This window comes from Onychostruthus taczanowskii, unplaced genomic scaffold, assembly GCF_017590055.1.
Source record: "Onychostruthus taczanowskii isolate IOZ18803 unplaced genomic scaffold, ASM1759005v1 scaffold25, whole genome shotgun sequence".
Lineage (NCBI taxonomy): Eukaryota > Metazoa > Chordata > Aves > Passeriformes > Passeridae > Onychostruthus > Onychostruthus taczanowskii.
In genome coordinates, this window is record NW_024499796.1 from 405,060 (window position 1) to 970,107 (window position 565,048).

The window sequence follows — 565,048 nt, forward strand, 5'->3', positions numbered from 1 at the left end:
TTGCAGATGCTCCTCGAGCGGGGGAGAACGGGAAATAAGAAGACAGATTTGAAAAGCTGCATTTCAGCTGCAGTTTGTACCCAGCTCTGTAACCGGAGAGGAGCCGGGAGCGGTGTGACGGCCGGGCCAGGCTCCCCGCACGGCTCCGCTGCCCGCCGGCCGCGAAGGGGCTGTCAGGGGCCGCGGCCGGCGCTGGGAGGCCCCTGCCCTCCCTTTATGGGGCCCTGCAACACCAGCAGTCCCACCCAGTGATTTACCCGCTCCCTTCGGAGGCGAGGGGAAGACGTGGCGGGAGGCGGGGAAGGGCCCCGGAGCTGCGATGCCTTAAGCGAGCGGTCACGCCGAGAGGCGCGGAACAAATTTCCCCTCCCCAGGAGACGTGACGGCCAAATTTCCCCGTGCCCGTGAGAGCCCGAGGGAGGGAGAAGGGCCGGCTGCCACCGGCACCGCCGGCGGGGCTCAGAGCCGCCCCGGGGCTGGGCGCGCTGGGCTGGGCACGCCGCAGCCCTCTTCCAAAAAACCCCAGCGGGTCATGCCCGTCCTCCCGGCCAGGCGGACACGACGGCAGCGAGAGTCCAGTCAGCCCCCGAGGCCTCCTTGCAGGGAGCCGGAGAGCCGGGGGGACGGATCCGGGGCAGGCGGCGAGGGGGCGTGCCCCCACTTAATTCATTAAAATGTGTCGGAGAGCGTGGGAAAGACGGGAGCTTTTCTTCCCAGCGCAGAGCCGCAGCGAGAGGCGTGCGAGGGAGAGCGCCCTCCCCGCCCGGCTCCCCGGAGCCGGAGGAAGCGCGGAGGTTTCCTCCGCCGCTGGCCACGCCGGCGCTTCGCCTCCGGGCTGTTTGGCAAAGCGGCTGTCGGAGCCCCGACGGGGAAAGCCGGGGCTCGGCCAGTGCCGCCTGCCCCAGCGCGGAGATGTGGGGTGCGGGGATGCAGGGAGCCCAGCCGGGGCTGTGGCTGCTGCGTGGGAACAGCCTCCCTTGTGCGGATTCACCTCTGGGGACAGGAAAGGGGATCCCTGTGGGGATGAGGTGGGGAAGAGGTCGAGGGGGGTCTCAGGGGACACCTGTCTTCCCTGTGGTCTGAGAGCTGCACAAGCAGAGGCGTGGCCATGGGACTGGCCTCACGCTCTCCCCATGGACATGTCACACAGCAGGAGCCTTCGGTGGCACCCAGACTGTGCCTGGGTGGGCTGGGACCCTGCCAGCCCTTCAGGCAGAGCTCCTGAGGCCAGAGCCGGGGGTTTGCAAGGGAAACCTCATGCTCTTGCAGTGAAGACGTGTGGGTGCCCTGTGTCCTCTGCAGGGAGCACAGCACCACAAGGAAAGCTCTCATGAGTGGTTTGGGAAGTTCTGTGGACAAGGGCATCCTCCTGGGACTCCCACACCACAGGGGCCACTGCAGGAACATGGTCTGGGGACTGCCACTTCCCACGGATGTCACTGTAGATGCTGTTCTGCATGGTCCCTCCCAGCCTGGAACAAACAGGGTTTAAAACCTGAGTGAGACTCATAACACTACACATCGTTATTGTCCTCTGGGGAGCACACAGGCAGGGGTGTCCCTGGGCTGGAGGATGTGGTGCTGTGCTGTACAGTTTGGGTTATCTTACTGCAGCTTGGCCTTTAACCACTCCAGAGCCCTGTCTTGTCAGTCCTTATCCTGCTGGAAATGCTGCAGCTCTTCTGAGGTAACCCATGGTCTTGGTGTCTGACAGCACAAAAATGCTCCTGGAGCAAAAGGCCACAAGCTGGGACATATTTGGAGCTGGAGAATTCCTGCCTGGTGCCACAGGCAGGGATCTTGGGCTACACCAGTGTCTCAGTGCTGCCAGGCCATGCCGAGGCATCCCCTTGAGTGATGTCCCTGTGGGATTGAGCACACGTTCTCCAAACTGCCATGGCTCCAACCTGTGTTCTGCTACACTGACACCATCACGTTCCCCTGACCTGGTGTGCTGGCAGCTGCTTGTGGAGCTTCTGGTCCTGGAAAACTGGCACGTGGAAGGACCATATCCTCACTTTGCAGGTGCTGATAGAGTTGGTTGGAGACACAGACCTTGGTTTTATGTGCCCTGGGCCAGCCTCCCTGCCTTTGGGCCATAATTATTTTATCCTGGATCATCTGAACGAGCTCCAGGATGAATCCAGTGTCAGTGCAGGGTTTTGGTGCCAGGAAATTGTTGCCATCTCTTGAGACACATGGTTCTTGGGGCCACTTACCACAGAATCAGAGACTGGTTTGGGTTGGAAATGATCTTTAAAACTCATCTTATCACACCCCCTTCCATGGGCAGGGACACCTTCCACTATCCCAGGCTGCTCCAAGCCCTGTCCAACCTGGCTTTGGACACTTCTAGTGATCCAGGGGCAACCTCTGGGCAATCTGGTTGCACCACCACGTGGTTGCACTGCATGGCCACTCCTTTGTGGGTGACTGTGGGATGGGGCTATGTCACCCCACTGCTCCCACTGCACAGTTCCCCCAGAAGACTCATTACAGCCTACCAGGACTGGACTCTGTACGTGCTGACTGCTCTGTGAGGGCAGCCCTGGGATCTAAGCAGGCTTGGGGGTGACACGGCCATAGTCCCCATGGGACACATGCCTGGTGAGTGATAGAAGTTCATTTGCCTAAGGGTCATGCCCACATATTGGCAGGTTGATGGGAAAGGTCTGGTCCCAGGCTATTCCCCAGGGAGCAAATGTCCCCTGATTGATGCAGATGTCTCTCCTCCATAGGACATCTCTCTCCTCTCCCCTCACTGTGCGCAGTGACCCTGCCCTGTGGGAGCAGAATTCCCGTGGTGTGGGGCAGCACAAGGGCTGGAGCTCACAGCCAGCTCGGGCTGGATCTGTGTCCAAAACCACACAGGTTTGTTTGAAAATGGCAGCCGAGCAACTGGGAGCTCAATTGGAGCATCCAGCTGGAAGAGCGGCTCCAGGATGAGGATGGGCAGTGACACAGCCCCTGTCCTCTTCCTCCTCCCGTGCCTTGCTGGCTGCCTTAGGGACCAACCAGCCCTAGTTCAAGGCACAAAGTCATGCCAGGGAACACTGAGCTGATTTCTGTGAGCCGGTCAAATATGTGGCGAGGTTTCCGCTCCAGATTACAGGAGGAAGGAAGTTTGCTCGGAAGGGGATGGGGATAAGGTGGGGGAGAAGGGAGGGAAGTGCATTCCTGCCTGATGAGGAACAATGTTGATATATTCATTTGTAAACTAAAGCTGGCCTGAGTGTCAAACACCTTGTCCCTGTCAAACTCTGAAGGATGTGTGGGAGTACACAAGGAGAGGAGAGGAACTGTCTGACATCCGATGCAGCGTGTGGTTTCCCAGGGCTGAGGGACAGACGCTGCTCAGCCAGATCTCATTCATGATAAAGAGCAATAAAAACCTTCCTCAGTGCTGTTGTATCCCAGGGTCCCCTCACACATCCTGTCACGCAAAGGCAGGAGCTGAGCACAGGTGAAGCAGATCCAGGGGCTCTGGAGTGGGCAGCCCACCCAGAGCACTCATCCCTGCCACAGCACTGCTGGAGCTGCCCTTCCCATGCAGGATCAAACGGCTCCATAAAACCAAGGCGGGCTCATTACTGCCCTAATAAATGCTAAACATTAGTATGACACAGACAATGGGATTTTGTAATTAATTTTTTTTAAGCAGCCAGATAAGGAAACAATATTGTAGGCTGATTAGAAAGCTGCTTTAATTCCCTTTGATATGTATCCACCATTCAAAACTGGACAATTTATTACCTCCTGGATGCTCCTCAAGGCTAATCTGATGTGGAATTTGCTGTTGGCCGTGTCTGATTGGAGGTGACCTTGCTGCATACTTCCTACCACAGCACCACCTCCTGTGGGCAGCAGAAAGGAAGAGGTGCTGTGCTGGGTCCCAGCCACTGCTCCTGTCTCCAGGAGCCGGACAGAATCCTCCAGGAGCTGTTTTGTGCCATGTCCACAGGTACACACTACTTGCTGCATTCTGCCCTGGGCTGGTGTCCTAGAACAAGTCCCAGCCATGGGACCCTGCCCTAGCACAGCCCTGACTGTAAGCACAAGAGCTCTCCCCTAAACTGGGAGAGCTCTCAAGCAGATAAAATCCTGGAGTTGACCAGGAGGTGACCCTACTGTCCCCAGGGATCAGAGGGAAAGGCACCTTCTAGGCAGCTGTCCCCAGGTGAGGGACAGGGCCGTGTGTCCCCATCTCGTGTGAGCTCCCCTCCACAGCAGAAGCAGTGGCAGACTAATGTGAAACCACAGCTCTGGAAAACCCAGCAAGCAAAGGCCAGAAGTGCCCATGAATGGTCAGATGTGCCTGTGGCTCAGCAGCTTCCTCTAAACAGGACCTAGAAAGGTTAATCCCATTTTGGAGAGTTTTATTTCATGGCATGACCAAGCAGCACACACTGTGGGGGCCAGCAGTTGGAGGCTTTGCATCATTCCTGCTTTGCCTCATCCCCAGTTTTTGCCCTCCCAGAAGAAACCCTGAAGAAGCAGGATGCTGACACAAGGATGAGTCTGTGTGGAGCCTGAGGGGCTTGGGCTGCTCAGTGCCCCGTACTGGCAGTGTGGGGATGGCTGCCTTTTAGGGTCACTTGTACCAGTTAATGCTCAGGCATTAATATTGTGGATCTTATGGAAAAGTAGAATATTTAAAGTGGAAAAATGGTGTGTTTCTGTTATTAAAGCATTGAGCCAGAGGGTGAGATATCCCTGGGAGGAAGGAGGCCCTGGCACCATGTGGCCAGGACCTTTGGAAGAGGGAAAATGAGTCCTGCACTGCAGCATGAGGTGCATGAGCAGGTGCTTTGCTAGCTCATAAATGTCACACCTCAGCCAAGAGCTCCTCAGGCCCTCTCAACAATAACAGCAGGGCCTGGCAGTTAAAACAGATTAGAGGAGGAATTTTGCAGATGCTCCTCTGTTCAGGATGGAAGGGTGTGAGCCTGGCCGTGGATCAGGAGGCACTGGACAACAGCCCCCTGGAGCTGCAGGACCTGGCTGGGATCTCCATGGTGAGATGCAGCCTCCTCTGGCCAGTCCCACCACAGATGGCAGTTCCTGGTATTAGTGGGCCCACACCATATTGCCTCTCCTGTGCACCCTGCACAGAGCCTGGGCACGGGGCTCTGCTGAGGCGCCTCCCCAGGGCAGGAGGAGGCTGGCAGCTCTGGCACCAGTGGAACCCCCCCAGGACCAGCCTGGCCCTGCTGGGGCATCCCAGACTGCAGCACAGGGGGTGCAGGTGCCACTGGGCATTGTGGTGCACTCAGAAATTTCCCTGAGCCCAGCAATGCTCAGGCTCCCCAGACCTCCACTCCTGCACCCACCAGCTCCCTCCTGGGAGCACAGGGTCAGGGTGAGAGGATGCTGGGGATGGGTTGAGGCTTGGCACATGTCCCACAGGCTGGGAGTGCTCAGGATGCTCTCTGCCCTGTGCTGCTGTTGGGGATGCAGCTCCTGCTCCCCTTGAGTGAGTGGGCAGAGGGGCACTGGGGTGTGTGGGTGTGGTGGGGTTGGCACTGCTGGGGCGGTGCTTTTGTTCAGCAGAGCCCTCCCCCCATCTTGCCATGTGTAATTTGGAGAGGAGCAGAAATAAAGCAAAGGGTCCATTCTTCAGCCACCTCTGCTTTAATGATCTCATAGAGGCCATGTATTTTTGGGCTGTTGCAAACCACTGGTGCACGTGTGACAGTGCTCTCCGTGATGGATCCCAAAATGAGAGCTCCTACCTCCCCACTTCCAGACTCTCTCTGGAAACTCAGGACCCAAAATCTGCTGAGGTTCCCAAGGCAGTCCCAGTTCCCCTGTGGAGCCCCCGTGCTTCTCCTCAGCTCAGCTCAGCTCAGCTCAGCTCAGCTCATAGATGCCCTGTGTGTCCCTAGAGGCCACAAGAACATCCTGAAACTGGGACACAATGTGTCCAAAATGGGACCCTTCCCAAAACACTTTCCCACAGCAGGTGCAGCAGTAGAAGTCGGTGAGCTCTGCTCTGTCCAGCACCCCGGGGGGGATAGCAGTGACCTGCAGGACCGTGTCTCCTGCCAGCACCGGGGCTGCCCCGCACTGCTCCATCCCCTCCGCCCGCTCGCTGTGTGGGGTGCAGCCAGGCTGGGCTGTGTCACAGACTGGCTCAGTGGCACTGCAGCTCTGGCTCCCCAGGCAGCCTGTGGAGAGAGGAGACAGCAGATAAACCACCAGTCACTGGTGTGATGAGTGGAATCTGTGCTTAACCACGTGAGCGACCTTGTCATCGCTGCAGGGATGCAGGCTCTGCCCTGCATCCCAGGGAGGAGCATCTCCTGAGCTCAGGAGAAGGTGGCTGGTCACCAGCATCCAGGAGCTGCCTGCCCTAAGCGTGGCACCCGTGCAGCCACTTGCTCCCCTGCAGCCTCCTGGCACCTCCTGAGTTCCTTCGCTGTGTCTTGGGGTCTGTTCCAGTCTGGGTAATGGCTCCAGTGCTGCTGCTGTTCTGGGGGCGCTGGTTTTGCCCCCAGGTCACAGGTCAGGCCGGGCTGCCCTGGGAGCGGGGCTGTGCCCCCACCCCCGGCCGCGTTATGGGGCAGGCAAGCAGCAGGGAAACCCCCACTGCAGTTTAAGCAAACCACCACCGCGATCAGCTGCTCACGGCACCCACGAGTGCCCGAGCGTGCCCGCGGACACGGGGCTTTGGGCCCCATCCCCAGTGTGTGACCCCCCCAGGTACCCCGGGCAAGGGGCACGGTGACAGGGGCCGCGTCCCCCGGCTGGCCCGGCCCGCGGCTCGCACACGGCGGGGGCACGGCCGCGCTCCGGGTCCGGGCGGCGGAGGGCGAGGGCTGAGCTGCCTCCCGTCCATCAGGGAGCCTGGCAGCCGGGAACAGGCTGCAGTTGTTGCTGTGGGATGTCCCCGTTTTGGCAGGGGGATCTGTCCTGCTCAGGCACCAATTAAGACAACAAAAGGCATCCGGCATCGCTCTAGCGACACTTCTGGGGTGTCCACCCGACCCTTTCCAGAATCATAGGGACCCTGTCAGGAGCCGGCTGGGACCGAGAGGGACACCAGCATTCCCAGCTGGTCCTTCCCTGCATTCCAGAGTCAGGAGGTGGGACATGCTGGGGATTACCGTGGGGGAACACACGGCTGGGAACAGCCCTGAAGCGGCCATCCCATCCTGGGAGAGCTGTCCTGTCCTGGCAGAGTCACCCCTCAGCTGTGCAGCGGGGTCTGGGCCTGCCCATCGCATGAGCACAAAGAGCCACAGCCCGGGAGAGGTGTGGAAGGATCAGCTCACACCAGCCCCTGGTTCAGGGGGGTTCCCCAGACCTCCCCCCCCCCCCCCCCAAAACCTCCCCCCCCCCCCAAAACCTTCCACACCTCCCTAGGACAATTACCAGCCCGAGCCGCTGGGGCATGGTCACCCCCAGTTCCCAGCACACCATCAGCCATGCCCAGGGTCATGGCTGTCACTGGGGATGTTCTCAAGGGGGACTTGCGGGCCAGCCCTTCACCCCCACACTGCCCAGCAGCAGCACTAGTTTGGGGTTTGCTGCCACAGCACAAAGGGAAGCAGCCCCAAGCCCCATCTGAGACACTGGGCAAGAGCTGGGCTCACCAGGGCTGTGCCCTGAACAAGTGCCCCATGGCCTCACTCTTGGATGGGCCTTTCCTTCACCCCCTGTATCTGCTTTGGATAGATATTTATCCTTAAAGGGAAAACAGTGACCTCAATTTCCCATTTTCTCCAATTTCTGGCAAGTGTTCAAACACCCAGGCTGCTCTCGGGAGATTCCTGAGCCACCCAGAGCAGGGATGTGGAGGAGGAGTCCATTTCCCAGGGGTTTCTCCAGGATAAAGCCAGCCAGTGGGTGGCAGATCCCCAAGGCAAGAACAGCGGCTCTGTCCTCACCCTGTTCCCACCCTCCTCTGCCCTGTGCCACTTTTGTGTTTGGTGGTATGGGGTGGCCTCAGCCTGGGCACCCTTTTTTCTCCTATCCTCTCTGCTCTCGAGCACCAGACCCTGAAGGGAGGGACATCAACCTTGGGTGGGACTTTTAGATCCAATGCGATGGAAATGACACTGACAGCATGCAGCACCCCTGGCCAACAGCTTTTCCCATCATGGACCCTAAAATTTCCCTGGCCAGAACATGGTACTAGCACACTGACAGGGCAGTCACATTCCGTGTGCCTGCAGGGATACTGAGTAATTCGCTCTCTCTTCCATCACGCTCCCTCCACTGTCCTGCTGCTGGTGGGCAAAGCCAATGGCAAACCCCTTCTTCCCTGCACAGGGGGATGGGAAACCTCCAGCTCCCCCAAACACTCCAATCCCACCCCCTGGGCTCGTGGGAAAAAGGCAGGCAGGGAGGGAAAGTTCATCCCTTAAAAGCCTGAGGAGAGAAAGGCCGTGATGGTCACCCTGTAGTTTTGCCTTTGCTTGCACCAGCCCCCTCCTAATTGTGGCTCTTCAAAGGGTTGAAAATGCTACATCACTTCAAAGTGACCATTTCTGAATGGGAGCTTGTAAAACCCCTTCTCCCCCTCCCACCAAATTCTTCCCAGGGCTTTTGAAGATGCCTGTGCTCCCCTCACCGACAGGGTGAAAGGGCCACCAGGCGCCAGGCACAGGATGCCAGCCGGGCACACGGGAAAACTGAGCTGGGAAAGGCTGGATCCCCCCAGAAAAACAGGGGTTTGCAGGGGGAAGGTGGGAGGGGCTTGAGGGAGAGTTTTTTCTTCCCTTTCTGACAGGCAGAGGCCTCCCCAGTGGAGCCACAGTTCTCTCGGGACTGCATCCCAGCTTGCCTGGATGCTGCACAGCCCGGAGTTACACCAGAGATGGAGCAAAAGGCGTGTGTAGGGGGCATGGGGCCACAGGGAGCCCAGCGTATCTTTCCAGTGTGCCGGGAGCCTGTCAGATCTGTGGCTTCCAGAGCTCTGAGAGGTTCACACCAAAGGCTGGATTCCCACCCCATCCCCGTGGAGGAGAAAAAGAAAGCAATTCCTTACCAAATTGATTCGAAACACTTCTTGGGAACTAATAATCCCATTATAAAACATCTTGAAAATAAAAACCCCTTTGCCTTTCACTCACCTCTCCTCCTCTTGGCTGGGTCACCCTGGGGATGATAGATCCTGGGTGAGGGGCTGAGCCCTGCAGCCCCCAGCTCCCCAAGGCTGAGCAGCCGCACATGAGTGCTGCAGGGTTCCATGGGCAGCGAGCCGTCCCGCAGCACTGTCCCCAGCTGGGCAGTGCTCAGCACAAGAGCCATCTCCTCCTGGCCTCGCACGTGCTTCCCACTCACAGCTCCTGCCCACCCCTGCTCACCTGTGGGAATTAATCCCACGGGAACAGCAAATCCTGCTGCTCTTCCTGCCATGACGTCTCACCACCAGCAAATGCTGCCATGCCCAGGGGAGAGAGGATGCTGCAGCAGCCCTATTCTGCTTATTTCTGCTTATTTCCTGAGCTAAGCAGGGCCACTCTCAGTGGTGGGATCCCACCTCTGCGCACACTTGTCACCTCTGCAGCAGCCCTGCTTTGTGCTCAAGCCCCTACTGTATGCCCCAGGGTGGGGTGGCCCCATGCTCCATGAGGTGGGTGCAGCAGGAGCTCCCCAGCCTGGATTGGATCTCCTTCTTTCAGCCCCCAGTCACCAGCACCAAGACAGCGGGGCAGACCCATGCCAGAGGCCCATCCCACACCCTGGGCACTGAACAGGCTCTGGGCAGTCCAAAGGACCAGCAGTCCCTTCACCTGGGTGGACATGGCAGCATCTGGGACCCACAGCCACCAGGATCACTTTGGTAGTCCCACAGTAACCCTGAACTATTGCCACAGGGAGGCTGTGGGGGCACAGTGGCTTGTCCCGAGATAGGGGCAAGACAGGAGCTGCAGCTTCCTGAGCCTCACTGCAAGGTCCTGCTCAGGGATGTGGGGCTGAGCCCAATGGGATGGACATGGGACAGGACAGGGGCTGCCACTGCGGGCAAGGGCACACACATTCCCCCACACAGAGGGGCTCTTAGTGGGGGTTACATTGAAAGGCCACCGTGATGGTGACACTGGTGACCTGTAGTCCCTCCAGCCTATTGTGTCAGCTGCAATGCTGGAATGCTGGCTCAGCACTACTGGGACAGCAGCGGGACTTCCACAGCAGGACAGGGGGGCACAGCAGGGCTTGGAAAGACGGGACAGAGCAGGATCAGGGCAATCCTCTTTTGAACCTGTGCCCATTCTCCTTTTCCAGCCCCGACAACCGCGATTTGGCTGGAAAGAACCTGTCCCCAGGGTGGTAGCCAACAACTTCCCAGGGAGCCAGGTACTTCTGCCCAAAATCCTGCCCCATGGGCCCTGTTTCTAGCCCAGGTCCCTCTGTGTCACCCCTGCCTGAACCAAGGCCTTGGGGCAAGGAGCTGGGTACCTGTCCCAGCTGGCTCAGGCAAGGACCTGGCAGCTCCTGCTGCCTCTGGAGAGGCTGTGGGTGCAGCAGCCCTGTGCCAGCCCCAAGCCCTGCGCCCGCCACAGCCAGAGCCATCACAGCGGAGTGCGGGGCAGCCAGGGCTGGGGGCTGGGGAGAAAGCTCGCAGCTTGGTCGAGGCTTTGCACAAGGCTGAACACAGACTTGGGAGCATTCTTGGAGTACAAAGGTGCATGGGAAACCTCGGCCTCGGTGAGAGATCAGCCTGATAAGAGGAGTTACGAGCCTGAGAAATGTGCTGATTGCAGGGCACTGAAGATGCCTGGTTATCTTTTCCTCCTCGATAAGGCAGATAAGCAAAGGACAAAGGACCTGGGATTGTGCAACCTGGGCTGCAGCACCCTGGCCGTGATCTTAAGATGTTCCCAGGGTGGAGGAGGGAGGATGAGCTCAAGCAAGAGGCAGCTCCAGCTGCTCTCATCTCCCCGTGCCGCTGTGAAGAGAACCCTGCCAACCCCTGTAGCCAGTGCTGGGCAGGAGCACGCAGTGATCCCTGGCTCTGAAGGGCCCCCAGCTTCTTCTGGGGCACGCTGGGCACAGTGCCCCTGTCAGCAGGCACAGCAGAGCTCTGCAAACCAGCACACACAACAATATCACCGGGTCCCAGCCCTGCCCTGCTTTTCCATATGAGCAAGTGAATTCCACTGAAGAGTGAAAGCCGGCAGAGCATGACCCAGCTGAGCCTGGGAGGTGTTTCTGGCCGGTCTCACCACTGCAGTCCCCGGTCCCAGCCCTACCCTGCTTGGACACGTGAAGATGCTCCTGTTATTCTGTTGCATCCTGGAGAAGAGAGAGCCTAAATGCAGGGGGTGGCTGAAGGGGGCAGGGGATTCCCTGGATCCAGGGATGGAACCCCTAGGGATCTCATCCTCTCCCATGCAGAAGTATTCAGAGCAGCCCAAGACAATGGGGGTGCCTTGGCCCCACAAACGGAGTTTGGTACAAAGCAGTGAGGATCCATGGGTGCAAGAACACTTCTGGGACAGCACAAGGATCTATCTCACACCTTTCCCAAGGCAAGAAAACAAGTGTGACGCTCACAGCAAAGCCATATACTGTTGATCAGGGAAGCCTTCAGCCGTAGGGTTTGGGCAAGTCCATCAGAGCTCCTGGCTAAGGGGAGTGGGTCCCACCAGCCCATGCCCTCAGCTGCCCCAGTGTGGTGGCTGTAGAGCAGGGACTGTCCTGCTGCCACCCCAGCCTTTCCCACACTGTGGCCTGCACCTCTTCCTCCCGCCTGCCTTGAGCCATCTCTGCTGGCTTTTCCCCAGGCTTGGGGTGGAGCCGAGGGCTGGGAAGGGAAAGAAACCCCAAGTCACTGCTCAGGCTGGCAGGGGCAAGGTGGGTGCCCCAGCTGCCCGATGCCATCCTGCCACCCAGTGCAGGGACACTCCGGCTGCTCCTCCAGCCACCGCTGGGGCCATCAGGGACTTATCCTGCACCTGTGTCCAGAGCCCCAGCGCTGGCAGCTGGGCAGGGAGGGTGCCCACCCAGCATGGGAGTGGAGGCTGCACCCTGCCTGGTCAGCACCACAGACCCAAGGGCATCGGGATCCATTGTTTTCATCTTTTGCAGCACATTTTAGATGTGAGGGGAGATTTTGCAATTACATTCGCTCCTCTGTTTGGCAGCTCCCAACCCGATGGAATGTGCTACATCCTCGCCTTTCCCAGAGACCAGATTTCATCTGGCAGAGCACCCACTGAGCTCTGGGGCCCCATGCCAGCTGGTTTTACTGCACTGACTAAGCAAGAGTTCCCCATACCAGACGAGAGCCTGTGACACAGCCCATTCCCCTGGGTCACTTGGGAGCCACAATCTGTCACTACCTCCAGCGAGGGCTTGCCTGTGCCCCCTGGTGACCCCAGAGCCCTGCTCCCCTCTCTCCCCCTGTCTGCTCCAAGCACCTGAGCTGCTCAGAGCATCCCACTGGGAAATCACAGGACAAAGCTGTTTGGGCTTGAAACTATTTGCAGCAAAATTTGCAGACGTATTTGTCAAAACCCTCATGCAGGAAAAAATGTGGCTGTGTCAAGGATTATGTTCCCTAAAACCTGTGAAAGTCCTAGCTCCAAGTAAGAGTGAGCTATTACAGGATGAATAATTGGCCTTTCATCACTTTGAAGCCCTGCTATAAAAATCCAGGAACCAAATGAAGCAGCACTGGCTGCAGCTGGACCCCAGGACTTGGGAGCACCTGGGCCAGACACAGACTTGTGTTGAGAAGTGGTCCTGAAGGATCTGTCCCCATCACCCATCTGCCCCAGCAGCCACCAGCTCCTCCCTGGAGAGGTGAGGCGCCCCATGGCAGGAGGCTCCCTCCTTGCCTGGAAGCAGGAGCAGGGAAAAGGCATTTTCTTGCCAAGCAGCAGCACCTGGCCATGGTCTGGGCCATGCACAGGGGTGTGACAGGGACGACATGGCCTGGGCTGGAGTCATGGGACAGGGGACAGCCCTGGTGTAGGGCTGTGGGTGCTGAACATACCCATGCCATGTGTTGGGCCATGACAAGGGCAGAGCAGGTCCTGCCACCAACTTCTTCAGCAGGAAAATGTAAAGGAAATCAGGGAACAGGTGAGATTTTTCTTATTGACCCACTTCTGTGGCTGCCCAGCCTGTTCCAATGCCACCACTGTCCCCACCAAGCGTTGACAGAACACTGTCAGCACACCCTTCCTACTTGTCTTCCTGAATATCTGACCCAAGGTGGGACATTTTGGGGCAACCTAGTTAAGCTCACACTTGCAATCTCTGCTTGCAATCCCTGCAGCTCCTAGCAAAGTGCAAACAGAAATGGAACCCCCAGGATGGGGCCAGGGCCCTGGGTCACAGGGGACTCTGCTGGCAAGTCTCCAGCCCTGCTGTGCCCGCCAGTCTGGGAATCACAGCTTCTGTCTCATGTCTCCACCAACCCTCTGGGGATGCTGTGGCACCTTTGGTCCCTGCCCCTGCCTGCTCCGGGGCAGAGGATGCTCCCTTTGGGGCAGAGATGTTCCCCCTTGGAGGAGGCTCCCCGACCAGGTCATGAGTGACACGGCCACTGCAGGGGTCCCACCTGCTCCTTCCCCATGAGCCCCCCAGGGACATGGGGGACCCAGCAGGAGACTGCACGGCCCGATGGGGACACGGGGTGTTGCAGATGGAGTGTAAAGAGTAGAGCAAGGTGGTCCCTGAAAGAGTCTGTGCGGGGGAGCCACGGTGCTGCGTGAGACCCTCCCAGCTCCATCAACCTCATCCCGAAGGGGGAAGGGGAAACGGCTCCCTCTGAACACAAACCACAGCATTTCTATTTCCCATACTCAAACTGGCTGAACTGGCCCGTCTGGTTGCTGGGTACACACGCAGAGAGTGCCCTCACCAGAGAAACCGCTGGGGAGGATGTCCCGGCCTCTGGGGAAGAACAGCACTCCCAGGCTGCCAGCACCATGGGAAAAGCCTCCCCACCACGTTCCTCACCCCCAGAGCCACACGTGCAGCTCCCAGCAAAGCCACAGCCGGCCAGGAGCACCCAGCAGCTGCCGCTTCCCTCTGCTCCCTGCCGTCAGCAGCCGGGGAAGTGATGCACCAAAGGGCGGGGGCAGAGCCCGGGCTGGGCTGGAGCAGCAACAGGGGCACATCCCCGTTCTGGTGTGCCTGCCATGGTGTCGCTTGCCACCAAAATGTGTTTCCCTGTGGGGAGGAGTGTGTGGGTCAATGCAGCTTGGAGTATGGAGGAGCCTTCTCTCCCCCGAGCCCGCTGGAGCCCGGCTGGGCAGGCGGCACTGACTCACCTCCCTGCAGCCTGACCTAACTCAAGAGGCACTGGGCAGGTGAGGAAGGCACTGGGCAGGTGAGGAAGGCACTGTGAGCAGCTCCAGCCATGAGGCATTTCACCACCTAAGCTGAGTTTTTCACATTCAGGTGATGAAGGCCTCAGGCTGTCACTTGAGCTACTGCTGGCATGTCACCAACTCCCCGGGCTGGGCAATCCCAAGCACGACCCTGTGCCTTGCAGGGCAGGACAGGGCAGCCAGGGCAGACATAAACCGGACCTGAAAGAGCTCTGTGGGTCTGCACCCTGTGGCAGGTTGATGGCAGGGCACTCCAATCCCCCTCTGAGAAACCCCCAGGCCCAGGGGGATGGTCCCGCTCTGTCCAGGGCAGTGAGTCTCAGGGAAGGATTACCCACCACTCACCTGCACTGTTCTCCCCTGACGCTTGTCTGCTGCTCTCCACCAGCTGCTTCATACTCTCCCGTGAGACCTTCAGGTACTTGTTGCAATTGCACACCTGAGAGAAGAGAGAGGGGAAGGTCAGTGAGATGGCCATCGTGCTCCCCGGGCACCTCCTGCCTGCCCAGGGCACAAACCCATGCTGGGCACCCCTGGCACAGGCTGGGCAGCCCCCATCACATGCACCACAGCAGGGAAACCAGGGCAAGGCCGGTCCCACTGAGCAGGGACAGGCACAGGCACCAGCCACAAGCCCAAGAACCCCCTTCAGAGGTGCTCCCTCTGTGTGTGCTCAGCCACGTGTCCAGCCAGGCTGCCAGTGCTGCTGCCCACCCTGGCTCCCCGGCCAGAACACACCAGCAACGAGGCTGCCTTAAAGCATCAAGCAGACATGCAAAGTCTCGGCTGTGGCTTCAAGATTTGATCTCTCTTTTCTGACAGAGGCTGGGGATGATGGCTGTGGACCCCAAAACACTCTGGGCTCTCATTTGGCTCTGCTTGGCTTGTCTCTGCTGCAGCATTGTCAACACTGAGTCACACTTTCTACCCCACCTTTTGTTTGCCAAAATGTACCCAGACAGGTCTCTGAGTGCCCCCATGTGCCAGGTGCTAGACCCCAAAGAGCTCCCTAAATCCTGCTGCTGAGGAGCACCCAGGGATGGTGCCTGGGGCTAAGCACAGGGTACAGCTGGCAGCCAAACACACTTGCCCAGAGTGAGCAGCACTAAAGCTCCCTGGGAGCACTGCAGGCTCCCTGACACCTTCCCTCTCCTCTCCCCTCCATCCTGGGCCGGGAGCTGGTTGTTGGGATGCGCCACAACACCTTTTGTCAGCTGCTTGTTTTGAGAGGCTGTTTTCTGCACACTGCACCCAAGGCAAGGAGGGAGAGAGGTGAGCAACTTCACTAACCAGAACAAGTCAGTTCCCTGCCAGGGGCTTTACTCCAGAGCCTGTTGAAACCAGAAAGGTTTTTCCAGCTCCCAGCCAGGCCCTGGTGCGGGCTGGCAGGCACTCTGCTGGTTTGGGGCTGGAGCAGTGCTGGGCTCATGGCACGGGGCAGTGATGGCCCTGCTCCCACACAGCTGCCTGCAGGAGGAACGGGGCAGGGTGATTTGTTTGGAAACGAGCTTGCCACCATGTCCTGGCTCTGCCTTGCAGCACGAGGTGATTCCCACTGGCAGCGTCCACAAAACCAGCACACACTCCCCGTCTATCCCCATCCCAGCACACATCCCCAGCCTTTTGGCCAGAAAGACACCTGGGCTTAGTTCCCTGAGGCCCCACTTCTCCAGCCCTGCAGAGCAGCAGCATGGTCAGACAGACAGAGATGGACAAGGGGTGATCTTGGAAGCACCCAAATGACATGGAAAACACTACATCACTTTTAAAAGGGGATTTTGCAGCAATCCTCTGACTTGCACGGCAGCATCGGGGAACAACCTGTCGAGCAACTGGGGACAGAGCCCTGCACTGCTCCTTGCTCATGCTGGGGACAAGATGAGAGCATTGATATAACGGAGGGCTGAGCATGTCCCCCTGCCCTGAGCAGGGCAAAGCCCTCCTTGGTCTCACCCTCAAACCCAGGGACCAGGGAAATGCATCTGGGTGAAAGCCCAGGGGAGCAGAATGATGCTGTGATTTGTGGGAACACGAATTTCTGCAGAGTCTGACCAGAGATTGGACAATCCCTTTGAGGCCTGAGGACATGCCAGCTTGCACAGGCTGGACCTAGAGCCGAGATGCCACCCCCAACAGGCACCCACACCCTCACAGGGATCTGTGAGATTGAAGCAGGCAGGCAGAAGGGAGGGCAGCGGCTGGTCCCTTCTGTGGGAACATGTGCTGGTCCCACTCCCCATGATGGTGACAATGGGCTGCATGCTGGAGACGGATGTGGAGCCTGGAGGGGTGGGGGATGGTACCTCTTGGGCATGGTGGCAGCACTGGAGAGTCAGAGGTTTCCAGGAAGATCCCAGACCAGCTGTCCATTGAACTGCCAGCCAGGAGGGAGCAGCAGGGCCCAAGGACACCCTCCTCCCCTGCCCTCCCTGGTGGCATGGACATGCAGGGGCTCCTCTGCCCTCTGTCACACACCAATCCCCCAGGATGCCTAACCCTGGCAGCCTGGAGCCCACCAGCTTCTCGAGCAGCAGTGGGAGCACGCTGGGCACAGGCTTCTTGTCCCGCTTGGGTGCACAGAGCGACCTTGCACGAATTTCTCTGCTTCTCTAAAATTCATGACTGTTGTGAATTAGGGGCAGTTCACTCCCTGAGCCAGGAATGCCCAGCAGCACAGGGGTATCCTGACATTCCACACTCTCTGAGGCTGCTGGGTGCTGCCAAGAGGCTCTTTGCCCTATGCCACCCCATAGCCTCTGGGCCTTCACCACCTTCAGCTTCCCAAAAACAGAGTACGAGCTCAGGAGCCAGATAAGACACTTAAGCAGCAGCGCCAATTAGCTGTAATAAAAAAATTGCAAGTAATTTTTTTTAATGCCTTGCCAAAATGAGCCAAAAGAGATGAAGTGAGTGGGGAAGGCTGCCACTTCCACAGGCTGGGCTGCACGGCTGCTTTGCAGGGACCAGTGGTGACTTCAGGCTTGATGCTTGGCTCCTGGGGATGTGGAACAGTTTTTTGTGTGGATCTTTTGTGTATAGGGTAGGGAAGTGGGAAGCCTCTCTGCTGGAGAAGGGATGATTTTTTCTTAGAAAAGTTTGGTTACTACACACCCATCATGGCAGGATTAGTTGTGGCTCCAAAAATCTTCATGAGATGAATCAGCAAGAGATGGTGGCACCTTGTTACACTGCCTGGGGTGCAACTGCTGTGAGCAGCGGCCATGACCTGACAGAGAAGGGTTTGGCATCTCTGTCACATCTCGGGGTCCCCCCAGCCCCTGTGCCAGGCTCGGGGTGGGGGTGGCAGCTTCTGCTCACGCCCCAGTCCTGCCTGGGGGCTGATGTGCCGGGCGGGCTGAATGCAGGGCCTCCGCTCCTGCCTGGCCTCAGGGATGAGGAAAGGGCAGAGTCCAGCTGGGGAGGAGGGGACTGGGGGGTTGCAGCTGCCACAGGCTCCTGAGTGCCACCCCGTGCGGTGACACTGGTGTCCCTGTGCACAGCAGGGCGCCCGGTGCCCCGGGGCGGCGGGGGCAGGGCAGCGGCGGGCACACCTCGGAGGAGGAGCAGCCCTGCCTTTCTCACGCTGGGGCAGCCCGTGCCAGCACATGCTTAGTCACTGGTAAATCCCAGCCGAGATCTGCTCTGCCCTCTGTGAAATGGATCTTGGCTGCACCCCCGCTGAAGCAATCCCGGCGCTCGGGAGCCATGGCGGGCGCGCTTTCCCACGGCAGCCCGGCCCCCGGCTCCCCGTGTGAATCAGCCCGGCCCGCTGCCCCTGCTCGGCGCACGGCAGCGCGGCCGACCGGCGTGTCCCTGCTGCGGGGGTGATGGAGCTGCTGCGGAATTCAGGCTCCCTGCCTGGCCAGGGGGACACGATGCGACACCTCCCCTGCGTGCCCCGGCTCTGCTGCCGCATCCGTGGCAAGGACGAGGAGCAGGTGCAGCTCGGAGGAAGCCGTGGTCCCGCTGCATCCCCTCACCGTTGTCCCCTCTCCCTGTGCCTGTCTGTGCATCCTGGCAAGGTGCTGCACCTCGCGTAGGGCACTGTCACCCCCACACCCGTGTGCTCCTCCCCGGGAGCTCAGGCCAGCATCCGGGGGGGCACTGCATCCTAGCCAGCTCTGTGCTGTCAGCACCAAGGGTGTGACATGGGGATTAGAAGGAGCGATGCCATTGGACTGAGACTGTGGTGTTATCACTGGTGTGGATCTGTGGTCCCTGAGCCCGGTGAGGTGCTTGTCCCCAGCCCCAGCAGCTTGAGCCCCCCTGCACTGAGGCTCTCCCTGCCTGGGCCACCAGGAAGGACAGGGCAGGTCAAACGTCCTTTTGCAATGCTGGCAGCCCAGCTGGCGCCCTGTTTTTGTTTAGGATGATCCCTGCCTCTCCCAGCCCTCCTGGCTGGGGATTTCAGCAGCAGTGACGCATGAACCTCCCAGGACTCGAGCAACTGGATGCTTGAGCCTGGAGCTCCAGGGCCATCTCAGCATCCCATCCTCTTTCTGCACCTCCACCCATGGAGCTGAGAAGCTGAAAGAAAACTCAAGTTCAGCAGATAACAGGAGCCAAACCTTCGGCGACTCCAAAAGGGCTGCAGAAGTCAGTGTGAGCTTGGCTAAGGCTGGCAGCATGAGCTCAGGTGGACGTAGGCTGGTACCCAAAACACCTGGAAGATGAGCAGTTCAGACACCACTAGAGTCAGTTTTGCTCCTTCCTTCTAAAAGCTTCCAAAGTGCTTTGAGTTACCTTGGTGATGCTGACCTCTGCCCAGAGGAGCCACCCTGGAACAGCCTCTGGGCCTTAGTGCTCCTTCCACCTGCTCTGCTGACAAACGTCACAGGCCAACGTCACTGAGGGATCTCCTTGGCAGGGGTTTTACCAGTGAGACACAGCTCTCTGCCTGGAGAGCTCCTGGCTTGGGAAATCCTCAGTGTAAAGGATCCAACCTGCTGTAAAGGAAAACAGTGCCTGGTGTGAACTCTTTGGGGCAATTCAGGGCAGCTCATGTCAGGGCAATTCCTTGGGTGTCTTCTGCCCGCTGTATCATGGAACTACTCAGCAGCCACCTGCAGTGATATCTCTTTTCCTACTCACCACCTACCCTCTCCTCTTTCTCCCTCTCTCCAAGATGGCTATCACCTGGTGAAAGGGCTACTCCTCCAGATGGAGGTTGCAACTCTCCCTTTGGTTGTGAAAGCACAGCCCTTGAGCATCCAGGAGTTTCTTTCAGGGACTTATCGAGAGTTGAAACCTCCCCAGATTGCAGGATGCCCCAGGCTCAGCACAGGCTGCCCTCTATTACCTCCAAGGCCGGGAATTATGGATCTGCCTCCGCACACCTCCTGCCTACAACCCAAAGCAGAGTGCCCAGGAAGGTGGGAGATGGTGGGAAGGGCAGTGAAAGAAAACCAGGTAACAACCCAGCAGAAGTGAAGCAGAGGTCAGGAGTTGACCATGCCTGTCTGCCCACGTGTCTGTTTTCTCACATTTTTCCCAAGTGACTTCAGCTGCCCTTGCTGCACCCACAGCTTTGACCTTCAGACACTCTCCTCTTCCTCCAGCAATGCTCTACCCTGTGGCACCTTCGAGGTCCTTGCCCAAAGAGCAGAAACTCAGCAATTCAGCCTATTGGAGATCTCCACACCCTGTGGGTTCAAAGGCCACCTCTGGGTGCAGTGCTGGGGACAGCCGTCTCTCCAAGGGGATTTTCAGAGATCAGCTGGCTGGGCTATGTCTCTTCCCCTTTATGCCAAGAGCTTTCTTCACTGATCTTCTGATCACCAGTGCCTGGGAATCATAAAGGTGCACGTTGCTGCTCCTGCTCTGTTGCATTGGTCCAGTTCCTGTCCTTGGGTACCAGCAAACTCCCCAGCAGCAGAGGAGATGCTGGGTGTGTCAGCCTGGTACTTCCAGAGAGCAAAGGCTCTCTCTGCACACAACAGGCCTGAGTGCCCACAGCACCCGGGCAGCCCTTCCTGCCGGGGCTGGGAGTTGGGCTGTGATGCTCCCACATGGAAATGCAGCCTGGGCATCCTCCGCCAAACCTGCCTGCACATCCAGCAGCAGGGATTTCATGGCCATCTGGGCTCAGTAACCTGCTGCCAGTGGAAACACAGGGCTGCCAGTGGGATCCTGGCACCAGGGGCCGTTTGGTTCACAAAGAGGGAAGGGCTCTGTTTATTGAATCATTAACATCACTTCCCTCACTGCCAGCCAGGTACTCCGAGAGGTCTCTTAGGCAAGTGCTGACCTAGCCCAACCCTGCTAAGCTGGTAAGATGACATGGATCCCATGCCAGCCTGGTACTGCGTTCCCACTGCTTTCTCTGCTCCCGCTTTGCTATTAGTCATCCATTTCTGGAAGGTTTCTCATGCATAATAAAGTGTTTCAACACTTGCATAAGCCAATTCTTCTCATCAGGAGTGACCTGCTGCATTTCCCAACACTTTCCCTAGGCAGTTCTTCCAACTGCCACGAAATATGGAGTTAAAACATGAAGTTTTCTATCCCCCTCGAGGCAAAAGGTGTGGGAAATCAAACAGATAAGAATGCCTTTAATTAGTATAATTTGCATAAGCTCTGGGAAAGGCTCACCTGACAGCTCCAAGGGCCTTGCTTGTCTGGGAGCATCAGCCATGGCTAAAATGGGCAGATTAGCAGAGTTCCTCTGACTGGGGAGATAGTGAGAGTCAGGGTGATAGAGCCCTGGAGGCTCCATGGGTACCCCAGCTCCTACTGGCTCCTCCGTGGGGCACCCCAGCTCCCACTAGCTCCTTGTCTGTGCAGCCCAGATGCTGCTGGCTCCCTTTCAGGTCCCCCCAGCTCCCCCTGGATTCTTGGCAGGGCATCCCCTTCTCCATTTCCACCTCCCAGTTTGCAGCTGCTCTGGGCAAAGAGGTGACTCGTGGGCTGGGGTGAAGGGCAGGGATGGGAAGAGAGGAGAGGAAGCACAGGCACATCCCTGGATAAGGGGCTCGGCATGCAGCAGGGATGGGAGCAGGCCGTGTGGGCTCTGCTCTTCTCTCCCTCGCTGCACTCCCGCTCCCTGGAGCGCAGACGCTGCCGGTCCCCAACCACAAACCCCATCCCCTGCCGTCACTGCCGGGGGTGACAACCAAAGCCCTTTTCAGTGCCTCAAGGCCTTTGCAGTGATGAGAATCTCACCCCACACTACACCTAAACCCACATGCAAAGCTGAATTTCCCAGAGGAAAAAAATATTATGCTCAACCCGCCTCCCGCTGCACACATCCCCCCTCGGATCCCTCCGGTTGCCTCTCAGCTGCCTCAAGTCTCACTTGCTTATCTTCCCTTCCAGCTGGTCTGGGCGCCCCAAAAAGCTGAAGCTGCCACAGCACCCTTGACCCAGCCTTCACTGTAGCTGTGAGCCCTGTTTATTCAGCACCCAGCACATGGGTGCTGCTCCAGGACAGGCTTCTGGCAAGTTTAATAACAAAGCAAACTTGTAATAACTGCCTCCTAATGAGGTTACACAGCATCCCTGAAGGCTTTAGGGTGAGCTCTGTGCCAGGAGCTGCCGGGGCTGAGGTGTGAGCTGTCCCTTCCCACCCCCCTGACTGCGGTGCCTCGGCTCCTCCAGCCCTACATCAGCACCTTCCTGCCTTGTATATGTGCTTTATATCCAACCCTGGGGTGAAGGTTAGCCCCTCCTGTGTCATGCAATTCCAGGACACCCACCTCCTGCTCCAGTCTGCTGCAGAGCCTGTGCCACAGCAGGAGAAGGGTTAATTTACCCAGCTCCCTGCAATGCAGTTCATTGCTGCTCCTCTGTATCAAGCTGCTGAGTTTTATCCAGCTGGAGGTGAGAACTCTGCTCTTGGTCAGAGGATTCCAGAGGCTGATGAACCTCAGGGCTGGGAAAAAAGCCCAAATCAAGTTCTGGAATTTCCCAGCACTGGAAACAGAGTGAGGGTCTACATCCTGCCAGCTCATATACCAAAACTAAAATGCAGGTGGAAATCTGGCTACCAAGCAACCCCAGACCTTCAGGAGCAACATGTTTTGGCACCAGAAATGGAAGAGGTCATTCAGATACATTTTCTGCCCTTGAGAGTCAGAGCCCTGGAAACTGCAAAGGGACGAAGCTTTTCTCTGTCTAGAGGATCCCCGTGCTCAGGTCACTGACAGTCAGGCACCGGCACTGCTCATCCTCCCCCGAGGGCTCGCTGGCTGAGCTGTGAGCCGGGTTCCTGCCTGAGCTGGGCCCCAGGAATCCCCAGGGCAGCCCATGAAGCCTCTTCCCTGCTACACCTTCCCCTGAACATGCAGCCAAGCTGGGGGCTGTGTCCTCTGCTCCTGGGGCTGGACAAGCTTTAGGAAATTATCTTTCTTGTGTATTAAGCAACAGCCACCCTTATTCCAGCTCCTTCTGGCTTCCCCAGGCAGCTGTCCTCCCTCTGACTGAGGTCCTGGGACCAGCTGTGTAATGTACATCAGGGGCTTGTTCCCCTGCCCAGTGCTGAGCCCTTGGAGCTGTGCCTGGCTGGAAGCTGTATCCTCAGCTCTCTGCTTTTCCCCAGAGCAGTTTTCAGCCCTGTGCAAATGGTCAGGGCCACCCTGGGCCAGATGGCTGCCCAGTTCTGCTCCTCCATGGCCATCTGGTCCCTGAGCGTACTGCTGCCCTCTCCTCTGCCTTCCCCAGGGAGGCGTGGGGCTGCCCTGGGCTGGTTCCCCAGGCCAGCACTGCAGCTGAGTGGGGTGAGGATATGTGGGCAGAGGCAGAACCAGGGAAGTTGGGCTCATGTTTCAGCTTCTATTTTTATCTGGGAACCCAAGTCTGCTATGCAGAGGCCCCCGGGGGACACACTGCCTTCCCCAGCTGGAACCAGATACCATCAGAGCACTATCTGCCCTTCCCTATCACCTGCCAGACCTCCGGGTAGAGGACAGCATCACCCGAGGCACTGGGACATCCTCCTGGCTCCTGGTGTGCTGCGGCAGGAGGGAAGGAGCTGGGGAGCACCTCTGCAGGCCAGGTCCCCATGCCTCCATCTGCTCTGAGGTCAGGAACACTTCATCACAGGTGGAGATGCAGAACAGCCCTGACACACTGTCACCAGGCCACCACCCAGGTCAGCAGCCAAGTGTTGATGTCCCTTCTCAAGCTGGACTTCAGTTCTGTGCCAGGGGAGAGGGATGCTCAGGGCCTGGGGTCATGCCTGCAGCCCCCAGCCCACCAGGTGCCCTGCAGAGCCGGTGCTGATGATGTGGGGCTGCACCAGCCCCATCCCTTTCCATTTGTTAAAGCAAATAAACCTGATTTAGAGGCCAGAGCTGCAGGAAAATGGGAACTTGAGCCACTCCAGCCCGAGCAGCTCGTGTGTCATTGCAGGTTGGCCAGGGCAGGGGCTGCACTCACTGATGGAGAGCTGGCTCCTGGTGTGGGAGCCCCTGGTCCTGGGCAATGCCAGTGAGCAAGGGGGCACAGCTCGGAGGAGGTGAGCCCCCATCCCGGTGGGCAGCGCCTGCTACTTTAATTGGGGGGGAGAGAATAGGAGCAGCCGCAGAAAACGGGAATATTAAAAAACAAACAAACAAACAAACAAAAAACAACAACGAAAAAAAAAACCAACCAAAAAAAACCAAACAAAAAACAAAACCAGCGTGAGAAAGGAAATCTGAGCGAGGCCTGGAGCAATCTACCCAATCCAGCGGAAACAATGGCCCAGGAAGAAAAACCAGTTCCTACACATAAGGTAGAATAGGCTGGGAAGGCTGGAGGAGGGGCGGGAGGCTCCCAGCACAAACAAGCCGGGCATTATGCGGCTGCGCTGCGCGGGGCACCGTGCCCCTTCCCAGCGTGGGGCACCCCTAATCCTGGTGGGCTGGGCTGGCACCCACCCCAGCGATGGACAGTCCGGAGCAGCTCGGGCTGCCGGGGCTCAGCATCCAGGCTGGGCTGGGCTGCATTTAGCGCCCAAACTGGCTCAGCTCCCCGGTTTAACTCAGCTGGGCTCAACGTCCAGGCTGAGATCAGTCACTGGTCTGAGATTAGACCTGAAAATGGGATCAGAAACGTTTTGCCCGGGATTAACCAACATTTTGAAATTAGCCCCCAGGCTGGGCTCACTTCCAGGCAGGGTTTACTCCAGGATGGGCTCATCTCCAAACTAAGCTTACCCCCGGGATGGGCTGATCCTCCAACTGAGCTCAGCCTCAGGATGGGATGATCCACACGGTGAGCTCATCCCCAACAGGGCTCAGCCCCGGGCTGAGCTTATCCCCAGACAGGGCTCAACCCCAGGCTGAGCTCAGCCCAAAGGGCTGCAGAATGCAGGGAGTTGCTGGCTGGGCTCCCCCAGGCTGCTGGGACGTGGGTCCTGGACACTGGGGAAGTGCTGCACTGCTGCCAGCTTGGCCACCTCCTCACCTTCCCAGATCCCACTGTGGGAAGCTCATTGTCCCTCTGGTCAGCACACCCTGGCAGGCAAACCCTGGGCTGTGGGATGGGGAAAGCCCAGCTGCACAAATCAGCTCCAGCACGGTCCAGAGGCTGCACCCTGCCCTGGCCACGGGCACCGATCCAGACCCTTGGCTGTGGTGCAGCAGTTGGGATATGCCAGGGGGTTGTGCTCCCCACAGCTGGAGAGCTCCATAGTTTCATTCTGAAGCAGAATCTTAAACTCCTAAAATCAAAACCACCATCACGATCCTCACATGAGCAGTGTGGCTGTGCCACTGGCACTGGAAGAGGTGTTTGGCCCCCCAGGCCAGCGTTTGCTGCTGAGGTTGAGGACAGATGGGTGTCCCCAGAACATGGGCCACTGATTTATCCTGGCCTGGCACCAATTGTCACTTTGGGGATGGTCCCGGTGAGTGTGGGCCTACTCCAAAAACTGTCACCACCTGGGCACAAAGAGTGTAGGGAGGGAGCCAAAGAGAAAAGGCAGATCCCACCCTGACAGGGTCCAAAAGGGCTGCAGTACCCTATGCTTGGCCAAGAAGGACTGGGAACAAGCTGGGGCTCGGGAGGTGTCATGGAGTGTGCCACACTGATGGGGACATCCCTGAGCCGAGGTTCCTGGGACCCTGGGGTCCTGGGCAGTGGGCAGGGGGTTGCTCCCAGGCAGCCCATGGGCAGGTGAGGAGGACGAGGCCTGTGCTGTGCTGAGTTTCTTTGCCCAGTGTCTCACTGCAGGTGTGCCAGCATCCTTCTCCCTAGACAGCCCCTTGTGGGGTAGGATTTGTGCTGATCACCTCTGGGATTTCACACTCTGGCTGTGGCTGTAGGACATGCCATGGGGGAAGGCCCATGGACTGCCCAGCATTTACTGAGAAACCTTTGGTAGGGCAAGGGTGGACAAGGGGTGGATTTGGGTCAGTACCAGGCTGCTGCCAAGCACTTTTGGAAGGCTGTCCCTGTCTGAGGCAAGGGCTGAATGTACCCTGAGGGTGCAGCTCTTCCCACAGTGAGCAGAGCATGACACCGCACAGCTGGGTTCAGGCAGCATTCCCAGCACAGAGGGGCTCATAGGGACCACCACCCTCTTTGAGATCAACCACCTGCATCTCATCCCGAGGAAAAACACCAGCTCTTCACACACAACTTCTCCAAAAGGCTCCCCAGAGCAGTCTCAGAGAGAAGACACACTGGCTGCTAGCTGGGACCAGCGAGAGGAAAACCCTGGGAGCAGGGGAAGACCTCTGCTGCCAGAATAAGAACAAACCCCAGGAAACCTTGGGCACTTATTCTCCATGTTCCCAGCCTGACACCTCCCAGATGTGTTAACATGACCCCAGCGTGTTGGTGACACGTGGGGTCACCATGGTGTGATGGGGGGCCCAACCTGTCCACAGCTCCTCACCACAGCAGCAGGGGGTGCAGGGAGTGATCTACAGCATCACAGGCTTGTGTCACACACACAAAAAGGTAAAAAGGGGCAATAATGTGGCATATTTTTTTTTGCCCTTGCTGGGCCCAAGGGAGTTGCTGTCTATGTTTCAGTGGCCAAGTGGAGGAGGCAAAGCTGGGGCAGATGACAGGAGTGATCTGACCCTGCCACGCCTGGGTTTGTCCTTTCCCTGACGGACAGGACGTGGGCAGGTGAGTGGTGGCAGAACTGTAATTTCACCCCGCAGAAAAAAATACCTTCGAGTGAAAAATGCTGATGGGCAATTTGTGGGGGTGAAGTTGGAGCAGAAAGGTGTATGCTTCATTCCTCACATTCCTCTCCAGCTTCCTTGGGATAATGGCTGTGCTCCCCAGGGCCCTCCCAGTGCCCAGGGGGTGATGGAGAGGGCTGAGGATCCTGTCCTTCCACCTTGCTGCCTCCACCAGCTGGGCAGGGCTGAGCATCTTCCCCTCCTTTCCCATTGTGGGGGCAGAGGAATAGGACTGAGGTCTGAGTCCTGCTGGGGTCTGTGAAATGAAATCTGTGATCCGTGTGGGCTGCACCTTCAGGAACAGGTGGGTGAGGGACCCTCACAGGCACGGCCATGTCCCCCGGTGCCATCCTGCCGAATCCCGGCGTCCTGCCACGTGCACGGCCAGCACGCTGCCTGCCCGAGGCCACACCAGAGCAGGGCATCTCGGGCTCATCCCAGCGTCCGAGCACAGAGGGATGTCCTCTCCTGCAGACACCTCCGCGTGTCCCCTCTCCTGCAGCACCGCCCCGAAGCTCCGAGGAGGAGCCGCGCTCCGTCCCCGGCTCCCTCCCGGGCACTGCGAGGGCACCGCGCCAGCAGCTGATGGGAAAGTTCAGGGTCGGGGCGAGCGCGGGAGCGGCTCATAAAGGGCTCTTTGTGCCGCAGGTCTGCCCCGGCTGCCGTACGGAGCCCGCGGCCCCACAGCGAAATGCAGCCCAGAAATATGACAAGACATCTTTTTCCCAGGCTGCTGTTAAACTCTAATTAAACATTTCAGCACACTCGAGCAAGGGAATGTCTGCTTCTCAGGCCCGGGCCATCCCAGCTGGAAATCATCCCCTCCGATGCCAGCGGGCTGGTGCGGGCTGACCCAGAAAGATGCTGCTTGGGCGTAGGGATGATGTGAACCCACACACCCGAGGGGACAACCTGCTCCTCTCCAACCCCTCCATGCCAGCGTGGGTCCACTGCTGCCTCCCACTCTGGAGGAGGCATCCAGGCTGGAACAGCTGGAGAAGGGGACATGCAGACAGGTCCATCGTGGCACTGCCATCCCTGGCACTTTGCATTCCCCACCATGGGAGCTGGGGTCCCTATACCTGCTGGGGCAGCAGCCCAGGGTGCACAGCCTGCAGGGGCAGGAGGCAGCAGCTCCTTCAAGAGATGCTGTCAGAAAATCTACTGAGGGTAGAAATGTCATCCTGCTATTTTAAAGAATGAAAGAAAAAGAAAATGGCCCAAAAGAAGCAGTGAAGCCAGGCAGTTCCAGGAGTGAGGAGCCCTGTAAGGCAACAGTCTGGGGCACAGCAGCTTGGAGACCCCCCTAAAATCACCTGAATGTCCAGGACAGGTCTCGTGACAGTGAGCTGGCACAGCTCTCCACATTATTAAATACTGACTTTGGACATTAATTGCAGCAATTCTTCACCACCTTGTTTCTAGCAGGCACAGACCAGATGCAAAAATATCCCACCCCTGATGCTCTGGTGTCTGACCCAGCCTCATGGAGGGGACACAGTGTCACTGAACTACTGCCCTGCAGCAACCCCTGTCCCAGCTGAGCACAGCCCAGTGGGAGCAGCAGACCAAGGACAGGCACTGCTGGGGGTTGGGGAGCTGCTGGTTTCCCATGGGCAACCTCAGCATCAGAACCAGGTCACCCAGGAAAGGATTACTCCAAAAATGTGCCATTTCTGAGATCAGTAAGTGCTGGGAAAGTGTCTGCCCTGAGACTCCAAGCAGTGTGACAGACCAAGCAATGACACTTGTAATTTAGCATCCCATGGGGTGGAATTCGGCAGAACTGGTCTCTCCTGCTCTGAGGACATTCCAGCTCCTGCATGGGCAGTCTGAACTGAACTCTCTCAATACATACAGCAACCATGGGTTTATCCAGCTCTGCCCCCTCAGTCAGACAAGCAGCAGCAGCTCCTGGGGGAGCTTCATCCTGGCCCACTGAGGCCCCAGGGCCGAGGTTCCTGTCACTGTGCTGGCAATCACCCCTGGGAACCCTCCCTCTGGTGTTGTGCCTGCCCTCACTGGATGCTCCCCCCTAAGAAAATGGCAACACCAATCTATATCTGGTCCTCCCCGATGGCATGTGACTGTGGATGGCTGACAGCCCTGGAGGGGATCACTGCCACATGCAGGGCTGTCCCCAGGTGCCACACGCTTACAGAGTTTGTCCTTGTCCTTTCACTGCAGCGGGATGGGGAGGAAGGCTGGATTTTGGAAGAAATCTTGACTTTTCTAGGAAAAGCAAGGCAGGCAGCAGGGTCTTTACATCATCCCTGTGCAGCACCTGGGCTGTGCTGTGCTGTCCAGGCTTTGTGGGGATGTATCTGTCGCTGAATCCTGATCCACTGAGGGTGCCCCAGGTGGCACCGTGAGCCCCAGCCCTAGCACAGACACGGCTGCCAGGCAGCAGGGGAGGTGACAGCCGTGGGGACACCGACTGAGGGCACCCACCCCCGTGCTGTGCACACGCCAAGGGGGCTCATCCCTATGGCCCCCCAGAGACCCCATCCCACTGGGAACAACAACCCACACCTCCCTGTGTGCCCCAGCTGGGGAGACTGTGACACCACGAGCCGGTGACAGGAGCCAGATCCTGAACTATTGTCCGACTGTTTCCCAGGCTCTTCTACCGGCTCTGAGGGTGCGAGTGCCAGTGCAGCGGGGTCGGGGTGCGAGGGAAGCGGAGACAAAGGCGTTACACCGCCCTCCTCCTCCTCCTCCTCCTCCTCCTCCTCCTCCTCCTCCTCCCTGAGCTCAGCGAGGCGGGGGCACGCTGGGAAGGGAAAAGGTTCCCAAGGCGAAGGTGTTAAATACCCTTCTCCCGTGCTGCTGTCACCTCGCGGCCCCGGGGGTGTGAGAATCAGACTCTATTATCCCCTCCCGAGGAACTAACATACTGTACTAACCTTTTCACATGAAAGCTACGCTCTGTTTGCCAACAAAAGCCGACGCTTGGTTCCCAGGAGTGGGGAAAACCCAACCCTACGGCACTGAGCGGGGGCTCCCGGGCCAGCCCACCCCGCCTGCCCCAGACCCGCACCGGAGGGAGCGAGGGGTGCCCGGGGCTCTGCGCTTGGGGGTCAGCCGGCTGCTCCGCTGGGCTGGAGCAGGAGGAGCCTCCCCAGGGTGAGGGATCTTTCTTCCCCATCCCGGGGTGCCTGGGGTCCCCCTGGCTTGTCCCCCCATAGAGGGGTGCATGGAGCTGAAGGCGGGGGACAAGGGGGACTCCCTGTCCTGGGGTTTCCACTGCAGGGAGCCCTTCCCTGGGCATACTGCCCCAGCTGTCTCCTATCCCCAGGCTGGCAGACCCTCATCAGCTCCCCCAGGCTCCCCCTGAGCAGTCTGCAGGGCTCAGGCTGGTTCTTCTCCCACCACTGACCAAAGCAGGTCAGGCTCTGCAAGGTCTGAAACGCCCACTCGCTTTCAGGCTACCCTGAAAGGTGGGAAGCAAGACTGGGAAAGCATCACTGGGCCATGGAAAAATCCATCTGCACAACAGCTGAGCCCCAGCTCAGCATTCAGAGTGGCCAGATGAGCACTGAGCCCAGCAGCTCTGGCCTCCCTGGGAACATGGCAGCAGCAGGGATGGGACAGGCATCACTTGGAACTGGGACTCCCTGCCCCAGATATTGACAGACGTCTTCCGAGAAGATGAACAGTTGGGGTAGTAGCCTCCCACTCAAGTTTTTAATTAAACAAGACCTGTCTAGGGCATCGCAGCTGCTCAGGGCTGAGATAAAGAAAGGGCCAGAGGAGAGGTCTTGAAGTGAAAAGGGTTTTTCTGGTTTTTTTCAAATTAACAATACCTGTTCTGCCTCATTTATGGCTGGATACCCTTGACAACTTGGGGCAGTGGGCTTGAGAGGTGCCCAAGGCCACAGCAGATGCTGAATTCCTGAGAAGCCCCACACCTGGGGACACATCCCTGCAAGACTCTACAAATTCCAGATTCTCCTGTTGCCTTGGAACCTCAACTAGGTCCATGCTTCTAATGAGGGAAGCAGGAGGAAGGAGGGATGAGTCCTTTTCCTCTTCTCTATTGTTTCCTTCCACACCTACCTCCACCTCCAGTCAGCTCTTCCTCCTTGACCCCACAACCTTCCACTCCCAAAGGGCTGGGAGGCTTTTCCAGGTCCCCCAATGAGCTGCTGGCCCACTCCAGCAATGGGGTGACCCTCTGCTGCCCCAGCTCCATCGGCAGGTCCTGCTGCACACAGGCAGGTTGGTTCTGCATGGCTCACAGTTCCTGCCCCAGCCCACTGAGCTGTTTCACACGGGCTGTCAGTGGCAGCTCCCAGAGCCTGCGGAGCCGTCCCGCTGCCGTGCATCCTGCGGAGGCGCCTTGGCCTCACGCTGCTTTGCAAAGTAATTGAATTAAAGCCGGTGAATCACTTTGGTGCTGCCTGGCTGCTCCTCTGTGCATGGGTGCAGTGGCCCGGGGTGGCCCGGAGCACATGCAGGGGCTCTTTGGGCTGCTCTTTTTGGAGGGTCATTTCTCTCTCAATTGCTGCAGTCAGATTTGGGCCATCAGATTTGATCTAAATATGTCAGAGGACTGGAATTCACAGGGAAGCAAAGGCACAATAATGCAAGCTCTGTCCCAGTGTGATTCTGGGCTGGTTTCGAAAGCTCTTGGTTCACTCTTAGTGTCCTGGGAAACCTGGGGCAGGTTTAGTTCCTCACCTGACACAGGTGTCTTGGTGCTTGAGAGATGAGGGCAAAGCCTGCCCTCCCCTGACACGTGTCCCTGTGATGGAGACAAATGTGGGTGAGCTGTTGCTGCCTGTCCCTTGTTCAGAAACACCTTTGAGAGCCAGGAACTGAGCCAGGGCCAGGCCTGTGAGGCTTAGGGCAAGATGAGAAGAGATCCTTACCCAGCGTCCGGGGCAGACGAGGCAAGAGGAGGGAGAGTTGGTGCGGAGGGGAGGCACACAGAGGAGTTGTCCCTCAGGCCACTGTCCCCAGGCTTCCCAGTGCCAACTGAACCCCATGGGTCCTGAAAGGGTTGGTGTTTTCCAGGGAGGAGCAGGCAGAGCATTGTCAGACTTGCTGCAGCTGTGAGGGAGGAGCTGGGAGGGTTTGTCCAGTGTCTTCATCCCAGCCCAGCTGCCCAGACCTGCTCCCCAGCTCCAGGCATCCAGTGGGTCCAGTGTGGGCCATGAACAGAGTGGTCCTCAGGGCAGGTGACAGCCCTGGACCTGCCAGGGAGAGCAGTGATAAACAGGAGAGGAGACACAAACAGAGGGCTGGTTTAGAGGGCAGTTCTGGATTTTCTGCTTCCCCACCTGAGGTCTACCTGAACCCAATCGAGGAGGTCCAGGACCAACCAAATAACCCTAAGGCAATGAAATTGCAAACACAATAGTTTAAGCTGCATCAAGAGACTCTCAATTTTTCAAGCCAGTCCATGAAGGGATGAGCACATTGCAGTCTGGGTCATGCAGAAGCCAAGCTGGAGACCTGTCTGGCTCCATGAGCATCTTCACCCAGCTCTCTGTGGGTCCCTGCAGCCTGGTCCCCTCCTGCCGTGTCAGGGATCAGTGCCCTGCTCCTCACTGCCTTTGCTTGCGGCCATAGCCAGCCAGGGCCTCTGGCCACCACAAATCCTGCAGCCTGGCAGAACTCTGGGACACACAGGGCCAGGGCTGGAGGATAAACCCCTCTGAACTCTGTCTGAGCTGCTGGGGTGAGCAGACTTGGGGTCTGCCCTGGAGGCAGCAGCTGGGTGGGAACTGCTCCTGCTCAGCCCCATTTCATGGCTACCTGCACGGCTGAAGCACCTCAAAGCAAGAGCCCAGACCCTTGTACAAGCTCTTGCATCCAAAAGTGATACAAAGAAACTAAAAACAGACCTTCACCAGGTCCCTGGGGAGAATATTTTGGGAGCAGGGGCTTGCCATTTGGTCTTGGAGACTCAGCTTCAAAGTCCAAGGCACATCAAAGTCCAAACTTCCAGGTCTGAGGCTTCCTGGGAAAGGCGAAGGTGCCTGTCAGTGCCAGCCTCTGCTCTGCCCTGCCCTGCAGGAGCCTCTGGGGACACGGCTCCAGTGCAGGAGGTTAAAGGGGCCTCTGGAGCAGAGAATCCTCAGCAGCCCAGGGGACACCTGCTTGGCTCATGGTGACTCTGGCTGTCCCCGGGATTCCCGCAGCCTCTGTCTCAGGCAAAGAAGATAGCATTTATCCCCCCCATGACAAAAATTATGAAAGGAGAGATTATTATACCCCCTGCAGCAGACAGCCCAGAGCCTCCCCTCCTCCATGCAGCACCCCGATGGATGCTCTGCCCGGAGCCGGGAGGGGACCCTGGGAACGCCTGGCGCTGGTTGTCGCTGTCCTGCTGCGCGGCAGAGATGAGAGGAAAAACAACTCCCGGGGCTTCCCCTCCCCTCCGCGCTCGCCCGCCGCGGCCCCGCCGGCTCTTTCATCTCCCGGCCCGCGGCTCTTTCATCTCCGGCCGAGGTGCGATCGGGCCCCTCCGGCCGCCCCCGCCCCGCCCTCGGCCCGGCGCTGCCGCGGCCAAATGGCGCTGGTCCGGCCTGCCCCGGGCGGTGAGGCCGGGCACGCCTGCAGTCGCTGCCTGAGGGCTCAGCACCCCCAAAATATGGCTGCTCTCGGGTGCCTGGAAACTGAAGCACCAGATTTCCGCTGGTTCGCCTGCAAAGCAGATGATGCCGGGCTCGTGTCGGCTCAAACTCGGCTCATCTCTGTGAGTTTGTGCCCGCGCAGACCCAGCCCGTCGGGCGGGTGTCCCTGTGTCCCGGTGCTCCTGACTGCGGGTGGCACAGTGGTTCTCAAAGGAACCATCCCAACTCCCAGTCCTGCCGGGAGGGAAGCTCATCTCCATCCTGGCAAACAACCTGCAACCCACGGGCTAGCCACTGTTTATCCCTGGATTCTGGTATAGGGGTGGCAAGGCTGCACTGTCACCACACAGCTCTGGGTGTCGGGGCACAGGGGCACCTCTGCCAAAGGGCAGCAATTCCTTACAAGCAGCATGAAACAAGGTGCCTGCTTGGTGGGAATGAATTGCAAAGAGAGCACAGCTTGGTAATGGGAATAGCTGGGAGAGAAGGAGAACAAAAAAGAGAAGGGCCATGGGCTGGGCTGGGCTCCCGCCAGGCCGTGTCACTGCATGTCCGAGCTCTGGGGTAACACTGAGGGGGCTCTCAGTGAGTGCAGCCCCGGGACAGGGACATGTGGCATCAGGACAGACATGTCAGCACTACTGCAGCACAGAACTGCTCCCAAACAGCCAGGAATTGACACCACATTTCACACCACGAGCAGCTCTTCTGCAGAGAGCCCAAGGGATGAGACATGGGAATGGAGGCACTCACAGGCCAGGAGGGGCTCAGGACTCGGGGAGGGCTGAAGGCAGAGTGACCACGGCTCCTGGCACATGGGGCTGCCACCAGTGAGTGTCAGCAGCTCAAACCCCACGGTGGGGTTGGGATGCTGAGACAAGGGAAGCCCCAGCAGGACTGTCCTCATGGGCCGATCCAGCCCTTCAGGAAGGAGGTGTCCATGCCGGAGCAGGCCCGCCTGCGCTTCCTGTCCTGACTGACGTGTTCCATACATGGATGGCTGGAAGTGCTAGGAGTTTGCCCCATGCACCTCCACAAGTCCCAGTGAGGCATCCCAGAGAGCCCCTGAGCTCCAGTCTGCTTTCACATCCTAGAACCACAGAATCCCAGACTGGTTTGAGTTGGAAGGGACCTTAAAGCTCATCTAGTCCCCCCCCCGCCATGGGCAGGGACGCCTGCCACTGTCCCAGGCTGCTCCAAGTCCTGTCCAGCCTGGCCTTGGACACTGGCAGGCATGGGGCAGCCACAGCTTCTCTGGGCACCCTGTGCCAGGACCTCACCACTCTCTTTGTAAAAAAGTTCCATATATCTAATCTAAATCTCTCCTCTGCCAGTTGAAAACTATCACCTTTTGTCCTGTTGCAACAGGCCCTGCCAAAAGGACTCATCCTTGTCCCCATTCCCATTCCAATTCACAACCTCACCCTCATCCCTATCCTCATTTCTGTTCTCATCCTCATCCTTTTCCCCATCTGTGTGCTCTCCCAGGATCCCCAGGGACACCCTGGCTTACCACGTGCTGGCTCAGCTGTGGGTCAGGGTCTCAGCAGCATGGTGAGTCCCTGCACTGAGACATGCAGGGCCAGGGAGCCACTTTGGGCAAGTACTTAAAAATGCAGGTGGTGACTTGCTTCTTGGACCCACCAGGAAGGACCCGACCAGTTGAAAATCCAGCTTCTTGGAAGCCATTCCCACTTTTTTCAGAGGTCTTTCAGAAAAACCCTGGCTGCAGCCCAGCCCTAGCAGAGCCACGCTGCCCTGGCAGCTCCTAGGCTCCCAAGTGACCTCCATGAGTATTTCCATAGCTGCCCAACAAGATTCCTCAGGAAGGGCAGTGTACATTCTCAGCGGTGAAGCAGCCACGGTCCCACTGTGCTTGGAGCTGCCCCATTTCTCTGGGGTAATCACAGCTCATAGGGGAGCCTTCTGTTTTCCCTCCTGGTATGGTGGAACGTTGACACAGGACCTGCCAGCAGCAAACATTTGTCACTCTCCCCCTTTGCCTCCCTGCTGGACACAAAGCCTGTTGGTCCACATCCATACACACGTAGATATGGCTGTATAGACCATTTGGTTCAGCTCCTTTGAGCTTTTTTGACCCTGTGAGACTCCCAGAGCCATGCTGGAGCCTTTGACAGCAAAATTGGGCTTCAGAGGAGCGAGGGCTGGGAGTGAGTCCCAGCCTTGGTGCTCAGCTCCTTTCTTGAGCCTTGGGCTGGTGGATGAACCATGCAGAGCCCAGCCAGGACCAGTTGCAGAGTTCAAGGTCACCTTCAGCTCCTCACTGTCAGGTCACGGGGGAAAAAGAGGGATTTTCCCAGCAGGCTCCCTCCCTGGCGTGCTGCCTGTCCCCAGATGCTCCGTGTTGCTGCTCCAGCCTCAGGACCAGATGCAAAGCAGCTGATCTTCATTTGGCTGCTCCAGGCAGCTTCACTGCACCAGCCCACAATGCTCATGGGGAAATTCCCTGCCTAGCCTCTTCCTGAAAAGAGGCCAGAGCAGGAGCTGGACCAAGGGTCAGACCAGTCCTGGGCCCTTCTCCCACCTCTCTTGGGGTCTCCAGGTGGAGATTAAAAGCACCAGAATTGAGGGATGCTCAACATACCAGCAGATGTGAGGTGGGGTGGAAGTGGACACCACAGACACCCCTGGGACTCACAGGGCTGGGTGGTCATGCTCTCAATCCAGCAGACATTTCCCAGAAGGAATTTTTTAGCAAGATCATCCCTTTTCTCTGGGAAATTTCTCTGATAAAAAAAAAAGCTGAGATAAAAAAAAGCACCCTCCACGTTCCCACCCAGCTGTCTGAAGGAGGATCCATCCCACCTGGGCGGGATGGTTTGCACAGGGAGAGCAGAGCTCAGCTCCCAGGGACCCCCTGAGCATCCCTGCTCACCTCGGCAGACACGGGACAGGGCTGGGACCACTCCGGGCTGGCTGCTCGTGTTCCCACGTCCCTCCTTGACGTCACCCCGAAAGCTCTGAGTGAAAGGGGGGCCCTCGGGCACCGGACAATAGCGCTTTCCTTCCCATCAATAGCGGCGAGAGCCACGCTGGGCTGACACGGAACTGTGCACAACAAAAGCCAGTGTCCGAACAAATCTTCTCAGGAGCTGGGCTCCCCCGGGTGACCCGGGGTTAGCCCGGACTTTTGCTCCCGCCCGGCCCTCCGGAGCAGGAATGTCCCTCCGTGCTGCGCCATGGCTGGTTCCCACGCTTCCAACCTGCTTTCCTATTTATCAGCAACCAGCCCCTAATCCCCTTTGTGAAGGCCCAATTCAAGCTCAGCACAATGTGGCGAAAAGGGAGGGGGTGGGCGGGAGAAGAGGGAGGGGAAAATGGTCCCAGAGAATGAAAATCAAACCCTTTACCTTTTCCCCCCAGCTCTGATGACGAGTCCCTAGGGACTCTTCAGGCTGTCACCTCCCTGGGCAGTGCCAGGCTATGGCAGGGCACGGGCCCAGCCCAGTGGAAGGGGTTCCTGCTGGGATGTGCTGATGGCTAAGGAAGAAGTAAACACAGGCATTGAAAGATCCACTTGTGTACCCTCACAGGTTACTTCGGCTTTGCCACCCACTGCTCTCACATGATTAGATATTAGGAATTTTTTTTAACAGAAAAGGTTGTAAAGGCCTGAAACAGGCTGCCCAGGGCAGTGGTGGAGTCAGCATCCTTGGCATGTGAGGACATAGTTTAGTGGTGAACGTCGTGGTGATCACGATTGGGCTTGATGATCTTAAAGGACTTTTCCAACCTTAAGAGTTCCAAGATTCTGTGATTCTGTGACTCCGTGATCCTCTCCTTCTGTGGCTTCCTTCATCAGGGATGTGCCTGCACTCCCCATGTGTTCCCAATAGGATGGATGTGTGTGCTGGAACATCACTGGAGGGTGTCTGTGGGAGAGCAGGGAATGTTGTGATTCACTCCTGTTCAGCCACCTCACAGCAGCCCCTCCCTGCTACTGCATCCTCTCTGCTCACAAACTTCCTCGGGAGGAATAACCCATTGGAATTTCCCCAGCTCTGGGTGTGATGCTCCATGCTGGGCTCCATCCTCCCTGGGGCTGATCCCCTTGGCCAGCTCCTGTTTGCTTTAGGAGAGGATTCACAAGCCCTTCCCCAGATAACTTTGGAACAAAACAGTTTCCAAAGGCTGTGCTACTTACAAATGAGGGGGTTTGAGCCTTTGTCCCAAATCCAATGCTGTTTTCTTTGCAAACGGCAGGGGAAAAACGTAAAAGCAGAAGAGCTGACCTCAAATGCTAATCTTGTTAGGTTAAACTGTTCACTAAACAGATGGAGGTGCAAGGCAATGGGATTTTTGTCTTTCCAAGGAAGGGGTTAGGCTTGGAGGGCACAGAGGTCATTCCAGGCAAACTGGCAGCTTTGCTCTTTGTGTCACAAGAGCAGGGGGAAAGTGAAGGGGCATAAATGCTCCCAGCTGAGCTGGTCTGGTGGTCTCACAGGATGAAGCCCCAAGCCTCACTCTTGGTTATTCAGAGCCAGCACAAGGCCAAGACACCCCAAAGGGACACACTACCAAAGACTCTATTGCTCCTCAGGGCCACACCATCTCAGCATTCCCCATGGAATGGTGATACTCCCAAGAGCCACCCTATGGCCACTCCAGTGCTTGGCCCTTTTGGAGCACTGGAGGGGTGGCATCTCCACAGAGCCAAGCCTCACCTTTCCTTGAGCTTTTTGTGGGAAGGAGAGGAAAGCCAAGGTCTCTGTGGGCAGGGAGGCTGCTGGTACCTGTTGGAGGCTCTGGTAGAGATGGAAGGTGGTGTGTCCCCATCCTGCTCTCCCTGTGCTCCTCAGCAGACAGAGCTAGCAGGGAATGTGGGCCCGTCTCTGCCAGCCCAGGGACAAAGGCTCTGCTCTAGGCACCGTGCTGTGCTCCAAGTCAATGATTGCTCCCAACTCCCTGCCCTTCCTGCCCCTCCTGCCCTTCCTGCATGTGCAAGCACATCCTCAGCCTGCTGTTACCCTGGTGAATCCCTGGGCTGCTCTGCAGGGTATGTGAGATGAAGCAACAGCAGAAGCAAAACCACAGAAGTATGAAGAATTGGTCAAAAACCCCAAATGACGCCATCTGGATCTGACAAACTGACAGGCAGACAGAAGGAACTACCCTTAGTGGTCCAGCACTAACAGGATCTGCTCCCCAACAGCAGCAGAGGTTGTGGGAAGGAAAGGGAGGGGGTCCTCCACGTGGTCAAGGAGAGGCTAGCTGTGAGAGGTGGGACCACCGTGATGCTGAAGCCAGTAGGATGTGAGATTCCCTCCTGCAGCACACTGAGCCCAGGTTTAGTGACCTTGGAGGCTAAATACTCAAAGTATTCAAAAAGGCTCCAGATTTTAGGCCTGAACTCTCTGCACTGCTGACAAGACACAGGATAACCATGTGCTGGACCTGCTAAGGTGGGCATGAAATTCCTTGTTTTAAAATAAATGCTAAGGAGAGGGTGCTGGAGGGGTGTCCTTTGGGTCCTAGAGACTGTCAGCCTGTCTCAGCATCACCCAGAACTGGAGCCTAACAAATCTGGAAAACTGGAGCCTAATGTGGGAAGTTAGTCAGTACAGACAAATTCCTGCCCAAGTGGCTGCTTCCAGCCAGCAGCCACAGCAGCACAGCCAGCAGTGCCCACAGCTGCCCCTGCGGGACTCCTGCTCTGCCCAGTCCAGCCCAAAGCCACCTGTGAGCTGAGGCTTGTTGGGGACAAGGGTCCCCTCGACTGCTCAGCCTGGACCCCCATCTGGCTGGGTCTGCTGGCACTGAACGGTGGGGAGTGGGCACTCCCGGCATCACTGGGAGGAAACTTCCAACAGAATCATGCCAAGATCAGGACAGATCCCACGGTCCCAGCTGGGATGAGCTCTGCCAGCTGCTCCTCCAGGCCGGCCCACGCGGGGCTCTGTGTCCTCCTGGGGGCCACAGCCACAGTGACCACCGAGCAGAGTGACCACTGAGCAGAGTGACCACTGGGCAGAGTAGCCACCAAGGAGTGTGACCACTGAGCAGAGTGATCAATGAGCAGAGTGACCACTGGGCAGAGTGACCATTGGGCAGAGTAGCCACCAAGCAGAGTGACCACTGAGCAGAGTGATCGCTGAGCAGAGTGATCACTGAGCAGAGTGACCACTGAGCAGTATGAACATTGAGCAGAGTGACCATTGAGCAGAGTGACCACCAAGCAGAGTGACCACGCTCCCAGCAGGCACCTTCACACCCTGGCCCCGCCTCACCCAGCATGGTCCAGGCTGAGAATTCGCCATTGCGTGTCCGTCTCCCCCAGCATTCAAAACAAACAGGAGATGTGAAAACACAGCGTCTAGAAAAATGTGAGAAGATGAAAAAAAAAAAAGGCGAAGCAGCTGCAGAGCTCAGAGGCTCAATGGAGGCCCAATGAGGCTGTGACAGTAAATAAATAACAGTCCTGGTGTGCAGGGATTTGTCACCTCACTGTGTCCCACTGCCCAGGCACTGTGAGAGACACAGCGGCCACAGGATCACAGCAGAACCAGCAAGGGGACAGAAGGAAAGAGGAGCAGTGAGCTTGCTGCACGGCAGGAACTCAGACTCCCAAATGGGGGTTGGCTCCATCAGACCAGGTGTCCCTGTCATGCCAGGCTGAGGGCTGGCACCAGCACCAGCACTGGAGAGAGCCACAGTGCTGCCCATCCTGGTGGGATGAGGCCATAGGGACATGTGTGAATTCCCACCATGGCTGTGACACTGAAACCCTGCCATGAGCAAAAGCCAAAGGTACAAGGTGCCCACAGCTCTGCAGGGAGGTTTGCTGGAGGCATGGCAGGACTGGGGGCCAGGGCCCTGGTGGTGCCCCACTGCTCCTGCAGTGCGGGGGCTGGTGAGGGGCTGCCTTTATGCTGTCAGAAATAACCAAGTTGCCCCTTCTTTGCCTGTACTACACTCACAGGAGCAGCCTGGCAGTGTGAGGGGAGCAGGGACTGCATTCAGACACACCAGCTCAGCTCTCTGCTCCACTTCCCCGACTTCCCAACTGCACCACGCTCAGCACAGACGCCGGGCACAGGACTCAGAACTGCCTGAGTTTGGTGTTCAGCTGCATCCTGCGCCCAGAACTCCCTCCTTGTTTGTGGGAGAGATATCAGCCGAGGACAATGATTCCCATCAGCAGTTAGGGACATCAGGGATCAGACAAATTCCTCTCCAAGCTACTGCTGTGGGTGAATAGCCCAGACTGAAGCACCAGACACTTCCAAGTGTTCAGGAAGGTGAGTGAACCCTCATGAACTACAGATCTGTCAGTGTCTGGTTCCTGGAAGCAGGGTCTGTGGTGGGAACTCAGTGCCATGCAGTGCTAACACAGTTCTGGCATCTGCCACTCACTACTGCAGGTCCCTCCAGGCTACAGGGGCTGCTCTGGAGTGCCCTGAGCCCCAACACCCAAGCCCAGCACATGCATTTCCTACTCTCCAGTGTCTTCAGCCCCTCTGTTCAAACCAAATTAATTTTAGCCATGTTTTTCCAGCCATAAGCCCTCTGCAACCAGGCTGGAGCTAGGATGCTTGATCAGACAGGGAAGGGGATGTTTAGGCTCCAGGTGAGGCAGGGACAGCCCAGAGCTCCCTCCTGCCCAAAGGAAATGGCCCAGGACATGTGTCCATCACAGCATGAGAGCCTGACCAGCAGTCAGGGGCACAACAGGTTCAGGATTTTTGCTGAGCCCATTTCTTGGCCTTATTTCCAGAGTCTCTCTCACTCCATGCAAGTTTTTGGAGGCCTTGGAGATGATGGACTTGGGACCACACCGGACATGGTTTCTTCCACACATTGAATGTCTATTCCTCCACTATCCTTAACAGAGACTAACAACTTTTCAAAACTAGAAAAAAAGACTACTGTGTCTTTTAAAGTTTATTATTTTTTGTTCTCTGAACATTTTCCCAGAGGACAAATGAGAAATGAGAAACCTCCTATGTCAGACAGCACCATAAATGTCTCCTGCTACTCTGCAAAGTCTGAGAGGAAAATGCCATCACTTGAGCCCCTGGAGACATCACGTGCAGCCCAGTACAAAAAGCCAGGCCCCAGGCCAAACCTGCTGTCCTGGGAAGCTGTGACACCCAGCTCTGAAAGCCAGGCCTGGGGTCTCCTGAGGACATGAGTCATGGAAAGCTGTTGGATGAGAATCCAGTGGCTTGGCGGCCTTAAATGTAATTCCTACCTGAGCATCCATGTGCTTTGCAAGCATTACCCACAGCCTGCACTTCCCCTGCCCTGGAGCCACCTCACAGGGCTGGGCTGGGGTTGGATGCCCCCAAAGCCCTTCCTTTCCCAGAAAAATGCAGATGTGAGATGCCGAAAGATTGGGTGAAACATCAAAGGCGAGAAGAGGCTTTTCATTGGACAAAGATGGGGTGACCATCCCATTACAAACAGACTGATGAAGAGAGGGACACCAGACAGGTCTGAACCAGAGGAGGCTGTTTGCAAAACAAGGTGAGAAATTCTCACTTACTGTGAGGAACCGTCCTCATCTCTCACATAAGGGGAAACTTATTGGGTGGCAATAACATTTGTCAGTAAGGGAGAGAAAAAACTGGAAAGAACCCTCTGAAATTAGGAATCACATTGGTGACAATCATAAGCATTCCAGCAGGGTCAACAAACAAAACACCCAAGCTGGTGGCTCATTCTGCACAACCCAAACTTCAAACTGCAAAATCTTCCTGAGCAGGAAGAAAACCTCTGTTGCTGTGTTCCCCATGTTTCCATTATTGATCCTGTCACTGGCAAGCTAATGAAGATAAAACATCCTGGATGACCAGCACAGTCCAGGGCAGCTTCTGCCCAAATGAATCAACCTGAACAGCTACTGCTATTACCAAAGAAAGGGGTTTGCTCCACATTTTGTAACTTGCAGCAGCCCACAGCCTCCTGGATAACGTTTCTTTCAGCTCATAATTTCGTCATTGACTTTTCTACTTTGTCTCTGTGGGGACATCACACAAACTTCTGTGCACCACTGGTTGTGTGTGATGGTTTCAATGTTGGAAGTGTGAGGGAGCCTCCAGTGCCCAGATAAGGCTGCCGTGTTCCCATACTGGGCCAGATCTTCCTCACAGCAGCAGAAATTTTGGTAAACACAGACATCTTCCCCGGCTCACCCATGAGAAGTGTTTCCCCACGGTGGAGAACCCAACCCTTCCCCACAAAGTCCACTGCAACTGGAGACCCTTGGATGGACATTTTAAACAGTCATTCTTCATGGATTCCCTGGTCTGCCTCCCTGTGAAGATAATTGTAATCAGGCAAAGCTCTGCAAAGCGGCTGCAGTGTGAGAGCTGACAGGTGCAATGCAGAAGTGGCTGAGACAGTGACCTTTGTGGGAGCGACTTGCTCTGATTTCACCCAGCATACAAAATATTCCCTTCTCCTTCATGACAGACGTAACTTCTTATTTTTCACTGTGGAAAAGGCCATTGAAGGGACTTTCTGGCAGTGGCTGGGGAGTGACAAACAGGGGGTTTCACTGCCCTGCATCCTCCCTGGGTTATGTGCACTGGGTCTCGTGCTCTGTTAGGTACTCAGTCCCATGGTCCTGCTGCATTTTTGCACCTCCTAACGGGATGTGAGGTGTCCCCTCCTGGGGACAGCTGTGGGCACTGGTGGTGTGAGGGGTTTCAGCAGCACTCCTGGATGTCCCAATTCCAACCTCAGTGTGATGCTGAGGACTTTGCTAGATCCCTCCCCACCACAGCAGTTACATGAGATGGACATAGCACAACCTGCATACGTTCTTAAGTGCCAGCAAAACCTGCTCCATAAACATGATTGTCAGGGGCAGAAGAGTCCCCCTGAGCCTCCTTTTCTCCAGGCTGAGCCCTCCCCATCTCCCTCAGCCACTCCCGGTGCTCCAGCCCCCTCCCCAGCTCTGTTCCCTTATCTGGACATGCTCCAGCCCCTCAAAGTCTTTCTGTCATGAGAATCCCAAAACTGAACCCAGGACTTGAGGTGTGGCTTCACCAGTGCCCAGTACAGGGACACATTGTCCTCCTCTGTCCCTGCAGGGAGGGATGTTGTCACACCCTGTTTGGGGATCCTGAAGAGCCTGATGAGGGAGAGCTGGCAGGGGCAGATGGGTGAAGAGCACCAGGGACATCTGTGGGGAAGGGCTCTGACTGCCCACTGTGGGCACACATATTGTCACAGGCACTGTGAGAAATGTGAATTTCCTTTAAAGCAATTCTTCTCCCTGCAGGCATTGGGGGCATTTTTCTTCTGGTTTGGAAGATTTTCACTTTGCTTTAGAGCTGGCTGAAAATCAAGACAGGTTTTTCAGGAGTTTGGGAGTAAAAACCATCATTTTTAGCACCAATATCTGACTGATAAAGCAAGAATTGAAATGCCTATTTGTGCATTCCCCAGGAAAACCAAGCAAAATGCATCCTGCAGGTAGGGTTAGGAGTAACTGTGGAGGGGCTGGGGACTCCCAGCTCCCTAGGAGCTCTTGCTCCCACCTCAGTCCCACTTCCTAAGCCCCTAAAGAAGTCCACTAAGTCCCCTGCTTCTGCTCACCCTGCTTAGCACCTACCGGGACATTTGCTGTCCCATTCCCCGGCGCCTGCAGCCACAGGCAGCCACAACCCTTTGCCATGGCCCTACAATCCCATCGGGTCCCCAAAATCTGGTGGAGGCAAGGGGCAGGGCTGGGGGACATCTCCCTGGGACCCGGCTGCCCTGTCGCTGCGGGGGGAGCTGCGGTAGCCCCCATCACCCAGCACAGAGCAGAAGCGCAGGCAGGCCGGAGAAGGAGCGGGCGCCCAGCGCACCGAGACCCCGGAGCGGGAGCGAGGGGCCCGGCCCGGGCACTGCCCTGCCCCGCGCTGCCTGCGCGCCCCCGGCAGGCACGGTCCCTCCTGCGAGCAGGGCAGAAAACAGCTGAAAACAAACAAACACTCGGAGTTAATGGGGCGGCAGTTATTTTTGGCCTGGAGGGAGTTGACACACTGTGTGTTGTTTTAGCAAATAGCTGTGAATGGAGCTGGCGGCGCGGGGAACGGGGCTGGCTCCGGGCGCGGGGGAGCCGCGCTTGGTGCGCCGGTGCTAACAGGAAACCGAGTGCCTCGGCCCCTTCGCACCTCGCCGGCACGGCACTTTTATTGCCACCACATCCTTCGGAGGCCACATCAGAGGGGAGCCGAGCGGGCGGGGCAGCGGCCGTGGGAAGGCGGCTCGGGGCTCTGTCCCCCGGCGGGAGGGGACAGCCCGTGCGGCCCGGCACGGGACAGGCTGGGCTGGGCTGGCAGCGGGGACAAGGCACGAGCCGTGCTACCATCGCTGCTGGCAGCCCAGCGCCGGCCAGGGGACGCAGGATGGGCTCTGCACCCAGCCAGCACCGCCCCAGCGCCGGCTGAGGCCGCTGCTCTCCTGTCCCCCCGTCACCCCGGCCGGGCCCGGCTGGTCCCGGCGAGCCCACGGCAGTGTCGGCATCGCCCGGGGCCAACACGCCCCAGGAGAAAGGCACTTTCCTATGGAGATGCATCCTGCAGGAGAGCCAGCTTTGTCTAATGCCCTGGATGGGACACTGGGGCTTTTGCAGGTGCTGAGATGTAAAATAAAACATTTTCTTCACAGATGAGGTCTTTTTTAGAAGTGATTACCCTCCCGGGTGTCTGGGATAGGAGGCCAGGTGGCTGCAGAGGGTGTGAGTGGCATTGGCTAAACTGGCCTGAGTCCATAAACCAGAAAGGCTTTGCACAGGCAGAAGGCACAAGCCATCAGAAAAACACATAAAATCAAGCCACACATCATCTCAGTAAGAGAAGGATAGTTAGAAACACCCCCCTTGCACAGCCTGTGATCTCAGAGCAATAAAACTTGAAAATAAAAGCCAGACAGCAGCTACTGCTGGAGCAGGGAATGGGGACACAGGGGCTGAGTGGTGGCATCAGGCTCATGGCACAATTTCTGCACCGATGTCCATGTAAATCTGCTGGTGACATTTCCTCGGGGACCCGTCCAGGGTGTGGGAAACCAGGGAACCACAGCTCCAGTGAGGGAAGGGTGGAGAAGGGGCTGGAGCCCCAAGAGCGGCTGCGGGAGCTGGGAAATGGGCTCAGCCTGGGGAAAAGAAGGCTCAGGAGGGACCTTCTGGCTCTGCACAACTCCCTGACAGGAGGGGACAGCCATGGGGGGCAGGTCATGCTCAGCAGATGAAGCTGAATGCTGGAAATCCAGGTGCTGGCTGGAAAATGGGCTGTGAACTCAGCACTGCAGGCAAAGCTGGCATTGCAGAGAGCAGCAGGGCACAGCCAAGGGATGCTGCTGCCAGCATCCCCCTGCCAGCTCTTGCTCCCCAGAATGGAAGCAAGCAGCCAGAGCTGAGGAGGGCTGAAGGTGGTTGCAGAAAGGTGAGAAGGACGCTGAGATGCTGGAGGCAGAAGGCAGCACCCAATGTCATGGCAGGGAGCAGCCCTGCACCAGCAGCTTTGGTGCTAAAATATCTCTTGCATAATTTCAGAGTTTTAGTGGGGGTTTCCTGTGGGGAGATTCCCATAATGAGTAGCTGGGAGATGATTTTCCTCTAAGTTTTTAATTTGTACACACAGAACTGAAGTTCTTCGTGGAGCAGCCCTTCCATCTGGGCTCCATGCAGTCCCCACAGCATGGCCAAGGCAAGCCCTATTCCCAGCCCTCTGTGTGCAAATCACAAAATCACAGAGGCAGAGACTGCTTTGGGCTGGAAGGGACCTTAAACCTCATCTCATTCCACCCCGTGCCATGGGCAGGGACACTTTTTACCAGACCAGGTGGCTCCAAGCCCCAAGCAGCCTGTCATGCACCCAGTGCAGGAGCCCAGAGGATTGCAAACGGGCTCATCTTGTACTCAAATGCTTTCAGTGCCAGGAAAAGGCATTTGTAGCAGCTGTGGCCATGGCTCAGATCCATTCAGTCCCCCAGAAAGCCTGACAGTGGCTCCTGGAGTCACAGGGCAAGAGCTGCCAGTCCTGCTAGTCCTAGGCTTCACCCAGCTCCCTGGGGGGGGACCTGCTGCTCCTGCTGCCATGGGGAACTGGGGTCACTTCTGTTGGATGATCTCATCAAATTTTGGTTATATCTGCAATACAGATCCTAAACCCACTGTTTGTAGTTATAATAATCATAAAAGGCTTCCCTGTGGGGAGGTAAGAATTGAAGACAACTGTCCTTAATGGTGTTGGAGAGATTTATGGGATCACCTTAGAAGAATTTATTGGAGAGCTTTTTTAATGAGCAAGTAATTAGTAGATTCATCTGCTTTTAGCTGCCTTACTGTTTTATGGCCTTAGTGAAATTGCTTTCTAAGATTTTTAATAAATCCTGATTCTGCCCTGGTTCCTGGGGCCTGTCCTGGAGTTCTCTGCCCTGGGCATTGTGAGTGGAAGGCAGAACTGCTAGGGTTACCCTAATTTTTAAGGGACAAATCATTCAGAAAAGGAGCAGAAAAGGAGGAACAAGCCTGGTGAAAGGCAGGGTTCTGAGAAATCAATTTACAGCCCCAGCAAAGCCCAAAGTCCAGGAGGGATCACAGGGCAGCAACTCCCTGGGTCAGAGCCCTTTTCCAGGGAGAGCAGCTCATGTATTTCCACAGATCCATCCCTGCCAGATGCTTTTTCCAAAAGATCTCCTTCCCTGGGCAGCTTCCAACACTTCCCCACTTCCAGGACAACGCCTGAATCCCCTCCCAGGCCACAGCTCCCGGGGCCCCTCTGGCTCCTCTGGCAGTGGGGACTTCAGCACGGCCACAGCACCTGGGTGGCCACCAAGGGACTGAGCCCTGGCCCTGCAGCCCCTGCACCCCCAGGCCTGCCCACAGCCCGGCTGTGCTGACCCAGGGCTCAGGTCCTGGTGAGCCCCAGCACAGCCACACAACCGAGCTCAGCCGGGAGCTGTGCAGGGCCCAGCCTTGCGCCCCATTCCAAGGAAGGGAGCTCCATATGAGAGAAAGGGGTGGGGAATTGGCATGGCACGGTTGCACAGCAGTGGAGGAGAAGGAGCAGGAATTGTCACAGACCCAGCTGAGCAAAGGCTGTGCTGGAGCTGCACATGGGGACACATCTGTCCCTCACATGGGAAGTGCCAACTGGGAACATCCCTGGGAAGGCTGGGGAGAGGGACAGGCTGCGCCCAGGAGCAGCCCCAGGAAGAAGCAGTGGCACAAATCTATCAGCAGGGTCATTAATCACCCAGAAAGGGGCTATGGGGGATGCAAGTGCTTGTGGGAAAAGCAAAATCCCAAGCAGCTGTGTCGGGATCTGGCCCCAGCCAGGTCACGCTGTGGCCCAGCCCCCAGCCCCGAGCGGGATGTTCGCTCATGGAGGCATCAGCCCAACCCTGAACAGAGCCATGGTGACACTCCCAGGGAGGATTCTTGTATTTCCCTGAGGTCCAGGGCTCCCAGTGAGTCAGCAGTGACTGAGGCCCATTGCCAGGGAGAGGTGAGCAGCCAGGCACGTGCTGCTCCAGGGGCTGGGGGATGGTGCAGCCAAGATCCACAAAACCAGCCCCTTACTCCTCATCTCCCCAGCTGCTCAGTGAAGCAAAACCTCATTTCCAGGGCCAGGGTATCCTTTGATTTGTTTTACTTAAGCATGAACACTACCGAAGTCTGAAGTAAAATTCCACAGCCTCAGCACAATACAGTGGGATCTAATATATATAAATATATATACACACACACTCCTATATATATATATATATATATATATATATATATATATATATATGTATATTGAGCTAATATCATATCTGTTAACAATTTTAATACACTTTCATACAATAGAGGCAGTGCTTTAATGTGGGAAGGGGATTTTTAGAACAAGCCCCCTGGCACTCAGAAAGCACCACTTTTCCCTCCAAATGGTTCAGGCTCCAGCAGAGATTACTTCTCCTGGGACAGACCATCCAGTGCATGGATTTTGCTGGCAAAGGGTGGCTGAAAAGAAAACAATCCCGGAGTTCACAAGGTCTGTGAGAAGAGTTGCAGGCCAGAGTTGCACATGCTGAGTCGTTAGTGGCTTTTGCTGCTAATTGGGTGCGGGCTGCCAAGCTGGACTTATTCCAGTGGAAAAAGGAATCTCTTCCCTGCTATTTCCCTGGACAAGTCAAAGGTCAGACACCTTAAAAGCCTGTACAATTACTAAAAGCTTTCCATATTGGACTTAAAAGCTTTGCTGTGGAACCCTCATCCCACCACTTTGCTTCCTCCTGCTGTGAAATTCCCTCTGGCTTAAAAATTCCCAGAGTTTGCCCCGGTCCTGCTCCTTCCCTTCTACCAGACCCAGCCCACACCAAACTTCTGCTGAGATGCTCTTTTCTTCTTAATGGCACATTAGGCAACCTTGAATTTTTTATCCATGTCCCTGACTCCTCCTGGAAAGCAGGAGATGTATAAAATTCATGCAGACCAGAAGCACCTACATTTTCTCCATTATTTCCCTGGAGAGAGGGTAGGATCATAAATCACACATGTCTCTAGAAATAGGTAATGCAGACAGGGTAACATGGAGGACAAGCAGCCATTGTTTTAGAAAAGCTGATGCAGAAATACCCCATGGCAGGGGGAGAACAAGATAAGCATTAAAGGTCCCTTCCAGCCCAAACCAGTCTGTAATTCTATAAAATAAGTTGCCCTATTTTAATGCAGGTGATAAATTATAGATCCCACATTTCCAAACCTCATTGAACTCCATACATTGATGAGCAGGTACTGCCAGGCTGGTTCAGTGCATGGCTCCCACCCCCAGCACACAGCACAGCTGCATTTCCCTCCCTGCTGGTGGCCAAGGAGCTTTTGTGGACAGGAGTGGTAGGATCTGCAACATCTCTGTCCCTGCAGAGCCTGGGGACCTTGAGGACCAACGGGAGCCATCCTGTGGGACATGGAGGGGACACACAGAGCCCTGCCTGCCACGTGAAGAGAGCAGACCTCCACCAAGCTGACCTCTGCTGGGGAAGCCCATCCTGGGGCCCAGGCATCCTCCTGCAGAGATGGGAGCCACTGGGAAAACAGACGCTGATGAGTCGTCACTACATTGTGGGAATCAGCTTTGCTGGCTCCCTCGTTTTTATTTGCAGTACTGAAGATAAGAAACCCAGGGTGTTGTGGGAAACAGGAAGACCTTATCTCCCATCCCAGGCTGCTTCTCCTGCCACAGCCTCTTTTTTTTTTTTTTTCCCACTCATCCCTGATAGCACATGGTTCAGGCCAGCAGAGAGGGCTGTGCACTGCTGCTCTGTGAGCACCTGGATGGCACCAGGAGGACTGGTTTATTACCAGGATCATAGAATCATCTCACGCTTTGTGTTGGAAGGGACCTTTAACTCATCTAGTCCAAATCTCCTGCAGTGACCAGGGACATCGTCCACTAGATCAGGTTTCTCAGAGGCACATCCAGTCTGACCTTGAATGTTTCCTGAAACAGGGCAGCCATCACCTCTCTGGACAGCCTGTGCCAGTGTTTCACCACTCTCACTGTAGAATAATCCACGGAGAATCACCTGTGCATCCTCAAGGGGCCTCCAGAAGCACAGTGGATGCCACAGTCGCTGGCAGAGGTGTCTGCTCAGGTCAGCCCCCAGCCTTGCAGGTGCCAGAGAAAAGTGCTGAAACAGGAGGTTTTGGAGCAGCCAATGCCAGGTAAGGACCACGTGACACAGAATTAGGACTAGAAACACTGAAGTTCCAGATGAAAGGGACTTGCAGCTTGTGAGCTGCAGGTGCACTTTGAAAAAGCAGCTAGAAAAAGGGAAGCTCTGCCATTTGCAGGATTCACCCACACTTCAGCCCTTAAGCTCCCACCCAAGCCTGGAAATGAGGATGCTACTGTTGGATTTCCAATAAAAACACAACTATTGACTCCTTTGATTTGGTGACAGTTGAGCACTTCACCTCATTGCTGCAGTGTGGGCTGGAACCAACTGCATCGGCCATTTTAATAGAGAACACCCTGGTGCTTCAGTGTTAGAGCAAAGTCTTTCACAAATCAGGACTAAACGCAGACCCTGAATCTCTGTTCTGACTCTGAGCAAAGCCCCTGGTGATGCTGTGCTGACAGCAGTGATATCTGTGTGAAGAGCAGGTGCCCAGCTCCAGCTCCCAGTGCCAAAGTTCTTCATGGCAGGGCATGGCAGGGAGCACATTGCCTGGGCAGGGTTGAGGCCTCTGCTGGGTCCCCTGCCCCAGGAGCAAACCCAGGAGTGAAATATTGCCTTGGGACCCATGGGGACACAGGATTTCAGCCTTACATCTCCTTCGTCCTGGCAAAGAAGCCCTGGTGAGAGGTCCCAGCTGGGAATTCACCAGGAGGCAGAACCCAGCCTTGTCTTGATTCACCTCTGAGTGACTTCTCTTACACTTCATGTCTAATCAGGCAAGGACAGAGTGATGTCACTGGCAGCATCTCCACCTTCCTGCAGCCCTGGCTTGGACCCTGCCTGCCAGCGAGATGCAGCATGTTGGTGACAGGGGCATCTCATCTGGATCAGGCAATAGCGACTGGGGTGGAACCACCAGGGAAGGAGGGAGATGACAAGAAAGCACCCTGACCCGGGTGAAGAGAGGAGTAGGGGATTAAAGGGAGGGATTAGCAGGGAGAAAACTGCAGGTCATCCTCAGTGAGAATGAAATGAGGCAGCAGCAGCAGCAGAGGCAGCTCTGCCTGGCTGCCCCGGCTGCCCCCAGCCCGGCTCCCAGCGGCGGCACCTCCTTTTGTCTGCCGTGACCCAGGGATTATGAGTGTGGGAACGGGGCCCTGGGTACCCTGTGCTCACAAAGGCCAGGGCAGGGCTGGGGAGAAGGAGAAGCAGGGAGGAAGGAATGGCTCCTGCTGTGGGTCTGGCTGGGAGGCTGCTGGGTGTAGGGCTGGGGTGGAGGTTGCTCACTGTGTGCTTGGCTCACTGTGTGCTTGGCTCTCCCTTGGAAGCACCTCAGAGCTGCTGAGGCCAAAGCAGAGACAGCACACAAGACTCCCCTAACAAGCCTCGATCATCTCCCACTGCAGTGCAGGAAATCAGAAAACCTGGTAAGTCAGAGCTCTCTGAGGACAGCCCCAGAGGGAGCTTGGGCAGGAACCAGACTGGTGCACCCAGTGGGATGCCTGAGGATGCTCCTCACTGTTGGGGGAATGCTCAGCCTGGCATTTCATCCTCACCCACCAGGCTCTTGAGATCTCAAAAACTCAAAACACTCTCCCAAGCCCTCCCTCTCCTTTTCTCCCCACTCTCCAGGCAGGAGCCAAGTCATGACTCCCTTTGTGCACAGGGAGCATCCTGGAGTCCCTCCTGGGACTTGGCCGAGCCAAGGGGACCCCAGCTGAGGGAGCAGAAAAGGTCTGGCAGGAGCATCAGTTCCCAGAACGTGTCAGAAAGTCCAGCCCCTGATTAATGACTAATTAGGAAATGCCTGTCATGATTATTATCCTAATGATCCTGGTAAGAAAGGCTCCTTACCTTAGGAAAAAAAATGGATGTTGGCTCCAACAGTCCCCAAACATAACAGCCCACTGTGGGAAACTCCAGACTTTAGTAAAAACAAATAGTCTTGAGTTTGCGCAGGAGATTTTATTTTTAAATAAGCCAAATGAGCAATTTTTCAGGGAGTTCTGGAGCCTGTGGGCTGGTTAGGCCAAGGGGGAGGCAAGAGGGGGTGCTCTGCTGGAGGTGGCCACTGTCTCCATCTGGGAACTCAGCCTCCTGTCCTGGCCTGGCTGAATTTCCCCATCACTCAGTCTCCTTATGGGACAGCCACAACCAAACCCCATCACAAATCTTGCATTAAAACAATGAAGTGAAGCATAAAGCCGTGGAAAGGGACCAGTACCATGGCATCAGGTGATCCCATTCATGGTGCCTGGACTTGACACCAACCCACAGCAAAACTGAAGACAATGGGCTGCATGTCCTGGTCAGTGTCCTGGCTGCATACTCAGGTATGGAACTGAGTTTTGCAATTTAATAGGATCACTGTTAATCAGTTGCTTAAATATATTGGAAACAGAGAAGTTAATATGAAGTAAATATTTGAATATATAAAAATCTTCCTGGAAAGACATTCCCAAGTGATACAATGTTGCTCTCTAATGAACAGGAATTATTCCAGTCTGGCTTCAAAGCCATTTGCCTCCATGCTACTCCTCAATCTTTCCAGTAACTCCCATTAGCTTCAGCCCAAAGGATTAGGAAATAGATTAGCTAAAACCTGCAGAATGAAAAGTGCTCCATAATTGAGCCGTGCTGTGACAGGGATCACCACAGGGATCCTTCTCTGTGGATCAAGGAAAAGGAGGCTTCTCCAGCTGGACTGATGAGTATTTTCCAGCTAAATCAAAATTTACATAAATGAAAAACCACTCCATTTTTTATCAAGGAATCACTGAGTACAGCTGTAGCCACAGAACTGGAAAGTCAAGAAATCAGTATTGCCCTGAGCAAAATACTCTGAGAGAACAAATAATGAGGGTTCAAGGAGCGTTTGGAAAATGCTCTCAGAGATGCCCAGGGGGGGATTGTTGGAGTGTCTGTGAAGAGCCAGGAGCTGGACTTGATGATCCTTGTGAGTCCCTTTCAGCTCAGAATATTTTAGGATTTGAACCTGGAAGAAAACGTACTATGCAATTGGAAGCTCAAAGCACACAGAGCAAGGGGGGCTCTGGGACTCCCCCGTGTCACCCACAGGTGTGAGGTCCCTTTTGTGCTGGGTCACTGGAGAGCTGGAGAGCTCATAATTTTGGAACCCCACGCTCAGGCAAGATCTGGTGCTCAGACCCTTGGGCTCTGACGCTTGAGCTCAGACACTGAGCACAGCCCGGTGCTCAGCTTTCGCCCCTCTCCACGCCTGACCTCAGCAGGGATTTCAAGCCCATACCTGTGTCAGGCTCTGAGCAAGGGCTTCTCCAGCTCATCAAGTACACAATTAGAAGTAATCAGAATTAAAATTTTGAGCAGTGGTGTAGCAGTTCGTTTGGGGGGGCAGCCCGGGGAGTCCCCGGAGGGCCCCATAAGCTGTGAGTTGGCTGGCAGCAGCCGCAGGCAAGGAGACTCCACACGGCTTCTGAGGGTGCTCATTACATGGGGGTTTATTGGGGGTCCCATCCCCGGGAACAGCATGGCTACTGAGGGAGAAGGGGGGAAGGGGAGGGAGGGGGAGAGGGAGAGCCTGGGGAGAAAGGGACCAAGAGAGGGTCTGTTCTGCCTCACACAGCTTCAGAGAGAGATTCAAAGTGGGCACGGAATCAGACTTGGGCCAATGGGATTACAGATACAGGATGGTTCAGAGGAGGATCACAGCTTGCAATAAACCGTACATTTTCGGGGTGGGGGGGGACAGAGCACACCATTTAACTAAAATGCAACACCACATTTCACCCTTTTTTTCATTAGAAGGAAAAGATAAAGATAAATATGATAATTAACAATTTTAAAAATGAAGCAGTAATTATACAGTTTTTTGCAACAAAATAAATACCACTGCAGTGAGGATTATGTTTTAAACAGTCCATTTGACTTGATGTTTGCTTTTGGTGGTAGGCAGCAAAGATAAAATGAGCATTCAATTGTAATAAACAGGTTATGTGGGTCCATATTGCAGATTTTAAGTGAATTTAAAGCATGGGCGAGTGCTTAAGGGCTTCAGCCTTTGGCACTAAGCTCATATGAGAGTTTTGGGATTGGCCTTTTCAGCATGACTGGCCCAACTGTGTCTAACCTTTTCCAACTGGCTTTTGGGACCACCACAGCCCCCAGTTTAGGCTGAGGCGCCGACTCAGTGGGAACTGAGCACCAGCCTGCTCTCTTCTTTCTAAAAATCCCTGGAACCACTTGCAGCAACCTGGTCTAGTGGAAGGTGTCCCTGCCTGTGGGGTGGGATGAGATGAGCTTTAAGGTCAACCCAAGCCAGTCCATGATTCTTTTATGCCAGTGATTCCATATGAATCGCCTCCCCCAAAGAGAGACATAAAAGTGTGTCCAACTCTGGCACTTTGAGCTCTTGCAGCAGAGCCAGGGCACCACCACATCTTGGCCCATCCCAAACACTTCAACCAGACACAGAGTCCTGGTGCCAGCAGATGGCTGGTGGCAGATCCCTGGGCCTGGGCACACCACAGCTCTGGTGTCCCTTAGGAGAGCTCAGATGATGCTCACTGTAAACCATGCACTTCATCTCAGGGATGGTGACTAATTCCATCATTCAAAGAGCTGACGATGATGAAAACAAGTGGAGCAATCAGGAAGGAAATTAAAAATAGCCCTGATGTGGCACTGTGTCAAGTGCTCATGTTTAGATTTTAATTTTATTTTTTTATTCCAAGTTTCTTTGATAAAATATTTTCCCATGGTGACTGCCCTTGGAACGTCCCTCCATCGTGGCATTCCTGATGGATGAGCCAGGCTGTTGCAGATCCTATGCCAGAGCTGTATTGCCTCTGTTCCATGATTCTCATTCCCACATCCACACCTTTGGGACCTGGAAGTTGTTAATCGTTGCACTCCAATCAGGAATGCACCTCTGAGGGCAGAAGCATCATATTGGACACAGAATGGGAAGGAAATCGTAGAATCAGGGACTCGGTGGGGCTGGAAAATACCTCTAAGATCATCAAACCAAATGATCAACCCAGCACCATCACCGTGTTCACCACCAAACTGTGTCCTCAAGTGCCACATCCACACAGTTTTGGAACACTTCCAGGGATGGTGACTCTGCCACTGCCCTGGGCAGGCTGTTCCAATGCTTTAGAACCTTTTCCATGAAGAAAATTTGTCTAATATCCAATCTAAACCTCTCCTGGCACAATTTGAGGTAAGTTCCTCTTGTTCTGTCCCTTGTCCCCTGGCAGCAGAGCCTGAGCTCCCCGGCTGTCCCCTCCTGTCAGGAGTTGTGCAGAGCCACAAGGGCCCCACTGAGCCTCCTTTTCTCCAGGCTGAGCCCCTTTCCAGCTCCCTCAGCCTCTCCTGGAGCTCCAGCCCCTTCCCCAGCTCCGTTCCCTGCCCTGGACACGCTCCAGCCCCTCCATGTCCTGGCAGTGAGAGGCCCACAGTGGAGCCTCTGACATCCAGCACCAGCCTCGCAGCCCAGCTCTGCGTGGCTCCTGGGGCTGCAGGTAACATTCTCAGGAGGGAGGTTTTGTGGATGTGAGACTCAATGATCTTAGTAAAAGTAGCTGTTTCTGTCCCACTCTTTCCAAGTTCTGCATTCATTGGAAACACCTGAAGGAAAATAATAATCTGATTTGATCTTTGAACAAAAATGCTTTTTCTTGTTTTAAAATTGCAAATCTAAATTACAGTTTTTAATTGCCTTTCTCACCGTGAGCAATTATTTGCCTTTGGGGTTTCCTTCAGTTTTTTCTTTTTTCCCTTTCATACTTTTCCCTTACTGCAGGAACGGGTTCCAGGCAGGAGCTGCCAAGGTCTCACCATGCAAAATTACTGAGTTCAAAAATAGGAAACACACCTCTGTCCCCAGGCTCCCACCACCCACTTACCACCTATGCAGGAAACACAGGTGCTCACAGCCTCTGGACTGAGAGGGAAGCATTAAAATCCTGTTTGTTAAAATTGTTAAATCCAAGGATGGAGGCACTCCTGAAAGCATCATTTACAAGGAAAAATGTATGTCAGGCTGTTTTGAGTGCTTCTGTGGAGGCACAGAGGTGTGACTGGTGTCAGTGACACACTGAATGAGTGTGATGCCAGCCTGTGCCATGACTCTGCAGGGAGAAGATGCTCAGCTCCAAGCAGGGCTGAAGATGAAGCAGCCACATGCACCGAAAACATTTCCTCTGACATGGTAGGCAGGAAAGTGGTGACCACCCAGAGTGGAAAGAAGGTTTTATGATGCAGTTACTGGATGAGTATACATGTGCATCACAAAGGAGCAGGGAAAGCCCAGACTCATGGAATATCTTCAGAAGGTTCCTGCAGAAGGTAGAGCCCCGCTGCCATGGAGGACAGCCCGAGGTGCTCATTCAGAGGCCAAGATCAGCCACCTCCAAGTAAGCATTTATACCTGGGCCACCTGCCCAAATGTTCCTGCTGATGGAAGCAGGCTGGTGGTTTGGATTGAAGTGGTCTTTTCCTGCCTGTGAGCCCATCACATCTTGCTCTGAGTGGGGAAGGAAGGGTAACTCCTCCCTCATCATTCCTACAGGCAGTGGAGAGAAAGGTTCTGAGCTCCTGTTCTGTCTTGGACATTGGATTTAGAGGTCCAGGAGGGACCTCTTCTCCCTGTTGGGTGGCAGAGGGGCCTGAACAATTCACTCTCATAGAAAATCATAGAATTGTTTAGATTGGAAGGGGCCTTAAAGCCCATCTTGTTCCACGCCTGCCATGCGCAGGCACACCTTCCACTAGACCAGGTTGCTCCAAGCCCCAGTGTCCAGCCTGGCCTTGGGCACTGCCAGACAGAGAAGAGTTACCTCCAAATACCTGAGATAAACCTCTCCTCTTTTAGCTTAAAACCATTCCCCCTTGTCCTATCACTGTCTCCCTTTGCAAAAAGTCACTCTCCATCTTTTCCAGCTTGGAGATATCTCCAGTGGGGATGGCTGAAGCTCAGCCACAGGACTCCAGCCTGCCTCTCTTGGCCACATTGCTGCTCCTCACTCCATATCACCCATGTTCCACCCACCAACATTGTGTCCTGTCTGGCTTCACCAAAGGTAAAGAGGGTCCAGCTTGACCATCCAAAAGGTACCTGGGGAGAGGTACCCCCGGAGCCCTGGAGAAAGAGTCTCCCTTTAAGGAGAAAGGCAATACCCTCTGTGCAGGGATCTGTGCTTGTTTTGTCATGGGACACATTACCCTGAACCCAAAAGAGGAAGGAAAAAGGGGGGTGGGGGGAGCTTTTGCCTTTCTGGTGGGAACAGTGTTTGAACTAACTTTGTTTCCCTTGGGGAAAGGCACCAAAATAACAGAGGAAGGGGGGTGTAGTGGGGGGATAGAGCTAAAAAGGCTCTGTAATCTGCCTGGGAAAAAACACGCTCCCAACAGTGCTTTGAGCCCAGCGGCGGCAGCACGGCTGCCCAGGCCTGAGGGGACACAGCTCCAGGGGACACGACTGACTCCTGGGGACACGGCTCCTGGGGACACTGTTGACTCCTGGGGACACCGTTGACTCCTGGGGACACCATTGACTCCTGGGGACATGGCTCCCTTGGACACACACAGCTCCAGGGGACGCCACTGACTCCTGGGGACACCACTGACTCCTGGGGACATGGCTCCAGGGGACACACACAGCTCCAGGGGACACGACTGACTCCTGGGGACACGACTGACTCCTGGGGACACCATTGACTCCTGGGGACATGGCTCCCTTGGACACACACAGCTCCAGGGGACACCACTGACTCCTGGGGACATGGCTCCAGGGGACACACACAGCTCCAGGGGACACCACTGACTCCTGGGGACATGGCTCCAGGGGACACACACAGCTCCAGGGGACACCACTGACTCCTGGGGACATGGCTCCAGGGGACACACACAGCTCCAGGGGACACCACTGACTCCTGGGGACATGGCTCCAGGGGACACACACAGCTCCAGGGGACACCACTGACTCCTGGGGACATGGCTTCAGGGGACAACATTGACTCCTGGGGACGTGGCTCACAGGGACACACACAGCTCCAGGGGACACCACTGGGAGTCAATGGCTCCTGGGGGACACAAGGCTCTCAGGGACACAATTCCTGGGGACATGGTTCAAGGGGACATGGCTCCTGGGACACAGCTCCTGCGGGATTATTCTATTCCCCTCTGCATTTTATTACCCTCAGAGCTGTGTTGGACAGGAGAGGAGCTGCTATGGGCACCCCGACTGCCTATGTGCTGGATGAAATCCATTTCCCTTTTCAGCTTTAATACCTACAGCAAATCAGTTTATTAAATATCTTCCCAAGTCCTTGGTGCAATGACTAACATCAACAGCAATGCAAACAAGCCCAAGCCCACGTGGATTCATGACATGATGCTCTCTCTGGCCTGGGGTGTCCTGCTTCATCAATTTAGTCTGGAAGATACTCACAAACCTACCAGCTCATATCGTGTATCTGTCCTCTTCTGAGCTGAAATAGGATTTTTAAAATGGTCCTAGCTAAGGAGCCCTCTCCTTTATTTTTTTTTTTTTCCCTGAGAGAAATGAGAGCTGGAAGGGTTTTAGTAACTGCAGATGTTTCTCCAGCAGCTTGTCTTCCACGAGTGAATGATTTGCATCTTTAATGAGCACATGGCACCACATCTGCTGAGGTGTATGTGTAAGTTCCATCCCATATCCAACAAGACCCATTGTTACACAGGACAGTGGCCATGGCACTGGACTGCAGGGCTGATCCTGGATAGTCTCAAGAGCCTAGTTTGTCTCCCAGCATTATCTTCTGGAGTCTTACAAATTGACTTATAATGAACCAAATAATTTTTTTTCTGGGTATTAATTTAGGATTCAGTATTCTGCCACAAGGCTTTGGACAAATGGCCTATTAGATTTTTGCTTTCTGCCTTTGATGAAGTCTTTAAGTGGCTGTTTCCAGTTTGTTTCCTTAAAAAGCACATAAAATCTCTGCCCTGTTTCTTTATTTCACAAGTGTTTTCACCAGCTCTTGGCTTCTGAGCAGCAAACAAAGCTGTGTGCCAGCACCCAAAGGGGGAAACCTCTTCTGCTTTTAGGAGGTGCTGGGGGGCAGGAGAGACAGAGGTCTTGGAGATGGGAAGGATCCAGGAATCCCTTGCAGTGATTTGGGCTCTCACAGCCTGTGGCAGGAGGCTCCCCCTAATCCCAGGGGGTCTTTCTCCCCATGCTGTGAGAACTTGCCCACTTCCTTGCTCCTCTTCTTTCCAGGAGCTTTCCCACTCCCTGGCATTTCATTCTCTTGTGAAGCCTTGTCCCTCACAGCTGGGGAGGTGACAGTTCTGGCAGTGACAAGTGACACGGGAGAAGGCAAGGCCAGTGTCTGGGCACTGCCATGTCACATTTGTGGTGTTCCCTGCCCTGCTGGATTCCACCCTCCTGCACTGCTGCTCTGGCTGTCCTAGCTGTCTGTGCACTCTGCCCTGGGGCAGGAGGACCCCAGGCAGCTGCTTTTGTTCCTGAGGATGGACACTTCCCTCTCACATCAAAACAGAGACTGGTGTTGGACGGGGAACAGATAAGGAATGGCTGGGGCACATCCCTGGCTGTTCCTTGCTGTGCCAGCCCAACACTACACTCCAGCTAAGGCGCTCTGTTAAAAATTCAGGGTGATCTGGGTGCATACAGGGGCTGGGGACCACATCTGCACCCCAAACTGTCCTTGTGTTGCCCTGTGGAGCTGGAGAATGCTGGAGCTGTGCCCCATTTCTTTCCTGGGGACATGGATCTGGCCAGGTCACTGAGTTAGATTCCCCATCAGTGGAAGAAGAGGGAAGGGAGAGGGGATCTCCCTCCTGTGTTGTGCTTGGGAAGCAGCAGGGGCTGCTTGGCCATGGTGCTCTGTCACAGCTGTGGTGGCACATCCCTGGCTCTGGAATGTCCCCAGTGCTGGCGTGTTTCTGCCTCTGGCTGTCACCACTGCCCTGAGGTCCCCCCAGCACACAGTGCTGTGCTCTGATAAAGAGTTAAGGCGCTCTTGGAGGCGGTTCTGTGAGAACATTTCTCAGAGGGCAGTGCACTTTTATTCAAAATAATTTTCCATTCCATTTATATCTATATCATAGGAGGTGGCTGCGGGGTCTGAATTTTCCATCACCCCAGACCTCATTTCCCTGCCTGGGCCTGACCCCTGCTCAGCTTCCCCAAGAATAACAGGGAGAAGTTCAATGGGAGCAAAAGGGCTGCGGGGCTGAGATCCCAGTGCTGCAGGCACCCAATTAGGCTCCCTTTGTTAATAGAAGACATTATATATACAGAACATATACATTTATATGCATATTTTATATACCTATTATATAGGACAGAATATACATGTTTATATGTATATGGGAAAGCCCTGGAAAGAAATGTACCTGGAAAGGGATTTCCAAGCAAACAGGGCAGGATTGGAGCTCCAAGCATCTGCAAAAAACCTGGCTGGCTTTGCTGCCTCATCACTCTCAGCTGATAGTTTTTATTACGAATAGCTGTGTCCAGTGCACACCTTTGAAAGCACTGGAGATGATTTCCAGTTCCCTGCAGGCTTGCAATGTTAGGAAGTGTCAGTTACCTGTTTCTCCCATTTCCCTCCCACACAGCTTCCTCCTGCCTCCTCCCAAAGAGCTCCAGGCACAGGAAGGAGTCAAGCCCATGTGAACAGCACCAGGTCCCAGGGAGCAGCATGGGACAGAAGGGTCCTTCCCTCAACAGCTATTCAGTCAGGCACGTGCCACCCATGGGATATATTACAACTCCACTTTCCCAGCAGGAGTTACAGAGTTCACATCACTGAACTTGGACCCATCACATTCAGCTTTTTGGTTGCACACCCTGTGAACAGCCATGTCCCACCTCCCTGGCTCCGTCAGGATATTCCTCCCTTTGCTGCCAGGAAGGAATTGCTCCAGCACTCTGCATGAAACAGGGATTTCTTGTTTAATCAATGAATTATTTGACATAATTTTTAGCTTTTGCACCTGCCTAATTCTCTGTTCAGCACACATGTTCTGCAATGTCAGGGTTATGGATCCTCTCAGGTACCAAAGCTGACAGTCAGATACAGAAACCCCCCCACAGATGGTGCCCGAGGCTGCTTCGGATGTGCTGAAAGAAAGACTGAGAGAAAAAGAAACCAAAAGGAATGAGTATGGAAAACTAATGGGCAAAAGCAGGGGGGAAGGGAAAAAGCCAACAGATGCCTGGATGTGATGCTCTACGCCCCGCTGTGACGGGAGCTCTCCTCTCCATGGGCCCAGGAGCTCCTGACAGCCCAGTATGGGTCATTTCTCTGCTTAAATCAGAAATAAAATACTGAGAAATGCATCTGCCATCCCCACAATTCCATCACGGAAACACCTGCTGGACTGTGGCTGGAAGGGACAAACCTGACAGAGGACGTGTCTGTCCTGTGGTCAGCAGTGTGACCATGGGAAAGGACACTGCCTGAGCTGACACCTGATGAGCTGAGCTACAAACTCCTGAATTTTGAGTGGAGCCTGCTGCTGGGATGCCAGCACCCTCACAGCCCTGCACATCTCCACATCCCCACAAACCTCAGAGGGCTGGGCAGCTTTGCTATGGAAAGAGGAGCTGACGAGCTGGGATGGCTGGATCCAAACCAGAGACCCAGTGACTCCCAAATGAGCTTTCTGGGGAGCTGGGCAAGTGATAATGAGTGCTGACAACATTTCAGTGTCAGCTCACATCCAGATTCTCACTTACAGCCTCAAAGGACCCCCAACGTAGAATTTAAGCTGAACCAGAAATTGCCAAACTTGTAAATTCCTCCCCAGGCTGCCAAAGACATTTAAACTGATACTTGCAGAGCTGTCTCAGTCTTCCTCACTCAGTAACAAGTTTTTTCCATGACAGAGGTTCTCTGAGCATGCTGGTCACTGCCAACAGACACAGCCCCACAACTCAGCTCATCACAGACTGATTTGGGTTGGGAGGGACCTCTCCTTCCACTGCCTGCCATGGGTAGGGACTCCTCCCACCAGATATGGGGCAACTCATGTCACTCCACTGCTGCACAGATGCCATCACGAATCATCCTGTACTTCCTGAACAAGACTTTGGGGATGGCTGTGGGTGCATCCTTGCAGCTGGCTGCTTCTTGTGCCCCCTGATTCTGAGAGTTCTGACTTGGCTGCAGCCACTTGTGGGGGGCACCTCACAGGTGCTGAAGTGATGGGAAGTCAGAGGCAATGTTGCTATTCTTGGCAGAATTCTGCATTTCAGAATTTTCAGTAACTCCACAAGATTCATGAAGTAGAAACAAAAACCAAGTGTGTTGCTGAGTGGAGAGGGATTGAGGGACACAAGCACTCACAGCTTGTAAAGCTGATGGTGCCTGTTACCATGAATAACCTCACCTCTGCTTTGGGTTTGAATCCATCCCCAGAGGACATGGTTTTCCCACTGTCAGGTGCCTGACTGGATGTCAGCCCAGGTGGGTGTGAAGGTGTTCCCAGAGCCACACTTGCTCCCCATGGCAAGATCCCCACATCTGCAGCTCCAGGTGCAGCTCAGCACAGGAGCTGAACAAATCCCAGGTAGTGTTGTCACCCCAAATTGCAACAGCAGAAGGAAGGGGGGAGCACCCCAGACCCTCACCAGCTGCAGTGTTTTGCTTTCCTAACTCAAATCAGCTCAAACTGTCCACTCTGGGGCAGGGAAGGGAGTCCTGGACATCTTCTTCCTTCTTCACACGGGGGTTGTCAAGTTGGCAGAGAAATACTAAACACTTCTCTAAACTTCCTAAATGTCAAGAAAATATTTACAGGACCCACTTGTGCTGGGCTGAGCTGCCAGTCCCAAGGACAGGCCTGCATCCTCACCCGGTGCTGCCTGGCACGCTCAGGGCAATCCGTTTTATTAAACATTTGTGGTTTTCCTGCTGAAAACCCCAGTGCAAGATTAATGCCAAAAAAAGTGACTCCTCTGGGGCTTAAACTGTCAGGAAGCCAGGACACAGGGAAGGACGGAGCCTGCCTGTCTATTCCTTCCCTAGTGTTTTACAGCCAGAGAGATCAGCCCCAGCCTGGCCAGGACTGCAGCAGGGTTAGGGGGCATCTGTGCTAATGCTGATCGTGTTCTGGGGACAAGAGAAAACTTCAGGCTCTCATTTGTGAACATTTCACCAGCAAATAAATGAATATAAAACCTTTTCCCATGTATGTTGGGGGGTTTTTTTATGCTTTAAAACAGGATCACCATGGTGTCCAAATTTCTTCAGGCTGCGGTCACAGCTTTGCAATGCCTGCAGCTGCTGAAATCCTGTGCTAGGCATGGCAATGGGCTGGGCCCAGAGCTCAGCTGCTGGGGGCTCCCAGCAGGGCAGGCAGGCTGGCAGCAGCAGCGGTGCCAGGGCCTGGCTGGACGCTGTCCTGAGCGTGGGCAGCAGCGCCTGGCCGCAGCACCAGCCCTCAGTTATTTCCAGCTTCAGCTATTACATGTTAACGAAGGTTTTCTAATGAGCTGTTTAAACAGTAATTAGAGGCCGTCACTGAAGAGGGAGATAAGTCTGCTGAAAACCCCAGTGCAAGATTAATGCCAAAAAAAGTGACTCCTCTGGGGCTTAAACTGTCAGGAAGCCAGGACACAGGGAAGGACGGAGCCTGCCTGTCTATTCCTTCCCTAGTGTTTTACAGCCAGAGAGATCAGCCCCAGCCTGGCCAGGACTGCAGCAGGGTTAGGGGGCATCTGGGCTAATGCTGATCGTGTTCTGGGGACAAGAGAAAACTTCAGGCTCTCATTTTATTCACCAGCAAATAAATGAATATAAAACCTTTTCCCATGTATGTTGGGGGGTTTTTTTATGCTTTAAAACAGGATCACCATGGTGTCCAAATTTCTTCAGGCTGCGGTCACAGCTTTGCAATGCCTGCAGCTGCTGAAATCCTGTGCTAGGCATGGCAATGGGCTGGGCCCAGAGCTCAGCTGCTGGGGGCTCCCAGCAGGGCAGGCAGGCTGGCAGCAGCAGCGGTGCCAGGGCCTGGCTGGACGCTGTCCTGAGCGTGGGCAGCAGCGCCTGGCCGCAGCACCAGCCCTCAGTTATTTCCAGCTTCAGCTATTACATGTTAACGAAGGTTTTCTAATGAGCTGTTTAAACAGTAATTAGAGGCCGTCACTGAAGAGGGAGATAAGTCTTGTGGGTATCTTGCCCGGCAAGAAAGGACTTGATAAGAAAGAAGTGAATGATTTTCTTCTGGGATCAATTCCAATGAGCAATTATCCCCTTGATACCACACTGTTTAATCAGGAGCAGACTGAAAAAACACTTGACAGTGGCAGGCAATGAATGGGCCACTTTCCCAGCATTTTCCAAGGAAAGGCTGGAGGCTTTATGCCAGTACCTGAGATAGGAGATGATCCAGATAGTGCTGAAAGCTCATTTGATTTACATCAAATAATCATCAGTGTTTCTTTTTTAAAAGCTTCACATAGACGGAAGAATCATCAGCTTTGTTTCCTGATGGGTTCCCATCGCAGCTGCTCAAGGGGTCTAGGTGTTATTTAATTTCAGGTGCTGGACTCCAGTGACTGAAACCCTGACCAGGAGCTTGGCATGTCCTGGCTGGGTTGGGCAGGATGATGGGGTTTGGCTGGAGTGGTTCTCCCTCGGCAATTACAGCAAACAGATGAGCTGAGCAGTGACAATGGTGCAGGTCAAGATGACTCACAGTCTTGGCTGAAAGCTGCCTGGTTACCCTCTGATGCTGTCGGAGAGTTAAGTAAGCTTGGGCATTTTAATAGGCTTATTTTCTCACCATTCTACTGCCTCAGGTGATCCTTTGTGTTGCAACACAAAATACAGTATCATGGGATTATTAAAAAAAAAGAAAGTGCCATGCTCAAACCATCATTTTCTTCTGTCACCCTCTGCCAGTGCCAGTATCTGGTAGGGATGCTGGCACAGGGTGCACACAGCAAATGATGGAAACGGGTTTGGCAAAGGGCAGAACTAACAGCCAGCAGGGATTCTTTTAAGGCTGGAGCATTACTCACTCTCTGTAGCCAGGAGAGATAACTGTGCAGCAGAGCACAGGGAATGAGCCTGATGCCCACACCGGCGTGGGGAGCACAGCCAGGACACCTCAAGGGTGCAGCTCAGGCAGTAGGAGCACGTGGCCCTTCAGTAACTGGCAAAGGCAAAAGAAACCCTGCAAAGCTGTGCTCTGCCCAGGCACACCCCGGGGACAGATCCCACTTCTGAGAAGCCCTGAGCATGGGGTGGAAGAGACTGTGTTACCCAGGCTGGGCTTTGCTCCCACACTGCCTTGTCCCCAAGTCTTGACAGGAACTGAGGTGGAATTTTTCTTCCACCAGGACATGGTGTGGAAAACTGTTTTCGGGGGGATTTAGAGCCATCTAATTTGCAGACTGGCTTCATTTGTGGCACTTTGCACCTTCACTCCTGATACTCTTGGCTCAGCTCCAGTCTCTCCTCCCCTATCAGGAAACAGCAGGAATAGCCCCTGGCAGCCAGACCCTCTCCACAGCCCCCCACTCCAAGGTCTCCTTGTATGACAGCATCTTCTTTTTCCTGATCTGCCTGCAGATTTCCCTGCAGCTCCCATCTGTCTGTTTGGGACCAGAACTGGTCTCTCTAATCACACAGGGATAAACCAGAGAAAAGAGCCTTCCAGCCCAGGGAAGGGCTGGGAAGGACACTCACTGAGCAATGATGCTCAGGGTACAGCTTCATCGTAGAGCAGAGCCAGCCTCAAAGCTCCCTGCTGCCAAGGAGGGACATTTCAGGAGCTCCACTTTCCCTGAACCCTGCTCTAGTGCTTGCTCACATCCTTGGACTGATCCTGGCACAACCTCTGATGCCAGGAGGTTCAGGAGCCATTCCCCTTGCAAACATTGAAATATTCCCCCTTTTTCTGGTGTTGCAGAGCACTGAAGCACCTCCCTGGCTGGTCAGAGGAGCCTCTGGAGAGCACAGGCTCAGCAGAGCACACCTGGGAGAGCTAAGGTGGAGCAGCAGCAATGAGTTAAAGTGAGTCAGGTAGTCCCATGAGATCACATCCTGTGAGATGGAAAGGATAGCGGGGCACAGGAGAATGAATCCTCCCCAGCCTTCAAGAACAAACATGCTCAGCACATCGGGGGACACGGAAGCCACTTCACAGCATCTCACAGCAAAAGCAGGGCCTCTGCCTTGTGTTTGGTTTCTGCACCATCATCCCACAACAGGCTCCGGATGCAGCCACGCATCACCCAGGAACAGCAGCACTGCTTCCCCTCCTCTCCTCCCTCTGCCCACTTCAGGGACTTCAGGGCTGGCTCGTGCTCCAGAGCCTTTCATGTTTCTGAATTTGTTGGACTCTGGGTGACTGTCATCTCCACAGAGATTACAGACTGTCACATCCATCACAGACAGTCATCTCCACACCAGAGCAGAAATCCAGCTGCACTTCCCACTGTGCATCACTCCTTGACTCCCTCATTTCATTACATTCCTTGTTTTCCTTTTCTGAAGGGTACTCCTGTTCTTTGTGTGCAATTTCCCCCAACTCCTTCATTTTGATGATTTTCAGTTACAGGTAATCACCAAATTTCTTTAGCAAGTTGTATGTTTTGTGCCAAGACCATTAAAAATGTCAAACAACAAGGCAAATTTTTGAGAAGCCCATCTAACACAGTCCTCACAGCCCAGCATTTTCATCTCCCGATGTATTTAATATTCTGCTTTACTGCAGACCAGACAACTTAGATGTATCCTGTCTGCTTTGTCGAGAAGTTCAGGTTTTTTATCTACTTTGGCATCATTTACTTTCAGAAAATCTGTATCTCATCTTATCCATTTTCCATGTTCTTAATTATTCTCTATTTTAATCTTTATTCTGAAGCTTTGCATACTCACAGACTCAGACTAACAGACACCTACGTGCCAAGAACACCTTCTCCCTCCCAAATCCCAGGCCTTGTTTGCTGTTCTCCAGCAAAACAACCCAATCCCTGAGTTTTGACAGATTTATTACAAACCCTTCTTCCATGACTTCAGCTTTGTGCGAGCCCTTTCTCATTCCTGGAGGAGAAGCTAACTGTTCCTACCTGTTTCCATGCACAAAGCTCCTTACCTGCTGGTTCCTATTGGTTGTGGCACTTCCCATTCCCAGGTACTTGTCACCCTCCTCTCTCCCCTTTGGCCAGTGTCACCAAAGCCACAGGGAAAGTTTTCAAGTTGTTTTTTTGGTTTTGCCCTTTGGCCAGTGTTCCCAGTGTCACCAAAGCCACAGGGAAAGTTTTCAAGTTGTTTTTTTGTTTTTTTTTTTGAATTATACATAGATTATCTTATGTCTCTGTTCCATCCTCAGCACATACCAGCCCCACTTCCCCTTTCATTTATATGCCTGGACAGTTTCCAAGAGTTGTGCAACCCATCCTTTACTATTTCCTTCAATAACCTTGTCCAGGTTGGATTTTGCCATACTTTCAGACTTGCCTGCTTCACAAATATTGCAAGAATTCCTTTTTTGTACTGTTTCTTTCTCTGTTGCCTGTCGACTCCCAGACCTCCTTCAGCAGCATCTTCTCTTCCCAGACTGTCCCTGGAGCCCCTACCTTGTCCCTGCAGACCCTCTGGCCCTGCCTCACCAGCATGGGAAGCAGGCAGGGCTTGCTGTCGGCAGGAGGGAGCTGCTGGTGACTCACAGCCTTCCTGGCTGCAAGGCCACGGCCATCCTGTTTGCGTGGAGCCAGGGGAGCAGGAGCCTGTGCAGGAGAGGTTTAGTCCCACCTCAGAGCTGGCAGGTGGGCAGAGCTGTCCTGCCAGGGGGAACAGTGAGCCTCCAAACCTGCTCCAAGTGCCCCTTCGCACACCTGGCTATCAGAGGAGCTACTGGGTGGGTGCTTGTGTCCACCCTGTGCAGCTTCCGGGGCCAGGGCAGATTCCTGGAATCTCACAGAACTTGATAACCATCACTATTATTTTTAGTTCTTTCCTTTCAGCCTCTCTCCAAAGCAGGCTGAGGCTGTGCGAGCTGTGCAGCATGGAGTGCCTGCAGTGCAAACCCACAAATATCCACAAAATTGGAGGAAAGAGGTAGGCGGGAGGAGGGAAACCCTAGGAACTTGCCCTGGGAAACAGCTCTGTGCCAGATTTCCTCGCTGCAGGAAGAGTGCCCCGGTCACCACCAAAGGCTTTCCAAGCCTGCCAGAGGGTCCTGCCCACACCCTGGCTCGTGGATGCTCTGGGTCTCCCCAGACAGGGAGCAAATCCCCTGGGAGCAGGACTCCAAACCTGCACTTCTGCATAAAGTCACTCCTCTGGAGCACCTTTCCCGCACAGCTCTCCCCTCCGGCGGTAGCCGACACAGGAGCCTCAGTTGGTCGCATGCTCCAGCCACAGGCTCCTGGCGCACCAGGCTCGGGGTTTTGCTACCTGAGGAGGCTTTTACCAGAGAGGAGCAAATGAAAGTGCTTCAAAAGAGGACTAGAAACATTGCAGCTCTTGGAACGGCTCCAGCCTTGGCTGGGAAGTTGAGACATGCCTTGGAGGGGATGAGAGTCCCTTTGGAAGATAATCAGAGATTTCGAGTCTCTCCTACTTCCTCTTGTTTACAAAGTCAGGGAAACCAGAAAGTTGGTTCTCCACCCCCACCCCACACAACAGCCTCTGCTCATGGCAGGACTGAGGAACACCTTGATGGGAGTCTTCAGATGGCCTTCAAAAATGACTGTGGAGGAAGGATGGTTGGGCTGCAGGGGAGTTTCCAAAGCCCTACTGTGGCCAAGAGCAGGACAGTGAGGTACAGTGCTGGAGAGATCTCCCTTCCTAAGGGTTTGTCCCTACCACAGGGCACACATCCCATGGGCATGCAGGATACTGGGGCAGTGGAGCCCTTGGAGCATAAGGAAAGACCACTTTGACATCTTTTGCTCAGCCAGAGCTGTCCATGGTGTGCTCAAAGATGGCTCGTGGGTGGGCAACTGCCTGGTGCACTCCTCCCTCAGCCTCACAGTGACCTGCCCATGTCTACCACCTCTCCGAGCCCCTGCAGTGCTCTAAGGCACAGCCACACTGGCTGGGAGGGCCCATCCAGAGCAACAAGTCCCATACCCATGAACCACAGCTGTGCATCCTGGCTGTTCTGCATGGATGCACTACAGTTCAAAGAATCACAGAATATCCTCCTGAGCTGGAAGGGACCCACCAGGATCACCCAGCCCAGCCCCTGTCCCTGCCCAGACCCCCAACAAGCCCACCCTGGGCATCCCTGGCAGCGCTGTCCAAAGGCTCCTGGAGCTCTGGCAGCCTCGGGGCCGTGCCCATTCCCTGGGGAGCCTGGGCAGTGCCAGCACCCTCTGGGGGAAGAACCTTGCCCTGAGCTCCAGCCTGAGCTGCCCTGGCCCAGCCCCAGCTGTTCCCCCAGGTCTGAAGCTGCAGACCACGGTGAGGGCCCCTCTCAGAATCCCCCTCTCCTCTCTGAATAAGCCAAGTGATCCCAGCTGCTTCCCCTGTGATCCTGCAACAGGCAAACTGCACTGAAGGGATATTCCCGAGGGAGAGAATTTAACAGACAGAGTTAATAGCTCCCTGCATGCCTGAGGGACATTTCTCCCTCTCCATACTACCCTTCATTTTCCCTTCACTACCTTTACTGAATAAGAAACCCCAAAAATGTCTCACAGTCTCAAGCTCCTGCAACTCCTGGCAAATGGAGTAAATCTAATGTAGACTTCCACACCCAGCAGCAGAGGAGTTAAACTCCAGGGGGATGCAGGTAGCTGTGCCTGCTCTGTGCTTCATGACCAGAGCAACACCCTTCTCTGCAAAATGCTGGGAGATCCAGTAAGAGCTCTTGGGTGGAGAAATCCAAGCAAAACCCCCAGAGCAGCTTAGGGACCTGGGATGCTTGCACAGAGGCTGCTCCCTAGTGACATTTCCTCCTGGTTTGAATCTCACACTGCATTTTGTAGGCAGCAAAATCCCTCCATTCACAAAGTCCCAGGGCCTTTGGGCTATGTCCATGTTGGACAGAAAAACAGAAACAGATTCTTCAGGAGAAGTCAGACACAAGCTCAGGGAATAACTGGAGCCTGATGATATATTATAGTCACGGTGATGTTTACATAAAGCAGTAAAGGTCACACACTGACTAAATAACTTGGTCTGAGGGCAGCCAAGAGACACACACAGCCTCCCTGGCACCTTACAGGGCCCAAAGCCATCGCTTTAACTTTGCAGGCTTCAGTTTCCCTGTTCCTACTGGCAGCTATAGGAACCTGGTTATCTTCCAGAGACATGGAGAGACATCATTACCAGTGGCAAGATAGTGGCTTGAGAGCCTCCAAGGGCTTGAGCAACACCAGAGGTTACTGCATGCAGCCTGAGCTATACTAGCCAGCCAAGCACTCAGCCAAGAGGGAAAGTTCAGTCCCTGCTGCCAGCACTTGGCAGAATGAGAGAGCACTGGCTGAGGCTGTTCAGCCCAGCTGTGCTGCCTTGGACCTCCCCCAGCTCCCACAAACACAACTGTGAAAGGAAGGAGAGAGGCTTCAAGTGCAGCATATTCCCCTGGCACTGCTGTGGGAAGCTTCCAGGTCTCTTCACTGCTCCTATCAAGAACTCTTTTTCAGCCAGGAGGATCTTCCAGCACCAGTGCACAAAGACAGAGATCCATGGCATGGCAGGAACATGAGCACACAGGCTGGAAAAGGCTTGGACACTCATTTTCCCATCAAAGGAAGCATATCCTCCCTTTATCCAGAGATGCAGATACACAGTCAGGTTGCTCCCCTAAATCCCAGGCTGCCCTGTGCCTGTTCTGTTCCCAGGCGGTGCTGTGTTCTCCGAGGGGTGAGTAAGGACTCAGACATGCAAATCCATAGACAAGCGTGTGCGTGTTGCAACACGGAGGAGGCTGCTCAGCCCAGGGACTTGGCTCCTCCTGTGAACAGCATCGGGGAACAGGCTCATGAAAAACCTAAGTCTCCAAATATTTTATTTTGATCCAAGAGCCTGGCAAGATCTTCTGTGAACATCCACTTGGTTGGGACTACATGGGCCTTGGAGGAAGAAAGGGGAGTGGTAGGAAGTCAGAGACAGACTTGAGCTTGGGCTTGGGTTTGGGAGGACTTTCACTCTTTCTAAATAAACATAGAAGCCTTGATGTTTAAGGACAAAAAGCTTTTCTACTTGTGGTTCTTGGTTTGTGTGTTTGAGCAAAGGTTTCTTGGACATCTGCCAGCCTGACTGAAGAACTGGGGATCAGTAACAAGGTGAATGCATCCCACTCAGGACAGATCAGGGCAGGGCAAGAGGTACCAGCTGGTAAGATGGGATGGAGCAAGACACATCCAATTTTGGCTACAAAACTTCAGAGAACAATAAAATGTCCCATCCCTGGAATTGTTCAAGGCTGGGTTGGATGGGGCTTGGAGGAACCTGGGATAGTGGAAGGTGTCCCTGCCCATGGCAGGAGGTGGAATGAGATGAGCTTTAAAGTCCCTTCCAAAGCAAACAAGTCTGTAATTCTGTGATTCTTTGAGTGATAACTAGAGAGACATTGCTCAGCTTATCACCCAGAACATCACCTGTGTGGGACATGGACTCAAGACAGCCTTGTTTGCTCAAGTGCCAGTCTGTGCATGACACTGGTGGCTGGTGTTGGTGACTTTTGGGGAAAGTACAGCCCCTGGTACCCGTAGTGCCCTGCAATAACTGCTGAGCAGAGCACCTTTGGATCCAGGCTGTCAGCACAGGCACACAAAAATGGGAACTGGCTGTTCATATATCCAGGGGCTGGATGAACCAGAAATGGGATGTAAGAAGAGGGAAAGCAGCAGGCCAGAGTCTCTTTCCAGGGAAAGTCTGGAAAAGTCCATGGATGTGAAGAGCTGAGACAGTGGGAACATGAAATCTGCCAACTGCCCTTCTGCCCTGAGATATGAAATCCAAAGGAGGTCCTGGTGGGAATGAGAGGTGAGCTCACGCCAGGGTAACAACGACTGCTGCCCGTCCACGTGGCTGCAATGGCCACATTGCAAACCAGTGAAGTCACAGCTCCACAGAGACACAGAATGAGCCTGTGACATGGAAAATGCTGGGATCCCAGTACCCTCCAGCTGAGTGCATTTTGTGATTGTTGACCTCACAGAGGGAAGCCCAGGCTGAGGAAATAAGCTCGTTTATTCCATGTCTCCATAAGAAATGCTGGTTACTTCTGCTGAATTAGGCTGCTTTCCTTCCTGCCCAGAGACATGTCCAGAATCCGAGCCTGAGCTATGGCTCCATGGAATGGATTATTTATTTCTGTAGCTGAACACTGATACATCACTGATACAGAGACATTTGGATGAGCCTCAAACCCTCTCTCTTTATTCTTCTTTCCTCACATTTTTTTTAGGTGTACAGGACAGCAGCAATAGGTGAATGATTTTTTTATTTATTTGGGAAACCCTCTTGGTAGGCACACTCAGCAGGGTGGACTTAAGTGACCTCTCATTCCTTACTCTATGTTGGACATTTCTGTAGCTCTCTCATACATGGAAGAAAAATCTTTGTTTCCTGTCAGCCTTGGAGTTTGTACATTTGCATCCTCCCGAATCCAAGGAGAAGTAAGGAAAAGCTTGAAGAGGTAAGGGGATGGACAGTGATTCCATAGTAGCATGACCACACCATCATCTCTCCAGCTAAAGCTTCCATTTCCATCCAGGCTGCTTCAGCTGCTTCTACTCACATGAACCTCTGGAGACAAGGTCTTGTTTTCCCTGCCTGGTCACCTGTTGGATAGCCACATCCTGTCTAATGACTCAGCTCTGAGTTGCTCAAAATGATGTTTCCCTATCTGACCCCCCCATGGTTTCATAGAAGGACAGTCTGATTTGTGTTAGAAGGGACTGTAAACTCATTCCATTCTGTGCCCTGCTGTGGGCAGGGACACCTTCTACTATCCCAGGTTCCTCCAACCCTGTCCAACCTTGCCTTGGACACTTCCAGGCTTCTCTCAGCAACCTGTGCCAGGGCCTGCCCACCCTCACAGAGAAGGATTTCTTCCTAATGTTCCTTTCAGTCATTCCAGGAAGCCCCAGGCCATGCTCAAACCAGACTCTGGTTCAAAGGAGAAAGGTGAAAGTACAGCTATTAGAACTTTAGCTATCAAGATCTCCAGCCATGCTGGGACTTGATGGCAGTGTCCATCATAGCAGCTCTCCCTGTCCCTGCTTCTGTCCCTATCCCAGTGGATGCAGCTGTTGCTGCTTTAGTGGGGATCACGACTTTCGGTTAATACGGTTGGGATTTTGTGGAGTTGGGCACTTAAACCTCACAAAGCTCCAAAGCACTTCAAGTCCCTGATCCAGGTGAGTTGCTGGAAATGCCCAGGGAGGCAGCGCTGCAGCCGTGCTGTGCTGGGAGAAGGGGCTGGGTGGTGCTGCCGCAGGCCTGGCAGTGAGTGCTGTCCCTGGCAGGAAGCCGTTTGTCTGCAGGCAAGGAAACAAGGAGCTTTTGGAGACGGCAATCCCATGCAGCTTCTCACTGCTTTTCCCAGCTACTGATCCAAGAGCGCCTGTGTTTACTTCCAGCCTTCCTCTCTGCTCCGCTGCCAAGCAGCCTCGCTGACCGGACACAAAGTGCTCCACAAGGAAACGCGCTGGGCTGGATCAGATAAAAAGGCCATTGCACAGAGACACTCTGGTGGCATTAACCCTGCTCCACCTGGTCCCAGGACTGTGGCAGTACAGCCAGCCCTGCTCATTGGCTGGTCTCTGCTCCCACAACAAAAGTTGTTGTCCCTGGGGCTGATTCCAGCTGCTGTCACACTCCTGAGTGTGACAGCAGCTGGAATCCTGCCCGTGTGGCACTGAGATGCTTGCAGGAAGGGAGCATGGGCCTGCCACGTGTGCTGTGGCTCTGGATTCAGACCCGTGTGCCAACTGCAGTGCCTCTGTCACAGCAGGGTGACAGGGGAACATGGGAGATAGTGCTGTGCCTGTGGGAACTGCAGTGCATCCAGACCGACTTCACCAGGGTCTTTGGCCACTGGTCTGAGAACGCTTTCAAGGAGCAAATGAGGTGGGACTGCCTCACAGGTCATGGTGGCTCACAAAAAACAGGCCATGGATTGATGGGCTCTGGCTCAGCAGCTCCTCTGCCAAAAGCAGAGGCAGTGCTGCCTCCTTGGTCTGTCTGGGCACGGTGGCACACTGGGCATGGCTGCAGGCACCCACTGCCAGGACCTTCCCCCAAAGGCATCATCCTCAGGGGCACCAGGAGAGGAAGCAGGCTCAGAGCGCCAGGACTGCCTCTGGCACAGCTTCTCCTCTCAATCTGTCTGTGTCCTGTTCCCATTTCCTCTCCTGGTGCCCCTGAGGGTGCCCCCTCAGGGGCACCAGGAGAGGAAGCAGGCTCAGAGCGCCAGGACTGCCTCTGGCACAGCTTCTCCTCTCAATCTGTCTGTGTCCTGTCCCATTTCCTGACTCCAAAGCCATCAGTCTCCCAGGCCCATGTGCTCTCTGCACCTCACTGTCCATGACTGCTCCATCACCTGTGGGATCTTGGACTCCAGTTGGCTGGAGAGGGGAGGTAGGGAAGCAATAGCAATTCAAGAAAAAATGCATATAACTGTCAGAAAATGTTTCTTCTACAATTATATGAAGAAGATTGCAGCAGCATGGGATCATTAAAGTTGGAAAAGCCCCCAGAGACCATGAGCCCAGACACTAAACCAGCACTGCCAAGGCGCATGTGCTCATGTCCACATATTTTTCAAGCACTTCCAGGTGTGTTGTATCCACCCCCTGCCCTGGGCAGCCTGTTCCAATGCCTGACCATTCTTTCTGTGAAGAAACTTTTCCTAATATCTGATCTAAACCTCCCCTGGTTCAACTGGAGGTGTTTCCTCTTGTCCCTTTGCTTGCTGTTTGGGAGAAGACACCAACTCCACTTGGCTACACCTCCTGTGAGGGAGTGGTAGAGATGCAGGTGAGAAATAACCCCATGAGTAAGGTTACACCGAAGTGACAGTGTAATAGAGCTTGGAAAGAAATCTCTGAGCAATCCCTTCTCCCCACCTAATTCACCATCTTTATTTAGTTATCCCAAATGTTCCAGTATAATATATATGTATGTTTTTAGTTACATATATTTATAAAATATATATAACTGTCACTTCAGTGTAACCTTACTTCCTTGAGCCACAATTATCATGTCTCCTTTTCCCTGCTGAGGCCTTCTTCTCCCTGGTCCCAGCATGGTGGTGATCAGAAGGCAAATGGAGGGGAGAGAACCTGTGCTCTTCCTCAGCTCCATTCCCAAACCAAACTCCATCTGCAGTGAGAAACTCCAATGTTTCCATTATGCAAGAAAGCAAACGTGAATTCCAAGTGAAGAATTTGGTGGAGTCACAGCTGGCTGAGAAGGGAGTGACAAGCAGCCACCAATAACTCATTCTGGCCATGTCTGCTCACATTCAGATGCACTTTGCCTTCCCTGTGTTTCAAGCAGGATGAAGGGTATTTTCCAGTGCTCTCCCATCACACAGGGTCCTATTGCTCTACTGACTGGCATTTCACCTCAGACTGCTCTCAACTGTTACAAGCACCAACCATTGCATTAAAACAGTGCATCCAAAACACAAATACTGCCCAGGCTTGAGGACTGGAGCAGGAGAAGGGCCGTCACCAGTATTTGGTTGCCAAAATCAAGGGCTGAGCTGCAGCCCCAGTCACCCCTCCTGCCTCCTTGGCTTAAAGCAAGCTGTACCCAGGCTCTGCAGATTCACCCCATCCCAGTGATCAGCAGAATTACTGATGTGGCAGAACTTCTGCACACCAGCACCTGTCTGGGCAGAGGCAGGAGGCTCCCTTTTCTTGAAGTATACTTGAAAAAAAATCTATTTAACAGATTTGCCACACTTTAGTCCGACTGCTAGTCCTGCTCTGCTAATCTCTCCCAGTGCTCCTGCACACCAGGCTGGGTCTGCAGGGAAGGGATCCTGTGTTCGACATCCGTGTTATTGTGTCTTGCTTGCTCTCACGCTCACTGGCTTGGGGCCAGCAGCAGAAGGACATAACCTTGGGCTGGGCTGGACCCTGCCATTCCCAGCCACTGAAGTGGGAGAGGGGCTGGAGCAGAAAAAACGAGGCAGCTTTTCTCTTGCTTTGGGTGGCGATCCCCTGGCAGCACACACGTTCCTGACTCGGTGCCAGGGTGGAGAGTGGGCAGCCCCAGGGGAGCCAACGCCGGGTCCTGAAGGCTCCGCTGCAGCCCTAGGAAACTGCAGCTGCCTGTGAAGGGTGATATGGGGCTCTGGCTCAGCTGGCCAGTGCAGCACACACAGACCCAGCCACGGGCACGGCCTCACAGAACCAGCCCTGGAGTCCATAAGAAGCTGCATCGGGAACAGCTCAGCACCAGGTCTGCTCTGGGGTTGCAGCTTTGCATTTCTCCCAGTCCCCAACGTGCTCTGAGGCTGAGGCTGCAGCTCCAGCTGCAGGGACCAAAGCGTCCAGCCCACACCTCACGGATGTGCATTTCCTCTCCAAGCTCCCTCCAAGCCCTCCTGCTTGCTGCCCCACCATGCCACTCCCCATCACCCTCACAACTGGGGGATGGTGAGAAGTTATGGGGATACAAAATCGTGGAATCATCATGGAAGAAACATCTGAGATCATCAAGTCCAACTGTTCCCCAGCACAGCCAAGCCCACTAACCGAAACTGCCACATCCACCCTGGACGGTGACTCCACCAGTAACTCTGAGCAACCTGTTCCAGGGCTTGACAGCTCTTTCCATGAAGAATTTTTTCCCTAAATACTGGTCAGGGCATGCTCTGGGAACAAATGTCTGGCCTCAAATGGGGCAGGAGTTCTTTGAGAATCAATAAAAAGCAACGCCGAAGCCATACACGACTTACAAAAATTGTAGCAAGGTCTGCTAGGGTTTAGGTCTGTAGCTGCTGATGGTTCTGCTGCAGCAAGACCATCTTTGGCCATATTGACCATCTTCTTGACCGTATTCTCTGTAATTCTTGGGCAACTCTTTTAAACTGAAGGAGGGTTGATTTAGACTACTTGTAAAGAAGAAGATTTTACAATGAGTGTGGTGAGGCCCTGGCACAGGCTGGACAAAGAAGCTGTGGCTGCTCCATCCCTGGAATTGTCCAAGGCCAGCTTGGATGGGGCTTGGAGCAACGTGGTCTAATGCCTGTGATAGGAGGGTTGGAACAAGATGACTTTCCAACCTTTAAACCTTCCAACACAAACCAGTCTGGGGTTTGACGATTCTCAAGACAGGAGGTACAACCTGGTGTTGAGCAGGCACAACATCCATGTACCATGCTCCAGAAATAGATCTGCAAGAAACTGCACAATATGTCACCCATTTTTTTACAGGATTGGCTTCACAGAGATGGTCTTGACTGGCTCCGGGTTAGGCGTGCCTGGCTCTGCTGGCCGAGGTTGGGGAAGTAGCAAACATCATCCATTCCTCACTTGGTACCACGGCATGAGGGAGGGAGCCTAGGCAGGACAGGGACCCTGGGCAGGATAAGGACCCTGAGCAGGGCAGGGACCCTGGGCAGGGCAGGGATCCTGGGCAAGCTTTGTCTCTTGGCTCAGGGCTACCCCTGGAAAATTTACTCGCTTCACTTGGCTCAGTTCGGCTCCGCTCACCCGTGGGCACAGAAGGGCTTGGGAATGGGACGCAGGGTCTCGGCAGCAGCAATCAGGGAAGGAAGCACCAGGCCTGGGACACTTGCGGGTGAGACAGGAAGGGATTACACATATCCCACCGCTCCAAACATGCGTCCCCCTTGAACAAAGCCGTTCCTGCCTCTGTGTGCAGCCGGGGCTGGGAACGGGCTCCCAGCTGCTCTGGGAACACTGTGGACCACTTTCCCACTGTCAGCACCTGCTTAGAGGTTAGTTCCTACGACCTTCGGGGTAACGCCCTATCACGGTTTTACTGCCCTGAGAAAGAGATGGGTATGATAAACCAGGGCGAAGCCCAGCGTCCCTCCCCGCCCCCCCCAGGAGACGCGCGGCCTCTCCGGGCGCCCGGGCCTGCCCCTCGAGCCGAGTCCCCTGAGGGCGGCCTGCGTGCGCTCTCTCCCACCAAACTGCAGACCAGGCAGGAATAATATGGACACATATTTTTAGCAGCAGCAAATTATTTCTCTTACAGAAGGAATATTTCCATGCTGGGCTTTTTCCCTTCCCTTATCACAGATTGTATATTTAGAGCGTGAGAACTCTACCTCGCACAAACAGCCGTTGCCAAGCCCCGTGCTCGGGCAGGGAGCCACTGCTGCCTCTCAGACCTGCCCCTTTTTGGGACCAAACCCCCCATCTTCACTTGACAAGTGGGACCTGTCAAAGGGAGAGCTGAGTTTGGGATATTGTGTGAAAAGAAAGGGGAAAGGCACTCCAGAGAGTTATCAATCAGCACATTTGTAAAGTCAGGGCTGCAGAGCTGTAGGAAACACGGGGCAGACCGTGAGCCCTGACACAGCCACCACCAGCAGCTCAGGCTTCACCACTTTCCCTCTGGCTGCAGGTGCACAAGGGATCCCGAGGGAAAGCTGGAACAGTTGGGGACATCCCCAGGGCCATCTGGCTGCTAAAACACACTGCACTTGCCAGCAGAGTGTCTCACCCAAAGAGTGGCTTTACAGCCTGCCCCGAACAGAGCCTGTGAATGAAAGGCCGTGGGTGCTCAAAGCCCCTTCCTACCATGGATGCACGTGCCAGGTTAAATGGAGTGGGGTGACCCTCTGGCATGCTGGAGGCTGGGTAGCCCTGCTCTCCTACCTGCTTCACTACCTGCTCCCCTTCTGCTTCCCTGCCCACTTCCCTGCCTGCCTAGCCCTGCTGGGAGGTGCTGTCTGGCAAGGAAGGCACAGCCAGCTGGCAGCCCTGGACTGCAGCTATGGAGGTTTCTCATTCCTAGAGAGGAGGCTGATTTCACAGCCTGACCGTGGCAAACATCTCTGCAATTTTTGGAGTTTGTCATGGATGAGCTGTTAGGCCCTGCTGGATCCACATGCCCTGCTCTGAGAGGGACTGAGACAGAATAGCTCCTCGTGGTTGATGGACCCAACCTCTCCCCATGGCCCCTCTAAGGCAGATTTAACGCATTTCAAACAAAAATGCATCAAATGCTGTATTTCCACACTGAACATGAGGATTTCACGGTCTGGGTGACTTTCATGACATCAAGATTGATACGGACTCTTAATCATAGGTAACAGTTGCTGGATGCAGCCCCAGGATGAGGACTGGGCATCTTGGAAGCCTGCCTGGATTTGCCCCTTTCAGCCTGGCCCTGTTTATTTTCTTCACATCTCTGCTTGGGCATCACTTTCCCAATGAGAGCAACACGTCGAGTCATCAGGCTTCTTGCAAATCGTGGCCCGGTGCCTTCTCCACTGCCCGGCATAACTCCAACAGCAGCATGGGAACGGGAACAGATCCGTCTGCTCCGGCACTCATCCCTCACGGGCAGGGGCTGTGGTGTGGAGGCAAAACCTGCACTGAGCAGCACATGCAGTGACCCAGGCACATTTGAGTAATTTCAGACAAGGAGTAACACCCACCCAGTAAAGACATCGCCTGCCATCAGACAGCCAGGGTCTTGTACCAGCCTGGGTATCTGCAGTGCAACACAGGATCTTAGAATCACAGCATCCTTATGGCTGGGAGAGCCAAACACACACAAAGCACTGCTCAATGGCTCTTCCCAAAGGAGAGGCTCTCAGGAGAGCCCAGGGAATGAGGGATGGACAGAGATGGGCACGGCTGGCTTCTGAAAGCCTGAGGTTAAGTGACAAGTAGGAGATTGGAAAGCATTTACACATTTCTTATGACCTGAATTTCCAAGAAAAGTGGCTTGGCAAGGACCAACAGGCTGAAACTCAAGCCCTGAGTTCATCTTGGAACCTGGGGATCTGGATGGTTTGGGCTCTCCCAAAGCAGCGAGTGGCCAGGCTGAGGCAGTGGGCAGGGCTGTGGTTGAGGGAGTCATGGTGGCAGAGCAGCCCAGGGCCAGGCAGGCATTTCAGGAGCCACAGAACCCCAGCTACTCCTGCCTGAACAGTTCAATCTAGAAAAATGCTTCACATGGGGGTAGGGAGAAGCAAGAAGTGATAGCCAAAAAAACAGAAGGAAAAGCAGATGCATGTTTGGGACAGGGTTTGAATTGAAAACCCAGACAGTGGGAGTGTTAAAATGAGATTTCCAGTCAATGCCTTCTCTCCTGTGTGACTAGGAACAAAACATCCCATACTGGGAAACACACATCCACACACATCTCCCTTTGGATATTTCCAAACCTGCTTACTGCCCTTACTGCTTACACAGTCCCTTTGTGGAGGGAGGGTCCATTCCATTGGCACTGCTCTTCCCTTGTCATCTCTTTATCGTGGTGTTATCACCCCAAGGACATTTTAGGTGCTTGGGAAGATAGTCACTGGGCATGTGCTCCAAGAGCCAGGAGGAGCAGCAAGTTTTTCCACAGGGGCCATGCCCTGTGGTGCTGTGGTCACTGAGACGCATGAACTCAGGAGCTCTGAAACACCCAGAATTAAGCCTGGATGTTTCAGGTTAAGCCTGAAGGCTGGGTGAAATAAAAGGAATGTTTTTGCTGTTGAACTCGCCTGTGCAGGCAGAGCTGGTGTGAAAATTCCTGGTGTGAGGCTGAAGAGCCCAACCCATCTTGCTCCCCCTGGCAGTGACCTGTCCCCTGTAGGGCGGTGGCACCGAGAAGCCGCCGGGGCAGGCTGGGGGAAGTGCTGAGGGAGCAGGATGAGGGCAGAGCTCCTGCAGGCTCTGTGCAGCGGCTGCAGCTGACAGCTGCAACAGGAACCAGATGGGCTGGACGGCAGGAGCAGAGCAGGAAGGATTTCCAGGATGAGAGGCCGAGAGAGAAGCAGGTTGTCTCATGAGATGAAAGAGCTGGGGAAGAGTCTGGGGAAGGTCTTCCCGTGATAACCATCACTGCAGGGCTGGGGTTCCTCTCTGGCAGAGGACAGGGAGGTGGAAAGAGGGGTCAAGTTCTCTGTGAAGAGTGTTCAGAAAGGATCAAGAGAGTGAATCAAGGTGTTAAGACACAGTCCCTGTACAAACAGTCCCTGGCACATTGGGGGTGAGTACCTTGTTCACTCCAGCCTGCAGGAGCCTCCAGGCAGCACACAGGGGAGAAAAAAGCTTAATTCAACTTAAACCAGACAGGTGCAATAAGCAGCACCTTGCACTGTGCCTGCGTCTGGTGTTCATTTATGCCCCACTTAGTTGCTCTGCAGACAATGACCTTTCCTTGGTCAGGATCTGTTGTTTCACTTGTCCTGTGATGGCAGCAGTTTGATTGATGAATGTAAGGGTCATATGCAGCAGTTCACTCTGGATTTTCCCTGCTGCACCACAAGATCCTTGCTGACATGGAAGTTAGGAAAATCCCATGCAGTCTCCAGCACATGGGACCCCACAGGGCAGGCACCAAGGGACTATTCTCTTTCTGGAAGGATGAGAAACTCATTACCCCTGCAGATGGCCTGGCTCTTCCAAGCCTCTTGCCTCGAGTGCCAGCCCAGCAAAGGCCATGGGCTCTCTGAGATTACAGCTACTTGGAGTTTATGAGGTTACATAAAACATTTATGGTGGGTGCATTAATAACACAGTGGCTTGTATTTATGGCTGGTGCATGCCCACTGCAGAGCAGGGGTGACCCCCCAGGCTTAGCTGCAGCCCATGTGCTGGTTTTTGGATGGCTTCCATCAGCATCAACAGCTGGGCTCTGCAGAGTGGCCAAGGGCAGCTCAGCTGTTATGTCTGGGCTCCAGCACCCACCCACGGGCTCCCTCCAGCACTGGGAGAATGAAGGGCTGCTCCCATCAGGATGGGGCTGCCATCACTGTTGGAGACAAGACCTCCAAGCCAGCATGGCTGTGGTTTCCCAGCTCTCTCCTCCTACCTGCTGTACCCATCGCCATCTGGCCTCCAGCACCTCCCTCACAAAGGATCCCCTTTATGAGAGTAAATGAAAGGTGTGATTGGCAAGGAGAGACATTTCCGGAGACAAGGAGCAGCCTGTCCGTCTGGGAGCGGGGAGGGGGTGGCAGCAGGAATCCCTAAGCACGGGGCAGGGTGTCCACACGTCCCACTCCCCTCAGGAAGAACAACAACAGGAAAAGAGAACTCGCTCAGACAAAAGATAAACAGACCAGCGAGATGGTAAAGGCAGAAGTTGCTAATTAGCATCAAATTGCTTCGGAAAGGACTCCAAGTGGAGCGCTCCCTCTGCAATGAGAGTAGGCAGGGCTGTTCCAGCACATCTGCTGCCACAGCTCCGCTCTGCTGCTGCACTGCAGCTCCTGGGGCTGTTTTCCTCTCAGGAAGCCTGAGCTGTCCTGGGTGTGAAAGCAGGAGTCAGCAATCTGAAAAGGAGCAGCACTTGCTTTTCTCTCATACCAAACCTTGTTTGGGTTCAACAAGAACAGGCTGGAGCTTTGGTGCCCCCACCAGAGACCCTCTCCCTGTGCTCCACCGGCACCACGCGGAGCAGCAGGAGCTGTGTCCAGCTGAGCTTCCTCAGGGCAGCAGCACTGCTAAACCCAGTGCAGCCCAGGCCAGAATCCAGCCCTCGCCCCTGCGGAGGGCGTTTCATGCTCTGCGCGATCAATTGGGAGATTTGCTAAAGGGGATGAAGCCCAGCTCCCTCAGGCCAAGGAAATAAATGAGGGAGAAGAATTAAAGTGATTGCTCAAACCCAAGGGCCAGTCAGGAACAATCTGGGCTCCTTGGAGCAGGAAATGGCACTCACTGAGCATCTGGGTGCATGTCAGGAAGGATTAGGAGCCTGTCAGGGTTAGACATCAGCTCTACAGGATGATGACATGTGACAGGGCTGCTGTGGGCTCTGGACACCAGAAGCCCCATTACAGGCACTGCAGCCCCTGAGCAGCTGTCATTCTCCTGCAATACACTCTTTCTTCTTTCTCCACTAAAGGTCCTCAAAAACCAACACCAAATGAGATGTCAGATTTGGCTGCAAACCAGGGCAGGTTTTCAAGTGCAGCATCTGGTGAAGCTCAGGGATGTGATCTCCCTCCTTGGCCTATGAGGTGCCAGGCTGCCTCTGCCACAGCCAGATCCAGCTGTGTCTGAGGTTATGGGGTAATTGCCATCCTGCAATACTCAAGGACAGGTTTTGGCATCAGCTCTAACGTCTTTAATGCTTTCTGGGTTTGTTGGTCTAGACACACAAACACCCTTAGGTTTGGTGCTGTCCCAATATTTTTGGAGGAAGAGGGTTTACAAAAAAACCCCTTCACCCGCAGACAGGTACCAGAGCCACACCATTCACCATGTGAGATACAGGAAGGTAATGCTGAGGCAGCCAAATGCACTGGGACCCCAACACAACAAGGACGTGGAGCTGCTGGAGTGAGTCCAGAGGTGGTCATGGAGATGCTCTGAGGGCTGGAGCCAGGCTGGGAGAGCTGGGGGTGCTCACCTGGAGAGGAGAAGGCTCCAGGGAAAGCTCAAAGCCTGAAGGGGCTCCAGGAGAGCTGGAGAGGGACTGGGGACAAGGGATGGAGGGACAGGACACAGGGAATGGCTCCCACTGCCAGAGGGCAGGGATGGATGGGATATTGGGAATTAGGAATTGTTCCCTGTGAGGGTGGGCAGGCCCTGGCACAGGGTGCCCAGAGCAGCTGTGGCTGCCCCTGGATCCCTGGCAGTGCCCAAGGCCAGGCTGGACAGGGCTTGGAGCAGCCTGGGACAGTGGAAGATGTCCCTGTCCATGGCAGGGGGTGGCACTGGATGGGCTTTGAGGTCCCTTCCAATTCAAAGCAGTGTGGGATTCTATGATTACTTTTATCATTATATAATGGATTTTCTTTTCAACATAACATTTGTGATGGGGGCTGGATACTGCCTGCAGAAGGGGTACAGTCTCTCACCCCTGATTTTCTTTGCAGTAGAAAGGTGTCTCAGAAAGTTCAGCCCAGCTGATCTCCACTGCTGTGGTCTCCCTTCATGCTGTGTCACAGATGCTGCCCTTCCATTTTGTTTGTGGATTCCCTGGAAACTTCCAAATTCTTGTCTATAAACACATTTTGAGAGCAAGTAAGTCCACATTATGGTAACAGCCTAATGCTTTCAACTTCTGGACTTCAATCCTTCTGGCTGAGCTCATGGCTCACACTTGAGCAGTGCAGCATAAGCCTAACGGCAGGAAAACCTTCCCAGTGAGACGACATGGAGCCTCAGCAAATCCTGAAGAGTTGTGGTGGACCCAAAAGTGTTTTATCACAGTCTAAATTCCCTCTAAACAAATACTTTTTTGGTATACTTTCTATATGTAAGAACATATAGACTGATTTCAGTGCAGAATCAGACACCTGGAACTTCTCACCAAGGTAAAGCACCCTCTTTTCTACCTCTTACGCAAATATCTTAAAGTACTGAGTGGGTCACAGAAGCTGTCCCAAAACCTGGTGGAGAGAGACAGGGACCTGTAGCAGGTCACTTCATCCCCCTGTGCCTCAGAGCTCATGGAAGTTGTCTAATTGTGAGGAGTCCAAACCTTGGGGACATAAATGTCACCACTAGGATCCTCAATGGCAAAGGCAGCCCCTGCACTTGCTTCAAAAGGATCTCAGTTGAACTCCAAGAAACATTTCATGTAAGCACTCACAGCCCTTTTCCTATTCAGATCAAACTCATATCAATCCTGTGTCAATCCAGGGGTGCCCTGAGGTCCTTTCTCACCTCTGCTCTTAAAGGATTCCAACTTTTAGTTGTTCAAGCCTTTTGAGGAAAAATACAGAGAGGTCACCAGCAAAACAAGCAAATGTTTTACACCTTTGTGTGGGCTGAACTATGTTGCTGGGATGGGACACCCTCCTGGGATGACTGCAGCCCGGAGTAGCCGTGCTTGGCTGGTGGCAGCAGTGCCAGGAGCCTGCCATGGGCAATAAGAGCCCTTTGTCTCATCTGCTCACAGTGCTGAGGTACCTGGTGTGACACAACCAGAGTAACCCAAAGGGGAAGTTTAGAGAAGGTCAGTAAAGTGATAGATAATGGAAAAAGTACCCAACTCTGGAGAAGTAACAAATGGGGAACTGGCTGTCCCACCTGGCAAACAAAGCTTGGACACTTACAGGGACTCTGGAGCGCGATCTGCCCATAAAAGGGCCCTGACTGAACCCCTGAATGTTCTGATTTACATAAACATAGAAGCTATCAAAAGCTCATCAAATTTTAAATGCTCTAAAAGTATTTTAAAGCTTTCAGTTGTAGTTTAAACTCTCCCCAGGAAACACTCACTGTCTGAGCCAACCTGCTCTCTCCTGTCCCACCCTGAGACCAGTGTCCCATTTGCCTCTCCCACTGAGGAGATCCCACTCACAAACCCACTCTTAGCAATGCAGGGGCCGGCACATGAATTTAAGGATGTACTGAGGCCTCCCTGTCCTAGGGAGGCCATCTCCTGGGGTATAACACAACTCTGCTGAAACATTATCCAGCACTACATCATCTTCCAGTTCAAAAAAAAAGCATTAAGAAAATAAGGAAGCATCCCACTATCTGTCATAAAACAATAATTGATTGTGCAATCGAAGGATGAAGCTTGGGTAAATGACTTGGGTATGTGACAACTATGGAAGAGAAAAGTTTGGATGTGAACAGTCCCACTGGCTGAGAACATTCTCACGCCTGAGCAGGGATGAGAATGAGGCTCAGCACAGCACACAACTGCCATCACTGCTTTGCTTCCTAAACTTCACTTTCTTTTATTTAGAAAAACAACCACGAAATTAAAGCAAGCAAATAAAATAAACAAACCATCCTTATCTTAGGAAAATCCCAACGTCACGCTGAATTGAGATAAGAAATGGTGGAGCAGTTATTGTCCTGCTGTCGATGGGAGCCGTAAGTGTTACACAGCAAGAAAAACAAACACTCCCTGTCGGATGGGAGAAAATCTTTCTTCTCAGTTGGAGAAAGAAAAACACAAAGCAGCTCAACTGCATCCCCAAAATTGTGCAATTTACTTTGCATATTTGGCAGCAAAAGTAGAAGAAGCAGTTTATAATCCAGGGTTTTCATGCAAATGACAGGTTCTTGGTTCTTGAAGGAGCCACTTCATTTTGGTATGCTTTTTTAATTAACATTCTCACAGTACATTAGAATTAAAGGAACACCACCAGCAGAAAACTCACTGAGTGAGCATTTTCAGGGCCTGGTGCCCAAGCAATCCCTGGACTGGTTGTAATTGAGGCACATCAGGGAACCAGCAACTGCGTGGATTGTTTGGGGTTTATATGGATAACTGCAGCATTTTCTGTTCAGCAAATTTCCCCATGTGCCTTGGCCAGGTAGTTCTCCCCTTCCCAGAGAGGACAGAAGAGCAGGAGACAAGGACCAGGCAGAAATCCATGATCCATCTGAAGGCTGTTGATGTGCAATACCTGGGGTTTGCATTTCTTTAGCATTTCACTGGAAAGATTTGAATTACTGTACATTTAATTGTTTTTAAATGTTAATCCAAACCCTAATGAGGTGGAAATTATGTATAAATCAACCTGAAAAGTTCCTTTTTCTGCCACAAGAGTTGGTTCTGTGCTTCAAGATATGCAACAGCTGGTGTGGAACACATATGGAGAGACTGAAAAGGGCACTGCCGGCCTGCAAAAACAGCTCAAAATTGGTGAGAGCATTCCAAAGAAGGTAATTTTTCAGGAAGGAGCCATATGAGGCAGCTCCCTAGGTAGCAAAGGGAACCAACTCCACTGGCTCCAGAAAGGAAAGGAAAAAAAAACCGAGGGAAGTGAAACTGTGACAATTTTTAAGTTCTGAGGACAGAGTCCTATGACTGGGCACAGTCCTGTGTCACATGAAAGGTGTGGGAAAGTGCTGAAGCGTTGGTTACACTCACATTTCTTGCTTCAAAAATAGCCTGAGAACCAAACCGTGACTTCAGAGCCAGGGCAGCTCCCAGGGGAACGCTGCCAGGAGGGGCCGAGCCCCCGGACAGCCACACCTGGCCAGGGCACTGGGACCCTCCCTGCTCTCTGCCGCGACACGGGACAGCCCCGAGTGCCCTGGGGCTGCAGCCCCTGCCCGAGCGCGGCTGCGCTCAGACGGGAATTCAGGCTCGGTTAGAGCTGGAGCACTCCCGGTGAGTGGGGCATTTTCCAATTACCTCATCCAGCTTATCCAGCCCTGCGCCGGCTTTGTAAACTCAGTGAAACCACACACAAATTACACTGACAATAAGAACAACATTGCACAGGCTGCCCTTTGCTGTGCTCTCCAGGTTTGTTCCCTTTACAACTCTGTTTACTGCCCTCATCTCCCCACATTACTCAGGCTCCAACACGAGATGTAAACAGGCAAAAATTTGGCTATTGGTTCTGAGGGCATGATTTTTTTTATGAGTTCTGATGGGGATAATGAGAACAAACTAGATTTTTTTGCAGAATTGCCTGGGCTGCTGGAGTAGTGTGTGCCCTGTCAGAGAACAGCCCAAGTGCCTTGGAGGGAGCCGTGTGTCCTTCTGTCCTGGTGCTGAGCTCATAGCTCTCTGCCGTGGGATGACACACATTTCTAATCCACAAAACTCTTCTTCCTGCATGGCTGGAGCTCACTGATGTCCCACCTGGATGGAGCCCAGCAGAGCATCATGCACAGCTGTGGGGAAGCAGGACCTTGCCGGGCACAGCCCTTGATGCTGGTGGCACCACTCGGTGTCCCCTCTGTGTGAAGCCGGCAGCTCAGCCACCAGCATGGAAGGCAGCTTGTGCCAAACCAGAGCCACACCTGTGTCAGGCCAGGTACAGGCTGCAACAAACAGCAGTCATTGCCAAGGGAAAGATGGAAAATCTCCAAAAAACAAGTATCACAAATACCTGCACAAACTAGCTGGGCTGCTCAGCCCCTGCGCTCACTGCCAGAATTATAGAATTATGGAATGGTTAGAAGGACCTTAAAGATCATCTTCCTTGGCCCCCTTGCCGTGGGCAGGGACACCTTCCACTGTCCCAGGCTGCTCCAAGCCTTGATCAGCCTGGCCTTGGACACTTCCAGAGATCCAGGGGCAGCCACAGCTGCTCTGGGCACCCTGTGCCAGGGCTTTCTCATCCTCCCAGGGAACAATTCCTTCCCAGTATCTCATCTGTCCCTGCCCTCTGGCAGTGGGAAGCCATTCCCTGTGTCCTGTGCCTCCAGGACATTCCCCTGGTCCAAGGTTCCTCTCCAGATCCCCTATAGGCACCACAGAGGCACAAGAAACCTTGAGAAACACCAGCTTGGTGCTGTGGGGGGTGGAGGGGGGGCAAGTCCCCAAAACACTATGCATGTGGCTCTGCTCCCATGTCCTGCATGCCAGGAGTAGGACGTGCTCCACACACACCAGTGAGTGCGACACTGCAAGCTGGGTGTCCCTGCAGTGGGGGGGTGGTAGCCCTGGCACTCTGTCACGCTGCCACCACTTGCACAGACACCTGCACTCAGAGTGCACTGCAAGTAGAGGGGCACTTAAAAGACAGCAAGGACATCCATAAATGTATGCAAAAAATAAGAAGGACATTGCAAACCAGATGCATCCATCAGCTTTAGATTCTGTCACACAGTTCAGCTCCCCCGTGTTACAGCCAGGTCATAAACCATGTCCCCAGGCTGCTTCCACATGCGCAAAGGGACAATGATGCTTCAGGAAAGGGAATAGTGAAGAAATTATTGGTTTCTTGCAGGTGCAGTGACTCTCTGAAGGGGCTTTGCTCTCTGAAGGCCCAGGTCCATGTCAGTCCTTGTCCCCTTTTGTGCCAGCTCAGGGTGTTCTTTCCCCCAGCCCAGCACACCCAGCTCCCATGTTCCTGCTGACATAGCAGTTTGTTGGCTGCTGTGGTAAAGCATTCCAGTGAATTGTTTGTGTTGCATGCAATGCTGCAAAGGGACAAAATATTTGTCCTTTTATTTTTTATAACCTTTTCTTCACATGCCTTAAGTAGCTAAATGCAGTTTGCCTTTTTCTCATTGCTTCAGCAGTGAGTGAGCACCTGCTCAGCACACACCACCTTCCAAGGTACGTTTCTAGAAGTGGTTTTGAAAAATAAGTCTTTCAAAACTCCAAAAAAGCAGCAGCATTTCCTCTTCAGAAAAGCACAGTATTTACTGAAAAGGTGATTCCTGCTAGAGAAGAGGAGCACAGACAGCACTGATGCTAGATGCAACCACCTGGGGACTGGAATAACAGTGGAATGGGAAAGGCAGGTCAAGGACTGGGCTCTCCATAGCCTTGGACCATCCATCCTTGTGACTTCTGGGGTCACTGTGGCTTCATAGATATTTTAAGCTGCAACTGAAAGCTGTAAGTGCTGGTGTGCCCTGTGGCATGAGTTTGAAGCCAGACAGCTCAAGGCTGGCCATGAGCATGGGCTCAGGTTCTGGAGGCCCAGAGAGGTCAACAGCCTTTGGTTTCTCTCTTCCCATCTGAAAGTGAAGAGTATGAGGAAAGATGCATGTTCTGGTGTGATCTGAAATGCTGTGGGTCAGAGCCCTGGCTGATGAGGTAAGCACAGACACTGTCAGACAGCTCTCATATAGCTTTCAGCAGTTCATCCTTTTAGGCTGCAACCTGTTGCTGCTGGTCACAGGCTGGGTGACACAAACAGGAACAAGTGTCCTTTCCAAACCTACACTCCATCCCTTTGGGCTGGAGCTCAGGGAGCTGGATGCTGTATTTTTCCTGGCATGTAAGAGATGGCTCTAGAGGTTGTGAGTTCCTTTATTCTGTCCCCTCCATTGCTGGCTTTTGTTTTCCCTGGATGTCCAAGCTTGGAACCAAGCACTGCCTGACGTGTGACACACGGCACACAGAATGAGGTAGGGGAATGAACAGTCAGTCACTCTTTTTCCAGTGACCTCATCACTATGGTTAAAAAGGGGGAACTCAGAGAAGCTTTGTGGTCTAATACACAGAAATACCTATATTCCTTAGAAACAGAGTTTCGAAATGCGTGTGCAATGGCACATCATTTACATGGACAGATGCCATGACTTGTTGCTCAAATCAGGTCTCTGCATTCAGAAATTCTTTGCTAATCGGGTGTCTGTTCATGCGTGGATTCACATTCCCAGTGCGTGTTTGCACTTGCCACGGTAACTCCCTGCAGGAATCAGGCACACCTTGTTTGTACACCCTTACCCAGACACTTGCATATTTGGCACAACTGTGCAGTCCAGAGAGCATTTATGAATGAATTAAACCACTTAACAGAATCAAATGCTTGGGGAAAGGACAGGCAAGAAGCAGCTGTGCTTTGTATCACTCAGCATTAAAAATACAGAGGATTGGTGTCTTCCAGCCTCTCCTCAGCACACTCTGTTCAGCATTTTCCCCTCTGGATGCTAAATGGAAGAGCTGTCAGACCACAGTACCTGCAGCATGGGAATTAAACAGGAAACTCTCTGCACACACTGACCTAAACTGGCCTAACTAATTCTAGTATCATAATTCTTAAAGCTACTATTGCCAGCATTACTTCCATGTATCCAGCTCATCCCAGTAAACTGTTCTGCCTTCTCAGACAGCAATCCTTCTCAGAGCCACTCACTGAAATTACAGATCATTTAATTTCAAAACCAATTAAATGCAATTAGAGGAATTTCTACAACCACTCCCTTTATGGGGTGCACAGGAATGATCTGTAAATCATCACCACTGGTGGTACCCTTGAAAAGAATGTGAAAGACTTCCTAAGAGGGGAAAAAATTCCATCAAGACAAATTTACTTACTTTTTTTCCTTCTTTTATCTAGGGAAAGCACCTAACACAAGCACTGGGTCTTCAGGCAAGTACAGGGGAATTTGGAGTGTATTTCCAGCTCTGTGTCAGAGGAAGGCCTGGGGACCTTTTTGCCACTGCCAGTGAAACTCTTGGTGGTGACACAGCAAAGGCAGTTGGAGAGCTGTCAGCGACACAGGATGAGCCCAGTTTGTTCCCAGCTGGCTCGGTGGAAAGCAGCAGGTCTGGCCCTTGCCTGGCTGTGGCCAGCAGTGAGCCTGACACGACCACAGGCACTGGGCAGGATTTTTCACAAAGTACCTCTGTCTTAAGAACTCCACGTGTCTCACCTTCCCAAGCACCACAGCTCACACCAAGCTCATCTGCATCCCCCAAACCTCAGTGTCCCTGGGCTGCCCCCACAGCCCTGCTCCAGAGCCTACTGGCATTCAAACTCGATGAATTCAGCACAAATACTTTGAATTTTCAAAAGCAACCAGAAAAGCTTTGATCCAGTGAGAGCTGACTTACACCCACTGTCTTAAGGCTGGCTGCCTTGCCTAATCTCCCCCTTGTTTCAGAGGAAGGTGGCCCCTTCCCAAAGAGAGGTTAGAGCTGGGCCAGTGCCAAGGATGGAGATCAGATGTTGTCGTGATGGTGGTTCCCAGCTCCTTGCCTGCAGAAAGGCAGAAAATCACTGGCCAAGAGAGAGCAGGGCCTCCTGTGGTGGGTTTGGGGCAGCTCTTCCTGCTGCAGCATCAGCATTCCCATCTGCAAGCCTCTGGCAATGGTGCACTGGCCTGTACTGGTGCAGTACTGGCCTATACTGGTGCAGCAGCACCCTTCCTGGGTGGGCAGGCACTGGTATTATTTGGGGACAAATGTCTGTGGATTATTTAACTCAAATGATCAAATACACTTCACACATTATTTTCCATCATTGCCCACGTGAGTCCCCTTGCTCTACCATTTAGCAATTACTGGCAGACAATTTCTGGAAGACAGATATTAAACTTCGGGGCTAAATGACATTAGCTCTGAAATCAGATTTTTCTGTCCATAAGGCCAGATTCTTTTTTCATGCTGGTTTTACACAAGCACAGCAGTGACCCATGCTATGGACTTGGCTGTTCCTTCAGTGAGAAGAGCTTAAATCCAGTATTTGTATGCACAGGCAATTTGGGGTTTCTGTGTAACACAGAGTACTACTGCAACATGCCTGTGCTTTCATGCAGATTTTTCCTGAATGTTTTGCAGTTCTCTTTCCTATTTTGATAAAACAAAGTTACTTTCAAAAGTAAAGGCTTATAATTTCTGGTGATCTAAACAGATGTGACTTGACAAAGGGGTCCATTGTAGGGCCATGTTAGTGCTCTATTTTTTAATGATGAAGGCTTTGGTTGTTTGTTATGGTGAGAAGTAGATTCCCCTCCAGATAGCCCCTTGAGAAATTCATGAGAGAAAATCCAGACTGTGAAAAGTATGGCTTGAGAGGAATTTGAAACAACATGACAGGGGAAGCAAATCATTGTGAAAATCCTATTAGAGAAAGCCTGGGCTCATGCCCACCTCCAGCCCTGCTCCAGGTGAGCTGTCTGGCTGTGTCTGTGCCACGACTGTCCCCAGCAATCAGAATCATCAGTCAGACAAAGCTGTCTGTCTTTCTGGAGACCCACAAAGCCAGGCTGAACGTGCCCAGAGGAGGCTGGTCTGAGCCAAAGACAAAACAAGGCATGAAAGAGTGAAACCATGGGTCAAGGTAAGGAGGGAAGAACTGGCAGCAGAACCCGCTGCCATTGCTCAACTCTGGCTAATCAGACACAGATACAGATGCAAACCACCCGTGAAGGCTTCAGAGAAGTTTACATTTCAGCTGGTTTTCACAGCTGGAGAGGGATGGTTTCACATGCAAAGCTGATTTGTCCAGGGTGCAGCTCTGGAGAGGGGTAACCCCTGTAGTGCCTCTGAAAAGCTCCAGTTTCTGACCGTGCTCGTCAGAAACCTGCAAGGAAGTCTTGTTCCCCTTCCTTGCAGGCTTCTTTCCATGCACATGCTGAGGTGCTCTGCTCTACTGTAATTCAAATACACTTGAATAAATTTCAGTTCTCATTTTAGACTTCATTTTTGAAGATAGCAGAATAGCTTGGGTTCATGTCAGAACAGTTTTAAGGCCGCCAGCATCAAAAATAATGTAATAAATCTAAAAATACCAGATTTTCAGAGAGGAGATGTGAGGTGCCAAGACATTTCACACACAGAGACAATTGTTAGATTGGGCTTCAAGGTCCATTTGCATTTTTTCCATGGTTACCTAACGCTGGACCCAGTAATTTGAACCAAATCACCTCGAGAGGTTTTATCTAATGGTCCCCCCCAAGCAGGGCTCACAGCCCTCAGCAGAGCCCATGTTTCCCTGCCAGCTGCAGAGGTGATTCTTATGGCAGGATCTCTGCCCAGAACACCACACTCCAAACTTTTGCATGGTGCCTGTCTGGAGCTGAGCCACAGCCATGGATGAATCTGGCCCCACACTGCACTGGGAGAGACGACCTCGGCACATGGGGAGACAGATAAGCATGAGCACAATGAATCCACAAAACTGCCAGAGTGCAGGAAATTGGCCAATTATCCAGCCCTGATTTTTAGCAGAGACCATACAAAGGGATCTTTATGGTTGAGAAGATCACAGAAAAGGATGGAGAGGTGACTATCAGGGAAAACAAAAGTGTGGTGAATATGACTGAGTATTTATGACCATCCTCTGAAAGGTTGTTCCGGCCTAGCTTATAACTAGTGACTAAATGTCAAGATTATTTAGGAGAACTTGTTAAAATAAGCAAAAAAAATTTTAGTAGGTAAAAATGTTTCCAAATCAGAGCAGCTTTGTATGGTGCAAGGACTGGTGTCCTTGCACACCATGGGGCCACAGCAGGGACAGGGGCAGGAGTGGTGGGCTCATCTCTGGACATCAGCTGGCCTCCCTCACTGATATTCCTGTAGAACCACTGGCCATGGCATTCAGTGTCCATCAAACCTCAACACGTGGATTTAGACTGGAGCAGGATGTTTCAACATCAGTCAAAAGGGATGGAGAGGAGGAGGTGAAGCCCAGCACCCAGCGGAGATACAATGGTTCTGTGCAGACAGGCCCCCACTTACGCTTCTGCTGGGCTGAAAAAATTATCAGAAAATACCCATTGAAAAATTCCTTTCCCTGTCTGATTTTGTAAACACAAGTTCAGCACAGGAGACTCCATGGGACAAGATGGTTTTGATGACTTCCAGCTGCACATACACTCTGCAGACTCACTTCCCAAACAGCCCATTATCACTGTGCAGGCAGTTCATTTATCTGCTGAGAATTCTCATTTAAAAAAACCAATCAGGCAGGATTTATTTCCCTCTGATAAGGCACAGGAGGGCACAGTGAAGGGTCTGGCTCCTGCTGGTTGTCAGGCTCCTTGTCTGGAGGTTAATGTCAAGCTGACACCAGAACAGGGCTCTGACGTGTCCCTCACCCCTGCGTCCTGGGGGTCTGTCTCTAGAAGCTGGGTCTCTGCCACCAATGTTTTCACAGTATATGAGAAGGATCAGCTCACTGCCTTGGTTTCTCCAGGAGTAAAAGTGAGATATTCCAGCCAAGCAGTCAAAAGGATGCAAAGATGGGAGTCCACCACTGTCAGGAATTGTGGGAGGCCTTAACCGAACACAGCATCACATCCCAGAGCACCCGGAGCTGCCACAGGAGGATCCTGGGACAGCAGATTAGGGCCTGTACAGACAACCTGAAGCCCTTCTCCCTGCACTAGCCCAATGATACCATCCTGGGGAAGCAGTACCAGGACCTGCTGCAGGGCTCAGCCCATTCTAGCTTGGGAAGAAGCAGTGAGCAGGGCAGAGCTCCCTGACACAGGGCCCGGATCCATGGAGAGCCGAGATCATCATTGGCAGATGTATCTTCCCCAGGGTTCCAAAATCTCTGTCAGCAAACAGAAAGCAACTGGAAGGGAAAGAAAAAAAAAAAAAAGACTAACAGAACCCCTGTATGTGAAATACACTTTGTTTTCTTTTAAGAAATCCAGGATCCCATCCAGCTTGAAAGAGGAGGCGAGCACTGAAACAAGCTCTTTGTTTTTTGCATTACTTCAAGAAGAAAGTACTTTAAAAAATGTATTCCTCTGAGGTTCTGATACTGCTTCTAGCCCCCACTTTTGGCAGGCTGGGAGCAGGTCACAGGTAGTGTTCTCATCCCTGGCCCACAGCCCCTATCCTTAATCCTTTCCAGCCTGCATGGGGATCTTCCCCCCCACACCCCCTCCTGCAGCATCCTCCATCCAGCATTTCAGTCCTGGCACAGTGGTCCCCACACCCTCTCCTGGGGGTCACCTCCCTCTGCCTCAGGGGTTTGAGCCCTTTGTCCTCCCAGTCTCTGAAAACACAGAAATATCAGTCTCACAGGGAGCTTGGGGTTAACCAGGAGCTTTGTGGGGTAATGACACCCCCTGACCAGCAAGGACATGAGAATGGAGTGCAGGTGCTTGAAGCAACATGGCCTGATGGAAGGTGTCCCTGCCCATAGCCAGGGGTGGAACCAGACAATCTTTAAGGTCTCTTCCAAATGAAACCAGTCTTGAGGTTCTATGAAAGAGTAGCCAAGAACTTTTCTCAGTCCTGCTAGGGTCTGAAGACTCTCAAATGGAGTGCTGCTCTTTACCAGCCTCCAATGCTCCCCACAAATGCCTGAGAGGTTAATTCCCATCAGGGCTGGTGCTCTGCCCACAGCACAGAGGAGCTGGTTTATAATGGTCTCTCACTGAAGCTGCCATCCTGCAGTCAGGACTGTGCCTGGCACCAGCCAAGGGGTCTCTGCTGCAGTTCTTGAAGTCACAAATTTGCCCCCCATTTTCTCTTGGCTGCACTGGCTGTGCAGGTTGAAGCATGAAAGGCTGACTGCCAAGTGTTATGGTGTGAAGCCATTTTCCATTTAAAGCTCTTGTTTTTCATGGCTTATAAGTTCCCATTCCCCGCCTTCATTCCTTTGGGTTGGGATTTGTCATGCTTGTTCTTAACCCAGGGGAGAATTTCTTTAGGAAAGTTCGATGGTATAAGTAGCAGCAATCCCTCATCTGGTTTTCGTCATGGAAGATAACACTCACAGAAACTCGCTGCCTCTGCGAGGGAGGCAGCAGCAAGGAGAACTTCTGCCCCCAGCCCGGCACAAGCCCAATCCCACACGTCCCAGGGTTTTCCAGGAGTGTATCCAGCAGCAATTCCCGAACTCAGACACGGACAAACACCCACCCAAACACGAGCATTAATTGCAGCCCACAGGGCTGGTTTGCAGATGGCTGAGCATGAGGATGTGAGCAGCAGCAGCTCACTAACACATTTTTCGGGTGCAGGTGGAAATTCCAAACCTTTGAGGCACCAATTCCTGCACAGGCCCAGGGCAATGGCTGGGGGGCAGGGGGTGGTGTGGAAAAAAAGCTCCACATTGCTCAGCCACACACACAGGGACCCAGAAACCCCCAGCCCTGAGCTGATCCTAGCAGGAAAGAGGGATTCTGCCCCTCTGCCCAGTCAGGTGAGACCCCACCTGCAGAACTGCCCCAGCCCTGGGGTCCAGCACAGGAAAGATGTGGAACTGTTGGAGAAGGTCCAGAGGAGGCCACAAGGATGCTCCAGGGGCTGGAGCCCCTCTGCTCTGGAGCCCGGCTGGGAGAGCTGGGGGTGCTCACCTGGAGAGGAGAAGGCTCCAGGGAGAGCTCAGAGCCCCTGCCAGGGCCTGAAGGGGCTCCAGGAGAGCTGGAGAGGGACTGGGGACAAGGCATGGAGGGACAGGACCCAGGGAATGGCTTCCCACTGCCAGAGGGCACGGATGGATGGGATATTGGGAATTAGGAATTGTTCCCTGGGAGGATGGGCAGGCCCTGGCACAGGGTGCCCAGAGCAGCTGTGGCTGCCCCTGGATCCCTGGCAGTGCCCAAGGCCAGGCTGGTCACTGGGGCTTGGAGCAGCCTGGGACAGTGGGAGGTGTCCCTGCCATGGCAGGGGTGGAACTCAATGAGCTTTAAGGCCTCTGATGACCCAAGCCCGCCTGGGAGTCTAAAATTCATAACCAAAGCCAGCTCTGTTTGCTATGCTGCTACAAACTCCCTGTGCACTCCAACCCTGCTCCATGCCAGCTTCCATGCAGAAGACATAAAGTAACTTTGCTTTTTCATTAAAAACCAAAATGAAAAAAATGAAACAAAACAAAAAACAGCTCCACAAAAACCCCACAAGGAACGTAGCTGCAAACAACTGATGTGTTATGATTGAAATTTCAAATGAACAAATGTCAAATGTGCAAAATGAATCCCAGTCTGTCCCACCTGCATCCCATGGCTCAGACTTCCCTTTAGGCTTCCCAGGCTGCCATGAAATGAGGCAGAAAGGGGTTTCATCAGCATCCATGGAAAATACAGTTTTGAATATCCCAGTTTTGTTTGGTTTAAATCTTAACCATAATATTTATATTAATGCTATTTATTCTAATTTATTTTCATTTAAACATATGCACAAGAGTAAAATCAAATCAAGTCATGTTAGGCTATTTAAAAAAAAAAAAACACAGAGCAGATAAGGAAGATAGATGACATCTTTCCTGTGGAGAGATGGCTGGGGGTCACCAGGCACTGACACAAGAAACAGAAATTTGTTTCTACATCAAGGAACAATAAAAAGGCTTTTTAACATTTTGACAAGGAGTTGTGAAGGCAGAGTAGGGGGTGAACTCCACGGGAAGGAATGATTCCTCACTCTTCCACCTAAGCACAAAAAAAAGCACACAAAAGAAACATAAAACCCCACAACCCTTTCTTCGTTTTTTAGGAAGCAGACTTCTTTGTGATTTGAATCTGGATGTTGCTTTTTCAGATCCTTTAATTTATTTACCAAACACAGCATCTCCACACAGACTCTAAGATTAATCACATCAGTCCTCGTTCTGCTGTCACACCCTGAAGTGCCATTAAATCCCCAGTGCTGAGAGGATGCACCATGCTGGTACCTGGGCTCTGTCCCAGTGACTTGTCACAGGATTTCTCAGTGTGCCGTTCCCCAGGAACAGCCAGCCCCAAACTCTTCCCTTCTGGAGCTGAAAGGGCCAGTCTCAGATGAAGCAGACAAAAAGAAATGCCAAAGGCTGCTAACAGCAATAACTTAAACCTTTCAGGGGACTCCTGTGACTCCAAGGGGAAATATAACCCAGCTGCAGCAGCCCCATGGCCTTGTCAGCTCAGGTGAAGCAGGGAACGACTGGGAAAAACGGGCCAAGCTGGGGCAGCTTCACTTCTGGTCCCGTCATATTGCGATATTCCACAGCCTCTTACTGTCAGAGAATCACTTTTGCCTTCTCACCTACTCAGGAAGGTCAGGACTCTGCAGCTTGCTGGCTAGACCTGTCTCCTTGCACTCTCCCTTCCAACTTCATCCTTGTGCTTACAATTCCACGGGGAATTTATCTGCCTTTGCTACCAGCAGCGCTCCCCAGGAATGCAGGACTGACTCCATCAGCCCCTGCAGGCTGGGGTAGGCCCCTCCTTTGCTGGGTGCTCACTGGTTTCCTAGGGATAACGTGGAAAGGAAGCAAAAGTAACTCAAGGATACACCCAACTGGCATCATCCAGGCAGACCCAGCCCAGGCTGGAGCCTCATGCTGAAGAAAGATCAGCTGGTGATGGCCACATTTCTGAGCCAGATCTTCCATATTTAAACCAATTCTGGTTACAGGTCACAGACAGGAAATCCAGTCCCAGTGCTGCTGGGGGCAAACTGCTCCCACAGCCTGATGCTGCTGTTTCACTGAAGAACTCCTGTGACCTCCTGGCTCCAGCTCCTCCCATGGAGAGGCAAGGTGAGAAGGAGAGAAGGGCAGGAACAGCTCAGCACACTCAGCTGTTCCCGGGCTTTGGAGCTCTGCTTGCAGTGTCAGCTCCTGGACTACTGGGACTCAAAGTCCGAGCTTTCATGGGAAAAGAAAACAGTTCTGTCTTTTCCTGGTTGTCTACAAATGAAAGATTGTTTAGTACTAAAAGATGAAGTTGCTTTGCCTCAACTCAGTATTAGATCTTAAATTCCCATCAGTTTTGATTTTACCTCACCATTTTTAACTGTTTGGTGTTAACCACACGAAACCTTTCAGCCATGGCTCTCATGACCAGAGCAGAATGCACTGTGTATTTGAGGAAACAAAAGGCCTGGTTAAAGATTTGTAGCCACTGCAGATAAAAGAAGAGGGATATTTAATTAGAGTGGCCCTTCTCCAGATCATATCCAAACCACATCAAATACATACAAATACTGACTGCAGGAAATTAAAATTGGAGACTTAAAACCATGAATAAATCAAGGAATTCTCACGCTTAACTTTGCCCCATGACGGTCAAGGTCTTCTTTCATGATCCACTTTCCTAACAGAAACAGAAAGTGAGTTGATCTGCCAAAATAGGCCCTGTGCTCACCTCTGCATGCCACACAGCCCAGCAGCAAGGGGCTCCCTCTCCTCATCACTGCCCCTTTGGATGTGCAGTACCACAGGATTTCTCCAGGCACTAGCAGTTGAATTAGTGCTACCCAAAAAGCCTTGGCTCACAAGTCAGCTCCCCTCCCCTCACTGGGAATTTGGGTGAATGATGCCTCTCCTACCCTTGCGGGATATCCCAGGCTGCTCACAGCTCTCCGGGAGCTGCTCTGCTAAGTCATGCTGAATGAGAGCATTGATTCCTCTCGGGGGATCTGTGCAGGGAAGTGGTGGGATCACTGTCCCTGGCAGTGCTCAGAAAATGTGTAGATGTGGCATGTGGGGACATGGTTTAGTGCTGGGCTTGGTAGTGCTGGGGGAACAGTTGGACTTGATGATCTCAGAGCTCTTTTCCTACAGTAAATATTCTATGAAGATATTCAGAGATAAAAATCAGTGCAGAATTAGGAGACTGCAGTAAACAAGAACAAACTAAATAATTCTGGATTGTCAATTGTTCAACTAATGCCAGTCACATCAGAAAAGTCACACTCCAGTTGTGCTGAGACAGTGTCAGAGGGAGGGACATGGCATTTCCACCCTGGAGAGCCAAAGGGTGAAGGTGAGGAGGATGCTGAGTGAAAGGACACCAGAATGAAGCAGCTTGGGGCAATAATTTCATGTTTCATATTAATACCCACCCTGCTTATCTTTGCTGAGCACAAACCAGAGGTGCTGGCCTGGCTGAGCCTCTACTGGCTCCAACACAATAGAGCAAGCACTGCTGCTCTTCCAAGAGGAGATAAACTGTCAAATGAATTGGAGATTAACTATCCAGATGTAAATTAATTCATTGCTATGCAACTGATAGGGCTCAGGCCTGGTTTAGTGCAGGATGGAGTCAGGTTTGGAGAGCTCTCTCAATGGCCAAAGAATTTATAACCTGTATTCATGGCCCTCTGTAAAAGGCCGCCTGACAATGCCAGCGCTGGCAGCATTGTTCCTTTTAAAGGGCTTCACCACTCCACCCCCACTCCTCTGCCCCCAATTTACTCCCTTCCTCCCTGGATCCCCCCCAAGCTGCTCCGCACCCTTCCCTCCTCCCGATCACACAGGAAGAAAGCTGGGGGGAGGTGACCTCCACAGCAGAATTTGCTATTCATGTTCCGTTCCCCCTCACAAATCCTTAACTTCTTGTCTCTTTTTCATCTTTTTTCTCTTGAGAAAGAAAAGATCAAAGGGCTTGGGGGCTGATGCTTTCTGAACTAGGCACTTCTTGCCATGGGAAAACAGCAATGGGGAAGGGCTACACAAAGATGCTTGGGACAGTGGCTGGGGGAGAGCCCCGGAGATGGGACTTTCCTCCATGGAGGTGCTTTCTGGAAGCCTTCACCATGCAGCCCTGGAAGAAGGATGCGACTCTCCAGCATCAGTCCCAGCCTGTGGGGCTGCCAACAAGAGCATATTTTATTTCAGATCACACATGAATTGCCTTAATGTCTTCCAGGAGCGAGGAGGGAGACAAGGAGTGTGTCCTGGGCTGGAAGGTACCACCAGCATGTGCCTCCAGTAGTCACTGGAGCACAGGACCTGTGTGGAACTTGTCTGAAGGCCACTGGTTTCTCCTGTGGTTCCTCAGGAATGCATTAAGAGAAGGAGAAATAGATACACTGGTATGACTGCTCCAAGCACAGGGGAAAAACTACTCATCTGAATGTGTCCCTGGTCCCAAAAAGATAAATGATTCTGCTCTGTATTTCCACGTGATCCAGCAGGGTATGGAGAAGAGTTTCCATGCTCACAGAGGAGTGATGCAAAACAATCCCATTTCCCTATCTGACAATGAGCATTTATCTCAAGGCAGGACTTTGAGTTCCCCAAGAATCTTACCAGGGAATATGGATTTTTCCCTCATTCAGTAATCCAGTTTGACACTGGCTGGCTGTCTCCTGCCAAGGAAGATGAGTCACAAAGCAGAACCCACACACAAATAAGAGACTTGTACCAAAGCACTGATATAAAATATTTTAGGGAAAAATACTCTTGGACTAAAGGTTTGTGTGAATTTCCAGCTGGAGATGGAACTTCAAAGCAGAGGCTTGAATCCCTAAGGAGGAAACCAGGCTCCTGAGAAACCTTTTAACACACAAACAATCTCCTGTTTGGAGGTCTCCTTCTTCTGGGAAGTAGCTGGTCGACACTCTTATGGTTTGGCAAAAAATGTTACCTAGGCTTGAAGGGCTGAGCTGAATGATATTTTTTACTCTAAGCCTGAATTCAAGGCTTGCTGGCACAGAAGTGGGACTCTGCAAAGTCAATTCAACTCCACAGGTTCAGCCCACCACCTCCTTTTCCCACAGCTAGCCCTCTTTTCCCACTCATCCATGCTGTGACACCTCCTGGACCCTTCAGAAGGAGGCTAGATCACCAGGACCTGGTTCTCCTCTGACACTTCTGCTCCAGTCCCTGTGTTGCATTTGGCTTCTGCAAGACCCTCATGGGCTTTAGAGTCTCCTCATGGGCCACTGTCCTCTTCCAGCAGGTCGTGGTACCTGGTATTCCACAAGAATAAATCATCCTTATTCAAAGCTTATTCCCTCTTTAATTTTCAGACTTCTGATCTCACCAGGAAATACCTCTCCAGAGCCTTCAAACTCACCACAGAACCACAAAATCCCCTGAGCTGGAAGGGACCCACCAGGATCACCCAGCCCAGCCCCTGTCCCTGCCCAGACCCCCCAACAATCCCACCCTGGGCATCCCTGGCAGCGCTGTCCAAAGGCTCCTGGAGCTCTGGCAGCCTCGGGGCCGTGCCCATTCCCTGGGGAGCCTGGGCAGTGCCAGCACCCTCTGGGGGAAGAACCTTGCCCTGATCTCCACCCTAAACCACTTCTGACACCAACAGCGAGCAGCTCAGGCACAATTGTGTCACTATCCCTTCAGTTCTGGAGGGAACAGGACAGGGTAGGATCAGAGGTTTGCTTCATGCATTTAATATTAAATTATTTTAGGAACAGCCTTACTTGTATCACACTGCTCCCAGCTTGTTTCTTGGACAGTTTACCCTCAAACCCACATGGGCCCATGTCAGGAGTCTGTCTCTGGGCCCTAATGACCACATGGCCGGCCACTCTCCCTTTTCATTCAGCAACTTCTGACTCAGCTCTCTAATGTGAGATTAAAATCTGTTCCATGTGTTGCAGGTCCCATGAGGGTTTCACAGACACGCACCATGAGCACCCTGCAGCACCCCCAGCGCTGTGACAAGTGACAGGTCTTACAGCAACCCTGACAATTCACATGGCTTCTCTGCCTTCCACGCTGGGTTCCTGACACAGACTTTAAGAATGTGTTTCCTCTGTAGGCTCAACAAATGCCTGAAAGCTGCTGGCAAGCCAAGGGGAACAGCTGCCTCCCTTCAGAGCTGAAATTCTTTCACCACCACCCCCAAAACCAAGCACAGGAGCGTTCTCATTACTAGAGGGGATAAGTGTTTGTGCTGAAAGAAAAATGTAAATTGCTTTAAAAATGCCAAATTAGCACAAGTGACCCACAACCAGAAAGGCAAAAATTCTCCAGTGGAGATTTAAAGGCAGTTGAATGTCTCAGCAAATTAGCTCTAAGGCTGCCCTGATGACAAAGCTCTTCTTGCACTTGGGCTATGATCCCTATAAACCAGTTGTCATTCCAAAGCGTTTCTGATTAATTTTGCTCTACTGCTGAGGAAAAAAATGCGAAATGTCACCATCATAAAACTGCCACATGTGTCTGCTCGCTCCAGTCACACAGAGCTTTCAGGGGACAAATGTCTCCCTCGTGCTCCCAGCTTTGCCTGTGTGCTGCAAACCAGTCCTTGGCATTTCTCCCGAGCCCTGGGTGGCTGCTGAGCCACAGTAACAATCCTGCTGCACTCAGAGAAGGTTCTGTGACACAGTCCAGGAGATGTAAGTGAGACAGGCAGGGGTGGTGTGACAGTACAGCAAACCCAGCAGCAAAGCTTCTGCTGCAGGACCACAGGCAGGGCAGGGAGGTGACACTAAGCCTCACCCAGCACAGCCCGGGGAGTCAGGGCACATGTCTACAAAAAAATTAAACATTTCAAACTGCCTTGTCCTGGCTGGCTTTGGGCTGGACAGGTGGTGCCTGCCAGTGCTTCAGACACATCAGTCACATGTTGTCCCCTTCCAGCTGGCACTGGGATAAGTGATCCTGACTACGACACCAGTGGACAGCACACTTTGCACCCCCAGCCCGACCACAGCCAGGGACAGTGCCAAGGATCACTCCTCTCCAGCTGTCACCCCAGGCAACCTGCACCCAGGCCACTGAGGAGGGAAAATTCCTTTTTACACAGGTCTGTGGGCCATCATAAACACCTGTGTAGGTGCCAAGTCCTACTTGGTTTTTCTTTCTCTAGTCAGTAAGGATTCTGGTTTTCCCCGTGTGCACTCAGAAACCCAGCAGCTCAGAAGTGGAATATTACAGACCTAAAGTATACAAAGCATGGGCAACAGGTCAGGGGAGGTGGTTCTGCCCCACTGCTCAGGTGAGACCCCATCTGCAGAACTGCCTCCAGCTCCAGGTCCCAGCAGCAGGAAGGACCTAGAGCTGCTGGAGCAAGTCCAGAGGAGGCCATGGAGATGGAGCCATGGAGCCCCTCTCCCAGGCTGGGAGAGCTGGGGGTGCTCACCTGGAGAGGAGAAGGCTCCAGGGAGAGCTCAGAGCCCCTTGCAGGGCCTGAAGGGGCTCCAGGAGAGCTGGAGAGGGACTGGGGACAAGGCATGGAGGGACAGGATACAGGGAATGGCTTCCCACTGCCAGAGGGCAGGGCTGGATGGGATATTGGGAATTAGGAATTGTTCCCTGTGAGGGTGGGCAGGCCCTGGCACAGGGAGACCAGAGCAGTTGTGGCTGTCCCTGGATCCCTGGCAGTGCCCAAGGCCAGGCTGGATGGGGCTTGGAGCAGCCTGGGACAATGGGAGGTGTCCCTGCCCATGGCAGGGGTGGCACTGGATGCGCTTTAAGGCCCCTTCCAACCCAAACCAGTCTGGAATTCTGTGATTATGAATCTGTCAGGAGATCAGTACTAAAAGCACCCTGTGCACACACGAGGAAACACCACATCCATAGTTACAGGCACGATGTGGAAACATGGCATGCACAGACAGAGACAGAACCTTGGTAGCACTGACTGAAGTAGAGGCTCTTTGGGAACAGCACTCCGTGTCTCCAAAAGCTGAAAAATGATATTTGTTCCCTTTATTAAAATACTCCCTAATAGGAGAAAAGCAGGACCAAGGCTCCAAAGAGAAGCATGGAGCCTTGTTCCTTTCTAAAAATGAATCCTGATGAATACATGACCTTCTGATGACTCCCTTCTTCCTAACAAACTAGCTTCACAGAAAGAATGTGAATATACATTTGAAACATATACTAGCAGAAATAGAATTGGGAAGATGTAAACCTCAGAACCATCACCAGAAACCTGCATTTTCCAGTTGTTTTCATCCAGGCAGGAGACAGCAATAAATTGATTGATAAATTCAAGCACAAGAAAGATGTGGACCTGCTGGAAGAAGTCCAGAGGAGGCTCTGGAGGTGTTCTGAGGGCTGGAGACTCTCTATTATGGAGACAGGCTGGGAGAGTTTGGGGTGCTGAGCCTGGAGAAGAGTAGGCTCTGAGGAGACCTTATTGAGGCATTTCAATGTCTAAAGGGGGCTTGTAAAACAGAGAGTTTTTACACTGGCAGACAGCGACAGAACAAGGGGAGACACTGTTAAACTGAAAGAGGAGAGATTTATTTGATATTTGAAGGAAATTCTTCTCTGGACACCCTGGCTCTGAGGGTGTCCAGAGAAGCTGTGGCTGCCCCTGGATCTCTGGAAGTGTCCAAGGCTCTTGGGTTTTCTGCTTTCGGGATGACCCCAAGAGTCCGTTTTTCCCAGCCTGGCGGCCGAAGAAAGAGTCAGGATTCTTCAGCTCTGGTTCACAAGGTTGTTTATTATCTATTATCTAAAATATTTTCTCTCAGACCCACAGAGGTCTGATCTGCAGGTCTGTCAAGGGCACACTATTCTGCCCCGAGGCGGTGCTATCTATTTATACTAAAAGCTACGTGTACTTTATTTACACTTATTTCCCAATATCTATCATCTATGTTAGACTGTGTACTTCTACTCTAAACCAATCCAAAAATGCTAACATCACCCAGAAGATGGAAGCTAAGAAGAAGAAGGAAGAAGAACAAGACAACGCCCATGTTCCTCCATCTTGCCTGCTAGACCCCCTATAATAAAATCTTCAAAATTCCACCTTTCACCCTGTGACAACTACTATTATGCTACTTAAACTTTTGTGACTTGTAATTCTTCATACAAAGTTGGCAATTTGCTCCATGGGTTAAGATCGAAATCCCAAGTGTCTTTGGCTTCCTGCCAGGGTCTCCGAGCCCCTACCAGGGGCACAAGCCATCCAGGGCACCCAGAGGGATGTCCTGGGTTCCGACACAAGGCCAGGCTGGATAGGGCATGGAGCAGCCTGGGACAGTGGAAGGTGTCCCTGCCCATGGCAGGGGGTGGGACTGGATGGGCTTTAAGGTCCCTTCCAACCCAAGCCAGTCTGGGATTCTATGAATTCAACTTTTCAAACTCTGAAAATCTGCAGCGAGTACCTTGATGAACTTTAATGAAAATGCAAATAAAGGTTTGTTGGCTGAGGCTGAATTATTCTCAGTTGCCCAGAGGAGAGGGATACATGAATCCCACTGAACTTAGTGGGAGCTGGGTTCCTCATGTCCAAGACACCACCAAAATATCCATATAAAGTAAAATTCCTATTGGTAAGAGCTTTGTACATTCTTCACTCTCAGAGGAAAGCCCTAAAGGACATTTAGAAGGTCCCTGCAATGCCTGGGTGACCCTGCCTGCTGTGGCACAGCTCCAGGGACCAGCCAGAGGTGGCACTGCCAATGTGCCACCTGGAATGCACTTCTAGAACTGCCCAGCTGTGCTCCACTGGGATTCCCAGTGCAGGCAGAAGTCCTCACACTGTCCCCATCCAGAGGAGCAGAGAGCAGGAGACAGGGAGACAGGACGTGGAAGTGTGAACTGCTCTCAACACATCAGCCAGAGCTCCCAATGGAGTGGGCACCTCACAAGTTCAGGCCTGGTCAGTGTCTCTGGTGCCCTGACCTGTGGAAAACACCTTCCCCTCTGGCTTCTCCTCCTCATTCCTGTCTCATCTTTCCCTCTTCACTACCCGTTAGGTGATGTGTTTACAGCAGCATCCATCACCACAGCATCCAACGAAGCTCCCAAAGGCCAAATTTCCTTGTCATTTTGCTTTTGCATTTCAATTATTTTCCTGATGACAGGCTGGGGAGGCTGAAGCTGGCTGGAGCAGGCAGTGAGCAAGGAGCAGAGCTGCTGTTACTGCACACATCTGCTGTTCCCCAATGGCAGCTTGGAAAGGTACAGACTCACAGCTCTTGCCCACTGTGCTCTCAGTCTGCCTTAGCCATGAGGAAAGTTTCCCATAAAAACCCAGGGGTCTGTGGAAGAGCCTGACAGAATCTTTTTCCCTCTTTAACTTCCAAAACCCATTAACTTCTCCCTCTTATAACTGCCCTAGCTGGGAAGGACTTTGGAACTAAGCTCTTGAGCAGAGGAGCAGGTGCTGGGGTGGCCCTGGGCAGTGCCCCCATGCCCTTCCAGCTCTGCAGTGTGGGCCCTGCTTCGGTGGCTCCTCAGGTGATCCCACGAGCAGGTGGGCCCAGCTGGAGAGCGGTGGCTTTCTGCAGCCACAGGGAATTTCCTGGAAGAGCAGCACTGCGAGCCCAGTCCTGGATGGCGCCTTGCTGCAGGACTCCCTCTCCTTGGCTGGAACTCCTTCATCCCAACAGCAAGTTCAGAAAATAACGTAATGAAAACAGGCTTCTTTTTTACATTTTTTTTCCTTTTTTTTTTTCCATTGCTCATTTTACTTTTCTGAGCTACTGCATACAGAGCCGAGTCTTTTTTTTGGCTGCTGTCCTTCTGCAATATCGTTACCCGCGTGCAGAGGAAAAGCCCTCTGGAGATTTCCAATCCAAACAGGCCCTTGTTTTATCTACAACTATTTGAGTACATGACCTCAGATAACCCCATGGCCAACTGTGTGCCAAATTCAAACTGCAGCCATGGGAACTTTAAATACAGAGAAGACTTTCCAGCTTCCCTCTGAAGGGAAGGTGCGGAGCGTCTCGCTCCGCTCGGGTTGATGGGGCCAGCGAGCTGGCTGTGCCCGCGGGGGCCCGGCCCAGTGGCACTGCTGTGCCACAGATTCACCTCTGCCCAGGAAGCTGCACACATGACTGACCCCTGCTACACACACAGTCACTGTCCCCTCCTCTTCTCAGGGCTCTGCAACGGCTTCGGATTACTGGAAAGACAAACAGCTGCACTTGGGCCAGCAGCCTCATCTGTAAGGCTGTGTTTGGATTCCTCCGGACAGGGGAGTTTTTCATCTTCATTAGCTGCTGTTCACAGCCATATCCGCCATTATTCACTGGGTCAGAGCCTCCTGCTCTCTACTGCTGCTTACGAATCTAAATAAATCAATTAATCTGGTATTTTGAATGAAATTCAGGAGAATTTGGCAGCCAGTATTTCATAGACAAGAAGTGCATGTGTGTGCCGCACTCTGCAAGTCCTTGGAAACAGGAGCTCAGAGAATTTAAGCGGCAGATTCGGGGCTGAGAATTTTTCATAGCAGTGTCTAATTTGCTTTTTCTTCCCAGATCAATACTTCCTCATGTATGCATTAATGTGAAGGAGAAGAATCACAGAATCCCAGACTGGTTTGGGTGGGAAGGGACTTTAAAGCTCATCCAGTCCCACCCCTGCCATGGGCAGGGATACCTCCCCCACTATCCCAGGTTGCTCCCAGCCCTGTCCAACCTGGCCTTGGACACTTCCGGGGATCTAGGGACAGCCACAGCTTCTCTGGGCACCCTGTGCCAGGCCCTCCCTACACTCACAGAGAAGAATTTCATCCTAATATCCCACCTAACCCTGCCCTCCTTCAGCTTAAGGCCATTTCCGATTGTTCTAACACTACATGCACTTGTGAAAAGTCTCCATGCAGGGAATGAATCCTAGAGCTGAATGCAAGCACAGAGGAAAATAATCCAAGCTCCAGGAGCAGCAAAGGAATTTGGTCTTGACAGTCTCCCGATCAGTTTCTGACACTGTCACACTGAACACATGCCCACGTTATTTCCCATCGGGAACCAGCCCTGCGAGCAGGGCACAGCCCAGCGACCCCCGGGGTGGCTCTGCTTCTCTTCACTGCGGTTGTTGTGTCTGTGGGAGGGGGCACCGACTCCATGGGCCGGGCTGAGGACAGCAGCTCATTTCACAAGTGGCTCCCCCAGCCACCACCACTCGCTTCCCTGGGCCTGCCAGGCTTCCCCGGACCAGTCAGGCTTCCAGGCATCCAGGCTTGCCAGGACACACGGGCTTCCTGGGGCCCAGCACAGAAAACATCTGTGTTTTAGATAAACATCTTTGCAAAGGCAATGTCCTACGGGGTGGGAGGGAGGATGAAACCCTCCCACCAGGAATCACTTTGTCGCCCAGAGCAGCCCTGGTGCTCCAGAGGAAGCCTGGGTCTGGGATCTGGTACCTGCAGTACCCTGCTGCCAGGGAGGCTGATCACACCCACCCGGGGCAGTTTTCGGCTGTATGCAACTATACATTCACGAGCATTATCCAGAGACCTTTGCATTTCAAGGCTATTGTTATTTTGATCTTTACAACCTCTGGAAAAAAATTAGTTCAATTAAGTCTCATCATTAGGAATTTGCATAAGGTCACTTCAAGGCTTTGTGCATTTCCTCTGGTTCAGATCTCAGTGCTCTTGGTCTTTCCCCTCCTCACTTATAACCCTGTTGCTGTAGGGCATTCCAAGTAAATCATCCACCACCAGTTTCCTCTCTTCAGCAATATGCATGGAGTTTTTCATTCAGGCTAAATGAAGCTTCAACTGCTTTATACAGTAGCAGCCCAGTTAAAGGTACAGCATCACCTGCAGAGAGGGCAGCTTTCCCCTCAATTTAAAAAAAAAAAAAAATATATATATATATATATATATATATATATATATATATATAAGAAAACTTATTAATTTGGATCCCATAAGTGGGAGGAGATATTTAGTTGCATTTGGCAGCACAAGTGCAAGCAATGAACCAATTCTTACATATTCTCTGGGAAATTCATTTGCGAAGCACGAAGAGCCCTTTTCACTCGGAATAATGGAGAAACACCCTTGGAAGCTGAGAGCTGTGCTCAGCCACGGCAGAGCTGCAGCGAGGAGCACGAGCTCCATGCTGCTCCACACGCTGGTGTGTCTGGACACAGGGATAAGCATCCACCTAACTTTGAGCTGAAGCTCAAATTTCAGCTAATCAGATTTTGAACTGCCAGGAGGGTCCAAAATGAATGGGTATCAGCAGGGTAGGGCTGATCCCCCAGCCCCAAGGCTGGGGCTCCATGCCCTGAGCCAGGGGCGGGCAGTGCCGGAGCAGGGGCTCCCGGAGCGCCCTGCAGGCACCGGCCATGCTGTCCCTGTTCGGCCCGGGAGGCTGGGGGCACGCTGACCGGAGCGTCCTGAGCTTTGGGCTCGCAGGGCTCCAGCAGCACAAGCCTGTGCTGACCCAGCGCAGACAGAGCCCTCCTGCCCCCTCCCCTCCCTGCACATCTGGGCAGCTGCAGAGCGAGCCAGACTGGGGAGCTGCGCTGGGATAAAATTAACCATCTGGTTTTGACAGGCCCGTTTCAGCTGGGATCAGTTCCCTCATCCTGCGGCCCTGCAGTTAATCGAGCACTTGTGCTGGGACGAGGGGGGTGAGAGAGGGGCAGGGGCAGGAAGCAGAGGCCCGGCTCCATCCGGCTGCACTGGCTGCCTGCACCGCCTTAAAACTGTCATGAAATCCTGGCAGAAACATCCCAGTCCCATTTCCAACAGACCCTGAGGGACCATCCAGTGTTCTTCTGGCTCTCCTCTGCAAATGGCTTGTAGGAGCTGGGCCCACCGAGACCATTCACAGTCCTGATTGCACCTATAAACATCACTACACCATCAGCGCACCCTGGGTGAATCTTGTCCTGTCTCTGACACAGACCCTGGCTTAAGTTTTCAAAGCCTTTCATATTTTTCCAAAAGGGTATTTTCAACGTTAAAACACAATAATGCTTCAAACTAGTGGGGATCTTTCCACCTAACCTTTTCCCTCTATTTATTCCATGTCTTCTACTGACACAGCTATCTCTCTCCTGCTAAGCAACCGGCTCTGTACGCATGGATGACTCTTTGCAACTGAAAAAATAACTTGACTGATGCGGCTTAGGTAGGAGAATCTGAGTATGTGCATTCCTTCTGCGGCTGGCCCCAGGAAAAGGACACCCTGCCACTTCCAAACCTGGGAGGTCTTTGAGAGCTTGGCAGCAGTCCCCTGGGAGGCCCGTCATTAGCCATTTCAAACTGGCTGGAGTGCAGCGCTGAATGGGAGCCCCGGACAAAGCCCTGCCGAGCTATCAGTCAGGAAAGGCTCCCGGGCCTGGCAGGGGCTGTTAACAGTAACAATGATGACAATATAGCTGGGATTTTCAGGGGTGGGGACTTCAAAGAAGCCCTAAAGAGGTATTTTTCATTAAGGAGTAAGAAAGCAGCTGAGTATTGCTTTTGGCACTAAAGCTGAATATGAATGTTACTGCGGTAAGTCACAGATCAGCGACAGCATAAATTGGCACTGATTTAAATATGCATGAGCTGCCTTTCTGTGTTTCTGCCATTCCATCGGGGCTGCAGAACCTGGGCAAACCAGCAGCCCTTGGACCTTCCCTCACGGACCCAGAGATGCTCCAGTGCTTATGAACACCAAGGAGCAGCCAGCAAGCCCCTGAGCAGTGACTGTGAGGCGCCACTGCTGTGACCACACATCGACAGCACACTGGGGTGTCAGCTCAGGGCCCCAGCCTGAGCCCCGGCCACCCACAGCCTCCCCACAGCCTCCCCCCAGCTCAAACTGGGAGTGAGCCTGGGTCTCTCTGGGCAGGAATCACAGGGATACCCTGCCTGCAGGCAGGAGAGCAGGAGGGGCTGTTGGTCCACAGAGGCTTTTCTGCATTTAAACTCCAAATCTGTGATTCCTTGGATGTGAAAAGGAAGATGGTCCTAAGGAAAAGTATCAGAGGGATACCATGAAAGACTTCTGTGACAGCAAGTCCTTCTTCTAACAGTGAGGATTTACTGATTACTCTGCAGTTTCTGCATGGACCATGATGATGGCCTGGGAACAGGAGTGCACTGACAACAGCCTCGAGTTGTGCTGGGGAGTTTCAGATTAGATATCAGACAGAATGGTCAGGCACTGGAACAGGTTGCCCAGCCTAGAGGGATTTAAGAGCTGTGCAGATGGGGCACCTGGGGACATGGTTGGGGGAATGGTTGGAATTGATCTTGGAGGACTTTTCCAACTTTAATTATTCTGTGCTTCCATGATAAAACCATTAAAAGCATATTCTGTCAGCAGCCATGGCCTGTCCTTGCCAGCCTGGCGAGCTGACCGAAGGGCTCCCCAGAGCCAGACCTCACATCCTCCTCTCAGGTGACCCCTTGGCTTTGCCAGGCCGGGTTTAGGAGCCCTGTGCAGCTCAGGAGCCCCATCCCGCTGTAACCACCTGTGGTTTGTGTCGCTTTGAGCCAAGCCCAGGGCCAGCTTTTCCCCCTAAGAGCCCAAGCCCAGAGCTATCATATCCAGCCAGCAGGGAGAAAGTGCCCACAGGGTTTGCGGCGCAGATTGACTTTCACACCTCGCTGGCCACACAGAAGAAACCCAATCTAAACAGCGTAACTTTGCATAACCGATTATTTTCACTGGGGTAATCTGAGCCCGCCAGTAAATGCCAGTAAATGCGGCTGATCCAGGGAAGGCCCCGCTCGGGGGAGGAGCGGCCCCACAGCCGCGGGCAGCCGGAGCTGGCCAGGTCGAGGGAGGCTGGTCCTGGCTGTGGGTGGGTTTGGTCCTGAGAGCTGAGGCTCAACCCTTCACTACAGGGCACTGTCTGCACTGAGGGAAGCACAAACAACTTCTGAGTGCCCAACTCCTTCGCACACTCAGTGACTGGAGTGTGCAGAGCCATGCTGAGGGAAGCAGGACAGCGAGGCAGGCCAGGGGACAAGAGTTGTGTAGCTTTACTTGATGTCTTCTTAACTTTCTTTTCCACAATGTTCCAGATATTTTGAGAGGCTTCAGCTTTCAGGCTGAGTCCCCAGTGACCTATTATCCTTGCACATTGATCACTCCATGCTGTCACTATTCACATGACCTTGTTTGTAGGGAACCATATTCCTCCTCTGACTCCTCTGTCACCAACTTCCTTCTCTCCAACAACCAGCTCATTTCTTCCTGCCAGGACCAAGCTCAGTGATCTCCCCTTCTTTAAAGTCTGTGAAGTTAGACTGTCAAATTAAAACCCCAACAGATGCAGAGGTTACTGGTCCACCCACACCTCTGCAGGGCACCCAACCAGGATCGGGCTGCTGGAGGTGGACAGTCCATACCATCAGTACACCTGAGATGTATCTTGTTCCTGAGATCCCTTGTGACTACAAGGCACTATGTATCTTGTTCCTGAGATCCCTTGTGACCACAAGGCACTGATCCAGCTGTGGATGGGAACTTCCATTTCAGGCAGATCAGTCTCAACATCTGGCTGCCCATGTGCCCCCTTCCCCAGGCGTGAGCTGCAAACATGAGGGATGGACAAGTAGGCAGGGGATAAGGACTGTAGGACCACCCTCCTGGCTGCAGGACACCTTTAACCACAGCTTTTTAACGTGCAGTAACAAAAATAAATCTTGGCTGTGTTCATCTCAGGCATCAGCCTCTCCCACTTCACTAAAATGCTTCAGCAGGGGCAGCTCTCCCAGAAATCATCAAGAGAAAAGCTGAGCTGGGAATGGGAATAGAGAAGCTTTTAGGCATGAGACAAAACCAGGCTTTCACCTGCATCCTGTCCCAGCACTTCCATGAATAAAAGGGTGATCAACTCAGACTGTGTGTCTTAAATTAGGACAAGTAAATCATCCAAATCCCCTTATCCAGAGAAAAGATAATGACTCACAAGGAGCATGCCCTGAATGTTACATTTTCCACCTTTGCCAAAACTCCTACACTTGACATTTCTCCCTCTAAGCTTGCTCAGCCAGATCCTACCTTGGGCTTAGCTGCATTTCACCACAATAGCTGCAAAATATCCTCTTCATTAAGATTGACACAATGCATGAATTGAGAAACTAATTTAAAGGTTTTCTGTCTCTGTTTTGACCAGGATACTGCTGTGGCTGCCCCTGTTTCTGTGTAGTCCTTCAATGAGGGGGTTTGCACAAACACAAAATGGTCTCTTCCATCCAGCCACTCATTCAGACCAGATGCACCTTGTGGGCACAAGGCCTTCCTTCCTGGAAAGGTCAAAGAACCCCACAGATGTCGCTGACCATCATCACCAGCTGGAAATGCCTTTGCAGCAGTAGGTGCTGAAGACAGTCCTGCACCACATCTCACCAGGACCCATGGCCACACAGTTTTGGCACAGGGAGTCACCTTGTCCAATTAACACCATGAATAACAGATACAGGCTGGTTTATACCATAGGAAGTGACACAGTTTAATGACTAAGGATTTTCAGATAAATGCTGCTGAGCAATTACAGATTTGGCAAACTCTACATGGAAACCAAGTATGTGCAGCTCAGCCTATGGTGCTTCCAAGGAAGGCTCCAAACATGCCTGGAGATCCCACATTCCTACTCTTAAGGGATAAAGGTCTGCTGCTGGCACTGCTGTGGACCAGGGATGGCTGCAGAGCTGTGCTGTTCCCACGAAGCACATTGCAGGAGTTAGTGGCATTTGCAACCACAGGACAATTGTTTTTGTGCAGGATTCTCAACAGGACTTGGGAAAACATTGCCCTGATACTGAGTTATCACAGTGCTGGAGTCCCTCTGCTCCAGAGCCAGCCTGGGAGAGGTGAGGGTGTTCAGCCTGGAGAAGGCTCCACAGAGAGCTCAGAGCCCCTTGCAGGGCCTGAAGGGGCTCCAGGAGAGCTGAGAGGGACTGGGGACAAGGCATGGAGGGACAGGACACAGCGAATGGCTTCCCACTGCCAGAGGGCAGGGATGGATGGGATACTGGGAATTAGGAATTGTTCCCTTGAGGGTGGGGAGGCCCTGGCACAGGGTGCCCAGAGCAGCTGTGGCTGGATAGTGATCTCTGGCAGTGTCCAAGATCAGACTGGAGGGGGCTTGGAGCAGCCTGGGACAGTGGGAGGTGCCCCTGTCCATGGCAGGGGGTGGGACTGCATGGGCTTTAAGGTCCTTGCACCCAAAACATTCCATGATCTTTGTGCTGCTCCGGTGAGTCCCCACTCCCATTCAAACACCAGGATCTGACCAAGCCACCCTCACCACGGCATACAAACAAAGAACATTGTAAGGGCACCAATGTCGAAAAGGAGGAGAAACTACACAGTGCATAAAACATGGGAATTTTGGCTTCTTGACACAGTCAATACACTGAACTATGACCTCAGGAGGCACAGGGGACTGGAAACCATCAGAACTTAAACTGGCTAAAAATCTCTTGTTTTCTCATGACATTTGAGAAAAAGCATGGGGACAATTTCTTCAGGACACATGGGAGTTAGAGCTGTGTCACTGCCTTCTCCAGAGAGTTCCTCGTTTTCCTTACAGTCACTCCATCACTGTCACCAGCTGACCCTTCATTACTTTCTCCCAGTGCACCAGCTTCTCTGCTGACCAACACACTTCATAGTCTGTTCAAACCCATGAGAGGAAGAAAAAGCCTTGTACAGCCTGTATAAAAGGACATTTACTCTGTACTACATTGTGTCTTCTTTTCTATGCTAGTCTAAATACAAGTGCTGTTTTCACTGCCGATCGTTGTTTGCTTGTGCTGTTTCCACTGGCTAAAACCAGCATTTTTCCAGCTAGTGTTGCCCTCCAGGAAAAACCACACATTCATACCTTTCTTGCATTCAGCACAGGACAACAAAACTGGTTCCCAGGAATAAGGATGGCTTCCTCAAAAGAAAACATTTGCTGTCAGCTGAGGTTTGACCTCTAATGGCAAATTTGGCATCATCATTTAGAGCACTGGAATACATAACACTGTGAAAAATTAACAGCTTCCCACCCCCACCCCCCCACCCCCCCACTGAAGTTTAATTTCCGCCTGCAGCTTTGCAAGTGAAAATAAAAGAACCGAAATAAATACCCAAACCAAAACCTTGGGTACAGTCTCACATACATCCACAAAGAGAACCTCAAGACAAAGATCTGTAAGGGAAATTTCACTGGAAACCAAGCTTTTGCAGACACTGAGAAAGAAAGTCTGCAACATGAGACCGTCTTCCTTGAAGAAACACAGCTGATCCCAGCTCTGACTGCCACTGAGCTGTGTAAAACATAAACTTCACGCTAACCCTATGAAAACAGTCAACATGAGAGAGAGACAACAGTCTGCTCTGAGCTGCTGAAAGGGGAAAAAAACCTCTCAGGCTGTCATTCTCCCCTTGCTGTGACCTTCATGCTCCACTGAATTTCTGAAGATACTGAAATCTTGGCAGGGAAGTGTACAGTCTGTGGGAACCAGGCAGCGACGGCTGGGCTCGCTGCTGAGAATTAGGCCCAGTCGAGCCCTTTTTTGGGGGACTCTGAGTTTTATGTGGCCAACAGCACACGGTTAAGCCAACGCCAGGCTGGGAATTTGACAGAATTGGTGCTGTGTGCACTCACATATCATGTTGCAAAGCCCTCACGGACAGAGTGCTGCCCTCCTGCCTGGCAACCACAAGTTGGGGCTTGCTCAGTGTTTACTGGAATCTCCAGTACCTAAAGGGATTCCAGGAGAGCTGGAGAGGGATTTGGGACAAGGACCTGGAATAACAGGACACAGGGAATGGCTTCCCACTGTCAGAGGGCAGGGAGAGATGAGATATTGGGAAAAACCTTTTCCTTGTGTGGGTGGGAAGGCCCTAGCACAGGTCGCCCTGGCACAGAATGGGCTGCCTCTGGATCCCTAAAAGTGTCCAAGGCCAGGTTGGACGAGGCTTGGAGCACCCTGAGATAGTGGAAGGTATCCCTGCCCATGGCACGGGGGTTGGAACTGAATGAGCTTTAAGGTCCCTTCTGACCCAAAGCATTCCTTGATCTTTGTGGTGCTTTGGGGTGTCCCCACCCCCTGTGAGTAACAATGACCACTCACTACGAGCTCTCGCTATCGTTTATAAACCATTAGAGGTTAGCAAATAAAAATCTCCACCAGAGACTGAAAAGAAACAGAATTTGCCATGACAAATTATCCCAGACTCTGATGGTATTTAATGGCTGCCGTGTAGAGGCACTCCACACAAAGAGCTGGTCCCTCTCAGCGAGGCGCGGTGCCAGAGCAAGGAGCACTTGCCACTCAGCCACTCAGCCAGCCCTGGACAAGTACTTCTGGAGGGCAATTTGCTCCCTCAACAGTGTCTGTCGAGGCAGAATAATACCAGCTGTGCTTCCTGGCTGGAGCCTCTGCAGCACAAGCTGCAGATTACATCGGAATTGCCAAGCCCAGGATAAACAAAAAGATTAAGAGGGCCTCACCCTTTGTATTGAACAATCACACTCTGAAGCAAGAAATCACAGCCCACGTCGTGGGCAGGCACCGGGCTGAGCCCAGGTTTGGGTGACAGGGGAGGAGTAAGCAGCTCACTCACACATCTGGGGAAACCACAGATGCTCTTAATCACAGGTTTTCCTGACCTGTAGGCGCTGACAAATTGCATCCTATGGATGAACCTTTTATTAAACCACAGAGGGTTTCCAAATTATATTCTCTTTCTCAGCATTCCCAAATTGAAATCCAGCACACATGACCCTTCTAAATTCTTCATTTAGAGGGTGACACAGCACTTTCCAAAGAGATTTCAGGGCTGAAAGGAAGTAAATGGGGATGTGATGTTGCATCGGTGGAAGGCAGCTCAAAAGCTGAACCAGGGGCTATGAGAACTGACATTTTTGAATTCTTTGATGATGTCTCAGCCCCACTGGAGCTGAAGATGCTTTTTGTCCTGAGTGACTCCCAAGGCCAATCCCTTGCTGTCTGCTGGGGCAGAAACATCTCATGAAATACGTAGCCTTTAAATCTTACTGTTTTTTCTCTGCGCATGGGGAAGGACGGCTGGTATTTTAAAATGAATGAAATGACTGTTGCTCAGGCCAGGAAAGGTAACCACAAAGCAAAATTGCCCTGGTTCCACTTCCATGCCACGCTGGAGCAGGAGATAGCTGCTCAGCTCACAACTGAGTGAGAAAGACGATGCCTGGCAGTTCTCATCATCGTCTGGACCAACAGAGCAACCCACATAAAAGGAAGAAAAAAGCCTGCTGATCAGATTGGTGTGACAGAGGCTCATGAGAGACATGCACATTTTCAATCTAAATGACAGCTTGAGGGATCTATATTACTAATTATCAACTAATATTGCCAGAGTTCCCAGGCTGGCTTCAAAGGTTCTCACAAAGTGCCCCAAGTACAGGGTTTCCATCTCATCATAAGGCTTTTTTCTTTGTCCCTGCTAAATGGATTGCTCCATCCTGGGCTCCCTCTGCATAAGTCAGCTTGCACATGATGAGCTTTGCAGCAATGAAATTCGTTACCTTAACCACAAAAAACCAGAAACATTTGCTGCAACTGTTAGAATGCTTTTGCACCTAATTTCAAAAAAAAAAAAAAAAAAAAAAAAGGGGGTTTCCTCTCTTCCTTTCCCCTCCTCCCCGCCTACTCCTAATCCCATGCTAACACCTTTGTAAAACCTGGGGTGAGTAGTTTGGAAATTGAAAAAGCAGGGAAGGGGGGGGGCAAAAAAAATAGAAAAATATATCAGATCTCCAGACAATGAAATTGAGCAGCTATCTCTCATATCCTGCAGTGCTCAGGCTGAGGTCATAAGTTAAACAGGACATCAGAATAGTTGATGTAATTTGCTTATTTAGGATCAGAGCATTCAGTGACGTGCAAGAGACAACCTATTTGAATGTGCAGATAATCCCCCTGTCAATGTGGGGCTGTTCAGATGCACAAACTGCAGCTGGAGCCTGGGATTTTTTTTCCCTTGCACATTTATTTTTGCAGGGGATATAATTGCAATGATTTTTCCTTGCAGGAAAGCCTTGAAACCTCACCTGGGATCAGCCTCCTGTTGAGTAAGGTATTGTTCAAGCAGGGTCCCTGCCCCAGCCAGCTTAAAGGCTAAAGGGTCAAGTCAAACAGAGGGTGGGAAAGGAAGGAGAGGCCCGGGGGAGGTGGGGGTGGCACAGCGGCTCCGCAGGACCCGGGTCCCCCAGCCTGCTCCCCCCACCCCGTACCCGAGCGAAGCCTCAGACCCTGAACTGAGCTGAGCAGCAGCTACACTTTTCAGTAAAACCCAGCACAGCTTTTCTGCAGATGGACAGGCCCTCCTGGCTCCAAACACAGCTGCAGAGCCTCACACCAGTGAGGGTTTTACAGCAGTTAGAAACCTTTAACCACAAGGTTCTTCCAGATTCCAGGAGGAATTTCTTGGTGAGCCCAAACAACACTGAACACAGTTGTCCCTTCAAGCCATAGTGACAAACCCTTGTGATATAAGGGTAAAGCTAAAAACTTGCAGTGTTCATCTCCTCAGTTTATCACCATCCAAGCTGGGATTCCTCCCTGTCAGCAGCACTGCTCACCCCAAGCTTGCCAGCCCTGTGCCTCCACTGATCTGCTTCCACACTAGTGTTCTTTCACTGACACAAGTTGACTGGGCCAGACACCTCAGCCATGGGAAGTGAAATGTCCTGGGCCCTCGGACTCACCAAGCAGCCAGTGACAAGGCCCTGGCACAGTGGCAAGTTCAGAGGCGTAGCACACACCTGCTTTGGGTGGACTTTCAATCACATGGCATGGAAAAGCAAGATGGCAAAAGTCACACCAGTCATCCAGGTAATGGATCCTGCCAAAACATCGCTGTTCTCCAGAGACAATTCATTCTCATTTAAGAGTCTGGAATGACATGGAGACATGGAGTTCATGTTCTCCTTCTGTCCCACCAGGCCACACCCAAGTGTCACAGCAGGGTGTTTCAAACAGGGACAGCACCAGGAAGAGTGGGAGACAACCACTGCTGGAGCTAGGAGAGGAGCTGAATTTCACCCCACTACAAAATGACCCCTCTGTCAGCTGTCTGTGCCTATGCACTGGAGCCCATGCCTTCTTCGGCAGGTTTGGGTGTTTTTTCCTTCTTTAACTGCTAGTTCTGTGTTAGAATCTCCTCCAAGCTGTGGAAAGCAGAGCATCAGTGATTGCCTGGGTGAGTCAGGCTGTGAGCTGATGCTAAGGCTGCCCACAACAGCCTCCAACAACTCCGTAGAGATCTTCCTGACTACTGTAACAGTTCAGCATCTTGAATTGATCATGTCTGAACACCCCAAACATTACTTCACACTGTCCCTTCCAGAAGGAAGTATTTCAGCTATCTGGAAAGAACTAAAATACAAGATACCCAAATATGTGCAGAAGTGACAGGCAAGTGATATTTGCATTTCAAATACAAGGAATGGGTTTGTAACATTTTAAGGCCACGAAATGTAGAACTTCTATAGGGGTTTTTTGCATGTCACCAAAAGATAGAATTAATCTATTTTCACTCAGCCCCACTAAAACATTCCTCTCCAAAGACGCCACCAGGCCCAGCTACTCTGCAGGGGTGGCTTCACCAGGATCATCACTGAGTCCTTACAATGCAGCACTTGAGGAACACATGGAATGAAAAGGTCATTCCTGCACCATCACTGACACCTTTGGCAGCAGTCCACACTCCTGAAGCCTTTAACTGGAGAGACCAAGCTGAAGTCCAGCACACGTGAGTGCAGAAATGCTGAGCAGCTCCTGGATGACACTCCCTGTGCACTTGCTGCTCTAGGTCAGACAGAGGTAGCCAGTATTGGACATTGTTTTAACAGAAGCAGTATTTTGGCAGGGTTACAAAGCAAGCCCATTCTTTACATCTGCAAAAGAGAGCTCATCCATCCCTGCTGAGGGAGCTGACAGAGGAAACGTATTTTCCAGCAGTCTTGGGTACAACATTGAATTGGGACCTATTTTTACCACGTGCTCTGCACTACACGCATTAATTGTTATGACAACATTTGCTGCCATATTCACTCCAGTCATTTACAGAACAGAACTCAGGAGACAAAACAAGTCCCTGCTCCATGAGACAGAGGGAGCAGGCAGGATGCCACATTACTTCCTGTGACACGCTGCCAGGGCTGGCAACACAGATAACCCATCCCGTGCTGCTAGGTCAGGCCCAGCTCCATGCAGGAGATGAGGAGAGGGGCCCAGCTCATGCCCATCCTCCTCCTCCTGCCTAGCACAGACACAGCAGCACTCAGCTCTTTCTGGAGCCCTGCTGGTGTGCCCACCATGCTCCCCCAATGTAAGGGCAGCCAAAACTCTTTGTCACCACTCTGTCACCCCTCAGCAAAGTGCTCTGCAAGGAGGAGCAGGCCTCAGAGCAGTCTGGGAGCCACAAGATCTGTGACCCAGCTTTGGAGCAGCACAGACAGGCTGGCAAGAACAGCTCAGCAGTTTCAGGATCCGGCCTCCATCCTAATTAAGCCCAATTAGGTTTACAAAGAATGAGGATGTTTTAGGAAGGATGTATAAAAGAACTGCTGAGGTCTCTGTAGGCCATGTAGGCCCGGAGCACCCTCCTGAAGGCAGAAATTGCCTCTGTTGATGTGGGCTCTCAGTTTTCTGGAGTGCTGGAGGATGATCCTGCTGCCTGTGCAGCACACGGCTCCCCTTGCACACAACCCCAGGAAATGCAGCTGGGAGAGCTGGGATTCTCCTCCAGAGGATGAGCAGCACATCAGCCAAACCTGCGCTGTCCGCACAGCTGAGTAAAATCTGCTCCAAAATGCCAATGCATTAAATGAAGGTAAATATGATTCAGAACAGGGAGAGGTTTGGCAAATCAGCATCTTCCCATGCTGAGGGGTATAAAACATGCAGCTGTTCCACCACCACAATTTCCAGGGAAGGCATTTCTCCTGGAAGTAAGAGAACACTTAGTATATATTCCTAGCCAGATTGATTACCCCTATTTATATTGTAAACTAAGACAGCATGTACTAAACCCATAGAGTTAACCAGTTCCAGACTCCAGATCCTGGGTGAGGGGTCAGTTTTCCATTGTCTGCTGCACAGTCTTGTGCATTTATTAGAGAGCACAGAGTTTCCTGAATCATGATTTTGTGTGTGTGCACGCTTATTTTTGTGGTATTTCAACAGCCATCAGGAGGAACACTGCTATTGTATGGGATGTCAGGGAACTGGAGAATCCATGAGGTTTTTTTAAAGGTTTGTTTAAAACAGCAAGAAGTCAGCATGCCACTATAAATACATGTATGTAGAACAACTGCAATCTGTTCTGGGACAATAAAACCACAGGACTGAAGGCAGTATCCCATAGCTGAATATATCCATTTATCCTGCAGTAAGATGAACCCCTGTTCTGTGGATCCGATCTGCAGGGAGTTTCATCAGTCTCCTCTCACAGCCAACCTGCCCAGCTGGACAACTCTCATTTGCTTTCTAAGTTACAGATCCAGTTTCAGCATCTGACAGCAAATATAAACAGAGGTTCAGGACATGCTCTCTGGTGTGTCTGCTCCTACACCACTTGTGCAATTCCACTGGGCCAGGAAACCCCAGATCTCCACCATGAGGCACCGAGCCAGACTCATTGTCTTGTTTATCCCTAAGAAAAAGCAAATTTTCTAAACAACTTGCTTCTTTTTCTCTCTTTAAACACTGATAAGGTGAGAGATGTTGAAGTTCCCTGTTGGTTTATAATGCAGTTTGGGAAGGGATAGGTTTCGGCGTGTTGCTGTAACAAACACAATAGTAAAATTGGAAGAGATGGTGATTTGAGCTAACACAATTAAAATTTATTCTTAAACAGCAATCCACAGATATCCTGTGCCAAACACAATCTGGAGCCATCAACTAGCATGGACATGAATTAACCTAATAGCTTCTGGAAAAAAAAGAAGTCCTATGAAAAAATCCTCCTATTAAAGTAATTAAGTGTTAACAGAATCACCGAGCCATAATTAAACATGGTTTATAATTAAAACAGCATGTGTCCTAGACAGAGAACACAGCAACAAAGAGAGTCCAACCATGACAGTTGATGCCAAAACACAGGCCAAGTACCAAAAATCGGAAAAACAGGCGAGTTTCTAGCAAAGCTGCAGATGCAGAGCCTCTGATCCTCTGACTGAGCCCCCAGCACTGTGACGGATGTGACCGCGCTCAGAACTCCTCACGGCTTTGCCAGGTGCTGCCAAAGTTCAAGCAGAACTCTTGGGAACCAAGAAGGCACCGAGTGCAAGGCCCAGGACACCGAGGCAGCGCAGGGAGCGGTGAGTGAGCGGGAGCCGGGGCTGGAGCCAGCCTCGTCCTACCTGGCAGCGGCTGAAGATGTCACCCAGGGACACCTGCACGTTGAAGTGCTTCAGCACCTGCAGCGCCTGTTCCTTCGCCTTCTCGGAGCAGTTCACAGAGAAACACCTTCCTTCTCCCACCTGGGAGCGCAGCTGCAAACCAGAGACACCAGTGAGGCCGAGCGTCAGGGCACGTGGAGCTCTTCTGATACTCTTGGCTTGGTTTGAATTCTGAATAAGGCTTGGAGTTAGGGTGTGTTTACAGTCTGAATTCTGGTCTGGGCACCACAAATGGTAACTTAACAGCCACTGCTGCAAGAGCTCTGACTATTGAAGCACTGCATGATTTTATGTGTATGAAATATGATTTAGGCTGGAGAAAGGAAGGCTCAGGGGGACCTTCTCACTCTCTACAACTCCCTGGCAGGAGAGTGCAGCCAGGGGCGGTTGACCTCCTCTCCCAGCTAACAAGTGACAGAACAAGAGGAAATGGCCTCAAGATGCTCCAAGGGAGGTCTAGATTGGATTTCAGGGAACATTTCTTTACAGAAAGGTGGTCAGGCATTGGAATGAGTTGTCTGGGGAGGTGTTGGAAGTGTCATCTCTGGAAGTGTTCAAGAGTCATCTGTATGTGGCACTTGGAGACATAGTTTAGTGGGGACCACGGTGGTGATGCTGGGTTAACAGCTGGACTTGATAATCCTAAAGGTCTTTTCCAACCTTAACAATTCCACTATTCTATTCTATAAAATATACCCAAGTCCTGTCCATGCACAATTTGGTGAGGTGGTGCTAACAGGGGCAGCAAAAGGAAACTAAATTCAATCCCAGCTTTCTGATGAAACTTGACCAGATCCCACAGAGTGTGCCAAAGCACAATGATGGAATCAGTGTCCAGTGACCACTTCAACCCCTCTGATTCACACAAACATTTCACCTGGAGTTCCCTGGTGGACAAGAAATTTGAAGGGGTTGATATGGGCAGCCCCTCAATGTTTGTTCCACACTTTGCAGAGAAGTGCATCTGGGAATGAGCACTGGGAAGTCCCAGACACATCTTCATGACCATGCTTAGGACTTACAGGAGTGGAGTCAGCTATACACCAGTAAAGGAGCCTGGCAGAGCCATCCCATCCTTGTGGAGGGCATCCAAAGGCAAGGGAATAGAGAGAACCAGACATTTCCCAGGAGTATTGTACCCTGGAAGCAGTTATTTTCCTTTTGCAATTCCTACACAGTACTTTGAAGTTAGAGCTCTGCCAAACAAGATGATGCTGGATGCTGAATTCCCTATTCCACCAGCTGTAGGCTCAAGAAACCTGCAGGGTGGCTGCATGTGCCTCACAGTGTCTCATTATGGGAGGAGTTTTATTCCACTCTGATTTTCCATAGGAAGTCAGCAACCCCTGTTCTGCAAATATTCTGAGTGGCTGCCCAAGTAGCTGGGAGATTTTATACTGACAGTTTGTGACAAAGAAGTCCTGCACCCTGGCTCATGTGAACAGAACTCTGGCTCATCCAGAACAGTTTCACTCTTCCAAATGGATTATTAGGCAGTAAAAAATTGCAAAGAGCCTGCAACAGGACATCACAGCACTGCAAGCACTGACTTGGCAGCTTCAGCACTGCATTTTGAAGTGTGTCTGTGAACAGCTCTGAACAGGTGGTGCTGAGGGCAAGGTTGGCCTTTGCTTTGGCTTTTCTGTTTATCTATAGCAATACAAAACCTCTCCAGCTTCCACCAGACTCTTGCTCGGGGCCTTCCAATCTCCCCCTTCCAAGCCTGAAGAAATGTCCCTGAGGGCTGAAACTCTCTCAGTGTGGAGCCAGCCAGCAAGCAAGAATCTCTGGGATAAAAAGCACAGAAACTGAGCTGCCTTTTCACCTGCCAGTGAGGCCAGACAGAAACACACTGTTCTGGATTGCTTGGCTTGACTTCCACCCCCACCCCCAATGGAGAGCAATCGCTCTTGCCATGATACACGACTGAATGTAAGTATAAAGAAGCATTTCACCCTGGGCCTTGGTGGTTGAGAACAGCAAACCTCTGAAGACCCTAAATGTAGCTATTAGTGGAGAAAACATGAAAAATCCAAGCCAGCTGTTGCATTCACGTCTGACTTTTCCTCTTGTCTCCCCTGCACACACCAGACCATGCAATGATCAGTGCCAGAAACACGCCAGCAGCTTGGAACACTCACAGTGTGATATGGGAGTCCAGAGGTCAAAATTACTCTTCCTTCCTGTCGGGCTATCTGGAAAAAACAGTAAAAAATCCAAATGAACAGGGGCTGAAGTTACACTGAGTTCAAGATCTACTTGCAGTCACAGAAGAGAGGAGGTGAACTGGAGATATTGAGTGTTTCTGTCAGTGTCAGTCCACACCTGGTCAAGAGTTCCTGACAGCAAGAGCAGCTCAGGGTATGGCTCCCCCCTTGTCCCCTCCCTGCCAATCCCTGCCTCATCTCCCATGTGCTGGAATAAGCTGCTGGTGCATCTGTACCACATATGGCCCAGGGAACCATTCCACCTTGAAGCAATCCTATACAAAAACAATCTTTTAATTTTTTCCCTTAACCCAGACTATTTCTATTTCCCCAGTCTAGGTCACAAAGAAGGAAACAGTTCTACTGCACAGGGGAAAAAGGAAAAAAAAACCTAAGCAGGTAATTCTAGAAAAAAAATGCACCATGAAATGTGTCTGCAAACTTCATACCTTTAACAAAACTGCTCCTTAGAGAAGGAGGGTGTTATTGTCCTGGCAACCCAACACACAGGAATTCTGCACCTTTCCAGGCTGCAGGGAACATCTCCCGTGAGTTTATCACCTCCTGACTTGGAATCCTGAGCTTTTGTCAGAGGTCTGGTCCTTCAAGTGGAAGGTCTGTGCTGAGTTCCCAGGGAGCTCATCACTGCTCTGCTGACCTTCACATGGGCTCGGGGACACTGCAGAGGGGTCACTGCCAAAGGGAGGCACTAAATCTGGAGCTGCAAGGGTGGAAGTGTGACTGACCTTCCTTCACATGATTGAATGACGTCCTTCCCTCCCACCCCTCACCCTCCTGGAGGAGAGACAGAACCTCATGGCTGCAGCAATAGGAGGATTCACAAGGATTCCCATGTGAACCAGGACTCAGCTCTGATCCTGCTGACAAGAGATCAGTGCTTTGAAGTAGGCACAAGGTTATTTCTCTCCTCTGGCTTGGATTCTGATAGAAGCCCTCATGTTTTTCACTGACTCCAGATGTGTGTCATGGAGGTCTCTCATCTGGTTCAGAGTGCAGCAGCTCTGTCTGGATCCTTCTCTACCCTTGGCAGGAGGACACATTTGGGATCAGAGTCCTGCTGCACTTCCCAGAGAGACACCAGCGAGTACAGCCAGGGAACAGCAGACAAACCAACTACAACTTTTAAGCTCTGTCTTGGGTAGTCATTCTCTTAAGACTCACTGGACCTATAGCAACAGGAAACAAGGTGGAGAAGGCTCTGAAGGCCCTGTGCAGGCAGCTAAACAAACTGGTTTCTTCCCTTTTTTCCTCTTCCTGAGCTTTCAGGTATCTGCTTCCCTCCTTTAGTTGTGAAGTCACTCTTTGGCTGAAAGTTCTGCACTGAGAAGGTGGCTGGCAACAACTTCTAAAACATCTTTCTACAGGCAAAATTACTGGATTTCTTTCAAAATCAACCCTCTCTTTCTCAATAAAAGAAAAAACCTCTAAGAATAGGAGCCTTGAAGGGGCAGCACAAACACCCCATGCAGTCCTGCTGCTGAGCAGCCAACACAGCACCCTTGTGGCACAGTAGTGAGGGAGGTCTGGTAAGGCAACGACAAAAGGTCACCACAGGGATTTGCTGACAAGGGAAAAGGGATGTGAAATTCCTCCAGACCCGTGTTTGCTTCAGGGTAAGTCTGAGGACTTCACAGCTGGAACACTCCATTCTGACTTTCCACATCCAGGGTTAATTAGTTCAAGCTTGATAAATCCCCTTATCTAAATGGCTCTGCAGAGACAGGCAAAGAACATCAAATAAAAAGGAGAAAAGCAATAACTCTTCCAACATGTTTTTCTGCCTCTGGAACAACGACTGGGAGAAGCACGCAGAGCCAGAAAAGCCATGTGATAGCACACATCTGACTGAGACCACAGAGGGTATGTGCTGGAGAAAAGGGCACAATTCCTTCTTTTTCTCCAAAAGCAACAATGGAAGGCAGCTCTGGGACCATCGGGGGATGTGTGGTCAGGGATGCAAATGAGAGGAAAAGAACACCCGGGCAGCATTTTGGCATGGGTGTCAGGAACCTGTGCTCTAGCCCAAGCGCTGCAGAGAGGGCATTGGCCTCAGTTTCACAATCTATTACAAAGATAATATCAACTTCCTCTGGAAAAGGCTTAGACCTTCTGGATAAAAAGCACTCCCTAATCTGTTGGTATTACTGATTATCCCTGTCTGTTCAGCCAACTTCCATCCTGCAGAAATGAATGAACCTACAGGAATTACTGTCAGAGAGACCTGGAAGGGCAACAACTGAGAGAGGGCAGAGAGAGCCCCTTTGTTTCCAAGCCAGCACCAGCAGCAGGATGATTTGTGACAATCTAAAGCGTCCTGAACAAAGGCCAAAGGAGGCTCCAAAAAACAGCAGCACAAGGCTGTGGATTTGTAAGTTAAACTTTGCCAAGTCTGTGCAAGACACATGTTGGGCAATGCCACATGTCTTTGGAGAGCCAAACTGCAGTACTGGAAAAGATGTGTTCCCCTAGCAGTGGTCCTGAGCCTGGGCCAGCAAGGCCCCACTTCAACCCAAAAGGGAGTGGACAGAAAGTGTCTGTCCCAGGGTATGTGCTGGGAAAGCACCCAGACAAGGATCTGCTAGAGAAGTGGATCACAAAACCCAGTCCAAACCCTCCCTGTAATCCCAGGCTCTTTTAAAGAGTCAGTAAACCAAGAGCTTAAGAGCTCTGAGCACACTCAGTCCAGCCCTCCCAGTATTGCAACCCTAATCTTCTCTTCAGCATTCCTGAAAAGTATAAATTGCACAGAGTTATCCCATGGTTTTGTAATGTGGCCTTAAATGTCACACCAAAACCATCCACCCAGTTTTGTTTCTCTGTGCAGATCCATTTGTATCAAGGTCTCCAATGAAAGACCTTCTCCTCCTGCTGACCAAACATCAAAAGCCAAGTCTTCATCTTAAAAGCAACACAGCTCTTCATCTGCCCTCTCTGAATTTAGCTTCCCACCAGACTAAAAAGACCAGCTAACCTGGAGAATGTCATCTACATCAAAAATATGGAAAAAGCTAGTCAAAGCTGAGACAAGATCCAAGATTAGATTCCCCCATTAGGTGAAGATCTGCTCACTACAGGATTAAAATCCCTTTTGTGTCACCTGGTTCCAAATCAGTCTAGGGCAATTTAGATCTGGGTGCACAATGCTCTATCTGGCTCCTGAGATCCATCCAGCCTGGCCCTTCTCTGCAACTCACTGGTTCACCTGGAGCTTTGGAGGGTAGGTGTAACCTTGCAAGGGAATCTTCCACAGCATGGGAGCCTCAGGAAGCCAGTTTTGCTTGCCTTCTGGTTATTAGCATACTTCAAAAGATACCAGGTTTGCCTTAGCATCAGATTATCCTTAGAGATGAAGATGATTTTGAAGACCAAGAGCAAAGTCCATTCAAAAAATAAAGTATACTAACCCAGAACTGAAGCAGCTTTGAGATTCCACTGAGTCTTTTATTAGAAACCTAAGAGACTATGAACATTTTCCTAAAACCTTTTGCTCTGCCCCCAAGGTACAACATTGCAGGAGCTACTGTAGTCACTCAGGCTGCTGGGTGATCTTGTAGGGTTGGTATGACAAGGATCCCACTGCTTTGCCTGATTGTGCAAAATTGCAGAGAAAATAGGAGCATCCACTTTTCCATCTCCTTCCAATTATCTGGAAAACTCAAAAGATAGGTTTAAGATTCTCTGCAAAGAGAAGTTTGCAGAAGATGGAATCATAGACTAGTTTGGTTTAGAAGGGATCTTTAAAAGGTCATCTTGTCCCAACTCCCCTGCAGTGAGCAGGGACATCTTCAACTGGGTTAGGCTGCTCAGAGCCTCCATTCAACCTGACCAGGAATTTTCCAGGGATGGGACATGAAAGACCTGGGTAGGAACACAACAGGCACAGGGCACAATTTTAAGTAAATACACTTGTATTACTTGCAAATAACATGTTGCTTATAGGAGTAAGTGCAAAGGCAAAGGGTGGATCACCCAAAAGTGGCACCTGCACACTCAGAACCTGCTGCATCCCAGAGATGGAATCTCCACATTCTTTACCCCATGGATTGCCTGGAGCTGGAGTCAGAGTCCCTGGGGAGGAATGGCTGGATGCACACAGCCCTTCTTCAGAGAGGCCACACAGTAGAGCCAGGCTTGGGTCAGCCTGGGCCACTGCCCAAAGCCCTGCAAAGGCCCTGCCCGGGGTGCAGTGAGCAGTGCTGCCGGGCAAGGAGCTGGTGGGGACAGCTCATGGTGGGTTCCACCAGCTCTCAGTGCACAGGCTACAAAAATTCTCAGGTAAAGGAGCTTGTCTAGCACAACTGGAACTAATTCCAGCCCCAGCTGCAGACCTGCTGTCCCACACAGGTGTGTGCAGGTGCTACAGCAGGTAGGACAGCAAGGTAATGTGGGAAAAACAGCATGGCCACCCCACCGAGTGAGAGGGCTTAATAAAACCACCCCCACTGCCCTTCAGACAGGCTGCTGCTCATGGACAGGAGCTTCTGTAAGGACAACCTGTGAGTTCTTTGCCTTTCACAAGAGGATTAAACCAGAGACATTTTTGGCACGAATTTCTACTGGTTTTCCATTTTAAAAGATTTTCTGTATCTGCACTTATTACAGGCAACTTTTATCAGTCACTTCTCCAGTCAAGTCCTAATTAAATGGCATCATTAAATCAGAGACTGCAAGCTGGTAGCATCTCACAGCAGATAAACAGAACCACAGAATCACAGAATCATTAAGGCTGGGAAAGACCTCCCAGGTCATCGAGTCCAACCACAAACCCAGCACTGCCAACTCCACCAATAAATCTGGTCAGCCAGGGAGGATCCAGTGGATCGTGGTGCCAGAGGTCCTGCTCTCACACCTCTGCAGATCTTGCATGACAAGTCCAAGATAAAACATTTAGTCAATAACAACAGCACAACACAAAGTATAACACAGGACAAGAGTTTCACATCCATGGGAATGGGGGTTGCCAAACCAATTCCTGCCACATGTGCTAGCCTAAACAAAAAAAAAATAAAATCCATAACTGCCCAAGTACAGCTGAGGAAGTTCTCAGGCTTTTAAGCTTGATCCCAAATAAAAGAGTGTGAAAGACCAGACCCATCTGCTCACCAATACCTAAGCCACTTTAACAAAGAAAAGGAATGAGAATAATAAGGAGCAAATGCCAGGTGTTGCAGGAGTTCTTGGCACAAGGAGAAGTATAGTATGACTGATAAATCATTTGAGTGAAAAGACTTTAATGAAGAGCAAACACTAATGCTGTATACTTTTAGGTGTTCCTAGTGACACCAGTTTGAGACTATGCTGGGACAACACCCAAACCATCTGTCTTGTACTCAGTGACCAGGATCCAAACCCTCTGCTGGCCTTTGCAATAACATTCCCAAGTTTTTGGGTGTAGGGTGGTCAACATTCAACTTTGGTTCAATCAGGACCAGCCAGATATCAAACAGGGTGGGAGGAGTCTATTTTTATCTTTGATTATCCAAACCCAGATCAAAGGCTCTGCAATACAGTAACACTCCAAGGGCTTTTGATAGTGAAAGGATGTTTGTCTGGTCACCATAGAGAAAGCAATGTCAAACATCCTGTCCGTGGCACGATAAGGAATGGGGATGAGAAGTGGAGACAGGGTTCTGGGGGGAGGCACTGAGAACTGGTTTGTTTAAATAACTTGTGCAAGTTTGGCAGGGAGGAGATATTAATTATTTCTGCAGAAGTTAGAGCCTGCCCCGGATTCAGGCCAAGCAGACATCTGAAGAGGAAACATCCTGCACACCAGGCTGGGTGATCCATGCACATTTGATAGCACACACTGTGTGGCCTGGATATCTCTGCTGACTCCCTCAAAGGCAGGGAGGACCTCTGGGAGACCTGGACAAATCAGAAAGCTGGGCAATCACCGACCAGATGAAGTTCAACAAGGGAAAGTGACAGATTCTGCTCTTGGGATGGGCAACCCTGGATATACAAACAGGCTGGGGAATGAGATACTGGAGAGCAGCGTCACAGGAGGGGACCTGGGGGTCCTGGTTGACAGAAAGTTGAATGTGAGTCAGCAGTGCCCTAGAGCCAGGAGGGACATTTGTGTCCTAGGGGCATCAGGCCCAGCATCAAGGCCTGGTCGAGGGAGGGGATTGTCCCACTCTGCTCTGGGCTGGGGTGGCCTCACCCTGATGGCAGTTTTGGGCACCACAAAATAAAGACATTAGGCCATTAGAGAGTGTCCAAAGGAGGGCAATGACAACGGTGAAGGGCCTTGAGGGGAAGCTGTATGAGAGTGGCTGAGACTTGGTCTGTTCAGCCTGGAGAAAAGAAGAGTGAGAGGAGACCTCATTGCAGCTACAACTTCCTGGTGAGGGGGAAAGGAGAGGCAGACACTGATTTCTGCTCTCTGCAACCAGGGACAGGACATGAGGGAATGGCATGAAGTTGTGTCAGGGCAGGCTCAGGCTGGAGCTCAGGGCAAGGTTCTTCCCCCAGAGGGTGCTGGCACTGCCCAGGCTCCCCAGGGAATGGGCATGGCCCCGAGGCTGCCAGAGCTCCAGGAGCCTTTGGACAGCGCTGCCAGGGATGCCCAGGGTGGGCTTGTTGGGGGGTCTGGGCAGGGCCAGGAGCTGTTGTCAATGATCCTGGTGGGTCCTGCCAGAGTTCAGGGTGACCCAAAGAGCTGGGAATCAGAAAAGGGAGGGACCCACGGGGCAGCTCCTGCAGCCTGAGCACCAGTGCAGCTTCCTAGTAAGTCCCATCATGTCCCCATGGACACAGGAGCTGTGAACTCACCTCAGCAGCTTTCCTGTGGTCATCCTCATTGTCCAGCAGCCGGACATCCACGCCCAGGCAGCGCAGGTAGCGCCCCAGGCCCTGCAGCATGTTGTCACAGACCACGCTGAACTCCTGGGGGGAGATGGGGGCAGGGGGGTGTGAGGGCCCCATTCTGGGTCCTTGGCATTCCTAGAGAAAGACAGGAGATCCATAAGGAGCAGAAGTCTGATTCCCAGTTTTGTGTTTTTACTCCCTGCTTTAGTTCACCCACCATGGCACATCCAACTGCCTCCTTCCACCTGTGTCAATACCTCCCCATGCTCTGCAGCACCTCTAGATCCTCCTTCCCATACTTTCCACATTGCCATCACCACCTGGGCAGGGGGCAGAACATGATGGGGCTAATTCTGAATTTGCCATTCTCTCACTGACCCGCTGGCCACCTGATCCAGGGACCTGCAGCCTTTCCCTGGAGAAGAGCCAATCTGGCCTCCAGTGCTCTGCACAGACATTCATCTTCAAGAAGTCACAGAAACAGAGTCAAGGCTGCTGTTCCTCTAAATTAGTCTGTAATTAATAAGCACGTGCCAAAGCTTTGACTTGGGACAGACAAAGGGAGAAACAGGTAGACAAAGCAACCACGTCAACTCTGTTATCTTTGGAAGGTTAAAAATAGACAGTGCCTGAATTCTGTTTGTTTTATTTCAAATGTCTGCTGCTGGGGGAGTTCCTGCACTTGGAGGACTTGGGCTTTGGGAGGCTCCCAGAAGTACAATAGCTAAATTCATGGAGAAGGGAAGTTATTAAGGAACTTCCAATGTCCAGCTTTTGACTCCAGGAACTTGAATCAGCTGGGATGACTGAAGGACACTGCCAGCAGCTATGCAGGGAGCCAGCACTGCAGATCAGCTCTGCAGGAGCTGGCCCCAAGCTGGGAATGCTGTGGCACACCAGGCAGCTCCACCTGGGCTCTCCATGGGAACCAGCTCAGGTCCAGGAGCAACACTGGTGTGATGCTGCATTTCCCAGCAGCTGGTCTCTGCACCCAGAGCTCTGCAGCACTGGGCAGAGTGGGCTGTCACCAGCTCCTGCAGGACCCTGGTCAATGCAGCTGGGACACCAGAGCACGGTGACAAGGGATGGAGCTGCCCCCTGAAGCTGAGGCAGTTGGAGACACTACCCTGGCTGCTGCTGCTGTTCAAGCAGATGTGCAGGAGCTGCAGCTGGCTCTCAGCCAGTGTTTATCCAGTGGCCAGCACTGTCGTACAGAGCTTTTTTCTCACATTTCATGCCAGCAGAGAGCAAAAAGCTTATAAAGGAGAATAGAGTCATTAGCTCCACTTCAGACAAGGAAACACTGGGAAAGAGAGCTTGGAGTCCTGCAGGATGCAGTCAGAACAAGTCTGCTGTTTTTGGTGTCCCAGTCCAGGTTTTACCAACTGCCTCTCGGCTGATGAATCTGACTGTACAGAACACAAGGATGACCCATGGGTTTCCAAGGTGATTGAAGCCTGAAGTGCTCACTTTTCCCACCTCTGCAGCAGCCACCCAGCTCTGCTGTAACACACAACATTCACATGAACACAATGCTCAGGGAGCAGCTGTGTTCTGCTGCCTGCTCGAGGCACATTTACTCACAGGTGGACACAGTCATCTCAGCCCAGCCATGGAAAGGGGCACGGACTTCAGGAGATCCACACACACTTGGGGCTCCTCAGGATACACAGATACACACAGTGAGTCTTCTCAGGCAATAACAAAATGAGATTTGTGCCAAGGTTTCCAAAGGTGCACAAACCACTGAATGGCTCCATTTTAAAAGTAAAATGTTGTTACTGAGAGGCACCAGTCACATTTCAAGATACTTAAGCAGAGTTGCACAGCTCTGGTGGAGTTTTAAGGCTCTGCCACAAGACAAACTTCTGGGAGAGGCCTCTCATGGAATGTGGTGATAGGCAAGGAGGCAGAGACAAGCCTTCAGCAGAAAGGCATTTTTGATGGATCATTTGCTTTTAACTTTTCAGACTTTTACTCCAGACACAATAAAGGAGATATTCCCAGTGCGAAAGCAAGGTGTGGAAGCTCAGTATAAAGGAAAAGTAAGGAAGTAAGAGTTTTGAAACCTTGGCCACAGAATCCAAACCCAAAATGTGGAAGGAGCATTTCCATGAGCAAGGCTCACTGGGCTTAGCACACAGATCTGCACCCACACTGTGCAAAGGCAAGTGAAACTCAAAGAGCAGGGAAAGCTGGACCCAGGCAGGCCAAGGAGAGAGCAGTGTCGTGGGAGGGAGGGGTGAGGAGCATGTTTGATGCAAGAGTCCTGAGAACAGCCATGCACAGTGAATGGTGTGACTGAGAGCAGCAGCGTGTGATTTGCAGGGGTCTTGAGCAACAAGCAGCTCTTTGAAGATGTTTACAAACCTGTCCAGAAGGTGATGGTGCTTCTTGTTTATTCAGCTGCTTTTTTGCCCTGGGTTTTTTGCTCTGTTTTCCCACCAGACTGTCTGTCAGGTCTGAACCCAGACTGAAGCTCTCGGGGTCCTTGCAGAGCCTCTCATAGATCTCCAGCAAGCAGTAGGCATCTGAGGCTGCAGGGAAGAGAATGTGAGCCTCAGCTCATATGAGGCTCATTCAAAAGTAAACCAGAGGTTTTCCTGAGGCAAGGAAGAGCCCCCACCTTTGTAAAAGCCGCTGTGAACAACTGTGAAGCTGCAACTCCCTCTAGCCATACCCTCAAGCTCCAGGACTGACTCACATGAGCATCACAGATGAACCCACAGTCACAGGGGGTCAAGGCAGCAGCTCCTAAAGACAGGCTCTGCCATCTCCACTCTAACCCAATAACCCAATGTAAGCTGCAGTGTGGCTCTTCCAACCACCACCAGGTAGCTCTAGCCAGCCCCTGTTCCTCACCACAGCTCCTTATCATTCCTCTTGACAGGAAGGGAACTTCCCCAGGAGATACAACATCTGAGCAGGTACTGCCCGAGCTGTTTGCAATCACCTGCCCACATTCACTGCTGTGTGCTGCTGCTCCCTGCAACAGCAATGGGAGAACTCTCCCAGCCAGTCTGACAAGTCCCAGTGATTAACTTTTGTGAGAACTGTGTCAGCTTCAAGGATAGTCGAATTTAACAAAGGGCTGGTTTGCATCAGCAGACTGTCCTTTGATGCACGAGGAGAAGATTTAGACCCAGACTTCTGACTCTGGGGTAATCAGCAATAAACTCTACAGGTCCCTCCACAGCCCTGAGTCTGTGCTGCAGTTTCTGACACCATACCTACCCATTTCAAACCCGGCTCTAACAAGCACTTCACTGTGACAAATGAATACAGAATTTTTTTCCCAGGAAGGCTGTGAAATGAGGCAGAAGGAAGTGGACTTTCCTCCTTTCAGTTACTGAGAGGAGTTTCCACTGAGGTGATGTTTCATCAGACAAAATCTGCAAAGCACAGGAATTCCTTCATAAGGGAAATAATGAATCACTGGACAGTTTAAACTTCAACCATTAAAGTCATGTCCTCAAAAGGACAAACAAACCATGTGCTGACTCCTTTGAACAGGAACTAATCTGCAAAGCCATTTTCTTCCTCTGCTACTTAACGACTTTCCTGGGGACAGAACAGCCAAACACAGCCTGGCCTGGGCACCTGCAGTACCCAGCCAGGGCCAGACCTGCATAGAGGATCTGCTCCTCCCGGAGCGGCCGCTTCTCCCAGTTTGACAGCTGCTCTGTTTTATCCAGAGGCTTCCCCAGCACATGCTGCACCAGGAGGCTGAGTCCCTTCTCTGGCTGCCTGACCCCTCTCTCCTCGTGGCTGTGCTCCGGGGACAGTCCATCGACCTTCCGGCTGTCCTTCCCCCACTGCAGCTGATGGAAACAAAAAGACAGAAACCACCTGGTTATGAAGCAGCTCCCAAACCACCTCCTATTCCAGCTGGTGGGGCCAGGCACAACCCTATCACATCCATCTCGTGCCTGGCACATTGAACCCCAGCCCTCAGCCAAGAGCTGGGATGGCACGAGATAAACATGGCGTTGGGTTATTTCTTTATCAGACACACTTGCTGGAGAGAAATCTCTTCCATAGACAAGGAAGGGAAAAAAGGGCATTCTTGTACAGCAGGGCTGGGATGAGGCTCCTTAGGGGTCTGCAGGGTGCTCACCATGCTGTAGGCTGCTGGGCATCAATGCAATAAAGGACCAGCAGTGGCAGTTCAGCACCTTCCTCCTCCTAGTCCCAGTGGGAAAAGGCATTCCTGTGACACTCTGGGCAGCAGCCCACTCTGCAGCTGCCATTTCTCAGCCTAAACTGAGGCAATGGCTGTTGGCAGCTATGTCAGCCCCTACAGCACTTCCCAGGTTAAGCTATCAATCCCAAAGATCTGCTTCACCTCAACCCACAGCCTCAAAAACACTCTGTACACTTTACCCATTAAAATGGTTGTGCTGAACATTTTTGCAGATTGCTGAAAGCTCCTCTGTGCAAATTCAGGGACAGATGTGCTTCAGCTGACCAGTAATTCCTGTGCTGAACCTACCAGCAACCCTCCTAGGAACATGAGAGTTCTGTACAAATCATTAACTCCACCATATCTGCTTCAATAATGCATGGCCTTGGAGTAGCAGAATTTGTACAAGAACTTCCTCTTCCTAAGTATAACTTGTGCTGAGAAACCTTGTCCTGGTTGAATGGAGCTGGGTCTCCAAGAGCTTTTCACAGCTTTTATTAAGACTATGAAAAAGCTGTCAGTATCACAAGCTTTAACATTTTAGTTGATGAAAACAAAATACTTCTATCTTCCTTTACAGAATCCCAACACCTCAAACCATCTGGAGGAAATGGTCTCTTTACTCATGCAGCCATCTCCCTGCCAATCCAGGATGCAAACAGACAGTGCTGTGGATTCAGGACAATTACCCACCAGCACATGCAGGAGACACCATTTCCCACATCTCCATGTGTTTATCCTTACTTGTTTGTCCACTGCAAGAAGATCCACCACACCTTGCATTTGCTTCTCTGTGTCTTTTAAAGCAGAACATGTGGCTGCAAGGCTGCCGAGGTCTCCAGACATCCCATAACCTGGAGACAAAAAAAGCCCAAATCACACAGGTAGGAAAGCTCAAATCACCCTTAATGTACTGCAGCTTCTTCTTCAGAGTCAAAACGCTGACAAAATATTTATAAGCATTGGTGGGAAGACTGTTCAAACAGGGAACAAGACTGGGTCCTGTCTCTTCCGTTCCCAAGAGACACTCCTGCAGATCAAGGGAAAAGAGAGGTACATGAAAAATTCTGAGTTTAAGATCAACCTACTTAAAACCTGGGAAAGGCACTTATGAATTTGCCTTTGAAACCCAGGTTTAGCAGTTCCTGATAAAAGCCTCCAAAAACCATGTATGGTAATTAATTCAGAGATCTTCTGGTGTCCAGCACAGCAGCTCTGGGACAGGGACAGCACACCCAGACAGCTCTGCCCACCAGAATTACCTGAACATTGAAGACTGGGTGTTAGTTGGGGATCAGTACAGACCTAGAACAATCCCAAGTCTGAGAGTGCAAGTTATATCAGGAATCCTGGATCTGACCTGAAATGGGGAGATATAATGGCATGGACCTGTGTCAGGGGAGAGTCAGGCTGGAGCTCAGGGCAAGGCTCTTCCCCCAGAGGGTGCTGGCACTGCCCAGGCTCCCCAGGGAATGGGCACGGCCCCGAGGCTGCCAGAGCTCCAGGAGCCTTTGGACAGCGCTGCCAGGGATGCCCAGGGTGGGCTTGTTGGGGGGGCTGGGGCAGGGACAGGGGCTGGGCTGGGTGATCCTGGTGGGTCACTTCCAGCTCAGGATTTTCTGTGGTTCTCTAATCCTATATTTCTATCAGTCCCAGTTACACTAGTCACTGTTTCCTGGCCTGGCAGTGCCTGAACACTCAGGGCTACAAAAGCTGGTTCCATGGCAAGTGGATTTATGGAATGACAACACCAAGAGGATCTAGGAATGACAAAAATACCAAAACAGTCAGTGTGAAGTCCCGAGGTGGGGAGGAGAGAGGGGGGTTACCTAGTTTAGTGATGGCTGCATCTGAATAGAGCATCTGGATGAAATGGGGAAGCTTCTCCTTTTCCCCCTCAGCCTCAGCTTGCTCAAGGAGCCGTGGCAGGTCCAACAGGAACACCTCATCCTTCAGTGCAAGTTGCAGAAGGGCGACACGGGGCTTCCCCACCATGCCAAAGGAAGGCTTCCACTCCATGTCCACACCAACGACCTGCCCAGGCTGCAACACAGACACTTTCTGCACCCAGAGCCTGCCTGTGCTTGAGAGGAGCCTGGAGAATCTGTCCAGGACATGAGCATTTCCTCCACAGCACCTGCAGCTTTTTGTGCAAACTGCCACAGACACAGGGAACTCTCATAGCACCTGCGTCACCCATGGGAAACTTCCCTGACACAATTCCTAACACCTTCCCCAAATCAGACCAGCCCAAAGGAACAGCTGTTCTTGGCTTGGAGAGGTAGGCAGTGGATGGCAGTGGCCACATCCAACTCTGTGTCTCAGCCTGACATGGAGTTCCAGCTCCCTGACCCTGCCAGGCCAATCCCAGGTAACGCTCACCTGCAGCACCTTCTCCCAGCACTGCCGTGTCTCCTCCCATGTCTGCAGAAAGTGAATATTTTCCCGTGGAATAGGAAGCTGGTAATAGTCCTTCTTCTTACTGGCCTCATAATTATCTGCTTTTGTGACCTCTTCTACCCTGCACAGAATCAGATGCAACAGTTTGAAGCCATTGAAAGCCAGGAGGAAATCCTGGATTGGAGCAAGAGGGTTAAGTTTTACCACCCTTATTTCACCCTGATCCTCTTTTTCCCCAGGACACTCAGCTTTTTCTCAGAAAAAAGAAACTAATCAAAAAGATCCAGCTCCCTTGGAGAGATCACACATTTCTGGATAGTCTCTTTCCCATAGAGACTTGAAATGGTTCATTATTTGGGAAACTATTAGTAACCTTATGTTTGGGAGGCTGTGTGCCCAATTTTGCAGCAGAGCAGCTCTCCCTGCACAAACACTCTTTCCTGTGGGTTTGTGTGCATGGGGAAGTCAATATTTGTGTAAAATATTTAATGAAGGTGTGCAGCCTCAGGTCTCCAGGAATATTCTCACCTGCAAAGCTCAGGAGCCCTGTGTGGTGTGACCAGAGACAGATGATGTCATTTATATGCTGGTGCCACCTTGTTGTGTGCAGTGTGAACTCCCTCTGGGAACCTGTGGCTGTGTTACTCAACAGACAGGGCAGCCAGACTGTTTTATGGGGTTTCATGGCTCTGCTGACTTTATAGCAGCTACCACAGCTGGTATCATGACTGGATGAGTAAACTGTAGTACAAAGGGGCTTATTCATCCATCCCAGCTCCTCACACAGGGCACAGCACACCCTCACCTGCCTTCCCTCCACAGCACAGGATTCCCACAGCACAGAGATGTAGCGATGGGTTTTATCTCTGGATGCACAGTATGTGGCTCAGCCACACACCTGTAATCACCCCTTTGTGTTTCGAGGGCTTATCCCTCATGGAAAAACCTCCTGGCTCCCAACTGGCAGCTGCTGTGGCTTCAGGAGGGAGGAGGAGGAGGGCAGCTCTGGCAGTGCTTTGGAGCAAAGCAGGAGCATGTCCAAGACCGAAAAGAGTTTCCTGTGCTCCAAAAAAGCCGTGGACCCTCTGGAGAAGTGTTTTGATGGTGATTACATCTGTGTTGTTGTATTTCCTGAGGTGACACAGTGCTTGAACAAGTGCAGATCTTCACGAGAAGAAAGAGCAGATCCACAAAACCAGGATCCCTGAACATGAACTGTTCAAGGCCATCTGTGAGACCTTCCCAAAATCATCAGCATTAAAAAATAATAATCAGTAAAACTTTGACAGATCTGCAATAACCTCAGTAAAATAGATGAATATTTGCGTTGTTGATCTGGCAGAGGAAGTGTAAGAACCCGCAGCAGCACGAAGCAATTTCACAGAGCTTCTGTGTACTCAGGATGAGTTTAAAATGCCCCTTTCACAGACATTTCCAGGATTATGACAAACAAATGCAGTATGTGCAGGGCCACAATGGGATTCAAGTATATGGGGAAAGTCTTTGCAAACTTCTGTCCCCATGGACACATCACAGCAGAAAATTTTAAGCAAATATACAGTGTTTGTATGACAAGCAATCTGCATGGAAAAGGCACCAAACAGGAGATTTACCTGTCCTGGATGTGCAGCTTCTGAAGCTCCTCAGCCACAGCCTGAGGCAGCATCTCGGGGGGCACCCGGCAGTGCTGCGCCCACCGCGCCGCCCCACGCGCGTCGCAGTGACGGAGCAGCGACTGCACCAGGTGTCCTTGGAGCCACCGGTTCTCTCCAACTGTGCTCTGCAAGGTCGGGGGGGAAAGCAGACTGTCAGTGCAGCTTCCATCATGGGGGTTTCCCCTACTCCTAGGAGGCACCCTCGTTGTGAAAACCTTATTCCTTATATCTAGTCTGAATCTCCCCTATTTTAATTCAAAACTGTCAGCTCGACTTCTGTTGCAACAGGTCCTGCTAAAAACTCCGTCCCTATCTTTTTTATTGGCCCCCTTTAAGTACTGAAAGGTCTCCTTGGAACCTTCTCCAGGTGAGCACCCCAGCTCTCCCAAACTGTCTCCAGAGCAGAGGGGCTTTAGACCCTGGAGCATCTTCTCAGGACGGCTTTCTTAGGATAGACATTCCCTGTCTCTCCAGGGCAGACAGTGGTGTGGAGTCTCCTCCATCCTTGGAAGTATTTGCACGGATCGTTGCAGTTGCCAGTCATCCATAGGTGACTATGGATGAGATTGCCAGTCATCTGTAGGGCAGGGAGGGCACATCAGCAAAGCTTTCCTGAGTGGTGTTCAGAGCCAGGAAAAGGCTGACATCACCCCCAAGCCTCCTGCCCCCAGTGCTGTGAGATGGGGGGTCCAGGACCCCTGGCAGCAGGCACAGCCATGGGTGGAGCCCAGGCTGGCAGTGGTGTCACGCTGCACTGGAATTCAGCTGGATGAAATGTGCTGTGTGACTCCCACATCCAGCTGGGGTGAACAATGATTGCATAAAGGAGTTCTTCTCTCTGTGTCTGTTCAAGGCCCCTGTGAAGGTGAGAAGTGGATCACTGCTTTGGGACAAATGCACTCTGAGGTGTCACTGTGTCACTCCCTATGTTTACACCTGCAAACAGGGAGGGCACTTTAGGACATTCCCTGCTCCCAGCTGTTCCCTGAAGGAAGGGAAGTGCCTTGCCCCACTGCAGAGCCTGGGGACACCAGCACAAACTCACCCTGCCTGTGGTTCAAACCCAAACCCCAGCTCTGGCCGGAGCATGGCACAGTGCCCATCATGGCAGAGGTCAGCAGCCACTTGCAAGGGGCAGTGACAGCTGAAGACAGCTGGATGCACCAGAGCTCTTCTGCCTTGTCCACCTCTGAGAGGTGCAGGTGTAAGAGGAAATACAAACACAGTAACACCGAAGATCACACCAGCTCCATGGGGTGGGATCTTCCCCCCCAGCCCACATGTGCTGCAAACATCCCGGAGCCCCCACAGCCTCGTAACAACTACTCTCTGACCTAGTCATGGATCTGCCCTTGAAGTTAATATTGTCAAGAAAACTGCTAAAACAAGCTGAAACCCTATATGGTGGCCCAGGATCTGTAGCTCTAGGACTGGCACTACAAACAAGAATTTGAGAGGGGTGAAATGCCCAGATCTGCACTGGAAGTCCATCCCCACTCTGCCCACGCTGCTGCCATCTGCCCTGCGCTGCCCACCCGCACTGCTCAAGGGCCCGAGCCTGTTCCCAGGGAGGGCAGCACCTTGCTCCCTCTGCCCAGCTTGTCGGAACAGCTCCCAGCTGGGTGGGAGGCCGTGGCCGTGGGGCCTCATTCCTCACATTCCTTCAGTAACTAAAAGGTGAGAATTTGTCTTCAAAGCAGACACTGAGATCAGGAAACAAATCTGTTGATGGCCCCAAGGTAAAAAGGAAGGGAAACAGAAAGCCAAGGAGAAAAAAAGATTGACCCCCACCCAGAGGTGCAGAAGGGGGCAGAGGCTCAGAACAGCTTGGAGGGATCTGGCACCCCAAGTAGCAGCAGCCTGCTCACAAAAACTGCTGCCTCAGCACTCTGTCTGCACCCTGGAGACTCTGCCAAATGCCAAACCACAGCTCTTCTCATGGATATGTGGGGGCACAGTTTTACTGCTGTTCCCAAGGGGCTTGGGGCACAGCAGGAGCCAGGGGGAACAGGACAGGGGTCCAGCAGCTCCCCAGGGGCTCAGGTACAGGAGGGAAGGGGCAGGGCAGGAAAAGGACAGGACACATTCTCGTGCTCATGCTTCTTGCCCTCTACATTTCCCCTGGCCATGCCAGTCCTGACCTTTGTGCCTCTCTCCCCACTTTGCCTTCTGTGATTGAGCTCAGCCAAGCACTGAACACGTGAAGAGGGGCTGAGTTAAACCCTCCTGCACATCCGCCAAGCCACTTCTCAGAGTTCTTCCCAAAAAGAACATATTTTCTTACGAACATTGCAGAGCAACTCCCTCTTCTTGCTCCCCCTGTGTCCATCCTATTGTCTTCCTGTCTTTTTTCTAAAACACAAACTCTTTGGTGTAGGAGCTCTCTTCAGTTCACCCCGAGTCAATTTTTAATAAATCTCAATGTGGCAGCTTTATTTCTGGAAATAATGAGGTGCAGATTTTTTAAATATTATTTTAATGATAAAAGATTTCTTCTTTCAACCACAAAAAACAACTCTGTAAAGAAGGTTAATCTCTCCAGAGATATCCCATCTTGCAATCTGAAACAGAAAATAGCTTTGTTTGTCTTTTTACTGAAAAAAAAAGAAAAAACCCCAACATTGCTCTAAAGGGGAAAGGCTTCCACCGCAACAGCTCTGCAAGAGGCAAGAATGTGGAAACTTTGGCCCCAGAGATGTGGGCACAGATGCAGAGAGCAATGTTTCACCAGGGATGACATTTCATGTGCTTTGCTGTCAGTAAATGAACACTTCTCAAGAGGAAACTGGCATGGGTGTTCTGATCAACATCAGCAACACCTCCGAGCAGGAAAAGATTCTATAGAGTATGAGGCTTGTTTACATCCCTCTTGGAATTCTAGACATATCATACATTCTTTAATCCATAGGAGCACACAGAAACCCCTGACACCAACAATAACCCATGATTAAAGCTTTCCACAGTGATGGCTGCAGATTTCCTACCCGTAAATCCTGTTCTCACCGCCAAGGCTTCACAAAGCTCACACCAACCACACAGGGGAAGCTCAGCAATGTCCTGACCTTAACCCATCAACCATTTCTCAATTGGCACCAATAATTTTGAAACCAAATATCCAATATCTCCCTTAGAAATCACTCTATCTAACCCTAGATCAGTTTTATCTGTATGTGTTAAGCTGCATTTCAGTCCCAGCCAATTCTGCCCTTTGCCTCAACATCTTTTCCCAAAGAGGGACATTATTCACACCACTGACATTGGCTATTTGCAGAGTCAGATTTTAATTTAACTTTTGAATGTCTTGGCCAATTTCCCCTGTTTTCAAGTGCTTCCAGAATCAACAAAACCCCCTCCTGCTAGAGTAGAGAAAATGTCAAGGAGAATATTTTAGAATCAGCAATTTTAAAAGGGAAAAAAGAAAGCAAGATTTGAAAAGGACAAACCCCTGTCAGCAGTGGAGGGCACTGACAGCACTGCTGAGTTCCCTGTGGTGTGGCAGGTACAGACACCTGTGCTTAAACATTCCCTGAACACGTCCCTGCAACTTTATTGTATTTGTGCTCAAGGTTTCTTTTTCAAAGTTTGAGCATGCATCACATCATTAGTGCTGCATGGAGAGATGCTGCAGTGTCACCATCAGATGTCACTGAAAGGAACTCCTTGAAGCATAAGGGTGGAGCTGGGACCCTCAGAACCAGCTCAGACCAGGGCCACAGCCTGTTCCCTAAGGGGAGGGGGGTCCTGTCTTCTGGAGAGCCTACAGAGATCCTGGAATCCCAGAATGGTTTGGGTTGGAAGGGATCTTAAAGCCCATCCAGTTCCAACTCCCCTGCCATGGGCAGGGACACTTTCCACTATCCCAGGTTACTCCAAGCCCCATCCAACCTATCCTTGGATACTTCCAGGGATCCAAGGGCAGCCACAGCTGCTCTGGGCACCCTGTGCCAGGGCCTGCCCACCCTCACAGGGAAGGACTTCTCCCTAATGTCTAATCCTGCCCTCCTTCAGCCTAAGGCTATTTCCCCTTGTCTTGTCACTGTCTACCCATGTAAAGTCCCTCTCTCTCTTCCCCATAAACCCCCTTCAAGTCTCAACAGGCCACAATAAGGTCTCCATGGAGCTTCTCTGCCTCGGGCTGGACACCCCCAGCTCAACCAGCCTGGCTTCAGAGCAGAGGGGCTCCAGACCAACTCTGTGGCCTCCTCTGGACTCTCCAACTGGTCAGTGCTGCTGTGGTGCTGAAGACCCCAGAGCTGGACACCGTGCTCCACGTGTGGAGGGCAGGGTAGAGGGGGGAAATCCTCTCCTTTGGATAAAAGAGGCCAACTTTCCCTCCAGTTCATCCTGAGCAAGGTTTCTGTGAAAACAGCAGGTCACTTGGCCACGGCCACCACGAACAGCCAGAACACCCCGAGAACACCCTGAGAACACGCTGCTTTCTCATCATTTGAGCTGCTCTCTCTCTCACAGGCACTGGGCACTAATTTATGGACTGCAGAAGAGCTCCATGGAGAGCCCCGCAGCCCGGCTTTCCGATAGCGATCAGCGAGTCCCAGCCGGAGCCGCAGTCCCGAGCGCGGCAGCCATTACCACATCAATGGCGGGGAAGGGGCCTGATCGTCCTGCACAAAGCCTCGGCACCGCGGCTCCCCGGGCACGCTCGGCTCCCCGGGGCGCGTTCACATCACCTCGCTCCTGCTTTGACAATCCGGACACTCGGCTTCCGGGCCCCCCGGTGCCTCTTCCAAAGGCAATTCAGAGGAGTCTAACTTAGGATATCACTGGCAGGGATCAAGGCAAAGGCAACTCTTAAAGTCAGCTTGCCTCTGTACTGGGACTCCTCACAGGGAGCTGATTGTTCTGGGCAACCTGGAGGAAGCTGCTGGTTTCTGGTGAGCAGCTGAACAATATTGTGTGACAGGATGCATCTGCTCCATGTTCCTGTGTGCCTCACACAAGCACGGCCAAGTGGCAGCCCGAAGAGTCACAGCACACAGCTTCTCTGGTAAAGCTCACCCCCACAGGGGCTTTAAAGGTCCCTTCCAACTCAAACCCTGCTGGAACTCTTTGACATGGTCACTGGGTTGGAGCACATGGGGAGGCTGAGGGAGAAGGGCTTGTTCAGCATAGGGAAGTCCTGGCTGCGTGTAGGGGAATATAATCCCCTCTTCAGTTTTATTAGGAGGGACCATAGACAAGATGGAGTCAGATCTTCACAGAAATCCCAGCCAGGCTGAAAAGTAAAAAAATGGTACAGTGAGAGTGGCTAAGCACTGCAACAGGCCCAGTGGGGCAGTGGAACCAGGCAGGGCATGGCAACACCTTGTCCCACAAAGCTGGCCCTGCTCTGAGCAGGAGGGCAGAGATGAGCTCTCAGAGAAGAGCTAATTTCAAACTGAAATGAGGCTCTGATTGTGTGATTAGCAGTGCCCTGCATTCCCCAGGCTTCTCTCCACACAGACGGGCAACTTCTTGCAGCAACGGCTGCTTTCAAGTCACAAGCACCTCCCGGGCAAAGAACACCCAAGATCTCATTTACCCAGAATACAGGATGGTCCTGATCATACTCAGCAATACTACACAGAGATCCAAATACATTTCCTGTACTGGGATTCCTTCCAAATTTTTGTCAGGCAGCCCTGGAGGGAAGTAATTCATTTTCAACAGATGAAGTCATCATGTCTCCAAAATCTGCTTTGGCTGCCACAGATGTGAGCAGGTACAGAGCAGAAGAAATGAACCAATGCAGCTTTCAGAGGCAGATCTGGAGAGAGAGTATTTTCAAAAAAGCATGAGCAAGAGGTTGAGACCATTTCCTTCAGCACATTGTTGGACATCCTTCATGGGCCTTCACGCAGCTCACAGAGCCACAGAACAGATGAACCTGCTGCTGGCAGCAGCTCCACAGCACAGGGCATGGACTCTTCCCTCCACAGAGATGAAAGGCTCCAAACAGGATGTTTCACTGAAGTGAATCTGGCATGATCATTCCCAGATTTCACTTCAGTAGCTTCAGTAGTGGATAGTAATGTTTCTTGGACAAAGCACAAACCCAAACAGAAATGGAGGACCATGGAATGTCCTGAGCTGGGGGGGAACCACAAGAACCACACAGACACCCCAACAAGCCCACCCTGGGCATCCCTGGCAGCGCTGTCCAAAGGCTCCTGGAGCTCTGGCAGCCTCGGGGCCGTGCCCATTCCCTGGGGAGCCTGGGCAGTGCCAGCACCCTCTGGGGGAAGAACCTTTTCCTGATATCCAACCAAAAACTCCCAAATATATATTTCAGGTTTAAGAAGGAAGGTGCAATTCTGTACAGGGACATTGCTCCCATGTGCCCAAAGAACCATCTGGCACAAAATCCCCCAGACACTTCAGGACAGGCTTCTGGATAAAGAGGGCACCGTGGTACATCTGTGAGATAGCAAAGCTCATCCTGGTTCTGGATCCCACTCCCCACTGACTGAAAATGCTGTCCTAGAAAATCAGCCCTTGCTGTCCATTTGGCCATTGCTGCTGCACAGAAGGTTTCAAGGAAGGGATCTTGTCCCATTGCTCCTGTCACTGCAGGTTTCAGACAGATCCCCAGAGGAAGGCAGCCTAAGGCTGTGCTGGGACCAGTCAGCAGTGCCACTTGTCTTTGGGGCCACTGATCAATTCCTGGTCTTGTTCAGCAGTGTCAGCATAGTCTGACACTGTGGGGACTTTCCCAGGTCATAACCTCTTCTTTTAGCCCACAATTAACTCATTTTCTTCAATTACATCCCACAACTCCAGGAATGCTGACACACAAAATCACAACTCACCTGCAATACTTGTTATCCCCTCCACTTAGCTGGTCAGGGAATGGCACAGGTGTAGCTCTGCAATGAGCTGTAGTGTCCAACTAACCCCATTAAAATAACCTTTGTTTGAAGAGAAAAGTAACTGTATGACATCCATAAAGCCCCCAAAATAAAATTACATAGCAAATAGACTAAGGTAACTTTACCCTACTTGCTTTTTAAGATATAATTTCTTTTTCCTTCTCTTCTGTGTGAACTTATTCTGAGGGTCTGTGCATCCTCCTGAAATCTTTCTCACAACCACTGCAGAGGCACCTTCTGAATTCCAACCTAACCCTGGCCCCAGAGCTGTTGAATATTATTCATCCTAGGGATCAGCAAAGGACCAAGGACTTGGTCTGAATACAGAAGCCACAGATTTTTGATATGCTTCCAGATTTCTCACACCTCGGTCCCACGATGGCAGGCTGGAGATATTTTCTGGGAGCACTCCAGCACTTGGCAAGACTGAAGATGAATGAGGATGGGGAAATTGGCCAAACTCTTTCAGAGCAGAGTACTGTGTTACTTATCACAGTAGATGCTTTGTCTAAACCCAATGACACAGTGCATTGAAGACAAACTGGCAACCCTTATCTTCCCAGTGTATTTTGAAGTAGCATTTATCTCCCCGCCTTTTGTCACGGTGTCACACACACACATATGAATGAAGTGTCATGGGACCAATGGCAAATCCTGCTCTCCAGTTTAAGGAAGTGGAGGCTCCCATCCTGTACTGGGTGACCTGCACTGCTGTTGAGCCTCACTGAGCCTGAGCCTCCTGTCACCAAACATTGTTTCTCTGGGCTTTCCAGCCTCAGAAGGTTTTTACAATCTAGGCACTTCCATAAATGTTCTACAGAAGTCACCATCCCAGAACTCTACTCCGGTTTGTATCCTGGAGCACGGAAGCTTGCACAAGGAAAATACAGCTCTCTGCTAAGCTCTGGGGCTGCCTGAAGGGTGCATATCCAATCTGAGCATTCCAAATTCCAGCTTAGCAGCAGCATGTGACATCGACTTGTGCTACAGGATCTGTCTGCAGGAATTCCACAGAGTGAGGAATTCCATGTGCTGCCAGAGCCGGGCCCACTGTGGGGACAGGAGCAGGGCCCTGCAGCTCCGCGTCACTGCAGGGCTGCCAGAGCTGCAGGTGTGTGAAGGAATGAAACCACTGTCTCTGTGCTTCTGATGGGATCTGAACTCACAGGGTATTTTCAAAAAAAACGGAGTTCACTCATCTGCTTGTTGGGATGTGCATGAGCCAAGGTCACTCCAACATTTCTCAATTGGTTTGGAGCCCTGGCATTAACCCTAACGAGCTAAACCAGTGTGCACTTAACCCACCAACAACTCCAGTAAGTGTTCCCACACCCAGTCACATACATCATGAGAATCCGTAGGCTCTATTTAGGAAAAAAGTCTCCTCTTTTCTATTTAGGAAAGCGTTCAAAGTAAATAAGCAAAAATCCTGACAATGGAAATAGTTGCTCAGGATCACAAACTCTTCCCATCATTAGTGTATGGAAAAGAGATGCCCACGGGACAAACATAGGTTACCACTGATTTTTATTTTGCCGTGCCCAAACCTCCATGGCTCAAAGCCAAAGCAATAATCAGTATCTGTGCAAGATCTTTCCCAAAAGCAAAGCTTGGCAGTCGAGTTTTCTCTACTTTAATCTCTTTTGCTACACTTTAGCTCCTGGTGGTTTTTGTTCTGAAGGAGAAATGCTTGAGAGGGTTGACTGAATGAACTCTGAAATTCACACCCTGGCAAATTGGACTGATTTCCTAAATCCATAATTACAACATTCCTCAGAGATATGCATTCTTTCAGAGTGAACAAGGGAAGATTAGTTTCCTGTTTCTTCCCATTTACATGACTTCTCCGTCAAGAGGAACTTTTTTGTTTCTAAACAATCCTCTGTTTATGTGGTTCTCTTCTTGGCAGGGAACTGGGGAACTAATCTTGCCTAAAAGTAGAATACAGCCAAACTATCAACTGCCAGCAGCCTGATTATCTGTGTGCAAGGCAGCTGATTTGCACAGGCTTTAGAAGCCAATATCTATCAGTGAGCACTCAGACAGGGACCGATCGATTACAGAGGGTTTAAATAATCTGGATGATTATTGAATGGCTGGATTGTTTTACTGCTGGCTGGGTAAGAAGGGCAGAGAGGGTCTGTGTGTGTGTGAAGGCTGAAAACTTAGTGACACTGGGCAAACAGAGCCCCCACACCTGCACAGCCCCAGCTCACAGCAGCTCCCGTGGGGTGAGGGAATTGCAGGGCTCCTGCCATGGAGCTGCAGATAAGAACTGGCTCCCACCTGCAAACAGAGTACATGCAGAGCCCTTGTCAGCTTTGGTTTTTATCAGTGAATCCATCCTCTCCTTCTGTACTACCCTGGGAAGCAAGCAAGCTCCATGTCCCATCTTCCCCCCTGCCTTTCCCCATTTGGCTGCACAAGCCAGTGTCAGGGCTCTTGACAGGTCTCCCTTGGTCCTGGAGCAAAAGGAACATGAGGATTTGCCTGTTTGAAGTGAGCCTGTCCTCATTTTTGCTCTCTGGAATACAAACTTGAGCTGGGGTTGTTCAGCTGGTAGAAGAGAGGGCTCTGGGGAGACCTTGTTGTGGCCTTTTGGTACCTGAAGGGAGCTTATAGAAAAGACAGAGTGACTTTATACAGAGGTAGTGAGGGGGGAACAGTTTTAAACTGACAGAAGGAAGATTTTTATTAGATATTAGGGGAAAATTTTTCCCTGTGCTGCCCCTGGATCCCTGGAAGTGTCCAAGGCCAGGTTGGATGGGACTTGGAGCACCCTGGGATAGTGGACGGTGTCCCTGCCCATGGCAAGGAGGTTTGAACAAGATAATTTTTAAAGTCCCTTCCAACTCAAACCAGTCTGGGATTATGTGACTTTTACCCTGTATTTGCTGCAGCTTGCAGTCACTAACAGGTATCCTGACACCACTCCTGATGTTGATTTAAAGGACCTGGTATGTTCCACACATTCCTATAAGGTTTTACATGATCATCATTCCTGTATAGTTTCATACTCCTAGGATGCTTTTCTCACTTGGCAGAACTAAACCTCCCCCAGCACACCCCAGTGGAGCTGAACAGCTCACTGATGCTCTTAACTCCTTAATCTAACACTGACCTCTCAACCTACAGCCATAAGCCAATTAGCTCTTCTTTATACCATACCAAATCTCCTTCTGATGAAGCTGTGCTGGCGAGTGAATGCCTGCTAGTGACAGAAATGTAATTACAGTGCTTAGCAGCATGCTGGCCCTGGCTGGTGGCAGGGGGCTAAGGTCAGAATGTATCTCTAACACACCAAAACAATTTAAAGGAGATTTTTCCTCCCCAGTGTGTTCTCTCTAGTTTCCTCTCTTCACTCTCCAATACTTAATTAGTTTGCACATTAAGGCTATTTGGCCATCAACTTTAAGACTGAAGTCCTGCGCTTTCCAAGGATCCCTTGCCAATCCCTTCCTGAAGCAGAATCAGACACTCAGCTCTGTCAATCCCCAGCTTGGGCCTGTAGATCCACACTTCAGTAAATGGGGGCTGATTTCCTAAAATTATTGAACAAACACATCTTACATCACTCCAGAAAAATTTTAGCTGACTTTTAGAATTATTTTGGACATTTTTGACAATTTGGTAGATTGGACAGCAAATTATGGCAGTTTGTTTTGGCTTCTTTGTACCTACTGTAATATTACACCAGAATTCATCAGCATCTTTGTGCTTAACCACAATTTATTTATCTAGCAATGGCTGAATTTGTTATAAATAAAACTACTACAATTACAGTAGACCCACCAGCCTTCCACGTCTTACAAAGAGTTAACACAGCCTAAGCCATGCAGGGAGTAGTTAGAAGTATTTACATTTAACTGTACACGTCATCCTTTGACAGACTCTTCCTTAGCTGGGGAGGCACTGACCAGGCTGCATGTTTGGCTTTTCCTGTGTGCTTCTCCCACAGCAGCTGGGGGTTTGTTCAGTGTAAAGTTCCCATTTCTTTTAGCCCAGCAGGGCAAACCTCATTAGTACAGGTGCACATTTGCTTGTTCTCTCCCAAGAGCAGAACACAGCTGCAGAACTGAATCACAGTCATGGAATCAGAATATCCTGAGCTGGAAGGGAATCACAAGGATCATTGAATCCAGCTTCTGGAATTACAGGATGCTGCTCCTGAGATGGTCACAGACGTGCCTGTTCTCTCCTCCAGCCCTATCAGTCATCCTTTTGCTTTCCAGTAACTGGTGTTGTTTCAGCTTCCCATCAATATATGACCCCATGACAAACTGGCCTGAAAAATGGAAGGAGATCAATATTTTGCCTCCCACTTTTCCTCCTACTACAAACTCCAGTTTGTCCATGGTTTAATATTCTCTTTAAACCACGTTGTGGCTGTGTGCTCTCCCCAGAGACCTCCAACAAGAATAGTGAATCCAAAGAAAATGGCACAGGGAAAAAGCAGAATGAGTGTCAAAGCACTGTCACCCCCACTGAGCTCCTGCCAGTCCCCGAACAGGGGACAAAATGCAGGGAGAGGAATAGAAGGAGAAATGGGAGCTACAAGTGGATACTGGGGGAAGAAACGCTGCCAGTTCTGACCCGAAACAAAGCAATTCCCCCAAGAGAGACAGCAGGTCTGAAACCTGTCACTACCCCAGGTGTAAACACCAGCTGTTCTTCAAAGGCGAAAAGGGAAAGAAAAATAAAACCTTCTCTTTTCTGCAATGGCAGCTGCTAGGAAGCTGCTTAAAGCTGTGGAAAGATAAATGCAATTCTTTTGCAGATGGTTGAACTGGCAGACTGCAGGCAAAACCAGCCCAGGAGCAGCTCCTGCATATTCACACCCACCCCCATACTGGGAGCTGCTGGGCTCCAGTGGCTCAGCACCCCGGCACAAGCCCCACATGCAGCACCACGGGTGGGACCAGGAACATTTATTTCAGCTGATGATTCCTCCCTGAGACTTCTAAGGCCAGAAGGAACAAAACAATCATCCATTGGTTTGAGTTCCTGCTAAAGAAGTCCATGAGTACTAACAGGAGACTCCACACTTTGGCTGATTAAACTCATTTGGGTTTCCACCTTCCAGGAAAAGAGCCAGTCTGGGTTTGATGCTGGAGTGATGAAATCCCTCCCATCCCTGAATAAACACTTCACTCCAACCAGAGGGAAAGAGGATTTTGTATGCAGCCTTATACTGAGACATGTCACGTATTAATCACTTCCAGAGCATCGCTCCCATCTACAAAGCACACGGTGCTTCATTCCCTGTGGATATTCAGTTCCTCACACTGCAGAGATGTTGCTGTACTTAAACCAATTGAAAAGTTTCCCTCAACTCAGGGGTTTCAGGGAAGAACAGTGGATGTAGGTATTTGCAAAGTGGTCTCTTTGACTCCTGGTCCTTATTGAAGACTCCCCAGAGTCCTGGCCAGGTGTTCTGGTCACAAAAAAAAACCTTTGAAAAAATAAATGGCATTCTACCCTTTAAAAGCCCTTTAAAAATCCACTTCTTGAGTGTAACAGCTTTACATTTTATTCCAGAGGTAGCTGTGTTTTAACTGACGTCAAAATGGTTCTGTACAGAAAAAATCTTGGCATCAGCCACTGCCATTTAGAAATTAATTAGTCAAATAAATAAGATTACATCAACTTCTTGCTGCAGTGTAAGGTAATTTACACCTATTAAGTACCAGGAATTGTCAATGTTTTTGCAATGTATTACACAGAAAGAAGGGCAGATTTCTGGATATTGACTGTAAGCAGCATAATAACCCTTGAACTGTAGTTCTGCATTTCCTAGGAATTACCAGCATCTGACCCCTACTCACCCAGAAAAGGAGCTGGCACAGTGCTTGATTTTCATGGTCAGAAATTTTAAAATAAATAAGTTATCTCACTGTCCCAGCTGGAGGAGCACAGAAATCAGCTGCAGGCTCTCCCTGTGCAGAACACGGGAAACAGCTGCCCCCAGAGCCCATCTCTGCATCCTCACAAGACCAGAAGAGACTGAGGAGCTGCAGGATAGGGGCCTGAGGAAAATGAGGGCACACTTCTGGGATGTGCATCCCTGCACCCTCCTCTCAAACCACACAGCAAGATCAGAGTGGTCCCAGTCAGTGCAGAATCAGAGAATTGTGGAATGATTAAGGTAGAAAAAGCCCTCTAAGATCATCAAGTCCAACCATCAACCCAGCACCAACCACATTCACCACCAAGACACGTCCCCAAGTGCCCCTTCCACATATTTTTTGAACACTTCCAGGGATGGTGACCCCATCACTGCCCTGGGCAGCCCGTTTCAGTGCTTTACAGCCCTTTCCATGATTTTTTTCCCCCTAATATCTAATCTGGACATTCTCTGGTGCATTTTGAGGCTGTTTCCTCTCATCCTGAACAAGAGGCCCCTGCTCCCCAGGAGCACTCACAGAACAAGTGACATCTTTCCAAACAGCAGTGCTTTTCTGAGCACCAGATTTGGAAGAGTTTCAGGTGTTTTAATTTTGAGAAGTTAAGGAATAGTTTCCCTGTGTAAACACTAGCACAGAACAGTTTGGGATGTAACAGCAAAAAGCCCCTTTGCTTAAGGTCAAAAAAAGTGAAAATCCCACTTCTACCCATTCCCTTTCCTGGACACCTCACAGTGGTTATAACACTGACAGTCCCAAATAAACCACTGGGTTTGAACCCTGCCCAGTGCTGCTTCCAGTCACTGTCCCCAGCAACAGCTGCAGTGCTGGGCAGTGTCACCCAGTTCTGCTCCACAGGAGAAGGAGTTTCCTTGCAGGAATGGCCAAACACACACACACACGGAGATTTCTTGGTTTAACTTCTTGGTATGTTTGAGATAACATTTTAACTGATCTGGCACTGATCAGCCCAGCTGACTCTAGAAGGGCCTAACTACAAGACCCCCAAAACACCAGTGAGAAAACAGCACTGAGAGCAGGGCAGCAGAACCATCCTACACCCAAGTTCTCTGTCAAACTGGGACATTTCAGATCACCAAAACACAGGTGTCTGGTGTTATTTGAGATGTCTTGGTGCTCCAGCTGCCCTCTGAGACGGAAGTGTCTTGGGCAGGGCCCTTGTCATGCTGGCAACCTCCTGCAAGTGTCTCAGACACAGTCTGACACCTAAATCCTGCCAGAGGTGACACCTGCCACCAGAGTCACTCCCCTATTGTGCTTCTCATTGATATCACAGTTCCATGTGTGTTTACTTTTTGAAAGCCTGGCATGGAAAAACTCCTTCATGGAGAAGCTCCTTCTATGGAGAAACTCCTTCCGTGTTTTTTAGTGATTTTTGTCCTACAGAGTGTCCAGGGGAACACCTGCACTCCACAACCCCTCTTGCTGCTGGCCTGCAGTCTCTGGCAGGGCCACCCTGAACACATCTGAGCAGAGCCACAGACCAGCTGTGCTGGGCTTGCTCTGCCCAACTCAACCTTCTTTGTGCAGCTGCTGAGGCCAGGACAAACACAAAGCATGCCAAAACTGCACCACAAGGGCACACAGAAAGCAGACAGGAGCCTCATGCCCTGCCTCTTTTTTCTTGCTTGTCTACCTCAATATCCTCCCCACGTTCCCCTTCTTGTGAGGACAGGCACGCCCTGGGTTCCAGCAGCCCAGGATCCCTTAGGAAGGGAATGAAGAGCAAGCATCTGGCACTGGGCACAGAGTCTCCTCCCCTCCCTCTGCCCTCCAGGCATCTCCTCTTGGAGAAGGTGCTGCAAGGGGCAGCTCTCCTGGCTGACCAGGCCTGCAGCAGCCAGTGGGGATGAGGGCAGCCTTCTTAGGGTATGAAGAAGTTTGGATGCTTCTTTGGATCCCTGCCTGGACACACTGGCTCAGCCACTGAGTGCTGGCAGGCAGAGGGGGCAAAACCAGTTTGCCACAGGGCTGGAAACAGGTTTTATTGGCCCCACAATTAACTCCTGAGTTTCTGCTGTTTATAGAAGCAGTCAGGATCACACCTGGGATTCATTCCACAAAGCAGGAACAGGAAAAATCTGTACTTGTACTGCCCAGGGTGAACAAAAGAAAATCCCAGTCCCAAAATGTCACTGGCCTGCAATGGCAAGCTCCAAGCAAGGACAGTCCCACCTTCACCAGAGTTCTAGTATCTCTATAAATCCTGATTTCTTTACCTATATAATCACTAGAGCTAGTCATATCAATATAATTTATGTCTTTTTCTATGGTTGCAGCAAAGAATTTGAAAAAACTGAAATTGAAAAAAATCCCATGAAGACTTCCAACCTCTTTGAACTTCAAATTAAAAAAAGCATCCAAAAATGATCCAATAATTCTGACTGAGAGTCTGTCATTGTGGAGTCTTTTGGGAGCTTTTTCTATTCCTCCAGGTGACCAGAGGTCACATTGCATCTCATCCTCTGCCTCCAGTCCTTAATAGTGCCTGACCAGGCAAAGCTTGGGAGATCCAAACACTATATGAGCCTCAGGTGAACACAGGGATGGGGCACACAACACAAATGTGAGGGCTCCTCAGCTCCGTAAGGAGCCTAAGGAATTATTTTGGTAGAACATGCCAGGTCACAGGTGAAGCTCTAACCTTTTGTGAAGCTGTGGCTGCCCCTGGGTCCCTGGAAGAGTCCAAGGCCAGGCTGGATGGGGCTTGGAGCAGCCTGGGACAGTGGGAGGTGTCCCTGCCATGGCAGGGGTGGCACTGGATGGGCTTTTAGGTTCCTCCCAACCCAAACCAGTCTGGGATCCTGTGATTCTATGAAGCTCTGAGTGAACTTTGAGCCATTCCCTCCTGTAAAGCCCAACCTTTCAAAACAAATAAAGTCCTGGACAGTGTTAGTTTTTGTACTGAAAACCAAAGCTTGCTCAAAGATCATTCCTTTATTCCCTCCTTTTCCTGCCAGCAGCAGCCACCAGCCTGCACAGGTTATTATTTCAGCTTCCTGCAGATGCACAGGTACAGATTCCCATCACTTTCAACTGATGCCAGAGACAGGGATCTCTGATAGCACCGAGTCAGGCTGATAACAGGCAAGTTTCAGCACCACTCGGCTGATAATTACACAGTTGTGAAAAATACACCAGTTGGCAACAAGCAGGAAATACAGAGTTTGCAATCCTTTGGAAAGCAAGACAACCCTCTGCCCTAGTGCAGCATGCAGCTCTGTGCTCTCAGGGCTTACCAGGTACCACACATGCACTTCCCAGAGATACCCTGAACCTCCTGTCTCCAGAGTGGGAGACTTGGGAGCTTCATCCCGCTCTCCACCATCAACAGAGACCCCTTCCCCACACACACCAAAGCACATCCCCATGAGAGAATCATGGAATCTCCTGAGTGGAAGAGACCCACAAGGATCAGAGTGTCTAGCCCCTGGAGCTGCATGGAAAAGCCCAACAGTTGTCTTGCTTTGCTGGTGTGTCCAGACAGTGCCTGAGCCCTCAGATCATCAGCCTGGCCTGTTACCATGCAGAGCCCACGCTGACCCTTCAGATGGATTTTCAGAAATCCCTAACGGCTGCAGAATTCAGCCGGAGAGGAGTTACAGAACAGGAGCAAACACTCACCATGGGGCTGCAATTTCATAGGGAAATCATGGACACAAAATGACCAATACTGGCTTATCACCATGGAATTCCATGTTCTTTCATTGTCACATTTGTATTTATTGTAGGATAAGGACAGTGAATTTTAAATTAATGTCTCATATAGGTAGAAGTACCAGGAACAAGAAATTATGAAAGTCTGATTTCAACAGGGCTAGTGAACTTTATACTCACTCTTAAAACACAAAATGAAGTCTGTTATGGGATAACTATTTCATTAGGTTGTTAATACTGAATATGCATGTGAATGTGTGTGTGTACAAGTATTTATTTTCACATAAATATAGGCTCTTTCTTGCATGAAACGAGAATAGCTAGTATAGAAGGCCCAGCAAAAGCAACAATTTTAATACATATATAAGAAATTTCTATTAAAACAAAACTAAACAAAACAAATCATATCATGATTGCCTAAACTCTCTTGTTTATACACCAAGAAAAACGAACCCCACTCCCTTCTCCTTGTGCTGTTAAAATAACTTGTGTCCTGTAGCACAAGACAGAGAGGTCACAACATCAGTCACCTGTTGAAAATGGTCAGAACATGCACAGGGAATCTAACATTTATCCCAGTTCCCTCACACACCTTGCTAGCTGCTGAGTACAGCCTCCTTTCCCCCTACCTTGTCATTAATTAATGTAAATACTTGTAGTGTTCACTTACAAGTAAGTGCAGGAAAGTAAAAGAATGTATTTGATAATCTTATCTAAGTCACAGAATTACAGAGCCATGGAATATCCTGAGCTGGAAGGGACCCACAAGGATCATCCAGTGCAGCTCCTGGCCCTGCACAGACATCCCAACAATCCCACCCTGGGCATCCATGAGAGCTTTGTCCAAATGTTCTATTTGGCTCTAGCCAAAAGAAAGCATTTTCAAAGATGTAAAAGGAGTTAAAATACAAGTGTTCTCCATTGCCCTTCCCTGCATATACAATTTGCTTTCAAAGTGTTGAGAAAGTGCAGAACTGTGATAGCAGAACTACAACATCCAGAGCTAGATATACTAAAACATCTTCAAATAACCTCCAAGCAAACAACCCTGTGAAATCCACACTCACCTGAATGTGGTCTGCCCAATTCTCCTCAGTCATGGTTTTCTGAAAAGACAAAATCACCGCTGAGCCATCTTAGGAAAGGGAGGATGTTCCATACAGCAAACTAGAACACCTCATTGTCCCCACTGGCATCACCTGTGACCAAGGAATGCAACATGGACACACAGGACACCTCAGCTCCTCAGTGTCTCCAGCTGGGGCATGGCAGAACACAGCTTGGATGAGGGAACTCTTACACCACAGCACATGAAGCATAAAAATTCCTATGCAGTTTGTGCCCAAACTCATCTCTCCAGCCAGCCATGGGGAGCCATCCTGAGGGCTCCAGCCAAGGCAGGGATCTCAGGGATCATCTGCAAGGCTGAGCCTTCAGAATATAAAAATACAATTTTCCTCAACAGTCAAATAATGAAAAATCCTCTGGAATCATGAGGTCTGGGAAAGGAAACTGATAAGTTAATATTCCCATTCTAATGCAGTTCAGAGCCAAACTTGGGGAGAAACTCAAGAAGGGACCTGCTCTCCACTCTGCCAAGAACTGCATGAGACCCACCATGAGTCTCACCCCAGAGCTGGCAGAGGAAACAGGGAGTGTCAGTGTCACTTTTATGGAAAGATACAAGAGAAAACAGGGAGCAAGAGCCTCAAAGAAAACAGCTTTGAGATATCCAAGCATATCATTTAAATATTAGTGAGATAAAGGAGACATTTAACCAGAGCTCAGACACAGCTGAGAATGGTAAACAGAGAGCACCAAAGAACTCTCAGAAAAAGGGATTGTGTCCAGAAACAGCTGCCAAATGTACCTTAATGGAAATAACTGGCCAGCTTGGATACTTTAAAGCAAGCAAATTCTCCAAAACAAAGGAAGTGGAAGGCCAGAGAGAGCAGAACACCAGATCACGAATCCATTCCCTCTGCTAAACAAATACACCTGGAGAAATGCTCTCTGCTCCCTCTGTGGATGACCAAGCTCCCTACAGTGACATCATCCAACATTAAAGCTCTGAGATGCAGGAGGCTGAAGTGCTCCATCCTCCCCAGCTCCTCTGGCAGTGGGTTTGGCAGGCAGCAAAGACAATCAGAGGCTTCCCTGATGGACTGGGAGGGCTTGGGAGCAAAACTTGGAAAAAACCCTTGATCATAAACGACTAATACACTTTGATTATCTCAATTAAGTTATTAAAAATGTAAATGTAACCAAATTCCCCACACACAACACAGCACGTACCTCAACAAATCTCTTGTAAAAGAGGTAATTCAGGGTTCTCAAGTGCCGCTGATTTATGACATTAGGGCAGAGAGCTGAAAGAAGGAAAAAGACATTTAAGTACAGAGCATTTCCTGGAAGTTTTACTGTCTAGACATTACACTTTTCCTTCCCCAGTGTCAGACTGGGTTTGTGGAAGGCAGGATGCCCTCACCCTTGGAACAATGAGGGACAGACTCACACACTGTCAGCTTATCTCAAGTATAAACTGTTATTTACACTTTCATCCGTGATTAGCAATGCTAATTCTTGGGTCTGATATCTCTGCTTCCACCACCCCTGAGCGATAAGATCCACTCTCTGGTTCAATATGCTCCACAGTCAATGACTTCACACCTTTAATTAGGCAGCATCCTCACATGGGCACCGCCTCAGTCTCTAGAGGCTGCATTCTTTCGGGTTTAATTGGACCTGTGTTGTTAATTCATTCAAGCAGTTGTGAACAGCTCACTCAGGATGTAAACGTGTGGTTGAAGTTTATCCGATAAAACTCAGATCCATGAAAGAGGCTCCACATCCACACAAAGAGGGTGGGGAACACTGCTTTGCTGAGCTAGCAAGACACAGTTGTTGTTATTATTTTTATTGCTGTGACCTTCATTAGATATGGCTCATTACAACTGCATAACCCAAGATCTTCACACAGCACCTTGTTTTGAAATCCAGTGCAAGGAGAGATAAAGGCTGGAGATAAAAGACAAAGTGGCATTAGCACAGGTATCTGTCAGTTCCTGCTGGATGCTGGGCTGCCTGTACAGGGAAAGGCTTCACCAAAGCCTTCCTTGGGCTTTCAGATGGGGCCAAAACCATCTCACCGGGAGCCAGAGAGAGCAGGGCCAGCAGTCACAGTCACAGAGAACAGGAACATTAAATTATCTGTGGCCTCCCTTGAATTAGCACCCACGGGAAGAAACTGATTCCTCATCCCTTTGTGTGCCCCACACAGGGCATGCCCAAGAACTAAACCCCAGGAGAACAAAGAGTGATCTCTGGATACCAGAGCCTGGGTGGATTGATGTGCCACTGGTTACAGCAGCTCCTCAGAGTGCCCTGAAACATCACCTCAGAATGTGAACATTTCCATCTCAAACAGAAATGCTTAAAGCTGTTATTTGTAAGTTAATCTTCCACAGTGTGGCAACAAATCCTTCCCCTCAAAGCATCTGAGGAAATCCCTGCAATTATCACGAAGGATATTGCACCAGTAAATATGGTGGTCTTTCTGGATATTGTCCCAATATCTTGAGGAAAACTCATCAGCTCATGGAAAGGAACACTCTCTGAAGAAAGTAAGATCAACGTAAAAATTAGTAACACCACCTCCTAACTTAAAGTTTTCAAAGCTCTTCAGAAAGAACCATGGCATGACCCCTCCAGGCCACCCAAAAGATCCAGCTTTTTCTTTGAGCTTCTAAAGAAAATATCCAAAGCACAGGCTCTGGTAGAACTGGGGGAGTTGAATGCTTGTGGAAAAAACAGAGGAACGTGGATGGACTGGAAACATGTTTAAAGGCACTGGTGATATATTTTATTCTGATGGAGCAGAGGAACTGAGTTTGAATCTGGGTTTCTGTATTTTATTACAAAAAACAGAGAAGGATGAATCAAAAACACACAGAAAGGTTGGAGAGAGAACAGACTGAGAACAGGCCCGGGAGAAGGACCTGGTGCTGTGGTTGAGAGCTGGACCTGCCCCAGCCCTAAACCCCCTGCCCTGGGCTGATCCCCAACGTGGGCAGCAGGGCAGGGGGGATTCTGCCCCTGTGCTCAGGGGACACCCCACCTGCAGAGCTGCCCCAGCCCTGGGCCCCAGCTCCTGTTGGAATGGGTCCAGAGGAGGCCATGGCGCAGCTCCAGGGGCTGGAGCCCCTCTGCTCTGGAGCCAGGCTGGGAGAGCTGGGGGTGCTCACCTGGAGAGGAGAAGGCTCCAGGGAGAGCTCAGAGCCCCTTGCAGGGCCTGAAGGGGCTCCAGGAGAGCTGGAGAGGGGCTGGGGACAAGGATGGAGGGACAGGACACAGGGAATGGCTTCCCCCTGCCAGAGGGCAGGGCTGGATGGGATACTGGGAATTAGGAATTGTTCCCTGGGAGGGTGGGCAGGCCCTGGCACAGGGTGCCCAGAGCAGCTGTGGCTGCCCCTGGATCCCTGGCAGTGCCCAAGGCCAGGCTGGACAGGGCTTGGAGCAGCCTGGGACAGTGGGAGGTGTCCCTGCCATGGCAGGGGTGGAATGGGATGGGCTTTGAGGTCCCTTCCAACCAAACCAGTTGGGGATTCTATGAAAAATATGAGGGTGAAGGGTAACTTGTTGAGAGACAACAGAATGGAGAGCTGTGGTGGTATTTAACACCTGAGATAAAACACTCTGGAGGAAAATCACCATGGAAGTCAGGAGCAAAAAAGGGGAATAACCTCCTGCTCTCCCTCCAAAGGCATTAATGTCAAGTTGTACAAGTCATTCCCTTGTTTCTATCAGAGCACCTTCTGCCTGGTGAGGAGTCCCAGGCCTCAGCTGGGGCTCTCACTGGTGACTGCCTGGACATGGGCTGGCAGCTCTTCAAGCCCTGAGGATGTGTGGCCAGCTGTGGCTCACCTGTGCAGATGTGGCCGTGCAGAGCCAGCTGTGGCTCACCTGTGCAGATGTGGCCGTGCAGAGCCAGCTGTGGCTCACCTGTGCAGATGTGGCCGTGCACAGCCCTCTCCTGCCCTCTGCTGCCCCGCAGCGCGGCGCTCCCGGCAGCGCGGGGCCGGGCAGGGGCGGTCACACGGACGGAAATCCCACGTTAAACCAAACGGACAACTGGGTGCTCAAGCGAGGGAAACATTCCTCCTGGATCATGTTAAAAAACCTCTGGAAGCCAGCGGCAAACGCTCGCAGCGCTCAGAACCGGAGGTGCTGGTCTGTCACTGTCCCAGCACAGCCCTCCCGGTACCGGGGCTCTCGGGTACCCCCCTCTACCCTCTGTCCCTCCACTTGGATCTCCCTCGTTGGCACGGAGGCACTAAATCCAACAGATGAGGCTGTTACACTTCTTCGAGCAGGATCCTTTCTACCTCAGACTTGGGAATTGTCAACGAAAAACATCACTGAGCTCTCTCTGTGTCCTCCTGGCTGTGCCAAGCCACAGCAGAGAACAGACTCAACCATGCCAACTCTGGGACAGGGCTGTTCCCTCACCTCTGAGATCTGTTTTGACTGGAACATGCATTTGTAAAGTCGATCTCACAGGGTCTCCAAAGACTATTAAGTAATTAGCTTGGAAAAACTGCAGGCTCGTTAAGCTAGAGCACACTGACCCAGGTGTGAGGAAAGACTCTATAAACCTCAATTTCCTCAATCACACACCACTTCTGCCCAGCTTCTTCCTCCCCCAATAAGGGTAATTAAATGAAATCCACACACAGTTTATTGGGACACCTTTGGGACTTGGCGGAAAATATCGCACTTCCCATGCCCTGTTTGGGAGTTAACAGGAATACTGAAATACAGCTCTGGAAAAGAACAGGAGGACTAATCTAAGGGAATTGCTTTATGTTTGGTTTTGGGTTTTTTTTTCCCCTGATGTGTGAGATCTTTTTTTAATTGGGCCACCTCCTATCTGGCTCTGAAATTTAGGGCTGGCAGTTCCCAGGAGTGTTCTCAGTTGCTGACGGACGCCTCAGCTGTGTCTGGCAGTCAGTGTGATTTACTGCGAGTGGGCAAGAGTGAGCTCAAGCAGTCAAATCTCCAAGTCGATTTGGAACTGCAAGTACCGAGTCACACACAAGTTTGCCTTCTCATACCCAGAAACCCCATCCTCCTCCAGCCCTTCAAAGCCACTTCCCTCCCTGCTGCTGCTCTCAGGCTCTCACAGCGGGTGGGAGTCACAGGGAGGAGGAGACCGAAAGCAGCCACAGCATCAGACAAGCCCAGGTGAGGTGACAAGTGTGAGCTCTGCCTCACCACCAGCGTTTGGGGGAACTGCTCAGAACGAGAAATGAGGGCTTCTTTTATCTGTACACTTTGCCCAGCCTGCTTTCTTTTTGTGTGCTTTTCCCTCCCAGTCAGACTTGCTTTTACTAAAGAATGGAGAAAGAACACCCAGAAATTCAGCAAAAGAGAGGGGAGAGATGGGGAGACAAAGAAAGCCACATTACTCCAGCTGCTAGCATTTCCCAATTCAGTTCCAGCACACCCAGCACTAAAGCAGCAATTCCTCTGCAGGTATTCATCCCCTTCCAAAGCACTTCAAAGGAGACTGACAGCCATGGTTTAGCAATGTGTGAATTCCTGCTCATGGTATGATGTAAAAAATAAACACCTACTGTCCAGTATGGGACTGTGGGAGTCACCCAGCACTGGCTTTAGCTGAAGTTCAAACTAGGTGCCCACATCCCCTCTCACACCAGCAGAGGTGGGCAGCCCTCTTGAGCAAGGACTTGCCCTGCACTGCAGACACTGCAGTTTGCATGGGAGAAAGGGCTGGAAGGACTTTTATCTGGAAGGACATTTGTCTGGAAGGAATAGGGTCTGTATTTATCCCGAGGACTCTCCTCACCAGTGAATGGAGGACCAGAAAGATCTGGCCATTATCAGCAGCTACAACATCTGGAAAGCATCATCAGGTTGAAGCACGCTGCATCCCATGGAGTGCACCTGAGCCCAAAACATGCTCCTCTTTAAAATTTTTCTTTTTTTATTATTATTATTTATCAGGATTTTGTATGTGAATAGTTACATCATTTCACCTCTACCATTATATCATGCCCTTGGTGGAGCTTTCATAAGGAAAGAGGAACAACTCTTTTTTCTTTATAGATCATCAAAGACAACACAGCCAGCTGAATGCTCAACACTGTCAAGGAGGGAAAACTACTGAAAACTAATGAATTCCTGGGAAGCTTTTAATTTCTAAATAAATCATTCCCATATGTCTCAGCTTTCACAAGAACATGCTGGGTTTAATTACATCCACTTCTCTTCCAGTGAGCATTTGAAAGGTTTATCTTGTTAACTTTTGAACACCAGTCTGAAGATAGGAAGATTAATATGCAATAATGTTGCTGACAGGTGTTACAAGCCCACAATTTGTGGTTAGAAAACCCTTTTCAGTCCAAGAAAAGAGAATTGCATACCTTGGGTTGATGATGGGAACCTCTGCAGGGTAAAAGCTAATGGTGCACCTAAAAGGGTCTGGTGCAAGGCCCCAAAGAGAAGAAAAAATCAACAGTCCCCACTAAGAACCAAAGAAAAGCAGATTTTGTTAGAGACCTGCTGGTGAAGCTGCTGGTGAAGTGATGGAAAATGTGCTACTTCTCTTGCAAGGTTGCAAGAGCCTTAAAATTTCCCCCACCAACCCCAGTTTATGTAAAGAATACAAAGGGTTGTGAGGCTCCTGCGTCCCAAGGGTTATCTCCTCCCAGCTGATGCACCCACAGCTGAAGAAAACAGATCCCCAGTGAATAATGACTTGCCTCTTATGTGAGAGGAATGGAGTCATAACTCAGAGCTGACCATGGTGTGTTTATGCAGAACCATGCTGAGGTCAGGACTTATTTCATATCATGGCAGAAGCAGTCTATTAGTCACCAGCACTTCATTCTTTGACAGCACAAAGTGATAATTCCCATAACTCACCAGCTCTGTTTTTTCAATGTCATTAATTAAACCCTGAAATTCCCCAGGATAAATGACAGCAAAGATTCCTTGATGAACATGGAAGAAGACAAATTGACTTTTTTCTTTATTACTGAGATAACTCCACAATATGTTGTGATATCCCATACCTGAGTCAACGTTGAATCTCTCCAGGAGCCTGAAGACCAGCTTACTGAGCATTCTGCGGTTAAATTTTTCAGGTTTGTACTTGGACAGGCCTTGATATGGTCTGTAACAACACCAGAGAGACACATCTGTGGCATCATCTAAAGGATGTTTCCCAAATAGCAGACATTTAACAGCAGAGGGATTGGGGTTTGCGGGATGTTGAGAAGGACAGGTTCCTGCCTTTCCCAAGATACGGTGAAAAGCCAACAGCACAACCACACAAATTTCAGTCAACCACTTGAAGCAAGTCCAGAGGCGCATTTTAAAGAAAGTGAGCAACTCCTTTTCATCTCTTTTTCAGAGCTGACAGCAACTATTGCAGCTACACTGTGACTCTGACTGGCTGCTGGCTCTGGCTGCTGCTGGCTCTGAGTGACAGGAGTTATTTGAGTGAGAGGCAATTCAAAAGTGAAAACATACACCATGAGTTGATGAGCACAGGAAGGTTAACCACTTGCATCTCTTGTTTTTCTGCCACTTCATCACAGTGTTATCTACCTGCCAAACCTGTACGACCGATACTGAAAATCACCCTTGTCTGCAGCAAAGCACAAGAGGCTGATTGCTCCAACCTCCTCAGGAAGCTTTGATACTGCTCTGCTGCTGGGGTGTCCTGCACAGGTTTCATCCTGGCAGGAATGGAGCATCTGTCACTAGCAAGGATTCCTCTGTCCTCCAGCCTGGGCCATTGGAGAAGGCTCTGACATAGCCACCAGACTTTTCCCTTTTTCAGCCAAGAAGTCAATATATTGCACTCTCTTACAGTGGGACACGATCACAGACAGACAGCCAGGGGACAGACACACTGCTCTAACCACAGACAGCCAGGGGACAGACACACTCTACTCTGGCATCACCTTGGCCCCAGCTGTTCAGAAAGACAAGTGTTTCTACCTTGTGATGTCTCTGATATCGAAGCTGGGCTCACACCATGTGTCCAGGGTCTGCAAGAGCTTCCTCTGGAGCTCGGGATATTCTGCCACGTATTCTTCCACCAAGTTAGTTTTATCCTGGAGCAGTAGTGGGGTACACATCTAGGAGAAGGAATCCTGTTAAAGCACCGTGCCCTGCCTTTGGTCCCCACGGAGCACGAGAGCGAGCCCCAGCCCTGCCCAAGCCACCAGTGTGCCTGCAGGAGTGCTGTGACATTCGTAACACAAGCATGAGCAAAGCTTCAGTGCAGCAGAGTACTGATCTCTTCCTCAATGATGAGAACAGCCAGGAGTGGCTGCAGCCAGAAAAACCAGGTAGAAGTGTAGTGGGGGCTAATAAAACACTCTGTGCCTAACCTTGATGTAAAAGTACATCAACAACACAACAGGGACTTCTTGGGAATGGAGTAAAGCCTCAGGTGAAAGGCAGCAGGAATTGGAGGGCCCTGGTGGATCTCCTGCTAACAAAAGGTGGATCTGATGACAGAGGAGCCTGCAGAGGAAATGACTCACCTTCTCTACATCTTGATCTGGCTGTAATTTCAGCTTAATACTCAGTATGGCTGCCTAGAAAACATGAAAAAAAGTTGTGTTTTTAGAAGAACACTACAGTGGATAAGTGGGCATTATTCCAAAGTGAAATAAAAATGTTGTTATACACATTTTTAATGTATTAATTATTTCTCTTATGTTGTCAAGCACAAATCCTGCAAATATTTGGCCACACTCATTCCACAAAAGTATAACAATGCTCCTAGCAGAGCTGCATATCCTGAGTAGCAACAGCCCCTGGAGCAAAAATTAAAGATCAAGTTGTTGGGCAGAAAGCAAGCGAAGCACTTGGACAAAACCAGCTGGGATGGATATTTCCTATCAATGTCATGGTAAAAACACCTGGCCCACCACACCTTTCTGAGTGACCCTTATCAGTCTCGCTCTGCCTTTGAAGTTTTGTAAAACAACTGCATTTTGTGAAAGCAACTCAAGATTTTAAACACCCTGAAATCAAAAGGCTACAGTTTCTCTAATTCCTGAGTCACTCCACAGCCCTGAAAGTGCCAGGATCACCACAGGCAGTGAGATGGGAAGAATTGTATTTTTCCCTTTCATGGGATCTCCGAATCCGCAAGAACGTGCAAGACCTGCCACGTTCACAAACTGCCTCCAAATCAGGATCTTCTAGAACCCGCTGGGGTGAACTGCAGGAACTCAAGCTCAGAAGAGCTGGTTCAGCCACTGCTTGTCCCATCCCAGCTGGGGACCACAGGAATGGAAGAAGCTCTAACTGTGCACTGCTTGCGAGGCACAGGCACGGATTAGGATTTACAGGAGGTGAGAGTGTCTCATTTCTGTAGTGTGTGAGAACACTTGGATCCCAAATACAGAATAAGCACTTAATGGGTGGCTTTAATATAGTGCCTTGTGCCAGTAACTGGGGCAATCAGGGCAAGGAGCCTTAAAGCTCATCCCTGCTCACAGCAGCAGCAGTGGATTATGCTCCTTTCTGGGGAATTCGAATTGTGCCTGTATTTCACCCACTGCATCACAGACTGAGTCTGCAAAAGCAGAGAACCAACGCATGCCATGGAAGTTCAGCTGCTCTATCCTACTGCCCCACTTAACAGTGGGAAAACCAGGTTTTTCTGTTTGTTTTGCTTTGGATTTGGTTTTGGGGAAGTTTGGGCGGTTTGTTTTTTCTTTAACACTGCTTCATTGGAAGTCCAGGCTTTATCTTCAAAAGAGAAATCAAGAGAAGAATTTTAAGTGACAAAAAGAGGAATCATCATTAATGCAGAGACTGAACAGAAATACACAGGAGCATTGCTTAGCCCAGCTAAACCTCAACCAAACATCTCCAACTCCAGACTTTGTAACTATTCCACAAGTCACAGGCAAAGAGCTGCTTCTTTCCTCTCACATTATCAGTTTAACAACACAGTGTTCAAGCTGAGTGATTATTCTTGGGCTGAAGATTGCTATTTCTCTTGTGGATGTGAAAAAGGGGTTTGGGTCTCCAAAGCTTTGGCAGCTGGTTTTGCTTTCCTCCCAGCTCCTCAAGACTGCTGAATCAAAAGAAAACATAAAAAAAAAAGAAAAAAAAATTAAAAAAATTAAAAAAAAAAAAATTGCAACTCTCCAGGCCTTGTTTCATCATTTGATCTCATTAGTACCTCCTATTGTAGTCTTAGTTTTAACTGCAACATCCAACAGCTCCCTAATGGCTTTTTAATGTTCAGATTAACCTAATTGCAGCACTGTTATCTACATGGCAGAGGTTTATCTCCAGCTCTACTAACTGTACAGGTGACTTAATCAGATGAACATGTGTGGTGTCAGGTTGGGTTTTCCTCTTTCTCTGGTTGGATATTCCACCCTGTCCCCAAGGGTGTAGAACAACAGATGTTCATTTGTCCAGAGTGTGGGGAGCCCTCCCTTCCCTGCCCAGGCTTGGCAGACACAGCTCCCCCACAGCAGGCCTGGAGGACAGAGGAGCTCCAATCACACAGAGATTCATGGAGTCCTCACAGTTGGACAAGACCTCTAAGATCACCAAATCCAACCATCAACCCAGCACCACCACAGCGTTCACTGCCAAACCATATCCCTGGGTGCCACATCCACATGTTGTTTTGAACATCTCCAGGGATGATGACTCCATTGCTCTGGGCAGCCTGGCCCATAAGCTGTTTTTTAACAGCAATTTAACATCCTCCAGCTGAAGCAGGTAACGGAGCAGGCAGAGTGATGGTGCTGCTGGCAGAGCCTCCTGGCAGCAGGGAACACTCTGGGAGCAGGGCAGCTGCCTGGTCCATGCCTGAAGCTACACATGGAAGGAGAAGCATGAGCTGGGCCCCAGAAACAGGCACCAGGCTGGATGAGGGTGCAGCTCCAGGGGCTGGGCTGAGCGGGAGGCCAGCAGAGATAACATCAGCCTGTTTACAATGGGAATAGTAAGAGAAGAGATATGACTAACTGTAATAAAGATGAAAGTGCTTGGCAGCTTTGTCTGTGGTCTCAACTCCGAGCTATTTTAAGATTTTGTTTTGTTATTATCGTGTTTTGAATTGTTTCATTCCACAAACAAGTTTTGTGTAAAATGACCCTATTTTTAACAGTCTGTTTACAGCCGATAAGATCTCCAGCAAAGCAACACCTCATTCGGAGGCTCATGTTGACTCGGAAAACAAACACTTTAATGAGGCCGAGCAGGCTGTAACTGAACGGGTGAGAAACCCCCTCCCCACCCAGTGCCAGCCTTGCCCATCTGCAGTGCTGGGCTGGAAGGCGAGGCAGGGAAGCTGGAATCTGACAATCCCGTTCATCCAGCTGCAGGTCCTCGGGCTGGATCAGCAGGGCTGCCCAGATCCTGAACAGCAGGTACCCCACGGCTTCACCAGCTGGTCAGTAAGAGCCAAAACCCGAGGCAGGATGCAGAAACATGTGCAAGCTCTGGGGAATGCTGAGATATTGACACCTATCAGGGTCTACTCACTCCCTCAAACCCCAAGAGAGTATTATTGTCACGGCGGGTAGTACAAGGAGCCTTTGCACAAAAATATGTTTCATCTGCGGAGAGTGTCTAGCATAATCTAATAACAGCAATAATTATCATTATTGTAGCACATAACAGTGTTCAACACGTACTAAACCCCCAGAGATGACAACAAACTGGCGGGAGGCTGATCCCTCTCTTGCCTTGAACCCCCAGGTGTGCCCGGGAGCAGGATGTGATGAATGCACTGCATGCACTGCTTAGTGCAGGAGAAAAGCTGATGGCCGTTGCCTGATGCAACTCCCCTCCAAGCTCCTGAGTCTCCTCATTCTTGGGGAGCTTTGGGCCATTGTTTGACTTAATGAAAGTGAATGCAAAAATACTATCTGGACATTTGGTAGTAGTTTTGTATCCCAAGGGTAAATCCCTAAAATACAGCAGAGGGCTGGTTGAGTCTGGGGCAGAATTGAAAGCTGAGCAACATTACACTGAATTCCACCTAACCCACGTGCACTGACCAAAGGATGAGGGAAGTTTCCCAAACCTGACATGTTCAGGCCCAGCCACGAGCACCAGAACACTCCTGCAGTCACACGAACGCAACCACGAGCATGGGAAAGTGGGGAGTGCTCTGGAGCACAGACACCCTGCACCAATACCTGCTCCTCTCGGCTTGTTTTGAGTGCAGTTGGCTGTCTCATCGAAAAATGACTATTCTTTCCACGTACAGTACGAGGTGCAGGAAGCCACACAAGATCTTATCTGCAAGGGCATGTGCACTTGGGTGGTGTCTGCACTGACAATTTCTGCAGTTTTCCCACGGTGGGGCTCACAACAGAGGAATTGCCTTGCACAGGAGAACTGCTTGGAGTGCTGAGGCAGGACAGACACCAGTGGCTGCTGATGACTCCTGCTCTTGGCTCTGCTGCAAGCGAGCTGGGACCGCACAAACACAGAGATGGCTGTGCCTGACTGAGTGCACTATTTCTGAACACACGGTGAGGGAATTTCTGAAAACCCAAAGAATAAACAACACTTTGAAAAGTTAAAAAATAATAAAATCAACTTTGTAGAGGAGGAACCAATGTCAACTCCAAGAAAATCACAGTGATCGAAGCCTGGATAATGGCAGAAATAATTGAGTAAAAAGCACACCAGGTATTAATCATTGGGCACATCTGTTTTGTGTTTTGGAATCACTCATTTCAAACTTGAGGCTAATCAGCTTTGCTGAGCTCTCAGAGTGCATCACTGCAAGTGGATGACATCAGGTTCGATGGTTGATTGCTTCCTGCTCAAAGGGCACTCCATACACAGCTGGCTGTGGGAAGCTCTGCAGAGACCAGGGGAACATGACATTCCTCAGGTCCACACACAAGGGACCAGGGAAGAGTGAGACCATCAACACGGAGCAGTGACAGGTTGTTCCCAGCCAAAGAATTTGAGGTAGAGGGAGAGAAGTACAAGTCCAGGTTGGAATATGCACAGGTGAGGGGAAGAAGGAACTGAAGCCCAACCTCTCTGATTTGTGTCAACTCAGCAGTTTTAGGTGGGGTTTAACTGCTCGGCTCATTCTCTGAGCATTGCCCACCTCCCCAGACCCAGACTCTGCACAGCTGCATCTGCTGCACTTCCCCAGGGCTGTCCCAGAGCCCAGAAATTCTGGCAGTAGGAGCAGAAATCTGCCATCTCATTTATGACTCCCAGCAATGCTGAAGCTCCTTCCCCAGCACTCCCCAGGCACAGCCCAGGGCAGAGGTGGCTCTGGAGGCTGGGAAGGGCAGCAGTGGCCCATGGGCTGCCTCCCTCTGCTCCAGGGGCGAGCAACGTGCCACTACAGCAGCAGGGTATGTTCAGAGGAAAAAGGGGTGGATACTGAAACATCATCACCTTTATGGGAGAAACAACTGCTGCCCAATTTTCCTTAGGCTTCTTAGCCAATATGATTCTTAATTTAAAAGAAAAAAGGAAATACAAATGAACACACTTTAAAATATAGTAAGAGCTGAACATGCCTTTGTATAATTAAGGTGGTGAATGGAGATAAGAAACAATATCAGAGACATTTTCCCTGGCCTGAGAACAGCTCAGAAAGAGCCAGAGTAAGGAAATAAAAAAATCTGATTATCCATTAATGTGCTCAATAGATGCTAACACTGATCTCTACTGACAGATCTGCAGAGATACACTGAGTGTAGTCTGGCACCAAGGATGAAGTAGGGCTACAAATACCAACACCCCTGACTTTGTTCACAAAATCCCTGCACTGAAACTGAAGGTCATGATGGGCATTTTACTCTTCTGAGTATTTGTGCTCCTTTAAGTTTAACTCTGGTCAATCACCCTTGCTATTATGTATTGCTGACCAAAACCTGCAATTCTCTGTCTACACAACTTTTTCTCTGGGTATTCCAACATATTTTATGTCAAATTTTAACTGAACTCTACCAGATAACCCACATTATCTTAATTGAAAGAGCAAACATGAACAAAATTTAACATACAAGCCTTCATTATTTCTAGAAATTGATGGATAAAACATTAGATGAAAAATTATACTCTGCTTTTGAAAACAGAGAAATCTGAATAGATAGCAACTAAAATCCTGTTAAAAATAAAATGCTACTGGCTTCATCCAATATTCTTTTTTGAGAACCAGAGTGATGAAGGGGAGAGAAACTGCAAATCACTGACACAGAGGCTGGAGTGGGAGGTCTCTCAGGCCCAGGAATATTTCTGCTTGTCAGAGGCTAAAAAGATTATTTATTGTTTCCTTCCTAAACCCAGCTCCACTGCCACCTGTTCAGAATTTACTATAAAGCTGTTAAACAAGACGAGAACTTTGATGCTGACTGTGAAAACAAGTTTCACTGTATCTGACCCGAGCAGCACTCACTGCTGATCCAGAAGCAAAGGAATTTGATTTTTTTCTTTAAGCACAGCTATCTTTTTACCTTTATAAGCTGTTTAAAAAATGTAAATAAAATAACTCAGTGGACAATAGAGGGCATTCATCCCCCAGAAAGACAGCCGCCACCCTTAGACATGAAATATCGCAGCACATTAAGTCATGAGACCCCGCTAATCAAAGCTGACAGGGCCCTGAATGTGATTTCTGCTGAGACTTAGCGATATCATGGGGCACTGAAGCATGCACAGCCTGCCAGACTGCCCCTGTTCATGTGACAATGGCTTTTATTCCCCAAAGGGGCCTGCGAGTGACAAGAGTCCCCTTTGTCTCCGGGCTCCCGCATTCGCAGTGCAAGAGAGGTTCATTCAAGCAGGCCCAGACACTCTTTGAAAGGCTGAAGTGTAACATAAGATGACCATGAAACACTAGCTTGCCTTCTGCCTACCCCTCATTCTTCTCCAGCACAGCCTGGCCTATTCAGGGCCTCTCGCAGCCCCGCTCGCGCTGCATTACCCCCGGTCTGCTGAATCCCAGCATTGTCCTGCCGGCACCCAGCGCTCTCCACGCCACAACGGGCTGTCCTTCCACACCAAACCAGTGTCAGTCCACACCAAACCAGTGTCCTTCCTTCCACACCAAACCAGTGTCCTTCCACACCAGAATGGGCTGTCCTTCCACACCAAACCAGCGTCCTTCCACACCAAACCCAGTATCCTTCCACACCAGAACGGGTTGTCCTTCCCATGCCAGATCAGTGAAGGAGATCAGATCAAAACATCCAGCACCCTTCCCACATCAAAACACAAAGTCTCCTTCCCACACCAAATCAACCCAGAGTCCTTCTTGCATCACTTCCACTGACACTCAAGTGCCCTTCCCACACCAGAAACACTCACCACCCTTCCCACATACACCAAATCCACCAGCACCCCGCACCCTCCCCTCACCCCACACCAAACCAGTGTCCTTCCACACCAAACCAGTGTCAGTCCACACCAAACCAGCATCCTTCCACACCAAACCCAGTATCCTTCCACACCAGAACGGGGTGTCCTTCCACACCAGAACGGGGTGTCCTTCCACACCAGAACGGGGTGTGGAGATCAGATCAAAACATCCAGCACCCTTCCCACATCAAAACACACGGGGTGTCCTTCCAATGCCAGATCAGTGAGGGAGATCAGATCAAAACATCCAGCACCCTTCCCACATCAAAACACAAAGTCTCCTTCCCACACCAAATCAACCCAGAGTCCTTCTTGCACCACTTCCACTGACACTCAAGTGCCCTTCCCACACCAGAAACACTCACCACCCTTCCCACACACACCAAATCCACCAGCACCCCGCACCCTCCCCTCACCAAATACTCCCAGTGCTCCTCTCACACCAAATCCACTGCCACCCACTGCCCTTCCCACACGGCACTCACCCAGGGCATTGCCATGGCACATCCTCCCACACCCAGGACTCTTCCCACATGGTGTTCCCCTGTTCCCCGGCCCTCTTCCCCACACCGTGGCCCCTGGCTCCCATCGCCCTTCCCAGGCCGCATCCACCTGGCAGTGCAGCCGGGCTCTGGCACCTCTGGCACAGCCCAGATCGAGGGTGGCATGGAGCCACGGCTGGATAAGGAGGGGCTCTGGGAAGGGGACAAGGCTGCTGTGCTTCACTGGAAGTCCCTGAGCAGGAGTGCTGAACCCTCCCACCTCCCCATGCCATGGGGGCCACAGTGAGCAGAGCTGGGAGCCCCTTGCCCTGCTCAGAGCTCTCACTGCTGCTCCAGCAGCTGCACACTCCCGTCACAAAAGAAACACTGGACAGCCTGGACACCTCAAAATCCTGTTCCACACCCCTGCTTCTCCCCAGCTCCCAGCGTGTGCCTGTTTCCTGCATCCCGGGAGCACAGTGCCATCCGCTGGCGCCGCTGCCCTGCCGGTGCCGCTCCCCTGCCGGCGCCTCCTCAGCACAGCCCGCGCTGCTAAACCAGAACCAGAACCAGAACCTGTCCCTGGTTCCCTCTCCTGTGCCCCGTGCTAGCACTGCCCCAAGCCCCGGGCTCAGCCTCCGACCAGCTCCTCCAAATCCAGGCGTAAGGGAAGGCCAGAGGTGCTCCAGCAACAAACAGCTGCCACGGCCATCCCCAGGGAGCTCTGGGATCTCGTTTCCCAAAGGGAACATTCTCCAAAACCTTCACGAGGAAAAGGAGCCTTACCTCTCAGGGCAGAGGACATTCATGGTTTGCACACCACAGACAAAGGGAATAACCTGCTCTAGAATAAATCACAGAATCTCACACTGGTTTGGACTGGACGGGACCTGAAAGCCAGAGCAGTTCCACCCCTGCCCTGTGCAGGGACACCTCCCACTACCCTGGGGTGCTCCAAGCCCTGTCCAGCCTGGTCTTGGAGACTTCCAGGGATCCAGAGGAAGCCACAGCTTCTCTGGGCACCCTGTGACAGGCCTCACCACCCTCACAGGGAGGGATTTCTTCCTGATATCCCACCTAAATTTGTCCTCTTTTAACTTAAAATAGTTGCCCTTATCCTATCACTATCTGTCATCTCTCTCTTTTTTATAAGCCCTTTTAAGTACTGAACTGTAAATGTCTGGTGTTTTATTGCAAATACAGCAAGAAAATATATAATGACAGTCAGGATTTGTATGGATTTCTGTCCTTTCAGGTGAGAGACTGAAGAGACAACAATCCTACATGTGAGTCTGCTTCACTGCCCCAGCTGAGAGATGGGGAAGAGAAGGACAGATGGACACCCACAGCCACTGTAATGCTCAGAGCCCCAGCTCCAGGTTGTTTGGGGTTAGACTGACTTAGGTATGTTCAGTCCCCAAGGGCACTAAAAGACTTCCTGTTATTTTTGAAGAAAATTCTATTCATCCTTCTGGCAACAAAAGAAAGCTAGAAGAAAGCTATGGCTGAGAGTGAGGAGCTGTTGAGGTTTCCTACTCTTCACCTGGGAATGAGCAGTAAATGATCTCTGCTATGAAAGAAAAAATAGAGCAATTCCACCAACAAAATCTAGAGCTTTCCAAAGCTGGATCTAGAAAGAACTGTATGTCTAATGAAAACAACAAATATCTTTGGAGCCATGAACCTAAAAATCCCACTTGAATATAATCAAATAAGATACTTCTTCATGTTGTAATTGTCAAATATTCACATTCAAAAACTTTTTGAGCAGAAGACTAAGTGTCAAGCAACTACCTGGGAACTTCAAACCAAATACAAAATATCTTTGTTTTAGTATTGAAAGAAATCAAAAAGAATGGGATTCCAGGATGTCATCTGGGAATTCAGCTGTACTGAAGAACAGTATTTTAAGAATGCCATTTGAGTTTTACTTTTGCTAAACAAGGTCAAATTGTGGTATACCATCCAAATGAACCATGTTTCTGGGAGAAAAACAAACCCTTTTGGCCTCTAAAAAAGAAAGACCACAGGATAGTTGGGAGGGACCTTCAAGACCATTCAGTTCCACCTCCTGCCATGGGCAGGCACACCTCCCTCTACCCCAGGTTGCTCCAAGCCCTGACCAAGCTGGCATGGAACCATTCCAGGGATGGGGCAACCATGCTGGAGATGCTGCAGTGCTGCAAAACTGGGTAAAGCACACCAGATCCTGGGTCTGGTGAACTCCTGCCTGTGTCAACCACCCAGACACAGACACAGGAGGTGTTACACATTTGGAATATGAGCCTCAGTGGTAAAGAGGCTTCAAAACCCCTCCAACTGAGACCTGAGGCTGGGGCAATCACATGGGACCAGTGAGGTTTTCCAAGCCCTCTGGTTGCAGGTGGGGTGAAGACAGCACAGCAGGTCTATGACCAAGGACTAAAATCCCTTCTTTTCTTGCTAAGGACAAGGAAAACAAAAAAGAATACAACCATTCCTTAAATTCTCCAAATTAAAGCCTATTAACCTATTACTTTCAAAGGCCAGCAAAGGAGTGGAGGAGGATTCCCTGGCATTCTGTCTTCAGTCAGCAGAAAAGCCGAGGGTGAGCCCAGGCTGCTTCTGTACATGGGAAGAGCACGCTAAGCTGCAGCATTCACAGCGTGCAGCTGCTGGGATGAAATGGAATTCACATTGAAATGCATCCAAAAAAAAAAGGACACAGACATTCACAGAGAGCTGGCAAGGTAAATTTATTTGAAAGACATGACCCACCTCTTTGTAATTGCCCTGGAGATAAAGATGACTGACATGTTCAAGCAAATAGTTCCGGTCTGCTGTGTGGAGCTGGTAAATGCTAATCAGGGGGTCAAGCAGATTAGCTGGGCACTGGGAGAGCATTCCGAGCACACGGGCCTGCAGCTTCTTCAGCTTGGTGCCAGACTTCAAAAAACAACCAAAAAACAATCAAACACAGGTTTGGTAAAGATGGCTGTGATTCAAGGGTGGTTGAAAATGCAGCTTGTTTAAACAGAGTAAGCGAATTCCTCTGGAAGGGATTCTCTGATTTCCCCACGAAGTCTGCAGGCAGAAATCACAACAACATGATACACATTTTTTCCACAGCACCCACTTTAAGAACATGAAATGTTTGTGGGGTAATTCTGGAGAAGGAATAGGGCCTTGTGCAAAAGTAAAATCTGAAACTGGAAAAATGCCCTCTGTGCTAACAGAGCTCTTCAGAAATTCTCCCCTCTAGTTCCCAGCAGAAAATCTTTGAATCCAGCGACTCCCCTCTAGGGAGATCTCACCTATCAGGCATAAGAATTCCATTTTCATTCCCAGGCTTGCTGCTGGGTGCATGAAGGGTAGGGAAAGCAAAAGCGCCATCAAAAGATGCACAGACACAGGTATTTAAATCCTTGTTCTCCCACATGATCATTCACTCATGATACAGGAATTTCAGTGCCAGTAGCACTTTGCCAATCATGTAATGGCAGAGCTTAACATCTAACCAGAGCCATTTGGAAAAATGGGAAAGGAAGCAACACAAATATAAAGGTATCCTGCAGTTCAGAGCCAAAAGAGCACAGAAAAGAGACAATCTCAGTAGGTCAGAACATCTGAAGGCAGAAGGAATGGTAAACATTAGGACATATAATCTGATGACCCAACTTTACAGAACTAATCATTCAGCTGCTGAAAAGGCAGGCTGTTCCCATTTTCTGCATTCCCACCATATGGCAGGAATTAAGCAATCCTACAGTAACTGACTTCTATTTGCAGAGCTGGAAGAACACACAGAGCACATTTCTACAACTGGGTTTCTCCTGACAGCAGGGATGTGGGTTCCAGTGGGAGAGCCTCCAGCCTGGAAAGGCTGCAAGAGCAATGCTGGATCAAAGTGGTTTGATCTGGAGAGATGAAATCCCAACTTTGGAAGGGAAACAGCTCTGGCGGCACAGCTCCCAATACGATTTCATTTTCAGGTCAGCATGCCACAGATAACATCTCACTGTGTTTCACACCTTGTCACACACTGTATAAGGCTACAGAGAAGATACTGAACTTTGGAAAAAAGTGAAACTAGAGATACCTGAGGAACGTTACAATCAATTGCCCTCTCATCTCTCCCAGCTCTCTTGCTTTCTCTTTTTCTAACCTGTGGGACAGCAGGATGTGCTTTTATCCAAAGCTGCAGCTCCGTGGTGATGCAATACCCCAGGGAATGCCCTTTCCCCTTCCAATCACTGCTGCTCTCCAGCATGGCCAGGAGTCCTGCCAAAGGGTCCTCCAGTCTGGCAAAGCCCCGCCTGATTTCTTCCTTGAGCTGCCGAGATACAAAACCACATTGTCATGTACAAAAAGATTAGTGAATCCTCCCTTCCCCCAGCTGAACACAAAGCTTTATTTTTTTAAAATTTAATCTATTCAGAGAGGTAACTGTTGCTATTCAGCCACCATCCGCGCCTCCAGTGACTTTTCATGTCATTACAGATTCCTTCATGGCTCACTGCACCTCAAACCCAATGGGAAAAGCAGCAATTGTCCACACTAATTATCCCATAAAGACAGAGAAGTTGTTCTGTGGGGCAGACAAAGGGGCTTGGGATTTGGGGGAGGGGGAGAAGTGAGCTGGAGAGAGGGGTGTTATTGGGAAAATGGCAATATTGAAGGTAGAGAAGTGGGCTCAAAAATCTCCTGATCTTCTAAGATACCTGCAAGGTGTAGTACAAGAACCCCTCCTCATGGCTGCACCACAAACCTGCACATTTGACCTTATGCCCACTTCAGCCACAACAGTGCCCATAATTGGAATATCTGTGAGTCTCAAATTAGTTTGGATTTTACACTCAGATCAAAATGAATGAAATATCTGAGCTCAAATTCTGTCAGATTGTCATCCTCCAGATCTGTACTCCTTCCCCCAAAAGCTCCCTGAGCACCTCCTGCCCCTGCACATCTCCCTGAGCCTAAAGGCCCCACAAAGGGGCTCACAACATGGGAAAGCTCCACGCTATAAATCTTAGGAATGCCAGGGTGATGTGTTCAGAAATGTGAAGGAATTGGACCCTCACTTTGTGAATGTTAATAGGCTACTTACTCCCCATCTGGCAGAAGTGATAAATTAGCAGTACTGAGCAGTATCTCTATAATGTTTACATTAGAAGTAGTTTCCAGGGAGCTGGGAGGGTTGGCAGGGTGAGGAGGTGGCATCCTCAGCACCCACACAGGACCTCTCACTGCATGGTACATCATCAGTGTGGAGCAGGGCGAGAGCAGAGACAGAGACAAGAAATCACTGAGAGCAGCTGCTCTCTTTCTTTTCTGCCTAAAAAGCCAAATCCAAAAGATGCTCATTCCTGCTGCAGCCAGCACTTGTAATTTACTGGATTCATGGCCCCATTCGGAACTTCCAGTGGAAACAATATAAAATTTGAAGAGCAACATGGAAAACAAAATAAAATCTACAAAAAATTTGCCAATTAATTTTTTCTTTTTTTTATTCATTGACAGTTTTTACTGGAAGACAGTTGTTTTCCAGAGTGTCTTTCATGTCTGGAAAAACCACAGAACCTATGGTTTATGACAGAAACCGTTTCTTTCTCAGTAGGCTATAAAGGCAGTATGAAAAAGCTGATGACTAATGGAGATGGGACTTTAGATAAGAGATTTCTCCCTCTAAGTAATTTTCCCTGTGGCAAGAGTTTGCAATGTTAAACACAGGGCTCCAGCTTTTCTGGGAGATGCAGCAGAAGGCAAAGATGAGCTCTGATCCAACCACAAACATCCAATACAACAGCCAAAGGAAAACAAACCAACTCGCCAACTCCACTGTGCTGTTTGGAAATGGCTTTTCCCCCCCCAAAAGCCCCACTTCAGCACATTTGGAGCTTCCACCACCCTGCTCAGCTCCTCCTTGGGCTGGAATCTGAGCCTGGGCTCTGGCAGGATGGGCTCCAGCAAACACCAGGTCCTGCTGGCGCAGGCAGAGCAGCTCCCAGCACTGACCCCATCGCCGGCAGCACAAACTGTGCTCGTCTGCTCTGGGTCTGCCCTTTGCACAGTGAGTCTGTGATGAGCTGGGAAAAAGCCTCCTGCCAAACCTCCCAGCAAGCCTTCAGCTAGGGCATCTATAGTCTGAGGGGGAAAGGAGGAGAACAAAAAGGGCACGAGACACCTAAATCAGAGAGGAAAGAGTGCTGTGCTGCCTGGCTCATCCCTCTGCCAGAGAGGGATTCCTCTCAAACTTTTTTTGTAATTGCCATTTCCATTTCAATTGATTCCCATGGCAGGGAATGCTCCTTGGGGGGATTTCTACAGCCTGACAGATCATGGGAATAGGAAAATGTTGCTGATGTTCAAACTACACAGTCCTTTATTCAGCTTTGATCCCCTCTTTCTAGTCCCACAGCTCCGGGCAGTCTGCTGATGCTTCCTGGTTATTCCCAAACTGTCATTCCTGTGTAGGAAATGACCATTTCTTGTACCCATATTCCAGAACTGGGGTCACGCCCTGGCAGACGCATTCCTGCCCACGGTCACTGATTTGAGGCCAAGGGGCTGATTTACCCCAGCTATGGACAATACTGACCTGCAGGCACACACAGCGAGAGGCAGAGAAGCTCCTGCCGCTTACCTGGCATTGGGGCAGGCTGAGCTGGACTTAATTCAACTTATCTCAGTTATTGGGGCTGGACATTTGGGGGGCAGCAGCAGCACAACCCACCTGAGCTGCACACAGAGGACAGAGCAGCCCAGCCCCTCAAAACAGAGTCTGCACTTGCTGTGGGTGCACAGCCCTGGGCATGGCTCAGCCCATCCTGGTGTCATCCTGGGGACAGTGTGACAAGCATGAGTCAGAACCCACTGGGACATTCCTGCTGTGGCCCCCCACAGCAGCTGGGCTCACCACAGCTCTCCCCATTGCTCCAGAAAGGTTTTCCTTGGGCACCCTCCAAGCTGAGAAACACCCTCCTCCTCAGCACACAGCCTGGAGGGGACACACCTGCAAACCCCCCTGAGGTCCTGCAAAGCCCAGGGGACACTGGGGTGGCCAACAGAAGATAGACATGGAGCTGTAGGAATTAATCTAAAGGAGGCCACTAAGTTGGTCTGAGGGCTGGAGCCCTCTGCTCTGGAGCCAGGCTGGGAGATCTGGGGGTGCTCACCTGGAGAGGAGAAGCTCCAGGGAGAGCTCAGAGCCCCTTGCAGGGCCTGAAGGGGCTCCAGGAGAGCTGGAGAGGGACTGGGGACAAGGGATGGAGGGACAGGACACAGGGAATGGCTCCCACTGCCAGAGAGCAGGGCTGGATGGGATATTGGGAATTAGGAATTGTTCCCTGGGAGGGGGGGCAGGCCCTGGCACAGGGTGCCCAGAGCAGCTGTGGCTGCCCCTGGATCCCTGGCAGTGCCCAAGGCCAGGCTGGACAGGGCTTGGAGCAGCCTGGGACAGTGGGAGGTGTCCCTGCCCATGGCACAGGGTGGGACTGGATGAGCCTTAAATTCCTTCCCAACCTAAACCAGTCTGTGATTCCATAGATCCTGGGGATCCTCCAGCTTTTCCACCCCCAGCAGAATCACAGCAGTGCTCTCTGCCAAAGGACGTGTCCATGGGAGGCTTTTTCTTTTCCAGAATATTTTTCTTCCCAATCCACATACACATCCCAGGATACCCAGTGCAGAGATTTTGATGATTTCTCTTTCCTGCTGTTGTTTTGTGGGATTAACTGCCCTCCACACCTAAAGAACAATATTTTTTCTCCAACTCTAACAAAACTTGATCGAAAGCTGAAGGTTTCAGAGTTGCTGAGCTCAAGTCTCTGCCAGCGAGTGACCATTTGGAAAGGCACCTCTCACATTGGGTTTCCAGTTGTTTATTCCAGCTGGCAACCACAGACTAAAAGTAATGGAAAGTCTAAGAGCAGCAGCCCAGGACAGTGAGTAAGCACTGCAGACACCCAGGATGGAGCACATCCACCAGGTCCTCAGCCACACTGGCCACTCCACACAGGAGATGCTCCACGTGGTTATGTGGGAACTGCAGGGCTCTGGGCCTTCTAGAAAAGGACCCATTTCACTTCTGAACCTGCCTAAGCAGCACAGAGTAAAACATGGAAAACTCCCCCCTGCATCTGCTGGTTTCGTTAGTTTTCAAGCTTCCAAACTCAGATGCAATATATTTTACTGCCTATGAAAAATCTCAGTGTAGAGCCCATAGGTTGCTGTATAAAAATAACAGCAGTAATTTTAGACAGCAGTGTATTGCATTCACCACTCTAAAAGGCAAAACCAAACCAAATCAGAAAAAAAAAAAAAACTTCAAATATGAAAGCTTTGATATATCCACTTGGCAAAAAGCACTTTTCTACCAAATTCAACTCTCATTTTTTTTCAGCTACTAGCAATATTCTTCCCCCTCCCCCCAAGAGTCTCCATTTAATGGACAAAAAAAGTGTTTTAAACAAAACAAAAACAACTTTGATTTTCTTTCTTTCTGTAACTCAGCCCTGGAAACTCCAGCTCTTTTCTAGGAGCCCCTGAGCTGCTCCCGATCACACAAAGCTACCTTTTCTTTCCACTGGTAGCTGCAATGCAGAGGCTCTTGCCCTGATGCTGGAATGGAAGCAGCCATGCAGGCTCGGACATGCTCTGCATCCAGAGAAACGCTGCGTGCAGGGCTCAGCCTTACCTTCCCCAGCTCCTGCTTTGTCCAGAGAAGCTGAAGGGTTTTCAGCAGTACGAGTGGGTCCTGGCCTGGAGGAGGAGGAAGAGAGAAAAGGAGAGAGAAAATCAAAACAAAACAGATTTATTGGCTCTTAGAGTCAGCCCAGACACACTGGGGCATTGTTTCACCCCAGAGAAATCTGCTACTCCATGCTGGAAACCACCAAGCTCCAACTGCCAGTCAGGATTAGTGTGTAAAACCCTTCACTCTGAAATCCTAACAAAATCCCAGCCGGCAGCCAGGCAGGCTTTAACTCAGCAGCCCTGGCTGTGCTGGGCAGCTCCAGCCCTGCTGCCGCACGCCCTGCCCGCGCCACCCTCCGCAGGGCAGAGCGCAGGGCCCCGGACGGGCAGCGCAGCTCGGCAGGGGTGAGCAGCACGGGACGTCTTCATGCATGGCTCTGCAGTGGGAGCTCTTGGCCAGCTGGGATGGAGGAGGGTGACCCTGCGTGTGCCCAGGGCGCTGCCCTGCCAGGCTGGACACCAGTGGGGCTGCAGTGGGATTCAGGCCAGAGGGTGCCTGAGGAAGAGGGGAGATGAAAGGCTGCTGTGATAAGTGGCAAGGCCAAACAAAGAGGGATCAAATATTTTAAAAAAAAAGGTTATTTGGAATTTTCCTCTTTTCGTCTAGCTATTGCAGAACTTGCATTCAGTTGTTCTTTTGTGTGTTATCATCCCTCATACAGTCACACCATTATTCATCACAGCAATATTCATCACACCAGTACTTCTAAAGCAATTGTTAGGAATATTTCATTCTAAAAGCACTAACATATTTGATATCTGATTCTACTTAATTCACAATCATTTACTTACAAAAACAAAGACACAAAATATTCTGAATGAAAATAATCTGAAGCATCAAGAGTTAAAATGTGAAGAATGAATTTAAAAATCTGAATGAACTCTCTAAACCAATCCTCCTAACGCACCTCCTCTTATGTTTTCATACAGCCAAAAGAAAAATGTTAAACTGAAAAGAAAACTTCCTTTTAATCACCTTCTGTGTTTTACAATTCCTAAAGAGCTTATTTCCAAATGCTAGATTTCATGCTCAGTATCTCATCGCACTTCATATTTCAGGTCACAAAAAACTCCTTCAGCTGTGAAAGGCTCTACCTCATCCAGCTGAACTCTGAGGCACTGCATTTATAAAATACTTGAAGTAGCAAGCTGATTACTGGTTGAGCCAAGAGCATGATAATATTCCCATTATCCACTAACCTCTGGGAAACACCAGCCAAATTAAAAATGCCACATTTACAATTCACAAGATAATATTTTCTCTCATCTCTGGTTGTTCTGAAATGCTGAACTCTCCAAACACTGGCTGTTCTCAGCTACCGCTCCTCCTTAGGAAAAAGAAAAGGCTCTTTTTACACCAAAACAGAAGAAAAGCCAGATCTCTTCTCCCCAGTAAATTAGCAAATTACAGTCAAATTCAGTCCATGTGTGTGTGCATATCTGCACACTCTCCTCTTGGCCTGACTCCCAAAGAAATTTATACACACAGAGGGGGAAAAAAAGAGAATGCAACGCAGTGTGTAACCAAATACACTGTAAATCTGAGCTGTAATTAATGCAGGGAACCGGCTGGAATGATACAGGAAATGAGAGCAGTTAGGAGAGCAGTGTTTCACTTCACATACAACCAATAATTCAACTTGTTAAAAGCTAAACCTCAGTCAACAAACCCAGCCCTTTTCTTACTGACTGTTTCCTACCTTACCACCCTGCCACTGAAACCCGAGCTGATACAGCAGGAGGAAAACATCTCTGCAGTCAGTTCTAAGCAAGCCACCAGTGCCAGCGTGGCACTGAGCAGTCACAGGAACACAGGGACACCTTCCCTGCCCCAGAGCTGGGACACACCCAGAGCTGGTTATTTCCACAGAGCACCCCTGGAGCACAGCATCCACTCCTCAGCACGGCAGGGACATGGACCTGGTGGAGACACTGCAGAGGAGAAGGCTCCAGGGAGACCTCAGAGCCCCTTCCAGTGTCCTAAGGGACTCCAGCAGAGCTGGAGAGGAACATGGGACAAGGGCCTGGAGGCACAGGACAAGGGGGAATGGCTTCACAATGACAGAGGGCAGGGACTGAACAAGGAGAGAAACTGAAAAATCTGCTGGTGTCTGCACAGGGCTGTTCCCTTCCTCACCTGGTGAGGCTTCTGGGAATCCAAGGACAAGGCACGGTCAGGGGCTGAACATAACAAAATAACCCAAAAGCAGTTGCTCCCAGAGCCAGACATAAACAGGAGATCAAAGCCACCTCGTGTCCTGGGCTCATCCCACCACAGGGAGGACACTGCAGCTCCTGCAGGACCTGGAGCTATTGCATCCAGTTGCTCTCCAGATGAGACAGAAGATGGAAATGTGAAGGTCTCCTGAATGAAATGAACAATTAATCTGCTCTGTTTCCTGCAGGATCTCTTTGGAGGACTGTCCTCCTCACAGTTCTCCTGGCACCCCTAGAGAGTGAAAAATGAGTGTCTTTGACATGGATAATTAATGAAAAACTACTGCCATACTCGGGCAGGACACCAGACAGGCACCTGCTCATCCACATCCGAGAAGGAAGAAGAGAATCAGCAATAAACTAATACTAGGACATCCAAGGAAAACCAGGGAGTTTCACAAGCCTTCCAGAAAAACCTGGAGATCTTGTGGCTGCTCCACACAGCAGGGAGCGAGGGAGAAGTACAAGGTAAGAAGGGATAAAGCAAAGTGACTGAAAACCAGATGGGCAGAACTGAACCACAAGGGCATCTGGGCTCAGCTCTGGACAAGAACAAGGCAAATATGGGGCCAAAAAAACCCCATCCTTCCCTCCAAGGACACCCAGAAGCTCCACTGCTAAAGAGAACTTCAGTCCTGCAGAGTCTCCTACGTCCTGGAGAGATAGCCAGCTATTAGCAAGGGGCATTCTGTGAGCAAAAAAAAAATCCCCAGTGTGGAAAGTCAGAGAAACCAGGTCTCCCTGCTCCAGCTTTGAGCAGCTGAGGAGGGTCAGGAGACGTGTCCCTGACCCTCCTGTTCCTAGCCCTGAGCCCTTCCAGTTCCTAGACTGAGCTCAAGAGAAAGTGCTCAGTCTGACACTGACCCTTCACAGCTCCCAAAAAAGGGGGTTGCAGACCTTAAAACAGCTGGAAAAGCCTCACCAAATCAAGGTTAAAGCACTTTGGTGGAGATCTCAGAAAGACACATCTGCACCAACTCCAACAAGACACAAAAGACCTCAAGTTTTGGCACTGACATTTTCTCCCAATAGCATGTTCCTGTTTTAAACATTTTACATTAATATATTTCCTTTGAATGTTTTTCATTCTGAAAATTAATAAGTTCTGCCCTGAACCTGGTACCAAAATTGCAGGAGATGGTAAATCAAATGCCTTCCAGTTCTCAAGATCTGTGGTTACATTTCAAAACCATATAAACCACAAGGCTTATATTTTTGAGTTAGAAAAGTGCCTTTGAGGAAAACCATAAACTACTTTCCGTTCATTCTCTCCATTTCCTTTGTGCATCTGTCACTCAAACCCTGCTGTGATCACAACAAAAGCAGTGCCCGGGGGCTGGTGAGGTAAGCACTGGATTTGCTGCTGAGGTTTGTAGTGGTGTCCTTGCAAAATTCTGCTGCATTATTCACCAGTGCAGCTGAAACCCAGTGGCAAGAGAAACCCCCGTTCTCATTGAGCCTCCTCTTACCTGAGGAAAGGGTGACATCCAACCCCAGAGGCGGAATTTCCCAAGGAAAAAACCTCTTGACACTTTCTCTTTGTGCCCAAAGCCATTAAATGCCTTGTAGCCCAAAACCTGGAAGAATTACAGTCAGCAGAAGAAAAGATATTCAATGAAAAAAAAACAATCTCAAAGAAGGTAGAAGAAGTGAGTGAAATGCAAGGTCACAGCCCCCATACTGTCACAGCTGAAAGTCATGTACAGGAAAAGTCAAGAACAAAATATTAATTATGAATCACAAATTTATGGAATCACTGAATGTCCTGAGCTGGGAGGGAGCCCAAGGATCACCCAGCCCAGCTCCTGTCCCTGCCCAGACCCCCCAACAAGCCCACCCTGTCCATCCCTGGCAGCGCTGTCCAAAGGCTCCTGGAGCTCTGGCAGCCTCGGGGCCGTGCCCCTTCCCTGGGGAGCCTGGGCAGTGCCAGCACCCTCTGGGGGAAGAGCCTAGCCCTGAGCTCCAGCCTGAGCTGCCCTGGCCCAGCCCCAGCCGTGCCCTGGCTCCTGTCCCTGAGATTGGTGCTGTCCCTCTGCTGCCCTACAATGGTTATGTTTTCTTTAGGCAGCCAGCTTGTCCCCCTGTCCTTCAAGTTAATGAAATTTTAATAAATGTTTAATGGAATATCCAACCCACCCAGTAGCCAATCAGTGAATTTTTACTATTACTTATTGTTTTGTATGCCTTCTGCCCCAGTAAATCCCTGGAATCTGTTCTCAGTGAAAACTTCTGCTTATCTCGACATGTCTTTGAGATGTATTTCTGAAAGGAAAACTGAACTTGAAGGTATTTCCACGTCCCCCATAGGGCAGGTGGCCCATTTGGACTTTAAAACTCCAATACCTCAATAAAGACAATGCACAAGCTGGGGGTTTGAGTGAGCAGAGCCATTCACCCTCTTCTGTTCCAGCAGCAGGAGGGGCACACCCACTTTAGGTCATTTAAATTGCATTTGTGGACAAATAAATTGTGTGTTATGTGTGAATTAATCAAAATCTCTTATCCAAACCTAGCTTGTCTCAGTTTTGTTCAGAAGTGGCTGCAGCTCACAGCAGGTGTGTGCTGGTTTTGCAGAAGAACAGGCACAGAAATAATATCACTTACATGGAGCAAATGGATACATTTTCTAGTGCCTAAATTTGAACTGCTGAGGACAAGCTGATGTAATTAAAAAGGTACAAAATTCCTCTGTAGAAACCCACTGATTGTGACACCTTCCAGCTGTTCATGCTGTGCCCCCTTTAATGAGCACATGGAACATTAATAAACCTTTCAGTTTATTATTAGGAGTCAGCACTTGGTGATTGATCCCAATCCCCACTGACTGCAGTGATGAGTCCCCCACTAAAGACTGAAAGCAGCCAGAGCACCCCTGCACTGCTCAGGTAGCAGTGCCTGCAGGGACAGGGAATGCTGCCAGGACAGGCTGCTCCATTTCCACCACTGAATCCAACAGAGCCAAATTTACAAGAGGATCAGATGTCACAAAACTGTTTCATTTCAGAAACAATACATTGCTCTGCTTTAGCACCATTTCCAGAGCTCCAAGACTCTCTTCCCATCTCAGCAACCCATTCCTTCACTGTGCTTCCCACAAAAGGCAGATATGCTTGAGAATGTCTAACTGCATTTAGCTGAACTCTCGCAGCAAGCAAATGAAGCAAGAAGATGGAAAGAGTCCTTGTTACTTGGCCTGTCTGGCTCACTCCAGCCTTGGCTCCGTGTCCAGTTTCAGCTGCTGTTTGCTGATCCGCAGAGCTTTGAACTCGGCTGCACCAAGCCCTTCCCATCTCGGGAGGGAAGGAACCACACCAGCGACCACAGCACACACCACACACCTCCCCTGCAATTTGAACATTAAAGACAGAGCCTTTGGGGAGGTCTGGGAGTCCAGGTTCACCAAGGGAAAGAAAGGCATTTCTTACTTGTTCCTCCAGCTCTTCATCCACACATTTGATTCCACTTTCTGCACTAATGCAATCAGTGGGAGGATCTACATCAGACAGGAGGGGAAAATATCCCAAAATGTGCTGAGTTCCTCACTTGCAATCACCTGACTTTGAACATCAGCTCATTTTCAATCACCAGAAACCTCTTGTAAGATGAATGGTTCCACACTTCTTCATTCATCGGCCAGCTGTGACTGCTCTGCTTCTCCAGCCCTGTGACGACAGCCACCTCCTGCTCGCCTGTCCCTGTGGCCTCTCTACAGCAGATGAAGATTCCCACAGCTGGGATTGGTTCTGAACTAAAGGGGTCACATCACCTAACACACTGCCACAAGCTGGCCCAGCCATCCCTGGGAACTGCAGAACCAGTTTATGTTTTGTTCATATGCCAGATGGAAAAGTCAGCTCAGAGTGATTTCCCCAGCCCAGTTCTCTGCCTGTATTGAGAGCAGGGGCAAAGCTTTATTCCAATCCAACTGAGATGGCTGTTTCACTCAGCAGGAAATGTTTTGCTTCACTTTAGGGAGGAGATCAGTATCTAGAGGCTTATCTTTTTGTGGCTCTTTATCATCTTCCAGACAGACTTGGTTTAACAGAAACTTCTAACTCAGTGATGCACCTTGCAAGGTGTACAGGCCAGCAACTCCTCCACGAGACTCTGCTTTGGAACTACTCTGTTAATGTGCCAACATGCAGCCATGTATCACAGAATTAGTCCTAATGAATGTGTGTTCTCTAGTGCCCTTGCATAAGCTTACACCAAGCACACAACCACAGAATGGCTGGGGCTGCATCTGGCTCTGCAGGCAATACTCATCTCATGTTCCTCACTTGGTTCTTCTAGACAAAAGCCAGAATTCCTCAGGTGCCATTAGCTGAGCCCACACTTTCCTGGGATCACTCTGTGAAGCCGTACCTTGTCTGTGCTGCTGACTACATCATTATTGAAAAAGCAGAATTAGGAGTTCAAACAGAAATATGGGGGAGAATGAGGTGCAGAGGCAGAACATGGAGAAACTGCCCTGCTGGAGAGGGAAAGGGGAAATGAACAGTGTATTGAAAGCAAGAGAAGTTTTTCTAGAAAAGAAGCCAGCCTTTCTCAATGGCAGCAAAAATCATTCTCTAACTAAGGGCAAGTGATATCCTTTCCATTCTGAGAAATTTGAGTTATGAAAACATAATGGGAGCCCTCAGCATTTGGCTGATACATGCTTGATTTCTAAGTGAGTCAGAAGTTCACATTCTTCTACTGCAGCCTCCCAACTGAAAACAATCCCCACACTTCAAGCAAAAGAATAATAAAGCACACATATGCTTCTTATAAAACAATCCTTACAAATAACCATGTCTTTTGTTTTCCTAATGGCTAAAATTCATCATTTCCCCCCCAAAAAGCTCAGATCAAACAAAATGCGCTCTCATTAAAAGAGAAGGCTTGCTTGGCTGAGCACAACAGGCAGTGACATTGCCCTCTTATTTTCTTAGTGCTTTTTGTCAATGGAGAGCCTGGAGAGCTGCTCCCCAGGCTCGGTGGGGCAGGGCAGGCTCAGCACAGCCCCACCCCTGTGCTCCAAACAGGGGCTTTCCTCCCCCTCTCCCCACATCAGCCCCGAGAGCATCCACATTCCTCTCAGTCCCAGAGTGTACAGACACCTGATCAACACCACCACCATGGAATCCCAGACTGGTTTGGGCTGAAAGGGACCTCAAAGCCCATCTCATTCCAACCCTGCCATGGGCAGGGACACCTCCCACTGTCCCAGGCTGCCCCAAGCCCCATCCAGCCTGGCCTTGGGCACTGCCAGGGATCCAGGGGCAGCCACAGCTGCTCTGGGCACCCTGTGCCAGGGCCTGCCCTCCCGCCCTGGGAACTCTTCCCAATTCCCAATATCCCATCCATCCCTGCCCTCTGGCAGTGGGAAGCCATTCCCTGTGTCCTGTCCCTCCATCCTTGTCCCCAGTCCCTCTCCAGCTCTCCTGGAGCCCCTTCAGGCCCTGCAAGGGGCTCTGAGCTCTCCCTGGAGCCTTCTCCTCTCCAGGTGAGCACCCCCAGCGCTCCCAGCCTGGCTCCAGAGCAGAGGGGCTCCAGCCCTGGAGCAGCTCCATGGCCTCCTCTGGACACATCCAGCAGCTCCAGCTCCTCCCTGTGCTGGGCCCAGGGCTGGGGCAGCTCTGCAGGTGGGGTCTCACCTGAGCAGGGCAGAGGGGCAGAATCCCCTCCCTTACAACACCTGGGCATCACACCCAGCACGGGAGCAGAGGATGCTCTTCAGAGCTGGTGCCAACTCAACGAATAAAAATGAAACCTGACCAAGGAGTCACCCAGCTCTGGAACATCCTTGCCGTGCCTGAGATGCCCCAGTCTGGGCAGCAGAAACTTCCCTTGCCCAGGAGTGAAAAGCCTGTCCCACAGTGTCACCCTGAACAAGGTGTGACATCACCTCAGACAAACAGAGACCATTTGGGGATGCTTTCAGTGCACCCTGGCTGGACAAGAAATGCAGCAATGCATACAGAAATAGCAATTCTAAAAATCACACCAAGAGCTTGCTTTCTAGGCAGTTGATGAAATCCAACTTCATAAAAGCCTAAAAATGTAACAATCATAAACCTTGTGCAGGTAGTTGTCAATACTCTCACGTGGTTTCCTCTCTCTTAGAGGGGCTCTAACCTCAGTGTCGAGGTACCTGCAGCACCAGGATGACAATCTCTGACACAGGTTAATGGAGACACACCTGGGAGGGGAGCACAGCACTGCAGTCCCTCATTCCCTTCCCATTTTACACCTCTCCCTCCACCCTCATGGCCAGGCACAGCCAGAGGGGTGGCTCAAGGCCCTGAGCTGGGTGGACCCCCATCCTGACCAAACCAGGGTTTGGACTCCTGTGTTCAAAACAGTTTAAACAAAACCCACAGTTTAATCTTAGCTTTTCTTTTCCTTCAAAAATTCAGCCAGGCTACCCTTACTTCCTTTAGGCCCCAGCTCCATGCATTTTTCCAGAGATGAAGAGAATTAGGTTTTGTTCTCATGAACAAACTCAGTGTTGAGGGAAGGGTGAGGAGCGAGTCACCATGTTCCCAGAAGGAGGACAACAATCAGTGCTGTGGAATGAGCCCCTCCTCACATCCCACTGTCCTGCCAAGCTCCTCAGGCCAGGACCAGGAGGATCTGTCACAGCCAGGGTGCCAGTTAACGCCCTTGCACTGAGTTGATGGCACTTTCATAGAAATGGAAATTCACTTTAAAAACACCTAAAACAGCACTCCAGAAAACTAACCATTTTTTCTTTCAAACTTATCAACCCTGCAAAGGGGAGGAAAACTGATATTGTCCATGATAAAAGGGGAAACTTCTTAATTATGTAAGAGACTGAGACTGCCAGGAACAGCAGCAGCCCCAGAGGACTCAAGCACAGGATGGGAAAGAATCATCAGATCCAGAGTACTATCATAGAGCTAAAATTATATCTATTTTTTTGCCTCCAGACATCTCTGGAAATCCCCAAGTTCTAAACCTAACAACCTTTAACTGTACATCCTAAGTAGTTTTATATGAAAAAACCCACCTGGCAATTCTAAAAAGCTGTAGTACGTATTTTGAAGCCATCCAACCTTTTTTTGAGAACAGTAACAATAGTTTGATTCTTGTATTAAAGGCATTCCCAGCTTTTCTTCTGCCAGTTCCTCCCCTGAGCACATTTCAGCAGCAGCACATTGCTGAACGGGGCAGGGCCCCTCCCTTTCCCAGGTCAGTGGTCCTGAGCCAGTCAGGCCCTGGGCAGAACCAGAGTGCTGGGCAGTGGAGGGGCTTGCAAGTGTTCAAAAAAGGTGAATATGTGGCACCTGGGGACATGGTGACATGTTTACTCAGGTAAACAAAGTGGAGGAGACCCATCTGTCCAGGCTGAACCTAGCCCTCCAGAGGCAGAGGGAAATTGCTGCTTTGCTTATGTTGAATAAAACAGTGGTTAAACCCCTAAGTTAAAAGAATTTCTCCTTCTTCCTCCTACATCTCAGAATGATAGAGTAAAACTCCATCTCTGGTAGAATCCCAGACTAGTTTGTTGGAAGGGCCCTTAAAGATCATCTCGTTCCACCTCCCCTGCCATGGGAAGGGACACCTGCCACTAGACCAGCACTGACACTCAGCATTATCAGACCTTCAAACAATGCATTCTTCATCCATACTTCTGCTGCAGCTTTTGAAAATCCCACCCTGAGGTGCCAGGAACAGTTCCAATCATTCCCAAATCCCAAATCTCCTCTGTCCACACACAAAGCTCTCCAGGTCACCCTGAAGTGATTGCAGAACAGCTTTTCCCAAGGCTGGCTGGCTCAAGCCACTTCTCCAGGACACGCAGACGTTGCACAAGGCTCAGGCAGAACCTTGCCCAGTCCCTCACACCATACTCCCACTGACTGCAGAGCTCCCTCCTTCCAGTGCTCCTAGCACCAAATCCACAGCCAAATAAAAGATCTCACTGCTACTTAACACAAAGTAGTGATGGCTGTTCCCTTACAAATTTATAGCTGCACCTCCTAGACAAAATTTTTTTAAAAAGTATTTTTGAGAGGTCCTGCACGTTAAAATCATAGCTCCGGGGAGGCTAAGTGGAAAAGCCAGGATACCTGTCAGCTCAGCACCAATGTGTTTGAAGGGATTTGGTGGTTTCCATGGTGATGGGGAGGGTAAGGGGCTGCCTGGTTCCAGCTCTGACTGACGCACATCTCAAACAATCGCTCTCTTCCTGTTCGTATGGCACAAGAAAAACAGGATGCTGAGAGGTGTTTATCTGAGAGAGAGAGATAAGCAAGCGCACTGAGAGTTCTCAAAGTATAGGAGTTCACCAAGGAGATGTTATAGACTTTCTGTTAAAAAAAAAATCCCACTGCTGCCGTGCTGAACGTGATTAAATTATGCATGGAAAAGTCCTTTGCCTTGGAAGCCGCAGGAAACCGTGCAGAGCTGGTATATGAGCCCTGAATACCAATGGAAAGTCTCTTTAGTGTGTGGTACCGAGTTACAGAACTGAATGAAAGCAGAGAGCCAGCTCAGTGTGTGATATCTGCCACCCCAAGCCCTGCCTGGGGCCCACAGGGGGGTGCACAGAGGGTTGGGGGCTGCACAGAGAGCTCAGGCTGCTCTCAAGGGCTCTGTGCCAATGAGCACTGTTCACAGGCACTTCTCAGGCCTCCCACCCTACCTGAGAAGCTTTGCAGCATTTTAAATGAACCTCAGGGCCTGGGAGGGAATCTGCCCACTTTTTATCCCAGCTTCATCAGTGACAGAAACTGTAAACCACACAGTCAATAATCAGCTGCTCTCTAATCACCACGAGCTGGTACAGCCCAGCAGCACCCTGGGGTTTAGAGCTGAAAATCTCACGTCCAGAAAGCACAGCAGCATTGTCCAGGGGTGGTTCTGGAGCAGGGGAAGGCACCTTCACACCCCTGTCACACGTGGGACAGGCAATACCCCTGTCCAGAGGCTGGGCAAGCCATGGCACGAACCCAGGGCCAGGCTGGACATACTGCACTGACCTGGGGTCACAGTGGCTTTAATGCATCTCTCGTGTTGATTTACAGAATCACAGAACCTCCTGAACTGGAAGTGACTCACAAGGACCATGCAGTTCAACACTGGAATTCCAGTGCACCCATCCCACCAATGTGGCTACCAAAACTACCCCATCACAGCCAGGAACTGTTACAGCTCAGTTATCCAAGAACAGGCCTGCTTCCCAAAACCCTGTAAGACACAACAGCTGAGCTTTGCCACCTGTGCCATCTACACCGGAGGACACAGGGCAGGACACATCTGCATCAGAATGTGGGTTTCTGCTTTATGCAAATTTTGTTTTCCCAGTCATTGCACATATTTAAGACAGTATCAAAGGAACAAAATGGGAACCCAATCATTGTCTCTGGCTTGGCTGGCTTACAGATCAACTCCCAGCCTTTAATTCTAGGAAGTGAGTGACCACGGAGCCTCCTGACAGCCAAGGGCCCCCCCTTTTTCCATCTGACTTGCTGTTTGTCTTGGAAGTAGCCAGGTTAAGGCTGTCCCATTCAGCCTGCAGCGGAATGTGGGGCAGATGGAAAGAGGAAAAGACAGAAAGACACTGCAAAGGCTGAGACAAAGCCTGGTGGTGGGACGAAAGAGCGTGGAACGAAGGCAGGGCTCAGCCAAGCCAAACAAAGTTTTCCTTGAGTGATTACATCTGCCGGAGAGTCCCCAGCTTGCACTCTCCTTGCTGAGAAATTCTTTTAATTGTGTCTAGGACATTTTAAAAATCCCAAGAAAAGCTCCTCTGTAATTGTTGGAGCTCTGAACTGTGTGAACTTTTGTCGTGCTGAATCGCTGCAAACCTCTGCCACCGAAGCAGGGCTTTGCTGAGGGAGAGCCCTGGGGAGGGAAAACTGGTAATAAATCTCCATTTCTTTTTTACCAAGTAAAAACAAACAATTTAGACAAATTCTTCTCCCTCCCAATGTCTGTATAGCTCAGTGCAAAGTGCATCCAGCAGAAAATGAAAAGAGATCCATTCTCAGATTAGCCAAAATTAAGGTTAAATGAGCGATGCGTAGAGCCAAAGCCTACAGCTCTGTGAAATGGGCACCTCCCAGGGGGCCAGCAGGGATGGAGGATCTTCCACAGCTACTAGAGCCGCTCAGTGCTGGGTGAGGGAGGAGGGGAACAGTGGGGCAGGAGTGCATGGCCAGCACCTGCACCACACAGCACCACAAGGTGCCACAGGCAAGTCCTGGCAGATATGCAAATCAACAGTTGTGACCAGAAAGACAGAAATATTAAGTAATCTTCAGGGACCGTGTTCTTGCCTTGACCAGACACACTTCAGGTGTTTCCTGAATGCCACTGCCCCGGGCTTCACATCGTGGGTCCAAATCCCTTGTCTGTGGCAAACCTCCCTCATCTTCAGGCTTGTTTTCACAGCATTAATTTCCCTCCACCCCTCACTGTGATAACCAGAAATGCCAGAGAGCTGACAGACCCCAAGCACCTCATTTCTCTCCTTGAGAACCCACACATCTGCCTGCATGCTCAGGTAACTGGGTATTTGTGTTCGCCACATGTGAGGGTCAATCACTGGAGGCCACTACAAAGGCAAGACTCAATGTCAAAGATCACATCAAAAATAACAAGGTGGGTGAGCTGGCCACAGTCTCACAGCTCACCATGCCACAGGGTGGGGTACCCCATTAAGGAGGGAACACCAACACATCTGTGCCCCTCAAACCGCCGCCCAAAGGTGGGCTTGGTGTCTGCACTTTCCCTAAGCACTCTCAATAAATACCTGGCTGTATTGCATCACCTAGCTGGTGCCAAGACCTTCTACTTAGGACATGAGCTGTCCAAAGGCAGAGTCAGTAGTGATTAGAATCACAGAATGTCCTGAGCTGGGAGGGACCCACCAGGGTCACCCAGCCTAGCCCCTGTCCCTGCCCAGACCCCCCAACAAGCCCACCCTGGGCATCCCTGGCAGCGCTGTCCAAAGGCTCCTGGAGCTCTGGCAGCCTCGGGGCCGTGCCCATTCCCTGGGGAGCCTGGGCAGTGCCAGCACCCTCTGGGGGAAGAACCTTGCCCTGAGCTCCAGCCTGAGCTGCCCTGGCCCAGCCCCAGCCGTGCCCTGGCTCCTGTCCCTGTCCCAGAGCAGAGACTGGAGCTGCCCCTCTGCTTCACCTCCATAGAAAATGAGCTTGGCCAAAACATAGATCTGCTCTTGCTGGGCCAAGGAATTGACCCAACTCAGTGAAGGCTCCAAGGTACCAGCACAGGAGCAAAGAGGTGACTCATGTGCCAGGACTGGGTGCAAGGGCATGAGAGAGAAGGGCAGGAGCAAAACCTTTCTCTTGCAGCTGTGATTCAGCTGTTTGATCAGTCAGCACTTCCACTTGCTCCATTCTTCCAGGACACACACCTTTCCTTATCACACAGAACTCAAAGTACTGACTGCACATCAGGCACCTATCCTTCAGTGAATTAAAGGTTTTATGTGCTCTGCCATGCAGAAGACAAGACTCCAGCTGAAGGCAAAGTCACACAGCAGCCCCAGGACAGGATTTCTCAGCTTGCTGCTCACGGGGGGGCAGTGAGCTGATCAGCACCCTGAGTCCCTGGAGCAGAGTCACCAGCACTGCCAAAGGATGTCAATGCACAGGTGGATGTCAGCATCATCCAGATTTGTTTTTTAAACACTCTGTGTTTAAACTTTAAAACAGTATCTGTAATTTTAGAACATAATTCATCCTTACAATAGGCAGCCTTTCCAGGCAGAACCACCTCCTCTGCTCCCAGATCCTGCATTTCAGAAATCACAGCACAGCCAGGATCATGCCATGTGGAAACACCAGCTCAGTGTCTGTTGAACACCTCAACAAGGCTGAAGGAAGCCTCAATGGAGAGAAACACTAGATGTGGCTGAGGGAAGGGAGACAAACCAGGTGACAGCTCAAAGACACAGAGCCTGATCAGGACCAGTGTCTCTTTAGGCCCCAGGCACAGGGAGCAGTTCGAGGGCCAAGGAGCACCATTTGAGAACATCCACTGCAATAATCCCAGTCCTCAGAACTATGGAGGGTTCCCTGAAAACCTCTAGTTTGCTGAGGAGGAGGTTGGGATTTTGTTTTGTGCTTATTTGCCTCTTGTTTTTGTCCTGGTAGATAACGTTCATTTCCAGTAACTGTTGACCAAAGTGGAAAAGGAGGATTTAACAATAAAGTGCAAGAGTCCATCACAAGTTATGGCAACCCATGTGCTCTTATGAAACAATAACACACCAACATAAAATAAATCAGTGCCTTTTAATTTAACAATGTAAATTACCCTCCCACCTGCTGTGACTCTCCATAAGGAGAAAAAGCTGGCAGTGTATTTACCAAGCTGTCTATCCCAGTCCCATTCTGCACTGGCCTCCTGCCCTGGGGTTAGACTGTAGGACTCTGTCATCTCTTGCACTCGTATGACCTAAGAAAGGGAATGTGGCCTTTTTCCCACAAGCCCAGAGTGAGAACATCATAAAAGCTGAACTTTAGCCCCCTTTTTGGGCAGGCAGCACAATAGCAAGGAGGATGCTGTTACTCCCCAGAGGCTCTGCTGCTGAAAAACATCACCAAGCTCAAGTAAAAGGTCAGTAGTTAGGATTGCATCTCTTGTTTTCTTCAGTTTTCCTCCTCCGTCAAAGGCAGTTCAACATTCTTTGCACACCCCCCTCCCTCCTTCTGAGAAATGCAGGAAGGAAGTGCTTGCAAAATAGTTTAATTTAAAAGAAGGCACAATCACACATAGCAAACCCTGCTGCAGCCTGTGAGCAGGACGTGTCCACTGCTCCCCGTTCCCACTGCACACAAACGAGTCCCTCCCTGCCCACAGCGCCGGGCAGGGCTGTGCTCCAGCACCTGGGCTGGAGAGCTGTGCTTCCGTGCTGCAGGCAGCCCCCGCTCCCCCAGAGCACACAGCACATCTGCCCAGGAGCCAGGGCTGTGCAGCAGGACGAGAAGGAAGCAGGGAGCCCTGCAGCCTCCCAGGGCACTGCAGGGTACCAGGCACCGAGTGGCAGCGCCGTGCTCCTGGGCTGCAGGACAGGGTCACCTCCTGTCTCTCTCAAAACTAGTGCTTGTTTGATTTCACAGGATGTTCTTCCACCAAGGCTTGTTACCTGAACCTTACTAGGGTTTGGGAAGGTATTTGGGACAGTTGGTTTAACTTGACCCTTTTCTTCACTAGATTTACATGAAAGAACCAGAGTGGGTGGAAGCAGCTGTTATACTCCATGCCTTTTTGCAAAGAGGAATGTAGAGACCATCAGGCAATTCCTGGAAAAATCTTTCATTATCCATCAGTTTCTGCTGTATGACCACATATCCAATCTAAACATGATTCTTCCCAGGTACACGGTGTTTTTGTATCCCTGGGCAAACAGCACTTAACATCACAAGCTTATTTCTTTGTCTTTTCTAAGACTCTGGCAGTCCCAAGACTTCCCTTGAGCCATGAACCACAACAGCCACATGTCAGGACAGGCTGGCAGTCCCTGCCTGCCCTCCCTTCTTTGAGAATTCCCAGTCCTTCCAGCCCAGTGTCCTGACACAACCCCTCAGTGCCTGTTCCTGGGTACCACGTTCCCCTCATTGCTCGTGGGTTCATCTCCAGCTGGCATTCTTGGACTTCATGGGACACTGCCAACAAATCACAGTCCTGTCTCTTCTTTAACCCCTTGCTGTCACAGGGCATCATTAGGTTAATGAAATAACCATTAACCTATTTCATCAGGTTAATGAAATAATGATGAGATCAATGCATGAAGGACCTGAGCAGAATCACACCCATGACCACTCCAGTGGTGCCTCCTCCCAAACAGGATACCCAGGACAAGCAAACACACAATCAGTTATTTTCTAGAAGGAAATTTTAAAATGCTGCATGCTATTAACATGAGCATTTTTGCTATTAACATGAGTACAGTCACACAGCTTCACAGAGGGGAAGATTAACGCTCTCCCAAACAGGGAAATGAGAGTACCAAATGCCACCAGCAGGCTGGGGACTGGGGTCTGCAGCAGGACCTGAAACCAGGTTGCTGAGTTTGGCTTCTTTTATTTTAAAGTTGACAGCTTCAGCTTCCAGCATCTACACCCAGCACTGAGCATGGGGAAACCTGCTGTTCTCTAGCTCTAGGCCAGATGGGTAAATTTTTTGGATTAATATTTTCATAACTATGCAGCCAGGGCTGCTGTTTATTATCCATCCCATCCCCAGGAACTTCTTGCCTTTTCTTTTTCACTTGCTGTTGCTTATGTGCATTTCTGATAGATTTAAAAATAAGTGTTAGCACTGCAGAAATACCTTCAGCTTTAAAATAAGGGTTCCATAATCCTGCATTCTTTATAGACCTTAAATAAAAAATTATTTCTGTCCCTGCAGAGTGTTGTAAAAGCATTTAAGGAGATTACTGCCCACCCCATGCCTGCTGCAAGCCCAGACAAAGGACAATAAAAATGTGAAACAGATGAGAAGGAATGAAAGAACCCCAGAAAGGCACATTTAGCTGGGAAGAGGAGGTGCCCCTGCATGTAGTCAGCATAGAGCCTGACCACTCCTTCAGTGAAAAAAATTTTTCTAATATCTAATCTGAACCTTCCCTGTTGCAACTAAGGCTGTTTCCTTTTGGCCTGTCTCCTGGCACAGGGCAAAAGAGACCAAACCACCACCTCACTACAACCCCGCTTCAGGAACTGGTAGGGAGAAATTCCCAGCTCAAGTTTGTCAGGATACTAAAGCCAAACTGAAAAATATAAACCCAAATAGTTGGTTTAATGAATGGTTAAAAGCAGGTTACAGAGCAGAGAGATCTGAAAATATGACCCAAATATTCTAATGCAGCACTTAAACAAAAGCAGTGATACAGGGAAAAAGATCCCTGATCTGAGCCTCTTCTTAGAGAGAATCCTATTCAGCAAAGGTGATCCAGTCAAAGGTGAGCCCCCACCTGACTTAAGGAAGGTTCCTCCCTCCTTAAGGCATCACAGATGGCTTTGCCTCAGCACTGCCCTGAAGAGCTGACAGAAAGCTCTGCCTCATCCCAGCACCCACAGTGACCCACACATCAGCCAGGGTGCTCTGCACCCCAGAGCATCCCCAGCACCTCCTTGGCCCCAGGCCCCACCACCTGCCAGCACAGCAGCTCCTCAGCAAACATCAGCCCTTTGCCTCCCTTCATCCCTTTCTAATTTGTTGAGGTGCTTCTTTGAAGGGCAACTTTGATTATTAAGATACTTAGCGATAAAAGGAAGGGCAGCCAACGTGCAGTGCCTGCTGCCAGGCCCAGCCTCAGAGGAGCTGGCTGGTGCTGGGCTGCAGGGCTGTGTCCCCAGGCTGTGCCCCCTGACTGTGTCCCCAGGCTCTGCTCCCAGGCTGTGTCCCCAGGCTGTGTCCCCAGGCTGTGCACCCAGGCTCTGATCCCAGGCTGTGTCCCCAGGCTGTGTCCCCAGGCTGTGCACCCAGGCTGTGTCTCCAGGCTGTGTCCCCAGGCTCTGCTCCCAGGCTGTGTCCCCAGGCTGTGTCCCCAGGCTGTGTCCCCTGACTGCGTCCCCAAGCTCTGCTCCCGGCACTGTCCCCAGGCTGTGTCCCCTGACTGTGTCCCCAAGCTCTGCTCCCGGCTGTGTCCCCAGGCTCTGCTCCGGTGTTTATCCCGGCCGGGTGTTTTCCCCTTGCGCTGGCGATTGTTTGGCCGGCTGGTGATGGATGGAGGAGAGGGCTGTGTCTGGAAACGCGCTCCCGAGCCGTCAGGAAGCTCGGGGGGCCTTTGCCCGTACTTCCTTCCTGCATGTAAGGGGAGCACAGAATGGGAAAAACCTTGGCTGTCTCTCACCCTGAGAAAAGGTCTCCCCTTCCAGCTGGATTACAGTAACAGTATTTTAATCTTTCACAAGATTATAATATCCTTCCTCTCTAAGTATAGCTCCAGTGGCAACTCAGAGAATGAAGTGAACCAACAATGTTAAACTCAGTAGGTGGTGCTGGAAGCTGAACGAATGGAGGTCCAGATCGGAAGATCCTTATCCTCAGTCAGGATATAAATCACCAGCGATCACACCTGTCTAACCCAGGACTTGACTCCAAGAGCAACCAGGACGAAGCACTTCAACAGGAGGTGTAAAATGTACACAAGTGATACATTGAAAATTAGTCCATCTGGACAGATTCATTCCTGTGCCTGTTTTAGAGAGTGGATCTAAACTCGAATCACAACATTTATTACACCTACAAAAAAGAAGGCTGCAATAAGCAATCTATGAATATTCTGACCAGACGTTTCTCACGAGCACCCAGGATGTGTTACAGAGACTTGAATGTCTTTTTCCCCAAACCCAGCCTCTAGGTCCTTCTGTGGATGATTCATGAATCTCCATGACATCCTGATGTGTCATCATCACCTGTTCACAGTAATAAAAGTACGTGCTGAGTATTAGAGAGTAGATATTTCATACTACCACAGGAATTTTTCTAAAATTTTCTCTTTTTGAGCCCCAAATTCAAACCCATGGACAATGGTGAGGGCTTTAGTGTAGGCAGATGTTCAAAACCCCAAATTGCTCTGCCCCAGCCATGTGGCCTGAGACAGCCAGAGCAGGGCACATGGGTGGCGGCTCTGAGGACCCCTCTCCCTGCAGCCCAGCAAGGGGAGATCCCAGCAATCCCCTCATTTGTCTGGGCAAGTTTGCCCAAGGAGTCTGTAAAAGCAAGAAAGAAATTCTCAGGACTCAACAACAAAAGAAAACTCCCCCAACCTGTGAGCAGACAGCTCTCCTAACAGCCTCTATTTCTGACAAAGGCCTCAGACAAAAAGACCTCACCCATGAACAAAGAGTGGGGAACAATGGGAACTGTCAAAAAATAGCCCTCACGTCAGAGCTAAGAATGCCCCTTGACACTTCCAAAAAAGCCCAGGCTGAGCAGAGCCTGGGAGGCCGCAGGCACAGCCCCTGGCATCCGCCTGTCCCAGCACAAACTGCCAGCAGCACTCGGGGAGGCTGAGCTCCCACAGCCAAAGATGGGGATGAAAGAAGAGAGCAAATTTATGGCAGGTCTGAGCCAGAAGTAACAAATTCCTGTCTATCCAATCTCTCCAGCAGGGACCCTGACCCTCGGACTCGATGGGACATACCTGACAATGGTGTGTGCACATCTTCCCTTACTGCAAAGGGTAACCAATTACCAATGCAATTAATGAGAAAACTAAGTAATGGCAAATAGCAGAATGAGTTGTCTAACACAGTAATAAAATCCCTGTGTTCTTCTGAACTGGTAAGGACTTCCAGAAAAAAAATTGCTAGAAAAATTTTCAACCTGGACTAGAATTCTAAGAATGCTGATACCCAGATATGGACAGGAAACCTCAAAGATCCAATAATCTTTATGGCATGCAATTTGGCATTGATTCACATGTTTTGCTTTATTTGTGACTCAGCATTCTTCTCCAATAGCAGTAAGAAAATAAATGGAAAGCAAATCATGCTGAATGAAAACTCACCCGTGGGCTGATCACTTGAGTAACTGTCCTGATTCATCCTCCCAAAGGCAGCACCAGATCAGGATGCTGAGGTTGGAGGTCTAAACTCAGAGATGCAGCTCAAGCTCTTGTTTCTGGAAAGAGAATGTAGAGTTACTGTCAAACTGTAGGAGCTTCACCCTGTGTGAGAAAGAGAGTATCTTGTGTGTGGTCTGTTGTCCTTGAATTTAGCAGGAGAGGGGAGAACCTACATGCATGTGCAACTTGGTGTAGGAGCCATAGGACACGTGCCTGAAGATCAGAGAATGCATTGGGAAACTGAATGGAGTCAACCAAGAAGCCCTGGAAAGTGGCATCTGAGAGCCCATGGAAGGTAAAACAACATGGAGTTAAAAACACAGCTGGGTTCCTGGAATCAGCTGAGTTCCAGATTTGAACTGCACAAACAGGAGTCCCTAATGTCTTCACTTAAGTAGCCAAACAAAACTCCTGCACAGGGTGAAGAGTTGGACTCGATGACCCTGAGGTCCGTTCCAACTCAGCAGATTCTATGATTCTCTTCAAACCCCAGACCTACCTAACCCCAATCCGGACTAACAGGCCATGTAAAACTGTGTTCTTGCCACAGCTACACAGCTCCTCCTCTTTGTTTGCTTGCCCTTCCACTCGTCATCACATCTTGACTGTGGTAGAGTTGGGAACAGAACCCCTGTCTCCCAAATCCCAGTCCAGTGCCTTAACCACCACATCCTTCCTGCTGAATCACACTGCAGGATTGTTTACCAGGAAGGAAATTCCCCCTCGAGAGCACTCACTCTGAGTGTGCTGGTGGAACACAAATGCTTAGAAAAACACAAACAGAGAGGCAATAACAACAAGTGATTGAAGTCCCTGTGCTGGCTGGAGGCACAGCAGCACCTTGGGTTTGCTGTGGAGCAGTGGAAGCCAGGCCCCTGGGAGCAGGACACAACACAGAACAAGCAGCGCATCCAGATGGCCTCCCAGCAACAGCCTCCTGCTCTCCACAGATGATCTGTGACTCTGGAAGTCTCTTCCCCACATCTAGCACAAGGTGTATGTTGCTCAGGGCCATTCCAAAGGTTTGGATTCTCAGCAGTGGGAGAGTCACCTTTGGGAGGAAACCTGCCAAGTGCAAGCAGCTGTGGATATGATCCATAGGGTCAGAATTAACCTCAACATATTGTGCAAGCAAAGGGCCCCTGCTTTCTTTAAGGTCTTTAGCTCAAAAACAAACAAACAAACAAACAAAAACCCAAAAAACAAAACAAAACAACAAAAGAAACCAACCAACCAACCAACCAACCAACAAAAAACCAAACCAAAACAAAACAAAACAAAATCCAAAAAAAAAAAACCACCCAGGCATGTATGAGGAGAAGATACCAAAGATGGAACACATATGTTTAGCCTAAACACACTTTACCCCATTGGTCTCCTAGAAAACAAAAAGGGCTGTAATTCATCCATGATCTGTCAAAAAACACAAACCCACTGAAATGGCAGATTCATGGTCAAGGACTCTGAAGAATTTGGCTCTGCTCAGCAGTTGGGCAAAGGGGAAGAATTTCCCCATTCACAAGCAGTGGCTTTCCAGGTTGTGTCCCACGGGACCCCACCACAGTAACCAACAAACACAGGCTTGGGCAGATGGCAGAGCTTGGACTGGATCTCAGGATATTCCCTTCAAAAATCACTGCATGGGAATCCCAGCAAGACCTGAGGACTCCTGGGGGATAGGGAACCAAAGCCTCCCTCTCAGCAGCGTCCTGGGGGTCACACCCAGATCTAGAGCAGCTCTAACAAGCCCCAAGACGGGGCTTCTACTACAGCAGAAGTTTCTCACCAGAAGACACTTTGAGGCACTTCAATTCCTTTGAACAGTAAAAAAAAAGTCACAATTTCTCCTTGGGGCTTCTTTTGACCTTGACATGACCTGAAATCCCTCAAGCCTTGCTTTTTGACATCCTATGAGAGTAATTCAGGAATTAACATGAAATGTAATTCCATTGTTCTCTATTCAAAAGGCTATTCTCTCATTCCTTGCCTGCTGTTTTTGGGGTCAGGATCCAGTTTGTAGCTATTTCCATTAGGTCTAAATCAAGTGTGTCCAGAGGGAGAAGATAACTGCATGTGCTCAGTCCTGCAGGATGCTGTGATCAGTGTGGAGGGGTGGGTGATGATCAAGAAGATCATGGCTGGTGCCATGCAGGACTGCTTTGGTTTGCATTCCAGCCAGAAGAGCTAAGGGTGCACACAGACAGCCTGACTAACACCGTGCTGAGGATGGAGGGATGGATGGATGGATGGATGGAGGGATGGATGGATGATGGATGGATGATGGAGGGATGGATGGATGGGGGATGGATGGATGGATGGATGGAGGGATGGATGGATGATGGATGGATGATGGAGGGATGGATGGATGGGGGATGGATGGATGGATGGATGGAGGGATGGATGGATGATGGATGGATGATGGAGGGATGGATGGATGGGGGATGGATGGATGGATGGATGGAGGGATGGATGGATGATGGATGGATGATGGAGGGATGGATGGATGGGGGATGGATGGATGGATGGATGGAGGGATGGATGGATGATGGATGGATGATGGATGGATGGATGGATGATGGACAGATGGAGGAATGGTGGATGGATGGATGATGGACGGATTGATGGATGGATGATGGACGGATTGATGGATGGATGATGGACGGATTGATGGATGGATGATGGACGGATTGATGGATGGATGATGGATGGATGGACAGTGTCTGATGCCTGCCCTGCCTGTAGCTCACACATGCCCCAGGGGCAAATCAACCTGCAGGTGGATGGGGATGGTATGAACAGAGCTCCCATTCTGCTTTCTCAGTAACAGCTGAGGCCACAGCCACTGCCAGACAGGGAACTGTGGGCCACTGGTTTCCTTCTGAGTGATTTCAGTTCAAGCAGGGCCATTGTTGGGCTGGAGTGAACAAGGTGCTCCTGACCCATGCTGGGAAAAGCAGGAAGTCTCCCTCCTGACAGTCTGTTAACTCTCCATTGGATCAGCTCTGGGTTGCTATCTCAAGCTCTGCCTGAGCTGGTGCTTCCCTTAATGTTTAGAAACGTGATGAAGTGACCGTATAAAAAAATCTTATCTCTTCTCAGAAAATGTCCCCAAAACAAAAAAGGAGGTTTCTAGTCTGCCTGGGTATGGAAAATATTTGAAACTGTGAAGTGAGAGTAACTGAGTAACTTAAATCTTTAGAAACAAGAAAACAAACACTGCAAAGCAGTACTTATTTGTAGGCGTCTTCATACGGGGATTTTGAAGCCTATTTCACATTTTTACAACCTTCCTTTTATTGCCTTGGTGTTACAGAACATACAGGCACACACACCTAAAAAAGATATCACAGAATCACAGAATGTCCTGAGCTGGGGGGGACCCCAAGGATCACCCAGCCCAGCTCCTGTCCCTGCCCAGACCCCCCACCAAGCCCACCCTGGGCATCCCTGGCAGCGCTGTCCAAAGGCTCCTGGAGCTCTGGCAGCCTCGGGGCCGTGCCCATTCCCTGGGGAGCCTGGGCAGTGCCAGCACCCTCTGGGGGAAGAACCTTGCCCTGAGCTCCAGCCTGAGCTGCCCTGGCCCAGCCCCAGCCATTCCTTGGCTCCTGTCCCTGTCCCAAAGCAGAGATCGGAGCTGCCCCTCAGGAGGAAGCTGCACATTGCTCTGAAGTTTCCAGTGTCATGGACCCCTCCCCAGAAAAAACATGAGTTAGGAGGTGGGTGAAGGAGTTGTAGTCCTAGGAGTGCCTGCAAAAGCATCCTCTGAAGATCATGGGTGCCTTTTCATTGGCTATTACAGACTTTAGATTCTGTACTCAAACCCAGTTTAGCTTCAATTTAGCTCCCATCAGCTACAAACCCAGCATTCACTCTTCACAAACTTCATACAAGCTTCATTCTTCACAATGTCCCAGCTAAGCTACACCATTCAAAATCTCTTAAATTCTGGTATCTCAGGCTGCAGCGTGTCACAAATGACCTGCCTGCCAAGCCCTTTCACAAGCTGTGTCTGTAGCTATGTTCTTTCAGAGTGGGCAGAAGTGATGAAAAGGCTGCAGCCGCTCTGCACCTCAGGCTGAAATGCAAATCGCAGTTCCACCTAATTTTACAGACTTCCCATTATCACATAAATCTTTAACTACTCAGAAATAGAAACTTCACTTTGCTGTGATAAGGATATGGAAAAAAACACTGACAAAAAATTTTAAAAAAAGAAAATTCAAACCAGGCAGGGTTCAGCCAGTGCCTGCCATGACGCCGGGCCTGTGTGAAGAACCCCAGGCTACGTTCCCTCCCCTCCACGGCCCTGAAACCAGCAGGGCTCCACAAGCTCCCATCTGGACAGGGTTGCTCAGGACCACCAGGACCACTAGCACCACAGAAGCAAAGGGGCCAGGACACGACCCTGCCTCCTGTATAAATTCATTTGATTGGAGCTTATTCTAAGGAGATTACTTCACTTGAATGGAATTTTTATTAAATGATTATTGACTTTTGATAATTTATGGGAGTAATTTAATAATTTGCCACCATTCATGCCATAATAAGATTCATTGGAAGCGCTGAAGGTTCAAAGCAGAACACTCATGGCAGAAGCCAGCAGAGCCACAGTGCTCCAGGGAACACCCTCTGCCTCATTAGCTCAGACATTAAAACTGGAAAGCAGCTGACAAAACATCAACAGATGTCTGTCAGAGTCTGTTGGATTTTCAAGGCTGTCCCCTCAGCATGGTGAAGCCCGCCAGCTTGACAGGAATGTATTTTTTATAGAATTCCTGTCCAAGTTCCTAATATCAAAAAGCAAATTGTTGTGACCCCAGGGCATAAGTACAACCTGAACCCCTGGAGGAAGCTCTGGATACCAAAGAATGTATCTCCCTGCATGTCTGCAGAGTTCCACGACCCAGCTCTCCCTGGTCATTTCACTTTTCTTACCCATCAGTCACCTCCAGCCACTTGGAAAGCGAACCCTGGACACAACCAGCACACGCGAGCGGCTCCGGGCAGCGCTGCCAGGACGGTGCTGCCGCTGGGGCGGCTCTGGCGGTGCCGCAGCCCCGGAGGCTCGGCGGGCTCAGGCTCAGGTGCGCTCCCCGTGCGCTCCCCAGTGCGCTCCCCGTGTGCTCCCCGTGTGCTCCCCATGCGCTCCTCGGTGCATTCCCCGGTGCATTCCCCGTGCGCTCCCCGTGTGCTCCCCATGCGCTCCTCGGTGCTCTCCCCGGTGCATTCCCCGGTGCATTCCCCGTGCGCTCCCCATGCGCTCCCCGGTGCATTCCCCGGTGCGCTCCCCGTGCGCTCCCGGTGCATTCCCCATGCGCTCCCCGGTGCATTCCCCGGTGCATTCCCCGTGCGCTCCCCGGTGCGCTCCCCGATGCGCGGAGCAGCCGCGGGGCTCTGGCACCCTCTGGTGACAAACCCGCGCGGGGCCGGGCTCCCTTTGCTGCACTAATAGCTCGGAACTTAACACTATTTATCTGTCTGCTCAGATATTTCTGTAAAATTACACTGATCACAGCAGGCCCTTCTGCCCCGGATTTGCTCTGGGAGCCGCGCACACCCTGCACAGGGACATGCCCTACTCTCCTGTCTCCGGGCTCACCTAAACCCCCGGGTGACCTAAAACCCCTGGAATTTATCATCCTTTCCATCTCCCAGCACTACCCAGCTCCCTGCAGGCAGCGTCGATCCTCTCCCTTATTTCTGAAAGGTTTGTACCTGTGCGGAGACCCCTCATCCACCTGAGGGAATCATCCCTGGAAGGAAACACACCTTCCACTCCCACCCTCCTGATGCAAGATTTCCTCAGCAGTCTGCATTCCACCCATGTCACACAGCAGCTGTGACCCCTCCCTGCCCCCGAGCACGGCACAGGAACTGTGCCTGGCAGGGGGGCTCTGTGCCACCCCCTCCACCAAGGCAGCCTGGCACCGGCAAATGACAGGGAGGTGACCACACACACCTTGGTCACATGTCTGACGTGTCCAACCCCCAGCGTGTAACACACAGACACCCCAAGGCGCTGGCTGTGACCAGTGACATGCACCCTGCTGAACCAAGGCACAGCATCCTGACCCTGCTGTGCTGCACGGGAAGGCTCCCAGGGAGTAATGAACACCAAGTACAGAAAATTCTGTGTACAGGCAACAGTGAAATAGAAACCTGATAGTTTGGGATGCATTAACTTCAGAGGTTGATTTTCAGTCTTGTTATTGTCTACGTTTTTCTGATTCTTGCTTCTTCTGCAGGGAAGGCTGTGAGGAGGTGACAGCACACCCTGGGTAAGGCGCAGAGAGCTCAGGTGCTGAACAGACTGGCACTTTCTAGAGCTATTTCAAGCCCATGCAGGCCATACTTAGCCTATCAAAGGGTCTGCACTTCAGGAGAAACAATCTCAAAGGATCATTTCACCTTCAAACCAGGACCTTAAAAACAAAACAAAACCAAACAAAAACAAAACAAACAAAACAAAAACAAAAAACCAACAAGGAACAACTTTGGAAATAGGCAATTCAGGATTTCTGCCAGAATCAAAGTGTAGACAAAAATTCTCAGCAAACAGAAAAATAGCTCAGTTGAAGACACTTCACGAATTTCATTCAAGTTTTTGGCTGCTACTGAAAACCACTATAATATAGAAAAATTTGGAAAACTTTAAAATGTCAGGGTATTAAATAATCAGAGTGATTATAATAGTAACATGTAAATCCTTCTTATGAGGAGATCCAGCAGAATTACTTTAAATGCTGACAACTCAGTCTCTCTTGAGCTCTCTCACATTAGAAGAGCTTACTTGGTTTGCTTTTTTCCCGTCCTAGAACAGCTTTGTTAACACTGTGAGCACAACTCCTCTGAGGACTCAATGTAGGACTTCAGCACTTCCCAAACAGAGCCAGGGTTGCATCAGTGTGAGTTCTTCAGATGCTTTGACTGCTCTCCCAGGACTTGGATTTCAAGTTTAGGCAGCAGTGTTAAGCCAGTGTTACCAACTTTTTTTTTTTTTTTTTTTAACATGAAGCATCCTCCAGAGTCTGACACTTCTAAAAGGCTTGGCTGGACAGGCTCTGGCAGCAGTGGCCATGGCCATGGCAGCTGCAGCCATGTCGCCAGATGTTTGTCCCACCCTGCCCTGCCAGGACAGCACAGCTGGCTGGGCGCCTGCCCGCCCGAGGGCTCAGCTCGCAGTGCTGGCACATTAATGACAACAGTGGAGGAAAGGATTTGTACAAAACCACGGGGCTCTGGGCTGACACACAGCAAGGTACGAATGTCTGAGTGCAGCTGCTGGGAAGGGTCAGAGCAGTGACAAACGGGCACGGGCTGAGCTCACCTCTGGATGAATCCCACACCCTGGGGGGTGTCCCCAGGGATCACCCACAGACACTCTGCAGTCACATCCCCACTGCACAGGTTTGGGAGTACAGCTGTGTTGGTAAAAGTGAAGTAAATGCAATCACCTTCTGACTGACACATGCTCCAGCAAATTCCCAGGTGAAACAGACAGAATTTCATGAATCATGGCATTTACAGAAGAAGGGAGGGAGGAAGGTTTGTCTTTGATAAAAGTACCTTTTTTCTGCCACCTTCTTTTTATTTATTTTTATTAGTCTTGAAGCTTTCCTTCTCCCCAGGATTTTGCTTGAATACCTCCAGATGTAGACGTAACACTAAACAAAAAGCTTTTACAGGCTGGATGAGTAATTTTAGAACTCTGCTAAATTTTCTCCATCCTAATCTGTTTCTCTCCCTTATCTACCTTTCGATTCACTCACAGGAGCTGAAGCTCCACTGTGTGTATTTCTCCTTGATCACTTTCACTCCAGACCATGTCTAACCCTGAATCAAAGCACAATAATCCGAGGATTTCCTCTCAAATCACCATTTCCTCTGTTTTCCCTGTTACTAGCAAATCCCTCAGATCCCAAGTGTCTGCAGCTCCTCATCTTCCACCGTGGCCGGGAGCTCCTCAGCAGCCGGAGCGGAGCCAGCGGCCCTGCAGCCTGCACGGCTCCCAGGCCACCCTCAGGGGCACGGGCAGCTCCTTTGCTTCTCACAGACACTGCTACTCCACCTTGGAAACCGTGCCAGAATTCAGAAGTTCCGCAAGCTATTGGCATTTTAATTTCCAGGTTCTTGTCATGTTTAACTCAGATCTCCTTCAGAGTTTTTCTCCCTGAGATCTGATATATGGGGTCAACAACGAGTAGCTACTTGCTTTAGTAACAAGTTTTTTAATTTCTGTTTGCCTTTTGCCCACATCATTGCCCACAAGTCCTCCCCTGTCCTGCAGGGAGTATCCTCGTTGCTGATGGCAGCAAGGAGAGGAATGCTAGAGGACAGGGAGGGTGGAGAGGCAGGAGCTGCAGCACCGATCAGCTGCAACATCTGGTGATGGCTGAACAGCTGCAGGAGACAGTGGCTTTGTTTGTGGCTGAAGATCCTGACTTCTAGTTGGAATATAAATTAAGGGATGACTGATTGCTAGTCTGAGACCTTGACCAGTAACTCTTGTTACAAGATCATGCCTTACAATGCACTGGTGGCTTTGTTTCCCCACCCTCTGATAAGAGCTCTGTCCTGGGCAATCCCGCCTGCTGGCACCTGAAGGACTGACACCCATGCAATATCCCTGTTCCCTCTTGTTCCTCCTGAAAAAGTTTCATTTCACTGTCATCACCAGGTGACCTCAAGGTCAATTAAGGCTGCTTATCAAATTCAAATAAGTCTTTGTCAAGCATGAAGCCAGTACCTGCACCACACTCTCCTTGTGCACTTCCTCACACTCACACCCACAGTGAGAGAAACAACATTCTGCTGGAGAGCCAGAATAGTGTCCAATCCCACAAGGTCAGGACAAAGCCAAGTCACATTATTCACCACACACTGTGCACTGACTTCTTACCTCTTCCCAAGCCATGTCAGTGTTATCTCCACCATGCCTGATAATAAATTCCTTTCAAAACTCCTTCATGGGTAGTTATTCCTCACGCTTTACATCCTGAACAAGCTTAGAGACCTTCTAAGCTCAGATCTAGAGGTCTTCTCTAAGCTTTTTCAGGAAGTAAAGGGCTAGGGAAGCAGGTTCTGTGTGCAGCGATCAATTAAGCCACCAGTGGGATTAACAAGATCACCTTTGGTGGCATAAATGGCTTTTACAAGGGTATTGGTTTGTAATCAAGGTTGTAGAAGATGATACTGAAGGAGAGTCTTGAAGTTGCAGTTTTGTTCTCCTGGCAGCACTCCTGGAAGGCCAGCACAGAGAAACTACTCCTGAAGCTCCTGGGTAGGGAGCCAGATTTTTCCACATGTCTGGAAGATGGGTGTCCAGCAGCCTCCTCCTCGCCCTTTGGTTCTCCTTACAATGTACAAGCAAAGGCTTTACCCTGCAGCCTCCTCCAGCCTCACCCCCAACATTTGGGTCAGACTGGGGAACAGAGTCTCCAGTTCAAAGGCTCAGGTTAATTTTCACAAGTGTTTGAGCAGTGACATGCACAGCCACTGTGAAACATCTGCTCAGATCAAGAGATCTCAGTAGCTACAGACGTCTCTACCACTGTCTTCAGAAGTTGTGAAAAATGCAGCCTTGCCCAGCTTTTGGACTCTTCCACGTCCACAAACATTATTTACCTGAAAGGCATGTGTTTTCTCAGTATGATTTCGTATTAGCTGTAGTTAGAGTTGCAACAATCATGCTGTAATTTTTCAGAAAGTACTACAGTTTATGCATAGTTTTAACCACCTTTTGAAAAACCTTTAAGTAGTGATGAATCGACCCATAAAATAATACAAATGTCAGAAACAACATATTATTCTCCTTTAGGCATGGGCAGGGATATCTGACTTTTGGCTGCCAAATGATTTGGCATCTGAACAACTGGCAACAAATTCAAAGTGAAACAGCAAAACTGTGGGCAACTGCTGGCAAGATTGGGATTCCTCCCCTTTGCATTTAGACATGAAATGCCGTGTCTGTTCTGGGATGCTGTAATCTAATTCACTTGCTCACAGCACAGCAAGTCAGCTCCTTCAAGATAGTTTGTGTCTGCACTGCTCTGCCACAAAGCCCAGAGCACCTCTGCTGCAAAGCACGACGAATACACAAGTCCTCACTTGATCAAAGGAACCGCTGGAGAGAGACCTCACCCTGTGGTTCTCTCCTGCCTCACTCCCCACATCTGCAGATGCCTACCAGAAACTGCAGGGGCTGAAAAGCAAACCAAAGGGAGCCCTAGTGTCTCCTCTGGTATCACCAGCCCAGCCAGCCCCACTGCTGGGGTGATGCTGGGTGACACCTGCTCGTGGTGGGCTCTGAAGGACCAGCATAGCACGTGTTGTTATCAGCACATCTCAGCTGTATGAGAGATCAGCTTCTTGGGTTCCTCCCTGAGCCCCCGGCAGGCTGCACGGTGCACAGGGCCACCAAAGGATGGGATGGCAGCAGTGCTGGGTGCTCTGGATGTAGCCACAACACAAGGTTGTCCTGCTGCATCTCCTTGGCTCCCCACTGCTCACATTACATCTCTTTCATGGCCACACGCTGGCATGGAAGCTCTGACAGCTGTATGAATGTGAGCAGCACAGCAATGTTTCTCCTGTCTATATTTCATGCCAGAGATGCAGCAGAGAGCAGAGTAGGAGGAAGCCCCAGCACAGCTCTCCTTGCATGATGAAGAGAGATCGCAGAAAAAAAGGCAAGAAAGAGGAAAGGCACAAGCTGAAAAGATCCAGCTCTGCTGCTTGTCGCTGTCCTATGTGTCTCCTCATCTTGTTTGAGGTCACTTTGGATTCAGTGATGACCTGACTGCACCTCTGCAGGAGATCCTTTCCCCAGGCTCTGTACAACCCTGGGCTGCTGCCATCCCTCTTCAGGGACTTCTCTCAGGCTAACAATGGAAATAAAGTGCAGGAAAATTGTTATTTAAACTCAGTTTTGGAGAGGAAATTTCTCACAGCCTGATGGCAATTAAGGAAAACATTAGTTGGTGGCTGAGGAAGCCACTGACTATTCTCAAATAGGGCTGGATTAGGAAGAACAGCAACATCCCCCACTCAGTGAAGGTAATCCTGGTTGCACAAGCACATTCCTCACTGTGCCCCTCAGCTCCTCCAAAGCCTCTGGGACACAAAGAGGAAATCAGAGGCGACATGCTGAAAACAGAAAATTGCAACCTCCTAAGAATTATTAATCACTAGAAATGGTAAAACAATACCCTTTGTCAAAGTGTGGGTGGTGAAGTTGGCACAGCTCCTACCAAAGAGGAACTTGATCTTCGCTGGTACAACAGCATGAAGCAGCATCCTGTGCTGATGAGACACTCGACCTGAATTTCTTTCAAGGTCCTTTTGCCACTTCTTTTAGCTTAAGTCTGTGGAAAACAGGAAGAGAGAAGCAGCCTGTGGCAGCAGTCACCTGAACCAGAGACACCACAGGGTGGTGGCAGCAAGAGGAAAGCTGCTCATTGACAGAAATTGAAGGTGGTTGGTATTTAGTGGGAGAATGCTGTGCATCACCCTAGAAAGCTGTAATAGGAATTTAGAACCATGGAATGGCTTGGGTTGGAAGAGACCCTAAAGCTCATCTTCTTCCAGCCCTGCCATGGGCTGGGATGCCTTTCACTATCCCAGGCTGCTCCAAGCCCTATCCAGCCTGGCCTGGAGCACTTCCAGAGATGGGGAGCCCACAACCTCTCTGGGTAACAAGTGAGGCACCAACCTGGGACTCCAGAAACTTCTGTGAGATCTGCAAGCAGCAGGGGTCAGCTGTAAAGTCCTTGCTCAGCTCCCCTGGGGCACTCTGAGCCCCACACTGAGGGGTAAAAAATGAGCAGAAAGGGGCCCCAAGAGCAGTGTCTGTGCCTTGATAACATCCTCTCAGTTCCAGGCTGCAGCTAAGTTTGTACATTTTCATTAACCTGGAGAAAGGCTTATTTTATACAGATTATTTTAGAGTTGGGACACATTTGCAGCCCTCTAGGACTAAGAACTAAGCACTAAGAACACTAAAAGAACAATCCTGGTGTCTGAGAGGGAGGAGTTTGGCCCTCAGCTTCCCTCAGCTCCACCACTGGCATTGCTGTCCCTGCCTGGAGCAGGCAGGACACTGGCACAGGGCACACACAGAGGGAGCTGGCGATGGCCAGGGCAGTAACTGGAAGCCACAATGGCAGTCTGTCCCCAGTGCTGAACAGTTCATCTTGATGCACAACCCCCCTGTGAATTTAAAATGCTTCCTCCAGCCCCTCTCTGGCTGTGGTCAAACAGCTGATGACACACGCTCTGACAGAGCAGCAGGGTTTCTGCTGGGGCCACAGAACACTAGGAAGAGTGAATAGTCTCCAAGAAAAAAAAACAACAGGAGGCTTACACCCTAAAAAATAATACAGATACTAAAAGGCTTCTAATGTTGGCTTGAAAGTAAGATACAGCAACAAAACATTTTTAGATTGTAGATTTCATTTAAAGAATTGTATTTCTACATTATTTCTTATTGCCCAGAATGTTTTGTGTTTAATTATTTGTATTAGAGTACAAAGGCAGATGCCAATTTAAACCCAAGCAAACCACTTCAAGTTCAGCAGGATGTTAAACATAAATATTTCATGGCTTAGTTGGAATATTTTCTGAAGTACTGAATATTGATTTAAATTCTGTATACTCCTTGCTTTTGAGGAGTTACACAGATGAGAATCAATGCTAACACGAACATTACAATGTACTAGTTAAATCCACTCTTTACTCGTTACTGCTGTATCTCAAATTGGATTTTATGGTCGAATTCAGAAGCAAGGTGAAGCCAGTGTAACACTGTACCCACAGCCACTGCACACACTTGGAATTCCACTGCTTCACACCCACCTGCCTATGCTTAATTAATTACCTCTTTAAACAGATTCTCATTCTGGTTCAGTTCAGAATCTGTGGGATTTGACTGTCAACGCTTGTCACAGATTAAAAATTAAGAAGAAAGGAGCAAGGGGAAAACTGTAACAGATAAGAGGACTAGTAATACTAGAATACAGACATGAAAAAAGACGTGCTTCCAAGTATAACTCACATTGCCTCTCTCTTTCTGAATGCTCAGAACTAGTTCACAGGCAGCTAAATCATAATTCTGCTTCTCAGATAACAGAAACTCAATTTAATATGCTCAAAGTAAGCAGCTCTGAGACTTGGAACAGAGCTCTAGAGACCTCCAGTGCTCCTCGGGAGAAAGGAAAAGCCCAGGGCTGGCAGGGAGGACGTGCCTGCTGTACTAAAAGGCAGATGCCTTCAGAGCACTGTATGTTCACTCATCTCTTTATCAAACCCTTAACTAATTAAACAATCCTCTTGTCAAAGAGGACAGTCATTGTTTGTGTGACCGATGCCCTGTAAACATAATGGGATAATCTGCCTTTCTCCTTTTTCTCTCCCTCAATTCTTCCAAACAGCTGGGGGATGCGCTGCCCGCTCCCGGGAAGCCTCGGCTCATCTGTCGTTCCCCCGCTCGCGGCCGCACGCAGCATCAGAAGCCAAGCTCAGGACAATGACAATGCCTCAGACCCTGCAACAATCCGTCTGATCCTGTGCCATCGGAGAGTCCCCGGCCGCGGCAGGGCTGGGCAAACAATCGGGGGGGAAAAGAAGGGATTCCTGCATAGAACCGACGGTTCAAACTGTATTGATCTACAACGGCAAATGATGCTCCCGCAAAAGCATTTCCAGCACCCTCCTTTCACTTGGTCCCGGGGAAGAAACAATCTGCAAATATGAAAGCTTTGGTCAGATGGCACCAGGCTTGTTCTCACATCTGCACAATACAGCAGCAAAAGCTGTTCTTCAGCTGCTGGAAGCTCAGCAAGTCCCACGTTCAGAGACAGCTCCAGCCCCGGGTACCAGAGGGAGCAGCTCAGCTCACAGTAACCCTGTCTGTGGATGGGTCATGACCAACAGCAGTTACAGAGGGCAGATATTTTCTCATGTGAAACGAGAACAGTGCTTCAGTAGGTTGCAAAATTCAAAGGTTTGCCCCTCTCTGTATTCCTGATGTGGGGGATGTCTTCCCCACAGCGCACTCCGCTCATCCCTGCCAGCAGAGCTGCACAGGTCCGTCACCCTAGGGATAACCAGGACAAAAACCATTAACTGTCCGTGCCCCCCTTCATCAAAGTGTCTGTTTTCCTACTTACAGCACAGCAGAAGTCTCTACTGATTTACTGTAAGGAATTCAAACTACCCAGTACTTGAATTTTTTAATTAAAATGCAGTACCTGAAACCGAAATTAATCACTATTGTAAGGTGCAGATTTCATAGGGCTGTCATTCCCAGAAGTGAAGCAGAAAACAGGTAGGTAGGCAGCCCTTCCCTCCCAGGTGAGGCTCCCTGAGCCCTGAGGTCACAGGCTGGGACAATCTGTCACTCCCCTCCAGTGTGCTCTGGAGGCAAAGGCCACACAGCACTCCACTGACCAGAACTGGTGACCTCGGTGTCATTGACTTCAGGCCATTCACTCCTATGTGCTGGTTTGACTAAGGAGAGAACATGGTGTTTCTGTGAGGGGTGGGGAGGAGGAGGAAGGGGCAGTGGGAAGGTAAGGCTGAATAATATCCAAATGTGAAAACCCTTCAGTGCCCATCAAACGTGTGAAGTGGCCCTGAGGCTGCCAGAGCTCCAGGAGCGTTTGGACAACACTCTGAGGTGCACAGGGTGGGATTGTTGGGGTGTCTGTGCAGGGCCAGCAGCTGGACTTGATGATCCCAGAGGGGTCCCTTCCAGCTCAGGGTTTTTGGTGCTTCTAACAGAAAGCTTGAGATTCTCCACAGTCTCGACTGTATTGTCCAAATTTCTGAATTCCCCAAACCTCCACTGACGCCCCAGGAAGTGCCTGACTGCGCCATTTCAGCAGAGAATGGGGAGGACAAAGGGCTTAGCACAAGGACAACTCTGATCTTCTTCTGAGCAACATGCCCCCTCACAGCCCAGCTCTGGGGAGAATCCCCTCCCCTGCTTCTCCACAGAACACTTCAGACAGGGTTCAGTGGTGACCTAGAGCCCCACTCCTGGCTAAAGGCAGAGTGAAACACTCCCCACCCCATCACAGATCCACAGGGACAGAACAGAGCGACAAACTTCATCCGTGTGCACACCCTTCTGAGGAACTCACGGACGTGTCCAGGTGTCCCATCTTCCCTCAGCCCTTCCTTGGACAAGCTGCCACTTGGCTTAAAGCTCCTCCAGAGGAGACACAACAGCGGTGTGCCCTGTGCTCAGGAGGGAATGAAACCCAGGAGGCAGCACGTACAATGCAAAGTCTTTCTTTTTGCACCTCATCTAGGCCACAGCAGGGGAAAAAAATAATGCAAAACTGCTCTATTTTTAACCTACCACCAAGAGAGACTTCACAGAGCTATGTTCAAATCTGAACAAGTTCCTCATCTCAATCCAAGTTAAACTCAGCAGGCGTAAAGCAAACATCCCAAATGGAAAATATCAAAGCCAAAATGATGTTATCCTAGCAAAATTGCAACATTTTCCATATCTGCAACTAGAAAAAGAGTAATATCAGCCTTAAGGCTCTTTTTCTTGCTCTCTCCCTTGTTTGTTTTCTCCCTCCCCACCTCATCACTGCAGCCAAGTTTTAAACAATATCCATGAAAATAGCAGCTTTCAATCTGTTCCTGGAGCAGCCAAGTTAATGAGGCCACGCGGCATCCCAGGGCACTCGGGAGGGAAGGGCTCACACTGCTCATTACTGCAGCCTGTGCTGCTCTCAAAAATGTAAAACATTTCAAACTGGCGAGTGCTTCCCTCTCCTTCTCCCCCAGTCTCCAAGTAAGAGAGGGTTCAGACTTCCAAACACATACTGTGGAAAGAATGAAGCACTTCTGGAAAAAAATAAAAGACCCGTTTGCCTTCCTAAATTTAAAGATTTATAAATCCATGCAAATCTTTTTCAAAAAAGAAAAAAAAAAAGACAGCAGAACACTCCTGCGAGTTCTAGCACAGCCATCAGAGAGTTGTAGAAACAAGTACCTGTTTTTCCTGACCTACATTTGCAGGCTGGCAGGAAATCAATGTTCGTGTCAAATTACAGCAGATTTTGAACAGGCTTGCATGTGCCCTCCAATCTTAGCTATTAAATTTGTTTGGGCCCAGGGAGTCAATGTTTGGTATTAAAGGTGCCCCTTTCTACAGCGACATTTACTGGGTATTATGAATGCAGGCAGGTTGTCTTTTGCTTGTAACACTAAAAATGGGAATGGATTTTCCACAGGAGTTGGTTCAACTAGAGACATTTTCCTTTCCTTGAACTGCTGTACACATTCTCTCCTATATTTACCATAAAAGCCATGTGGTTAGGCAGACACAACCACAAAAAGCCAACGTGGAGCTTTGTCCCGAAGGCCTGGCTACGGAACAGCTCCACAGGCGAGAGCCGTCTGCGTGGGCTGGGGCTGGGTAACAGCAGCACCCAGCAAACAGCACTGGGGGCTGAGGAGGGACAGGACCCACAGCCAGGACAGACAGGCAAGGGACAGAGCAGCCCAAGCACAGGCTCTCACCTGCACCAGCCCAGCACAGGCAGCAGTCCCTCGGATTGTTGTTCTCTGAGCGGGGTTGTGCTTTACCTGCCGCAGAGTACAGCCCGTTCCTGCATCTGTCATTTCAGAAGGGGTTTGGCCCATGCCAGGCAGTGGAATAGGCTGCACAAGTGGGAAGGTAACACAGCACCACACTCAGCCTTAAAAATAAACCTCTTTCTCAATCTTTCACTTAGAGCAGGAGAATTTTTTTCTACTCTAGACCACTGAAGGTACTGCAGGGAGCTGGGAAATGAGGCTGCTGCTACTGACCTACTTTGTGCTTGGTATTATTGCCAGGCCCTATTCCTACAGATGCACCTTTGCCACAATAGTCCAGTGACTCATGACCTGTCCCAGAAATCAGAGTCTGCAGATGGTGAGTTGATGATGGTGAGTTCTTCCTGCTTCCAACTGGCTTAAAAAACACAGCAGGAAAAGAAGGCCTAGTAATCCAGATTTTCCAAATATCCAGGGAAGACCAAACCCCGTGGAATGGAAAGGAATGGACACCCCAGGCAGTTACATGAACCCCCAAGCTCGGCATCTGCGATGATCTGGTTTAACATAAGCTTGCAAAAACTGTGTGATGGAAACACATTGAAAGTTTCCTTTATTTTCATGCCCATTTTCAGATCTCTGTCATTTCACAATGTCCATATTTCACTAAAATTAAAATCACTGTGTTGCAAAACACATTCAAGACAAAAGTTTTAATTAAGCCTTTTAAAAGATGTTTTTCACAATTGTAGCAGAAATTCTTTAAAACTGCATCTTCCCCTGGCCAAGTCAAATGTGCCCAAAGAGGCTGCAGATGCAAACCCCCGGGAATGCACTGGCAGCAGAATTCCCACCTCTTCACAGCCGTGTGAGTAGGAACCCATACTGACTAGCCCGAGCCTAAAAACCCCACAGTATCCTGCTGAATTCCAACCACAGCCTGACATAAAGTAAAGGAGCCAGACATCCATTAGCAGCAATCTGAACAGCCCTGTGTTTTGGGGACTGCTGGTTTTGCTTATGTTTTTTGATTTATACCTCATAACTGCAAAACTAATGAGATTCTAATGAGAAGTGGGACATTATTCACTTGGGTTCCCCCCTGGAAGTTCAGTTTATTTCCAACAAGCATGCTGCTCATTAAAACAGGAGGTGATGGTTTTAAGAAGCTGAAACATAAACCTGTTCCCAAATGTGCATGGTCTGAAATGGCACAGTGGTTTCTTCTGCAGTTGACAGCTTTACTGCCTTTATCTACATTATTTTCATCAGATAGATTTTTTTTTTAAACTGGTGACTTCTAAATAAATAAGAAACATCTAATCTGTATATCAAGTAATGTAATTATTTTTAGTAATTATTTTTAAAAAGTCAACGCTCTGCATATTTGCTTCTTCCCTGCCCTAAAAAAATAAAATGCAAAAAAAAAAAAAATGTAAATAATGACTAAAATATAAAACTGTTTGCAATTGTTTTTTAAAAACAATTTAATATTGAGAAACTAAGTAGGTGCACAGATCATTAAAAAATATCTATCTGTACAGTTCTCCTTACTGAAAAAGCTAGAGACACAATCTCAGCTATCAGACACTTCCAAAGTGTACCCACAAAATACCAGCATCAGGCAAAGCGACCCCTTTGAAAATCCTTTCCTTAGTGACACACAGGTCTGTAGCACAGAGGTGAAGCTGCTCACCTCTAAAGCTCTCTGGAATACTTTTCCTCACACACCTCCCATCTCTGATCTCCAGTGGGCCTCATGGAATTCGTAGGGAACCAAGAGCACTTTGCATTGCGGCCTCCCATGGCCGCTGCGGCTCGGACAGTGCAGTGCTCCTGTCCCTCCTACACCAGGGCCATGAGAAATGAAACACTGAACCAGAGCTTTTAAAAAAGCATTTAAATAAGGAAATGAGGTTTGGGACATGGAGCATTTGAACTGCCTGTTCATCATGGGTGAGGCACTGGGCCCACTGGAGGCAGGAACTCAAAATTGGCAGTGTTGGCTTTCCGGCATCCCATCAACCCCTGACTTCTCCAGACACAAACCAGAAATGCACCAACGACAAATCAGAGAGGGACAATTTTGATAGCTCATTCATGAAAGCTCATTCAGCTCCTGCCTCATGGCTGTATTGCACAATCCAATGTAAAAGATTTTGTTTCCAGAGGGAAGCTTCTCTGGAGTTTAGGCTTACCCAGTCCCTCCCCTCCAGTTTCTTCTGGTGTCTTCTAAAGAGCCAGGCTGGGAGAACTGGGGATGTTTAGCCTGGAGAATAGAAGGCTCCATGGAGACCTCAGAGCCCCTTGCAGGGCCTAAAGGGGCTCCAGGAGAGCTGGAGAGGCACAAGGGATGGAGGGACAGGACACAGGGAATGGCTTCCACTGCCAGAGGGCAGGGCTGGATGGGATATTGGGCAGGAATTGTTCCCTGTGAGGGTGGGCAGGCCCTGGCACAGGGTGCCCAGAGCAGCTGTGGCTGCCCCTGGATCCCTGGCAGTGTCCAAGGCCAGGCTGGTCACTGGGGCTTGGAGCAACCTGGGACAGTGGAAGGTGTCCCTGTCCATGGCAGGGGTGGAATGGGATGGGCTTTAAGGACCCTTCCAACTCAAACCATTCCATGGTTTTATGATTCCTTCTCTTCCTAAATGCTGTAAGTTGGGTACTTTGTGTTGCTCAAGCACTCCACCCCAGTCAACAGCATCACCTGGGGGCTTTAGGGGAACAGCCAGTTCAATCTGCTGAATCTTAAACACCGTTTTCTTTCTGGAGATGATAAACAGTTCAGTAAGTGACCCTGCAGCATTCACTAAAGATGAATGTCCCACAAAGCAAGCACAAGAAAGATAAGTGGTTCCACCCATCTGAACAAACATTTCCTCCCAGTCACACCCTCTGCACATAAAAGCAGGAATCTTTCTAAACTCACACTGAAGAATTCTAGTGGAAGGTCACAAACAATAACAATGGGTAATTAAAACAATAATCAGGCTTAGTAAGAAAAAAAAATTAAAAGTAAATTGCTCATCTCTTTTTTTTTTTTTTTTCCAAACTGCCCAAGCCTCAGCAACAACATGTTTTGGACAGAAGAGGATTTGAACTTAAAAGATTACAAGCTGCTGTTCATCACCAAAAGAAAAGTCTCTCCACTTTTGCTCCAGTGGATTCACTGTGGAGCAAAGGGATTGTGTGGGACAAAGGAGGACAGACTATAAGAGCCTTGCTGAAGATGTAATGTGCTGAAGTATTACACACAAGAAGGAATCTCCAGGCTGAACATATCCAGAGCTCAGAGCTGGCTCACAGCTCATCCAACTGCAGTGCCCCCTGTACTGACCTGCTTGGCTCCCAGTGCTCCTACCTGGAGGAATGGCAGGGTGGGAATGCCATGGGATGGGATGGGATGGGATGGGATGGGATGGGATGGGATGGGATGGGATGGGATGGGATGGAAAGAGAAGAGGGAAGGGAAGGGAAGGGAAGGGAAGGGAAGGGAAGGGAAGGACTTTTTATTGAAAAAAGTATGTTCATTTGGAGTTTTCTGTGAGGAATGAAATCAGATGAAGAACAACTACAATTCTGCAGAATTACACCTGATTTTTTAAATTGAAACCCTCTTCACAATTGCTGCCACTTTCAAAACAGAGGGAGATGCACCAAAACACACCAGACTGGGACTGGAAGCCATGGGCTGGGGGTGTAGCAGGCAGTGCAAGCTCTAGTTTTACATGGCAAACTGAAATACTGAGGGAGACAAGGCATTTGCACTGCAACGAGGCACATGTATACCTTCAGCTCTCGGGATCAGGGAGTTATTTCTTATTTTTTAAAGCACTCAGCTTAACATACACCCAAGGCATACCAGTACAGCTGTGTTGCTCCATATTTGTCATTGAGTAGCTCTCACTAAACTACCCCAACCAGGTTGGTGGGAAAAATTATGAAACATTTTAGGCAGAGCAGCACATTTTAGGTAACGGAGCTGAAGAAGAGATTTTGTGTCATTTAAACCTCCCCCTCTATTCACTGAGGTTGCTCTATAGGTAATAAACTACTTATCTAGCTCTTCCCTCCCTAAAGAGAATGCCCTCATCTCAGCTGTCCTTCACCAGTCCTACTCCCTGACACAACTCTTACTGCTCTCTATTCCACAAATCCCTTCGCTTTTTCCTTTCAGGGACATTTTAACTGAAACTCTGAACATTGCTCTGAGCGTGCTCAGCTTCCAGACAGCTGCCTCTGTCTGAGACCTCTATGGAGGAATTCAGAATAGAAGTCAGGTTTTTGTAGAACACTGAATTCCCTTTTATCCTGGAATACACCGCTCCATACCCTCTGCATCCCCTGACTGGGGTGACAAGTGAGGCACAGCTGTGACAGACTTTCAGCTTTCTTAACTCCTCACTCTGGAGCACATCCATCTTCAACACTGAAAAAAGCAACAGTTCTTGGGGGAAAAAGGTTGGTATGTGGTCATGTAATTCAAGCCTGTCGTAACTCACACCCACATTGTGGTAGGTTGGTGGTGTGCAGGCATCCTTAGCTCTGGCATTTCCTCAGTTTAGGCTCCTTGCATTACAAATCTAAATACTGCTTTTATCGTACTGCACCATAAATTATTGTGCAGGAAAAGTAGCACCCCTAAAGAACAATTCTTCAGCATGAAAGCCCAGCTCGATGCCTTGCTAGAATGAAGGCACAATCCCTGGCTCCTCACTGACAGCCCAGCCCTGGCACAGCAGCACATCTGTGAACAAGCCCAAGCACACGAGCATTCTAACTGTGCCTGAAATGCGGCACATGAGGGAGCAGCACAGCTTGCACAAAGCACAGCTCCAGAGAGAACCACGGGCTGAGATCAAAGAGAGAAACTGGAAAGCAACTGGATTCCTAAAGGACTCAGGCTGCCAGGGCCGGCATTCACGGAACTACAGATCCCAACAGCCTTTCCGTATTCTAAGAGCAGACAAATGAAGAACAATATTGACGCCATCGGCGGCGAGGGGGAGATAATGGCATTGTTCCCTGGGGATGCTGCGTGCTGGGCGTGGGGAGAGGATGGGGCGGCAGCCACGGGGCCGGAGCAGAAGTGGTTGTTAAGGGAACAAGCAGGAAAGTTGAAACAATGGCTGAGATAAGAAGCATCTCAACAAAAACGCACCAGACTCTGGGTTTACGCTGCGAGGAGCGGGAGCTCGGCCCCCGCCCCGTGAGGCGGCACTGCCAGGCCGGGCGGCGGCAGCGAAGGGAGCGGGGCCGGCGGGGCCCGGCCTCAGGAGGGGCCCGGCCTGGGCAAGGCCGGAGGCCCCGGGACAGGGCCGGGCTCCGTGAGCCGGGCTCCGTATCTCCCAAACCAGAGAAAAGTGGAACAGGGAAATCACAGAGTCTCGGACTGCTTTGGGTTGAAAGGCGCCTTAAAGCCCATCCCATACCACCCCTGCCATGGCAGGGACACCTCCCACTGTCCCAGGCTGCTCCAAGCCCTGTCCAGCCTGGCCTTGGGCACTGCCAGGGATCCAGGGGCAGCCACAGCTGCTCTGGGCACCCTGTGCCAGGGCCTGCCCGCCCTCACAGGGAACAATTCCTAATTCCCAATATCCCATCCAGCCCTGCCCTCTGGCAGTGGAAGCCATTCCCTGTGTCCTGTCCCTCCATCCTTGTCCCCAGTCCCACTCCAGCTCTCCTGGAGCCCCTTTAGGCCCTGCAAGGGGCTCTGAGGACTCCATGGAGCCTTCTATTCTTCAGACCTAATCCCAATTCTCTCAGTCTTTCCTCCTAGGACAGGTGCTCTAGCCTGCTCTCTATCAAACTCTTCCTAAGAGCTCCATGTACAGACCTTTCCCAGCCTTTGCACTCTGGACATGGTTGCAATCAGCTCCATTAAAGGTAAAACGTTAAGATCTCTTACAAAGAAAGATTTTTTGGAAACAGCCAACTCCACTGTCACAAGATCCTGTCCAGTGACCTTCACCCAAAATCTTCTTTCTAGGAATTAATGACAAATGCTCTGCCTGCCCTCGCTCTCACGGCTGTGCGCGCAGGGCACGCTTGGAAGTGGATCATCTGCTCCTGCAAGTCATGAGCTACAAATTGCAGAAACACACCAGGATCTAAAATCAGTTTCTGAGAACAAAACCAGCTGGTATAGAAACAAAAGCCAAATATTCTCCTGGCTGCTGGCTGAATATTTTTTTTTAATTTAGCTTAAAACAAAATTTAAAAAATCTGCTTGGAACCCAAACAGTCTCTAGCTGAAAATGTGGTGTCTAGCCTGAAAAACAGAGGCTTGTGGACACCATGCCAACAGCACAGGATTCCCATGGACCTGGTGTTTCTCAAGCCCTTAATGTGGTTCAGCTTAGGCAAGTAGTTTCAGGATTCCCAGTTTAAAATCTACAACACACATCTGCAATTCATTCTAGTTTTTCATTTTATTTCTTACTTCTCCAACCAACTCCAAATGGTTTTATGAGTTCTCGCAATCCGGTACTAATCAGTTACTCATGGTGAGGAGTCCCCGCTTCCTCCGAAGGGCTCCCTTTGCACGGGGAGCCAAGCTGTGCATTTCATCAGCTGCATTTTGCCAGAAACAACAGCAACTACTTGATAAACCAAGACTGTTTGGAGTGTTGTATGCCTGATTACAGGACACAGAAAACTTCTAACACAGCACTGGGCATTTTCTACCCCTTTCCCATCAGCTCACCACATTAAATTGAAGTGACTCCTCTACTAATGAGACTAATTTCCCACTTTGGAGAAGGGGACTTCAAGTGGCTTCAGGGAAAACTTGTGAGAAATTTTCATCCAGCTGTATGAAAAGAATTCCTATTTGAAAAACACCACTAGCTTAAAACTTTTAATGGATGTGTCCCAAAAATCGGACCATCAGTATTTGCCCCCCACACATCAGCTGTGTGAGATGAAATGCTGCAGACATAGCAAGTGAAGGCAGTTATTCTCAGAAGTGATTCTGAAATACAATTATCTCTGCTTCCCCGCTCTTCTTGTTTCAAACAAAACACACACACTGCACTCCTGAGCTGTGGGTGCATCCCTAATCAGCACGGCACAGGAACCCCCAGACCTCAGGCACAGCAACTAGAACATTCTTCTTGCTGAATGAAGATTTTTTTCTGGTAAATCAGCCAAAGACTAACAATTCTGATTCTGCCCTTATGAGTTTCTATTCAATTCTATCCAAGCTATTATAATTAAGAGACCTTCACTAAAAAAAATCTTTCAGAAGCTCTTGTTTCTCTGCATAGCACACATGACAGGCACAGCTTCATAATTTGGCCATCTATTATTGCTGTCCAGCTCACAACACATCTGGCTCTGATCAGCACAAATGGTGGATAAAGATTTCCCTTTCTTGGGGCTGAAGGACTGGTTGCTTCTTTCAGGCTTCACCAGACCAAACCAGTGATTCTGATGTGGTCCTATGGGAGCAGACAGGAGAGTGAGTTTGTGGTTCTGCCAGACTGTCCCAGGAATGACAACGCTACAGCCAGAGGACAAATGTCTGCTCGTTATCAGCCCAGCCTAACAAATGGCTGATAATGGAAGGATAGATGCAGGAGAAACGTCCCTCCAATTTCCTGTTTGAATAACGCAACCACACTCACAACATCAGGCTGCAGCCAGGCCAGCTTTAGTGCTTCTTTCATGCTTTACTGTTTACATCCTGCCTTCACATGTTTCCTATCCCCAGCTCCTGAAGGTAAATCATGAGCTTTGGCTATTGCACAACACAGCCTCTCCAGGGAACTTTGATATTCTCCTCCAGATGACTGGGTGGACAATAATCTTCCTTCCACATCCTCTACAGTCTCAGATTTTGATTGACCAATTGGACCAAACTGAAAATGAAATACAGATATAATTCCTTGATCTTCTTTATTTTTATCTTCATGCTGGAAAAGGTTGAAAAATTATTGGGAACAAGCTTGTATTGAGCACACAGTATGTCACTGAATTTGCTTGGCAGCCCTGCTATGGTGGCACGTTCTCAAGCAGTTGCACTTGTGATGTCAATAATGAGTGGCAGGAAAACATTAGAGAATCAGAGAAAAGCAGAGCTGGAAGGGCTCTTACAAGCTCATCTAATCTTCCTCTCTTGCCTCAAGGCAGAATTAATTCCATTTTAACAGAGACTTACCTAAACCAAATCTCTAAACCTTTACACTGATGTTTGACAGCTCAAGAGAGAAAGTCTTTCATTGGTAAAATTAACAAAAACAAAAAATGAAAAAAGAAAACCAGAACCTGCAAGCCAGCAGCAAACATGCTTCCAAGAGATCACCCTAAGTAATGAATCCTGTTTTATTAGTTAATAGAATCATGTACATGTCACAGAGTATTCTGATCTGGGAGGGACACACATGGAAGGAAGGAAGAACTCCAAGGGAGCAGAATGCTGTCAGGAACAGCTACTCTTGGGCCACACATGGCAACAGGCAAGAGCTTGTCCCCCACCTTCTGCCATCACCCCTGGCTGATTATCACTAGGGCTGCTGGTGCCAGTGCCCATCCTCAATAACCCATATGCAGGGAAAGAGCAGGAAGAGTTTCCTTTCCTCCAAAGGAAAGGAGGCTGCAAAAGCAAAGGTGTTCAGCTGGTCTGGAGGTCCTGTGGAGTTTTTATGCTGTGTACACTGGCTGGAACTGCAAGACTGTACAAACACTGATGTAAACAAGTTTAGACCATAGCTTTAATTTTAAAAAAACCCAACCAAAACCCAACAGCAACCTCCCTATCACATCTATTTGCAGCTGCACAGCATGCTCTGAGCTCTGCGGTGCTGGGGAGCAGCTGTGCTTTCAGTGCCCTTCTTCTAAAGAGAACATCATGTTCCCTTCTGCAGGAGCTCCAAGGAGCCAGGATTTTTGCCCCTATGAAAACCACATGCATGTAGCCCCCTTCCAGGCTACAACTTTTATGTATCCTGAAATGACTTCCCAGAGCGTTCTTTGAAAACCCTTCCGTTAACATGAATGTCTCAGCCAAGAATGGACTTTTCTGGATCTCACTCACAGACTGTTACTAAAAATTGCAGCAACACATTTTTCCAGCCTCTAGGAATACTGCATGTGACTGCCTTTTTATTTCTGTAAGGACTCTGCCCCAGGATAATTCTTAAAAACTACTTCCAGACCTTGGAAGCATCTCACAAGTAACATCTTTCCAAAATCCCAATATTAGATTATCACTGCACACAGTGAGTAAAAACTGAGACCTCTAGAAAAATGCTTACAAACCTATGCTTAGGAGGATTACAGAAACTGTAATGTGATCAACACAACTTCATCAAAAGTTGACTCTAAGTCTTACCTACTGGAAACTGTCCCTGCCTATGGCAGGGGGTGGGAACAATATTATCACTAAGGTCCTCTCCAACCCTAACCAGTTTGTAGTTCTGTGATACCATTTATTCTCACCAACTCTCACAATTTTCATGTGACTCTTGGAACAGGTACCCAAGCTCCACCTCAGAATGGTACTGCTGTACATGTCTCACTTCCACTTGTTTGACAGAAGAAATAAGTAACAAATTAAATGTATCCTCCATGGATAGGACATTCCTCCGTGATCCTGGGTGGGCAGTAAAAAGCCCTATCTATAGTAAATAGTAAATACCTTGCAATCAAGTAAGGGGTTTAAAAATGGATTGATGGTCTTTAGCAACTTTCAATACAACTTCTTCCAGTAGGAATTAACAGTACCTGGTATAAGTGTTTCAAGAAAGAAAGAGCACATGAGAGGCAAAAAAACCTTTCCTTTTGCACATCAGCTGCAGTGGTGCTGACACAACAGCTCCTGGAGCCAAAGGGCAGCCAGAAAAGAACACTCATTTCCAGGAGCATCCTGACTGCAGAGCTTCTATCCTGTGCAGTTCCTCCCTGCACTTACAGCCAAGCAGAACAAAGTCAGGAACCCTTCTGACTGGCCCCTTACAACATAATTCCTACTGTGTGTGGACCTAGTGGAGTCTCACGAGGCCTTGAGTGACAGGAAAGCTCCCTCTTCCTGAAAGCTGCTGGAGATCCCATGGACAACACTTGCTTGCAAGCACAGGACAGGCAGTGTCCTTCACAGCTTCAGCTCCTGCAAATGAGGGATCACTAAAGAAAAGCAGGAGCTTAGTTTACCTAAAACTGCTGCATTTACAGCCTGAGCAGCACTCGGGGCCAGTGGCACAAGTGAAGCAGTGAAGTTGGTCTGACTGTCCTCAGAATCCCAGCCATCACTGAAGTGAGGTCATGTTTTACTGATTGTGTCATTGAAACCTGGGATTATTTCTGCACCTGGCTCAGTTCAATAACTTGGACAAAGAACCTCAGGTGCCATTTCCCTTTTGCAAAATGGAAAGGGTGTTTTCCCCCTGCCTCCATGTGGCACTTTGAGGGGCAGGGTATAGAGGACACTGCCAGAGCAGATCTCCCAAAGCCCTCAGTGCCAGCAGCTCCCCTTGGGAACAATGGCACCGCCTGGCTGCTGGGACCTTTCTGAAGGCTGGCACAGGCATGTTAAGGATTGTAGCATCACTCTTTTCAAAATGGGGCACTTCAGAATCTCATGGCTTTGTATTCCTTTCCAAAAAACATGCATTTCACTGAGCACACACATCAGCTCTTACCTGAGCACAGCCTAGGAAGGCCCAGCCAGAGGCACTTTTACTCTGTACCAGCCTGGGGAAGAGGACTCCCAGGAGAGAGAAGGGTTTAACCTCACCCATCCCCACCACATGTACCTGTCCTGTTTCTCCCTTGCAGAGGGCACCTGCTGAACAGGAGTTCTCAGTGAGTAGCATCCCCCATCACACACTTTTCCAGTGAACACAAGGACTGAAATATTTTATTTCACTCTGGTTCTTTCAACAGTTTTTACAGGAGCAAAATTTTAGTTGCATAGAGAGAGAGTAAGAAATTTAATTTCAGTTCCCACCTGTCACAGCTTATGCTGATAACCTCAGCCAAACATTATCACTTCTGAAGAAATATTATCATATAAAGCAGAGATAAAATAGACCAGTAAAAATAAACTGAAGGGAGAAAGTGATTTTGCTATTTAACCTTGTCAGCAAAGGGAAATAAATATTCTGGAGGCAGCTCAATGCTCAGACACTACCAGTGCTGTTGCTGAAAGCCAAATTATTTTAACATAGATGCTAAAAACAAAGATGGGATATGTTGTCCTAGGAAGCATTTGCTGGCTGCTTCTGTCCACACCTGTGGGCAGAAACACTCTGATGGAGACATAAAAAAGAATGAGTTACACATTAACTCCTCCATCTCTCCCAGTACTCTGCTTTTAGATGTCAGTGCAACACAGGGGTCAGTGTCAAAGCTGTTTTTTTAATCCTGAAACACTTTGCATACAGAGTTTGTGACATGACACCTACTTCCACATTTTTCTCTTGGTCTCAACTAGAGATTTACATTATAAATTGAATGCTGATGAAAACAGTATCAACAACTTTATTCTTTATGGTTGCAATTGGCTTCAATAAATTTAGGATTTTTTTAAAGCAATCAGTGAACCACAGACAGGTTCCTGAAAAATAAACCTTACCCAGACTAACTCAAAGAATGCATTTTGTTTTTTGTTTTTTTTTTTTTTTTTAAACTGCAAAATTCAGGTAAAACATCATAATTCAAAATCTTGTTGTTAATATTTATTGAGAATCCTTTGGAAAGATGCAGCTGCTGGCTCCATCTTTCTTAGACAACTCTAAATAACTGAAAAATACATTAAAAGTTGAGCAGATGATCCTTATTCAAATAATTTTGCAGATGGCCACAGCAACAAAGTAACCCTGTGTAACCTCTTACCAAAGAAAAATAAAGGAAGTCTGAGGCAAAAAAAGTAAACTAAAGACACTGCAGAGAAATATTCTTAAATAAATGCATAACCAAGACCATGTCGTCGTATAGTGGCTCCAGGGGGTTCACAGAACACAGGGTGACACAGGCTCTGTGAAAATCTGTGCTCTGGGCTGCACAAGTACAGGTGCTCCAGAAGAAGATCCCAGCTGTGGGATCCTACGTGCATCTCCTGAACCCTTGGCATCTCACCACAAAAACACTGCTGCAGAGCCTGCTCAAGCCAACACCATCACAGAATCCCCTGAGCAGGAAGGGACCCACCAGGATCCCCCAGCCCAGCCCCGGTCCCTGCCCAGACCCCCACCAAGCCCACCCTGGGCATCCCTGGCAGCACTGTCCAAAGGCTCCTGGAGCTCTGGCAGCCTCGGGGCCGTGCCCATTCCCTGGGGAGCCTGGGCAGTGCCAGCACCCTCTGGGGGAAGAACCTTGCCCTGATCTCCAGCCTGAGCTGCCCTGGCCCAGCCCCAGCCGTGCCCTGGCTCCTGTCCCTGTCCCAGAGCAGAGATTGGAGCTGCCCCTCGGGATGAAGCTGAGACTCTTCCAGGATCAGCAGACAGGTGGAGGCAGAACCTAAGCACAGTGGGACACCCAACCTGAAGGGTGCAAGCCTGGACTTCACAGACAATACCCAAGACCACACCAGCAGACAGGCATGGCAGCAAGGAGATTAACTAAGAGCAAAAGGTAGAATGAGTATCTGGGGAAAAAAATTCTGAAAGAGTGAGAATCAATATAAGGAATTAGTCCTCAGGAAAACAGTGGAAGCGCTTTTGCGTGGGTATTTTATGAGAGACTGGGCACATCACCAACAAATGTACTGCAGGAAAGAATCAGACAATGGCAAGGAAATGGATTAAACGTGTTAGCAAGACAATTTCCAGATCCGATTTCTGTGAAGAGAAGACCATGACCTCACCACTGGATTTGTGGTGTTACCATTAAGTACTGCCCCTTACGAGCCCCAAGTCCCTCACTACCATGGGTATGGTCTTAAGACAGACCACACCAAAGACTGAAAGGGATCTGGGAGTGTCTCTTCATTGTTATTTTATTTTCATATTAATGATGGGTCAATTTATGTCCACAGATTTTGTAAGGGAGAATTCACCAGGGATACTGAGGAGGGCAAAACTGAGACATAGACTAAAGCTTTTGGGGAAAACAAGAGGGCTGAAGTTGATTAAAAGAAAAAAAAAAAAAGAAACCCAGAGGAACATAATATTTAAAGGCACATATGTGAGAGAAGCGACTCTTTTCCAAGGACACATGGCAGCAATGGAAACATGGAAAATGACTGGCTGGCCAAACTGCTTTTCTGTATTTGTCTCATCCTTACCAGTTCACTCCAGTTCACTGGAGCACAGAAGAACTGCCAGCAGCTTTTCCTTGTGTAGGGTTCCCACCACTGTAACAAGCACAGAATCCATTTCTGCACTGACCAGGATCTGATCAGGCTTCTGTGAAGCACCATCTGACATCCAAATCAGAGCAGCCACTGCAGATGCAGCTGTGGGAGAAACCAAAGACAGAGCTTCCCTTCCACTTGTTGACTAATGGGGGTTGGCCACAACATCCAAATAAACAGGCACTTACCAAAGGGATAGTGTTAAATGCAGGGATGAGCCCCCTGTAAAAACACACTCGCCCATTAAAAACCCTTCCCCTCCTGCAGGAAGGAGCTGTTCCCTCATGGTCAGTGAAGCACCCAGAAAATGATGGAGCTGATGAAGCTGGCCATCGGGGCAGAGGACTGGAGCAGAGCTGTCATGTTAAACCAGTGTAAAACACACAAACCTCATTTCAATATTCTGAGTTTCTGTCAGCTTTACACTGGCAGCTGTGCAGAATGAGGCACCCTCCTTCAGACCAAGGGTTCACATAAACCCACAACAGTATCTTAATGTTTAACACTTAGGGTAGGAGGCCCATCTTCTTGCCTAGAGATAATGATTAAGACACTCTTTGATCTGTATTTCATCCTGTCTTTATTTTTTGGTCTTTTTTTTTGGTTGCTTTTTTTTTGGTTTTTTTTTGTGTTCCCCAAAGGTACCAGTCCTTTCTGTTAGCTCCTGGCTGCGTTACTGCAGAGAAGACCATGAAGATGCTTCATGGGATACCAGAGCATTTCCTGCCTTCCCATGGCCCTTCCAGACTGAAGAATCATCGAGCCATGTTCTGTCCCCAAAGTTTTCCAAAGTTTGGCAATAGCAGATACCAAGGGAATAGTAGTAAAACAGAGCATATGTGAACAGATACTTCCCTGACACTCTCCCAGCCTCTAGAAATCTGCTAAACAGAGAGGGATATTGTGTTTGTAAAAGTCTTTGGTGTTTTTATTCCATCAGTTTGTTCAGTTGTTTCTTGAATTCACAAAACCTTTAGCATTTGCACCACCCCACACCACAGCTTTCCACAACTCATCCATGGTGCATGAAAAAGTATCTCCTTATGATGAATCTAGAGAGATCTGAACCTCTCCACTGTTATTTTGAAGCTCTACAACTCTGGTATTAGAAGAGATTGGTCACAATCCCTCCCATCTCCTGTTCCTTATTTCTCTAACAACCAACTGTATACAGCAGATGAGAGCTGCAACACCAAACCCAGCCTCATCCCACTGAAATGCCAGAAGAGCTAAAAAGCAGCTGAGAACAAAGAAACAAAATACAGAATTGAATGCTGAGAATGGACAAGCTTCTAAATTTGAGCCATTTTTCAGAGGAAGAAAGTTTTGATCAGCAGATATTTCAGGAACACTGAAAGATCAGCTTTCATGAATACAAGGCTCTGGGGAAGTTTTCTTTCTTTTCTTTTGGCTGTTACATCAGATGAAAGACTCCAGCAATTTCTTTTGTTCTAATGTTTCCAGAAAAATAACAGACACAAGTACACCAGATTGATCCATTTCTGTGACTAAGCAGAATCTGAACGTGGATGGTTCTGGAAAGCTTTGGGAAGCACGTGGATTTCCAGTATCCCAGGCACATGGTACCACATTTATTGGTACCTCTGAAGGATTTGCAGAGATGAATGCCGAGTTCTGGTGGAGGCTGTAAGAGAGTTCAGATCTTGCTCTCCTTTCCATGAATTTCAGCAGTAGTTGCTGATACAATAGGAGAAATCCTGATATCTTTAAGACAGTGGAATCATCAGGCATTCATTGTAGCATCTACCAATAAACTTCTGTAGGTCATCTGCCCAAAGGCAGAAGAGAGCAAGGCTTCAGTTAAATAAATCTGCTGAAGCTGTCCACGCCTTTTTCATTATTTTAATCTGTAGCCCAAAATGATGAAAAAGAAGTCCTCAGCCTTGGAGAAACTGAATGTGTACCTTCCTCTACACTTAATGCTGCTGTTTCTTGAGGAGTTAATAAATATCAAATGAATAGAAGAGCTTTGAGTCTGCCACTGGCATGGATTGTCGTTTAAATCCTTTCCAATTATAAGAACAATGAGAGCATGTGCCTGGAAAGGACTTCAGGGAGCCATATCCTTTTAACCTCCCACAGCTCTTTGGTCAAGAGCTCTCCAGGGAATTTGGCAGGTTGGCAGCGCCAGGAACATCCACGTCCTGCAGCCAGCCACAGCAAGCAGCGGGGCAGGAACATTGCCAGAAATTACAGGCTCATTTCAAGAGAGGGCTTCATCTTCAGCACCAACAAGTTAAATAAGAAAAGATCCTGGTCTCCATTTTATCTGGACTCTGTTAACCAGAACTGACTGTGCAACTGTCACAGAGCAAAGAAGGAAAGTCAAACAAACCTTTATAGAATTTCCATGTCCCACTGATTCCAATAAGCTCCTTGAGGCCCCAGCAAAGCACCTCACATCAATCTGCAAAATTTACTTTTAAATCTTGAAGTTAAGAAATATTTGAAAGAAACACAGGTTTGGGGGCACTATTAGGTCAGGCTCAAACCTACCTGATATCCTGCATTAATTGTGTTTTCCATTCCTCTTGCTCTGTTTAATACAAATGGATATTTGAAAAATGCACTTTATTTCTATCCTGCGTTTACTCCATATCTCAATCATTACATTAAGTAATGGAGTGATGTAGCAGCTTTGGTGTTGCTGCATTGTTATAGCTCCAGAAGGCAGGATGGATGCACTGGGGAGCACTCAGGAAGACAAGCAACACTTCTGTCAGTCACAGATCAATGAAAGAGGACCTCTACACTACTCTCATTTTTTTGTTCTTTATATCCCTTTGTATTTTTTTAATGTTCCTGAATGCTTCATAATCCAAGGCTCCAGTTTATTAATGCTTATAAATGACACAAATATTTCCTATTAATGTGAAGAATCTGGATGAGCTAACAGGAAATAGAAGATATCCATCTTCCAGAGAATGAAATGGAATTTCCATCTACAGATGGTTCAATGGCACTTGGGTACCTGCCAGCTCCTTTTTGGCAATTAGAGGAACAGTAAGAATAAACGAAGCTTTAGGAGCACCAGTGTACACCTGCTTATTCCATTACTTTGGCAGGAATGGGTCAAAAACTCCCAAGAAATCTCCTTTCAGATCTCACTCTCAGCTCACTAACACAGAGCACTTCAGCCATCATTTCCAGAACACAGGCATGTCCAGTTCTTGAAAGTCCCACTGACACATGCACTGGTGACCAGGGAAGGGTGTCCCCTCCACCTCAAAACCCATCCTGGCCTCACTGAAACAGATCCAGTACATGCATCTACTGAACCACTCCAGCAAAATGTTGGCTAAGAGATATTGCACAATTTGTCAGCTGGACTGGACTGGAACCACCTCAGTATAGCCTCCTGCTGTATTCCACAATCTCCTAGCCCATCCCCAGGGCAGCAGAGTCACCAGGATCCTGCCTGTGTCCTGCTGAGCAGGGCTGTCTAACCACATCCCCATGGGGCAAGCACAGATGGGAGGTGGAAAGAAAAATGAAGCATATTCGCCCTGCACCCCACTCTGCCTCGAGGGTTCTGGCCAATCTCCTTGCACATATGGCAGAGTTTGGTTTGTCCATGGTTAAACCTCAGCAGCTCCTTGACAAGTGCTGCAACAACAATACAGGGAATGGAAACTGGTGCCAGAAGAGACAGGAAATGGGGAAAGCGCTCTCAAGGACTTCACTCTGAAAGCAATTTCCCATTGTTTACTAAATAGAAACATTTGAAATCATTGATTTGGTTCTAGCCAGGTCCTTTTTTGGCAGGGTATTTTCTCTTCTACTTTGTTTAAGACATCTACAGTTAGTCCTGTTGTCAAAGGACACACACTTCTAGGAGACCCTTCATTTTTGGATACAACTCATGCCCCTTTAGATTCATGCCCTAGACACTTCTGCCTGCTGTCTGCAGAGATCCTGGGCTGACCAGCCCTGTGGAGCACAGAGCCACAGGACATATCAACCTTACTGTCTCCCAGGGACTTCTCACTCCCTTAATCCAAAATACAGTGTCTGGTCTCACTCCAGGCAATGGGACGAGAGGCAGGACTCAGGGCATCACTCAGACCCATAAGCACTGCAGTTCTCCTGGACTGGAGCACCAAGGGGAGGGGTGGCCTTTAAAACAGGACCCAAAGGAGACTAAAAAATCCAATGAAACACCACATCACACACACAGTACAGCAGCAGAAGGCAAATACTGAAACATATGAACACAGCAAGTTGATTCCAAGCTATTTTCCATTCTAGAAAAGGCATAAATCATTATAAACCAGGCTTACAGAACCCCAACAACAGGACTGTAATGCCCTTGTGATCTGAAATTGTTCATAATTTCACAGAATTTTATCTCAGTGAATATTTCCTTGATAGAAATTGCAGACTGAATTACTTGAAAAAAAATCCTTCATAAGCATTTCCTCCGTTTCTAAAGCACCTATGTTTTCCATACCCGGATGTGGCTTTGCCATTATCATTAAAATCTCTGAAAATCAGGCCAAGTTGAGAGCCCCAGAAAAACCTTAATTTGCAATTGCTCAGTGAAGAGCAGCTAGAAGGTCAAACCTAAATTTCTTTGGGGGCCCTAAATTCCTCTTGCAGCCACAGCTATTGCTGTCACAGGGTGCTGCTGAACAGATTTCCTGCAGCTCACTTGTGCCCTGCATGCCAAAATGCAGGACTAGATACTGACCACGGGATAACATTTGAATGTCATTGCTGTCCCCAGCAGCTACCATAGAACATTGCTGCACTCTTATCATCATCATCTTCAAACCTGAACACACATCAGGGCAGGGAATCTAAATCTTTGCTCCTTCTGCCACCCTGGTCTGATTTTATTGACCAACAGGTTCTCACTTTCCAGCAAAAGGCTGAGCTCAGCTTAGGGCTGGTAGATCACAGGTTACCCAAGTCTCTCCCTCTGTCACAAAAAGCAGCACCTGCACCAGCACATCTTCTGCAGACCCTGGCACACCAACATGGCCAGGGTTCTCACCCCATCACTAACAAACTGTGGTTTTGGTAATATTTCCTTTGAGGAAACTCTTCCAAGTCACCCAGATTCCCTCACTCCCAAGCATCTCTCTTGCTATTGGGCACTCTGGGCAGCTTCCCTCAAAGGAAGTGCTAAAATTATTAATCTGCAAAAGTGACTTGAATTCTCATAGTTCTTTCTTATTTTGATGACATTCCATTGGTTTCACCTCTGAGTTGAAAGACTCAATGCTCTTGACACACTGTCCCAAGGTGATCATGCACCAGCAAACTCCATGAGGTCCTTCTGGAGCATCCCAACATCTCAACATTACACACCATAGAATCAATGAGGTGGGGAAAGACCTGGTCCAATGCTTGACAACCCTTTCCTGAAAAACATTTTCCTAATATCCACCCTAAATCTCCCCTGGCACAACTTGAGGCTGTTTGCTCTTGTGCTGTCACTTGTCACCTGGGAGAAGAGACCGACCCACAAGCTCCTGTCAGGGAGTTGTAGAGAGCAACAGGGGAAAATCAAAGGCTTGTCCCCACCCTGCTTTTGGGAGTTTACACAGACACACCAAGGAGATGTTGGCTAACTTTAACCAGGAACGATCAGCAGGCTCCTGGAGCATCTCAAGGTTTTTCCCACACTCTGCAGGATTCTAGGACTGATTTCTTCTTGTACATAAAGGCCACAGACTTTGCTTCAGTACTGTGCTCTTCTAACTTCACCCCACTGTTCCCATTTCATTCACTTCTACTAGTGATGGAAAAGCTAGGAACTAGAAAGGAGAAAAAATGAGACCTAGCACAGTTTGCATTCCCAAATAAGCATGTTTTCACACAGCAGACAAGGAGCAAACATCCTCCATGTCAGGATTCCCAGTAACTTCTTCCTGCAGTGATAAAACAGCTCAATTACCCAGACAGACTCAAAAGATGAGGCAAAGTTTTACCTTCTCCACGGGAAAAGGTGGGGGAACATGGGCTGAGTCAGGAGAGAGAAGTGACTTCTCCTTCCTGCCACTTACCCCTTCACCAACATTTTTATCTATGTTGAGTTTACAAGTGCCTTAATCAACTTACAGCACATCTCCTCAAACCTGGCTTTCTCAGATTCAAGTGTGAAATTAAATCCATCCTCGAGGAGGCCATCTGTGCAAGGCAGCCTACAGGAAATGGAGCTTGCACAGATGGGACTTATCACACACTCCCTCGTGTCATATCAACACACCAGCTCTGCAAATCTGCCCTAAATAAACCAGAATTGACAACACATTCTGTCTGAGGCCAGCAGGGCTGTGTAAGCGTAGCATGTACTTGGCAGGGCTGGATTGTTCTCTCCACTTTTAACAAACAACTCTCTCATAAATGGAAAACTTGTGAACGTTCAAGTCTTGTGCTGTGTTCAAATGTCTGGAGGATTGTGTTCAGCAAAGTCTCCTGGAGGGATCAACTAATTGGCCTTCAAATTCCTAGACATGAAACTGTAGGTTCTTAAAAACTAGCAGGCCATGGCATGGCCTCCTTGCAATCCACAGTGGGGACAGACACTGGTCTGGAACGTTTTCTAATTCCATTAACTCTTCATCAACACATAAAAATAACACTTTAAAAATGTTTATTTTTACAATTTACATTAGGTGAAGAATATAGCTGAGCAATATGGCTGAACACATATGGAAATGCTTAAGCAGCAGCTCTATTTTCTCTCCAAGCAGTCTGTAGACAAACACAATAAACTGAAGTTACACACATGAAAACTCAATGTACTGTATGAAAAAAAAAAAGACAAAAAAGTGTGTTTTCATAAAAAACAAACTTGTTGGGTTGTTTGGTTTGTTTTTTGTTTTGTTTTTTTTTTTGGAAGAGGACCATCTGAGAGAGGAGGGAGTAGCTTGAAACAGGCAAGCACAGAAATAATAAAATGCAGTTCAGGCAAATAAGGCACTGAAGAGGAGCCTTCCCAGGTCAGATCACACCTTCACCTGGCCAGTGCCATGTCTCAGACAGTGGCCTAAGGGAGAGGACTGGGAGCTGTGTCCCCAGCTGATCCCGGACTCTACAGCAGCCTGCAGTTTAAGATTTCCACATGCCAGGTCTTCTGTACTGGTACAACACAGACTTTGCTGACCCCTTCTTCCAAGAATGGATCCAAGCACTCCTGCAAACCCTCAGCACCAGAGTCATGATGCACCAGGTGCCACATTGTACTCAGCAGGCAAAGCCGTGTTTCTTTTTCTTTTTCCTGACCTTCGCAGTGGCCTAAGGGAGAGGAGCTCAGCTGTGTCCCCAGCTGATCCCGGACTCTACAGCAGCCTGCAGTTTAAGATTTCCACATGCCAGGTCTTCTGTACTGGTACAACACAGACTTTGCTGACCCCTTCTTCCAAGAATGGATCCAAGCACTCCTGCAAACCCTCAGCACCAGAGTCATGATGCACCAGGTGCCACATTGTACTCAGCAGGCAAAGCCGTGTTTCTTTTTCTTTCTCCTGACCTTCCATTTGATGTCCATAATTTTGGTGAGGGAATTAAGGAGAAATGGGGAACAAATGCTTATCTTTTGCCCCACTCCTTTGTTCAGGCCCAGATGTTCTGCATTTGCAAACTGTCCCAGGACAGTTCCTGGGGGAGGCAGTACCTCCTTTAGCCATAGCTTCCTCACATGTTTCTCCACATTTACTGACCCAAAGTTTAACCTGCTGGTTTGTTTTCCAGTCCCACAGGACCAGAGGGTAGGTACTTCTGCAGCTTTAGATCTGCCTATGCCAAAACTCTGAATTCCCTCAGACTTTGTTATTTCTCCATCCATCGCCTCCCTCAGCTCTCCTAAGACTCCCCTGTCATTCTCATGGTAACTGCTCTTGGCTGGAACAACCAGCACTGCTACACTTTTTCTCACCTTTTAACCAGTCACTGCTTTGCTCAAGAACATTCTCTGATCCCCAGGAAAGCAGCTGCTCTAAGGGGCTGTGACAAAGGACCACGTCAAGAGTGCTTAGAATATCTGAGGACACCACACACACTGAACACCAAAATCCAGATGTTTGTCCTTGAAGATTCCTCAAATGCAACTTCCTTTTACAAAAGACATGCTGACTCCGCCACATCCGTATAAAATCAAGTGCCAGCTCATTCTGATCTGTATTATTCTTTTGACAACACTGCACAACACAAAGCCAGATTTCTGTTTGCTGCTCCCCAAGCTCCTGAAACTCTCTTGGAAGATGGCATCATATCAGCCCTGTCTGTTTTCCAACAGGAGTGAGGAGATTTTAACTGAAAGGTTGCATACAAGTGTCAATTATTCAACAGTTCCTGACTCCTTCCGAGGCTCTGACATCCTGGTCCCTGCAGGCAGGTATTCCTCACTGTGTTCGTAAATTCTTAATTTAGCAGATGGGTTTGAGATGGGTTCTGCTAAGGAAACCAAGCACAGTGTAAATGCCTCAGAAACTCAATGTTTCTTTCAGCTCCACCTCCTGATTTTTCACACCCTAGTCTCCATGGGTTTTTTCAAGCTTTTGGACAAGCTTCTTATTCCCAACATATTTGGGAAAGAACTGTTACTTTTTATACTTTCTGAAAGCCTTTGAAAGTGTTTATTCTTTTCTATCTTCCTCACTTGGTCATGACTTCAGCTTTTGGAAGGATGCCCCTGCCTCTCCAGCCTTCCTTCCCTGCTGCTTCACATCAGAACTTCTCTCTCACAGCAGTTGATAGAGTTGAGGCATTTCCTCTGCAGCACAGAGCCTTGAAATCAGCTTCAGCTCCCCACAAAGGTTTCACCCTTGTCACTTCTCCTTTCAGTTTCTTTTTAACCTGCTGCCTCATTCTGATATATTTTCCCTTTGCAAATCAAAGAATTTCACTTCTCTGGAGTTTTTGGCTTGGGTTACTTCTGCAGGATCTGTAAGTGCACTTGTGTTCACTGGCAGTACAATTCTGTAGAAAGTTCTGCACAATTCCCAGAAGAAAGTCAAAATTATCTTTCCCTCTCTAGATTCCTTCACCAGATGTTTCCCAAGGATGTCATTCTTGGACTGGGGTGCCAGTTTTCTCCCATTGTTTTTCCTGTTTTAAAGCTCCATACTCATTATTATTCTACACTTTTCCTATCTCAAAAAGCAGGTATTTCAGCTTATTGCTTGGTTTACTATGCTGCATTTTCTTTGTTTGTTCTACAGAAATAGTGAAAACTAATTATGCCTCAAGAAAGGTAATTATCATTTAGCTATTATTCATCATGCAAGTGCAGAATAATTGTTTGCATTGCTTCTATTTTGTTATCCTTAATAAATACATAAACATCCAGAAAGATGAATCCACAGAACAGATACAGTTCTGCTTATACCAAGGAATTAAAAATAATTGCTCTCTTTGGAATTTCAGAATGAAATACATCACTGAATGAAACATTCTCTTTAGAACCTCAGAGAAAAGCAAGAAATTACAGGACCTTGCAAGAAGTTTATTTTCATTGCTCACTGAGTAATAGCTGCAACAGTTATTTAACTCTCACTCAACTCTTGCTGTTGATGCTGATCATGTTTGACACCTCAAACCAGCATGTCAGTAAGAAAATAAGCTATAACTGAAAACTTCTCATTAAGTAAGATTTTGGTTTTTGAACACCTGTTATGGGAATAGCATAGCCTTGAACTGCAGTGGAAAATAAGCAAGGTAAAGAAATTGCTGAAAACCTGAATGCTGGACAGAATGGTACAGATGACATTTTTAGGTCAAAGGCTAAATCCTCACACAACAAAAGACAAAGTTATGGCAGAGAGAACAAAAAGCATCAGCCCTAATATTGCACACACTCATTAAATGTGTCAGCTGGCTGTCCAGAGAGGTATGAAATGGGATTTAGGTACCAGTCAGTATTCAGTGCCACAGAACAGTGCCACTGTTCCTTCAGCTAAGCCCATTTCCCTGTCTCTGTTCCTGAAGCTGCTGAGGTTATGGAGACAATTATTCCCTTATCCTACTTGTACTTCTGTGACAGAATCCCCTGAGCTGGGAGGGACCCACAGGGATCCTGAACCCAGCCCCTGTCCCTGCCCAGACCCCCCACCAAGCCCACCCTGGGCATCCCTGGCAGCGCTGTCCAAAGGCTCCTGGAGCTCTGGCAGCCTCGGGGCCGTGCCCATTCCCTGGGGAGCCTGGGCAGTGCCAGCACCTCTGGGGGAAGAACCTTGCCCTGAGCTCCAGCCTGAGCTGCCCTGGCCCAGCCCCAGCCGTGCCCTGGCTCCTGTCCCTGTCCCAGAGCAGAGATGGGAGCTGTCCCTCTGCTTCCCCTCACCACGAAGTTGTAACTGTGATGTGTCTCCCCTCAGTCTCCTCTTCTCCAGGTTGAACAGACCAAGTGACTTGAGTAAGAACTACTGCCTGCTCCTCTCAGTCACACCAGAGAAGCCACAGAACCTGCCAGGCCATTCTCCAGCACTGACTCAGCACCAGAAGGAAAACTTTGAGCCTGCAGTTACACATTTTCCAGGGTTTGAGTGTACAATATCCAGTCATGAGAACAGAGAAAGGCAAGACCCCAGCAAGCCAGACCCCAGCACTTCCTACGGCCTCTGTTACTCAAAGGAGTGACAGAATCCCAGGACAGGCTTTCCATCACAGCTCTGAGCAGGCTGCAGGGACAGTGCCTGACCCACCCCACACTCACACAGAGCTCTCCCGTTCAGGATTCCAGCTGCATGTTTGAGCTTACATCCTCATTTTCCATGGATCATCATGTTATCCTGTAGGATAACAAAGGTGGCAAATTAACACCACAATAAAGCAACGTACAAGACACCCTGGGAACACTTTTGAGGGAGAGGGGAAATGTTTTACATCATCTCCCAGAGTAAGCTGATGGAATTCCCGAATCTCAGGACAAGGGAATTGGTAATGAGAGAGAAATAAATTCCTTCACCTCTGGGTTGAAATCCAAGTCAGGCTGGTAGTAGCCAAGACCCATTAGCTCAACATCTGCTAGTTGTTTGGCAGCCCATGTGAAGTGAGTTACATTCCTCAGTGTCCACATCCCAGTCCCACTAATTGGCACCACATTGGCAATCTAAACACAGAGGTTAAGGTCTGAGCACACAGCAGGCAGCAACTCTGAGATCAGGCAGCTCCAGTTTGGAGGACACATGTGATAAATTATACTTCTGGTATCTGGAACTCCACTTAATTGCCTGCCATCCTGTCCTGGCCCCAGAATAAAACTGTAAATGCAGGCGAGCCAGCGAACTGCCAGCAATCCCTGCCCAGCACACACTCGTGCAGCAGCAACACATTACCTGGTCCATTACCAGTCAAAGCAACTTAAACAACTGCTGAAATTTTAAGCAAAATGCTGTACAGCATGAAGTATGAGCTAAAGTGTTTGGATAATAGTTACCAATATCCATAAAAACAGTATCTTTCCCTTAACTCCAGTTTTTAATGCAAAAATGCAACACTCACTAAAAAGGCAGTAACAATATCATCTTATAGATCCTAAATAACAAGGCTATTTTCTTTTTGTCTTTCCTTCTTCTGCAGCTTTCCAACAAAGAGTGCACAGGACCAAAGCTGATTTGAAAACACAACCCATTAACTTTTAGAGAACTATTCTTTTTATTGCCCCATGGTAAAACGTTTCTCTCTGAGGACAAAAACCAAAAAGTTGTTCGCTTTTAATACATAGTAATAAAGGAAAATTTATTTTTCATATCATCTGAATATGGCAGCATAAAGTAATTTTAAACTATGAGGGAAGGAAACTCATGTTACAGTTTAGAAACAGTTCCTGATGTTTACACATCACTTCGGTTTAAAGAACTGCTTATGATGGGAACATGATGAAAGCTGTTGGGCATGAAGGAAGGGAGATGGAAATGAAGCCAAAAGAAACATCTTTGCCAGAACTCTATAAGAAAAGAGAATCAGACTCAGTTAGTTTGGGAGGGACCTCTGGAGTTTTCCAATCCAATCAGCTGCTCAAAGAATGGCCAACTTCAAAGTGGGGTGAGGTTGCTCAAAGATATTGTAGATGAAAGCAAAACATAGTACAGTGCCCTGCAAAATCCACCTATAAAGACATTTTTCTTGCAAGCCAAATGTCTTCCTCATTTACCACTGCTCTGGAAATGATTCCACTCAAAGCTGTTCTGAGAAGCAATAGGACCAACAGCCATCAGGAACAGGGGTACACTGCAAAGGAAACAAACCTAATCTGAGCACCCAGTAGGACCAAGGGATGGAGAACTTCAGATACTAGAAGGCAGACTTGAGGACAGGAGACTCTGAGAGAGCTTGGAAAGTCCAGTCCTCCCAATATCTGTGTTTTAATTTATCTTACTTTGGAGAGGTATGCTCAGCCTTTTTCTCAAAAAGCAGCAGTGACACAAGGCCAGTGTACACAAAAACAAACCCAACCTCCAGTCTGCATTCCATGGCCAGGCTCAAAGGAGGTGTTTTCTTCTTGTGCAAGGAATACTCTTAACAGTTCACAGCCAGGGGTCTGATTGTCCCTCAGCTGCCTCATACAGGAACAGCCTGCTGCTTTGGCACAGCTCTGCCTGGCTCTGCCAGCTCTGCCAGCTCTGCCTGCACTGCCTGGCTCTGCCAGCTCTGCCTGGCTCTGCCAGCTCTGCCAGCTCTGCCAGCTCTGCCTGGCTCAGCCTGCACTGCCTGGCTCTGCCATCTCTGCCAGCTCTGCCTGCACTGTCTGGCTCTGCCAGCTCTGCCAGCTCTGCCGGGCTCTGCCAGCACTGCCGGGCTCTGCCAGCACTGCCGGGCTCTGCCAGCACTGCCGGGCTCTGCCAGCACTGCCGGGCTCTGCCAGCACTGCCGGGCTCTGCCAGCACTGCCGGGCTCTGCCAGCACTGCCGGGCTCTGCCAGCACTGCCGGGCTCTGCCAGCACTGCCGGGCTCTGCCAGCACTGCCGGGCTCTGCCAGCACTGCCGGGCTCTGCCAGCACTGCCGGGCTCTGCCAGCACTGCCGGGCTCTGCCAGCACTGCCGGGCTCTGCCAGCACTGCCGGGCTCTGCCAGCACTGCCGGGCTCTGCCAGCACTGCCGGGCTCTGCCAGCACTGCCGGGCTCTGCCAGCACTGCCTGGCTCTGCCAGCACTGCCAGCACTGCCAGCTCTGCCAGCTCTGCCAGCACTGCCAGCTCTGCCAGCACTGCCAGCTCTGCCAGCACTGCCTGGCTCTGCCTGCCTGGCCACTGACAAAGCCAGGCCAGTCTGACTGCCACCAAAGGTGCTGCCAGTCCTGAGGGTCTGCACAAGCTGTTGAGGATTCTGTCTTCTATTCCCCCCCTCTGCTCTGCTCTCATGAGACCCCACCTGCAGTGCTGTGCCCAGCTTCGGAGGCCTCAGCACTGAAAAGACCTGGAGCTGCTGGAGCCAGTCCAGAGGAGGCCATGGAGCTGCTCCAAGGGCTGCAGCCCCTCTGCTCAGGAGCCAGGCTGGGAGAGCTGGGGGTGTTCACCTGGACAGGAGAAGGCTCCTTGGACACCTTAGAGCCCCTGCTAGGGCCTAAAGAGGGCTTGTAAAAAGGAGGGAGACAGATTTTTTTATACTGGCAGGTAGTGACAGGACAAAGGGGAATGGCTTCACACTGCCAGAGGGTGGGATTAAATTAGAGATTAGGAAGAAATTCTTCCCTGTGAGGTGGGCAGGCCCTGGCACAGGGTGCCCAGAGCAGCTGTGGCTGTCACTGGATCCCTGGCAGTGCCCAAGGCTAGGATGGACAGGGCTTGGAGCAGCCTGGGACAGTGGGAGGTGTCCCTGCCCACAGCAGGGGTGGCACTGGATGAGCTCTAAGGTCCCTTCCAACATAAACTAGTCTGCAATGCTGGTATTCAAGATGGACCACAGGATTTGTCTGATAGAGCAGGAGCAATCCTTCCACAGAGCTCCAATATCCCTGCCAGGCTATCCCTGCATCTGCTTCTGGCAGCAAGGACAAAACCTTCCTTTCCCCTTCACTATTTAGGGCTTAAGGTTGGACCTTTTTTTACTCTCCTCTATACTTCTGAGGAGTAGAATAGGCTCATGCCACATTTTTTAAATGCCAGACCAATTCCTTCTGTTCTAAGACACGTTATTAGCAGCTTCTTTTAAAATCACATCACTGCAAATGATTCTATTGACACTTGAGGCAGGAGCAGCTGTGCTGACACCTGCAAGAGAATTCAAGGGGACTGTGATGACTGCAGGAGTCCAGCACTAGCTGGAAGAAACCAGACTGACAACAGAAACATCAATATCAGAACTGCTCTGCCTTTGGCCTCATTTGGGTCCCAAGCTGCCAGTCCAGAGGGTGTTGAGGTGCTCCAGTACTAATTCCTGACATTGCAGGACTGTGGGCTGACAGGGCCAAGCAAAGGTTATCATCATGTGATGTAGTGAGCTGCTTCACTGAGCAGCTCTCATGTGCACTTCTGAACCCTCATGCAGGTATCAAGTAAGCATTTACACTCAAACTAAATGTTTTCTCACAAAACCAAGTATAGGAATAATACCAAACTCATGAGTTTCCTGAGAGTAATTCCTCTCCATTTAGAAAACAGGAGGGGTCCAAGAAAGAACTTCTCTACAGGGAAGGAAGACAGGAAGGAAGGAAATGTGAATTACATACACCTCTAGATAAATTCCCCTTTAAAAAAAAAAAAAAAAAAAAAAAAAAAAAAAGGAAGGAAATTAGAGTTAACTAAAAAGAGCATGTTTAGCATCACTGCACAAGCTGGGGAAAAAACCTCGGAAATCCTGGCCAAAGATAATGCTGCCTCCTCCTGTCCCGGCCAGGCTTGCCCCAGGCAGAGGGGAAAGGGCCATTTTTCACCCTTTTACCACTCCGAAGATACAAATCACAGTCACCATTTGATGATCACCTCTCCCTATGTCATCTTGGGTTTCTTTGTAATAAGGCTGTTAAAAACCATGTGTTTTCACTTTTTTATTATTATTAAAAAAGGATAACTCATAACTGAGCAAAGGCTCTGTTGATACAACAACATGTGGATTAAATCTGAAAAGAGAAGAAAGCTATTCTAACAAACTGACAATCCTGCTCAGAGGCCTTACATCCAGATTAGTGTAATAAATCATGAGGAAAGATTTCTCTTTGGCTGAAACAACCATTTATTTAGGCATGGAATAAGAGTATTTTAAAATTGCTCTGGACATTGTACACAAAAGACTTTCTTCATTTTTGATATTTTTTGTTTGTTCATTTTCTGTTGAGTTTTAAGCATATACCCAGAGTTTTGCATTTGCTTTACTTAAAAATGGTTACTTTTGGTGCTTAAACCTCTGACAAGTCAGCCAGACAGCACCACTGGGCTCCTACAGAAATAAGAGAAGAAAAAAGGAAGGAAAAAGTGGTTCTTGCTCCATTACATCATTACATTAGGGTGAAAACTGCCCAAAATTTAAGCTTTCCCCATTATGCTTCTCTCATGTGCTTTTACAGTTGTATTTGTTCCCTTAACCTCTATCAGCAGGGGCCTTTTCACTCTTTTTCTGCACTATTGCTACCTTCCCCTATCACACACAAATTGTCCCACAGTGGCTTCTGAGCCCAGCACAAGAACCTGCCCAGTCAGAACATCACTCTGGGGCAGGTGAACAGCAGGGAGCTGCTCGGAAACCCCAGCCACACCACCAGCCCCAAAACACGGCCCAGAATCGGCACTGGGCCTCCAGAGTCAAAATCAGGGCTTGGCAGAACTTACGTACAACACTGAACTGTAACTATAGATGGGTCTAAGTACTGCATAATAAAAATCTAATTTGTACCTGGAGCTGATTTCAGAGCTAAAGCATCTAACAATTCCACTTAACACATTGTGCTGTGGGGATGGCATTGGCCAACTCAGGCAAACATGTCACCACAGAACACAGCTGTCTTCAAACAGCAACAAAAACCAAAACACCATCACCTTAAAACAAAACTCTCAGCTCCACAGAAATGTTCTGTGAGGAGATATTACTCAAAAGTGGCAGAAAGTGTTTCCTACAAGCAAGGTAGAGCTCCTCTTCAGACATGATCTGAAATGTGTCTGGCTCCTGGATTACCATGACTTTTTAGAACATCCAAACTGTGGTAAAACATGAGAGGGATCTGCATATGGGATGGAGGATAACACTGAAGGGGAGAAGATTTTGGCTGACACCTCTGCCATTCACAGTGTCAGTCCTGAAGTCACTTACAGAAATCACAGGAGTACAAGAAACACTCTTCAAACCCATTAAAAACCACAATCCCCAGTCGCATAGACGAGATACTTTAAGCTCAGCAACTGTTTTTATCTCTGCCAGAGGAGTCCCTGTGTATTGCATTCCACCTTAAAATCCATCTGCCAGCCAGACAAATAAAAGGTTCCTCAGGAATTCCAGCTGATGCAGTCACTAGGAGGCCATCCCAGCCTGCCTGTCTGCTGTTGTATTCCCAACTCCCCCAAAGGATCCAGGGCCACATATCAGCCTGGATCTATCCTGTCTCTGTCCCCAGCCCATTCCCTTTGCCCAGAGCAGCTGTGCCACCCTCCAGGAGAGCAGTGGGAGCTGGGAAGTGCCGAGTGCCTGCCCTTGTCCCAGGGCTGCTCTGCCAGGATGCCCAGACCTGCCTGCAGGGGCTGTCACCTCAGCTGCCTCACAGGCTGCAGGATCTCGCCAGGAGCTGCTTCCCACACACCTGCAGCCACCCACGGGGCTCAGGCAGCTCCTGCTGTGCTCTCCCACAAAGGGATGCTGGAGAAGCCCTGAGCAGGCAATCCCTCTTTGCCAAAAAGCTACCAAGGGGATGGAAAGTTCTGGGGGGACAGACAGGGAAAGTGCAAGAGGAGATTAAAAACTAGGAGAGGAAAAAGCAGGCCTGATCAGGACGTTTTCTTATTATTCTGCTTTGAATGAAGTCTTGTGGCCAACAGAGTTCATGGAAGCCTGGCACAATGATTCAGGACTCCAGAGCAAGCGCTGTCTCCTGGCTGAAGCACAGAACCTGCTTTGATAAACACTCCTGCGGTCAGTGTTTACTGTCCGTGGCCTAGGCCAGGGAGGCTGCCCTTGGAGGACAGCTGCCTGGCAGGGCACGCATGGCACTCTGCAAGGAGTTGCTCAGTCAGCTGGCTCTGTGCACAACTGTCCCTGCCCTGTCACACCTCCCCATACTCCTCTCCCATCCTGGAGAGGACAGGAGCAGCCCGGAGCGGTGAGAGAAGCCAGCCAGCACCGGCACACTCCCACAGCTCCAGGAACGCAGAGGCAGAGGGAGCCATAGCCTAGAGCCGAGCTCGATGTGCAGGGACGGCTCCATCCCAGGAAACACGGGAACGCAGAGGGAGCCACAGCCTGGAGCCGAGCTCTGTGCCCTGCAGGGACGGCTCCAGCCCAGGAAACACGGGAACGCAGAGGGAGCCACAGCCTGGAGCCGAGCTCGATGTGCAGGGATGGCTCCAGCCCAGGAAACACGGGAACGCAGAGGGAGCCATAGCCTGGAGCCGAGCTCTGTGCCCTGCAGGGACGGCTCCAGCCCAGGAAACACGGGAACGCAGAGGGAGCCATAGCCTGGAGCCGAGCTCTGTGCCCTGCAGGGACCGCTCCAGCCCAGGAAACACGCCTGGCTCCTGCCAAGCTTCCCCAGGCTGGGGATGAGTCAGTGCTAATTGCTCACAATTAGCAATTCTGGGTCCCACCGGTTTGGTTTGGTTTTGTAAAAGCAAAACAAGGTGTTTGGACAAAGGTGAGATTATGTTTGTGTTTACAGACAATCTGACTCCTGCATATAAATATGCTGTTCCTTGAACAAAAAATTAAAAACATCAGGAAACCAAAAGTAATGCAAATGATCTGGCTCTATAATCTTGCCAGAACAGAAGCGCCATGAAAGCAGTTGAATAATAATCGTGGTCTTAAATTTGACTTCTCTGACTCCTGTTTTGTTCAATATTTTAATTATATTTTCAAAAATTTTTAAACCACTTCATATTTCAAAGCACATTTTTATATATTGATTAATTCACCCAAGTTAAAAATCATTATCCTCTTTTTGACACAAGGAAAGTGAAAGGAGACACAACAAACTGTTTGTCAAAGACACTGATAGAACTGTTGGAAGGGCTGGTACTAAAACCCAAGAGTTTCTGAAGTATCTTATATTTTTATCAAGGATTTACTTTTTTAAAGACAAAAGCAACCAAGAAACAATATCCAAAATGGATACAGATTTAGGATCAGGGCAGTTTATGGGGTAAAGGCCATGACAAATGCAAGTTCATTAATTCACATTTAGAAAATTGCAGTGAATTCTCTAATAAATTGTTGCTATGTTCTATATAGAGCACAAGCATGAAATGAGCAGCACAGGCAGTCTTGCCTTGATCACCGGTACCCAGCGTAATCCAGCTCCAGATTCCCACTTTCTGCTCTGGGGGCCAAGGACGTTTGCAGCAGGATTTCTCTGGAGAGCTGCAGGGGAATGTGGCTGCTCAGCTCCCTGGGTGATTCCATAGTGCCCTCTAACGAGGCTGCAGCTGCATTTCACACACACAGGGACACCAGGAAAACCCCAAATGAGCCTTGTCTCCACTTGAAAATGGGAAAGCAGATGACAGACACTAACTGGTGACTGCTCCTGCACAGATATTTTATACTGCCCTGCACTGTGCAAGCCCTCGTTGGTAAACACCTCAGTAGGCAGCAGGACTATAGAGAAAGATGGGAAAATTCACAGTTCTCCCATTCCAAGAGAAGAAAGGATACTGAGTAAGATGCAAGTTAACCCAGTACAACTTTTTAAGATAAACTGAATTTTACACAATCTGTAAGGAATTGCTAGGTAACTTTTCAACATATGATGTAGTTAAATCAAACTTTACAAAAATAAGTGAATAAAATCAATGAAGTTCACAAATCAAAATGGAATCTCCTTGAATATGTTCCTTAATACACTGGTGTACCATAGAATACTATTTGGTGTCACACAGGCTGCATTGGTGGAACAGGACTGGCTACAAGTTAAAACAGCAGACACATGGTTTATTGCCCAGTTCCCTTTCACCCACCCATGTAAACTAATAAAGCATCCTGCAAACCAGTGGTGGAACAGGACTGGCTACAAGACATGCAGCAGACACATGGTTTATTGCCCAGTTCCCTTTCACCCACCCATGTAAACTAATAAAGCATCCTGCAAACCAGAAAAGTTGTTATTGTGACACAAACTCCATGCTGATTCTCAGAATAGAAATTCACTTAAATAATCTCAGCATCACATTGTCAGAACAGGGCTGTTCCTTGCCCTTGAAGCTGTACCTACAGCTATGCCAGGAGAGCAACAGCTGCTCAGTGTGGGCCCAGAAAAGTCACAGCAGCTCCTGTGCAGCTCCTGTCCCCTCCCTCCCCCATCCTGCACCAAGGCATCCCACTCAGGTGGGATCCCACTCAACACTCCAGCTGGGAGCAGAAGGTGCAAATGAGCTTTTTCCAAGCTCCTACAAGACAGAATAGAGAGGGGTAGAAGTTCCTGAAGCTGCACTGCCCTCATCCTGCCAGATGTGTGTCAGAAGCCTCTGAACAGACATGGCAAACTCAGCCCAAGTGGCAAACTCACCCCGAGGGAGGACAGTGGAGGCGTCACTGCTGGCGATATCTGGGGGACCCTGCTGCCACCAGGAGCTGTGAGGAAGCAAACAGGCCTGTGAGCACTTGGACACCGGGCAACTCAACACCTCAGCCCCACAGCCCCAGCAGGCACTTGGCTAATGCAGGCTGGGAGACAGACCTGGCAGGGAGCACATTCTTCCTTGAACTCATCTCATATACTTGCCAACTTCTTTACTTCTTGCTAAGCATTTTTACTGTAATGTTAAGATCATGATGTGCAGTGAGGGGAGACCTCAGAGAAATCTGCAGCTCCTCCCAGGGGGCAATGGAGGGGCAGCTCCCATCTCTGCTCTGGGACAGGGACAGGAGCCAGGGCACGGCTGGGGCTGGGCCAGGGCAGCTCAGGCTGGAGCTCAGGGCAAGGTTCTTCCCCCAGAGGGTGCTGGCACTGCCCAGGCTCCCCAGGGAATGGGCACGGCCCCGAGGCTGCCAGAGCTCCAGGAGCCTTTGGACAGCGCTGCCAGGGATGCCCAGGGTGGGCTTGTTGGGGGGTCTGGGCAGGGACAGGGGCTGGGCTGGGTGACCCTGGTGGGTCCCTCCCACCTCAAGGGATTCTGTGATTCCATTTCGGTCACCAAAGACTAAGAACACCTTACCAATGCAATGAAGCATGCAGGGAACCAACACCCTGACCCACACAGATTATCCACTTCAGCAAGCACAGCACCTGCAGGAAAGCTCCACTCCATGCCTGCAGTGGCCCAGTGGCCACCACTGCTCACAAACAGCCCCGGAGGACACCCTCAGCCACACAGGTAACAAAAACCTGCCATGCTCCAGCTGAAACTGTAGCTTGAGCTTGTACAACCCAACTGCACTGCCCTTCTCAAAAAGCCAAACTAATTTCCTTTTAGCTTCTAACACTGGGAGATTCAAGTCCCCAGGGAATATCTTCCAAAACTGTACAGGCAATTGTATAACCCAAGGAACCCACGTGGAGCAGTTTGATAGAGCCAGCGCTTCCCAAGCAGTGCTGAGTCCCTCCTGTGTGCTCGCTCACGTGTTAAACATTCCTCAAGCACTGCTACACTCCAGCCAACCCTCTTTCTGACAAAACACCTTATTCCTTGAGGAGATTCAGGCAGAGTTTGACATTACAAAGATCATCAGTGTGCAGACAGTGTCATGGCTGTTTTGAAAAAGAGACTTTTCTTTCATGAACATGTAACCTAAACAAGGGTCAGTGAATTGGTGTAAAATCAAAAATGATTAGATCTCTTTTGAACCAGACCTACATGCTATTCAGCACAGAGTAAAAAGTGTAAAAAAATGCAAGAGCAAATTAATCCCTGAAACGAGTAAGTGAACCACAGCTGTGCAGAGCTGTAAGGGTAACACACTGTTAGGCACTCTGCTTTTGAAGGCAAGATGAGCAACAGCCAAGAATAAATCACATTGTGTGGGTATCACAAACCATCGAATAAGCAAAAAAAGAAAAGCATTACATTAATCAAAAGTCTAAAATGACAGCAGCCACACATTTAGACTTAACATGAAATGTGGCCATACCCTTGGCAGAGCTGGAGATGTAATAAAGAGGAAATTTTTTAAAGGCATTAAATCCATGTAGAGCTGGAGTGTGTCCTGCCCTGGCTCAGTAGGGTGGGACAAGGATCACAGCAGTGCCCAGCCCAGCGATGGCACAGCAGCCAGGGCTCACTGTGCAAACACACCTGCAGCTTTGCTCCCCCAGACAGACTCAGAGATGGACTGAAGCACTGGGCAGAGAATTTGGCTGCTATATTATCACAAGAAAAAGAGGCTTTGATGCATTTTTTATGTCAGCTGCTACCACGACACGCAGGGGCAGGTATGGCCTGCGGGAACAGCAGCCCCAGAGCAGGACACCAACAGGAACCATTCGTGATATGTCACTTTCAAATTGGTTTCTGGGCTGTTACTGTTCAAATGTTTACACAACAGAAATTCGGCATTTTTTTCCTTTAATTCTTCCATTCTTCTTATTTTTATCTCCTTTTTCTTCATTAGCGAATTCCTTCTTCACATTTACAGTGTGGCAGGTACAAGGAATACACAACCTTGTCCATGGGATAGGGTCAGAGAAGGCACAGACTCCTCATGTGTTACAGGTGATCAGACAGAAGTTGAAGAGTTTTTAACTGCTCCTGGTCTGATCAGATTCCAAAACACTTCATCTTTCTTTACCTGCATTTCCACCTATTCATTGCAGAAGAAACTGCAAGGAGGATTATTCTGTAAGAATTAGAAACACATGATTTTTTTTTTCTTCTGTAGAAATGTCTTTGACAGAAGCAATTGCCTCAACCAGGTCTGCTCAGAGGCAGCAGGAGGGGCTGTGCCCAGAGCAACAGCCCAGAGGAGCAGCAAAGCCGAGACTGAATAAGCTGGTAATGACACAAGCAGGGTTTATTGCCTGATTCTCACCTGCAGCCCACAAAGCAGGATTTGCCCCAGGTCTCCCAGCAGGGAGTTCAGTTAGCACAGGTGGGAAAAGGACACACTGCTCCTGACCTCAAACTCTCACCTGCCAGGCCCAAGTTAATGCCACTTGGTCACATTGCAACACCAAACCTCCACATGTATTCCAAAAGAGTCAAAGGCTTTTATCCTCTGGGAAAAAAGCTTGTCAGACTTCCAATATCCCATGTATACACACCCCCTTCTTTCATTTTTCTGCAAGATTTTTTCAGGCGTTTATCACTGACATCTGCCCAAATTCCTCCAACACCATATCAATTTATTACACTTTCATTCAGATGAGAGATGAACATGTGAATCTGCAGGATGTTCAGCCCTTGGCACATGTCCTGTTTTTGTTCCTCAGTTCCTAAGTGACCAGCCCTCCCTCCAGTGCCCCTGGTTACAAAGGGAGCTGCTTGAGGAGGCTGCCAGAGCACCAAGAATCCTCAGAGAGCTAAAAAAAAATATTTTTATTTAAAGACATATTACACAGACTCAGTAATTAGCTTTTGAATTAAATTACTAAAACTTCGGTCAGAAGAGCACTCTTAATTCCAACAAAATGTCTTTGTGATTAGCCCAGAGGTGCCCTATGTCATTCCCTCTCCTCCCAGGTTACATCACTGCACACATCAGCAAGTTATTTAATGCACGTTTGGGCAAATTATCTATTCACAGGAGCAGCAGCTTTGGTTGTCTGAGTATAACTGAGCCTCTATGAACTGGCATCCACTTCTGTGTGAGGATCTCTCTGCACCACCTCAGAGCTGGGAACTCCCAGCACAGGCAGCTGCCCCTGCTGCCCCTCACCTCTGTCCATGCTGCCTCTGGAGAATCCCACAAGTTGCACTTGTTCCAGATGTGCCAGTTGCTGTTTGCAGTGGAAAAGAGCAATTTGTTCAGTTTAGTCCTTGTGTGTCTGCAGGGGCTCTGCGCGAGCAGCATCGCCTCTGCCCCACCAGAGTGTGCTCACTGCTGAACTGCAACCACCTGCACAGCATTCCTACAGGCAGCACTGCTGCCTCAGGAACTCCAGAAAGAGCTTTTCTGATGGAGCATTTACATTCCAGAAGATGCATTTTGCTAGTTTTTGCTCCAGATGTTAAAATTTGATTGTTTCTGCCTTACTGCTTGCCCAAACTGGCCTGGCCCCGAGACTGCCCAGGAGTCTGCTCTGAGCACACCTTCAGCCTTGAGAGCCTCCACTGAGGAGCTCCCAACACTGCCAGGCCTTCCCCTCTGGCCCAGCTCCTGCTGGAACCACCCTCCACCACTGCAGGGAAACTGGGTCACATTTAACAGAATTTGTGTCGCTGTGCCTCAGTTACCAGATCCTGCTGAGTGCTTTGGGAAGGCTGACAGGATCCAGCTGTGGGAGAACTTCCCACAGGCATGGATTTCCAGAGTGCCTGAGTCACTCCTCAGCTCTCTTCTCTTGAACGTGCCTGAATAAGCTGATCTTATCCAGGGCTTGTTTTCCAGAACCAGAGCATTTCTGTGGCCTGCCCTGAATTCCCCAGGATTCTTCTGTCACACTGGAGAGCTCCTGGAACCAGAGATTCCCCAGCAGCCTGTTCTAACCACGAGCACACACATGGTCACTGCAGCTTGATTTTCTTTAGAAAAACTCCAAACCACACCAGCAATCAACTCCTCCCCCAGCAGTGCAGTCCAGATGCAGCCACTGATGCACCTGTGTCCTGCCAGTCCCCCTCCACCCCCAGCAGTGGCTGTGGTGGGAAGCTGTTGTGGTATCAAGATCCTCCTGCCACGTGGAACTACCCAGACAGGCAGGCCAGGCCAGCAGCACCCTGTCCCTACCATGTCCCCTCTGTGTCAGCAGGGACCCCGGCAGCAAAGGTGACACAGCTGCTTTGGGCTCAGCCAGGGACTGAACCAAGGTGTGGGGAGCAGCTCGTTCCCACCCATCCACGGCTTCCATTTCACAGCTGAGGCACGGTTTGTCCTAAGGCTATTCTTACATTTTGTATGGCACCTGCTTCATTAACTTGTCAAGTTGCACTAGAGTTCAGTTCCTCGGAAAGTCCAAGTACGTGGTTCTAAGCATTCATCAGTTGACTCAGATGCCGAAATCCCTTCCCAAGAAGGAACACCAGTGGGGGGGATCTCCTTTCCAACCACACGTGGGTTAACCTTTAATCTTTACATTCATTACATCTGCAGGATCCAATTAGACACAAAATTTTAGCCGCTCATTTTATTCCACTCCTGCTGTTCTCATCACAGTCAAACAAACTGTATTTCTTTTCCCAAACCACACTTTATCTTTCCACGTGTGGACGACACCCAATTCCACCGACTCTTCTTTCCCATTCTCTGCAACGTTTTAAATCGGTGGCAGGGAGCCCAACCAGTTTGTTTCAGACGGAAACGCCCGAGCCGCACGCAGGGCTGCGGCCGATGTCTCCGGTTTGTTAAGTGCCCTTAACTCGCCCCAGCCCGTGTGACCGCTGTGCCTCCGCCCCGCCGCGCCGCGGAGCTGAAGGTGCAATCCCCGCTGGTTCTCACCCTGCTCTCCGCCCCGCTCCCCGCAGGCCCCGGCTCCTCGCCCAGCCCTCGGCGCGACCCAAGCCCTCAGCCTGGCCCGGCCCGGCCCGCTCCGCTCCGCCACACCGGCACGGCCCCGCCAGCCCCGGGGCCGCTTCGTGCGCCGCGCCGCCCGCTGGCCGCTCCTCTGGGGGTCCGAGCCGCACGGAGCCGCTCCGGGGCGGGTGCCCGGGCCGGGCCGGCCCCGCTCGCTCCGGGCCCGCCCGGGACTCACCTGGCACCGCCGGTCCGCCGCTCAAAGCCTTCCCCGGCGCTCCGCGCCGCAAACGCCAGCGGTCCCGGAACGTCTCGCGCACGGCGCCGCGCCCCCATCGGTCTCCTGTTCCGGGACACCGAGGCGCGGCGCCGCCAGGGGGCGATGCCGCCCGCGGCAGCGCACGAGCCCGGGGGCTCTGCCGTGTGTAGCGGAGTGCGGCGCCGCCTGTGCCTACCGTACTTGCTGTAGTTAACGCGCACCCACACGGCCGTGAGACTATCTACTAATTTAAATTTACGTTAAATATTTTATTCAAGGAAGCTCCCAAAGCGGTATTTTGGCCCCGGCAGCGCTGGCCGCGGCTCGCTTCTGGCGGCTGCTCAGGAGCTCTCTGGTGCCCTCAGCCAGCAGCATCCCCCCGGTGCCCGCTCAGCTGTGGCCGCCGCTCTCACCGCTCTGCCCCGCCGGCTCCGTGTGCCATTCCGGGCTCCGTGTCCCCTCCCCGCCCCTCCCAGGTCCACGTCCCGGGCTCGGTGTCCTCCCTTCTCGGTCCGTGTCCCATCCCGGGCTGTGTCTCCTCCCGCCGCCCAGGGGAGGAGCGGAGCGGGCAGAGGTGGCCGCGCTCTCCCGCCCCGCCCCGGCCCGGCAGGTGCGGCCCCGCTCGGCTCCGCTCCCGTGCCCGTTCCCGTTCCCGTAGCCCGGCCATGGCGTACCGGGAGCTGGTGCGGCGCTGGCACGAGGCCGTGCGGGCGGCGGACCGCGGGCACTGGGACGCTGCCCTGGACGCCTTCGGCGGCATCGCGGAGCCTCCGGCCAGGATCTGCTTCAACGTGGGCTGCGTGCAGCTGCTGGCCGGGCGGCCCGAGGCGGCGCTGCGGGTGAGCGGGCCGGGAGCGGGGGGTCCCGGGCGCGGGCGGCTCGGCTCCCCCGGGTCCGTCTCGGAGGGAATGATGCTGAAACTAGATCTGGAATCCGGCGTTTCGTGTCCAGCAGGAATGCGAGAGGGGATGTTGAAGGGTGAATGCTCGGAGGAAAAGGTTTAGCAGAGTGAATCTCAGAAAAGTGAAAAAGGTGGAAGTTAAAAAGGCGGATGTGACTGTCGAGGACAGGTTCAGTGGTGAACTCAGTGGTGCCTGGTTCACAGTTGGACTCGATCTTTGAGACCTTTTCCAACCTTAATGATTCTGTGATTCCATGGTTCTCTAAATACTATGGAAATCCAGATCAGTGGGCAGAATCATTTTGAAACAAGATAATAGAGAGTACTTAAATTAGATATTGGAAACTGCATCTGGCAATGTACCTTAAGTTTTGTTAAAGCTAAATCAGTTAAAATCCTGTCCTTTAGGTGAACTTAGCTCATTATCATGTGAAAGCCACACCTCTAAAGCTCAGCCTGCCTGATTCCAAGAGAAGTCTTCAACCCACTGGACATGCACAATTATTGTAGCTTTAAATCAAAGCAGGAAAAAGATTGTCCAATAGCTGTTCTGTGGGTGTGAGTTTAGACATGAAGATGGGTGTATTTTGAAAGTACAAGTATGTTGCTTGGCAGTGGAGACTGCCAGAACAAAGCTGCTGTGCTGGAAAACCACTGTCCTTGGGAAGGGAGAAGAGGTGCCCTGAGGAAAAGCCTTTTTGTGACAGCACCTGGTGTGTCTGCACATCCATCCATCCATCCATCCATCCATCCATCCATCCATCCATCCATCCATCCATCCATCTTCAGGGAGGAGATGCAGATAAACCTTTTCTTCAAACAGCGTAAGGAGGAGCTGAGGCTGTGCTGGAGGGGCCGGGGCAGCGCCGTGGAGCCCTGGGCAAGCAGTGGCTGTTTGGGACACAGTGAGCACATGGCAGTGGTGCCATGAGAAGAGAGAGAGAGCTCAGGAGAGACTTCTGAGCCCCAGCCAAGGGGCAGTGACTGGGAAGAAGCTCAGCTCTCCTTCCGTGCGGCTCGAGGGCTGGTTGTTGTTATTTCAGTTGTGGCCCAGGGAGGCAGCAGCACGGTGTGCGGGGTCACGGGGACTCACCTTCCCCTGCAGTGCTGTCCCTGTGCAGGCAGGGCAGGGAGGGCTGGGCTTTCAGCACTTGTTATCCCCACGAGGTGTCTGCAGTGGTAAGGGAAGGAGCACACCCCTGCTGCTGCCCCAGGAGGACTCCTGGCTCTCCCAGCACGCTGAACCATGAGCTGCTGCCACAAGCACTGCCTGTTTTTAGCTGGGGCACTGAAGCAGAAATACCGACTTAGAGACCATTGTGAGAAGCCCTGCAGCTTCCTCCCTCTCACCCTTTCACCTCAGCCTTCCCCAGCCTGGCCAGTCCTGCTGCTCCCACTGGCTTCAGGCTACAGTTTTCCCATTTTAAGAAGCCGGATGGCCAATGCAGCTCATTTATGTCCAGTCCATTGTAGCAAGGAGGGGTAAAAGCTTGAAACTCAGCTCACACACAGCCAAGACCTGAAGGATGGCTGGGAGCTGTGTCAGCCTTGGAGCTGGGCAAGAGCCCAGGGGTTGCCTCTTTGAGGGCAGCTGGGACGTGGCTGGCTGGGTGTGCCCAGGCACTGACAGGACAGATCCCAGCTGATCCCTGCCTGTGTTTTTCTCCTCAGGCATTCAATAAAACCATTGAGAAGGACAATTCCCTTGCTGTGGGCTACTTCCAGAGAGGGTTTGTCCACCTGCAGCTGGAAATGTGAGTGAGGTGCACAGCCAGTGCAGACTTTGGTTCTCTCCTTTCAGTCCTGCTTTATTCCTAAACCTAAATGATTGTTTGATTCCAAAATTCACTTCTTCCAGCAATCTTACAGGGTTCACAGGGTCTGCTTTAGCTTGGAAACCTTGTCACAGGTCAGCAAGTCTTGTATCGATAAGAGCTGCACAACTCTGGGGCTCCAGGGGTGGCTGACACATGACATTGTTGTCCCCTACATACAGAGACTCCTGCATGCAAGGCTGCCACAATGTTATGTTGCCATTCAGATTTTCTCTGGAAATTAAAAAAAATATAATTGTGCTGCTTGGTGTGTCTTCTCATGACACACATGAGTCTGGCCTTCCTAGAAATGCAGCCTGCACACTCTCCTGCAACTCAAGCAAACTTTGGGGGCCTGATCTCACTGATAAAATATTGAGGTTGCTCTAGAAGTGTCATGGGATTGATTACTCATTGTTTCCACAGTTAAATCACAGTGATATCCTCCTCAGGGAGCTGGGTGAAGTATTTTACAGATCTTGTCGTACCTTTGAGCTCAGTTATTGTCTTTCCTGTTGTTTCCCAGACCCTAATCTCCACAAAATGTCTGTCTTTATTTCTGGAAGGGAGTTAAAGTGAGCAGTTCTGGCTTCCCCAGGAGAGGGGCTGTGCCTGGGGCTGGTGGAGCCCCAGGCAGGGCTCTCTGGAGCTGCTCCAGCAGCAGCAGAAGCAAACATGCCCCAAGCACAGCCACTGCAGGGGCAGCACAGCTGGCAGCTGCCTCCTGCCCAAAGAGCTGATGGCCTCCAGGGCTCTCTCCTTCATCAGAAACTGCTCCCACCCCCCAACACCCACCTGGGCACCTTCTCTTGGCCGGGTGCCCACAGCACAGCCGTTCCTGGGCCCTTCCTTTCACTACCTGCAGCCTCAGTGGGCACCTGCTTGGATTTCAGTTGCATAGCTGGTGTAAATTCAGACTAATACCCTCGTTATCCACAGAGCTTCTCTAAATTTCTAAATATTGAGGTTCTAAATTTCAAGTTTCTCAATGTCGATGCTCTGGCCATGTGTGTGCCCTCCCTGGTCCCCATCAGTCAGGTTCCCAGCCCTCAATCCTCCTGGGACATGTGCTGGGACAGGCAGGGAGCTCCCAGCAGTGGGTAACCTTGGTTCTTTATAACGCAGCTCTCCTTGCACAGGCTGCAGAGCAGAACACATGTTATTTGCTAGTGTGATTTTTAAGCTTTGTAAACAGTCTCTAGCTGTTTTAGGCTCAGTTTCTTGTGTCACCTCTGCATTGCAGGTATGAAGAAGCTCTCTCTGACTATCACATGGCCTTCAGTCACCTAAGAGAAAATCCCTTCATTGATTACAAGCAGCTGGGGCTGAGGCACATCCTCTATGCCTGGGAGGTAAGAGTCAGCCTGTTTCAGTAATCCTTCCCCACTGTTGGGGGTGTCAGTAGCAGGGATTAGTGACCTAAGACTTTTCCAAAAAAGTACATTAGAACTGTAAAAATATTCTGCTTGCACTTTTTAAAAAGTAACTTAATCATAAAAGTTGTAAACCAACATAGTCTCTGGAAAGTTTAGCAAATGATGCAGTTTGAAAAGTAAAATTGTTCAGAGCAGGTGCACAGGAATTTCTATATTGAAGGATTTTTATTTTCTCTATATGTAGACAAAGTGGTGGCTGCCCCATCCCTGGAACTGTCCAAGGCCAGGCTGGACGGGGCTTGGAGCAACCTGGTCTGTAGAAGGTGTCCCTGCCCATGGCAGGGGTGGAACTGGGAGCTTTAAGATCCTTCCCAACCCAAACTGGTCTGGGATTCTGTGTAATATTTACACTTGGATGTAAACACACATGGAAGTTTAGTGAACTCCTTAGCTCTCAGAGTTCAGTGACAGATAAGAACAGAGCTGATGCAAAATGTATGCTGTAGGAAAGTCAGGTGCATGAAAGCCTCTTTCCAGCTGCAACAACTGATCTTAATATTCCCTCTGTGCTGAACTCACACCCCATGCTCAGGCTGTGTTTGTAATGCTTCATCCTGCACCTCTTACTGTCACACAGAGCCAACCGGCTACATCCTGTTCAAGGAAGCTCAAAGGCTGAGCTGATTGTAAATTTTTGCAATATTTGGACATATGTAAAGGATTCCTAGAAACTGTCCTTTACTGGAAGGCTTCATTTTGTTTTCTCTGAGTCCACATACACAGATTGAAAAGCAGATACAGGAAAGAGAATTTAACTCCTTACTTCTGTGAGAGTGAGAGTCATTGTGTAACTCCAGCCAAGCATCTCGGCCATTTTCATGCACCTTATACCTGGCAGGAGGAAGCTATCCTTGGCATCCGTGGTATTACCCAACCTCCCTGGCTTTAACAGCTTCAGTGCCACGGCACTGCCTTCTCTTGGAAATGAGCAGTTCCCTGGAAAAGGGGCAGGGCTCAGGAGTGTCCCTCCCCTGGTGGGGCCCTTCCTGGTGTGGACACACAACCCATTACTCCAGGCATCACCGGGACACATGCTGGCCCTCCAGACTTGGGATCAGCGTCCTGATTCAGCTGTATCTCATTCTTACCTGGAGCTCATTTTTCAAAATACACAAACATCATTCTCCAGCAGAATTGTGCTATCAGCTTTCCCATGCATGGCCTCTCATGTGCTGCAGCTGATCTCCTCGTGGGATATACATGTGTGGTTTGAAAACCCAGAAATATTTGCCTCTTGCAAGGCTGTGACACTTGTGACTGAGTGAGAACTGCTGCCTTGCCTCCTGAGAGTCCCTGCAGTTCTGTACATGCTCAGGGTTGCCATTCCCCACACTCCCAAACACAGTCTTCTACTGCCATGGTTAAGGAGTAAAGGAAAAGCATCCAATGAGCTCCAGCTTGTCCTGCTTGTGCTGAGCAGGGCATGCAGCCAGGTACACACCTCAATTCCCAGCTGATAACCCTATCACAGGAGATAAGGAGCTGTCTGACAGTGCTCTGGCTGTGGCCCAGCTGGCCAGTGACAGGGAGAGATCTCCCACTCTCAATTTAGACCACAGCTCTCCAACACCCTATCTGCAACACTCCCACATCCTGCTCTTCCCCAGGAACAGAATGACATGCTGCTGAAGGGTGACAAGCTACAGCTGACAGTTTGCACATTCACAGCCCACCAAACATGAAATAGTTTTAGTTAAGCTATTTTGCAGTGACAGGGAGTCAGGATTACAAAAATCATTATCTAGTTGCATGCAGAAAAATACCCAAGGAAAGCTTCCTGGCCTTTTGGATGCCGGAAGGATCAGAATTAAAGAGTGTGCTAGCAAAGTCTTCACCTGCTGTCCTCATGTCTCTCATCACCCTGACCAGCAGCTCCAGCACACCCAAGCTTTTGTTTTTCCTTTCTGATTGTGAAATGTTCCCAGCTATGCTGCTCAGAGTGCCTCTCCTGTTGCTGAACTCTTGGTGCTTTAGTGCCTGTCCCTATTTCTTGGCTGAGCTCAGGAGGATGTGTTGGGTGTCCCTTGGTCTTGGCCCTCTGAGTCCCTTCCCTGTGCTCACTCCAGGTGCTGTACAGCACTGCAGCAGTGCAGTGCCACCTGCAGCAGTGGCAGGAGGCCAGAGTCACCCTGGAGAAGGCTGTTGTGTGGAGACCTGAAAGAAGAACAGCAATCCTGGAGCTGGCCCTGGAGCGGGTGCAGGTAAGGCCACATCTGTGAGCTCCTGGGAGTGTGCATTGGGCTTCAGCTCAGGGATGTGTGCTAAAAGTGTCATTTTGAGTGTTCCTGACATCTGCATGTTCCTGCCATCCATCCACCCACTTGGCCACCTGCTAGCACAGTCTAAGCCATTTGTACATGATGCTCTGCCAAACTAGGGCTTCAGGTGATCAAGGAACCCCATCACCCCCAGGTGCTTCACTGCCCAGAAACGCCGTAGTGAAGAATTTTGGGATGACCTCTAAGGCTGGGGACATGGCTTCCTGGTCCCTCATGTTCAGGAGCTCAGTTCCATTTGTACTTGTCCTGCAAAACCAGTTTCCTTGTGCAGTGTTTCAAGTGCAGAAGCCCTACAAGTGCAGGTCTGGAGAGTCTCCCTTTTCGTGGCACTGGCTGGCTTCTTTTGAGTCCCTTTGGCCTCAGGAACAATTGGTGGCAGTTCAGATATTAATGTCAATCACTTTTAGAGCTTAAGTAGGGTGTGAAAGTGTTTCTAGGGCTACTTCCAAGTAAAAGTTTCCTGTTAGACTCCTTTATGATCTGAAAACATTTGCAGATCTCTGATTTACTCTTCCTGAAGGATTCATTAGTTTGCTACCTTCATATTTTTTAAGAGGTTCAAGAGGTTCATGCTTTGTTTTTAATCAGATCATCTCTTCTGGCATTACATTTGTGCTTTTCCAGTGTGTTATTTATATTTGCTATTAGCACGCTACTCAGTGGCTGAACAGAAAACATCTGAAGTCAAACAAAAAAGGTGTTTAGAAGATTTGTTTGATAAACCTTCCTGCACTGCCCCCCTTCCTACACACCCCTGCCAGCAGTGTCAGTCCTTGCCTCCACAATGGGGAGGGGCTGCTGAGCTCTCAGTTTGCTCGTGCTTTTGTGGAGCCTGAGTGGCGTTTGTCAAGTTCACAGCTGAAACTTTTGGCCCAATGTCTTCCTGGAGCTGCTCTTGCACACCTAAGCTGTGTTTGGTTTTCAGGGCTCTGATGTTTCATTCAATGTGAACTGATGGCTTTTCCTTTACCTGCTGTCCCCACCCCAGGACCACCTGTTTTTGGAGCCCATGCTGGTTCCTCTCGGGGAACTTTTCAGACCACGAAAGAAGGAAGTTGAGCAGCTGGATTCAAAAGATTTCCTGGGTAAACCCAAGGTAACAGGCACGTAATTGTCACAGTTAACAGCACCAGAAAAAAATCTTGCCTCTGCCATCTCCAGAGAGCCGTGCTGTGCGGGCAGCCAGAGCAGGATGGGCAGAGCTTGCAGCCAGTTTAAGCAGTTGGGACACAGAAGCCAAAATGTGTTAGAATTCCTACCCCTTCTACCAAAAAATGCACTTTGGCACTAAAACACCTTCCCAGTCTTGGTCACGTTAAAGTCTGACAGGGCTGAGCAGGTACTCTGGGAACCCATGGTTGTCCTTTTGCTGACAATGATGTTTTTAAGAGGGGCATGTTGTCCCAGCACGTTGCTGCTCAGTCCTGCATTCCCAGGGGGACAGGTTGCCACTCAGGGGACAAATGCTTTGTCACATCCCTTAATACAAGGCAGCAGAGAATTTCTCTGACCCTTTCTGTGACCAGTGCAGTCAGAACAGAGAGTTCCAAAACAAATAAAGGAAAGTAATTCACATACTTTTAAAGAAACCTTGGAAAGACTAAAAAACTGGGACACAAATGGTTGAGGTTGTATTGGGAATCCAGCTCTGCCTCTCCCACTGTATGTACAGGTCCACATTTTGCCTGACCTTGGGATGCCAAAAGGAAATGGGTCTGAGCAGATAATATTGGATGACGTTTGGGGGTCTCTTCGTCCAGCCTAGATTCACTCACTGCTTTGTTCTCCAACAGGTCATCTCATCCATCATTCCTAACGATGAGTACATTGGCTTCGAGCCTCTCAGGCCTCAGGTGAGCAGGACAGGGCTGTGAAAGGAGGAATGGAGCTGTCGTGGAGCTCCAGAAAGGGGCTCAGATCCAAACCATCAGGAAAAGGAAGAGTGGACTCTTGGTAAAACCAGTGTAACACCAGCCTGGATCCATCCAGGCTCAGCACTGGCTGTAAGGGACTCAGTGATGGGAATCTCCAGCCCTTTGAAGATGCATTTTTGGGTCTTCACCATGTCAAAACAGCTTTGCTGTGCTCAGCCTGTCCCTGCTCATCACTTCAGTAAATGTGTCAGTGTGAGCAGAGCTGCCTTCCACTGTACTGGGAGTTCCTTGGAACCAGGGGAGGGGGAAGAGATTGTCTTACTTCCTGATGAGATAAAGAGGGAGGGGAAGGAAGAGAAGGCACATCCTGGTAAGGTGTGGAGCAGCAGACTTTTTCTGGGTGGTGTGGAATGACAAATGGAGTAAGAGTCAGGAGGTAAGATGGCACTGCTGGTGTAGGAGGCACTGTTACAAACAGATCCTGTTGTTTCTCCCACAGAAACAGGGCTTTTATGAACCCAGTGCCGATGCTCTGCGGTGAGTGTTCAGTCCCACCTTGGTCTTACCCTTCTCTCGCTACTGTTCAGAAAGTATTTTATTCTCTGGCTTCTTTGTGTGAAGACACTGAGGGATCCATACCCTCTCTGACCAGGGGTGAAGTGAATGACAAACACACAAGGGCTTCTGTGGCTGCAAAGGACGCTGCAGGTCCCTGGCATCTCTGCAAGAGCCTCTGGGCAGTGTGCGGGACTTGATTCAATGGTCCTGGGAGACCGGCATGGATCGTGGCATGCCTGGGGAATGGAAGCAGACAGAGGTTGTGGGACCTGTCTAGGTCTGTGGCAGAGGATGCTCAACTTTCCCATCTTAATTCCAAGGACAATTCCAAATACTACCAGCCCTACTGTCCTGAGCCAAAACTATGTTCAAACCCCAAGGAAGTAATTTGTTTTGGTGATATCGCACCAGCAGTACTTCAGGGCTGTGTCGAATAACTGTTTTGATCTTGACATTGATTATCAGTACAATGCAAATAGAGCTGCATTTGGCAAATCAGTGTTTCCCAAGCCCCTTTTGCTCCCAGTTGGACCGAAGAGCAGCAATGGAAATCCCAGTTTCCCAAGACCCTCACCCTACAGCCCGTGCCAGCTGGGGCCTGTGCACTGTGATGGCTCAGGGCCGTCAGCACTGCGCCCCAGGCCGGTGCAGCGCTCTCCTCTCCCCGCAGGGATGCCGAGTCCGGCTACCACCGAGTGCTGTCCCGGTACCGCCCTGAGGAGCCGTCGGGGCCGGAGGTGGCGGCCGGGAGCCTGGTGTTCGTGCTGGGCAGAGCGGCAGACGGCTGGGCTACGGCCATCCACGACGGGCAGGTGAGGGACACGGCCCCGAGGGTGCTGAGGGAGGGACACGGCCCCGAGGGTGCTGAGGGACATGGCCTCGAGGGCAGGGCAGGGACAGGGCCCCGAGGGTGCTGAGGGACACGGCCCCGAGGGCAGGGCAGGGACACGGCCCCGAGGGTGCTGAGGGACATGGCCCCGAGGGCAGGGCAGGGACACTGCCCCGAGGGTGCTGAGGGACATGGCCCCGAGGGCAGGGCTTGGCCCCAGCCCCCCTGAGCACAGTCCTCAGGAGCTCCTTCCCACACCCCCCAGATTTCCTGACACGGGGCTCTCACCGGCCTCTGCCATTCACCTCTGTAGATCCACAAGGATGGCTTCTGGGTTCTCCACTCTAGGGGATCCTATTGTGGAGTTGTAGGATAGCAGACCTCACCAAGGACCACCATTTAGAGCAGGATTTATCCCTTGAGAGCTCTGATGGAGCTGAGGAGGTGGGCTGGTTCTTACCTGGTCTGTAGTGCCTCTGTTCAATGAACTTTGGGAAGGTTTGGGGAGGGTTTCAGCTGTACAGGCAGGTTTTATGAGAGAGGCTCTAGAGAAGTCCTAAGGACTTGGAGCCCAGCAAATCTGACACCTTCCTGCAAGCCAGGGAGCTGTAGTGTAAACAGACTGAATAGAAACAGATAAACACAACATGGAAAATCTTTTGTTAGCAGAAGCCATTTCTCACCTGTCTAGTTCACTTTTTGAAAGAGTTTTTGTAACCTGCATTAGGTTCAGTGAATGTATTACTTGTCTATCTCTCAAAAAAGTCACAAAATTCTTCCTAAGACTACTATAAACCAGTGAGGTGTTTGAGCAATTGAGGCAGTGCTCTGAGGACTGGTAAAAATACAGAATTAAAAGTTGGGTATAAATGAATAGGGTTTTCTTCCTTTCATTTTTAAAAAGAAAGGATGTTCCCACAGCAAATCCTCTGTGACATAAGCATTTACCATATTCCTAAGTGTTATAGGAACAGGGGGAGAGCCTGAAGCATCTGGAGCTAACAGGAACAGTTACACAAGTATTTGGATGTGGTGGTTGACTGCCCAGTCAAGTGCCAGATGAAATTCAATGTAGAAAAAGTAAAAATATACTCTCAACAGAAAAAGAAAAAAAGCATTGTAAGCAAAAAATTCCAATGCTCAGTTGAAATGAGCAGCAGTGATTGTCAGAAGACACAGAAATGCAGTTGGACTGGTGTCCCTGGGCATCCTTGCTGCTCTCTGCCTGAGCTCTGTCTTGGGATCAGGGGGTTTGGTGGGTGCTTGTTTGGTCTGTTCCACTGCAGCCACTCCAGCAGCAGGTCTGCTCCCAGCTGGAAAAGCTGCAGAGGGATCATTGGATTTTGTCCAGCAGTTTGTGAGCACTGAGCACTTGGGTGGCTGGGGGTGGCCCCTCAGGCACATTCGTGTGGCCATAGGGTGACAGGCAGTGCTGGGGCTGGGCTGGGGTCGCTGGGCTCCTCTCTCACCCTGCTCTGCTCCGTGTCCCTCCGCAGAAGCTGCACATCCCGAGCTCTCTCCTGGAGCCTGCCTCAAGGATGGATAAATGGGTGAGCTGGCAACTTTGCAACCAGGAGGAGGGAGGGACCAAGACATACATTTGGGACATTTATCTGTAAGATTATCACAGGATAGGACAACTCTGTAAGAGAAACGTAGAGTATGAAACACTGAGTCTATTGATTGAAGACCAAGTGCTCTTGAATGGTAACAACAGAAGAGTTAGGAGTAGGAAAAATCCCTTTGACTTGGGAGAACTTCATCTCTCATCTCCACCACAGGCATAGCCACACATTATCCCAATCATTTTCCATCTGAACCCAGTGTGGAAGGGCCCAGTTCAGCCCCATTTCCTGTGAAGGAGTTTTCAAGTACATGGTTGTTCTGATGTTGCTATGATTTTTTTAGTTGTCATTTTCCCCCCTCCAAATGAATCCCTGGTATACACTTGGGCGTTTGCTCCATGGATGTTCATTGTCAACCAGCCCAAGTGGGGGAGAGCCCTCAGCACAGTGTGAGCAGCCTCCTCCTGGTTCAGCACCAACCCAGCAGGGAGCAGGGTGCCAGGGAAGTGTCCCCAAACCTCTGCCCTCAAGAGCCTGATTGCTCCACCTCATCCAACCATTCAATGAGCAGCACTCCCTGGGGCTCTCCCTGGGGTTACACCCACAAGTCTGTAGCTGGCTGCAGCCTGTCACACACCAGCCTTGTCCAGGCTCCCATTTTCTGCCCTCTCCTTTCTGATGCTGTTCTGTTGCAGAAGATCAGCACTGGGATTCCCCTTCCTCCTGCCCAGGTGCCTCCCAGCCGCCTCCCCATGAAACAGAAGCCAGGTAATCCCTGCGCCCTCAGTGGGTGAAGCTGTGCCCAAACCCCACTCTTCAGAGGGCAGGAGGAGGTGGTGGCCCCACTGCAGCCACTGCTGACTGCAGGGCTATTCCCCTGCCTTTGTACTGTTCTGCAGATCCTCCTGGGGAAGAAAATGCCTCTGTCAATGATGCCAGTGCCCACATGGACTCCAAGGTGAGGTGTTCCACATGCTGAAGCTGGCACAGCCTCAGGAGACCAGGGCTGGGAAGAGTGCAAGATTCTTGCCCGGAATTCCTGAGCTGCTCCCAAATCACTGGGAAAAAACCTCCTTCTTCTGACCACTTTTCCATTCTAAAGGGAGGCTCCCATGTGGTCTTTCCTCCCAGTTTGTGACCATCCCATCTTGTGAGACAGCCTAAGGTTGACCTGTTGCCACCCTCCGAGGCACCAGGAGCACCAAACACATCAGAGTTCTTGTGCACTTGCTTTACAGCCAACTTTGCGAGAGACAGTTGTCTTTGAACACCCTGCTGTCCCTTTCTCCCTCTTCCTGTGTCCCATTTTCTGTCCTTATCAGTCTGGATAGCACAGTTAATTTAAATTTGCCCTGTTGGGTAATGTCCTCTGAGGTACTCCCATGCCATTGCCAGCCCCTGCATGTGATGGTCCTGGAATGACTCCTGTGACCCTCTGGGGACACCACCTCTGTCCCTCAGCTGTAGGTCAGCTCTGCCACACCTGTTTTTAGGACTTTGGGGGTATATTTTTCAGGTGTAGTTCAGCCAGAAGGCAACACAACAGAGGAATGTGGCTGCTCCTCTCCAGCTGGCTGGAGGAATTGGGGCCTTGCTCATATAATTTTGGGTTTAGGAGGTACCTGTAAAATCAGAACCAAAACCAGAATTCCTGAGTCACAGGAGGAACAATTGATCCCAGGCTTTGAATCCAGAGTTCCCCCTTTGAAATTCAGGTCTGCATTTTGATGATGTTCTACTGCGACATGGCAGCACAGAGATGAGGGATTGTGCTGTGTCACCTCTCTTGGTATGAGAGTAGATATTGTCAGTTGGGTCTGTTAGTCAGTTGTGGCTCTTCTTAGACTGTGAACTTCATAGTCAGGGCAAGGTTCTTCCCCCAGAGGGTGCTGGCACTGCCCAGGCTCCCCAGGGAATGGGCACGGCCCCGAGGCTGCCAGAGCTCCAGGAGCCTTTGGACAGCGCTGCCAGGGATGCCCAGGGTGAGGTTGTTGGGGGGTCTGGGCAGAGACAGGAGCTGCACTCGAAGATGCTGGTGGGTCCCTTGCAGCTCAGGATACTCTGATTCTCCACTCTGATGGAGCCCATCTCCCCACAGGTGCCCCCGAGGTGCGGGGAGGCCTCCGCGGGCACAGACAGGCCGGCGGTGCTGCGGCTGCGCTGCGAGTGCTCGCTGGTGCTGCAGGCGGGCGAGGCCCCGGCCCTGCCGGCCCTGCGGGCCCTGCTGCGGGAGAGGCTGGCTCAGCAGGCACAGCGGGGCACGCTCAGGTATGGGGCTGAGCAGCCATTCCCCTCGGGACACGGGCGTCCTGCTGCCTCTGGGCTCCTGGGAACATTCATCTGGGGCCAAAACCAGCAAAGGTGTGAGCACACAGTCTGCCTAGTGGGCAAACCTCACCATGGGCTTTGGGTGGGACAACAGCGTGATCCCCATGGGAAAGCACCTGCTGTTCTTCTCACAATCCCCTCCCAGTACATCAAGGGCTCAGGGAGGGCTGCAGAGGGACTTATTACAAAGGCATGGAGTGACAGGACAAGGGGGAATGGCTTCGAACTGACAGAGGGCAGGGTTGGATGGGATATTAGGAAGAAATTCTTTAATATAAGAGTGCTGAGGCCCTGGCACAGCTTGCCCACAGAGATTGTGGATTCCTCATCCCTGGAACTGCTCAAGGCCAGATTGGATGGAGCTTGGAGCAATCTGGTGTAGTGAAAGATTCTCTGCCCATGGCAGGGGGTTGAAACTAAATTATCTTTACGGCCCTTCCAAGCAAAACTGTTCTACAACTCTGTGATTCTATGGGCCTTGGAAGCCTAAAGGATCTTTCCTAGGAAACTGTACCACGGTCAAGGGAGAAGAGAAGGAAAAACTCTGTATAGATACAGCTGCCGCAGGTTGGATTTTGTCCCACTCAGCTCAGCCTTTGCAGTAAGAAGGATCAATGCAGACCAAACTGGGACTCAGGCAGAAGATCCTGGAGTGAAGTCTCCCTGATTGTGACACCCCTGGGACACACAGTGGCATCAGCAGAGTTTAGAGTCTTTCCCTCGAGTTTGTGTGGGAGGAGGTGACAGTGTCACTCCCCACAATGCCATTTCTACCCGCTGAGCATGTGGGGTGGCCCCATGTCACTGTGCAACGGGACAAGCTCAGAACTGGCCTGCAAAGGGGAATGTAAAGACTGAGGGTGGCAGAGAGCTGGGCTGGCTTCCAAGTTTGGCTTTAAAGGAGATGATTTGCTCAGCATTAATGAACACTTGCAGCTACAGGCTCCTGGATGGCACAGAGCTGGGGACTGTGTTGGGACAGGAGGACCTGGGGAAGGTGTGGCAGCAGCTGACTGAGGGCAAGCTGACACTCTGTTGTCAGGTACGTGGACTGGGACAAGGTCTCTGCTGGGCTCCAGTCTCTGCTTTGCTTTGCAACCTCTATGCTGGCTTTTCCCTGCAGGACTCAGACTCCCACTCAGGCAGACCTGTTCTCTACCAGATGCTGGCTCAGCACTCTTACCTGGCACAGGGACCAGGGGACCTGGAGTTCAGCAAGGGAGATGTGCTGGATATCCTCTCTGAAGGTAGCTCTCCAGTCCTGCTGCTGGGCCAGGCTTTTGGAGTCTGCTGTGAGGAGGCTTTGGGGAAAATGTGGCCTCACCAGTGCTGTCTCAGGTTCATACTCTCAGGAGTTACAGGGTTGCACTGGGTTTTTCCCAGAGTTAAATTCCAGCCACGAATACTCTCACTAACCCCATTCATATGGGCCAGGGCTCATTCCTGCTCCTTTTTTTTTTCCAGTGAACGAGGACTGGCTGGAAGGACAATGCAATGGCAAGACTGGCATCTTCCCCAAATGCTTTGCCAGCCAGACCAGCTGTGGTGCTGCCTTCCTATAGCAAACAGGAGCCTTTTCCTGCCTGACTGCACCCCCAGGCGTGGGAGACACTCACACCAGCTCATTTGGGCCCCAGCCAGCACAGCCAGGAGCTCTGCTGTACCTGGACAGGGGATATTGCCCACTCAGATTCATGGGATCAGTTCCAGCAGTGATGGCATTTCCCACAGCCTGTTCCCTGACCTGGCATTTTTACCTCGTGCTGGCACTGCTGAAGATGTGTCTGTGAAGAGCAGAGAGCAGTGAGAGGGCTCTGGGGTTTGGCTGTGGGAATTGTCCATGTAGCAGCTCAGGCTGCTGGGTAAGAAGAGGTTCCCCTGGCTGGAAGTCCTCATCCCCTCTCCCTTGTAGCTCTTGTTGAGGCTGGGAAGGCTGAGCCTCACTCCCAAAGCCAAGGGTGGCTGGCTGGGAGCAGGGGTCTGAGCCCTGTTCCTCAGGCTCTCAGGTCACATAACCTTACCTCCACCAGACAGAGATGCTGCTTTTTCAAAAGGCTTTTGGAACCAGTTTGCAGTGGGATTAATGGGATAACACCATGAGTTAGGACCACTGTTTTCCATAGCAAATAGCTATGGACCTGACCATTCCTTCCCCAGGTGCCTTGGGCACTTTTCTTAAGCCCTAAGGCCAAGGTGGGATCTTGGAGAACAGAGAATAGGCAGTTGTGGAAATCCCCACTGCTCAGAGCAGCTCTGGGTTGTGGGAGAGCCCTGGAGAAAGGGCTGGCTGGGAAGTGCAGTGCTGGGCTGGTGTTGCAAAGGCTGAAAGCCCTGTCCAATTCCTGCAACTGGGCTGGGCTGATCTAAATAAAACACTCAAGTGCCTGGAGCTGAAACCTGTTCTGGATTTGGTGTCTTGACAAAACTTGGCTATGTAACTTGAATATAAAATAAACCCTGAGCCAGAGTTGGCAACTCTTAAATCAACTTCCACTTGTGTTTTTCTGCTGAGATATGCCAGTAAGTATTTTTAACAACAGCTGACAGTGTCTTTGGGAAGAGATTCTGTCACATACCACAAAAATATTGCACATCTTGCACAGGGCAGGACACAGATGATGTCAGTCCTCTAATCAAGAGTTAGGTGTCCAGCACTGCTCTCCATTGCCAGTTGCCTCCCAGGACTGTTGGAAGAGTAGCCCAGCAGGACTGGGAATGCCAAGGAAACTGCTAGGCTGAGCAGTGACATTCGTATTTGAAAAACAAAACCGATTTTATTTCTAGTTTGATTTTTTTGGCTTCATCCCGCCAGCAAGTCTCAGTGAGATTTTGGCAGTCAGATTAAAGGAGTCTTCCTCTTGGAGAGAGATCAAGTCATCTTCTACATTCACAGAGATGACCCAGTCAGATCTCCTGAGCGATGGAGGTGGTCTAATGCCTTCATTCTTCTCCATTTTCCACCTCTTCTCTGCCTGGTTTAGTAGGCAAGATGCCTAGCATGCCTCTAGTCAGGAGGCTGGGAGCTACTTTGTTTTCCAGAAATAGTGTAGGAAAACAGCCACCAGGCCTGCCACGATGGCCAGTACAAGGAAGGAGACGGCCCCTGCCCACAGGCCGGGCTGGTGGCCCTTGACATGCTGCAGAGCCTCAGTAGGGATCATGTTGGTCAAGTTCAGCATGAAGCCCAGTGTCCACCCGATGTCTGTGTTTGCTGCCTGGGGGGAGACAGCACAGGGCATCATCCAAAAGCACTTCTCCCAGGCACCAGCAGCTTGGTGTGAGGGGCTGAGGGGCACCTCTCCCGTGAGCTGTCTCAGCTGCTGTTTCACATGGGGACCAGGCTGTGGTGAACCTGATCTTGCCAGCAGCAGTTGCACAAAGAGCTTTCCTGTCCCCTCTCCCCCAGGGCTAAGAGACAGCTGAACATGGATGACTGCTCTGATCCAGGTGTGCCTCTGTGACCTGCACGTGATTTTGGATCTGGGCTTTCCTTCATCCCTGTAGTCCATCTAATTTGGCTGTAGAATCAGTAAGGTCAGAAGAGACCTTTCAGGTCATCAAGTCCAGCCGTCAGCCCAGCACCACCACCAAGTTCATCACTAAGCTGTGTCCTCAAGTGCCACATCCACATGTTGTTTGAACACTTCCTGTGATGGTGACTCCACCAGTGCCCCGGGAAGCCTGTTCCAAAGCCTGACCATTTCATTTCCAAGAAAAAAAAACATTCCTAGTACCTAACTAAGCTTCCCCTGGCATAACCTGAGGCTGTCTCCTCTCATCCTGGAAATATTTTGGTCAGACCATACTCTGGTTCAAAGTGGTCATGGGGCCACCATCACCTTTCTGATAACATCAGAGACCAAAGTGGCCAAATCCTGCTCTGCTTTTCTCCAACCCCCTAAAATCAGTTACATTCACAGCAAGGAAATTAGCTGGGTCAGAGGTTTGGGGTTGGCTAAGAGAGCAAAGCTCTCCTGGGATCCCTGGGGAGCAGCCATGAAACAGGGACACATCTCTGGCACAGAATGTGGTGTTGCATTTTAGTTAAATGGTATGCTCTGTCTCACCCCTCCAAAATGCACGATTTGTTCCAAGCCTGTGGTCCTGCCCTGAACCATCCTGTATCTGTAATCCCATTGGCCCAAGTGTTATTCTGTGCTCACTTTGAATCTCTCTCTTAAGCTGTGCAAGGGAAAACAGATGCCCTCTTGGCCCTTCTCTCCCCAGGCTCTCCCTCTCCCCCTCCCTCCCCCTTCCCCCCTTCTCCCTCAGTAGCCATGCTGTTCCTGGGGGTGGGATCCCCAATAAACGCCCATGTAATGAGCACCCTCAGAAGCCGTGTGGAGTCTCCTTGCCTGCGGCTGCTGCCAGCCAACTCACAGCTTATGGGGCCCTCCAGGAACTCCCCGGGCTGCCCCCGCCAAACTAACTGCAAGAACAGAGGACTCCAGAGATGCTGCTCCTGAACAAGTCCGTCCTTTCCTGCTGCCCACACGTGTTTACCTGCCTGCTAAAGTGGATGTTGCTCCAGGTGTGCTCGTTGAACTTGTAGCCATCGAGCAGCAGTGTCAGGATGTAAAAGGCCACGGAGCAGTAGGTGTGCAGGTACTTCAAATCATTTGGGAAGCTCTGCACCAGCTGTGAGGCCATTGGGGACAGAGTGCAACAGGGAATGTAAGAGAGGCTCAGAAAACCTCCCTAGCCCAGGGAACAGCAGAGCTTGTGTTCCAAGGGCAGAGATTTGGGACAGGATAAGCACAAGACTCCTGGCTGCCCTTCACAGGGCTCTCACCTCTGTCCAGTTCCTCCTGCAGAAGGACAGGACTGTGGTGTTGACTTCACTCAGAGACTGCTGGTGGGTCAGGTTCAGGAAGTTGAAGGTGTAGTAGAACCCAGCAAAAGCCTGGGGGGCAAGGGAGCATGGTGGAAAACACAATTCCTTCCTCACGTGAGAAAAAACCCAGGGGCCCCCCTTGCTCAGGGAGAGTCCCAAGTAATTCCCAGGGTTCTGCATCTGACACCTCCTTGACGGTCTACCAGAAAGTCTCAGAGCAGGCTCACAACCCTGGGGCTGCTCTGGCACTCTGAGCTAGCTGGGACAGGCTCCCTCAGATAAGATCTTTCCATTTCCCTCAGGGAACGCTGGGACACGGCAGGAGGCAGAAGCCACTCTGAGCAGAGAAGAGGTTTGCAGCTAGAACTAGCTCCGAGGATCCCTCTCTCCCCACCCTGTTCCACATTCAGTGGCAGAGGAGACTCCCAGTCTCTGCCTTTACCCTGCCCCAGGCAAGGGGACGGAGGCTGCTTACGAAGAACTGTCCCCGCACGGGGGGCTGATAGACCCCATTGAACCCGCACGGCCCCCGCGCCCTGCAGCTGAAGTTGAAGAGTCTCCGGACGGCCGTGCCACACGCGGCTGGGTCCCCTGTCCCCGTCACCGTGAGGACAGGGCCAGGGCTGGCTGAGCTTGGCGCACGCACGCAGGGGCTGTCGTAGAGCTCTGCCACGGTGATGTTCTCCTGGTACCCCTGCGGGTAGCAGGGGTGAAGGATCTGGGCACTCGAGCTGGCCTGGAGAGAGACGGAGCCATTAATGGGGCTGCAATGCCACTGAGAGCCTTCCCACAGCCCATCCCAAAAAGCAGGACTACACCCCACGAGGACTGGATGTACCCCACCTGTGAGCTCCCTGAGCAGCCCTGGCTCCCACAGCACTGGGCTCTGCCTCTGTCCCTGGGCAGTTGTGCAGGGACTGTGCTGGGAAACCTCTCTCTGGGCAGAAATGGAGCAAGGTCAAGAGAATGGTGACAGCAGAAATACCACACATACACCTGGACTCGGGGAATTACAAAAAATGCCACTGCACGTCAAGATGTGGGGAGAAGGCAGCCCTGGCTGGCAACCACCACCACCACCTTCCACCCAAATGAGGCAATTTTTTGCTTCCCTAGATAAAACCCAAGCCTCTGCCAATTCCCAACTCTTTGCCCACAGGCACGCCCAACATGGCAGGGGGAGATGTGCCACGGCACTGGGAGGTGGCTGAGCAGCCCCCGTGCCCCGTGGCACCTGGTGCAGAGCTGCCAGCAGCATCTTCAGGGCCTGGCTCTGCCCGTAGCACAGGTAGCTGTGGCTGTACAGGGAGTAGTTGGTGCCGTAGAGCCGGAAGAACACGGACGTGTTCCTGTCCTCTATGGGGACCCCGGGCTGGAAGGTGATCTGCGTCGAGGCACCGCCAAGGTCCAGAGCTCCCAGAACCTCGGCGTCCTGGGGATGTTCCCACTTCTCTGCAAACGAGAACTGGCCCAACACGCAGCGAGGGTTAGGCTGAACTGCAGGCACTCCCACTCCCTTCCCGCAAGGAGTTTGGGGCCCCAGGGGCACCTTCCACGTGCTCCTGGCTCCCTGTTTTACCCCTGCCTGCCCACATCCTCCTCAACCCACAAACACTTCCAGGGAGCACTGATGTGACGCCTCTTGGCCGCTGCACATCTGCTGGGACCCAGACACTTGGAGCAGGACACTTCCAGGGAGCACCGAGGTGCCGCCTCTTGGCCGCTGCACATCTGCTGGGACCCAGACACTTGGAGCAGGGAAAAAGGAACTCCGTCTCCCGGAGGCTGATCCCGCTGCCATATCCCTGGGAGCCCAAAATCCACCCATGTGTCAGCAGACGAGAGCCCAGGGCCAGGCTGAGCTGGACACAAAGACCCTGTTAATCACATTAATGGGGAGGAATCTGCAGCCCACGACCACAGGGGACCTTTGGCCGGGCGACCAGTGCCCCAAAGCTCCATGCCTCCCTCCTCTGCAAATAAGGAAAGCTGGCTGTAGCTCAGACAGGGACGTTCTCCCCTCTGCCCCTCCCCTGCCCTCTCCCCAGCTGCACCTTGACCAGTGTCTCCAGCAGGTAGTTGACAGTGATCCAGCCAAAGGAGCCCTCCTCGCTCCCCGTCAGGATCCGAGCTCCGCGGAAATCCACAGGGTACTCCCCAATGGCCTCGGACACCTCGGCCAAGACCTGCTCGGCCTTGCTGCTGTTCTCCTCCCTGCCAGCAAAGGCACAAACACCTCAGGTGCTGCAGGCCCTGGCTGGCAGCTCTGGCAGCCGGGCTGCCACTGAGAGGCTGCCGTGCCCTGCCAAGGAGCTGCTCCGAGACATCTCTCCAGCACTTCCCTGCCTGCAGGTGGCTCCTGCAACCCCCAAAGCCCTCGCCCGGGGCCTTGGGAATCTCCCTAAAAACGCTGCCCGCAGGCTCTGCTGGAGCCCTGAGAAAGTTCACGCCGCTCTGGCAAAGGGGGCTCGGCCCCTCCGCGGCTGCTGCCAGGCTGGCGCTGCAGAGGGCCGGGCGCGTCCCCCGGGCACGGCCAGCGGCTCTCCCGGACGCCCCGTGGCACCGCGGGCACGGCCGCTCTGCCCATCCCCACGGCCTGGCCGGGCAGCAGCCCTGTGGCCCGGCCCGTGTGCCCCGGTGCCAGCCCCGGCTCCGGCGCGGCGCAGGAGCGCCGGGAAGGGCGGCAGGCGCCGGCCCGGCCGTGCCGGTACCTCAGCAGCCGCATGCCGGCCGTGGCCCCCAGGTACGTGGGGGTCTCCCGCTGCTGCTCGGCCGGGACGATCTTCATGGCCCTGTCCAGGCAAGGCTTCAGGCTGGCGCCAGCCCCCGCGGGGTCGTCTGCGTAGCTGGAGATGCCGGGTCCTGCCACAGGGAACCGGTGATGGAGAGAGCCCAGCGCCACCCCGGGAGGGACGGCACAGCAGGGGATGCGTCCACCCAGGAATCCCACTGAGCTTTTTTGTTGTTTGCCCCAGGTAGTCCCGGCCTTGCCAGGTCCAGCCCTGACGCGTACTGTGAGCTGTCCCGCCAGGAGGCTGCGGTTGTGGCATGGTCACACGCCCCAGGAGCCGCAGGAGCTCCTGCTGCGGGCAGAGCGGGAGGGCTGCGGGCTGGGGATGCTGAGCACGCGTCTGATCGGGAGGTCGAAGTGCTGGGCACGGCCAGTCAGTCCTGCAGGATCTGGGGACAAACACAACTGTTCCCCATTTCCCTGAGGAAGGGGTAGGGTGCACTGCACCCTGCTGCAAGGGCACATGTAGCTGATAGGCACACTGAGGTGACCTTGCACAGCCTCTCTATTTTCGGAGGCTGGCACTGGATCTGAGAACCCGGCATGGTCCTGCAGTCGGTAGGGACAGGCTCTGGGGTGGAAATCTCACTCTTTATCTTCCCGCGAGCTTTGACTGATGAGTGCCATTAGCCCAAGCAGCCCTTGCGTTACACTTTGTCCTCGCCAGACCTTTGCAGTTAACCAGTAACTGCCACGCTGCCGCTGCCGAGCGGGACATGAGGGCAAGGTGAGCTCTGAGCCCTCCTTCCCTTGCCCAGGCACTTCTGCCCTGGCTTGGTGGCCTTTGCTAGCCCCAGCCTGGCTTCATGTACCATTTATCTGCTCCCAGATCTGCGCTCTAGAGGGGGCATTTCCTCCAGAGAGACTTGTCCTTGTGCCAAAGCCAGACAGCACTTCTGCAATAGGAATACACGCCTCTGTGGGTATTTAGAAATGCCTGATAAATAAATTAGCATTTATCACACCTAGCATGAATCAGCTTTGGTGTGGAGAACAGCCACACAGGGCAGCACCCTGGCTGGCCAGCCCCGGGTGAGCTGGGCACGGACAGGGAGGGCAGATCCTGGCACTCACCGGACACAGAGCAGGCCTCCACCTGGGACACAATGCCAGTGTCGTTCTCCTTGTCCGCAGGCCACCGGTAGATGTAGAGGGACGTGTGTGTGGAGCCAGCATCAAACACCAGACCGTACTGGGGAGGAGAGGGGACACGGGGTGTCAGGGGAGGAGACCAGCGTCACCTGCTGCAGAGTGAGTGAGAGAAGCTCCAGGAGAGCCATCGCAGCTCCCGGTGGGCAGGGGAGCCTCGAGTGGCCAAACAAGACTGGTGGTCACCAGGACAGAAAAAGTCTAGTGGCATTGCAGTTACCAGCTGTGTTGGGGACAAGGATCCATCCCAAGCCCCTGGAGCTAGCACTGCTTTGGGATGAAAAAGTTGCATGTGCTGTGGGGCCAGGCACAGTGACCAAACTCATCCAGACCCGCTCCTGTCTGTGCAGGGTGTTGTCCCCATGTTGGTGGCAAACAGCACAGCCTGCCTGAAACCCAGGCACAACCCAACACCCAACGGTAGCCAGCAGCCAAGTGAGAGCTGTGCTCCTCCCGAGGACCCTACCTTGGTGCTGGGGGGCAGAAACACATCCTTCACATTCACGACGCTCAGAATGAGGGCGATGACGCTGCAGACACAGGTGGCTGCCAGGAGACCAGCAATGGCCTTGGCTTTGGAGCCCATTCCTCCTCCAACCTGCAAGGACAGCCCCAGCCCCCAGCTCACACCTCATGGATGGGTACGGGACTTTCCCCTTCCTGACAATGAAGCCATCCTCTGGTGCATGGCTGCTCTTAGCATGGAAGAGGATAATATCCACGAGCTCCTCTGGACCCATCCCAGTTGAGTTGTTGGCAGCCTCAGGGCTGGGACACTCTGCCATTCTGAGCACTCCCTCCTTGGAGGATTTTCAGTACAGCTTTTTCAGCCCTGCCTTCTCACCTACAGCCCCTCAGGTCCCTCTGTGCCTGGACCCCAGCCCTGCTCAAGCTGTTCCCTGGCTGCCAAGTCAGCATCTTCCTTCACAGCAGCATCACTGGGGGAAGCCCAGACACGGCTAGATGGAGTTCGAAGCTGGAAGCAGGATCGTGGCCTGGCAGGGTATCAGTGTGACCATCCGCTGCGGGGCACAGAGCCACATCCCTCCAGTACCCACATGTTGCCACCTCAAAACCCATCCCACAGCACTTGGGACCAGGTCACATCTGTTGCCCAGCAGGCCCAGATTGTCCCTGAGAGGGTCCTCTCTGCCCCAGGCAGGGAAACAGCATCTCCAGCTGTGTCTCCTGCCTGACCCAGCTGTTGCTGATGCCACAGCATGTAAGAGATGCAGAGGGGCAGTGTCCATGCCTGCTGTGATACCCACACCCTCCTGCAGCCCCAAGGGCAGGCAGAAAGGCAGAGGCAGGAAGCTCCTGCTTATCTGGGCACACAGCCAGGCTGGAATGCCCACAGCGATTGCCCTTGGGGACTGGAGCACTTCCCACTTGTCCATCCAGAGCTCAGCTCCCAGCAGAAACAGCCCCCAGACACTCCTAAGAAATTGCAGCAAAGCAAAGAGTCTGGTTCTCTGTGACAGCCTCTGCATATGGCAGCTGAGATATCCATGTGCTCAGCACCTCACAGCTGGTCCAGATGTGCTTTTTGAAATGCACAGCTCTCCCTCCTCCTCCTGCACTGCCCTGCCTGGTGCCTTGAGCCACACAGGCAGGATGCCTGCTGCATCCTGCTGAGGCTGACCTCGCTTCACACTCCAGCTAGATACTGTGGATGGCCTGAGAGCCCTGGGCACCAGAGGTGTGGTTTAACCCCACCAGTGCTTTGGGTGGAACCTGGAGCTATCACTTGGCTACACAATTCTCCTGTGAGTGCATAAAATCCCTGAGAAATTCCCCTGCCCTTTTCCCAGGTCAGTGGAAAGACCTTTGGCAAGGTCAAAGGAGATGCTGATTCCTTTGTTTTGGAGTCAGCATCTCTGGCAATGAACAAGGGTGACCAATCTCCTGCATAGCATGAGATGCACAACAATGAACAGCAGCTGTTCTTTGGGTCCATGTCATGGGACATGGGGCCATCAAAATCCCTTATCAGACCTTGTCCTATAGCCAGTAGCCTTCCCTCTTCAATGGCTATGAAGAAATAGTATAGAATCAACTGATAAATCCCTGTCATAGAAACAGGGAATCATTAAGGACCTCTTTGAGATATTAAAGTGGTTATCGATTCAAAGTGATCTCAGACTCAAATCATTAACCCAGTACCACCAAGATAACCACTTAATTATGTCCCCAGTTGTCATATCTGCAGTCCTACCAGCCCTGCTGGGGTTTGCCCAGTTATAACTGTGCCGTTGGGATGTGATTCATCTGCTCCAGGTAACAAACAAAGCAATGGGAAAAGTCTGCAGCCCAGCCTACATCCTGGAAAATTCTGTCCCAGGCACTGTGAAATGGAAGGACACGAATTGGTGAGAAATTGCACTGTGCTGCATGCAGGAGAGGGTGGGAAATGGGCTCCTCCTGCTCTGCTAGGGACTAATTCCTGTTTTGACTGGACAGGGGGCAACACCCAAAGGCAGCACAGAGCCAGCTCTCCCAGGCAGGAGAACAGGGCACAGAAAGGGAGTTCAGAGGGTGGGAAACAAGGTGAGAAGCTGATCTATCTGACCAGGCTTTCTGTGGCATCCTGGGGCTGGCTAGCTCCAGTACCTGCTACCATCCATGTAGGATCAGGAGCAGCAGGACAGGAGTGGTGCTGATGCCTCCAGAGCTGCAGAGGAGGCACGACGCTGCACGGTGCCTGCCCATTTCCAGGTGTGGAAATTTTCCAGCTGTGCCCAGCAGCTGGAGCAGGGCTGCAGTTGTTTGTGTAGGGCTGGCCATGACAAAGGGCTTGACAAACACCTGTGGGACATCCCTCACTTGCAGCATCCCTTGTGCAAAGGGAGCAGAGCCTCAAAAAGTGGGGCAAAGGCTCAGAGCCACTGCTGGATCTAAATTGCCTGTTGCTCAGGACAATGGGGGCCTGAATTCCCACCAGGCATATCTGGGATTTGAAAGCCAAAAGAGCTCTGAAGGTTCTGAGAGGGTGACTGTGGATGCCAGGAGCATCCTTGCCAGGCAGAGCAGTTCCCTGCATCCCACCTCCCACCAGCGCTGGGGCTTGGCAGTGCCCTCCACGCCTGGTCCCTGTGCCCTCCGTGCCCCTCTGCCCCCCGCACCTGGGAACCTCGTGCGGCGAGTGGCCGCCCCGGCCCTCTCGTCCTCCCCCACCGGCTCACGGAGCGTGTTCCCCCCAGCACCGCCCCCGCTGCAGCCCAGGGCCCGCTCCCAGCCCAGCTGCATGGAGGGGCAGCAGCCCCGGGCCCGCTCCCCCCGCGCCTGCCGCGGCTCACCCGTTGGCTCCGGCCGCCGCTCCGGCTGCGCCGCGCTCGCCCCGGACTCAGCGCGTACCTGGAGCTGGGAGCCCGCTCCTGGGACAAAGGCTGCCTCGCCGCCGTGGCCCTCCCCTTGGCCCCGGACCAGCAACCTGCCCAGGAGAGCGCTTGTCCGGGAGGCAGCGGGGCTGGGGCTGGAGAGCCGGGGTGGAAAGAGCATCCGGGATTAACCGCTTCGCTGCTGAAGGAGCGGCACAGCCTGGCGCGCTCAGCCCGGGAGCGGGGGTGCTGCGCTGCCCGCGAAGATCAGCGAGGGCACCGATAGATCCCAGGCAGCCCCTTCCCCCGGAGCCTGCCAGCACCTGGCGCCGGAGGCAGCAGCTGAGCTCCGGGAGCCTCAGATACCCCTGCCAGACCTGTGGCACAAACGCCGTGAGGGGCCGAGCCTTCCTTCCCTGTCACCCTGCTGTCACCCGGCTCTGCGGGACCCCCACTGTCCTGCTGCAGGCCGAGCCAGGCTGGCAGCGGTGCTCGGGACAGAAACAGGAAGGACCTGGCAGGTGAAGAGCTGTCCCCACAGCCATCCACGTGGGATCCATCCCCACAGGCAGGCACCGAACTGTCCCCACGGTTAGGGAGCCACCCCCATTGCCAGGGTCCTGTCTGTCCCCGTGGCCAGCACCTGTCCATGGCCAGAGTCCCGCACTCCCAGAGTGCGGGCAGGGAGCGGGCAGGGTACGGGCAGAGATGCAGGCAGACGTACCGGCAGATAGGGCAGAGGCGCAGGCAGGGAGCAGGCAGAGTGCGGGAACGTGGTGCAGGCAGGGGAGAGGCAGAGAACAGGGAGGGAGCAGGCAGGGTACAGGGAGGGGACAAGCAGGGAGGGAGCAGGCAGGGGGACAGGCAGGGTACGGCCAGGCAGGGAGCAGCCAGGGTACAGCCAGGGAGGGAGCAGGAAGGGAGAGGCAGGGTACAGCCAGGGAGGGAGCAGGCAGGGAGCAGGCAGGCCGGGGCCGGGTGTCCGGTGAGGGCAGCGGCAGCCCCGAGCTCCCCGCTCTTTCCGCCCGCGGCAGCGCCCAGAGCCCGCCCCGGCCGGGGCCGGACCCGGACGTCCGAGAGCGGCTCAGCTTCGCTTTCGCTTCGATCTGCTCTGCCGGGGCGGCGTGGGCCCGGGGCCGGCGGGGAACGAACGGGCTGTGGCCCGATCGCCGCCCCACGGAGGGACGGAGAGGGCTCCGGGCACAGGTACGGGACGGTCGGACCGCGGCAGGCGGGAGCTTCGCCCCTGCCCCTTCCCGGCGTTCGGGGCCCGACAAGTTCATAGTCTCCCCCCTGGCCCAGCTCGTGTCCCAGGGGTCACTTGGGGGTGGGGAGGACCACGAGCTACAGGGAGAAGGGGGCCCCCGGAGGCGCTGGAGGCTCCGGGCAGAGGCAGGCGGCTTGGGGCTCCTCTGGCAAAGTCCCTTCCTCTTCGCAGACATTCCCAAAGATCCCCGTCCCGTAGATCCTCCCAAAGACTATCCCTCTTGCACATCCTCCTCCCAAACACCATCCCGCCTCACAGACCCGCCTCCCAAAGACCATCCCTTCCCCCAAACTCTCCTCCTAAAGACCCTCCCTCCGCACACACCCTCCGCCCAAAAGCCGCCCCTGCCCACAGTCCCTCTCTGCAGACCCTCCTCCTAGAGACCACGCCTCCGTGCAAACCTCCCAAAGACCATCCCTCCCCAGTGACCCCTCCCCAATCCATCCCTTCCTACAGGCCTCCCCAGAGCCCATAGATGTCTCCGCGCCTGCTCCGGGCGGTGGGCTGGTGCTCGGCGGCCGTGCTGGGACTGCTGACGGTGGTCGTCTTCGTCCTAGTCCTGGTCCCGGCCAAGGATGCTGTCCTTCCTACCAGAATCAAAGTAGGTGTCCAGTGAGACCTGGGGGAGCCTGGGAATGCCACCAGCCCCTTTCAGCCTGGAATTCTTCCATCAGACCTGCCTTCCTCTCAGCTTGCGAGTTTCCCCATAACCAGCCTAGCTTTTCAGGACTTAACCTCATCAAGGTGGCACTGGGCAGATCAGCCTCCCCCAAACCACAGTCCTGGCTGCTTGGTAAGGAGGGGAGAGAGAAGTGCAGCCTCTTCTCCACAGCTGCTCCATCTGCCACCACAGTCACTCTCTTCCCTGTTTTCAGACATCCAGGTCACCTCTTGGGTTCACACCTCTCTTCCCTACTACTTTCTGCTGCTGTTCTGCTAAAAAATGTCAGGTTTTGTGAGATTTGCTAAAGGCCTGGGAGCAGCCTGAGCCCTCTGGGCCATGCCCCGATGCCTCCCTGCTCTGTCACTCACCCTGCTGACCTCCGCGTCCTTCCTGAGCTGTGACTCGCTGGAGTGGCGAACCCGGGGCTGTTAGAGGTGGAGCAGGGCTGCTGAAGGGAGGGTGATGTGCAGACCTCTGCTGCTCACAGTTGTACAGGGGAAGCAGGAGAGAAGCTCTCAGAAGTGACACTTGGTGCAGCCCCGAGCAGCCCCAGCCAGCTGTGACCCCGTGTCCCCTGTCCCCCCAGTACGGTCTGGTGTTTGATGCTGGCTCCACACACACGTCCCTCTACATCTACCGGTGGCCCGCAGACAAGGAGAATGACACCGGCATTGTGTCCCAGGTGGAAGCCTGCTCTGTGTCTGGTGAGTGCCAGGATCTGCCCTCCCTCTCTCCCAGCCTCCTGGGTCACTGTCCCAAACTCTCACAGCACCGTCACTGATCCAAGTCTTCAGCCTGCTCTGGGCTGAAGGGAGATTGTCCTGTGAGGAGTCACAGGAAAAGGTTGGGATTGCCTGCACCTGAGGCAGCCCTAGAGTCATTGGGAGGTGCAGAGGTGGGGGAGGAATTGGGCCCCCACTTAGCTCAGATCTTGCAGCCAGGCCTGCCCAGATGTGCATCATCTCACAGCTTGGGATGCTGGTTGTACACTTTGCTCTGTCTCCCCTGTTACAGCTTCCTTGGCTCTTCTTACCACATCTGTTCACACCTTCTTTCTTTGCACCTTATGTGCAGCTTCGGGTGCCCACAGGGCCTCCCCAAAGCTCTGCACAAGTCCCTGAGCAATCTCCTGTCTCCACTCAGGTGGGGCCTGACAGCTCCTGGGGCAGCAGTTTGCATTTCAGTATCTGTGCAGCTCCAGAGCGAGCAAGGCTGGGGCTATGGGTGGGACACCTGGGTGTGTCTGAGCAGGCCAGCAGAGCTCCCTGGGGAATGGGGGGACGCATCCCCTGCTGTGCCGTCCCTCCGGGGTGGCGCTGGGCAGGGGTAAAACAGGGAGCCAGGAGCACGTGGAAGGTGCCCCTGGGGCCCCAAACTCCTTGCGGGAAGGGAGTGGGAGTGCCTGCAGTTCAGCCTAACCCTCGCTGCGTGTTGGGCCAGTTCTCGTTTGCAGAGAAGTGGGAACATCCCCAGGACGCCGAGGTTCTGGGAGCTCTGGACCTTGGCGGTGCCTCGACGCAGATCACCTTCCAGCCCGGGGTCCCCATAGAGGACAGGAACACGTCCGTGTTCTTCCGGCTCTACGGCACCAACTACTCCCTGTACAGCCACAGCTACCTGTGCTACGGGCAGAGCCAGGCCCTGAAGATGCTGCTGGCAGCTCTGCACCAGGTGCCACGGGGCACGGGGGCTGCTCAGCCACCTCCCAGTGCCGTGGCACATCTCCCCCTGCCATGTTGGGCGTGCCTGTGGGCAAAGAGTTGGGAATTGGCAGAGGCTTGGGTTTTATCTAGGGAAGCAAAAAATTGCCTCATTTGGGTGGAAGGTGGTGGTGGTGGTTGCCAGCCAGGGCTGCCTTCTCCCCACATCTTGACGTGCAGTGGCATTTTTTGTAATTCCCCGAGTCCAGGTGTATGTGTGGTATTTCTGCTGTCACCATTCTCTTGACCTTGCTCCATTTCTGCCCAGAGAGAGGTTTCCCAGCACAGTCCCTGCACAACTGCCCAGGGACAGAGGCAGAGCCCAGTGCTGTGGGAGCCAGGGCTGCTCAGGGAGCTCACAGGTGGGGTACATCCAGTCCTCGTGGGGTGTAGTCCTGCTTTTTGGGATGGGCTGTGGGAAGGCTCTCAGTGGCATTGCAGCCCCATTAATGGCTCCGTCTCTCTCCAGGCCAGCTCGAGTGCCCAGATCCTTCACCCCTGCTACCCGCAGGGGTACCAGGAGAACATCACCGTGGCAGAGCTCTACGACAGCCCCTGCGTGCGTGCGCCAAGCTCAGCCAGCCCTGGCCCTGTCCTCACGGTGACGGGGACAGGGGACCCAGCCGCGTGTGGCACGGCCGTCCGGAGACTCTTCAACTTCAGCTGCAGGGCGCGGGGGCCGTGCGGGTTCAATGGGGTCTATCAGCCCCCCGTGCGGGGACAGTTCTTCGTAAGCAGCCTCCGTCCCCTTGCCTGGCAGGGACTATGGGAGTTGGGGGCGGAACCCCTGGAACACTGCTCTAGGGGTATGTCTGTGTAGTGCCAGCCCTGGGAGCTGGGTTGTGCCTGACACATGTCAGGAGACACTGAGGGTGCTGACCTGTGTGCCAGGCAGCCCCAGGGCTCTGCTCTCCCAGCATCATTCCCTTCCCTGTCCGTGTGGACAGCATTCCCAAGCTCCCTCCCCCAGGGTCACTGCCAGCACCTGCAGTGATGGTCCCCCTTACAGGGACCTCTGCATAGGGGTGGGGGGCATCAGTGGCCTGAGTGCTTCACTAACCTGTCATCTTTGGTCTTGACACCCACAGGCCTTCTCGGGGTTTTATCACAGCCTTCACTTTCTGAACCTGACAGGAGGGCAGTCCCTGAGCATGGTCAATGCCACCATCAGGCAGATATGCAACAGCAGCTGGAGACAGGTGAGATTCTGTCCAGGAGAGCATTTCACCTGCACTGGGCAGCCTGAAGGCTCATCCACAGCCCATCCTGTGCTGTGCTCAGCTGCAGAGAGCCAGGAGGAGCACAAAGGTCTCTGCACCTGGAGAGAGATGGGCGAGCAGCCTGCAGCCCCCGGGGGTCTCTTTGCTCTTCCAGTCTTTGCTCCCAGCTGTACTGAGGGGCTGTTTCCCAGTGTGGGCACATCCAGCACCGCTCTGTGTCCAGCCTCCCCCTGTTCTCCCACCTCTGCAGGTGCAGGAGTTGTTCCCCAGGGCAAGCAGAACCCAGCTCCGTGATGCCTGCGCAGCCAGCTCCTACACCCTCACCCTCCTTCTGCAAGGCTACAAATTCAACGTCACAACATGGCCTAGCATCCACTTCATCCGGCAGGTAGGAGAGTGTCCAGCAGCCCCCAGCTTCCACACTTCGTGCCCTGAAGTGCCTTGTGCCCACCCTGCTGCTGCTGGGGACGGGGGATACCAGGGCAGCACAACCCCATGCCCATACCCAGGGCAGCTCACACAAGCTGTTGTCACATCTGCCCTGGCCCTTTGTGCTCTCCCCCTCTTCATGTCACTGCTGGATCCTCTGCAAGGTGGGCACAGAAATGGTGGTTGTGAAGCAGGACCTGGGGGTGCAGGCTCTTCTCTAGTTTGCCTGGTACTTTGCAGCCTTTCCCATGCCTCTTCCCTGTCTGTCTGCACAGGTTGCTAACGTAGAGGTGGGCTGGACTCTGGGCTACATGCTCAATCTCACCAACATGATCCCCTCGGAGCCTCCCACAGCAGTCACAGAGCTCCCGAGAAGCATCTGGATAGCAGCCACAGTTCTGCTGGCCATCATGCTCATCCTCACCTTCTGCCTGCTCACAGCCACTTGCTGCCACAGAAACTCCTCGGGCTATGAGCAGCTGTAACAGCGCTGCCTCCAGAGGCTGCCAGGCCACAAGTCCTGCTGCCACACCTCTGCAAGGAGCTGCATCACCCCTGTGTGCCCAGGGGCCACGGACTTGTCCTGGGGGGCCCTGAGTCCTGGCCTGGTGAGCTGGAACTGGCACAGCTGTAAAACACCCTCCCCATAGCTGTGTGCTCTCTGGCTCTCCTTTCCCTGCAGTCCAGGAGGGAGGGCTTGGCCATGTGGGGCAGGGGCTCAGCACTGGGGCCTGGGGACCACCGACTGAGGGGGTCTGGCAGCAGTGGGACTGTCACAGAGCTGGTTACAGCCCACAGCAGAAACCCTGGGTGGGACACACACGTCCTGCCCCATCCCATGGCCAGTGCCAGTCCCAGGGGCCGTGGCTTTGGGGATGTTTGGGGCGCTGGCCTGGTAGACAGGGCTCTGCCTAGGACTGGGAAACCCTGTGAGGGGGGGATGGCACAGCTCCCTCCTGTCCTGCATGAGGTTCCTCTCCAGTCCAGCTGCACCCCATGCCCCATGCCTGGCAGACAGGTCATCCTCCCTTTCCAACACAGGGTGACTTGGCAACACTGCTGGGTCATGGCAGAGGCAACTCCCAGGGCCCCCCATACATTTTTTGAGAGTCCTATTGGCAGCCAAGTGATGGGTGAGTTGAGACACCTCCTCAGAGAAGGAAAAGGCCTGTCCTTGTGCCCTGTTGGCTCCACTCTGAGGTCCAGCAGACACCTCAGTGTCTGCAGGGACACCTCCCATAGATTCATTGCCTCACCCCTGAGTCTCTGTCATCACCAGTCCTTACTTGGGAGACAGAAGTAATAAAGTCACAACAATTTGGGAGCAGAGTAGCAGGCATTTCCCCACGTGCTTCCTTTTACAATGTTTATTTTGGTGATGAGAGTGGTGAGGTGCCCAGCATTCCACAGTGACACCAAAGGTGTGCTCCTCACTGTGGGAACGCAACAGCAGCATGAATCATCCACAGAGCAGCTAAAATGAGCAGAACCAAAGGCAAAGACCATGGGCAGGACCAGCTCAGCCACGTGCAGGGCAGGACTCACAGCCTGCTGGAGCCTCATCCTGACACCCATGGGGTCCAGGCCTTCTGCTGGTGGGACAGTGCTGTCTCCAGGAAGGCACTGAGGAACATCAATCCCTTTATTCCGGGTGAAAAGGAAGAGGATGAGAAGGGTGGTGAGATGTGATGATAAGATGACGGGGCATGCCATAACAGTGATGAGATGGACTCTCTGGAGGGGCATGGACCACACTTCTGACTGTGGGTGCTCAGTGTTCTTTCTCCAAGACCATCTCCACGTAAGCCCCAGCCACAGACCCTCCACAGGGCCAGCTGGGGTCCCACAGAGCATCCCTCAGGCTGGCAGACCTGGCAGGGACCCGCCTGGCTCTTGGTGACCATGCTCAGAGCTGGCATTCCATGGAGCACCCTGTCCCCAGGTGCCTGCACCATGCCCCACCAGGCTGGCACTGGGGCACTGCCCCATGGCCAGGCTGGCCCCTCAGAGCCCCAGGGCCAGCTGGTGTGATGGAGCCACGTCTGTAACATGCAGAGCACTGACAGGAGGCACACAGGCTTGGCTGAGGCTTCTGCAGGCTGACCCCATTGTGTCTCCATGGGAGTGAAGCTCCTCTGGAAACCTCAGAGAGTGCCTGTCTGCATGTTGGGGGCCAGGCCCATGGAAAAGCAGACCCCAGTTCTCTGGAGCTGGAGAGGTCACTATGCTCAGCAGCATAGACCCAGCCCTGGGCTCAGTTCCACAGGCAGGAGCATGGGGACTCCAGCACAGCCCTGCAGCCCCAGCCTGTCCCTGCTGGGCTCCCAAACACGGCCAGGCTCCTACACCCACAGCTGCAGGAGCAGGGCAGCAAGCCCCAAGACGAGGGTGAGGATGATGAAGGTGATGGCTGCAGCCCACAGGGAAGACCTGTGGCCCTTCAGCGTGGCTGGAGCCTCGGCCGGGACCATGTTGGTGAGGTTCAGCATGTACCCCAGCGTCCAGCCCACATCGGCACCCCCCGCCTGCCCCGGAGAGAGGGGACACGGTTAGCCCTGCAGGAGAGCCACTGCTGGCACAGGGCCACCCACCCCTCCTGCTCAGCCCACAGCAGTGCCCCCAGCACAGGGAGCAGGTGGGGCTCTCTGCACCATTGCTCCCCAGCACGGGGCTGTTTCTCCCCAGCACTAACACACAGGGTCTGGCTCCCCCTCAGCACCCCAAAACAGGGGCTGGCTCCCTCCCAGGACCCCAGCACAGGGGCTGGCTCCCTCCCAGGGCCCCAGCACAGGGGTGGCTCCCCCTCAGCACCCCAATGTGGGAGCTGGCTCTCCCCAGCACCCCCACACAGGGTCTGGCTCTCCCCTGCACCCCAACATTTGGCTTGTTCTCCCCCAGCACCCCAACATGGGGCTGGTTCTCCCCCAGGACCGCCTCTGCTCCCCCCCACAGGTTGGGAGCACTGCTCACCTTCATCTGGAAGAAGATGTTGTTCCAGCTGGTCTCGTTGAACTTGTAGGCATCGAGGAGGAGTGTGAGGATGTAGTTGGAGTTGGCACAGTATTTTGGCAGTCGCTTGGGATTCTCTTTGGGGTAGCTGGAAGACAGCTGGGGTGGGGAATGTTTGGGGATGAAGGGGAGTTATTGACAGGCACTGTCTGGGCAGAGACAATGCCCTGAAATGTGCTGCATGAGCGGCAGTGGCTCCACAGTCACTAGCACCCAGGAAGAGACTCCTGGGCCGAGCAGTGATTTTGGACCTGTCTGTGCAGGGCCGCTCCTTTGGGGAGGATTTACACTCCACATGGAAACAGAGCACATATTGTAGCTTATTGTAGCTCCTCCTGCCCCAGATTCTCCATCTCAGCCTCTTCATGCAATGGGCTCCTGCTCTCTGCCCCATGGTAGTGCTGGCACATTTCTGGGTTTATCCACCCCCATGTATTGCCCAGAGGAACTGTGGCTGCTCCATCCCTGGAAGTGCTCAAGGCCAGACTGGATGGACTTAGAGCAACCTGGTCTAGTGGAAGGTGTGCATGCCCATGTCAGGGATGTGGAACAAGATGGGCCTTCCCAACCAAACCAGTCTGGAATTCTATGATTCCAAGATTGTACTTGTTTCCAGCATGGTGCCAGCAGCTGGCTCTGCTATCACCATCCTCCCTGGCATCCCCATCCCCACCTCCATCCCCACCTCTAACCCCAGTTGCTTGCTACCCTTGCCTGCCCTAGCTGCTGTTTTCCCAAAGATGAATGAGCAGGGAGTGGATGCAGGACAGTCCCAAGCTCCACACAGAACTCAGGAGTGGCTCTGCTGTGTAGGACACAGCTCAGAACCAGAGAGCCTTGACCTGGAGGGGTCCCCACTCCCTCCCCCTACCCCAGGACCCCTTTGCTTCTGCATGTTCCACTCTGCCTCCATCCTGAGGTACGTACATCCTCCCAGCTCCTTGTGCAGAGCCCCTCGATGGCCTCTCTGACCACGGCCAGCGGCTGCCCCTCCGTCAGGTTCAGGAACTTGAAGTTATAGTAGAAGGCAGAGAAAGCCTGCAAGGTGAGAGACAGAAACCCTGGTGAGCTGCAGTGGGGCACCCCTGGCAGCTGCCTGAAGCAGGAGGTGGGGTTTTCTTCACGGGGTTTGTCCCAGCCCAGGTACTCCCGGGGCATTGCTCTCCCTGTCCCTGTCCCAGCAGGTGATGGGCTGGGGGTTTGTGCCTGCTGGTGACAGCAGCACAGCCAGCACAGTCAGAGCCTTGCCTGAGGCTGCTGTCTGAATTCCTATTGACAAGTCCTGTTTTATTAGCAAATCCATAGCAGTGTCCAAGGCCAGGTTGGACAGGGCTTGGAGCACCCTGGGATGGTGGGAGCTGTCCCTGCCCGTGGCAGGGGGGGCCTCAAGATGAGTTAGAAGGTCCCTTCCAACCCAAACCACTCTGGGATTCGGTGATTCTCAGCATGGTCCCGTGTGGAGGTTTGGCTGGAAAACCATCCAGCAGCAATCCCCAGTGTGCCCTCAGGCAGTGGTGCGTGGGGAGCCTCTTGCCCCTGTTCCCTGCAGGGAGGTGACAGTGCCATGGGGCAGCGGGGACAGCCCAGCACCGGGGACGCCTTTCCGAGGTGGGAGGACGGGTTTGCCTTACAATGAACTGCCCCCGGAGCGGGGGCTGGGAGACGCCGTCAAAGGCGCACTCCTGGCTCTGGCCGCACGCCGAGAAGTTGAAGAGCTTCCTGAGCGCTGCCAGGCAGGCGCCGGCGCTGCCCCTGCCCTCCAGGGTGACGGTGCTGTCGCCCAGGGGCAGGCGCGGGTCGCTGCCGTCCGTGCAGGGGCTGGCGCGGAAGGAGGACAGCGACACGGTCTCCTTGTAGCCCTTTGGGTAGCAGGGGTGGTGGACTCGTGTGCTGGGGGACGACTCCTGGGGACAGCAAAATGCAGCTGCAGCTCCTCCGGAGCCTCGTGGACACAACCAGCATCCTCCCAAAGTCCAGGCACCGGCATTCCCAATTCCTCTGCAGGGAAAGACCCTCCTGCCCTTCAGTCCTGGTCTTGCTGGCTGTCCCAGCATGAGTCCAGCACTAATTCTCACTCTGCTTTATCTCATTCCCTCTCCCACAGAGGCAGACCAGTTTCAAGGACCCAGCATGTCATTGCCCTGGCCGGAAGGATCATTTTTGGGGACATATAAAGCCCTCTCTAGCTTTAGAGAGGCTAAAACTAAAACCACCTTAAACCTCTAAAACCAGCTCTAGCTCTGGTTCTAGCTCCAACTCTATCCAAGGTCACCATATGGGACTTTCCTGGCCATAGAGCAACGGCAAACCCTTCTGGCTCACCAAGGCTGCTCTGCAGGCGAGGTGCAGCTCCATGAAGAGGCTCTTCACCTCTGACCTTCCAAAAAATGGCCTGAGAAAGGTCTTCAGCTCATGTTTCTCAGGTTGTGAAGTCACAGAGTAGCTGAGGTTCAGGGGAGCTGTAGGTTCCCTGTGACAACCCTCTTGTTAAGGCATGACCAACTAGAGCAGGCTGCTCAGAGCCTCGACCCATCAAGTTCTGAGAATCTCCAGAGACGATGACTCTACAGCATTTCTGGGTCTTATTCCAATATCTGATCATTCCTATTGAGGAAAACTTTTCCCCTTTGTCTGTTTGGAAACTCAGATGTTCCAGCTTGTGCCCTTTGCCTCTTGCCCTGGCACTTTGCACCTCTGAGAAGAGCCTGGTCCTGCACTTCTGCACACCCCAGGTGAAGCTAGAAGATCCCAAACTGCCCCTTTTGACATTTTCCCTATCCCTGGAATTGTCTAAGGCCAAGCTGGATGGGGCTTGGAGCAACCTGGGATTGTGGAAGGTGTTCCTGCCCATGGCAGGGGGCAGACCAAGATGATCTTTAAAGTCCCTTCCAACCCAAACCAGTTTGGGATTCCACTATACCCGTGCTCCTCTCCACATTTGCCCTGCCATGCTCCAAGGAGTCTGTCCTTGCTCTCGGTCTTTGCTGATGCCTCTCCAGAAGAGCCCTGCCTGTCCTTACTTTATGCATTAACAGGTGTGTGGTTGGCATCATGACACTACAGGTCCCAGTAACCTCTCACCACAATTAATTCCTTCGCCAGCCGCTTCAGCATCTCGTCCTGCCCGTAGCAGAGGTAGCTGTGAGTGTAGATGTTGTAGCTGTACCCATACAGGGTGAACTCAGAGGCTTCATTCTGGCTCAGTACCGAACCTTTGGGCATAAAGGTGATTTGAGTGGATGCTCCTCCAAGATCCAGTGCCCCAAAAATGCTGGCTGCCTCCGGATGAAGCCACGTGTGCGCTTTGGGAGAGTACTGCCAATGAGAGCCAGGAGAGGAAGAGGAGTAGCACAGAATGCCCTGAGCAGAATTCTCATCCCATTGAAGACAACAAGATTTTGTTATTAAATTCAATGGGCCTCTGCATGTGAGCCCCCCACCCTCCCTGCCCAGGCAGCTGGGATATTGATCAGAGCCATGGGAGAGATGGAACTCTCAGTGGTCAGTAGGTGCTGACACTCTCAGTGGTCAGTAGGTGCTGTGCAGGGGTCCTGGTGCAGGAGGAAGGATTTCTATCCAAGAATCCTCCAACAGCCACCACAGGAGCCTGACACTGCCAGCACCACACTGAGCTGTGGCAGGGCTGGGACAGAGCTTTGGTCTGAGCTGCCTTCAGCTGGAGTCTCCCAGCACTGCAGGGAGATGGAGCTTCCCAGGCAGGGACACAGAGCCCAGCTGTGCTGCACTGACCTCCCAGTCCCTGAGAGACCCTCTGTCCACTCGGTGTGGAGATTGCCCTGAGCTCTCAGCAGACACTCTCATTCCTGAGCTCTCCCTCCTCACTCTCTGTGGGAGGAAAACCAGAGGATGTCTCCTTCCCTTGGATCATTCCCAAAAGCCACTAACCGTGACCTCTCCTGTGCTGAGAAAGCTTGAGGAAAATCTGAAAAGCTGTATTAGCAAAGGAGTGGGTGTTCCACCCTTCTCCGACCTTGGTGAAGGAGTCCAGCAGGTAGTTGATAGTGATCCAGCCATAGGCCCCCTCTTCCTCTCCTGTAAGGATCCGAGCTCCTTTGAAAGACACAGGGTACTCCTGCATGGTTTTAGCAACCTCAGCCAGGACTTGCTCTGTTGCTGAGCTGTTCTGTTCTCTAGGAAGGATGCAAAGGACAGGACACATACCCAACTACAACAGAGGAAACACAAACTGGTTCTCTCCCAGTTCCACATACTCCCAGTTTGTGCAACAAGCAGTCTGACTGAAAGGGTTTCCTGCCACATGGCTTGTCTGAGCTGCTCATCCGAGGTGAATCCCAGCTGCCTCGGCTTGGCATTGCCATACTAGGAGAAACAGCAACCCCTCCCCTGCAGTGCAGCTTGATTCCAGTCACCCAGAGCCTTTCCAGGCCACCCTTCCCTGCCTGAGTGCTGGAGGCTGGAGTGGGTTGTGCTGCAAGACCCGGGTTTGAACATCACGCCCTGACTGTGCCCAAGACAGGGCTGGTTGCTGACCCCCGGGGTTTTCAGGAAGGTTCCAGGCTGGGTTCAGCCCTCTCAGGGGGGAAGATGTCTCAGGGCTGTTCTTGCTCTCTGAAGTGAGCAACCTTCAGGCTATGGCCCCGCTCCTTGCCAGGTCTGATTGCCAGGGCACAGAAATAATGTAATCTATCTGCAGCCATAAAACCAAGAGCCATGAAATGAAGGCTGCCATTTGAAGAGAGCTAACATGGGCTGGTGAAAGGTGAGGACAGAACCTGCAGCACTTTGTTGCCTCCTACCTCTGCGCCACCAGCACCCATCTCCCTGGGCAGGTGGCACATCTGCTGGCACTCCAACCCCCCCTTGTTATTAATGAATAATGAAGAGCAAACAAAACTGTGAAAAACATATCTTGCTTAGAACTGGGACATCCTGGGATGTCCCAACAGACATTGCTCAGGACAGTTCAGCCCTCCCTGTGTCCCCACCAAGCTGCCTTTTCCCCCTCTCCTCCCTGCCCAGTTGTTTGCTCATGGCAGTGTGGGAGCTGGGGTCCTGGCCCTGTGCAGGAACTGTCCTGACAGTGGCTGTGTGCAGCTCTGTCACTGCTGCCACCCCCTGCCCCCAGCAGTACCTCAGTAGCCTCATGCCAGCCGTTGCTCCAAGATAAGCTGGTACATCCCTCTGCTTCTCAGCAGGAATAACCTGCAGGGCTTTATCCAAGCACTCCCTTAGGGAATTGCCAGCTTCAGGGGGGTTGCTGGCATAGCTTGATATGCCTTGCCCTGAAAAGAGTCAGAATGGGACAGACTGATGGGAATGGCTTGGGTCAAGGTTGTGAGAACAAGAGGGCACAGGGCAGTGAGGGCTGTCACCTCTTAGCAACAAAGGTGCTTTTCCAGGGTCCCCTGAGACCTGACTGACTCACACGTCCGTTCCTCTCCCTTGTCTCCCTTGCTTTCAGCAATGTCACTATAGGTGACATCTCCAGCCAGGACAGCAGCTGAGAGCACTCCAAGGTGGAGGAACAAAAACTGATTCACCATCTACGTGCTCCAGTCCCCCCCAGTGCATGGGCACCACATGGTGCTGAGGGCTCAGGGACCCCCCAGACACAGCCACAGCTCCCCTGTGCCCGCAGAGGACAGGACTGTCCAGCCAGGTCACCCCAGCCACCACTGGAACAGGGCAGGACAGAGCCCATGGAGGGGGATACTGACCCTGCACATCACAGGACAAGGTCTGGCTGACCACTCCAGTGTCGTTCTCCTTGTCTGAATCCCACTCGTAGACAAACAGAGAGGTGTGGGATGAGCCCGCATCAAACACCATCCCATACTGCAAGGGAAATCAACACAGAATCAAGGTGGAGGAGCAGCAGCCTGGCCCTGTCCCCATTGTGGCCCTGCCAGGGCAGTGGGGCCAGAAGACTCCCCCAAACCCATGTCTGAGGCACAAAACCCATCAGCTGTGCCATGGCAGAGCAGAGCTGTGGGCTCTGCCCCCACAGTGACTAAGGGACTGTCATTCCCTCTCCTGAGGTCTGTGCTGCAATGCCAACTCACACAAACATTTCCTGTTGTTTCCTCATGCTGTTTTATTTTCTTTCATGGTCACATACTTTTTGTGTCTACACTGGCCCCACCTTGGGGCCAGCAACTCTCCCATCTCTTGTGGTCCCTGCTACCCCATGGCAGCACCTAGCCTGAGCAGGGTTGGCAGGGCCTGTCCAGGAGCACTCAGCCAGCTGCCTCTGCCCCATAAAGCCTTCCCCCCCAGCCAAAGCCCTGCCAGCCCTCCCCAGCAGGGTGGGATGCCGTGCCCAGGGCACGATGGGGCAGGGCAGGATGTTTGTGCCATGATGTGAGGGTAGGGATGGACTGGGGGCAGCTGGCAGGAACAAAGGGCTCACCAAGGTGCTTGGCAGAGCACAGGGAGCAGCTGCCCCAAGGTAATCTCCAAACCTGGCACAGCACAGTGGGGATAAGTTCCAGAGGAGCCTTCCCCTCTGACTTTCTTCTGCCTGCACCTCAAAGTGGGGACATGACACCCACCCTGCTACTGCCAGGCAGGTCCTGACCCCACTGCCCCTCCCAGCCCCACGGACCAGCTGCTGGCTCGGAGAACCTGCCCAAGGTGACTGGGCTCACCACAGGTGCTCAGGGACCTTCTCTGGGCTCACCTTGACCGTGGGTGGCAGCATCACATCTTCAACCCTGACTAGGCTGAGAACCAGGGCAATGATGGAAAGTGCCACCAGCGCCCCGACGATGGCACTGGTGAAGGATTTCTTCCTGGCCAGCATTGGGGGGAAGGCTCCTGAAAGCCCAAACACAGGAGAAGTGTGGCTGGACACCCGGGAGCAAAGGTGTCAGTGAGAGCTGCAAGGAGACCCGCCCCGCAAGCTGACCCTGTCTCAGGCCATGCCACTCAGAAACCCTGGTGATAATCAGAACTTTTCCTGGGAAAAGCAGTACTAAGATAAAATACATGGAGCTGGGGGAAAGAGGGGCTGGTTGCCCCCAGCCTGGCAGAGCCATGATGGGATCACAACAATCTCCCAGCTCCCACACCTGAGTCTGGGAGGGGTGAGAGGAACCCTGTACGCAGCAGAGGAAAGCACAGGGAGCTGCAGAGCCCTCACTGAGGCACTGCGGCAGGGCAGGGAGGGTGTGTTTCACGGGCTGGGAAGGGCAGCTCACCTGCCTGCACTCCTGAAGCCCTGCCCCAGCTCACCAGGCTGTGCCCCGGGGGGGTCCCTCGGGGTCCCTCTGTGCTCCTCCAGTGCAGCAAACCCAGCTTGGACTTGCCTTTTATGTCCTCTGGAACTGGATACTGCTGGAAAATTTTTCCCCCATTATCTTCCCTGAGGGCTCATCAGCCTTAGGTGAAACTCTTGAATATCTGCTCTCCTGTTTGTCTTGCAGGTGTATATTCATGGCCCAGTTTGGCACTGCCCTTATCTTCAGCCAATTAGTTCCTCCTCCTCCTCATCTGAATCGTAGGAAGGACACATCACTGGATTTAACCCTTGTCCCTCTGCTTCTCCGAGCTGTCACAGAAATATCTGTTTTCTCATTGCTCTCCCCAGCCTTCACATTCCCATTATAAGCTCTCTCCAAGGTCTATAAGAGGTGAGAGTGATATTTGCAATATCCACTGCCCTGCAATCTAACAGAGTGCTGGGTACCTGATAATAAATTTTACTGCAGTGAGGTGGCAGCTCACATCAGAGGGGAGGATCGCCCTGCCAGGGTCTCAGCTGCGCTGGCTGGGCTTTGCCTTGGGAGAGGCCAAGGCACCGCCACGGCCCCGCTGGGACTGTGCTCACCCCTTCCCTGGTGAGCTTTGTGCCGCTCCTGGGGTCCCTGCAGACCCCGAGGAGAGGCGAGGGACTGGGGAGGACTCAGGACTTCGCCGGGAGCGGAAGGGCTGGGGAGCAGGATCTGCTCTCGCTGGGCCTGCGGCCGAGCTGCTTCCTGCTGCTGCAGGCCCTGATAAGAGCCCGCCGGGCCGAGGCGGGATCCGCACGGCCGGAGCCGGCTCCGGCTGCCTCAGCTCAGCCCGACGGGGCACTGCCGGCAGGGAAATGCTCTGCTGGGGAGCTCTCCGTGCCCTGCCCCTGCCCAGCGCCTTGGCGGGGGTGCAGAGGAGCTGCTGTGTGAGCTGGCAGTGCCACCGTGTCACCATGCCGGGACAGCAGGGGCTCCTCACAGCTCCGGCCGCTCCCTCTTCCTGCAATCCCTAATCTGGGATCTTCCACCCCGTGGGCAAGAAGCAGATTCACCCTCTGAGTCGAGGTAACGATGTTATTTCGCATGTAGGCAGAGATGGGTGCTGGGTAGTGAATCAAAGCTGACACACTCTCAGCATGCCAGGTCCCATTTTTACACATTGGAAGCAACAGAAATCAGCATTTCCTTACAGCTAACCACAGCTAGTACAGCCATTGGCTTTGCAGCCTCATTTAAAGAGACCCTGCACGTTTCATTTACTGCTCCTGCTCTGTGGGGAAGAGGCTTATGTGAGTAAAGGGTGATCACAGCCTGTGGGCAGGGATTTTACTATGCTAATGAGCACTGGAAGCACACAAAGTTGTTCTTTGGCTTTGTAATTTGATTTATAGTGTCCTCCTGCTCTTCACTTCTCGGGTCATGGCTCTCATGTACTGCAGGATTGGTTATTCTCAAGTCTTTCATAAGTTCTTTTGTTTGTCTTGTACTGCAGTGAATTTTTAACCTTCTCGTGGTACTTCATTCCAATAAATCCCCTCTCTGACACTTAGGGAAATGTCCATAGTGCATTTACCGTAAGTCTCACCCTATTTTTGGAAAAACATAGTTAACTCTTACCTGAAAGAACAAAATAAACACAAACTCTTTCATTTTGTAATATGATGGCATGTCAGTACAGTGTCTGTAGGCTCATGGCACTTCAACATTCCCATGGCAGTGTCCTTTGGGGTGGCTCCTGAAGCCCAGAGGGTGCCACCACTCCTGCATTCCCACCTCCACACAACACACAACCTTTGGATTCACCTGGATTCAGTGGGAGGGGTGGATGAGTGTCCCTGCTCTGGAAATCCCTGCTGACTGCACAGGGCTGTTCTGAGCACAGGGGTCTCGTCCCAACCTAGGACAGAGAGGCACCAACCAGCCCTGGTCCCTTGGGGACATGTGGCACTGCCAGTGGCTGTGTGCACCCAGAACTGACCAAAAACTCCAGCTCCAAACCCTAACACAGGATGAGCAGCTCTTCACTTTTCCTGTCCCTTTTTGTAGTAAAGAAACAGTCCCAGAGGTTTTGTTGAGTGGCTATTCCCCCTTGCCCATGCTGGCCCCATGTGCAGCTCTGCAGCTCTGCCAGGTGATACTGCCCTGGCTGTGAACCACAGGATCACAGGGATCTGTGTGGAAGGACACAGTTCCAGCTGCCTTATCTCAGCTGAGTCAAACAGGGTAATGCTGGGAAGGAAATGCTGTGCAGGGCAGCCCTCACTGCCCCTGACTCTCCCCAGCAAGGCCCCAGCAACACCTGGCTCTGTGCTACATCCAGCCCTCAATTTTCTTCAGACAGTCCCGCCCAAAGGGCTGTCTCTCTAAATTTGGGGTCTCAGGGGTCTGTGGTATCTGAACATCCCAGGACCTGGAAGGGCCATGGGGTGCCTGGCCCCCAGGAGCAGCTGCTCTCACCTGGCTTCCTTGGGTCCTTGGGCACATCAGCCCCAGCCCTGTTTGGCTTCAGGGCTGTGCTCTGCTGAGAGTGAAATGTGCTATTTACTCCTAATTGAGAAAGGGACCAAGTGTCTCGTTCTGACTTCTGACAGACGAACCTGCTGTGGGGAAGCGAGGCTAGAGTACACACACACCCCTGTTTGATCTGCCTTTGGCATGTGTTTATTTGCCTGTGGCCCTTGCAGTGGCTCTGGCACCCAGCAGGGAGTTGCCAGGCTGGTGTGGGGACTCGGTGGGGCTCTAGCCCAGCCATCACTGCCAGGCTGACGGGTGTTTGTGAAATGACATCACCTCCACTGCCAACACCTTCCTGGTGCCTTCTGAAAGGAAAGCACCCTGACTCAGGGTTAAAAAAGGGACTCTCATTTCCCAGAACTCAGTTTCTGCTCCATGAGGTCACTCCAGTCCCGGGATGGGAGGTGCAGGTGGTGGCTCTGAGCATGTCCCATGTCCCCAGGGGAGCTGCTCCACTTCCCCCGTGTTCCTTTGCCAGGCATTCCCTGGGTCTTGCTGTGACTTGTCCCAGCAGACACCAGCTCCAGCCCTCCCTTCCACTCTGATTCCAGCAGGGCTGGTGGAGTTTGGGCCATTTGGAGCTTCCTTCTGCTCAGGTGCTGCCCATGGCAAGTTGCAGGGAGGGATGGAGGTCCCTTGTGCCACCCATTGCCTGATGTGTTTTGGGAGCCTCCTTGCCCCCCTGGAGGCCCAGGCCATGCTGGAGCCCTGTCCTCCTGGTGCATGGAGCCCGTCTGAGCTGTGCCAGGCTGTGCTGTGTGCATGGACATGGCAGCACTGGCTGCTCTCCTGCAGTGTGCTGTCCCCAATTTCAGGTGGCTCTCCAGGAGCTGCTCCAGTCCCTGCAGCAGCTGGGACACATGGAGAAGGGTGGCAGCTGGGGCTGGTACTGCCCTGTGCCACAGGAATGCTGCTTTGGCACTGGGGCTGGGCTGTGCAGAGGCTCCTTCCCCACCAGCCCAGGGTACAGAGGGGCTCGGGGCTGGGATCTGCAGCAGCAGCCCTGGGAAGCTGCACCTCTCTCCCAGGGTATCCACAGGGCCAGACCAGCAGGGACTCCCTGCTGATGGGTTTGGGAAAGGACCCACCAGCCACAGCAGCAAAAATGAACCCAGAGGTGACATTTTCATCTTTGCAGGTGTACTGCAGCGTGGGGAAGAGTTCTGGCTGGGACTTGAGGAGTCTCCAGGCCAGGCCAGACACCTTGATCTCACACTGGCAGGGAATGGGTGTCAGAGGGGGAGGCTCCAGCAGGATTTCTCCATGGGGGGGTGCTCCCAGAAAGAATTCTGTGTGGCCACAGGCTGGTGTGCCAGCACTGCACTGCTGAGTGCCAGGGTAAATGCCACAACAAGGTTTGTTCCAGGATTTGGTGGCCCTGGGCACAGCAGGTGATTCCTCTGCACCAAGCACGAGTTCTGGGAAGGGACACGGGGTGGTCCTGGCTGCCAGACCACCCCCCCACCCCAGCACCCCCACCAGGGTCACCCCTGTGTCCCCAACGCGACAGGGAAGCTGCCTTACCTTGGAGGAGCAGAGCTGGGACACGCTGACCAGTGGCTTGTCCCCAAGGCAGCAGCAAAGCACTGGCAGAGCCACTTGCAGGTGAGGCAGGTGGCACACGGGGATGTGGCACACGGGGAGACGACCCCCTGTGTGGGACAGCACCCCAGTGACAGGGCTGGTGCTGGTTTGGGATGCAGGGTGCAGGCAGCCGCAGCAGGGCTGGGCAGCAGCAAAGGGCTCCGTGCTGTGCAGCGAGGCTGAGGGATGTGATCATCTGTTTGATCTTCCTTGGGGCTGATGAGCCCCTTCCTGAGTTTATTAATTAGCTGGTTGTTGGCAGCTGTGGGAGTGTCCAAAGGCACCATCGGTCCCAGGGCCATTCTGTGAGTGTCCCCTCCTGACTCAGAGGCTTTGCTGTCTGTCCTGCTCCTCTCCTGTCCCTCACCTGCTGCGGCTCCAGTCCCCCAGCGCTGCAGCAGCCACTGTCCCCACACAGCTCCCACCCACAGCCCCCTCCCAGCCCCACACAGTGACCCTGTGGCTGCTGCTGACACCCTTCCTGGGACAGCAGGTGACAGAACAGCCCTGGCCTGTGCACTCGGGGTGATGGGGGCGTGTGGCACAACCACAGCAAGAGGAGGATGAGCTCACACTGCTGTGAGCCGCGGGTGACGAGCAGCAGGTGGCTGCCTCCTCCCAGGTGACATGTCCTTGGCTCAGGGGAGCCAGAGAGAGGCTCCAAGGGGAATAACCTGAGCACCTGGGGCAGGTGACAGCAAGCCCTGGGAGACTGCATCCCAAGGGGAAACAGGAGCTAAAGAGCACCTGTGAGGCAGGTCCAGTGCCACCTCAGGGTGTGCAAGAATCACAGAACCTCCTGAGCTGGAGGGACCCATGGAAATCATCCAGTGCAGCCCCTGGCCCTCCACAGACACCCCAACAATGCCACCCTGGGCATCCCCGTGACACTGGCCCTACACACACTGCTCTGCACTCCTACAGGGAATACTGAATTCCTCCTGTTCTCTGGGGGCATGTTGCAGCCCGAGGCTGGGGCGCAGTGAGACCCCCCTTCAGAACCAGCAGCAGCCGTGCACGCTCCTGCCTCCTCACACCCCCATTTCCATGTTTAGGAAATGGAGTGAAACACAAAGAGGAAAAATCATATTCCTGTTCAAAAATACATACACCAGTGACCTCAACATGACCTCACAAAACCCTGTCAGGGCACTGAAGGTAGGAAGTGCTCAGGGAGGTGAGGGACAGATGGAAATCCATGAGCCAGCTGCCAGGCAGGGCAGGGCAGAAGTATGGGCTGTACTGGGACATCTACAGCAACCAGCCACCCTCCAGGCAGCAGTTTGAGTACAACAGCTTTCCAGGAAAAAATAATTTATAAATAAACGCAATCCTTCAACGCATTTTTATTCTAAAATAAAATAACTGTCACGCCCGGCCGCGCTCGCGGGACAGGACAAGGCAGGGGCTGAGGGGGCACAAACAGGGATGTGCAGCTTTTGGAGAAACGTGAGGCTCTGCTCCGCAACACGGCCGCGAGCGGGGCGCTGCCCTGTCCCGGCCTGTCACCTTCCCCTCCCTCCGCAGGGGACAGCGAGGGGAGTGGCTCCGGGCCCGTCCCCCGGGCCGGGCTCAGTTCACGCGGCAGGCCCGGATCATGAGCAGCTGGAGCAGGATGAAGACGGGCGACATGATGAGCCCGTACCAGAGCTCCCGCGTGTGCTCCACCAGCTTCTGGCACAGCAGCATCTCGAACACGAACTTGAGGCTGAGGATGGTGAGGATCCAGAAGAGCCGCAGCACCGCCAGGCGCTTCTCCCCGTCCTGGAACAGCCGCACGGACACGATGGTGGTGAAGTAGGTGCTGAGCCCGTCGGCGGCGAAGAAGGGCACGAACACGATCCACCAGGAGAGCGCGGCGGCCGCGCCGTCCACCTTGAGCACGAGCAGCACGGAGAAGGCGAGCAGGGCCAGCCCGTGCAGGAAGATCTCGAAGGTGGCGAAGCCGAGCCACTGCACGAGCTCGCGCAGGGAGAACAGCATCGTCCGGCGCTACGGTTACGGCACCGGTACCAGTCCCCAGCCCGGCAACGACACCGACGCCGGCCCTTGACCCGGCACCGGCTCGGCTCGGCACCGACACCGGCACAAGTCCCCAGCCCAGCCCAGCCCGGCCCGGCACCGGCACCGGCACAAGTCCCCGGCCCGGCCCGGCCTGCCACCGGCACAAGCCCCCGGCCCGGCCCGGCACCGACGCCGACGCCGACGCCAGCCCCCGACCCGGCACCGGCGCCAGGCCAGGCCCGGCCCGGCGGCGCGGAGCGATGGCGTCACGGTGAGAGGCGGTGGACGGGTGACGTCATCAGGCGGGGAGACGATGAGCGGGGAGTCCCGGCGGCTCACCCTCAATGATGACGTCAGCGGGAGCTGTCGCGCAATGGTGACGTCAGAGCCGGCATGGGGCCAGCCCATGGTGAGTCCCGCAGAGCGGCCGGGCCGGGTCTGGGGGTGCTCACCTGCTGAGGAGAATCCCGGGAGCCCCTTGCAGGGCCTGGAGGGGCTCCGGGAGAGCTGGAGCGGGACTGGGGACAAGGATGGAGGGACAGGACACAGGGAATGGCTCCCACTGCCAGAGGGCAGGGATGGATGGGATACTGGGAATTAGGAATTGTTCCCTGGGAGGGTGGGCAGGCCCTGGCACAGGGTGCCCAGAGCAGCTGTGGCTGCCCCTGGATCCCTGGCAGTGCCCAAGGCCAGGCTGGACGGGACAGTGGGAGGTGTCCCTGCCATGGCAGGGGTGGAATGGGATGGGCTTTAAGGCGCCTTTCAACCCAAACCACTCTGGGATTCTGTGGTTTTATTTTTTATTATTATGATTTAATTTATTATTCCGTGGGCACATGGTGATGGCAGCTGTTTGCAGCTCAGACAGCTCCCAGGGCTGGGTCCTTGCTCTGCCAGAGTCTGGCTGAGAGCCCGTGTGGGCTCACCTTTGTGTGTCGCTGAGCCTCGAGGCTCTGCCCCAGCCCCCTCAGGTGAGGCAGGATTCGCAGGGCACACAGGAAGGTTACACCAGGATTGGGGAACATCCAGGGCTGTGCTCACCCTGTGCTGGTGAGGGCACAGTAGTGTCCCTGCTTATTCTTTGGGCTGGGACATGGGATCACTCTCTCAGTGCTGCACAGAGAGGCCGGGAACCTTGACTCTCTCTGCTGAATGCCAGCTGTGCACCATCCCTGTGCTGGCGGGGTGCTGTGTCAGCCCCTGGGGGGTCAGTGCTGCTCAGCCCAGGGCAGCCCCAGCCCTGCCTCCCCTCCTGCCCCTTCCCTCCGGTGACTTCCCTGCTGTTGTGTCCTGCAGATGGCAGAACGGGGACTCCTGGTGCTCTTTGGCAGCCAGACTGGCACAGCTCAGGACGCGGCGGAGAGGGTTGGGAGAGAGGCGCAGCGGCGGCGCTTGCGGTGCCGCGTGGAGGCCCTGGACAGCTGTGACCTGGTGAGTGGGTGGGACATGGGGCTGCTCGGGGCATCCTGCTCTGCTCCAGCCCCACCAGCCCCACGGGCACGGACACCTCCCGCAGGACCACGGAACCATGGCACAAGCTGAGTTGGAAGCATCCCATCAGGATAATCGAGTCAGCTCCTGGCCCTGCCCAGGACCCCCCAACAGTCCCACCCTGTCCCTGAGAGCGTTCTCCAAACGCTGTTGAACTCAGACAGGCTTGGTGCTGATTGCTCCAAGCCCTGTCCAACCTGGCCCTGGATACTTCCAGGGATCCAGGGGCACCCACAATTTCTCTGGGTAACCTGTGCCAGAACCTCATCACCCTCACAGGGAAGAATTTCTTCCTAATATCTGACCTAAACCTGCCCTCCTTCAGCTTATGGACATTACCCCTTGTCCTGTCTCTCCATTCCTTGTCCCCAGTCCCTCTCCATCTCTCCTGGAGTCCCTTTAGGCCCTGGAAGGGGCTCTGAGTTCTCCCTGCAGCCTTCCCCAGGCTGAACACCCCCAGCTGTCCCAGCCTGGCTCCAGAGCAGTTTGGAGCCTGCTGACCTGACTGTGCCATGTTTGTACCCACAGGCCAACCTCATCCATGAGCCCTTGGTGGTGTTTGTGTGTGCAACCACCGGCCAGGGAGACCCACCTGACAATATGAAGGTAGGACGTGCTCCTGTCCTGTTGCTTTAATGTTCCTGCTGCAGAGCTCTCCTGAAGCAGCTCGAGCAGGGGTTGTTCTTGCTGGGGGAGCTTTGCAGCAGCACCAGTCACATCCCAGGAAACAGGAGCAGGGGCACTTCTGCAGAAAGCTGTGCTTCCCACCGCTGGGATGCAGGAGGCTGCAGAGGGTGGGTGAGCAGGGATGCAGGGACAGGCAGGCAGGAGGGTGCCTAGCAGCAGCAGGACTGGCTGGATGTGTCTGTCCTAGATGTTCTGGCGGTTCCTGTTCCGGAAGAGCCTCCCTGCCAACTCCCTGTGCCAGCTGGACTACGCCGTGCTGGGCCTCGGAGACTCCTCCTACCCCAAGTAAGCAGCCCCTGGGCAGCTCTTCCTCACAGCTCTGACTGCAGTAGAAAGCAGAGTGGCTGGAGAGCCAGGGGGTAAGGGGAGACAGAGTCTGATTCTGGAGCAGCAGCTCAAGCAAAATGTAACTCCCCACAGCCTTAAAAATCCTTGCCTTACTGTGTCCCTCCTCACCCCCAGGAATTAGGCTTCTGGCCTTTTCTTTCCTCCCAGCCTCACCAAGGATGCTTTGCTGCAGTGGGTCAGACATCATATGTCAGTCTTTTATCACAGCTATGGGCCAAGGCAACAGGAGACATCAAGCAGAGGTTACAGCCAGCCATGTTACTCCCAGGTTTTGCCCAGAAGATTGTTCCTGTGTGCCTCAAAAGAGCTCTAGTGAGAGGGATGGGTGTGCCTGAGCTCTGTGGGGCAGTGAGGGGCTGGAGGGAAGGAAATGTTCTATGGCCCAGGGCACAAGCTGTCCTGAAAGGAAGCTGGGCCTCCCCTTGTCCCATCTTGGGGCTGAGCACAGCCTGTGAGGGCCAGCAAGTGGCACTTAGCTGGTTCTGTGAACTGGCACGGGCTGGGCAGGGCATGGGCCAGGTCACAGTACTGGCTCTGCCTGTGTGCTCTGGTGGCCCTGGCAGTGTGTGCTGGTGCTGTGGCAGTGCCTGCTGTGCTGCTGGAGCTGCCCTGCCCTGTGTTATTCTCTGCTCAGGTTTAATTTCATTGCAAAGAAGCTGCACAAACGGCTCCTTCAGCTCGGGGGCAACCCACTGCTGCCAGTGGCCTTGGGAGATGACCAGCATGACCTGGGGTAAGAGCCCAGAGGAGGGGTGGCAGGGGGGCCCCGGGGTGCTCTGTGCTGGGGCTGATGGCAGGGCTGTGTGCTGCTCCCACCATGGGGCTGCTCCTGCAGCTCTCTGGGAATGTGCTGATCTCTGCTCATAACCCTCCTGTGCCAGGACCTGGGCCACCTGCTTCTCCAGGGTGTCCCATGACCCCCAGAACGTGGCCATGACCCCTGGCTGAGCCCCAGCCCTGTTCAGAGCAGGGCATGGCTGTGTCACACAGCCCTGTGCCTGCAGGCATCGCAGCAGCCTCAGCGGTGCTCACCTGGCAGGGGGTGAAGGCTGTGGATGGCTCAGGGACACAGTGACCCCAGTGACTCAGTGCTGCTCAGGGGCTGGAGATCCTGTTCAGGTGTCAGTGGTTGGGCCCTGGAGAGGGATTGAGTGTGTAGAGTTTGTGAGATATGTTTCTTCCCAGACCTGAAGTTGGAAGGGAATGGCCTGGGATGACTGTGGGAATGGTTGTTGGGCATGTGCAGGGGTAGCAGGGCTCGACCCTGCAGGGATGATATAGCTGCAGCCTCAATTTCCCACTTGCAGGCCAGATGCAGTGGTTGATCCCTGGCTCATGGCCTTGTGGGACAAGATCCTTGCCTTGTATCCTCTCCCTCCTGGCCTTGCGATCATCAGTCCCGACGTGCGGTGAGTGCAGGGGGTGAGCAGGGAGGGATTGCTGGGGCTGGCTGGGGTGAAAGGCTCTGCTTCCTTGGCTGTTCTCCAGAGTAGAGATGTGCTTTCCTTGGAGCAGGAACACTCCCCACACAGCTTCTGGTGTCCCCAGTGTCCCTTGTGCTTTGGTCACAGGTGGCCCATCTCTCTCTGGATGGGTGTCCCCTTTTCCCCTGGGGGGTGTGACAGCTGCCCCAGCTGGGTTCTGCCCATCCTGCTGTCCTGATGTGTCTCTGGCCCTGGCAGAGTGTGTGTGCCCAGCCAGCCTCCCTCTGCATGCTCTGGAGCCTTTGGGATCTCCTCCTGGCGATCTCCATTGCATTCCCTTACACAGGCCAGCTCCAGGGGATGGGGATAATGGCTGGTGGATACAGTGGGACACTCCAGGCCTCTCCCTGTCTCTCGTCTTGCAGAGGAGCTGTGGCATGGAGGTAACCCTGCTGCATTGCATTGTTCTCCTCCTCACAGTCTGCCCCCCAAATACACCATGCACTACCTGCCCGAGGACTCCCCACACCCCGAGAGTGACCTGCTCCAGCCAGCAGCCCCCCAGGCTGCTCCGTGCGAGCTGCAGCCCTTCGCTGCCCGCGTGGTGTTCAACCAGAGGGTCACGGCACCGTCCCATTTCCAGGATGTCCGGCTCCTCGAGTTTGACATCGCGGGCTCAGGGATCACGTGAGCATTTTCCTGATACCCCCAAGCTCTGTCGTGTGGGACCAGGTGTCCTGGAGCCTGCCCTGCTCTTCTGCCGCCCTTCCTCACTGATGTCTGAGGCTGCAGTCTTGTGGTCATGGTCCCTGCTGCGAGTCCCCATCCATGGAGTGGGGGTCCTGCCCATGGGTCAGCTCCCTTTGCCTGTCAGAGCAGTTGGTGGCACTTGGAATTTGCCTCCCCTGGAGTGGGTGCTGGTCGGGGTGGCCGTGCTGTGCCTGTGGCTCTGCCCCGTGGCTGTGCTTGGCAGCTCCCCCTGCATTCCCAGGTTCAGTGCAGGGGATGTGGTGATGATCCAGCCCCAGAACTGCCTTGAAGATGTGCAGCAGTTCTGCCAGCTGCTGCGCCTGGAGCCACACAGACGCTTTGTGCTGAAGCCCACGGAGCCTGGTAGGTCCTGCCTGCTGCTCCTTCCCCTTCCTGCTGAGACAGGGCATCTCCTGAGCTGTGGCCCAGCCTGGAGCTCTGCTCTTCCTTTGCTGTAGGCCTGGTTGGGTGTGCTGGATGGACACAGGACATCTGCCTGTCCTTCTCTCCAGTGCTGTGTGTGCATCCTATGCAGCGCCAGTGTGACTGGAGGAATCCAGCAGTGCCAGGCTCCACCTGAGCCTTGTGCCTTGGCAGCCCCAGCACAGACTGGGGAGGGTCCTGCAGCCTCCTCAGCCTCAGGCCCAAACTGGGAATCTTGTGCTTCCTTGCATAGTGGATGCAGGTCTTCCCACTCTGCCTGTGCCCCAGGGGCCTCCTGAGGGGCTCCTGCAGCGATAAACCAGCACAAGCAGTCAAAGGAACCCCTTGGAGGCCCCCCAGAGCTCTTGGTGCCTGCGTGGAACAGGGAGCATTTTTCTCCTGGCTCCTGAGCACCCATTCCACCTCCAACTTCTCTGTGTCTGTCCATGCTGGAATTTCTGGCAGACAAACCCAAGAGAAATTCAGGCTGTTCCTCACACCCTTGGGAGGGACGTGGGAGACACGGACAGGCCTGACATGTGACATTGCTGGTTATTTCCTCTGCATTGTGTGCAGGCAGGGTGGGAGTCATGTGGATAAGGCATTATCCCAAAGCACCTGCCAAAAGTGGGGGACGGTTGAACACTGCAGACTTCCTCTGTTGCAAACTTGTGGGCTTGAAAAGCAAACTGGGGAGAGCAGGGACTGGAGGCCCACGGTGGGAGCAGGGATGGGTGGAGTTGGCTCCAGTAGCACGTGGGTGCTGCAGGCAGCAGAGCTGCCCTGCTCTGGGGACAGCAGGCAGGCAGTCCCCGCAATCCCCTGAGCTGTCCCCGCTGTCTTGCCTTGCAGGCACATCCCTCCCTCCTCTCCTGCCACAGCCCTGCACCATCCAGTACCTGGTGACACACTACCTGGACATCTCCTGTGTGCCACGGCGCTCCTTCTTCGAGCTCCTGGCATCCTTCTCCACAAATGAGCTGGAGCGGGAGAAGCTGCAGGAGTTCAGCTCGGCGCAGGGCCAGGAGGATCTGTACAGCTACTGCAACCGGCCCCGCAGGACCACGCTGGAGGTGGGGCTGGAGCAGGGCAGAGCTGCCCCTCAGGGCTGTGCTGGGGCTGAAGGCACCCAGGACACAATCAGCCATGATTTCTTGGCTGAGGAGTTTAATTTACTTCACCCACTTTCTGAAGTCTCCATAGATTTCCACTGGTGGTTAAGACCAGCTCTAGATCCTTGTGAGCTCTGGGTGGGCTCTGTTGCTCTGGGGGACACAGGGCAATGGGACCGGGTGGCTGGTGCTCAGAGGTGCCCCGTGTGGTGCCTTTGGTGGCACAGCTGTGTGGGACAGCCTCTGGCACCCTGAGGGCAGGCAGGCTGCCTTCTGGTGTCACCAGGCCTCGCCCTCTTGGCTTTGCAGGTCTTGTGGGATTTCCCTCACACCACATGTGCCATCCCCGCTGATTACCTGCTCGACCTCATCCCTCGCATCAGACCCCGTGCCTTCTCCATTGCCTCCTCCCTCCTGGTAAGAGCTCAGCCCTTCTGGCCTCATTTCAGAGTCTGAACAGAGGGTCTGGCAGGGCCTGCACTGACTGTTGGTGCAGATGTCCCCTCCACAGCCCGCCCAAATCCCTGCTCTGCACTCAGCCTGCAACAGCCTGATGTGCTGCATGCAAACTTGAGGGCTAGGTCAGCCTTCAGATTAGACTTGCTCTCCTGCATCCCTGCAAGGGCCAGGCCTGTCCCAGCGCACCTCAGAGGTCTGGTGTCGCTGTCCCTGGGAGCAGTGGGATGTGGTGCCACCGGAGTGTCCCGTGAGCTGGGCAAGGGGGAGTGCTGCTCCCTGCTCCTGCCAGGAGGTGGCAGTGGGACCGGCCCGGCTCCCTGCGGACTCAGCCCGTGCACGGCTGGATTTGTCCTCCACGGGAGCCTCTTGGGCTGGACAGTCACCATCACTGTTGCCAGCTGTGCAGAGCATTCCTGTAGCAGTGGTTCTCCAGGAAAACCCCCTTCCCCGCTGGAAAGGTTTTGAGCAAAGGTGTGCTCCATTGTAAGTGGCTGTGCCAGACTAGGACGGGTGTTGCAGGCAGCCTGGTGGGAGCTGGGCACAGGCTCTGTCCCTGGAGGAGGGGAGGTGTCCTCTCCATGAGGAGCTGTGCAGGGTGTGTGCTCATGGCTCTGTGTGACACAGGCCCATCCTGAGCGGATTCAGATCCTCGTGGCCGTGGTGCGGTACAAGACACGGCTCAACAAATCCCGCCGTGGGCTCTGCTCCACCTGGCTGGCTTCTCTCAACCCAGAGCAGGGTAAGTGCTTGGACTCTGAGAATTCTGAGTGCTTCCCACAGCACCCAGTGTTCATCCCTTGGGCCTGTGGTGGAGCTGTGTGGGTGCTGACCATGTGCAGGAGCTGCCTGGCTGGAGCACCAGCTCCATGGGGAACACACTGGCTTGGCAGGATGGTCCTGCTGTCCTTCCTCACTGCCCCATCCTCATCAGAGCACGGTGTGCCTCTCCAGCTTACCCTGACCTCCCAGGTTTCTCCCAGCTGCTTGACCCTGCAATCTCACTGTGGGCTGCTCCTGGTGTCCTGGCGCTGGTAGCACTCTGACTGCTGGCCACCTCCAGTCCCATAGCCACAGCCCTGGGAAGGCTGGTCCCTTCCACAGAATCACAGAAAAAGCTGAATTGGAAGGGACCCATAAAGATCATCAAGTCCCACCCCTGTCCCTGCACAGACACTCCAAATCCCACCCTGTGCATCCCAGAGAGCCTTGTCCAAATGCTCCTGGAGCTCTGGCAGCCTTGGGGCCTCCCTTACGTCCAGTCAGGTTGGGATCTCTGCTTGACTCCGCTGCTGTGTTCCCTGGCACAGGCTGTGTGAGGAGAGGGTTGTCCTGCAGCCAGTGTGCTGGGGGAATCTTGCCTTGCTCTGGGCTTCACTCAACTTCTTGCAGAGGCAGTGCTGAGACAGCTGAAGGGCTTTTCACACACACAGTGTGCCCTCAGTGCCAGGGGGTGATGAGCCAGGTCTGTCTGTGTCTTTGGAGCACCCTGGAACAGCTAGGTGCCCACTCACCCTCTGCAGAAAGGCACGGGGCACTGGTGCTGGAGTGATGCTTGTCAGTCTCTCTGTTTCACAGGTGATATCCGGGTGCCTCTTTGGGTGAAGAAAGGAGGAATGAAGTTCCCAGCTGACCCTGCCACCCCTGTGATCATGATTGGCCCTGGCACAGGGGTGGCACCCTTCCGAGCAGCGATACAGGAGCGGGTGGCACTGGGGTGTAGAGGTGAGGGATGGTCCTGGGAGGCACTCGGGGTGCCCCTTGCACAGACAGGTCTGTGTCAGCAGATGGAAGGATGGACTGGGGGCTCGTGAGGGTTCCACCAGGTCAGGCTTTGTTGTGTTGAGCAGAAGCAGGCTGAGCTCTGGGGCAGGTGAGGCCCAGAGCCTGCTATGTGCAGCCTGTGTGGTTATTCACAGGCTGTGCTGCAAGGCAGCTCCTTGGGTTGGGTCAGGCTCTGCAGAGGCTCTTTCTTGGCTCTCTGAGAGTGAGCATGGGTTACTGAGCTCAGCTGCTGCTGCAGCTTGTCCCATCCTCATTCCCTTGGCTCAGGGAACAGGCAGCCCTGGAGGACATTTTCTGCCCTCCTCCTTTTTCAGCAGACGGGGGCCTCTGGTTGCCACAGGTCACTTGACTTCCTGCTCACTTCATGCTCATGGCTCTGCAGGCCGGGGCTGTCAGGCAGGTGGCACCAGCAGTGCCCAGCACTGGGTGCTCCCAGCACAGCCCTGGTGCTCTGCTCCTGCAGGGAACTGCCTCTTCTTCGGCTGCCGATACCAGTCCAAGGACTTCTACTGCCAGACGGAGTGGGAAGAGCTGGTGGCAAAGGGCTTCCTGACACTCTTCACAGCCTTCTCCAGGGACCAGGTTCGTGCCCAAAAGAGGAGGGTGGGCACACGACCATCTCAGGCAGCACTGGTGGGACTCTGCTGGGGTGTCTGTCCCATGTACCTGTTGGCACGATCTGCAAGGGATCTGCTGAGGTGGCACAGCATGCAACTCCTTCCCCCACACACCTCAGTGCTGGTTGAGATCCCTCCTGCCCTGCAGAGACGTGTCTGACTAAGTTGAGCTGGAAAGGTTGCTGGGACAAGGCTGGAGAACAGCAGAACAGATAAGGCATTAACCAGCTTTGTTTGGCTGGACCACGTGAGTGATAAAAGGCTCCCAGGCCTCTCTGAGGGTCACCAGGCAATAACTTCTTGGTTAAGTACCCCTCCTCATGGTGTCCCTCTGAGCCCTGGCTGAAGCTGAGGAGCTTGGCCTCTGTGCCAGCTCTGAGTCCCAGATATATGGAGAAAAGCTCCCCATGGGTATGAGCACACCCACAACTCAGCCCCTGTTTGCTTCCTGCTTTCCCAGGCAGTGTCTCTGGTGGGCAGCCCTCATCACCCCTTGGGGCTGCAGTGCTGCCAGAGAGGCTCCCTGAGCTGGGGATCTGTTTCTCTGCCTTCCTCTGTCCCTTGATGGCACCAAAAGCTCAGCCTGGCTTGGGAACAGAGATGTAATAAAAAGGGAATGACAATCTCATAGTAGCTCAGCTGCACCAGCCCCAGCCCTTTCTCCTGGCTGTGTGCATGTGTTGACATGAATTCACTGTCTTTTATCCACTCACTTGTAAGGCAGGAGCTGGGTGCTTCTGTGAAGGCTTTCCAAGTCTGTGGTGAACAGGAGCAGCACTGCAGAGGGGTGTTGAATGACCAGTGAAGGGGCACCTGCTACTCTCTGAATCTGGAGAGCAGCCAGAGCCACCTTCTGCTCTTGCTGAATGTGGAGGGACGGGACTTCCACTGGAGTGTCCCCTCTCTCCTGCTCCACAGTCCAAAGCCGTTTGTCACCAGAGTCGTCTGCCCCCAAGGCAGAGTGGGAGCACAGCCAGGTGGGATAAGCCACATTGGGCTCATTGTGCCTTTGGCTTCAGAGATACCACAGCCTTTAACTCATCAAAAAGTTTGTTGTCAAAGACCCAGGTGAGGGCTGGGATGCTCCGTAGCTGAGCAAAGTTTTGCTCTTCTCTCTAAAGTCCCTTTGCAGGTACCCCCTGTCCCAGCACATCCACCCGCAGTGCAGACTGGTCCTGGCCGAACGTGGATGCCCTGAGGCATCGTGACCCCAGTTTGTCACTGGGGGGCTCTGGTTTCTAGTCCTTAGATGATCCCCTCGGAGCCCAGCCTGGCTGGCAGGGCCTTTGGCAGCACTGAGCTTGTTAGTGTTGATGAAGCTGAGGCCGGCTGTGCTGGTGCTGGTGAGGGCACTGTGGTCAGAGCTGTGCCCAGGCCGAGCTGGCACTCCAGGGCCATCAGCCAGTGGGATCTACAGTGACCAGCCCCTGTGACAGCCTGGGCTCGAGCTGCTTAGGGCTGTTCCCACACACATCTCCAGCCTGCAGGACCTGAGCCACAGCGAGAGCTGTCGTGCCTTTGGAGAGGGGGGCGTGAGGAGGAGGCTGTGCCCATGGCCCAGCTCACCACTGTGCACAGTCGGGCGTGGGGGGACACCCAGCACAGGGCTGGCCTTCATCACAGTGTCACCTTTGTCACGGGAGCCCTCTGGGCCAGCAGTGAGTTCAGACACGTTGGCAATGGTGTTCTCTTGGGCAGGAGCCAGGGCTGTAGGCAGTTGCTTGGATTCTTGAAGTCTTGTGGATTAACCCTTTGGGAACTCTCCTTGACCGGGCTGTACTGTGCCCCGAGCCAGTCCTCATCCAGTCCCTAAGCACAGTGGAGGGCCAGGGGCTGGGACTGAGGCTGTCCCTCCAAGCTGTTTCAGGTCTCCAGCAGTCAGGGGTGCAGGGAAGGGTCTCTGTCCTATAGCAGACTTGGTACAGAAGGGCCACAGAGCCTCCTCTGCCCAGGCTGGAAGAGAGAAGAGAGCAGGAGGAAAGCCCTCCCAGGGCCTCTCCAGGTCATGGCCCTGACCAGTGGACACCCAAAGGATTTGGGGGGCTGCCTGGGGCCCAGTGTTCCCTGCTGAAGCTCCTGCTGCTGCACCCATCTCCCACCAGCCCATCCCAGTGCAGACATCAGCTGAGGGGTTCCTGTTCCCCACACTGGTCATTGATCCAACTGCTTCTCCCAGTGCCTCCAGTTCCAGGGGGCTGTGCTGCCCTGAGCTCCTGGAAACAGCCCCTGAGAACAGTCCTGAGAGCAGGAGCTGGGGCTGCTCCAGAGCTGTGGGCTCAGTGCCTTTTCCCTGCAGGAGGAGAAGGTTTATGTCCAGCACCGCATCCGGGAGAACGGGAAGCTGGTGTGGGAGCTGCTGAGCAGTGACAATGCTCATATCTACCTGGCTGGGTGAGTGAGAGGTCTCTGTGCAGGGCCTGGAGGAGCAGGGCTGCACGTCTCTGCTTTTTCACCCACCTGGAGGGATTTCCTTGGCTCAGCCCTGTGTTGCAGAAGGGCAGCTCAGTCCTCCTCTCTGTATGTCCTGCTCTGAGTGGAACGTTTGTCACCTACCCCATGCTCGCTTTTGGAAGGGCACAGCTGAAACTGGTAAAGATTCTCCAGCCAATACCACCTGCCCAACCCCCTCCCTGCCCAGCCCTGACCCACAGCACATCCACACACAGGAGAGGCCTGGCCCCTGCACAGCCCTCTCCTCCAGCAGTGCATGATGAAACTGGAGAAAAGGATTGTGTGGCACCTGTGGCCACTTGTGTGGGCAGGCTCCCCAGCAGTGCTGGGGCTCAGGAGCAGCTTTGGGAACCTTGGGACATGCTCTGGCTCTTTGCATTCAAAGCTGCCTCCCGGGGCAAGGACCAGCCCTGTGGCAGCACAGCCAGTCTCCTTGCACAGCGCAGCCCCTCTCCAGGCGCTTGTCTGGGGCTGGTTGCACATCTGGAGCTGCTGGCCAGAAGATGGATCTGCCCTTTGGGGTCAGACCTTTGGCAGCTCTGCTCTCAGCTCTGTGTCCTGGGCAGAGCCCTTGACCTGCCTGCACTGCAGGGAGAGGCTGCTCTCCATGCCCAGGGCAAGGCTTGGGAAATGCTCTGGGCTGTTGTGGAGCTGGGCAGAGCCCGCCCATGGCACTTGTTGTGCCCCCTGTGACCTGCGGAGTGCAGGCCTGGGCCCGGCTGTCGACATGAGCAGCGATTGCAGGAGGTTCTTTCCTGCCTGTCCTTCAGGAGAGCCGGAACTGCCCTGGTGCCTCACAGGGCAGGACTGGCCTCACTGCATTCCTGGGAGAAGGAGATTGGTGTTTACTTCCCAGGCAGTGGAGGCCAGGCCACCCCACTCCATCCTTCACACTGCAGCACGGGGCTTCCTGAAGCCTCACCCCAAACTGGGCATTCCTGCCCTTGGGTCTGGGGTTTGGAGCACTTGGGACTTGGGGTTGTGCCTCCATCCACAGCCCAAATGCTGAGACTATTGAGGTGTTGGGTCATGGCTTTATTCTCTCCTTCCATTCTCTTTCCTACTTTTTGGTGCTGATGGAGATCCCCAAAGGCAATCAGTTTCTTGGAAAGAGCAGGGCTTGCACAGCTGTCCCCATGGCAGATTTTGTGTGGCCATGAGGATGGTATTTTGGACATCAGGGTTGCTCTGAGACTCCTCTTGTTGGGGGCTTTGTCCCTGACGTGAGGTGTCCCTGAGCCCCCATCAGGCAGGTGGGATCCCAGAGCCTTGGGATCCCTGTACAAGTGACATTGTGCTGATTACAGAGGACACTGTTCCTCCTTTCCTGAACAGCCCAAACCCTGTAGAAAGGCTTTCAGGATCACTATGCCCCTCCCCAGCCTACAGACTGAACTGTCAGTGAGGTGCCAGGCAGGAAAGTGCAGGTGGGTGATCCTGTTTTCCCCCCAAATTCACAGTTTCAGCCAGACTGGGAGAAAGCTGGGGGAAGTGCATCCTGAGCTGTGTGACCCTGAGCAGCAGCCCTGGGCCATGGGACATTTGTGTCTGCCTTCCTTTCCTGGGCCAGGTGGGCTCTGGACAGCCGGGGATGCATCTGCTCTATGATTGTTTCTAGCTTGTCTCACTGAGGGGCAAAAAGGTTGAAAATGTCTATTTCTTTGGAAAAAAATAGCTATTTGACATGTTTTCCATCACAAAGCCCAGCTCCATTATCTTGTACTTGCATATCAGTGCCTGACTCAGAAACAATGCGACTCTTCCAAAAAAAGAAGACCTCCTTTCTGGGTATTTTGGGATGTTAATCAGCTTCAAACGCAAGTCAGAATTCTGCCTTGTTCTTGGGAAACAGCAAGGACGTTGCCAGATGCTCGTGCCAATTGGAGCAGGCTGGGAAATTTTTTATTAGATGTTTTTTTTTGTCGCACAGGCAGTTCATCAAATGAAATTCTCTCCAGGAAAAAAAAGTCAGAATTTCTGATTTCCCATAAGAAATAATTGTGATTGAAAGTGCTGATTTCTCTTTGGATATTTTCTACACAGGGGCTCAATGTTTTCTCCAGTGTTTCTCTGATTTTGAGGTTTGAACTGGCTTTGGTTCCAAATGTCACTATCAAACCAATCATTCTGGATTTCTTGAGAGCAGGCAGCAGCAGGATGGGAGCGGCTGCTCCTGCCCAGCTGAGGATCAGACATGCTTGACATTGAGTGATTCCAGAGATGAAAGGACAGGTTCCTGCCCTCCTGCTGATATATTCCAACCCGTGCATGTTGCCTGTGTCTCTCTAATGAGGATGCTGGCAAATGCAGCTGTGTGGGGCTGGTGTTTGGGCTCCTGACCTGTGATTCTCCTTCCCTGGGGTCTGCGGCCCATGGCTGTGTTTTTGCCTTCACATGCCTGTGCTGAGGATCCCTGTGGACAATGGCTCTGCTCTTGAGGGAGTGGTAGGAGCTGCCTCTCAGGCCTGTCATTTACCCTATGCCAGGCAGCCTGTGCCCATTGTCCTGTGGTGGGCTTGGCTACAGGGACTGCCGATTCCTGATCCTGGAGCACTGGGGCTGCTGCTCTGCCCACCGTGTTCCTCCTTGAACTCCATTGTGTCCTGCTCTCTCCCCAGGAATGCCAAGGAGATGCCAGCAGCAGTGGCCGAGGCCCTGCAGTCGGTGTTGCAGCTGGAGGGTGGCCTGTCCCCCTCAGAAGCAGAGGAGCATTTAAGAGCCCTGGAACGGTCCCGGCGCTTTCAGTCTGAAACCTGGTCATGAGCCTGGCTCCCTGCCTCCCTCTCCCAGACTGCCTGAATAAAGGAGCCAGCAAAGGGATCTGCCTCTGGCATCTTTCTTGGTCTGGGATTACCCCAGCCAGGGTAGGGTGGATTTACCCAACTGGCCCCTCCCTGACAGCAGCAGGGCCATGGCAGTGAGGGGACCCCATCTCCTGGGGCCTTTGGCTCCCTGTGCCCACCCCCCACCAGAGCAGGGGCCAGAGGTCTCTTGGGGGTTCTGCTGGTTGGCTTTAGTGTGGGACTGATCTGCCCCACATGTCCCAGCCCTGGGGGTCCCTGTGTGGGGTGGGTGGCACCCAAGGGTGTTGCTAGAGCCGTGGAAGTGGCAGTGGCCACTGTTTGTGGCAGGGCCAGAGGAAGGGAAGTATTGCATGGGTGTCTCTCCACCCCAGCATTACTCAGCACTGCTTGCTGCAGGAGGAGGCTGCCTGGACAGACCTGTTCCCCTTGGTTCCAGGGGCCAAGGCCAGCAGGGACAGGCACAGGAGGAAGCCTCGATGCCTCTGTCTCTGCTGCCAGTTCATCAGCCTGAGCCTGCTGAGGTCAGAGCTCTAAGTTCCTGCTGAGTTATCCCCTTCCCTGAGTGCCTGCTCAGCTGTATCTCTCCTCCACCCTATCCTGGGAGCTGTTTCCAGCCCTTTCCCTGCAGCCTCGAGGCTGTGCACCCTCATGGCCCTGCCCATGCCCCAGTGGGACCAGTGCCACCACCTTCCTCCCCCAGTTCAGGGAAGTGGGTGCCACTGCGTAAATAGCAATTAGGACCAGGGCATGAATCAGCAGGGACATTCCCTGGGAGCAGGCTGGGACAGGAAGGCACAGCTGTGCCACGCCGTGCCTGTGACCCAGCCACCCTCCCATGGTCGAGTCAGGGGGTCCTGCAGGGGCGAGCAGTGCCTGGGGCATTGCTCGAGCTGTGGTACCGCAGTGAGGGGGAACAGGGTGATTTGGGGATTCCCCACCCCACTGCTTTGCTCTGAGGAGCTCTTGCACTTGCAGACCCTGGCTGGGCTGTGTCCCCATGTGCCAGGGACAGGGGCCACTGCAGAGCTGCTGCCTGGCAGTGATCACCCTGGTGCCACCATCCCCTCATGTGGGGCACTGTCCCAGTGGGAAACCTGGAAGGAAACTTCCAGGCCCTGCAAGCTGCTTATGGAACATAACAAGGAGCGGTGGCCCTGCACAGGGACCAGTGGTGGGGACAGGGAGTTGGACTGGAGAGCACAGGGCCTGTTTTGGGAACTGTCCTGGGGCAGTGCAGGGTCCGTGCCGGGGCTGTCCTGGGGTCTGAGCCGGGGAACTGCACTGGAGGAGCACAGGGCCATGCTGCCGTGGCCCGCACTGGTCACAGAGGTGACTCCACTTGTGCTGGGCAAGGAAAAGAGGCGGCCGTGGGCCCAGCTCCTCCCCAGCTCCGGCAGCAGCTGATTGGCGCAGGCATGGCTGCCTGCCCCGGGCTCCCTGCATTTGAGCCGCTTCCAGAAGCTGACAAACCAGACTGGTTACAGCCAGGCTCGGCCCCAGCCCTGCCTGGCCCACGGCAGGAGGCAGCTGCCTGCGCGGGTGCCCGTCACTCCTGCACCCTTCTGGCACAGCGGGCAGCGCCCGGCAGCGCCCAGCTCGGTGCCCTCTCCTCTGGACCGTGGCGGGTCAGTACTGCGTTAGTGCTGGGGAGGAGGAAGAGGAGGAAGAGGAAAAGGCTGCTGGATGCTCACGGTGCTGCCCCTCTTGGGGTGGCCTCGGTGGGGGTGATGGGGCTGGACCCGGCGTTAGAGGCTCCTGACCCACCGGTCTGGGCGGGCACCCCAAAGCGCACCGGAGGGATGTTGGGACTCTGTGTGGACACTGCTGCCTTCAAACCCTTCGGGCAGCCGTGCTGAAGGAGTCTCCTGCCCTGGAGCAGCACCCACGTCCCGCAGCCAGCCCCGAGGGGACCCGGTGGGCGGGGGGCGAGCGGGGTGGCTGCTCTGGCCACCGTGATGGAGCCGGCGGCGGGCGAGGAGGCAGAGCCTGGGCCGCCGCCGGTGCAGGCAGCCGGTGAGGAAGGCTGTGCCAGGCAGCGGGACGAGAGCGAGACCGTGGGGTCGGGGGACGCCGGGGAGCCTCCCCAGCACTGTGGAGAGGCGTCTGCTGCTGCCTGGAGATGCTGGGAGCTGCCACCGACGGAGGATGCCAGGGAGCCGCTCCTGCCCGGGCACGAACAGCCGCCTGCCCACGGTGCCTCCCTGCCTGCGGGGCAGGACCCTCCCGCTGCCGACACCGGCCCCGTCCTGCCCCGCGGGAACAGCCCATGGCCCAGCTCCGAAAGTGTCTACAGCTCCATCCTGAGCCTCTTCGGCGAGGCAGAGAAGGCATCGAGCGATGGCGTGGCGGTGGCAGCGGAGCCGTGCCCCGTGCTGGCGGGCAGCGAGGACGAGTGCCCCATCTGCACGGAGCCCTACGACGAGCAGCGGCACAAGGCGGCCGTGCTGAACTGCAACCACGGGCTGTGCCGCGCCTGCCTGCGGGCCATCATGGACACGGCCACGGGCGCCGAGCTCGGCCGCGTGCGCTGCCCCATCTGCCGCCAAAAGACGCCCATGCTGGAGTGGGAGATCTGCAAGCTGCAAGAGGAGCTGCTCCTGCTGCACGCCCAGCCCGGCTCCCCCGGAGCCCTGGCCACCTCCCGGCCCCCTGCCCTGCCGCCCCGGCGCCCGGGCCTGGCCGGCGCCCTCGAGCATCGCTTCCAGGTGCGCTTCCACACCAGCCGCATGTTCGGGTGCCTGCCCTGCGTGCGGTACCCGCCCTGCCTGATCCGCGCCCTGGCCCGGCTGGAGCGGCGCTGCCGCTGCTGCTACCTCCTGCTGCTGGCGCTGCTGCTGGCGGCAGAGATGCTCAGCCTGCTCCTCATCTTCCTCCCCATCGTCCTTATGGTGATACTGTTCCTCATCCTCGACAAATAGCGCTGGCTTTGTGCCCTCAGGTCTGAGCGTGCGTGGGGAGGGGAGCCCGGCTCCGGCTCTGCCCACGGCCGTGGTGCCAGCTGAGAGCAGGCCTGTGACCCTGGTGCCTGGGACACCTGGCACTGCCCGTGAGCCCGGGGCGGGTGAGGCAGCGGAGGAGCAGGAGCAGGCAGCAGAGGGAGGCGACCCTGGAGCTGGGCATTACCTGCACCGCGGCACAGGTGACACGTCACTGCCGCAGCCAGGGGCGGATGGAGTGGGAGCCCTTCCTGCGCGGGGGCACATCCCTGCCTGGGGGCTGCGGGCCAGAGAGGCTCTGCGGGCAGAGCAGGGCTGTGCCACGGGCTGTGCCACCTGCACCCAGGACAAACGGGCTGGGATCCCTCAGCATGGACTGAAAATACAACCTGTTTGTGTACCACAGCCGTGTCAGCTGAGTTCAATGCTTGGCCTCAGCATATCTCCTTGGGGCCCAGCAGTGACACAAGGAGGGAATGGGCACAGCCAGTGCACCCACCTACAAGGGGTACGTGTTCTACCATGGCACTCCCAGCCCCTGCCAAGCCGTGCCAGCCGGTGCTCAGACTGTGCCCTTCGGGGAGATAAGTGAGCAAACACGGCTCTCCCTGCTGTACACAGGTGGGGGAGCCTGTGATGAGTGGCACTGGGGCTGTGGCCACATGGAACCTGCCATGGAGCAGGAATGTCCCAGGGCTGAGCAGGATCTGGGCTCTGCCTTTGACTGCCAGCCTCACGTAGGGGCCATGTGCCAGCCAGGTGATGTCTGGGTCACAGTGTGGCTGCTCTGCACTCTTGTTCCTCCCCATGGGGACGGGCATTTGGTTCTTCCCAGGCTTTCAGCCACCTTTGGAATGGTGGTGGGTGGAAAGCAGCTGTCAGACCCTCGAGGTCCTCCCAGGATTCCACAGCCTGACAGCCACCTCCACGGGCTGGAATGTGCAGCAGTCTGTTTGTCACTGCTGGCCTCCTCTGGGTTGTCCTGCCAAGGCTCTGTGCTGACCCCATGCCAATTCCCCCCTCCGTGTGCTGTCCCCCTTCCCCGTCCCCCTCAGCCCAGCCCTGCTGGGGGGCTGGTGACACTGCTGTGCCCTGTCCTCCTGCCTGGCTGTGCTGGGCTTGTGCAACCATCCCCATGTCCTGGCTTTGCTCTTCTCCCCCAGAAACACCCTGTGGGCACCTCCCCAGGGCTGTGGCTGTGGGAGACAGGGTGCCAACCCCCCCACCCCCTTCCCCTTCCTCCTGCCCAGAAGCTGGGGGGGTGAGTGGGCAGTGAGCACTACTGTGCCCACACAGCCCCACAGAGAACCCCTGTCCTTGTGCCCAGGAGGGCAGAGCTTGGGGCTATGAGCTTTCCAGGACACTGATGCCACTCAGCATCAGCGCTGCCATGGGCTGCTCTGGCAAAGTGCTGAGGCACAGCGTAGGAGCAGGGCACCCCAAAAGAGGTCAGGTCAGCAGGCCAAAGCAGGTGGGTTCCCCCAGCCCTGGTGGCACCAAGGAATATTTATTTATACCAAGTGGAGCAGCTCCATCAGGAGAAGTGCCAGTTCAGCCCTGGCTGGGGTGTTTTTAGCTCCATGGAGCCTGTGGGGAGGGGGAGCTCAGACACCCAGGGGGCCTTGTCACCATGTGGGAACCTCGTGCTCCTGCCCTACATTGCATGGGGGTGTTGGGGTGAACCAGGTCAGAACCAGGCCCCCACGGGACACCCCCAGCACTCCCGTGCTCCCTGAGCCAGCTGTTGGCACCTCTGGGTGCTGAAAGCCAATGGGCACCTCCATCCCCCTGAGAAGGGGGTCCCTGGGGGCTGTGGTGTGGGATGGACCCCGTGGGCCATCTGGAGCCTGGCTGCAGTATCCACTTCCAGAGCTGGGTTATATTTAGCCACCTGAGATAATGGTGAGCAGGGCAGGGGGCTGACAGAGCAGAGCCAGGGCTGCTGCAGGGCTCCTGCTGCAGGGCTCCTGCTGCAGGCACAGCTTCCAGCACAGCCTGCAAACCCACCCAACCTTCCCACTTGCAGCCCTGTCCCCTCTCCCAAGCCCCTGACACCCCATTGCACCACCCCAAATGCTTCATTGCATCCCCCAGCTGTCACCTGCTGGCACCAGGTGATGTAGTGTCCCCAGAGCAGTGATCTGGCTGTCCCCATCCTTGCACAGACCTGCCCATTCTTTCTTGTAGGGACCTGCCCAATCTCTCCTGCAGCCTGGCGTGTGCCACCTGGGTCCTGCTCTGGCTGGAGGTATCTCCATCCCAATTGCACCACAACAGCAGCACCTTCCCTTCTTCACTCAGCCCCCCACTCTGGAGACGTGTCCCCACCCCGCATCCCTTGGGAGTGTACCAGAGGGCCAGCAGCCGCGGGGCCAGCACGGGAAGAGGACACGGAGCTGGGCAGTGAGCAGGAGCCGGTGCCTGCGGCCAGCCCTGTCTTGGATTTGACCCCAAGAAAGCTCCCGAGCCCAGCAGTCCCTCCCCAGCCGCGGGGCCAGCCCTGCCCTGGGGACCTGTCGCAGTCACCACCCATCCTGCTGTCAGCACGGGATGCGCCGTTGTGAAAGCGGGCGCTGGCACTTGGCGAGGAGCTTCCTCTCTGCTGAAACGGCGTTTGGGGCTGTGACCGCCCCGGGCGAGGTTTGAGGCTGCGTGTCCCCAAGGAGGGCACAGCCCCGGTGCTCAGCCACGTCCCTGCAGGCGGGAGGTGATCTCCCCGTGGCCCAGCACAGCCTCGCTTCATCGCGGCCGGATCCTCCCGCTGTTTGCATCCATGGGGAACTGTCCTGCTGTGCCACCTCTGGGCAGGATGGGGGTGGGGAGCCACCACCTGGGGCCGGGCCGGGCACTGCCCAGCGCTGCCACCGCCCTGCAGGAGCAGAGCAGCCCCAGCCCGGGCTGCAGGAGCTGCTTTTCACAGAGTCACAGAATGCACTGGGTTGGAAAGAACCCATCAGGATCATCCAGTCCAACTCCTGGCCACACACAGACACCCCAGCAATCCTCCCCTGTGCCTGAGAGCGCTGTCCAAATGTGTCTTAACTCTGGGGAGAATGACTGGCAAACACCACACCCCAAACCCATGCCGAAGGCTGAGCCCAAACCAGGCCGAGCCCAAACCAGCCTGAACCTGGCACTTCCCACCTAAAATGAGGACATTTGGGAAAAAGATCATCCCCTGGAGCAATTTAACTCCCCATGTCCCCTCTCCTATCATGAGCCAAACTGGACACTGCGAGAGCCCAGAGCTTCATCCCAGCCTGGGACAGCTGTTACAACAATGAGGAGATTTTAGAACCAGCTCGTCTGGAAACGTCTGGGAGCATCTCTGCTCTCATGTGGCCAAACATTCTGTAGCAGTGTCCTGGCCATGCTTAAGCAGCTTGTAGGACTTGGAGATCTTTAAAAACTTAGCATGGAGGCACAAAGCTCAGAATGGCCACGGGAGCATTTCAGGGGAAGTAAAAGATTTTTAATTCACCTGTATCTGTGACACAAGGGCTGGCACCGCCCCATGTCCCTGTTCCTCTGCAGCAAACCTGCCCCCTCTTCCAGCAAGTGCTTATTCGAGGTTAATAGGGCAGGAGAAATGGGTTCTCGCCCAGTACTTGCTCCTGAAAGGCCCTATTTCTTCCTTAATTGCAACTCAAAATCAAATTAGCTGTTTTAAATTTACTCTGTGCCCAAGAGGTGCCATGAGGGTACGGGAGAACATGTTGTACCCTTTGTCCTTATGTAATAAAAAGGGTAAATTCCTACTGAGGGCAAAATTGCTGCCAGCTCTGCTCTGGCTAGCCTGCAACTTTGGTGTCTTTGGGGACAGAGATGCTCAACCTGGGTTTAATATGAGCTTTTGGGGTGTTGGAGTTCTTTTTCCTGGATTTGGCATGGGCCTTTGGGCTGATGGAGATGCACATCCTGGATCTGGGGCTGCCCCCACTCCCCCAAGCAGCTGCAGGATTTGGCTTAGTGAGGGGCTGCTGTACCACCAGGAGACCCCCACACTGTGCCAAGGCTGCACAAAGGGTGAAGGAATGTGGGTGCAGGGTGGGGATGTTTGTAAGGACAGGGAGACAGGACACAGCTGCAGCATCCTCAGGGGTGAGGGTGGCACTGGCTGCGCTATTGGTGCTGTAATTCAGCAGCCATGGACTGTAATTCAGCAGCCATGGACCGGTTCTGTTCTCCAGGCATAGAAACCCCCCTGGGATGGGAACAAGCACACGAGGAAAAAGAGTCTGCAGCCACGCTTGCACCCTCCTGGATGTGCTGCTGCTTTGGAAGCAGATGCTACACCTTGGCCCAGAGCTGAGGGCCGAGACAGTTACTGTTCCTGGAGAAGGGAAATTTGGGGGCTGGCACTGGTCGTGGGCACACAGTGCCTGTGGGCCCACACCAGCCTGTGCCCACACCAGCCAGTGTGTACAGCTTGCTCTGGGGAGCTGCCTTGTCCTGGGATCATCGTCCCAGCTGCTTCTGCTGCAGATTCCTGGCTCTCCCAGCTGTGGTGCTCCCATCCCAGTGGCCCCAAGGTCCATTGGGGCAGGCAGTGGGTGCCTTGGGCTGGTGATGCCAGGTGTGTGCCAGCCCCAGGGCAGCTCCTGCATGCTGTGGGAATGGTGCAGAGAGGGGCCCATGGGTGCAGCTTCCTCACTGGAGTAGGGCAAGGGGAGCCCAGCACTGCCCATGTCCCTCCCCAGCTCCCTTCAACAGCAGGTGCCACCAAATGGCACATCCTCTCCCCAGTATCCCACGTCACCTGGAGAGAAAGGGGACATCCAGTGGTATTTGAGGGCTCTTGCTGTGGCTGGGAACCCCTTGCCAAGCTGGGCAGGGTCCCCCACGGTGCCCAGCCATGTGCAGAGGCTGGGCAGGGAGGGGACACAACTCCATCAGAGCTAAAAGCCAGGTTGGAGGAGGAGGTGCCAGCCCAGGGAAAGCTGAAACCTGAGTATGGCCCCCCAGCCTGCCCCACAGATGGAGCAGGGCCAGGACACATCCCGGTGTGTCACCCCACTCCTGCCCGCAGGGACACGCCCCCAGACTCCAGCTCAGTCTTCGTTCCAATATAATCTTTATTGGGGAGACTGATGGGGTCAGAACAAGGCCGGGTATAAAACATGACCATGGTCACAACCAGCAGCGGGAGGCATTGGCAGAGCAACACAGACACGGTACCGGCGCCGTTCTGCACCGGAGCGAGAACGGTCCTGGGGCTGCGCCAGCGGCATTGCCCGCTCCCTCGGGACAGGCCAGGGCATGGACTGGCCCTTCTCCCTGCATGGATGCTGGGCTTTGGCCAGTGCCAGGGGCTGCTGTTTCCTCCAGGATGTATGTTCTGGGACCACTCAGGCTCACCCACCCCCAGCACCCTGGACTGGGCAACATGTGCCCCTGGTGCCGTGGCCATGCTGGGTTGTGGTGCTCAGCCCCATGGGAGCACACAAAATTATGGCTTTTTCTTTATTTTGTTTTTGTTTTGTTTTGTTTTGTTTTTTTGCTTTTTTGGCAGCAAACTTACCCCTCCAGGTGCTCTGGAGAAAGCAAGACTGTGCACAGGGGGCTGCTGCCCTGCCAGCCCCTCCACACAGGAGTCAGAGCAGAGGCGCTGCTCTGGGGAAGGGACTGTGAGCAGGAGCCAGACCTCGGTCCCCCTACCCAGTCAAATTCCCTTGCTGGAGTCAGCAATTTGGGGTACCGGACCCTGTGCCACCCTCCTGAGCCATCCCATAGGGCATCGGTGTGGGTCCCGGGCGGAGGGGCAGAGAATGGGCACAGCTCAATGCCTTTGTGAACATGTAGTGGCCTGGGATGGGGTGGCCGGGGATGGATGGGGAAAAACAAGAATCCTCCAAAACGAGGACAAAGTGGAGCTTTCCTCAAAGGCCTGCGGAGGACACGGGCCGCATGTCTGCTGGCATCCGAGGGGCCGGTGCGGCGGTTTGGTGTGGCTACTGAGACTCGGGCGCATGGCGGCGTGGCCACTGAGATGAAAGCTTTGGCAAATAACTTAGAGAGAGGGGGTGGAGGGGGCAGGTGGGGACCTGTCCTCACTTCCTGTGCTGGGAGGGTGGCCCAGTGTGGCACCATGCATCTCCAGGGCTCCTTGTGCTGCTGCCGCCGGCCGTGGGACGATGGGGAGGGCGTCACTCCGGCCAGAACCCAGCGTCCGCTCTTGGGAGAGCGGGGAGAGAGGAGGGAGAGGCGCCCGGGAAGGAGCACGGTGAGATGCTCGATGCACCACAGGAGTGCCCGCCGCAGGGCCAGGGGAGCCGCAGACCCTGGATGCGCTGGTAGATGTGCTCCCCGCGCCAGCGTCCCTCTCCCCGGGCACCACTGGTGGGGAGGGGGCTGCTGCCAGGTCCCAGCACCCCCAGTGCCCCCCGCGAGTGCCGGCAAGGACACCAGTCCCACATCCTTGGCCGTGGTGAGTATTAGAGCATTCCCTGGCGGTGCCCCTGGCAGAGAGCGGACAGGGGACTGGCCGTGGCGTGGGCCGCGCTGTCCCGCCCGCCGTGCCCCGCTGCGGAGGGGCGGGCGGGACAGCGCGGGGCTCACATGATGGTGCAGGAGGACAGCGGGTTCCGGATGTGGCAGGTGCAGGCGGCCCCGCAGTACTGGCGGAAGGTCTGGTAGCAGCTGCGGTCGGTGTCGCTGCTCCACTGGACGGGGTTGGCAGCCAGGGCCTCGGCCGGCAGTCTGTTCAGGATACTGGTGTTGACGGCCAGCGCCGCCAGCCCGTAGTCGGTGAAGAGGACGGTCTCCCGCTTGCAGGTGGGGCAGGAGATGAACTTGTACTTGGGGCAGGACTCGTAGAGGATCTGCAGGCACTCCTCGCACACCGAGTGCAGGCAGGAGAGGATGCGGGGCCGCTTGTTGGTGAAGTTGTACATGTGGCCGCAGGTGGGGCACTCCAGGGGCTCGCAGGGCGTCGAGGGGTGCAGCACGTACTGGTTGACGATCACCTCGTCCGACGGCGGCTGCCGGTGGTAGCAGACCTCGGAGCTGCCCTTGCGCTGGCCCTGGTAGCCGCGCTCGCGCCGCGGCAGGGGGGGAGTCCGGGGCAGCGGCAGGGGCCCGGGGGTGGCATCCAAGGCGGGGATGTCCCCGCACGCCTGGTTGACGATGATCTCGGACTCGGAGGGCCACGCGCGCTTGGCCACGAGGGGCGGCTCGCGGCGCGGGGCGGGCGCGTAGCGCGGCTGCGACGCCTGCAGCTCCGAGAACTTCTCCGGGTGGATGATTTTCATCGCCTCCATTTTAATGATGACCTGTTGCCCTTTCAGACACGACATGAGTATCGTTTTCACATTACTGTCCACTGCTCTGGGGTCTCCGAGGGACGCCTGCATGAGGCTAAAACATGCTGGCAGCCTGCTGAGCTTTCAATCTCGCTCTGGCCGCGGAGCAGGAGCACAGGGAGCAGCAGCTGGTGCGGGAGAGCATCTTGGGGAGACAGGCCAGCGCCAGAGAACCCCGCGCCCCTCTTCTGCAGCCAGCCCCGAGAGTCTCAGGCACGAGGCTGGGGCAGGCAGGAGAAGGCAGGGCTCACAGTGGCATCCTGCCTGCTTCGAGATGCTCTTGGGCGGGTGATCAAAGCGCCGGCTCCCTGCAGCCTCGCCGGGATGTTAACGTGACATTGGCAGTCGCTCAGCAGCCCTGCTCTTCGCCTTCGCTGCCACTTCCCACAGCAGATCGGCTGCAGTCGGGAATAGTAATTTGGGGATGGTGGCACTGGGCACTGCCCAGGGCAGGTGAGTCCAGGGAGGATCGTGCAGAACTGAAGGCAGCTCTCACTTCTCCCCAGGCCGGCCTCTGTTCTTGTTTACATGCAGTGGGATCCTCGTGGCGCTGAAGAATGTGTTTGCAAATTCCTTTGCTCTGACTTCCCGGCTCTCCCACTTGCAGTCACCGGCAGCTCCCACAGGGCAGGGGCTCAGGGCACATCCCGTGCCAGAGGGCAGATCACCTTGGCTGGGGCCAGGATACCACACACCTTGTCCCCTCGGTCCCTGGTCCCCCTGTCCCCAGCTCAGCTTCGTACTTTCTGGAAATGAAAAGTGAGAGTGGGTTGGATCCAAGGCTCTTCATGGATCTACCGGCTGCCAGCGCTCCCTCGGGATGCGTGCCCGCCTGCATCCCGGTAATTTGGCAATCGTGCCCTACGGGTCCTGTCCATCCGCCCGCGTGCTTGGGCTGGGGAAGTGGGAGCAGGCAGGTATTTCCCCCAAGGCATCCCCTCGGCGGCCCCGAGTGTGGGGTCCCGGGACCCCCTTCTGCCCTGAGGGTGGGAGGGCAGTTCCTCCAGAGCCCCTCTGGGCTGCAGGGCCCCTCCCGAAGGGGTTCCTCCACCGACCTGCCTCTGCTCAGGGTTTTCTCTCACGTTTAGCCCCTCCTCTGCTCAGTGGATCTATTTTTACCTCCATCGCTTGCTCCTGATCTGTCCCCGCTATTATCCCTCCCTCCAGCTTCCTCTCCACCCCCCCCTTCCCAGCTCCCTGCCCTTGTCCCGGGGCTGATGGAGAGGACAGGCCACGTTTGCGGGCAGGAGATGGGGGGCAGGCAGCCAGCCCGAGGCCATTTTCTTCCTCAGCAGCCCCTGCGCCAACCCGGCTCTCCTCCGAGAAGGGCGAAGGCGCTCTCCTCCATCACGCTGCAAATCCTGTTAGAGGGATGCCTGCTCCCGCCGGGCACTGCCATGCCTGGCGGAGGGGGCCCGAGGGGGCCATCTGGTTGCAGCAGCAGCAGCTTTGGGGATGAAGCGAGGCCCCGGGGTTCAGCCCCGGGTGCCTGAGGGCCGGGAGGGTGGGCTGGATCTCTGCCCAGCCCCAGTAAGGATGTCCCGGGGGCCATGCCGTGGCAGCACTGGGGTCCCGCGAGCATCCTGCCCTGAAGAAGGAGGCCTCGCCCCTTTCATTCCCCCTCACGGGCCCACATCCTGCACCCCACATCCTGCACCCCGCGTCCCACAAGGAGCATACGTTTCCCCCCCCCCCCCCCAATCCCGCACGCAGCAGCAGCCCCGGGGGCTCTGCCTGCAGCTCTCACACAGACACTCACCCGCAGCGCCCACGAGCACAGCGATTCGGGTGGTCAGCAGTGCCACGCACTGTCACCGCGTTCCCACGCTCGTCCTGTCACACCCCTTCACGCACAGCCCTGGCGCAGCACTCCGCACCCCCACCGCCCCTGGGGCGACACAGCCCCCCGCCATCCCCGTCACTTCGGGGGTGACACAACCCCCGCCGTACCCCGCATTCCCATCACTTCGGGGGTGACACAGCCCTCCCCAGCAGCCTCCCCTCCCCAACCTCCCACGGCAGTCCCCAGCCCCACACGTCCCTGCCCCATGCTCGCAGCCCCGCGGAGCACACGCCTGTGCACACGCACACACACACGCACACGCACACACACGTGCGCTCCCGCACGCCCGCGGGGTGACTCCCCCGCCCCTGCCCGCCGTTACCTGCGCTGGCCCCGGGCAGGGGTCCCGGTTCAGCCCCCGCTCCGTGCCCGGCGCGGCTCCGCAGGCCCGAGCGGCGGAGGTTATCTGAAAGGCAGAGAGGGATGCGGCGCTGCTCCGGCCAGGCGCGGCTCCCCGGGGATGCTGGCGGCTCCGAGGCGCGGCTCCAGGGATGGTCCTGACCGGCCGCCCCCGGCCCCGCCGCCTGCTCCGGCCGCGGCCGCGGCGGCGCGGGGAGGGGACCGGGCACGGGTTCCTCCTTGCCCCGAGCGTCTCCCCTCGTCCCACACATCCCGCTTCCCCACTCCACCGCCCCTCTTGCCCCGCACCCCCTCTCCCCGGAGCCGCTCCCGAAGCCTCCCCGCGGCCCCGCTCCTTCTCCCGCCGCCGGCCGGGCCCCCGCGGGTCGTTCCGAGCGGCCCGCGGTGACTCAGCATCCAGCGCCGCTGGAAGCGGCTCCGCGGCGGCTGTGCCGCTCCGGGGCCGCGGTTGTGGGGCAGCATCGGGGAGCGGGGCCCTCTCTGCAGCCCCCTGCTGCCCCCAGGGCTGGGAAGAGGTCGGACAGCCAGGAATTCCCCACCACTGCTTTTTCCCACTGACAAATCAGCCGTGCACCCCACACTGTCCCCCGGGATCCATGAGCAGCGGCTGTTGGGGGAGCAGAGGGGGTCCCCTGACAGCTCCCCAGTCCCTGCTGAGCTCCGGCGCTCCTGGGCACAGGGGCTCATTGGTCCCTGGGGACACGGTGGGCTCAGCGTGGTGGGTGGGGGGTCCCAGCAATGCTGACAGGTCCCTGCATACTGCTGGGGAGCATTGCTTATGGCTGTGGGCTTGCTGGTGTGACCCCCATAGTGGCACAGGCAGACAGGACCCCACAGGCTGGGGACACCCCACCAGGTGCCCTGAGCAGGTGACTCATGGTCCGTGCTTCCTGGCTCCTGCAGATGTGAGAGGCATGGATGTCCCCTGGCAGATGTTAGAGGCCAGGCTGCCTTCTCCCCCTGCTGTGGTTGCCTCCAGAATGGGGACCCCACAGGCAAATGGCCAAAATGAGCAGGCAGCCCCACACAGAGCCCTCCAGCTCCCAGGCCCCGACCTCAGGAGCAGTGAGCCAGGCACGTGCACACTCCACTACCCAAACCCACTCCCCCATTCCACCCAGCCCTGGCTGGAGCAGGATGCTGGTGGGGGCTCCCCAGGCTCCTTTGGTGCTGCTGAGGCTCCCCTGCTCGTGTCACCCATTGCTGTTTTAGTTTTTTATATTCCTCCAGGACTGTGCCTGGGCTTTTATGCCCTCCCTGAAGATTACCCTGCCCAGCCCTGCTTGCTGACCTTCCAGCTCTGCTGCAGCGAAGATCCAGCCCCTGTAACAAGGGGTCTGCGTGGTCCTGCAGCTGTCATGTCCCCAGACCCACACTGTCCTCACACCATGGCTGTCCTCTGGCCCTGCCGTCAGTGGGATGGACACAGTAGCTGGAGGTTACATACTTCACAGCTCTGCCAGGCCTTAGGCAGGCCATGGATGATCTTCTCACCCACACTTCATGCAATGATGCTAAAAATCTCACCCAGGTGCCTCTCTTCCTGACCTGGAAGAGATGACCAACACCACCCAGGCAGAAGGATTCCCCAAGGTACCCCAAGGGCTCAGTTGTGCTCCATTCCCAGGCCAGACTGACCCTAGAGTCAGGTTCTCCCTGAGGACCTTGCAGCATCACCTCCACCTGGAAATCCATGCTCCCTTCTTGACAATGGCTGAGTTTTTAATCTTGGAGTTTTTCTCACCAGATAAGGGATTTTTGAATGCCTCTAGCACCTCTGAGTGCCTTTCTTTGATCTGCTCACCTGCCAAGATCAGTGTGAGGCTGCTGCTGCCTGGCACACTGCTAAACAGGAATTCCCTCAATCTTCCCCATCCTCCCTGTGTCAGGTGCTCCTGCCTTCCCTGCTAACGTGCCTGGGTGCAGATAGCAAGAGCTGAGATCTTACGCTTGAGCTCACTGAGCAGAGGAAATTGCAGGAAGTGAGCGAGCACGAGCTATTTTCTCTTATTAATTCATATGGCATCCCCGTGCTGACCCAGCTACATGGCGTGCTATTATGCTGCTATTCCATGAGTTAAGCAACAGCTCTATTTAAAAATAATCATAAATTACATTGGGCATCTTTTCTGCTGAATAAGAGTGTGTTTGTGCCAAGGTGCTGGGATCTTCCTGTTGCCCCAATGGCTCTGCCTCTGCTTCGCATGCTCATTGCAGAGCTTTCTCTTTCCTCTGCTGAGCTGGTCCACCAAGATCTCTGCTTTCTATCCAGACTGAAAAAATCTCATCCTTCAAAACCCAAACCTTCCATCTCTCTCTGGGCCTGTGTGGCTCAGACTTGAGTGGTGACCCTACCAAACCTCAGCCCCATGGCCACCTCTGCCTTTGGGTCTTGTTGCTTACTCCTGGTTTAACACATAACTTTGGCATATAAACATACATGTTGTGTTATCTTTTATAAAAACCTCTTGCATTGGGTGTTACCATAAATGTGCATCTTTTAGGTGCATGTGGATATCCTCAGAATGCCTTCTGACCTCTGCTGATGTGATATGGGTGCTCTCCTGGGTTTTACAAGCAGTACTGATATATTTTACCATTTCCAGAGACCTTGTCAGCAGGCCAAGCACACCTTTGGGCTCAGAGGTTGCTCCTCAGCTCAGTTGTACCTGCTGTACTTGGGTACAGCTCTCCTTCAACAGACATGCAGGAGCAACTTTGCCAGTGGATTCCCTTCATTTGTCCCACATGAACAAGGTTTTGCTGTTCGTAATCAGGAGGTTATTCTAATTCAGCTGGTGTTGGCCTTGTGTGAAAGCACAGTTTCTTTCTGCAAAACTCATTCCTGTCCAGTGTCTTGACTGGATCAATTCGAAACCTTTGCTCTTGCAGATGTGTTGGGAGCTGTAACACTGCTGGCCAGCCTTTGCTGAAATGAACAGTGAAGGCAGAAGCAAATTTGGCCCTAAATTTCTTCCTCACCATCAGCCATTACCTGCTCAGGCATCTAGCTGTTTGCTCAGGATTTTATTGCCCCTCTGGATTTCTAGCACCTCTGGGAAGGGCCTGTTCTGAGAGGACAGCCTTGCTCTCGCTTGGTGCCAGCCTTGCGCTCTGATGGCACCTGAGGCTTTTCTTTCCATCCCACCTGGGCAAGCTGACAGCTCCCTGTGTGCCAGACCTTCCTGTCCCACACCCCGGCCCCCATCCATGCTGTCCATACTCCTGGTGGCACCTCAGGCCACCTTTCTTTGCTCCCTAATGCTCTCATCACCAAGTTTGCTTGTCCGGGTCCTGCACACATCCACAGCTCTTCCCAAATCCCGTCTGTTTCTCACACTGATCTTGTTTTGCTCTGGTGAATCACTCATCACACAGATAATTCACCCACAAAACATGAGCTCACCCCCAGCTTTGCAGAGAGCAGCTTTCTCTGCAGGTCTGTGCGGGACAGCACCGGTGCCAAGGCCTGCCTGGGAGGGAGGGAGGGAGGGAGGGATGTGGTACCCACAGCCGTGTTTTCATCCTCTGGGACCCATCCCCTTGGGACTGCCTCTCCTTCCCGGGGTAGAGCACCAGGAGAAGGGACCCCCAGTCAGCACCACCCCAGGCTGAGACCCTCCAGGCTTGTCTGAGGTGACCACAACAGCCCAGACAGGCCCCAACAGAAAGGGAAAGCAGGGCAGCTCTCACTGGCCACAGTGCTCCACCAAAACCACCAGAGGAGCTGTCTGTGCAGCTTGCCTCGGCAGAGCAAACACCATTTTGAAGGAGAGATGCTACTGAAATATCTGCCAAGAAAGCAGCAGTCTCTTGTTGCCAGCTGGTAGCTGAAGGATGCCCCAGCTGCTGCAGAGCTGTTCTGTGGCTGCTGTTTAAAGCAGTGTGTGGGTTGGTTGCTGGTGGTCAGGACCTGACCACCGATGCTCTTGCATCAATGCCATGGTGAGGGCTTTCATGGGCTAGTTTCTAGGCTTGCAGCTGTCTACACAGACCCCACCACGAGAGAAGTGATGCCCAGAAGATCTCCAAAGTGTCTGAAGCTGCACAAACCCTGAGGTGCACACCTGGTGCTCTGATCAGCCTGAAGGTTACGGATGTTCCTAAAGCCCCCACAGATTCCGAGGGGTTTAATCATTATTTTTATTATTAGTGATTAATACTGTGCTCACTTCTATGAACCCTGGCTGTGAAGAGGGGCCCCACCTTGCTGGAGTTGCAGGAGGTGCACTGAGCAGGAGGAAGGAGTAGGAGGAGCGGGGATGCACATGGGCTGGGGGAGGTCAAGGGGCCAGGGCCAGAGGGACCACATCCTCTCTCCTCAGATGTGGTGACCTTCATTCCCCTCCCCATCAATTCCTTGCCTGCAGACCTGGGGTTGCTCAGCTGCCAGAAGAGAACACTTATGGAAAATGTACTGTTATCTCCTGAGAGGAGGGAGAGAGGATGGGGATCTGTAGCCACAAGCGCGGACATGGGAAATTCCAGTTGTATTTCCCTATAGCTACACAGGGAAAATCTTTTTCTGTTTGAGGGCCAAACAGTAGACCAGGGCACAGAGAGGCGGTGCGATGTCCTTCGAAGCTGCCCCACGTGAGGTCCAGAGTGACAAACTGGCCACAGTCTGACCCACGGGCCCTATGGGGCAAGTGGGGCCCCTGCTCCCATCAGAGCCCCCTTCTTCATCTGAAGCTGCACCTTCCCCAGCCCCAGGTAGGCACAGTCCCACTGACTTCCCTGAGAAGCTCCTGTCTGGTTGGTGACACCACAGCAGCACAGCTATGCCACTGGGGAATTGGGGGGAGGGGGGTGGTCCGCAGCTCCCCAGGGACTGCTGGCCCAGGCGGGGACGACGACCACAAAGACCTAGAGCTGCATTTCAGGGGTGAAAGGGTGCAAGGAAGACCCACTTCCTTTAGAAAACACCTTGTGTCCAAGGAAAACAGGACAGGGCTGGCCCAGAAATAGAAATGGCAGCTCTGCAGAAGCCTTCCCCTAGCCCGTGCAGCCCAGCTGATGCCTGGCTTTACAGAGCCCGAGGGATTCGGGGCTCAGAAGAAACCAGAGCATGTGCTAGAGCTGGGACCCAGCCACCGTCCCAGCCCTCCTTCTCGGGCTGGGCGGGCGCAGCGCAGCTGGGGCGGCTCCGGTGCCGGCGCTGGGGCTGCGGCAGGCGCCTCGTAATTGAGGTGACATTTAGCGTTTGCTGCGCTGGCTCCGGGGAGAGCCCGGCGCTCGTAACCTGCCAGCGCTGCTCTCCTGGATGCCGCGGCCAGGCACAAACTGGGTCAGGGAAGAGGAGCAGCGGCGGCCGCCTGTGCCCTCGGGGTGCCCGGTGGGACACGGCGGTCCTGGCACGGCTGCCGCGGTGCTTGGAGTCCTGATCCTCCTTCCCGGGTGCTGCCTCAACTGGGACACAGCTCCGAGCAGCAGCCCACACCGAGGCAGTGGTTTGGTTTTGCAGTATAATTTCAGCTTTTGCAGGAAAGCTTCCCTGAAGGCAGAAGATGGGACCCAGGGAGCCCGGCGTGGCTCCAGGCTGCTGCATCCTTTTCTCTGGGCACAGCCCCGCGCCCGAGGCTGTGGCTGTGCTCACAGGTGGTGGGATCTGCTGTCCCGGTGTGACTGTCCTGGGGTTCCCAACAGGACCTGAGGGCACAGTGCACTCCCCCATCCCCGCTCTCAGCAGCTGGCAGCACCCCTGCCTCTCCTGCTGGCTCTTCTTCTCACTCGGGCAACCCAAGCTCTTGTGTGGAGCACCACGGCTGCATTTCTGGGTCAGCTGGGTGAATCTGAGTGTGGAGCTGAGGGTTTTGTTTTCCCTGCATGCCTGTAACCCTCCGGGGGGTTGTGTGGGTGCACAGCTGGGAGCTGGCCCTGGGCACGGCTCCTGCTCTGGCAGAGGCTGCGGGGCCCTGGGGGCTGCCTGAGCAGGAGCTGCTGCTGCTCCCAGAGCCAAGGCTTGGTCTGAGCGTGTGGTGGAGCTGCAGCAGGGGGAAGGGGGGCTGGCAGGCCTGCGGGTGGGAGGTTGGAACAGGGAGTGGGTCACCATCCTGCTCGAGCTGCTGAACTCCCCAGTGCTGCCATGGGTGGGAGCTGTGAGCGTGGGCCCCGTGGCAGAGGGTCCTGGCAGGGGCTGCATCCCACGGGGCAGGCATGGGGGGCTGCACCAGCTCTTGGGGCTGTTCCCTGGGGCTAACAGCATTGTCTGGCCCTGGGGTTTCATCACCCTGATTTCTCCAGTCCTCCAAGAGCCAGGGCCAGTGTGTCTGCTGCCAGGATGCTGGGATGCTGCTGAGGACCTTGAGGCCTGTCTTTCCCCTCTGCTCCCTCCAGAGAGGACTTCTTGTCCACTGCCTTGGGAGACCTTTGGGCACAAGTGGGTTGCAGCAGCCTGGTGCTCCTGTGCAGGCCGTGGGGAGGCAAGTAGAGCACTGTAGCCAGGGTGACATGGGGAGGTGAGGCCATTCCATGTAAGAGAAACCAGGGCTCCACCTGGGGAGGGGAACCCAGCATGTCCAGACAGCTGCAGGAGCTGTCGGGTGCCACTGGGACTCTGCCGTGTCCCCAGAACAGGACAGAGGTAACCAGAGACCTGGACCACCACGAGCCATGTCCCTGTCTGCTGGTGGCATATGTCTGTTTGGGGGGGGGAACAGGAAGCTCTGCAGGGCACTGAACACACGGCTCGGTGTGCTCCGTTTAGAGCACCAGTGCCCTCCAGGCGCTCTGGAGCCGTCGTGGTCCCGCGGATGGGGAAGAAGGGGCAGTTTTGGCTGCAAGCTCAGGGGTTCTGCTTTAAGGTGCAGGCTCAAGGCTGAGGGCTGTTCCCCAGCAAGGCACACGGGATCTCTGGGAGCCCCCCCTGCCCAGGCTCACCCGGCCCTGGCTTCTGCAGGACCCTGATCTGCGCGCGGGGTTTGGGGCGGGCAGGGCTGCGGAGGAGGCTCTGCAGCAGCGCAGGGGCTGCCTGCCCGGCGGCTGCCTGCGTGCCAGCACGGAGCTGCCAGCCTGCGCCAGCCCGGCGCTCGCATCCCTCCCTCGGCAGACGCAAATGGGAGCAGACAGCCCGGCTCGAGCGGTAAAGATCAAACCCCGGGAGCCCGCGGCTGCTGTCAGCGCGGGCAGGGCGCTCGGAGCCACGCCGGGAGCGGCAGCCCCGGTGCTGGCCCTGCCTGGTGCTGCCCCTGCCAAGGTGCCGTGTCCCCGCACGGCTGCAGCACGGGGGTGCTGCCAGGGGGCTGCCCACGCTGCTGCGACCATTGCAGGGGCTGGCGTGGCCACGGGCAGAGGATCCGGGGCTTTGCCTGCCCTGGGTTTCCAGTCTGAGAGGAATAACTGGTCCTGCTCCTCTCGCTGGGCTCTGCCGGCAGGGATGTTCCTGTGCCCAGCGCCTCCCCAGGGATTGCACTCCGGCTTCTCCGTGGGCTCAGGGGCAGAGGAGAAGGGGGCCCTGGAGCACGGCACTGCCGGAAACTGCTGTGGAAAGGCCCCTCCGCTGCCTCAGCCTTCGTCAGCGGGGGGAAACCTCAACCTGCGCCCGCCCGCCCCCGGCTCCGGCTGAGCTGGCGGCCGTGGGAGCACGAGGATGGTGCCGTGGCGGTGGCTCGAGGGTCGGGGCGACAGGAAAACGTCCGGCTGCACCCCGCGCCCGGGCCGCGAGGCAGGAGGGGCACCGGGTGCGGCTGGGGCAGCACGGGCAGCACCCACCCGGGCGATGCGAAGGAGAAGAGGCAAATGCCAGCGGCATCCCGGGAGCTGCAGGTTCGGCACAGCTTCCTCACCCTCCTCAAGTGCCAAAAAGGATTGAAGAGAGCCCTGGGATTCCGCAGGGACCGCAACCACCTGGATTTTGCACAGGCTGCCTATTTCCCACCCAGGAAGGTGGCAGCCGTCGCCCCGGTGCCCACATCCCGCTGGCCCGGGGCCGGCCCCATCCGGACAGCAGCGCTGCTGCCACCGCTGCGGAGCAGGAGGGATGAGGGTCCGAGGTGCAGCTGGGGAGCAGGGAGAGGGCACAGCTAATTGGGATAATTGCTAAAACAGGCGAGGGGCGAGCGGGGAGGGAGGCGGTGAACAAGGAGCCGTTGTGCACAGGCGGCCCAGGCACGCGGCCCCAGCTCCAGCCAAACAAACGGGGACTGTTTGGAGCGAGGGAGGACAAGCAGGCGGCAGGACAGAAACCAGACCTCCGCTGGGAGAGAGCCGGAGCCAAGGGCTTAGCTGGAGCTGGGTGCTGCGCAGGGTCTGCCGGCTGCCCGTGCGGAGAGCAGCCCCAGATCCACGGCCAAGCTTTCACCGGGGCGAGATGGTGCCATCCCTAATCCATCCCGGGGCAGGGGCCGAAGGAGAGGATGGCAAAGTGCTGGGAATGCTCCAGGCCAGGAGATGAATGACAGCCCTTCTGCCACAGCCATCCCCAGGACTGGAAACTTTCAATCACGGAAATATAGCAGGAAACCAGCCCTTGTCCTAAAAAAGCCATCGGCAGGTGCAGTCACTGCACAAGGTCGTGGCACAGCGGAAGCCGCGGCATCGCCCACGTGGCTGCTCAGGGTGGGAGCAGCAGCTGCCCCCGCCTCGGCTGCTCCCTCCGCAGGAAGGAGAAGTGACATTTGAGCAGGAAGAAACGTGGCTGTGCATGTGAGCTGCCCAACCCCGTGTCCCAGCTGGGGCTCTTACAGCCCCTTTTCCAGGTGTCTGTGTGGGATGCAGCCTCGGAAGACACGACAGGCTGTTTGCTGCTGCCTGGTTCTGCGCAGGGAGCTGCAGGGTCTGCCCATGGGCACAGATCCCCACAGCATCCACTTGTCGTGGGGCTGGGCTGAGCTTGGCAATGGGCAAATTGCCCTGTGGGAATGCACAAGTCCACCCAGCTGCCCCTGTCCCCGTGGAACATTGTGGGGTAGAATGCACGAGCACCAAGGGGAGCACCTCTGTGCTGGCCAAAGACTCTGCCTGAGCAGGGATTTTGTTTATGGGAGGGATGGAGCAGAGGGGGCGATTTTGGCACTGCCAACAGAAGCGCCCACATCCGTGCTGCCTCCTGCTTCCTTGCACATTCAGCAGCAGCTCCGTGCAGGGGCAGCCCCTGGCTCCTGGTCCGAATCCTGTTGGGAGCAGCCCACCCTCAGCTCCAAGGCTCTCGGCAGCTGGGAGGAGACGGGAAGGACTTGCTCCAGGCCAGGAAATCCTTGCTTTCTCCTCCAGCCGGGCCGCAGTGGGCAGCCACAATGCTCGCTTCCCCCGCGCCGCTGCCAAGCCCCGGCGTGACCCGGGGGCGGCCGGGCCGGGAGCCGCAGGGGAGAGGGACGAGGGGGGCTGCGGGAGGGCGATAAGGAAACCGGCTCCCCTCTGGTTCCTGCAGCCCGGGGAGAGGCCGGCAGCGGGCCAGGCGCCGGCCCACTCCTGTGATGTCGGTGCGGCCGTGCCAGCCTGGACACCGGGTTATGTATCCAACTCGTCATCCCTGAGGAACGCGGCATCCCCCTGCCAAGGGGAGAGCCTGGCACTGAGCTGGAGAGGCTTTGGGCTCTGCAGCATCCCCGCACCGGGGTCTGACAGCAGCACGGGCTCCGAGCAGCCCCGGCTCACCGGGCACCGCGGACGTGCCTCTGCAGCGTCCCTGTCCCCGCGGGAACCGGCAGTGCCCGGCAGGGGACGGTGCCCCGGCTGTGCATCCGTGTCGCCAGCCGTGAGCCTGCAGGGTGGCTGGGATGTCACATCGGGAGAGCGCAGCGCCAGCAGGATGGCGCTGGCAGGGGACGCTTGTGCTCTGAGGAGCTGCCAGCCTGCTCGGGGCCGCGCTGTGCTGCAGGGGAGCAGCAGCAGCCTCGGGAGAGCCTCTCCTGCAGAGCAGCCTGTGCTGCCCCTCCGCACAGAGCTGGCTGCCCGGAGCTGCCCGGCTGCAGGGCGGTGCCGGGGCCAGGACAGCCCGGTGTGTGCACACAGCTGCTGACCCGAGGCACGGGTCACATTCTGCCCCCCCGGGAAATCCCTCCCACCGAGCAGCTTTGGCAGGTCGCTTCCAGGCTCCATTTGGGCTTTAGAAGCTGCTGCCATGCTTTGGGACACGTGGCTTCCCCTGAGAGGGAACCAGGAGCTGTGGGAACTCCTTGCATGCCCCGGGCAGACGTGGACACAAGCAGGCAGGGTCTTTGCACGTGGGGTGCTGAGCACAGGCCTGGCGACACAGGCTGGGTTTTGTGCTGGAGTTTTCCACCCGGGGTGTTAGTGAGAGGCTGTGCTGCTCAAGGGCACAGAGCACCAAATCCTGCAGCTTCCATGAGCCCCCAAGAACCATGTCTCTGGCAGCTTTACCCCTGGGTCCTGCTCTGTGCCCCTCAGACCTGCACCAGTGGGATCCCCTCCACGGCACCCTCATCCCACAGCCCCTCCTCAGTGGGTGACAGCTGAGCCCCGGTGCTGGTGACACTGATCTGTGGGGTTCCTGTTTGGGATGCTCACCCCACTGGTGCTTCCCACTCCCTGTGATCTCTCCTTCCGTACCCCCGGGCCTCACTCTGATTTTAATGAGGAGGCAGCTGAGAATTAAGGTCAAAGCCTTGAGGAAGACCTCACCCGGCAGCGTTCCACGGTGGGAGACCTGCGATGTCGCAGAGGAAATCATCCCCCGTGCGTTTCACACAGCCTGAATTTGGGGGTTGCCCTCCCATCTCTGCGCTGGCCCAACCCCTCCCCGTGTCCTTTCTTCACACCAACCACCCACGGGCTCTCCTGATCTTCAGCGAAGCCTTCAGCCCCCCCAAGGTTTGGTGAGCGGCCACCATCTGCCCTGGGGGCTCACCGAGCTCTCCCCTCCGCGGGTGGCAAAACCTTTCTCTCTAGGAAGCGTCTCCCTTCACCATCCGCCGGCAATGACGGGCTGCACAGAACATCACCACCCTCCTGTGCCTGCGCCAGGCACTGCACCGCCCGGCAGCCCCAGGGAACTGCTTACAAACCCATCGGTTCGGGAGTTCTGTATTCTGGTGCCTGGGAGAGCCCCGGGAGGAGCTGGAGCTGGGGAAGCTCCAGCGCTGGGATGCCACACAAGTACCTGTCCCCTGCAAAAAGAGGACCAGGAACAGGACGTGCCTGTGGCTTTCTGATTGGTTTGTTTGTTTGGATGGTTTTTTACAAAATAAATGTGCCTTTTGCTGTGTGTGAAGCACCAGCGAGCTAAGGCATCCCAGGGGATCCCTGCAGTTACTGGAAGCCTGCAAGAACTCCCAACTGCTCGTGCTGGGTCACACAGGTCAGGGGCTGTGGGTGCCCTGCCGTGGAACCCATGCAGTGGGATTGAGAATTCCTGAGCCAGCACTTTCCTCCTGGCTCATGTCCCAGGCTTGGGGATGTTCCTGCCTCTGCAGCACCTGCAGCCCCTGCTGGAAACCCAGCCCCCTCCACGGGGCTGCCCCCTCGTTTTCAGGCTCCCAGCAAGTTCACAAGCCAGCACCATGGTTGGCTTTTTCCCCCTCTCCCTCCTGGTTTTCCCAGGTTCCTCCTCAAAGTATTCCTCTGGAAGTAGTGTGGCATCTCTGAGAACCTCCCTCTCCATCACCCCCAGCACAGGACATTTCCAGGGTGGGCACTGAGCTTTTGGTTGTTTTTTTCTGTTTATTTCTTTTCCCCCTGCAAACAATTGCAGGAAATCAGGCTGGTTTTAAGTCACAGAGAGCCTCACATTAATTCAACTCTTCCATGTACTCAAGGAGGGTACAGCTCTTCTGCACCTGCCAGCTCCCAGCTTGGGGAATCCCACATGGGACAACTCCAAACCAGCAGCTTGAGCTTTGGTGCAGCAACTTTTCCACCTGAGGATCCTCCATCATCTATAAATCCTCCAAGTATCAACACATGATTTCTGGATGTGGCCCTTGGATCTCGATTTGGGGAATTTCTTGGCAAGAAATGAGATGTTTGAACTCCAGGCTCCAGATTAGTTGTTGCTGCTCCTGGCTGGTGAGAGCTCTCCTCATCTGGGGCTGCCACAGATCTGCCATGCGGGGACTGAGGGTATCCAGGAGGTGCCTGCGAGATCGGAGCTGCCACGGCGGGGTGCCGAGGGAGCCGAGAGACCCCCCCGGCAGGGCGGCACGTCCGATCCCGGCTGACGCTGCTCCGAGCGGCTGCCTGGGTCTGCAGCCCCGGGCAGCAGCGTGTGGGATGTCCCCACCCGGGGTTCTGTGAGCTGACGCTCAGGTGGCAGCCCTTGGGAAAGTCGGGACACGGGGGCTGCAGGCTCTCGGGGTCCCCCAGAGCCGGGCTGTGCCTGACGTGCAGCCTCGCAGCTCCCTGCAAGCAGAGCTGTTCAGGAGCAGGGCTGGGCATGGAGATCTGGGGCTGAAAAACAAACCCAGCCAGTCCTGAGGCTCTGCGAGGAAGGGGAAAGTGCTGCTGGAGAGATCCACAGCGACATCCCCTGCGCAGGCAGGGACACTCCAGCCACGGCCAGGCGGGGCTGGGATTCCGCGGGACACTGGGGCAGGAAATGGAAAAAGCCTTTTTCCACTCCTCCCTAGTCAGATAGATGACTTTTTCTGTGGGGAAACAGCTCAAGAGGGGAATACTCGGCAGCAGCGAGTCCCAGTGAAGGGACAGGGGCTGCTGGTGGCTCTCCTCCAGGTGACCTGGGGTGGCAGAAAAGCCCTGAGGGGTTTGTGCAGGAGTTCTGCAGCTTTCAAACCCAAGAGCTGTGTGTTGATTTGTCACAACACAGAGAGTGCTCTGCTGCATCCCCCTCGCAGCCCTTGGAGGGGAACTGAGGCACAGAAGTGCATGAGGCCCCTCTCTCGATGCTAGAACTGCTCAGAGGAGGGTCAACTTCTCCTCCCAAAAATCCCAGGCCTCCATCTTCCTTTTCCTCCACCACCTGGAAGGCTGCTGAGTCTCCTTGTAGGGAAAGCCCATTCTGGGAGCTGCCAGCCCAGCGGGCTCGGGGCCAGAGCTATCAGCCCCAGAGGGAAGGCAGGGAGCTGGGGACTGCAGCAGGTGCTGGCAGCTTCATCCCAGGGACAGTGCTGCCAGGGGCAGGCAGGCTCCCTTCTCCCTCTCAGCTCTCCTGCTTGTTCCATGGGTGCCAAGGGGCTGGCTTGGGCAGCCCTGCTCCTTAGGACAGGGAGAAATATTTTCTGTTGTCAGAAGGATGGCCAGAAGGAAGTGGCTTTTCCCTTTGCAAAGTGTGAAATGTAATTCGCTCCCAGCAGGGTTCAGCTGCAATTTGAGGTGTTTGTCCCCAGCCTGTCCAGGAGGATGCCGTGCCATCATCCCTGAGGCTCAGGGGAGGGGCAGGTTCTGCACAGAAATGCTTGTGGGAAGATGTTGGGGCTCTGCACAAGCCACTCTGGGGGCCTTGGGAATAGGAACTCTGATGAGGACATCACAGCAGAGTCACACGGCAGGGACATGGATGGGGCAGCGTGGAGGGTGCTGAATGTCTGCATCTTTTCTACTACATCACTCCTGGTGCTAGGGACTGGCACAGGTGCCAGCACCCCCCTCCCTGCCCTGGCACAGCCACGTCCTCCCTCCATCCAGCCTCGTGGTGTTGCCATCCAGCAGTGCCCTGGAAACCCCTCAAACCCACCATGGAAAAATCCTGTTGGGGGGCACAGGGCCACACCACAGCCAAGCAGGGATGAGCCCTGCAGAGCCCTGGCACTGGGGTCTCAGGGCTGGGCAGGGCGGACAGAGGCTGGCAGGGGCTGTGGGACCCTGGGCTGCAGGGCCCTGGGTGCCCATGGGGACAGGCAGAGCCTGGCAGGGGGCCCTGGGAACTGCCAGAGGGTGCAGAGCTGGTGTGCCCTGCCCGGTGCTCAGGACATGTGCATGGTGCTTGTGCCCTCTGCCCAGTGCCTGGTGCTCAGGGTTTGCTGGTGCCCACAGACCTGTGGAGTGCAGTGCCCCCCTCCCAGTCCCTGCCTGCTGCCCAGAACCAGTGTGGTGCCAGTGCTGGCGCCAGTGTCCAGAGCTCAGTGCCCGGTGCATGGCACACGGTGCCTGTGGATGGCACTGGTGGCTGTACTGGTGTCAGTGCCCGGTCCTGGTGGTGGTGACAGTGCATAGTGACACTGCCTGCTGTGTGGTGCTCTCTGTGCACTGTGTGGTGCTGGTGCCAGTGCCCATACTGGTGCTGGTACCCACTCCTGGTGCCCAGTTCCTGGTACCAGTGGCTGGTGCTGGTTTGGTGCCTCGGTACTGATGGCCTTGCCTGGTGCCCAATGCCCCTGTCCAGTGCCAAGTGTCCCTGTCCGGTTGTGGTCCCAGTGGCCCCTGAGCAGTGTCCATGTTCACTGCCAAGCTCCCAGTGCCCAGTGCCCATTGTCCAGTGCCCAGTTCCTTGTGGCCCCTGCCTTGTGCCAGTGTGCGGTGGGCTGGGCTGGGGGGTGGTGTTTGGGCTGGGCAGTGGGCGGGCTCTGGCTGCGGGGTGTTCCTGCCCCGCTGTCTCGCGGCCGGTCCGTCTGTGTGTCTGTGGGGCCGGTCCGTCTGTCTGTCGGTCGCTCGGGGCGGCGCCGCTCGGGGCGGTCCGTGCAGGAGGAAGCGCAGCCGGGGCAGAGCGGCCCCGCGGCGGCCGGAGCCGCGCGCTCGGTGAGTACCGGGGGATCGCTGCCCCCACCGTGCCCGCGTCCTGCCTGCTCCCCCCTGCGCCTCTTCCCCTGCCTGCCCTCCTTCTTCCTCTGCGCCCCCCTCCCCGATTCCCCACCTCCCACCGCCTGTCCCGTCCCCAATCCCTATCCCCACTGCCTGTGTCCTGTCCCATCTTCCCTCTGCCTTTCCACTCCCCCGCAGTCCCTTTCCTCCCGCTCCTCTCCCCACTTCTTTCCCTCCTGCTCTGTGTCCCCTAGAGATCCCTATCCCACCCCACTGCCCTACCTGCACTCTTTGCCCCACTCAGCATCCCCTGCTGCCTCCCAGTGCCCCGCTCACCCCCTGCACCCCCGCTCCTGCTCCCCTCCTGGCTCTGGTGGGTCCATGTGTCCCTTGTGGAGGTCCCTTGGGGTCGGCAGGGAGTGGGGAGCACAGCTCTGCACCCGGCACCCAACCCAGTGGGGTCTGCCAGGGGTCCCTCTGCTGCTGCGAGAGCACCCCTGACAGCCGGGGTGACGGGGGCTCTGTCCTGCAGGGGTGGGCAGTGCCAGACAGGCCTCGTGTCTGACAAGGGGCAGGGAGATGGATCGGGGAGTCACCGTGGAGAACCCCTATGCCAGCGTCAACATCCCACGGGAGCAGTTCCAGCAGAGCTTCATCACTCGCTACCTGAGAGACGAGCCCACCATCATCGCCAACCCCGCGGCCGTGCCCTCCTACGGCACCGAGGGGCACACAGAGCTTGCCAACGGCTGGAACAGCCCAACCATCTCCACAGACAAGTCTTGGTCCCGTCCCTACAACCCCTATGCCAGCCTGAGGGCGCCCAATGGGGACTCATCTGCCTCCTTCTACACTGTGACCCTGAACAAGCCACCCAAGGGCCAGGAGCAGGAGGCTGGCAGGAGATGTGGCTGCTGCAGGTGCTGCTCCTGCTGCCCAAAGTGCTGCTGTGTCATCTCCTAAGGGCTCTCCCTGCACACACAGGATGTGTGACCATGAGATGGGGCCAGGTGACCCCACAGGGACATGACTGCTGGCCTGGGCACCCCTGGCAGAGCTGGCACTGGCAGGACTGACATTGCTTTTTACCTGTGAACTCTGCAGCCAGATGTGCTGATGATGTGCACCTTTCAGATGGGCCATGGGGCCCAGGAGCCCTGAGGATGATGTGTGCCAGGACAGCTGTCACAGGAAGTGACAACACTGGAGACGGGGCAGCACTGAGCCTGGGATCCCACACAGAGCCCCTGTCTGCGCCCCAGTGCTGGGAACCTCCGCCCTGGGAAGGGGTGGGCAGTGCCCACCTGCTCATGGCTGGGTTTGGATGGTGGCAGCCCTGTGTGCGTGGCAGAGGAAGACATCATCGTCACTGTCTTGGAGCAGGGGAGAGGAGCCAGGGACAAGCCTCCAGCTGGCACAGGGACCCACTTGCCCAGAAGTGAGTCCTCCCCCCTCCCACAGCATCACAGGAGTGCTGCCGGCCCCTGCACGAGACTCCATCTGGATGCTGACCCTCCTCACCACACTGCTCATGGGGCAGAGCGATGGAAACAGGAAAGACAGACAGCCAAAGCATGGCAGAGTGCTGGGCCAGGCTCCAGGGCAGCACCTGCTGGCACAGCATGGATATGAGCATTAATGCACCAGTGCCAGGAAACCCCCAGCCCCATTCTGTTCCTCCTGCCAGGCTTGTGGCGTGCTGGGCACAACCTCTTGTCCCATCTGCATCCCAGAGACAGGTCCAGCACAGAGGGCTGGCCCAGCTCCAGCAGTCGGGCAGCACTTGGGCACATTGCTGGGGATGCAGAGGCCCAGCATTGGCCTTTTGCAGCTCCCAGGGCTTGCAGGAAGGTGGGAGGAGCCGCCTGGCTCTTCCCCGTGTGCTGTGGCTTCTCCAGGCTGGGCTTTTGGCTGGGGCTGCTGCCATCGACCTGGAACAAGCCTGCTGTTGTGCTGATGTCCCGCCGTGGTGCTGACGTGCCTTCCTGGTGCTGACAGCCCTCCCTGGTGCTGGCAGCCCTCCCTGGTGCTGGTGTCCCAGGACAGCTGCTCTGCTCCCTGGCTGCTGCAGGACTGTCTGCTCTGCAAGACCGGGGCTTGAGAGAAGTGCCTGTGTTTGCAGATGACTTCAGGGTGCTGCAAATAAAATTACTGCCCTCTCCTGCCCTGCCAAGGTGTGCCTCTTCCCTCCACCCAGGTTTTTCTGGGATTCCCGTGTCACTTCTTGCTTTCCCTGATGGGTGTGTAAGGGCAGTGCTAAAGCCTCCAAACCAGGCTTAACTGTTGCCCTGCTGACTTGTGGCAGCAGCAGCTCATGCTGAGCTCTTTGGCTGTTGCATGGTGCCCCACTACCAACCCAGGTCCAGCAGTGCCAGCCTGGGTCCAGCAGTGCCCAGGCGTTCCCAGTACAGGCTGCTCCTGCCTGTCTGGGATGCTGGCTGGTGCTCAGCCCAGCCCTGCCAAGCTGGATGACTGTCCTGTCTGGAAAGACTTTGTAAGTCTTTGGGAGAGGCTGAGGAAGGGCCTGGAATAGGGGAGTTCCTGGCTGGGCAGCTGGGTGGGCTCTGGGACACTGCCCGGGCTGGCTGGGACCCCCTGGGTGTCCCTCAGCAGTGGGAGCCCACCGTGGTTGCAATCCCCCACTGCTTGGAGCCCAGCTGCACTGCGGCCCCACGAGCACCGGGTGCCAGCAGTGCTCGGGTGCCACCACACAGATGCCACGGGAAGCCCACCCCTGCTGGGAGCCCACCCCAGGAGCCTGCCACGGCCTGGGAGCCCATCCCCCTTGCAATCCCCCCCCCCACCCGGGATATTCTGGGCTGGGGTGGCGCTGGCCTGGCAGAGCTTTGCCCCCCCCGCCTGGCGCAGGTCCCAGGGCGGTGGGAGCCGGGGCTGTGCGGCTGCCAGGGACACAGCCGCTCCGTGCCCGCCCTGCACAAGGAGCTCCCTTGTTCTCCTGCCCAGACCGCAGTGGGGACGGGCAGATCCACCCCTTGTTTGCTTTCGTGTCGCCAGCCCTGCCCCGTGCGTGTGGCGGGCAGGGACGCGTCACAGCCGGAGCGGGGGCTGCCCGGGCTCTGCGGGACACGCACGGGGACAAAAAAGTGTCCCCAAGGTGTGCGGTGCCTCGGCACAGCCCAGGGCCACAGCGGAACGAGCGGGCCGGGGGCTCGGGGGCAGGGCAGGGTGCCACATGTGCCGTGTGTCACCGCTGCCCTTCGCTCTGCCCAGCCCCGGGGCCATGGCAAAGGCGGCGGGAGCGGCCGGCAGCGCCTGCCAGACAGGCGGGCAATGATTAAACCGGAGCAGGGGAGGGGGGCGAGCAGGGGAGGGTGCAGGCTGCGGCCCCAGACCCGGCTGGGCTCTGATGAGCCGGGATCTGCCCCGCGGGCGCTCCCCGGCTGTGTCCGCCTTCCCTGCGCCCGGGGTGCCCAGGGCTCTGCTGGGTGACTGCCACCTCCTGCCTCTGGGCGCGGGTGGCGTGCAGGGCTCTGGCTCATCCCCATCAGACCTTTGCTCTCCCTGAGGCTGCCGCTCCCTGTCGCGGTGCCGAAGGTCCCTGCAGCCCGCGGATGATCCTGGGAACAGGGAAACACGTTTCCCATCCATGTGTGTCGCTGCTGATTGCAGATCTGCCTTCCCTGAGGGGAGACCTTATTGCTCCACACAGCTCCCTGGAAGGAGCTGTCGCGAGGTGAAGGTTGGTCTCTTTTCCCAAGCAGAAAGTGACAGGACAAGAGGAAACGGCCTCAGGTTTTGCCAGGGGATAGGTTGGATATTAGGAAAAAAAGTTCACTGAAAGAGCTGTAAAGCCCTGGCACAGGCTGCCCAGGGCCGTGGTGGAGTCACCATCCCTGGAAGCGTTCAAAAAACATGTGGATGTGGCACTTGGGGACATAGGTTAGTGATGAACTTGGTGCTGCTGGGTTGACATTTGACCTGATGACTTAAAAGATATATTCCAACCTTAATGGTTCTGTGATTCCCTGTTCCTGGATTCAGGTGGGCTTTTGGCAGGGTTGGTGCTGCCCTTGGGGTCAGCATGGCAGGTGCACAGCCCCTGTCACCAAGGCCTCCCCTGCCCCAAACCCTGCCTGTGCTAAGCCAGGGTGCCCAGCAATGGGCAGAAGTGGCCAAGGGCAGCTGGGCACAGCCCCTCAATGGGACACAGCTCTGCTGGCATCAGGGAGGGACATGAGGGCTGAAGAGCAGGGCTGGGAGGGGCTGGAGTGGGGCGGGAGGGCAGGCAGGATGCGTGTGTGTGTGTGTGTGTGTGTGTGTGTGTGTGTGCATGTGTGTGTGGAGCAGCAGAGGCAGCCCGAGGGGTCACTGCCTCTGAGCAGTGCCAGGGGCACCCCCGGCTGTGCACAGAGCTAAGCCCACCCCTCTCACCCATAGAAGTTTTTTGGCAGAGCTCGCTATGGGACTGCAGCATTCCTGTCCCTGTGGCAGGTGAGCCAGGCCAGCGCAGTGTGTTGGGTGGAAGAAGGACAGCTTGGGACAGCCCCAGCCCTGGCATGGCCCTGGAGGGAGCACGCTGAGCCCACCAGGAGCCAGCTCTGCCCCGGCTGCCTGCAAAACCCTGCCACGGGGTGCCACCCCTGCCTGGGCACCCATGGCACACACAGCCCCCGTGCACTCCCTCGGGAAGCCTGTGGCAGGCTGGGTCAGCGTCCTGGGGCGGGATACGTGCCCCAGAGGTGCTGTGCTGCTGGAGCTGCTTCCTCTCTCGCAGGCACCAGTGTCAGGGGCTGAGCCTTTCTGCAGAGCTCAGTGACCCTGTGGGGATCTTCATTTCCAAAATGCCCAGTTCTTTCTCTGAGGAGCGCTGGGAACACGGCCCGCTGGTGAGGCGGCAGCACGGCAGCGCTGCTCCTGCCGGCAGTGGGAGCTGCTGCCCGCGGGAATGCTGCCCGCTGTGGGCGGCAGCACGGCAGCGCTGCCTGTCTCCCGGCCCGCTCCTGCCGGCAGTGGGAGCTGCTGCCCGCGGGAATGCTGCCCGCTGTCCCGGCCCGCCTGCCCTCCCTCCAGGATGGGCTTTTGTCCTCCAGGATCCTGGGCTCAGGATCTGTCCCCCTACCACTCTCCCCTCTTCAGTCTGCAGCCCCCTCCATGCCAAGGCTGGGACTTGGCTGCCGGACCCCGGGCAGCTGTGGGGACACCGCCCTGGCATTGTCACCTCCCCTGGGTCCTGCACCTTGCAGGTGTCCCTGTGGGGTGCTGGGGTGTCCCCAGCCTGATGCTGAGCATTGGTAACTCAGCCCCCAGAGCCTGCAGCCCCACAGGGAAGGGCAGGGCAGGTCACAATCACCCCCAGGCTCCAGGTGGGAGCACACCCCATGTGTGGGCACTGCCAGCCCCAACAGGGACAGAGCCCCGGTGTCCCTGCAGCAGTCCCAGCCCTGCCACCCCACCGTGCCCCCCGCTCTTGTCACAGCTGTCCCACAGCCCAGACCACCTGGGGTTGCTGCAGTTCGAGGGGGGCTCTGCCGGCCGATGTCTGCCCGGGTGTTCTTGGCTCTGAAGTGTGGCCCAGGACATGGAAGACTCTGTTGCTGCTTCCCAGGTCCGGACAAGATCCAAGTTCTCTGACCAGGATGGAGCCCAGAGCTCCTTGGTCTCCCAGGGATGGCTCCTTCTGTCAGTGAAGCACAGGCTTATGGTTAATGACCCTTGCTGGGTTTAGATTTCAGAGGTCTTTGTTACCCAGGTGCTTGTAACCCAGTCTCCCAGGCTTGGCTTCCCTGCAGCAGATCCAATAGCACCTGTCCCTGAAAGGTGAGCCCCTGCCCACTACCACGGCCACTGGCAGCCACAGGGAGCTGGCTGGCAGCTCAGGCCTCCGATGCTCCCCACAGGACTGCCACAGTGCCCTGGACAGCACAGCCCTTCTGCCACCAACCCTGAGGCCCTGGGAAGCATCTCAGGACAGGTAGGGATGGGGGAATGGGGAGGAGGGGAGAGAGGGGTACCCGTGTGCACCAAAACACTTGAGGTCACCTCAGGAGAAGGAACAGAGTCTTGGTGGCCTCCAGAAGCTTGCAAATATACTGGTGTGTACCAGACCCCACCTGAGATGAGGCTAGATCCCCTCAGACCCCTCCCCACGAGCCTTTGTGCCACTCCCTGTGCCAGCACAGTCGGGGGTTGGGGAAGGTGGGGCTGTGCCACTGCCTGGTCTCCAAGTGATGCTCCCCAGCTCACCCAGCCACCTCACTCCTGCTCACCCCCTGCTCCCCCAGCCCCCGGGTGCACCCTGAGCAGGCTGCTGAGATGTGGCCAACCCGTGTTCTCTGCAGAGCTCCCGCTGTGGCACTGGGACACGCACATCCCCATGGATGTAGCGGCAGTGCCACTGCAGCGGCAGCATCCTGCTCTTCCAGGCAGGGCTGGCCGGGGATGGCAGGCAGCGGGCAGGGCTGCTGGGCGGGGATCCTGCTGCTCCCGCCGCACGGACCCGTCCCCGTCTCCCCCACGTGTCGGGGGCACTCGGAGGTGACATCCCACCGCTGTGCCCCCTCCCCAGCCATGCCCTGACAGCTCCTCTCACCCCCTCCCCAGCATGTCCCAGGCCGGTGGCAGCCCCCGGGCAGAGGATCTGGGACCGTGTGTCGGGGCGCACTCGCGCACCCCGAGCCGGGGCAGCCAGCGCGTCGAGTGCATCATCTGCTACTCCTCCTACGACCTGGGCGTGCGGCTGCCGCGGCGCCTCTACTGCGGCCACACCTTCTGCCAGGCGTGCCTGAAGCGCCTGGACGCGGTCAGCAACGAGCAGCGCTGGATCCCGTGCCCGCAGTGCCGCCAGAACACGCCCACGCCGCGCGGAGGGGTCACCATGCTCGACCTCGACCTGGCCACCTTCCTGGCCGTCAAGGCTGACAAGGAGCAGCCGCGGGGGGCCGGCAGGTGCCCGGCCGCGCTGCCCGCCAAGGGCCCGGGCAAGGAGCCGGCGGTGACCCAGCAGCCGGCGGGGCTGTGCCCGGAGCCGCTGCCCCCGGCGCTGCTGCCCCGGCGCGGCTGCTGCCGCCTGTGCCTGTGCTGCGGCGTGAGCGCGGCCTTCGAGAGCTGAGCGCCAGGGGCCGGCCTGGCGCTGCTGCTGGGGACCTTTGCCGTGCCTCAGACCCACTGTGCGCTGCAGTGGTGGGGTTGTGCTGGCGGCCGAGGAAGGGCTTCAGCCTGGGCAGGGCTTTCCTGTCCATCCTGTCCAGATTTGGGATGCAGGAGCGGGGGATCAGGACGCTACCACCCCCTCATGCTTCCTGTCTGCCCTGCTGACGATTCAGAAAGCCAGTCCAGCCATCACAGTGGTTCCCTGGCCCCTGAGCACAGCCTGGCTCATGGTCCATTCCCCCGTGCATGTGGCTCTGCAGCAAGGACAGTGGCACCGAGCCATCCCCAGGGGCCTGGCACAGCGATGCCATGGGGTGTGTCCAGCACCCTGGGAGCTCCGGGTCTATTAAAGACACTTTGGTCCCGCTGGGCTGCACATCCTGGTCGTGTTCACTGGCAATCCTGGCCCCGGGCAAGCCCTGCCTGTGGCGGGGTGGAGGGAGGCAGAAGTGACCTGCCCTGCTGGATTGCTGTGCTGGGAGTGTTTGCTCTGCTGGCCATCTGCATGAAAAATTTTGGCATTGGAATAGTAGGACGGTTGAAACTGAGGATGACAGAGTTGTTAGGAAAACTCCAGTGTTGCTGCAGCTACATTGCTCCGGTATGGGAGGAGAGCTGGGCTCAAGAAGCTCCTGCTTGGCCTCGTGCTCTGTGGCTCATGCCAGGTTTGGCTTTTCCTGCCTGACCCTTTCCTCACACGCAGGCACACACAAACCCTGCTGCTGTTTTTCCAGTTGTGCCCTGCTGCCTGCATGCCTTTCCCTGCTTTCCCTGCCTGACTCCACACCAGGGTGCAAGGACAAGAGCCCAGGCAGCTGGTCTGGGTTAACAGGGGCCAAACTGGAAGCACTGGGCTGCATAGGGTGATACTGAAACAGTTCTTGGCCAGGGCTTGGTGTTGCCTGAGCAGCTCTTGCAGTTCTTCCTCAGGGCCCATTTTCTGCATTTGTTTTCCATGTCGTTTATGAGCCCTTGCAATACCAGAAACCCCCTCAGGGTTCAGCAGGGGACCCCAGCCTGTGCCTCCCTGGGGCTGGCAGGGACCTTGTGTCTCCTGGGCAGTCCTGGTGCTTGGATATTCCCTGTGCTGGGGCCAGGGCTGCAGCCAGAGGATTCCATCAGCCATGGACAGCAGCCACCCCTGCACAGAGCTCATGCACAATTCTGCCGCTTGGTGTCACCTGCCATAAAACAGTCCCAGCTGAGATCTGGGGTGCCCCAGGGCAGACAGAGGTATGGCATGGTTCAGAAATTCCATGTGAGTCCTGCCTTGGACCTTTAATTACCTGGGAATGTGCGAAAAATTAAAGCCTTCAAGGAATGGATAAGAGCTATCACTGAGTGCTAATGCATCTTCCCTTCTATCTCCCATTTCTCCCCACAAACTCAACAGTGGGTGCTGGGAAGAGTGTAGGAAGGGCCCATCCCTCCCTGCAGAGGTGCCAGCAGCTCTGTGCCCAGCCCAGCACCTTTGAGTCCTGCAGTGCTGGGTGACCAAACCCATGTCTCTCTGTCCCACACCCCATGTGCCCTGCTTCCTTGCCTCCCCCCAGCACCAGAACCACTCTGGGAGCTTGGCTCTTGCTCTTGGATATCCCCCTGCTCCCAGCCAGTCCCTGAAGGAGGGGATCATCCCTTCCATCGCTCTGGGAACACTTTTGGCACGCTGGCTGCAAGCCTTGCTTTGGCACCTCGGGCAGAGCAGGGCCAGTGCTGAGCGCTGTGCCCTGGGGGCTCCTCCCCTGGCACAGGCCCCCGAGCTGTCCTGGCAGAGCAGCTGCTCGGAGCAGCCTGTCCTGCCCCGTTCCACATGCAGCCCAGAACCTCAGGAGGGGCATCGTGGAGGGGAGCAGGGCACTGGTGGGCGCTGCCCTGGCTGGGGACAGGGACCTGGGGCTCCTCCTGCGTGGGTTGTGGGTCCCCATGCCCAGGGAAGGGGCAGTGCCAGGGACCCCAGCACTGGCAGCAGGAGGAAAAGGGCAGTGGTGGCACTGCTGGGGTACAGGACCCCCTGTGTTCCCCTGCCATGGCAGTGGGGTACAGCTGGTGGATGGAGAACAGGAGTGGGGCCAGGCAGGAGCATGGGATGATGTCTGGCCATGTCCCTGGCAGGGACAGCTCTCCTGCCACATGCCATCAGCGTGACAGCAAGGGGCTTCCAGAGGAGCTGAGTTTTTGGGCTTTTCAGCCTCCTGGGCTCCAAGCTGAAAATGACCTTGCTTTTAATAGTGGTTTGAGTTATTTTTGGCATGAATGTTGCACTTCTCACCTGATCCCAGATGGATGGAGTGGGTAATGAAGGTCCTGGAAGAGCATTTTGGAACAGGACTCCCTCAAAATCCAGGTCTCCATATAGCCTGTGGCTGTGGATGGGGTGAGCTGTGGCTGCAGCTTCACATGGCAGTGGGTTTGTGCCCTTGCCCTGGGGCTGGGCTGGGCTGGAGGATTCCTCTGAATTATTTCCAGATGGGGATTAATGCAGCAAAGCGAGTTTGCTGCAGGATAGATAAACAAACCAAAGCTCCTCGGGATGCTATTAATAAACCCTCTGCCTGCTGCTTCTGTCCCAGATCTGGGAACATCCTGGCCTTGGCCTGGGGTGCAACTGTGCCCTGCCTTGCTGCCCATCCAGCCCCTTGACCGTGGGGCAGAGGGACAGGGATTCCTCTGGGACCATGGCCACTGGGGTCCTGATGGGTGTGAGTGGGGACAGTGTCCCTACTCTGGGCCCCCTCTGGCTGTAAGTGGGATGAAGTGCTGCCAGCCATGTCCCTTGGGGACCCAGTCCCCACTGAACTCTGCCAGGGGCAGTGGCACTGGGAGGTGACACCGGCCCAGCCTTCAGCAGCCAGGCTTTGGGTGGCTTTGGAGTGGAGTGGGTGTAAACAGGGTGGAGGCAGACTTTGAGCCCTATGGAACTGGCACTGCCATGCCAGGGGAAGGGCAAACCAGTTTTGGGTGGCTGCAGCCCAGCAAGGTCACCTTTGCCATGCTTCTCATCGGGGGCTCCTGCGTCACCCTCCGTGTGCACATGGACATGTTCCCCTTCTGGGAAGGAGGAAGGTGGCCCATGGGATGCAATCCCAGCCCTCCTCATTCTGGCATGGCTGGTGGTCTCCTGCAGGGCAGACAGGGCTTGGGCAAGGGCTGGGCTCAGCGGGTGGGCCATGGTTCCCAGCACAGCTGCCCACTGAGGGCCCCTGGGCACGGTAGGACAGCACATAAGATGGGCTAAGACCTGAAAATGATATGATTTTCTCCCACTTATGTTTTTTTCCTGGTAACTCAGTCAGTTATGGGCGTCCTGGGCCCATACACCCCTCTGTACCTGGCTGTTAAGGCAGCATGCCCGTGGGGGATGCCCCTGGGGAGGACGGAGGCTTAGAGATGGATCTGGATTTGCTGATTTCCAGCTCTCCAGCCAGCAGCACACACAAGCAGTTAATCCCAGGCCACGCAGAGCTGGCTGCTTACCTGGCTGGAGCGGTGCCTGGTGGAGGGAGGGACATGGGCACGGTTCCACACCTTGCAGGGCAAGCATCATTGCAAAAATATTTGCTGAAAAAAGTGCAGCTCCACCCCGAGGAAAACCGGGTCCGGGAGCAGAGCCCCGTCCAGGTTTGCAGCCGGGTGAGCAGGGGAATGAATGCGAGCGGCTGCAGGGAGCCGAGCACTGCCCGGCACCTCCAGCCAGCACCGCCGGGCTCAGCCGAGGGCACCGGGCAGGGCCGAGGGGCTGGGCAAGGCGTGAGGCTCTAGGGAACCTGTGCCTCTGTGCCTCGGGGGGCAGCCATGGGCTGCTGGAGGGTCCCCGGCCCCGTGCTGGCCCTGCTGCTGCTCCTGCGCCCGCCGCCCTCGCCAGCCTGCCCGGCCGCCTGCCGCTGCTCCCCGGGAGAGGTGGACTGCAGCGAGCGGGGCCTCCGCGAGGTGCCCTGGAGCCTCTCGACCAACACCAGCACCCTGTGGCTCGGCTACAACTTCATCACCGTGCTGGGACCTCGCTGCTTCCCTCCGCTGCCGGGGCTGCGGCTGCTCAGCCTGGCCCACAACCGCCTGGAGCTGATCCACAGCCAGGCGCTGCTGGGGCTCGGGGCGCTGCAGGAGCTGGACCTCAGCCACAACCATCTCAGCGTGCTCACCCCCGAGACCTTCCTGCCCCTCACCAGCCTGGCCACGCTCAACCTGGGCAGCAACAGGCTGGGGGAGCTGGCACCCGGGGTGCCGGGCGCTTTGCCCCGGCTCCAGGCGCTTCTGCTGCAGGACAACCCCTGGGTGTGCAGCTGCAGCATCCTGCCCCTCTGGCGCTGGCTCAGCCACAACAGGGAAAAAGTGCGAGGTGAGTGCCCAGAGGGCTGTGTCCCCAAGCCCCTCGCCCACTCCACGCTGGTTGGTCACCCAGCCAGGGCTGAGGCAGAGCCAGCACCCTGGCTGCCAGCTGGCTGAGGGCTTGGGTGGTCAGCGCCCTTGGGGTGAGGTTCCCCAGAAGCTGTCCTTAGGTCATGCCAGCTCCTGTGTATGCTTGGGTGGATACGCCCCCGGGTCTCGGTGCCCACATTTTGGTTCTGGTCAGCAGCAGGGATTGCCTGGAAAGGAGGGCTGTGCAGCACCCCACTGACAGGCGCCCAGTGCTGGCCGCAGCAGTGCCACCAGTCCTGCCACATGGCACCTGGGGGGGCACGTGGAGCCTGTGTGTCAGGGTGCATGTCACCGCTGGCCCATCCAGGATGAAGTGCTTTCAGCCCCTTCCCCAAAGCCTTCATCCACCTGCTTCTGATCCTGCATTTGTTCCCCCATGAGCCCCAGTGAAAGACAGCTCTGCCAGCAAAGTCTTTCCTACCACTGCTGCCCCCTTCTGCTTGCTTCCAGCTCGGATGTGTGACTCCTCTTGTTCTGGCTGGGACCTTCTGTGGCATCTCCAGGCTGAGTGCTCACTGCTCCCCATATCTGTCTTCTGGGAGCCAGTCCCTCCCCTTTGCCTGCCCCACCTGCCCTCCTCCCCCAAACCCATCTTCTTATGCCCCTCCAGCACTGTGCCCACCTCCCATCCCATCCCATCCCATCCCATCCCATCCCAACCCATCACATCCCACACAGGTGACTCCTGAACCTCACTGTTCCCCTTCTTCGTGCCCTGACATGGGTGATGTTGGTGATGCTGGCCCCTGTCCTCCTGCCCTGGTGCCATCTGTCCCATGCCATCCCCCTGTCCTTGTCCCCTGCCTTTCCCAGCTGCCCAGTGTGCCCTCCAGCTCTGCTTCTCTCTTCCAGAGAAGAGTTTGCTCCTCTGCAGAGTCCCAGAGCATCTGAACAAGTATCCAATCATGGCCTTTGGGGACGAGTCCTTCAGGCAGTGCCAGGAGACCTCACTCTCCCCCCAGCACTACATCGCATTCTTCATCATCGGACCCTTCTCGTTCATCGCCAGCATCTTCTTCTGCACCTTCCTGGGCTCCCTGGTGGTGTTCTACCACAGCCTGCGCCGGGAGTCCCACTGCTGGAGGAGACCCCACGTCTGCAGGGTGCACTGAGGGGCTCAGCCAGGCTCTGCCCTGGCCAGGCTGGGCTCCATCCTTGCCCCTCTCCAGCTGCCTGCACCCACCTGTTGCAAACTTGTCCCTGTGGAGCAGCGAGAGGAAGTTCTGTTCCTGGAATCGTTCTGGGTTCTCTCAGGGTCCCCCAATGTGGTACCAAGCTGCCTCTGCCAGGGCAGAGAAGCCTCCAACTCAGCTCCCTGCAGGGCACAGGCTGACCAAAAATGCTCTCAGTGTTTTGGGAGGCTCCCCAAGGCCACCCTCAGATCTGTACATCCCCTTCCTGGGGGCATCCAAGTGATCCTTCTCCCCTTGTCCTGCCCCCTGTGGTGCCCAGTCCCTCAGTGTGTGTTTAGGATGCCCCATGTGCCTCACTGTGCCTTTAGGTGCAGCCTGGGAGTCCCTGTGTGCATCCCAGGACACACCACATTCCTCTTGGTGCCTTTCAGGCCCTCCCAGGAGTCACCATTTGCCTTTTGGTGCAGCCCAGGAGCCTCTGTGCACCTTTCAGTTTTCTCCTTGGGCCTTTTGGTGCCCCCTGCACTCTCTGACTGCCTTCAGCGACCTCAGCAGCCTCAGTGCTTTTTTTCTGTGCCCTCAGAACTCCTTGAGTTGGTGTTTCCTGCACCTAAATGCCATGTTTGTCTTCTGTGTCCTGGCAGGCATTGCTTTCCTTTTAGGGTACCTCAGAGCTCTCTGGGCGCCTTTTGGCGCACCAGAAGTTCTCTGGGTGGTTTGGAGCATTCCAGAGCCTCCGTGGGGCTGTCAGACCATCCCAGGCCTGTCAGTGTGCTGCCCAAGGACAGGGCTGGTTGCAAAAAGCTCCTTTTGATAGTTTTTTTCCATTGAGTCAGGAATGCTGGTGCTGAGATGGCTCAGCCAACAACCAAGGTCTAGGGTGAGGCTGAAGTTGAGGGTGAGGGCCAGGAAGAGCCTTGAGCTGCCACTGATGTGGTTTGGCAGAGCAGCTGCCAAAGGATGGCTGAGGCTACAGTGGTTTCTTCCTCAGTAGCTTTTCTCTAGGCTACAGCTCATCCCCAACCAAGGTAGGGGGTTAGCTCAATGTTGGGAGTGGGGACAAACAAGCCCTTTACAGCAGCCCTGGCTGCTGCCTCACCTCCCATCACCCACAAACTGGGGCTGGGGCTGCCCCTGCACCTCCCTGCCCTGTTCCCTCCTTCTTTTTCCTGTGGAAATGCTGCTGGAAATGTTTAGCAGGCGTGCTGGGAGATGGCCTGGAAGGATCTAGATCTGAGCTCCAGGAGAAAGCCACAAGCCGGGGTGACAAAAACACCTTTCAAGGAGAAACAAGAGCCCTTTTTGGCCTGGCCTCTTACCCACTGCAAGATGATCAGAGCCACAATGAGGTGCTGTGACCACCAGCCTTGTTCACTTCGTCTCCTTCCCATGCAAGAGCTGTGACCTGCCAGGGCTGTGGCAGGAGTGAGTGCATCCTTCAGCAGGCTCTTGGCAAGGGTTCAGTGATTCACACATACACAAACCAGCTGTCACCTCAGGGGTGGCTTGCTCCTGTTTTCATTTTTAAGAGAAGCCAGCCCCATGTGCTGCCACATGGCCAGATCCCTACTCCTCCTCTGCTGTGGGGCAGGGGCTTGGCAGGGAGCTGCTGGAAGCAGCATCTGCTCCAGTGCTGCCAGCCCTGTGCCTGGGAGGGCTGCAGAACCTCTGCCAGGATCATCATCTTGTCTGTCCCAGAAGCAATCCCAGCTCTCCCAGACCCTCTCTAGAGAGGGTTCAGTTATTCCCAAGAAGGCCTGGGCTTCCCATTTGGAGGTAGGACCTTGTTTGTCATCGTGCACGGCCACCTGAACCCTGCTCCTTCCCTCAGACCATGCTGAGGCTCAGCCCCCATGGAGGCTGGGCTGCAGATCTCAGCACAAGGGGAGGATGTTGTGCATAGGTGATGTTCCTTCAGTTCAGCCTTGGGGGTCCTTCCAATTTCGAAGATCCCTTGATGGACCGCCCTATGGATGGGCTGATGTGTGGGGACTACCCCAATGCCCTCATCCCTGCAGTCCATCCCCTGTTCCCAAAGGCTGGCTCCACTGGCCAGGCCCCACGCTGGCTCCCAGGAGAGGGAGGCCAGCAGTGGCAGGGGACAGTTTTCCCCAGGATGGAGGTGGGACAGGGCCAGCTGCCATGGTGCTGGTGTTTGTGCAGCTCCATGCTGTCCTCATCCCCTCTCTGCAGGGCCTGTGCACCACCCTGGCTCTCTGTCACCTGAGTATCCCAGGACGGGGATGCCCTTTCCCTCTCAGTCTCCTCTATAGCCCCTGGACTTTCTCCCTTCTGCTTTCTACATCCCTTCCTGTCCCTCCACTGTTTGCAGACCCTGCCACAGGGCTGGGTGAGGCTCTGATTCACCCCAGGGCTCCCTGCCAGATTTGCCAGAAGTCAGAGACAGAAAGAGGCGCACAGCTCTGGAATAAACCACTTCATGATCCAGTCTAGACTTTACTGAGCTCTTGCAAAAACTTGGTATTAATGTAACATTGACGTATAAAGTAGAATGGGTCCGATTTCTCAGCTGGAGCTAGATGAACATGATGGAGCCACAGCAGTCGGTGGGACGACGCTCACAGACCTCAGCTGCCATGTGAAATCCTGCTGCCCGCGGGGGAAGGCAGTCCGTGCCGCCGGGGCCGGGCACCACCTGCAGCGGCTGTTCCGCGCTGGCAGGAGACGCTGCCGTGCGCCGCGGAGCTGCTCAGCCCCGGTGCCGCTGCCCGCGGGGAGGGGGCTCGGGGGAGCCGTGCGGGCCCGGGGGAGGGCGGTGCGGGCAGGGACGGCGTCAGCCCGGCCCGTCCGGTTCCTTCTCCCGAACTGCGGTCTGCTTTCCGCGCCTCCGGGTTCCGGCAGATGGAGCGCCGTGAGCTGGGGCTTCAGGGCTGCCGCGGGAGCTGCTGGCAAGCTTGGGCTGCAGGTGAGGGTGGCAGGGGAGCCGCCAGCGCTGGCCGCGTGCCCCGGCCGTGCGGACAGGCTGGGCGGCCGCTGCGGCAGCGCAGCGAGCCGTGACCAGCCAGCAGCATCTCTCCTTGCATTGCTGGTGCTGAGGCAGTGTGGAGCTGGGGTAGAGGTCAGTGCAACCATCCAGAGCCATTTCCCGTGGAGAATTCCTGGCCAGGAGAGCTGCTGTGTGAGTGCTACATGCTGGCCGTGGCCAGGTCCTGGGGATGTCTTCTGTGCAGGAGAGGTGGGAGCCGGGGTCTTGCCTGGCGGCACGCCGCGGGCTCCGGAGTACCGCGATTAGCTCGGGGGCGAGGGCTGCAGGGCGGGAGCTCTCCTTCTGCTGCCAGACCACGGACAGGAACGGAGTCACAGGAGTCACAGCCACGGGACCGTGGGAGGGAAGGGAAGAGGGTCCATGCCCTGCAAGGAGCAGAGCACACATCTTCCAGCCCCTGCGGCAGACGTGAGGATCACTCGGCACAGCAGGAACATGTGCCAAGCTCGCAGCACCAGGAGCTGGCTGCTCCAGCCGCTCAGGACCGTGGAGCCCTCCAGGTGGTGGGAGATGTGGAGCACACCTCTGAGGGGCTGTGTGTGCTCAGAAGGCTGCAGCCTGTGAGGTTAGGCACGTGTTTGTGGTTTGGCACCAGCTCTTCCCTGCTACCGTGGGAGAGCAGGCACCGTGTGCCTTCTGCAGTCCTTTCCCCTTGCACGGAGCCAGTCAGTGGCAATTCTGATTATTGTGGCACTGTTTGGAAGCAATTATCTCTGTACAGTGAAGTCCAAACCTTGTCCTGGTCCTGCCGTGCTTCCTGGGGCACGAGCATGGCAGCAGGCCTAGGAAGGGAGGGAGATATACAATGGAGTCACTGTGTATGGATGAAGGATGCTTTCCTCCCATCTCACCCGGAAGAACCCATCAGTGTCCCTTGAAAGGCAGTCCTAGCTGTGCCTTCCTACTGTGTTGGGCAAGGACTGATGGCCCTCGGGGAGAAGGTCACACCACAGTGCTGACTGAGGGGTCGGAGAGGTTGAGCTGGCCGGTGATGTCAGTGGGGTGATACTGCTGCAACACACAAATAGACAGACAAAGAGAAAGGAGTGTTAGGCAGTACTGGCACTTGTCCCTGCTGCCACTTCTATCCCATGTGTCCCTACAGGATATCTCTTGGGGGTGAAGCAACACCCTGAAAGCTGCTGCTGCTGGCTGGAGTCCCCTTCCCAGTGCCATCCACGCTTGTGCAGAGGTCGTTGCAGACACTCTCCATGCACCCTGGAGCTGGGCAGAGGGGACAGCCAGGAGCGTGGTGCAGCTTCTGCAGAGCGTGGCTGCCACGTCACCCGCTGAGCCAGGCCCTCTCTGCTCTGGGAGGGCTACAAAACAAAGCCTGTGACTCATCAGCCCAGCCCACGCCTGAACCTGTGTTTGGAGGGTCTGGCTGGGTTTTGGCACCTCTCTGGTGCCAGATCAAGCTGTGCTTTGAGGCCAGGGCATTTCACCTCCTTGCTTGAATGACCCTGCCATGACTATCCTTTCATGCAGGTGAGATGTGTGGTGTGGTTGATTTGCGATAAAGTGTGGCATTGATTGCTAATGTGAAAGTATGGCCTGTGTTGGAGATGTGGTCTGGATTTTGGGTTCTGAGCTCCTTGCAGATGGGGGGGGGGGGGGGGGGGGCTTGGCATGGGAGAGCCCTCCCCTGCTTCAGTCCCATCAGCAAGTAGGGGGAAGAGCAGAAATACCCATCAATGGGCAAGAAAAAACGTCCTTCCTCCCCAGGCAGGAATTTATAGCGGGGCAGTTATTTCCTCCCTTCCTCCTTCCAAACTCCCTCTCCCAGCTCCACTCTCCAAACTCCAAGCACTGACCTGGGAGCTCTGTCCAGCCCTGCTGTGGGCTGGAGCATCCTGTGCTGCTCTCTGGGGTCCTAATATGGTGCCAGGGCAGGAAAGGGTCTCTGTGGGTCTCATGTACTGCAGCACAGACCCTCTCCAGTGACATTTTCCCAGCCCTTGCACCACCCTGCCCAGGAGGGCTGATGTTTTGAGGGGCTCCGGGGGGGCTCCTCGGTGATGATTTCACCTGCCCTGCTTTGGTCGATGGTGGCCGTGGCCTTCGCGGCGCTGCCGGCAGCTCTGGCACTGTGGCTACCCTGTGTGCTGCACACCCTGCCTCCTGCCACCCCCCGAGCCTTGCATGGGGTCCTTGGGGCTGCCCTGCGCAGCCTGGATTTGTGCATCCCGGGACCCCTCAGTGGGAGCAGTGGGGCAGGGCCGGGAGCCAGCGCACTCTGTCTCTCTGGTGCCGTGCTGGGACACGCTGACACCCAGGGAGCTTCTCAGGGCATCACCCTGCCACCTCTCAGGGGATCACCCTGCCACTTAGGGCACTGGCTAAGATTCCAATGGAGCCTCTGGGAATCCCTGGCCGTGGTCTTGCCTTGCTAAGGGGCAACAGCTCGGCCATCGCCCATCGGCACAGAGAGAGCGGCCAGGTCCCTCCTGATGTCACTCTGCTGCCCTGGGGGGAGCTTTTCGTGGCTATTCAGCAGCCCACCAAAAAACACCCCTCTCTCCCAAAATTGGGTGCAGCCACCGCCTCCTCATGAAAAATTTGGATTCCAGGTAAATGCAGTGCTTCCATGGCAGAGCTGCCGGGAGGTGTGTGCTTGTGGGATGGGGCCTGACTCCGGCAGCGAGGAGAGGTGACTGGGAAAGGGGAGAGGCTGTGACTCACTGGTGGAGGAGAAGGAGGAACTGGAGATACAAAAATGAATGGGTAGAAGAAAGGTCCTTTGTTAAACATCCTGCCTGATGTGAGGGGGGTGGAAGAAGCCAGTGTGCCTGTGTGAGTGTGTGTGCCTCAGTGCACGTGTGCATGTGGCTGCTGTGGTGGTGTAGCAGGGCAGGCTGGGGCCTTCTGGCCTCTCTGCACAGCTCTGGGGGTGGGAAATGCTAAAACAACCAAGCGAAATGGGCAATCTGGCCAGAAAAATTAAAATACAAGAGCATGGCTTTTGATTTGAAAGCATATCTCCTCCAATCACAGAGTTATCACAGGGTAACATTCTCATTTACTTTTTTTTGTGTGTAAAGTTCATGCATGCAATTTTTAATAATAAAAATTAAAATAAAAATAAAAAAGGAAAAGAAAATAAAAAGCAAGAAAACGGTCATATCAAAACTGTGTTAAAGTAGGACTAATGCTAGAAGCACATATCAGTAATTTAAGGTAAGTTATGTTACAGGGATGATGCAATAATCCCCAAACCAAACATTATAAAGCCAAGAAATTAATCAATATTAACCGTAGAAGAGACTCAAACATGTTAAGGTATGGAAGTGAAGTGAAGGCACCAAAAACTTTAAATGACAACCAGGAAGAAAATATAGACAAGAACTTAATGTCTTTAAAAATGACTTCAACCTAACTGGGCTCATATGGTAGTCCCTGGCTGGTGGAAGATTTTCTGGAAGAATTTTAGTTTGTTGTTGTGGGTTTTTTTCCGTTAAAAATTAGGATTCCAGCTAAATGCGATCTTGCTGTAGAAAATATCAAGTTCCCTTTAGGGAAAAAAAAAAAAAAAAAAGTTGTCTTTGACCTACTTTTGGTTCTTTTGGGCCAAAAACTAGGCTCTTTCTCAGCCAAGAAGCGTTTGGCTTTGGGACAGCTGATCCTTCACTGAAAAGGTGACCTTTTGCAGGAAGCCCCTCGGTTGTTGCCCAGCTCTGGCACCGTCCCCAGGGCCGCAGGGCTGAGCGTGGGGCGGTGCCGTGGGCCGTGTGTCACTGGGGCTGGGGCTGGCAGTGTGGCTCTGCGGGGCTGGCGATGCGGGGGGCTAAGGGACCTGTGCACCTCGATCGTGTCTGTACGCAATGTGCCGGCTCGGAGGTGTCTGTGTGGTTTATGCGTCTCACATGGCGTCTGTGGGGTTGCAGTATCGTGGGTGGCTGCGATGGATGGACACGTCAGCTCTGCCAGTGCTACTCGAGTTGCAGGAGCTGCCTATGGGGAACACATGCATCTCCTCCTGGGGCGGTGGGGATGATGTGCCGCGGAGAGGCTGTGCAGCTCGGGTGATGGTGGGCGCTAGGACGTTCAGAGTGGGGTGGAAGCTTCCCAGGGCTGTCTTGGCTCCATGGTGCCAGCCTGTCTCTCTGGCACTCCTGAGGGACCATTCTGCAGGGCTGCAGAGCAGAATCCATTTTTAACACTCCCGACAACGGAAAGGAAAGAAGCAAGGCTGCCAGGTCTGCGTCTTTTGCTCGCTAGCCAGGAGAGCACGTGGGGCTGGGGTCAGCCTGGCCTTCCAGCCCCAAGGGCTCTCCAGCCTTGCCCACCTAAGACCTGGTGTGGGCCCGCAGCTCTGCTGAGCATCATGAAAGAGAGCACCTCGCTGCCTTCTCGTCTTTACAAGGACCCCAGGCAACGTGCCCCAGCATGCTACGGACTCATGGGGCCTTCCAGAAGGAGGGCGTTGGGGTCTCTGAGCCAGGGCTGCTGCATGGAGGTGGAGGTCACCAAGCACAGGCTGTGACATGAGCTGGTGGCAGCACTCCGTTCTCGCTGGCTGCTCACCCTGCAGAGCAACCAGCAGGTCTGCCCAACATCACCACAAAGCTCGCTCCACCACGGACCTCCTGCCATAGCTGCTAGCCTCCAAGTTGGCCATGTTGGCTTGGATGTTCACCCCACTGGCCTGTTCTTGACCCAGCTAGACCAGTTCCTTGGGGAACGTGTCCTGGGACCCTGGCCATGGCACCCCATGGCAGGCAGAGCATTGTGACAGGCTTCAGAGCAGTGGGGAATAATTGACCGTGCAGCTGCCCCAAAGTGGGGACCATCTTCTGGGATGGGTGGGGTCATCTCCCTCCACAATTTGCCCAGGAGCAAGGTACCAAGAAGAGCATGACTGGGACCCAAACATGGGGAGCCCTGTGTTGTGCTGGACCCCAAGGAAGGGGAGAGAACAGCTCCATCGCCCATCCATGGGACCTGTGGTGCAGGTGGGCACTGGGCTTGCTCAGTCAGGGCACTGGGGGCAGAGAGGGCTGTGGGCTGGTTGGTGGAGGATGGATGCCATGGAGCAGGATCAGGACCAGGATGATTCCCTGAAGAAGGAGCAACGTGAGGGTTACCAGGGGGGTGCCACACTCCAGCTGTCCCATTTTTTCTGGGTTCTCCCCCTCTCCTCTGCTCACCGGTGGCACTGGTTCCCCCAGATGCCCAGGGCACCATCATGATGCTGCTCTCCCAGGGCAGGACTCCTTGGTTTCCTAATCGTGGAGTAGTTTAAACACAACAGAACATGGGAGTCTACTCAGCACATGCAGATCCTTCTGCCAATTTTTCTCCCCTCTACTTTATCTGCATTCTACTTGTCCCTCCTCCTCCTCCTCCTCACTCTTGCACCACCCCCTGCACCACCCACCCCATCTCTGTCTCCTCTGCCCCGCTCATGGCTCAGGCCACAAAGACACACCCTGTGACCTCCCTGCAGAGCTGCTCGGGGGTGCAGCAGTGGAAGAGGGGACCCGACATGGGGACATTACTGGGACAAGGTGCCACCCAGGGAGCACAGAAGCAGCACAGGAGATGACAGGGATGCCCATCTTCCCTGGGGGTACAGATGATGAGTGGGAAGAGTGTGGGTGTTCCCCCCATGACTTCCAGGCTTCGAGGTGACAGTGAGAGGAGCACTTTGTGTGAGATGGTGGCAGTCGAGCCCGGCCGAGGGCTCAGCTGTCCCCAGGGCCACGTTCCAGGGGTGCTCCAGGAGCTTCTTGGTACGGAGCCTGCGCTGGTGTCAAAAGCAGCCTCCTCCATCTCTCATACAGAGCCGTGGCCCCGAGACCCCCTGCGATACCACATGCTGTCCCCGAGGCGCCCAAGCCTGCGGCTGGGGACGGGCCACCCCGCCACGGGGGCCACATCTCCGCGCGCTGCCACCGTCCCCCCGTCCCCGCTGCGCCTCGGGCAGCCTGGCGGGGACCTGCTCTGAGCAACCCCGGGCACAAACTCGCCGGTCGCCCCGGGGAGGGGATTTTGGCAAGCCCGTTGTGCCAGGAGGTCGGGCAGCAAAACGCAGCGGGCGCTGCCACACGAGACAACAGAGTAGCCACAGTGCAGAGTGTCATACAACAGACGGCGACATGCAGAGGGACACGGCTCAGTCCGACAGACCAACAGCCCAACCTGACGCTGAAGTGTCTGAAGCTCCAGCACGAGCAGACACATTTGCACATTTGGAAACAGCTGGCTTTAGAGGCAGCAATTTGGAAATTTTCTCTGGTTATATGAGAGCAGCGGAAAACACGAGCTTGAACCAAGGCTGGGTCTTTAACAACCTCCTCTTTGGAGCCTTTTCATCTCTTTTCTAGAGCTGCATTACTGCTGATGATAACCAGAGACAGCTGTCACTCCTGTGCGAGGACTATTCCGAATGCTAATTGTCACAAACAAAAATCACATGTAGAGAGTGTGACACGCATGGCTCTTGGTGAGGTGACACGGTGCCCAAATTAAATCGGGGTGATTGTTTTTAGGCATACAATGACAAACAGGTACAGGAACACTTAGGAACAGAAAAAAAAAAAGAAAAAAAGAAAAAATGTCATCAGTTTCAAGAGGTCAGCACCGGTAAGGTGAGCGAAGCACAGAGAGGAACATCAGAAATCATCCAGGCAAAAAGAAAACAAAAAAACAAAACAAAAACTCGGTTGCATCTCCCAACTCATCACAGGACTCCAAGCCACCTCCTGCCTGCCCTCCAGGATCCCAGCATCCTTTCAGGTACACGGGATGACTGACTCACTGACTGACTGACTGACTGGTGACGAACATGAGCTATGCATGTACACTGGCAGCTTCGGGATGGGTGTGTGGCAGTCGATGGGATGGCAGAAGAGAGAAAGAGAGAGAAAGAGAGAGGGCAGAATTGTTCTTCTTCCTCTTACCGTATCCTTGGAGGACCTACGTCTCTTGAAGCTGGAGGCCAGGGTGGAGGTGATGGACCTAAAAGTGGCTTTCTTTTTAGGGTCAGGTTCTGCTCTACCACTTTTTCTATCCTAAAATGAATATGTATAAGTAATTAGATCTCTAGTGTGTTGTTGGAAACTCTAAATCTATTTGAATACTGCCCCGTGTCATGGCCTTCATTCAGGTGAGAAAGCTACTGGAGGTGTTCTGCCACTCCCAGTCCTCCAAGGGCCTCCATGACCCAGGGCTATGGCACAGCCACCACACTGCTACAGCTACAGGGGGCCAGCCTCGCATCTGGAGCGCTGGGAGCCCCTCTGGGAGGTAGCCCCGCTCTCCTGGTGTCTGCAGCCAGGCCGGCACAGCTGACCTCGCTTCCTGGGGATGCTCTGCCTGGCGCCCTGCCCCTCGCTTCCACCGCTAGCCTGGCTGGACCGAGACGTGAGATGCTGCACCTACCACTAAAAAAAAAAATGCTCAGGGCCTTTTCTGAGGCTGAATCCTAGTGCCACAAGAGAGAGAGAGGACTGCATTGAAAGAGAAGTCATTGTATGAATATTCTGTAAAAAAAAATGTGTTCAAAAATTCAAATGATGCAGTTGTGCAAAGCCGAACGTGGTTGTTGGTGGTGGTTTGGTTTGTTTTCCAAAGTAAAACAGGCTAAAAAACAAAAAGGAAACTGGAAGAAAAAGAAAAGTAAAAAAAAAAAATACAAAGGAAAAGAAAGGGAGGAAGCAAAGCGTTAGTGCCATGATGTCGTCGGGTCGGGATGAACTCAAAGAGAAACAGAACTGAAAAATGTAGGCGTTGGAGTTAGCGAGTCGGACCTGGTTGGCGCAGGCTGGGAGCACCAGCCGCCATGGTGCGGGGGCCGCGGGCCGGGGGGCCCGGCCGCGCTCGGCGCCGGGCGCTGGCAACGAGTCCTCCCCAATTGCTTTCGTGCCAATGAGTGTGACCTTTCCGACGGGGGACGGAGTGACCAGGTCTGGCTCTGCTACCGCACGGGGGTAACCAAAATGTATCCCGCTGGTGCGTAGAGCATGCTCGGGGATACATTTGCTCCTCCTTCTCAGTTCTCTCTTTTGCGGACATGCACAAACGGAAAGGAAAGCAAGATGAATGGAATGAAATGTCTTTTTCTTCCATGGCATCTCAGGAAATAGCCATGGCAAAACTGTGATCCCAAAAACCATTATTTTTGTTTGTTTGTTTTAACAAATAAATCTTTCCACTTGCCTACCTTCTAGCAATGTACCAGATACTAGTGCTCTGACGTTTCCTCCTGTGGAAAAGTCTTACAATGTCAAACGGCTCTTTACCATGAGGCTGTTTACCCCCACAGGGCAGCATGCTTTGCTCACAGTCCCACAGACTCTGCCCAAGGACCCAGTGCAGTATTTTCTAGAAGGTTGGCAAGTGAAAAATGGCAGTGCGACTAGTGTGCTCTGTCCCAGCAGCCTTAACCCCCTCGGTGCTGCTGCTTTTTGGAAGCAAAGGAAAAAAAAAGGAAAAAAAGGAGAAAAAAAATTGAGAAATGGCTTTTCCGAGACTCTTTCCGGTGAACTGAACCCATCGAGCTCTCAGGATGCAGCAGCCCGGCCTCGTTCTCCCCTCGCTGCTCTCGGGCAGCCCCCCCGCAGCCCCAGCCAGCGCTGCTCCCTGGGGCCCCGCCGGGCTCCTCACGGGGTCCCCGAGCCTCCTTCTCTCTCTTTGCCTTGCTGGCTCTGCTCCGAGCAGTGTCCTTTAGCCACCTAAAGGAGCTCTTGCTCTTTGAACGCCGCTGTGCTTCCCCAAGGGAAAAATCAGCCCGGGCAACTCAGACAGAGCCTCCAGCTGCCCTACACTGGGGTCAGGGGCACTGTGGGGCTCAGCCCCAAAAGCAGCAGGGGAAGGGAATTGTGAGGCTGGTGGCCCACGGATGTGCCCATGGCTCAGTGTCACTGCCAGGCACCTCTGACCCTCCCGGACTTCCCTGCCTGAGCGGCACAGAGATGTTCCAGGAGCAGGAGAAACCTGGGAGAGCAACAGCCCCGTAAAAGGAGACCAAGGGAGGCTTGGCACTGACAGGGACCGGCACTGCTGGCTCCTGTGTGGGGAGATGTCCTTGTCTCCAAAGGACAAGAGCACGCACCACCTCTTTTTGGAGTTGGTCCTGGGTGTGGCAAGGGCTATCACACTGCTGCAGAGCAGGCAGGGAAGGGGAGGTGACGGAAACTATCCCTGGAGCATTCCTCCACCTGAGCACTGGGCAGGGATGGCAGCAGGCTGACCTTCCCATCTGCTGGTGAGCGCGGCTGGAGCCGGGCAGCAGGGCAGAACCTGCAAGGAGCCATGTGACACTGCCTGCTCAGCCAGGCAAGGTGTGGCTCTGGCACGTGGTCCCCAGCAGGGCAAAGTCCCAATCCCGAGCCTGGCCCAAACACTGGGGGTGTTTGGGCCAGGCCTCTGCCCTGTTAGAGCTTTTCTGGGAGAAACACCATCAGGCAGGGGCAGCTCCCGGGGAAAAGGCAGGACATTACCCTACAGTTTAACAGGCACCGAGTTAACCCAGCTGGAGCTACGGGGGATGGGGGACAGAGGGCCCCATGCTAATCCACAGCTCTGCATTCACTGATTTGGTGAAGGAATGGAAAACGCACCTGGTGGAGATTTGCTCTAAAAACGGTTTGTCCTACCTGCAGGTTTTTCCTCCACACATTAACGGCCGCAAACGCCAGCTGCATCTGCTTCCTCCGCGCGTCCTTATGCCTTTTGTAAGCTATCTCTATGAATATTAAAAATATCCCGGCAACAATACCTCCAGCCACCAGCATAAACACACCTGAAATAAGCAGGAAAGTTACAGGGGGCAGTGGAATTGCAACACGACCCCTCATTTCTTCTGCATCATGCTCAGCGATGGGAGCATCTGCCAACCCGGGGTCCCCCCACCATCTCCCCGCAGTCCTGGAGGGCCGGGAGGGGAACACAGCCTGGGCACCTGAGGGGTGTCAGTGCCAGCTCTGCAGGGCACGGGGCACTGAGCTGCAGCGATGCTGGGGACAGGCACGGCAAGCCCCAGAGCAGACCCCATCCCCAGGACCATGGTCTATTTGCACTAGAACCCAGCTCATCAGGAAGCACAGCCATGCCAGAGTTCTGTGCTGTCTTTGGATGCCTGCAACCCTTGGGGCTGACATTTCTGGAGCAGTGTCTGAGGGGATGGAGCAAAATACCCCTTTTCTCCATTGCCTGTAACTGGCCAGCAGTGCTGGTGAGGACGGGGTCCCATCCCACACCCCTCATCCCTCATCACTGCATTGTCTGGCTGTAGGACCAGCAGCACCACCTCAGTGCAAAGGGAGAGCCTGTCTCAGGCTTCTCACAGTCTTTGCAAGATGAAACCCCTCTATATCAATTATCCTTGTTCTGGCCCTGCCCAGGGCTCCTCAGGACTGGGGGGCTGCCCCTTGCCTCCAGCCCCCTGCTGCAGCAGGGTTCTCTCTCGCCTCTGCCGAGGTGCTGTTCTCCTCTCTGCACTGATGCCAGCTCTGATGGCACTGTGACAGCCACAGTTTGGCCAGGGCAGAGGGAGGGCAGCCTTGCTCACACTACAGCCCCACTGGCAAGAAGGCACCCAGGGAAGGTGGGGGGAGCTTTGTGTAACTGTTCTGAGCAAGGTGGAAATGGAGCCCACCTCAGCAGCCTCCCAGCACTAGGAAAGCACAAACCCAGAAGCAGCAGAGATTTGGCCTGAGAGGAGAGCCCCGGGGAGGATGTCTTGAGCAAAAGCAGGCTACCCAGCGAAGGGGGAGAAAGAGGTTTGCAGAACAAACCTGCCATATTTTCAAAGGTGAGTGTTGCTGGGGCATTGCTACGGGAATCACACTCTTGATACCTCACCCAAGTCTTGTCCAAATCCTCCATGAAGCCGTTCTCGTGGGACCTGGAAGCACAAGGAGACAGGACAGGGTAGTCACTGGGGACCAGCCACAGGCAGCTGGGGCACACACTCTTTGTGCCTTCGTGCCCTCCATCCTCGGGCTCTGTGCTTGCCTGCAGCCTCCTAGCACAGGAAGCAGGGATGTCCTGGCTGTGTGTGTGCACACCTGTGCCCATGTGGCCTTTGCACAGAGTGTGTGTGGGCTGTCTGCAGGGGCTGCCAGCACTGCATGGGCACACTCAGCACAGTGCAGTGCTGTGAGCAGGCAACCACAGCTCCCCACTGCCACTGCCCCTGCAGCAGCTCTGGGGCAGTGCCTGCTGCCAAAAGAGCCATGTGTCAGCCATGGGGAAGGTGTGCTCCCAAGGAAGGATGGAGCTGTCAGTGTTCCAAGAGCTCTTGGAGAAGGCTGCAGGGAGTGGACATGAACCACATCTACCAGTTCCCTCCTGCACGCTTCCTCTGCCTGCCAGGGCCACTTAGAGCCCAGGCAATGATGGAGCCCAGTCCTTTCTGGTGACCCCCAGCACCCTCTAGGTCAGGGCACTGCTGCCTGGCAGCTCCCTGCAGTGCACAGTGAGGGCTGGGACACCCCAGCAGCTCGGTGTCACAGCTGAGTGTCACAGCTCAGTGTCACAGCCTGGGAGGACACAAGCTGTGTCCTCACAGTACCTGCCTGAACAGCTCGTGGGGATGGAGTGGGCACAGAGCACGCATTCCACCAGAGGCTCCCTGCACTTTCCTCCCTCTTGTTCCTGGTACACCCCCACCTTCCTGGGCCATCTGTAGCCCTGGGCTTTCCCAACCTCTCCCAGGAGGGTGGCCGGGGAGGACTCCTGTGGCCCCTTCAGGCTTCTCAAGTGGTGGTCCCAAATCCCACCTGTCCTGCTGCCACCCATCACCATGTTAAGATCATCCCATAGACAGGGTCCATGGCTCCCTGGGTCTTGCCCATCTTCCACATCCTGACCATTCTCCCTTAGGCCTTTCACCTCTGCATCTTGGGCAGGACCCTGGTGGCTCCTGACCCTGTCTCTCCTAAAATGAATCTCCCAGGACTCCCTCCCTTCACTTGCTCCTTCCCTGCTGCCTGTTTCTCCATCATGACATTTCTCTGTCAGCAACAATTGTGGCATTGCCAAAGTAATTCAAGGAAATCCCTTTTCACCCATGATACCAGGCTGACTGTGACACCCCACATTGCAGGTTAGTGCTGGTGTAAAAGCCTTGGACTCAGACATATCCCCGTCTAACAGAAGTAGCCAGAGTTGAAAGAAAAAAGCCCTGCATGACCAATTCAGGGCAGTGCAATGTTGATGGACAGGCTGAGCCCTGAGGGAGGAGCGGGGCGATGGCAGCACTCACACCCTGCTCACACAGACCTGCGCTGGACAGCCCCCCTCCTCTCTGCCCGCTTTGCCTACACCCCTGGCTGGCCATGACTCTGCTCCCTGCCCTGCTCTGCCCTCCCTCCAGCTCCCTGCTGCTTCCCCAGCCCTGTGAGCCAGACCTGAGGCTATTGGTGCCCACCCCAGTCACTCAATGTCCCTTTGTCAGGATGGAAGGGCAGCTCCCAGCGCCCCTGTCCCTCTGTCCCTGCAGAGGTCTGGCGGGTGCCTGGCAGTGCCTGGCACGAGCAGCATTTGAGGCAAGCCCCACGCCAAGAGCCATGTACAGACTTGAGGATGGCCAGGGAGACGTTCTGCTTCCAGGGGCTGTCCTTGCGCATCCCGATCCCGAAGCCGGAGCGGAAGAAGAGCTCCCCCGTGGTCACCAGGTCGCACTTCTGGGAGGCCTCAAACTCCAGCACCGCCGAGTCCCAGATGAAGGCGTGGAGCTTGCTGGACACAGAGGAGGATAGATGGGTCAGGTTGGGCAGCCCAGCTTGTCTGCAGCCTCCATGGGAGCAGCGAGGGTGCTCCCAGTCCTAACTTAAACAGTGAAGCCACCCAGCCCTGCACTGAAAGAAGAAAAGAGGCCAGAAATGGCGGCCATGGCCAGGGCTCTCACTGTGCCACCCCCACGCAGACCTTGTGCTCTCCACCGAGACCTGGGATGCACCAGCACTGGGCAGATCCCACCCAGCCCCAGTTGGGAGGTCCCACCAGCCAGGCCTTGGCTGCAGCTCCCTCCAGCTTTGCCCTGCTTGCTCTACCTGGCTGCAGCTCCCTGAGGCCCTTCCCAGCGTGGCCAGGCAAGGTGCTGGCCCTACTCACTTGTCCCTCACTGCCTGGATGGCTTCGGCAGCGCTCTCGTAGTTGTGCTTCTCCATGTGCCTGTACATGGTGCTCAGCTCCACCTGCCGTCGGAAGTAGATGTCCACAGAGCTCTGCTTCACTGTGGCGTAGATGAATTTATCCGAGGGGTTGCGCAGCTGAAAGGCAAGGGCGGGGCTCCAATGTTTTCTTTCACCAGCAAAACTTTCTCACCCCAAAGCTGTTTCCAATCTCCCATCTCCTTCAGGGACCTGTTCCCTACAGAAGACCTTGATCTCCTCAGAGGATGCCACAGGGCAGTGAATGCTCTGGGACCGTGGTGCTGGGGCAGGGGATGCTATGGGACAGGGACACGGCGGCACTGAGGGTGCAGGAGGCTGTGGATGCCATGGGTCTGGCAGTGCTGTGGGCAGGGCACGCAGCAGGGTGTGGGATGCTGTGGGTCTGTGCTGCTGCAGGGCACATTCCTGCATGCCCGGGCTGATGAGCCGTGGCTGTGCCCTTGCCAGAGCAGGAAATGGATTTGAGGCATGTGGAGAGTATTGACTGCACCGCAGGGAAGATTTCATTAGTTATAACTCATCCATAATGAATTGCTTCCTCGTTGGTCAGAGGAGGCTCTCCAGGAACTGGCAGGCACTTTGACTGCAGACAGGCTATTTCTGGACAGGTTGTTTTCCTGCTGATCCCTGCCCATGTCTGTCCATTTCCACCCAGGGCAAGGGCTCAGACTCATCAGCACCAGCCCAGGCAAAGCTCCCTGGGTCTGGGTCCCATCACAGGTCACAGCCGTGGTGAATCAGGGCTCTGGGAGCCACAAGCCATGTTATATGGCCCAGGGAAGGGGAAAGCAAGTGAGGGGTCGTTACCCGGGGGTCGTTAATGCCTGTGATCCTCTCCTCAGGTCGGTCTAACACCAGGAAGGCTGCCAGGTTGGCAGTGTATGAAGCCACAATGATCATAGCAAAGCCAGCCCACACCATGCCAAGGATACGGGCAGAGAAACTCCGGGGAGCACCTGTAGGGAGAGAGGAGAGATCAGAGCAGCACCATGAGGGCTTGGCTTGGCTGCCAAAGTTGTGTCAATCCACATGAGCCCAATGGCAGCTGCAGATGTGCACCATCTATCTGCTCTGCCAGCAGCTGTGCAAGGAGCCTCTGCACTGCCCAAACCAAAAAAACCTCCAGCTCCTTCCATGCACACAGGGCATGCTGTGTGTCACCCTGAGAGGGCGGGTAACCCTGGGCAGGGCATCCAGCCCAAGTTTCCCTGCCCTGTTCCCATCCTGTGCTGGGGCTGGCAGGAAGCCCTGACAACTGTCACAAACGTGCAACACTCAGCACCACCAAATCTCCTACCAGCCTGCTCCACGAAGGGCTCAGGGAATGAGGATCCACAGGGACCATGTGAGAGGGGAAGGCTGTGGAAGAGGGCAGGGGCTTCCCCCCAGCCTGCCCAGCTCAGAGCCTGGGCTGCAGGGCAGAGCAGTCCTGCCGTGAGCTGTGACTCACCTTCTCCAATGCCAGAGTTCAGCAGGACCCCCCAGGAGAACCACATGGCTGAGGAGAGAGTCAGGGCATCTTCCTCCTCCTCCTCACTGTTTACTTTGAACCGGCCAAATGGGCTGGAAAACAAAATGAAGAACCCTTCTCATTCCTTCACCCTGATTCCCAGGGCTCCCCACTGTGCCTCACGTGTCCTGGTGCAGCCTGTGTCACCCATTCCTGTACTGTGCCTGGTCCCAGGCAGCTCTTCCCTGCTCTGTCCCACTGCCTGGCACATTCCCCGTGCTGACCTGCAGCCCTGCCTGGCTCACACTGGTACTGGTCCCATCACACTCTCTCCAGACCAGAAAGATCATCTGATCCTGGCCAGCTCAAGCCTCTCCCACTGCAGCACAGAGAGCTCCCTGCAGATTAGCCATCAAAGCCTCTGGGCACAGGGCTGAGGCAGGGACAGGTGCCCTCGGAGGAGCTGCCACAGGGCCAAGGAAGGCCAAGAGGAAATTCTCAGAGCCCAGAAGCTGACAGTCCCCTTGGTCAGGTATCTGTCCAGCACCTGGTCTGACAGGTGTTTTCCCACATCTCCGCATGCTGGGTACCCTGTCAGCACCTGGTCTGACAGGTGTTTTCCCACATCTCCGCATGCTGGGTACCCCACATATCCATATCCCTTAGCTTAGGCAGCCAGAGGGGCCAGGAGCCTCAGCCCAGGGCTGGTGGGGCAGAGCAGATGGGTTAAGTCCCTGTGTGAGCCCCCAAAGGGCTGCAAGACTTGCCCAAGCAAGGAACCCAGGGGACAGTTACCAGAAGCACCTCCCTGTCCCCTCCAGATCCCAAGTGGCCCAAAGTACACTCACCTGAATCGGTCTAAGAGGTACAACATCACTGCCACCACATGCACAGACAGCCCCACCAGCAGCCAGAGTGTGCTCTGGAAGGGCTGCATGAACGAGTCCAGGGTGCTGCGGGGGATTTCCTGCACACAGGAGAGAGGGGAACAGCGCTGGCACCCCCCACTGCACCCTGCCTGCCTGGAGGGACCCACCAGGCCCTGCCCTGTCCCAAGCTCCTGCTGCTCAGGAAGGGTCAGGTTGGTGCAGACAAGAGCCTGCATTAAAACCAGCAGCCTGGAGCCTGGAATTTGCAGGGGCTGCACTAAGCAGTCTGGGGAACGGGAACCTCCCATGTTCTACAAAACCTCCCACCCAGACCATACCTTCTTCACGAGGATGGTGAGGCCCTGGTACTTGAAGGGCTTGGAGAACTCAATGTACTGAGCCCGCTCGTTGTTGATGGTGAGGGGAGCCACAATCATGTCAGCCTGGCCGCTCAGCAGCTCCCCCATCATCCCGTTCCACTCCTTCTTGTTGCTGTTGTTCACCTGCCAGGAAGCCAAGGCTGGGTCAGACCCCTGCCCTGACACACATCCCCCACCAGCCAGGACCCTGCACTTTTTAGGAATCGTGCATTGCCCTTCCACCCCACCCTGCTCAGGAGAAGGGCGTGGGGGTGTTTCAACACACAATACAGGCAAAGAAAGATCACAGGCTGCCCAAACTCACCCGCTCTTGGGTACCAAATTTACCATCAGCCACCAGGTGGACCTCGTAGGTGAAGTTCATCACGCCTGCCAGGCGGATGAGCAGGTCGATGCAGAAGCCGTAGCAGCACAGAGCCACGGTGGGACGGCCTGGGGGAGGGACAGAAGGGGCATGAGGGGGGACAGCCCCAGCCAGGGACCCCACACAGCATCCGTGCCTGTCCCCAGGGAGAGCAGCCACCCCACGGCTCTGGCTCCATGTGGGATGTAACCACGTTTTCCTTCAGGGCCATCTGTCTGGCTGCCCTCTCACACTACCTCCAGCACTGTGGGAGTGGGCAGGCTGGGGACAAAGGGGTCCTGTTCCTTTGCCATGTCCCAGTGAGGTGGGCTGAGAGGGGGTGCTGCCCACCCACTGCAGGCCAAGGAGAGGGCTCAGTGCATGTGCTGGAGCAATCCTGACATGAGTCCAGCAGGCTAAACACAGCCCAGGACACAACTGGGGGGGATGTTGTGCACAGGAAGGTGTGATGAGCCAAGGGGATGCGCTTCAGGTGGATTTGGGCAAGTCTGGTATTGCTGAGCAGCTCCCACCCCACACCAGGTGCTCACTCCTGATCCTGACCCAGTCTCTGTGACAGTTTGAAACTGGTGCTGTGTCAGTGCAGCATGTGTTAACGTGCCTCAGGGTCCTTGCTGCTGCTGGAGATCAAGGCAGAGAGAACTGGAACGTGTCAGGAGACAGAAATTCAGGATGCAATCCCTCAAAGCAGCCCTGGCACCCATCCAGAAGAGACAGTGGGAAAGAGTCTGTTGGGCTCAAACCCCTGGATCCCAGGACCCAACTTGTGCACAGCACTGCTGTGAGGCTGAGCTGATGGAGGGCGTGTCTGGGGGCCAGCTGGGCTGTCATCTCTCTGTGCCTTATCCTCTGGGCCTCCTGTATGACTGAGCACCCTCCCTCGAACCCCTTTTTGGAATGCCAATCCCCCACCCCCCAGACTGAGTTACCTGGGATGGTCTCATTTGGTCCAGTGCAGAAGACCTTTTTGACAGGATCTCCATTGATGGTGAATTCTTCCCTGCACGTCCCATCTGCCTGAGTGGGCTTCACATACACAAAGGGCTCTTGGTGGATGGTCACAATCTGTGAGGTGAAGCACAAACACCCTCTGGTCTGGGTTTTCCTTCAGAGCTACATTCCCATGCTGGGAGCTGGGCTGCCCTCCCCACACAAGTCGTGGTGCCCTCCCCAGCTGCCATCTCGGCCCAGCAGCAGGACCTGGCTTTGGCATGTGAAATCAGAGAATCCTCTAGGCTGGAAAAGACCTTTAAGATCGTGAAATCCAACTGTTAACACAGCATTGCCAAGAACACCGAGAATATTTTCTTTCCCTGCACCCAAGGTGAGGAGTGTCCTCCTTCATGTGGCACTTTCAGATGAGCCTCAAAATCTCTTTCCCTAGCAAGAGACTGATGGGAGACACAGCCAGGACTGGAAAGGGGTTCTAGGCAGTGCCCCAAATTAATGCAGGTGTTTCAGTCCTGCCATAGACTTTCAGTAAAGCAGTAATCACAACACACCCATAGCACCTCTGTGGGGACAACGCTGCCAGTGGGAATGGGACAAATTTGCTGGACAAATGAGCAGTACAACAAATGAATGGTCAAACTGGTAAGATCAACCTGGCCAGGGTCCAGTCACTAAAGTAGGATCCAGTCACTAAAGGGCCTGCTGAGTGACACTTAGAGGAAGAGCATGAGAAACAAAGCAAGTCTGGAGGGACCTTCTGCCAGTGTTACCTCCAGCTTCTGGCCATCAGCTCCTCAGGGATTTCCTGAGCTCAGCCTTGCAGCCACCAATCTGCCCATCCTCCACAAGAGGTTTTAATCTCCTTTTGAATCTTTCCCCCTGGTCTCTGCACTGTTTAACAGAGCTGAACCATGCCTTGGCCAAAGGAGCCCATTCTTGTATTTCTTGCAAACCTCTGACAGGTGTCCTCTGGCTCCCATGAGAAATGGTGAGCGCCTTGTTCTTCCACCTTTCTGTGCTGTTTTCTCTCATATCTACTTCCCACCTGTCTCTTTCCAAACCCAAGGATGCCTGCTGCCCTATCTAGATTGTCTCCAGCTGAAAGTTGTGCCCTGGAACACGCTCCAGTACCTTCTCTATTTCTTTCCCATATCCTCTTCTGGCCTTGCACATGCTGCTGCCAGCTACACAGAGGTAAGAGGCAGATGAAGTCACTGCCTGGCATGCAGAGATCAGAGAAACTCTGCCCTTAATGCCATTTGCTCTTACCTTCAACTTGGTTGACATCTGATAGCCTTGAGGTTTCTCAGTTTCCCCGCCTGGCCAGATGATCTTCCTGTCGTTGGTCAGGACCTGAGATGGATCCCAGAGGAGCAGATGGACATGAGGCCAAGGTGGACACCCCAGTGCCAACCCCTCCCCACCCCGGCCAGGCCTGCACGTACATTGCTGCCGTTGTAAATCCCAACCTGGACCAGTTTCCGGTTCTGCAGGTTCATGATGCTGTAGTTGGCAAACTTCCTGTCCCCGTCCTCGTTGAACTCCACCCGGCCGGTGACACCCTCTGAATACTTGGAGGACATCAACACCCTGTAGAGAGAGAGAAACACAGCTGGGACAACCTAGAACACCTGCTGTGCTGTTGACATGCCTCACAAGGCACCAGAAAGGCAAATGCTTCCTCTCAGTTACCTGCCATAAGCTCACTACCCTGTACAAGTCCAGCCAGAGCTACCCATGGTCTGTTCATAGACCTGTGGTCATCCCCTCCTGGTGGATGGGATCAGTTTCCCAAATGTGCTCTGCCAAATCTGCTGCCATTGCCCCTTGTTCTCCACCAGATCAGTCCCACTTCCCTTTGGAATGATCTGTCCCACAGCACCCAAGGACACTTTCCTCTGGGGCTCCCTGGGAGGTGTGCCCATTGCTACAGCTTTGGTACTGTGCCTGGCATCTGCCCATCCCAGCCTGGCTAGAGGCTCAGGCACACACAAACACCACCAAGGAGAGAACCAGCCCCCAAACCCTGGAAAGGTGACAGTGGAGACACACAGGGATTGGCTGAGCCCCTTGTGACGAGCAGCTTTGACTCGCTCATGCCAGACTGTCACTGCAGGGAATGCCAGAAATGCCTCTAAAACCATCTCCAGGCCTTACAGGTCTCATGCTCAACAGAACTCAAGTCTGCAGGGAGTGGCTGCTGCACCAAGGCCCAGCCCCTGTGGCCCCAGCAGCTGCAGTGATGCAGGGATTGGGGTCTGGAAGCGCATGCAGGACCTGCCGATCCCCCTGCCCTGGCAGCAGCACCCCATGGGCACATGCTCCCATCTGTGACACTCCAGCCTTCACATCCACAGCACCAGGGTTTGCTACAGCCAAGGACAACCTGTCCCATGCATGGACAGCTCCTGGCACCAAGCCCTGCTTGCAGCACTGGACACATGCCACAGCCCTTGGAATGTTCAGCAGGAAACATGACAGCAGCACTGAGGTAAAATGGGACAGAAATATCGCCCTCCCCTGACTGGGCAGAACTCCCCTCTCTCCCACCTCCACCCATGGAATTAGGCTCCAGACTGGAGGAGGCCATGCTCCCCAATCTTCTCCTCCTGGCGTCATTCCCTGCCCACACATCCCAGCTGTCTATGCATTGCCCAGGGTAGCATGGGTTGACATGGACTGAATTGGTGCCAGGCACCAGGATGATGTCTAAAGAGCCTGGAAAAACTGTGTGCCATCGCCTGAGCCTGTGTCTGGGAGAGTTTTCTAGGAGAGATGTAGAGATGTAGCCCACACATCCAAATCATGCAGGACAGTCCAGGCAGCCCTGTGTCACATGCTCCAAAGCTTTAGTGGCCCTAAACAAAGCCACCATGTCCTCCTGCACCTTTTCCACATGCTCCCACCTTTTCCAGCTCTCCCCCACCAGGTCCTCTGCTCTCTCCAGCAGGACCCTTTCCTCAATACCTCTTAAAAAGGGGTCCTGTCTTCCAGATGTTGGTGTTGCCCACGCAGCCCCGCGGTGGGTCTGTGATATTCTCCTTCTCAAACAAGTCGTGCACGGCCTGGGCCACCACGGCGACAGCGTCACTGATGTGGGCTGACTCGTTCTTGCCGTTGATGAGCTGCAAACCGATCACTCCTGCCGCGGCACAGGGGGAGGCGGGTCAGCATCCATGGCTGCTCCAGCGTCACTCCCATGCCCAGCTCTTGGGACAGCGAGCACGTGGCTAGGGGCTGAGGATCCCTCGGGTGCAGCAGGAAGGTGCCTGAGCTTCAGGCAGGAGCAGGCAGGGGCAGCGGGGCCGGGCTGGCACCCTGACACCCCGCGCTCCATGCCCAGGCCCTGCCCGAGCCTTCCCGGGTGACAGGCAGCTTGCGAAGCCGCAGTGGCACGGATCTGGGGCGCGGCAGCCCCAAGGTGGCCGAGGCCGGGTCCCCAGGCAGGGGGAGAGGGCGGAGAGCGGAGTGCGGGAGCAGCAGGGCACCGCGCCGCCCCAGCCCGAGGGGTCCCGGGAGGGCAGGGCCGCTCATCCCGGCTGCCTCGGCCTCTCCGGGGCTGGCTGCAGCGGCACGGCGCTCGGGAGGTGCCTACCGTCCGGGGCGTAGCGCAGGGCATTGCCCGAGATCTCCCGCTCCCCCACCAGCCACACGTAGCCCGAGCCCGTCATGTTGAGCATGGCTGCCGATCTGTACACCGTGGCCGCGTCATCCTCGCTGCAACGACACGAAGGGAACGGCCATGGGGCTCCTCGGCCAGACCCGAGGGTGCGGCAGTGCCGGGGGACACGCCACGCCGGGTGACTCTGCTGGGCAAGGCTAAATCCTCCATGCAGCGGGACCCTTGCTCTCAGCTTCAGCACCTGCCCGTCTGCCCAAAGGGCTGAGGCCGGGGCCATCAGGCCGCCCTCCTTCGCGGCGGGGCCAGCACCATCGTGAGCAGCGCGCTGGGCTGTCCCTGCCCGGGACACGGCTGCCGGGGGTGCTCCTTGCAAGGCTGTCAAACCCCAAATCCACCCTGACTCCAGCGCTGGGCAGCGTCGGGAGAGAGGAAATCCGAGCAGGGAGGGGAAGGGGCGGCAGGGCTCACCTGGCAGAGAGGATGATGACCCTGGCCTCCAGCTCCTTCGCCTCCAGCAGCAGCGCTGTCACATTTTTGGTCCCAGGGTCAAACTGAAGCACTTTCTCAGCCTGTGATGAGTGTGAGCAAAGCTGGTTAGTGAGTGAGCCCCAGGACTGGTGGTGAGAGCCATGCTATCTAGAAAAGGGTCAAGAGAATTCATTAAACTGCACAAAAGTCCGCTAAATAAGATTGGTTATAGTTATTTTTTTTCTTTTTCTTTCCTTTCTTTCTTTTCTTTCTTTCCTTCCTTCCTTCCTTTCTCTTTTAAGGTTTTGGCTTTTTGGTTGTTTTATTTATTATATTTTTTTTTTGCACTGTGCATGCAAACTGAAGTCAATCAAGACCCAAAAAGAGGCGTGCATTGTACAGGAAAGAGAAAAAGGCTTTGAAATGCAATTGAAAACTCAAACGAGTGTTGTTTTTCAAAAACATGGGAAATGAAAAAAACATATTGCACAGGGTTAACCTTTAGGAATCAAAGTGAGCAACTTACACCAAGGAACTGTTTCCTTTGGGGAGGAAAGGGGGTTGGTTCAACTTTTCAAAAAAAAAAAAAAAAAAAGAACTTGCAAGTTAATTACTGGTTCACATGCATGTTTCAAAAAGAAATCCTTCCAGGGTCAGCTGGCTACGTTTCCATTCTCAAGTCCAAACCAAACTATCTCAACATAAAAACGTGCTACCAAGGAACATAGTCATGGATATTTTTTTTCTTTCTTTTCTTTTCTTTTTTTCTCTTTCTCTTTTTTTTTTTCTTTTTTTTTTAATTTTTCTGTTGGCTGTGGCTATTTTTCATTTGCTAGTTAGGTTGGTGGGCGGCGTGCATTTCCATGCATATATACCTTGGGTCCTCGCTTGTTGTCATAGGAAAGTTGGTCGAGGTTTTCATAGTTCCTTTTTTTACTCTGATGAATAATGTGCACAGAGAAAATATGTAGACACAGAAGAATATTATAAACAGTTGAAAATGACGTGTAGTAAAGCAATCCAACATCCACCTCCTCCTCCACTGTTTGCTAAAGGGTCTCTATAACGCTGGAGCTCGCAAAAACCACTATCAGGAGGGATTGTGCCTCAGCTCTCACGGGAGCGTCACGGAGCAATCTGAGAGCAAAGCCTGAGTGGCACAGCTGGTGCGACGCAGTTGCATATTGCCTTGAGGGACTGGGGGATTCTTCAGCAAGGAATTTTTATCTTAAGCTCAGAAACAATCTAAGGGCCTAAGTGGTGGGGTTTCCATGGAATTACTGTGGAAGTAAAGGACAAAATGTTGTGTACGGAAAGTGCTGGATAAAGGCAAACTGTTACAGTTAAGAGTATTAGCATTGCTAGCATCACTATCAGCATTACAGTCCTGTCCACCCTCAGAGAGTCCACACAAAGTGAGGTGTCTCAGCTGAACCTCTCACCCCCTGAACGGAGGGAGCAGCTTCCTGAGCTCTGTTGACATCCAAAAGAGAAAGATAAAGTTCTCTAGGTCCCGTGCTGGCTCAAAGCGTGGCGATATGGAGCAATGGTGAACATGGGATGGCATTGCAGCTTTTACCTGGTCCCTGGATCAAAGGGCAGTCTCTGGGCCCGGGGCACCTCATGGCTCTGCAGCACATGGGTGGCCCTGGGAGGCGCAGCTGCCCGAGCCCAGGGCCCCCTAAGCTGGCCCTAAGCGTGGCTAGTGGGGCTCACTGCTTGGGGCTCTCCGTGCTGCTGCCTGGAGCATGCCAGCAGGGCTTGGGGCTGACCCCAGAGAGATCGGGCTGGAGCACGGACCCTGCTCCTCCCCTGCTCTGCTGCCTCAGCCGCTGGCGCTGCCTGGCCCCAGAGGAGCCCAGGGCAAGGCAGCCACTGCTGGAGGTTTCCTCTCGGGCAGGCAGCGTGCTGAGGGCCCACAGCCTTTGCTCAGAGCCCTGGCCCTGCAGCAGCCTGCACAGAGCCCTGGGACCTCTCGGGAGCAGCCACTGTCACAGGCCAGTCACAGCAAGCTGATGGTGCCTGCAGGAGAAGGGCTTGGCAGGTTTTGGTGGGACATAGTGTGACATCTTCTCCTTGACCCCGCCCCATCTGAGTGTCCCTGATCTGTGTACATGGGGTGTGGGACACAGCTCTACTCTCTTGTCCATTTTTCCAGAGCCTGATGGCAATGGATCCCTGCCAGGAGCCTGACCCTTTGCACCCCAGCACAGGGGTCCATGCTCCCAGGCTGCTCCTCAGACAGACAGATTGCTCTTCATTTTTTTTTCCAAACTAATTAGCTTGCCTTTTTCTGAGCATTCAGGCCAGTCTTTGGCAGGACATCTTGTCAGGTCTCCTTTCCATGCAGCTGTGTGACCTTTCCTTTCTTCCCCTTGGACGCAGACTGACAGGTTTTTCATTGTTTAAAGAAATTGGGCCCTGGCAAGAAAAAGTATGTGAAAAGGCAAAATCTGCTTGGAGCCCAGGTCTGCCTTCATTTCTGATGACTCCCACAGTGAGGATTTCTGCAGTGGCTTCTTCGTGGCTGCTGCTGGGCCTGCAGTGAGCCCTGGAGCAATGACTGCAAGGACACCAGAGATGCAGCAGGACAAGCAGGAATGTTCTCCAGTCAGGCAACGCTGGTCACTTCTCCCCAGGCACAGTCAATGTAGCCAAAAATTTGGTCATCCATGCTGCAGCCACCAACCAGAAATTCCTGGGATGTGCTGGCACTTCGACCCAGGCTGGTCAGCAGAGTCTTCAGTACAACAAGGCTGGCCCCTGGTCACCTCTCCCTGTCACTAGCCCTGTTTCCAGAATTACACTAGCAGTCCTCCTTTTCCCTTTTTTCCATGTGGTCCTGCAGCCTTCTCTGATCTTCACATTTCACACAGGGACTGACGAATCAGAAATTCCCTTTCCACCACGTGCTCCTGCTCAAAAATTTGCCACTTTCATGAAGGGCACTGTCCCACAGAAAGGCAGGCAGCACAGCAGGGACCTGCCACCTCTGACCCAGAGCTCTGGTTTCAGTGTCCAGCACTCCCTTCCAGCAGCCCCATGAACGAGCAGGGCTGTGCTGGGTGGAGCAGCTCCAGGCTGGGAGCTGCTGCAGACAGCCCCAGGAGAAGGCCAGCAGCATATGGGGCACTCCAGGCTAGCCAGCACGGCCTGGGTGCTGGGCTCAGGGTGCTGCTGGAGGTGCAGAACCCACACGGTGGTGCCTGGATGGCACATGGGGCTGGCACAGACCCTGGGGGCAAAGCCATGCCCCAAACCAAGAGCCCAGATGGCAGATGAGTCTCTGACCCTGAGCAGGTCCTCCGTGTCCTCAGGGACTGTGGTCTAAGCCTTGAAGAGGTCGAGATCATGTCTCCTGACTGCTCCCTCCCCAGGGCCCAGGCTGCCCTTGGAGAGGCTGGGGAGGGCCCATGGTACAAGTTCATGGCATGAAAAGAGCCAGCATATCAGTGATCAGAAGAGAGATTGGAGAGAAGAGGTGGAGGAAGACAGGAAAGCCCCAACGGGGTATCTGCCACCTGCAAGACCAGTCAGACCAGTCTGCCTGACCTTTTGTCAAAGGAAAAAGAAACAAGATGCAGTGGAACACCCCAAAGAGAAGACAAGGTGACCTACTGGGACAGAGCAGGTGCCCCAGGCTGGAGAGTGGCTCGAGCATCTGCAGCAGCCCAGGGGCTGCCAGAGGACACCAAGACATGGTAGATGCAGTGCAAAATGGGGGAAGGTCTCAGGACAGACTCTCCCTCCCCATCCTTCAAGCTCTCATAGGCTTTCCTGCAGAGTGGGAAGTCTGAAGAAGAAATGCACCCTGTGCCTGGAAGCACCACATGGGGCAAATGGGAGTGGAGGCATGAGAGGGAACAGCAAAATGGGATGTACAGGAATTACAGGAAAACAGAAAGTGGAACTCAAAAGATGCAAGAGGAGGGAGAGAGACTGACAATGTCTCTCCCTGTATGCAGGGCATTGTGCTGGGAAGAGACTTTGGAGAAAAACACTGTCACCCAGTGGGAAGCTGCCTTTGGAGGCAGGAGGATCCCTCTGTGGCTGGTGGAACATCAGGGCTTGTGACAGCCTGGGGTGCAGCAAGGATGAAACTTCTTGAAAATCACCTCCATAATCAGGAGTCTGTTGGTCAGTGTGGCTTGTGCCAGCCTGCACCCCCGCAGCAGCTGTTCCTCCAGGGAGGTGATGCAGAGCAGTCACAGGATCCCATCTCAGCTCAGCCACCAACTCCAACCACAAGAAGCATCCATGGCCACATCTCAACAGCTGAGAGACTGCCAAAGGTCTAGCAGCTGCAGGTGGGGCTGCAAGGAGCAGGTTGGGGTCCCTGCCTGTGACCAGGAGGGAACATCCCCAAATGGGTGCCTGCCCTGATGCTGCTGGAGACTTGGATGAACTCAGGCTCTGCCCATCCGAAAGGGACCTCACCCTGCCCCAGGAGAGAGGACACGCTGAGACAGGAGGTGTTTCCTTGCCTTCCAGATTGCAGCCACACAGCTCCCTGTTCTCTCCTTCTCTGCTTGCCTTGAACACTTGTCCAGTCCCTTCCCTCCAGGCCGTGGCTCTGCGCTTTGTCCCCGCTCCTCGGGGCCCTGCCCTGCTCCCTCCCTGCTCCCGCTGGCCCTGAGAGCAGGAGCGAGGTCCCACACCCGGCCCTGCCATGCATGGGGTGTCAGGAAAGCAGCGTTTGGCATGTGCTTCGATGGAGATGGGAACGGGCCGAGAGCGCTACCGAGAGGATCATCAGAGCCCCGCTGCCCTGCCCCGCCCGGGCACTGAGCTGAGCCCCCGATGGCCAATTCAGAAGCTGCTTTTCGGGGTGGGCTTGGCACTGCTGGGTCTGCCTGGCCCCGGGGTGGCTGCAGTGGGGCAGGTGCTTCCCTAAACTGGTCCTCTCCTTGGGTGGGAAACTCGGGCAAGGCATTTGCAGAGCTCCAGGTTATCCTTCCCTTCATTTTGTAGTCGATTTACATGTAGGAGATTTTGACCATGGCAAAGCAAGTGAAATGAATAAAGTACAAAGTTCTGTCAGGTACTAGTCAGACACTGTTGATGCTTTAAGCATGTTAGCCATGTTACAATGGAAAGAAAAGGTGTTTTACATACAGAAATCTACATACATACAACAGCCCAAGACTTCTAGTTTCGTTGTTGTTGCTTAAACAAAGCTACAAGACAATGTTCAGGAACTGACCTTGGACTCTTTCTCCTCCAGGAGGGTCTCCAGCTTCTTCTGTGCAGCACGACCCTCGTGGTCGTCGCTGACTATCAGAATGACGTGGTTCCAGTTGAAGACTCTCATCATCTCAAACCAGACGTTGGCCTGGTGAGAGTAAGGTGGGACCGTGCGCAAAAAGGACAGGTGGATGCTCTGCAAGGAAGAACAAGAGCTGAACACAGACTGTGGGGGTGTCAGCCACGTCTGCAGGGACAGGGACAGGGACAGGGACAGAGACAGGGATCCATTCTGGGATGCACACCTTGAGCTAACCTCTAGGACCTGCATCCTTCCTTCTGGCTGGGAGCAAACCCTGGATATGACTTTGTACCTCTCTGTGGTTAAACCAGAGCATGGCAAAGGGGAGTTTCTGCTTTGTGGTCCATAAATGCACAAAGAAAAGCCTGTCGAGCCATGAATGACCAGCAGTGTTCAGTGCAAATATAGCCTTGCCTCTTGACCTTCTAAATAATGACCAGACAATGGACATCAAAAAGCAGAAGAATTCCCTTCAGAAGGCAAGAGGCAGGTACAGGCAGCTGTGTGTTCCTCATGTCCATGGCAGAAGTTCAAAGGCAGTTTTATAACATGGTCCCTGGCTGTTTCTAGGTCAGCCTGTTCTGCAGCAGCAGGCAGAGGAGGCAGCTCTGGACCCGTGCCCCAGCAAAGCTCTCTGGTTGGGTTAGAGACATCGTTATGGTTGGGTGATTGTGCAATAGCAATTCCAGCCTAATTAAGTACAGTGCTCTTAGGGGAGCAATCAGACCAAAAGCTGGAGCTGGCAGAAAGCTTTCAAACAAATGCAGCTTGTCCAAAAAGCCCTAGAGTCAAATATTAGGAAGTGAAAGTGCTCATGCTCAGCATGGACCCTACTTGACAGCCCAGCTATGTGCTGGAGGGAGGCAGGAGCCAGAACTGGAGAGGACAAAAATAAAGCACCATAATATTTCTTTCTCTAAGGCTGATATGGTGGTCTGAACCAAACAGGGCTTGTCCAGACCTGCTCATCCAGAGACCAGACCCAGAATGGGTCAGAAATGTCCTGAATGGGCCAAAGTAACACACACTGGGAAGGAAAAGGTGTCATGTTCCCCAAGGACACACACAGGAGGAACAGACCTGTGATAAATCCTCTTCCTCACACTCCACACAGTGATAATGTCAAACCAGACCATGAAACGTGTGGAAAAAGATGCAAACTCCCTGCTGTGCTCAGGGCTTCCTGCACAGGATCAGCAGTCCCTGCTCCTGCCCCAGCCCAGCACATGGGAACAGGGGAGCAGCAGAGCCACCACAGCACCGGGAACATTTCCTGAACTGAGACACTGAGGAGGAGGCTGGGTGTTTAACCAGAGGAGGAAACAAACCAGGAGAGCCCCAACAAGACTCTCAGAGTATGACTGATACAAACAGTACAGTTACAGGAAAAGCAGCTCACCCCACAAACCCATGGGATTGGGAAAAAGCCCCACAGGGACAAAGAATGGAAAAACAGCCATGGTGTCCACACTAACACAGTGTGCAAGATCTCTCTGAGGTCAGCAGAGATGCCCAGGAATTTCCAGGTCCAGCTGCACAGCCTGGGCCAGGGGCACACCACCTGGGTCTAAGCATTTATAATTTTCAACCCCTCAGCATTTTTAATTGCTTTAAGGAAATCCAGGGAAAGTGAAACTGGAAATGGGAAAAAAAATCGGAAGAGAGCAAAGAGCTGAAAAAATAACAGAAAAGCCAATATTAAAGAATTAAATCAGAGAAACATAGGTTAAAACATCTATAAAAATTCTTTCAATCCCTTTTTCAAATGAAAAAAAAAACTTTGAAATTTCTGTATATTGCATCAAATTACTTTCTAGCTTCCCAACCAGCTTGCAAAAATGGTGTTTAACCAATCATGGCTTTCTTAAGTATTATAAATACATAACACTGGGTTCAGAGGAAAAAAATACTGCAAAGTTGTTGGTGGGCAACTTGGTTTAACAGTCCAGGCAAATTTGCTTTCTGATGTGGTGTCAAAAAGGTCATGGACACACTCTGGTGGTATCTCAGCTCCTGGATCCCTGAACTGTGGTTTTCAAATAGGATAATGAAGAAAAATTCATGTCAAGTGCTGAGCTGAGATCTCAGGATGAGCACTTACGGTCTGGCACAGCTTTTGAAGCACCTGGGACTCCTGAGCATCTTTGCAAGGACCAAAGAATGGCAGAAAAATGAACAAAGTCCCCCAGAGGTTCACATGGCAGAGGCAGGTGAGGATCCATCTTGGTGTGATTTGATACCTCCCCCATCCCAGCACATGCAGTGACATCCCCCAGGTCCCTGTCACATCCCTCTGGAACTCAGCACAGAGCTCTGCTGGGCACGGGCACATGGGCTGCCCTGAAGAGGAAGCGGGGGGGCAGCGATTTGTGCACCCTAATTAGCCCATTTTTTTGCAGATAACTGTTAAAAAAGAGCAGTGGTTTTTAGCAGAGTCCCTGTGAGACAGGGGCACCGGTCATGGGCTCGCTCAGCTGCACCCGCTGTGCTCCTGGTGTGCTGCTCCAGCACTTGAACTCGGGCTGTCCTCACTCCCTCCCCTCGGATCAGGCCCTCAGCAAAAACTGCTCCTCACTACAAATCCACACTGGCCTTGTGGGGTGGTTTGTAGGATCCTCACCCCTCGCTCTGCTCTGTGTGCCTGGTGCCAGCCAGTGCTGCAGTGGGACCATGGCAATGGCTCACAGCACCCCCAAAGCTCCCTGCAGCCCACCCACACCTCAGTGCTCAACCCTGTGCTCCCCGCTTCATTCTAGTTCTGCAAAAGGGCAGCAAATACAGGCTGGGGTGAAATCCAGGGGCCCAAGCTCAGCAGGAACCCAGGGCTTGGAGCCAAAAAGCACGAGAATGAGCAGGGTTGGAGGGTGGGGATATGTCCTGTGAGGGTGGGCAGGCCCTGGCACAGGGTGCCCAGAGCAGCTGTGGCTGCCCCTGGATCCCTGGCAGTGCCCAAGGCCAGGCTGGATGGGGCTTGGAGTAACCTGGGACAGTGGAAGCTGTCCCTGCCATGGCAGGGGTGGCACTGGGTGGGCTTTAAGGTCCCTCCCATCCCAAACCAGGCTGGGATTCTGTGATGATTCTGTGTGGAGTCAGGACTTGACAACTGCAAATATCTGATGCAAGCCCATACAAAGAGGAGCTGTTTGAGCAGACGAGTGTGTGTGTGTGTGTGTGTGTGTGTGTGTGTGTGTGTGTGAAAGCACACACTGTACATGCACAGCTGTGAGCCCACACCTGCAGAAAGCACAGGACAGAAAGCACAGGAGTACTCCACTGCCTGCAGGGAACGTGCCTGGGTGCTGCAGTCCTGTGCACAGCCTGCAGCCGGCTCTGAGCTGGGGGAGAGCACTAGGGGTGCCTTGGCATGGGGGTTTTACCCACAGGGAAAAGGGCACGGCTGGGGGCCAGCAGGCAGTGCCTGTGTGCCCCATCAGGGCCTTGCAGAGCACCATGAGTGAAGGGTTTGTCTCCTGCCTGCCCAGGGGCTCACCCCAGCCAGAGCCCAGGCTGGGGGAGGGTTTTTTCCTGCAGGCTGAAGGGAGCAATGTGCCTTTGCTTCATTACCTGTGGCTGTGGGGTCAGCTCCCCTTCCAGCAATGCACTCCCCAGCTGAGCTGCCTGGGGAATTTCAGAGAGATTGACAGAGATCCCAATCTGTAGAGCTCCTGAACATTTGGTTAAATTCACCAGCTGGGCATGAGAAAGAAGTGTTGGCCAGTGTTTCCATGGAGGGAGCCTGCCCACCGCCCCACATGAGAGCTGTGGGGTGGGAGGGAGCTGAGACAGCTCTGAGATAGCTCCGAGAGTGCGGGGAGGGATTCTGGGGACAGAGCTCAGACTGAAGTGCCCTCTCTGCCTTTCCCTGCAGTGCACGGAGACAGGGACGGGGCAGGGCCACTGTGGGGTGCTGGGGCTGCTCTGTGCTGCTCCCAGCTGGAATCTGGGAGCCTGTGGGGGTCTGCTGCCATGGGGGAGCTCCATCAGGCCATCTCTCCACTACCCTGGCCTGCTCTTGCACATTCTAGGCTGCCCTGCTGAGGCTTCTCCTGCCCTGATGAGGCTTCTCCTGCCCTGCTGAGGGCTGTGTTCCCACTCCCAGGACAAACATCTCTGTGCTGCACCAAGCAGCCTCTACAGTCATCACCTGGGGGTGCCAGTGGAGGGGTACTGACCCTGACCTTGGTCAACGAGAGCCACTTTTGTCCCCACCTGCACCTTCCCAGCCCTAACAGGGCTCCCTCTGAGCATAGGCTGCCTGTGAGGCAGTAATAAAGCAGCAAACCCTTTGCAGTGAAACAAGCCCTGTGAGGGCCTGGAATGGTTCCATGGAGAGCAGGAACCAGAGAGAAAATCCCTCCCCTGACTGGAGAGAGAGGCAGACCTCACCTAACTACCAGGGCAAGGTGCTGGAGCTGAAGAAGCTCTCCAATTGCAGCACGTCTAAACTCCACTTTCCAACTCCTCCAGCAGCAGAGCAGGGCTCTTAATTTATTAATTTATTATTAATTTATTATTTTTTGCTCTATATCCCTACTCCTCTGCTGCAATAATCTGCTGTGGGATGGGGAGGGGCTCAGCAGCCAGGGTGTCCCTCCAGCCCCACAGGTCCCTCGTGGTGGTGTTGGAGAGCACAGACCTTCCTGAGCTGTGCATCCCCAGGCTCTGCTCTCACACTCGGTGTCAGCTCACGTTTTTCATGGTGGCAGCGTGTCAGTGTCATCTCGTTTGTTTCAGCTGAGGTGCAGAGCAGATAGAAACACCCCCAGTGGCCTGTGGGGGACAGAAGCACTGAGGCAAAGTCAGAGGGGGATTTTTGCAATGCTCGGCCCATGAGATCTCCCTGCAGGGCTCTCCATAGCCATGGAAACACAGTGATGGGAACCATTCTGCTGCCTTCACTTTGAGAGTCCCTCTCTCCCCCAGTCCTCTGCTGACCTCTCCCAGAGGTGATGGATCCAGAGACTCCTCCCCAGCAGGCAGGACTGTGCTGGGTGCTGTGAGGGCCTCAGTGAAGGAACAGCTCATGATTTCATGAGGTGTACAAGGAGGCCAAGCCAGAGTGCTCTGCCTGCTAACTGCAATATTATTTCTAGAATAAATGGTTGGATACTGTAACAGTAAAACTCACTTCCCTCGGGTATCTTTTCTGAAAGACTGGGCCACTGTCCTTGAGACTGGAGATGCTCTGAGAGCATCAAAAGGTTCTGGGCAAATCTTCCATGCTGAGGCCCACACCTTTCCTCCCCGGTAGCCTTAAGAGGACCAAAATTAACCCAACTTCAGCCCCCTGTGAAATTCAGCTAAAATTGTCTGTTGCCTCCAAAACCAATTAGGGGCGTACATAAAAAGTGATCCTACAAGCTTGTTTCCATAGAAACTAAGCTGAAAGATATAATTTCCTGAATTAAAACAAAAAAGAAAGCAAGCTGATCACTGGAAACCAAAAAGGGAACAGCTGAATGTCCCTGTGTCACGAGCCAGCCTGTCCTGCATGGGGTGTGCAGAACCTTCCACTGTCCTGTCCCACAGCTCCACAGCCCTCTGTCCCCCACTCCACTGCCACCTTTGCTGTCCCCTCCACTGTCCAAACATCCTTTGTTCCTCTACGCAGTCCCTGCCTTTGCTCCATCTCCTGCCTGCAGCTCCCTGCTCTTCAGAGAGCTCCAAGCCTTGGTGGGCAGGAGGCTGAGCACGATGCCAGCCAGGCAGGAGTGCTCTCAGGGGTGTTGGGGTGGGCATCCTGGGCTCCCTGCCCAGCCTCTGCCAGGCAAATGTACCCCTGAACCTGTTCAACACCCCAGCACCTCCCTGCCAGCACACTGGGTCACCACTGTGGCCGTGGGTCTCTCCCCAGCCCTGAAGTGAGCCAGGTGGGGGTTATGAGGCTGCTCTGCAGAAAACATGTTTTAAAAAGGAAAAGACTGGCAGAAGGAGAGGACAGAGTCAGCCCCTAGGGGTGAGCACTCCAGGCCAGCACGAGGCTGGACACCCAGGTGGGCAGGGCTGCTTTACTGGGCACAGCCCTGCAGAGATGGAGCAAGAGGAGGTGCAGGGTCCCCTTTCGCTGCCATCCTGGGCCCTGTGACAAGGACCCTCTCAGTGACATTCCTGTCAGATCTATCTCCTCCCCAGAGCAGCAAGAAGTGAATCCCCCCTGAACACTTCCTGCCTGCTCTGCCAGCTCTGCCCCCATCCCTTGCCATCTAACCATCCTGGTGGGACTCTGGCAGGGTGCGCAGGTCCCCAGCCCTGCCAGCCACCATCACCATCACTGCCATGGTCATGGCTTGCTGACCACCCTGCCATGGCTTCCTGGTGGGAGATGCCAAAATCTGCTGCTGCTCCAGCCAAGCAGTGATGCTGGTGCCTCTCTGGGAGCTTCTGCTCCTCCTCCTGAAATTTGACTTTATTTACTGTGTAGGTGGAGTGACTATTTTTGCACTGAACATTTACATTTGTGAATATTCACATTTTCCAAGCAAAGGCTGATTCGTGCTTTGAAGCAGGCTCGGTCTCACCCACTGAGCTCGTGTGCCTGGATGAAATCCTGCAATGGCATTTGGAAGGCCTGGCTCTGCTCAGCTCCTCCTTTTGCCTTTCCTAAAGCTTTAGGTGTTTGTCAAAGGGGCGTGAGCTGAGGGCCAGGGCAGCACCTCATTGCCCAGGCACTGCCTGCACATGGCAGGACCTCATCCAGTCTGGAGGTCTCTGAGTTCCCACAGGGACAGCTGAGACACTGGAATCTGAACACCTGTCTTGAGTGCTGACCAGCCTCAATCTCATGTGAAGCCTCAGGATATTCTGTTATCTCCCCTACAAATATCCCACAAATCCAGAGAAGTGAATGCAACCAAACAACCTCCCAGCTCCAGAGAGATGTACAGGCTCTAACAGGATCCTCTACCCTTCCCAGGCCCCCCGAGCCCCCAGGACCCCCTGGCTGGCAGCAGTGAGCAGGGCAGGAGCCAGCTCCTGCCTTTGCCATGGCTGAAGAGCAGCGAGCCCGGCAGCTTGCAGAGCAGCGCTGCAGAAATCATCTGGCACTATGTAGGTCAGCACTGGCAGCTGCAAGAAAATTATGTACCCTGGAATGCAGGGGAGAGACAGAGAGAGAGAGGGAGAGGGGGAGAGAGAGAGAGAGAGAGGGAGAGAGAGAGAGGGAGAGAGAGAGAGAGATATGCAGGCTGGGCTGGAGAGGGTGGACGGACAGACACAGAGAGTGCAGACATCATGAACCCTCCTGCCGGGCACTCTTGATTTACAGCACATGTATGAGGTACCAGAGCAAAGCATGCATCAGTTACCTTATCAGAATATATAGACATGCGTGTTGTCAGACCAATGACAGGGATCCTGTAGAAGCCAGCTGTGTATGATACAGGTGTTGGTGTTAGGTGATCGTTGGGAGCAGGAGGGTGACTAACTAATATTGCATAGACCTGTAGGACAGGATACACGACACAAACATTATTTCACGGGAGTGCAACGGCCATCGAGCGTGGTTTGTTTTTCCCTTTTCTTTTCTGCAATGCTAAACAGCCCCATGTTAACATGATAATGGCACTGCAATGGCTCGGAGCGGGGAAGCAAGGGCTGTGCTGGGAGCCAAGGGTGCTGTGCCACGGCTGGAGGGGATGGCTCTGCTCAGGGTTACGTCCTAATGGAATGCCGTGCCCAGCCGCTCTGCTCGCTAAACTAATAACTTCCATGGATTAAAGGGAAGCATCTCCCTTCCAGTCACACTGTGTAATGCGATTTCTTTAACCACACATTTAATACTCGGTTGTAATTCCCCTCTGAGGACTATTAGGAACAAAGTGGTCAGCTGGGACTGTGGCGGGAGCGGGAGCGCGGAGCCAGGGAGCGAATCAGCCATCTGGCCCTGGGCACACGGGAATGGCAGAGCGCGCAGGGCGGGGGCAGGAGCCGGGATCCTCGGCCGAGGATCTGGGCTATACCAAAATGGGGAAGGAGGATCCCGGGAAAATTCCGCTGTTACGACAGAACTGGGATTTTGGTCTCCAGCAGGATCCTGCTTTGTGTCAAAGGGAGAGGAAGGAGCTGGGTACTCCCTGGGGATCCTTTATTACACCAATGTCCTTTTGCAGCACAAGGAATGTCCCCAGCTGGTGACAGGTCTCCAGCTAGGGCGAATCAGTGCAAGGACTTTGATGTCTGGAGGAAATAACTCTTCCTTCTCCAAGCATCTGCCCAAGCCCCAGGATGTGCCCAGCACCCGGGCTGGAGGGACAGATTGGCCAGGACAGGAGGGAATGATGGAGCCTGCTTGGGGAAGGGCCTCTGCAGTCTGGAGGAAGAGGGAGGGATCCTGCTTGGCATCAGGAGGGTGTAAAGTGAGGGCGCAGAGGGAGCTGGGGCAGGGGCTGGAGACCCTACGTGGGAGTAGGGAGAAATTGCTAGAGAAGAGCTTGGGAAGGTCCTGGGGATGCAGGAGGAGGGGATGCCCTGGGCAGAGATGCCCGGTGCTGACACAGGGGGTGAGGACCCGCACCCAGCAGGGCGGGGCAGGGCGCTGGGGCAGGAGCAGGCTCGGGGGCAGCAGCGGGGCGGTGCGGGGCTGGGTTTGTGCTGTGGCGCACGGCAGCCGCCGGCAGGAGCCATTTTATGTGCGCGGGCTGCCAGCCCCTCCTGTGCCTCGCAGCCCCCGCTCGGGCACGGCGCCAGCGAGCGGGGACCGAGCTGGGCACAGCGGCCGGGACAGCCCCCAGCGTGTCGGACAGAGCGGGCACCCCGAGCCCAGCGCCCCAGCAGCCCCAGCAGCCCCAGCAGCCGCGGCCCCTGCGCGCCCCGGCCGCGCTGCCTCCCGCACGGCTGTGCCCGCAGCGGGCCGGCGCTCCGCGGGCGCTGCGCGGGGACAAGGCGTGGAGGCGGCACGGCCACGGGCATCCATCGGCCGGCAGCGCCGAACGGAGCCTCGGCTCAGGGCCGGACCCGCTGAGCCTCCCCTGCTGCCAGGGGACACCGGGGGTCGGCGAGAGCCCGCGCTGCCCGGCATGGCCACCTCCCCACGGCTGTCCCCAGCCACCCTCCACCTCCACAGCGGGAAGCTGAGCTGCAAAGGCGTCGGCTGTGCCCCACGCGGCCCCTCCAGCCCCCTGCCCTCGCTGGCTGTGCGTGCCCGGGTGCGCACACGCATTTCTCTGCGCCTTGGGGCGGGTGAGGCTCCGTGCTGGGGGCGCTCATGCAATTCGGGGCGCGTTCCCATCTGCGCACGGGCCCCCGCGGACCTTCCGCAGGTGCGGGGTGTGCTGGAGGAGGGGTGGGTCTGTACCTGCCTGCCCGCCCCCGATGGCCCCGACTGACGGCCTGGGGGTGGCTAGCCGGGCCCTGCACCCGGGGGACACGCAGGGGAGGTGGAGAGGCCAGGCCACGGGCTGCGCGGGGCACCCCAGGGTGCACCCGCAGCTCTGAGGGCTCGGGCTGCACCCTCAGGTGCGGCTGAGAGTGACCCGTGGGCACAGGAGGGACATGCTCGTGTGCACAGTCATACACAGCACACACCGAGTCTGTGTGCGTGAGCACCCTGGGGCTGTGTGTCTGTGCGTCTGTGCAGGTGTGCACCCTGGGTCTGTGTGTCCGTGTGTCCGTGTGTCTGTGTGCCTGTGCGTGCCATGCCTGCGTGTCTGCACCCCCAGCTGTGTGTGCCCGTGTCCCGCCTGTGCGTGTGGCAGTGGGTGTGCCAGGTCCCTCACACAGATGTGTGTGTCCATGTGTCACAGCAGCTGTGCACGCTGCACAAGTGCAGACTTCTTGTATGTGAGCCCATGTTTGCACAGCAGTGCACGTGTGCACATGGCATGTGTGCGTGTGGAATGTGTGTGTGGAGTGTGTGCATGTCTGTGCACATGGAATGTGTGTGTGTGCATGGAATGTGTGCACATGGAGTGCAGCCCATGGGCATTCCCACATGTGTGAGGGCACAGTCTGCGTACATGCTTGGTGTTCCCTGTGCCCACACGTCCCCCCAGTTTGGGGATGCCCATGTGTGCTCACACCTAGCTCTGTGTGTGGTGTAGGTGTATGTGCATATTGCTGTGCATGTACAGCATTGGGTGGGCATGTATGTGCACAGCTCAGGGTATGGGGGCCTGTGTGTGCCCTGGTATGTTTGTGAGCCTGTGTGTGCCCTGGTATGTTTGTGCTGTGTGTGTGCCCTGGTATGTGTGTGAGCCTGTGTGTGCCCTGGTATGTTTGTGAGCCTGTGTGTGCCCAGTGTGTGTGAGGCTGTGTGTGTGCCCTGGTATGTGTGTGAGCCTGTGTGTGCCCAGTGTGTATGAATCTGTGCATGTCTGGGCTTCATGTGTGAGTGTCTGTGTGCCCAGTGTGTGTGTGTGAACCTGTGTGTGCCCAGGGGCTGTGTGTGAGCCTGTGTGTGCTCAAGGGCTGTGTCTGTGTTAGTCTATATGTGCTCAGGCTTCGTCTGTGAGTCTGTGCCTGCTTGGGCTTCGTGTGTGAGCCCATATGTGCCCTGCTATGTTTGTGGGTGCTTGTGTGCACCCCAGAGTGTGTGTGATCCCTCTGTGCCCTGAGGGGGGGGTATGTGTGCCTGCATGTGCCCCAGGGCTGTGGGTGTGCCCCTGTGTGCCCCGGGGTGGTGGTGTGAGCCCGTGTGTGCCCGGGGGCGTGTGATGCCCGTGTGCACCCTGGGGTGTGTGTGTGAGCTCCTGTATGCTCTGAGGCGTGTGTGTGAGCCCATGTGTGACCCGGGTGGGCGTTGCAGGTGGCTATGCGTGCCCCAGGGTGTCAGTGGGTGCCCGTGCGTGCCCCAGGGTGTCAGTGGGTGTCTGTTGCAGGTGGCTATGCGTGCCCTGGGTGGTGTGTGTGAGCCCGTACGTGCCTGGGGGCTGTGCAGGTGCCAGTGTGTGCCCCAGGGTGTCACTGGGTGCCCGTGCGTGCCCCAGGGTGTCACTGGGTGCCTGTGCGTGCCCATGCATGCCCCAGGGTGTCAGTGGGTGCCCGGGTGTGCCCCAGGGTGTCCGTGGGTGCCCGTGCGTGCCCCAGGGTGTCAGTGGGTGCCCGTGCGTGCCCCAGGGTGTCAGTGGGTGCCCGTGCGTGCCCCAGGGTGTCAGTGGGTGTCCGTGCGTGCCCGAGCTGTGTGCGGGTGCCCGGGTGTGCCCAGGGGCCGGGGCGGGGTGGCCGCGGGGGCGGAGGCTCGGGTCCCGCCGGGGACGGGGCGGGGAGGGGGTGTCGCCGTCCGGGGGTACCTGGCTGGAGATGAGGTCCTCGCAGACGGACAGGGCCATCTGGATGGCGTTGGGCTTGTGGGTGACGGAGGTGGCGTTGAGCTGGAGCTTCCAGGTGCCGTGCCGCTTGTTGGCCTGGTTCACCGCCTCGCGGAAGATCTGCTCGTGCTTCTTGGTGCTCAGCACCTCCGTGCGTGCCCGAGCTGTGTGCGGGTGCCCGGGTGTGCCCAGGGGTGCACGGAGCGCGCAGCCTGCCGCGCTTACATAAAGGCTGCAATGCGGGCAGCGCGCCCCGGGCCCGGCAGGACCCCGCACGCCGCGGCTCGGCCGGGGGGCACCGCGGGGCCGCTCGTGCTTCTTGGTGCTCAGCACCGCGCCGATATTGACGATCTTAGGGTCGCAGCCGGCGCGGGCGAAGGACGAGGAGAAGAGGAGGGCGAGCAGCAGCAGCCGCATGGTGCTCATCCACGGGCGGCCCGGAGCCCGCCGGGCCCCCCGCGCCCCCCGGCGCTGGCAGGCGCGGGTCCCGCTGTCCCCGTGCCGGGCTGCGGGGTGAGGGTGCGTCCCGCGCCTTCTGCGAGAATCGCTTGTGCGGGAGGCGCGGGGTTGAGCTCTGGGGGTGCCGCTCCGCCCTTTTCACCTGCAGTGCTCTTTTGGGGATCAGGGCATTCCCGGTGCCTCGGAAGGCACGGACACACCGGGCATTCAGCAAACCAGGGACTGGGGGTAAAACACGGTCCGTGGGTTTGTTCTCCACACCAATATTCCCAGTTATGCAGCACCTCTGCACGCTTCCGCAAGCTCTGCCTGGGGACAGCTGTGTGTGACATGGACTCTGTCATGGTCTGTGCTCTCTCCAGGGCTGGGGAGCCCTCCCTTGACCAGCAGAGCTCCTGGGCAGAGATGTTCAGCTGACGCTCAGCCTGGTTCCTTGGCTTCACTCTGTCCCTCCAGACAGAGCCACCACACTTCCAGACATTAGCTCACAGGGCAACCAGCCATTTCCCTCTATTAAATTCACCAAATTTCTCTGGGATATAACCTTAAGATTTCTCTGCTGAGGAGATTTCTTGAGGTTCTCATCATCTCCCTGTTGTTGGGCTACCATTAGCCTCCCTTAAGGAAATGGAGGCACAGCAGCCAGTGGCCAACATTTCTCCACCGCAGAAAGAGACGGAGTTTCACTCCTGGACTACATCTGTTCCAGGGCCAGAGGGATGAGGTGGCCAGAACAGCACATTGCTCCCCAGACCTGCCACTTTGGCCTTTTTGGAGAAAAACAGCAGGTTTCAGGTAGTGAGAGGGTGTTGCTTTGTCACTGCATGGGACAAACACCACAGCCAGCCAGGGCAGGGCATGGTCCGAGCGCTGCACAACCAAAACCACCAGGGATATTTTTACACCACCATTTCTGGGGTGCTGCTGCAGCCCACCTCTGTCCTTCCTTTGCAACGTGAGTTGAAGCAGAATATTTTCCCCCAACGCAAATTTTCTCACTGGCATCTCTGAAGTGTGAGTTGCTATGGAAACCATTTTGCCTGTGTCCCACATTGCCCACATGCACTCGGAAGGAGCTGCAGGAGCAAAATGGCCGTTGTGTAACGCTGCAGGGCTCAGCGTGCCTGGGCTCGCGGGGCCCTGCAACCTCTCCCAGCTGTGAGACCCTCTCAGGAAGCTGCAGACCACGGCTTGGGGAAGCAATGAAAGCCATGGAGGTTCGGTGTGCTCCGTGAGAGAAGGAAAATGGCCCCACCTTGCCTTAACTCTTGCAGTGCTTGGCATGAAGCTCCACACCAACCCTGCTGTGCTCTTGGAAGAGACTTCCAGGAAAGCTTAACTCTTTTCAGTGTCACCATGTCACTGCCACTCCTCCACGCATGGAGCTGAGGGACTGGCTGGATTCACATGGTGTGGGTTTGTCTTGAAGGGACAAAGGGTGAAAGCCAAAGAGGGTTGCATCCCTACCCTCAGTCTGCACAGAGCTGACTTCATTCCTTCATTCCTTCCTCTGCCTACCAGCTGCACCTGCCATAGGTTGTGTGGGAAGAAACTGTTCTGGAGGGGGCTGTACAGACCTGGATCCTGGTGGGTGCGATGGCAGTAGAATAACAAAGTCAAGACCTGGCCACAGCAGGTGGCTTGGCAGAGAAGACAAAGGAAAAAGGTAGGCTTTGAAACCTTATTTGGAGTGCAAGAGCTCTTTCCCTCTCATTACCTGGAGTTCCATGCAGGGAGAAGGAGTGCAGCTATTGAGTCCCTCCTGTGCTGCCCAGGAGTGAGGGATGGCCATGCTTAGGATGGAGCCTACCATGCTGGCAGGCTCTTCCCTCTGTGCCTCCATTCATTTTTTGTCTCCAGAGACTCTTGTTTCTGGCACAGTTGTGGAGATGTGAAAAACACCTGCTTCCCTCTCAGGTCATGCCCCCCACGGGTGTGCTGGCAGCAGGAGCAGCCCGGATGACAATGCCCCACAGCCAGGCTCAGCCAGCACAGATGTTGTCACCACACGAGCCTCCCTCTCGCTGTGTCCTCAGGCTCTTTGATCCTCTGAAGGCAGAGGAGTGTGCAGGGCTTTCCCAGGTAGGAGCTGTACGTGGGGAGCACAGCCACATCCACCAGCTGCTCCTGGCAGCCAGGGGTGCTCTGTGCTTTCCCTGTTGCTGCCTCCTGGCACATGGGGGCCACCTCCTTGGCCATGGCTGAGGGCAAGCTCTGACCTGGGTTGCCTGTTAGCAATTGGTGCACTGTGATGCTGCTCTTGATGTGGCACCTCCTGGATGCAGGGGTTGGACATGAGTGTGGGAGGGGTGTGGGTGAGGTACCCCTCACCAGTGAGTGCTGCAATTCCTCCCAAGGCCAGAGTGACTCAGTGTAAACCTGGAGACCTCAGAGGAGCAGCACTGAACCCAGCTGGAAACTTCACCTACCTCGGGGTAAGGCATCAGTCCCGGTGGTAGAAAAGGCAATAGGGAATTTCATAGAAGACAAAATTAATTATTAGGAATGTGCAATTTGCACCACTCCTTGTGGATCTACCAAACAATTCTTCTTTTGAGAAAGCGGAAATGGAATTGAGAGCAGTAACTGCAACCCAGACTATGGAAATGCTTCCTGTGTGCAGCTGCAAGGTTAATCTGAGGTGTAAAATGGAGCAAAGCACCCACAGAGTGCCCATGGCAAGGCTCCAAGGCCTGGTACTGAAGAGCTGGATGGGGGTGCTCCTACAGGGATGAAAGGATTTGCAATGCAGTTGCCACTTCAGTATTCCTGCCTTTGCTCTGGAAGCAATCACTGGTGATAAAATCTGCAGCAAATAGTGATGCCAAAGCACTTGGATTCTTTGATAAGCACAGAACTGGAATGTATTTTAGGACAGCCAGTGAAGAGCCATGAAAGCAGAAGCAAGTATTGTTAGTCCTGCTCTTCGGACAGGACTGCAGATCCAGTGGAGACATGGACTGTAAACGTGGTCTCTAATACTGACCTGGGGGTCAGAGATCATGAATTCCAAAACAGAAAGGTGGCATTGTCGTCCTTGGAGTCACCCTGAGGGGACAGAGCAGCAGCTGGCAGTGACTTGAGCCTCTGCAGGAAGCACTGGGGAATGCTGCACAGGAAGGCTGCCTGCAGATCTGGGGGTCACATTCTTTACAAAGAGGCTGAAAAACGGAGAAACCATCCTTCAGAATATTTGGAGGAAAACCTCCCTGTGAGCTGCTCCAGCAGAGGGGAGAGTGGATACAGTCAGAGAGTGCTGCCTTCCAGAACAGGGACAGAGAACAGCACCAAACCCAGCCTGAGGTCTGGGCAGGGACAGGGGACAAGGGAGGGGGTGCAGGGCCCCAGCAGCTCCTCACAACCCTCCTGGAGGCTGGCACAGTGTGACCTCACTGCCAGTGCTCTGGGGACTGTGGTTTGTGTGAGCAGCTGGGACACAGCAGGATGTCCTTGTCACAGGATCAGCCACCCAGACAGACAGGCAGTGACTGGAGTCTGCAGGGGAAGGTGCCCGAGGGCTCTGTGCTTGTGGTGAGGGAGCTGCAGGGAGCAATGGGGTGGAAACCAAGATGGGAGTGTCTGAGCAGCCCCGTGGTTGCTTTTGTGCGTTCAAGCCCTGTCTCCCGTTCTTTTCCAGGCAACATCCAGGATGGACTGCAGTCCCTAAGTCCCTGTGCTCTTCCTGAATGCCTTCCCAGCTGAGAGGGACTGAGCCAGCCTAGTCTGCAGTTCAGAAGTGTCTGCTGGAGTTCCCAGGCAGCACAGCTCCCTGCTCTAGGTGTCCATGGGCATCCGTGTTGCCTTTGCCCAGCTCTCCCCACAGGAAGGAGCTCCAGGCCCCCAAGGCCTTTGACACCCTCCTGAGCAGAGTGTTTGGCACATCTGGAACCCCTGCTGCCAGACAGGAGCTGCAGCACCACCCTCCAACAGCTGATGAGAATGGAGGTGTCTCCCCCTCCATCACCGTGTGCAGAGACATTCCCAGCATCCAGCAGAGCTCTGCCTTCAGCCAGGAGCTGGGCACACCCAGGGATGGGGAGCTCAAACAAGGGGCAAGCAGTCAGCCTGGAACACCATGGTGTTCCTGGGCAGGCAGGGGGATCTCGGGTCAGACGTAAGAGGATGGGACGTGGAACATCAATGGCTGGAGGCAGAGACGGTGAGAAACCCCAAAGCACCTCCTGTGCAACCAGAGGGAGCTGGAGGTGCAGAAACACAGTCAGATGTGCAGTAGGAGGGGTGGGAAGTTCAACTGCGAACATTTTCCAAGGGAAAACCAGGATTTGCATGTTTGAAATGCACTGTAGGGAAAATTTCATTTTGATAACTTTCCAATTTTCTGCTGGAAAGCCAGCCAGAAGCTGGGCTTCAGCTTCCTGCACATCGTGTCCCAGGAGACTGGACAGCTTGTCCTCAGGGACTTCCAGTGCCCTGGAACTGCCACACAGCAGGGGCTGGAAAGCACCTCAGAGAGACTGGGCACTGCTTGGGGATCTCCTGCCCTTCTTCACCTCAGAGAAGCCTGGCCAGGTGATGGGGTGATGGAGCATGTGGGGAACATCAGCCCCCTGCAGCCCTTGGTGCCTCCGCCACGCTCAGGGTGTCCCTGGGAAAGCTCCCTAGTGGGATGGGGCTGCCTGCCTCCCACAGCAGGGCTGACACCAGCAATGTCACCCTCCCTCTCCAGGGACTCTCTGGGGACCCTGGGGCACAGCAGCAATCTCCATCCTGTCCACTGCAAGGAGTGGTGGTTGGTGCCTGTGCAGCACCTGCTCAAGCAGAAACCATCCCACTGTTTGGAGGGGCTGAAGGGGCCAAACTCCCTGGGAAAGGGGCCAGAGGAGCTTCTCCAGGTGTCTGTCTGTCCCCAGCAGAGCCCAGATGGTGACAGGCACCACTGCTGGGCACAGGTGCCATGGCTGTGCCCTGTCAAGGGGAGGGGGAGATCTCTGGGCATTTCCAACCTCTTGGAGCTGCAGAGAATCTGAAACAGAGGAAGGAAAAAGGGGTCAGTGACAAATGAGGTGCTCTGGAGTTTGCAACCCTTCCAGAGAGAGCACCAGGACATTGTTTTCACAGTGATGGGTGCAGAAATATGCAGGAGTTCCCATCTCTGAGACCCACCCTTGGGGAGAGGCAGCAGACATCTCCTTTGGCTGCGTGCCCCAGCCTCCTGTGCCCTCACAGGAGCCACCACGGTGCCCAGAGCATCCCTGGTGTCCCAGCCCTGCCCTGGCCCAGCCACACGTGGCTCTGTCCCCTTGCAGGGGGTGATGCCTGGGGCATCTCAGTGCTCAGCCCCTCATCCTCCTGCTGGGAATGTTCCTGTCTTTGCAAAGCTTCAGGAGCTCCAGGGGCTCTCCAGTCTGTGCAGCCCCCCCAGGAATACTCCTGACCTTAGGAGGGCAGGAAACTTGAGAGTGGCTTTCCAGTCTTCCAGATGTGGATTTCAAAGGCACCAAACGTGCACGGCCTTGGGAGGAGCTGAGCAAGAGAGTCCAAGCCCAGGCTGGCCCAGTGGTGCCAATGTAGCACTCAGGGGCAGGAACAGCAGGCTCGGTGCTGCACTGGATGCCCCCACCCCAGGAGGGTGAGCCTGGTTGGGCTCCAGCGCCACCAGAACAGATCAGTGGTGGGTGACAGCTCAAAACCACCCAAAGCACAGGAATATGGTGACAAACCTGCCCCTAGAGAGCCATGCCCTCCTGTCCTGTGTGATGCTTGATAGGAGATCAAAATCTCATTGCTGAGGACAGAAAGAAAGATTGATTACACAAGTTCTATTATGAAACCAGCCTAAAAAAAAACCGAAGTAAAAACATGATGAGGCAGCACTGGTTTTGGAGAAAACACTGCTTTAATCTCATCTCCTACCCTGTAGGTTCCTGCAATGCACTTACAAGTCAGCACTTATGGAAAGCACAGTCTCACAGGGGGCTTCCTAGAGAGGCAAACACACAGGTGAGGCTGCCTGGTGCAAAGTGCCATGGGATCAGGGAATCACAGAATCCACTGAGCTGGGAGGGACCCACCCAGCCCAGCCCCTGTCCTTGCCCAGACCCCCAACAACCCCACCCTGGGCATCCCTGGCAGCGCTGTCCAAAGGCTCCTGGAGCTCTGGCAGCCTCGGGGCCGTGCCCATTCCCTGGGGAGCCTGGGCAGTGCCAGCACCCTCTGGGGGAAGAACCTTGCCCTGATCTCCAGCCTGAGCTGCCCTGGCCCAGCTCCAGCCATTCCTTGGCTCCTGTCCCTGTCCCAGGGAGAAGAGACTGGAGCTGCCCCTGCTCTGCCCCTTGTGAGGATGACGAAGATCACAGTGAGGTCTGATCTCAGTCTCTCCTTCTCCTTGGCTGAACAAACCAAGTGGCCTCAGCCACTCCTCCTTCATCAGGCTTCTCTTCCTGCCCCTTCCCCACCCTCAAGGTCCTCCTTTGGATGCTCTCTCTACCTTAATGTATTTTTCTTGTTGTGGTCTTTGTGTCTAACAACCCAGTCCTTCAAGGCTTCATCCTCCTTGTGCCATCCTGGGAGTTGCTCTTCTCTTTCCATTTCAGTCCCCAGGTCAAGTCCCAGCCCTGATCTAATGCAGAGATGTGCTGGAAAATCCCAGACATTTGAAGGATTTCTAATATCATTGAAACACATTTCTCCTTTATTTGTTTTTCTAGAGATTCCAAATGTTTTCAGCATTTTGGAATGTAGGTGAATCCTCTGCCACGAGCACTGCTGCTGTGTGCATTACAGGAGGGGAGCATTCCAGCCTCAGGGGCTCAGTTCTGCAGCTGGAGGTTTGTACCTGCTGCAAGGTGATGGCCATGTGTCTCCAAAGGCACCATTCCCAACTCCAGACAGATGCTTTTGTGCCGCTGAGGTTGCTGTGTGCTGATCTAGAGACTCTCAGTGTGTCAAAAGTAGACACAGAGAGAAGCTGCAGGAGCCACAGTTACCTCACCAACACCTCACTGTTCTCTCAGTTCACAGAATTTACAGAAAAATTTGTCCCAGCCTCCTCCTTTCCTGTGTCCCAGCTGCCTTGGGACAGTCCCCTGCAGCTCATTGCCCAGCACTCCTGGGAAGTTTGGAATAAGAAGAAAATCTCTGCATTGCACCTGATTTCCCCCACTTGCCTGGGATGAGCTTCATGCCAACATTCCCCATCCTGGGGCCACCCCAGAGAGCAGGGGCACACAGGGCAGAGCCACATCCCTGCGGGTCTGGGGAGGTCCTGCCTTGTTCAACAAGGTCCTGGTGCTCCTGTCACCCTCGGGGACCCTCAGCACCCTGTCCTGGCACGTTACACCCACCTGTGTCTGCCTCTGTCTCAGCTCCAGGGCTCTCAGAGTCCTGTTCCCTGCCCCAGACCAGCCCTGGGGAGGCAGAGGTGTCCACCGACCCCGTCTGTCATGCCCTGAACAACCTTTGATGCTTCCCTGCTGCTGGGGGGTGCTTCACCAGGGGCTGCAGCCCTGTGGGTCCCACCAGGGAGGCTGAGGGTGCCCTGGCCCTCCTGCTTGCCCCTGTAAAGCTACAAGAAGTGTGAAAGATATTTCAAACATCCCAGGAGAAAGATGTTTAAGATATCTCAGGGAAAAGGTCAGGACAAAAGGGTGAGTGCTCATAAAGACTCTGGCAACCAATTATTGAATTCCATGCCATGGAAGTTGCTGCTGCTGCTGGGTTTATGCAGCAACACCTCAGGGCTCCCCTTGTCTCCCGTTAGTCCTTGTGTCTTCCCTCCTGCCTGAATGAGCTCTGCACACTCATAAATTCCACCAAACTTGGAAAAGGGGTCAGATATGAGCTTAAAAGGAAAGTGTTAGACTGAGACACAGCCTGGCCAGGGAGTGTTTTAGGAGCAGCAATGGATGGGTGAAGTCACCTCCTGGATGTCAGAACTTCAGGTCTGCTCTGCTTGTGCCACTCCCGGATTCTGATCCCCCCCTGCCCTTTGTGTCCCCTCTCTGCTCCCTGCAGGGTGAGGGGGTCACCATCACCCCCACATTGCAGGGACCAGCTGTGCAGGTCTGAGCAACCTGGTTCAGCTGAAGATGCTCCTGCTCATGGCAGGAGGGTTGGACTAGATGGGCTTTAAAACTCCTTCTCAACCCCAACTATTTTAGGATTCTGTGTTTTTCTGCTGTTCCCAATTACATTCCTAATTATTCTTGAAGGAGGGCTTTTATACCTGAAAGCTCATCCACTTTTTTCCAGCTGTATCAGCTCATATAATAGAAATTTTTATTGTTCTCCACAGGCCTTACTTTTTTTATTCCCTTAAATCATGCCTACAAAAGCATTAATGCTAATTGTTCCTAACATGCATTTGTCTGGTGGAACAGTGAACAGATGCAGCCACAGAACAAGTGGAGGAAGGCTCAGATCTCTTTCCAACCACAATTAACAGCCAGTGGGCCTGACAGGCACCCAGAGGTTTGCAGGGCTCCTTCTGCAGGGGTTCACAGACTCTGTGCTCCCACAAGTGCTCAGAACTGCCCTGTGACCCTGGGGCTCTTTAAGTCCCCTGTGCTTTACTCACTACCATTGCTACTTGTTCTCCATAAAAGAAATAAATTAATTAAATGGGAAAATTGTAAATAAAAATTAAAATGAAAAAAATCTGTGGCTGTTAGTGCTCTGATACTCACCTGCAACATTTCTCAGTATTTCCTAGGGCAGAATACTGTCCTCCCAAGTGGAGAGACAGACATCAGATATGGTGCACAACCAGAGAGAAGACCAACCTCTGGCTCTCTTGGCTCCAGGGTGCAAAGGCTGGAGGCAAAAGCATCACTCAGGAGACCTGGGTGAGATTTTTGGGCAGCCCAGTAAGGGTTTGGCCACAGGCACAGCTTCCAGTCTTCAAGGCAGAAGAGCTCCAGGCTCATTTATGAAGGGAAGCTCTAGAGGTGGGAACCTTCTTGGAGTAAAAGCACCTTAAACTGGCAGGGCTGCTCCTGGGACACGTGGCTGGGACCCCCAGGGCTCTCAGGGCTGCTCCTCTGTGGTCCCACACTGCTCCTGCTGAGCCCACAGCACCCCCCACACACAGAAACACTTTCCCTGCCTTCCCCCTTTCATCCTGAAACTCAGCTCAGGTGCAGGGGTGGGTCAGAGACACCAGAAAATGCTGATGCTTCAGAGTGAGCCCCTGTCACCTGGGCAGGGGAAGGTGGTCCCTGGTGCCTCCACTGCTGCCAGCAGATGTGGGAGAGCCTCCCAGAAAGGCTGAGGGACACCAGTGCCAGAGTTCTGGAGGGATCTCCAGGCACTGGGGAACAACAACTCATTTCTGAAATTATCCTTCCTAGGCTTGAAGGCTGGGAAGGTTTCCAGGGGTTCCTTTTCTTGGCCCAGGCCACTCCAATCAAGGGAAGTGGTTTTGGGAGGGAGAGCTCACACGGCGTCCCTTGTCATTGGCATAGCTGCCTGGAAATGTGTGCTGAGCTCAGCTCCCAGAGTTTGGTGTCCCCCATTTCTCACTGCCTGAGCTGCAGGGGACAGCAGCCACTGTAACAACCAGAGCTCACAGGGAATGAGCTCAGAGTGCCACTGTGCATCACCTGAAGTGTGGAAGGGACGACCTGGCCTTGCCTCAGTGGCCACAGCAGTGAGCAGCCCCCAGGGGCTCCTGGGCACCTGGCACAGTGCAGCCCCTCAGGAGGAGCACGGGTTGAGGGAAATCTGTGGCAGCCATCCAGATGTGGCAGGAGCACAGCTGGCTGCAGCAGAGCCGTGCACTGCCGTGGCTGTGGCCCAGGTGCTGCCTGTCCCTCTTTGATCAGGTCAGTGCTCAGCTAAGGTGGAGCTGCCCTGGGGTGGAACAGGAGGGTCCCAGAACTGACAGGGACAGATCCCAGTGGGGCAAACCTCACATTCCTCCAGGGAGCACCAGGAATCAGGCCCAGCAATGGGGAAAAGCAATCCATTCTGGAGCTGGGGGCTTCCCTTCACCTCCCCAGAAACCTGCTTTTTGCCCAGGAGCGTTGCTACTCTGGCTCCCAGCCCCTGGCAGGCCCTGCCTGAGGCAGGGATTTGCTGCTGAGTTACAGCCTGAGTGGCTCTTGGGGTTCAAGAGCAAAGAGAGAAAAGAGCTTCTCCTTCGGGCTCCCCTTCCCAGAGGTTCCTGGTCTGTGGGAGCCCGTGGCTCTCCTCTGCCCCTCCGGGCTTGGGAAGGAATGGAGATTTCTCTAAATGCTCTTCTCTCTAAGAGAGACTTAGGGAGACTCTCTCCCTAAGCAGGGGAAACATCCTAAACCTTTAAATATTTTTGTGAAGGTGCCTTTTATCCTGCAGCCAAAACAGGATCCAGGAGCTGAAAACCTGGGGCTGAAAACCTCAATGGTTTGGAGATGACAGTGAGAAATTATTCTCCCCGTGCCTGCACCGAGGTGACGCCTCTCATCTCGGATGTTTCTGTGCTCCAGCAGCCTCTGTGGGACCCGGGGTGACACACGGGCTCTGACACACCTCGGGCCGGGTCTGCTCCGGGGTGGCTTCTGAAGCTGATTCGGTGGCCAGCACAGCCCGGGCATTTTCAGCAGTGCCAGCCCAGATTTGTGTGGTCCTTTCTGCAGTCAGTGACCACCTCCTGCCCACAGCCTGCCAGGGAACCGCGTCCCCGCTGTCCCCGCTGTCCCCGCTGTCCCCGCCGGCTCTGGCAGCTGCCTGGTGCCATCTCGTGGTTAAATCCCTGTTCCAGTCCTGCCTCCTGTCCCCTGGAGAGGAAGGAACCGCTCCGGACCGACTTCCAGCGGATTTCCCGGGTCCTTCCAGGCGGTGCTGCCCATCCAGAAGAGGCCGAGCACTGAGTGCCCTTCCCGGCCCTCCTGCCCGGGGATGCTGCTTTCACACCCTCACCAGCTCCCGCTCCCAGGAGAACATCTCCCGTTCCCAGGAGAACATCTCCCGTGCTTTGCTCCCAGCTGGGCTCTCCTGCCCTCCCAGGGCCAGCCCCGTCCTCCAGGACAGCTCCGAGCAGGGGATGGAAAATGCAGCAGCATTTCATGCGCTGGGAAAGGCGAACATCCCCCAGATCCACGGAGAGCATCCGCAGAAAGGGGAGGGCCCTGTGTGTCCCCATTAAAAATGACTTCATAAAGGGAAAGTTGTCCTATAATAATTTCCCTCCACCCTGTTTCATGCAGAGCTCAGATTTTCATCCTGGGTTTCCAGGTCCCAGTGTTCCACAGGAGCTGGAACCCAGGGCCCCAGTGCCCTTTTCTGTGTCAGATGTTAGCTGGGACTGCAGTTACCCAAATAGTGGGTGTATGTGAGGAGCTTTCCTGAATCCCAACCAAAAGTTCCCTTCAAGCCTTAAAAGGAGAAAAACATTCCCACTGAGCCCTGTTCCGTTGTGTTAATGGCCCCTCTCAGTTCCGGCAGTCCCACAGCCCTGCGCTCTGCAGGCAGGGTTACAAAAGCAGATTTTTCACTCTGAGCCATCCCCTGCATCCCTCGGGGTGGATCCCGAGGAGCTCCAGAAATGGTTCTGTGCTCTGCAGAGACAGCTGGCAGCACATCAGCGCTGACATGGGTCTCACAAACAGAGCAGTTTCTCAGCGGGAATTTTATTGTCCTTTTAATGCTGGAAGGGAACTTTTGGTTGGAATTCAGGAAAGCTCCTCACACTTCCCCACTGTTTAGAGAGGGTTTGCATTGACTGTATAGGAGAACACCCAAAACTTCACATGGAGCAATTAATTACTTGATGTGGCTGCACTAATGAGCTTAAATAACCAACCATTTACCTTGAGTTTTGCTTTGGCTTGTGTGTCTTAATTATTGACCTGGGAAGTTCAACTCCAGTGGATTTGGATCAACGGGACATCAATGAAACATTCATTGATTGACAGCACAAGTCAGTCCTTGTACTGAACAATCTGTTTCTCCCAAAGTGAAAGAAACATTCCATCTTTATGGGTAAGAAAAACAATTTATAGATCTCACCAAACTGCAATTTCTTTTTCTCTCTCTGTGTTATTTTCAGAAAAAATATTACTGTATTTTTCCCCATAGTCAGATACTGCATTCAAATGAAAATTTGGTTCAAGTACTGAACAATGATGTCTTACTAGAAAATGAGAGAGAATATTCTGGACATATGCAAGCACTTGCCAACAAGATGTGGGATTTCATCTGAAATGGCTGAATTCGGAGTCCTTGCTATCCAGAGGTATTAAAAGAAAAAACCTGCAGCCACCTGCCCTAGTCCCACCCACCCAAAGGGGCCAGGGTGGTCTAAAAGCCTTTAAAAAGAGCAACAAATGCTCTTTGTTGGAGAGGTATCTGTGGGCAGCTGGGATGAGCTGCACCTCCAGCACGGGCTTTGCAGGGACCCAGAGCCCAGCATGGGGCTGGAGGGAGCTGGGGAGGGGCTGGAGCCCCAGGAGAGGCTGAGGGAGCTGGAAAGGGGCTCAGCCTGGAGAAAGGGAGGCTCAGGGGGGACCTTGTGACTCTGCACAGCTCCTGACAGGAGGGGACAGCCGGGGGGGTCAGGAGCAGGGACAGGAGGGGAGGGAACAGCCTCAGGGGGAGGCTTAGGGAGGACACTGGGGAAAATGTCTCCACTGGGAGATTGACCATGGCCTGGCACAGCTGCCCAGGACAGGGGGGGTCCCTATCCCAGGGAGAATTTAAAAGCCAGGTGGATGCAGCACCTGGGGACAGGGGACAGTGGCTTTAAAGGTCTGCTCCTACCTGAGGGACTCTGGCATTCGCTGTCTGTGTGGGGGCACAGGGAGCCCTCTTTGAGATTCAGTGAGATTCATCCCACCTGAGGGCCCAGGCCTCAGGGATGGCAGCACGGGCTCCTCCTGCCCCCTCAGATGTTCACTGACTGAAGGAGGAACTTCACTTCTCCCATCTCCCACCTCCCACACAGCAGCAGGAGGCTGGGCAGGAACAAATCGCACTCCTTGGTGCTCGTTGCCACATTAGGAAAAGAAAAGTGACGAAGGCAACATCCTTCCAATCCTGTAGGAGCTGCATTTTCTGACACTGGGTAAATATAAATGCCAAAATTAATTTCTCTGGAAAGAATGAGCAGCACAGAATCCTACAATGTTACAACAGAGAATGACTTGAACTTGAGAGACAGTGATGGATCTTGCTCTCCCATCTAGAACTAAAAGCAGCTCCTTTTTGCTCACTGAACATGGAGGAGGATCCATTGGTGCAGCAGCCTTTCAGCTGTTTGAAGGTTAAAGAGGCATCAGAGCAGCCAAGCCACATAAAACTCATGCAAAATACCTGACTGAACTAAATCTGATCGGAACAAACTATTTGTTGTGCCCTTTGTAGCTGCTGTCCTTCTTCAGCACTCTGAAAGCTGGAAAAGTGCCACCACGTCTCTGTGCCACAGGAATCTCTCCCACAAGGATGGTTCAGGATGAGGTGACCCTTGAGGACAGAGTGACCCTTGGTGCCAGTGTCACCCTTGGAGCTGCTTCTTCTAACGGGTTCCCCCCTGCCCTTGGCCATCCAGGGGTGAGTGGGGTGCTCTGCTCTGGTACCACTGCCTGGGGGGTCCCTCCCCGCGTGGGCAGTGCCCAGCTGTGCCAGACCACCAGGAGTGGGTGTCCTGTGGGCAAACAGAGCTCTGAATGAGCAAACTGGGAGCTTCCCTCCACTGGGGCACATCCACACCTGGGTGGTCTCCTGCAGCCCAGCTCAGGGGCATTTCCCCCCAGTTCACTCATTCAGAGCCATCTTCCCGCGGTTAACTCATTCAGTGCCATTTCCCCCCAGTTCACCCAGTCCCAGCAGTGTCCGCGGTGCTGCTGGCACAGCTCTGACCCAGGAGCACCCCTGTGCCTCACACCAAGCACACAGCACATGCTCCCCCAACACTCTCCTCGAGTGGAGAACAGATGTTCTGGGTACTTAAAAAGAATCTGTTAATTTGCTGTGACTTACAACTGGTGCAATTTAAAAACAGCTTCCCTGAGAGCTGCAGCACTCAGCATCAGGAGCTCTCAGCTCATCGATCACCCCAGGGGAAATGTGCAGTTATTCTGCTGTTAATCTTCATATCCACATCACAGGCTGACAAATGTGCCACGGCGAGTGAACAACTGCTGCCTCCATCACCTCTCTGGAAATGAATCTGGGACCTGTTTTGTGGCACCAGGCAGGAGGGAGCTTGGCCATGGCCCTGGGGGGAGTAGGGGCAGCCACGGGCAAGGGCTCCTCCAGGAGAGCAGTGGGAGGCACCAGCAGCTTTGGAAGTGGGTGCTCCTGGAGGTCCTTGGAAGATTTGTCTGTGCTTGGTGCTGAGCAGACACTTCTGGCTGCAAAATTCCAGGGCAAAAAAGACTTTTAATCCAAAGGCACCACCTGCCTGACTGCATCCCAATGGAGGAGAGGGGGAGAGGGAGGAATAGAATTATTAGAAGACACAAAAGCACAGGAGATGCAGCTCTGGGAGCATGCAGAGGAGCTGTGAGAATCTGGGGGATTGATGCTTTAGTAAATTTTATTTCCTGTCTGTTTTCCAGTGCAAACCACTTCAGACTGGTCTGTTCTGTCCTGTCAATATTTCACTATTAAATGTCTTTTAAAACTAATCTTGTTCCCTGTTTGTTCTTCGCTGTTTTGTGGGGTGTTCTTGCCAGGAGAAGGGATCCTGGAACTGGCCCACACTCTCCTTCTTCAGGAGCCATGGGGAACCTCCAGAGAGGAGCTCGGCGGGGAAGCAGGAGCTTGCAGCAGGAGCATTGCCCGGCTCAACAGCTGAGCCTCTCAGGGACCCGAGAGCTCTGTCGGGTGTTAAAGGCCCTGACCAGCCTCACCTGGGGCACTGCCCCACTCCTGCAGCCCCATTTCAGCTCGGCTCTGGCCCTCAGCCCGTCCTGAGTGATGCTGTTCCTGAGTGATGGCGCTGCCCAGCCCGCGGAGCTGCCCAGCAGCTGCTGGGCTGTGTCCGACCCTGGATCCCTCTCCCAATCCGGGCTCTGAGCTGCAGACTGATTCCCTCAGGAGCTCAGCGCTGCCCCATCCCCGTGAGCTTGCCCAGGGATCTGACTCCCGGCTGAGCCGGGCCCCGGGGCCTGCCCGGCCCATGCCGGGGCAGCGGGGCCCCCTCAGCCCCCAGGACATGTCTTGGCCCAGACGGGGGATGGACAAACAGCACGGGGCAGCTGCCGGGCAGAGCTGTCCCTGGTGTGGGTGGGTCACGGGGCACTGCTCACCCAAATTCAAGGGGCACCCCAACCCCAGAGGCACAAACACGCCCAGGGGCCTTGGCACTCGCCCGGCTGCTGCTCCCCGCCTCCGCTCTGGTCCCACCCAGCACCTCGGGGTGAGCAAACATCCGACCCGAGGTGACAGAAAACTCTGGGTACCTCGAGCAGAGCCTGAATTCAGAGCTACCTGTTCCTTTATTGCTAAAGCTAAAGGAGTTTTGTCCTGTTAGGGCAGAAATCAGGGAATCAGGAAACACAGCAGGATTAGCTTAATCCTCTTCCACTCCCACTAGCAATCTTATTTGTCCTTTTAAATGGCTCCATCAAAAGAGACAGTTGAGTGCTGGAGCTGCTGGCATGCCAGGGATCCCATTTTCTGGGCCTATTGGCTTTAATTATCCACTTTACACATTTAGATCTTCAAACAAATCCTAACTCTTGTCTAGTAGCACCTGAGGGCATCTGATCTGTTGACTGAAACCTCTTCTGCAAATCCCCAGCAAAACCTCAGCCATTCTCACCACTAGATACTGATAGCTGTGTTTCTTATTTGGTTTATCTTCACACTTTACCACTGGCCAAGAGGTTATCCAGTGGCCAGACCCATTGTCATTCCATGTCTTTGGCTTTTGCTTTTTCCCAGGGCACAAATTCACTACAAATTTGCTAATTCTCTAGCAAAGGTTTTTTTGCTCGTTTTTTTTTTTTTTTTTTTTTTTTTTTTTTTGGTGAGTGAAGGGTGGGTGCAAGGTTAGAAAATTCCAAAGGACATCGAAGGGGTCAAAGAAAAGGACACATGGAGGGTGATGGACAATGGGATTTTGCAGTGTGACGCCTGGCCTCATCCTTAGCACTCTGGGCTCTGTACTTGTTTCCCCTTGGGACAATTCCTGGTGCTCCCTGGTTGAGTTGGAGGTGGGTCCTGGAGCTCCAGAGAGCATCAGCAAGTCCCAGTCCCAGCTGTCAGTGCCCCCTCACAGCATATCCCTGTGACCCCAGTCCCTGGTGCAGGCAGACCCCGAGCCCACCTCCTGGTGCCCCTCTGGGCTCTCACCACAGGCACCCAGCCCCCAAAGCCCCTGTTCCCCCAGGAGAAACCAATCCCAGCTGGATCTGCTGGCACAGGTGGAATCCCTGAGCAGAACCTGGCGCTGGCATTGAGGCTGCTGGCACAAACACCCTGAGCTGGGCTGAACCTCCTGGTGGGAGGAACCCCAACCCCAAGGGACAGCCCCACTCTGAGGGGCTTGGGGTCTTTGTGCTGCACAAAAACATCTCTCCAGAGAGACAGGAGCAGTTCATAGCCCTGGCAACTGAGTGTGGGACACAGGATGCTCTGGGAAATGCTCTGGGGGCTCTGAGTGCCCCAGGGATATGGGATGTGGAGCTGTCATATGGCTGTGAACTGCCAGAGGGCAGGGAGGGATGGGATATTGGGAATTAGGAATTGTTCCCTGGGAGGGTGGGCAGGCCCTGGCACAGGGTGCCCAGAGCAGCTGTGGCTGCCCCTGGATCCCTGGCAGTGCCCAAGGCCAGGCTGGACAGGGCTGGGAGCAGCCTGGGACAGGGGAGGGTGGCTCTGCCATGGCAGGGGTGGAATGGATGTCCCTTCCAACCCAAACCATTCCATGATTCTGTGGGATCCATCAGACACCCCTGCTGGGATCCAGGTCACTTCCATGGATGTTTTCCCTCCTCACAACAGCAGATCAGCACTGGGGATGTCCTAATCACAAGCTTGAAATACAGAAAATACAGAAAACCCCAGACACTTTTTTTTTTTTTTCCCTAAAGGTTGTTCTATTGTAAAACCATAAATACAACACTGACATGAAAATCCTCAAGCAACGGATGCTTTCTTACAGTTACAGTTTGTCTTCTGCCTTGGCATCAATTCTGAAAAGAATGTTGCAGAAACATGTCTCTAAGGTATTTCCAAATAACCGAGCTCTGGCCTGGAGCGCTCGGCCCCTTTGGAAGCTAAGTGGAACTATTCCTCCTCTCTTGTGGAATATTTCCATTCAGACAGCAACAGACTTGTAAAAACAGCAACATTTAAACACCTTGATTTTTTTTTTCTTTAATAATCCTTTTCATTTGACGTCAGTCTAAGTTTCAAACAGCACTGAATTTATTTAGCTGAAAAAAACCCAAAACAAAACAAAAACAAAACAAAATCCTAAAAAGAAAAAAAAAAAAAAAACCTCAGAACTTGAGTTGGCCTCAAGCATTCGCATATCACAATGAAAATCAGCAACTCAACCCCGTGCAATATTGCTCTCTAGTGAGTCATTTGATCCACACCAACAATACATGAGACTTCAAACAGGTTTTGTTTTGTTTATTAACACAGCAAGTGTGACATTAGATAACCTTTTAAATACAGTACATGGTACAGCGCGGGGCCAGCTGCCCGCACGTTTCCCGTTATGAAGACAAAGCCAGCGGTGGCGGTTTATAAAAATATTGTGTTGCTACAAAAGTATAAATTAATGCTACCGGTATTAAGAAATATTAAACACATAAAACTTATAAGGATTAAGAAAAATATTCATTAATACCTGTAGAAAACTCTGGCCTAAAAAAGATATTTTTTGTATATTTTTTGTATATTTTTTTTGTATTTTTTAAGATGACATGGTCGCACTCGCAGCGCGGGTGCTCTGTGGTATTGCCTAGAACATCTGCATCTACAGAAAGGAAGGAAATGCACACGAGTCACTGAGGGCAAGGAGGGCCAGGAGGGGCAGGAGAACATTAAATCCTTTGCTTGATGAAACAAGAATTCAGCTCCCAGGAGGAGGTTTGGGAAATGGAACGTACGAGTGAGGAAGAGCTTCTCTTTTCAGACTGGCTGCAAACAAGGATCTCCTGATGTTTGGTTGTCACCATGACACTGTCTGGCTACGGCGCGGACCACAATCCTCACGGCCTGGGCAGAGTGTTCCCTCCACTGACAGCCTGCTGCCACCTGCCACCACTGTGCAGGTCATCCACTACCGGCTTTCCTTCAAAGAATTCCAAAAAAGGAGTAGTAAAGTACCAGTAAGCTTCAAGGGACCATGGAAAACAGCTCCTAAATCTGCTGCTCCTTCCAGAACACATCTCCTTCCTTGAGGAGGAAGGTCCTTCTACACAGCAAGAGGAAAAGTTATCCCTTCTCCCACACCCCCAACCCACTCAAAAAAACAATCGCAGCCTATCCACAGACACTGCAGAGACTGCCAAGAGACCCCCTGGGATGTGAGAACAAGGATTCGAGGCCAGTGAGGCTGGAAGTGCCTTTTTTAGGAGTTTTGGTTGTAAAAAGTGAGGGTTGGACATGTCTGTGCTCATCAACAATATTCCTACAATATTCCCATCATTAAGCCTGAGCTGCTCATCTGGGTCCCACTGTCAGGGATGCTACAGAAAATCCTGCCAGTCATCATTCCTTGTTTCAGGAGCCAAAAGTTCCAACTCAGCTGCCTACGGATGAGGAACCCCTCAGGGTCTACGGATACACCGTTGTCTATGTGAGCAAAATTCTCCTGTTGAGTTACAAAGGACTCGTAAGAGGAAAAAACCTCAACTAAGCATCCAAACTAAACCTGAAATTAAATAGAAATCCCACAAACATTCAATAGATAAAATTAAATTTCAGGGCAACCCACTCTCATTGGTTCACCATTTCTGGCCTAGCGTAAGCAGACTGTCCCAGGCCTGTCCCACGGGGCTCAGCTGGGCCTCAGGGTTTGCTCAGGGACACTTCCAGAAGCCCAGGAGGTGACAGAGCTGTAAGGGGACAGGTCCCACACACAGGGAGTTCTTATTGCTACAGAGCGACAGCGTCAGGTCTGACACGGGGCTCAGCCGGTGGTTCTGGGCATTCCCAGGGGATCCCAGGGATCTGAGGTCATGGTGTAGCACAGAAAAGCTCAGCAGAAGCAAGCAGACATTGAACACCCTCCCCACGCTGATCTGACAGGACATTTGCTCCTCGACTGGCAGCTTCCCCTCGGCCGCCTCCCTCCCTGATGGAACCCGGCTGATGGACACACTGAGAGCTGGCAAGGGCCTGGTGCTGGTGATGAGTGGGAGGATGGGGAAGAAAAGGCTCTGTGAACCCTCCTGGAGGGGTCTGGGCAGGAACCTGGCACTTCTCACCCCTACACCCAGCTCCTTTTCTCTTGGCAAGGTCCAGCCATGTGTTTCATGGAGCGAGCTCCACTCTGCAGTCTTTTCTTCAATGACAGGGCTCAAAACTCATTCCCCTCACAGACTCTTCCCAGAGGAACAGAGTTCTCCTCCCTGAAGAGATTTCCCAGAATCTGCCCTTAGTATCTTTTTTATTTTTCTCCCATTACTCCTAATTACTCCATAGGGAACAGCTTGTCCCTTCCTATGTGAATGCTCACAGGAGCTCCTGCCTCTCCCTCAGCCAAGAGGTGCAATCTGAGATCCAAGCCTCTCCTCAGCACAGAGCAGCACTCCCAGCCTTGGAGCACCTTCCTGGCTTCTCTTTTAATGTCTTTTGATTCACGAGCAACATGGTGCTGCCTAGAAATGCCCAGGGCACTGTGGGAGCAGCAGGAGGTTCCAGTCCCCTGTCCTGTGCTCACCACAGTCACAGTGGAACTGGTCCCTCTGAGCAGACTCAGCCACCAACACAAACACTTTTGGTAATTCCTTGTCATGCTAAACCTTCTGGGTTTTTCCAGACAGTTGGAGAAATATCACCCAACCCACCTCAGCCATCTCACTGGACACTCCAATGCCACCATTTAGAGCTCAAGTAATTTCCAGAAGTGTCTCCCCTCCATTTTCAGTCATTCCCAAGTTCTGAGAGCACCTGCTGCAAATTCATTTGCAAAATTCACATAAGGGTCATGACTCCCTGAGCTGCTGCTGGACATCATGAGTGCCCAGCAAGCACAGATAAACCAGTGCAGGTGGTTTGTGTGGACACTTAAACCAGTTCAGCTCAAAGTTAAACCGGCTTAACCAGCAATGAAGGAACAACTGAGTTAGACAAAACCTGAGCCCACAGTCAGCTTTCACAGAAAGTTTTGCAGATTGCACCAGTTCAAACCCACCCACAGCAGTTTCCCCAGCACAGACAGAGAGCTTGGATAGAAAGGGAAGTTCACCTCCATCTCAACTCGATCCAGATGCAAGACACCAAGTCTGTCCTGCAAACCAAACACAACCACTGCCTACTGAGAGACAGGAGCTCCTTCCTGACCTCCTGGCTGCTGCACGCACACAAACAACCTCCTCAAGAGCTCTGCCTCTATCCCACCCTCTTCAGTAACAAGGATGTTCAGACAGGCCCTTCCCTCTTGCAGTTCACCTGGTGGTGCTTGTTCCCATCTGAAGGTCAGAACACTTCCAAAGCAAACTGTGAAGCCAGGAAGAGAAGTCTGCAAGGTCAGGCACAGTCAGCAGCAGGAACAGGTGGATGGCTGGAGGCCACACCCCATTCCTGCACCCTGACACATTTCACAAGGGAGATTAAAGGAAACCAACAAGGAGAAGGTAAGTTCCCAACATGACCCGCCAGAGGATGATCCCAGTTCTGAGGACTTTTCCTCCCAGCTCAGAGGGAGCAGAACCTCACAACAGCCCTGGCCAAACTCGGAGCCTTTCCTGAGCAGTCTCCCAGCCCAGGACCAGCAGTGCTCCCTGCAATACCCTGGCTGCTCTGCACCTCTGAGGCACCACAGAGGAGAAACTGAGCAGCTCGAGTTGGAGCAACCTGGCAAATAAGAGTTCTAAATTTCAGACCTTGGTAAAGTATTTTTTTGCTCCCTAGAATGTAAATTCAAGCCTGGAAGAAGGAAGAAGGAAGAGGAGCAAAAGCTTGGCATTTAAGGTCATCGCATGTGCTACAGATGTGCTTCCCTGCTTTTGCTGAGGCCTCAGTGACCCAGAGAGAGCCTGGAGCAGGCCCAGCACAAACAGCTCCTCTGAGCTGGGCACCCTGCAGCCATATGCAAGAGTCAGGAAAAGCTGCACCTTCCTCCACTGAGTCTCTGGAGAAGGGGTTGCCCAAGCCCTCACCACCTCTGAGAATGCTCCATTTTAGGCCTTTAGGTTTTCTCTTGCTTTTGCAGCTGTTGAGTTTTTAAGTCTTTGGGAGAATCTCATCTGCCTGACATCACTGCTTAACACCCATCATTAGTGCACCTACAACCAAAGTTGCCTCAGAAGGGCAGTTTTTGGGATGGGGGAGAGGGCCAGTCCATCCCTCTCTTTGGTCAGCACCACCAGAAAACTCCAGCTCTGGTGCCAAACCCACAGTGTGAGAAAGGAAAGGGGAGGTGGGACGGGAGGTAGGGGTGGCTGTGGCTTTCCTGCATGCATGCCCTCAGTCTGCACCACTGCCGGGCACAAATTCCTGCAGTTTGCCCAATTCTCAGTTCCAGGGATTGACAGCTGTGCTAACTCTGTTTGCCGACTTCCCCTCTTCGATGCCTGTCACAGACAACACGAGGCCGCGTTCACACATTCCACAGAAATCACCTACGTGTCCCTTAGCAAAGGAGGCCTGGGGGCTGGAGCTGCCTTTCCAAAGGAATGCAAGGGCTTTGCATGTTTCCCTGAGCATCAAAGAGCTCTCAGGGTCTCAGGTGAGCCACAAAAAAAGCTCCTGCCATTAGAAGGAGCTGCCAATCCTGATCCCTGTGCCATCAGCTGAGCTGTGTGGTACGCTCTGTGCCCACAGCTAATCCTGTCTGGGGACATGCACCAGCCAAGTTTTCCTGCTGTCAGGTACCAGTGGGCCTGGCACACATCTCACTCACTCACGGTTCATTTTTGTCTGCTACAGATTTCTCCTGCCCTGCAAACTGCTGTGCTACCACTGGTGGCTGGACATGCAGGTTTTTTACAGGAGAAAAGAAAACCAGCAAGAAGGAAAGCTGGCCCTACAAGCAACCCCTCCATCAGCCACTGAGAGGGAAATCAGGAGTCCAAGAGCATCTGCCTTGGCAGCCCCTGTTCATGTGGCAGGCTGTGTGCTTTAGGCAAAAACGTAACGCTTTAGGAGACAATGGTTTTGGTCTGATGGCAGTAACAGTGCTGAGAGGTCAACCCAAACACCAGCCTCAAGGCAATGGAAGGCTGAAAGGGCTGGAAAGGGCAAGACAGCTGGTGCCAAGGTCTGTCCTCGTGAGCCTGGCGTGGGGAAGGGTCCAGCGTGCAAACTGTGCCCCTGAGTCCTGTGGCAGTGCAGTGTCAGGGAGTGCCTGTGAGGTTCAAGGCATCTGCACACAAAGCCTGAGAGATTGGGTTTGCTATTTCTCATATCTTGGAACTTGCAACTTCTTTTACAGCCAGAGCTGGGCAGGTGGGATCCTGGTTTAACATCTGCTCAACAGCAGCACTGCAGAGAGGGTCTCCAGTTTCCCCCTGCATTGCCAGCCAGCAGCAAACTCCCTGTGCTGTGAAGGGCTCCAACCTGCTCTCAGCAGGGCCAGTCCCTCCTCCTGACCCTCCCACGCCACTGGAACTGCAGCTCCAGAGCTCCTGGAAGCAGGAGAGACTGCAGAAAAAAGAATTTGTTTCAATTTTCCTCCAGGAGACAAGTCCCAGTGGTGAAAAATGCACAGTTTGGCACCAGAGGTTGGGAATTGTCCAAGAGGCACCGAACCTGACAGAGCCTGTCCAGCAGCCCAGGAGCTGTGCCTGCAGGAGCTCTGGCCTTGGGGACAGCAGAGTGACTGAGATGGTTTGGGGTTATGGGGATCTCTAATTGCATTTGGGGTGAGCCAGTTACGTGTGAACGTTTCGGGGCCCGTGGCCTTCCTGGCCAGAACAGGTCAGCAACAGAACAAGTAGTGTAATGCACTGTAGGTATCAAAAAGACATTCGTGCCACTAGAGGAAACCATTCCAAACAAAAAGGGGAAGATATTCTTTGCACTCAATCAGGAGCACTTACATTCAGAAGGATCTTTGAGCCCATGCACTTCTCTAAGCTTCCTTCAAACCCCAGTTTGACAAAACTGGTGAGCTTTGTTCCCCTGAAAAATCATACACCTTGGTTTGTCCTTGGCCTTGGGAAGGGTGGTTTGTGTGTCACTGAGACACTTTTAAACAAAAATCTTTAGGTACAAGGGTTCTCTGGCAGACCTGCAGGCTTACTGGTGGCCCACAGCCACCTGTGCTGTCACCATTTGCTTTTCCTGGTTTCTAGGCTTTGCCAAATAAACAACTGCTGTGGTTCTCATAAGAACATTATTTAATTGCAAATGGGCTACTCTAGAACAAGTCTGAGAACACCTGATGTACAAAATTCACAGAAAAGATAAATAACACCGGGAGTTCAGAAAAGAAGTTCTGCTGTAAAAAAATATAAAACCCAGAAACTGTCATGGTTCATGACAGTTTCTGCCATGAACCATTTCTCTTAGTTTGAAATCAAACTTATAATCACTTGCTGCCATGTTAAACTCAAAACTGGGAGTCAAGACAGAGGAGTAACTTTTGTTTTTTGGAAAAGAAGGGATATGGGAAGGTTAAAAATAAAATTAAGAATCAAAAACCTTAAAGCCTCCCTTTCTGATTTCTAAAGATACCAGTGTTGATGGAACACAGCTGCCCTGATTCACGCACCATGCCAAGAAGGCTGCAGCCAAGTGCCCTCAAGGTGTACAGTTATTCAAAGGAGCAAAGTCCAGTGCAGAACTGGTCTGGTCAATGGAGTCTGATTATCCATGGCAAGATGGCCCAGGGGACAAGAGGAAAGGTGGGGTGGAGGAGAAACAAAAGAAACTTCAAGTCACTTTAGATCTCAGCTGCCTGAAGACTTTAGAACATCAGCCTCCCATTCGTCTGCCCACTTGAAAACATTAAAAAGTCTGTCAAGTCCACACACTATCTATGGAAAGGAGCACATTCCTGGCAGAGGGCTGTCTCTCTCCTGTGCTCAGCTTTCCTTTCAAACTTAATTTTATATATATTTATATTTTTATATATATATAAAAAAGCACTTGGTTTCCAGGGGCATTCATAATGAGGTCCACAGTGTTTAGAACTTAAATTTCTTTTTCTTTGTTTGGAACAGTGTTTTAAAGTTTTGTTTTAATTAAAGAAAGTCTTAAAGCATGTTGGACTTCAAAAACATGAGTTTGTTCATGTCTTCTGGACTGAGTAGCCGCCTCCTTTTGATCAAGAGCGCCTGCTCACACATATTTACACATTCGCTCCTGGCACCCACAGCAGGCACTGCTAAGAGCCAAAAGGCCAGCTTGGCTAGTTTTGTATGCTTTTGGGTAACACACGACCAGTACTGAAACAGGTCAGGGGTGGCCTGGAAGAGAGGTTCTTGCAAATAATCATAGACTTCACTTTTCCCAAACCAATCTTCTTCCTGAGCTGCTGTGGCCTCCCCTGCTGCACGAGGCTTCTTGGTTGAAGGTTCAAATTCTGCTTCTTCTGCCCAGGACTCTTTTACCTCATTGATCAGCTCACAGACCTTGCCAATGATCTCTTCGTGCTGGTAGGGTGGAACGGGCCGCAGCTTCTGCTGAGGGTCCAAGATCATGGCTACCTTGTGTGCCGAGTGAACTTTGAAGTTCTCCTTCAGCGCCTCCAAGAAGAGGTGACAGAGTTTGCTGACCACGCCAGCATCATTGGCTTTGGAAGTGAACAGTTTCTCCAGTTTGACGTAGGTGGGCAGCACCAGCTGCAGCGTGGGCCGGCTCTCGTTGCTCAGCTCAATCACGGCCTGCTTCACCGGCGCCAGGATGGCTGCCAGGTTGCTGAGCAGGTGTTTGTTCAGGTTTTGGATGAGGTTCATCTTCTTGGCCCTGCTGTAGAACTCGCAGATCTGCTCGTAGCGCTCGTGGACGAGCAGCAGGGAGTCGGTGACTGAGTTCCAGCAGGGCGGCGGGGAGGTCTCTTCCAGGGAGCCAAAGGTCTCTTTTGAGAGGCCCGTGGACCCCGCCAGGTCTTCACAGACATTCAGGAGCTCAATCACCTCGTGCATGTTGCGAGCTTGTAGTGTTCTCTTGTTGAGCACGCTCTGCACCACCGAGTTCAAGGCACAGGCCGAGCAGCGCAGGCACATGCCTGCCTTGGAGAACGCCGAGGAGTTGACCTTGCAGTCTGTCACGTACACCGTCCTGATCTCCGACATCACAAACTCTGACAGCACATTCTGCACCCAGTGGTGGATAAAGTCACCATTGTCTCGAAGGTCTACGCCCTTAATGCCCAGGACGTAGCTCTTGATGTGGTTGCCTTCCACCTGGTAGGCAGTGAGGATGTAGCAGGAGTCGGGGCCGACGCTCTGCGAGTGGCAGGTGACCCCGATGCCAAGGCAGGCGTTGCTGCCCAGGGCGCAGGTGACTTTCACCTTCACCTGGTTGTACATCCGAGGCAGGTGCTTCAGAGCCAGGGTGTTGAAGTTGCCCAGGATCTCGGTGACGGAGAAGGCACCGTAGCGAGCCCCGCTGTCCACCAACGTCTGCGCCAGCTTGATGAACTCCTTGCCGCTGAGCACGCTGAGCGCGCCCAGGTCGGTGCACATGACCCGCAGCAGCCTCTCGGCGATGTTCTGCCGCTCCTTCTCGGGGATGGCGCTGTTCCCCACTGAGCCGCTCGCCGGCGCTGCAGGGAAACACGAGCGGGCACAAAAGGGACCGGGTCAGCATCACAGCAGCAGGACAGAGCACAAGGCACAAAACAATTCTCAGAGACCCCCAGAGAGGTGGAACATGCCCAGATGATGGAAGAGACAATTCCAGCCTTGGATTTGTTCCCCCAAGGTTTCTGGACTGAGGAACCTCCAGAGACAGGCCCTGCTCTTGTCAGAGCAGCAGGGAGCAGATCTGCATCCTTTCCTTGATACAGGGATAGTCACAACTCAGCCCAGATGGAAAGATGGACATAAAATCACAGATTCCCAGACTGGTTTGGGTTGGAAGGGACATTAAAACCCATCCAGTGCCACCCCCTGCCATGGGCAGAGACACCTTCCACTATCCCAGGCTGCTCCAAGCCCTGTCCAACCTGGCCTTGGGCACTTCCAGGGATCCAGGGGCAGCACAGCTTCTCTGGGCACCTATGCCTATGTCACACCATGATGACTGGATTAGTTTCTTAACTCCAGGCCAGAAAGTCTGACCTTGGATCAGAAGTTACCTTCTTCCCGGACCTATTAAATGCATCTTCCCCACAAACATTTCCAATCGCCTCAGGGTTCTTTGTTGCACTCCTGTAGTGGGAAGGGGTGCTCTGCTCTGCCAGGTAGGACATGAATTAAGGTGAAATCAAATACAGTTTGGTGAGGACAAGGGCCTTGTGCAGTGCCCATCACTGCTTGCCCCCCTGAGGCACCTGTTGGACAGGGGCAGAGTGAGAAGCTGCTACATACTGTTGTTGGCGTTATTTCTTTGGAGCTGTGGTTTCCACTTTTCTTCAACCACAGGGAGAGGTGACCTGGGCTGCTGGCTGGAGGCAATGTTGTTCTCATTGTCAGCTGCGAGGCAAGAGACAGGGAGGGGTTAAAAGCATAAAATATAATGCTTAAAGCACAAGGAAGCAGAAACTACTCAACTGCTCACCATGTATGTAGGGCTCCTCTAACTAAAGGGACAACAACCCACCATAGCTTTCAGTGGGCTTGCACAGCACCCTCAGGGACCTTGAAACTCTCTTTGGACTCACAACCTATCACTTCCCAAAAGGTGGCTGAAATGTGCCACATGTCTTCCTGTGCACCAGGGACGTTGATGCCATCAGCATACCCTGAGGAATGTCTCCTCAGGAGCTGAAGCTGCACACCAGGAGGAATGGAAGCTCAGCTTGACTTGGGCCATTCATTTGCTTCCAAAATGAGGTGGAACAGACACTGATCCTTCTGTCCCCTCCCTGCACTGCAGGTGGCTGCCCTGTTCTCTCTGGGAAGCACTTTGGTTTTCAAGCTGTGCTCAGCTTCTCTAGATCTAAGGGTCTCACTGACAACTTCAGGTCTGGTTTCTTCCCCATGAAGAGCAAGGGCCCATCTCCTCTGGGGCTCTCACTGCTGCCTCAGGCTGCAAACACAAAGCCAAAGTCTCTGGATTGTGGACCAAAGACCATCTCATCCTGAGGCTGCAGACAACAAGTGTCCCCAAAATCTTTGTGTTTGTACTCCCATTTCTGTGTAGTAATTGGGCTTAACATTTTGGCTGCCATTCTGACGGGATCTTACAAGAAAATGCAAGCAAGAACAGTAAAGTCTGTATTGTATCCATGTTTTCCTCTCCTGTGCCCCAAGAATTTCTCCCCACCCTCCAGAGGAAATTTTCTAGTTCTTAGTGTGCTTCAGTACAAAATGGTGCTGTGAAACAGGCTGTGAAGGAACAGTGCACAATGAAATGGGCTGGAAGAGGAAGCAGAAAGATGGAGAGACTGATGACCAGGCTGAGCAGAAGGATGGCAATAAAACCAAGGAAAACAGAACAGTCCATTTGCTCATCACAGCTGGACTCATCACACCTAATTCCGGACACCTGCCAGACACACCTCTCTCTGAGGTGGCCCATTAGGGCTCCTTTTACACTCAGGGGTGCCACTCATTCACCCAGGCAGAACTGGATGCTCTCCTAGAGTGAGAACCACTATGGTGAGAACCACCTGAACTCACCTGGAGTCACTGACTCTCCAGTGGCTTTACAGGGAGTGCAGACTGCCCAGCTCAGGTGGCAGCCCCTGCAGCCTGGGGACACCAGCACAGAGTGCAGTGACTCTGCTCGGTGCTCTGGGCAGAGAAACACGAGTTGGAGCAGTGCCTTGAGGCACCCACAGCTCTGCCAGGATGCTTGGGGGGGGGGGGGGGGGGGGGCAGCAGGACAGACAGGACAGGGCAGAGCTGCTCTTGCTCTCCTCCATGTGTGCCAGCAACCTGGGAGAGCAGGGAGAACAGCAGGGCTGTGATCTCCTTCTTACAAATCCTCTCCAGGGTGAGCAGCTCTGCCCTTCACTGCCAGGCACTCCAGAGCTGCCCATCAAAGGCACAGGCTGCTCAGCTACCTGTGGGCACTGCACTGGCACAGGCTGGGGCAATCCCTCAGAGCAATCCAGGACATGACCCAGGACAGCCTCTGGCACTGCCTGGGGCCTGTGTGTGCCCGGGGAGCTCCCTGGTCATGCTGGGTACCCAGGGAGTGCTGCCATGCTCAGCTGCAGCCACAGGCTGCCCTTTGCAGGTGTGCAGAGATGTGAAGAGCACGAGGTGCCACAGGAGGGACACATCACCTTTCCCCCACCATCTGACAGACTAGTTGCTCTTGAGCCAATGTCACAAGTGTCCTCAACTCCAAACATCTGTGGGTGGGCAAAGGAAAATGCTGGATGTTGCTACTAACTCTGCTCATGGTTCAGGCCCTGCTTGTCTGGTGAGGGATGGGTAGGGGAAGAAACCCTCTGAATTTCCTCACCATAACTCTTTTGTCTACTTCCTAATAATAGGGGATTTATTATATACAAATATCTGCTGGCATTCAGTGTGGCATTAATGAGATTTGTACATTTCAGCCTCATCTTCCTTATCAGGCAGTCTGTGAACTACACAGATCACGGTTCTTAATTTTTCTTCATGCTTCCAGTCCTTTAATCCAGGTTCAGCCTAGTCCTCCTATTGTTTTTTTAGGCCTAGATTGTAGGAAGGGCATTATATGGCAGCACTCGACCTGAACAAAGTACTCTAAAGGGAGTCAAAGCTGTATATTGTTCAGTGTAATTACAGAACAAATTCCTCTGCCTGGTGTTCTGCTGTTCTATTTTTGCCTTTCAGCACCCAATTTACATTCTAATTGCTTCTCCTCACTGTGTAGCTGCTTTATGAAGCTATAATCTCTCCTTATTACCTTCCAGCCTCTGGGCTCAGCCCTCTGAATGACTCAAGAGCCAGTATGTCCCTGATTTTGCTTCTGGAGGCCAGCAGCACGTTCCCTGGCTTCTGTCCCTCGTCAGAAGGGTCCAGGGGAGGCAGCACAGCCACTGGAAGAGATCAGCCCTTTGCATTAGACAGGACAAACCAAACTGGGCTGCTGAACACATGAACTGAGGGAGCATTTGACCTATACTGGTCTCTTGGCTCTCTGCATCCTCGAAATGAAACATTCCCTGACCAGGCACAAACCCCTGCCATGCCTGAGTCCCCAGTCTCAGTATCGTGTGCCACCAGTCCTGCTGACCACTGCAAGGTCCCTGCACTCCCACACTTCAGAGATGTTGGAGCAATGCTGTTTATTGGATATGGAAATCCCAGAATCCCAGACTTGTTTAGGCTGGAAAAGACCTCTAAGATTATCCAGTCCAGCCATCAGCCCAGCCCAGCACCACATTCACTACTGAGCCATGTCCCCAAGTGCCACATCCACGTGTTCTCGGAGCACTTCCAGGGATGGTGACTCCACCCCTTCCCTGGCCTCAGGGTGCTTGAGAACCCTTCTAATCTAAACCTTCCCTGGAACACCTTGAGGCCATTTCCTCTTGCCCTTGTCAGTCATTCCCTGGGAAAACAGACCGACCCTCAGCTCACTATAACCTCCTGTCAGCCTGAAGGCAACAAAGTGCTGCCAGGACAACTGCAGGCCCTGTGTGCCTTCAGTGCTGACACAGCACACCCAGAGCTGGACACCCTGCATTGCTGGCTGCAGTGTTGCTGTCTCTGTTTCGGCTTTGCCCTCATCCCACAGCTGCACACGGGGAGGTAGGGGAGAGGTGTGAGCACAGGGCTGCCAGGCACCACACCCCAGAGGCCACAGGAGGGGACAGTGGGCACACACGGGGCACAGCCTTGGTGGCACTGCAGAAAGCAGCTGAAGAAGACACGGACACCCTCACTGTCACTGCACCAGTGGGACTTCAGCAGGAGGCAGCCAGGCAGAGGATGGGACTTGCACACAAAGCAGGGAGCAAGGAGAAAACAGAGTTTACCAAGAGAATCCTGCACTGGGCAGAGGGGATTTACCCATTCACAGATGTGACAGGAGCCCAGTCATAGATACTGTTCCCTCCACCCTGTTCTGTGGCCAAAGTAACCCAGGTGAAAAACCACAGGACCACAGACTGGTTTGGGTGCCCATCCATTCCACCCCTGCCATGGCAGGGACACCTCCCACTGTCCCAGAGGGCTCTAAGCCCTGCCCAGCCTGGCCTGGAACACTGCCAGGGATCCAGGGGCAGCCACAGCTTCTCTAGGCACCCTGTGCCAGGCCCTCCCCACCACAGGGAGCTCCCATCACCACCCCCATGGGTCATTTGTAAAGAAGAAACAAGGAGGAAGCTGCAGGTAGCCCTAGCTTAAAACGTGCAACAGCTCAACCTCAGTGAGCTGCCCTTGTCCCCTCAGCTCCTGTGCTCGGTCCCAAGAGCTGTAACTCAAAATGCTGCACTTCAGTACCAGAGCCCAGGGCAAGAACAGCATGGTCAGGACACAGCGTGGAGGCAGCAGAACTGCTATGGACAACCAGAAGGACAGACCCAAGGCCAGGGAGGGAGGGCAGCCCTGCCCTGAGCAGAGTCCACTGCTCCTCGGTGTGACACAGAGTCCCACTACTGCACAGAACCCCAGTGCTCTACCAGAAACACAAACTCACACCTTCTGCTAACAAAGCACTCTCAAAGTCTCTGTAACATCACACAGACAATAAATAAAGCAGCTGCTGAACAACACAAAAAGCCTGCACTAAGATTTGCCAGCAGGAACTGGAATGGAATAGAGGAACCTCATGGATGAAGAACTCAAGTGACACTATTAAAATTAGAACTAAAACTAAAATAAAGAGCAAGATAAGAACTTTGATTAACATTATTACAGAAAGGAAAATATGCTTTTCCTCAAGCCTCTTGTCCTCCCATGCCACTTTCCTTAGGGCCTGCACTGTATCTGCATCTGCATCTCAACAGAGCAGCTGTCTGTTGAACACAGGTCTGTCAAAGGGGATTTAATTGTTCTTAAAACTGGGTTGGTCCACTTGAATTTTTATTCAAGAGAAAAAAAAAAAGAAAATAATCTGCCAATACAAAATGAATTCTGTTTCTACATTTTTGAATATGCTGAGTGCTGTCTTTGAAACAGGTTTGGCTTTGAAATTTTAAAATTGTCTCTTATGTATCAAGACAGGAAACAAAAACAGTGACTTAGAAACAAAGCACTGGAATGCCTCTTAAGAATTCTCTTTTGTAGGTAGCTGAGAGGGAACTGAACACAGCTGCTGAAATAGCAAATTCTTCTTCTGAGAACACATTTCAGTCCTTTGTAGAACTCCAGGATGCACAGTCACAGGACAGGGCTTGTGTGGGCAAAGGCTCTGCAGCCCTGCTCCATGAGAGCCACCCCTTTGGCACGAGGGAGATTTAACCTGCTGGAGGAGCTTATGCAATGAAGATTCTCTGGCTAGCTCTGGATAAAGGCAATGATGGACAGTCCCTGGCAGTGTGATGGACTCTGAGCTAGCACGGCACATTCCCTCTCTCCCTATGGAGAGGAGCAATATTTACAACATACCCTGAGCCTCTGTGCTCCAGCCTTTGAGGGATGACTGTGTTTGTTGCAGGTGAAATGACTGGGGCTGTGGGAATGGGGAGCACTGAGAACCCTACAGACACACATTGGGGTGGCACCAGGCAGCAGCACAGAATTTAATTCTCTGCTTGCAGTGAGTCAAAGTGCCCAGCTTACCTGCATGGGACTGCATGTGCTCCAGGAGATTGTTATAAAACTGGAACTGGATTCCACAAGCTCCACAGGTGTAAGGCTCTGTTTGGGAGAAATCAGTTCAGAAGAATTACACAGAGTCTGCAGGGAAGCAGCACAGGTGCATACCTCAGTGTGTAAGCTGTGGGCACAGCGAGCGGGGCACGGCCCGGGCACGGCTCTGCCCCCTGGGCTGGGCACCTCCTCCTGCTGCACTTCACTGCCAGGGGACAGGCAGAGCACTGCGGGAAGCAGCTGCTGCCGTGGGTGGGCATCTCAGGCACCTGCACAAGGGTTTCTCCTGGAGGCTGCCCACTGGCCAGGGCCCTGGCCCAGGCTGCTGCAGCCTGCCTTGAGCACGTCCCTGCTGGTTTTGTGCCTGTGAGTAAAGCCTGGTGGACTCATTTTCCACCCAGGTCTGTCCAGTTCCAGTGTCTGCTGCCTTTCCTGAGTGAGACAAGGAGCACTGGGTTGTGACAAATGCTGTAGTCAGAGGCTGGGGATGGAGCAGTGCCATGGGGGAACTCAGCTGGGGCTTTGTGGCTGTCACCAAGTGCAGTGAGACCAGGGACTGGTGGGTGTCACGGGGCTGGGTGGCAGCAGGGTGCCAGGGAAGCAGAGATAGAGGGCAGGAAGCACAGGAACCAGGCCTTGTGCCTGAAGGCTGAGAGCAGAGCAGGGGAGCCATGTGCCAGAGCTATATGGACAAGCTGGAAAGAGCTGGGTGCAGAGCTCCCTCATGGGCTGAAAGATACATTTAGCCCTGTTCTATGTTGAAAGTGCATTTCTTCCACTGAATTAACCTAAAAGCAAGTGTTTGCAGTTGCCTGTCTAAACAGTATCAGTAGAGTGCATTGGTTGACAGATGTGATCTTGAACTACAGTGCTTAAATTTGGGAACACTGCAGTTTGCCTCTGTCCCTGCAGCCACACCAGCTCTGCCACCTCTCACTGGGGCATTTTGTCCTGGAGCAGCAGAATGGACAAACATGTGGCATATGAACAATTGTGGATACAAATGCCTGGCACACACACAGAGCAGGGTCTATTGCTACACTATTTCAGAAGTCCAGACCTGAGTTAGAAGAGAAAAATATATTCTGTATCAATGAATAAGCAGAAGCACCAGCACCAAGACAGAAGAACCAAACCCCAGGGAAACACAAGGCTGCCTATACCTTGTGAGAAGTCTATCTCAGGGAGCAAACCCCAGAATCCACCTCGCGGCTACAGGAATCCGTGAGGAAAAACATAAAAGAGAGCATGAGCAAGTCTGCACAAGCTGTACTATTATGCTGTGAGGTCAAACCTTTCCCACAGAACCTAGAGCCTCTGGAATGATGGAGCCAGCTCTGCCCGGAGTTGTGCTCAATGCTTTAACACACTGTGTCTGCTTGTGGTGCTGCTCCTGGGCTTGCTGCAGCATGGAAGTTTGGAAATTTGGTACTTAAGTAAATGTGCTTGTGGAAAAAAGAGAAGACTTGGACAGCAGAGTGGCACACGCGGATTTTAGTCCTTGGGAATTAGCAGGGACTGGCTGTGTCTGCTGAAATCATCACTAGTGAGGTAGTTGTGGTACAATGCCAGAAGAGGTACAATGCAATCTAATTTAGATTGCATTTAGACTTATTTTTAATTGTCAGAGAGGAGAAGGCTCCCTGTAGGCGCAAACCATCCCTCTTGGGCTTGTATTTCAATGCCAAAGACCTGTGTTACAGACACACCTGTGCCTCTGCCACCCATGGAGCCCAGACTGCTCAGATGGAAACGCCTCAAACTGAGGGGTCTGACTGCCCCTTCAAGGGTCAAAATTAACGTGTGAATATTCTAATGAAAGCAGCCACACTTCTGAGAGCCTGCTGACTGCTGCTGACAGGCCCCTGGCAGCTCAGAAGAGCTGTGTGACTCTCTCTCTCTGCCCCTCTGCTCTGCTGGAGTCTCTGCCCCCACCAGAGAGAAGAACAGACCCCGCTGTACCTCTGAGTGCTGCAGCAAGGCTGCCAGCTGCAGGTGCCACCCCGCAGTCCCTGAACACTGGCAGCTCTCGTGAGCAGACATCTGCCCTCCCTTCTGCCATGGCTGCCTGCAGTGCAGAGGAGGCAGTGGGGGAAGCCCCGCTCACCACTGCAGTGCCAGGGCCCTTCTCTGCCCCCAGCTGCCCTGGGAGCAGGATTCCAGCACAGCACAGCTCTTCCCCAGCTCAGATACACTCCCAGCAGCAGGCAAACCCCCCTCATCAGCCAGCACTCTCCAAGCTGTGTATCTCCCACACTCATTTTGCTCTCCTGTTTCACTCACATTTGCTTCTCAGCTCACTTTGTCTCCCTGAGCTGCTTCACCTCCTTCCTCCTGTATTCTCAGCTATTTTATCAGCACAAACCTGTGCTATTTTTCTAGTTCTCTCCTTTCCTGACTCTCCCCCCCTGACCCCTGCCCAGTCTCTTTTGGGTTCTCCCATCTGCATCCAGCAGGATGTGACCACCAAGGTCTCTACAGCTCTTCATCTCAAACCCCTCCCTTTGGCACCACAAATCTCTGGATGTTCAGTGCACTCAGTGAACTGGTAAAATCTCTCATTTGTGATTCTTCTCAGAAAAATTGTGTTAATTTTCATCTCAATTCCAAAAGATACCCCTTCTGTTCTACTCCAGAAATGTCCAAAATCAGAAACAAAATCACCACCTATTTCAAAAGCTGATTTCATGTTCTGAAAATGCCAAAACATTCTCTAAATAATTCTGGCACAAAGACATACAGAAGTCTAAGTTTACCACAAATAAAACTGAGCCACATTAAAAATAAGCATAAAATTTAAATTCACCCAACAGTTCCAAAGTATTTCTTGGGACCAGGGGAAGGGATGCTTGGGAGGATGTGCAGAATCCCCATGGGAATGAATGAACTCACTTCACTTCCCAGAGCTCTCTCAACCCTCATCCTTCTGAGCTTTCAGCTCCTGAGCCCCTCATGCTCCAGAGTGCAGAGCTGGGAACAGTCAGGCTGGCTGGAGGGAGGGTGGGATGTGCCAGGGCTAGAAGAGGAAGAGGGATCTGGAAGGTGGAGAGAAGAAAGAGGCAGTCTGTATCCCAAACCAGGGAAAAGTCTGTTCACCTGGGCTGGTAATCCAGTAAATCCTCCTCCCTTTGACTTCTCTTGACCATGAACTGGAAAAGTTGTCAAAACTGCTCTGTACACCCATCTGAGCCACACCTGTGCCCCATTCTCCTTCTCTCCCACCACTGCTGGACCTCTGCTTGTCCTTTGCCCTGGGAATTTCAGCTCTTCCTTACTCAGCCTTAGGGATCTGTTCTCCTTCAGGTGGGCTGAGCTCAGCAAAGGGCCCCCAGGTCTCCCCTTTTGCTCTCTGTCCTTCTGCTCCCAGCTGCCGGCGGTACGAGGGAAGCTTGTGCTGCCCACATGAGCCCCCTGTGTTGTGGGTGTTTTCTGAGAGCAGGTTTCAACCAGCAGCTCTTCAGTGTCCTGAGCCACACAGAACTAACGCTCACATCTGGTTGCACAATTTAAAACATCTTTCCCCAAGGCTATAATTAGACCCTTTTAGCAGTGCTTTACCCAGTGAGCGAGGCCCCAGAGCAAGGCAGCAGCTGTGTGAGGCAAGGCAGAGGAAAACCAGTGCCTGTGCTTAGGCTAAATAAATCACTCTAATTCCCATGTTAACTCTCATTGCCACATCTAAGCCAGGGAAAATAGCAGAGCCTGGTCTGAAGCCAGGAGTGAACAGGAGTTGAGAGCTTTAACAGAAAGTTTCAGCAAGTGCCCTGAGGTGCTTGTGCAGTGACAGACACCCAGCAGGGTGTCACCACGGCTCAGCAGGGACAGCCCCCCAGGCTGCTCTTTCCTCAGCAGAAAAAACCCACATTTCAACACTTCTGTCCACATCTTGGTGAAAAACAAATGCAGAACAACTGTGAGGAAAACTTCTCAGCATTTCCACCCAATGTTTCCTTTGGCTTTAGCTTTACTAACAGCATAATTGCACCTTCCCTTTGACACAAACCCATGAGACAAGGCAGGAGAATCAGCAGCAGGCTCCTACAAAAATATCAGCACACCCCAAAATCAGTGGAAGTTTCTTGAAAACAGAACTTCTGTCATTTCCAGCCAGCTCAAACAGTAAGAGGTAACAAGGTGCTCTGGAGTATGTTTGGAAAAGGGGAGTCCCAAATTCACCACCCTTATCAAACATCTTGGCAATAATTGGATTTCTCTTCCTGCATGAATCGTGTTCTGAATAAAGCCCTTGCTTCCCCCTCAGGTTTGTAAGAGGAGGAAGAACACCTGTCCTCCTCCCTGCTATGGCCATGCTCAGGGTGTGGCACTCAGGGCTGGCACAAATCACCCAAACCCCAGTGCCAAGAACCAAACACTGCAAGGCAAAGGAAGACGCTCCACCTGCCAAAACCTCAAGGCCACAGGGCAGAATCTGCAGCAGAGACCACCTGTCCACTATCCCAGCCCTGCTTGCTCCCAGTTTCCAATCCCAGGCTACAGGAACTGGCTCTGTGCAGGTGTTTCCTAAGTTGAGCCCTGATCACAAGTTTTTCTGTGTGCAAATGTAACTTAAATATGGGTTCATTTTCAAATCTTGGTCTCAAAACACGCTCACAAAAAACTCCCTGAAGACTGAATATGAAGTGATTTAGCAGCCCCAGACTGCATGAAAAACCCTGGAGGATTTCTGTTGCATTTAAATCTGACACCAGAGCCACAGAAGAGAGGCATTTTATTCCTTGACAGCTGGACTCATAATAAAAAAGCATTTATTGATGAAAATTGCTCAGAGGGCAGGGCATCAGGGCTGCAGGAGGGCAGTCCCTGCCTTTTGCACCACAGACATCCATCACACTTACTTTGTAAAAGCGGGAAAGGATTTGAAATCAGGGGACTTGCGGTTTCTGCAAAAAAGAAAGAGATTTAAATATTGAGATTGGCAGAGACCTCGCTGCATTCTACACAGCTCTGCCCATCTGCTCCCTGCTCCTTATCCCTACTCCACACTTCCAGAGTTATCCAGGGCAGGGCAGGATGGGAGCTCCATTTAACACAAAATCCAACATGTGCAACATGTCCATTTTGTCTCCCTCGCTCAATTTCTCATGACCAGGGTTCTGCATCTTTCCTGTCCAATTTAAAATGTCCAGAAATTTTAACACACACCCAATACTACAGCAATAGAAACAAGGGGGGAGGCCAGCAAAGAAAAGCCGTAGGGCAAGAAACCCTTTACAAGGGCTTTCTTTGGTGCTCCAGATGCAAATTCCCAGTTTCACTATGCAGCTTCTTTAAACTAAAGCTGGGAGAGAAAACCAGGGTGGTTCGCTCTCCCTGGATGCCAAAGGAGAGAGCTCCTAAACACTGCACTTACTTCAGGCTGAGAATGCACATTTTCTACTCAGCACACCTTGCAGGCTGCCTTTCTGTAATCTGGCTGCTGGCTGCCCCTTGGGCAACCAGGAGTTGTCTGCATCCAGCCCCAGTGCTCTGGAGCAGAAGCAGTGATCCCAGCACCTCAGGACCATGTGTGGCTTCCTACACTCCCCAGGTGAGGTCCTTTAGGGTCAGATCCCTGCAGAGGGGCAGAAATCATTAATTATTAATGTCAAATATTCAGTCAGACTCAGAGCATCTCCAGAAGGGTCCCAGTCCAAGGCTGTGAGCTGGCACATCCCTGACTGAGGCTCTCAGGGCTCTCTGCCAGACTTGGCCTGATTTCCTTGGAAGGAAAACCTCCCTCAGGAACTGCAAGGGTCAAGCACAGCGAGCCTTCCTGCTAAACATCCCCGTGCCGAGGACCTGAGCTGCTGAGAAGGGCTCCTGATGGCAGGGCCAGTCCGTAAGGAATGGAGATGAAGGCATGGATGACGCCGGGCAAAGACATGAGAGGACAGTGCTGTGGAAAGGGGATGCATGGGAGACACCAGCTCATAGGGAATGCTGCTTATCACTTCACACACTGTGATCAGCCAGCAGTGCTCCAGCTGCTCCTGCAGCTGCCCAGCTCTGTACCTGGGGCAAGATCTTTACTGAAACAGGTCCCTAACCTGGCCCTGCTAAGCAGGGCAGGCTCCTCCAGGCACGCTCCTCTCTGTGTGCTGGGTCCCTGCTCTGGGAAGGGCCCTGCTCCCGCAGGGAACACGTGTGCCCATGGCACTGCTCCAAGCACTGCAGGGCTCCTGCAGCAGCCCAGCTGCACGTCAGCTTTTGAGGGGCAAACCCCAACTTCACTGTCCCCCCAGAAGAGAATCTGACCTGGAGCAGGCACAGAGCCCAGCAGTGGCACAGAGCACTCAAAGCAGCCCATGGAATTCTCAGCACCACCTTGGGCTGCCCTCCAGCCAGAACTGCTGACACAGTGCCCTCGTTCTGCCTGCCTTCCTACTCACATGGAAAGCACTGCCAGTATGAAGCAGCAGTTCAGGTACTCAATACAACACTGGCTTATGTGAAGGAAGACTCTTAGGATTTTTCTGGTCTTCATATTTATAATTGGGTAATTTTTTTATCCATGCATTGTCGGGTCCCTGCTACAGCACAGTCATTTCCACCAAAGCTACCTATCCAGGCAAGAATCATAGAAATGCCAGAGTGTGACTGATTAATGATAAATCACCTTGCACTGGGCCTTTGTAATCTTTCCCTCCACAGATTCTCCAGGCAAAATGAGAGTTCAGGTTTTTCTGCCCACCCTTTGCTCTCTCAGGGACTGTCCTGGCCATGCCCTGCCCAGCCCCAGCCCCATCTGTGCTTGCAGACTGCAATCCCCAGCCCTGTCCCTGGCTGTGTGTCACAGTTCTGCTGAGTGCTCCTTGCCTCAATGCTTTCACATGGATTGCCTCAGTTCTTCCCCGGTGTCCCAAGGCTCTGGAGCAATTGGCAGGATATCACCCACAGAGACTGGCTGCTGAGTGGTTATTTTAACCCAGATATATTTCTTCCTGTCTGCAAGCTGCCTGTTGAACATGAGAAGTCTGGAACAGCTTAAATGAATGTGGCACCAGAAATAAACAGTTCATTCCTAGAAACCTCAATTCCACACAAATGCCCAGTAGACACAGTGACTTATTTATTCAACCAAGCAAAGTGACACTTTCTCAACTGAACTCACCCTGTGTGATTCTCATTCTCCTGGTGGGAACTGCACTCAGTTGCTGACCCTCCTTCTGGACACAGCACTTCAGGCTGCTTTGAAAATGCAGCTCTGTCTATTTGTGCAATTGTGTCACCCCATCACCAGCACTCCCTGTGCTGTGCACAGAGTGGGAGAGCTCACAGAACAACTCCCCTTCCCCTTTTCCTCACTTTTCAAATTTGACCATTGGCTCTCCCAGCTCCATGGAGACAGGCAGCAGTCACAAACCAACCACAGATGAGAAAGAGAATTACCAGATGAATGTTAATGGAAGTTGTATTTGTGCTGACAGAGCCTGAGAGGCAGCTGGGTGCACCTCAGGAGGCAGAGGCACGGGGGCTGGCTGTGCTAATGTCACACTGCAATCAGTAATCAAGAATTATTATGCCCCAAACACTAAAGCTGCACTCACCCACCAAAAATGCTATCCTAAAAGTGCTGTCTTTCCAGCTGAAACCCCCCACAGAAGGGCTGTGTGATGGCTGGACTACAGGGGAAGGGGAGGTATGGCCACACTGGGGAAGAAAGCTTGTGCTTTCTGAAAATCCATGTTTAAAATCTAGTCCTGAGTCCATTAAATCCTGACAACAAGCTTTTCCAAGAATTTTTACTCTATATCAAATGTAGGAAATCCAGTTTTTTTGTTCTCAATCTCATCTCAGCTTGGCACAAACTGATTCGAAAAAAGAAGACATTTCCATTGACCCTCTCCCCAGTCTGGAATAAACAGTGCTGGAAAGCAAAGCTTCCCCGTGTAAATAGGAATGAAAAGTGTTGACATTTTAAAAACTCTAAATGCTAAAATTTGTTGCACTGGAAGTTCTTACAGTAGTAGTTCCCTAAAGCAGCAGATGTAATTGAGACATATTTATACAGCTTAAATCAACCTTGAAAGTTCAAAATATTTCCCAATTCCCTACATAATTTTAACTGTTCTCTTTCACACCCACAACACTGAGCAAATTCAGACTTCAACAAACACCGACAATTTCAATTAGATTTCCCCTTTGATAGCTGTATTTGAAGGTGTTGAAACTAAAGAGCTTTTTTTCTCTTTTTTTGCTTTTCTTTTACTTCTTGGATTCTCACAATTCCCTTAATCCCTCTTGGCCTTCATTTCACAAAGGAGTTATCCACAGTGTCCAAAACAAGGGCTCAAATTGCATTAGGCTGTAAACACTTGAGTTAGAGATGGTTCTTGTCCCTGAGGAAGGTCACTGTCCCTGTCTGGAGTCAGAGGAAGGGAGACCCTGGGAGATCCCAAAGCCTGGGAGCCCTGTGGTGACAGAGAGCACCAGAGCAGGGCCCAGCCCCAGCCAAAGGCTCCTCCCCAACTACACATGGATGAAAAGGAAGGCAGTGACCTTCACTACAGCACAAAACACTCAGCTCAACTCCCTTCTAGGGATTTCCCTACCCATGCCCAGGCTGATCATCACTGCCTTTTACATTACACAAGCTGGCCTTGAAATATTGTTTGGCCTCTTGAGAATTTAAAACCTCAGCGTGTGTCAAGAGTTGGCAGAATGGCCCCCACCAGGGAGGGTTCCCTTAAAAGCAGCTTTATGGCACCCTAAGGAATAACAGCTTCTGCTGTTCCTCCCAGTGAGCCAATTGCATGCTGCAGGATCAGGTCATGGCATTGCTTTCTGCACCTCCCTAAGCTCAGCAATGGATGAACAGAAGTTCTTGTGCTCTTGTGACTTGGGACCTCTCCTGCCTGTGCTCCCAAGGCAGCAGAAGGGAGCAACTGGAACATTTTAGAAGGATACTATTTTTAAAGCACTGTGGAACTTCCAGGTTTCATCAAAAAGCAAAGTTTTTCATCAAAAAGCAAGTTCAAGTGGCTGTGGAGACCCTTTTCCATGAGTACAAAGAGCACTCTCCAATCATAATGTGGATGACAGCTCGAGACCTTCACCCACGCCCTGTCTCCAGCCCACCCTGCTGGGAGACAAAGCTGGGACTCACATGAGGCCCAAGCAGTGTTTGCCATGCAGCACAGAGCTCTGGTTTATGGGCAGCCAGATGCCAGGTCACACAGAGAAGGATGCCAGGTACCTGCACTCACTGTGACAAGGACTGGGGGTGTGTGCATAGGGAAGAGACATCTGAAATCCAGCATCTTCCATTCTAGTTCCATTCTTATTCCCACTCAGGACTCCCTCCCATTGCACCCCTGTGTATTTTAGGCGATTTTAGTTACTGACCTCCCTGTTCTGCTCATCCTGTCCCTTACTCTAGACACCAAGGGGTCTGTGCCACTGCAGTCAGGATGGTGACATGGGGAAAAAGCAGAATGTCCCCAGCTGGGTGGCCTAAAAATCTCCTGCTGCTCTCTGGTATCTCTGTATCCAAGCCTGTGACACAAAGCTCACACCCACAGAGAACAAGAGCCATCAGGCATTTAACAAGGCCAAGCCACACAGTTCTTGGCTGCTCAGCTGGGACTCACATTTACCTCCCAAACCTGGTGACTGTTCCTTACAACAGCAGTTTGGTGACAAGCAAACAGCAGATGGGAGTGGGAGGACAGAAGTGTCCATCCTTCTGTCATTGCCCACCACATTACCACCACCTGCTTCCCTGCCTGGGGGAAATCTGCTGGCTGGAGCACAAGAGAGGACAAGCCAATGGTGCCAGAATCACCCCAGAGTTCCCATCCCACATGTGACACTGAGCCAAATGGTGTTTGTCCCACCCACTGAGACACAGCCACGGAAAGAAGGAAAAGGAGGAGGCAAGGACATGTCAGCTCTTCCAAAAGGCAGCTGCAGAGAGCTCTGCCTGGCCAGCTGAGCACACAGAGCTCTCCAGGCCTCTCTGACCACCAGTGGCACGCATGGTGACTGGTGATGCTCACCCAGGCTGCTGTCAATGAGGCCACTGGGACTCCTGAGAACTGGAAGGAACAAGAGGAGAAATGGCTTGGTGCAAGGGCTGGAAAAGAGCACTGAATGGGACTAGTGGGAAGCAGCACAAAAATGGAGCCAAAGGGGAAAAACAGGGTTGGGGAAGAAAAGAGGATGCAGGATAGATAAAGGAAGGAAAAAGGGAAGAAGTTTATACATCCCCATGCACCAGCCTGGCTTTCAGGAGCATGTCAGCTGCTTAATGCAGAAAGCAAATACTTTCACCAGAGCCCAACTCCCCTCAGACCAGTCCTGAGCAGCTCACTTGAGTTCCTCAGGTTTCCTGGCTCAGTCAATGGTCTAGGTGAGTATCTTGCAACTCCTCTGCAGCCTGCCAGCCCTCAACTGAGCCACTAAAATAAACTGACACTGCACATGGTGCAGAAAGAAACACTCCTTACAGGGAAACAAGAGAAACAAATCATATGAAACTTGCTACTCAGCTTGTAAGAATTTCTGGTTTTGTTTTGGTTTTTGCTGTGAACTTTCACTCATGTGCTTTAAATGTTGCAGTCCAGAAAGAAACAGATTGAGGAGGATGAGTGTGATGTGAGCTGGTACAAGGAGATGGCAGGAAGAGTCTGGGAGATGTGTCACAGCAACAGAGGGTCAGTATTTAATAGTTCAGAAAGAACTGAAGGCTTGGACTGTTCAGTACAGCCATTGTTTGTGATTCTTGTCAGTGCTTCCTGGACAGGTCCATGCTACAGGTTCATCTGCCCTCCTGCAAAACTTGACAAGAGCAGCCAGCAGGTTTCCAGTGCAGCTCTCTTGCCTTCAGGAATGAGCTGTCTGATAGGAAGGAAGGTATTTTTGCCCTTCCTTTGTTGGCTGTACAAGGTTTGACAGGAATAAAATAGGTACAATCTCAGGCTGCTACTTTCCAAGGGCTCCAGAGGAGTGAGGGTCCCAAGTGGTATATTGGCATTTACAGATGTGCACTTAAAGGCTTTGAAACCCTTCAAAACACTGACAGTCCCCCCAGAAGACAAGACACGAGCTGCTGAGAGGCCAGGGCATGCCCAGAGCTGCAGCCAGGCTGGGAACTCTGGAACTCAGTGACTACACTGCCTTGAGTCATGTCTGACAGCCAGGCTGGGCTTACTGACCAGGGCCTGGGCAGCCCCAAGGACTCCTGACTGTCCAGCAGGAACAGGACTAATGGCCTGAAACAGAGACAAGCTCACCTGATGGGTTCTGCTTACACCTCTTTTCTTTAGGTTTTTCTGTCCCCGAATGACCAGCTGCAATTGTGGTGAATGATGGATTAGTACAGGATTTTTCCCCAAAACACAACACACAGTATTTTAGCAACAAATAACTTTTTTGCCCATTTCCCATCACCCACTCTGCTACCACACATGGGTTTTCCAGCATCACATCCCTGCTTTTCAACATGGTTCCAGAAAGCCCCTTACTTGCTTCTGAGGCAGATATAACACCCAACAGACACTGTGTAACCTGCTCCAGGGAGGTATCCCACCCCTTACCTGCCCATTCCAGCCAGGGACATTGCCAACACCACATATTCTGCTTCTCTTGGATGGGGAATGGAGGGAGGCCAGGCTTTTCTGCTGGCGTGTTATTTATCTCTGCAGCAAGATGCCAAATTTCCATTTCATCTGGTCTGTCATTTTTGCTCCAGTTAGGGAGCATGGAGAATGGTAGTGGCCCACTGGAAGGCTGGGCAGTACACAGGCAGGATAAAAACCTTGCACAGAAAACTCTGTAGCTGGTGGACCTGAACAAAATTGTCTAGGCCACTGTTATGTTCAGTTACTACCACATGGACTTAACACTGAAAGGAAACTGCACAAGTGGAGGGGATTTTCCTTCCTTCTAGCACATGCATTTTGGTCTCACATCTGATTTACTGTGACCTCCACGCAGTGACTGCACAAACAGCTGGACACTGGTTACAGCGACATTTAAATAAACTGTCATGCTCAGCATCACTGTAATCTGCAAACTGCTCTTCTACCCACAGTCCTCAAACTTCTGCTGCTTGCAAGTGTCTTTGCTTCACCAGGACCACACTGATCTCCATCCATCCTTTCTCCACATCTTGACTCCCCTCTGAAAAATCTATGCTCAAGTACCTGGTCCTTAGCAGCAGGAATCCCTCATGGCCTGTTTGACAGGGCTGGGGTGCCAGGAGCCTGGGGAGGAGGGAGAACAAGGCACTACCCCAGGAGGGCTGGCTGCCTGTGAGCTTAAACAAGGTACCCCATAATACATCAACATTCCCTGAGCACAGCTGGATCCTGCTTGGAGAGGAATATGGAAGCAGCAGGAAAGGGTGACCACACTTACCACTGGAGTTCTGGGAATTGCTGTTTGTTTCTTCAAAGTTGTTTTGCACTTTGCCTTCCACTCTTCTGCTGAAAGCATTTTCTGCTGGGTGGAGAACAAAGCAGGAATGGTGACTGGTCAACACTGGATGCAGAATCAGGCAGACAGGAGGCAAGGCATGCTCCTGTGCCACATAATCACAGACCCTGAATACAGCAGAAAGGTCAAATACCTCATTTTGGAGGCAAATGGGCCAGATTCAGTGAAGGGATAACAGCTGGGTATTTTTCTTGAATGCGTTCTGGCTGAGGTGGGCTGGAATTGGCTCTTAGGGAGCCTATGAACACCAGTCCTGACTGAACCAGAAAGGTCATGTCTTCTTCCCCTGCAAAAAACCCCAACCCTTATCTTACTCGTCCTTAAGGTAACAAGCAGCCCTTAATTCCTGTGAGCACAGGTGACCAGTCTGAGACTGAGCTCGGGGCCTCAGCACCACACCAAAGTGTCACCTACAGAAGCACTGTGCCATCTTTCCTTGTGTTTCCCAGTCACCCACACTCCTTAAACACTCTCCTGAAAATGTTGAAGCAGAGGCCTGAAGGGTTGTCTCAGGGCCTGCCCACCATGTCTGGAAAAGCTGTGGAAGATCCTCTGGCTCTGTGCTTCCCAACAGTGCCCTTGTTCCCTGAGCCCCCCAGGTCCTGCTCCTGGCAGGGCCCTGTATGCCCACTCCAGCCACAGCACAGGGCAGTTCCCAGTGACTGCACTGGGAGGCTTCTCCAGGGCATCCAGGTGCTTCCTGCCCCTGGCAGTGGACACAAGAGTCCTGAAGCATCCCTGAAGCATCCCTGCACAGCTCGGGGCCTCACACCCTGCTCAAGCTGGTGTCCCTCAGCACCAGCTCAACAGTGCAAGGAGGTCCTGTCTCACTTCACTGGGTCTGCAATATCCAGGCAAATGGATTTACTGTGGTGGCTCAAAGGATAAAATAGAGATCAAAGAAAATAAACTGGCCAAAGCAATGTGTGTGGCCTATTCTGGACAGACCTTTGCTCTGCACTCTCATTCTGGAGCCCACTGCCACCCATGGTTTCATGTGGACACAACCTGGCCTGGCTCTGCTGGGCCCAGCCTGCAGACTGGGCAGGGCTGGGGACACAAGTCTTTCATTCAGGAGTGATGGGGACTCCTGAAAAGTGGTGCCAGACCATGATTTTATTACTGCAGACCACTGGAGTGGTCACAACTACTGTCAGGAGTTGGCAGATGCCCTGGGTCCCTGCAGCCTCCCAGAGCTGCAGCGTGGCTCACACATGTGGGCTTTGGGGCTACCAGAGACCTCAAATGAAGGAAGAGCCCAGCCCGTGGATTTTGGCTCAGTGGACCCTTCCAAGTCCTGAGCAGGCTTCTCAAACTCTCAATCAACTACATTCCTGACTCCTAAAATTCAGAAAAACAAGCAAACTTGATAAGCAAATCAACTGAAACAGAAATACATCAAACAGGGCTGAAAAGGAACTGGAAACATTATCTACCTAGGCCACTTGAGAGATAAATAATAGAAACAAGAGGCTTTAAATAACAGAAAAATCATACAGTGACAACATGGTTTGGGTCAACCCATCCCTCCCAAGAGACCCATGTTCAAGTCCTGGCTTATGTCACAAGTGGAAGTGAGATGGAGGTGTCCAAAGACCTGTATAAAGAATTTGCATGGTGGTTGTGCCTTCATCCCTTAGCTTCCCCCCCCAAAACCTCCCTCAAGTCAGGCAGTAAGAAAAATCTGGTTTAATGTACCTGCTTGGTCTTACTGTGCCCTTCCCACACTGAGAGGGCAGCTCACTCTGGTCTCTCTCCTTGTATTAGAACCTTTTGAATGTGAAGTAAAATTCTCTGTATGGACCAAGTCCTTGGCAGCTGTGGGTATGTGTTATCCAACAAAACCCATCCTTGTTCAGCATCCATGGCCTCTCCCACCACAGCCACCTCTCATACTCAGCATCTGTTCATGCCAGACATTCTAGGAGTGTTTAACCATCAACTGTTTGACCAGCCCTTCTTCTGCACCCAGATGGAATCTCTATCCATCAATCCCACAGACTTAAGAGGGTGCTTCCCTGTGGACTGCACATGGCACACTATGTTTTACACCCTAATTATTAACAGTTATTTTTCAGTAGTCTTTGCTTTCTTTCTTCTAAATTTTTTTAGGCTTGATCTTTTCCAGGAGGAAACTGAGACAATGGGATGATCAATCCTAACTTGCATTTTCTAACTTCTCAGTAATGGTTCTGTAATACTGATTTTTCTGTTTATCTCTCAGAGGTTCCTGTGGGGAATGGAGCACTGTGAAAACACCTGAAAACTCCATTTCACTTCCAAAGGCACAGGCCTAGCCCTGAGAACATCATCTTGAGGGAAACAAACACTAAATGCCAAACAGTGCTGAAAACCAAGCAAAAATCCCCATTCCTGACAAGCCATTACACCAATCCTTGTCAGGAAGCTCTTCTCAGTTTGTGACACCAGGATTTGAAACAGGGTATTTTGCACTTGTGGTTACCATGATGTTTAACAAAAACAGCTTGTCACTGGGAAGGGATTATAATGGCTCAAATCCCCTCAGCTGCTTCTGGGAGCAGCTTCTCTGGGACAGCCATGGATGGAGACTGAGGCCAGGAAGGGCGAAAAGCCTATCCAGGGCAGGACTGGACACTGAGCAGCTCAGCAAACGGAAAGGCAGTTGGTACCTGTGATGGCCTTGCTTCCTGGGGATCCGGAATTGGGAGCGCGGAACATCTGGGACTGGGAGGCGGGCGGGACGCCGGAGGGCGCGCGGTGCAGGAGGCTGGAGCAGCGGTTTATGGACGCCGGGGACTTTTTGCTGGACTGGCTCGCCTGTGTCTTCACTGCCACGAAGAGTGGAGATCGAGAGAACTCTGGATATGAACACTCAGAACTAGTGCCTGCACAGCCAGGGGGCTCCAAGAGCGGGGCCTGCTGGAGCTGCTGATCCACCGAGCCCCTGGCACAGAGCTGGGCTCCCCCCTCGCCCAGGGGACACTGGTGAAGCTCCTTAGTTCCCTTCCACACCTCTAACTGCCACACAACCAACCCATCCCTGCTCCTGCAGGAATCACCCCATCCATCCAGGAGTACTGCGTGATTGCCATGGCCTGCCTGGGGGCATCAGCAGCTCTGGCCTCCATTTCTAGGGATTGGGAACAGGTTTCTAAACTACTCAGATGTCTGAGAGAAGTTAACATCTTTTTTTTTTTTTAGCCTTGAATAAATCCTAGTGATCTCCAGCTACATTCCTTGTCTCTTTGACCAAATACAAAGAAAAGGGCACTGTTGGGAATGGAATGGAATGGAATTAGGAGGCAGACTGAGTAAAGGCTTTTGCTCCCATCTCCAGACTGGTGACATATGGAGAAATTCTGAATATTACTGGGATATGCTCTTTGAAGGCATCTATATTTTGGTCTCTGCAGCACACAGTGAGGATCACCAGGAATTGTCAATGCCAAAAGTCATCTGAAACACCTTCAGGAGGACAGCCCTTTGTCTGGGCCACATGGATTAAATAAACCATTACAAAAATGGAGAAACTGTCTGAGAACCCCCTTCACTCCTAAGGAGCCTCTTCTATGGAAATCTGGATATGGGCCCAGAAGCCCCAGCCCCACTCCAATCACCTGTCATGAAAAATCACTAACAAAGAAGGTTCAACCAACCCACAGTCCCAGCTCCCTACCAGTGATTTCTACAGTGATACTGTGGGATGCCTAAAGGTGGAGGGACAACAGCAGCACCTGCACATTCTACACAGTGTGAGTGAGAAATACCCATCCACACTGAGCAGCTCTCAGAGGAATGCCATGGCAGCACCATAGCCTAACTCTGAAACAGGGGAGAAGTCCCATAGGCTGGGACAGGATGTTCATTTCCAAAATCCCAGGAGACTTTACAGACCTTGGCTGTGACTGGCTCTCAACTTCAGCAGCAGCACTGGGGACTGGGAGTGTGTCATTCACAATTGCACATTCACAACATTCACACTGCAGTTTCCAGGGGTTTTGATTCACTTGCTCTGACACACAGCCCCAAGCTGACAATTCCTACATGTCAGTGTAGTTCTGCAGGAAATTATGCACTGGTTTTCTCATAGTTTAGTCAGGATACTTCTCTGCTTGGTTTCCAGCTAGATAAACAGGCAGGAGGCCTGTTTTGCTCTCTATGCTTCCTTTCAATCTCCATGGATAATCCTCCTCCAGCTGCTGCCAAACTGCCAGCAAAAATGTAGTCAGATATGAAATTTTCCAGCTTGTGGATTGTCTGCTTTCCATGAGGATCATTCCCACCAATGTCTGCTTTATTCCCCATCAATGCCATGAGAAACAGCCATCAGCAACTCTTCAGTGCCAGTCACAGAGAGCATCACTGCACATCCTCTGCAGCCCAGATGCTGCTCTGGGACCTGAAGACAGAAGTCTCAATGCTATGATGACCTCCAAAATTTCTTGTTCTTCCTCCCAAATGAAACAAACAGTATGTCTTCAAACTGAGACCCCACAGAGAAGACTACTCCAGCTGACACTAGGCAGAGAGTTTTGAGCAGCAATGCAAGACAGACAAAGGAACATCAGTTCTAGAAGTCTGGAGGAAGCTAACAGTTCACCGGGGAAAAAAAATGTTCAGTCTGTAGTTCATCAGATGCCAAATTCCTTCTGAAGGCTGAGCAACACAGGTAGAGAGCATCACACAGCTCCTCTGCTCTACTCTGGAAAAGTCACCTTCACTGTGAAACTCACAGCCTCAGGCCGATGAAAAGGCCAAGATGTTTCTAAAAATGAAAATCCTGAATTGCTGAATGGCCACAAAAAACCTCCTGCCTCAAAATCTGCAGCAAGACTGGAGACAGCACCATGGGGAGATGACCTCATAACTGCCACTGTGGAGCTTTTCAAACCCTCTCAGAAGGCAGCAGAGACCCAGCCCAGTGGAAGCTGCAGTGATGTGGAGGGTGGTTCTCACTGCAGGGTCTGCAGTCAGTCAGCTCAGGGCTCTGTGCTGCAGCCCTGCAGCATGGCCCAGGCTGTGCTGAAGGACACACCTGATGCAGGAGATGCTGGGAACAGTGGGGGCTCCAGCCTGACAGCAGGAAAAGCTTGGTCACTGCTGTGCTTGGCTGCAGAGGAGCTCCCAGGGGACTCTGAGGCTGAGGTGCTCCTTGGGGAGCAATCAGGAATTTCCACGGGGATCAGGAAGTCAGTGCCAGCTCTCAGATCCTTCCTGACCCTCACACTGATGGTGCCTGCCCTGCCCAAGGTGCAGAACAGACTGGAGAACACTCAGAGGAGGAGACAAGCGGATAACCAAGGGCCAAGAACAGCAGAGCTTACAATGGAAACACAAGTCACTCCTGTTATTTAACCAGGGCCTGGAGAGCAGGCTAGGCCAGGTCTAGAAAGGACAGAAGCTCAGTAACTTAGTCCTCCTTCACACAAGGTTATAAATAAGACCCAGTGCTCAAAGCTACAGCTGGCTAATTTTAGTCTTAATTTAGTGGAGGCAATAATTCATCAAGAGAAGACTACTCCAGCTGACACTAGGCAGAGAGTTTTGAGCAGCAATGCAAGACAGACAAAGGAACATCAGTTCTAGAAGTCTGGAGGAAGCTAACAGTTCACCGGGGAAAAAAAATGTTCAGTCTGTAGTTCATCAGATGCCAAATTCCTTCTGAAGGCTGAGCAACACAGGTAGAGAGCATCACACAGCTCCTCTGCTCTACTCTGGAAAAGTCACCTTCACTGTGAAACTCACAGCCTCAGGCCGATGAAAAGGCCAAGATGTTTCTAAAAATGAAAATCCTGAATTGCTGAATGGCCACAAAAAACCTCCTGCCTCAAAATCTGCAGCAAGACTGGAGACAGCACCATGGGGAGATGACCTCATAACTGCCACTGTGGAGCTTTTCAAACCCTCTCAGAAGGCAGCAGAGACCCAGCCCAGTGATGTGGAGGGTGGTTCTCACTGCAGGGTCTGCAGTCAGTCAGCTCAGGGCTCTGTGCTGCAGCCCTGCAGCATGGCCCAGGCTGTGCTGAAGGACACACCTGATGCAGGAGATGCTGGGAACAGCGGGGGCTCCAGACTGACAGCAGGAAAAGCTTGGTCACTGCTGTGCTTGGCTGCAGAGGAGCTCCCAGGGGACTCTGAGGCTGAGGTGCTCCTTGGGGAGCAATCAGGAATTTCCACGGGGATCAGGAAGTCAGTGCCAGCTCTCAGATCCTTCCTGACCCTCACACTGATGGTGCCTGCCCTGCCCAAGGTGCAGAACAGACTGGAGAACACTCAGAGGAGGAGACAAGCGGATAACCAAGGGCCAAGAACAGCAGAGCTTACAATGGAAACACAAGTCACTCCTGTTATTTAACCAGGGCCTGGAGAGCAGGCTAGGCCAGGTCTAGAAAGGACAGAAGCTCAGTAACTTAGTCCTCCTTCACACAAGGTTATAAATAAGACCCAGTGCTCAAAGCTACAGCTGGCTAATTTTAGTCTTAATTTAGTGGAGGCAATAATTCATCAAAATAATTACCTTATGTGATTGCTGCATTTTCTGTCACTCAAAAGCAAGATTAGATGTCTCTCTAAAGCAGATCTGTGTGCAATTCAATCCTGGCAATCCTACAGAATGTGTTTCTCCAGGCAGTCCAGAGATCACAGTGGTCCCTCCTGACTTTCCTGGATTTGGGAAGACCCTAAAGTACTGTGACTGACAAGCTGTAGCAGCAAGGAGAAAATCTGGCACACAAGTCCACACACTACCACAATGCACCATCACAACAGGGATCACATTGTCCCAGCACCATTACTCTTTCCAGGTAAAAATTCTGGTTAATAATTTGTGTATGGTATTTCTTTAGAAAGATATAGTCAGGATGGGTAGGGAACCATTTTGGAGATTCAGATGGAATTATACAGCCACCTATGGAGAAAAAACTGTCTTCACTGAACGTGTTGGAAAATGATTCCTTAACAATGGCCTGGAATTCCATACTCTGAGCAGACACCTTGGCTATGGCAAACAGGTCTTTCCACAGGAAAACCCCTCTGCTCAAACCTATCAAATTTTTAATGTGTATCTTTATACACACAAACAGGTGGAGCCTGTTGTTAAAACACTGTGGGATCAGACTGGGAAAAGCACCTGAACTCACAGATTTCTCTCACTGAACTGGTGGAAACAAAGATACACCATCCAACTGGAATCTGGAGCTGTTTTCTTCCTGGCTATGCAGGTTCTGTGAGTGGAAACCAGCTGTATTACCAAAATGGCAGCTGCCTCAATGAAACACTGCATTTAAGCACTTTGGATGAATAAATTGTATCCAGTGTGCATCCAATACAGAAAGCAACTGAGCAGCAAGCCTTGATGAACCTGAGCATCTCAGGTGTCAGGGTGGGTCTGTCTGTCCCCTGGAGAGCCAAAAATGATCCCAGGGATAGAAAGGCCCATCCCACAGACCCTGAGAAGGGAGCAAGGCCCAGAGGTGACAGCCAGCTTCCATCACGAAGGTTATAGGGAAGTTCATGGCAATGAGAGAGGTGTGTGGCCAGGCTGGCAAGTCAATCCACAGGTCAGCAGCAGGATCAGCTCTGGTGAGGTTAACCAGGACCAGTGATCCTCAGCGAGGTCCAGGGTGTCCAGACAGGTTTGACTGACATCAAGGTGAGAATTCAGTTGTGGGTTGGGGTACAAACCCATGGGACCCACAGCCAGGCATGTGCACGTGCACAACTGAACTGAGACCAGCATCCTACAGAGCACCTCAGGCAGGTGTGTGGCTCAGAGCAGGGCTGGAGCAGGAGTGTGGCTGTGGGCACAGCCCCATGTGGGGCTGCTCAGGGCCTTTCAGAGCTCTGGGTACACTCAGGGCCCTGACATGACTTTAGATTTCAATCCTGGAAGCAGAGCCATGGAGGGCTGTGCTGGTTTTAGGGCTCTCTCCCCATACTTCCATGACCCAGGAGTCTGAGGCTCTATCTGCAGGTACCAGGCAGAGGTGAATGAACACCCCTGAACCTGACTCACCAAGCTCAATCCCACTCCTGGTGCATTCATAACCAGTTCACATCCCAGGTGCCCCAGGTCTTCTCTGCACTGTAAACTCATCACAGAGTCACAGAATGCCAGATTGCTATGGGTTGGAATGAACCTAAAAGATCATCTTGTCAACCCCCCTGCTATGGGCAGGGACCCGGGCTGCTCCAAGCCCTGTCCAGCCTGGCCTTGGGCACTGCCAGGGATCCAGGGGCAGCCACAGCTGCTCTGGGCACCCTGTGCCAGGGCTTGCCCACCCAATTCCTAACTGGATACTCAGAATTTCTTCCCAAAATCCCATCTAACCCCATCATCTAACAGTGTGAAGCCATTCCCTCTGTTCTGTCACCTCATGCCCTGAACAGTCTCTCTCCATCCTAAACAATGCCAACAGCCCAGCCCCAGCAAACGTGGTTCAATCAGCTCCATCTCACAGAGCAGCCAGAGCCTGAAGGAGGGCAGGAACATCTCAGAACCCTCCTCCATGAATCTTCACTCAGAAATGTTTCTAAAACTGGGACAATGAATGTGCCTACTATCCACTTTTATTTTTAGGAAACGGCCTCTGACAGCCTTCTTCAAAAGAGTGAATATGTTGACAGAAACAGCATAACAATATTATTTTTAAGAGTTGTAGCCCAGTTCTAATCTTATGAAAAAGCCCCTACTCCTCATTCAGAAAAGGGAACTTTGGAAGGAGACATTTGGCATTAACAATTCCAGGGAAGCTCACAGGAGAGCTCTTTTCCAGACAGCAGCTATCCAGCAGCTCAGACCAGAAATTATCCTGCAAGATGCTATTGAAGCTGCAGGATATAATTCCTTGTTTTACCCATTTTCAATGACTTTTCATTCATTATGACAGAAAACCAGAAACAGGCTCTGGAAGGGAAGCTTGCACTCCAGCAGAGTCCCAGACAGCTGAACTGGTGATGCCGAACGCTTTCCTCACCCATTTCTACTATGACTGATTTTTCAGCATTTGCCTTATAATCAGAAGAATGAGACCAGGGTAAAGGCACAGTCTCAGCTTTACTTCTTCTGACTGCAAGGACCAACGAAAAGCCAGCTATGCTTTTCAAACAGCTGCCTCACAGGACCTTGGATTTTGGGAAGAACAGAGTCTGAGCAGCAGAAAGGTGTGAGGATGTACTGGCCAGCCTGCCTTGGGAGATCATCATGCCCTCTCCCATATCCTCATCAGGGTTAGTGGCTTGTCATTGAAAATCATAAATCTTAGGTCATGGGAACTAGGAGAGGAAAAAAGAGGTTAAAAAAAAAAAGGAAAAAGAAAAGTTTATGGGGAGGGGGTTAAACCTTAGGAAAATATTATCTTGATCTGATCTTGAGTGTCCTCACAGTTAAAGATACTTGAAAGGACTGGAAACCCATCTGCCCAGCTCAGGGCCTTCTGATCCAACCTGCAGCAGGGGCAGCTTCTTTTCTTTTGCTGCAGAAATGATAGTGCAAGAATGGCTTCAGGCCCAGCACTCAGAATATGCCTCCTACTGCAGAACTGGGGCAGGGCCTGGGGGGAGCCACTGGAACTGTAGGGCCCACTGCAGGCACACTCCTCCCAGACAAACACAGCTGGGGTTTCTTTTCTGCTGGAGAGCCTGGACCAGAACCAGCAGCTCAGCTATTGCTACAGTTGGTTGGGAAGGTGGAAGACATCAGTGGCAATAAATCACCTTGAAATGGGAAGCACTGGGAAGGTAAAAATTAGCTAGAGCTGAGCAAAGCTCAGTGCTCACTGCACACTGCTCCTGAGCTCTCTGCAGGGGGAGCAGGGACCCCAGAGCCCTGCTGTCCAAGGGCTCCTCTGTGGCAGGAGATGGACCCACTGCTGGCCACCAATGTTTTCAGCCCTCAGGCTGAAAACACCTCGGTGAAGAGGTCGAGCTTCCATGGGCAGGCAAGCCAAGCACTGGAGCAGGTCCTTCAGCAGATGGCAGATAACAAGATTAGCTTTGTGATGTTGATGTAGGACACGTCTTTTATGCCCTGCACCTTCTACCATGGTCCATATCCAAGCTGCAGAGAACCTGCATGGCACCTGTCAAGAGCCAGCAAACCTTAAAAGTGACACTCTGGTGGACCATGTTCCCATAAACCCAAGGGTGCCTCGCGACAATCCCTTAAAAATGCGATTCCCGGGGATTTTGGGGTGGACGCGCCCCCTGGCGGCTGCAGCTGCAGGCTGATGAGCTCGGCTCGTCCCTCATCCCATCCCTCATCCTCCTCTCCATCACTGCAAACCCTGGAGCAGCACACCCCGGGCACCCAGCAAAGCTCAGGGCAGAGCTGGGAAGGGAGCAGGAAGTTCAGCTGTAAAGAACTTCTCTGCAGACTTTGAAAGTATTCAAATCCAGCAGATAGCAAAGATTTCTCTCAATGTGTTTAGTAAAATTTTGCACTGAATTCCACTGAACTGTTTGTTAAAGTCTCCTCCCCTCTGTGTGGGGAGTGCAGACCACAGTGCTGTGCAGTTTGTTGACAACTGCCTTGTCCTGAGATCCATGAAACAAATCACTTATTGAGTGTGATTCAGTAGCAAGCTGCTGAGATCACTTAAATTATTTTGAAACCAGTTTTAACTCACTGCCTGAAACAATTCCCCAGAAGCTCATAGAAAGATGCTTCTTCTCTAACATGTATGTTCAGTTGTTATTTAGGGGAGTATAAAAATGTTGTGCATCTCCTCAGTTAAACAAGAGCCTAAACCATCAACCCCACAAGGAACATGTGTAGAATTCCATGGGCTGAGGTAGGAGCTCAGAGACATTCCAGACCTAACAGTGAACTGTGAGAAGGGATCCCAGCTCAGCTCTGCAGTGCTCAGCACATGATCTGTGTCCTGCTCACTGTAATCCCACAGCTCCAGGGGAAGGATCCCCAAGAGGGGAGTCTGTCCTGGCAGGCTGGTGCTCCCCAGGGCCCTGGAGGTGCCAGCCTGCAGAGGGCCAGCCCTGCAGCAATACTCACTGATGGGGGCGTGCAGAGCCACATGCTCTTGGTAGGGAGTGTAGTACTTGTACTGCTTGCCACAGAACTCACAGGTGTAATTGCCAGTTTCTGTGAAATGAACAAGGACAAAGGTCAGGCAGGAGGCCAGCCCTCTTACACAACCCTCAGTTCCTTTTTACAGAGAAGCTGGTCAGGTCACACAAACATTCTTCATGCATGTGGAATTTGCCTGCCCTGTAATCCACACGTCCTTTTCCCATGAAAGGAAACAGTTCAAAACAGAGGGATGGACCATGCATAAGAAGTCCAGCAGAACTGAACAAACTTCAGAAGATTACCCCAAAATTACAAGTGTGCAAAACAAGGGAGAGAATCCAGTTCTAAAGTCTGTATTACAGGTGACACAGATCAGTTCCTCTGGTTACAGAAGGTCTGGGATGGACAACAGGAATAGTCAGACCAGGAAACAAACAGTCAGGTTCAAGTATTAAAGAACTTTTATTTGGGATTGTGGAGTTCTCTTGCAGGAGAAGGGGCTTGGAGTAACTGTGCTCATTCCTGCTTTGGGGATAATGGAAATAATGGAGTGTAACCACACACTGGCACTTCCTCCTCTTGCCAGTGCTGGGAGTACAGAACTGGCAGCAAGCTGCAAGATGAAGGAAAATCCATGGATAAACAAATTATTCCAAAATGGAAAATTCAGGGAAATGCTTTGGCAAAATCTGGTGTTCTCTCCGTTTCCTTCCGCTCTGTTTGAGGACCCACCACAAAGGCAGTGTGAATGAATCACCTGCCAGCTCTCAGTGCACCTTCAAGCCCTCTCTCATCCCTGCCAGTCTGCTTTTCCCTGAACTCCCCTCCCCTTCTCTTTGCAGAGCTCTTGAGCAGAACACATCACAAAGCTGCAGTTCTTAGGGCCAGGGCTGTTGGTGTTTGATGCTCCTTTGAGCCTGAACATACCTGTGAGTACCCAAATCCCAGCCCTGCTGTGTAACAGTGCTTCCTGCTTTCTCTAGAGGTACTGGAACCAAAGGCAGTGAACCCCTGAGCTTTCCTTTTTATTTGAAACAAAAGTAACTCTTACTTGGCCCAATCTTCTGGAAGGGTTCAGGCTCCTCCTCCTTCACCTCATCAGCGGCGATGACGGCCTGGTCGTAGGGGTCTGCAAGAGAACAGAACCAGAGGACAGCTGACAACACCTCAGCTTTGCCTTCTACAGCTGCATGGGCACTGAATGCTCCTGCACCTGTAATCACATTTCCATCTGTAACAGGATTGGAAAACAGGAATGATAAACCAGTGACCCCTCTGTCTGACTTGTCCCTCCTCCTCTTCCTCAGGTGCCCCAGGATTACCCCTGCTCCCAGCCCACTAACAGGCCTTGTGGGAATTAATGTTTAAAAAATGCAGAGAAAAACTGAATGAACACATTGCAAAGTCGGATCCATATTTCCTGATTTTCTTCCAGGGAATCTCCCCTCTAATGCTGCTGAACTGGCTGACAGTGGGCACGGCAATGCAGTCTGCAGGCACATCACCTATCAAATACCAGCCTGGGATTTCTACCAGCTAACAGCACAGCTAGCAACAAATCACAACCCAACCCACTTTAGAGAAGAATTCGGTGCATGCCTTGAACAATTTACAAGATCACTACAGACAGGAAACACCTGCTTCTTTGATTGTCTGAAGCCTGACCAAGCGTATGTGCAACAAAAGCCTGGTATCTGCTAGGGCTGGGCATCAACCTACTGGCTGTAGACACTGGGGAGGGAGAGAGGATGCTCCCTGTCCCACTGCAATCCCTGACAGAACTCTTTGACTCTTACAAGTTCAGAATCGACCTGCTGTGTCTGAACTACTGAATGCTCGAAAAGGTTTGTGAAATAAAGCACACAAAGGAGCTCGGCTTACCTGCCCGGTTTTCTGGGGCCCCTTCCACACTAAAAACTAACACAGAATAGAAGAAGGAGGGGAAGAAACAGAACAGAAATTAAATCCTCTCAAATGGTCTTGTTTTCCTCCTGCATTTCACATACTGCTGCAGCACATTTCAGCCCCACTGAACAAACCAGGCTTTGTGCCCCAGTTCCTCCTCTTCCAGCAGCATCCTCACAGGACCTGGTTGAGCATGCCCAGCCCTAATACACACAGATGCTCAAGGCCTTTGTTCTGACCCTGACACGGCTCCAGGTGGAGTTCAGGTGCACAGGTGCCTCACCCCTGCATGTGCTGGAACACAGCAGCCCCAGGGAGGAGCTGGGACACTCCTTGCACACACATGGAGCCTTTACCAAGCCTTCTTGTGGCCCTCGGCAGAGCTCCCTGAGACATTTCTCACTGAGGCAGCCACATTCCCCTCACAGTGACTGTCAGTGCCACTAATTTTCTTCTGGCTCCCCACAGGAGGAAGGGAGCTGGCAGTGGTGCCCTACAGGAGAACACTGGCTGTCCTTAGAGCACGTTCAGATGCCCACACATTCCAGGTAAACACAACCATTTTTTTTGGACAACCATGTGAAAAAACACTTGCTTTTCTGAGACAGCCCAGCCATTCAAAACCTGCTGCTCTCCAAGCAGCCTCTTTCTAGAACTCTCCTTGGCTAAGTGAGGAGCAGTACTGTCAGGCTTGCAGCACACACAGGGAAGGTCTGGAGTATTTGTGGCCTCCCAGGTGAGTAGCTTTAGATATTCAGTAAGCAGGGGGTAAGCCAGCATGTTGATATTTCATTTTCCCCAAGGCAGAATAAAGAAACACTGCTTCTGTCCAAGTGTCACCAGCATAGGCCACATATACAGTCACGCCTTAAGGGCCACCAACTTCATCACAGTCATCAAGAAAAATGAAAGTTCCCAACTCTGAAATCTGAAGTACTTCACAGAGAAGTATGTTGGGAACAAACCTGTAAATTCAGAAACCAAAAAGCAACCAACTTCTTCCCAGCAAATAATCAGGCTGACCATTTACCTTGAGGTGCTCAGTCTCAGGATCTCCATCCTAACCATGAACCTCACTGCAGACACACTGCAAGGTCCCCTGGTCCCAGCACAGGTGTTGTTTTTATGCACACAGAGAGAATCAGGCACAGCAAACTTCTTCCTGCAGTGCCTGTGGACTGTGCCTCCATGGCACAGACAGGTGACCCATGCAGTGCCACGTCCTGCACAGCACAGGCCACATGCTCCTGCAGAGCCACATTTTGCTCCCCCAAAGACTTCCAGCCTAGTTCAGGTGTCTGAGTGTCAAAACATTACTCACCATCCACGGCATGTAGGTCTCTGTGCTCTTGGAAGCAGCTATAGTATTTATATTTTTTCCCACAGATGTCACACGTGTACCTAAAATTGTCTGTAGGAAGAAGAAAACAGATCAATTTAGAAACTCTGAGGTGAAAAGCAAGCACTCCAACTACACTGGTCAATCAGACACAATCATGCACTGACACATCCCACGTGCTCTGTCAGGTCTCTAAGGCACACAAACAACCACTGCAACACTGTTCCCCCTGCCCCACACTCTATGGCTTGGGGCATATTCTGATTTATTTCCTCTACAGAGAGCTCTGCTCTCCAGGGCAGACCCCCACAGCAATGAGGATCCAGGGCAGCAGGCCCTGCTGGCATCTTGTTTGGAAGTTCAGGGCTCAGCAAGTTCAGGGACAAGCAGCTGTTGGTCAGGATGGGGACAAAGGGGCAGAACTAAGCACAGAGCTGATATAAACTGATAGAAACCAAAGCCTTAATATACCAACTTTAACATAGGCTGGATGTGAGCACACTCCTGCTTCTCACTGCTGCTCTTTACTGATTCCCATCTGCACCCAGGATCTGTCAGAAGCAACAAACCCAGGAGACCAACAACCCAAGGCACCCAGGACAGTAAGGTGCTCAATGAAGGGAGGACTGATGAAGCTTGGTTTCATATCCATCACTTCATCCCAGCATCAACCAACCCTTCACCACAGCTGTGTGGGGCAGACAGATGTAAAACATCTCCAAGTGTTTACTAATCTGGTTTGTTCTGAATGGGGATCAGTGTCTTTAGCTCAGCTATCACTTTAGCTCAGCTATCACATCAGTGTATGAGGAAGATTTCCTGGTCAGCTTGGTGGGGTGCTTCCCCCTCTGCTGCCTGACACACGCTGGGGTGCATTTCCTGAGCAGTCACCCCACCTGTCAGACAACCCCAGGCCAATGGCTTGGTGCTATGAGCCCACAGCAAAGTGGCAAACATAATAAAGTCCAGGGCAAACACAGTGGAACACACTGGTTTGTACAGCTACAAAGGATCTTGAAACCAGTGTGTTTCCTTCCCAGCAGGAGCAAGGAGTGCAGGCAGCAGCTCCCAGAGCTCCACAGAGGACCTACCATTCAGGGAGCTCCCCTGCAGCAGTGTAGCTGTATCCATGTATCCCTACTATCAGCAAAGTTAAAGCTTTGTTTTTACCTCTTCCATGCTGTGTTCAAACACACCAGACTGTGTACATTAAGTAAGCTTTCATTTTACTTCTCCATTACTTTACTTTTAAAATTACTCCCTATTTTAAGCTATGATATATTGGTACAGTGTAATCACTCACTTGGGTTCACTGCTCAGTCCAGCAGCACGTAGGGCTCAGCACTAAATAAAGGACCACTGTCACCCTTTATTCAAAGAGACTGTAGAAGCCATGATGATCTAGCAGAGAAAATTGCCAAATCTAAACAGTGTTAAACAGCTGGGCACTGGAACTTTACTTCTGTCACTAAAAAAATATTTGTATCTTAATCAGAGCACAGCAGGGCAAAACTGGAGTTAAGGGGTTTTTAGAAGTCTAGGCTGGACAAGCAAGGAGAAAGGACTCTCTGCACAGACAGTGCATGGCTTGAGGGAGAGGAGGAGGAGCAGCAGAACACACCTGTAAGAACATTCCAGGGGCAGAAGCACTGGCAAGTCACACTGAACTGTGTTTGTTCCATTATGTGATCTTGTGCAGGCTCCTTCCATGGCCACAAAACAGTGCTGAGGGTCTCCCTCTACCCTGGGCCTTCTCCCACAATGAAAAGGATCAATGATTGCTGCTGAGTATCTGTGTAGCTGTTGCAAAACCTCCCCAGACAATTAGCACAGTCAATTAGCAAGTCAAGTAGCAGAGACTCCTAACTTGGCATCAGTCCCAGCTCGATGGGTGTCCCCAAACCAAGAAACCAACCTCCTTTTTGAAGTGGAATGAGCTCTACAGGACCAACTGAAGATTAAGTCTTCAAAGCAGCCCCAAAGACCAGGCACTTTTCATGTTGAGAGAACAAACTATTATGAACTTAGTTTGGAAGAGCTCAGTAAATAATAAGACTTGTTAGAATAGAAGAAAACTAACTGACACACCATTTCACAGGGCCAGGCACGGCTACCTGTGGTCCCTGTCACACAGGGGGATCTTACTGTCCCCAGCACAGCCCATGCTGGGTGTGGGCACTTCTTCCCTTGGCAGTGCAGAGAGCATGGAACACGTAACAAGTGTAACAGCACAGCCTCAGAGAACAGGGGCTTGCTGATGTTGTTAGGGGACTGTCCCCACAGGCAAAGGCTCTCCAGGGATTACAGAGAAGTAAGAATTTGTTCCAGCTGGTTCAGCTTGGCACTGATCTCCTGGGCTCTGTAGGAGAGAGCACCCAGCAAGGAGTAGCCAGCCTCAGAGACAGGAGCTTTACAGAGCATTCACAAAGGGCTGTCCATGTGCAGCCAAGCTTTACCTCTCTGAACAGCAGTCCCTGCTGAGGCTGCTCCCAAGAGTCAGATCCACCCCATCCCTAGCCAGCACAGCCATCTCTGCTGACAGTCTTCCAACACACCCAGCACCGATCCCAGCAGACACTGCTTTCTCAGCAAGAATCTCCCTGGGCAGAACCAGCCCTGCAGTACCACTTAGAATCACAGAATCTCCTGGGCTGGAAGAGACCCACAAGGATCAGACCCCAACAATCTCAGAGCATTGTCCAAACGCTTCTTGAGCACTGTCAGGCTGTGTCCACAGGGAACCTGTCCCAGGGAAGTTTTCTTACTGTGGGTTATAACTCCTACCCCAAGGTATCCAGCTGGGGCACAATATCAGTACCTGTAACACTGCCATGGGAAGAGCTGCAAGGGACTCCAGATGCTCAGGTGTGGCTGCAAACCCACACTGAAACCATCCCAAAACCTCTGCAGAGGTGGATCCAGACAGCTAACACTACCTAGGCAAGTTTGCTCAGATTCAAAGTCTCTGCTGTCATCAGGGGCTGCACCTTAAGGCTCCCCCCAAAGCACAACCATACCAGCAGGCACTATCAGGGCAGGGAAGAACACTTGGGGTCAGTGCTGGCCCTTACTGGTATTCAAATCCTTGCTGCCAGCTGAGCAATGACCCTGCTGCAAACACAGACCTTCAAAATGCTCCAAAGACATCTGCTCAAACCCCAGACTCCTCTTTGTCCTTCATGCTCAGGAGCCTTTCCAACAGGAGCAGGGATTCCAGAGAGAGGTCTAGTGAGTACCAGCTGTACTTATTTAATCAGCTCACAATTCATCTTTAACACACAGGCAACTTAATAAACCTTAAGAGAGAACCTTATCTTGCTAGTAGTAGAAAAGGCAAGGCACAGCCTCATTACAAGGCAGCTCCTCAAGCTATGAAGGACTGGCACACTCAGATGGCAAATCAGCAGGTTTTTCAAGTCCCCCAAGAAATAACTCCATAGGGTCTGAAAGAAGTTTTGACCACTCTGCTTGCAAGCGGACCCCAATAAAGGAGAGAGAATGAGCTGCTCTTCTCTCCCATCTCCAGGAGCTGCTGCCAGCTGGCTCCAGTGGTGTGTCCAGCACTCACTGAGACTGGCTGAACTCTGTGCCCCAGGGCTGAGCTCAGCTCTCTTCCCAGATCCTGCATTCAAGATTTGGAGAATTTTTGTTCGTTTGATTCACATATTCCCCAGAGAAGGAAGCACATATTTCATTTTGGCAGGAAAGAGAAGGCAGAGAACACTTGCCCAGCAGTGGCAGCCAAAACGAGACACTTCTTTCCTTAGGACACTTGGCCTCAGTGGATTTTGCTTCAGAAACCCAGGAAGGGAATAAAAGCAATCAGAAATGTGTTGAAAGGTCAGGAGTTCTGTATCACTAAAAATACAGCTAGAAATACAGATCACCTAACCCGTCCTCCTAAGTGCAGGAATACCACAAAAGCTGGGTACAAACTGATTCCCACTGGGCTCCAAGAGCTCTGCACAGCATCCCAGAAACCCAGACTGGAAACAGCCCTATCCAGCTGACATCCCTGCAGTGCTGCCAGCACAGCCCACAGAGTCCCAAACGATGGGCTCTCCCCACAGCAGCTTCAGGAGCTCCTCAAGGACCTGTCCAAGGTGAAGAACAATTTTCACCTGGCCCAGAATTCACACTGAGCTTTCAAAAGGCAGAAGCCATAAAAGGTACTTTATAGAGCAGCTCTCAGCTACTGGCACTCAGCAGACACCCTGGAATCCTATTGATCCCACTCTGGCAGAGCACTACAGGAACAGCTGTCTAGCAGGGACAGTCTCCACATGTGGAAGGGCAAAACTGCTGAATGTAAACAGATCACAACAGCCTTCTGAATTCTTCCTAACATCCAGAAGTGCTGCAGGTCCCAGTCAGGATAAAAGCAAGAAGATTAGAAGAGAGCAGTCTGGACAGCACTGCTTGTCCTGCTCCATGATCAGGGTGGCTCCTTTGCACCAGCAGGTTTGGGAAAGGCAAAGGAAGCACCCAACATAAGGAATTCTATTCTAAATCCTACATTCTATGACAATTCCACATAACTCATTCACCTTGGTAAATGAGGTTTCCCAACATAAACTCCAGGTGGGGCACTGGATTTCTTACAGGTGCAATACATTTATGTCACCTCTCTATTTGAGGCTGTGATGTTTCTGGCCCCAAAAAAGGCTTTCTGAGTGGTGTTTAAATGACCACAAGGGATCAGCATCACCCCTCCAGCTTTGGCCAGTGGATCACAGGACAGTTGATGACTTGGTCTGATCCTTGGTTTCACATTCCTTGTTTCCTGAAAATCTGCTGGCAGATGCTCAAGTCCTGCTGGGACAAACCCAGAGGGCTGGAGCTGGGGAATGGCTCTGTGGCAGTGCCTGGAAAAAGCATCACCTTTCCTGGGATATCTGCCTCACAGGAAGGAACCATGAGCAACACCAGCACTCTTCAGGAAGAGCCAGCCCCCATGACTAATCCACCTGATGCAAAGAAACAGGAAAGGATGGCATTTTCTGAGGAACATGCTGCATGCTTCCCACTGGGAAACACCTCTCCAAGCTGTGTCCAGGGCACACTCTACCTGAGCAGCCTCCCTGGAAGACCCAGAGTGCAGCTAATGCTTCCTCACAATACATCAGGGAAAAAAACAAAACATCTGGGACCCTCACTTGTTTCTGTGGATTCCACCCAGGGCAGCACAAAGACAGCTCTGGAGAGAGGCTTCTTCTCCCTTTCCGCAGCCAGAGGGGCACCTAGATGGAAAGGAACACATTTATGGCTTCCTAAGCTGGCAGAACATTCCCCGCGCAGGCTCACAGACAATTCCTTTGACCTGAGCCTTTGGCATCTTTTGAGGATCCCTTCCAGACTGGCAGTGAGGAGAGGCAGAGTCAGGGCTGGAGACAGGAGCACAGACCCCCCTCTCCTCCCCACTGGAACTGTGCCTTGCACACAGGTTACAGCTTTACAGAGGCATATACAGCCAGGGACAGAGCTGCCAGTAAAATCAGCTTCAATTTACATCAGAACTCTACTTAAAGGTGTCTAATGGCAAAATTCCTTGAAAAGGGAGCAGGACTGAGCCCAAAGTCAGCAGCAAACCCTTAAGAGGATTAAAGTACCCAGAGTTACATTAGTAAGGATTAAATAATAATAATAAAATCCAGAGTTCTGGAAAGGACAGAAACCCTCTCACACAAAGGCACAAGCCAGATCCTAAATGGGGGTAAGGAAAAAAATTTTCCCTGTGGGCAAACTATTCCAAGATTACTCAGTTCACAATAATTTATTTCTTTCCCACAAACATTTGGCCTCTGTCAGGAACACAGGAGACATTGAGGAACACACTGGATTAACACTGTGCTTCCCATGCTTCATAAAAGGGCATCCTTGGGGTGCAAACTGACAAGCCAGGAACCATCCCAAACCCTCACAGGGAGGGGTCAAATCCCCTGAAATGACCCAAAAATTGGTGCAAGGGGCTGGCTCACCTTCCAGCTGGCAAGGGGCCAAATGACAGGTGAGAGGGCATGGAGCCACAGGCTCGTACTTGCCTTCTCCATGAAGGATTCCAGGGCCGATTCCAGCTCCCGAGAAGAGCTGCTACAGGTGCAGTCGGGAGCTACAGGGTTGAATTACCTCACAGCAATTTTTAAGCTTTCAAGTTGGTGGCCAGAGGAATCTATAAATTCTGTGATACTTCATTGAAACCATGTGTCAGCTGAATGTATCACAATGGAGATTTCAATGCACACCATCCAGGCCTGGACGTAATCCTACCAGGTTTGGAAACTCGATGCCAGACTACCAGGAATTTCCCTGCAGAGGGGAATATCCTGGTTTAATTTTTGAGAGAATGACCCTTGTTCAGAATAGTCTGATGGTCAGAAACTCTATTATTTTTTTAAAAAATGTTTTGGGGAAAAGGTGTTTTGGACACTACTTACTGGATGCTGAGAGACATTCTCAGGATGTTACACATCAAAGAATTTCCTTCTCCCTCAGTTAAAAGTTTTCTCAGGTTGAATCCAAACAGACAGCAAATATCAGCCATTTAAAGCAAAAATATTAATATTTTGCAATTATCCCCCAAATCAGCATCAGGGAGCAGGATATTGAGGCTCCATGATAGAATTCAGACACATGAGACAACATAACAACATGAGCAGATCCTGTCTCATCCTGCCTCATTCTGGTGTCACTTCAGGGCAGGACAGGGTTCTTTTTTTGTAAATTCAAAGTGTAAACAAGGATAAGGTAAAGAATGGTCTAATCAGCATCTTAAGGTGTTACTCCCAGCAATCTGACAATGACTACCTCAATTTACACAATTAAAAAAACAGCTGTGCTTGAACCTACATAACCTGTAAATGAGGAAAGATTTATCTTTCTATCAATAAGGATCTGAAGTTCCATCTCAAGTGAAGAAGTCCATTCAACCCACACTGTGGAGTTCTACATAACACACAATAAAGACAATTTCATTTTAAAGCCCCTTCTGGAGTAAAAATGGTTTGGCTGGGAACACACCATTCATCTGTCTCACAATTGCTTGGATTAAATGATGTAGCACTGAGAGTTTCATAAAAGAAAAGCAAACCTCGTCTATCTGTTTCCTACTAATTTGTCCAGGACTAGAAATTTTGTTCATACTGTGATTTCCAGATGGGAATTCACGTGGATTATCACTGCCTGGCTTCCAAAGTGGAAAGAAGTGCTAGTTAAATGACTGAGCAGCATTGAAGAAGAGGTCCTGACTCCATAAAACCTCTTAATGAACAAAATGAAATTAAATTAAGCCAGGGGGATGCAGGACCCTCCTCCCCACAATCACCTGAGGCAATCAAGAACATCAACCCTGCTTAGGCTGGAAGGAGAAGGTGTCGGGAAGGTGACCCCTGTATTCCTCTGCCTTTCTGGTTAGGAAGATGCTTAGGAGGGAAGCTACTGAGAATTCAAATACTTAAAATACTGAAGGTGTATGGGTTTGTTTGCTATTCAGGTTCAGCATTGCTGAGATGCCAACAAGCAGCTGAACAGAAAAAGGTCAGGCTGAAAGAAGAATTTGGAATAATCCCGGGTATGGCTGTTGTACACCTCTTCTATTGCTAAATTCTAACCCACATTGGAAGATGGAAAGTGCCTCCTGCACTGGATATACCAGGGATGTACTTCTGCCTTCACTAAAACTCTCCTGGAATCTTGAGGACAAACTGAGGGATGACCAGAACAGTCTGGTATTACTAAAAATCTTATCCTCTTTTTATTGAAATAAATATATTTCTCTATCATTTTCCTGCCTAGAAACTTTGTAAGAGATTTGTTTCTAAATATCAACATCCAAATTTCTGTAAACATGGTCTATTTGGGCAGCATCTGAGAAAGAACTGCATATTAGCAATTTTCTATATAAGATAATCTGAAGTTCACAGAATTTTAGACAACTTGAAAGCCTCCTCTTCTAAAATCTCTGATTAAAACTACCCAGAGAGACACTGCTCCTCTCCCGAGCTATGGAACTGCAGGACTTGCAGCACATCAAACCCTCCAGTGTGTGCCCTGTTCCTGAGTACCTCTTTAGGACTTGGATGGAAACACACTGGATATCCAGGAACTGTTCCCAATTTCACCCACCTCAGACAGAGGACAGGTCACAGAACTGCAAAATATTCTGGGTTACAATGGACCAACAAGGATCATGAGTCCAGTCCTGTCCCTGCCCAGACCCCCCACCAAGCCCACCCTGGGCATCCCTGGCAGCGCTGTCCAAAGGCTCCTGGAGCTCTGGCAGCCTCGGGGCCGTGCCCATTCCCTGGGGAGCCTGGGCAGTGCCAGCACCCTCTGGGGGAAGAACCTTGCCCTGAGCTCCAGCCTGAGCTGCTCCATTTTGGGATAAGTACCTCCAATAGCTCGGGTTTTAAACTCAAAATTTGTTCACACTGCAAATCCCTGAACTAAGTTTCTTATTATTTTCTTAATTCTTCCTCTTGCACTGAAATTTATCATCCTTGGTCTCAGCTCATTGGCCACTTACATGTGCAGATCTTGTTTGGCAAATGGGAACCTAAAGAGACTTTGCCTACTTAAAACGCAAACACATTAGGAAAATAAAATCCATTTTTACAGTTCTCCCCAAGGTGCAGGAGAATTATTAAATGAGAGCACTGGGAAAATGAATCAGGCAGTTGTAAATGATTCACAGGTCACCATGGTGGCTGCACGTGGGTGTGCACACACAGAGCACTCACTGTATCACACTTTTCACTGGGGAAGTGTCAGTGAGCACAACAAAGCAACTTCCTGGGCTTTGCTCTGCTACCCCCCAGAAAGTAAAAGAAATCAAAAGTTACATTTACTTTAAGAAAACATTTATGTTGCAAATTAATCAAGAAACAGAGATGCTGAACTTCTTCCTCAACCATAAATTAACACCAGCAAACCACCTCCGCATCTTCCTATCCCTGTCAGAACTTTACAAACACCATATCCTGTATGAGCAAGGTGTGGGCAAGAAAACGTTAATTTTGACTATATTAATTTCATGGTTTAAATTCACAACCCTCTAAATGTTTTTGCACATGCAAGGCGTTAGCACTGTGCCTCCACAGTTAACATTTGCAAGGCGTATTCCAGCCCACATCCCTGCTTCTAACCTTTCACTGCTTTTCCAAATAAATTCTTTCTTAGGCTGAACTTTCTCACACTTAGTCAGAGCCCAAAGGGGAATATGTTTTTAAAAGATCAGATCAATCTTTTTTATTTATGGGATTCTGAAATATTGACTGCGTATTCCGTCTTGGGGAAAAAAAAATCCACTTTCTTTTTTTCCTCACTGTAAGTGGAGACACACACAGATGTACACCTGTGCCCAGATGGTGAGTTTGAGGGCATCTGGCTGAGAAACTGAAAAGGAAAATGTTCTGTTTGCTGCCTACAAAATCCTTAGATCCAGTGAACATTAGTGACCCCCTCCCACCAACTGTCCTGTCTTAGCCCAGCACCCAGGTACACACAATAAGTATAAGCAGCTTCAAATGGGGAAGAAGAAAGTAAATTCAGGATGTCTTTATATTAAATACATATATTTTATTAAATTTTCAAAAGTACTTCTTCTGAAGGTCATTTTGGCACCTCTTGCTACCCTATTTATCCTTAAAAGCAGTTCTTTTTAACCCTGTGACTCTGCAGCAGGTGCTGTGCATCTCTGCCTTCCTTGGGATTTGCTCCTGAGCTGCTCATCAGGCTGTGTGGTGGCATCGTGTGACAAATTCCAATGACCACATTTTGCTTCTCCTGCAGCCTGAGGGTGGTCTGAAACACCCAGATATATCCTCACCTGTGAGATGGTATTTGTGATTTTCAAAAATTACTGCCAAGCAAGAAAAGGGGGCTCAACACAACAGAAAAGCCAAGAGACACTAAGAAAAATCAGGCTGTGTTATTTGGGACAGTTGGGATTTTGTGGGATGTAGCCCAGGAGTTTCCAGTCTGTGGGGCTGGTCACAGTGAGCATTAATGTTCTCTGACAGCTGCCTCTGTTTATGCCAGGATTTCAGGCACTAGAGAAGGAGGCTGTCAGGGATGCTCTGGGCTTACAGACAGGATCTGTATGCTGGGCTCCGAAGCATCTCCCAAAATGGGGAGGCCACTGGAGAGCTGTGCAGGATGAACCTGCTGGCAGGCTCAGCACTGGGATCTGCTTTTGAGGAACAGCACAAAATCCAGCTGTGCCTCTTGAACACAACTGCAGGTACACAGAAGCAGGAAATGGAGACAGAAGGGCTGGGATCTACCAGCAAACAACCATGAGTGGTCTTCCAGCCTCCAGCAAATGTCCCTGAATTGCCTTAGGAACAACTGCTACAGCCCAGGCATGGAAGCAAGCAGAGCAGTAGAACTGGCTTGTAGTGGAGCTCTTTTTCCATGTTGTTTTCCTGCCCATCCCCCAGATGGTGTCACAGTACAGCCTGGGAGCACAGCCTGCTTTAAACTGCAGCTTGCTTGTGATGGCCTTCAAAAAAGGTGTCACCAGGGAAAACTCACACTCAACCCCCACTGTCAGCAAGCTGTCCTGATTCAGCCAGCCTGACTGACACACTGGAGATCAAGGCTCCTGAAAGCACCACATCCTGATTCTTCCCACTTTTAACAGTGCTTTATTTAAAGAACCCAGGAATGACAGGACTCTTCCCTAGAATATCAATCAGCACTGCTCCCCCAGATTCTGGAATTCTCCCCTGGAAGAACACTCATGAAGTCACAGACCACTAACCAGACACACCTGAAGTTAATGCATCAGCCATACTTTGAGATACCTTCAGCTTTTAGCAATCCTTCCTGCCCACTTCCCTGTGCATTTTCTGGTTTCTTTCCCAGGGTACAGAACTGCAATCCAAGCGTTGTGCCCAGCACTAACTGGGCTGCAAGCCCAGGGACCTGCACTTTATTTCATTGACACTCACTACTTTGTTGCCTCTGGCAAGTCACTTTCTCTCTATCCTGCTGCTTCCTGCCTGCCTAGAGAATTCCAAACTCCTCTGGGAAGTGATCCCAGGCTCAGCTAGGCAAAGGGCTTAGAACTACTATGGACTGGGAGCACTACCTGCTGTATCTGTTAACATTTGATATTTTGGCATTGAAATGCCATTGCTGAGGTGAAATGAGGCAAGTGTCATATTAATATTTGCGAGAGCAACTTCAGTTCTGCCCTGGGCTGGTCTCAGGTTGGCAGAGCACTGTGAGAAAGAGCAGCAGTGAGCAGGCAGAGCAAAGCTCCGGTGCCTACACACTCTCTGGTGAACTCCATGTGCAACCCTAAAACTCAGTTCCCCTTCAAGTTCTGCAAGCCAGTTACGGTTACTCTGAAGATGCTCCTGTACGTAAGCTCCTCTTTCCTACACAGAAAAGGATGGTACCACACTTCAACAGGCTGAATGTTCCAGCCACAGAATCAGAATCCCAGTGGAAGGGATCCCTAAAGATCACCTTGTTCCCCCCCCTGCCATGGGCAGGGACACCTCCCACTGTCCCAGGCTGCTCCAAGCCCCAGTGTCCAACCTGGCCTTGGACATTTCCAGGGTCCAGGGGCAGCCACAGCTTCTCTCTGCACCATGTGCCAGGGCCTCCCCACCCTCCCAGGGAACAATTCCTTCCCAATATCCCATCCAGCCCTGTCCTCTGTGATTCTGTAGCTGTGTCCCCAACCTGGGACATGTGCACTGAACACAACCCACTGGACACCACCCACTGAACACAGACTGGCACAGTGCAAACACCAGATCAGGTGAGAGGAGCTGCAGCCTCAGCACTGTCCCTGTCCCCACAGGGCCCTGGACCCCCTCTTGCCCCTGGGTTTATTCATCAACCTGTCCTGGTGCCAAGAATGTCTTATGGAATGTGAGCAGCAGGAGGGAGACTGTTTGTTCCAGTTTGTAACTCCCCTAAACATGACTGGAATTCCCATGGAGAAGGAGAGCACAGACCCAACCCAAACACTTTCCCTGAGGACTTCCCAGAGTCTGGAGCAAACCACACAGGCATATGAGCATCTCATAAAAGACCTCCAGACTCTTCTATGAGAACAGTCAGTGACCAGGTGTCAAACTAGCCACACCTGTCTAGGAAAAGATATTAAATAGACAGTTTTTTCACAATTCCCCTCTTCTCTTCCTCATCCCTGCCAGTTAAAGTTGGTAGCAGTCAGACAAGTCTCTTTAACACATTAGCACTGTGGGTTGCATTGTTTTCTTCTCTCTCATGCGGGAATTGTGGTCTTGGACCATGAGCCAAGGCTTAAAAAGGAGCTCCCAAAGCCATGCAGCCGTGTTCCTGTGAGCACATCCCCTCTTCACCACCACAGAGCTGTGGCTCTGCAAGAATGCATCTGAAAAAATAAAGGGAGTCCCAGAGACACCATCTATTGACTATAAACCCCAAAGACTGAAAATAACCAACTAAATGCAACAGTTTTTCCTCAAGTGAGTCTTCAAAGTGCTTTCCCAGCTGGAAAGTTGAAACACCACTGTCTCCTCTTTAGGCAGGCAGTGAACAAACAACAGCTCTCAGCTGAGTCCCAGCTGGCCCCACAGCTCCCTTCCTCCCAGGAAGAAAAAAGGCCAGGATGGGCCTTCCCCAACAGCCTCTCTGATCACAGCCCCTCAGACCTGAAGGCAAGGGCACACTGGCCCTCACCCCCGAGTCAGTCCCTCATCCTCCCGCAGCCCAGGCTCGCTTGCACACCCAGACTTTGCTTCCCACCACAGAGCTGGCTGCTCCAGGGCAGCCCAGGAACAGAGCACAGGAACTGAACCACAGCCCAGGTGCTCTGCACAGGCAGCAGCTCAGATGTCACCTGGCACACAAGGCTGCCTTCACCAACACTTCTTGAGTGACTGCTGGTGGCTGTGAGTATCAGCTGGCTCCAGCAAGTGACCACGGAGAAAATCTGATCAGCTTTTCCAAGCCTGCAGTTTGTGATGTGAACACACACCACAAATGTGTGTAATGTGTTGTAATGTCATATGATGTAGTTATTATGTGAACCAATCCAGGGCCCCACTGCTGGTCAAGGGACTCCTCACTCACAGGTTCAGGATGGATGTAATCCATGCCCCACAGAGAAGCACAGGAGAGAGAACAACACTTTCCTGTATCTCTTAAATACTGAGAAATTTTGGGAGAGGGCAGCAAACCATGCCTGCAGAGACCATGAATGTAGCAGTTCCCAATGAGATGGAAATAGCAGAGGAAGACTGGAACAATGCAGACATCTGTAAGAGAGGGTGTAAACAGCCAGACTGGGTCACAGAGAAACAGCAGTGCAGCAGCAGGCAAAGCAAAAATAGCAGGAAAGGAAAGATAAATAAAAAATTCCTAAAATATAATGAGGAGCAAACAGACTGACAAGGAAACAAGAGAGCCATTGAGCGGAAAAATGAGAAAAGACATGCAGAAGCAACGAAGGTAGGCCAGGGATTTAATCCAGCCTCAGAGGGGAAGGCACAGGGAGGAAAGAAGAGAGCTGAGTTGTTTCACTGCAGCATGAGGAGGGAAAAGGAAGATGGTTCTGTCAGGAAATTACAACCATGTGCACTTAGGCACAGCAGCACCACCCAGCACTCTCACATCCACTCTGCAGGACAGGTGACATGTCCAGGCTGTCTCTCCAGCACGGCATGGCCACGGTGGATTCTTCTTCCCCTTTCCCTACCCCACCATTCACCATCTCCCAATTCTGGTGGCTTGCTTTTGCCTCCATCTCTTTCAGCTAGATGAGACGATTTTGGGATATGAGTGTGGCAGGTAAAAAGTAATTCCTGCACAGGGGATGGGGCTGGACCCTGCATGAAGATGGAAGCAGTTCCTGCCCCTCCTACTGCTCCCTGCTCCATCTCCAGTGCCACCAAAGCAACTCCTCGGGAGGCAGGTGTAGGGAGCAGCTGCTTCTCGCTGCTCTCTCCCAGACTTCTGCCCATGATGTTCCCTTCTCCCCCTCTGTCCAGGACTCAGACACCATAGAAGAGGCATTTACATCCACAGAAATCCTTCTATAGCTCCAACAACATCGAGCCTGCCCACACAGCAAAGGTGTGAGCCCTCATGTCTTTTTCTCGCTTCACATCTCACTCTGCCCTATCTTTTCCAGCCAGAAAACTTCCCACAACAGGTGGGAAGGGGAGAAGCTGACTTTATGGAGAAAAACCAAATCTCTCTTCGCACAAGGTGGTTCCCAAGCTCTGGCAAAAGTACCCAATACCCATACAGCAAGCCCAGGATGAACACAGCCTAGCCCAGAACACAGCAGTTCCTGCCAGCAAAATTCAGAGCAAGGGAGCCAGGAGACGAGCCTGGAAAGCCTCAAAGTATGTAAAATACCAACAGGCAGCTGAACAATGGCTGAAAGAGAGACACCAAAGGAGGTGACAAGAGGCTGGGAAGGAGTTTCCATGCCCTGCACAGAGCTCTGTCAAGGGAAAGGCTCAGCTGCAGAGCCCAGCCTCCCCTGTGAGCAGTACACTGTGTGCACACACTGATGTGGGATGGCTGCTAGCTACTGAGATGTTTCAGCTCAGGGCTGAGGACCTCCATTCCCCACCTGCAGTGAAGTCAGTCCTGCTTCCTTTTGCAGACAGAAAGCCAAGACCCCCCCATGCTAATGCCAATTGTTCACCTATTACAGAGCACAGTGAAGAAAGAGTTGAGATAAGGTAGTCTGGTTGTACTTTTTATTTTTCTTTACTATTTATTTAACATTTCTATACCCACCCAGGGTAAGTCTGGTGCTTCCAAACTGCTGTCTGCAACCACCAATGTTGGGAACTCACCTTTCCAGTGGGAATCATGGCTCTTGCCTAACACACAGCAAAACCCAGGTGGGCAGAGCCCTCAGGAAATCTCTGGTCTGATCTCCTGCTCCAAGCTGAGTCTGCTCCAAGCTCAGTCCTAGTTACCTGGGACTTTACCCAGGCTGGTCTAAACAGCCTCAACCTCTCTTCTCTCCACTTCATGCTCATTATCTCTCAGTTCTCCAGTCACCAGCAACTGCCTGGCCCCACCTTCCCACCCACCCCTCACAGCGGCCATGAGTGTGTCCCGAGCTCCCTCTGGCGCCACCTTTGCCCCGGCCCTCTCTCAGCCCTGGGCCGGCTCTGGCTCTCCCTCCCCGGGGCTGGGGCACACACCCCGAACTGCTGCTTTAGGGTTTAAAAATCATACAGGGCTGGACGCCGCTGGAGGCTGGCAGTGCCCTGCCCCTCCCCGGCAAAGGAGGCAGCTCACGGTCCCCTCATAGCACCGGGCAGCTCCCGGGGTACCGCGCCCCCCTCGCGGGGGAGACAGCGACAACCGTCTGAGCTGCTGGGCCGTGAGGGGCGCGCCCCCGTGCCCCGAGAGACCCCCAGCCGTGCCCGCGGCCCCGCCGTGCCCGCCCGCTCTGCGCCGCCGCCTCCCGCCGCCGCCATCTCCGTGGCGGGACCGCCCCCTGCCGGCCGCCTGCGGTGCGGCCCCGCGGACCCTCGGGGAGCGGGACCCCCGCCTGGCCCGCCACACCCGGCCCCTCGCGCCCCGCTGTACTTACTGCCTTGTGAGGCTCCTTCCCCTGAGGCAGCTTCAGTGTCTGCAAAGAAAAAGTGCAGTGCTTAGATCCGCCGCTGCTCTGCCCCGGCCCCCAGCGCCCCCCGCTCGCTCACTCGCTCTCGGCCGCTCTGCCCGGCCGGCCCGGCTCCTCGCGGGACGGAGCGGACCCTGAGGGGCCCACCGGGGCTGAGAGGGCAGACATGGCCAGCAAGGGCTCGTGCTTAAAGCGCAGCTGCCCACGGTCATATAATGGTCTGGGCTGGAAGGGACATTAAAGCCCATCTCGTTCCACCCCTGCCATGGCAGGGACTCCTCCCACTGTCCCAGGCTGCTCCAAGCCCTGTCCAGCCTGGCCTTAGGCACTGCTAGGGATCCAGGGGCAGCCACAGCTTCTCTGGGCACCCTGTGCCAGGGCCTGCCCACCCTGCCAGGGAACAATTCCTAATTCCCAATATCCCATCCATCCCTGCCCTCTGGCAGTGGAAGCCATTCCCTGTGTCCTGTCCCTCCATGCCTTGTCCCCAGTCCCTCTCCAGCTCTCCTGGAACCCCTTTAGGCCCCGCAAGAGGCTCTGAGGACTCCATGGAGCCTTCTCTTTTCCAGGTGAGCCCCCCCAGCTCTCCCAGTCTGGCTCCAGAGCAGAGGGCTCCAGCTCTCAGAGCAGCTCCATGGCTTCCTCTGAACACAATTTTTTAACAGGCAAGTGCTGTGAACCCAGGAAAGGGAGCAGTGAACAGCGCACCCGGCTCTGCTCCTGTGGGATTTGGCACTACCACCGTGCCTGCCCTCCACAGGCAGTGATGGCAAAGCCTCCACAAGAGATGGGCCACAAGAATTCCCCCAGGGTGATTCTGTCCTGGTCTTACTGAAGGCAGATGTGAAAACAAGGGAGAGAAAGCTCCCTCCAATGTAGTGTGTGGGACTGCAAGAAGCACACAGCAAAGATCATGTTCAAGTCCTAAATGAATGCAACAGGCAAAGCTGCAAGCTGGAAAACAAACCCCAAAGTTACAAGTCAAGTATCATAAATGATTAGGATTTCCAAGCCAGTTTGAAGTGTTTCATATTCATCCTAAATTACATATACTGTATGTCACATTATCTAGTAACATAACTGCGTGGCAAAATATTCCATATGTCTGTTGGAATGATGCTTGCACTGCACTGGAAACCACAGCTGCAGAATGGCACAGCGTTTTTGAATTTAAAATTTTCAACCTTAAGTAATGAGCACTGTTTGAATTTAATTTCCTTATTTCTTAAAAATAATAAAAACAAATGATTGTGGGTTTGTCAATTTGTACATTTCTACTTGATTAACCTGCCTGATTAGATCATTCTTCTAGGCAACAGTATTAATTTGGCACAACTTCATAAACTAGGGGCCAGATTAGAAACCCTCAGTATCAGATGCAGAACCTCGACAGCAAAGCCCAGGATTTTTCCACAGCTGCTACTTGTTTGAATTCTCACCCATCATTCAAGGAAAAGCAGCTATGGCACAATAGATTTATGCAAAATGCTGTCCTGGTGTTCACAAGCAACAGCATGAACAAATCATAAAAGATATGCACTATTTAAATAGCTGTAAAAAGTACTTTAGTCAAATTTAACAAGAATCAGGCAACACACAAAATTTGAACTGTGTCAAGAAATGTTGTTACCCTTAGTCATAAATAGACTAAAGTATTCTTGAATTAAAAAATTACCAAGTAAAAATCCCCTTACAGCCCACTCTATATCACCTTTGAGGTCAAACCAAGTGATTCCAGTTATGAAACAAAAGAAAAATTTCTGAGAAAGTTGCAAAAGTCAGTAAGAATAGGGAGGTGGGCAGGGAAGCTAGAAAATGGGCCAGTTAACTCCTCTGTCCCACGAAACTTTCTGCATCTCATATGAGTATCTGCTGCAGACTGGGAAATGTGCACGGGAAAAATGGATCTTGGGATGCAGGGCAGAGAGCAAAGAACCTCCCTAAAATCAACTGGTATTTTCAGTAACAAATGAACCCCAACTTTCTATGGCTCAAGAACACCATCTCTCCTCAGGGATGGTTATTCCTCTACTAGTTTTCTACTCCTCACCTCAAAATCCTTTCAGTGACAGAACCACTTTAACTCAGACTCCAAAAAATGTGCACTTTGGAAAAAAGCATTTTTCCATATTCACCATTTGAATGAGTCATCTTCCTTTTCATATTTTTTGAATTGAGCAGAACCCATTCTTGGAAAACATTAATCTGAAACTTGAAAAGCTTTGAGAAGTTTTTTAACAACTGGTGAAACTCAAAACTTGGCCTGAAGAATCCAGTCCCACTCAGAGCATCCAGGATCTGTTCTGGTGTGGGCAGCTCAGCCCTCGGCTGGCACAGCCCTGTGGGGAGGACATGCAGAGCTGAGGGGCTTGGAGAGAGGCAATGCAACAACTTATAATGTAAATAAATAATAATGAAAAACAACTTGAGCAAAATCATCAGTCAGCCCAGAAAAGCTTATCTGGGAACAGAGAACTTCCACCAATTCTTGGGCTAGATGTGATATATCCTGCGAGGGTTAAACTTGAGCCTTGCTATTTTCTTTCTTTTCTTTTGGAAGAATTCTCCTTTGGGTACAAATCTCCCTTGCTTGGCCTCAGCCCAAAGGTTTACAAATTTGCTGTTTGAAAGTCTAATAAAGCAATTTCAGCCTTTTTTTTTTTTTTGAGTTATCTAAAAGTGAAATAATTTTCCTGACTCAAAACATGCAGATGCTTTGCTGCTCATGTTGCTTAAACATGACCCAACCGTACAAAGCAGAACTTTCTAGCTGACTAACTCCTGAAGGCAATCCAAACCTTTTAATGACCTGAAAAACCCCACACAGCTAAAATAAAAGCACCGTAAGCAAAACATTTTTAAGCCCTGGGTTGCGTGTAGGCGAAGCGGTAACATTTGGGACAGAGCCTTCCATCGGCACTGGGAATGTGCAGCCCCTCCGCTCCAGCTGAACTCCAGCAGGAGGAAGGAGCCGGGATCCTGCAGGGCTCAGAGCAGCTCACAAAGGAGCCTTTCAGCTCCACAACATGACTTTTTTGTTGGGTTTCTTCTTTATTTGTGAGTTTTGGGGAGGCAAAGGGGAAGGAACACGACCTTTTCCTTTCTTCCTCGATGAAACACAGTGGAGAAATTTCTTACCTACGTTTCTGGTTCTTTGCAGAACCCTTACACGGGGATTTCCATGCCTGGATCTTGGCTTTCGGGGGAAAGCAGAATGGGAACTTGTCCCTGTGAGGCAGCACATCCTGAAGCAGAGCTGCCTCAGCCCTTCTGCAAACTGCCAAAGCAGTCGCTGCCTGAAATTCTCCAGCCAATGCTCAGCACCACAGGGAAGGCTCAATAAACAAAGAAAATGCCCTGTTTTATAATATAAACTCCCCTGCTCCTGAAGGCAGACAAGAAAAGAAATCATCCTCAAGAGCATGGGTCACCTCCAACACAGCTTGTCTGCCACAGAGAGCTGGAGTGGAGGCAGGTACAGCTATAAAAAAAATCCATGAAATTTCTCCAAAAAATGCTCATTGCAAAGAAAAGTCTTTGATCTTGCCAGGGCAAAACTCTTCATGTGGAACTGAACAGCTCAAAGGATGAGAAGACAGTAAGTTTTTTCACAGGGCAAAACAAGCAGTGGATAAGCACGGATCGACTGCACGAGCAGAGAGGGTGACAGACCTTCCCCCTGCTGTAAGGCTCAGGTGGGCTCCTGGACACAAAAACCAGCTCAGAAGTAACCTCAGGTGAAAGCAAGGACAACTTGAGGCCCCCAAACCTTGAATTTTGTGTCACTGAACAGTGACAGACAGGCTGATGACAAGATGTTTTGTTCTGCCACAAAGGTCCAAAGCAGATCAACACCAATTTCTCTGCTCTCTACTGGCCTGAGCCTTTTCTGGCTCCTGCTCTGTCACCTGCAGCACCATCCCAAGGCCTGTTAGTGACACAGGAACCACACAGACCAGCAGAAAGCAGAGGCCTGGGATGGGGTGTATCCTTCAGCAAATTACAAACAGCAGCTATTGCTGCTGGAATGGCCAAAAAACCTGAAGAGAAGAAAGGGGCCTCAGTTTGTTCTAGCTCCTCTGATGCTGAGCTGGGGAGTCTCCCAGGATCAGTCCACCTTTGGGAAAGGCAGATGTTATGTGACTGATGGGTGGCCAGACCTTTGGGAAAACCATGGCTGGCACCATCCTGCAAAGAGGGAATCCAGGTTCTGCCATTGCAGTCCTGCTCCTCCCTTGCCCAGCCAGAAAGAAACGACTGAAAGATTCAGGACTGGAGTTTCTGGCAGCTGAGAACTGCATGGACTGGGCCAAGGGAGCTCACATTGCAGTGCTTCCAGCACAGCAGCCCTGGGAGAGCTGGCTGCCGGTGCCCTGGCACTGGATCTGAGACACAGACTGGAAATCACAGGAAGAACAGGAACGTGCAGGGTACACCCTCAGTGCAGCGATCCCACCACGTTATCCCACATTTGTCCCCTGGGGCAGCACCAGCCCCTTCTCCTCTGTGAAGCCTTGGGGCAATAAAAGCATATTTCACAAAAATCCCCTTCACTCCTGCAGTCTTCTGCCATCCCAGCACCATTCCTGGTCCAGTCCATGCACAACTCACACTGGATAATATCACCCAGGGCTTTCCTCCAAAGAATCCTTCCTTCTTTTTTCCTGCCCGTCCTTAACCTTTCACTGCAGGTTACTCCTCTGCAGCCAGGCACACTCTGTCCAGTGCCTCAGCTCCCTGGGAGAATCCCACTGCCAGAGCTGCATCGTGTCTGCAGTTTCATTTCTTGCTGGAGAGTGTAGATGAATAAATAACTAATTTGTATTTTTATTGTCTTAAAGCAATTTGGATGCACTTTGAATGTTACTACTACATGAATCCACTTACAGTAACATAAACCAACACTTTCTAAGAATAACAGATACAAATTCTGTTTCTCCGTCACTGATGTGAGAATTAGTGATAAATTTCCACATTCAGAATTTTGAAAATTTTCATCTTCTCCAACTACACATGACAAAGACCTTGGAAGCAAAAGGTAAAGTCATGTCTCAACTGAGTTAATGTCAAAACTATGGATATCAAATGTACAGGTCTATGTTGATGCACCCATAAAATTTAATATATTGCTTAATTTTATTATCAAAATAGAAATGATTACAAATTAATTAGATCACACACTAGGAGATGACATCATACTAACAGAGCTCCTAAAATTCCAGCTGAATTAAAGATCCCACAGTGCTTGGGGAAGAGAAGTAAAATAAAAGTAATCCTTGCCCCACATTTAAATACTATAATTATTATTGCAAAATTATTGCAATGCTATGATGTAATGGTAAAGCATATCCCTGTTATTTTAGGATTTTTTTCCTTAAGCCGCAGAGTGAAGCTACTTGAAGCTACATTTAAAGGACTTTAAGGAATTTTGTTGGTATTTAGAAAAGAAATACCAGCATGGAAAAACAATTCTGTGTATCCATAAATACAGAGGCAGCTCTGTGATATTAAACAGCACACAAAGAATATGCAACCATGCAGTTAAGGATGTGTTATGAGACTGTGACGAACTCTGAGCAGTTAAGGATGAACACTTCTCAGCTGTGCATGTGCTGACTTTTGAGAGTTTGAGCATTCAAAACTTAGTATCAGCCTTCATTATTCCTGGATTTTCAACCACTGGTTACACCTGAGGAGCTAAAGCAGATGCTCCTGCCAGCCTGGCACAGCTCACCTGAGGGACAGGAGACAAACCCAGAGAAAGGCTCAGGAAGAGCTGGTTTGCAGTCCCTGCTGTTCTGGTATTTCAGGGCTACAATCCTGCAAACTACACTTTGATTGAATAAACCACCTCAAACTTTCACATTTCTGCAATTAAGCAACATTGAGTTGTTCAGTCCTACAGAAAACCAAGATCAAGCCACTCCTGACCAAGCACAAGACCTTTCACGCACAAAGCACATTTGGGAAGTGACCTCAGCTGACAGCAGGGGCACAGGGGCAGCTCAAGGAGCATTTTGATTTGAACATAAAAATACAGCAGTCACAATGCCCATATCTGATTTCTATCCTCCCAGGCTGACTTCTCAGGGATGGATGGAACTCCCAGCTGGGCAGGAGCACAGAGCACCTCAGGGAGATGCCACCACACTGCTAGCACTGGGATATGCCAGGAGAAACTCTGAGATCTGAGCTCCCCCTGCACACAGGGATGCCCTCAACAGCCCTGGGCATTAAATACTGCCCTGAACACAGGAGCTGCTCCTGACCTGGGGAGAAATATTGCTGGAGTAAAGAGCCACAAAGCTGAGACAGCCCCAAAGTTTATCATTGGGTCCCTCTCAGTGGGACACCCCCAAGAAATACTGGTGACCAGGGAAGCAGCAGAGCTACCTTCATGACCTTCCTGAAAATAGAACTAAAATCACAGAATATCCTAGAAGGGACCCTCCAGGATCATCCAGGTGTCCATCTCCTGTCCCTGCCCAGACCTGCAACAAGCCCACCCTGGGCATCCCTGGCAGCGCTGTCCAAAGGCCCCTGTCCCTGCCCAGACCTGCAACAACCCCACCCTGGGCATCCCTGGCAGCGCTGTCCAAAGGCTCCTGGAGCTCTGGCAGCCTCGGGGCCGTGCCCATTCCCTGGGGAGCCTGGGCAGTGCCAGCACCCTCTGGGGGAAGAACCTTGCCCTGAGCTCCAGCCTGAGCTGCCCTAAATCTGCGTTATCCCAGGATTCCCGAGATTACAGCAGGACTGAGATACCTCTGTGTGCTCGCACATGGGTCTGGAAACAGTTGTAATACTTGTATTTCTTCCCACATATTCCACACTCGTAAGACCCTGAAAAACAAGAGAGAGAAGCACACATCACTATGAGAGATCAGGAAAGCAGCCTCCCTGCACACGGGTCCATAAACTGCGAGCAATAGAGTGCACCTGACAGCAAAGTAATTTTTGGAAGGTTCATGGAGATAAATGCAGGAAATCACTATCCCAGACACTATTCTGTCTGTCAGCCTTATTTAAGATTCCTTGGCATATTACCCTGAACTTACATTTTCAGTGTATCTTTTTAACTTTGCTAACGTGAAAGGGCCACTCTCAAAATAGCCTGACTTATAATTTTATAATAATGACTAATGTTTCCTATGGACAGAAATAACCTTGAATTACTTTTCAGTAAGTTCCTAGTAGCTGGGAAAAAATCCTTTTCAACTGAAAAAAGAAGGCAATATGTTATCTTGAGGCCTGGAGTTTTCAAAATTTCTCAAGAAATGCACAATGTACAAATTTCCCAAGAAACCCACAGAGATTTGGTAAATATCCACTCAGAGGAAACCAAATAGATACAAATAGAACTTTTGCCCTTTTTAAGGAAAAGCACATGACCACAGTAGTCCCTCTTCTCAACTTGTGTCTCTAATTCCAGAAAACACACATCTGCAAATAGTCATTTGAAATGAAACCAGAGGAAAAGAGCTGGGAGAACCATTTATAATGATGAAGTTATGCCATGAATTTAGACTCTTCTGTTATTGAACAGGCAGACAGAAATTTCCTTAGATTTGTTACTTGAGTTGATTCAATCTCTTTTTTTCCTACTTGACTTTGTTGCACAGGCTATAAATTCACTTTCCAGGCTCTTATTTGCTCAGAATGCACTGGATTTCTTAACTGTCCACCGGAGCTGGGGAACTGGGATCCCCTTGGTGCTCTTTGGAGAGGGGGAGAGCATCACTTGACTGAAGAGGAGGTGGGAGAAAAAAGGGCTGAATTAATTTGAATGCAGAATTTCATTTCCATGCACCTTTCCTCACACAACCTTGAAAAAATATTTTTCTGACCATGCCAAACAGCAAAACTCAGGGAGGAGCCACAAACAAGAACAAAACCATTGACACACATCCAGATAAACATTCCCAAACAGCATTTCACAGCAATACTCACCTGGAGCTACTCAAAGTGAGCTCTAGCCAGGAACAAACACAGGGTACTCTCTGAACACACTATGCCCACGCTCCTTTTTCCCATTCCCATGTCCCATTCTCACAGCTTGGGAAGAAAACACCCCCCTTAGAGTGTCAGAGCCCTGAACTCCCTGCCCATCACAGACAGCACACCTGGGGCTGTGTCCTGAGCTGGGGAGGCTCCTTTGTCACTGGTGCTGAAAGAGGCTATTCGCCACAGTCCGATACACCAGAGCACCCAGCTGAAAAAAATACTCCCATATTCTGATAGCACAGGCACTTGGCTGTATCTGATCTGCTCCAGAGCATTTTTATTATCATAGCTCACTGTATTTTATATAGACATACATCTGTGGGACAGTCACCACCTGTGGTCACTTACACAGGCTGCCTGAGTGAAACCCAGGCTATCAGCAGGTCAGCAGCGTTTGTCAGCCCTCACTTCCTGTGCTCAAGGACTGATTATTTCACCACCAACCTTCAAAATTCTATTCTGAAAACTCTTGGAGCTAGAGCCCCAAAGCAGCAGAGGAGAGCACTCTGGGTCCTGCAAGCACAGGTGAGGTTCAGCTGAACCAACAGCAGGATGGGACTGATGCCCACCCACATCCCAACAGTGCTGGCTGCACATGGAGCACTGGGAAGAGCTGGAATGGCTCCAGAGGAGGCCACTGAGTTAATCACAGGGCTAGAAGACTCAGAGCCTCTTCCAGGGCCTAAAGGGGCTCTAGGAGAGCTGGAGAGGGACTGGGGACAAGGATGGAGGGACAGGAAACTGAATGGCTTCCACTGCCAGAGGGCAGGGATGGATGGGGTATTGGGAAGGAATTGTTCCCTGGGAGGGTGGGCAGGCCCTGGCACAGTGGGCCCAGAGCAGCTGTGGCTGCCCCTGGATCCCTGGCAGTGCCCAAGGCCAGGCTGGACAGGGCTTGGAGCAGCCTGGGACAGTGGGAGGTGTCCCTGCCATGGCAGGTCCCTTCCAGCCCAAAGCATTCTATGATTCTGTGAGTTGGTGCAAACAGGTCAAACACAGTGAGGGGCTCTAGGCTGAATTTTTTGCCCCATTTTTATTGTATTTCCTGCTTCCTCTGGACACAGTCTATGGCACATAAACGAACAGGCTGTGCAGAAGTTCTCCAGGAAGGTCAGCTGTGCAGGTAACTGTGCAATGCCTTCTGCACTGTGAGGCCGAGCAGGGGCTGCAGCCCTCGTGCAGGGGCTGTGCTGGACACCGGGACAGGAGCTGAGGGACCACGTGTCCCAGGCCAGGGCTTTTGTGCAGGTGTCCTGGAGATCCCAGGCCTCAAGTGGTACCCAGGGAAGGTTGGAGTCAACTTTGAGGGGGACACCTGCACTCACCCTCTGCCCACAGGTGGTAGAGCAGTGGCCCAGGAGCACAGGGAGTTGGGAAAGGTGTGAGGGAGGTTTGTTACAGACTTGAGGCAGAGACACAGCTCAGCAGCCACAGCTGTGTGCTCAGCTCACCACAGGCCCTCACGTTAGAGAAAGGAGGGGTGACTTGCCACTAAAAATGTCTTGTTAGAGGGAAGGAAAGGTGAAGAGGAGGAAGAAGGACATCACTGTGTGTTAAGGCCTTGTAGAGAACATGCCCACGTGGCCTTGGACACCAGCAGCTATGTGCTTGTCCCCTCAGGTGTGTCATGCAGGTCACAGCTGGTGGTAGCAGGAGGGGAGGTGGGAAGGTTTGGGGTTAGTTGGTGCACTCAGTTGGGCCAGGCTTTTCCTGAGCCTTGCAGCTGGAATCTGGGCAATGCACCCATTGCTTCCAGAGCTTCCTTTGCTCCCTGAGCCCTGGTTAGACTTTCACACCCTTCCATCACATACCGGACGTGTATCTCAATGCATGGTCAAAAATCCAGGTCCCTGAATATCGATTTCGTGTATATCCAACGGAAGAGTCACGTTCCACTGCTTTTCCATCTAAATTGTGCAAAAAGAAATCAGAAAAAAGCCCTTAAAGTGGATGCATTTCCAAGGAATAATGATGGCTGAAGCCTATTAAAAATTTCCAAGACCCATCTGTCCCTGTGGCTTCCTGACAAGATGTCAGAGGTCTCACAGAATTTCTTAAGGCTTCTGCAGTACTATTTTACCTCACCAGGGAGAATCCAAAGTGCTCTTGAATTTCATATGCTGAGCAGCTCAGCAAGTGAAATATCAGCACCATGGCACGAACCCAGTGTGTGCCTGGGAGGTGGACAGAGAGGCTCTGAGCAGAAGGATTCTCTCTTCACTCTTTCTCAGAAACATTTCCGATTTAATGCATTACTGGAAGAGTCCTCTCCAAAATGTTCCTTGTAAAGCACCAGATTGGGAGAGCAGTTTGAGAGCTTAAGGATTCTTGTATCAAACTTCTCCTGATCAGCTCGCAGATAACTCAGTCTTCCAGGACACAAATACTGATCTGGTGCTAGTTCCAACAGGAGGAAATGATCCACATCTGATAAACAGTCTCCCCCTCTTTCTCCCTAGTCACAACACAAGTGCCCTTTGCTTTTCCTCTCCTCTTCAGACAGCTCCCTGGGACTTCTGTGCCTGTCTGCCTTGACTTCCCTGCCCTGAGAAGTATCCATGTGCTATGGCTCTTCAGGTGCCCCTGGCCTGAGGTCAGCACGTGAATCTTGCCAGAAGAAAGAAGAGAAGAACAGGAAATGTGGCACCCCTGAGCTGTGCAGGGCAGGAACCCCCCTGCAGGGCGGGGACAGCCAGGGTACCGTGGGGGTCCAGGGGGCTGCAGGGGGGAGTGGGGGATCCACAGCAGCTGCAGCTGACAGGAGCCAGCTGAGAGCCAACCTCTCCACTGGCTTCCTCTGCTTGGGATGCCAGAGGGGGATCCTACAGGACTGAAAGACTTCTGTGGAAAAGCACCTGAAAGGAAAACGGTCCAAACCCACAAACAGCTCTTTGGCTGGGGACTGTGGCCACTGCCCCCAACCATCCCACCCAGTACAGCCCCTTCCAGCCCCCACGGGGTTTGGGGTGCTCCACGTGGATGGAGGCAGAGTCTGGAGTGCCAGGAGAGACAGGAGCTGGTGAAAACAGGAGGCAAAAATCACAAGGCCTGGTTTGATGTAAACACTACAAGGGAATAGCAGCAACTGAGCTGGGAATCCCTTTTATAAATTGCTCCAAGTGACAACTAAAATATAAATAGAGCAGATGTGTGACTCAGAAAAGAGACGTAAATCTTGTAATGTGCATTTCAGCCACGTCCCAAGGCTGAGCCCTGCAGGAAAGCTGCCACTTGGAGCCACATGTGCCCTTCAGCACCATGGTCCCAGCTCAGACACATCCCCCATATAACCAACTGGCTCCAGCACCCCCTGAAAGGAGACAGGCTGCGGGTCAGCAATTCCACACAGGAGAGAGGTTCATTCACACCACTTCATCATGATATGCTATTAAAATAACCATTTCCAACACCTCCAATCTCAGCTTCCCTGATGAAGGTGAACAAAATCCTACCAAAGCCTCGCCTGTCTGCATGGAGGAGGGGATTCAGACACAGGGCTCCCAGATCCCAGGGCAAGGAAAGCTCCTGGAAGTGCTGGGAGCAGCAGCAGAGTCACAAAGCCTTTGCTCTGGAGGCAGGAGGCACCAGCAGCATCAGCAGGTCACACTTCTGGGCTGCTCCAGTGCAGCAGCTGGAATGGCCAGTGAAGAACTGAAATGGCCAGTGCAGCAGCTGGAATGGCTAGTGGAGCAGTGGCATATGGGGCACATTCCTGGTGTGAGGTACCCTGGTGTGTGCAGAGATGGGCACAGTGCCCGTGTGTGATTTTCATGGGGGGACAGAGGGGGCCCGGTGCCAAAGCTCAGCGAACACAAGGAGCTGGGCACCACAGAAGGCTGTGCACACAGAACAGGACCTGATGGCCAAACAGGAGTTATTCAGAGCCACCTCCCCAAAAACGAGGGTCATGTGAATGGCAGACAGGGGCACTTCCAGAGCTCTGTTCACAAAGGAATTGGCACCAACCCCATCACCTCCAGACCAAACTGCCTTTAAAGAAGCCCAGGCTTTAGAATGACCAATACAAGGTGTGTTTCACTGGAAAAGACCCTTCCAGACAAGCTCTCCAGTTTATGACTTTCAACCACCACTTGTAACTGGTCAATGAATCTGTCCCTCTCCCCACAGTGTCCATACATTGTGAGTGTCCCCCTCACACCAGTCTGTCCCCAATGCTCTCCGCAGGGACAAATCAGAATCACAGAACCTTGGAACAGCCCCAGCTGAAGGGACCCACAGGGATCATCCAGTCCTGTCCCTGCAACAAGCCCACCCTGGGCATCCCTGGCAGTGCTGTCCAAAGGCTCCTGGAGCTCTGGCAGCCTCGGGGCCGTGCCCATTCCCTGGGGAGCCTGGGCAGTGCCAGCACCTCTGGGGGAAGAACCTTGCCCTGAGCTCCAGCCTGAGCTGCCCTGGCCCAGCTCCAGCTGCTCCCTGTCTCCTGTCCCTGTCTCCGAGCAGAGATCAGAGCTGTCCCTTGCAAGGAGCTGCAATCTCTGGTGAGCTCTCACTCAGTCTGCTCTGCTGCAGCTGAACAATCTCAGTGCCCTCAGCAGCTCCTCACTGGCTTCCCCTCCAGTCCATCCAAGTCAGCCAAGAGCAGAAGCCCCCTCCCCACTGCACAGCAATGCAGCCAAACTCAGCTGGCAACCAGCATTGCCAGAGTTCACCAACTGCAGAGCAGCTGCTGCTGCCCAGTCAGGAGCTGTGGGAAGAAGAGGGTCCTGTGGGACAAACAGCCAACCTGCAGATGCTTTCACCAAGGGCTGGTGGCCATGGCTGCAGGAGAAGCTCCCATTGCTGCCCATCAGTCCCAGCTCCACCTCTCCCTCCCAGGGCAGCAGAGATGCTATTCAGCTTTGCCCATGTAATGATCAAGAGTTGCAGGGGCACAAAAACTCTGAAAATACACAGAGTATTTCTTCCATATTGTAAAATCTTTATGTCAGAAATAGTTTTGGACTTCTTAGGCTTTCCCTAGACCTGCACAGATAGCACTGACCTCCTGCCCTGATGTTCTTAGTAGCTGTCCTCTGGTGAAAAGGAAGACAACGATGCTTCTGAGACAATCACCAGCTAATCTCCTGGGTTTCTTTCCAGCAGTATGGATAATGATCAACAAAACCCAGGAGAAAATCCAACATAAATTCCTCTTTTCTCTCCCCCTGGAGGACAAACCAACCCCAAGTACAATGCTGGGCAGCTCAGATCAGCCTTCTCCTGAGTCCCTTAAAGGAAACCTGGTCCAACTGCTCTTCCTTCTTCTTATTAGCAAGTGCCTTTGGATCTCAGAGGCACTCCAGGGACCTGCTCCAGGCTGGGGACAACAGAGACAGTGCAAGAGTGGTGCCTTGCCAGGTTCCCACAGGAAGCCCCTTCCCTGGAGCAGGAGGAGAGGACAGTTTGATGTTCATAGAAAAAAAGAAAAAGCTTCTTCTCATCACAGCAGGAGGTGGGGTGGGGAGAGGAAGCACTGTTTTGAAGAGTGCACACCATAGCCAGCCCTGAGTCAAAAGTATTCCCACAACTGAGGAGTGATCAGGAAAACAAACAAACAGCAACCTGTAAAACCTGCTCTTGAGCTCAGACTCATTTACAGAAAGTATCCACATTCCTCAGAGCAACTTTCCTCAAAACATCTCAGCTGTTTCTCAGGCTTTCCTTTCCCAGTTCCTCATCTGTGTCAAACACACCCCCAGCCCTGGGCTCACGAGGCGCTGCAGGTGACTGATGGGCAAGTTCCTGAACATGCCAAAAGAAGACAAGGAGCTTTTTCTTTCAGATCTTGGCTGAGCCTTTAGGGACAACCAGATGCAAGCAGACACAGAAGGTCAATAATCCTGAGCCAGGACCCCCTGATTGATGTTCACCCTGGCTCTGGGCCCTCCAGGCACAGCTCTCCAGAGCCTCACCCAGTCCCCACACCTCTGAGGGAATGGTGCCCCGTGCCTCACCAAGCGTCTGCTGGTTGCGCACGCCGCCGATGACCACGCAGATCTCCGCAGGCACATCCCCCGGCCCATCCTTGATGTTCTTCTTGGAATCTTTGGTGTCATCCTGCCAGATCACCTCCTCGATGTAGTCATCTGGTACCTCTGTCTTCACTTTCACCTCAGTCATCATTCCAGCCTCTTCACTGGGGGAGGACTGAGATGTCACTGAGTCGGAGCCCTCGGCTTTCGGGCTCTGCGGGCTCCTCTTCAAACACTCCCTGAATGGGGAAAAAGAGGAGAGAATGTGAATCCTCAATGCCAAGTGCTCTTTTTGTCATCACCAGGACCTAATTCAAGGTACTTTGGTTTATGCAGGTTATTTAGAAGAAGCATATTAATGTGTGTAAAGATAAGTAATTAAAATTTAACTAGACAAAAGCAATAAAATTATTTGCTAGTAATGAAAATAACCTTAATCATCACAAACAACAGTAGTGCTCATAAACACACTGGATCCCTAAAGAAGAGCACAGAACTTGCCCTGGTTGCCAGCAGACCACAGGCATAGCTCCAGCAGTTCTGCCTGAAGGTATTTTGCCAACACTAGTCCATACAGAAAAAGTCATATTCTCCTGTGGCACTTGGGGACATGGGTCACTGGTGGACCTGGCACTGCTGAATTCAGTTAGACTTGATGGTCTTCAAGATCTTTTCCAACATAAACGATTCTATGATTCCCTGACATTTTTAATTGGGAGCTGTCTCCACCCTCCATCGCATCCTCTCTTTTATCACTTCAAGCAACCTGACATCCCCTGGTATTCAGAGGCTTTATTGAACATACACAGTGCTGATCAAAGGGGATCATCTGGAAGATGAGGATATTTAGGGAGACTACCACATTATGGACAGATACAACTGTTTGGGATGACAGGGAAAGCCTAATAGAGGGAGAAAGGCAGAGGGGATCCACTGTGCTCAGAACCAGGTTAAATAGCATGTTTTTTCATCTGGGAAAGAAAAGCTGGGAATTTGTGTGAGAAAACAATCTAAACAAATACTCAAAACCCTTTAAGAAAAGTAAACTGGACACCTCAAAGCTGTAAAACAACATCAACAGGTGGTGTGGTGGTAAAAGGCAAAGGGAAGTGTGAGCCCACCAGACAAGGATGTGGGAATGAGCCAGTGGAGCTCCTTTAGCACCACTCATTATGGACCCCCAATTTTTCATACTGGTTTTTAATACACTCCACCATGCAATACAAAGATTAAATAATTGCTGGTTCAGTTTGTGCAGAAATCAGAACTAAATATAAAATGGCTCAGAATACCCAGAAACAGAAACCACTGTGACATTTTTAGAGTCATGTAAACACTGGGAACAGCCAAAGGTATTTGAAAACATTTTAGGCAGAAGTGACAAAATAAAATGAAAAATAGGTTGAACTTATGGATGATCATTAGATTGTGCAACAGTGACAAAGAAAGAAAATCCCATTGCTTGGAACATCATAAAGTTTGTCAGGACAAAGTATGAATTACAGCGTTAGAGAACCAACACCTGCAGTGGGTTCTGACACAGGTTATGGAGCTCGCAGAGGAACCAGGATGGTGCAACTGGAGGTGAAAGTGTGGAGCTCCTGGGAGGACAGGCATGAGGGGAGCAGAGGAACAGAGAGAACAATCCTCCAGTAATTACTGCCCAGCCTCCCACATAGACATGGAGTCACTATTTCAAACTGGGTCAGGCACATCCTATTGCCAGAGACTTTATTAATTCATCCCTTCATTCTCATTATGGAATGAAATGTACAATTAATAGCCCCAAACAGAGAGAATTAGCCTTGACCTGCCTTCCCACTCATCTCTTGCCTTCTCACACATACATCCCCCTGCCGTGCTCCCAAAATCATACAGGGCTCTTACAAGTGAGAAGATGGATTGAGACAGAGAAGATGTGGTTGAGAACCAGACAGTCTTTATGGTAATATTATTGGGTGTGCCACAGGCCCATCCATCTCAGCCACCACGGTGTGGCTCAGCACCCTTCCAAGGGAAGGCAGTGAGCACAGAATACTCAGGGATCAGAAAAGAGTGGGATTGATTGCAGATCAATCAAAGCCAGAGGGTGTAAAATGCAAAACAGTGACAAAGGCAACAATAGGGTTGATAGGAAAATCTTTCCTTCCTCAGCAAGGGCTGTGGAGGAAGATCAAAGCCAGCCAGGGCAGTTCCCACAGGGAGGCTGGAGGTGGGAGAGGCAGTGAGAGCTCGGTTATCCATGGCACAGCAACCTGGATCTGCCAGTCCTGACTGAGCAAAGCGACAGGAAAATCCAGGCACGAGCCAAGTGTTATGGAATTAGAAGCTGATACCAGTGACAAGGAGACTTGAGGCTAGAGCCTTCTGAGGAGATTATAAAAGGGGCAAGAATACAATGACTTTCTGATGATGCCAGCTTTGCACTGGTCACATTCAAACACAAACCAAATCAGCAACAGGCCCCGTGCTGCGAGGCAAAGCTGTGCTCCCTGTGCATTGCTCCTGCATAGAGAGGCATTTCCACAGGACTCCTGAAACTGTTGATGTGGGACAGATTTATTCATGCTCTGGAATTAAATTAAACACTACTGCTGCTAAAAATTATGGGTGGAGCCACGGAAGGGTGGAGAGCAAAGGCTGTGAATGGGACACTCCATCAGTGGATCCCTCTCTCTGTAGCTGGTTCTGCCCAAGACAAGTGGCTGCAGCACAGTCAGACAAGTCCAAGACTGTGGATGCACCCATGTGGTACTGCAACCACAGAGAGCCACGCTCTGAGCTGAAGGACTGACCAAATTTTCAGTTCAGGTGGCCAAGATGGAAGAAGGAGATAATTTTCTCCCTATCTGAAGCTGTGGTGAGGCCACTCCCCATGTGCTGCAGACATAGCGAGCAGCTTCGGGTTTCAGAGGTGATCAGAAAAGCTGAAGACGGCTTCAAAATGCAGCACTGAAATGGTTCAAGACTGGGAAAAGACACTTTATGATTCTGTGAGACCAAACTGCTCCAGTCTGGTTCTCATGTCAGAAGGAAGACTAGAAGATGATTTGATTGCAGCGTATCATCATCTTCATGGGGAGAAAATACTGTCTTGCCTTAACTTGCAAGGAAGAGTGAAGTGCAATCTCATTGCTGGAAGCTGGAACCGGCTGAAATGAGGCACAAAACATTAGCACAGATGCTGGACCACTGGAACAGCCATTTCCAAAGGATGTGCTCAGGGAGAACAGATCCCTTTGAGTTTTCAAACCCAGAGTTGTGTGTCTGGCTGGCCCCAGGTCCCTGGGCTCAGTACAGATGTGCACTGGCCACATTTGGTGGCCTGGAGCTGAGGAATATATAAATTATTAGACCAGACCAATGGACCCTCAGAACTTTCTCCCCTCATGCACAATGACTTCGTGGATCCAGCCCTACCAAGAAAAGAATTTCCCAGCTGGAATGTCTGCTCCTAGGTGGGACCTAACCCTGCAAATATTAACTGAAAGCAATTGCCCCATATGTTCTAACTCCGAGCAGGTACCTGATGTGCACAAGGACACAGCCCCAAATACTTCAGCAACTTTCTTCTACATGATTTCATGGCTTAGAAGCCCTGAAAGGAGCCTGCTGTTCCCCTCAAAAACAAGTGAAACCATAAAGACAGCAGCACTGACACTCCTGGGAGCAGGACTGAGCTCTCCAAAAGCCACTTGGTGCCTTAGCTGGGGCTGCACAACTTGGGAGAGGAGGAGGAGGCAGCAGTGGTGGAATCCAGCTCTCCCAGAAGGACCGAGCATCACTTTCTTCTGGTCCCCTGTGAAATCCAGGTCATGCTTCTGTGGCTAGAGCAGGACCAGTCAGCTCAGTTGCTGAATGGGATATAAATCTTCCCAAGGGTCCAGGGGAGAGCTGGGCTCAAGGAATGATCCTCATGGCACAGCAGGTCGAGTTTGAAGCCTCCTGGTTAGACTGGGGAAAGAATACCAACATCCCTGAGCAAACAGGAAGGAAAAGGAAGCTACTGACACTAGAAAGCTTCAGGCAGGATGGAAAGGGGGATGTGCACAGCCCCAGCAGAACCAGTTTTCCTTGGAAGACAGGAGTCATCACAGCCTCCACCATGCACAGGATCAACCCACACATGCACTGAGCCAAGGGAGGTGACCCCAGGAAAGTTCCATTTAATTCCCAGTACTTTGGTCCTTGCCCACGATGCTGCACTTGCTCAGTGTTGCGCTGAATTTTACCTCCCCTGCTACTGAGCAGCACAAAGAACCTCCACTTGGAGATGAGGATAAAGCAGCAGCAGATCTGGAACATTCTCATACTCCAGAAGTTCCCTGAGACATAGGGAGGGACAGGGAACATCCCGCCTGGGGGAGGGAAGATATCAGGCCTCAGCACCACCGTGGCCAGGCCTGGTTCCTGTCCCATGGCAGCTCTTCTGGAGCTGAGGCACAACTGCTGGAAAGGCTCAGAAAGAGGATGAGCAACAACAGGAGTGAATTTTCAGTTCTGCAGCTCCCAAGGCTCCAAACAGGTGCCACAGGTTTGGGTGAGGACACAGGAAGAAAAGGACTCAAAGCTTTTGGGGTGTCAGGTAAGTTCAGTATCAGTCCTGGGGACTGATCCAGAAGGACTCTGCAGTGTGACCCAGGCAGTGCCCACATCCCCCGTGCCCACACAGAGACCTGTCCCAGCTGCCAGATCCCTGCAGGGGCACTGCTGGGGCCACACTGGAACCAGTGATGGCCAGAGCCTCCACTTGGTGGAGACAGCAGCGCACAGGAGCCAAGGCAGAACCTGCCAGAGTCACCTCCCACCACCGGGTCCCCCAGCCACCCTCTCCTGGTGGCTCTGAGCTCCATCTCCAGCCTCATGCCACCACCCTTCTGCACGAAACAATGCAGGTTTAGTGTTCAGTGTGGCCTTCCAGGGGTCAGCTGCACCTCCCTCTGCAGGTCCAACCTAACATCCATGAGCTGATGTTCCCTGGGAAGAGGATATTCCTGTTCTCCAAACACAGCACTGCTTGCACAGGACAAAAACTGCTCAGAGCCATCACGCCACAGAGGAGCAGAGTGCCCAGGCACAGCTGGCTTAAACCCTACCTCCTTCCACACGGGGGATCTGACTTCTTCTCCATGGCTTTGCCCCTTCCTGGGAAATCCTCCTTCACTGTTCTGTGCCTTGTTTTTACTGAGCTGTGGGCCCTGGCAATCCAGGAGGCTCTTCCATGCCGAGGAGAGGAGGCAGAAGCCTTGGGACCCCAGAGTGCTCACTCTGTGCCTGGCTGCTCCTACAGGTGAGGTCCTGTTTTACTTCCCAGAACAGACTCTGTGATTTCCAACATGAAAGAGGCAAACAGACATTGCACTTGCATGTATCACTGCTCTCACAAAGTAGGCCACAGAGCCAATTACTGTAATACCAGCTCTGCCATCTCACAATGCTCATTTCAACATTGCTGCCTGCTTTGATCATCAGACTTTCATCTTCCGATGACGTTACGGCCACTTTCATGTCAGACACAAGTGTGTGAAGGCAGAAGAGATTTCAGAAGGCCTTAATGAAGCCTCAGCATGAGGAACTGGAAAGACAGGGGTAAAAGTGGGTTCCTGGACCCATTTGGGTACAGCTTCCTTGGCCCTACACCTGTGGCAGCTCGTGAAGGCCTCAGGCTTCAGCAGAGCTTGATGATGCAGCACGACAATATGGGCCAGAACAGTTCTGGGTGTGAAGCCTCACCAGCATCAATGCAGGGAGCAACACGAGGGTAATGCCAGGAGCTCTTCTCAAGGGTAGGACAGAAAGGAAAGGCTGGGTGCTGACACTGGTCCCCTCTGCATGGTGACACCACCCACAGATCCAGTAGCCCCTTCCAGCTGGTCTCCTGTGGCAGGAGGGGGGAGAAAGGGGTGAAGGCTGCAGCGTGAAGCTGCTCTGGTCCCTGCAGGATCTCCCTGGCTGTGATGAGCAGAACAGCAATGAGTGAAAGCAAACGGGGCCCGTCAGCTGCTGCAGCCACAAGAAACTTGCACTTGCAGTTTGCTGTTTCTGATCTGGAGTAGCATCCTCATAAATAATGAAAGTGACTAAAAGCTACTTAAAAAACACACACTCCTCCCTTCTGAAAGAATGAGAAAAAAACCCCAATTATAAAAGGACATTTCTTCCAGCTAGGAATAATTTGTCATGTAATTCTCTGAAGACAGCAACAGAAACATGCGTGCTCCGTGCTCCCTTTGAGTCATCTGTGATTGCATATGTACTCAGATGGCTTCTAATGAGGCTATTTTTACAGAACACATCCTGCTGAGTTTTTGGGGAGGGGCAGAGGGAGATCAGTGAAGTATCAGTCTTCAACATCAGCTCCTCAAAAGGAGAGGAAAAGGAAACACATGTGGAGGAGGATGTACCACTCTGAACCAACACCTATGAACAGCTCTCTTGCCCCAGCAGCGAATGTGGAGCATCTTTTGGTTTTTTTAAACAACACTCAAGCTGCAAAACCCAGAGATCATTAGTGCCTTGATGATATCAATGACAGCCAAGCTGCACAGCGCTCTGCACACATTGCTCTGGTGGAAACTGTCCCTGCTCATGGCAGGGGGTGGAACAGGATGGGTCTTCAAGGTCGCTCCAACCCAACCCATTCTGTGACTCCATGGTGACACCCTTGGCAGAGGACAGGGTGTGCCAAGTTAAACTGAAACATATTTTGGGCACTCCTTGGAAGGCTCTTCTGGTCTGTAGGCCCAAAGAGGTTCAGTAAGGACCCAGAAACACTCATGGGGACCCCGAGCAATGGGCACCTTTGCAGAGGCCAGCAGGACACCAGCACCACTGGTCTGTCCCAACTTGTCTTCTGGAAACCAACATGCAGTTGGCTCATCCAAGGCTAAATCAAAAGGTCTCAGCTGTCAGAAAGCAAAGGAAGCAAAAAATGGGGGAGGCTGAAACTGGGCTCAATTTACAGAATCTGCCACAGTTTTACAAGAACCAGAAGGTTCCTGTCATGACTGGAGCTATGGGAAGTGGAACAGACAAAACAGATGTAAATGAACTCTCATTTTACATGGAGATGATGAAAGCAGAGACAAGAAAAAGAAGGATGTAAGTTGAAAATATGCTTGTCTGATAAATTAGCTGTGGTGGCCTTCTCACCCCTCTCCATGGCTCTCATCTGCTTCCTGGGGCAGCCCAGGGGTTGGGCCCCATGCCTTACACCAAGAGGAGGTGGAGAAGATCAGGAAGCAGAGGAACTTCCTGGTGTCCTTCACTGGGGACATCTCCTGCAGACATCACCAGACAACAAGGTTTTCAAGTCCAGGGTTAAAAGAGAGAAAAGCAAGAGCTGTTTTCCCAGTGTTACAACTGAGCTTCTGGCTCCAGGCTCCAGCCCCAGCTTCAGATGTTCCCTCACACCCTGAAAGGCAAAGACACCACCCCAAGCTGCTGTGTCACAGTGTCCAGAACTGCTCCTCTCCAAGGGACTCAAGCCCCCTCCCTGACACAGCTCCCAGAGCCTCTGCCAAAGCCCCTCTGCACCTGAGCCCGAATCCTTCAGAGAGGATGTCCTCCTGCTGCTGATGTGTGAAGTGCTGGAACAACCACCCCATCTTGGATTTCTCCTCTGAGGGATTATTTTCTGGAACAGGCACTGTACTTCCAGTGTGGATTGCTGCCTCTGGTCACTGGGCATTAGCTGGAAAGGAGATTCTCTTTCTGTGAATCTGTCCTCCACAGAAGAAAACCCTCTCTGCTGTCTCTTGAATGAAGCAAAGCAAACACTTTTTAATGTACACTGTGTGCACACTAAAATATCCCTTCTGGTCCTTGACTCTTTCCATTTGGGAGCCTGTCCACATGCCAGAGCACAGATACCCAAGCAGGACACCCAAGTGTGCCACCAGCACTCTAGGTGACACACATGAAAGAAGCATGTGCTGGCTCATATTCCTGAAATCCCAATTTTCACTTGGTCACAGAGGGGTTCATGGTCATCCGTGTTCCACCAGGAGGTTTCAATTCTCTTCACAATCTTCCCCAATGCCACTGTGAATTCCCAAAGTGTGCATTTAACTTCTGAAAGGTTACAGGAAAAACCTGCTCTCCCCTGTCCTGATGTTATTTTAGGGGATGGGATGTCCCTCTCCCATCTGCAGTACAGGAGAGAGGACTTGCTGTAGAACAGAAAAAAAGCAAAAGCTGGTCAGAGCTTCTGGGCATGTTCCACATGCAACCTGCCCTTGTGAACCTCAGGATTCAAAGGCTCCAAGGTCCCTGTGAGGTCACATGTGCTCCTGTGGTCTCTGTGCTGGTTCTGTCTGTGGCCCAGCAGCTGCTTCCTTGTGCTTGGCTGGGTTTCTTCACGAGGCTGCTGGGTCCCCTCTTGGCATCCACGACCCTGAACAAGCTGCTCCCTCCTACCCTGACCAAGGATGAAGCTGCAGCTCCTGGAGGCCCTGAGGCCTTCGCTCCAAGTCAGTTGGACCTGGGGACATCAAACTAACTGGGCACACAAAGAAAATCCCTGAGGTAGGAGAAGCAGCCCAAACCCTGCCCCTATCTGGGACATATTTACATCCTCTGCTTTCTCCCTCCAAAATAAACTGAAATCAGAACAGGAGGCCACATCCTTCTGCAGGCAGAAGTGTGACAGTAGCTGCCACTCAGGCTTTCCTGGGAGAAATTTGCTCAATAAATACCAATATTATTAAGGAGTTCATAAATTTAAAGCACATGAAGGTTTTGTAGAAGAGAGATGCTTCAGGGAAGTTCACCCCTTGCCTCTCAGGGCAGCCAGCTCTTGAAAACAGAGGTAACAGCTTTCAAAAACCCCGAAATACATAATGCAGCACTTGGTGGTGTGTGTGGTGTCAGTGCTAAAATCTAGGGAAAACAAACAAACAAAGCAGAATACTTATTTTTTCCAGCTCCCTGGGTCTAGTAAAACACACAACCTTTCCTGACAGCAAACTCTGCTTCAGGAAGTCCAAGAGGAATTTAATCGTGCGTTCATTCCTCAAGGGACACTCGGCAGCTCCGAATCCTTCAGAGAAGGTAAACTCCAGGACCAATCAGCCTGCCTCTCCTCTGGAAATTAAACATTAAAATACAAACCAGAACAATAGTCGAGAGCCACAAAGAATTCCTAAGGTATTAGCAAAACAAATTCCCTTCAGTCCTTATTAGGAATATCTTGAGGATGGTTTGAAGAGGAAAGTCTAACCAAATATAAAAAAAATTTGGCTTATCCAACAAAAAACAACCATGCACTCTTTGCCAAAAGCAAAAGAATTCAGTCAGATAAAAAACGCGACACACAAATGATGCAGGTTAAAAACTGAATTTAAGATGATAATGGAATAGCTGCCAGTGTCTTTAAATTTTCAAGCGTGGAAATGTCAACAGAGACAAAAAAATCCAGGGAAAAACAAAGAGAATAGATTAAGGATTTATTTATATCAGTGAAAGAGCTCTGTGTTCCTTGACTAAGAAATGACTGAGGGGGTGAGAACTGAAACGGTCACAGGTCTCCAACACGCCCTGAGGAGTGAGGGGGTGACCCAAGGATTTCCTGGTGGCTCAGCTCTCCTGAAGGCTTTAGAACTACCACATCTTGGTACTTTATGGCTCCAGAAAGGGACGTTTCTCCACCTCACACCACACAAAGCTCTCCAGGACTCTGGCACCGGGCAAACTGGTGTGGTTTACACAGAAATACTCCTGTCCCTGGGAGCTGGGATGTGTCTGAGCGCTGTCATCTCCTTGTACGTGACCTCCTTTTGGATTTCAAGGAAACCTGCCCGGGTTCCCCACAGCTTCTGTCCTGGTTGTCACATTGAACTGAACTATCCACGGCTCTAAAACTGGCCAGAGGGCACTTTTGAGGGGGTTTTGTGCTGGTTGGTTGGTTTGTTTCTTTTTGAAGATGGCTGGTGAGAGCCCTTTGGCAGGCACCAAGGCCTATTAAATTCCTTGCCTAATTAGTAAGAGTTTTCTCTTTTTCTGATGCAGGATGAGTTGGAAACTTCTTGGAACTCTGGGACTGAAAATCCCACAGGTTGCCCCTTAAAAAAAGGGGAGACAATTCAAACAATTTTCTTTGGAAAAAATTCCTGGAAATACCCACCCCAGGCCCTCCACAGGGTGCAGAGCCCTCTCCTGAGCTTCAGAGGACCACAACCTCAGAAACTGTCCTCTCCCAGTGCTGGGGACCTGGTGAGCTGGAAGAGGAGCCTGAAGAAGAGTTGGTGCCATCCCAGGGCACTCCCTTGGGTGACAGGAGGTGCTGGGGAGGACGTGTTCACAAAGGACAGAGCAAGGAATGCGGGAAAGAGAGGGGAAGGTGCCAACACGGAGGCTGGAGAAAGGTGAACTGAGAAGGAGCAAAGAAGGTGCAACCTCTTCTCAACAGCTTCTCCTCCCAGGGCTCCTCAGCGAACGGTCTCAACCCCAAGAGCTCCAAGAGCATTTGGACACTGCTCCTGGGAATGCCCAGAGTGGGATGTTGGGGTGTCTGTGCAGGGACAGGAGCTGGGCTCAGTGATCCTGGCAGATCCTTCCAGCTCAGGGTTTCTGTGATTCCATGGAAGTCACATCTTCTATGGCACAGACCGAAACACTCAGACCCCTGAGGCACCACGGCTTGGTCTGGAGTACCTGGGAGAACTGCACCACGTCAGAGCTGGGAAACCTCCAGGCCCAGCCCAAAGCACCCCTGGGAAGTCCTGCCCTGCTCCCATCTGGGCCAGCACCCAGAGCCCTTCCCTGGACCTGCACTTCCTGAGCCCTTTCTGGAGCTGCAGCCCAGCGCTGTTACCGCTGCACTAAAGGAGAGCCACTCCTGCCCTGGAGGCCTGGATTCCCCCCGCTCCAGGAGCAGAGCTCCTCCATAGCTACATCTGTGCTGCGGGCGGGCTCCGGCTGGTGAGAGCCCCGCTGCCGCCGGGCTGAGCTTCCAGCTGGCTCCGTTCCCTCCGCAAACAGATGCAGCTCCTAGAGCAGGGGCTGATTTATTCAGCAGGAGTCTCGCACATTAAGTGTAGTTAAGTCTGAAAACAAATCTAATGACTTTAAAATAAATAGCCAACAGAGGACTCCAAACTGAAATTCCTCCTTCCTCTGACACCCGCCATATAAACAATAATAATTATATAAAACCGTGTCTAACACATGACTACACAAGGCTCTGGTGACCAAGAAAAGCACACGCTGCTTGTCAGACATAATTGCACATTTGGTTTTTCAATTATTTCTTGTCAGGATCCAGAGCCCACCATCTGAATGCTGACATTAATTATTGGGAAGTTGTTAGTGTTCCAGTAGTCTTATGGAGACTCCCAGCGCTCACCCTGAGGCGCAGAGCTCCCAGTGCTGCTCCCACACTGCCCTCCCATCCCACCAACCCCTGGGACTGTCACACACCACACAGGGACACCCAGCCTGGGCCACCATGTGCAGAAGGGGCTTCAGAAGAAGCTTAGAGCAAGTCTCCAGTGGACATCGGCAAGGAACTGATCCCCTGCCATGTGCTCACCCACAGGATGGGACCAGACCATGTCCAGCACTGGGCCTCCAACACAACACCTGGAGCTGCTGGAGCGAGTCCAGAGGAGACACCTGAGATGCTCCAGGGGCTGGAGCCCCTCTGCTCTGGAGCCAGGCTGGGAGAGCTGGGGGTGCTCACCTGGAGAGGAGAAGGCTCCAGGGAGAGCTCAGAGCCCCTTGCAGGGCCTGAAGGGGCTCAAGGAGAGCTGGAGAGGGACTGGGGACAAGGGATGGAGGGACAGGACATAGGGAATGGCTCCCACTGCCAGAGGGCAGGGATGGATGGGATATTGGGAATTAGGAATTGTTCCCTGGGAGTGTGGGCAGGCCCTGGCACAGGGTGCCCAGAGCAGCTGTGGCTGCCCCTGGATCCCTGGCAGTGCCCAAGGCCAGGCTGGATGGGACTTGGAACAACCTGGGAGAGTGGGAGGTGTCCCTGCCCCTAGCAGGGGTGGCACTGGATGATCCTAAGGTCCCTCCTAACCCAAGGCAGTGTGGGATTCTTTGAATCCAGCCCATGTCACCCCTGTCACCGTGTTCCTGCTGACTCCCCTCCCAGCCCCTCTGAGCAGCTCCTGGCATTGCACTCCCATCACATCTCTGCCCATCATGCAGGAAAACATCCTGCCTTTTACCGGCTTTTAATTTGCTGCTTTTTAATTTTGTTGACTGTCTCTTTTTTCCTTGCAAAAGGAAGAAAGAAGCCTCTGATCTACCTTTTCTGGAGTGTTCAAAAACACGCACAGCTTTGTCAGGTTGTCTCTTAGTTGTCATCTTCCCCAAGGCAAGCAGCCATCTCTCTTCTGGCTGCCTTCAAGGAAGAGGGCTTTTTGTGCTCCTAAGAATTCTCTTCACCTTTTAAAATCTCCCATTGCTAAGCACTCACTGAGGTGCAGCAACCACACAGGAGTCAATGGGGGAGGAGAACAGCGAGTGCTCTCTGCCACCAGGAGCTGCCAGCTGCACACCCTGACCCCTGTTCTTCCAAAGGCAGCAAAGGCCTGGAGCTGGGGGTGGTGGGAGCACAAACCCCTGGGCCTTCAGAGCTTTCAGGGTTTGCTTAAAACAGAATAAAATCAATTCACTGCAGTGAAAAAAGAAAAATAGGATTGACCCAATACTACAGTCATTACCTTAGACCAAGCCTGATACTGTGAAAAAAAAATATTGCAGGAAGATAAAATCCAGGCAACTTATATTTCATTATATTATATTATATTGATTATATTATACTATATTCTATTATATGGTACTATTTTTGCTTATATTTTTACTGATATAAATTAATTGTTAAAAGCTTCCTCGATATTTTGCAATTAGTGAGGGTTTCAAGCAGCAATGACTTTGAGAAACATCCATCTTGTGTTTCCATCCACTGATGACCTCACAGATTCAGTCAGCGCCACATTTCCACCTTCAATCACTGACAGAGCTTTCCTGAAATATTACATTTTGATTCTGTTTTATTATTTTTAAATGGACTTGGTCATTCTCCTTTCTTTGACCACATTTTGCTCAGTCAGGTAGATGATAAAGTGGGTTTTGTTTTCCTTTTTCTATAAGGAAAAAAGCAGTGGCCAGCCTCACACTCCTCTGGACATGAAAAGGAACAGGGCGGGAAGTTCTCCCACCTCGCCTGGAGCTCCATCCCTGCCCTGGAAAGGGCCATTGCTCACTCCTGGGAGGATGCTCAGCCCCAAGGGCAGCCCAGGCAGGGGAGATGGACACCCCAAAGGTGACACGGGCCCTCCAAAAGTGAGATGGATACTTCAAAGGTGAGATGGGCCCTCCAAAGATGAGACGGACACCCCAAAGATGAGATGGATGCCCCAAAAGTGAGATGGACACCCCAAAGGTGACATGCACAGCCCAAAGGTGAGGCAGATACCCCAAAGGTGAGATGGATACTCCAAAGGTGACATGGATACCCCAAAGGTGAGATGGATACTCCAAAGGTGACATGGATACCCCAAAGGTGAGATGGATACTCCAAAGGTGACATGGATACCCCAAAGGTGAGATGGATACTCCAAAGGTGACATGGATACCCCAAAGGTGAGATGGATACTCCAAAGGTGACATGGATACCCCCAAAGGTGAGATGGACACTCCAAAGGTGAGATGAACACCCCAAAGGTGACATGGACACTCAAAAGGTCAGATGGACACTCAAAAGGCCAGTTCCCACAAGGAGAATGCACTTGCCCACCTGCTGTGGGAAACCCTCCAGTGAGAGCTGCAAAACTGAATTAAAGGTTGGAATAAAGAATCCAGGAGAAGGAAGTGATGCCTGGCTGCTCTCCCCTTGCTCCTCAGCCTGTACTTTCTTTCCAAGACTTCCTTCAGGCTAATTCCCAGTGAGCCAGCACTGCTGGGCCACAGGTGAGCCACGCCCAAAGTGAGACAGAGAAGTCTCCTCCTGTGACAGACACCCAGTGTTCCTCTCTGCCCAGTTCAGGGGCACCCCAGACATGTTCAATGCCAAGCAGGGCCAACTGGACAAAAAGCTGCCAGGAATGAGGGGATTTTGTCCTGAAATGCCATTGGCAGAGCTGGGGCACTGGGCAAGGACCAGCCAGCACGGTGGGAGCATCGGACCCGGCAGGGGCTGCACAGTCAGCAGTAGGAGACAGGGAGGGCATCAGCACCACAGTGGTTCTCAGATCCCACTGATGTGATTTTACACAGCAGGATGAGTTTTATCTAAAGAATAAAACTTTCACAGGCTTTCAAGGCCCTGGAGGGGACAGGAGGAGTCACCATCCCTGGATGTGTTTAAAAAAAGCCTGGATGTGGCACTGGGTGCCAGGGTTCAGTTGAGGTGTCAGGAAACGGGTTGGACTCGATGATCTTGAAGGTCTCTTCCAACCTTGTGACTCTGTGAATTCTGTGAGGCCGCAGCCCAGGGCAGACCCACCTCAGCATGTCCCTCTCCAGAGTGGGAGCAGCAGAGACACCTCTCAGTGGGATCACAGGAGAATGGGGTGGTGGGACACCTCTGTCTTCTCCTTCTGAAGGACAGAAGGGTCCATCCAAGAGCCTCACCCTGGAGGCACTCAGCTGGAACTTCCCACACCACACACAAACCACCTCTGCTTTCAGTCCCCAATGGCAGGATGAGGCCAGTCTCCCACATCCATCTTTCCAGCCACATCCAAAGAGGGCTGCATGGACACTCAGCTCAGACACCCATCCCACCTTTGGCCACCCCATCTCCAGGATGGAGAGCACAGCTAAGCAGAGCTGACCCACCCAGCACAGCCCAGCCCTACCTGCTGGAAGAGCTCCTCCGCCCGCTGCTGTTGCTCTCCTCGGCCTAGGAGATCAAAACAGAAGAGCTGGTTAGGTTCAGAAGGACGAGGCTGCTCTCCTGCCCCCAAACTCGGGGTTCCCCAGAGCTGCACACACGCCCTGTGCTCAGTCTGAGCCTCCCCAGCCCATCCCCACCCAGGTCTCAAGCAGCGATCCCTGGCATGCAGAGCCACACCATCGCCAGGTGGGAAATCAGGAATGGCCAAATTGTCCAAATGTCCACGCAGGAATGGCCCCTCCAGGCCCAACACCTCCCCTCGTTAGCCCCGGGCCCTAATTAGCCCCTGCAGGCCCTGGCAGGGAGGGCCCAGGGTCTCCTCTCGCCTCCTTCCCCAGCTCAGTGATGAGAGCCTTCCTTGGAAAGACAATATTATTCCAATCCCAGAAATTTTATTTCTGAATTTGTGCAAATACAAGTTAAAAGATATTAGCTGCATTTCACATTTTGTGCAAATGGCAGAAACAGGCAATTCATGTGCAGCAGGATGGGGGCCAGCCAACGATTTCGATAAAATAAACCCTTTTTTAATTTAAATGCTAATGCACTGAATTAAAATTTAATAACTGAGGAAATTGAAAAGCCGAGCAGGAATATTGGAAATAAATCCAAGCAGAAACAGCTGAAATTAAAAATTCTAGAGAGTGGGAGGATAGCAGCTAAGCTGTCTTATATGATTACATTTTTTTTTTTTTTTTTTTTTTTTTTTTAAAACGGAGGGGGGGAAGAAAAAAACCTTTTTTTTTGGGGGTTTTTTTTTTTTTTTTTTTCAGAACGAAGGGGGGAAGGAAAAAAATCCTATCTTTGGCTGGCTGTAGGGCAGTAAATCGAGAGTGCTGTGATTTATTGCTCAATTTTCCTGAGGGAAAAAGGCTTTCTTTCATGCTGAAATATTTCATAAATTTCAAGCCAGCATAAATTCTTAATTTAAAAGTTATGGAGGTCACATTTAGTGCACTGGTGCAATTCTGAAATCTTAAAGGAATAGCAACCAAAAAAAAAAATTGCAATTTGATTTTATTTTTTTTAATTCTTCGTGTAAAATTTTCTTCAAAGGGATTGTCCAAGTTACTCAAAGCAGAAACACAACCTGGCTTCTGAAGGGATATGAAATCCACTGGAATTGAAAAGATAAAAATCTAATTCAATTACAAAAAGGTATTTTGTTATGATGATTATGATGATGATTATTATTATTATTATTATTGTGAAGCACTTGAGGAATTTCTGTTAAAAAATTTCTTCTCTCCATTGCCTGGGAAAAGCCAGAAGGGAGGAGCTGACAATGTAATTGCTTCTGTTAGATCTCCAATCTTTTGTGAGCACTGATATGTTCATTTGTTATACAGCTGTTCAGCTACAGAAAGGATGTCAGAGCACCCATAATTCAAAGCAATCAATCAAAAATTAATGATTTGTCATGCTTACACAATGGAAAAAAAAGGGAAAAAAAAAAAGCTTTATGGGTTCCTGCAACTGGTAGATTGCTCAAACCTTTGGGGCATTTTCTAGAAGATTAGATCTGTGTACAAAGAAAGGGGGGAAAGGGGAAAAAGGAGACTTAATATAGAGCCGGGGCAGAAACCTTGTTGGGGTGCTGGGGATCCCAGAGATGGGCACCTCACAATTCCTGCCTGTACAAAGGGTTTTGTGCACAACCCAAGCTCACTCAAGAGCCACATCTTGGATCACAGGGACCTTGTGAAGCTCCTGCCACGAGAATTCCACAGGAAAACCACCTGCTGAATTGTGGAACCATGGAATATCCTGAGCTGGAGGGATATTCTGAGCCTTGAGAATGATGGAACCCAGCCCCTGGCCCTGCACAGACACTCCAAGAATCCCCAGTGCTGGGGAGTTTCCTTATTTTGAAAGAAAAAATGAGAAAAAAAGGGAACCACATCAGGTAAGGGCTCTGATCTCGATGGTTTCACACAGCCAGGGTGCTCCTGGAGATGATCCATTAGACAAAAACACCAAGCTAAGCCTGAGATCAGATCAAGCTGCCTTAAATGTTTCTGAATGCTGAAATAAACAAATCCACAGAATCCCAGACAGGTTTGGGGTGGGAGGGACATTAAAGCACATCTCGTTCCAGCCCCTGCCATGGCAGGGACACCTCCCACTGTCCCAGGCTGCTCCAAGCCCCATCCAGCCTGGCCTTGGGCACTGCCAGGGATCCAGGGGCAGCCACAGCTGCTCTGGGCCCCCTGTGCCAGGGCCTGCCCACCCTCCCAGGGCACAATTCCTAATTCCCAATATCCCATCCATCCCTGCCCTCTGGCAGTGGGAGCCATTCCCTGTGTCCTGTCCCTCCATCCTTGTCCCCAGTCCCTCTCCAGCTCTCCTGGAGCCCCTTCAGGCCTGCAAGGGGCTCTGAGCTCTCCCTGGAGCCTTCTCCTCTCCAGGTGAGCACCCCCAGCTCTCCCAGCCTGTTCCTTCAAAAATAAAATCCATTTAAACTATAACATTCCATCTAAATTCTAGAAAGTGGCATTTGAGGACTAAAATACCAGGAGGAAGTGGAAGGGTGAAAGGCTGGAAATTTTAACCAGAATGTGCCAAAACAGGTCAGAGCAGCCCCCAACAAAGTAACACATTTGTGGAGGGAAACAGAAATCTCCTGTGCTCATTTAGGATCTCCTGCACTCCCATTTACCCAAATAATTGATTTTGGTGATTTCCTGATTTCTAATTGAAAAAGGAGAGGAGCAGAATTTGCATCTGCTGATGAACAGGGATGTGGGGTGCTGGAACAGGCTGGAGAATGTCACACAATGTGCCCCATAAAATCATTTACAATTCAAAATGTTATTCCCTAAAGTTGCTTTTCTACATATTCGGTGCATTTAGGGTAGTTTTGTTTAACTAATGCTAATAAATATCCTTTAAATGAAAGCGCACACAAGCAGAATGTGGTTTCAGGCCATATGCTCCTCAACTTGAGTTGCAAGCAAAAAGTAAATCATGTGATAATTAAGAAATGTATCAGTCAACATCTCCTAACAGTGTCAAAAAATAGGAGTCCAAGCAGATGTAAAACTGACCTGAGAAATCCATGTTTATTGAGAGGGCTACACTATATTGGGAAAAAAAACCCCAACATTTTAACAGTTACAGCAAAACAGAAAAATAACTTAAAGCAATAAAAATGTAAAATAAGATTTCAGAAGATTTAAGCACAGGCCTTCTGCCTGATCACTAAAATTATGATTAGAAACAATTATTCAAATCACTTGGATTTGCATCCATGCTCAGATCAGCTCCCACGGATGGGATGAGGGCACCGGGGACACCCCTAAAGCACTGCCACAGCCTTCTCAGGGGGAAAGGGGTTCAATCCATGTATTTATTTATTTATTCAGACACAGCCACCCGCTATGATTTACCTCTGAACCCCATCCCAAAGGGAGAGGTCCCTAATTCTGCCTGGGGGTCGCAGGAGGAGCAGACCACACTTGCCCCAGCTCCTCTCCCACAGCACCTTCCCTCTGCAGAGGAAAAAGGGCAGAGTTGTTTGTTTACCTGAGGGAAAAAAATTAAAAAACCCAAAATTCCTACCCTGCTTCCCCCAAACGCCTTTCCAGAGAGAGCCGAGTAATTTTTGTCCAAACACAAACCACACATTCAATTTTTGGAAGGAGCCAGCAGCACCCAGCATGGAAAATTTCACCCCAAATAATTAAAATTTGGTAAAGGGAGAAGCAACTGAAAACAGGTCTGACACAGGAATGTGCCATAAAAATAACTGCAGGCCTGCTACCTGTGCTGTCTGGGGTTATTAACTTCAGAGCCACAGAAAATGAAGGAAGTGCCTTTTTTTTTTTTTTTCTTTTTTCTCTTCTTTAAACAAAGGGCAAGACACCGGCAGTTTCCTATTTAATTTTTATTAAATAGGAGGGAGAAAAACAGCAGAGCAGCTCCGCATCACACCAAAACATCTGCAGAGCACAAGGACCCATAAATGTGCCCGTGTCCCTCTTTAATCTGGATTTCTGCTTCCTCCTGCCAGCACAGCGGATGCTGAGGAACCCCAAGCCCCGGATTTCCAAAGAAGGAAACAACGCTGAGCCCACGGCTGATCCAAGCAGAGCTGTGCTCCACACAACCATGGAATCCTTGAGGTTGGAAAAGCCCTCTGAGATCAGAGTCCAACTATTCCCCAGCACTGCCAAGGCCAGCACTAACCCCTGTCCCCACGTGCCACATCCACACTGGAACATTTCCAGGGATGGTGACTCCACCACTGCCCCACACAGCTGTTCCCATGCCTGACCACCCTTTTCAAGAGGATATTTTTCCTAATATCAAACCTACACCTCCCCTGGTGCAATTTAAGGCTGTTTCTTCTGGTTCCCAGAGCCAGGGCATCCCCTGCATGAAGGACAAAGATCTCCACTGTCTTAGGCTGCTGTGGCTCATCCCGTCCTCATCTTTTGCCTTTGCCAATCCATCAGAGCAGCCTCCAAAAGGGATGAATTTTCCACCCAGGAACAAGACAGTTCCTGGGGCTGGAGGAATGTGCTGCCTATTTCCTCAGCTGCAGCTTCCCCTCAAGATACACCCAAAATAACAATAATAAAAAAAATATCTGCAAGGAGGAAATGGGAGCTCTCCCTGAGGCATCTGCCCGGTCCCACAGCTGAGCCAAGCCCCGGAGTGAGGGTTCCCCTACCCCCAAAATCCACTGTGGGGTCTGCAAGCCCCCCCCAATGCTGGCCATGGGGCAACACCTGGGGAGGGGGATGCTGGTGGCAGCTTCAGTGTGAGAATTCCTTGGGAGCCGCCAGGGGAATCTCACCCTTGTGCTCGGCTGAAGCCTTGTCCTGGGAAAAGCCAGTGCTTGTTCTGTGTTCCAACAGGGAGAGTCCAGCTGTAAACAGCAACATCTAAGAGTTTTGACCCCTCTGAGATGAGCCCATGGAGGGTTTGCTGTTTGAGCGCAGCAGAAGGCAAAGGCAGAGACCCCCATGGCAGGCACAGAGGCTCTGCTGCCACAGCCAGGGGACATCTGGGATAGAATAGTCCCAAATACCCGGGGACCATCCCTGTGTGACTGGTTCACACTCCTGGGCTCCAGCACAGCTCCAGGAAGGTCTCCAGTGCCAGAGGAAGGTGCTCAGTACTCCTGGCCATACCCATCACTTAGGCCAAGCTTTAGGAAGAGGTGCTTTAATGTTGAGACTTCCAGGCAAGTCCATCCACGGGAAGGCACCAAGGTGACTGTGACCTACAGGGACACAATCTGTCCCCAGCACCCCAGTGGTGACACACAGAACATCCCAGTGCTGGAGCCTGGGGACACAGGGAGTCCAGCACTTCCCACGTGGTGCCTCAGCCATTTTGTGTCTGGGGACTGTTTGAGCAGACCAAAATCCAGGTTTGAATTGAGGTTACTGAGCATCCACCTCAGCCCTATGAGCACTTCCACCACAGCTACTGGAGATGGTGGCTGAGCCTAAAACAAATCAGAGCAGTTTCTGGATGGGACCACAGCATCACCCCAGCCTGGCCAGTGCCCTGGCCACATCCCCTTCCTGCGGGTGGCCACCACCCTGAGGAGGACATGTGTCCAGAGGGACAAGAAGCCAGGAAACACCACAGGGCTCCAGCACTGTGGGATCAGCACTCAGGCAGGGCAGCCCAGCACCTTTCCCTGGAGCCCTGGGCTCCAGCCCCTGTCCAGCCACCCCAGGTGGAGGCAGGGCTGGCCCCAGTCCCACCTGGGGAATGGAGTGCCCCTGCTCCGGTGCCATCCCTGGGGATCATTAACAGCTGCCAACGGTCCTGAAGCCACAAGGTGCACCAATTACTAATTAATAAGAAACACTAATGACAAACCCAGTGAGGGGGTGGATCAGCCCAACACAAAGGTCAGCTGTGAGCACAGGGTCCAGCTGGGGAAGCCAAGATGGGAATGATCCCCTCTGCTCTGGCTGTGACACTTCACACTCAGCCCGGGGGCCCTCACTCTGCTGATTTCAATTCTCTTTGTATTGGCAGGAGAATTATTTTCTTTTAAATTTTTTCTTTTTGTTTTGTTTTGGTTTTCTGTTTTTGTTTTGGGTTTTGTTTTGGTTATTTTTTGGGGGGTTTTGTTTGTTTTTTTTTTGTTTTGGTTTTTTTTTTTTTTTTTTTTTTTGTTTTTTTTTTTTTTTTTTTTTTTTTTTTTTTTTTTTTTTTTTTTTTTTTTTTTTTTTTTTTGTTTGGTCTTGCAAACTGGGTTCCCTCAGGCTTCTCCCCAGATTCTGGTCTGGGACAGAACACGTTGCACTGTGGAGGTTAAAACTATAGGTAGGCAAACAATACTAATAAAAAAATCACAAAGTCTAGAAATTCTTCTCATTCAGTTTCACTGGATTTACTTCTTGTCTACTGTTTATTATCTCCCCATTTTATAACCTTCATTTCCTACCCTGGGTGTGCTGACTGCATCCACCTCATTTCTGAGCCACCTCTGTAATCCAGAATTAAAAGTTCTTCTGGAGAATTTTAAGCAGAAAAGGTCGAATTTCTGCTGGAAAAGGCACACATGGGGCTGAAACTTAGGGGGAAACACCAAAATCAGCAAGGCAGGGAAGAATCCCCGAAGGATGGCCCAGCCTGGGCAGGTGCTGAGTCCCAGGAAATGGCACAATCCTGCCCCGGAGCACCCAGGTGTCCCTGTCACCCACTCCCACACTCCAGGTAGCCCCAGAAAGGTTTAAGGGCTGTGAGCAGTTGCCTCTGAGTCAAGGGAATATTCATATGAGTAATTTTATGAACTTGTTGAAAGTACTGGCAGAATTTGAGCTTTGAATTTCAGTTTTTCTCCCCTGGCAACCCAGGGAGATTCAAGCAGCGCATGCCAGCAGAAGTAACCGAAGACATGGAACATTAAATAAATTTTAACCTAAAACTACAAATGTTTAAACCAGTCTTCAACCTTGTGTACTTTTGTTTTTCCCCTGAAACAGTCATGAAATTAAAATTATGAATAAATCAATGCAGCAAATTGGTCTGGATTTAAGGAGTTACTCCTTGATTATAAGCAACTGAAAAGTAATCAAAATATTTTTTCCATCTCCTGTTGCTCTGTGCTCTCCTTACTCTGTTCTTTATGAGAAAAATAATCAAATTGAGGGTGAAGAGGAGAAAAGGCATTACTGATTACTCTGAACTCTCATATTATAAAAGCTGGAAAATAAGAGTGACCGGGCAAAACAACAGAATTATGTGCATTGAGCAGTTGTTTACAGATGGTATGAGTTTCCCAGCAAAAGAAACAGCTGGAAATATTTTTAAAGAATAAATGTATATGGAATGAAACCTTGGGGGGGAGGAAGGTATTGTTGTTTTTTACTTGGGGGGAGAAAAGGGGGCAAAGGAGCCATGAGATAGCATTTCAGAAATCCACCCATATTTCCAGGCTTCCAATTTCACAGGAAACTCTCAGGAAATCAATTTTTTAAAAAATCCCGGGCACTTTTCCAAGTTGATAAAACAAACATATCTAGCAAGCTATGAATGCACACAGGAAAAAAAAAATTAAAATAGGACTTATTTATCCAGGGAATCCCAGTCTTGTTCAACACATTTTGTTTGGGAGTTCTGCACCTCTGGCCTCTGCCATGGAACATCTGACGGGGCTGTGAGGGCTCCACTGCACACAGGGACTGCCAGGAACCTTCCCCTGGCAGCTCCAGCCTTTCCCAGCCCCAGGCTGAAGGGATGGTTGGGAAAGAGCTGGAAGTTGGGTTCTGGGGGAGCCACATCCCAAGCAGAGTGGACTGGGAGCACAGGCACAGGTTCTTCTGTCCTGGGCTCACCCCAGCAACGTGGCCAAGGCAGGGATTCTCCTCTTTCCTCTCACCCTCCTGAGACCCCACCTGGAGCACTGTGCCCATCTCTGGAGTCCCTGCCACAGGGAAGTCCTGAATCCAGCCCAGAGGAGCCATGGAGCTGCTCCAGGGCTGGAGCCCCTCTGCTCTGGAGCCAGCCTCGGAGAGCTGGGGGTGCTCACCTGGAGAGAAGGCTCCAGGGAGAGCAGGCCCTAAAGGGGCTCCAGGAGAGCTGGAGAGGGACTGGGGACAAGGCATGGAGGGACAGGACACAGGGAATGGCTCCCACTGCCAGAGGGCAGGGATGGATGGGATATTGGGAATTAGGAATTGTCCCTGGGAGGGTGGGCATGCCCTGGCACAGGGTGCCCAGAGCAGCTGGGGCTGGACAGTGGAAGGTGTCCCTGCAGGAGATTGGAAGGAGCTGATCTCTAAGGTCTCTCCCAATCCAAAGCACTCTGGGATTCAGTTATCCTCTCACCACAGCTCAGCTGAGGGGAGGCAGGCCAAGGCAGCCCCTTGTCTTGCATGACCAGTTCCATCGGCCCAGAGTGAGTCTGTGCAGCCCCACACGGGCAGGGCTGCTGGGGAGGTGGCAGCCCTGGAGCTCAGGGGGTTTCCTGAGGTACAGCCCAGGCAGCAGAGCCTCACAGAGGGGTGGCCAAACCCCAGCACACAGGCAAGGAGGACACCACCCGCAGCAGCCATGCCCTCAGCAGCCCACACACCCAGGAGCAGGACGAGCAGGACAGCAGTGTGGCCCAGCAGAGCCAGGCCCAGCAGAGCCAGGCCCAGCTGGACCTTGAGCTCCTGTAGAGGCTCCAATCCTTCTCCACGAGCCTTACAAAGGATCCTGAGAAAAAGCCAGACAAGGCTGTGTGTAGAGGAAAATCCAGAGGCTCCCCGCTCTGCCCAGGGAAGCTCAGAGTGCGGTTGGTGCTCCCAGCAGCACAGAAACACGGATGGATCTCTGGGAATAGACCCAGCACAAGGAAAACTGAACCCCAGCCCCAGCTGGTGCCAAGCTCGTGCTCAGAGGGCAGGCACTGGGGGGACATGCCCGTGGTGGATCTCAGAGCCACGAGGGCTGCTGGGGAAGCGCTTCTTGGAAGAAGCTTTGATGAGGCTGAGACTCTGCCATTCAAACCTGCAGAGGCTGTGGAGTGTCCCCCAGAGAGCTGCTCCAGCTCCCATCTCAGCCATTTGGGTGTCAGTGGGAGTCATGGGACCCATGGGCAGAATTGTACCTTTTGAGGTTGATTTTATATCTTTTTTTGGTCAATTTGGAAGAACGTTTTAGGTCCCTCTGTAGCAAACAGCACTGCAGAGATGCAACATGCTGCAAATGTTCAGCTTCAATCTGAGATAAGCAATGAAAATTTTAACACTTGAAAATTACAATTCAAGGCAGAAAATTTCATCTAGAATAGAAAAAGAAATGCATAATTTGATAAATTTTGAAGTGAGAAGGTGTCAGGAACAGCACTGTGAGGAGATCCATCCTCGGTCACGGATCCCCTCCAAGGCTGGCACACAAGATCTCCTTCCAATGCTTATGGGAAAGGCTTTGAATTTGCAAAACATAAATTTTATCCTTGTAAAATATAAATTTTATTATAATTTTAAAAAAATTCCATGTAGCATTTATAGACAGGCTGTGAGGTTGAAACTAAAATATTTTCCATTGGATGGGTAACTGTGGGACTTCACCTTCTCTCCTAGTTTTGTATGATTGGTTTGTTTAAATAGCATGAAATGGTGGTAATTTTACTTTGGAAAGGGAAAAAAAAAGTCAAACCACATTGGTCTAAAAGTAAGAAAGGGGAAAGGCACACAAAGCTGGGTAATTTCTTCAAACTTAAAAAAGAACAGTAATTACAGGGGGGAAATTCAGAAAGAGTTTAGTCTGCCTGGCTCTCTCAAAAACCAAAAAAAAAAAAGAAAAAAAACAAGTAAAAAATAGTAAAAAATAGTAAAAAGAGAAGAATGGGGAGGAAATTAAGTTGGAGAAAAAGCAGGCTGAAAGTAGAATTCTTAGAAATTCTGCTTGCAAAATAACTCCCATCAGCCAACCACAAATCCTATAAATATCACCAGATCGACTTCCCGAGCAGATCTAAATCAACAAATAAACAAGCAAACCTCCAAGATTTAAAAAAAGTTTGGAAAAAAAAAAGAAGAAATCTAAATAAAAACTACCAAAAACCCCAGTAAGGCCAAGCTGGTGTCCCCAGGGGAGGGTGGCTTTGCTGGCTTCCCAAGAATGATGGTGGTTTGGAAAGTAAAGAGGGAAAACAATGTTTCCTGGTCCATTTGAGCTGTGAAAGCTGCAGCATCATCTCCCTCTGCCCAGACACCCCAAACACAGCCCCAGGGCAGAGGGAGAGATGGGACCCTCAGCCCTCCCCCAGAACCCTCCACCCAGGCATGGCACCGGGAAGAGCAGGAGGTCACCAGGGACCATCGACCTGCACCTTCTCACTCCCAATCTCCACCTTTGAGCAATTGTTTGGGCTAAGGAAAGGGTTTTTCAAGCAGCTTGTGGGGGACAAACATCAATGGGACCAACCAGGGTGACTTTTCACTCTCCATCTTTCCTGGAGCTGAAAGAAATGAGGGCACAGAGCTTCTGGGAAATTATTTCCAGCCCAAAGTGGAGCTGCAGTGAGATCATGGCATGGGTTGGTATCATTTCTGCTGCACCATTCACACAGCAGAGTAAGAGACTCATTTTCAAAAACTGGGAGTGACACAGTCCCTGACATTTAAAATTTTCTGATTCATACACGCAAAATACATCCTACATGTATTTTTAAAGCAAGAACTGTAAGATGTGCTCAAAATCTAAATGAAGCATTTACAAGCCCCAGATTCTGTTTGACTCGAGCCTATGAAACCCAAATAGATATTCCTTATTTCCTGGGCAATAAAAAAAATTCAAATCAATCTATTTTTCTTCCGGCTCAGTCTGAAAAAGAATTTTTCAATTTTTCAGAGCTTCAGGAAAACCAAGAATATCAATTATTTGCACAGCCCTGCAGAGTGGACAGATTTGTCTTGGAAAACCTCCAATGTGATGCAAACAAAGGTATAAACGTTCCTACAGGATCCCTTTTCGGGTTGAATTTTGCAGGAAGCACCAGGAGCCCTCTGCCCATCTGTGGGCCAGCAGCTGCTGCAAACCCTGAGGAAGAAAAGCCAGAAAGCGCAGTTGGCTCCCCAGAATTCTGGTGCAGCCCAGGGTCATGTCAAAGGATGAGAGAGAAATCCCCAAGCCCATCATTAATGCCCAGTTCTCAAATGGAATCTGGGGTTAGGCAGCACAGGCTGGTGCTGCCAGAGCTGGACTGGGCTGGTTGGGTTTCCAAGCTGAGAAAGGAGCAAGGAACTCATAGATCTGTGACCCTTTGGATGAGGCTGAGAACAATTTGGATGAACAAATATCAGGCCAAGTGCTGTTTCCTCCTCCAGATGCCCCCAGAGAGCCTCTGGACACCAGCCTGCTCCAGTGCCCTGGGAGCACCAACTACAGAAGATGCTGGGCTGGCAAAAGATAAATGTGTGCCACATTTCACAGGCTCTTCTCAGAAGAGAAAAACTGATGCTCACCTACATTTCATTACAGACACCTTGGTGCTTTATCTGCCATCCAGTTCATGGATAAGCTCAGCAGCCATGGATATTTTGCAGATGCATGTTTGTACCCAAGGACCATGGTGTGTCACTGATTTTGGGACTGGCTGAGAGCACAGCATCTCCACTGAATTACTCAAACATCTGAGAAATTGACCTAAGAATTTTTTTCTGCACATAACACTCCAAGTGTGGATTCAATGTATGGGAAGCTGTGACAGTTCAAAGCATATGTATAAAATAGGGGAATACTGGGGACTGTTCTCCAATCCCCAAATTCCACCCTGGGTAAGGGACCTCTGCTTTGCCTCCACATGGTCCTAAACACAAAGGAGGGCACAGGATGTTCTTGAGTTTAGGGGAAAGTCTCTGGAGCAAAGCCCCAGGCCCAGGGAGGATGGGGAGCACGGGAGAGCTGCACCACTGCAAACCCTCCAAATCATCTGCATGTGTTAAAATGAAAACTGAACTGGGGCATCTCCAGCTCCTCACAAATGCCATACTTCACCTCACCCACTGTGCCACATCTCTGTGGGGTGAGCTGGAGCCAGGCTGGAGCCAGGACAGCATTTAGAGCTGCTCTGAGTTCCTGGCAAAGCACCACAGTACTGGGCTTTGGTGGAGAGGGAAGAAGCAGGAAACCCATAACCAGGCTCAGAGGGCTGCACAGGTCAGACTGCTCCAGCCTGTTTGGGCACAGGCTCAAGAGCCCAGCAGTGTCCCATGGACAAGCTTTTCCCTGCCAGGACACACTGAACACCTGCCAGGACTGTGACTGAGCTGGGACTGGGGATAACTCAGGGTGTGACACTGGAAACAGTCCCTGCTCTCCCATCGTGGGGCAGTGCTGGCTGGGCAGTGCTGGCTCCATAGCTGGGCTTGAAGATCTTAAGAGGGCTTTTCCAACCAAAATGATTCCATGGTTCTGTGGTGATTAGCAGACAAGAAATAGATGCTGCTCAAACAAGAGCAACATCCATCCATCCATCCATCCATCCATCCATCATCCATCCATCCATCCATCCATCCATCCATCCATCCATCATGCATCCATCCATCCATCCATTCATCCATCGTCCATCCATCCATCCATCCATCCATCATCCATCCATCATCCATCCATCCATCCATCCATCCATCCATCCATCCATCCATCATCCATCCTTCCTCCATCCATCCTCCATCCATCCATCCTCCATTCATCCATCATCCATGCAATTCCTTCACTTCCTTATCTAGCAGTCATTCGATAGATAAAAGGCCAGTATGAATCACATGGGATTCTTCTGCCAACTGAAACCCTCAAAGCCCATTCCTGGGAGGGACCATGATCAAACTGGTACTCCTCACCAGAGCCAGATGAGCTCTGTCACACGAGACAGGAACCCCCAGCTCTGAGTCCCCTGTCCCAGGAGCCCCAAACACAGACCAGGCTGCTTGGAGGCTCCTCCATTGTGAAGGAACGAAGGACAAGAAAGGTGAACACACAGCTCAGAAGCCAAACACGTCCTGGACTGATCCCCCAGCACTGTGGGCAGCAGGGGAGGGGGGATTCTTGCCCTGTGCCCTGGTGCTCAGGTGGGACCCCACCTGCAGAGCTGCCCTAGCCCTGGGCCCAGCACAGGGAGGAGCTGGAGCTGCTGGAGAGATCCAGAGAAGCTGCTCCAAGAGCTGGAGCCCCTCTGCTCTGGAGCCACACTGGGGGAGCTGGGGGTGCTCACCTGGAGAAGAGAAGGCTCCAGAGGGACCTTATTATAGCTTTTCAGTACTTAATAGGGGTTTATAAAGAAAATGGGAACAGAGTTTTTACAGTGCAGTAGTGCTAGGACAGGAAGAGATGGTTTTAAACTAAAAGAGTGGAGATTTAGATTAGATATAAGGGAGATCTTTTTTACAATGTGGGTGGTAAAACACTGGTAGAGGCTGCCCAGAGAAGCTGTGGCTGCCCCTGGATCCCTGGAAGTGTCCAAGGCCAGGCTGGACATAGCTTGGAACAGCCTGGGACAGTGGAAGGTGTCCCTGCTCACTGCAGGGGGGCTGGAATGAGATGGGTTTTAAAGGTCCCTTCCCAAACTATTCTATTCTTTTCTATTCTATTCTATTCTATTCTATTCTATTCTATTCTATTCCACAAAGGACAGCAGAGTCCACAGCTCTTTGGGCCTGTGCTGCATCCTCAGCCTTTCATCAGCTCACCTCAGGACAGGCTCCAGCCAAGAACTTGGCTGCCCCAGCAAGATGCCAAAGCAGCTCCTTGGCTCCAAGCTGCAGGGCTTCACAAAACTTTGTGCCTTGCAGACAGATTTTTGTGGATGTGTACTCTGCACAAAACCACAGCAGTTATCCATCCCCACAGCAGTTTTCCAGCTCCACAGCAGTTTTCCTGCTCTACAGCAGTTCTCCTGCTTGCTGCCACAAGGGCACGGCCACCCTTGGGCTCCTGGAGGAGCCTGCCAGCCTTGGCACAGCCCCACTGCAGTAATTCCCATCAGTGCCCCTTCCCAGCACTCACTCTCCTGCTCGCACGCAGCCTCATGGATGGCCTCTGGTGAGTAATTGCAGAGGTAATATAAAAGAGAAAACCCTATCAGGCCACAGCTACGCAGCCTAATATGAATTGGACATTCTGGAGTCTCCTGGGATGCCCCAAAATTTGTAGGGTTCAGAAAAATGACATTCAGAAGGTAAAACCCCACAGTGCCCGTGAGGCTCTTAAATGTGACCTCCAGGCTTCCCCGCAGCCTCTAATGGGCCAACTCTGCACTCTGCACAAATTATCATGAGTATCAAAAATATCTTTACAACAGAGCTTTTATTTCCATATTTTTGAAGCTGCTTTCTCCTTTTGTTTCTTCTCTAAACCGGTTAAAATGAGCATTAAGGGATATAATTATGTTGTTAGCTTAATTGCCTACTTAAAGCAGAATCTACAGGGGTTTAATGCAAGATTTGAAAACGGGGAGAAAAAGGAAATTGGGATATTAATGGATACAATTTTTAAAAGGAACCTCTTCTGGGGAAAAGTGAGTTTGGGGCATGGGACAGAGCGTGTGGAGGGAGGAGGTGGAATCAGGCCCCATCAGTTTCTGCCGTAAGGTTTTGTCAAAATGCAAATTGCTTGCCCATTCCTTCTCCCGCAGTCTAATTTTGGAGACTTTGACCTAATTAATCATTAACCACCACCCACAAAAAAAAGTATCCCTCCTTCAGTTTGAAACCTTAATGCTATTCTTGGAGTGACACACTTAAGGCCAGGACAGAGGCTGGCATCTGGAATGTGCCTGACACTGAAGGACCAGTCCAGCTGGGAGAACTCTTGCTCTCAAATCACCCAGCAGACAAACAACCTGTTTGTCTTCCACTGGCAGAGGAGCACAGGATGGAAGAAAACAATTAGTGCCCAATACTTATTGAGGTAACTGCTGTCTGGAAAAGCCATCGGTGTCCATCAGGATGCTCATCATCCCTATGAGCCAACCCCGTGCCACGGCTCCTGCACAGCCCTGCTTTTGGATCTGTGCAGAAACCACGGCTTTTATACCAGAAACAAGCACAGGGCAAAGCCTGCAGAGCAGAGCAGGGCAGAGCAGGGCACTCTCAGAGGCTGGAGCACCAGCCCCATGTTGTCAGTGGTGCCACCACTTCCCTGCTGTTCCCAATGGCACTGCATGGCTCTGGATGTGGAGAGACTGGAGGCATCAGCCAAAGTCTCTTTGGTGCCCTAAATGCCTCCAACTTCTACAGCTTCTCCTGTATTCCCACAGAGTCACTGTGGCTGCTGCTGTCTCTGATGTCCCAGCAACAGAGATGCTGCTCCTTGAGCACCTTTGGTCTCCTCTAACTAAACAGAGATTTAACCTCAGCAGCAACAGGCCATGGCAGAGTCGGAATTAACTCAGTGCCACCTTCCTGGCCCTGGCTCTGCTGCTCTGAATCATGTACATATCCAACCAGGGCTACAGCCCACACCTGGAACCTCTAGTTTAACTCACAAACTTGCTTTCTGCAGGTTTTTGATGACTTTGCCCCTGTTCAGTGTTCATCTGGGGTGTACAGGGAACACAAAATTTGGGGGAAACGCCCACTATCACCCCTTTCCAAGGTTTCACTGCCCGTATGACCCAGCAAAGGAAAACAGTCACAAAAATCCAATAAATACAGGTGGGAAACACTGTTCTGCTCCCAAAGAGATGCAGCAAAGCTTCATCCACAGCGTTTGCTCCAACATACCCATGCAGCAAAATCCAGCACCACCAAGGCCCTGTTTCTCCAGGAGAAGAAACAAAATGCTAATCACAAAAAAGATGCTTCTCACCCAAAACAAGAGCCCTCCCAGGGTCCTCTCCCTTACCTGCCTCCTAAAGCCTGATTTAAATAAAATTTTAAATCTCTAAGAATTTTTTCCTGTATTTATTATATTATCTAAATATTAAATATCCAATGCGCTATTTCAAACATATTATATATTGTATTATATAACACATAATAAAATAATTTCTATTAAATATACATATTTGAAATCTTTAGGAGAACTAGTTCCTGTGATAAGCAGCTGTTTGCCTCCAGCCCTTTTGCCAGCCTTGCACAAAGACCATGACTGGGATTTCGGAGGCTGCTGGTGTTTGATGTGTCCACACAAGGGAACATCTCACAATCCCAGATAAATTATTGGTGTACTTGAAAAAAATCAGAGAATTAATGTATTTCAGGGTCTCCTTGGAAACATAGAGGAAACGTGCATTGTTACAAAGTTGGATGTTATTAGCAGGAATATGTATAGCACAAATTAAGGACTTCAGAGGAGAAGCCACCTTGGATCATTTGATTAATACAGTAAGTACTTCCTATACCAACATAAGTGGATTTCAAACAACTTGAACTCAACATAATTAGATAGATTAATAAAGCACCAGAATTAAGGCATTAGGTTGAAAGGAAAAATGTGAAAGAATCTGGAAATTAGCAGATAAAGTGAGAGAAAGTAAACAAGGGAAGGCATCAACCCACAGCTCGTAAATCCCAGGGAGTCTGATGGACCATGGTCAGCACCAGCAGGTAATTCCAGGATTAAAAACCCATCCTGGAGACAGAACCTTGTGCAGGGTTTACATTAAAACCAACACTGAAAAAATAACACTGTTGCAAAGTCAGAAAGTCAGAAACTGCCAAAAAATTTGGGTGGAATGTGCCCTGTGTGACATGCCACCAGCCCTGAGATGCCACCAGCCCTGAGGGCCACCAGCCTGCTCCGTGCTCTGACCCTGAGGCAGTGAACACACATCACTCCTTTCATGGGACCCTAAATGTGTCAAGCATTCCATCTGATTTAGACAAAAATTAAAACAAGGGGGAAAAAAATTAAAATTTCTAGCAGCCAGACTGACTTGGCAGGGCTCTGTCAGGCCCCCAGTTTGTTGTTTTTTTTTTTTTTTTTACTTAAGAGTTAGAATTTTTAGAATATTTTCTAGAAATTATTGTTATTTTCTCTTTTTTCTGGTTGGGTTTTTTCCCCCTCCCATATTTGTACTTTCCTTGCTCCCTGGGTTTGGGCAGGGATGCTCTGCTCAGCCCCTCAGCCAACACCTCCTGAGGCTCAGATGAGCATTCACACCTCAGGTACTTCCAGACGTGAGTAACTCAGCTGGATCAGGGTATTTTTCCTCAGTGCCACATCCCTGAAATATAAAAAGTTCTCCCAGTTTCCCACCTGACACCAACCATGGTTCCCCTCCTTCCCAGTCCCAAACCCTTGGGACATTTAACCACATTTAGGAGGGAAGGACTCAAACCCACAACAATTCCTAAAGATCAGGAAAACGTAGGAAATCCCCTCTAAGGGCTCAGAAAAGCTGGGTTCCTCCCTATCCCCATCAATTTCTGGGCTCACCGTGGGCAAACCCTCCTTCCTTCTGAGCCCATTCAGCAGCAAGGCCAGTGAGAGTTTTTGCTGCGGCTTCTTCAAATGAATTTCTCCCTTAGGCAGACACCTGGCTTGGAAAATTTCAGTCCAAACACTTTAAAAAATTTTGGCAGAGTTAGAGAGAGTCAGAGGCAGGGGCTAGTTGGAGCTGGACAATCCTCACCAGTGGTGCTGCTGCCAGCACCACCCACTGAGGCACAGGCCAAAATGAAAATAAATTTTAAAACCAGTAAAAAATAGGAAAAAAACCCCATCTGAATGAGTCATTGTTCGTCAGAGGAGAGGAGGAATCGGGATTTTTTTGTCTTTGTTTGGGAGGGGGTGGTGCAATGGAGATACTGAAGGAAGAAAGGTTGTTTTGTTTTGCTTTGTTTTACAGCAATATCACAGGAAAAGTCTTGTTGGGAGATTAAGTTGTGCTATTAATGACGAGCAAAATGGCTGTCAGCTCCTGCTTGGGTGGGAACACACCAGGAACTTTATTATCCACAAAAATAGAGCAGGGCCTCCCAGCACAGCCAGCCCAGGGCCCTCTGCAGCCTCACCGAGCAGGAACCCAGGGCTGGAGAGGGCACCCAGGCCTGCAACAGGAACACAAACCCAGGGCTGGAACAGGAACCCAGGACTGGCACATCCCTGAGCCCTGGAGCAGGAACCCAGCACAGAGGGGGCACCCAGCAGTGCAGCAGCCCCCAGCACTGGGCCAGACCCCTGCCCCCATCTCCTTCAGCCAAAGCCAGCTCAGGGCTGCACAGGTGAGGGTTAATCCCAGCTGAGGGTGGCACAGCTGGCACAGATGGCACAAACCAACTCCAAATGGGCCTTTATCCTGCTGTTCATAGAAAGTTTCATCCTTTTTTGATGAAATTAAGAAATAACATCAATGAGTCCTGGCCATATCATGTGCCAGGTGGCCTTGTCGAATCACAGCAAGTCCTACTTATTTCTTTTCAAACAGAACTAGGAAATAAATATAAAGCAGCACTAAGCCATGTCCTTCTCAACACTGCTGTCAGCAGGACAGAAAACAAAGGCTTTGGGACAATGAGGAAGTTGGGAAAAATTTTAACCAGCCCCAGTCAAACTCATGTCCCAGCAAGCTCCACTCCCAGGCAGCCACCACACAGGTGCTGCCCAAATCCCATCCCAAGGCCAGCATATTTGAATTTTGGGAAGGACTTTAATACCTCATGCTCATAAAGACTTGCACTAAAAAATAAAAAATAATGTTAAAGAAAACACTTTGGAACTCTTTTAGGGCTTTTCTTGGTAGCTCCTATTAATGTTTCAGCAAATACACTAAAATAAGTGACCGGGAGCTTCAGCTCTGTGGAATATCCATCCACATGTGGATTCCCTGACTGACACCTGAGGCAGAAGTGCAGGGCTGCTTGAGGGAGAAATCCTGCTCTGCCTGATGGGAGAGAAGAGGGCTCTGTCCCTGCCCAGGGCCCTGCCTTGTCCCCACCCAGGTCCAGGCCAGCTTTGGGGACCCCTGAGCATGCCAGGAGTGGATTGTTTTCCAGCAGCTCTTGCCAGCACCACAGGAATGCCAATGTCATGAATCGTGTCCTTCCTTATAATGAAATCATTAAACATAAAATTTTAACAGTGAATTTCTTGACCTACACAAGGAGAACTCCCCATGGCAGACAATGCTGTAAAAAAGGCTGTGGAGCCAGCACCACTTATCATCATATTATTTTAAATTTCCTCTTGCATTTTCACCAATAGTCTGAATATTAAGGTGACCTTCCAGCAGTTTTTGAATCAAAATGGCACTGAAATGGCATCAAAATTGTTTTCTTTTTTTTTTTTTTTTTCACAAAACATTTTCGTGGTGCATCATGGGCTTGATTTTGTTTTGGTTTTTTTCATTTTCAAGAGGAACTAATCCATGGAGCCTCCCTCCCAAGGCAGCAATAGTTAAGCCCGTGCTAATAGAAGTGCAAATCAAGACTGGGCCAAGCAACATAATTGCTTTCCAGACGGGTGAACTGCCGCCGATGGAGCAGCCCATCTGCTGAGAAAACGAGTGCAACAACTGCTCCAATATTTTTTTTTCCAAGCAAAGGTGCAGCAACAAACCCACAAAATAGATTTTGCTTCCAGCAGCCAGCACCTCTGAGCCATTTTTATAATCCTTGTTTTTCTTAGATTATCCCAGTGTGGTTTTCCCCCGTTTCCTTGTTGAGCACTATTTAACCAGCACTAAATCTGCAATCATTAAACCACGCGACACGGAGCCGGCTGGGCAGCAGGAACGGCCAGGAGCAGCAGCCAGGCATTGCTGGAATAACTGCCTTGTTGGCAAATCGATAAAAATAAAAGGGCCTTTGGGGTGTCAGCTGAAGGCTCTGCTGGGTGGGTGCCCCGGGCAGGGGGGGTCCGGCATAGGAAGGTGGCTGAGCTGCCCTGGGTCCCCACCTCAGGTTCCTGCACCCTCCAGTGCAACAACTGCTCCAATATTTTTTTTTCCAAGCAAAGGTGCAGCAACAAACCCACAAAATAGATTTTGCTTCCAGCAGCCAGCACCTCTGAGCCATTTTTATAATCCTTGTTTTTCTTAGATTATCCCAGTGTGGTTTTCCCCCGTTTCCTTGTTGAGCACTATTTAACCAGCACTAAATCTGCAATCATTAAACCACGCGACACGGAGCCGGCTGGGCAGCAGGAACGGCCAGGAGCAGCAGCCAGGCATTGCTGGAATAACTGCCTTGTTGGCAAATCGATAAAAATAAAAGGGCCTTTGGGGTGTCAGCTGAAGGCTCTGCTGGGTGGGTGCCCCGGGCAGGGGGGGTCCGGCATAGGAAGGTGGCCGAGCTGCCCTGGGTCCCCACCTCAGGTTCCTGCACCCTCCAAGAGGACGTAGATATATAAGAAATAAATAATTACAAGCATCTTTTAGCAACTATTGATTTATTTAATAAATAAAAAACATCTGCTCAGAGGCCTGGGCCTCTGAGCTGGGGTTTCTCTCCCCTGTGAAAAGCAGATGTGCAAGGAACAAAGCTTGGCTTTAAATGAAATCCTACAAGTGAAGGCATCCAGGCTTTGCCCTCCATCTACCGGCTGCTGTGCCACCCCAGGTGCCACCGCCTGGGCTCAGCTCCCCAGTTCCTCCCCAGTTCCTCCAGTTCCATTCAGACTCTGTGAATCTGCACAGAGGACCAGGGCCCACCCTGCTGGTTTTGGGAGCAAGGAGGGTCAGCCCCAAGGCCTGGTGCTGCCCCAGCGCTGTTCCCTGTGCTAGGATGTGGGATGAGCTCCAGGACAGGGTCCCTCGCCCAGGTTCAGCTCTGTGCTCACTCAGGCATTCACTGAGCCCAGTCAGGAGCAGTCCAGGCAATCATTAACCAGCACCCACCTGCCTCGCCAAAATCAGGTGAAAGAACACCCTTGAGGAACCTGCACCGCTCACCAGCCCAGAGAGGCTCTGATTTACTGATAAAGGGCCCATTCCCATGGAAAAACCCAAGCACAAACACTGCCTGCTCCTGAATTTAAAAGATGTGCTGGAGGCAAGAGGTGAGAGCTGCCACAGCCTGGGCTGCTGCCCTGCTCACTGTCCCTGTGCCACCCTGCTGTGCTGACTGTCCCTGTGCCACCCTGCCCCTCTGACTGTCCCTGTGCCACCCTGCCCTGCTGACTGTCCCTGTGCCACTGCTGCCCTGCTCACTGTCCCTGTGCCACCCTGCCCTGCTGACTGTTCCTGTGCCACTGCTGCCCTGCTGACTCTCTCTGTGCCACCCTGCCCTCCTGACTGTCCCTGTGCCACCCTGCCCCGCTGACTGTCCCTGTGCCACCCTGCCCCGCTGACTGTCCCTGTGCCATGGCCCACCCAAAGGGAGCAGAGCACTCCCCAGCCATGGGTTCCAGGGCACAAAGCTGTACCTCCCCTTTCATCAACCCATCCTTCCTCTGCACTGGTATTTGCACCCTGTGGCTCCAGAGTCCTCCAAGATTGGAAGGTCAGAAACCCCTTGGCTTTTAGTAAAGAAAAAACCATGGAATCACAGACTGCTTTGGTTTGGAAGGGACATTAAACATCATCCAGTGCCAGCCCTGCCATGGGCAGGGACACCTCCCACTGTCCCAGGCTGCTCCAAGCCCTGTCCAGCCTGGCCTTGGGCACTGCCAGGGATCCAGGGGCAGCCACAGCTGCTCTGGGCACTCTGTACCAGGGCCTGCCCACCCTGCCAGGGAACAATTCCTAATTCCCAATATCCCATCCATCCCTGCCCTCTGGCAGTGGGAGCCATTCCCTGTGTCCTGTCCCTCCATCCCTTGTCCCCAGTCCCTCTCCAGCTCTCCTGGAGCCCCTTCAGGCCCTGCAAGGGGCTCTGAGCTCTCCCTGGAGCATTCTCCTCTCCAGGTGAGCACCCCCAGCTCTCCCAGCCTGGCTCCAGCCCTGCACTCAGGTATCTCATTTTCAGAACTTGTCATCATCACTCTGCATGCCTGCACAGAAACCAGTTTTGAAATGCAGTGGAAAATACAACTACCATGAAATCACCAATTTTGTTGTCTTGCTTTCAGTGGAACAAAGCCCAAAATGCAGGCATTGTAATTTCTCAAATACAGAATTTCAGTTCCCAAGAGATTATTAATTTTTGTTATTAAAAATAAAAATGTATCAGAGTTATTTTGTAATGAAAATCTTGAACATCCAAATGAAGTCAAAAGTTAAACATGCCACTGCCAAACTTCTGCAAGGCTCAAGTGCTATTTAAAGAAAAGAGTTCATAAACCAAACAAAACTCCAAACAACCTACAGGCCATGATAACCAACATTCAACAGCAAGACTTCTTTTGCTATGTGTAAATTTCTAATTATAACCACACACAAAACAATTCCTTCCAAATCCAGTCAGAATCTTTCCCACCTTGTCCCTAGAGACCAGATTTACCCAATCCTCTTTTTAAGAATTGTTTCCATATGTTAATTATTTCCTGTAAAATATTAACTCCTTTCTCTTCTGTGTTAAATCCATTTGAAGGCCTCAAGTTCAGCCTTAGCTGAGCACCAAATTATGGGACTTTTCCGTGTTTCAGGCCCAAAATAGATGCTCACAAAGCAAAACATAAACCTAAGCAAACTCCTACCTAGCCAGGGCTGTCCCCATCAGCCACTGCACGATGGAGTCTATTTAAATGTTCAGCTGGGACAAGGTGTTCATTGATGCCTACAAAGAGGAGGATGTGAGAAGCTTACTACAGAAAGCAAATAGTCTCTTTAATTCAGTTCCATTGCAGGCCCAGACCATTCAGGCATTTTCTGGAGGATTCATCTCATTCCCCACCTCTTGTGCCTTGTCCTTCACTCCATGGAAGCTGCTCTCCAAACCCAAGCACTCCCTCCAAGCTGGTGCTGCTCCTGAAACATGTTCTCCAGCACCCTGACCAAACCAAGTGGATTTTCCTCACCCACCCAACTGGGTATTTATGTCTTTCTTTAATTTCCTTTTTTTGGTGGTCTTTTACCTCCATCCCAAAGGGCAAAAGTGACCCCAAGTCCTCCTGCCTACTTAGAGATGGGGACTAGAGAGGGGCATTGCTGGATTCTGCTCCCAGCAGTGGGGAAGGGCTCAGCTGCCCCCGGCCCCATAAACTCAAAGCAATCCATAAGAGTGTTTGCTTTGTCAGTATGAAAGTGCAGCATAAAGCCTTCAGGCTCCAGTTAAATCTTGACATCACTGTATTTATAGTTATGAATAATAAGAGCTTTTCCCCAGCACTACAGCAGCAAGACATAATTCAACAGAAATTCAATTTTTAAAGGATGATGAATTGTGATACACTGAGATTTTTATGCTCCTATGACTATTAAGAAGTCCATGATATTCATTTTAGTAAAGTAAAAATTGAATGGGGCAAAGTATTGTTCACGACTCAGGTAAGAGCACCAGTCCCAGCATCTGTGCTGATCTCCATCAGCACTGGAGGGAATGGGCAGCTCAGATCCCTCCTGGGCTCCTCCATCGTTGGTGTCGAGCTCCTTCCAGAGTCTGGGAATCTCAGAGCACCAGAGCACCTTCCTGAGCAGCTCCCACGAGAAGCCCCCGCCGCTCTCCTGTGTCACACCACACCACACTGATGTTGAAACTCTCCTTTTCCTGAATTCTTCTGCACTTCTCAGATTCATCCAAAAAATGCTCAAAGTTTGGTTTTAAAGCCTTCTCCAAGTTCCTCATCAACTATCCCATCTTCCTGGCAATGTCCCAAGGAGCCTGACAGTAACTCCCACACAGCCTGTGCTGCTGGACACAGATCTGAGCTCTGACCCGCTGCTCCTCGAGGGCCACACCCAAGTTCTGCCCAGTGAGGATTTTGTGTTTGCTCACTCTGGGTGCCTGAAGTGCCTCTTCTCACACCGAGCACTGCTGCTCCTCTGCAGCCCCAAACGTCCCGCTCTGGTTCTGTCTCTCCAGCCCACGAGCTAACGATCTTCTCCTTTAAAGCATCACCAGAATCCACTCATGAGACTTTGTCCCCTGGGCACAGAGGGACAACGGGGACACCTGGCAGCAGCAGAGATGATGCCCTGACTGTGGCAGTGCTGTCCTCAGCTGAAAGGCAGAGAGAGGCAGAGAAATTCTGAAGTGAGCAATTACAGCCCATCCCATGCGTGAGGATGCTTCTGCTTAATTTGATCAGCTGGGGCCTGGCTTTTCCCCTAAACTACAGGGGTTTCTCTCTAATAAAAACCTTCTACCCGAGCTCTATTAACCACGGAGGCTTTCAGCATCCAAATAAAGATGTTTTAAATTTCTGATGCTCTTACCATCACTGATCTCTAGCAGCAGGCTCCAGATCTACAGCACTGTATGTGATTTTAATGGGGCTGATTCACCAAGTTTCATCTTACCCATAAAGGCAACAAAAGATTTCAGCCCAATGCATGGAAAACAAATGCTTATTCACAGACCCTCACACACACTGGCTTCTACTTCAGCCTGGCCCCCCACTGCCAAGCTCTTTGGTGCCTTAGGGTCTGACTTAAATCTAGAATCAGGCCCTGGACTGACTCCTGACACATTTACAGCCTGGCTTAGGGGCAGCTGCTCACCATGGACCTACAAGGACACACACACATCCCCCTGCAGGACCTGGATCCCAGCACGGGAACTGTCACATCTCACTCCCCAGCATCCAGCAGACCCAGCCCTCCAGCCCCACCACAGCTCAGTATTTGCCACGGGCAGCAAACACAGACAGGACACGCCCAAAATACCCTCAGAGCAACACCAAACAAGGTAAATGAGAATCCTGATGAGATATGGCCCCTCCACTCTCCAGCTTCCCATCTTCCTCACAACCATAACCGTGGGGTCTCCCCTGCCCATCCTCTACTCCTCCTGCCCCAGAGCTCAGGGCACACACAGGTGTCTCTACCTCCAGCACTTCCTGACCCCCAAAGCCATTCAGGCACACTCAGGGTCTCCTATTCCCCTCTAAATCTCATCTTGAGGCTTTTCAGCTTATCAAGTTTTCCATTTGACTTCAGTGGCCTTTGGAAAAGGCTCCTGAGCCCCTTAAGGATGCTCCAAGGCAGAGGCACCTCTGGGCTAACACAACCTTTTGTGGCATCTGCTGGTGTGACCACAGGATGCCCTGGGACCAGCGACACCCAGGGGATGTGGGACTGTTCCTGCTTGGGTCAGACATCACCCACGAGCTCTGACACGTCCTTCTCCCCAGGAAACACTGCAAGGGCTGCCAAGAGAGGCAGCTGACTCCTGATTGCCAGAGCCAGAGGGGGAAATGCATCATGGAGGGACGATCCACGACTGTCAGTCAGCCCACTGATGGGTGCTGCCAGCACGGCTGCAGGTGGTGCCTCATTCCTGGGCATCCAAACCCCATCCCGAGACACTGCAGTGACACCTCAGGGACACCACAGTGACACAACGGTGACACCACAGTGAGACCACAGTGACACCACAGTGACACCGCAGTGACATCACAGTGACATCACAGTGGCATCACAGTGACACCGCAGTGACACCGCAGTGACATCACAGTGACACCACAATGACACAATGGTGACATCACAGTGACACCTCAGTGACATCACAGTGACACCACAGTGACATCACCGTGATGCTGCAGTGACATCACAGTGACATCACAGTTACACCCCGGTGCCACCGCAGTGACATCACAGTCACACCATGGTGCCACCGCAGTGACATCACAGTCACACCACGGTGACACCACAATGACACAATGGTGACATCACAGTGACACCTCAGTGACATCACAGTGACAGCACAGTGACACCGCAGTGACACCATCACATGAGCATTCCTTGGGCATGGAGCAGCAGGGGCTGATCCATCCATGGAACAGCCACAGCACTGAGCAGCTGGGGGACCCTGAACTATTCCCAGGTCCAGGTCCCTGTCCCCAGGTCCCTGTGAGAATCCCAAACAAGGACTGGGCTTTGGACAAACATCCCGGCTGTTCCTGCCCCCTCAATGGCAGCAGGTCAGGCCACAGGGAGCAGTAAGATGGATTTTTAACAGAGCTTCCCAACACCTCCCAGCTCAGCCTCTCTCTGCCAGCACCACGCAACATTGTCCTCCCTAACAAAAAATATAACTATGAAGAAATGGCACTGACTGTGTGACACTGCCAGACAAAAGAGAGAAACTCCCATGCTCATGGCAGATACAAGCACCCACCTCACACAGAGAAACACGGGAAAGGTTTCAAATGAATTTTTCTTCAGGTGGGAACACCTATGCAAACCTGGATGAAAATGGTGCGGCAAGAAATTCAACCTGGATGTCTTTATTTGGGAAAGAAGAAAGAAAAACAGCCTTGTCAAACAGACTTTGAGTTACTTCCTGATAAGATTTACGTATTTGGTTGGGAAAGATAACTGCTTTGGCATAAGAGACTTAGATTTTTGCACGGTTTACTACTGCACAAGATGTTGAGTCAAAAAAATAAATTAAAAAAAAAAAACCAGCCCTAAAACAGAAATCAATGTAAACACATACTAAGTGGATTAAAAAACAGCTATCTGATAAATTTTGAAAACCAACTGTAATGAGAGAATCCTAATTTCTTCCAAGAGAAAGCAGTCCCTGAAAGGATTCAATATCTATCACTGATTTACAAGCAACTAGAAAATTATTCGCAGTCATGTTTGTAGAGAACATAAAATTAAAAATTAGTTGCAGATAATTAAAGAGGACAGGTCACTAATACAATGCCATCTGGATCGATGGGTGTGCTGCATTCATTTAAACAAGATGCATTTTTAAGCAGCCAAACTGTGCAAGTAGGAAATAACCAAACCCCAAACTAATGAGCAGCAGAAGGACATTATCCTGGAGAAAGGGCTGGAAGACACTTAGGACACTTAGGAGGGGCACTCCTGCTGCCCCTGAGAGGCCAGGGGTGTTCTCTGAGGATGAGGAGGCTGTTCGGTGTGCTGAAATCACCAGTGACATCTTTATTTTGTGCTGTTTCCATTTTATGTGCAACAAATTCACCCAGGATGCAAAAGGAAGAGGCTCCTCACGTCCTAGAGCAGGAATGTGCCATGTGCCCATCCCTCCTCACAGGCTGTGACAGGTCTGCATGATGAGGAGCCCTTCCAGGCTGGACAGGTGGACAGAGCATTGTCAGGACTCCCTGGTGCTGCTCAGGCTCTGAAGTCAGCCCCGATTTCCTCCAGGCTGCCTGGCCTGGGTGACTGCAGTCCAAGAGCCTGTTTATTTTTGCTGAATTAGTCAGATGGGTTCCTGTCAAAAACAAAGCTCACTCTTCAGCAAATCTGATCACATCTAACAAAAATCTGCATAGCTTGGACCCACAGATCCTGACTTACAGCTGCAAAACCCAAGAAAAGAAAGAAGGAATGAGGCAGCAATTATTTTCTTCCCACTTTACGTCTTATAAACCCCTTTTCCTCCTTGGCTGCCCAATTTATTTTTGATGACTGCCCTCAACGGCAGCTCCAGAAATCAAACACTTAACCTCTGCAAGTTGCTTCCCTTAATGAATACACAGCAGTTTGCTATTCATTACAGGCAGAAGGAAAAGCCAAATCTGTTTGTGCTGCATTAGCCAGCAGGGCTGTTAAACCCAGCATGGACAGTAGCCATGGCGACCCCCTCGGCAAGGAACACCGGACTTTTCCAAAGGCTATTGTCAGTGCTCAAAACATAAAATAGAAGCAACTTTTTATTATTACTGTTAGTATAATTTATTGCTAGTTTGGAAGAGAATTCAGCATCTGAGAAAGATGGCAGCCTGGCAGCACCAAAGGAGTTCACCCACAGACTGAGGATAAAACACTCAAGGTGTTGAGAGTTTAATGTAGGGTACCTGAGCTCTGACCTGGAAACAGCCACCTTTATAATGACACAGCAAGTGATCTCCAGGCACACCAAAACCCCTGGCACTCTGCTAAGGGCACTGTCTGATGCTCCACTGCTTATCTCCAGCACAAAACCTCACTCAGGTGGACCAGGACAAAGCTATCCTGAAGCTGAATGGTGATGTTTTTCTGTCTCTAAAGAGGAGAAGGACAAGGCAAAGGATGAGAGCTTCTATGGCAAGACAGCTCCAGAGGCTCAAGTAAACTTCCCTCAGTCACTGTAAGCACTCAAAGCTACGAGAAACACCAACCAAAATATCTAAAACATCATGCTGTCTCCCAAACACCAGTTAATATTGACAATTTTCATGTGAGCTGTTAAGTAATTGCGCTTCATTTCTTCATCTGGAAAATCTAAGACAGATCATACAGCCTGCTCAGAGCCACAGAAGAAGATTTTGTGAGAACCAGACACTTAGGTCTTGAATTTCAGTATTGCTTTTTATTCAGAAAATCATTCCTTTGTTTTGGAGAGGGTATCTAAGCGCCAAGGGTCATCCCCAGACTCTTCTGGATAGTCAAAACATCAAAAAGCAGATAGAGACAACCTGGCCAGTGAAAGGAACAATGTTAAGGGCTCTCCAAACCACTTACTGCCAGTGCACTTACGATTAAAGGAAAACAGGGTCATTTGATTGCTTTTCAAAGCTAAGAAGGTTATTCCAGGATGGAGGGATCCAGGCAGTGAGCTCCCACTATCCAGGGAGTGTTTATACAGATTGACACACGTGTGACTGCAACAAATAACCAGGGACTGCTCTCTGGGGCCTGTTGAGAGTGTTGTCCCAGAAAACGCTGCTGTTCCCGGCGGTGTTCCCATGGGCAGGGGACACGCTGGGACACGGATCTCCTGTGAGCAGAAACACAGATTCAACAACAAACCCTCCATGAGAAAGCTGCCCCAGCTGTCTGTTCCTGCCAAAGCGGATTTGGCAAAAATACACCAACACCCGAGACCCAGCAGCCTCTTCTGGCCTCTCTGCCAACGATGCAGAGCCCAGACCTGACTGTGCTCCCCTCCGAGGTCTGGTGTGCAAACAGCCCCAAACAGGCTCCACGTCACTGCCAGCCCTGGCACAGCCTCTGGGGACAGCAGTGATGTAGGAATGCGCCCCCTAATGACAGAGTGGCAAAAACTAACCTTTGTCCCCCAAAAAAGGAAAGAAGCCCAGAAGCTTCTCTCAACTGTTAGGTGGAAAGCCACCTCATAGGGCCTCAGGGACTTCACCAAACACCAGAGAACATCTAATTGGATAGAAGCCAAAAAGTCCCGCCTGATCAATCAAGTAGAAAAGAACAGAACAAAGGAGAAGAGGGGCTTTTGTGTGAAGTGTTTCTACCAGGGGCAGACCTCTGTACCTGGCTCGAGTTTTTCTGTTTGTTATTTTGCCTTTATTAAACCTTTTTTGTTTCTAACACCACAGCAGAAGCCATCCTGCTTATTTTATGCCCCCAAAGTGTAGCTGAGCTATCCTTGGGTGTGTTAAGTGTTTTTCTAGGGCTTATAAGAACTGGCTCTAGGACAAACAACTTAATACAGTGACACTTCCCACCCCACTCCAGCAATCAGTCAGGTGGGTTTGCTGTGCAGGCACTCCAGGGATTCCCCAGCTCCAGCCCAGCCACACAAAGCAGCTCGAAGCCTTGTGGGCAGCAGTGCAGTCCCCTGGCAGCACCAGCAGGCAGTGGCACTTGCAGAGGTGGCTGGGTAGTCCAGCACGTGGCACGCTCCAGTGCTGGCCACCACATACAGTCTGGCCTCTGAACTGCCAGATCTGCTTCTGCTCTGAAGGCTCTATGTCCTTGCAAAGCCAGTGAAGCTACTGCCCTCCTCGAGCAGTGTGGGGGAACCATAAAACCTGGGCACAGCTTAAATCTCAATGCCCCTGTGCTTGGTGGATACAAGATTTACTTTTCTCCAGCCATCTTCCACAGCTTTGAGCTAAATGGGCATTGCTGAAGTCTCGAACAGTTCCCATTCTCTATGGCTAAATACAATTTTGAGGGGCTACAACTATGGCAGTCACTTGTTAAGGTCAGTCTGAATGAGCACTGACTTGGTTTTTAATGAAGTGTAGAACACACCAAACAGAATAAATTGATTCAAAGAGCAACTAAAAATGCCAAGACCTTCACTCTTCAACATCTTACCCACAAACTGATCTTCAGAGTCAAGCACTTACTCCATGCTGCATTTTTATGTATTTAAGTTAGAATACAGAACACAATCAGCAAGGTTGGACCTGTAAGATCACCTGGGATAATGAAAGGTGTCCCTGTCCATGGCACAGGAATGGAATGAGATCAGCTTTAAGGTCTCTTCCAACCCACACCCATCTAGGATTCTATGACTGAATCCATAACCAACCCTTCTCTCATGACTGAGGTGACTGGAGACATCCTGTGCAGAATGAAAGCTGCTGGGTCCAGCTGTGGATAAAACGTCAGCCCGTGTTACTCCTCCCGGACACAGAGGAGACTTGGGCTCTTCACCTGACCCCAGCAATGCTCTCCAGGGGCTGTGAGCAGAGCAAGGAAAGGCATGAGGATCTGCACAGCCCAGCACAGTGGAATGGAAAACACCTCCCTGGCTGTTCCAGCAGTTCTTGGAAGAAAAGAGCCCTTCTCTGAACAGGGAGCACCATCACTGTTCCATGGCACAGGTAGAAGCCTGGTTCAGGCTGTCTGGCAGGAGTCCTGGCCTGCCTCCAGACCCATCAGTCCTCACCCACTGAGTGTGAAATGCTCTGGCCCCTGAATCCTGTGTTTATCACTCAGCTTCGTGCAGGATCAAGCCCTTGCAAAAATGGAAAGCAGCTGGTCCACTCCTGTCTGAGAGTGCCTACATGAGGAAAGCTGAGCAGGCTCAGACCATGGGTCCATAGAAGGGTTAGAAAAATGTATAAAACCAGGAAAAGCCTAAGTGTAACATCATCATCCTAAGTGCAACACCTCCAGAATCATCTCCCATCCTCCACTGAGCCACCGAGGAGGTTCACAGGAGAGAGGTCTTTGTGCTTCGTTGCTGTTGGCAGAAATTTCTTTCATTAATTTATCCAGATGCTGCTTTTTTACTGTTCTATAAACATAGAAGATAAGACCAGGCTCTCACATCAGCCAGGATGGAAGACACTCCAAGCATTCCTACCAAACCCATGCCAAATGCTTAAGTGTCTCACATCACACACAAAAACAAACAGAAGCAGCTACTGGAAGGCAACTTGGAGAGAGAACAGAACCAGATTCATGGAGTCACAGAATCATTAACGTTGGGAAAGACCTCCAAGATCATCAAGTCCAACCTTCAACCAAACACCACGTCTCAGGCTGCAAGGTGTAGCTGGGTGTGTGTTCTGTCCCCACCTGTCAGAGCTGGGGCAGTTCTCCTCTGTGCATTGGGCAGTTTCTTCTTTATCTCTCCCACAGCCAATCCTCCCTCCAGGAGATCTCTGCTGTCCATGGCCACTGAGTGTCCCTGCAGGGCTGATCAAATTCCATCATCCCATGGGAGATGCTCCGCCCAGGGCAGGAGCCAAGCATTCCTACCTGGATACAATCTGAGCCTGGAACAGCCCAGCAGCCTTTGCCCACTGCATTCCCAGAGGAGCAGCTTTCTCCTGCCCTGCATTCCCAGAGGGAGAGCAGGCCCATCTCCAGCAGCCCTGGAGCTTCAGAGGAAAACTGCAGCCTTGTGCAGGATCCCTGCTCCAGCAGAACCACAGCTGGCACTGCAGGAGGGCTGAGCCCCCCTGGGATGGGACTGTGCCACCACCCTGACCCACAGGGGGCAGGGCTGTTCTGACTCTGGCAGTGGGTTGTTTTCTTTTTTTGTACTATTGCATTTGTATTTTTAATTTTCCTAGTAAAGAACTGTTACTCCTATTCCCATATCTTTGCCTGAGAGCCCCTTAATTTCAAAATTATAATAATTCAGAGGGCGAAGTTTTACATTTTCCGTTGCAAGGGAGGCTCCTGCCTTCCTTATCAAACACCTGTCTTGTCAAACCAAGACACACCACCATTCCCACTAAACCCTACCACCAAAACAACATTTCTGAGCACACAAGTGATAAATCCTGCCCACACCCGACCCCCAGGCCCCAGGCTGGGGGCATCATCAGGAGCATGAACTGATTCTCAGCAGCAGCACGATGAGGAGGCCCCTCGAGTGGCTTGGGGTGAGCAGTCCCGCGGGGCAGTGCTGCTGCAGGGATGATGTGCAGCCTCTCCCTTCCTGCTAAAGTCGCCCTCAGCCCAGAACCAGGCTGAAGGCACATCCACCCCCTGCCTTCTGCACAGCTCTGCCACCTCCCTGCACAGCTGGAGGATTCCTCAGTGTGCCCCGTGAGAGGAGCGTGGATTTTGAAAAACAGACCCAAAACTTCGTGGCGCCCTTGACTGTTCCCAGATCCTGGGGACGTGTGGGAAGTGTGCTGAGCAATGTTTCTGAACCAAACATTCAGCTTCCAGAGACCATTCCCAGCTGGATGGGAGCCACCAGCACAAGCCAAGGTGTGGAGCAGCCTCAGCCCTGGAGTGTGCTGTTAAGTACCACAACTTACAGTACGCCCCGAAAGCCAAAAATTAGGAATTTTAATTTTTTTTTTTGGTTTTAAGTTAACAATACAAACTTAATGACACTAAACTTCCTGCCCTTTATTTATTTACAATTATTTTTTAAGGCCCAATGCAATAGCACTGCACTGAGCAAAACATTTACTGAACATCTCAGGACCTGATTGTCTGAGAGAAGAGCTGAACAGACCAACAGGAGAGCAGGGTTTAACCCACTATCAGCATTTGGGCTCTTCAGAAACAGTGCCAAAGAGTTTAACACTGGACATTTATTATTTTAAAGTAGCTGGCGGTGCAATATGCAAAATCTATTTCAAAATCTATTTCTCCTAGAAATATTTTCATGATTTATTAAAATTAAAAGAAAAACTGGGTATAAGTTTAAGTATTGCTTTCACATTGCAGCCTCCAAAATTTTACTGTGCTGCAGTGTGGAGGAGAACCAGACAATGAAAAGGAGAAGTGATCTCACCCTGGTTTCATTTGTGAAAGAGCCACAAGTGAGATGTTTATAGTATGGATGTGTTGTATCATTTGGTTTTAGGAAGCTCTGTCTCTGCCAGCAAGGTAAGGAAGGAGTCCAGAGCACTTCAGTGTTGGCTTTTCCCCAAATAAAACTGCATCTCTAAAAGGGTCGGTGATGGCCAACCACGACTGTCCCAGGCCCCACTGCAGCCTGGAGGGCTCGGGTGGCCCAGGGCACCCAGCGCTGCCCAGCCCGGCCCCGCAGGGTCTGCTGGCCACCGGTGCTGAAATGCAGAGGGGCCCAGTGCCAGCAGGGCTGAGCCTTTCACAATACCAGGGATGTTTATGAAACTTCTCTCCAGAATGTGTTCACTCATTATCTATTACAAAATATGTTCCTGTATCTAAAAGGAAGCCCCTTTAGGGGCATAGACACAGGAACAAGCTCTGGAGGCCAAACACATGTGATTCCTTGTCTGTTCACCATGGAACCCCAGGCTGGACTGGGTGACAAGGGACCTTAAAGCCCATCCAGTGCCAGCCCTGCCATGGGCAGGGACACCTCCCACTGTCCCAGGCTGCTCTAAGCCCCATCCAACCTGGCCTTGGGCACTGCCAGGGATCCAGGGGCAGCCACAGCTGCTCTGGGCACCCTATGCCAGGGCCTGCCCACCCTCACAGGGAACAATTCCTGCCTAAATCCCATCCATCCCTGCCCTCTGGCAGTTTAAAAATATTCCCCCATGTTCTGTCCATATGAAAAGCCCCTCTCCCTCCTTTTTACAAGCCCTCTTTAGGCCCTGCAAGGGGCTCTGAGCTCTCCCTGGAGCCTTCTCCTCTCCAGGTGAGCACCCCCAGCTCTCCCAGCCTGGCTCCAGAGCAGAGGGGCTCCAGCCCTGGTGCATCCTTGTGGCCTCCTCTGGACTCCCTCCAGCAGCTCCAGGTCTTATGCTGAGGACCCCAGAGCTGGAGGCAGAATCATTCTGTGATTCTATGAAAAAATCCCATAACAAGAAGCATTTAAACCCTCATGTGCTGGCCCTGTGCTAATCCACATCAGATAATCAGCTTTTCCAAACCCAGAACTCTGTCCAGCAGCTCCTGAGCAAAATCAGATCCAGAGTCATTGGCAGTATCTTGTGGGGAACACATTTATTGCTCCTTGTACACCAACAAGTCCTGTGGACCTTCCTGCCCATTCCAGCATCACCAAAACTGCAGCAGGGCCTCGGAGCAGCCAGGGAAATGCAGGGGATGACAAATTATCAATTCCCCCTGGAGCAGGAGTGGCATCATTTATTTCACAGCTGCTTTGTTACCTGTAGAGAAGTCTTGGCACCACATCTTAACTACACCTTGAATGCTCCTACGAGGCACTGAAGGTGCTCTGGGGGATCATGCAGTGTTAATATAAATATATTAAGAAAATAAATGAGGAGTTGCTCCTGCGAGCTGCAGTAACATCTCATGCAGTCCACTACAGACTGCTAAATTCAGGAAAATTCTTGAATTTTCATCAGAGACAACCAAAAGGTCAGTCTTTCTTAGGGGATTTCAGCCATTTAAGTGCCCTTTCGAGCTACAATCTTGAAATTAGGAATAATTCATTCATTACAGACTGCTGATTACAGGAGGGGGGGAGGAAACAGAAATTTGACATTTCTTTCCAGTTCACCAAAAGGTCAGTCTACTGATTTACAAAATTTATATTAATTTTAACTCTGAGTCTGTCACACTGGGCACGAAGCATCCAATTTGGGGAAATTAAGGTCATTTAAGGTCTCCAGTTGCATTTATCATTTAGAATGCAAAAAAGTTATCAAAGGCAAAGCTGAGGGAGACAATGGCCAAAGTCACCCAAATTTGGAACAGCTGCCAATTTTAAAACACTAAAATGCATCTCAAAGAAGAATTAAAAAGAACCCAGACTTTAAGTCTATTCTTGCCACATACCGCCAGATACCAACTGCCATTGCTTCACAAGACAGAAAGAAGCTAAAATTTGGGGTGGAACCATCTCTCATGGCAAACCCATCTCTCCTCAAGTCACACTGGACTCATCTGGGCTCACACCATTAACAGGCACTAACGCCAGCAGGGTCCCTGGCCACCAGCAGCCTGCTCACACCTCTCAGAGCCTGAAAACACTGAAAGATGAGGAGGAGGAGGAGGAGGAGGAGGATGAGGAGGAGGAGAATGAGGAGGAGGAGGAGGAGGAAGAAGAGGAGGAGGATGAGGAGGAGGAGGCAGCAGCATGGAAGTCAGATCCTGAAGCGGCTGGAGCAGAGGAAGGAATGCTTCAGAACTGACTCAAAGGTCATGGGGAGGAGGGTGGTAGGTGTCTGCCACGAATTTGGAAAATATTGCCAAGCTGCAGAGCAGGACCCAGCCCAGAAAGGCCCTGCTGGGGCTCCCCAGCCCTTGGGACAGCCCCAGCACAAAGCTCTGCCACGGCAGGACCAGAAAAAAGCCACAGTCAAGAGACCCCTGCCCAAAGTCCCAAATGCTGTGAGCCCCTTGCCGACTTTCAGGAGTGCTGCTCTTTGGAAATAAGTCACTGGGGAGATCCCCAGCACTGCAGAGCCCACCCTGTGCAATGGCAGGGCTCAAGCTCCTTCCCTGCCTCCCAGGGAACTTCTGCTCAGCAGCTCTGCATCCCAAGGCATGGAAAAGCATTCCAAGGTTTGTGAGGAGCAGCAAGGAGACAAAGCAATCCCAAAGCCTGCTTTCCTGCCCTGCCCACCAGCCCAGCCCCTTCCCCCATCGCCAGGGAATGGCTCCCAAGGCAGAGATGAACCCTCAGCTGCTCTAAACCAGCCCCATCCCCAACAGCCAGCACTGCTGCCCTCCATTCTTTTTTTAATGGAAACTTCACACTTTTTAACAATTTTTTTATAAAGACACACTGATAAAAAATTGCAAGCAGGTCTGTCCAGGCAGGAGGGTGCTCCTGCTGCCACGAACAGGACCTGTGTGCACTCAGGCTCTGCCACTTCACACTGACTGCTTATGCAGCAGCCTGACAGGATCTTCTTCAGACATGGAAAATTAAGGAAAGCATCTTGACATTGTGGTAATTTTGTGCTCCAACGATAACCTCTGCCCATCAAGCCTTTGTTCACTCTACCTGTGTTTATGCTGTAAGGAGATTTATCTTTTCAAGCTCGTTAAACAGAGAAAGTTGTATTTGACCACTTTCCCTTTGGAAAAAAAAAAAAACAAAACAGTTCAGTGCTTGGTTCTGTTTTAAAAATTGGCCTTGGTACAAGATTTTAAAATAAATCGCTACTTTCTAAACTATTTGCAAACACTAGTTCCTCTTTGTATTTCATTTCTTCAGGGAGAAAAAAAATCTAAATCCAATCCACAATCAGACATTTTCCTTTTTTTTCTCCTTTTTAATTTAGTAACTTGTGAATTCATGCATTGACCCAGCTGAACAAAGGGCAAAGACTGTTAAATTCCAGAGCCCAGGAGATATTCGGTTACTCATTCAAGGCCTTCTACAGAGTTTAAAAATAAATAAAAATGAGCCTTAGCGAGGAGGAGTGGCATATTTGGAAATGACACTTTTAAATTAACAACTCAAAAGGGGAGAAAGGTAAACAGGGAAGAGATTAGCTGCTCGCTGTGCTGTGAGCGAAAGATGGAGAGTGGGTTGGAACTCATTAGCCCAATTACATAATAGATTGTTTTGGCCAAATTCAAAGGCAATAAAAGCAGAGAGAAATGAACATTAGGTACCAGCAAAGATGGAGGAGGTGGGGAAAAGAACAAGTAAAGGCTTCTTATGATTTTATTCGTGAAGCTTCTTTCAAAGGTTCCATTTCAGCAGGGAAGCACCAAGCAGAGGCAGGAATTTGGTAAATAACCAAAATAAGGCTGGGGGTGCCCAACGCCAACGCTGCAGTGGTGGGGAGAGAGTGCTGGAACACCAACCAAGGGAGAAAACAGAACTTGAAATTTCCCCGCCTTCCCTTCCTCCTGGCCCTGAAAAATCACATTTCATTGAATTCAAAAGCATTCTGAAATTTTACTAGTTTAGGAAAGATTGAATAAGCATGTAATTAAATTAATTACAGAATCACTGCTCTGCATCCTAGTGCAGGAATAGCAGTGAATCAACCAAATGGATTCAAAATCACTTCCTAAATGCTTTCCAGTCAAATAAAACTTCAAGTGCAGCTTCAAACCACTCACAGCACAGTCCACAAAAGCCCAACCTCTCCATCAGTTTTCTCCAGCCATACAGGACATGTTCCTAAAGAGCACGACCCGAGCTGGAGGATTTCCTTTCCCAAATAAACAGCAGCTGCTCGGAGCTGGATGCCTCCTGTCCTGCCTGCACCCCCTGCCTGCATCACATTCCCTGCCTGCACTCCCTGCCTGCATTGCATCCCCTGCCTGCATCCCCTGCCTGCATCCCCTGCCTGCATCACATCCCCTGCCTGCATCCCCTGCCTGCATCCCCTGCCTGCATCACATCCCCTGCCTGCATTACATCCCCTGCCTGCATCCCCTGCCTGCATCCCCTGCATCGCATCCCCTGCCTGCACTCCCTGCCCCACTGGGCACTGTTCAGGTGCTGTCCAGACCAGTTCCCATGGACAGCCACCACACCCTGCACCTGCACCCTGCACAGGATCACAGAATCGTTTAGGTTGGAAAAGATCTCCAAGATCAAGTCCAAGTCCTTTGACTGATGTCCACCTTATCAACCAAATCAGCTTCTTTTTCCAGCTTCTCATTTATCAGCTCTGAGCACAAGGAGGGGATGGAAAAAATCCTTCTGCATGTTCATGGTTAAAGGATGCACACAAAGTGCATGCACTAATTGAGGATGAGAGCCTGGTTCCCACCAGGAAAGTGCCACCACCATCCCCGCAGCCTCTGCAGACGCAGAGCTGAGACTCCAGGGTCTCAAACGAGGGTTCTGTGTGGCTCACACAGTGAGCTGTGCTCCTGGATAGAGTAAGACATCCAGTGCTGGCCTACAGGAGAGCATCATTCCCTTTGATGGGACTGACTGAGATCAGAAGAGCCCCTTCCCTGTGAGAGAGCAGAAGAGCACAACCAGAGGTGGATTAGCTACAAAAGGCATGAGTTGCACCCCAGCCCTGGCAAACAGGAGCCCAAGAGCAGCAGCATGAGAACAGCAGTGCAGGAGCAGGCACAGGCTCCTCCAGGAACATGGGAACAGCCTCACCCGTCACCCACGCAGCTGGGGGCAAGGCTGTTAATGCTTAATGGGCAGGCAGGGTCACAGCCAGCCCTGGGCCAGCAGGGCTGGAGGCTGCCAGCAGCCCTGGCTGCAGTGGGACCATCCTGGTGCAGCACAGGGATGCACTGGGGCTGCCTCGCTGCCTCCCCCCAGCAGGGAGGAGGCCCACAGGTTGCTAGGGGAAGCATTTTGATGGTCTGGGGAAGCTCTCTCTCTGGATACTCCCTCCCCTTTCACACAGGAAAATCCCGCAGCTCCTGCTCCCACTGCACCAACACCAACCCTGTCAGCTCGGCCCTACATGACACACACAGTGTTCCCCTCCAGGAGAGCCTTCCAAAGGTCCCCAAGGCACACACAGCACTGCCCTGAGCACAGCCACAGCAGCACACAGCACTGCTCCAGGGAAACCAAGTGCAACTGCTGACAGAGCGATCAACTCCAACGCTAACCTGGCACAAATGAAATGAAGGGCCAGCAGTACTGCTTCCAAAGACATGTCCATCCACACTCTCCATGGCTCCAGCAGCGAAGGCAACAGCCAAAGGCAGCTTGCATTCCCCACCCTATGGGAGACACGGCCCCAGAATCCCTCAAGTGGTGCCAAAGATGGAAATAGGCAAGCAGGGAACCCATGGAACGGGTGCTCAGGCAGCAGGACACCAACACCACCTCCTGCTTGCCCAGAGAGAAACACTTATTAAAAAATCCAGATAAGAACTCCAGGCCCCACGCTGGGTTGAACAAGCTGATGGTCCTTTTGTCCACAGAGAATCTCCCTGGGTGCCCCCAGGCCTGATGAGATGATACAGGATCCTCATCCTAAAGCAGAGTGCCAGCTGTGAAAGCCAGCTCGAGCTTGCTGTGTATGCAGGGTTGAGCAGGAGCAAATACAGGCAGGGGGTTTCTCAGACTCTTCTCACTGCAGGAGGACCTGCAATGTCCCCCAAAAAATGCTTTAGCTGCTGAAGGATCTGCCAGCGTGTGCAGCCACACATGCTGCCTGACCTGGTCGTGGCCAGCCCAGAACCTCCAAGAGCTCAGTGGCAGGACGGGCTCCAGCTCCTCAGCTGACCTTCCCTGAGCCCAGACAGGGCTGCAGGAGCAGCAGGACCTGCAGCACCACCCTGGACATGCACACAGTTCGTGCTCTCCCAGCTGGCAGTGACGTGGGGCACCCAGTGGGTACCGAGCTGCTCCGTGCCCTGACACTGTGCATGGACACTTCAGCCCCCCAAAGGCATTTTAATTACTGCATTAAAAGGTGTGAAACGCTTCCTTCCCACACACACTTGGCCATCTTCAGGGGCTGGGAGCCAAACCTCTCCTTGGCAGAACTAAAAAGCAGGCTCCAAACCTCCCTGGGAAGTGATGGTCTGGGGCTCTTTGGGGCTCGTGCTCCTCTGGCTCAACCCTCCTCTGCCCCCTCACACATCAACGACAAAAACACCATCACAGATCTTTGCAACACAGCCGAATTTCAGAGCAACTTGGATAAACCGAGCAGTAAAAAACTGCCAAGAGCAGCTGGGACTGAACAAAACCTCCCAGAGAAAGCAAAGCTGAAATGGGTGAGCATCCCCTGTGCTGACCAGCTCTGAGGAGGGGCTGGGAGTGCAACCCCTCCCAAGGAGCTTCTCACAGTTCTGCAGGGGGAAATGTGCAGCACCGAGGGGAGAATGGGCAGAAACCACTAAAATCAAGCAAACCACTCAAATCAGAGTAAAATTATAAAAACGAGCCAACAAATCCATGCTCTGTGTTAGGAAGGGGTCAAACCTGATCTCAGCTGGCCTTTACACACAGGAAAAACATCAGCTCAGTGCAAGTTACCAGTAGCAGAAAAAAGGGAAGGGAAGGAATTGTTTAAAAAGGTAAAATAAACAGAAACCACAATTGTGCCATGAACCCGTTTCTACCACAGCCTCCAGGCTTGGCCATCCTGTCCCAAAACTACTCTGGGAGTAGTGAGGAAAGAATGGAAATCCATCAGGTTTCATTTCACTACTCCTTCATTCCAGCACCACCAGACCTGGTGCCAAGACTTGTGCCAGGACTGGGGCAGAGGCAGGGGAGCACATGGCAGTGGCATTTCAGGCAGAAGCTTAAAGTAACTGTTACTTGGGAAATGGGGTACAGAGGTGCCAAATGTGTTTTCTTAAATATTCATATTGTTTCTTTAACTTTTTTCATTATTTAACTTTTTTAAAAATTAACTTTCAAAAAGGCAATTTTTTACATAGTAGCACTTTAAGCCACTGATATCAACTTACTTATTTTTCAGTTGAACTCCAAAGAATCCCAGTAACAGCATAAACTCCTCATATAAATTTAAATGGCCCCAATTGTCTCGATAAACCATCAGATACAATAACAATGGAGCAGCCACATGCAGCTCTGGGCACCAACATTTTATGAGGAAAAAACCCTAAGATATCAAATTCAAGTGTGCTTTATTTCAGAATTCAAGGAGGCAAAAGGTCCTTTACCTCCACATCCAGTGCTCAGGGCCAGCAGTCCCGGTCCCATGAACAGGGAGAAGGAAAGGCAGACCAGACTCTGCCAGGCTAAGAATACATTGTCATAAATTCCCATTGTAAAAGAAAACCCAGCTGGTTCATTCACAGCCATCCCCACAGTACCATGGAAAACAGAGCAGAGTTTGCTCAGAAATGACTGTGGTCCCTGGTGAAATTAGGTGCTGCCCTCCATTGTTACTCTGCTGATCAAGAAGTTTCACATAAAGAAAAGCAGTATCACAGGGAAGCTGCACATTTGCCTAATTCTGGGATTTTACCCTTTTTCCTGAGGTGGTGTGCTGACTAGAGGCACGTTCCAGCACAGCTGCCTCCTGCCCCACTGGGAACAGAGAGCTATTTTCACCCCATTTCCCGTCACCAACCCTTTGTACCCCCGGTGAGCCGCAACTTGGGAAATCTTTGCAAATTTTGGAAGAAATGGAGCATAGGAGGGGGAGCTGCCCAGTGCACCCCTTGTTCCAGCCCCTTGGGACAGGACAAGTCAGACCACAGGACATCACTGCCCCCTCATGCCATAGGCTCTGGATTACTGCTGGCACTCCAGGACAGGGGTGCTGGGATCCTGCCTGTGGGGTCAGGCTGCCCAACACGAGCCCCTGCTGGACCCCACAGCTCTGTGTGAGCCAGACTGCCTGGGCACTGAGGGAGCTGCTCAAGAACCACACCTATGAGCAAACAATCACTCAAAGCCAACATCCACAGGGTGCAGCAGGGCTGCAAGGCTCCTGGAGAGGGCAGAAGGCTGGAAAGGACAAAGGGAGCGAGCCTGAGGGTTTCCATGTGTCTTCTCAGGAGCCTTTTTGGACTGCCCTGGAGCTCAGACCTGGCACAAGACCCCTGCACACACTGCAGGGGGAAGCAGTAAGATGGGACACAAATATTTTTATATAGCACATCCTAAAACAGAATTCTCCATTTGGCTTCCTCCTAAGAGGAAGGTCCACCTGCTTCTTGGAAAGCAAGGGCTCCAATGGCCACTGCATGGCTCCAGCTGCGAGGCAGAAGCGCCCCAAGTCTTCAGACATTAAACACAGTTAGAGATTAAAAAAAATCAGGGGAGGCCTAGCAGCAGCTGGAAGGGTGAGAGCACTGCTCGGGGGTGTTTCTGTTCCAGGGCTCAGAGCCACGATGGGAGCTGGTGTGGGGTCTGGTCCCAGCCCAGTGGAGGCAGGGCATGGCTGGGGGGACATGGCTCTGCACCAGGGCTCAAAACCACCTCCTGCTCCTGTCCATGGCTCTGGCAGCCCTGGGAATGGTTTATTCTTCAACTGCTTGTAACCAAGCTAGACACTGTGACTCACAGTGCCCAGCTCCACCAGACCAACCTCAGCCAGCAGTGCTGAAGAACTGATGCTACACAAGCCAAGGAGCCACTGCCATCAAGCTGTTTGAGAAAGCCCAGTCAGACACCAGTGTGAGCACAGAGGGATGACAGCTCCAGATTTGGTGCTGAGCTTGAATCACACCATGCCTTAAAGCATGAGGGGAGCAGAGCTGAGCCCTGAATGGAGCTGATGCTGCAGCAACATCCCCAGGTCACAGCAACCCCATGAGCTGCCCTACTGCAGTTCAACCAAGTCCATGTGAGCTGCTGACCACACTGCAGGGACAGCTGCTGAAGGGAACTTCTCCCTTCACATCCACACCACTGCTGAACTGTAATGCTCTGGTTTTAATGCCACAGTCCCCATCCCCTTACATCACAAGAGAGGTGAGCCCCTGAGTCGCTGCAGTGGTCTGATGGTACCATGTGCTGCCTTCCTCCTCATACCCATCCAGCTCCTCTTTCTGTTTCCTGCTCCCCACTCACTGCTCCCCTCCGCAAGTCAAGTTACTCACCAACCTGGCACAAAGCCCTGCTTTTTTAAAATTTTTTTAATGTGCTTTTCCAAGGTTAGGGACATAAATCAACCCCCAGAAGGCTCCAGCAAACACGAGCCCGTGAGATCGGCAGCAGATGACCACAGACAGAAGGCAGAGCACCAGCACTTTGGTCTTTTGGCAACAGCGTGTTCTTGGCCAGGCTCCCTTTCCCATCTTTCAGGCTCTGCTCGCCACCCACTCCTCCCTTCCCCAGGATGACTCGCAGTGTCGTTAACATCCAACAAACGAGGGCTGAGGGAGTTCACACCTCCAGTTATTCAGTAACGCTGCCGGCAAACCCGAGACTGTAACGTGCAGCTCTGCCTCCAGACTGCGCTTGGAAAATCCTCCTCATAAAAAGCACACAGCTATTTTTAAAGGAAATCCTGGATGCCTCTAAACGTGCAGGCAGCAGGCAGCCACAAAGGTACACCAAGCCAAGGAGTCTCTGGGCTGGATCTGGTAGTCTGACACCACATCTGCAGCGCTCCGGCGGCCGCGGCCAAGCGGGGAACGAGGCTGCAGCGACAGCCAAAGCCACGGTGCTGCCGGTGGGTGCCAAGAGACACAAGAGCGCGGCCAGGAGCATGGCAGGAGGATCTCGGGGGATGCAGCAGCTGCTGGTGGCGGTCAGCGCTCCCTGCCAGGCACAGCACGGCGCTGCCGGCGGTTACACCCCGCGCACAGCACGTCCAGCAGCGCACCTGAGTGCAGGTGTGGCTCTTGCTTTCGTCAGAGTTGATGCAACCAGGTCAACCAAAGAAGGCTCACCGGAGTGAGAATTTTACTGTAAACTGCATTACTCAGCCTTTAAAGACTCCAAACAATCCTTTCAAGGAAGTGAAGAAAAAAGTGAAGAAAAAGGATTAATTTCTCAAAGTTCAAGGGACAGAATTTATTTTTGGAAATAACTTTTCACTACAAATCCTGCAACTGAGACAAATCAAAACCAGCAACACCACAAACTAAATCTGAAGGACAGGATTGCTGGAAAATCTCTCTCCAACAAAACAGAGGACTGACAGAACAATTCATGGAGGGCACCTTAGGGAACTTCTTGGTCTCATCCACCACTACTTCTGTAGGCAGCAGAACTGCACAACTACCTCTCTTGCCAGGACCTGAGCTCCAGGGACACATTGTCCCAGAGCAAGGACTCCTGAGTGTCATGAGTCCCAACAGCATCCTGCATCCCGTTCCCACCTGCCATGGTCCCAAAGGCTCATTAAGAGATGCCATTCAGCCACCCCTTTTCTTCCCCCTTCAGTTACATTTGAGCTGATGCCACCCAACCACAGCGTGGGGGAAGAGAGAAGCTGGGATTTGAGAACAGCTCCAGCACCAGCACAGCTCAGCGCAGTAACATCTCACCAGCAAATCCCTCCCTCCACCAGGACTTCATGCTTTTATCTCCTCTTTGTCTGGGCTGGTGGCTCCAGGACTCCATAGACTTCTTTTTCTTTTCCAGTACAAGACGAAACTTCTTTTGCTGCCAATTAAACCTGCTGAGGGACAAAAGCTTCTCCTCAAGATCTATACATCTTTTGCACAAATATCTCCCATACACTGGTTTTGGACTTCAATTTAACTTTTCTCCCCTTGAATCAAATTAACATTTCCCTCTGATCACAATTTGGTTGGATGAGATATAAAATTGGAGGATATCAGATTTGAGGGAAGAGGAAAGCAGAGCACAACAACAGATGGGGTGTGCTTGTCTTGCTTTACTTCCCATTCAGCCCCACAGATACCCTGCTCTCATTAGCACTTAATGCAGGTGAAAATAAAGAGGTTTAATATTAAAACAGCATGGGCATATGGAAAACATCCACCTGGACCTGTTGGAACTTGCCCAATGTCACTTCCAAGCTCTTTCTCTATACAAGGAGCTTTTTCACTCCTAAGACTGTAACTCCTTATCTGGGCTAATGACATTCAATATGAAACCTCTCAAATCCCATTTGAAAACTTAAGTATTCAATAATTAAGACATTTCTCTACTCTATCAGAAACGTAACAGCTTAAAGACCATCCTGCTGCCATCATGGAACCAGGCTAACCAGAGCCTGAGCCCCAAGGTGTGAATCCAGGAGCTGCTGCTCTCCCACCATACGATCTCTTTTAAGCCAAGATAGGGTCTTGCTACTTCACTGCCTGCAAAAAAAGGAAGGGCTGTGCACGAACAACCAGGAGGCCCTCTCTGAGGTAAGGACATGGAGTGTGGGGCTGTGCAGAGAGTGGCACAACGCTGGGCACAGCTGGACACCTCATTCAAGCCGATGGAGTTGGCAGCCCCAGTTGAACACACAGGCAAGGCTGTGGGTCTGAAATGCTCTGTGCAACTAGTGTGATGCTTCAAGGGACAAGTCCTAATCTAGGAACAATGGGTCTGGTCGCATTCCCGGCCAGGCAAATTGCAGCCTCCAGTGAGGATGTGACAGCAGGCACGCGGCGCTCGCTGACACGGAACCCGGCCCGTTGGCGAGGCACTGCCCGTGCAACCGCAGCTCCCCGGGAGCAGCCCTGCACAGCCACATGCTGCAGCAGCTGGGTCACTGCTCATTTCCTCCCAAACTTGTTGAATCCACACTGTGGTGGCGGCTGGGTGAAGAGCAGGGAGGGATTCAAGCTCCAGAAATGTCTGTGAGCAGGCAGCGATGAGGCATGTTGGTGGAGCCAAGAGGATGTGTCCACTGCTGGGAAAACCTCCCTACTCCAGGCTGTGACAACTGATCAGGTGTGGGAACACACAGAATCCAACCTTACAAACACAAAAACCAGAACAAAACAAGATCTCCTGGCATTGCTGATCCTACTCTCTAAACCAGGGTAAGCAGGTGGAGAGGAGCCCATTTGCCCCTGCATCAGCCAGCCGAAGAATCCCCAGTTTTCCCAGCCTGTTAAAGTCAACCCATTTTTCTAAAGGAAACATTAACCACAGTGGGATATCAAGATACAAGACTGCTTTTAATTACATATACAAAGGAGTCCCTAACACTCCAACTCTCCACAAGGGCAGCTTGCTGAGAAAAGCAACTCTGATCAAAGCAGAAAAATCTAAATCGGGTGAGCTTAGCGAGAAACTGCATAAATTGTCCCCAGGTTTTTATGCACAAGACTCATGAACTTCCAGCCAGAATGTGTTTTAGTTGTGGCATTATCTTTCCTTCTGATTTAGTGCCTACCGAACATAGAGAGGGATTTTCCCCTCTGTGTTCTGCACTCGAGGCCACACCATGGGTCCTGTGTCCAGTTCTGGGTTCCTCACATCAAAAAGGACATGGAGGGGCTGGAGCATGTCCAGGGAAGGGAATGGAGCTGGGGAAGGGGCTGGAGCCCCAGGAGAGACTGAGGGAGCTGGAAAGGGGCTCAGCCTGGAGAAAAGGAGGCGCAGGGGGACCCTGTGGCTCTGCACAACTCCTGACAGGAGGGAACAGCCGGGGGGGTCGGGCTCTGCTCCCAGGGAACAGGGACAGGAGGAGAGGGAACAGCTCAGGCTGGGCCAGGGGAGGCTCAGGATGGACATCAGAATGAGCATCCTCATGGAAAGGGTGGTCAAGCATAGGAATGGGCAGCCCAGGCAAGTGGTAGAGTCCCCATCCCTGGAGGTTCAAGAAATGACTGGACATGGCACTCAGTGCTCTGCTCTGGTTAAAAAAGTGGTGACTGATCAAAGATCTTCTTCTGGAAAACATATCTTCATCTGAGAGGTATTCTCCAACCTGGCAGTCATGAAGGTCCTCAGAAAAATCTTCAAGCCTGGCTGTGGCACAGGGTCACCCCAACACTCACAGGTGAGTGCAGCACAAGGCTTTTTTGCCATGCAACTGAAGACTTCAAGGCTCCCAGTGAGCTGCACAAACCTTAGCTTAAAAACAGCATTCCCAGAATGTGAAGGTGCCCAAGGGTTCTGCAGCTCCCTTTGCTGATCAGGGCTCCCAGCACAGGACACGAGCTGGGTCCTGGACACGGGGGTGCCAAGCACCCCCTGGGGGCACAGCCCCAGCCAGAGGCACCCAATAGCTCATTCACAAACACGCTCTTCAAAGATCTCCTCCTCCAATCCCTGGCATTTCTTCAGTGGACAAGTTTCCTCTGCTAGCTTCTGTCTGCTCTGAATATATCTAAAGAACTCTTTGAAGTCAAAATATTCTTAGCAATTAGATCTTCTCTACTTCTTTTTGCCTTCCTAATTATCCTTTTAACTGCCTTCTGCTTATTTTAATAGATCTTCCTATCCTCCTCCTTACCAGACTGTTTATACTTTTTAAAAGCCTACTGCTTACTGCTCCTAATACTGTTTACATCTTCACTCAGCCACCTCAGCTCAGTTGATGCTTTTTTTTGCCTGATTTCAGAGTCAACCAGGGGAAATTTCCTCTCTGATCTCTGCAGCAGTTTGTAAATATCTCCCATTTTGTCTACAAGAGGTTTTCTACAATAGGTTCTCTTTTCAACAACAGGTTTCCTCTTGGGAGAGGGAATGGAGTCTCCTCTAGACCACAAGTGCTTCCATAAAAATCGATATTCTTCTATACTGCTCTAAGCACTCTTCTCTCTGCTGCTCAGCCCATTGCTTTTGCATTAGGAATATAAAGCAGATTGTTTAATGACTGAGCCCCATGTGTTCCCTAACTACCTTATTCATTATCATTTCCTGCCTCAAAAAGTAAACAAATATCCTTTTGTGCTCAATGTTACAGGAGATTACATATTAATTTCTTCAGTTATATCTCTTCTAAGGGGGAAAAAGCCACCTGGAAATACTTTGACTTCATGCAAGGGCTTGCACCAGGGTGTGGGTGATGGTCTGGAGAGTTTGGAGCATCCTGTAGGGTTTGGAAGTGAGAATAATTTAGTGTCCATTTGGTGGAACCTAGAGAGTAAATTAAAGGGAAGCTGACTCGGTATTTCCTCTGTTACTTAAAATCCTTCCCCAACCATCTGCTTTCAGACACTGGGAAACAGGACACCAAAACAGAGGCAGAAAGTGGGATCTTTTGTGAAGCCACAGAACGGCCATTCTTTACACCATAGCACAGCTCTGCCCTCGCTCACTGCTCTGAACCCTGAAGCACTTATTCCACCGACAGAGAACAAGCACCAGCACCCAGCATGCTGCACCCACAGCTCCCCTTGGCAGTTTGTTCTAACAGCCAATCTGCCCTGCTGCTCAAAATTTCCACCTCCTACTTTTAGAAATGTTTTTTGCGTCTTCATTTTGTCATCTCAGTGTTTGGATCCTGCTTCCAGGTATTGTTTCTTGCTATGCACTTTGCTAAAACCAAAGGTTCTGTTACCTGCTTTTTTAATTTTCTGCTTTATAAACCCATGGAGAACTGGCTCCATGAAGATAAAAATCGAGTGAGTTTTTTTTTGGCAGAGAGTTTCCCAAAATACAGTGCACGTCCCCAAATGTTTAACAACAAACACTAATGAGTATTTTCTTTGACTCCTCAAACTGCGTCGCTCCGCTCACACGTTCTGTGTCTTCTCCAACTTTTCAACATCTCTGAAGGAAATGAGGGAACTGAAAATGGGGGTGATGTATTAAAGCACAGGCGAGAGAAGAGCTGTTCACACACGGCCCCCTCGCTCTGACAACCGTGGCTGGCAGTCCCCCACTCCCAGACTCAGTGCCACTGCTCAGTGCCACCCTTCAGCATTTGTCCCTTTCCCACCCCAACGCCTGGTTTGGCACTTCTGCTCCTCTCTGGTCTCCCCACACCAAAAGCAGATGCAGCCCCATCCCTCCAGGTGCCCAATCCCAAATCAAAGTTCACCCCATGAAGACGACTCCATGACCCAAATCCCTGTGGGCAGCTGCAGTCCCTCCTTCCTCACCACCACCACTGTCAATGCCTGTGGCCATGCCAGACCCTGTTTGCAGCCTGACTGACTCCAGTTCTTTGGGGAATGACACAAACTCAGCTGTTTGGCCAGCTCAGGACACACTCCCTCCATCCCTTCTGCTGGAGAACAAACCCAGCCTGACATTCCCACCGACTCCTCCCCTGTGCTCCCATCCCCATCCTGGCCGGGCCAAGGCAGCACAACAGCAGCACCACCAAATCCTCTGCAATATTCTCTGTATCCAAATCCTGCAGGAGCCCAAGGGGCAGACCCAGCAGCAGTGTCCACAGAACATCACCCCAAGGAGCAGCTGGAAACCCCAAACCCCTGACCTGCTCAGCCTCTGGCTGGGGCTGGCCCGGGCAGCCCCTGTGCACATGGGCTGAGAGTGGATCATTCCTCCTCCTTACAAATAGGGAACAGCAATATTTATTAAACATGTCTAGTTTTTCTGCTTTATTATGCATTTTACCTCTCCTCAGCCGTGATAAGTCTACACAAACCATTATTAGAATTTCTTTTGTTCCTAATACAAATACTTTCTTACTGTTCCTTGCACTGACAGTCACAGATTTTTTTTTCCCTTGTGTTTTTAACTTCCTTTATCCATTTTCTGCACTTGATAACTTCTAACTCAAGGATAACTGTCATCTCTTCCTCTTAATATTCCTTTTTTTCCCTTTTATTCTGTTTTAATTCTCACCAGCACAGTGCTGCCCTGCTCACAGGAGCTCAGGCTGCAAGGGAGGGAGGGGAGGCAGGAGAGGGGGGTTCAGGGTCCTGCCCTACACCAGCTGCACCCCACATGGAGACCAATTTTAAACCCAGACTATGGCTCTCACTTCATGGCAGAGACCACACTTTGCTAAAAACGCCTGCAAATGGCACAGAGGACAGAAGAGCCTCAGAAAGTGAAACTCGGGACCTTTTTGCGAAATCTCATCAGGCCTCACCTGTAACCAGACTGCAGGGTGGGAGCTGAGGAGGGCCTGAGCCAAAGGGAGCTCCTCTGAGTAAGCCAGACAGCATCAAAACCAAAGTGAAAACAGATGCCAGCATATAAAACCTATTTAAACTAAAGCCTGAGAGAATCAAAGTTACAGGAACATCCATTGTAAGTGAAGCATTTTCTATTGATGAGGTCATAAATGTACTGTATCCCTGAAGAGCTTCATAAAATTTCAGGTAGGAGACAAAATACTCAAGGCATTGCAATCCATATCCAAATTACATGGGAATGATGGAGCTGTGTTGACAGAGAACCAGAGTGCAGCCCAATAAATGAAACAAGATTATTATGACAGAAGGTAGCAGAGAACCCTGATGGACTGGGAGCCCATCCCAGAAAAGCAGAGTACAGAGGGATGCTCAAAATGCCAAGGAACAGCAGAGAGGCTGCAGGTCTCTGCCAAGGCAGGAAACACAATTTCAGTCAGAGGAGAATTCAGATAATCCCACAGAGACTTGCAAATCTGAAAGGCAGTTTGATGCAGAAATGGTGCTCAAGGTCCCACACACAGGACTTCTGTCCCCACACTGTGTCCCCACACATGGCACACCATGGAATCCCAGACTGGTCTGGTTTGGGAGGGACATTAAAGCACATCCAGTGCCACCCCTGCCATTCGAGGGACATCTTCCACTGTCCCAGGCTGTTCCCACCCTTTCCAACCCGGCCTTGGGCACTGCCAGGGATCCAGGGGCAGCCACAGCTGCTCTGGGCACCCTGTGCCAGGGCCTGCCCACCCTCACAGGGAACAATTCCTAATTCCCAACATCCCATCCAGCCCTGCCCTCTGGCAGTGGAAGCCATTCCCTGTGTCCTGTCCCTCCATGCCTTTCTTGCAGACCCCCTGGAAGGCCACAGTGAGGTCATCCCAAAGCCTTCTCTTTTCCAGGCTGAACAATCGCAATTCTCTCAGCTTTTCCTCACAGGAGGAACTATTCTGTGATTCCATAAACAGGAAAATTTGTTAAGAGTGTTAATGGAGCAGCTAAAAGGCCTTGCAGGTGAGGTGGAAAACTTGGACATGATTATCACCTACCAAAGGGGGTTTGTTAAACAAAAATCATAGCTAAACAGCAGAGTGGAAAAGGCCATTAGAAATAAAAAGATGCCCTCAGAAAGAAATCCAAATTAGGAGAATATAAACTCAAGGAAGCTACACTTTAAGCCATAAAAAAGTCAATGCAGAAAAAGATTTTAAGAAACAGGTCATTGAAGGAAAAAATAAATTAACAATCAAACACACAAGCACCAAAAATCTGCCAGATTCTGGTATAAATCAAGCACTGAAGAAAGATAAAACCACAGGATAAAAATTCAACTTCTTTGCACCAGAGCTCACTTGTGACAGGGCTCAGCACTTCCTTTCCCGGACTCTTCCTTCATGAGGAATGAGCAGAGCATCTGCCTCAAACTGTGGGGTCACCAGGAAAAGCTACAGTCCTGCCTAGCAAAATTAACAGCAAAAAACTAAAAATCTCCAGGGCCCAACAGCATCCAGCCAAAAGTCTGAAAGGCATTAAGCTATTAAAATCATCCAGCATCTCCAAAATCACTGCTGCCCACCTATGAACCAGCTAGCACTGAATGTGACCCCAGTTTCAAAAGGGCTCCAAGGAACTGCAGAACTTCATTTTTGTGGCAGAAAAATTACTATAAATAGTAATTTAAAAAAATCCAAAACAAAACAATTAAAAGTCAATGTTCCCATGGATTAGAAAGGAACACCAGGAGTCACTGTGGTTCCTGCAGCCCTAAGTCCCTGGCTTCTGAGCCCTGCCGGCAGAGGCAGCTGCAGGTAGAACAGGGCGTGGTGCACCCAGACTTCCAAAGGCTTCCAGAAAAGTTTGCTCTGCGAAAGCTCTTGTGGCAAGTGCACTCACAGCACTTTCACATGCACAGGATGAAGTAAGAAGTCACCTCATTGATTAACCACTGATTAAGAGAGGGAAAATAAAGGGCAGGAATAGTTCATTATCACAGTGGGGTCCCGCAGCCATCTGCTCCGAGCACCGCGCGGGGCTTGGGGAGGGAACGGCGCAGGGAAAGCAGCACTTGCATCACACCGAGGTGCCCAAATGAGCCATCAGCATTCACCAAGGCCAGGCAGGAGGCACAGGGGCACCTCTGCAGCACCTGAGGGCCTCTGATGGAACCAGCCACTCATTATGGGCGTGGGGACAGAAATGTGCCCGTGCATAAAGCTTCAGCCACAGCCCCTGGTGATCCACCTGCACGGAGACTGCAAAACAAAATCAGGGAGCAGACAAGGGCAAGAAGGGTGATCCAGGCAGGCAAACTCCTGTGCCATGGACAGGGTGGCCAGAACAGCCCCAAAGAGCACCTCAGGGAAAAGGGACAACGGGATGGCTCGGCTTTGCTTCCCAAAGCACAAAGCTAAACCCTAAAAATAAATCCCACAAGCAAGCAAAAGCAAATATTTTTCAGTCCCCTATTTGCCTAAATAAATTGCAGATGCTGCAATTATCCAAATGATTGCCTTGGTGGTGGGTAATGCCAGGCTACAGAAAATCCACATCCCAAGGGGCTGCAGCACATCCTGGGACAAGATCCGAGGAGCCTCCAAAGTGGGCACAGCACTGAGGTGAGCAAGAAACACCTGAGGCAGTGGAAAATACAGCTCTGGCAGTAAATCATGTGTCCCATAGCTGGAGCTACAAAGGACCTGAGCATGAGACAGCTGGCAAGGCTGCAGGCTCACAAGGAAACCCCCAAACCAGCCTGCATCAGCACTTTCTTCTTCTAATTTATGGAGTTGGGTCACCCCACAACACCTGGTGATGGAGAAGTGGTAATCAGAGCTGCTGATGGCCTTTGAAAAGGCATCCCTGTAATGGAGAGGGCACAGAAACAGCCAGGGAGGGCAGGAAACACCAAGGAGCTCAACCTGGGAGAGCAGAGAGCTCCTGCAAAGGGACAGACAAGAGTAAAATTCCCTCTGCCTTGAAAACAGAGAGGTGGGAAACATAGCAGAGCAGCAAAGTCAAAGGAAAATACAGGAGGAGAGACTTGTGGAGGTGTCCAAGGGTGGGGGAATGGTTATGATCCAACATCTCACCTTGCCCATGCAGAATTATCAATAGATCTTACACAGGAATTAGGAATGAAGGCAGCATGTTTGCTGAGCCCTCAGCTCTTCCACACAGTGCTGGGCCACCTCTGACACCCCTAAACAATCTCCAGGAAGAAAGATCAATTCCAAATTCTTTGAATTTACAGCCTGAAGCTTGGAAAAATGTAACAAAAATAATTGGACAGAAAGTTCAAAACTTATGATGTCCCAAAAAAAAAAAAAAAAAAAGTTTCTCCAGTTTGCTTCTGAAAAATTTCCTACTGCTTTTTTGGGTTTGTGGGATCATTAAAATAGCTGAGCTGGGAACGTCATAACTTGGTTGGTTTGGCTAATAAAGAGTACCTTCTGGGTTGGAACAGTGGGGATGTTTATGGGGAAAAAAAGGCTTTTTGTGAACAAAATGGAGTCAACTATTGATATGCAAAATAGACCAAATTATTATTTATATAGGAAACTATTCTAATGGGATCAAACTTTAAATATTAAAAAAAAAAAAAAAAAAACAACCCAACACTTTGTCAGAAAAGGAACTAAAAGTAGTATTCCTGGTGCCAGAATATTGCTAATTGAGAGGTTGTATTAATGGATTTGTACTTCTTGTGTGAGGGCCCTCCTGCCATGGAGACAGCTCAGGTAGAGGGATGGGGTGTTTTGGAAACAACACTGGCCAAACACTTGAAAATTCCATAAATCAAGAGGAGACAGATAAATTTTTCTTTGCTATTTTTGGGTGGGAGGAAGGAAGAGCCTTGAAAAATGTAAATATTCAAATGCAATTTTTTCCTCCAGAATGCTGTTTTGCTCATGATATTCTCTCAACAAAACAAACTCCTCCTGTCCTGCAGAGGCAAAGGGACAGGCTGGAGCCCAGGAATTAGGGAATGTTTCACTGACTTCAGTCAAAGCTGCCTGTAGGGAAATTTAACCACAAGCCTAAATCCCCACAGGACTCGTCCCTAAGTGAATTCCAAAGCAGAACAAAAATTAGAGATTGAAGATTAAAAATAAAAAAAAAAAATTTAAAAACCCCAAACCACATCTCCTATGAGGAAAAGTCAAGACAGAAATGGAAAATTCCTTGCTGGCAAGGATGCTAATTGCATACCTTGTGCTAGGAGCTGAATATCATAAATTTCTACATATATATTTAATTAGGTTAATTTGCAAACTGTAGACATATGTCTGCTTAAAGCAGACAGGAACATTTCATTTTATACATTTTAAATCTCACATAATGAACTCCAATCACAAGCAGTGTTTATGCTGCAGGAGGACAGCCAGGAGCTCCCTGTCAAAGGAGGGAAGCACAAACATTTCCCAAACTCACACAAACAAACAGCCACAACGTGGGACTTATCTCCTCCACCTTATCAGGAACCAAAAGCAAAGGCAGCACTCTCAGCAAATCTACTTTCTGGCAACTAAACCAAATCAGATTACACAGGGGAAAAAAAAAAAAAAAGAAAAAAAAAAAAACAACCACAACAATAACAAAAAGACCAACCAAAGAAACAAAAAAAACTCACCAAAAATTTAAATACATGCAAGATTTCAGGAAAAGGGACCTCATTTACCAAGGGCACCACTATTCCATCCATGTGGATCACAGAGAATACCCAGAGATGGAAGAAATCCACAGGGATCATTGAGTCCAGCCCCTGTCCCTGCCCAGACCCCCCAACAATCCCACCCTGGGCATCCCTGGCAGCGCTGTCCAAAGGCTCCTGGAGCTCTGGCAGCCTCGGGGCCGTGCCCATTCCCTGGGGAGCCTGGGCAGTGCCAGCACCCTCTGGGCTGCTGTTCTGCAGTAAATGTTCCAGGGGACTCTCCTACATCCCCTGGCATGTGCCAGCAGCCCAGGAGCAGCACAGCAGCAGGGCTCCCCGACCCCTCGGGATGCAGTGTGGCTCTCTGGATGTATCTCCACCTGAACGCTCTCTCTGGGTACATTTACATTTTTTATTTTTTGCCCAGCGCCCTCCCGAACTCCAGGCACAGCAGGTCCCCTGCCAGGCTGTGTCTCTGGCATGTCCTAACAAATCCCATGGAGCAGAAATGCCAATTCCTACTGCTGCCATCACCAACCAGCCAAATTTAAAGGCCTCTAAAATAAAGGCACATAAGAAAGCAGAAGTATGCCTCCCTTGGGAGTTAATATGCAGCAACCCCAGTAGTATTAACCATAAACAGAGAGATGCCCTGAAGCCAAGTCAAGACATACCCCAGGGCAACCTTCCTGGTGGTCATTCATTAATACCTTCCCTGCTGAAGTCCAACTCCAGCCCTGCCAGCCCCCACCAACCCCAGGGCCACCAAAGGCCAGGTCCCAGCCTGTCCCCTGGTGTCACTGTCCCTGCCATTGCCCTTCAGCATCTTCAACAGCATCCCCTGACTGCAAAGAGAAGTCCTGCTGAATTCCCAAGGGGATTTTCAGATCCCCTCTGCCATCAGCATGATCCAAATCCAGCTGTCCCTCCCCACTGAGTTTCCAAAATGCATGCACAAATTCAAAAAGCTATTTTATTCCCAGCCAATAATTATCCTGCCTTCTTACAACTCTCTTCCCACCCTCAAAATCACAAATATCTCACAAACGCCAGTGAAAGCTCAGGATTTGCAGCCCACAGAGTAAGGCATATCAGACCTCAAGTGACAGATTTACACCCAGAAAAGCAGGAGCTATTCTTGGTTTTCGAGCCAGAGCCCTACTGGGGCTGCCTGCACGCCGTTCTCTGGATGCTCCCAGCTCAGCCTCCAAGCTCCATCCACCAGCCTGCAGACTTCACTCAAGAAATTCTACAAATCTGCTGGAAACGGGTTTCATTCATTCATTCTCTCCTCGTGTAACCAAGTAAATAGAATAGTAGTAAAAAAAAATCTCACCAAAATAGAGACAACTCGATTTCAAGTGTGCACCCCAAAGGCTCTGCAGCACCCCACGCCCTGCCCTGCTCCCAGTGGGGCCAGCCCACATCACTCCAGGTTTTCCTCCAGGTTCCCCTCCTGGCTCTCCCACACCAGCAGAGATGCTGGCTTTGGTTGCAGTTCTGAAAACTGAGGTTTAATATTTCTAAAAATAGGTCTAAAGCAATTAAATACTTGCACTAAAATTGTTCTCAACATACTGGAAGCAGTAAATGACGGCCCTTCAACGCAAGCACACCCAACTTCTGAAAACTGACTTCTGCTGCTATTTTCAGGCAGGAAAGGATACCTACACCCACGCAGAGCAAAAAATTAACTCCCATAAGATTACTGCTGCCTGTGTGTATCTAGTAAAATGAAATCACAACAAATATTAAATCCTGAAGAGCCTGGAGACACAGTGGTGCCATTGGGACACTAGCACTGGCATGTGAGCACATTTGGCCCATCCCAATGTGAGCTGAGTGGCTCAGCTCACTGCCAGTGGGAAGGTCTGACATACCTGGCTGCTCTCACTTCTGTCAGTTGCTGAGATATCAAACCTTGTGTGACAACACCCCTGATCTCTAAACCAGGGCAGAAAACACCACAGAGCCCCTGTGTTCCTGGCCCAGGCACAGTCTGGACCCAACAGCCCTCACAGCATCCCAGACCCAGCTGAGAACCTCACTGCATCCAGGAGTGTCCCAGGCACATCCACATGCACAAACACAGCACAGGTATTGATCCCTCAAATACCTATGGCAGCTCCTCCAGGCTCCAGCAGCTCCTCTCTGCTCCACACTCTGACATTCATGTTTCCCTTTGTCAGCCCCTTATCAGTGCAGGCAAATTCTCTAGTCTCTACTTCTCCACTTCCAGCCTCATTTTCCACATTACACCAGCCAAATATAGACATGAAACAAGCAGGAGTGTTGGGAATCACAAACAAGGAAAGCCTTGCCTATATAATTAAATCTTTGCAGGTACAGTACAGCAGAGAAACCTTTCTAAGCACACACTGGAGTGCCTTGGAAATAGAGGTGAGGGAAATAAAGGGAGGGACTCCCAAGGAAAGCTGCTCTAGCAGAGGAACTGGTGTGGTGATATTGCTCCCACCAGCAAAAAGCACAAGGCTTGGTCACCCTCGGCCCTTCCCATGGGGACAGCCCCATGCCAGGCTGACCCAGGGCTCTGCAGTTTCACCCCAAAAGAGCCACATGGCCTCCAGCTTCTCCAGAGGCAGCACAGCTCCATAAACCACAAGTTCCATCACCTGGCAGGATGGGACTCTGCCCTGGCCTCGGCCAAGAGTCACCTGGGGACAGCCACACAGAGGGAGGCACAGGCAGGGGGTCCAGCTGGTTTGACCCCATCAAGGGCAGGCAGAACATGCCCTGTGCCCCCTCCCTGCCTCTGCTCCCCAGGCTGCCCCAGGCAGCATCCCAGCTGGAGCAAGAGCTCCCAGCATGCTGGCACAATCCCTCGCAGCCTGGTCAGTGAACCAGAGCTAACTGCCACTCAACTGCCAAAAATCTGGAAAACACACACCACAAGAACTCTTCTCCATGGGTACAGAGGGGGTTTAATTAAGGGGATGGATTCTAATCTACCTGTGTAACTGCCACGCCGCTCATGCCCTCCGTGCTGCCTCCTTGCCCAAATGCACAAAGCTTCTCTGCACTTCCAATGAGCACAGGGGAGAATTTTCTTCATTTAATCTCTTTTTTCTGCCACTGCTCGCTTTGGGAGAATCCAACAAGTGAAACCCAAGTAACTCAGAGAGCCACCATGCAGCTTGCCCATCACCTCCCTGTGCATTTACACACTCAGTAGTGTTGGAGTACAAACCCCACACTTCAGGAGATGACTTGTGTCCATCATTTGGGGTCTGACACGCATGTTCCAGCATGAGCAAAGCAATTTCAGTGCGGAAAGAATCTCACTGCTGAGCCCAGCCCAAAGGATGACCAACACTGACACTGTGCATCGCACCCACCACAACCCCATCAGCAGCAGCAAGAGCCCTCAGCAGGAGACAGCAGAAAAGATCCAGGGATGAGTGGATCCAAGGGACTCAGGGTCTGAACATCAAAGCTCAACCAAGGGACCACTGTGAATGTACTTTGGAACACCAAGCAGCGAGTGCAAGGCAGCTCTGATACCTTCAGCGCATCTTGGGAAGAGACCTCCTCTGCAGAGAGTATCTGCTCAGCCTTTCCCCTCTTCCAGAGGAGACACGAATGTGCAGCAATGCCTCCCACATCCCAGGGTCACCTGAACAGCCACAGCCACATCCCAGCTTCCCCACAGCCAGGCAAGGACAGCAGGCACCAAACCCTGCTCCATCCAGAGCCCTCCAAATGGCTGCAGCCACGGGTTTTGGGGAGAAACAGCTGTTGCTGAAGCCACCATCAACTCAACCTTCTGCTTATTATTTTTGATTATTAAATTTTGCATCCTCTTGGTTATGTTCCCAAGAGAAAAGCTCTATACATGTGGTGTATATTATATGTTACATATTGTGTATTACACATTATTATTATTCATGTTTTTCCACTCCCTCTCTGTTACAACTTTATCCCACTCCCACTGTCACCAGAGCTACCCAAGATCACCAGGAGCTGCTCCTACACGGGGCAACTTCCCCACACAGCAGGAGCCCCTGCCTTCCCCAGTGCCTTTTTCTGCTGCCGTGGTTTAAAAATTCAGCTCTCACGTGATGAGGCAGAGCCACTGTGACAAGCTGCACCAGAGCCCTGTGCCCCTGATGAAAGGCACATTGCAAATGGTTATTTTTCATATACTATCCATGGTAAACAGCAGCATTCATTTCTATTCCCTTGCTCCAGACAAATCAATGATTGTTAATGCAAAGTCAACACGTCCAGATGTAGTTTGCATACTAGTTAACCACTAAATTGGCATCACATAGTACAAAATAATCAAGAGACATTCAAAGAATCAAACAAAAGCAAAAAGGAGGCAGATGACTAGCAATTAATCCATAAAAGACCTTTAAAAATTAGAAACTTCTTCCCCAGAAAATACGGTATGGCCAAATGGAATCCGTAAATGTGAAATTCCAAATATGCACAATGCTGGATGCACAGAAATGTGGAAATTGCAAGAAATAAACATCTCCTGGGGCCATTTCCCATGTCCCTTACCAAGAATATGCACAGCCTCCAGCAGCACTGACAGCCCCTGCCCAGGCACCTCTTTCCCTCACCCTACCTGGTACATGATGTACAAATAGTGCCTGATCTGGCAAATGTCTGACAAAACTCACATTTTGGGGTGGCTCTCCACATCTGCAGGACCACCCTTGTCTGTTTTACAGCACACAAATACCGCCTGCAGGGATCCAAGCATGGACTGGAGCAAGCACAGAGCCCAGGGTAGCACCTGCAGGGAATGGGGACGCAGCAAACCCTTGGGACGTGCCACACTTCCCACACACCCCTATCCTACAGCACCCTGGGCTGGCTGGCACGCTCCCCTGTGCCAGTCCTGAAATATGAGCCATGCTCAAGCTGAAGATGCTCAAGTAGAGGCCACCAGGTACTCCATGGGCAGTGCCAGGGACCCAACACTGCTACACACCTGGAGCCAGCGTGGCCCTGCAGGACCTGTGCCACGGGGGGCTGTGACATGGGGGGCTGTGCCATAGGGACCTGTGCCACGGGCATCAGGAGCAGCATCCAGGACCTTGTACCAAGTCCTGCCATGCGACGGTGGGAAGGTCGAAATCCTTGAACAGGCACAGCATCCAAAGAATTACTGATCTACAGAATATCCTGAGCTGGAGGGACCCACCAGGGTCACCCAGCCCAGCCCCTGTCCCTGCCCAGACCCCCCCACCAAGCCCACCCTGGGCATCCCTGGCAGCGCTGTCCAAAGGCTCCTGGAGCTCTGGCAGCCTCGGGGCCGTGCCCATTCCCTGGGGAGCCTGGGCAGTGCCAGCACCCTCTGGGGGAAGAACCTTGCCCTGAGCTCCAGCCTGAGCCTGCCCAGGCACACTGGGCACAAATCCTGACTCTGTGTCAGCACGACTCTTAGAGCAGGTTTCAACCTTCTCCCCTGCAAAATAAAATTAAAATTAAATTAATCTAATTTTTAGAACACTAATTCAACTCTAATTTCACTCCTGCACTTGCATAATTGCAAACTTGACTGTGCATCACCGGGGCCACGTGACTGCACCTGTGAACTGAACTATTCCCAGCATTGCATTATGGCAGAGATATATATTTAAATTATCCTGGAGTCATGCAATAACCTCCCAAGGTTTTATATGGCATTTGTATAAATATTATCTACTACTTTAATAATATTATGTCTGTTTTCATTCTGGGATGAAAATATGTCACTGAAAATGAGGTCCTGGAAATTTTTCTTTTTTAAAAAATACATTTCAGTTATGTCACAAGAAATCTGTTGGTATCACTCAGCTGAGCTCCCTCCCTCCCCTTCCCCTTCCAGGCTGCCAACAGCAATTTTGAAAAGGATAAAATATTGATCAACTTTCCAGAAGAAAAAAAAAAAGGGAAAAAAAAATCCCCCTAAAGGCAGACTGCAATGAAAAATTATGAAATCTTTTCCAGGCAGGAGCAGGTTTGTGCTGGAAGGACAGGCAGAAAGGTGAGATTCAGACTCATTACGAATCCAGCAGCAGGAGCTGGTGCTGGAAAGCTGCAGCTCCCCAGGGAGTTAAAGATGGGAAAGGTTGCAGTTCCCACAGCATCGCCGTGCGGGAGGACACGGCCTCGCCCCCAGCGCCGCAGAGCACACACACAGCACCCCCAGCACAGCTGAAAACACCTCCAGTCCAGGCCTCCCCTGCTTCAACCCCTCTGCTTCAGGAGAAACTCGAAAGGCATCACTGCCACAGTCGGCACTGTGACCCCACAACTGAGGCTTGGTCATTAATTCTAATTAAAATGCAGCACCCATCAGTGCATCCCCTCCCAAATCCCAAATCCACAGGGATGCTCCCCACATCTCCGGGCGTGTGGCAGGGCAAAGGAAAAGCAGCATCAAAAGGTCTCATTCATATGAGAAAAAAATGAATCAAACCTTAAAAAAAAAAAAAAAATTACAGCTAAACAGTTTTTCGGGGTACAATGATATTGTAGAAAAAGTTCTGGGATGCAGCTCAAGGAAGGGAATTTTTGGAGGGTAAGAATATGGAAAAGCCACCAGGCTACAGCTTCCTGGATGAAACCATGAATAAAATATTCTCCAGGATTGTTTAATCCAATTTGGAGCATTGTGTGTAATTTTTACCCAGATGTGCCACCCGGCTCCAACTGCACCACTGCCGGGCTGGCACCGGCCTCCCGCTCCATTATTTGCTAAAAAAGGGATTCAGGAAGAGGGTGGGTCCCCTTCGGGGGGGCTGGGGGCAAATAAATGCAAAAATAAAAATATGGAGTTGACATTTCGGAGCATTTCTTCCTCCGCCCAAGAGTTATCCTGTTTTGCAAATTTTTTCCATTTCCCCCCCCTTTGAAAAACTCAAAACATGAAACAAATAAAGGGGAGAAAAGTGAAAACAGCCCCCAAACCCTGAATTCACCAGCCACTCCTTTTTGATTTCCAGCAAATATCAAATTACAAGGAACAGAAAATCGAAACCAAAAAAAAATTTAAAAAAAAAAACTTTTCAGGGATTTGAGATTTGAAATTAAAAATTCATTCTGGTTTGAAATTTAATTTTATTTTGTGCAGCTCCCAGATTTCAGCATTTGCTGGTGGGTGCCTGGCAGCTCCAGAAACTCACTTTGGAGTTTAAAATTTAAAAATGCTTTTTTCCAAAAAGGAAAAAAAAAAAAAATCCAAACTGCTGCAGCTGTGGAGCCAGCCATCTTGCTATTTTGTCCCCATTTTAGAGAGGATACTGTGTCAAGGTTGGTAAAACTCAATGTTGACCTAATCTTTCCCTTCCTCTCCCTCCCCCACTTTTGGGTGGAAAGGCCATGTAGCTCTCCTAGATTGCTTTTTTCTTGAAACAATGCATGTTTCAGTGCTCTTTTGTTATTTATTTTTAAAAAGATCAATACCAAGACCCCAGTATTCAAGGGCAACCCTACAATAATAAACCAGTGTGTGCACAATCCAGAACTCACAGGCACTCTGTAACAGCAAAATAATAGCGATAGGACAGCGTTTAAAACAAACAAACAAACAAAACAATTAAGAAAAACCCCATCAAAAATAATAATGAAAAAAAAATTTCAATTCAAACTCCAGCAAGGCTTTAACAGTCAAGGAGAAAAAGGATTTTGAAATTGTGAAAAATATCATGGCTGAGCCCTTTAAAGGCACTTCAGTTTGAAAAAAAATGAAAATCACAAAATCTGCAATTATTTTTTCACAATATTGTTAATTATGCATATTCATAATATCATGGCGGACCTTATAATAAACCTGTGTAAATATTAGATTTATGTGAGCCATAGGACATGGAGTTATTACAGTCTGTTTAAAAAAAGAAGGGAAAAAAAAACCTAAAAACCATACTATGGAAATTTTCTTCTCTACAAAAGAAGTAGGAAATTAAATGCTGGAAACTGTTTTAATTATGCCAGGAGAAACCATCCAAAAAGCCAAGAAATTCTAAAATAAAATTGACATTCTACTCTTTATTTTGCTTGTCCTTGTGTTTTCTTGGACTGTATTTAGAACCTCATTGTTTAACAGCAGTTTTGCATGAAATCCAAAATCACAAAAAAAAAAAAAAAAATTTTGGGTGTGTCCACAGCAAATTTTCTGGGTTCTTCATTTTCCTGCAAAACTCCACATTTCAAACAAAATAACTTTAAGCACTGCAGCAAAAAGAAAAAAAATAAACCCTGAGTTTTGGCAGAGCTTGCTGCACAAGTTCAAAATTACAATGAAGCCCAATTCCTAATTGCTCCGGAACAGCAATTCTCCCACTTTCCCAAACTAATCCCTCCCTGCAGCTCACCCGGGGGGGCCCACCAAAAACTTGACTCACTTTCCTTTCCCAGCACACTGCTGCTCCCAGGCTCCGTTTTTCTCCAGAAAATGGGGGTGGAGGGGAGAAAAACCTGAATTCATTCAAATTCCTGTTTAATTTTCATTTCCATGAGCTGGGCTTTGGCCAAAGGGACACACACGAAATTTGCGGGGATCTGGGGAGGCTGCCGGAGGAACCCCAACACGGGGGATCCCGCCCCAACTTTCTGGGAAAAAAATTAGAAATAGCAGAATATTTCCTTTTTTTTTTTTTTTTTAATTTTAATTTTTTTTTTTTATTTACGAAATAGTCTCCTCTAGGTGGCGTTGTTTTAATGGAAAAAAAAAATGGGGAGGAAAAAAACCAAAACGTTCCGGAGGAAAAATTAAGAGAAGGAGGAAAAAAAAAAAAAAAAAAAAAAAGGAAAAAAAAAAAGGAAAAAAAAAAAAAAAAAAAAAAAGGAAAAAAAAAAAGGAAAAAAAAAAAAAAAAAGAAGGAAAAGAAATAGAAAAAGCAAAAGGCCCGGGAAGGGGCGCGGAGCGCGGCGGGGCCGGGCCGGGCCGGGCCGGGGTGCGGGGCCGGGACGGGCCGAGGGGCGGCTCGTCCCCGACATGGCTGCTGAGCTCCGCTTTGTTTTCCGCCCGGTCCGAGCGGCCGCGGGCTCCGGCACCGCGGGGTCGGAAGAGCCGCTGCCGGCGCTGCCCCCGCGCACTGCGCCAAAGCGCCGCCGGGGCTCCGCGACGGGGCGGCTGCGGCTGCCGCCCTCCCTCCTTCCCTTCCCTTCCGTTCCCTTCCTCCCCGCTCCCTCCGCCTCCCCCCGGGGACACGCCGCCCGGCCGCCGCGTACCTGC

At 52.2% G+C, this 565,048-nt stretch overlaps 13 protein-coding genes across 46 annotated transcripts in view; 6 read left to right on the plus strand and 7 right to left on the minus strand.

Annotated features, from left to right (window-relative positions):
- Positions 1 to 5,244: 5,244 nt before the first annotated feature.
- Positions 5,245 to 256,522, minus strand: EXD3 (exonuclease 3'-5' domain containing 3). Of its 8 annotated transcripts, XR_005952833.1 has the most exons (23): positions 256,400 to 256,522; positions 251,123 to 251,187; positions 201,607 to 201,719; positions 181,831 to 181,895; positions 177,301 to 177,468; positions 175,914 to 176,081; positions 165,837 to 165,890; positions 165,286 to 165,425; positions 164,352 to 164,452; positions 158,551 to 158,624; positions 157,323 to 157,361; positions 139,767 to 139,933; positions 138,136 to 138,274; positions 137,583 to 137,796; positions 136,498 to 136,607; positions 135,196 to 135,391; positions 133,941 to 134,107; positions 131,535 to 131,705; positions 124,671 to 124,724; positions 122,491 to 122,622; positions 31,288 to 31,611; positions 31,097 to 31,160; positions 14,645 to 14,733 (listed from the first exon to the last, which is right to left on the minus strand). XR_005952833.1 is itself a non-coding variant. In XM_041406498.1 (22 exons), the coding sequence occupies exons 3-22, from the start codon at positions 201,641 to 201,643 to the stop codon at positions 5,851 to 5,853; spliced, it is 2,607 nt and encodes an 868-aa protein (XP_041262432.1). In that variant the 5' UTR covers positions 201,644 to 201,719; positions 251,123 to 251,187; positions 256,400 to 256,522; the 3' UTR covers positions 5,247 to 5,850. The 8 variants fall into 8 exon arrangements, 7 of the variants coding, with proteins under 7 accessions (XP_041262437.1, XP_041262438.1, XP_041262432.1 ...); XM_041406498.1 differs by lacking the exons at positions 31,097 to 31,160; positions 31,288 to 31,611 and adding an exon at positions 5,247 to 6,167 and having other exon boundaries at positions 14,640 to 14,733; XM_041406499.1 differs by lacking the exons at positions 31,097 to 31,160; positions 31,288 to 31,611; positions 256,400 to 256,522 and adding exons at positions 5,247 to 6,167; positions 256,147 to 256,353 and having other exon boundaries at positions 14,640 to 14,733.
- A 442-nt stretch (positions 256,523 to 256,964) lies between these two features.
- NOXA1 (NADPH oxidase activator 1) lies at positions 256,965 to 272,448 on the plus strand. 7 transcript variants are annotated; one of them, XM_041406516.1, is made up of 15 exons: positions 256,965 to 257,259; positions 258,993 to 259,075; positions 260,379 to 260,487; positions 262,638 to 262,772; positions 263,839 to 263,946; positions 264,644 to 264,703; positions 265,224 to 265,261; positions 265,953 to 266,094; positions 267,608 to 267,661; positions 268,372 to 268,444; positions 268,576 to 268,634; positions 269,775 to 269,944; positions 270,941 to 271,046; positions 271,128 to 271,251; positions 271,469 to 272,448. In XM_041406516.1, exons 1-15 carry the CDS (start codon positions 257,086 to 257,088, stop codon positions 271,564 to 271,566), a joined length of 1,533 nt encoding a protein of 510 aa, XP_041262450.1. In that variant the 5' UTR covers positions 256,965 to 257,085; the 3' UTR covers positions 271,567 to 272,448. The 7 variants fall into 7 exon arrangements, with proteins under 7 accessions (XP_041262450.1, XP_041262452.1, XP_041262447.1 ...); XM_041406518.1 differs by having other exon boundaries at positions 271,167 to 271,251; XM_041406513.1 differs by having other exon boundaries at positions 270,941 to 271,251.
- A 110-nt stretch (positions 272,449 to 272,558) lies between these two features.
- ENTPD8 (ectonucleoside triphosphate diphosphohydrolase 8) lies at positions 272,559 to 282,888 on the minus strand. 4 transcript variants are annotated; one of them, XM_041406524.1, is made up of 11 exons: positions 282,739 to 282,888; positions 282,075 to 282,472; positions 279,245 to 279,376; positions 278,704 to 278,821; positions 277,550 to 277,700; positions 276,893 to 277,052; positions 276,073 to 276,303; positions 275,314 to 275,574; positions 274,797 to 274,907; positions 274,508 to 274,642; positions 272,559 to 273,219 (listed from the first exon to the last, which is right to left on the minus strand). In XM_041406524.1, exons 3-11 carry the CDS (start codon positions 279,362 to 279,364, stop codon positions 273,028 to 273,030), a joined length of 1,479 nt encoding a protein of 492 aa, XP_041262458.1. In that variant the 5' UTR covers positions 279,365 to 279,376; positions 282,075 to 282,472; positions 282,739 to 282,888; the 3' UTR covers positions 272,559 to 273,027. The 4 variants fall into 4 exon arrangements, with proteins under 4 accessions (XP_041262458.1, XP_041262457.1, XP_041262456.1 ...); XM_041406523.1 differs by lacking the exon at positions 282,739 to 282,888 and adding an exon at positions 282,610 to 282,661; XM_041406522.1 differs by lacking the exon at positions 282,739 to 282,888 and having other exon boundaries at positions 282,075 to 282,665.
- A 123-nt stretch (positions 282,889 to 283,011) lies between these two features.
- LOC121336971 (ectonucleoside triphosphate diphosphohydrolase 8-like) lies at positions 283,012 to 288,707 on the plus strand. The gene is made up of 8 exons (XM_041406683.1): positions 283,012 to 283,301; positions 283,819 to 283,963; positions 284,613 to 284,772; positions 285,351 to 285,697; positions 286,196 to 286,456; positions 286,815 to 286,925; positions 287,197 to 287,334; positions 287,651 to 288,707. The coding sequence occupies exons 2-8, from the start codon at positions 283,838 to 283,840 to the stop codon at positions 287,858 to 287,860; spliced, it is 1,353 nt and encodes a 450-aa protein (XP_041262617.1). The 5' UTR covers positions 283,012 to 283,301; positions 283,819 to 283,837; the 3' UTR covers positions 287,861 to 288,707.
- Positions 288,708 to 289,101: 394 nt separating this feature from the next.
- LOC121336905 (ectonucleoside triphosphate diphosphohydrolase 8-like) lies at positions 289,102 to 299,216 on the minus strand. Its single transcript, XM_041406531.1, has 9 exons — positions 297,046 to 299,216; positions 296,084 to 296,201; positions 295,498 to 295,648; positions 294,376 to 294,535; positions 293,446 to 293,699; positions 292,016 to 292,274; positions 291,312 to 291,422; positions 290,346 to 290,483; positions 289,102 to 289,900 (listed from the first exon to the last, which is right to left on the minus strand). The coding sequence occupies exons 1-9, from the start codon at positions 297,166 to 297,168 to the stop codon at positions 289,718 to 289,720; spliced, it is 1,497 nt and encodes a 498-aa protein (XP_041262465.1). The 5' UTR covers positions 297,169 to 299,216; the 3' UTR covers positions 289,102 to 289,717.
- Positions 299,217 to 303,027: 3,811 nt separating this feature from the next.
- TMEM203 (transmembrane protein 203) lies at positions 303,028 to 303,851 on the minus strand. The gene has a single exon (XM_041406764.1). It carries the CDS (start codon positions 303,677 to 303,679, stop codon positions 303,269 to 303,271), a length of 411 nt encoding a protein of 136 aa, XP_041262698.1. The 5' UTR covers positions 303,680 to 303,851; the 3' UTR covers positions 303,028 to 303,268.
- A 121-nt stretch (positions 303,852 to 303,972) lies between these two features.
- NDOR1 (NADPH dependent diflavin oxidoreductase 1) lies at positions 303,973 to 318,064 on the plus strand. Of its 2 annotated transcripts, XM_041406762.1 has the most exons (15): positions 303,973 to 304,109; positions 304,997 to 305,131; positions 305,720 to 305,797; positions 306,066 to 306,163; positions 306,861 to 306,959; positions 307,534 to 307,635; positions 308,131 to 308,337; positions 308,642 to 308,763; positions 309,676 to 309,896; positions 310,245 to 310,352; positions 311,019 to 311,133; positions 311,970 to 312,116; positions 312,640 to 312,758; positions 315,090 to 315,184; positions 317,863 to 318,064. In XM_041406762.1, exons 1-15 carry the CDS (start codon positions 304,014 to 304,016, stop codon positions 318,005 to 318,007), a joined length of 1,887 nt encoding a protein of 628 aa, XP_041262696.1. In that variant the 5' UTR covers positions 303,973 to 304,013; the 3' UTR covers positions 318,008 to 318,064. The 2 variants fall into 2 exon arrangements, with proteins under 2 accessions (XP_041262696.1, XP_041262697.1); XM_041406763.1 differs by lacking the exon at positions 306,861 to 306,959.
- Positions 318,065 to 326,044: 7,980 nt separating this feature from the next.
- On the minus strand, positions 326,045 to 330,810 carry RNF208 (ring finger protein 208). 3 transcript variants are annotated; one of them, XM_041406818.1, is made up of 3 exons: positions 330,777 to 330,810; positions 330,451 to 330,534; positions 326,045 to 329,031 (listed from the first exon to the last, which is right to left on the minus strand). In XM_041406818.1, the coding sequence occupies exon 3, from the start codon at positions 328,334 to 328,336 to the stop codon at positions 327,539 to 327,541; it is 798 nt and encodes a 265-aa protein (XP_041262752.1). In that variant the 5' UTR covers positions 328,337 to 329,031; positions 330,451 to 330,534; positions 330,777 to 330,810; the 3' UTR covers positions 326,045 to 327,538. The 3 variants fall into 3 exon arrangements, with proteins under 3 accessions (XP_041262752.1, XP_041262751.1, XP_041262753.1); XM_041406817.1 differs by lacking the exon at positions 330,777 to 330,810 and having other exon boundaries at positions 330,451 to 330,694; XM_041406819.1 differs by lacking the exons at positions 330,451 to 330,534; positions 330,777 to 330,810 and adding an exon at positions 330,045 to 330,230.
- Positions 330,811 to 344,535: 13,725 nt separating this feature from the next.
- Positions 344,536 to 347,128, plus strand: CYSRT1 (cysteine rich tail 1). The gene is made up of 2 exons (XM_041406751.1): positions 344,536 to 345,077; positions 345,613 to 347,128. Exons 1-2 carry the CDS (start codon positions 344,711 to 344,713, stop codon positions 346,041 to 346,043), a joined length of 798 nt encoding a protein of 265 aa, XP_041262685.1. The 5' UTR covers positions 344,536 to 344,710; the 3' UTR covers positions 346,044 to 347,128.
- Positions 347,129 to 351,642: 4,514 nt separating this feature from the next.
- Positions 351,643 to 352,149, plus strand: LOC121337011 (RING finger protein 224-like). The gene has a single exon (XM_041406753.1). The coding sequence runs from the start codon at positions 351,643 to 351,645 to the stop codon at positions 352,147 to 352,149; it is 507 nt and encodes a 168-aa protein (XP_041262687.1).
- A 3,833-nt stretch (positions 352,150 to 355,982) lies between these two features.
- Positions 355,983 to 357,718, plus strand: LRRC26 (leucine rich repeat containing 26). Its single transcript, XM_041406752.1, has 2 exons — positions 355,983 to 356,526; positions 357,459 to 357,718. Exons 1-2 carry the CDS (start codon positions 355,983 to 355,985, stop codon positions 357,716 to 357,718), a joined length of 804 nt encoding a protein of 267 aa, XP_041262686.1.
- Positions 357,719 to 361,688: 3,970 nt separating this feature from the next.
- Positions 361,689 to 398,981, minus strand: GRIN1 (glutamate ionotropic receptor NMDA type subunit 1). 5 transcript variants are annotated; one of them, XM_041406742.1, is made up of 22 exons: positions 398,817 to 398,909; positions 398,466 to 398,630; positions 394,545 to 394,679; positions 387,178 to 387,354; positions 382,850 to 382,912; positions 381,975 to 382,075; positions 381,480 to 381,601; positions 380,852 to 381,026; positions 379,330 to 379,474; positions 379,154 to 379,237; positions 377,863 to 377,998; positions 376,874 to 377,001; positions 376,528 to 376,692; positions 376,169 to 376,287; positions 375,321 to 375,433; positions 374,678 to 374,826; positions 373,809 to 373,966; positions 373,272 to 373,433; positions 371,486 to 371,595; positions 370,346 to 370,491; positions 367,649 to 367,759; positions 361,689 to 361,757 (listed from the first exon to the last, which is right to left on the minus strand). In XM_041406742.1, the coding sequence occupies exons 1-22, from the start codon at positions 398,907 to 398,909 to the stop codon at positions 361,689 to 361,691; spliced, it is 2,826 nt and encodes a 941-aa protein (XP_041262676.1). The 5 variants fall into 5 exon arrangements, with proteins under 5 accessions (XP_041262676.1, XP_041262677.1, XP_041262678.1 ...); XM_041406743.1 differs by lacking the exon at positions 382,850 to 382,912; XM_041406744.1 differs by lacking the exon at positions 367,649 to 367,759.
- Positions 398,982 to 415,896: 16,915 nt separating this feature from the next.
- ZNF618 (zinc finger protein 618) overlaps positions 415,897 to 565,048 on the minus strand; it is a 149,410-nt gene continuing 258 nt past the window's right edge. The window contains exons 1-17 of one of the 11 annotated variants that reach the window (XM_041406730.1): positions 565,045 to 565,048; positions 501,885 to 501,928; positions 487,054 to 487,310; positions 482,911 to 483,006; positions 479,861 to 479,938; positions 473,066 to 473,104; positions 462,660 to 462,743; positions 457,486 to 457,575; positions 455,311 to 455,388; positions 454,242 to 454,331; positions 445,903 to 446,061; positions 443,174 to 443,257; positions 442,048 to 442,104; positions 435,670 to 435,714; positions 430,784 to 430,861; positions 425,486 to 425,590; positions 415,897 to 424,719 (exon numbers count right to left, since the gene is read on the minus strand). The exon at positions 565,045 to 565,048 is cut by the window's right edge and continues 258 nt beyond it. In XM_041406730.1, the coding sequence (XP_041262664.1) occupies positions 423,206 to 424,719; positions 425,486 to 425,590; positions 430,784 to 430,861; positions 435,670 to 435,714; positions 442,048 to 442,104; positions 443,174 to 443,257; positions 445,903 to 446,061; positions 454,242 to 454,331; positions 455,311 to 455,388; positions 457,486 to 457,575; positions 462,660 to 462,743; positions 473,066 to 473,104; positions 479,861 to 479,938; positions 482,911 to 483,006; positions 487,054 to 487,310; positions 501,885 to 501,928; positions 565,045 to 565,048 (2,902 nt within the window). In that variant the 3' untranslated portion in view covers positions 415,897 to 423,205. Of the gene's footprint in view, positions 424,720 to 425,485; positions 425,591 to 430,783; positions 430,862 to 435,669; positions 435,715 to 442,047; positions 442,105 to 443,173; positions 443,258 to 445,902; positions 446,092 to 454,241; positions 454,332 to 455,310; positions 455,389 to 457,485; positions 457,576 to 462,659; positions 462,744 to 473,065; positions 473,105 to 479,860; positions 479,939 to 482,910; positions 483,007 to 487,053; positions 487,311 to 501,884; positions 501,929 to 565,044 lie in introns of all 11 variants that reach the window. The other 10 variants (XM_041406729.1, XM_041406728.1, XM_041406733.1 and 7 more) reach the window with 10 other exon arrangements.

What these genes read in the sequence shown, in the direction of transcription:
- EXD3 (XM_041406500.1), bottom strand. Translation starts at nt 201,643, where the DNA reads ATGAATCAGGACAGTTACTCAAGTGATCAGCCCACGG. An exon ending in TTCTTGCAGTGGACAAACAA is followed by an intron (nt 135,392 to 136,497) that starts GTAAGGATAAAC and finishes TGTTTCCATCAG; the next exon opens with CTGCAGTGGGGGAAGGACAG. An exon ending in GGAGCAGATCCTCTATGCAG is followed by an intron (nt 134,108 to 135,195) that starts GTCTGGCCCTGG and finishes TCTTCCCTGCAG; the next exon opens with CCTCAGATGCCTACTGCTTG.
- NOXA1 (XM_041406513.1), top strand. Translation starts at nt 257,086, where the DNA reads ATGGCGTACCGGGAGCTGGTGCGGCGCTGGCACGAGGCCGTGCGGGCG. An exon ending in TGGCCCTGGAGCGGGTGCAG is followed by an intron (nt 262,773 to 263,838) that starts GTAAGGCCACAT and finishes TCCCCACCCCAG; the next exon opens with GACCACCTGTTTTTGGAGCC. An exon ending in TCGAGCCTCTCAGGCCTCAG is followed by an intron (nt 264,704 to 265,223) that starts GTGAGCAGGACA and finishes TTTCTCCCACAG; the next exon opens with AAACAGGGCTTTTATGAACC.
- ENTPD8 (XM_041406524.1), bottom strand. Translation starts at nt 279,364, where the DNA reads ATGGGCTCCAAAGCCAAGGCCATTGCTGGTCTCCTGGCAGCCACCTGT. An exon ending in TTCTGCCCCCCAGCACCAAG is followed by an intron (nt 278,822 to 279,244) that starts GTAGGGTCCTCG and finishes TCTCCTCCCCAG; the next exon opens with TACGGTCTGGTGTTTGATGC. An exon ending in CCGTGCGGGGACAGTTCTTC is followed by an intron (nt 274,908 to 275,313) that starts GTAAGCAGCCTC and finishes CTTGCCCCCCAG; the next exon opens with GCTTTTGCTGGGTTCTACTA.
- LOC121336971 (XM_041406683.1), top strand. Translation starts at nt 283,838, where the DNA reads ATGTCTCCGCGCCTGCTCCGGGCGGTGGGCTGGTGCTCGGCGGCCGTG. An exon ending in TCCTTCCTACCAGAATCAAA is followed by an intron (nt 283,964 to 284,612) that starts GTAGGTGTCCAG and finishes CTGTCCCCCCAG; the next exon opens with TACGGTCTGGTGTTTGATGC. An exon ending in CCTCTCTCCCAGCCTCCTGG is followed by an intron (nt 284,773 to 285,350) that starts GTCACTGTCCCA and finishes GGCGCTGGGCAG; the next exon opens with GGGTAAAACAGGGAGCCAGG.
- LOC121336905 (XM_041406531.1), bottom strand. Translation starts at nt 297,168, where the DNA reads ATGCTGGCCAGGAAGAAATCCTTCACCAGTGCCATCGTCGGGGCGCTG. An exon ending in GCTGGCATGAGGCTACTGAG is followed by an intron (nt 294,536 to 295,497) that starts GTACTGCTGGGG and finishes CATCCTTCCTAG; the next exon opens with AGAACAGAACAGCTCAGCAA. An exon ending in CGCTCCGGGGGCAGTTCATT is followed by an intron (nt 291,423 to 292,015) that starts GTAAGGCAAACC and finishes CTCACCTTGCAG; the next exon opens with GCTTTCTCTGCCTTCTACTA.
- TMEM203 (XM_041406764.1), bottom strand. Translation starts at nt 303,679, where the DNA reads ATGCTGTTCTCCCTGCGCGAGCTCGTGCAGTGGCTCGGCTTCGCCACC.
- NDOR1 (XM_041406762.1), top strand. Translation starts at nt 304,014, where the DNA reads ATGAGCGGGGAGTCCCGGCGGCTCACCCTCAATGATGACGTCAGCGGG. An exon ending in CGGCATGGGGCCAGCCCATG is followed by an intron (nt 304,110 to 304,996) that starts GTGAGTCCCGCA and finishes TGTGTCCTGCAG; the next exon opens with ATGGCAGAACGGGGACTCCT. An exon ending in TTCTCTCAACCCAGAGCAGG is followed by an intron (nt 311,134 to 311,969) that starts GTAAGTGCTTGG and finishes TCTGTTTCACAG; the next exon opens with GTGATATCCGGGTGCCTCTT.
- RNF208 (XM_041406818.1), bottom strand. Translation starts at nt 328,336, where the DNA reads ATGCAGGCGTCCCTCGGAGACCCCAGAGCAGTGGACAGTAATGTGAAA.
- CYSRT1 (XM_041406751.1), top strand. Translation starts at nt 344,711, where the DNA reads ATGCCCCTGTCCAGTGCCAAGTGTCCCTGTCCGGTTGTGGTCCCAGTG. An exon ending in CGGCCGGAGCCGCGCGCTCG is followed by an intron (nt 345,078 to 345,612) that starts GTGAGTACCGGG and finishes TCTGTCCTGCAG; the next exon opens with GGGTGGGCAGTGCCAGACAG.
- LOC121337011 (XM_041406753.1), top strand. Translation starts at nt 351,643, where the DNA reads ATGTCCCAGGCCGGTGGCAGCCCCCGGGCAGAGGATCTGGGACCGTGT.
- LRRC26 (XM_041406752.1), top strand. Translation starts at nt 355,983, where the DNA reads ATGGGCTGCTGGAGGGTCCCCGGCCCCGTGCTGGCCCTGCTGCTGCTC. An exon ending in CAACAGGGAAAAAGTGCGAG is followed by an intron (nt 356,527 to 357,458) that starts GTGAGTGCCCAG and finishes TCTCTCTTCCAG; the next exon opens with AGAAGAGTTTGCTCCTCTGC.
- GRIN1 (XM_041406741.1), bottom strand. Translation starts at nt 398,909, where the DNA reads ATGAGCACCATGCGGCTGCTGCTGCTCGCCCTCCTCTTCTCCTCGTCC. An exon ending in GTCATCATCCTCTCTGCCAG is followed by an intron (nt 381,602 to 381,974) that starts GTGAGCCCTGCC and finishes GTGTCGTTGCAG; the next exon opens with CGAGGATGACGCGGCCACGG. An exon ending in CCTGCGCTACGCCCCGGACG is followed by an intron (nt 381,027 to 381,479) that starts GTAGGCACCTCC and finishes GTGCCGCGGCAG; the next exon opens with GAGTGATCGGTTTGCAGCTC.